General features: G+C 44.4%; 5 protein-coding genes and 1 non-coding gene across 13 annotated transcripts; 1 reads left to right on the top strand and 5 right to left on the bottom strand.

Annotated features, from left to right (window-relative positions):
• Positions 1–71,119: 71,119 nt before the first annotated feature.
• TRIB1 (tribbles pseudokinase 1) lies at positions 71,120–78,884 on the bottom strand. 2 transcript variants are annotated; one of them, XM_027613981.2, is made up of 3 exons: positions 78,458–78,884; positions 76,064–76,356; positions 71,120–73,570 (listed from the first exon to the last, which is right to left on the bottom strand). In XM_027613981.2, exons 1-3 carry the CDS (start codon positions 78,815–78,817, stop codon positions 73,105–73,107), a joined length of 1,119 nt encoding a protein of 372 aa, XP_027469782.1. In that variant the 5' UTR covers positions 78,818–78,884; the 3' UTR covers positions 71,120–73,104. The 2 variants fall into 2 exon arrangements, with proteins under 2 accessions (XP_027469782.1, XP_035583088.1); XM_035727195.1 differs by having other exon boundaries at positions 76,064–76,294; positions 78,458–78,643.
• A 46,416-nt stretch (positions 78,885–125,300) lies between these two features.
• Positions 125,301–335,515, bottom strand: NSMCE2 (NSE2 (MMS21) homolog, SMC5-SMC6 complex SUMO ligase). 2 transcript variants are annotated; one of them, XM_027602684.1, is made up of 8 exons: positions 335,386–335,515; positions 331,686–331,856; positions 297,964–298,070; positions 268,660–268,813; positions 230,610–230,693; positions 133,411–133,511; positions 132,880–132,986; positions 125,304–125,655 (listed from the first exon to the last, which is right to left on the bottom strand). In XM_027602684.1, the coding sequence occupies exons 2-8, from the start codon at positions 331,840–331,842 to the stop codon at positions 125,538–125,540; spliced, it is 828 nt and encodes a 275-aa protein (XP_027458485.1). In that variant the 5' UTR covers positions 331,843–331,856; positions 335,386–335,515; the 3' UTR covers positions 125,304–125,537. The 2 variants fall into 2 exon arrangements, with proteins under 2 accessions (XP_027458495.1, XP_027458485.1); XM_027602694.1 differs by lacking the exon at positions 230,610–230,693 and having other exon boundaries at positions 125,301–125,655.
• On the bottom strand, positions 317,685–317,819 carry LOC113917046. The gene has a single exon (XR_003518113.1). It is a non-coding gene; the product is annotated as a U4 spliceosomal RNA (small nuclear RNA).
• Positions 335,516–335,568: 53 nt separating the features above from the next.
• On the top strand, positions 335,569–395,521 carry WASHC5 (WASH complex subunit 5). 4 transcript variants are annotated; one of them, XM_027597581.2, is made up of 29 exons: positions 335,569–335,732; positions 340,497–340,808; positions 341,278–341,423; positions 342,417–342,501; positions 343,324–343,424; positions 345,471–345,663; positions 346,495–346,647; positions 350,247–350,360; positions 352,259–352,430; positions 356,886–357,013; positions 360,153–360,282; positions 362,542–362,654; positions 364,197–364,363; positions 364,441–364,516; positions 365,610–365,720; positions 366,502–366,642; positions 367,694–367,774; positions 373,016–373,117; positions 373,858–374,037; positions 375,200–375,324; positions 377,647–377,809; positions 378,249–378,351; positions 378,438–378,517; positions 382,023–382,126; positions 382,933–383,062; positions 384,357–384,453; positions 387,673–387,826; positions 390,883–390,970; positions 393,951–395,521. In XM_027597581.2, exons 2-29 carry the CDS (start codon positions 340,623–340,625, stop codon positions 394,005–394,007), a joined length of 3,480 nt encoding a protein of 1,159 aa, XP_027453382.1. In that variant the 5' UTR covers positions 335,569–335,732; positions 340,497–340,622; the 3' UTR covers positions 394,008–395,521. The 4 variants fall into 4 exon arrangements, with proteins under 4 accessions (XP_027453382.1, XP_027453376.1, XP_027453402.1 ...); XM_027597575.2 differs by lacking the exon at positions 390,883–390,970; XM_027597601.2 differs by lacking the exons at positions 390,883–390,970; positions 393,951–395,521 and adding an exon at positions 390,727–390,858.
• Positions 395,522–395,667: 146 nt separating this feature from the next.
• SQLE (squalene epoxidase) lies at positions 395,668–418,155 on the bottom strand. 3 transcript variants are annotated; one of them, XM_027597609.2, is made up of 11 exons: positions 417,842–418,155; positions 414,605–414,854; positions 407,795–407,975; positions 406,676–406,772; positions 405,463–405,576; positions 405,202–405,373; positions 402,915–403,028; positions 399,009–399,151; positions 398,470–398,566; positions 396,986–397,073; positions 395,668–396,188 (listed from the first exon to the last, which is right to left on the bottom strand). In XM_027597609.2, the coding sequence occupies exons 1-11, from the start codon at positions 418,130–418,132 to the stop codon at positions 395,996–395,998; spliced, it is 1,740 nt and encodes a 579-aa protein (XP_027453410.1). In that variant the 5' UTR covers positions 418,133–418,155; the 3' UTR covers positions 395,668–395,995. The 3 variants fall into 3 exon arrangements, with proteins under 3 accessions (XP_027453410.1, XP_027453418.1, XP_027453425.1); XM_027597617.2 differs by having other exon boundaries at positions 395,669–396,188; positions 402,915–403,010; XM_027597624.2 differs by lacking the exon at positions 402,915–403,028 and having other exon boundaries at positions 395,669–396,188.
• An 11,727-nt stretch (positions 418,156–429,882) lies between these two features.
• Positions 429,883–434,871, bottom strand: ZNF572 (zinc finger protein 572). The gene is made up of 3 exons (XM_027616339.2): positions 434,762–434,871; positions 432,687–432,798; positions 429,883–432,029 (listed from the first exon to the last, which is right to left on the bottom strand). The coding sequence occupies exons 2-3, from the start codon at positions 432,763–432,765 to the stop codon at positions 430,525–430,527; spliced, it is 1,584 nt and encodes a 527-aa protein (XP_027472140.1). The 5' UTR covers positions 432,766–432,798; positions 434,762–434,871; the 3' UTR covers positions 429,883–430,524.
• Between the last annotated feature and the right edge of the window lie 141,845 nt (positions 434,872–576,716).

Raw genomic sequence — 576,716 nt, 5'->3', positions numbered from 1 at the left:
CGCTCACCCAGTGGTCATTTCCTCAGGGCCTGAACTACAAGTGGAATGGACTTGACGGTTGGCAGAACTTCCATATTGTTTCCTTGGCCTGTGAGGTAAGAGCTCTCATAGTGGGAAAGGGCAAGTAGAAACTTCTGAAACTGCCTCTACCCACACCCCACTAGCTGAGATAGTAAATTGAAATCAATATTGCATCATGACAGAGATGACTGCCACCCTTAAAGATCTGAAAGATACAGGAATGTGGTTCCTACCATGTCTTCATTTAAGATGCCAGTCTGGCCATGAGAAATTATTAGAAGGACCTAGAGGCTGACACAGATGTCCACACAACCACGCAGTAGCTCTCATTTGCAACTGCTGGACTATATGTAATGTCTACTGAGCAGGTTAATGCAGCCCAGGATGGAGAGTGGCCACTGAGGTGACCAGTGGCTTTCTCTACCTCTCTCTCGGGAGGGAGGACCAGAAGCAGCCCACATTCAGGTGGAATGGACAACATTATACATTTACAGTCTTCCCCCCAGGGCTACACTGACTCTTCTCTCCCCTGTCATAATACAGTCTGAAGAGACCCGGACACTCATCTGGACACTCCACAGAACATTACATTGGTCGACTAGATTAATGACTTCCTGCGAATCAATAGGTAAGGAGGAGTAAGAAGTGGCAAGTACCTCGGAGGTCTTGATAAGACCCAAGGGCTCCAGGGGGTGGGGACAGAGTCCATGAAGATTCAGGGTCCCGCCACATCAGTTTTAATGGGTTCTAGGAAAGGCCAGGACATCCCCTCCATAGTAAAGGGCAGATTATTGTGTCTTTCGCCTCACACCACCAAGAGGAGGACACAACACCTGGAAAGCCTCTTCAAGCACTGGATCAAACATATCCCACATATGAAACTATTGCTCCAAGCCAATTCCTAAGTAACACAAAGACTGCTGGTTTTGAACGGAGCCCAGAGGAGAAAAGTGTCGTGCGGCAGGTCCTGGCTCAAGCACTTGAGCCGTAAGCCCTGGCAGATTCTATGGGATTAGAGGCGAATATGCGGGGGGAAAGATGCTGTGTGGAGTTTATAGCAAGCCTTAGTAGGAGACTCACAATGTATATTCCTGCTGTGGATCTGCATGGGTGGAAGGGCGATGGGAACCCCTCTAAGGTGCCAGGGAACACATTTTGGGAACCACTGAGTAAGGGGCTCTCAAGACCCCCTCCAACTCAGACTTTCTACGGGTCCTTCTTACCCTGGGTTTGCTCAAGCCCAGGTCTCTGTAGGTCTTACTTGTTTGGGGGCCAATTCTGCCTGCATGCCCGGCCAACAGCTGCTCGGGAAAAAGGCTCCCTACTGCTCTCACCCAAGAAGTTCTGGCTCAGAATGGGCTATCTGAGAGCGCCAGCCAGGGATGCTGCCAAAGTGTTTCTAGTCAGAATAAGAGCTGGGGATCTTGCCCGTGAGTCTGCCTCTGCGGTTAAGTGCAGAAGCCTAACTTCCGTTGGTTTGCAAAGCCTAGTATTTTTCCTTCTTGCACGGGGCTGTGGTATGTGTAAATCCCAGACTGCAGTTTAGTTGCCTTGCCCTGAACCTTGCCTCCTCTGGAAGTGCAGGGATGGGGAGGAGATAGAGGGAGAGACTGTGTCCCAGGCGATCCTGGAGGGAGAGCCTGTCCAAAGGCACCTTCAGTTGACAACGACCAGTGCCCCTTCACCCACCAGCAGAACCCGACGGAAGGAGAATGACTGGTCTAAGTCCATCACACCTTTGCTGCCTGGGAAAACTCTTCCCCTCTCTGGGCCTCAGTTTCCCCATTATAAAATGAAGGGGCTGGACGCTCTGCCTGTCCTGATGTTCTCTGACCCACAGCCTGAAAATGCAGGGAAAGAGCTGTTTCTCCTCTTCTCCTTGTCTGTGGCCCCTGTTACAATCACCTGCCTGCCGTCAATCTTGGATGTGTGTCAGTGTGTTTGTACTTCAAGAATGGAAATAAATGAAAAAATGCACCCTGAAATAACGAGAGGCCTGGCAGATGGAGCATCCTCCCAGCTGGGGCAGGAGTGGGGATGGAGGCCAGACCCCGAGCAGCCTGGTGACACATAGCCTTCATGCCTCACCCTGCGGTGTTGCACACAGAGGCTTGGCTGTCTGTACAGGACACATTCTGGTGAGAGAGCCCTTCAGACTCAGCCCAGTACCTTCTGTGGTGGCCTCGCTGGGAGACCGTTGGGGCAGCTCCCTTGTCACAGCCTCGGGGGTGGCGGGGCGGCCTCACGGGGTTGCGGAAAGAGGACAGGAAGGGTTGTCAAAGTGACTTCACTGCCACTCCTGAGAAGGAACTATTCACAGTTTCAAGAGTAATTCCTGGCACACAGTAGGTGCTCAATAAAATGTTATTTGTTACTGGTGTGTTCGAGGCAACACAGTTCAAGCGTGTTTGACCAAGAAATGCATTTTGCATTATGACCCAGAGTGCACGTGTGAGCGCGTGCGCGCGCGCGCACACACACACACACACACACACACACACACACGTATCCAATGTGTATGTGTGTGTCTGAAACACAGTATTTTCAGAAATTAATCCTTAAGGCATGCTACAAACAATATACCCATGTTTTCTCTTCTATTTCCTTTTTAAATGCTAATCACGATCCACTAAATTGATTTCGTGACCCGCTAATAATTAACAATGTCCAGTTTGAAAAATACGAGCATAGAAATCAACCTGTGTGTTTGAATTCATTAGCTGCTACTTCCAAGCTGAGTACCATGGAGCATATTTCTCAGCCTCTGATTCCCAGCCTGTAACCTGGAGATTTCAATACCCGCTCCTAGAGAGGATGACTGTGAGGCTTATAGATAAAGCCAAAGCAGCATACCGTGCCATCGTGAGTGCCCAGTAAATGTCAGGTGGCATTATGATGTCACATGAGGAACTGACACTCTCAGTTGGGGGAGTGAGGATCCCCTGCCTAATCCTCTGACACCTCAGTCTTCCCACCCCCAATCTGAAAGCCGCAGGGAGCTCACGACCTCACAAAGGCCGCTGGGTCAGGTGCTGAGCCACATGCTTTAGAAGAGACAGCCACAAATCGGACACTAATCCTGTCCTGGAGGAGCTTAGATGCCAGAGATGAGTCATAAACCCCATTATTACACAAAGGGGTGGCATCTTACACAGAATAAAGGCAACAGGCCTGGAGTTCAAGGTAAGAGTTGTTTCTTCCAAATGAGGCGATCGGAGTGGCAGGGTCTGTGTTTACCTCACTCAACAAGGGAGCCTCAGATCCCAGTGCAGCTCTTGACATATAAGAAGTGCCTTATAAATATTTATGTATGAAATCAGTGAATGCATCAAAAGAAAAGATGTTCAGGGGAGGATGCAGAGGCACACAGAAGGACAGAGGGAGGACATTCAAGGCAAAGAATTCCATGAGGAGTCGTTTCCAGGGAGGTCTAGGATGGTGTTGAATGAATGAAATCCAAACCCACCCAGGAAACCAGAACCAACCTCCCTACCACCCCTCTCCCCATAGCCCTGTATTGGCTGAGAAAAACTGAAGAAGGGAAATAGGAGTCTAGGTGTGGGAACTTGTTTCCCAGCCCTGGGTCGCTGGCATATGATCCTGGGAAAAGTCAGTTCCCCTAGCCTCTCAAAGGAAGGGTATTGGACAAGATACTCTCTAAAATCATTTCCAAGTATATAAGCTCTTTGCTCTAGAAGCTGTTTTTCTCCCCCTCTCTCCCAACTACCCCAGGGCAGCCCACTGTGTACTGCTGTTGTCATCTTCCTGGATGTTTGGCCCATAAACACAGGCCATAAAGAACTGGCTGGGTACAAGGTGCTCTGGTTACTACTGCTATGAAAGAAATTACCCAACACTTAGTAGTATAAAACAATCACCATTTTACGTTGCTCCTGATTCTGTGGGTTGAGAATTCAGAAAGGGCTCGACTGGGCAGTCCTTGCTAAGACCTCTCATGAGATTGGAGTCTATGCCGATTTGGGCTGCACTTATCAGAAGGCTCGGGTGGGCTGGACCCCTGAGGTTACTCAGTCACGTCCAGTCCCAGATGGCTGGCAGTGGAAGCTGGTTTTTGGCAAGGTGCTCAAATGTGCCTCTCCAGCATGGTGGTGTCAGGGTAAATGGACTTGTTACATGCCAGCTGGCTTCCTCTAGAACAAGCGACCCCAGAGGACCAGGCAGAAGCTCCCTAAGCTTTTATGACCTAGTTTATGGAAGTCAGGCAGCAAAACCTCTATCACATTTTATGGCTTACAAGAGAGTCACTAAGGCCAGCTCAGAATTTATGGGGAGGGGACATAGACCTCACCTCTCAATGGCAGATGTGTCAATGAATTTGCAGAAAGGTCTTAAAATTGCCACACAAGTTGCCAGTCTGGCATAGAACACTGATGTAGTCATGTGTGGCCTTGGCCTTCCTTGTTCACTCCACCTCTATGGCCTCAGTGCCCTTTTTACTATCCTGGGACATGCACACGTATCCTGATGCTCCCTACTTTACCAGATCTTTTCCTATTAGTTCCCCTCTTCTCAATCAAACCTTGCCTCTTGTTATAGACTGAATGTTCCTCTCTTCCCCAAATTCTTATGTTGAAGTCCTAATCCCCAGTGTGATGGTATCAGTATGTGGGCCCTTTGGAGAGGTGATTAGGTTTAGATGAGTTCATGAAGGTGGGGCCCACGTGATAGGATTAGGGTCCTTATAAGAAGAGTTAGAGACACCAGAGCTCTTTTTCTCTCCACCATGTGAAAACACAGCAAGAAGACAGCTGTCTAGATTCCAAGAGATCCTGATAAAAAAACTAACTGGACACCTGATCCCTGTTGAACATGCTCATCTCTAGATGGCCTCTAACTGAGTGACCCAAAGAAGGCAATTTCAGACACCGTGGCAGATAATAAAAAGAGATAAGAGACTATACTGTGAATCCTGATGGGTTTCTGATGTCTACTGAGGCCCTATATTTGGAGTATATCATCAAACAGAAAATCCATGAGATCAGCATGTGGGGAAATATATGTGAGGCAACCAACTTCTATTTTCTCTCTAAAACTGCACATGGTTTTAACAGGTGGTTGTCAGGCAGAACGGCTCTCCAGATTTGAGCTGAGCCCGATGAGACAGCCCTGTCTTTATCAGCAGACCTCCGGATTAGCATTTATTGTATCTCACCTGTTACCTCATATTAGACTAGTGACCTAGTTGGTTAAGCCCAAATCCACAAAAACTAGTTAGGATTGAACATAATAAAATAGCAGAGCACTTAAGGGATTGGGATGAGGGGGTTGATCAATAAAAGGATGAGACCTAATGTGTGGAGTGGAATGAACTGGAAGAAGATGTGCTCAGCATGCTCCCTGCTCAGGCCTTCATAATTTATTTTCCTTTTCTGGAATGTTCTACCCCCACATAACCCTATAGCAGCTCCTTCGCTTCATTCAGGTCTCTGCTCAAATGGGTCAGCTTCTCTGACCACCCATCACTCTCACACCCTTTTCCCTGATTTATTTTTCTAATCTCCATTTGTAAACATTCTCTCTGTATTGGCTTATTTCTATCTTCCTCTTCTAATTCCATGAGAGTAAGAACTTTGTCTTTACCTGCTCCCTGCTGTTGCCTGCCCTTCCTAGATTAATATCTGGTATACAGCAGGCGTTCAATAAATACTATTTGAATGATTGAATCATTCAACAAATCAATCTTGTTGGAACATATACAAATGGAATGGATCACAGGAGAACACAGTGGAGGGGAGTAAAACATAAAAGGGGAAAAATGGAATGGAGCGAGCCAGGGTAGAATGGCATAGGGAGGGGCAGGTAGCTCAGGATGAAAGAGAGTAGAACAAAACTAAATTCAGAACAGCGGGATGGAGTAGAGCCATGGCTTTTCAGTCCTCGATGCACACTGGCACCATCTGGGGAGCTTTTAAATCATACAATGCCTGGATCTACCCATTCAGATTCAATTAGTCTGGGGTGGGGCCCAAGCGCCATTATTTCTTACAGCTCTCCATGTGATCCAAATTTGCAGCCAAGGGTGAGAACCACTCTATTAGGACATTCTGGTTACAGAAATTAGGTTAACCTCAAGCCCAGCTGTAAGGCTCATGCACAAAAGAGCTACCAGCTAGAATCTCGAACCCCACCAACGGCCCATCGGTAAGGGAACGTGTTCGCCAGCAGCAACAGCCGCAGAAAATCTCTCGAATTTTCAGCTATTGCCCAATAGAGCATGTTGTTCTGACAAATGTGTCAGTGGAAACTCTCATCTCAACCAGAGCAGCCTGGTTCTTCTGTGGGGTCGGGCGGTCTGCCGGCGTATCTCCGGGGGTCCTCTCTGCACGATATGGATTGGGCAATCTGCAAAGGCATTCCATCTTTGCAGGAAGATAAACAGGGTCACCCTGGAACTCCAGTCTCCTCCAAGGCAGACTCTCCCCCTTATCTTCCTCCCACTGCCCAGCTAATTGCAAAGTCTCCTTCTGCTTTGGACCCAACCAAGCAGAATTATAAGGAGGCCCAAAGTCTGACTTCCACTGTCTTCCTGACATCAGATTTTTTTAAAAACTTTATTCAATTTATTTAAACTAAAAAAGAAACACAAAAGTTTTACCCATTTCTCCCACCTCCCACCCCCTGCCTCTTGGCAACCACGAATCCATTTTATGTATCTATAAACTTGGGGTTTGGGGGGTTTTTTGTTTTTTGTTTTTTGTTTTTTAAAGATTCCACATTTAAGAGAGAGCACACAGTATTTGTGTCTCTCTCTCTGTCTGACTCATTTCACTTAGCTTAATGCCCTCAAGCTTCATCTATGCTGTAGTAAATGGCAAGACTTTCTTCTTTCCTTGGCTGAATAATATCGCATTATACAATTTTCTTTTCTACTCATCCATTGATGGACACTTTGTTCCCATTTCCTGCCTCGTGTAAATAATGAGGCAATAAACATGGGGGTGCATATGTCTTTTCGAATAAGTGTGTTCGTTTCCTTGAGATAAATGCCCAGTGGTGGAATTGCTGGATCATATGGTAGTTCTATTTTTAATTCTTTGAGGAACCTCCATACTGTTTTCCATAGTGGCTGCATCAATTTACATTCCCACCAACAGTGCACAAGGGTTCCCTTTTTTGCACCCTTGCCAACGCTTTTTATTTTTGATACGAGCCATCCTAACAGGTGCGAGGTGGTATCTCATTGTGGTTTTGATTTGCATTTCCCTGATGATGGGTGATATTGAGCATCTTTTCATGTGTCTGTTGGCCATCTGTGTGTCTTTGGAAAAATGTCTATTTGGATCCTCTGCCCATTTTTTAATCATATTGTTTGGAGTGGTGGTTTTTGGTCTTAGGCTTTTTTAATTTTTTGGTGTGTTTTGGGGGTTTTTTGTGGGGTTTTTTTTTGTCTTTTTTGCTATTGAGTTGTATGAATTCTTTACATGTTTTAGATATTAGCCCCTTACCAGATACACGATTTGCAAATATTTTTTCCCATTGTGTAAGTTACCTTTACATTCTATTGATGGTCTCCTTTGCTGTGCAGGAGCTTTTTAGGTTGATGTAATCCCACTTGTTTATTTTTGCTTTAATTGCTTTTGGTGTCAGATTCAAAAAATCAAATCATCCCCAAGACTGATGTCAATGACCACATATGTTTTCTTCTAGGAATTTTATGGTTTCAGATCTCATATTCAAGTTTTTGATCCATTTTTTAAAAGGATTTTATTTATTTATTTGAGAGAGAGAGGGGGAGAGAGCATGAGTTGGGGCAGGGAGGGTGCAGGGGAAGAGGGAGAAGCAGACTCCCTGCTGAACAGGGAGCCTGATGCAGGGCTGGATCCCAGGACCTCGGGATCATGACCTGAACGGAAAGCAGATGCTTAATTGACTAAGTCAGCCAGGAACCCCTGATCCATGTTGAGTTAATTTTTTCTGTATGGTGTAAGATAGTGGTCCAGTTTCATTCTTTTGCATGTGACTGTCCAGTTTTCCCAGCACCATATATTAAAGAGCCTCTCATTTCCTTTTTGTGTACTCTGGGCTCCTTTGTTGTAAATTAATTGACCATATATGTGTGGGTTTATCCTGGGATCTCTATTCGGTGTCACTGATCTATGTGTCCGTTTTTATGCCATTACCATGCTGTTTTAATTACTGTGGCTTCGTAGTATGGTTTGAAATCAGGGAGCATGATGCCTCCAGCTTTGTTCTTCTTTCTCAAAACTGCGTTGGCTCTTTGGGGTCTTTTGCAGTTTCATACACATTTTAGGATTGTTTATTTCTGACTTCAGATCTTCCTCTCTCCAATGCCAATTCTGGCCCCAGCTTTTATCCAAAACCACTCCAGCTCTCCAGGAAAAAAACAGTAATGACGATAATGACAACTATTCCTTCTAGAGTTTTGGCTGTCATTAATCTATGCATGATAAGTTGCAATGATACTCAGATTAGATAACAATAACCTATATAACAATAACTCACGGAGGGCTCATTATGTACCAGGCATCCTTCGTTCAATTTTATATATATTAGCTTATTTATCCACTCTATAAGGTAGGTGCTATTATATCATCCCCATTTATTTTTTTTTAGGATTTTATTTATTTATTCATGAGAGACAGAGAGAGAGAGAGAGAGAGAGAGAGGCAGAGGCAGAGGGAGAAGCAGGCGCCCCACGGAGCAGGGAGCCCAATGTGGGGCTCAATCCCAGGAGCCTGGGATCATGACCTGAGCTGAAGGCAGATGCTTAACCGACTAAGCCGCCCAGGCGCCCATCATCCCCATTTAAAAATGAGGAAACTGGAGCACAGAACAGTTAAGTAACAGGCCTAAAGACACACAGCTACAGAGTAGCAGAGTGAGGATTTAAACCTCTGGCTATAGAATCTGAGTTCTTAGCATGTATATCCTGCTGCCTCATGCAATCCCTGTGTGTTCTTAATAACAGTCTCACCGGGCAGGTATTATTTCCTGAGTTGACAACCGAGAACGCTGAGGTTCCGCTATGTCCCACCATTTGCTCCACGGGGCCATATTGGATTTCCACCTCAAACCCAGAATTGTCTAATTCCAAAGTCGGGGGGCTCCCAACCACCACTCCGCTCTGCCCTACAGCTCACACACCTGTGAGCTTGGGGAGCGGGAGAGGCCTCCCCGTCTCTCCAAGAGCAGTGGTTCGGGCCTTCTCCTGGTCAGGGATTTCTCACCCGGGCCGCGCAGTCAAGGGCAGGTCTCTGGGGACTTCTGGATTCAGAGCCCGTTTGTGGCCATCAAGCCACTACACCAGGCCGCCCATCCTCAGACCTTCTCAGTCTTCCAGGCCCCGGCCAGGGCACGAGACTCTGTTCCATGATGGAGTGTCACTAGGCTCCAGGTGGTGGGCTCGAGTGGGTGAGGGAGGCCCTTTGAGTCGCTGAGGAAGCCAAAGACCAGAGTCCCTGCAGCCCCCGTGCCCAGGCTCCAGAGGCCGCACCCCAATACTTTGGAAATGTGTAATTCGCACCCTCATCCTCCTCCCACGGACCCAGGGTTCGGCCGCTGCTGATTCATTTTCAGAAGCTCCTCTTTCCACAGCAGCGTGAGGAAGGACTGTCCCCCGCCAGAGCATGTGTGTTTGCTATGATTCATCACATCGTCTGCAACCGCCTCAGAAAGAGGCCTTACACAACCCTGGAGCCGCTGGGAGCCTCGCGGCGCAGGGGCTTCCCCTCTTAGTCACCCTCTGGGCCTCGGTCCACTACCACGCAGCCACGGGAACGCAGAGGGACAGGCACATGCCCAAAAGAGGAACTTGGGAAATTAGCAGGCGGGGTGAAGGCCGCCCCCCATTGTTGGCAACTGCTCTGAGGCAAGATCGCAGCTGTGCAGCTCCTGTAGACATGTAATGTGCACCGTAAACAAAGTCTCCCTGGGCCCACGGGGGCCATGGCCCTGTGCCCTCTGGCCCCGGGGTCCGGGCATAGGAAGAAGGGGCTGTGCGGCACCCGCCTGCTCTCTCTGAGGGTTTGGAGGTTTGGTGGTGAAGGCAGGCTGCTGGCCCGGCCCGAAGCTGGTCTGAGCTTGGGAAAAACCGCAGCATAGACGGAGGGACAGAGATGTGCCCATCGGGAGCTCCTGCCGCTGGCCTCCAGGACCCAGCCCAGTGTTTTTTGATTCTGGCTGCCCACAGTCACCTGGCTGGCCAGCGGGAAGGGAGGATGCGATAAACATGGGTGCTCGGGCCCCATCTCCAGAGATTCTGACTCAACTGGCTGGGGGGGTGGGGGGCGCTGGGCATTGGTGGGTTTTAAAAGCAGCTATTTCAGAGTTGGGAACTACTTGCCAAGCCCTCCCTTGGCATTTGAGAAGACTAGGCCCAGAGAGCAAAACGGACAGAGCCAACGTCACACAGCAGCTAAGGGCAAAGACTGGACTTGAACGTTACCTTGGCCGACAAAGTCCTGCATGAGGGGGCCTCCCCGCTGCCTCATTACCTCTCTGCATTCTATGACTCTGCCTCTTCTCTGTTCTCTCTCCCACGTCAGGGCCTTTGCACTGCCCATCGCCCCTGCCTTTACCCCCAAATCCTTCATGATTCTAAGTCAGCAGCCCCCTGTGTCCCTCCATCTCCTCCCCTCACTGGATCCTGTTCAGCTCTTGCCAGAAATCTCCCCGCTCTGGGAAGATGAAAGGTTTGCCATGCTCAGGGAGAGACAACAGATCAGGCGTCAGCCTCTGAAGGTCGGTCCAGAAGAGGGAAGACCAAGGCTGTAAGAGACTCAGCTATTTGTGTCCTCCAAAAAACAGAGCCTAAGACAGGATCAGGGTTCACACGGATTATTTAGGAGATGACCCCAAGAAGCAGGAACGAGAAGGGGTGGGGGGGCTTAAGTCAGAGAAGGAGGAAAAGTCAATGTAACTGTGTGCTCTTAAAGTTGCCCTTGTAGGGTAGGCCTGGAAGCGAGATTCTTCCGGGACCTCTGACTTCCAGGCTACCCTTGAACAAGGCTGAATGGGCTCTCACAACCGGGCCTGAGGCAGAAAAGTGGAGTCGTGTGTCTGGTGCCTGAGGTGGGAAGCTGTGAGCGAGTGTCAGAACTCACCCAGAACCCTCCACGTCCCACAAGTGCAGCTCAGGGCACCAAAGCATCCCCTACAGTGACATCTTCGGCCACAGCCCCTTTTGGTGACGGCTTTGAAAGTAGTCCAAGTGTGTTTATTTGAAAGAAAAAGGTGGTCACACCTCCCTTGAAGTTCTGACCACCAAAGAGTCAGAATCATATAGGTCAACAATTTCTCAGCAACTTCCTAAACTAAGAGCTGGATTAGGGCTCTCCACCAGCCTGTCGCAGCCCAGAGGGCTCCTGGGTCCCCTTTCTTTGCTCTCCAGCACCTGTCAGTCACTCTAAAGCTCGACCAGGTACCAGGTCTTCCCAGGCTGAACCCCAGGAGCTGTCTCCATCAGGGCCCTTCTTCCCACAAGAGGTCTTCACCAGACCCTTGTGGCTCAGGCCCCGTGACTATGATGCTAGCCTGAGCTGGCCCTTTCCTCCAGACTCCTTGCGGGGCAGATGGGGACACTGGGCTGAGGTGACTTGGCAAGTTAGAAGCATCTGGTCCTACAGCCTTTGGTGCATAGACCCAGGACTAGCCACATAATTTGCAGGGCCCAGGGCAAAATGAAAATGCAAGGCCCCTTGTTCAAAAATTAGTAAGAATTTCCAGATAGTAACAGCAGAGCCAATTAAACCAAGGGCAGAGTCCCTCTGAACACAGGCCCTGTATGATCACACAGGTGACACACTCATGCACACTGTGCAGGCCACACCCCTCCCAGAGAAATTCCAAAGGGGCAGGGTGGGCTGCTTCCAAAACAACAGCTTTCCAGCCAGAGGACCTGGGTTGGAATCTCAACTTTGCCTCTCACCTGTTGTGCAATTGATATGAATTGCTTACGCCCCTGGGCCTCAGTTGCCTCATCGGTAGAATGAGAACGAGATGGCGAACTGCACGTAAAGAACAGGGAACATGAAAGGCATTGAACAAATGTGAGTCCTTTGCCCTCCTCACCACCTCCCTCCTCCCTAGCAGGCTAGAAGAACCGGGACACACACACACACACACACACACACACACACACAGCACCACCTCGTCCATGGTCTGAGTCTCAAAATAACAGCTGGAGAAGGCTGGGGGATGGTGTTCCAGCACTGTTGGGGGGCTGCTGTCCAGGGAGGGAGGGGGATCTGGACTCCCCCTCCGTATTAGTCTCCACTCCAGCCTAGGCCAGGCTCTGCCAGGCTGGGGCCACCGAGTCTGGCTGTACACCTTCCCTCTCTAAGGAAAGGCCGGAGGTTCCCATGGATGCCCCAACTCTTCTTTCTCACCCTCTTTTTCTCGGGAGGGAAGGAGAACAAACGGAGAGAAAGACTGCATTAGGCCTCCACTGACTCATCGTGACACTGCGGGCAGGTCACAAATGATGATCCTGGCCTCAGCTTTCCCATCTCTAAAATGGAGCTAACGATGCCTGGCTCTGGCCTCAGTGACAGGATGTTTAGAGAGCATTCATTAAGGCCGGTGTGAGGCTGTCATTGTGCCTTAGCTAATAATACACTGGCCGTGTGAGGCTCCAGGAGGCCTCGGGAGCTTTGGGAAAACACACTCCCACCCGTCTTCAAAGCATCCCTGAGAAGTAGGTGGGAGGCAAGTCTCAGGTTATGGGGAGGAAGCAAAGAGCGGCGGTCCCAAGCGGCCAGCACCCATGGGGGGAGGGGGGAACAGAATGAACTCCTGCACACCCCAGATGGGGAAGGTGACAGTCTCCCCTCAGCTGAGAATAAGGTGAGCACCCCCCTCTGAGCCTCCCTCCTGAAGGAGGAGTAATAAGGCCCACTTCTCAGAGTCGTGGTAAGGATGACATGGAGCCACGTGAGAGCCACTGCTGGACTCTAGTAGGTGCTCAAGGAACGTGCGTTCTGGAATAAGGGGTCTGAGGAGTGGAACCCGTCCAATTTCCTGTCCACCTTTGCCACTCTCAGGGACAGCGGTCTGTTGAACCGTCCCCTCTTGGGAAAATTGCATTTTACGTCTTCAGGAGGCCACAGGCCACATGTCTGTGGACTCAGATACGGAGTGGTGATGGGTGACTAGGTTCCCAGCAGCCTCCCGAGGACCCTGGTCCTGCCCTCCTTGCAGGGGGAGGTGTCAGGCGGAGAGGGATGGAGGAGAGCAGCATTCCTGTCACCAGCTAGAGCCTGGCAGGCGGGACAGAGGTTTATTAAGTGCCTATCGTTCACTTGAGAAAATGGTGGCCCGAGAGGTTAAGTGACTTGCCCGAGAGGTGAGAGTCAGGATCCAGACCCAGGTCTTGGTGACTGTAAGCTCATTAGAACGTGTGGCGCCCAAAGCTAGAAATACAGCTCGGTTCGAAATCTGCGTGAGAGACCAGCTTGCCCGATTTCTCAGCCTGAGGCTGAAGAAACCAGTGTGCGGAGAAGTCGGGGAGACAGTCCGGAGGAACTGGAATCAAGCTGAGGCCCGTGCCTCGGGCCTTCTCCTCTGCCCTGCCTGGCTTGGGGCGGCTCAGGTGCGCCCATCGCAGGGACATGCTGGCCCTGACTCAGGGACCAGGAATCCCCGAGAGGGTGCAGCAGGGCCAGGAGCGGCCTCTCCGGGTACAGCTAAAGCTGTTTCACTCAGGCATCCACCCAGCCCCGCACCTGCTGTGTGCCAGGCATCAGGGGGCACAGACCAGAACAACGCGGGGCCGTGCCCTGCAGGCGGGTGGGTGGCATTTCCCCCCCCCAGCGGGGGGAGACAGAAGCTCAGGGAGGCAACTTGTCCAAGGCCACATTGTGCCTGGTGGCAGAGCCGGGGCCAGAACTCAGAGCAGACCCAATGGTTTTCCTCTCCACCGGCTGCCGTTGGCCAAAGGAAGAGAGACTCCAGCAATGACGACGGGGAACAGGACAGTGACTGGGTCCTTTAGTGTCCAAACCAGGACAGTTTCGAGAGTGAAAGGGGATGCTCTTAATAATTACCCTGGGAAAGCAGGCCTACCCCAGGTCGGCCCCAGTAAATGAGGACGTGTGGTCACCGGACCCACGAGCCTGCAATGGGCCAGAGCCTTCGGCGTCGCTGAATCCCCACACCAACCCTGAAAAGTGGGTGCTGGTTTTACATCCCCACCGGACAGGTTCAGAAACTAAGGCTCGGGGGTGACGAAAGATCGCAGAGCTGGCAGGCAGCGGCAAAAGAGGGACGATTGGTAAGGTTTGGGGCCTGAGGGGAGAAACGAAAAGCAGGCCATAGTCACTTGGTCTGACCACCTGGGGGAGGACTTATGGTCGCTGTGTGTCCACTATGAATGGGCAGTACCCATGGCAAGCTGGTTATTAAATATGCCTAATATTCCTCCCCTTCCCCACCGAGAAAGGAGTCCATGGGTGGCCCAGGAGAGCAGAGTGCTCTGTGGGATGGGGGCTGGGGCAGGGGAGCGCTCTTGAGTAGGCAGGAAGGCCCCTCATTCCTGGAGCTACGGGGGAGCTAGAAGGAGCCACCTTCCGTGGCTTGCCCTCCCTGGGGTGGTGGCCTCTGTGAGAGGGAAGTCCTCTGCTTCCTTCCTTTTTCCCCTAAGCAGATTTGAAAGCAACCACTCCGGGGTCTTAAGGGCAAAAGGGAGAGCTGAGAGAAACAGCTGCCTCCGTCACGTTGGACAGAAGGCAGTACCCCAACCCGGATAGGGCCAGGCGAGGGACAGGAGCGAGGTGTGCAAGCCAGCGGGCGCAGACCAGGCCAGACCTGGCCACGGGAGGTCAAGCCGGCCCCTGTCTACAGGACTGTGAGGGTCCTGGCGGCCTGCGGAGGCCCCCCCATAGTCCCTTTGGCTCTGGGCCTGGGCGCGCCAGCCCCACCCCTCAGGCCTCCGCTTTCTAACAGGAAGTGCCTTTCTCTTTCTATGCTTCCCCCCCCCTTGGCCTACACCCAGCTATCGCTGGCCCTGAGTCGGGGTGACTTTCAGGAAACTCATTGTGAAAAACCCAACGACTGGCTGCCTCCAGCCACCTGGGGTGAGGTGCCAAGACCTGGGCAAGCAGGGCCACCGAGTTGTGAGCATGGCCCCGACTCCCCGAGGCTGAGACTGAGGAGCTAGGGTCCTGGGAAGCCCCTCCCCACAGGTCTCCCCCTCCCCCAGGCACTACTGTAGAAGCCCCAGGCAGAGAGGGAAGACACATCTCCTGAAGTAAGAGACCTGGAGGAATCACAGAAGGCTTCCTGGAAGATCCCTGGATCCAAGGTCTGAGGGATGCTTGGGAGTAGCCAGCCAAAGAGATGGGAGAGGCTTTAGGCAGAGGAAACCAGCCCATGGGGAAGCCTAGAGGAGCGAAGACCGGTGTGACTGGGGCGGGCTTGGAGAGAGGGACAAAGAGTAGCTGGCTGTAAAAGTCAAAGGCTTTGCAGACGTTTAAGACGGGAGGCCGAGGAGGGACCCCATCAGATTTGCCATTGTGAAGATCTGCCAGGCAGCTCTGGAGGAAGGGATTCTCAGCTCTCGCCCGGGGTGATTCTGCCGCCAGGGTACATGTGGTCACGTCCACAGACGTTTCTGGTTGTCGAAACTGGGGGAGGGTGCCCCACAGGCATCCATCACCCACCCCGGCTGGAGGCCAGGTCGCTGCTAAACGCCCTACAGTGCACAGAAAGCGATTACCTGACCCAAAATGTGGATAGGGCCCAGCTGGAGACGCCAGTAGATCACGGGAAAGCAAAAATGGCAGCAGGAAGGGTGGTGTCGACGACAGCACAGTGAGCCTCGCGGGAACGTGCTGTTCCCTAGGGGGGCACGAACAAGGGTGTCAGCCGTGACAACAGAGAGAGCAGACAGACCTGTGCCAGCAGGACTCGGTGATGGGTTCCATGTGGGGAGAAAAGGAACCGGCGCCCGGTCCCATCCGCTCTCCCCTCATGAGGCTTCTCACTTCTGTTCTGTCCTTGGTCCTTTTCTATTCCCACCGGCCTCTCAGGTGGACACGTGCAGTAAGCCTCCAGCTGGCCTCTCTGGCCTCCAGGGACTCCCTTCCACTCCATAATGATGCCAGAGTGATCCCTCAAAGTCTCACCTCTGCTCAGGTCACACCCTTGCTCTAGAACCTTCTATGGCTCCCCAGGCCAGAGAAAATTAACTGACAAGACCCACTGGGCATTCAAGTCCCACTCAGCCTCCCTCTCCCCTCCCCAATCCCACATCTCTCGTGGCACACGTTTTTGGTTGCTTATCCAAAATCCATCTCCTCATCTTCCTAGCTAACAGAGCCCCGGTGTTGTTTGGTCATCTAGCCCCCCCTGTCCACACACATGCTTCCCTGGGCCAGTGCAATTCCGACCTTGGAAACATGCGGAGAAGAAGAGTGAGAACTTCCAGGGAAGGCTTCTTGACTGATACATAGACACTCCTGTGAAGACATAGCTCCCCGTCCTCTGCTAGACACTTTTATCTACATCTGAATCAGCAGCAGCCCTCCTGGGGCCATGGCGGGGGACAGGCCATGGCAAAATCTGGGAGTTGAGGAGGGCAGGACAGGGGAGGGAAAAGAACTCGGCTCCCTGGCGAGATAGTTGAGCCATCGTATCGGCCAACCTGGCAGTGCCCTGCCTCAGGACTTCTTTCCGGCTGCAGTGAGCTAGGGTTTTCTATTGCTTGTAGGCGGATCCTGATACAAATCCCTGGCTCCAAACCCAACTCTCTTCCCGCTTCTAGATTCATACTGTGCTTTTCCACTTCGGCGCCATCCCTCATACTGTTCCCTCTGCCCGTTTGTGGGACCTTACCCCTCCCCTAAGGACCAACTCAAATGCCCCTTCTGATCTTCCCTTGAGCCCAGTGACCAGAAGCAGCATCTCCATCGTCTGCACGCGATCTGCAGCTTTGCCCTGGTGCGTACCGCTCTGCACCTGTCATTGGAGTCATTCACCTTATGTCTGATTGCCACAGCTCGACTGTGACAAGAGTCACAGAGAGGAGAGAGGAGAGAGCCCATGCATTATTTATACTGGGAGACCTCACAGCACCCTGAGAGGTATCTACCAGCCACTGTACCAGCTTCTGCTGACCCCTATTCCTAACTGTGTTCATTTCCTTTTCCTACTATAACAAATTATCACAGATTTAGCAGCTTAAAAAAACACAAATTTATTATATCACAGTTCTGGAAGTCAGAGGCCCGAAATGGGCATCCTTGGGCAGGACTGGGCTCCTTCCTGGAGATTCCAGGACAGAAACTGTTTCCTTGCCTTTTCCAGCTCAAGACCACGTGCATTCCTTGGCTCCGGATTCCTTCCTCCATCTTCAGTCCCATCAGTGACATCAACCCAACTTCTGCTTTCAGCATCACACCTTCTCTGACTCAGACCCTCCTGCCTGCCTCATATTAGGACCTTTGTGATTACATCAAGCCCACACGATCATCCGGGATAATCTCCCCCATCTCAAGAGCCTTAACTTAATCACAGCTGCACACTCCCTTCTACCATGTGAGGTCACATATTCACAGGTTCCGGGGATTAGGATGTGGACATTGGGGGTGGATGATTCTGCCTACCCCACCAACTAGAGCCCCAAGTTAAACACCCAGAAATTCATTAGACGGACAGTAGTTCCAACAGCACCATCAGGATTAGAATAGAGACCGCAGGGTCAGTCCAGGTTCCTAAATATTAGAATGCAAATTTCTACTTTGGCATGTCCCAGGATCTAACTAAGTTAGCTCGAGTCATAAAAGACTTGAACCCAGAACTGGGACAAATAAGACAAAAGAGAGCTGAGGGACAGGGAAAACAGATGCAAGAGACTTAAAATCTGAGACCCATCTCCTCCGGGTCAGGAGTGGTCCTAACACCAGGGATGGGTCCAAGGGGCCCCAGAAGAAGGAACAGCAAAGACACAGAGGCTGGAAACTCAGTAGAGCCTGTGACATTCGAAACTTAGCTGTCCTCCATCCCACGGCCCCAAAGTCCTGCTGTCTGTTATCAAATAAATAAGGCCACCATAAGGTGTTAGTGGGTGGTGACAAGTTGTTCTGTTATTCAGACTCTGGTAGGCGTTTTCTGGTAAACGAGAACCTTTAGCCCAAGGAAGAAATCTCACATGGTGGAAATTCAGTACCGTAACAGGCTGACGGAGGAAGCATCTGGCCGCCCCGGGGTGGCATACATGGTGGCGAGGCCCCACCTCAGGTGCCCTGGGCAGGGCTAATTTGTGGTCCCTCCAGCGGACTTCTCCTAAAACAATCCCAGGACAGCAAGCCCAGCGGCCATAGCTGCTAGTTCCCCTGGGTGACCCCAGCAAGGCCCAGCTCCTCTGCACCCAGAGAAGGCCTCTCTGTCCAGGAAAAAGAGAGGGAGACAGAGACAGTCAGCAGAGTTTTACAGAACTTAAAAGTGGTTAGCATCAAAATAATCAAGGGCAAAGCAGGTCGTCTCCAATTCCCCTTTGAAGCGATTTCACAAACTGAATTCCTTCCCTTTGACCAACTTTCCCAATCCTCACATATTTACCTTGCGGGGGAGGCCGCTAAACCCCCCCCCCCCAGCCCCGTGGCAGTGCTCAGCTCAACACGTCCCCCTGACAGCCACCCCAGCTCTCCTCGAGAACCAGCAACCCCCCCCAACAGAATGCGGGTTCCAACGAGTGCGCGGAAAGTCTCACCATCGCCCTCTGAGGGGGATCGGGTTCCCATTTTACAGACGAGAAAACTGAGGCTCCAAAAAGTTAAAGAACTCGCCCAAGGTTCACAACCAGCCAGTGAAGGGCCGGGCTGGTATCGGAGTCCAGGCCACCCGGCCTCCAGGCCCAGGGCTCTGCCCACCGCAGGAGCGGTTCTTGGACCTTCGGCCTCAGGCACGCTTTGCGCTCTTAAAAACAACTGAGGCCTCCGGCAAGCTTTCATTTCTGTGGGTTATATCCATTCATATTTGCTCTCTTAGCAATTAAAAATAAGGAAACGTTTATCTTTATTAACTCGCTTAAAATAACAATAACAAACCCATTTTATATTAGCATAAACAGTATCCTTTCATGAAAAATAACCCTATTTTCCAAAACAAAACAAAAATTAGCGAGAAGGGTGGCGCTGTTTGACATCTGGCAAACCTTCTTAATGTTGACCTTCAGAGAAGACAGCTGGATTTCCGAATCTGCTTCTGCATTCAGTATGTACAACATGCTATATGAGGTAGAGTATAGGAAGAAAGTCCTAGAACTCACAAAAGTCCCGAAGTGTCCCTAAACAAGACTTTGAGAATCGTTGCACTACGTAACCTGCCTCGTTTCTGAGGCTCCAACCCCAAGTTCCTAAAATGGGGCTTGCACGTGGTAGATGCTTATTATGTCTGTTGAATCAGTAAATTGAGTAAGTCCAGGGCAAAGCTGAGTGAGGAAAAAGTGGAGTCTTAGGTCCAAAAGCAGGTTTAGGCTTTATCTGACCCAGGCCCTGCTTTGCCAAGGGGTGAAGAAGGAGAAAGAAGAGTTAGCAAAACTTTTTAAATCAGAGTTGCTGTGAATGGTTGTGCAGGTTGTGGACTCTGCACGAACATCGGCGATGGTAAGTGGAAGCGGAGCCCAGCCCGTGTTCTGCTCACCAATCCTTATGCCCTGAAACAGGGCTGAGGAAGCGTTGCATTTTTCTAATTGGCGCAATGCCACTGAGTGGGCCAACAGCAGCCAAGGCCTTGCCCCATAGGTGTGAGTCCCCCCAAACACATCTGGATGTAGCAAGGGGCAGGTAAGTCCCCATTTCTTAGCGAGGGGGCCAGGTGATTCTGTAGCCAGGCAGGTAGGACTGCAGAGACCGGACATGAATGCTTATTTTAGCACCTCTTACATAGTCTGGAACTCCCTCGGGACCCACCACAAACCCACACAGCCAGGGGCTCTGGCAGGGACCCACACAGATCCTCACCCACTGTCCATGCAGCCCTGAACAGGAGAAAAGGACGTCAAAGAAATAGCAGGTACTAGCCTTTCTTGTACAGCAGGGGTTCTCAACCCTGGGGTAGCAATTGCCAATGTCTGGAGATGTGTTTTGTTGTCACAGCTTCGTGGGGGGCTGGCGGGGGCGCAGCGGGGTGGGGGCGGGGCTCCTGGCAAGTAGTGGGCGGGGACTGAGGATGCCGCTCAACATCCTGCAACGCACAGGACAGCCGCACACAGCCAAGAAGCTCCACCCGCAGTGTGAATAGTCCTGAGGCTGAGAAAACGTACTGCAATGAAAATACGGGCTCTGAGCTCGGAGGTCGTGGGTTCAAGTCCCAGCTCGGCCACTTTATCATTCTGTAAGTAGGGACAGGTCCTTTAACCGGCTGTCCTCTTGTGGCAAATGGAGGAGGAATACCTGTCCTGCAAGACGTTTGTGAGGCTCAAACCGGGGGAGTGCCCACCCTCGCCAGAGGAAGGTTGCGGTCCCTCTACTCAACCAAGCTAAGCTGGTAACAGTGACGGTAACAACCCGGTCCCCGGTGTCTCTCACTGGCTGGCACTCTGCTGGCTGCCTGGTGGACGACATCAGTCTCTGCTTCCTCTCAGGAAGCTCACGGCGGGGCAGCCAAAGAAAGTTCCACGATTGCAGCTATTTAAATCGGTATGCATGTGAACAGAGACTGGAATGTCCAAAAATAAGAATGTTTATGGGCGGAAAGGTTTTTTTTCTCTTTTTTTTTTCCAAAAAAAGAAATCTTTAATGTTATTTTTATGTTGTTTTCCCATCAAAAGGAGAAAGGGGGGACGGGGAAAGAATTCAACTTGTTTTTTAAAAAATAAAACATGTAGATGATTGAATAGGAACACAAGTGCCCTTCATCTAAGGCCTTCACGGTGGTCTGGGCATAGAGCTAATGTCCGTACATCAAATCATCTTCTACCCACGGTTGACCCTTAACAAAGGCAGGTGCTGGACCTTTTCTAAAGTGAAGAACAGTCCCCTTTATTCGTCTGCCCTGAGCAGCTGCGTTTTCATTTTCTGTAAAGCTGGACCCTCCTGCAGAAGCCAGGTGCCCTCTAAGTGCTGATGATGGGTAGCAGGTGTGTGTGACTGGTGGGGACAGTCAGAGAAGACTTCCTGGAGGAGGCAAGATTTGTGCCACATTTGTGAAAGCAGGCCTCGATGGGGAAGAGGGAAGGCCACCTGAGGGATGGAATGTCATGTGCAAAGGCTCAGGGACAACAACCCCAAGGAGACCGGCCCTGGGGAGGCCTTGGAAGAACACTCTGAGCAAGGCCCTCCCGGAGCTGCCTGCACTCCTGAACTCTCAGGTGGAGAAGCCAGTGGGCCGGGTGGAAATGAGTCCATGAGGTTTCCTCACCACCATGCCCTCAGTCTCTTCACGGCCTACCACTGGGAAGCTGGGTGTCCTGCTCACACTCACAGCGCCCCATGCCCACCTACTCCAGGAGGCTCCAGCCCTGGGGATTCTCCACCTCCAACCCCACAGGCCCCGGGCCCTCCTTTGCCCTCCAGGATCCACACACACCGCAAGCCACGCCACCCTGGAGACCTAGCCTCCCCTCTCCGAGCCTCAGCTTCCTAGTGTTTAGAGTGGGGGTGATGACATTCACCTTCAAGGGCTGTTGGAAGGAACCAAAAGGAAAGTGTTAAACACCCTGCCTAAACCCACTCCTTCTTAAGGAAGGGTGCGTTCAGCCACCCTCCCACACCCCTACCCCTTCCAGTGGCCTCCTCTGTGCTCTCAGGGGCTTCTGCCCTGCGGGGACCAAACGCCAACCCCCACCCTACATGCTTTTTTGAGAGATCCTGCCTGAAATACAAAAAGAAGCGACCCAAGACTTAAAGGATTACACAAGATCAAATTTCTGGTCAAGGCGATGGGGGAAGCAGACTTTGAATATTTCTCCCCTCCTTGTTGAACCTAGCACACCCCAGACACATTGACACGAATAATAACAAAAGCCCCGTTGCTGGGCACCTCCTGAGTGCTGGGCCCACGCTGAGTATTTACACACAGCAGTGCATGTGGCCCACAGGGAGGGTGCAGAGACACATGGGGAACCAGAGTCTAGACAAGGTAAGTAGCTCGTCAAGAGCTTCCTGGCTTGCCGAGCTGAACTGCATTGATGCCTTTAATAAAAAGGCCGTGTTCCTTCTGCTAGACGCCTCCCCAGCCACCGTCTTACCTACCCTGAAACCCTCCACCCCCATGCATTTGCATCTCCCATTTGGGGAACACTAGAGTTTGGCCGACCCACACTGACCCCCACCTCCTGCACCCATGTCCTCCTTTCACAGAAAGGCGGGAAAGCCAAATAATCAACTTCCCCATCTCCTTTGCAGCTCAGGGTTACCATATGGCATGGTTGTGACCAGTGAAATATAAGCAGAAGTCGGCCGGGAAGGGGGGAGGCATCTGGGAAAGTTTATGACTTTCCCAATAAAAAGTCTACAGCCCCAGCTGGTGTGATCTCTCCCGCCTTCCTCCTGCATGGCCCATGAGCATGATGCCTCAAGGCCCAACAGCTGTCTCTCAACCAGAAGGCCAGCAAGTCAACACACCAAGATGGCAGAGCACAAAGATCCAAAAAAGCCCGGATCTGGATCACATTGTTGAGTTTCTGCACCAGCTCGTGGCGGCCCACCTCTGGACGGACCTCTTGCTTTGTGAGAAATAAATAATCCCCTCATTATTTAAACTGCAGTAAATTGAGTTTTCTATTACTTGTCCTGAACACACTCTTCAAATTCTAATCTACACTCCAACCAAAACACACAGACAGCCCCAAGTCCCACCCCAGCACTGTCCCTTAATACCATTAACCTCTATAATCCCTCCCCCACTTCCGGCACCACCCCAAACGGCCCCCCCTAATTCCAGCATCCATTACCTGCCCCTAAACCCCCTAAACCAAATGCTCTTCTCCACAGGGAGCTGAAGGGCTCACTCCATCATCCGTCTCCAACTCCACCTCCCCACCTTCTGGCCTGGAGCTATCCCTGTCCTCCCTCACACTCCCTGCTCCCTGAGCCTCATTAACTGCCTCCACCATCCTGCAGTCACTTTGGGAAGAGAACTGATTGCTCCCGAAGGCCCGAAGGTCAGATTTCTATTTTCTGAGTCAGGACAGATTTTGTCATTGACCCGAGATCACGCACCCCTCCCACAGTGCAGAAGAGTTCTGCTCTTTGTGAAAAACAAAAACAAAACAAAACAAAACAAAATTAAAAAAAAAAAAAAAAGCTTTTTGCCTTCTCTTTAAGAACTTTATTTCAAAACACTGGACCTCGTCGATCATTTGACAAACATGGCGTTGGGCAATACCTCTGGGGGCCAAGAGACACACTCGGGGAACATCCTTCCACGTAGGGGTGAGCAGTCGGAGTTACAAAGGGCTTGGAAGTGGCCAAGCCAGGGTCACTCACGTAGGTAGGTGGGGGCCAGAGGAGCTGGTGAAAGAGGGGGAAGAGTCCACACACTCAGACACAATACCTTGCGTTCTACGGCCACCATCCCGAGGACAGCAGGAGGTGCTGCTGCCCTCAGGCTGTGATGGCGGGAGGCAGGCACCAGCCTCAGCTGGCCTCGGAGGCTCACCTAGACACCCCATCGCTTCAGATCCGGATCCTGGACCTCTAGCCATCTATGGTGTGATTTACCCACCCACAGCTCTGCCTGCTAATGCAGAACTGGGCTTGTGGGCACAGACCCGGGCCAGGGAGCCCTGGAGAGGGCGATGGAGACCAGGACAGAGCCGGGACAGAATCCCAGTGACATCCCTTCCAAGTTGCACGATCTTGGGCAAGTTACCAACCTCCCTGTCCCGGCTGTATCTTTTCTAGAATCGGGATAATGCACATAGTAGGTGCTTCCTAAGACTATTTTGAAAATGCAATGAGATTAGATGAGACACTGCAAAGAGCACCTCATGCCTGTGGGTACCTAGATGCTGGAACAGGGGACAGGACCCGGCAGCAAGCAGAAAGGTCTCACTTCCCCAGGAGACACCTGCCTTCAGCCTCCTGAGAGCTGAGATGGGCAGCCGGCTGGGGAGCTGCACATTTAACCAGGTTAAAATGTCTCGCCCACTTATGATCTCAATCCACGGATTAACGATAGAAAAAGTGTAGGAATTAAGAGCTCACCCCAGGATTCCTCTGAAAGAAACAACTGCCTTTGTTTAGGGTGTGGGGGGAGGAGAATTATAAATACTTGCTGGTCCGTGGGAGGCAGGGTGAGGCTGGGAGGGGCCATGGGAACCTCTTGATGGTGGCTGTCAAACTCAGCTGCACCACAGCCTGTGGTCAGAAATACTTCTAACACAGCAACCCTGTAGCAGAGAGGGCAGAGTGACGTGCGTGTGCGCGCACACACACACACGCGCGCGCACACAGGCACACACACGCACACGTGTATGCACAGAAAAAAAATGGAGGAGATGGACTGGAGTTTGGGTTTGGGGTGTCCCTGGGAGTTTTATCTGGATCTCGAGGGGCAGGATGGCCCATGGTGACAAGTGGGTTTCGTGTGCAAGAACAGAAAGAAGACACTCAGGGTCGCCACCCCCGCTCTCCCTCACCACCCTCCGGGGGCTGTGTCTCTGTGTTTGTAACCGTGGGCTGGGCGTCTGTACCTGGGCGTCTGGGGGAAGGCGTGTGCGTGTGCCTGTGTGTCTGTGTGTCCCTCCGTCTGCGTGCCTGACACTGTCCACCCCTGCGGGCCACGGAGGAAGAAACACAGCTGCCTGTGGCAAGTTTCAGGGTCCTCGGTGTTTCCGGGGTCCGGTGTCACGGGACTAAGAGAATCCTGGGCAGAAAGCCTGGGCAGAATCCTGGTTCTGCCTTGGAATCCGAGAACCTCAGAGCCGGAAAGACCTTGGAAATACGTTGGTCCAAGAACCTCCTTTTAGAATTGGAAGAAACAGGATGCATATTACAGGAGGGCAGAAAAGCTGTGGGGAGGAAGAAAGAGCACAGAGTCAGAAGTTCTCGAGCTTGGCTGTCCAATACAGCGACCACGTGTCATAGAGACCGGTTAGGACTAGAAACGTGACAAGTCTAAATTGAGAAGTCCTATAGCATAAAATACACCCCAGATTTCAAAGATGTAATGTGAATGAAGAATGTAAAATTGCTCAATAATTTTTATATTGATTGCATGTTAAAATGATTATATTGGGAGTACACTGGGTTATAAATATATTATTAAAATTAACCTTACCTGTTTATTTTTACTTTCTTTAAATGAGACTACCAGAATCAAATTATGTATGCGGGTCCCATTTCTGATTCACTTTCTATTTCTATGGGACACACAGACTTAGAGTCTTGTACCAGACATTTAACTTCTCTGAGCCTCAATTTTCCCAACGGCAAAATGGGTGTGATAATGCCTATCTCTTGGAGGTGTAGTGAGTATTAACTGAGAAACATATGAAAGCACTGTTAAATATCATAAAGAACTCTTCAGACGAGGGGGTGAGTGGTGGTGGTAATTCAGACTGTGGCCCAGAGAAAGGGTTAGAAAGGATAGAGGATTAGAGAGTTTGGCCTTCAGGCAAACACCCACGAGACCAGCCCTAAGAGTAGGCAGGGCATATGGCTATCTACTCACCACGGTTTTGGTGCTAGAGAATGACCTTCGAGCCCCGATCACAACTCCATAGACCCATTACCCAGACCAACCCTTTCAAAAGCCCTTTCAGCAACTAGCCTATGAGCCCAGACCACATCATTCTCACCCTCCACAAGTCCCAACTACCCCTCCAGCCTCCTCTGATCTGCGGGCTGTCTCTTTCCAAGGGCAGCATGAAGCTTTCCTCCCGGGGGCATTCATCCTTAAAAGGACCATTTGTCATCGGAGTGGGATTTCCCAACTATGCTTGTTCTCTGTTCTTTCACAGGGACCCAGGGTCCCAAGGGTTCTGACAAGAGGGAGATGGCCCCAAACGTGGCCTGGGGGGGACCAGCCCCTTCCTGGGACCATCATCCAGGGCCATCCCTGTTGCAATGGTGGTCTCGTAACAATCGCTTACAAACCGGGTTAGGCAAGCTGCTTTTGCGTGATGGGGCTATCTTGAGTAAACAGCATCCTATGTCCCCTGCCGGTCACTTGCTCAAGACATTGCTGGACATTGCATTAGAGTCACTGACACACAGAGTTTTGAAAATGAAAACAGGCCCTCTGGCTTATGATCAGATAGCATTTAACTCATTCATGATTGCGCCAGGTTTTCCAAGGCCCTGGGGCCACAGAATGGATCCTGCCGCAATGCAGACAGAGGATGGTGGAGACAGTTGGAGACTCAGGCGACCTACAGGATGAACAGACCAGTTGGGGTCTAGGTCACCTTGACCCCCATAGCCCCCACGTGTGCCTCTGGGCCGGTTTAGCCCATTGGGCTAAACCTGAGGACCCAGGTTCAACCCCTACGGGGTTGGGGGGATAAGTATTGTTCATTCCAGTCCATCAATGTTGCCCCTTATTCTGAAGCCTTTTCCTACTGACGGAGATCCTGAGTTGAAAGGAGAGGATAAGACATACTTCAGGCATTTATTACTACATAACAAACCAGCCCAAAACATAGTGATGTGAAACAATAATGACTAAGGATTCTCCTCACAGTTCTGCTAGTTGGCTAGACAGTTTCTCTGCTGGTTTTGTCTGGGCTCACTCACTCAGGCCACTGTGTTCAGTGGGCAGTCAGTTGGAGTGGAAGGCCCAAGACGGCCACACCTGTGAGTCTGGAAGGTGGCGCCAGCCCCTGCCTGGGACACCCCGGTTCCCTTCCACGTGGCCTCTCATCTTCCAGTTGGCTAAATGGCTTCCTCACACAGTGGTCTCAGAAGAGCGTCCCATGGGGCAAAAGTGAAAGCCACAAGGCATGTGGAGACCTGGGCTCCAGAATTCACACAACCTCACTTCCACCACATTCTGCTAGTCAGAGACCCTCACAGGCCAACTCAGGTTCAAGGGGTAGCGGAATAGACTCTGCCTCCTCATTGGAGTTGCAGCAAAATATATTTTTCAATCCAGCACAAGGTGAGAAAATATGAATGTCTTCACGGAGAACTTTCCCCACCACTAGAAAATAATTTGGCAAAGTTTTATTGTCTGAATCAAATACCAACACTCCCAGACCGACAAAGAACTTTTGTCTGATTCACGAATGTGTGTGCAACAACAAGTCCATGGGCTCACATCGAGTTATATGTTGCGTTATGCTTGAGCTATAACTTATCTCATTGAGTTATTCAGCCCTGGCTGAACGTTAGAGTCACTTGAGAGGCATCTCCAAACCCCAACTCCCTGGGTCCCACCCAAGACCTCCTGGATGGGAACTGTGATTAGGGATAGGGCAGTAAGGGGGTGCTGGGCCTGGGGATCTGCATTTTCAAGAGCTCTCCCAGTGATTCTGATCCACAACCAGGATTAGCTGGATTAGGAAACAAGCTTCATGGGAAAGAAGACCAAGGCAGGATATCTAGACAAAAGGGACATAGGCCTGTCTTTTATACACAGTCTTCTCTTTAATCCAACCTAAGAGGTCGTTCTCGGAGCTAGCAGAGTCTGGAATGAACAAGATGCAGTCCCTGCTCTCAAATTATAGCTGACACTCACTGCCTGCCAAGCCCTGTTCTGTAGACTGTCCATGCATCACATCATTTGATCCCCACAGCTCCTTGAGTTGGGTACTATCACGAACTCCATTTTACAAATAGGGAAACTGAGGTTCAGAGAGGTTATGTGGTTTGCCCCAAGTCACACAACCCGTAAAGAGGGAGAAGTAGAATTCAAACCCAGGCCACCTGGCTTCAAAGTCCATGCCCTTAACCTCTAGACCACCTGCCTCATTCAGAGCACATCATCCAGGACAAGGAGACTGATAATCTACTAGTTCAGGCCATGAGCACTCTGGGCAGGGGGGGAAAAAAAAAAGGCACCACAAGTTTTGGGTCTCTGCTTTCTCTGGTTCACTCACTTTTTTTTAAATTCAATTAATTAACATGTAGTGTATTATTAGTTTCAGAGGCAGGGTTCAGTGATTCATCAGCTGTATAGAACACCCAGTGCTCATTCCATCACATAACGCCCATCACCCTGTTACCCCATCCCTCCACCCCTCGCCCCTCCAGCAATCCTCAGTTTGTTTCCTGTGGTTAAGAGTCTCTTATGGTGGGGCGCCTGGGTGGGGCTCAGTCGGTTAAGCATCTGCCTTCAGCTCAGGTCGTGATCCCAGGGTCCTGGGATCGAGCCCCGCATCGGGCTCCCTGCTCGGCGGAGAGTCTGCTTCTCCCTCTCCCTCTGCTGCTCCGCCTGATCACGCTCACCCTCTCTCTCTCTCTCCCAAAGAAATAAATAAAATCTTTAAAAAAGAAGTCTCCCATGGTTTGTCCCCCTCTCTGATTCCTCCTCGTTTTATTTTTCCCTCCCTTCCTCTATACTCCTCTGTTTTGTTTCTTAAATTCCACATGTCACTCACTGTTCTTAAACCAGTGGCTCTCGACTCTACACAGTAGAATCCCCTGGGGAGCTCTGATTAAAACAGGGATGCCCTACCCCCGAAAGATCTTACCTATCTGCTCCAGGTGGGGCCCAGTCATGGGTTTTTGGTTTTTTGTGTTTTTCTTTTTTTTAATATCTCCCCAAGGGAACCTCAGTGCACAGAGTTGAGAACAAAGGGTCTGAGAATGGCTCATTCTCCGTAGGCAGAGTGGTGGCCTCCATGTCAGCAACACCTGTGATCACCATAGCTCATGAACTTCCTAAAAATCAAACAAGCTCAAGCGAAAAGGGGGGCTCTGGATCAAGTGGACAGATGTTCCCACATGATGTTGTGCAGTGGCGAGAAATGGGCAGCTTGGAAATGATCCGCATGCCCCACCCCCAATACTCTGATTGAGTTGGTCTGGGACAGGGTGGGGCGTCTTTGTCTCTCATGCTCATCCCCCCACATTGATCCTAATGTGTACCCCGTTTGGGAATTACTGATCCAGCCCTAGACACTCCTTTTACAGATGAAGAAAACAAGGCTCGGAGAGAAGTGACTTGCCCAAGGTCCCACAGCACGTCCGCTCCAGAGGCAGATCTAGAGTCCAAAGCTCGCGGCCAGCATTCTCTTCATGCTGTCGCCCCTTCTGGTTTGCAAAAGTATTTCACACATGTTACCTATGTGGTCTCTACCTTGCCACACTGTGTTGCTTCCTGTCACCATCCTTTCATTTCCCAGAAGATGAAACTGGGGCCCAAAGAAGGAACGTTACCTGCCCCAAGCCACCCAGCAAGAGACCAGATAAGAACTCAGGTTTCCTGACTGCAGATCAGGGACACGGCCACACTTCTAGATGCCCAAGACCAGCCTTTTCTACCTGTCAATTTCCACCAGCAGGTGAGCTTCTTCTGAGCCTCCACACCATGAACTGAAGGTTTGTACATCCCCAAGGGACAAGCTGTGCAGAGATCTGGTGGGCAGTTGCCAGGTGTACGGGAAGCTCGACTCTGTGGTCTTCCCTTACCCCCTGTTCTAAACACACTGAACTTCCCTGTTTATAATGTGTTTGCATCTATCGTTTCCAAGGTGTGTTAATGACAAGCCCCATTTTACCAAAGGGCAGACTGGAGCTCAGAGAACTTTCAGAACTTTGCCCCAGAACCAAAGCCAGACCCAGACCCGGAACCTGACCCATGGGCTCTGAGTCCAGTGCCCAGGCCACCTGAGGCCAGACCCTGGGGCCTGGGCCTGTGCCCACCTGCTTTGTGCTTTGTGGACAGAGGGGCAGGGGTGCGTATAACCAGTGGTCGGGGGCGGGGGTCGGGAGGGTGGAGAGGAGGGGCTCCCGCCTGACCACTCCTGGTTTCTGGTTACTCTCTGCCAAAAGACAAATACTCCCCAAAGTGGTAGGTGCAGCAAACAGACCTCACTTTTCACTTTAGGGGAAGATGATTTCTCCCTTCTCCTAGCCTGACCAATGGAGGATGAGGGAGATTAAAGGCCTGCTTCCTTCTTGTCCACACCTTCTGACAGGAAGCTGTATCTTCAGGAAGGGCCCAGATGGGTGCTCATTTGTTTTACTGTAAGCACTGATGTAGTGTTCCTCTGGGCGCTCTGAAACATTCACTCATTTCAGTTGTCACAACAGCTCTATGAGGAGGGCACTGCTGTTATCCTCACTTTAGAGATTAGGAAATAAGGCACAGAGAGGTTAACTGACTTGCTCAAAGGCACACAGCTAAGAAGAAGTAGAGATGGGATTTGAACCCAGGCAGCCTGACTCCAGAATCCGTCTTAGAATTACCACGACTTACTGAACAACATTTGCGTGGGTTTCTGGTATCGGTTCTGAGCACAAGGCAAAGCAAGACCTCACAGCCCACAGGCCCTTAAATCTAGAGGGAGACCGTGCAGAGACTACCCGTTTCTCGAGGGCTGTTGTAATGCGTGGGGGTCCACTTGGATGCCCATTTCAGGACGTGCTATGGCTTCCCAGCTTCCTTCTCATATGCACTGCTGGGCTTGGAGTCTGCCCACCGCCCGCGCCAGCCCCAGCTGATGGCACGGTAATACCCCATTTTCCAGGAGGGAACACTGAGGCGCAGAGAGGGCATATGCAACTTGCTCAAAGCCACACAGCTAATAAATGGCAGAGCTTGAAGTGAAACCCTCAGCTTCTGCCCCTCGCTTCATTTGATTCCTTCCAGGACTCTCAAAGGGATTCACCGGGAACTGTGGCCACCTTCGTGGGAAAACTAAGGTCAAGGTCCTGGGATAAGTATGACAGGGCGGCCTCTTAACTTCTGAGAGGGCCCTCTTCCTCCTGCTCCCACCACTGCTCTGTGTCTGTCGTCAGCCATTTCTTCTCTCCGTTTCTGGAATGGGGAAGCACACGTTAGCCCGCTGAAACCTGCTCCACGTCGAGTCCAGCGCCTGCCGATGGCCCAGTGGATGCTCGGTCCCAGAGGGAGGAAGCCAGGTCTTAGCTGCCTGCTATTTCAGGGCATGAGATGTCCAGAGAGCCAGTTCCTCCGCCTGCAACGTCCGGAGAGTCAGTTTTGCCCTCCTGGGTGGATGGCGGGCCTCGTCATCAAGGGAGGAGACAGGGTGTGTTTGAAGGGCGCCATGTTCCAGGGGAGCCAGCGCCCAGAAGGCCAGGTGCAGCGATCTCAGGAATAACGATAGCTAACACAGGCCAGGCATTGCCCTAAGTACTCTAAGCCCGGCACCCACCTGGGCCGTGGGCTCTCCAGAGCACTCAGATGTTCGCTGCCCTCAGAGGCAGGGGGGCCCAAGGATCACTTGTCACTGAGGCTGGCAGGGCACTTGGCTGTGGTCAGAGGGGCTGCTGGGGTCCAACCACAGTCCTAAATCCCAGGCCCTGCCCCCACGCACCCTTTCCCAATCTCCGTTTTGCAATCAGTTAGCCTGACCCAGTAAACATCCGCGGCCGGAGCAGAACCCATTTTCCTGACCCTTTTCTATGTGTTTCAGAGAAGAGCCGGGGGTGTGGGAGGAGGAGGTGCCCCAGCCATCAGACAGGAAGCCAGGAGAAGGCCTCAGGAGAAGGGTGTTGGTCGGGCAGTGCAACCACCAGCCACCTTGCCAAAATTTCCAGACTGACCCCAAACTCAGGGAAGAAAGGGCATCACTGGAGAGGAAAGCGGACAGCACTCTGTTGCCATGGTTTAATGTGGAGGAGCGGGGGGGGGGGGGGGGGGGGATTGTATGTCAAAGTTCAGAAAAATATTTCTTACTGCCTCCTGCTTGCTGTGTGACCTTAGGCAAGTCTCTAAACATCTCTGAACCATTTTCCCTTCAGGAAGGTAGTAAATAATCCTGGCCCTCCTTCTGCTTCATAGGATTAATGACTCCTTACAAGGAGTCACATGAGCTGTTTGCCTCACCAAGAGGCCATACTTCTCTCATTTCATTCCCATGAGAGATCTGTGGGGTATACAAGGGGTCCTGGATCTTCCTCACAGCGCAGTTGAGGAAACTGAGGCACAGACACGTTTATTACCTCCACCAAACGCTTGATAAGTACCTACAGGTCTGTGCTCAAGAGATGGGAGACTTTGGGGGAGCCTAGAAAAGAGCAAAAGATTTGCTTGAGGTGCCAGGTAGGGAGCCGCCGGGACCAGCCCCGACTCTGCCTTCTAGCAACTGTGAGCTCCAAAGAGAAGAGAAAGATGCCTAAGCCCAGCTGGAATCCATCCGTGCTTCCTGTGGGCCCCACACACCTTCCTCATATCTACCCAAGCGCTTGGACTGTTCTAACACATTGATGCCTGGCCCTCGATAAAGGCTTAACAAACGTTGCATGCATGCATGCGTGCAGGAACGGATTGCAGCAAGGGGGTGTGTGGGAAGGGCGTTCTAGGTGAAGGAAATTAAGTCAACAAAGGTATGGAGGTGGGAAAGCCAGAGCCCGTGCAGCATTCCCACTACCTCTCTCCGTAAGGCCCTCGGGCCCCGTCCCCTGAACCGCTGTGTGCTATTGCCTTAAAAAGTCAGGGACGCAGCTAAGGAAAAGCAGAGACGTCAGATCCGTCAGGGCTTCTGCAGAGTAAAGGAACTATACGGTGTGGCTGATTACTGCCTCCCTTGCCCTGTGCCAGTCTTTCTTCTTTGGCCATGAGAAGGAGGGATAGATCTAGAATTTCTGGATATTGACCCGGAAGTTTCTATGAGCCTGATATCAGGGAATTTACATATATATTACATTACCTTTTTTCCTAAAACGTCACTGAGGTTGGCAGGACTTTTTAAAAATGATTATTGTTATTAATATAAAAGTAATCCATGGTGGTTGTTTTAAGAATTCTAATCAGGAAATGTTGAATGAAATGCCAAGTTAAAGGAAGAAAGTGCCACGCTCACTCCATCACCCCCCTCAGCCTGACGATGAAAGCAGCAGGTGTGCACGCGTGCGTGTCCGTGTGTGCGTGTACGTGTGCGTGGGTGTGTATGTGTTCTCCTGGCTCCTGACTTGGAGCACCTCCCGGCTCTGCTCCCCAGCACCACCTCCCGCTCACCCCCACCTGGGGAGGACCGTGATGGTCCCCACTTCCTCCATCTGCAGAGCAAGTGGCCCGCTCCCAGCAACCAGCAGAGCCTTGCAGCTCTGACACCACGGGATACTGTTTTTCCCACAGGGTGTCTCAACCCATTAGTGAGTCAGGAAACCATTTCAGGGGTTGATGATTAGCAATGCTCTATATAAAACAGAGGACAAGAGAAAACATCAAGACGGCATCCTCAGAACTCAGCTCTAGCTTTGGCCCAGGGGGGAAACTGAGGCCCAGAGAACAAAAAGGACACCCCAAAGTCATAGAGCAAATTCTATCTGGGTATCTGGGTCAGGATTGCACATCCATTCCTTCGGTATTTATCACACACCTACTATGTTGTTCCAGGCATCAGGCAGTCTTTGCTTACTGTATGATCTCACGTCTGCGTGGAACCTAAAACAAATGAACTCAGGGGCGCCTGGGTGGCTCAGTCAGTTAAGCGTCTGCCTTTGGCTCAGGTCATGATCCCAGGGTCCTGGGATCAAGCCCTGCATCGGGCTCCCTGCTCCGTGGGGAGCCTGCCTCCCCCTCTCCCTCCCTCTGCCTGCCACTCGCCCTGCTTGGGCTCTCTCTCTCTCTCAAATAAATAATCTTTTTAATTAATTAATTAATTTAAAAAATGAACTCACAGAAACAGACCAGATTAATGGTCGCCAGCGTGGTGAGGTGGGGGAGAGGGGTGAAGGCGACCAAAAGGTACAAACTTCCAGTTATGAGAGGAATGTGTTGTGGGGAACTATGATTATGGCCAACAGCACTGCTGAGAGAGTAAATAGTAAAAGTTCTTACCAAAAGAAAAGGTAATTATGTGAGGTGACAAATGTATGTAACTAACCTCTTTGTGGAAATCGTTTTGCATTATATACACGCATCGGATCGTCACGTGATACATCATAAGCTTGTACAATGTTAGATGGCAATTGTCTCTCAAGAAAGCTCGGGGGGAATATTTTTGAAGAGAGAGAGAGAAGTGTGTCCTGCTGGAAACCAAGAGAAGTGAGCATCTCCAGATGACAGATGCGGTCAGCCTCACCAAATGTTGACCAAGTGTTCTTCTTTTCCTGAGGAATGTGGCCCCTATTCGAACAAGCTATTAAATCCCCTCAACTCTTAAGATTCACTTTTCTTTTTCAAATTCTAACATTGCAGAAATCAGGGTACCCCTCGCTATCAGCATTTGTCCCCACCACACACGCCAACCTTGCCAACAGATAAATAAAGGCTCTTACTAAATCAATACAGCATCTTACAATCAATCGGGCGGGGGGGGGGGGGGAATAGGTTGTCATGACAACAAGGGGAGGAAGGCACCGGAAGAGTGGCCGTCCTCAGGCATGTACTGTGGACCAAAATTTGTGCTACAAAGTGTCAGACTTTATCTCATCAAACATCAGGAGCAGGGAAAGAATTTATAAGGGAAAGAGAAACATTTTTCTAGTTTAGCATGATAAAGGACCAGAGCCTTATTCCTGAAAAGCAACGGGCTCTCCAGCTGGAAAAGAGGAAAAGCCAAGTTTATTTCTGTTTACTTTGCACATCGCGAGAGCCCTTCCCCCCCAAACATCATCAAAGAAATGACGGTCTGACCAAATTCAGTGTTTTCTCAGAATTTGTAAAAAACCCTTTAACATATGTAAACACAGCAAATGTTTCCCAGTTATGAGTGTTTGCAAAAACTAGGAGACAGACTTTCTAAATAGGTAGGAGATACAGCACTTGGTTTTCTGAGACGATTCTCTCCAAAGTTTTGGCTCATCTCTGCTTGACTGACCAAGCTACACGGACTTGCTGCTGAGCTGGGTTTGCTCAAATCTCAAATCTGCTATCTTTGAAGGTCCTCTGGGCTTTGAGCACCTGCAAATAGGGCAGAGATTCGGGGGAAATGGACTGGGTTTGTTTTGCTAATTTGTACTTGCTTGCTCACTATAAAATAGAGCTTCGAGAATGACACACTGATCTTGGGTTTTCCCTTCCTTCCTTCCATTCTTCCTTCCTTCCTTCCTTCCTTCCTTCCTTCCTTCCTTCCTTCCTTCCTTCCTTCCTTCCTTCCTCCTTCCTTCCTTCCTTCCTTCCTCCTTCCCTCCCTCCCTCTCTCCATTCCTTCCTTCCTCCCTCCCTTCCTTGCTTTCTCCCTTTCTTTTAATAGGTGTGGCCAATTCCAGCCATAGGGAACAGGAAATAGAGCTTAAACCTTTACCCCGTTCAGAGCAGAAATAGGGTGAAACTAAGATCAAGGGTGCAACCAGACTTGCCTTGCCCTTCGCAGGGATCAAAAGCCCCTCAAGGACATGTCCTTGGCAGTTTTCCTTTCTTTTCTCTACTTCCAGGGGGCCGCATTTCCCTCCTTACCTGGGAGGTGCACCTTTTGATCATTATCAAGCCATCTGTCAGCAGCCATTCTGTCCGGCCGGGAGCTACCCCTCCCCGGAGGGCCCATCTCTCCCTCGGCAGCCACGCCAAGATCCTGCTGGAGACACAGCCTGTCACGGGGAGCTGCTGTGAGGGACCAACCACCTCAGAAACTGGCTGGGGCAGCTCGGTTTTCCCAGACAGAACAGCGATGAGCACACCGAGGGCTGGGTCCCACAGCACCTTCCCACAAGGGCTCCCGGAGCCCGATCCTATCTGCCATCTCCCAGTGAAGCAATCCACATAATTAGCCGCATTAATACCAGGGCTGTCTGAGGCCGCCCGTCTCAACCCCGGGCCTGGGCGCCTGCTGCAATGAACCCTTTAATGATTATTCAGCTCCCTTCCCACCAGCTGAGTGTAGAAAAATGGGGTCTCACTCTAGGATGCTGCCTAGCACCCTACCGTCCAGGACAGGTTTTTCTAGAAAGCTGATCCCTATGAGCCAGAAGAGTAGTCTTTGGACATGGCAGACAAAATGCCAAAAGAACCTCAGGGATTCTGCACCTTGCTTTGGCTCCGGACATTTTTTTGTTAACCAACATCTTTCGAGACTTTTTTTTTAATGGGCAGAGCCCTCTAGGGCTTATTAAACTACTCTAAGGAAGGTCCTCTGACTGGTCCAATCTCCTACCATTTCATAAACTAAGACCCACATATCGGAAAAGACAAATGGGGTGGGTGGGGAACAGGGCTGATGTCTACACTGACTTAGCAAGGAGGGAAACGCTGCCCCGGAAACATACCACTATCGCCGTTTTAAAGGCTCAGATTTGTTACGCAGAACCAGGACTCTCTAAGGAATGCTCTAAGAATATTCTGTGTGGCCTGAAGTGATTTGCTTGACCTCTCTGAACCTTCAATCCTGATAAATCCAGGACTAGCTCAGTCACTCCCTTGATTATTCTGCCAGCTTCAGGGCAGGTGGGTCTGCCTCCAGAGACCAGAGGGCACCCAGGCCCACAGGGCCCTTCCAGAATGATGCTGATAATGGTGCGCACAGCCACTGGCCACTGGGGAGGGAGGATGGCTGGCTGGCTCTGCCCTGGGGACGGAGTGGGGGTCGCAGGCAATGAGGGACCTTGAAGGGCAGAAAGGGAGGAGGCAGAATTAGGTTTTTTAAGGTCTAAGAAATAGAAAAGGCTCAGACATGGAGAAACAGGCAGGGGAAGTTTAGGGAAGAGTAAGAAAATTAAAGGGACCCTCATACCTTTGGCTCTGCCCCTCCAAACTCCCAGAACCTTCCTTTTCAGAATTGTCCACTTCCTCGGAGATGAAGCTACCTAGCTCAGCTATTGTGCTCAGTCTCTCACGGGGGTCCCAGGCCCATCCCGATATCGGGCGTGGGTGGTGGATGAGCTCGGGGATTGAGTTCGAGCCAGGAAAGATTTGCTGGACACCCTGTCATGGGTGTCTCTCCCAGCTGTCCCCGTCTCCCCTCGACCTTTCGTCTTTCGAAGCCCGCTCCAGATGCTAGCGCTGGCACTCCCTCCACCCCGCGTAGCAGCAAGGGGTAGTGGTGCTGCGTTCAAATCCGGGCTCTGCCGTTTAGGCGCTATGCCCCTCAGTTCCCCAGACTGTAAAATGGGGAGTATCACAAAGGCTCATTGTGAGAACTAAGGAAGTCTAAGACACGTACTGTCTCTAGAATAGCACCCAACACCTCGTGAGCACTGCATCAATGTTAGTAATGCTTAATGATTGCATGTGGTTTTCCTTTATTCCCTCCTCTGGGAATCACTGTGTTTCTGCATTGGCATAAGGCCTTTTCCAGGAGGTGCCAGAAAAGATGGGCTAAGTCATTGATGAGACTTGAATCGGAAAGCCAGAGACAGCATGGCCTAGAGGTTCGTGGGTGGGTCCCAGAGTCCCACAGCCGGTGCGTGAATTCCAGACCCAGCCTCAGTTCCTTCATCTATAAAATGGAGATTAAAATCACTCCCACCACCTGAAAGGGTCCCTGTGCAGATCAGCAAGGTAAGGCCACAAAGACTTCACCAGAACACAATGAGGGCTGCTACTGTTTGGGCTCGCACACCCATGTGCTCTCTGAGGGGCCAGAGGCTGGGGCTGGAGCTCCGGAGCACAAGATGAAGAAAGCGGCGGGTCTTGGTGTCCTCCTTGCCCGCTCTCCCTCCCACAGCAACACAGAAATCACCTTGCCTTAGTCAGTCAGGTAGCTGTGGGAGGGGTAGCCTTAGTGCACAGAGGACAAAAGTCCTTGCTCTGCCAAGTACTATGTGTGTGGCCTTGGGCAGGTCACCGCATATCCCCAAACCACAGTTGCTGGTAAAACACCACACCAATTAAGTCATTCACATAATTAGACTACCTGGGCCTTCCCCAAAGGAAATAGCCAGAGAAGCTCCTTAAGCATCGGTCCCTACACAAACATTTATCGATCACTGGGCTGGAGGCTGGAGTTGCGGTGCTGCGTGGGGAGGGTGGGGGGTGCTTCTCGAAGTTTCCAAACTCCTACGGGAGGCAGAGGCTCAGACAGAAAGCTCCACTAAAGGTGCCGAGAGTGAGTGCATCGAACACTCACTGCAGAAGGCACCAGGCGAAGAGCTGTTCAGACATGATCCCTTTCCACCTTGCTACAGCTCTGTATTGTAAGTACGATTGCTATCATAGCCATTTTACAGCTGTGTACACTGAGGCTCAGAGAGGTTACATACGGCACACAGAGTCACACAGCTGATCAACTGCTCCAAGGAAAGGGAGCACAGAGGAGGACCCTAGCAGGAGCAGAGGGTTTGTCAGGAGAGAAGGCTTCCTGGAGGAGGTGGTGTCTGCATCTTGGAACATAAGGAGTCAGCGAAGGGGCAGATGTATAAAAAGAAGGGACAGCAAGGGCAAGGGCCAAGGGAACAAAGAGACCACAAACAGTACAAAAGGGATATGACAATGTAAAGCAGGAAGATAGAGGTCAGGTGCCTAAAGGCTTTGCTGCTGAGCTAAGAACAGGGCTTTTTATATAGAAGACAATGAGGACCCATCGAAGGGCTGGTTGTAAACAAACAAACAAACAAACAAAAAAACAGGACCAGATTTACACTTCTGGGAGCTCTGCTCACCCACCCCCATAAACATCCAGGCTCCCTCAGGCTCCCTTCTCCTGCAAGAGGCTAGCGGCACCTCTCAGACAGCAAAAGGCCCCTTTCCTTTAGGCCACCATGGCCAGCCCATTCCTTTGACTCCACACTACCTACTGGTGCAGCTACTTTATCTCTCTGAACCACAATTTCTTCATCTGCGTTGTAAAATACCAGCAGCCCTGGGGTTGCACTCTTACGAGCAGGAACCTGGGATTGCGTCTGTAAATGCCTACTCAGCACATCAGACACGCTCAATCAAGGAGCTGCCTTCCCTTCTCCTTTTCCAGAGAGGCATCCTTCTTGTTCCTAAGCTGAAAATAAACAATTTACACACATGTTCTTTGACTGACCCAACGATCGATGGATTGATTGGACCTTTATTATTTTCCATATGGACTGGTTTGGACTATTCATGAGCATCCCTAAAGGCCATGTAGTGGTTTGTAATTTAGCTGAGGCCTCGCTGAGAATGGCAGAAGCAATAAAGCTGGTGAGAGGAGCAAATCTTTTAGCCAGTGAGAAAGTCTCCCCGTATGACTCAGGCGGACACTGAGCTGCCATAACCAAGGGGTCCCAGAATGCAATGGCTTAAACAATACTGAGGTTCTCTTTCATGAGACAGACCCGAGATGAGCCGTCCAGGTCATCGATGAGGCTCTGCTCCACGTGGTCATTCCCACATCTGGTTTCTCCACCATTCCCTAGACTAGAATATTGCTGCTATCTGCATGGCTGAGGTTGGGCCACCATCATGGTTGGGTTCCAGTTGTCAGAACAAGGAAGAAGTTTGCCCAATGACTGAAGTCTCAGACCCACTAGGGGTACACATAACTCCCACTGGCAGGAACTTGGGCACGTAGGCCAGCCAACTGCTGAGAACGATGGGAATGCAGTCTAAGTGTCCATCCACAAGCCCAGCTACAACTCTCATAGTAGAAAAAATAGAAGAATGGCTTTTGGTAACCAACTGACAGACAGCAACTGCCTCACAGGCTGTCATCAACCCTCCACATGATCCGAGACTTTGTTGTGAGTCCCCATTGGTGGTTCTCAGACACATTTTATTTACCCAACACAAGGTGCACAATTTGGGGGAACTGATGGGCCATTAGGCAGAGAATGTTCTCTCCAGTTCAGCCACAAAGCTCACCACTCCCTTACTTTTAGAATGTTGGCCAAATTTGCATAGTTGTCTCATATTCTTGGCCACTGTAGGCATTTGAGCCTAGGGCCCTTGTTCTGTAATATCACTTATAATAGTAACTATTGAGGCCGGGAAATAGTATTGAGATGTTATGCCTGAGATGCATACCCACCATCTCACCACTTACTATGCTCTATCATGTGTCATATCTTTTTATTCCCATCTGCTTTTTATTCCCATTTCCTGTTCACCAAACCCACGCTCTTCTCTTCATCCTCAGCACACAGCTAGACTAAAGCATATTTCCCAGCTAGACTATAATTCTCAGCCTCCCCTGCAGTGAGGTGCGGCCACATGACTGAGTTCTCCCTAATGCAATATGAGTGGAGGGGATACTGAGGCCAGATGCATAAAACCTCCATGCACTCTTTAACTATGGGTTGAATTGGTGGCTGAAATGAGCCCCAGGATGACCTTGAAAGCTACATATTTAAGATGGCAAAGCCACTGGAAGCCAACGTCCCCAAATGACTGCAGGGAACACAGCCACCACCAACTTGGGACAATCTTAGACTGTTAGGTAACAGAAAACACCCTTCTTGACCCCCGATACACGTGGGGTCTATTTGTTACAGCAGTTAGCCTACCCTAACCAACACACTCCATTTTATAAATAGAGCAACAGACACGCTGAGAGGTCAAGACATCTACTCAGGGTTACCAAGATAATACATAGGACTCAGGGATTCAAACCCACCAATTCCAAAGCCTGGGCTCAAAATGATTCTTATGACTTGTTTTTTAGGCAGGTTTATTGAGGTATTATTTACAGCAATAAAATTGATCCTTTTAAGAGTAAAGTTTCATGACTTTTGACGAATGCAGTCACATACCCCTCTGCACAATCAAGATATAGAACATTTCTGTCATCCCCCCAGAAGAGCCCCTGTGCTTTTTGGCAGTGAACCCCTGTGTTTCCCCCTCTCCCAGCCCCTGGCAACCACTGACCTGACTTCTGTCTCTATATTTTGGGGATCACAGAGTATGTGTATATGGCCTTCTTTCACTAAGCATAATGATTTTTTTTTTTTTTTTAAGAGAGAGAAAGGGAGCATGAGCAGGGAGAGAGGTTGAGGGAGAGGGAGAGAGAAAAATCCTTAAGCAGACTCCCGGCTGAGCATGGAGCCTGATGCAGGGCTCCATCCCAGGACCCTGAGATCATGACCTGAGCGGAAATCAAGAGTCAGCCACTTAACCGACTAAGCCACCCAGGCACCCCACTAAGCATAATGATTTTAAGATTCACCCATGTTATTGCATATATCAGCACTTTATTCTTTTCTGAGTAGTATTCCAATGCATGGAGGTACCACTATTTATTTGTCCATTCACTAGCTGATGAACATCTGGGTTGTTTCCAGGTTGGGGCTATTACAAGTAAAGTTGCTATAAACATTCACATACAGGTATATGTATGGACTCATGTTTTTATTTCTCCAGGGATTGATGGGTCATACAGAAAGTATAGGTTGAACTTCACAAAAAACTGCAACCATTCTCCAAAGTGGTTTCCCAGATTTTTACGAAGATGGGAGCAAAAGTGAAAACAGAAACCCTTGTCTCTCGCAAAAACCTAATCCAAAGCAAAGGCTTCGAAGACGAGGAAGACAGTGTTGAAAGGTGTCCACGGCCACCAAAACAGTGAAGATCCACATGTCACCTACTTTCAGCCCAAGACGCTATGGCTCCAAAGGCAATACAGGTCATCTTACAACAGCATCCTTAGGAGAAACAAGCCTGACCATTATGCCACCATCAAGTACTCCCAACCATGAAGTTGGCCGTGACAATCAAGTCACTCTGGTGTTCATCATGAACATCAAGGCCAACAAGCACCAGATCAAACAGGCTGCGAAGGAGCTCTGTGACCTTGACTGCCCAAAGCCAGTACTCTAACCAGGCCTCATGGCAAGAAGGCACATATTTGATCCCTGACTACTAAATACTTTCGGTGTTGCCAAAAAAATTGGGATTATCTAAACTGAGCCCAGTTGGCAAATTCTAAATATAATAACCTTTTTTTTTAACCATCTTAAAAAAAAAGCAGTTATCCCATTTTATCTTTCCCCGAGCCATGTGCCTGAGTTCCAGTTGCTCTGAATCCTCACCAGTAGCTGGCATTATCAGTCTTTTTAATTTTAGCTATTCCAGTGGCTATGTACTGGTATTCCACTGTGGTTTTATTTATTTATTTTTTTTAAGATTTTGTTTATTTATTTGACAGAGAGAGTGAGAGAGCACAAGCAGGGAGAGTGGCAGGCAGAGGGAGGGGGAGAAGCAGGCTTCCCGCTGAGCAGAGAGCCGGGTGCGGGACTCGATTCCAGGACCCCGGGATCATGACCTGAGCCAAAGGCAGACTGAGCTTAAGCGACTGAGCCACCCAGGCGCCCCCACTGTGGTTTTAATTTACATTTTTCCAGTGACTAATAATACCAAGGATCTTTTCATGGACTTATTGGCCATTTATATATATTCTTTGGTAAAGTGTTTATAAAAAAAATCTTTTGACCATTTCTTGCTTGAACTGTTTCTCTTGCAAACTGCTCGTGCCTTGTCGTCTCACTTCCTTAACAGTGTCTCCCAAAAAGCATAAGTTTTCATTTCGATAAAGTAAAATTGATCAATTTTTTTGTGGTTTGAAGTTTTTTTATGCTGTCATTTTGTCTTTTAATGATTTCAAATTGTGTCTGTACCTCACCTAGAGAGAGCTTTCTTTGCAGGATGACACTGGGAAGTGGATTTGCAGCAATCACTGGGTGACTTTAGGTTACATTTACACATCAAAATTACTTTGTTGGAGGGGGTATTCATTTGGCGTGTTGTGGCTTTTTGAAATCTTTGTTTATGACAAGGGCCACCAAATGAGAAAGAAAAAAATTAAGGCAATTTGAAAAGGCAGCTCAGAAGTTTTGTGAGCCCAAGACTCTCTTGGCAGAAGCCCCATGCAAAAAATAACAGAGGAAGGAGTCTTGCCAAATGAATAGGAGAATATGACAGGCAAGACCCATGGGCCTGGCACCAGCCATCTTAAACATGTGGACAAGCCAACCCCCAAACCTGGGCTTGTCCAAGAGAAAACTATTCTACTGTTTAGCTAGACTCCCTCGAGGTCCCATTTATTGCCTCCCATGTTGGGCAGACTTGAATAACCAAAGCACAAGTCTTCTTGCAAATGGCCCTCCCTTCCCCTGCAGTTATAACCCAGCCAGGTAATTCCGGAACAATCTGACTCCCAGCTTACCAGGAGGGGAGGAGAGCAGATAGCATATTTTCCATGGCTTTCTCCGTGTCCCACTGGCCCTGGAGCTCACTGGTGCCAGCCCGAGGTATTTCAGGGCTGACAGTTCATGATATTACATGGCTGCTAATGCCCAAGCCTGCAACTGCTGACCCAGTCTAATTCGAGACCGCGTCCGTGCCTGCTGCTGGCTTATGGGCCCATTCCGCAGCTTCGAGATGGCATAAAATGTCACACGGTCTGGACTAATTGGATTTCCAAGGCCATCTGTCCAAATCTGGACTTTGCAAGAGAGAGATGCCCAGGATCATGAGAAGAGTGCCTTCACTTTGGTGTCAGAAAGCTTGAGCTTAAAGCCCCTGGAGCACCACATCCCAGTTGTGTGACGGAGGGCAATTCACTCCACCTCTCTGGTCCTCTGTTTCCCCATCTATAATGCAGGGATTCATAAAATAACAAAGAGGGACATGGGATGACACACAAGTGCCCAGCACAGGTAGTCCCTGGCACGTTGTGAGCTCTCAAGCAAGCACCTTTCCTCTTCTTCCCCCTACAGACAGTCTGACAACAAGTCCGTGAAATCAACCGCTGGGGTTAATGTGGACACAGACCTATTTCTCCACGTCTGTACGTCTCAGCTTCCATATTGGTAAATAATGCTCTGAAGCAAGAGACCTGGAGCTGGAAATACCAATCTGGGCAACATCAGTCACCAAGTGGAAGTAGAAGCAACCGTTCAGGTGGCATCAGAAAAATGGTCGGCCCGGTGGACACACCAGCATTCAAGGTCAGCTGAAGGACGGGAGACAACTTTTGAAGGCCAGTGAGAGTGGCTAAAGCGACAGGGAGAGTGTGGACACCACAAAGAGCACCAGGAAGAGAAGATCTAGCACATGCTCAGGGCCCTTGGCTTGGCTTTTGGGAGGTCATGTACTTCAGGGCAAGTGATGGGGGGTTGAAGGTGGTCGAAACGAGGTAGGCAGATGAATGAGTTCAGAAAATGGGGAGAGGAAAAAGGACAACAGTTCAAAAGCCAAAGCCAAAGGGGTCGAGTGATAATGTCAAGACGGGGAAGATCGTGGCACATTAAAATGTTGCAGGAAGAGAAGGAGACCAGACAGTGACAGAAAGCTGTCAGGAACCAGGAGTTTCATTGGATCCACGTGTGGAAGCCAATGTCCAGGCTGCAGTGATGTTCGGTGCAATCCTTCACAGGGGCTGTTGGATGAGCTTGCACAACTTTGACTCATGAGTGATTGAGAGCAAGGTCAGGGCCGTAAACAGCTCTAGCAACCTTGTGACACAGTGCTGGTCCCGGGACGATCAGGCAATGCATGGATTCCTCCCGGAGTCCCAGTCTCTAGCAGTGTGCCCACAGCAGGGAAACGGAAAGTTGGAGAATCTCTATATTGGCCACATGATCCTCAGAGGACAGTGAGGATGAAGTCCAGTCAGGAGGGTGGATACTATCTCAATTCTCCCCTGGGATCTGTGAAATACCACAGGGGCCGTGAGGGACGGAAGTATTAGGTGGAGGAGCAGAGAACCTGAGACTGGAGGCAAAAGCTCGACCCTCTGGGGTTCCGTGGCCATAGTGGCTTTGACTAATATCTGTCTTGTCCTTTGCAAAGTGCTTTCATGGAGTGTATCCGAATCTGAGGAAGAATTAGTCCCATTTTACCAAATTGAGAAACAAGTTTTGAAAAGTTCAGTGGCTTGTTCAAGGTCATGCAGCTGGGGCTGGCAGGGCTGGGACCCAGCCCCCTATTTCTGGGATTCATGGTCCAACTCCGACTCCCCACCCAGGGAACTTCTGAAATCAGCCCAAGCAAACACACATTTCTTAAGCACCCTTGTGTCCTAGGCACCATGCTAAGGCATGAACGATGCATTTTGTGAGTGGTAGAGGTGTTAGCTACTTGTCCAACACCCACCCCATGCTACTTTATTGCTACAGAACTCCGATTTCACTTGGGGGAGCAATGTACCTTTGGACTAAACCAGACGTGACAACCCTGCTCCCCTGGGTCCTCATAACTTAGGGATTGTAACATGACCCAATTTTGGGCAATGAGCTATAAGGAGAAATCTGCCAGGTGGGGTTTCTGGGAGGATTCTGCTTTCTTGATAAAAAGGGACAGACTCAGCTATCTCTCCCAGTCCTGTTTCTCTATGCTCCTTCCCTTGCCTCTCTTGTGACCTGAGACCTCAGGGATTCACTCTTGACCCAAGGCCTGGGGATGGTGACCTTGCATTCTGCAATCATGAGCCCGTAACACCAGGATGATATGGAAGATGAAAAAGACGAAAAGCTCACATCTCTGGTAGCACCATGGAGCAATAGAACGAAGGCGAGCATCCACCCACCTCTAGACCTCTAGCCTTGTAAGGAAAACAAAAAACAAAAAACATCTATTTGCCCCAGCCATTGATATTAGACTTTTTATTGCCTGCAGATAAATACATTCCTAATTGACAAACAGGCCCACTCCAGGAAGGAGGCAAGCCCCAAAGCCAAAATCAATAATCCAATTCATTTATATATTTATTTGTGTGTTTACTGATTCCTAGCTATGATGGTTAATTTTAAGTGTCAGTTTGATCGGCCCACAGATATTCAGTCAAATATTATTCTGGTTGTTTCTGTGAGGATGTTTTCAGATGAAATTAACTTGTGAAAAAGTAAAACAGATTGCTCTCCCTAATGTGGTGGGCTTCATCCAATCAGTTGAAGGCCTGAACAGAAAAAAACACTGATCATCTCCCTAATGAAAGGAAATTCCTCCTACTTGACTGCCTTTGATCTGGGACATCAACTTTTTTCCTGCTTTCAAACTCAAACTGAAACATCAGCTCTTTTTGGGTCTCGAGCCTGCCACTCTTTGGAGAGGCACCACACCATCAACTCTCCTGGTTCTCAAGCCTTCAGACTCAGACTGAAACTACATCATCAGCTTCCCCGGGTCTTCCTGCAGATCTGGGAAGTTGTCAGCCTCCATAATCATGTGAGCCAACTCTAACAAATAAAAGATATGTAGATAGATGATAGATAGATAGATAGATAGATAGATCCTATTGGTTTTGTTTCTCTGAAGAACCATGGTTAATACAGCTGCCTTTTTTCCAACACACAAACTGTATATAAATGGTGAGAGAAGCTATACTCATATTAGCCCAGAAATGGAAATAACTTTTATGTCCATCAACAGGGGATAGAGAAACAAATTATGATCTATCCATACAGTGAAATTCTACTAAGCAATAAAAGGGAGCCACTGCTGGTAGACACAAGAACATGGATAAATCTCAAAAGTGTTATGCCCAGTGAACAAAGCCAGACACAAAAGACCACTTACTATATGGTTCTATGTATGTGGAACTCTAGAAAAGGGTGAATCTGATATATAGTGGCTGAGAGCAGATCTGTGGTAGCTGGGACCAGGTACAAGAACACTGAGGTGATAGAAATGTGTTCCACATCATCATTATGTTGGTAGTTACATGGGTGTATACATTTATGAAACTCATCAAACTATATACTTAAAATGGATGCATTTTATTTAGGTAAATTTCACCTCATTAAAGTTGAAAATGCAGGGGCGCCTGGGTGGCTTAGTCAGTTAAACATCTGCCTTTGGCTCAGGTCATGACCCCAGGGTCCTGGGATTGAGCCCTGCATCGGGCTCCCTGCTCAGCAGGAAGCCTGTTTCTCCCTCTGCTCTGCACTTGTGCTCTCTCTCGCTCTCGCTCTCAAAATAAATAAATAAAATCTTTTTAAAAATTGAAAATGCAAAAAAATGTGGTTTTTTTATTTTGAAGTGGGTCACATAGGTGGATATAATCCAAGTATATATAAATAAAGAAATGGAGGAAAGAGAGAATGAATGTAGGATGAAGCCAGGAGAAAGTCAACTCACAAAGCGCACATTGGATCACTTGATTGCAGGGAGCTGCAAACTGGGGCTGAGCTTCCCAGAAGCCAAAGCAAAAAAAGAAAAAGAAATGTTTACAAGCTTTCGTATGTCCACAAGAGAACATCAGAGTGCTCATAAAATAAAGTTGCATCTCAGAGATCCGGTGGCTTGGAAATATTATGGGAACACAGAGAAGGAAATGACTAATTCTGTTTGGGAAAACCAGGAAATGCTACAGAGATTAGAGCTGGGAAAAGAAAAATCTAAGGCTGGCTGTTTGGGGAGTATGGATGTGCGGGGAGGGGGACTGGGCTCCTGGAGGGGAAACAATCCATTTAACTCATTTCCTAGATGCCCTTCAACTCCAAAGAGGTCGTGGTCTCAGGAAGCAGGAAGAAGGCTGGGGGCCGAGCCCGCGTCTCTGCGGGGTCCAGGGAAGGAACAGTTGCCCCAGAGCCAGGAAAGGCCGGTCTTTTCTTTACCCATCCGTTCGCCACAATCCATCCAAGCGAGGGTCAGACCCCAGCTGGACTTCGTCTGGAAGGCCTTTGCCGGGTCGGCACGAACCCCTTTCGCGGCGGGATTCAGGGGCGACGGGGTGGGGCGGAGCCCAGAGAGTGCGGCGCTAGTGCGGAGGCGGAGCAGATTACTAGCCCACACAGAGCACTTGGGTCTTTTAGCCACCGCTCTGGCTGGACTGCGCTCAATTAACAGCTGTGGGTCGTCCCTGCCCACACGGATGACCTCTCCTCCCAGCTGCGTTCCGCAGTCTCAGTCATGCCTGATTATCACCAGCTAATGAGAATTCCTGGCCTTGGTCAACTGCCCACACTCAGGAATTTGCTATTCATGAGAAATGTCAACTTTACGAAAACGAGTCCTGTGTGTCAGCTCTTTTTCCCACATTCAGGGTTTCCAGCTGACAGGACTTTGTTTCACATGATTTGCTGATGGGGAAGAGGCCGTAATCCAGGAAACTGCTCTGACAAATCATCCCTGGGCCAGCAAAGCATTCTGGAACATTCTTTTTATTTGTCCCCTTAGAAACCGTCTGGAAAGGGAAACCTTGGGATTTAAACAAGGCTAGAGTGGAAGACGGGATGCCTAAAGGGAGAGGAGAGCAGTACTGTGAGGACCCCCACCCCATGCCCCTTTCTGTACACACAGAATGGCCCCCACACCGAGAGGAAAGCCAAGACCTCCATGCCAATCCCAGCATCTGGCAGAGACGAGAGCCGCTACTCAGGACGAGGCGATTCCACGCCATGAGCTTGTTTCTCCTTCATTCAGAGGTTTGAAACTATAAAGTCATTGCTACAGAAGACGACAATCTGCTTTCTGGCCCTGGGTAGACAAATGGGGACAATATCAACAAAGCGCCAGCCCCTCTCCAGAGAGCACACCTGTTCCACCTCTAGCCACGTGACTGTCTCTTTTTCTCCGAATCTGACTTCTGGACTAACAGAGGACGAATTTCATAACTGATAACGAGCACCGTCCTGTAGACGTCCAGCAGGGCCTGTCCAGAGGACGCATATTCTAGGCCAAGAGGCTGGGAAGGGATACTTCCTCAGGAGGGACCTTCCTTAAATGTAGAGACCCTGCATTGTAGGAGGTTGGACATGGTAATTCTGGATGGAGCAAAGCACAGGAAATACTAAAGCTGTACAAACAGCAAGAACAGGAGGGCTGGGCTCCCACGGGCCCCTACCCCACCCCCGCCCCCAAGCAGTCCCAGCTCCCCCAGGGCCCATCCGGCCCCTGCCACGTTCCCAAAGAACATTGATATCATAGTCAACTACATCCTGATGGCTGTGTTTGTACGGCCCCTCGCAGCGTAGGAGGGCTCTCCACCAAGCTTCCCACAGCCCAGCGGAGGAAAGCCCAGTGGCTGTGCTGAGATTGGGAAACTGAGGCCCAGAAAAAGGCCTCACATCACACAGGTAGTCAAGGGGAAAAGAGCCTAGCAGACAACAGCAGGGACTTTGCAGTCAGAGGAAACTCTCTGAAATCACAGCCAGCTGCCTTCAGCTTGTTCGCTGGCTCGCTGGAGCTTGCCTCCTCCTCTGCGGTACGGTGTACCCTCCAGGAACAGGGTCCCAGGGCCACCCTGCCAGGCTTCACAGCTCAACCGCTTGCCAGCTGAACGACTGTGGGCAGGTTACCTACCCCCTCTGCGCCTTCCTTTCCTCCTCTGTAAACCAGGAAGGATATTGGTACCTGGTGCACACACGACCCAGGGAACTCTCACACACATATGCGGAGAGAAAGAAGCCAGGCATAAAGGGCCACACTGCGTGATTCATCAATTTGATGTTCGAAAACAGGCCAGCGGCTTCACGAGTATGGGGTTCTCTTGTGGGGTGCTGAAAACGCTTTGGAACTAGACTGAGGTGACGGTTGTATAACATTGAGGATGTACTAAATACCAATGCATTGTTTATCTTAGAAACGGTTAATTGGGGGGGTGAGCCTGGCTGGCTCAGTCGGTAGAGCTTGCGACTCATGTTCTCGGGGTTGTGAGTTCGAGCCCGACGTTGGGTGCAGAGATTACTGAAAAATAAAATCTTTAAAAATAAATAAATAAACAAACAAAATGGTTAATTTTGTTATGTGAATCTCACCCTAGTAAAATTTTATTTATTTACTTACTTACTTCTTTATTCAATGGGCCAAACTCACCTAACAGGCTAGAAGCCAAAAGAATGGTTACTCGAGGTTGGGGAAAAATGGTGATAACTGGGAGGGGGCACAAGGGAGCCTTCTGGGAGATGGTCTGTATCTTGATCTAGGTGGTGGGTGGTCACGTGGGTAAGAACTAATCAATTTCTATGCTTGAGATTTAGGCACTTAGAGGGTTGTTGCGATAATGAAATGTAATCCATGGCAAGCTCTTTAAATTAACCCTGACACATAATTAAGTGCTCAATATTCTTTTTTTTAAAGATTTATTTATTTATTTTGAGAGAGAAAGAGAATGTGTGTGTGTGCATGCGTGCGTGAGCAGGGGGAGGGGCAGAGGGAGAGAGAATCCTCAAGCCGACTTGCTGCGGAGTGTGGAGCCCGACTCGGGGCTCGATCCCAGGACCCCGGGATCATGACCTGAGCCAAAATCAAGAGTTGGACACTTAACTAACTGCCACCCAGGTGCCCCAGGGCTTCATATTCTATCTGAATAAGAAGATGGACATTAGCTGAGCCTACTGTGGTCATCATTTCACAGTATATGTGAGTTAAACTATCGTGCTATATGCCTTAAACCTATGCAGTGATTTAAGTAAAGTATTTCTCAATAAAACTGGAAAAAAATAAAAATAAGTGAAATAAAATAAGAAAATGATAATTATCTCTAAAAATAAATGCTCAATAATTAGTAACAATCATCAGTACGATTATTATCTCATACTGTTGGAGGACTGAATGAGACAATGCACATAAGACATTTAGTATAGGAGCTGGCTTTTCATACGCATCCCCTAAATAGAAGCAGTTTTCATGCATATTAAACTGGACCCAAACCTTCTGGCTCAAGACTCAGAGCACTTCGCAAAGCACCATCCTGCCTACTCAAGAGGTTGGTTTGACATAAACCTTGGGGAAAAGAGCCAAGGGTTTAAGAATTAGAGGTTGGTACAACATAGCACAGCCTCCGGATAAGCTGGGTTACCTCCCGCAGACCAGCCTGCGTACAGAGGAAACCATTTACCCTCATACAGGCAGAACTTGAAAGGGAAAAGTCACCTCTGGGGAAAGACTGTCCTTGCTAAATCCTGCTGACAGGTGGCACCCACCTGGCTCATTAATATGCTCCCTTTTTAAAAAATATTTTATTTATTTATTTGAGAGAGAGAGAGAGCAGGGGGAGGGGCAGAGGGAGAGGGAGAAGCAGACTCTCTGCTGAGCAGGGAGTCCAACATGGGGCTCGATCCAGGACCCTGAGATCATGACCTGAGCCAAAGGCAGATGCCCAACTGACTGAGCCACCCAGGCACCCCTAATACGCTCTTTTGATGGGCATCCTACATTGCCCAATTACATTTGATTGGCAAGCTTCCTACAAACCCAAAAGAATGGCCTCCTCTCCGTTGGGCCCCCCTGTCCCAGGTTCATATTCACTTCCCTGGGATTTATGAGGTGTGACAGTTTTCACTCAGCTGCGTGTGTCTCCTTCCAAACCCCAGCTCCTTGCAGGAAGCAGTCCTGTGCCACCACCTTTTCAGCCCAAGCTTAGCTCCCAGAACATCACAGAGAATTAATATATATGTGAGGATTGGAGGGAGAGAGTCAGGGGCTCCCTGATGGGGCAGACCCTTAAGAACAGAATCATTTCCCTACCACTGATGATGAGAAGATTTGTTCAGGAAGGAAACACTGAAGCAGAAAGAGGCCAGTCCCGGGGCGGGGGGGAAGTGCACAAGCTTCCTGGCTCTTTCTGAGTCAGTTTAATTCCATTTAGAAAGGATTATCAAGATCCAGAAATTGCAGTAATTGTTGGCTTGGGGTCAGAGGGGAGAATGAAGTTAGGTGCAGAAAACATGGTTCTATGATGTTTTTTGTTTCCATCATGGCTTCAGGTCTTACTCCTTATCAGCATGGCGATTTTGCAAGCATATAATGCCAACCACAACACACTTTCATCTAGACCATATGAATTTAGATCTTAAAAATAAATGCAACTCTTTTTACCTACAAGGTCTTCCTCCCCAGAGCCCATAACTCCAGACTAGTCATGAAAGAAGCATCAGACAAATCCCACCTGGGGAATATTCTACAAAATACCCGCCCAGTACTCCTCAAGACTGTCAAGGTCATCCAAAACAAAGTCCAAGAAACTATCACAGCCAAGAAGAGCCTAAGGAGCCACAACACAAAATGTAATGTACTATTCTAGATGGAATCCTGGAATAATAAAAGGGCATTAGACAAAAACCAAGGAAATCTAAATAAAATGTGAATTTTATTTTTTTTAAAGATTTCATTTATTTATTTGAGAGAGAGAGAATGAGAGAGAGAGCGAGCACATGAGAGGGGGGAGGGTCAGAGGGAGAAGCAGACTCCCCGCCGAGCAGGGAGCCTGATGCAGGACTCGATCCAGGGACTCCAGGATCATGACCTGAGCCGAAGGCAGTCGCTTAACCAACTGAGCCACCCAGGTGCCCTAAAATGTGAATTTTAGTTATTAATAATATATCAATATTGGTTCATTAATTATAAAAAAAAGAAAAGGAAAAAAGTACCATTCTAATATAAGACAATACTGGGGAAAACCGGTTGCATGGCATATGGGAACTCTGTACTATCTTTGCCATTTTTCTGCAACTCTATTCTAAAAAATAAAGTTTATTTTTTTGACAAAAATCACTGCAGAGCATTCTTCAAAATGCCAACAACCTTGTCCCACTCACCACCCCCTCCAAAATGTACCTGCTCATCAACACTAACACATCAGAGATTTTACCTGCCTTGTGTTTCTTCCCCCCAAAGTGCTGGACCACATGCCCGGGCCACCTCCCATTTCATTATTTCAAAAATCAAAATAACTCTAGTATTTTTAGCCACAACTAAAAATTTGCCTATTTCAGGTATCCAAACTTGAAAATTTAGTCATGTAAAAAAAGCTATTGCTATTTTATTGCATGCCAAGCATCGAGAAATATCCACGAGAGAGACAAACAGGGTCCCTTCCCCCCTGGGGCTTTTAGTTACATCCTAGGATGCAGGGTAGACAAGTGAGCCAATAAGGGGATGAGGGTGTGACAGTGAACGAGAACTTCTGCTCAGGGTGTGCTCCGGGGGCAGTGGTAGGTGGCCAGAAGCCATCCTTACCCTTTGGCTCCACCTCTCTTTGGACCAGAAAGATGGTTAACTGAGGTTTGCTACAGCCTGTGGCATTCAGGTTAGAGGTTTTTCCAGCCCTAGTGATTTGGGGCCTGAATCTTATCCTGAAGACAAAAGATTTCTTATGGAGGCTCCATTACTTCAACAAGTCATTAATAACTCTTCATCAGAAAAATTTCTCTTGAGTATCTGGGGAGTATCCAGTGCTCCGCTAGAAGATGTTTATACTATGAGAAAAGACCCAGGGAGCTCAAAGTCTAGCATCAGACATAAACCAGAAAACAGACCATAAAAATACAGGGTGGGAAGTGCTAAGGTAGAGAGCGGAGGCCCGCAAGGCATCCCAGAGCCAGATCCCCTGAGGGGGGCTTATTTAAAAATAACCTTTATTGAGAAATCATTTACATCCATCAAATGCATGTGTTTTAAGTGTACACTTCTATGAATTCGACAAACGTGTATATCTGTGTAACCACCACCACTATCATGATGTAGAATATTTCCATCACCTTAAAAATTTCCTTTGCACATCTTTATACTCAATCCCTGCCCTCCCCACTCCCAAACCCTGGAAACCACTGATTGGTTTTCTGTTTTTATACCTTTGCCTTTCCTAGAACTTTCTGGAATCCTGCAGTATGTGGTCTTTCTCATTTCTGGTTTCTTTCATTTAGCCTAATGCTTTTGAGACTCATGCATGTTGTTGGGTATATTAGTGCATTCCTTTTTGCTGTGGAGCCGTATTCTATCGTGTGGATATACCACAGTTCGTTTATACATTCACCAGTTGATGGGCACTTGGATTGTTTCCAATATGGGGCCATTGTGAATAAAGCTGCTATTCAGATCAGTCTTAAAGGACAGTGGAGGTTATTCAGTCAGAGAAAACTGTTCTAGAAAGGGACATCAGCAAAGGGAGATGAGGAAGGTGAGGCTGGAGAGACAGAAGGAACAGCAAGGGCACCAGTGCTAAGGGAAGGCAATGGTAAGACATGGAAAGATTTTCAGCAGGAGGATCACTTGATCCAGCTGGCAGACTGGAGTCTGACGATGAGCTCCTGAGGGTTGGAACTGGTTGTTGGTGATGGCTGCCAGACATCCAGGTAGGGAGATTTAATGAGAAGTGGGAAAAGAGCTGCGCTAAATTAACAGGTGTTATATAATGGTTGAAGCCATGGGCGTTGGTGAGTTCAACCAGGCAAAGCACATACAGTGAGGAGTTAGTGGGTGCTCATCCGTCTCTCCCATGAGCATGGAAGAACCAAGCTGAGCATAGTGCAGCGGTTAAGAACATGAATTCTGGATCCAGACTTCTGGGCTTCAAATGCCAACTGTGTGACATGGGGCAAGTCACTTGGTCTGTTTCTTTATCCATAAAATGGATTATAATATACCTATCAGAGGGCTGATATAAGGGTTAACTGAGTTCATTCATTCCTAGCTCTTAGAACATCATCAGACACTTGCACATAAAAAGTGCTACATAAGTTTCAGCTGCTATCAATACAAAAAATCCAGAAAGTAAGTATCAGAGAGACCTAAATTTGAATGCCATCTCCATTCATGGCAAGCTAAAAGACACTGAGAAATTTAACATCTTGGGGCACCTGGGTGGCTCAGTCAGCTAAGTGTCTGCCTTCAGCTCAGGTCATGATCCCGGGGTCCTGGGATTGAGCCCCACATCAGGCTCTCTGCTCAGCGGGGAGTCTGCCTCTCCCTCTGTACCCCCCAGCTCGTGCTCGCTCTCTCGTGTTCTCTTTCCCTATCTCAAATAAATAATAAAAGAAAGAAAGAAAAGAAAAGAAATTTAACATCTCTGAGCTGAAAGTCCCTTACCTGAAAAATGAGGATAATAATTGTTACCTCATAAAGTTACTGGAAGGAGTAAATGAGTACAAGATTAAAAGTAGAAACCACCAGAGACCTCTCCCTCCAGGGTTAATCTTTGTTTCCTCCTCTCCTCCTCTGTGTTCCCATGAAACACTATTCATGTTCTTTCCAGCACTTTCCTCACCACTAGGATAAACCGTTTGCTGATGTATTAGTCAGGATGGACTAGGTTATGCTGCAGTAACAGATAGCCCCAATTCTCAGTCACTTACAACAGCACAGGTTTGTTTCTCATTCTACCCTATGTGTCCAGTGCAGATTGGTTGCTCCTCTGTTCAGCTTCACTCTGGAACCCAAATGGACAGTGGCAGCCAGTTTGGGGGATATTGCCAGTTGTGATGAGAGAGGGAAACAAAAAATATGTTTAAAAAGGTGTTGACTTTTAAGGCTTCTGCCCAGAAGTGGTACACATCCATTCTTTTCCCATTTCATTGTTCAAAGCAAGTTAAATGACCACATGCTGGTTGACCATGACAACGATGTGCCATCTTCCTAAAAGAGGGACAGTAATACTCGATCACAAATGAGCTGCATCTGCCACTCCACTGAAAGCCGCTGGAATGAAGCACTGAGCACAAGTCACAGCCACACTCCCTTGCTTGGCATCATGCCTCTGAAGTTTGATGAATTAAGCAAGACTGAGAGTTCTTTAATCTGGCCTGGAGCACATAGGTTTACTTGGCCCCGAGGTGGAAAGTTGTCCTATAGTCACTGCTCCTGCAGAAAAGTGAATGAGAGGTCAAGTCATCAGAGGACAAGTCCCCTTTCCAAGTCACCAGAAGGTGGTGTGTCTGCTGCTGGATAAGGAAGCTCCTACAGGTGCGACCTGTTTCCCAGGGGACCGAGCACCTTTTGTATGTGGGCACAGGAACGGTTATTCAGCAAGTGCTCTACAAGCATTGCTGTGTTTCATCTTCAAAACATGCCTGTGAACCATATGATGCAGGCAGGTAGCAGCATCCCCAGGGGGCAGGTGAGGCCATGGAGACAGTGGAAATCCTTGTACATTGCTGGTCAAAATACAGAACAGGGTAGCCACTGTGGAGAAGAGCATGGTGCTTCCTCCAAAAGCTAAACATAAAATTACTGTATGATTCAGCAATTCCAGGGGGTATACATCCGAAAGAGATGGAAGCAGGGACTCAAACCAGTATTTACACACCAATGTTCATAGCTGCATTATTCACAATAGCCAAAAGGTAGAAGCAACCCAGGTGTTCATTGACAGACGAATGGATAAACAAAATGTGGTTTATCCGTACAATGGGGTATTTATTCAGTCTTAAGATGGAAGGAAACCCTGTCCCCTGCTACCACGCGGCAGAACCTTGAAGACGTCATGCTGCGTGAGATAAACCAGCCACAAAAAGACAAATACTGCGCAACCCCTCTGTGAGGTACCCGGAGGAGTCCAATGCACAGAGACCGAAGGTAGAATGGTGGCTCCCAGCAGCTGGGGGAGGGGGATGGGAAGTTAGTGCTTAAATGGGTACAGAGTTTCAGTCTGGGAATATGAAAAATATTCAGGAGATGGATGGTGGTGATGGTTGAGCAACAGCGTGAATGTAGTTAAAGGCCACAGACACGTACACTTAAAAAATGGTTACGATGGGAACCATGAGAGACGATGGACTCTGAAAAACAAACTGAGGGTTCTAGAGGGGAGGAGGGTAGGGGGATGGGTTAGCCCGGTGATGGGTATTAAAGAGGGCACGTTCTGCGTGGAGCCCTGGGTGTTGTGCACACACAATGAATCATGGAACACTACATCACAAACTAATGATGCAATGTATGGTGATTAACATAACAATAAAAAATTTTAAAAAATGGTTACGATGGTAAATTTTATGTCATGTATATTTTACCACGATGATAGTAATAGCAAAAGGACAGAGTCGAGTAATTGGCCCAAGGACACACAGGCAGGAAGAGGGAGACTTGGGGCTTAGGAATTGGAGGCCAGGGTTTATCCTCCGGTATTACATGGCTTCTCATTGTCCCTGGCTCCGTCTCTGTGCCAACGTGCGCACCCTGCTTCCCTCGGTTCCCTCAGCAGCCGACTATGGGATAGCTCCCTTACCCAGACCTAATCCCAGGAGCTACAACATAGCGTCCTGTGTCACTGATTCACTCATTCATCCCTTCCTTCCTTCCTTCCTTCAGGAAACAGTATCGAAACGTTTGCTCTGCATCAGGCCTTCCCTATGCTCTAGCTGTCAGGGATGAACAGAGCCCAGTCCTAGCTCCCCAGGCCAGACACTCTGTGCACAAAGTCCTGGAAAATAGGGGTGAGCAGGGAGATACAGAAATGCAGGGAGGAGGCTCTCAACTCTGCCTGGAGACATCAAGGAAGGCTTTCAAGGGGAGAAGACATTTAATCTGAGCCTTGGAACATAAGCAGGAGTTTTCCAGGAGGAGAAGGAGAAACATATTCCATAGGGAGGGAGCACAGGGTACAAAGTTGCAGCAACAAGACCAAACAGAGGCCGAGGCAGAACCCAAGTCGCTGAGGCCAGGCCAGACACTTGGGAAGCCGAGAAGTTTGCAGGGACCACATCACATCATGGAGGACCTGCTATGTCAGAATAGACTCTCATTATCTTCTTATGGGCAGTGGGGAGTCATTGCAGGATTAAACAGGGGAATGGCATGATCAGAGTTGCATTTTAGAAAAACTATATAGAACAGCTCATAGGGGGTCAAGGCCAGAGGCAGGAAGTACAACAACAACAACAACGTGGTCAAAGCGCATGCAAGACATAAGAAAGGCCTGAACCAGGAGATGGCAATGGCTATGAAGAGATGAAGAGATGAAGCCAACTGGGAAGTCAGCTCCACAGGACAGAGATTTTTCTGTGGCTCATTGCTCTGTGCTCATTCCCTGGCACCCAGTGGGTGCTCATATTTATTGAGTGACCAGTAAATATTTGTTGAATGGTTAACCCCAGAGACAGCTCAGAAGCAGAGGAAACAGGGCCCTGAACGAGTGGATGGACATTGAATGAATGAGGAATTAACGGAAAAGCAGAATCTAAAATGACTCCCAGGGTTTTGTGCTAGCAACCAAGTAGGCTGAAATCTGTGTCTCGTCAAGACAGGGAACTTGGAAGTGAAAGAAGTGGTAGGCTGGACGATGATGCTTGCAGCTTTGGGCTCTCCAAGCCTCGGGTGAGATGTTTGATCATCCAGGTGGAGAGGACAGACACCCAGGTGCCCTGGATTTACAGATCCAGAGTTGGAAGGTGAGATCTGGGCTGGAGAGAGGCATTTCCTCCAGGAACAGTAGGCTTTACGGTTTGGGCCAAATTTCCTTTTCAAGCTACGGAAGCAGTCAGGCCTCTGCTAACCTCTTCCCCTTGGAAAAATCCCAGAGAAGGTGGTACACACCGGCCCATGCAGATTCAGCCTCTCAGCCTCTGGCCACACTCTTCCCTCCTTCAAAGCTGGCGCCATGCTTGGCTTCCTCCTTCCATCTGCTCAGCCTCCAGGAGGATCCCACCTCCCTCCTCTGTCCTGGAGCGGCCCCCAGCCAGCCCAGCCCACAGACGTCTGACCTCCAGGGCCTACATTCCTATGGCATTTGCATGGACACCCACACTGCGCCCTTTCATGCTACAGTGGTGTCCCTTTGGGTCTGGGCATGCATCACAGCTCGTCTGTCTCCCACTGAGTGCCTACTGCATGCGAGGTGCGAGCCTGTGACGTGGCCACCTACCTGTCCCACTGCCCTCAGGGGTAAGGACATCAGCCCCCTAACCCGTCTCCCTCCTACAATCTCGCCTCCTCTCCAGATCAGTCCAGGGCATCTCCAGCCCATCTGCCAGAGCCAGGCGCTTGAACCCAGGTCGAACATCCCTCCCCTACCCGAAAACTTCCTAGAGGTCAGCAAGGCCACAGGGCAAAAGCCAGACTCCTCCGCCCAGCATATGAACTTTCTCTGGGCTAGCCCCAACCTGTGCTTTCAGTCTGACTCTCCGCTCTGCGGCCCCTGCAAACCTAACAGTCTGGCTGATTTCACTTCCCCGCCAGAGCCTGCCTCTGTCATCTACCAGCCCTGTCACCATGGGCAAGTTCTTGAAGCTTTCCGGGCCTCCGTGGAATAAAGATAGTAACAGTATCTACACCTAGGACTGCCGCAAGGGTGAAGCGAGTTAACGTTTGCAAAGTGTTAACGGGGCTAGGCTCATAGGGCCGGGTCTGTGGTCGTTATTGGCACCACTGTTCCCTCTCGCTAAGCATCTCCTTCGGCAGCACCAAAAATTCGCAGAGTACGGGCCTCTGGCCTTGAAGGCCCCTCTGACATGCCGCCTCCTCTGCAGATGCCACCCAGCCCCCCACTGCCCGGAGACCCATGGCACTGTCTGCATTATCACAGGACCCCAGTGATTTCTGTTCACCCATCAGCACACAGTAAGGTCCTGCGGTTAGACACCGCGGCCTGTCCCCTTCTGGAACCCCCTATGGCCCTCAGCAGAGCTCTGGTACAGGCAGGGCAGGCATGATTAGCGAAAGTGGGGTCTGACAGTCTCAAGTGCACACCTCGGCTCCGACACCAACTAGCTGTGCAAACTCGGATAAGTTACTGAACCTTTCTGAGCCCTGATGTCTACTGACTCACTCTCACCGAGTTGCTGTGGAAACAAGTCCACTAATGGCCCAGAGGAGGCCCTCGACCAAGGTCAGTTTCCTTTCCACCCTTAATACATGTTGAGTTCAGGTCTTCCACAGCTTGAATGGAAGCATCCAGAGGGCAGGGACCATGTCTCGGTCCTATAAATGAGGGGATACGTGCGTGCTCGTCGTAGTAGATGCTCAATAAACATGTGAGCGACAGCAGTACGAAGCTAGAAAGAAGCAGCCTCCTGTGAAGTCGCTCCTCGGCCCCTGGGTCAGGGTGGCAAGGGTCAATGTCTAAGTGACCCTGGGGCGGGCAGGCAAGTTGGGGGCTGGAGGGGGCAGGAGGACTAGATTGAATTTGGTTGGTGGCACAAGCTCTGCCACCTGCCTCCTTTTAAAGAAGGGAATAAAGGCTCCTGCTCTCAGGGGGCTCCCAGAGTCCCCTTCCACCGCCACCTCCAGAGGATGTGAGACACGGCGGAGGCTCCAGACACCAGCCAGACCCGGCAGTATCTCCCTTCCGGCTACAGGAGGGAGAGAGGAAGCCGTCCCTGTCCTGGCTCCAGCTCTATTTGCTTTGCGAGGCAAGGCCATCCCTGCGGGCTGTGTTCCGTGGCCCCACGCCAGGCTGGTGTGTAATATGCTCTGCCACTCTCTCGTTACCTAATGCTTTCCTAATCTGCAATTTACGCAAGATGGGTACAAATCTCTGAGAACACCAAGAGAAACACCCCACCAGGCACCTCCCGGGCCAGCCTGCACCCCACTTCCGCACTCGTGGCTTCATCACGGACGTGCTCACTGTCCATTCCCAAACGGCCACTCGGTGGGTCACTCAGAGCTCCATCTCTCCCGTGAGGCTTCGCCCCTTCTCTGCAGTCTCTCATGATGGATCGGAAATTCTATTCTATACGGAATGATGGGCAAAGTCTTACATCTTTCTGTCTTGCTACAATAAAGTAGATCTTTCAACAAATGTTCCTGGAACAATTGGACAATTGAGATATATATATATATATATATATATATATATATATATATATATATATACTTAGTTCATATCACATATAAAAGTCAACTCAAGGTCTCAAAATGGATCATTGACCTAAATATAAAACCTCAAACTCTAAAGCTTTTAGAAAAAAGTGAATGCAGGATAGATACAAGCTTTGTAGCATTGGATTAAGTAGAACTTTTCTTATAACAGAAAATATGTAAACCATAAAGGAAACAAGTGGGAAATGGGGCTTAATAAAAATGTAACTCTTTTGTCTGTCTTGTTTCTTAAATTCCACATATGAGTGAAATCATATGGTAATTGTCTTTCTCTGACTGACCTATTTCATTTAGCATTATACCCTCTAGATCCATCCATGTTGTTGCAAATGGCAAGATTTCACTCTTTTTCACAGTCGAGTAATATTCCATTATATAGAATAGAATAGAATAGAATAGAATAGAATATACATATCACATCTTCTTTATGCAGACAAACGAAAAAACAGACTCTTAGCTAAGGAGAACAAACTGATGGTTATCGGTGTGGGGGATGGGGAAATAGGTGATGGGGATGAAGAGCACGCTTGTCATTATGAGCACTGAGTGATGTATGGAATTGTTGAATCACCATATTGTACACTCAAAACTAATATAACACTGTATACTGATTATACTGGGATTTTAAAAAATAAATCCTTTTTTTAAATGTAAAACTTCACCTCCTCCAAAGGTACTCTTCAAGAACATGAAAAGACAGGTTATAGATAAGGAAGAACTACTTGCAAAATGCATCTCAGATTAAAAAAAAACCTTGCATCTGGAAAATTTAAAAAAATTTCCCATAACTCAATAAGAAAACAAACATCCCAGTTGAAAAGTAGGCAAAATACTTGAGCAGAGACTTCACCAAAGAAGAGATGGAGATGGCAGACAAGCACAGAAGAAGACATTGGGCTTCATTCATCACTAGAGAAATGGAATCTAGAACCATCATAAGATACCATGACACATCCACCCGAAACGGCTACAATATCAGTTGATTTCTCATCAAGTTAAACATACGATCCTGCAATCCCACTTTTAGGTATTTACCCAGGGGAAATGAAAACATGTATCCACACAAAGATATGTACATGAATGTTTTTTTTTTAAAGATTTATTTATTTATTTGACAGAGAGAATGAGAGAGAGAGAGCATGAGAGGGGGGAGGGTCAGAGGGAGAAGCAGACTCCCCGCCGAGCAGGGAGCCTGATGCGGGACTCGATCCCGGGACTCCAGGATCATGACCTGAGCCAAAGGCAGTCGCTTAACCAACTGAGCCACCCAGGCGCCCCTGTACATGAATGTTTGTGGCAGCTTTATTCATAACCCCAAATTGGAAATAACCCAGATGTCTTTCAACTGATGAAAGGATAAACAATATGCGGTGTATCCATACAATGGAATATTACTCAGCAGTAAAAAAAAGCACACACTGGCATACATTCAACAGCACAGAGGAATCTCCAAAGCATTCTGCTAAGTGAAAGGACGCAGACACGAAAGATTTTACCCATCTGATTCCCAAACTCTAGAGACAGAAATCAGATCAGGGATTGCTAGGGGCTGTGGGTAAATGAGATTTGCTACAAAGGGCACAAGGGAACTTTTATATGGAAATGTTTGATATCTGATATTTGATATCCATTTGCTTCACAAATGGAAGCATTTGGCAAATCTCATCCACCTATTCCCTAGACAAAGGCGACTTTTAGTGTAGAGACATCTTAATGAATATGACTTTTAGATAACAGAAAATAGAATAAAGTAAAATAAAAGGTAAATCTGATGGTACTAGTCCTTCACATCATGAGGATAAAATGACATCAATAATAGTAACAACCAGCGTGCAGCAGACATTGTCCTAAGAAATCTTCCCACATTGTCTTATGTCAACCTCAAATGATCCTTGCGGGTCCTCAAGCACACCAAGCACTTTCTTGTCTCGGGGCCTTTGTACTTGCTGTCCCCTTTACCTTCCATCAACAACTCCATCTCCCACATTCCTCTGGTCTCTATTCAAATGTCACCTCCTCAGACGAGGCTTTTTTTTTCCAAAATAGTATCTAAATATTCTACCTAAAATAGTCCCTCAACGTATCACTCTCTATCCCTTACCTAGTTTTATTTTCTTCTCACAGCTTAGTACTACCTGCCATTATATCATATACTGTTTGTTTATATCTCTCCATTATACTGTTTGTTTATATCTCTCCATAAGAATGTCATTCGTTCACTCATTCCTTCTATTAGACCAACACCCTTTGAGTGCCCACCCGGGGGCATGTGTGGGCAAAGCCCAAGCTCCAAGAGGCAGACAGTTACCCCAAGGCCAAGAGAGTGTTGATCAACTTCTTGCCTGTCTCCCTCCCACAACCCCTCGCATCACCTGGGCCCACAAGGGGCTTATCTGTTTTAGGGTCATAGAAGCTGCAGCCTGGAAAGAGCACTTGGTCTAGGAGTTAAGACACCTTTACACCAGCCCTTCCAACATCGCCCTGGAGACCTTGAGCCAGGCACCTCACCTAACAAGGTCTCAATGTCCCCGCTTGTAACATGATTTAGACACGTGTTTTTTAAATGTTAGCATGAATGGGAATGCCTTAAGGCACTGATTAAAAATGCATACTCTTTCCCCAGAAAATATGATTCAGTAGATCATGCATGGGGTCAGGGAATCAGCATTCTTAACCCTCACCCAGGACAATGTAAGGCAGGTGGTCTAGGAAATAAATTTTGGAAATTAATGATGTTCCAACTACTTTTCAGCTGCAAAAACCTTCCTCTAAATAAAATTTTACCCAGAAAAACTACATTTATAACATATAAATCAGAGAGGATCTGGGCAGGGGAAGGGAGCACAACGATGCTGGTTCCTTTCCAAGTTTTTCCTCTCACACTCCCTCCATCCCATCATTCAGTGGCCCCAGACGCCGTAGGGTTCCTTGGACCACAGTTTGAAAACCACCACTCTAGAGGCTCCCTAATTCAATCATTGCATAAATATTTGTGAACATTTATCATGTGCTAGGCATATGTTGCAGATACTGGGTATACAACAATAAACAGAACAGAGAAGTCCCTACTCTAACAGATTTCACATTTATGAGGATGGCTTGCATGGCATGGTTTGCATGTATTAGCTCATTTACCTTTTTTTTTTAAGATTATTTATTTAGAGAGAGAGCGTGCACATGCAAGTAGGGAGGGGCAGAGGGAGAAAGAGAGAGAGAATCTCAAGCAGACTTTGCACTGAGTGCAGAGCCCAATGCAGGGCTTGATCTCACAACCCTGAGATCATGATCTGAGCCGAAACCAAGAGTCCAATGCTTAACCGACGGAGCCACCCAGGCACCCCTGTATTAGCTCATTTAATTCTCACCAGAACCCCACAAGAAAACTACCACTTTTGCTTTATTTTACAGAAGAGGAAACTGAGGCCCAAGGAGAATATATAACTTGCCCAATGTCATACCCCAAGGTTGAAACCCAGAGATATTAGCTCTGGCCAACATGCTCTTCCAAAATCCTGCCCAGTTCTCTATGAGCACAGGAGGTATGCGGGAGTCCACCCAGGGGAATGTGGGCCTGTCTGCCTGCCTCGTCCTGTGTGGGCTCAAACCTATCTCTCTAGCACTCAGGCCCTATGGGGTTAAGACTCCGAGCCTGGACTCCAGGTGAAACTAGATCCCACATGACTTCAAGTTGACGCAAGTGGCCTTCTCCACCTGCAGGGACACTGGGAGGCTCATCTCTGGGGTACAGAAGAATGTTCTGTCTGGACCAGGTGCTGAGTTTATTCTGGTGTCCATTGCATCGCTTGGCCTGCTGTGGTGAACAGGCCCGTGTCCAGCAGGTCTGCCAATGTTCCTAAGTGGACGGGTGATATCGCTATGTCTGCAGTTAGAACATCAGCACTGAGTTAGGAAGCAGAGTGGGGACGCAGCCAACAGAATGCTGAGTAAGAAGTGGCGCACCCAGGGACAGATAAACTCTTCCAACAGGAGGTGGGGGGGGGGGAACTAGAGGTCATTTACACCCAGGCCACTCACTTCCAGCAGGGAAACCGAGGAGGTGGCTTGTGTAGTATGGTCTCGGCTATGTTCTCAGGCTCCTGCCATTGCCTCCGAGATCCAGAGCGACAGGTGATCCTGGTGATCCACTGGTGATGGATTGGAAGCAAGGTGACGCAAGGCCATATCTCAGTCCCATCTTTTGCTAAGTTTTGGGACCTTGAGCGTTGAACAACTGAGTCCCAGTTCCCCCACCTGTACGGTGGACCTAAGAACATTCTTCAGCGACGCTGTGAGGATCCCAAGAGATAATTCAACACACCCGATGCCAAGCAGCCACGGTAAATAGTACTTTCTCTCCACTCCCCTCCTCCCAGATTTACCCAAAATCGACCCATTTTCAGGAATTAGCTCATCTTAACTGAGACCCAACAGGTTTCTGTTTGTAAATGGGTTTCAGCCCCACGCTGCTCTGACTGTGGTTGGCAGGCTGGCAGTATTGACTACACCTGGAAACTGCTGGGAAAAGCAGAGTCTCAGGCCCGACTCCCGCCCTGATAAAGAGAATCTGCATTTTAACAAGGTCCTCCACGCCCGTTCATGAAAAGCATTGTTTAGGATTTTTTTTTAATTTTATTTTGATGGATTGACTTGCTGCTTTTGACCATCCTTGACGCCGCTTATTGGTAGCCAACATTTGCTGAGCATTTTGTATATGTCAGGGAAATGCTTTACAAGCAGGATCTCATTTCAACGGCACATTCTCGGGAGGTAAGAATTCTTACCAACCCCATTTCACAAATAAGGCAACTGAGGCTGAGGTGGGTGAGTACTTGGGCCCCACTTTAAACCCTGGGCCTCTATGACTCCAGGCTCCTCTCTTTGCCACCCTACTGGCCAGAACTAAGCTATCCCTGCCTCAGCAGAAACTGGCCACGTGTTAATTTTTTTAATCTCTTCTGTCCTTGTGGGATCCCAGTGAGACCTCTGTTTTGGGAATCAAGGTGGTATCTGCAAAAGGGTTTCAAGTCACACACCCCCTCCCCCTTGCCCAGGGTGAGTTTCTGACGCCCTAGAGGAGCAGGCCTGCTAGACAAGGTCAGAGAAGCCCAAATGCTTGCTCCTGGATTGCCTAAGGTCAAGGTGGGCAGGTCCCCAGGCAGCAGGTGGTGGGAAGGCTGACCCCTGGGGCACTGCCCTGCTCCCTGCCACTGACCCCCCCTCCAAGCTGTCCCCCAGGACAGTCAACACTCTGACTTTGGCAAGCCTGTGGACCAGAAGGGAAAGAGTAGGGAAGGCCGGGGGAGGGGGGGGGGGTGGGGCCGGGTTGCTGAAGAATGACAAGGGGAATGCTAATCTCTGACTACAGTCCCAGGCCCCGTCCCTGGTGTGATTTATCCCCAATCCTGCCCGCAGAGCTGTTGCTCTGCAAAAATGCTTATTGTCAGGTACCATTTTATGGATGAGGAAATTCTGGGTCCCGAGAGGCTTTGCAATTTGCTGAAGGTCACAGAGCAAATAAGTAGCTAGGCTTGGGATCCAAATCCAGGTCTGTCTGACCTCCCCGCCTGGGTTCTTTCCACTTCAAAGTGACGTGCCCGGCTTTCAAGGCAGCTGTGTGGCACCTTGGGGCTGGCCCTGGACATACATTACTTCATGTAACCCTCACTGCCGCAGCCTTCCGAGGCGTTGTTGCTTCAAGTGAGGAAGAGGTCAGGTGACTTGTCTCATTCCTAAAGCTAATTAGCTACAGAGCTAGGATTTGCTACCAGGTCCCTCTAACCCTGAAGTTCAAACCTTTTCCTCTTTACCCCTAGCTTTGCAAAGTGTCAAACGCAAAGTGTTTTCCCTCAAGGGAGGTCAGGGGATACTGACATGAGAGGACTTTAATTGTGAGAATAAAATATAAAAGGTGAACCCCTGCCGAAAAGGGGGTAGCAGGTCACCCACGTGGTAAAGGCATATTCTTTAGAGTGAGACACCCTATGGTCAGATCCCATTCACTCTCTGTGTGACCTTGAGCAAGTTACTTCACCTCTCTGGGCTTTCACGTACTCACCTGTAAGGTGGGACAAAATGACTGCCTGTCTCACAGAGTTGTCCTAAGAATGAAACAAGACCGTGTTTATAAAGTCCTACGGCAGGGTTGGGCAAATACGACGAACTCGGTACACGCAGGTTCCTTTCCTCGCTGTTACTCGAATTATTCCTTTTCTGTGCTCATAGTGGACACCGGCTGTGGAGCAATGTGTCTGAGAAATACTGAGTGTTCGGGGGCTGCCGGGGGAAATGTCATCCACAGATTGACTTCCCCAGCAAAGAAGTAAGAAAGATGCTTATCAGCAGGAAACCAACTCTAACTCTGGCTATTGGAGAAAGAAATTTCCAGAAACAAGACAAGCATCGACTGCGAATTGGCTGTTCTTTGCCCTCTCGGGCGTGGCTTCCCCAGCTGGAACACGGGGGTGACGCTGGGCTAACCTGCTTCCTGGCGGCTGAGGGGGCTGCGGCACCTGCCCGGGCAACCAGGGCACAGACTGAGCAACCGTCCCTGGGAAGGCAGGGAGCAGGTGGGCTGGCTCTTCACCTCCCAGAGACCAGACACCCTCTTGACTCGGAGCCCGGATGAGAAATGCGTCTGGAGTGTCCCGGAGCCCCAATCCCCACAGGTCTTCTTCTTCAGACAGAGGACAAGCCTTCCTTGCACGGATATTTCCCCAACTCACCCCCGCGGTCTTCGAGCTAATGAGGCGTGTAATTAAAGTTCGTGAGGGAGCCGCACAGCCCCCGGCCTGGCTCAGCCATGAGCAGATGAGGAAACTGACAGAGACACTCGTGGAGTCACTGGTCTAAAGGTCAGACCATTTTTCAAAATGTCGTGTCCTGTGGCAAGAAAAATCTCTGACACATTCCACGGAAATGCCTCACATTCACCTCCTTCTGCTCTAGACACGTTCTGGAAGGTCACACCAGCCGGCACCCCAGGGAGCGGCACAGCAGGGCAGGGCCTGGGGAGGCTGGGTCCGCAGCGACCTTGCCTCCAGGTCTCAGCCTCGATTTCCTCTCGCTGAAAATGGGGGCAGTGTGGACTTAATAATGTGTTTTATTAATAAGCTTTTCATCTTGGAATAATTTTAGGATGTACAGAAAAGTTGCAAAGATAGTACAGAGTCCCTCACTGGGTTTGCTCCAATGTTACCACTTTACATTTCCATGGTACAGTTGGTACTTCTAAGAAACCAATACCAGCGTGTTATTATCGATTCCACTCCAGACTTTGCTTGGATCTCACTCATTTTCCCATTAATAGCTTCTTTCTGTTCCAGGACACCACACCACATTTTAAGACTAAATAAATAGTTTCTAAAGTTTAGAAAGTCCCCTCCCAGTTCCAAAAACAAAGGGACAATAGGCCTTAAGGGCTCTGGGCGTGTTAATTAGCAAATGAATGCTGTGCCGTGTGACTTTGGGCAAATCCCTTACCTTCTCTGAACCTCAGGCTCTTCATCGGTCAAAAGGGGATAATAGCGGTACTGCTTGCTTTGTAGGGGTACCGGGAGGTAATCCTTTGCTAATCCTCTTAGTACAACATGAGCACCCTGTTGATAAATCTCAGCTGGTAGAAATCATAGCCCGAAAACAGGACTAATCCAGGATACTTACACTTCCTGGCAAAAAATGTCCCAGCAAAATAGCTGCTCCAAAAAGAAGACTTTGTGTCGCTGGTCTAGCACCTGCCAGACCCAATCTACAAATCACAGGACAGGAACGGGCAAAGACCTGCTGTTACCAGGCCGGGGCTGGAGTCCACCCCTCTCCCCCCTCCCCAACCCTCTGGCTGCGGGCTCTTGGGCAGACAGTCCAGCCTCTGCGTCTCAGCATCCACATGTGTTAAATGGGAACAGATAACCCACCTTGAAGGGTTGCTGAGTAGAATGAGGTACGTGCCGTCAAACATCTAGGAAGATTGAGGTGTGATGTTTGGCTACATCTTGCCCTTCTACCACTTCTAGGAACCACAAGTCATTGACTACAGTTGGGATCATTACAGAATCCACCAAAACCTGGTAAGGAAGGTTCCGCGGGGTTGGTAATGAGATCCCGCTCTTTTTTTTTTTGAGGGGAGGGAGGGGGCGGTTGACTAAATACTTGCCCTCCCTTTCCCTGCCAAAGCCCTGTTGAAAAGCCAATTCCATAATCTTCATTGCTGCAATGGCTTTCCTTGCCCAGAGTGAAATTAGACAAGGAACCCAGTCACTCAGCTGTGCTGTTTTAAAAGGAAGCACAAAACTATTCCCATGGTCAGTCTGACGAAGATCATTATAGGACCTATTTTCACAGAATCACAGAATCATTCTGTTTTCCCAGAATGGCAGCTGAAAGGACGGAAGAAAGAATTGAAGGAGTATCACTCATGTTTAAAGATGAACAAGTAAGAACCACAGTGGCAGATCTGTTTGTTCAAGGTCATACAGCTGAAGGGTTCAGAGCTAGGCTGAGACCCCCAGTCACAAGATTTCTGTTTCCTTGCTTGTGGTTCTCTGAGCTGCTGGGAAGACGTGCATCCATCCATCCATCCATCCATGCATCCATCCATGTTGGCACCGGACACCCTCCTTGTGGGAAGCACTGCGCTGGGTGCTGGGGAGCCAGGGCTGAATACGACTGTCACAGTCCTCCCTGACCCCGTGGAGCTTCCCATTCAGTGAGCTAGGACTGAGGCTGGGTCATGTGTTCCCCAAAGATCTACGGGTGCCTGGCACGGGGCGGGTGCACAGTGTTTATTCAATCATGTATCTCTCATCTTGCGTAACGCTCCCATCTTTATGACAGAACTGGGTCTTTTCGAGGAGGTTAACTGGGCTAAAGATTCAGCATTTGTATTTATCTCAAACCACCTCCTTCAATCATCATCCTACCGGAAGACTTTTATGCTGCAGTGTGCAGACACCACAACAGCATTGAGCAAGGAGTCCAAAGACCCGAGTTCAGGTCCCAGCTCTGAGCTGCTTACCCTGGAGTAGCTACCGAAAGACACTTGGGACTCAGTTTTCTCATCTACAAAATGGAGCAAGTCACATTTGGCTTGCCTAGTTCACGTCTGTGAATATAAAAGGGGGGAGGGGGCGGGCAAGAGTAAACCGTCTATAAAGTATGCTGCGAACAAAAGGTTATCAAGATGTTACTTGCATGATTTACTCCAACAACAGGTAGGTTGAGGACACAAGGGGAAATAAAAGTGATCGGTTTTCCAGCCTGCGCTCCCACACTCTCATTCCAAGCGTCTATAGTGTAGCCGGGTGAAATTGCCCCAGATTTGTTCCTACCTTGGAAGAGATTACATTTATGTATCTGCGGCATCACATGCCATCCCAGCCAATCCTGACCCATATTTCTCTCCACTTGGTACGTGTAACAACAGTACTAAGATATGTTGTAACCTTAATTGCTTGCAAAGTGTTTTGAAATCCTTAGATGAAAAAGCTCAGTGAAGTCCGAAGTATTAGCCTTCTGTATGCCCAAGGAGTTACACGGACCCTCATCTAGATTTGTTGGAACAAGGAGACACCACATTGCATATTCTGAGGCCCCAGGAACTTTGGGCTTTAAGGGTCCTATTCATGGGATGACCCTGGACCAACCCCCGGCTTCCTAGTTTCTAAGCTACTCAGGCATTTGGCCATTTCGCTGCGCCGCTTCTGATGAGCTTTTTCCATTTCTTCTAAGTTCCTGGGTCACGAGGCCGAGTTGCAATTTACTTTGGTGTCACAGGTCTGCTTTCCTGGGTGATCTCAGCCTGAGTCCTAGAAAAACGCAGTTGTGTCATCTGTGACTTCTGTTTGCCTCTTCGTTTAAACCCAGAGTTGATTTATTCCATTCTAATTTTCACTGTGAGAACGAGTTAAAATTCTACCCCGTGGGAGGGACACTGAGAGGGGGTGTCAGACACAGACTGACCCGGGATGGGGGTCCCAGGATCCCGGCCGAGCGTTCCTGATCCTGCTGCTGGTTATGCCAGTGTCTTCCAGCGTTGGGCTTGTGAAAATTCAGAGCTAAACACTTTTATGTGCATTTGTCTGTATGTTTGTTACGTTTTACAGTGTAAAGTCTTTTTTTAAATCATTCTCGATGCTAATTTACTTCCTTTAAAATAGATTCTGATGTAACCCAGAAGCTATAAACCTAATTATATAAGAATCCTTTCTTTCTCTTTACCTTTGTGATTCAAAATGATGTCGCTTTGGTTTTTCCTTCCTTTTTTTCCATTTTTACACTTACAGGGAAAAAAGGAAATGCCTCAATTAGCCTTTTTAATGAAATCTAATGGGGGGGGCTCTTTCTCAGCAGGAAGCCTGGGATGCCCTCAGGGACACATGCAGACCTCTCACAGTTTTAACAAAATTCTGGTGGATTTGCCTGTGTCCACCTTTCTAAGTGGCCATAGCTTTCATCAAATTCTCAAGGGTCCCTGACCTAAAAAAGACCAGAGGCCGGAGGGATTGTTCCATTGCTCCTCTTCAAATGTTTCTCGGCTCTGTACCAGCCCACAGCCCTCACCCACCTGATTTCACCAAACTGGCTTCACCCATCAAAATGAATTTGCCCACTTCAATGGAAAAAGTGAATGGGTTCAATGCTGCCAAAGGTCATACATAATAATCATCAGCTGTTTACTTCTGCATTTCCCCTGTGATATTCCAAACCCGGATGCCAGGGACCTTTGCATCCCCAGCATGAAGTTGCACAAGGCAGAAGGCAGACTGGACTCAAAAGGAATGCACTGCACCTATTTACGAAACAAGATTTATTAAAATTTCTCTACAAGTCAGAAACGGTCGCCTCACTGTTCACATATATACACATGTACAGGAAGGATCTAGTGTTTCGAGCTTTCCCGGCAGAAGCCCCAGCCAGCCCAGAGTCCTCAGCCGGATAACGTATCACAGATACGAGTCAGCAACCACAAGCGCGTTAGCACTACAGAGGCCTCTGTCTCTCTTCTCCGAGTCCCATGATTCTGTCAAGGTAATATTGCCGATAATCATTCACATTTCACGTGGTTTTAGACACGCAGGTTATTCAGACAGACACAGACAAAACAAGCCTCAGAGCCAAAACAACAAAACATATCGGACAATAGGTATAAAAGGTAAAATACATACATATATATATATATATATACACAAAGTACACAGTACGTGAGGTATACACAGCATTCTCACAATGCACGTTAGGTGTTTGCCTAGGCGTAGCCCTTAAAAATGACTGCCTGATTTTGTGCCATTTTGTTTTCAAAATACAGTATGTTTGGTTTACCCGTTTAACCACCTGATTTCAGTACTGAGACATTTATTGATATTTTGTGTGTTCTGGGTTTTTTTAATGCGAGTTGCAGTTTTCTCCGTTAAGCTCTAGCTTTTGTAGGTAGTGAGCTCCCATCTCTGGAAGCGTTCAAACAGAGGCTGGATTCCCACCTGAAGGAAGATGAAGGGAGGGCGGTCAGGGGTGGGGGGTGGATTTCTGCTCTGGGAGGTGGCAGAAAGAGGAAAGAAGTTGGATGAGATAGTTTTAAAAAGGCTCTTCCGACTTGAAAGATTTGGGGCCATTTCACTCTAGATGCTGATTATAGAGACGTATTTGTAAACCACACCAAATTTAAAATACGAACAACCCGTCATGCAAAACTGCAAACACACGCACAATGCCGGAGGCAGACCATATCCGTGAAGGGTTAAAGTACAATCCTGGAAGTGGGTCTGAGAATCGTCTACGACTCTCCAAAAATTCACTTTCTCTAAAGCACGAAGATGTTTAACGTTTGCTCTGGGGAGAGGCGAAGAGAGCTTCCCCTTATCTTTCTCCTCCTAGACAAAATGCTCCACCCTGAGATGGTCTTGGGAACAAAGGCTAAATGCCAACACGTTTGAGGGGAACCAACAAAAGCTCACGGTTTCAAGGGCTCAAGTTGACTTTACCAATCTGCAGTCTCTCTGTCTGAGCTCAGAGTTCTGAAATAGCCAGGAGTTCAAATCTGTTGTGATGCTTCTCCACGGTTAGGTGGTAAGTGCTTTTCTAGCGAAGAAGGGGACGTTTCAAGGTCAGAAAGAAGGCATTAGTGCAAATGAGGTCTTGGCGGGAAACGGAGGCGAGAGTCTGGGTTTCGTCGTGTGGGCAGGCTCCCATGCTCCTCAAACAGTCTGCTCCCGTAACGGAGCAGGGTCATTGGTAAATGTGAGGGTGAAGAAAGGGTGTGTGTTAAACCAAACCCCAAAAAGAACTTCCCAACAGAGAAGTTGGGGGAGTGACAGTCTAGCTCCCAAAGACAAGTTCAACGATGGCAGGTTTATTGGCCCAAAATGATTTGTCACCCTGTTAAGATATGGTTATTGCCCCAAAATGCCACTGTACCACTCACTTCCTCTCTCTTTAAAATGTTCACCTTCCTTTCACTCGACCACGTGCTGTAGGACATCCATACTCTTTGCCACCTCTGTAGACTCGGAACGGACCCGCATCTGACAGCAGGACAGTTGGCAGCGGGATGGATCGTGGAGAAGGGAAACAGCTTTGCAGGGCAGCCGATCAGAGCATGCGCGGCTCAGATCCATACAGCCGCTCGTCGCAACAAATAGAGAGGGCTGACGCCAGGTTGCGTTCAGCAGCTACAATCTTTACGCCATCACATATCTGGTTGGCAGCACGCCGCAAGGCTGGTCCATCTTTAGAAATGGAAATGCCATGTGTGAGAATTATGAGGTTTCTGAGGTTTGGGGATTAGCAGAAGAAGGAACTAATGTCACTGTCCTCTTGGTACTCTGGAACAATCTGGTCTGAAGTTCCTATTTCTGAGTCGACGTAGCCAGGTTGCAAGACAGACTCGAACCAGGGATGGAGTAAGATCTCAGGAGCAGTGAGTCTCTCGGAGGGCTCCCGTCGCAGGAGGCTGCGAATGAGGCACCTAGCTTTGGGGGAAATGTGGTCAGGAATGCAGAACTGTCCACGGCGGATTTTGGAGAAGAGAGCACTGGGGTCTGAGTCATGGAAGGGGTAGCGGCCCACCAAAAGGGTGTAGAGCATCACCCCTAGGCTCCAAACGTCGGCCGCCTTTCCGGAGTAGGTCCCCGTGGTGTTCAGAATCTCGGGGCTCACGTAGGCTGGGCAGCCATGTTTGTCTGACAGAGCATCGTCTTCCCCCTTGATTATGTGTGTGTCTTCTAGACTTTCCAGTCTGAGCTGGCTTCTGCAGGAGAGGAAACAAGCTATTACTTCCAGATCAGCTGCTATGAAAAACAAAGCCTTGTCTATAACAGCACCCACAGGCACTAAAGGCAAAGGCCCAAGGAATGCCATTTACCCCTTCATCCAGTAAGCAGTGCCCTGCAACCACCCAGGACTCAGGATTTCACAAACCAATACAAACTGCAATAAACATTTGCAAAGTTATCAAGAGAGAGAGCCTGGGGCGGACGGTATGATGCAAAGCCCCAAATACTCTTCATTATGCTAGAGCTTAGAAGAGATATCCTAATAGGGTTACACAATTTACAAAGTTCACATTGCAGAAGTGGGGGCTTGTCTTAGGGGAATGCTGACATTTTCTACAAAGCTATCAGGGAAGAACAGTATATCCTTCTTCTGGGGGTGGGGAGGACGGGGCCTGAGCATCCTACAGGCTCGTCTTGTTCTTATCATGCCACTGACTGCCAGGGCAACTTGGGCCCGCAGTCTGCACTACAGAACACAGGGCCCCAAGTCACCGCTATTCTGCTTACGCCGTCAGCACTCCTGCTCACGCTGACACGCACACACACAGAGCGAACCCTGTCCACCTGGGCCCAGGCCGGATAACTGTGACGGGAAAGGCTCCAGGAACGTTCATTACACTTTATTATTGGGGCGTTTAATTGCAAAGAACACTTAAGTCTGGACCAAGAGGTTATAGGAGCAAACAGAAGCGGCTGGTGGATTTCAGGGATGCAAGGCCTACAAACCTCCGTACACACGGACGGCCCACCAACACCTGAGCCTATTTCTTCTACGTGGGGGTTTATCTGTTCAGGTCACCGCTAAAGTCTGAAAAAGATCTTTAGGCAAAGGCTCCCTTCTGAAGCTGCAGGTGCCTCCTCATTCGGACCCAGCCACCCACGGTTCATGGATCCCCCAAAGCCCAGAGCCACGTGGGGAACCTCTATCATCCGGTGGCAGATTGTGCACCTCCCTGCTTCTCCGAAATAGCCCTGTTTCAGTAAGTCCCTGGTGGTGAAGTCAAATGCAAACATTTGGTACTGGCTAATGGGTCAATTTCTTTTCCTCTCAAAGGTCTGGTTGGTTTTTTTTTTTTTTCTTCCTGCCTTCCTGTTCCCTGGAGTGTAGTATACATGTGCTAACTTCAGTATGTCCTCAGCCTGACCTCCCCGTCGTTATGTAAAATACCCATTGGTTCTGTAAACGGAAAATATGACTCAACCGGCACTGTCTGCCCCTGATTGGCTGCTGTAGTACTAAAACCCTGCACCTGTGCTGGTTACACGAATAGCGTCAGCCTGCCATTGCTTAACCCTCGGGTTGCCAAACTCCATGCACATGACAGTCGCCTGTGCAATGCGGATTTCAAAAGCTAGTAAGGAGGTGTGTAAGGCATGTTTCAGAAAATACATCAACATATCAAAGGAGCATGTTCCAGGAATTGGAAACTTCTCCATTGCAAACACTTTGCTTTTCTTTGCTAATCGGTATGTTCCAATAAGTATTGCAAGGTCAGATATAAAGCTATGCTTTATGGCAGTTCAACCCTGTACTCTTTCCTACGATCTGGAGGTAAGGGTAAAAACACACAGGTCGGGGGCAGCCCGGCGGTAAACAACTGCAACAAAATAACGCACACCCCGCCACAATTCTGAACAACTGCAACAAAATAACGCACACCCCTCCACAATTCTGCAAGGGTTTATTGCTCTTAAACGTCCTGTAAGGAATATGGCCCACCTCTTAAAATCAGGTAAGGTTTATTTCCTGTGAGTTCTTGAATTCCCTTGCCTGAAACCTCAACTCTGAATCTTAATGTCTCACTATTCTCTTATCAAGCTCATTCTGTCCTCTATGAGGGAAGTCATGATCTATATTTAGCAACCAATTCCAGCCAACATCCATGTATTATTCAATGTGGCTATTTTCTGAAGATGTATCCAAACAAGAGGTCTAAAGAGCCACCAGAGAATGTGAAGAAAGTACTGGGGGCCAGCCCAAAGTGGAACAGGAATATGGTACAAAGGAGGAGGGCAGAAGAGTGCAAAGACAACAGTTGAGCGCCGTGATACTTTCTAGGTACAAACGAAAAAGAAAAAAAAAAAAAAAAGCCCCCCACCTGGTTTAAGCACGGATTTGAAACCTTCCTTTGGGCGCCAGTGTTGTGAAGGACGGGTTGACCATTTGTACCCCAGAAGAACTGACCTTTCTGACCACAATGGGAAATAAACTTGATCCTGGAGTGGAAGTGGGGAGGGCATCCTGTCCTCACGGGACATCCCACAGAAAGAAGCACCAACGTGTTCCCGGGCCACATCCACGAGAGTGCAGAATAAACCATCCTTGGCCGTGGCTCCTCGGGAGAGGGCTTCTAAATACTAATTCTGGGACAACTGAGCCCTTGGCTTTGGTGTGAACCAACACTCTGCACCTAACCGCGGCACCTGCCCTGAAAGGCCACATGGGAGGAGCTGCGGAGGCTGCTCACCTCTCCTCCGTGGAGAAGACGAACTTCCTAAGCTTCAGGTCCCCGAGCACGATGGCAGACTGGTGGCAGTGGGCAACGGCGGAAACAATCTGCTTGAAGAGCCGGGCGGCCTCCTCTTCCCGCAGCCTCTTGCGGCTGCGCACGTAGGAGTGCATGTCCCCAAAGTCCTTCTCAAAGAAGACGTAGGCCTTGGTTTCCCCAAGGATCACTTCCACGATGCCGGTGATGTTCCTATGTGAGGGCAGCTGGATGTAAGGCCGGATTTTATCCTGGTAGTGTTTAATGGGGAACACCTGCAGAGAGAAGGTGACCACCCCCCCCATTTAGGAGGCTAGGGAAGCAGAGGCTGCCTCCTGAATCCCAGACTGCAGCTCTCAATCGTTGGCCTTCGGTTGACTGTAAGGCTCCCTTCATTGACAGCCCCTTATCTCTGCCGCCCCACCTTATGCAGCCCCAGGTGCCTCTAACCCACCCCCCCCCCCCCACCCAGACCAGCTACATCGAAGGCTCTGGGCTAGCAAATATCCACTGGGTTACTATAGGGATGGTTTAAAATAACTGTCTTCTATCTATGTTACCTCTTTTCAGGAGGCCATCATCCCTCCCCCACCCCCCGGGGAGAGCTAAGCCCTAAAGCCCCCACCCTCCGTGGCCCTTCCTTGTTTGCAGGCGAGGCTGCTGCAAGTAGCTGATGGAAGGTGTCCCAACCTTCCACCAGCAACTCCCCCAACCCCGGGATCTCCAGGAGCTGAAAATGCCTGACCTCCTGCAGACCCAAAGCTCTCAGCACAGAGCGCACAGAATGTGGTGACTGCAGCCTCCGAGTGGAAGCAGGGGGCTGGGGAACATGCAGATCTGTCATTAGTCAGAAGGAACAGATGACTCGCAGAAAGACTGTGACAACACAGCCTTGAACAACCTGCCTACAGTCTGACTCAGGTATAAGCAGCCTGGAGTTAAAATTGTCACAGGAGGGATATGGGATGTTCTCCATGGTTTTTACATTTGTTTGTTTATCCCCCCCCCCCAGAGGGGGGGCAGCTCCCACCCCCACCTTCACCAGGGCAATGGGTAGTATCTCCTCTCAGAAACTAGCTGGTCTCTTTAAGCGCCTTTTGTTTGGTCCGGTTACTCATATCCTAGACTCAACTGGAAACGGTGACACATGGGCTGTCACCATCTGGATTCAGCTATTATCTGCTCAGAGGAACTGGAAGGGGTTGCACAATGGCCAGACCCACCCCACCTCTGAGGCCTGGCTGCCCTGGCCCCGGCTAGAAAAATCTCTCTGCCCACCCCTCCACCCCCACCCCCGGCCCCACACCACGTATCTTCCCCAAACCTCTCTTAGCCCCAGCGACGGAGAAGAAAAGATTTCCCCCCCTTTAAAAACTGGGCTGGAGCATGCATTTGAATTTCATTCAGGTCGGACGGTAGGTGGCAGCAGCAAGCCCGGGGGAATGGGCGCGGGGGCGGAGGGGGGCTCGGGTGGAGTTCAGGTGAGTTGCGGAAAACCCAAGAGCGACTTCAACTGAGGGGTGACCCTGTCTTTCTGTTGAAAAGGAGCAGCCCGGAGGCTCCTCGGAGATGTCTGAGACGGGTGTCAGGCTCGCAAAGACTGGGCTGCGGGAATGTTCTGCGTCTACGGGCGCTGGAGGGGCACGCGGAGGATCCCGATTCCAGGAGTTGTATCTCCTCCGGAATGGAATCTCTCATGGTCAAAAGAAAATCGCTGGCCGGAAAACACAGACATGAATGGAAGCGAGGGTTCCTAGCCGGCACGGGCTTTCCCACATTTCTGCGCCGGGCAAATCCCCCGCCCTGCCTGGAAGACCGCCTCAGCCTGCTCTCTGGGGAGGACGAGGCTCTCACCCGGCGCGGGTTCAAGCCGGAATCCCCAAGCCCCGAGCCTGACACGGTCTTCCCACCCCCTCAGCGCCCACAGCTGAGCCCAGGTGCCTTGGAGCCCCGGCAAGAAAGCCGCAAGCTGCTCCAGGCTCCAAGGAGGCACCCACGGCAGGGCGCCCTTCCAGGACAAGGGGCGGGGGAAGCCACGAGAATGAGAGAAGGGGAAGGGCATGGCCCAGGAATCCATTTCAATTCCACAACTTATTTGGAACGCCGTGCGCTACACTGGGCGCTAAGCAAAGAACAGAGATAAAGCCCCCGAACACCGCACTTCCTCTTGCCTGCCGAGCCCTCATTACACCACTCCATCCGAAATCCCTCAGTCCCCCAAAGGGTGTGAACCTGGCCAAATGCCGCCCACAACGCTCAAGTCACCGCAGGCGGCATCTGAGGCCCCCGGCGCCGGCGAGGGCCAGACCCCAAAAACCTTTGCCGGCCACCGCGTCCCCGCAACCCCACGGCGGGTCCCGAGCCCCGGGCGCCTACCTTGCAGCGCAGCTCCCGGCCGGTGTGGATGCACAGCGCCCGGGACACATGCTCGCGCTCCGCCAGGGGCAGCAGCAGGTAGTCTGCGATGCGGCTGGGCCCCGGCGCGCTCGCGGAGGCGCCGCCAGTCCCCGGCGCGGCGGGCGGCGGCTGCGGACTGCAGGGTGAACCGGGGGGGCTGAGGTAGTCCGGGGGGCTCGAGCACTCGGAGAGGCGCGGGCACTTGGCCGCCACGGCCGCCGCGTCGTCCGCGTCCAGCAGGCGTTTGGCCGGGGCGCCCCGGGCGGCCGGGAGCAGCAAGGCCGGGCCGCGGGGCTGCGAGGCGCCGCTCATTGCAGAGCGCACAGGACCGACCCGCATCCCGTCCCGCGCCGGGACGGCCCCGGCTTTGTAGGTCCCGGGATCGGCGCGGGAAGGCGCTGCGGGCTTGGCGCCGGCGCCGCGACCTACTCCAGCGGGCGGGATGGACTTTGCAGACCGAGCTCAGCTCAGCCCCCACGGGGGGCAAGGCAGGAGGCGCTCCCGGGCGCTCGCGTTGCACGCGGGAAGCCGCGCGTCCGGCGGGGGCAGAGGCCGGCTTGGGTCCCGGGACCTCGGCGGGCACCGGCTCGGGGCGCCTGGCCGGAGGCGGCAGCCGCTATTGTTGTCGAGGCCGCCGACAGTCCCGGGGGCAACGGCGGCGGCGGCTGGTGCTCCCGACGTCCGGAGCCGCGAGGGCAGGATTCCGCAGGCTCCGCGCAGCGGCGGAGCCGCGGAGCCAATGCCCTTCCCAGAGCCCGAAGTCCCGAAGAGAAAGCCGGAGCAACTTTTCCGCGGCGCTCGGGATCCTGCGCGCTCCTCGGCCCCCCGGCGTGTGTGTGAGCGAGCGAGACGCGCTCGGAGAGAGTGACTGAGTGTGAGTGAGTGTGTGCGCCGCACCGATCCCGGCCAGTGCTCTCCTCCTTCTCCTTTTCCTCCACCTCCTCCGCCTCTCGGTGACTCACGCTGTATACACACACACACTCACAGGCCGGGCTGTGTAAACAGTTGGGAAGCCGGGTTGAGCAATGAGGTGGCTGCGACGACTCGGGCCCTGCCGCCCGGCGAGCCGTCACCGAAGCGGAGGGAGGAGGCCGGGGCAAGGCGGGAGTGGGGGGGGGGGGGAGAGGAGGTGGAGCTGGGTCGGCGGGGGCAACGGGGGTGGCCCAAAGGCTGGGGATGCTCCGGGCTGCGCGCGCTCGGGCGCAGGTGGTGTGTCCCGAGCCAGCTGGGACGCGCGCACACGCCCCCCAGGCTGGGATGGGCAGGAGGCGGCGCGCGCCCTCCCGCAGGCCCGGGGCTCAGCGCTAGCAGCCGGGGGAGGGGGCGGAGGAAAAGTTCCCGTGACGTAAGGGTCCCAGGGAAGTGGGCGGGGGGGCGGGGCCGCGGGGGGGCGAAGCGACCGCTGATTGGTGCGCGCTCCTCATTCACTCCGAGCACAATGGGCTGCGGGCGCGCGCCTCACGGTTCTCGGCACCAGCCGGTAGCGGCCGCGGGACGGTTACGCCGTTCGCCCCAGGGATCCCTCCACCGCCGCGCGCCTCGCGACCTCCGATTGGAGCCGTGGGCGCCGCCCAGGCCCGGCTGCAGCCGGAGGAAGGGAGGATAGGAAAGGTGATGAATTCCAGAATCAGTCATTCACCCCCACGCTGTAGTTCCGGGGAAGACCTGTGCGTGGTAGTGGATGTGGCTTTTTTTTTTTTTCCCTTTTCCTTCCCCCTCCCAGCTCTAATCCCCAGCGTCTGTTCGCTTCCACAAATAGAACCTTCTGTTGGATGAAATAAAAGCAAACACTGGGCCTTCTGCGCTGCCTCCACCTCCACGCCCCTCCCGCGCCTGCCGCCCTCCCGGATTGCACGGAAATAGCTTCTCCAGGCTCCCCGGCCGCCCCTTCGCGGTGACTCGCAGAAAGAGCTTCCTGAGCCGGGGCCGGTAGGAAACAAAGGATGTGGGGAGCTGGCGGAAGGGGCCCACGTGGCTGCCGCCGGATTCCTGCCCCCTCCTCGGCCTCCGCACGCGCAGCAGGGCCTGGGGCCCCGGAGTCAGCCCCTGTTCCGCGGAGGGCGGGTAGAGGAGTAGAAGTCATTCTGGCCACCGATTGTGATACCCGGACATCCCTGCAGGTTGTGTGCGTACATTCGTGCAATGCGATTTGGGTGAGCATGAAATGTGTGCCAGACCCCGCACCAAAAAAACCTCCGAGAAAATAACTTAATATCTGCCGTTTTTCTTTCTTGAGAGAACCAGGTCAATTTGGAGTCTCTGGACACCCCACCATTCATAACTATTTCGGAGAGGCTCTGCACTCCCGCTCAACACTTGATTTTCTAGAAGGAGGTGGGGCCCCAAGGATAAATCCTTTTACATATTAAATCTCCATTCATTCAACAGACACTAATTAAGCATCTACTAAGGGCCAGATGCTGGGGATTAGAAGATGGAAATGCAAATAATAATTGCTCACATTAACTGAGGTCTATAATGTGTCAGGCACTGTTCTTAGCACTTTACACATAATACCTCGCTTTGGTTTTACAACCAGCCTGTGGGGTTATTTTTTGCGCCGTTTCATAGAAGCCTTCAAAGATTTACGTTCCTTGCTGGAGTCGAATAGCTAGTGAGTGGTGGAGCTTTCAGGCTCTTCAGCCCTCTCCCTTAAACTCAACGGAGAGATTACAATGTGTTTGGGAGAAAAGAGGACTAGGGAGGAGTGCCAGCTAGAAGGAGGCATTTGACCTGGGGGATGTGTGGGATTGTGAGATCCTTGCTAGGGGGGCGGGGGGGGGGGCGGGGTGTGAATGGTGGCTATCAGGGGAAGCAGGGTTGGCTCAGAGGCTTGCAAGGGTGGTGGGTGCTGAGCCTGCAGAAGTCGTGAAGGACTCCAGGGCCACGCTGAGGAGGCTACACTTGGTCCTGTGGCCAGGACAGAGCCTACCTGAGGTTTTCTTTCTTTCAGTTTATTCTGTGCCAGTATTTAAGATCCACTGAGCTACCAGCTGGGCATCTGCACTTGGATGGCAGTCAACATGAGCCATCAGCACCTTCCTCCAAGGGGTATACTTCCTTCTCTGTCTTAGGAGAGAAAGGCATCACCAGCACCCACCCCACCCACCCTCCGGGGCACTCATTTCCCCTTGAATCTGCCCTTTTCCCATTCCCCACAGCCAGGCCCTGGGGGCATCCTAGACCTCTCTGAGCCATCCCCTGCCTTCCCCTGCGCAGCCCTCTGGGGCTGCCCCTGGCAAACTGCTTCCCATGCTCTCTTGCCCCCTAGCTTCCAGCCCCATTTCCCAGTGGGAGGTCCTAGAGGGAGATGGGAAGGTGGGAAGCTGCTCCTTCTTTCTTCCCTTTGTCTCTGCTTGGGGTACTGACCGCACCTCTTCTGTGGCTCTAGCTCTGCCTAGGCAGGCCCTCTGTATGGCTCTTGGGATGTGCTGCCAGATCCATCTTCCGGATGGAAGGATTTATTCCTCCAGTTGCTGGGATTGCCTTTTAGGAGGCCTTTTTTGAAAATTGCCTTAACTGAGAAGAGCTACCTTGCCCAAGGTCACACTCCCTTCCCAAGAGGGCTATATCTAGTGGTTGGAGTAAAAGGGTCCAGCCTCCTTGCCCCAACTGGGTTGGACTCTGAAGGGCATCCCAGCTTCAGACCTCCCAACTGATGGTCACCTGAGGCCCTCCTTGAGACTGCTGCACTCAGCCCAGCTTTTCCCTCTGCCCAATCCTGTTCCTTCCCTTACCTTCCAAGAGCATTCCCTGAGAAGCCTCCCGCATGCTAGTCTCCATTTCTGACTCTGCTTCTTCTGGAACCCAACCTTGGCGCCTCTCCCTCTTCACAGTCCTGCTTTACTATAGGGACTCTGGCTCCTGGGGTCAAATGACACCTCTTTTGTCCCTCCAGGCCCTCTGGTGGCAGCAGCTTCCTGATGTCGCTAATCTCTGGGTTGTCCCCCCCCCCCCCCAACACACACAAACCGTGTTGTTCTGTTCTTCCAAAACTTTTGTTAACAAAGTCTCCACTGTTCATTTTTTCCGTGGAACTTCCTGGCCTGTTGCGTTTCCCAACTAGACCCCGAAGGAGACCGACCCTATACTTGCTCCATGTCCATCCCCTCCTCTCCGCTCTCACGATCTTTGTTCAGGACCTCCCCCTGGGTTTCTGCAGTAAGCTGCCTCCTGGGTCATGCATTCATCCCTTCAACAAACAGTGAGCACCCACTCGAGGTGCTGACACAATGGTGTACAAAACAAAATGTGCCCTTTACCTCCTCATCCATTCCCTGCACACCTACCAGAGTACTTTTTCTAAAATTTGAATCTGATCATATCAGGCCCTGGCCTAAAACTTTGCAGGGACCCTCAGATAAAATCCGAGTACCAGAGTGTGGAAATGGGGGCCCTCTTCTCTGGCCCCTGCTTCCCTTCTCAGCCACACCTTTCTTGTCTCCTTACCTCCACTCTCCCCTTTGTCAGCTCCGGCCAGGGTCCTTAAACATGCCATGCCAATTCACACCTCTGCACCTTTGCCTGCACTGATTCCTCTCACTGGAATTCTCCACTCCCCCTGCCAATCTGATAAAACTCCGATTCATCCATCAAAACACCACTCAGATTTCCCCCAGGACCACAGTCAGATTTAAATGTTCTCCTGGGTGCTGTTGGGTCCTCCATCCAGCTTTCTTTCATGGCACCTTCCACTCAGCTGTGTTCCCAGAGGGCATGGGGCCACATTTTATTCGGCCCTATATCTCCAGTCCCCAGCCCAGTGTCCGTTGTAAAGGAGGGGCTTCATAAGTGTCAAGCAAATAAATGGACTCAGGGCAGAGGGTCGCGCGCAGGGAGGGTGGGGAGGGAGAAGAGGCATTTGGGCAGAGATGGGGGCTGAGGAGTAGGGCCCAGCTTTCAGAGTTGAACATCCAGCCCTGGAAAGCAATGGGACGCGGTGGTTGGGGAAGGGAAAAAGGGCTTAAGCTTTAGTGGCCTCCAGCCCAGATGCCTGGGAGGATGGACGTGGACCCTTGGTGGAGCTGAGATCAGGCCAGCCAAGGGGACAAGTGAACTAAAATTGTCTTGATTTCATTGCTGGGGCTTTCTCTGCTGGCAAGTCTGGACGGACCTTCCATCAGACCTTTTTCAGATACTGATACGAGGAAGCTCATTATGGGGCCTTAGTTATCTCACCTTTGAAATGGCATAATAAAGGCCTGCTTTTCCTCCCCGATGAGGTTCTTATGGACACAAATAGGGACCAAGATGTGAAAAGTACTTTTTGAGGTACCTACCTGTCCAAAAACGTGATTATCAGGTATGGGTATTCCTTGACTTTGAACTGTGTTCCTCTAGTCAACGAATGTTCAACGAATATTCAACGAATATTCATTAAAGGTTTGCCATATGCCAGAACTGAAAAAGCCTCTGCTATGAAAATCCAAATTGACAAATACAAATATCTGTAGATAAGTAAACAAGATGTTCATTAGGAAGCAATTCTTCCCATTTTATAGAAGGGTTTACCACATGATGCCATTAGCAAGCTCCTTTGGTGTATTTTTTATGCGGCTTGGTAACGACATAGGCACCTTGGAGCAAGAATCACGGCTGTGTGTGTGTACACGCGTGTGCACCCACTTCGCCTCAGCACAATGCAGGGCGGACACCGGATGCTCGGTACATGGTGAACTGGGGAAGAAATTGATTTACCTCCAACTTTTCAGGAACTCACATATTACGTAATACGGGGAAATCCGTATTGATTTTTCTGGACAGGGTTGGGCTCATCATGAGCTCAGGCTTGATTCGTTTTCATTCATGCCCAGGTAAGCGCCTGGCAGCAATATGAGGAAGGTGCATTCTGCCCTTCTAAAATGCTGGGAGATCCTTGGAGCTGAGACTCCCTGCTTCATGCCACACGAGGCTTCATGGCCACACACAGGATGCATGATGCTCCCTGACCCAACAAATGAACAGCAACAAAATATCAGGACACGTCTAAGGAAGACAATATGAGTGCTTAAGACAAGGTTCCTGGGGCGCCTGGGTGGCTAAGTCGGTTAAGCCTCCGACTAGTGATCTCAGCTCAGGTATTGATCTCAGGGTCATAAGTTCAAGCCCTACATTGGACTCCGTGCTGGGCGTGGAGCCTACTGAATAAAATTAAAAAAAAAAAAAAAAAAAAAAGAAAAGGTCCCAAAAGCCAGGCAAAAAATAAACATCTACTAAGTTCCTTCCATATGCTAGACCTGGGTCTAGTCTCTTGACATTCAAAATAATCTCTGCCATTAACTCCCAGGATGAATTTGGGCAGGTCACTCGCCCTCTTTGGACCTCACTTTTCTCCTTTTTTGCACGGAGAGGTAAACTGGTGGTTTTCAAACTGGGTTCCTGGGGACCCCAGGGCTTCAGGTTGGCCCCTTAGGAAGAGAACAGGAGCCACTGTGGGATTCCGGGCTACCCATTCCAGGTTTTATCAGATGTTCTACATCATGCTTCTTCTGTAAGATCTTGTTTGAGAAAAGTTTTCCACTGCTTTAGAGAAAACAAGTTTGAAAATCACCGGTCTGATGATCTCTGAGGCCTCCCCCCTCTCTAACACTGATTCTTTTCTTTACTGTTAAGAGTCACAAGCTAGGAGCTCACAGGCCAGATCCGATCTGCAGCCGTGTTTTGTGAGAGGCCCCTGCAGCCATGATGCCTCCTCCAGTTGTGAGGCCTGCCCTGTCTCGCTCACCACAGCCCCCCCCCTTTTTGCAGAACCCCTACCACCTCGCACTTACATTAGCAGCCTGGCCCCGGAGGTCTTTGAGTTTGCTTCTTCAGAAATGCTCCGCAGGGATCCTCTCCTCCCAGGAAACCGCCCCCCCCCCCCCACTGATGGCAGAAAAGAGAGGGGTGCAGAGCCTGGAAGCAGATGTCCCCAACCTAGAGGGAGTGGCGTGGTCTAGCTCTCATGGCTGCCCCCCTTTCTTCCTATCCTTCCAGCCCAGAAGACCACTGTGGCAGTTTGAAAAAAATATCACTGCAACTTCTCTGCCACTCTTCCCCTCGAGAGGCAGAGTGTCTCGAATCTGGGCAGGTTGATGACCAATCCAATGCCTCTGTGGAGACTTCTAAAGAAAGGCCATACAGCACCTGCTTTGTGCACTGGGGCCCTGACCATGGGAGTCTCGGGTGGCCAGGTAAGAATTCTGTCTCCCCTGAGAACACTGTGCTGGAGAGGCCACAAGTAGGCCTTTCAGATGACAGACCCAGCCGAGCCTGTCCTGCAGCTGTCCCAGCCCAGCTGCCAGACAGGTGAGGGAGGAAGCCAGCTTGAGAATGACCCTCCAGCCTCAGCCGCCCTGCATTCCCAGCTGAGGCCCCCAGAACAAGCAAGGGCTATCCCCACCATGCCCCTTCTGAATTCTTGATCTACACAATGGTTAACCCCCTAATTTTAGGGTGGTTTGTTACATGGCAATGGATGACGGGAACAGCATTCTGGAACCATTCTGGATAAATCAGGAGGTCTATGAGCCAGGGCCCCACCAGCCCACAGGACACCTTTAGATGCTCACTAGACAAGGGTGCCCTGTCCTCTGGATGGGTACCGCCCCACACTGGGGCAGAGGGCTTGGCCAGCGGAGTGCTGGCTGGATGTCACAACCATGTGACCCCTTCTTGGTCTCAGGGTCATGAGACCCCTTCTTCTGTTCTGCCGGGATCAGTGTGAGCTATGCTGACGGGAACGGAGGCATTTTCTAAACACTCATATAATTGCCCCATAGTCCTTCGAACATCTCCCAGGATTTGGGGAGGCCCCTGTGCTCAGACTACCTCTGCCTCACCAGTGAATCATCTCAATACATAAAGTACTCATTGAAAAAATATACGGGGCGCCTGGGTGGCTCAGTCGCTTAAACATCTGCCTTCGGTTCAGGGTCATGATACCAGGGTCCTGGGATCCACCCCCACATCGGGCTCTATGCTCAGTGGGGAGTCTGCTTCCCCTTGTCCCTCTGCCCCTCCCCCTGCTCCTTTTCTCTCTCTCTCTGTCTCTCGCTCACTCTCAAATAAATTAAACCTTTAAAAAATAAATAAATAAAAATGAAAATATATATATTAAAATATATACAAATATGTATATTAAAACGGATATCCAAAGATACATTTATATATACACACACGCACTCACATACAGACCCTACAGCTTGCTTTTTTTCTTTTCTCATTAAAAAAAGTTCCTACCCTACCGTGATCTAATCTGAGGTCTGCAGGCTATTTTGAGGTAATTCATCTTGCCTCTTGAAACATACCATCTTCCCTCACTCGGCGTGAACCAGCCAAGCCCTTCTCCCTTCATTCTCAAAGGAAGCTGGCCCTGTGCACAGGACCGTTTGGAGTCTGGGTTTTCCATTTAAAAAAACAAAAACAAAAAAACCCTCTAAATTGGCAGTTCCTCTACGACATTCCTGAGGATGGTTGCAGAGCGTGAACTGAAGGGTGAAGAGGTCTGGGGGCGCATCACATCGGGTCGCCAAGGGCTGCGGCACATCTCCGTGAGGCCAGTCCGTGGGAATTGCGGAGAGGGCGGGAAGGCCGTGTCAGCAGGGAGGCAGGGCGGCCACAGGAGGCCAAAGCAGGGACGTCTCTTCTCTGGACCTGCAGGCTCAGCAGGGGCAGCCAACAAGGGGTTGGCATAGACACTGTAACTCGCTCTACACAAACGAGTGGACAAAAGTCTGGCGCCCTGTGAAGGACTGCTGAGGGGTCGTCGTCCACGGAGCCTGTGGGTTCAGGCAACCTCCTTCCTCGGGAGAATGCCTGGTCAGAGACGATGTTGGGGAAGGGAAGCCCCATGTGCTGATGACACCCACTCTGTGTCACTCACCATGCTCTGCCTACAGTATCTCACTGATCCTCACACCAGCCCTACAAATACATATTATCACCTCCATTTGCCAGCTGAGGGAAGAAAGCATCAGAGAAGCTGAGTAACTTACCCAAGATCACACAGCTAGAAAGGTGGGAGCCAGGATTCAAACCCGAGGGTGGCCCATGGCAGGGCACTTAGGTTCCTTTGCTTCCTGCTCTCCACCTCCTTCCTCGGGCGCTTTTGTGCTCACTCGCTCTCTCTCACTCTCTCTCTTTCTCTCTCTCTCTCTTCCCATTCCTTCTCTTTAAAGAAGCTACAGAGTCAGTGCCTCTGCTTAAACTCTGGGGTGAGATTACACAGGGCCTCACCTGTAGGTTTGAGGGGGCACCTTGCCTAGCTCAGATGAAACACCATTCAGTTTATCAAACTTGCTCTAAGACCTTTGAAGAATACTCTTGTGTCCATTGGGACAAACCTGGACTGGGGCCCTCGACGGGGTGATTATCCTTGGCCAGAGTCATTCATCAGGGGGCCCACATTTCTCGAGCTCCTGCTATGGGCCCAGCATCAGGTGAGACACCGGAAGTGGGGAGCAGCAAACCCCCAGCGGAATGGGGAGGAAGGCCATGTTACAGAGCACTGAACACGAGCAGAATGAAGTAAATACTAGAAGAGGGACATGCAGGAGGGAGAGAGGTCGGTTCTGCCAGAAGGCCCTGCATGGACCAGACTCTGGAACCCGGAGTTGTCCTTGGAGAGGGTAAGTGCCCAGCAGAGGCAGACTCACTCAAGTTCCAGGAGCAGGGTTCCCGGAACTTGAAATATGTGAGAATGACGTTGATAAAGGCAGGCATCCAGAGACCAGGATGTATGCATCAGCAGATCAATGAAAACATGCGCTTTGCCTAGATGAGCCACCCACAGGAAGCCACATTATCGGAAAGCTGCGTGCACTAGCAGAATCCACAAAGGGGACTTGGCAAATATCAAGAAGTCTATTTCAGGCCAGGAGCTTGAAGCCATCTCTGACCCTACAGGGAAAGTCTTCTTCAGGAAACATTTGTCATCCAGTTGACTCTGGCAAAACTCCACCATTACGGAGCAAGGCTGGTAGTTAGGGTGCCATGACAAAGGCAGCCCACAGCGGTCTGAAGAATCCAGAGTCTGTTTCTCTCCCCTGTACCTTCCTGAGGTGAGTATTCCCGACCGACAGAATTTAGGGACACTGGCTCTCTCCGCACTGGGGTTCCTACACGTCATCCACATGCGGTTTCTGGTCTCAGCCACGTCAGGTTCCAGCTGGCTGGAAGAAGACGAGAGCGTGAAAGAGGCACACCCACCTCAGCCTGGAAATGGCGCGTGTGCCCTCCACTCATATTCCCATGCCACTGGTGAGAATTTGGTCACACGGCCACACCCAACATCCGGGGATGCTGGGAAATGTGTCCGGCCGGACACACAGGTCACTGGAAAGAGGAGCTATAGGTGGACCCCTACCCATCTCCACTTCAAATGGCAATCGGGAAGTTTGCAGGTGTAACCAAAACCTTGACTCACATCATCATAAGTCCAACGGACAACTCTGGGCAGACTCCAGGGTTGGCTGATTCACCAGCTCAACCATGGAGAGCTCCATGTCCCCATCCCCTTGTTGGCTCCACCCTCAGGCTGGCCTCAGCATGGCTGCAGCAGGCCCAGATGCCGCATCCCAGTATGACAAATTTCAAAGGAAGAAGAAAGCATCTCTCCCTGGGCTATCGTTTAGGGGAAGAGAGTCTCCTCAGAGGCCCCTTCTCCATCCCCAGCAGACATCCCCTCTCTCCATTGGGCCAGACTTGGGTCACATGCTCACATCTTACCAGTGACTGATGTCAGGGGCTGAATTGCGTCACCTCCAAATTCATGTTGAAATCATAGCTCCCAGTACCTATGACTGGGACTGTATTTGGAGATAGGGCCTTTAAAGAGGTATTTAAGTTAAAATGAGGTCACACGGGTGGGGCCTAATCCAACATGGCTGGTGTCCTTTGGGAAGAGGAGAGTGGGACACAGAAAACAATCATTCCAAGGGACAACTCTGTGGGGACATGGTGACCATCTGGAGGCCAGGGAGAAGTCTCAAAAGAAACCAACCCTGCCAGCACTTTGATCTTAGACTTCTGGTCTCCAGAACCCTAAGAAAATAAATTTCCGTCGTCTGAGGCACCCAGTCTGTGGTGTTTCGCTATGGCAGCGCTAGCTAACAGGTATGACTGATAATGGGAACGGATGGAACCAGGCCACTCCCGGGGAGCAGTCAGTGCTCAGGAGAGGGGAAATCCGAGCCCCAGAGAAGGAAGTCAATGCGATGGATGCCGAGCGCTCATGAGGTGATGCCCGTGATAGACGGTACGGCTGCCCTTCACCCCATGCATGCCGCCTGACGCTTCTTCTCTGACCAGCTCCCTGTCTGCTCACACCAGCCCATTCCTAGCTTTCTCCAAATAGACATCAGGCCAACTGTTCGACTAGATTCCTGCCCACCGAAGTACCTTCACTCTCCACTCCACCTTGCTAAGAGTTGGGGGGCTGCACAGTCTGTCCTCTGGTCTCCACCATGGAAGACCAGTCCTGCTTTAATTCTGACAACCTCATTTCCAAGTTCTCGGGGGGACCGCGGGGTGCTGGTAAATCTCTCACCATCAGTTCTGAGTTGTAATATTTGTTGATCTCCGTGATGTAAGTACCGTTCTCACGAACCCACAGGAGGTCACTGAGCGTAGAAGGGGGAAGCACACTGCTGCTCAGGGACACCTCCCCCTTGCCTTCAGCGATGACAATCACCTGAGACTCCACATCCCCAAATGATGTTGGTGGGAAAATGCTTCATGGGGTAGGAAAGGGTTAAAAATGTTTTGCGAGCCCTGGGATAGGAACAAACAGAGGGCATGGGAAAATCCCAAGGGTGCTGCATCCTGGAAGGGTCCCTCTCCTTCGCTGTTCCCAGGCTGTGAGAATAAATGCCACCCTAAAGAACAGGGAGCAAGTAGGGCTCAGCCGGCCCAGGAGGGCGAGGACGCTCACCGCCCCAGGCCCCCTCCCCCATTCACCTCTGCACAATCCTTCCTCTGTTCCTGAGCTCCGCTTCCCTCGGGGTCCCTTCCAAGCCCGAGTCATAATAAAGGCCACCATTGATGGGCACTTCCTCTGCACCAGGCACTGGGCTGGGTCCTACAGACCCATTTTCTCATTGAATTCACACCACTGCCCCCACAGACTTGGTGGGCGTAGTTCCGTCCCAAAAAGGAGGTTCACGGAGGTCAGAGGAACTGTCTCAAGGTCATGGTGGCAGGACCCAAGTGACTGAAACTGTGGATTTTCCACAGGGCTTCCGGGGTCAAACAGGCCAGACGGAGTCACAGAGGAGTAAAAACGACAGGACAGCCGTGGCTGACCCTTGACGGAGGACTTCAGTGAAAAAGTTCGGGTCCGTAAGCACATTGACCTCCCCGTGGGACTGGGCTGAATTACGGCTCCCGTTGGGCTCAGAGAGGTGGGCTCAGAGAGGGTGTGCGACTTGCCCTGCGTTACAGCTGATTGGTGGCAGGACAGGACTGTGGGCTCCTTGGGGGGTGGGGGAGGAATCTGCCCAATTCGTTCCTACCCAACCCCCCCCCCCCCCCCCCCCCCCCGCCCCACTCCCCAGTCTGGCTTTGGCTTCCTGATTCTCTTCATATCCGGCCCCCCCCCCCAGGACTAGTACTTTGCAGGGGGTGTTCGGGATAGACCCAAGGTCATCCCCCACCCCACCCCCTGCCCCTGCCACAGGCATTTCTGGGTGGTGGGAAAGGAAATACCTACCCTTCCCCCTGGGTGCCCTACCTCCTGTTGGCCATGGAGCCAGCACCTGGGCGGGGAGGAGGAGAGAATGGGGCCATTCAGACAGTTTTCCTGACGCAATAACCATTGCTAAACCCTTGCATCCCTGAGCGTTTTATGGAGGGTGGTGATTTTGAGCAGCAGCACCCCTCAAACTCACCCAGCTGCCACAGCAAGGGTCAAATGCTAGTCCAGAAGAACAGTTACCACGAGGCTGGGCGTTAGAAAAGCAGCAGGAACGCCAGCAACCCCACTGAGCCCGCTCGTCCACACCCCTAGGTACAGTCCATCAACAAAATCCTCTCGGCTGGGAGGGGCAAACCCAAGTCTCCATTTACAGATGACAAACCTGATTTGCCCAAGGTCACGGAATGAGCAAAGGGCAGAAATGAGGTGCCAATCTGACTTTCACACTTGTGGGCTAGTGCTTACTTTGCCACAGCTGGGGGCCCGTGCTGGGGACCACGGGTGATGCTGTCAAGAGGGCTTGGAGGCCCGCAGAGCCATCAGAGGGAGAACAAGACCAGAACCCTTAGCCAGAGGGACCCAAGTGCAGCCTCGGGCAAGTCCCTTAACTTCTCTGAGCCGTGCTTTCCTCCTCTGCAGGCGAGCGGGGGGGGGGGGGGGGGGGGGGGCGGGGAGGTTTGTGGTTAAGAATTTGAGCTCTGGGGGTGCCTGGGTGGCTCAGTTGGTTAAGCATCTGCCTTCAGCTCAGGTCATGATCCCAGCGTCCTGGGATCAAGCCCCGCATTGGTTTCCTGCTCAGCGGGAGGACTGTTTCTCCCTCTCCCATTCCCCCCCTGCTTGTGGTCCCTCTCTCGCTGTCTCTCTCTCTCTATCAAATAAATAAATAAAATCTTTAAAAAAAAAAAAAAAGAACTTGAGCTCTGGAGTCAGAACACCTGATTTTTCATCCCGGCTGCACTGCGTACAGCCCATGTGACCTTGGACAAGTCTCTGTGTTCACACCTCTCTGAATTCAGTTTCCTTGTCTGTCAAATGAGCATTTAAAAACCCACCTACGGCTTCCTGTGAGAATTTTCTTTGCTAATAATGCAAGTAAGGCTCTTAGCACAGGCCTGGGTGATGGTTAAGCAGTCAGTAAAGATTAGCCATTAGTACCACCTGCAAAATGGAGAACAAAAGAGCTTTTGGCGATTAAAGGAGAGAGCGCGTTCCTGGGTGTTTGTGTGTGTGTGTGTGTGTGTGTCTGTGTGTCTATGTATGAGTCTGTGTGTGTTTCTGTGTTAAGGAAGTGTGGGGGATTTCTCCACAGATTGAATTGGAACCTTCTAGAAAGCAGGAGAAGGGGACCCAGGATGGCCCTGTGCCTGCTTTGGGATGCTTCCCTCTGAAACAACCACCTGGCCTTCACCTGTGTGCTCTATCAACTCTTCCCTGTGAGTCAAGTGCTATGTCCTTCCAACCACTCCTCGTTCCAGCACAATCCCCTTGGGAGAACTCCCTCAAGCTGGAAAACTTCCTGGCCAGAGTAGTGAAGGGCAAAATGGAAATACACATGGGCCTCAGTGTTTCATAACTGCTGTGAGTCACTCTTCTTCACAGAAGACATGGCGAAGGGACAGAGCTCCCCATCTTATCAGTAAGGCTGGGCCCATGTGCCTCTCAGGCATCCCTCATCTGGGCCCTTTGCATGCTTTCTCTGCACTGGAACATGTCCCCTCGATGTTCTGCTGATGCCATGTCAGGCTCAGGAGGGGAAACCGAACATGACCAGGTCGAATACCTCTTCTGTCTTCTTCATTCTTGGTTTTTCCCGATCCTTTCCCAGCTGCCTCAGAGGCCTGGCAACTTGCTGTGTATTCATTAGAAGTTCTTTTTTTTTTAAGTTCTTATTTAAATTCCAGTTAGTTAACACACAGCATAATATTAGTTTCAGGTGTACAGTATGATGATTTTTTTTTAGTTTTTTTTTTATTTACAATTCCATATATCACCCTGGTTAGAAAATCTTCAGTTTGAAAATAACTAGGATTATAGTATTATAATAAATAGGGGTTGATTTTCTCACATAAAAAGAAATTCAAAACCGAATAAAAACTGTTGTGATTTTGGCAGCACCGTGATGTCAAAGCCAATCATATGATTCTGTTTGTTCTCCCTCATGGTTGCAAAACGGCTGCTACAGCTCTGGATAATTGTTATCTGTTCTCAAGGCAGAAAAGGAAACAAGGGCATAAAACAGTGGCGTTACTAGCATCTGTTCCTGTATCAGTCAGTCATTTGCTGTTGCATAAAATATCACTGCAAAACTTAGTGACTCAAAAGAACAATTATTTATGAGTTCACGACTCCGGGTCGGAGTTCGGGCTGGGCTGAGGTGGCAGTTCTTCTTCTGGTCTAGTGGGCTCCCTCATGTGATGACAGTCAGGTGACGGCTCAGGAGGGGCTCTATTGTCCAAGATAGCTGCACTCACATGTCTGCTACGTGATGCTGGCTCCTGGAGATACGATGACAGAAGCCGAGATCAGAGTAATGTCACTGCTGGAAGGGGACCACGAGCCAAGGCGTGTGGTTGGCCTCTACAAGCTGGAATTGTCAAGGAATGGACTCTTCCCTAAAACTTCCAGAAAGAACGAATCCTGCCCACCTTGATTTTACCCCGGTAAGACCTATTTTGGATCTCTGGCCTCCGGGACCGTAAGATAATAACTTTGTGTGAAGTCGATGCCCTTGTGGTATTTTGTTACGGCAGCAAGAGCAAACTCTCTCCCTCTGATGCTCTCTCCTTCTCGAAGGTCCCACTGCCTGATTTGTAAAGCTATATTGGAACATGGCCACCCATTCCTTCCTGTATGATCTATGTCTGCTTTCGTGTGGCAGTAGCAGAGTAGTTGTGAGGGACACTCTATGACCCACGAAGCCTAGAATATTTACTCTCTGGCCCTTTACAAGGAACGTTTGCCAGTCCCTGCTTGAGGAGGTGAGCCAGGGCTTCCTTGCATGGTGGGTCTTAGCAAGAGAACAAGAGTTTGCTTCAAAGTTCTTGGAAGTTCAAAGGCTTGGAAGTCCCGCAATGTCACCTCCTCTCCATTTTGATCAAACAAAGCAAGTCCCAAGGCCAGTCACGGAAGTCAGTAGCAAGTCCCACCTCTTAAGAAGAAGCAGGGTCACATTGCAAAGGAGTGTGTGTATGGGAGATCTTATTGGGGCTGTCTTTGTGGACCGTCTGAGAGCTCCCTTTTGTCAGGGGATCAAAGCCTCCCCAGGGACTCCCCACCAGACACCCCTTCAACCTCACTGGCCACAACAGGGCAGCATGGGGAGCTGGGGAAGCAGCTGCAGGATTATCATGACTGGTTTAGGCCAAGAGCGATCCATCGCTTGGCAGTCATGCTCCGTTAGCCAGGAAAGGGGAGTAGGTGCTGAGGAGGCTGTTAGCAAAGGTGGTCCTACCTGTGCGGTCCAGGTGGTCCTGAAGGTATCAAGTTCACTCACTCCACAAATACACATCCAAATATCACGAACATGCTCTGTGCCCATTTCTGGACAGGGTTGCTGTAAGGGAAGGTGGTGTAATCCCTGTCCTCAAGGAGGTCACAAGCCCCCAGAGGAACTCTCCTCCGTGGCCAAGGAGGGTCTGCGCAAGGATTTTCACTGCCATCCTGTTTTTAGAAGGGAGTAAGGGAAAGCAACACTCCGACGGAAGAGGACACAGAAACTCGTTCTATGATGGGCACGTTCATAATAATTAAAATAAATGAACCAAATCCTCACACATCAACCTGAATAATTCATGAGCGTATCTGAAGTGAAAAAAGCAAGGTGCAAAATACTGTGTGGTGTATAATATCACTGATGTAAATTGTGAAACATAAAACAATGGTATAAATTGCTTTTGGAAAAAGAGCAGGTAGTCAAAAGACGTGAACATGGGAGGGAAGGGAGAGGAGATGGGAATGTAGCTGAAGCACTAATATTTTATCCCTTAAAAAAACTAGAGAGAGGGCACCTGGGTGGCTCAGTCGGTTAAGCAGCTGCCTTCAGCTCTGGTTGTGGTCCTGGGGTCCTGAGACCGAGTCCCGAGTAGTGCTCCCTGCTCAGTGGGGCATCTGCTTCTCCCTCTCCCTCTGCCCCTCCCCCCTGCTCATGCGCTCTCTCTCTCTCTCTCTCTCTCTCTTTCTCTCTCTCTCTCAAATAGATAGGTAAGATCTTAAAAAAAAAAAAGTAGAGCAATTAGAAGGATACATTACAATGGTTATAAATGGGTTATATTATTCCCTGTGTGTGAATATAAGTATGTGTGTGTCCGTGTATATGTGTGTATATATATGAAATATTTCGTAATAAAACATTTTTTAAACCCACCAAATAGTTGAGGAGCTGTAACCATCCAACATGAAGGAATCAGGGAAGGAGTCAAGGGCGATCTGCAGGGCAAGGCTGCTCTCTGTCATTCTTAGTGCTTCCCACCCTGGGCCGGAGGCTAGTAATTCAGTGGATGCCCTTGTGTCAAGTTTTCGGGGAGGCCCCGGAGCATGGAAACTTAAGTGAAGGGCAAAAACTCAGTTGTCCCAGGAGTTCAGAAAAAGGGGGTCACTGGAGGCCCAGGCTGGAGAAGGGGCTGTGGCCTGAGGCTGGCAGGACCAGCGGTGTCGTTCTGATGCAACTCCTTCTCCTTCCTGAGCAGACTACTTGCTCTGTGTCATGGCAGCCGAGGATGCTGGCAGGTACAGAAGGTTGGAATCAACAGGCCTGGGGTGGGGCCCCAAATTCTGCCCGTCCTAAGCCGTGCAACCGTGCAAGTCTTGCATTACCTCCCCAGGGCCTCAGTTTTCTCATCAGTAAAATGGGTATCAAAACCCTTGGCCTGCCCCCCTCACAGGCTTGCTGAGGGGAGTGGAAAAGATGGAGGGTGTACAAGTCCCACAAGCCAGGGAAGGATGTGTGCTCCCCAGTCTGTGTAAACTGAGGGTTTCCACTGATTTGTCTGCAGGGGTTTCTCTCAGCTTCAATGGGGGCCTTTGATAATCCAGTTTTCACAAAGCAGCATGAACTTGCTTTATTTACATCATATTGGTACTATGATCTGTGCGTAGAGCAAAGTCAGCAGCGGGGTAGGTACCCAGGGAGCAGAGCTGAGGAGATGGTTCTCATCCAGCGCCCCCACCCATGGACTCACTCATTCCACGAACATTTCAGGATGTAGGCTTGGAGGTGGTGATGCCAACGGAGTCGGCCTCTAATGAGCCCTCGGCGTCAGGGGCGTGACAGGGGTGGCTACAGCGCAAGGAGTTCTGAGATTGTCCACCACCTTTTCAACCATATGTTGGGAAAGAGAGAGTTTCCAAATTCAGATGATGCAGTTTGCCACTTCTTCCAGAGGCTTCTTTGGGGGGGGGGGGGCGCGGTGGGGGGAAGACCCCTAAGGACAATCTCGGAGGCTAGGTAGGATTATCCTGGTTTGGGAGGGAATTCCAGGTAGAGCTGACAGCTTGGATAAAGCCCCAGAAGCAGGATGGCTTATAACTTATCAGGATTTTGAAGGGACAACTCCAGTGAATGTGAGCTTTTTTGTCTTTGCTTTGTTTGTTTGTTTTGTCATTTCACTGAAATTGAAGCTAGAGCTGAATTTTGCCGTTAGGATTAGAGCAGGGAGGGCCAGAGGTCAGCCCAGGTTCTCCACTGCAAATTCTTCATTCTAAGCCTCAGTTTCCTCGTCTATAAAATGGGCTTGTTGCAGAGTTGTCCAAGTAAGAAATGAGAAATGGACATTAGTTTTCAACAAACACTTATTTTTTTCAGGTAGGCTTCATGCCCAGCATGGAGCCCAATGCGGGACTTGAATTCACAACCCCGAGATCCCAAAACCTGGTCAAGAGTCAGCCGCTTAACTGACTGAGCCACCCAGGTGTCCCTCAATGGGTACTTTTATTTGAACTGCTCAAAAATGTGCTTTGCCTACCTTATTGCCAACTTCTCTTTCCTTCTCAGCGCCCTGAGCCTACCGTAAGGAGCCAACTAAATCTTCCCCCCAAAATACACCCTCTGAGGTGAGGTTTCGCTGTCGTTGCCCCAGGGAGAGGGTTCCCCGAACAACAGGTGACCCTGGGGGGCCAGGGCGGGTGGTGCTTCAGAGGGAACTGGGGGAGACTGTGAACAGCCTGGGGAGTTGGTGGAGGGGATTCCTCTGCAGTGTGTCTTTGGGAGCTGGGCAGGAATCTCCCTCGAGAAGGCCTCTTTCCCCTTTGCCTCTGACCAGTCCACGGAGTCCATTTATTTGGTGACTTCACGTGCCCCAGGCAGGTGCCATCCCTGACAAGGGCAGTGCCCCGGACGCCTGAGTCACTTGTCCCATAGCTTCCAATGTATCCCCTGAACTGGGGGGGGGGGGATTCAGAACCTTCCCAGAGGCTCCCAGGGCCATCGGGAGACCTCCCCCAGCTGCAGAGCAGGTCTCTCCATGTCCTCCCACCACCATCATGTTGGCCCCCGTCCGCGGGGCCTGCCTGGTGGGAGCCCCCTGGATGTGGCCGGCAGCTGGCAGGCACGAGGGCCCCCAGACCTCACAACGCCCTGCAAGGTGGGCTCACTGCTCCCGCCCTCGTGAGCCAGCCCAGCGTGATTAAACTGTGTGGCCAAGGTCACACAGCAGCTAAGTGACAGAGTTAGGGCTCGCCCTGTGGTGGCAGGATCCATCTGACTGGCCCTCTTGCCTCTCTTCCCCTAGACAGGCAGGATGTGGGATCGGAACGCACTTCCCGGAAGGGGCGGCCGGGGAGGCCGAGGGTGAGTCAGAGCCGGCCCTTTGCCATGTCCTCTCAGGAAACACTAGGTTGATTGTGGTCCATTGTTGCCCTCCCTGCACATGAATGAGTATGAGTAACTGCAGAACAGAAAGAAGGCAGTTCCTGGGTAGGGGGCACAGATGGAGGAGGGGGCATTCTTGGGAACAGGAGGTGCCCCTTTCCGGAGCCAGGGGGGCTGGGCCCCACCTCATCTGGGGCAGAGAGGAGAAGAGGAGAGCCAGGAGGGTCTCCGCGCAGCACTCAGGGATGCCGGGTATATACGTGCAAACACGGAGCCGGGGCACGACGGGGGCACTGTGGAGCTGATTCTGGAGCCCAAGGACCCTGGGAGAAGTTTGGAACAGCCTCTGTGGGCAGAGCAGAGGGGACCTGGGGAACAGAGGAGGTTGCAGGCAGGGTTGTGAAACAGGTGCGCTGGCGACCAGACATCCGTGTGGGACAAGGGAGTGTCGGAGGCGATGGACGATGGGGCTGCGTTTGGAGCCTGGATGAATGGTTCCAGATTTGCAGTCGCTCTGCCAGCCTACTCCCACAGGCAGGACACACCTGTGTGGTCTCGGGGCCGAAACGAGGGAGGCTGGGCTCCAACACAGGTGCCGCCAGGTGCTGGCGGTGGGAGTCGGGGGGACCTTGAGCCAGTCAGCGCACCCTCTGTGGGTACAGAAAACAGACCTCAAGGGCAGCATGCTTGGCCTTGGCTCAATGGCCAATGGCTCAGAGTAAAGCCTGAGGGGAGTAGGGGATGGCTCCATGGGGTGACCAAATGCACTTCTAGAACTTTTATCAAAACATGTAAAATCTTTATCAAGGGTAATAAAATTCAAACCCCTCCAAGGCTGCTCAGCCCTGCCCCTGCCTACCAGAAGTTCATCTCCTCAGCATGTTCCAGACACACCTTTTTCTCTATATAAAAGTGGCAGACACTTTCTGCCCCAGGGCCTTTGCACATACTAAATCCTCTTCTAGAAGCCTCTTCCTCGCCACTCATCCTATTTCTTCTCCCCACCAACTCCCACCCATTGTTCAGGTTTTAGCTGAAATGTCCCTTCCTCAGAGACACCTTCACTGAACCCCTGAACTAAATTAGCTGGGTCACTCTGTTACTTCTGCTCCCAGCATTCAATGGTGCTCCCTTTTATCACTGACCCTCACAGGGAAATTATTCATGCAATTATTTGTTTAGTGCTTGCCCCCACCCCCACCCCACTAGATCACAGGTGCTGGCAGGCCCGCAACCATATCAGTGTATCACAGCCATCCTTTGTTGATAGGAAAAGGGGAAGGAAGGAAGGAAGGAAGGAAGGAAGGAAGGAAGGAAGGAAGGAAGGAAGGAAGGAAGGAAGGAAAGGAGAAAAGTAGGCTAAATGAAAGAGTGGGTAGACAGAAGGAAAGAAAGAAGGAAAAAAGAGGGAGAAAGAGAGGAAGGAAAGAAAGGAGGGAGGAAAGCAGGCAGGCCAAATGGAATGGCGGGTGGTTGGAAGGAAGCAGGAAGGGAGGGGGGAGGAGGGAGAGCTCCCCGGCCGGCAGGAGCAGAATGAGGCCAGCCCTCTTAGGGGAATGGCGTAGGGCCCCCACAAAGCACGCACCCTGTGTGCTGTCCTCCGATCCCGCAGCAGGCAGTTCCCCGGGTGGGAAGGATGAGCAAAGGCTGGTCCGCTCCCCCCAGAGACCCATGTAGAGCCCCTGGCCTACAGCTTATGAGCTCTACTCCCTGGCCGCCCCGTGTGCCGGTCCGCCTGGTGTGCCGGTCCCCCTGGCCGCCCCGTGTGCCGGTCTGCCTGGCTGCCCGGTGTGCCGGGGCCCCTAGCTGCCCTGTGTGCCGGGCCAGATCCTTCACATCTCAGAGCCTCCCTGGGCTCTTGTCTCGCTGAGATGAAACATCAACCGTCCAATGACACTGGGCACCAGGAGATGGACCGAGAGGGCGGCCCTGAGGTCCCCAGCCTCTTACCGGGCCCAGCAGAGGTGTTCAGCAACAGCAGGCTTCTCCCAGGTCCTGTGTCTTCACCCTCTTCTCAATCTTGCCCGTGGTCACCAGCACCCGCAGACCAGTGCGTGCCCTTAGGCAGAGCCCAGGGCGGAGGTGCGGGGGGGGGGACAAGAAGGGAAGGAAAGAACGTGGGTAGGGGGCATCCAAGAGTCCTGCCTATGTTGGAATCATGACTCAGCCATTCTCTGGCTGTGTGACCGTAGCAAGTGATTTAACCACTCTGTGTCTCGGTTTTCCCATCTATGAAATGAGGATGACAGAAGGGCTCGCCTCATGGGCTTGTAATGAGGACTGAATGAGTTGATATTTATAAAGATCTTAAAACAGTACTTGGCACATAATGAGCCATGTTTATAAAATAATTAACATCATAATAGCCATCATTTATCGAACTTACCTCCTGCCTAGCTCTGGATAGCATTTTCTGGCATCATTTCTGTCTCCTAGGAACTCCTGGACTCGGGAACCCATCCACAGAGGTTTAGTGACTGGCTCAAGGTCATTCCTGGCTAGAGCCTGGGTTCGTGATGCAAACGGAGTCAGCTGAATTCTTTTTTATTTCAAGCTACAGCCAAGGGTACCCTAACACAGTGTTGTTGCATCCCTGCCTCTCAGTCACCACTGTGCATGAGCCAGAAGAGATGCCAGGAACAAAGTCACTTAGGCGCTCAAGGTGGAGGTAGTCGTTACATGCTGTGTCGGGATTTTATATTTCCACGGAAGATCTGACCCTTTAACTTGAGGAGTGCTGCCTTCTTTCCTCTTTGCTCACCCCACTGACCCTGATCCCGGCAGCTAGCTCCCTTAGAGTTACTGCTCTGTGAACCCAGGCGGCCCCTAGCCCCCATTCCTTGTTCCCTTGTTGGGTGGGGTAAGGGTTTGGAGAGGAGGGCTTTAGCTGGAGAGCCTGGAAGTCCTGGGCCCCCTCCCCGCACTGGCCCTAACCCTCTTCCCTTCTCTTAAATCTAGTTCCCCCATCTCTGAAAGAAAGGGGTTTAATTTCAAACTAAAGGAGCAGTCTCCCATCCAAACTACATATTAGAATTACTTGGGGGGAGATTTATTTTTTAAGATTTTATTTTTAAGCCATCTCTACACCCAATGTGGGGCTCAAACCCAGGAGGGGAGATTGTTTAAACACCTATGCCTGCTCCCATCTCCCCACCCGAGGTTCAGATGAAGTGATCTAACGTCAGCCATCGATACCTTTAGAGCTTCTTCCGGGTGATTCTAAGAGCCAAAGGACAAGACTTGGTTTCAGGAGCAGAGTGAAATGTTCTATTATCTGTGGCAAAATGAGAAAAATGACCAGAGTGCATTAAGTTTTCCTTGGAGATAAGTGTGTTCAATTTAAACATACCTTTTATCTAACATTATACCCTTTCTATGCTTTGGAGCCGCTTAAGCCCTTTCTCTTGGGATGATACAATGACAACAGATGGCGCTGGCTTTTTTTTTTTAAACATCCTTTTTAACCAAATAAAAATTTTGGCAAAATTGGCCTCCAAAATTGTGAGGGAAATATTTCCTGGCTAGAGAAATCCAAACATTCAGAAACTCTAGCCTGGGTCCGTGCTGTCCAATACAGTAGCAACTAGGCGTAAGACACGGTAGAACCCGTGAACTGTGGCTGGTCCAAATGGAGTGGTGCTCGCAGTATAAAATACACACGGCATGTCAAAGACTTTGTATGAATGAAAGAATGCACAGTAGCTCATTAATAAGTTTTACATCACTCAGGTGTTGAAATGTTAATATCTTGGATACACTGGGTTGAATAAAATATATGATTAAAATTAATCTCCCCTGTTCCTTTGCACTTTTTAGAGATATAGGCCCTCGACAATTTGAAATTACACGTACGGGGCACCTGGGTGGCTCATTCGGTGAAGTGCCTGCCTTCGACTCAGGTCATGATCCCGGGGTCCTGGGATGGAACCCCGTGTTGGGCTCCCTGCTCGGTGGGGAGTCTGCTTCTCCCTCTGCCTTCCACTCCCCCTGCTTGTGCTCACTCTCTCTCTCCTACAAATAAATAAATAAAATCTTTCTAAAACATATAATAAATAAAAGCAAGAGAATGGAAGCTGTCAGACCCCTGGAGGCCGAGGCTCAGAACTCACCCAGCGTCCCCTTTGCCACAAGCATTGGCCAAAGCAAGTGAAGGGCCAGCCTAGATTCCAGGGCTGAGCAAACAGACCCTGTCTCTCCAGTAAGAAGGGCTGCAGGGGATTGTGGCCACTGGACAATCTCCTGACTCCAGCTCAGCGGCCCCAAACGAGGAAAGGGTATGCCTGCTCCCTGCACCCTGGTCTTTGTCAGGCCCTCACTGGGATGTTCCTGGATCCTCAGCGCTTTTACCCCCATGGGCTCCTGCCTCCCGGAAGATTGATAGATGATAGCGAGCTAGAGAGCTAGAGATTATATTTTATGATGAATGTAATGGAGGCTGGATTCGTTATTACATATTCATTATTATTATGTTCTCTTTTTTTCTGATTTCAGAAGAAAGGAAAATGGAACCCTTTTTGTGGGGCACGTGGAGAAGTCGGTCCTGCGTTTTGTGGCTGATCGAGCACGGGGCATCCCAGCCCAAGGGGTTCTGAGTCCCAGCCATCACTCAGCAACCTGGGAACTGTTCAGGGTGACAGAGGGTGCGGCAGGCGTCCTCGGAATGAGTTACATATCTCCCTGTGAGCTGTGTTCCAAATCCCCTACAAGGACATGGGTACTTTGCCCTTCCTTAAGTGATGGGCCATAACTCCATTTCTAGGGAAACTCGTGGAAGCCAGGTGAGACCAGGAAGGGCATTCAGGGCTCCGATGGTGATAATAACATCAGAGAGCCCCCGCTTTGGTGGATGGCTTTATGGCCGGCCAAGGGCTTTCCCGCACCCCCCTGCCTTGAGCCTTGCATCTGCACTCCGAGGTGCGTGCGGCACGTGGTACTGCCCACCTTTTCACAGAAACGGACGTTGAGGCTCAGCGATGTAAAATGACTTGCCCATTTAGTCGTGGGTTCTCTGGAAGAGCACCCTCGGCTAGCTCCCTGTCACCACGTGAGTCCCACATGATCCCTGGAGGCGACTATTGTGACCGACAGCCCGGGCAACAGAAGCTTCCTGTGCCCCTGAAGGAGGTCCGGCCTCAAAGGAGCGGCCCAGCCTGGTTAGTGCTAGAATGTTCCCTGACAGCCACATAAGCCACGTGTATTTGGGGTCGGGGAGGGCTGGGTGATTCTTTCAGATTCTGGGGGACTATGCAGCTCTTCAAAATCAGAGCCTACTTTTGGCTTCTTCCCACATGTGGATGCTGGTCTGTTGTTTTTGACAAGGTTCTGTTGTTACTGGAGCCTGGGTGGCTCAGTCGGTTAAGTGTCTGATTCTTGATTTCAGCTCAGGTCATGAACTTGGGGTCATGGGATTGAGCCCTGCGTGGGGCTTGGTGCACACTGTGGAGTCTGCTTGAGATTCTCTCCCTCTCCCCCACCCCTTTCTCGTGCTCTCTCTCTCTCTCCCCAAATAAATGAAGTCTTTTATTTTTCAGTTTTTTTTTTATTAGCATATAATGTATCATTTGTTTCAGGGGTACAGGTCTGTGATTCATCAGTCTTACACAATTCACAGCACTCACCATAGCACATACCCTCCCCAATGTCCATCACCCAGCCACCCCATCCCTCCCACCCCCAATAAAATCTTAAAAAAACAAACCAAGATGATGTCACTACCACTATTTATTTGGAAAGCATATCAGAAAGAACACAGTCCAAAGCCAAACGGCCCTGTGTCTTGTGCCACCTTCTCTCAGAGAAGCTGATTCAGCCACTCAGACCCAGTTTCATGAATCTGAACTGAGCTGAGCGTCACCTACTTCCTGGGGCCCCTTTGTGAGGACGAACTGAGGAAAGAGGTGACAAGTGTTTAGCCCATTGCTCAGAGGCATGCTCCGGGCTCAGAGGTGCTCACGGTCCGGACTCCTCTTGTCGATATTTATCTGCCCAAGACCCACATGGAGCATCATGGAGGCCAAGCTGACCACAAAACCCTTTCCCCTGCCCTGTTCCTGGCCATCTTCCCATGGCCTCCGTGGTGAAACATGTGGTCCATCACCTCAGACCAACGTAGAACAGATATTCTAAGCCCTAAGGACATTCTTCCGTGAAAACATGAGGGATTGGGGTTCTTGCCCCTCCGAGCACCTGTCTGGAAATGGGCGGTCCAGCCCTGGACCCTGCAGCTGAGCCTGTAGGAGCTGAGATGCAAGGGTGCTGGGGCAGGCCGCGGGGAGCAGCATGGAGCCTGCCTATTAGTCACATTTCCTACATGCACCCAAAGCCATTTCCACCCACTGCTAAGGATGTGAGAAGGTTCCCCCGCCCTGGAAACCACTCTCCTCCCAGCTAGCCCCAGGGTACCTCAGTCATGGTGACAACCTGTTTCCTGCCACAGTCTTGGGGCCTTACGAAAAGTCAGCTCAATTCAAAGAGTTGCTGAGTGCTGCCAACATACCAGACTCCGGGGTACAGAGACTGACTGGACGAAGTCAGGACTCTGGAGTCATTTGCAGATGAGCTCAGCAGAGCGTGGAGAGGAGCAGGGGGTCGTGGAGGCACAGGGCAGGACCACCTAATAAAACCCAGCTGAGATAGGTGTAGGGGGGCGGTGAGATCAGGGAAGGCTTCCCGGCGAAGGTGATAGCTGAGCTGCGTTCTGGATGCCACCAGTAAGGGCGGCGTTCCAGGCAAAGGGCTCAGCCTGAGCAGAGGCTCAGAGGAACTGTGGGATCTGGAATGCTGGGTAGTTTGCTGAGGGGGAGGGGAAGAGGAGGAAATGGGGAGGGGGGCAGGGCTACACTGGAGGAGGCTGCGTGTCAGAGGGACCCTGGGTGACAGGCAGGGAGGGGTAGAATGGCCAGCTCTGTGACTCCAGGACCAACTCTGGTCACCCCGGGGGTACCTGGCCCCCAGCAAACACACACTGCAGCCTGTGGGTAGATGTTCAGGGAGACCCTGAGGATGGAACAGAGAAGGGACAGTCTGGGGGAGGGGCAGTTCCCCAGCCGGGTCACTTGGGTCTACCAAAGCAGCATCCCCAATCTGAGGTGGTGCTTCAAATGAATTGAATTCATTTTAAGAGTTATGTGTTTGTATTCGTGAGCATTAGAAGAATACGGAAAGGGGCGCCTGGCTGGCTCAGTTGGAACAGCATGTGACTCTGGATCTCCAGGTCGTGAGTTCGAGCCCCACACTGGGTGCAGAGATTATTTAAATAAAGATTTTAAAAAATACAGAAAGAACATCATGCCTTTTAAAAGATATCCCTTGGAATTGGAATTCTTTAAGTCGAGGAAAGGGTGTATTGATGCCACCAAGTGCCAGTGAGGACTGGGGGCCACGTCTACTGATCTCAAGGCCTCACGCAACAGGCTGTAAGGGCTCAGCGAAGAGCTGGTGAATGAATGAAGAGAACAGGGAACAGGGGCAACGGGAGGGCTTGGTTTGGGCTGGACGCGGTGTGTTCTCAGCGGCGGGAACCCCTCACGGCCCCCGCTTACTGGCCCTGGGGACCAGTGCTGGCTTGGGTTAGCCGGTGGGAAGGGAACCAGCTCAGCCCCTCGGGCCTGGAAAGGGCAACCCGGGAGCCTACACCGAGGGTGTGGATGGCAACAGTGAGCGATGAACTCACTACCTCCCCAGTGTCCTCGGATGCCCTGGCAGCCATCCTTGGGTACGCCTACCTGAATTAAAGAGTCAAGGGGAAGAAACGGACAGCGGCCTCGGCCGCCTTCCCCCTGGGTGGTCGGCATCACTGTTTAGGGGCCGTGGAGAGGGGGCTGGGAAGCTGGTTAGAACCCACTCCTCTGCTTCCCGAGAAGGTGCAGACCGCTGCCCAGAGCCGTGGAGGAGCTCCCACCACTGAGAACACACAGCAGCCCACGCAGACCAAGCTAATAATAGCCCACATCAAGCGTCCCCTTTCTGTGCCAAGGATTTTATGAGCCTCATCAAATTTATCCCCCAAACAGCCCCGGAAAGTAGGTAGGCAGATTGTCTCCATTTTATAGGTGAAAACACTGAAGTTCGGAAAAGTTAACTAATATTCCTCAAGCTCCCGTGTCAGCTTAGGGGTGGGGCCAGGATTTAAACTCAGATCTGTTTGACAGACGCCAGAACCTCTGTGCTTGACCCTTGTGCCGCATTGCCACTGTTTGTTATTTCTGGAACAGTCTTGTTGAGATTTAATTCACATATCATGGAGTTCACCCTTCAAAGTGCATAATGCAATGGTTCATAGAGTCACACAGCGTCACCATAGTCAGTCTGAGCGCATTTTCAGCATCCCCAAAGAAACCCCATACCCGTTAGATGCCCCCCGCCCCTGCAACACGCTGCCACCACCCCCTGCCATCCCCTCCCAGCCCCATGCAACCACTACTCTACTTTCTGTCCCCTTAGAGTTGCCTATTCTGGGTGTTTCACATAAACAGAATCATACAATAGGCCATCTTTTGTGGCTGGTTTCTTTTCCTTCGCATCATGTTTTCAGAGGTCATCCAGGTGGGGGCGTGTGTCTCTCCTTCATTCCGCTCCACTGCTCAGTAATTGTCTGTTGTACGGATACGCCACATTTGTGTATCTATTCATCCACTGATGGGCCTTTGGGCTGTTTCCACCGTTTGCCCACGACGAACAAGGCTGCTTATGAGTATTCACGCACAAGTGTTTTGGTGGATGCATTTCTCTTGGGCAGACACCTAGGAGCAGAATTTCTGGGCCAAATCATTACTGCATGTACATGGCCACTGTTTGGAGAGAAACAGAATCCGTCTGTTTGCAGATGAGAAAACAGAGCCTCCAAAAATCCCAGTGACCTGCCCAAGTTGTACAAAGTCTAAGTGGCCAAGGAAGGCTTTGCTTTGAGTTACATCCAATTTCAAAAGCCGAGCTTTTTCAACGTACTCCACTGTGCATGGTAGGAGCTCATTTCCTACAACTTTAAGGTAGGTGCGGTGGGCGGGGGGGCGGGCCGGGGCGGGGCGAGATGCTGTCAGAATTAAGCCGATGAGAATTAAGCAGGATCTCTGCTTCTGAGTGACTTACCATGACTCGGCTATTCACACCGTGAACCTTGTCCAGCACGTGCTACGTGCTGAGCTTTGCGATGGGCATGATGCCGACCACAAAGATAAAGGCTGTGCCATCCTGACCCTCAAGGAGCTCCACCTCTACTGAAGAAGGCCCTGGGCTTGTCAGTGAACAACACTGGTGAGTGACAAGTGCTGGGGCCCAGGAAGGAGCTCAGGAAACATGGCAGGGCTGAAGATGACCTCCCAGGGCTTCTGGCTGGTGGGCTGGGAAATGGACAGTGAGCATAAGCAAAAGGCATTTCAAAGTGAGGGGATGGTCTGTTTCGAGGCCTTACAGTGTTGGTGGGTCTGGTGGAGGGTAGAGGCAGAGACCGGGATGAGAAGCTGGGCAGCTGGGCAGGGCCTCAAACACCACACCCGGAAGATTGGACTTGCTCTTTTGAAGTGTCTGAGGCAGGAGGGATACAAGGAAATTTGGTGGTTAGCAAAATCCCTCTGGAGCAGTAAAAAGAATGAAAGATGAAAGTGGAGCAGGTTAGAAGCCTACTGCACCAGTCCCAGCAATAGAAGAAAGGGCCTGAATAGGACAGTGGCTCTTGGGATGGAGAGGAAAGGACAAATGGCAGAAGCCTCTAGCAAGGAGGGGAGTGTCTGTGCCACTATTTGGCACTGGCAGAGGCAACCTCTGAGAGGTAGGGGCTGAATGGTGGGCCCCCGGAAAATATTTGCCCACTGGGAACCTGTGAGTGCGACCTAAGGGTCTTTGCAGATGTTATTGAGCGTCTTGAGATGATCTTATCCTGGATCATCCCAAGAGGCCCTTGATTTTGGACTTCTGGTCTCCCGGACGGTGAGAAAATAAATTTCTGTTGTTTTAAGCCACCAATTTTATGGTAATTTGTTACAGCAGCCCCAGGAGACTGATAATCCACAGGGTGCTGCAGGTTCCCGGGGTTGGGAGACCCAGCACCTCATTTCCACATCTCTGGGCTCCCGGGAAGGAGGTGCCCGTCTCCCACCTGCAGACCCAGACAAGGCAAGGCTGGAGAGAGAAAAGCTCTCACTCGGCCTCGTGCTAGAAAAACAGTCTCCAGTGTGTTGCCACATGAGGATTAGTCAAATAATTATGAGCTCTGACTTCCCCTGAGTGATGCGGTGGGACTGAAGGCTGAGGCCTTGGGAAGAGTGAGTGGGGTCGTCGCGTGGTCAGGGAGGAAAGGCAGCATCAGTCGCCTCCCAGGAGAGGCCGATCTCCGTGGGAACCTACTAGAAACCTGACCAAGTTCACAGGTGACACACCCCGAACATGAGCCAGTCAGGTGAACCAGAGGCCACTCGCCAGCCACCAGCCTGACACATTCCACTCTGCATGGTGAGCTCACCCTTTAATCGTCCACAAAAGCCCTCTCAGAAGCAACTCTGCTGGGAGCAAGGTCAGGCAAAGTCACCCTCTCGGTAGAGGCTGGGGAGCCCAGTGTGGCAGCAAACTCAGTGGCTTCGGAGTCTAATGAGCCGGGTTCAAAGTCCAGCACCGCCTCTTCATAGTCCTGTGTGTCGGGATCCCGTAAGTCATTTCACTCCGCCTCAGTTTTCTCATCTCTAAAATGGGGATGACTAGACCCACACTGCAGGATTGTTTAGAAAATTAAATGAGCTGTCATATGCCAAGTGCTGAGCACATAGTAGATGTTTTTGAGCAATTGGCAACCTGTATTGAACACCTATTGTGTGCCACCTGCAGACGCAGCCCCAAGTGGGGAGGCTTTGATGGGAGGGTCAGGGGTCAAGGGAAATTGCACAGGAAGTTAAGTTGAAGTTAGAATCATACTCCTGTGGGATTCAGGGATCAGCTTGAGGTCATAAGACAAGTAGTGGCCAGGTGAGTACTCAGACCCATGCTTCAGACCCCCACTGGCTGCCACCTCTGCTCTAGGGCCTGGGCAGTCTCTGAGGATCCAGTTGTGCAGGGTTGGGCCAGCTCTAGGTCAGAGAGTCAGCCCCCTCGGAACCTGCAAGCCTCCACCTTGGGTGCTGGGCCTTCAACCCATTGCCCAGGGGGCCCCCCACGGCCTTGGTCTGGGCCTGGTACTCCATGTGATCGAGGTACCACAGTTTGTTTGTCCATTCACATGTTAATGGATAGTTGGCTTGTTTCCAGTTTGTGGTTATTACAGATAAAGTTGCTATGAGTATTTGTTTACAAGTCTTTGTGTGAGCGTATGTTTTCATTTCTCTTGGGCAGATTCCTAGGAAGAGAATGGGTGGATCATGGTAGATATAATTTAACTTTGTGAGAAACTGCTAAAGTGTTTTCCAAAGAGGTTGTACTATTTACATTCTCACAGGATATGAATGTTCCAGTTACTCCACTTCCCTGACAACACTTAGTATCAGCAGTCTTTAATTTTAGCCACTGTCATAGTCTGCTCGGGCTGCCATAAAAAATGCCAGAGACCGGGTGGCATAAACAACAGAAATTTATTTTCTTATACTTCCGGAGGCTGGAAGTCTGAGGTCAGGGTGCCAGCATGGTCCAGTTCTGGTAAGGACTCTCTTTCCAGTGTGCAGACTGACACCTTCTGTGTCCTCACCTCGTTGGGGGGTGGGGGAGGGGAGAGGGAAACAGAGTTGGGGGGGCAACCAGTGGTCTCTTCACCCCCTTAATAAGAGCACCAGTCCCACAATGGGGCTCCACTCTCATGACGTCATCTAACTTTAATCACCTCCCAAAGACCCCACTTCCAAATACAACCACACTGGGAATTAGGTCTTCAACATATGAATTTGCGGGGAACACGAACATTTCGTTTACTAGAGCCATTCTAAAATACGTATCATGGTATTTCGTTGTGGTTTTAATTTGCATTTCCCTAATGATTGATGACACTGAGCATCTTTTAATGTGCTCACTCGGCACCTGCTTATCTTTTGTTGGTGAAGTGTCTGTTCAAATCTTTTGCCCATTTTTTACACATGTGTTGCATGTTTTCTTGCTATTGAGTTTTGAGAGTTCTTTATATATAATGGATATAAGTGCTTTAGCAGATATATGATTTGCAAATATTTTCTCCAAGTCTGTAGCTTATCTCATCCGTCACTTAATAGTAACTTTTAAAAAGCAGAAGTTGTAAAATTTTGGTGAAGTTCAATTAACCCACTTATTTGATGGGTGACACTTTTGAAGTCACACCTGAGAATCTTTGCCTAACCCAAGGTCACTAAGTTTTCCTCTTATGTTTTTTATTCTAGAAATTTCATAGTTTTAGGTTTTGCACTTATTATCTATTTTGAGTTAAATTTTTTATCCGCCACATGGTATGGTCCAAGCTCATTTTTTGAGCCTAGGGGGTATCCAAATGTCCCAGCATTATTTGTTAATAGCCCATCCTTTCTCCACAGAACTGCCTTTGCACCTTTGTTAAAAACAAAAAAACAAAAAAACAAAAAACAAAAAACCAGTTATCCGTATATGGGTAGATCTGTTTCTGGACTCTCTTTTTGTCTATCATTATGCCAATACCACACCGAGCTTTACCACAGGACTTGAAACCAGGTAGCATTAGCTCTCCAACTTGGTGCTTCTTCAAAGTTGTTTGGCGGATCTAGGTCCTTTGCATTTCCATATGAATTTTAGTATTGGTGTGTCAATTTCTCAAAAAGAAAAAAAAAACATGGTGGGACTCTGGACCTGGTAGTTGCCCAGGAAACTGTCGTGGACAGTGCTGAATATTCACCCTACGACTGTGCTTAATGGTTTACTGGACTTTTTCATGTCTTCCCATTAACTCTCAATAACCCTGAGACAGAAGCAGGTGTGGCGTTTCCCACCATATGACAAGGAAAGCTGAGCCTCAAAGGCCTCGTGCATTCCCCGTAGTCACACTGCTGTTGTCATCCTGCTAGCGAGTGGTAGAAACAGGTTTTGAATGCATGAGGTCAGGACTCCAACTCCGGGGCTCTCCATACTACCCTACGCCTAAGGAGGGGTCTCCAGGATCTCCCTAATATTCTAAAAGTTTAATAAGCTGGACAAAAAAAGGCACTCATTGTTTGGGTTACCTTAAAAAAAAAAAAAAAAAACACAATTCCAAATGTTGGTGCCATGCAAATGTATTTCCGTTGCCCTAATTTGAGCTCTTTCCTCTGTTCTCCTAAAATGTGGGCGTCAGTCTTAATAGGAAATCCATATGTCTCTGTTCCCTTTTAACTTTCTTTCTTGGCAGGAATACAGCTCCACGGAGGAAAGGGGAGAGGAAATGGGGATACATCACAGAAGGAAGGATTCCAGTTTGAAGTGAGAAAGAACTTCCAGATGGTGGAGGCTGCCAAGCCCTGTGTGAAACTGCCAAAAAGAATGAGAACATTTCCAGCCTGGAAATCCTGAGGTCCACAGCACCGCAAAGAATAGCGATGGCCTTGACTCTCTCTTTCCTCTGAATGATGCATCCTCCCAGGGGCACGATGACAGTCACAGGCGTCCCCAAGTGAGCCCACACTGCCAGTGGGACCCACAACGGAGTCGATGTACAGTGTACGTAGCAGTTCTGAAATAGAGGGTTTCTTTTGTGTCGGGTTCCCTGAAAAGGGTTTCCGAGATGGAGATTTGCATGGAGGCGTGTTGAGAGTGCTCTTGGGGCCAGCATCTGGGTGGGGGTGCAGGGAGAGGAAGCAGATCAGGACATTGATGTGCCATGCAGCTACAATGGAGGCCTCAGCCCATCCCATCTCCGGGGCTGGCGTGGCCCTCAAGAGTTGACCCCATGGTAACCCCCTATCAAGCAGTCTTTATTTGGGAGGTGCCCCTCGGGAAGGCAGAGGGACTCAGCTGTGAGCTCTCAGCGGCCAGCACTCCTGGCAGCTGGGGAAAGGAACGCCTTGGTCCTGGACATCGTGTGCGCAGCAGGTGCACCAGACAACCACTGCTGGGTCTAAGATTGCTCTGCACCCTCCCTGTGTTCTTCACTGTTCCATGGAATGTTCCAACCTCGAACACCAGGAACACATCTCCAGATGTCCCTTGTGAGGCTGCAAGTCCATTCACTGTTGGCTTCTCCAGGTAGGGCAGAGTTAAATCTTGTCAGTGCAACAATATCACCATCTAGAAGTTTTTCTGGGCCCTTTACAAGACTCATCTGCACCCACTTGGATCCACACTTCAAGCACCCACCCTCCCCGTAGGACAGGGACCTTTCCATCTCTCCACGCCCAGGGCCTTGGCAGGGTCTGGCAAGAGGCAGGTCCCCAGCACATGCGTTGATGAAAAGGTGAAGAAATGCTCTAGCTCTGAGCTCACAGGGATCTCTCAAGGGCTTACTCTCTTTTCTCACTTTTTCTCACTTGTTGTGCTCTGAGCTTACACTTCCATTTTCACCAATCTCAGGGTTCCTGTTGATATTAATGAAAGACCAGCTAATTCTAGAACTCTGAGATTTCCTTCGTGTCATCCTCAGTGATTGAGAGAACCCCTTGGCGGACCCGTGGACCAGATAACTGATCAACCCCAGGAGAGACCCCTCTCCTGTCCCCTTCCCTTGGGAGGAAGGTTGCGCTTCTTCCTTCACCCGTGCTAGCAGGAAGCTTCCCAAGAAAGAGGAAACACCCCACAGTGTGGTATCAGTGTGGCCCGGCCGGGGTGGTCAGGAGAGAGATCCCAAGAGAGGCTGGAGGGAGAAATGCCCTCGGGGAGGAGAGCTTTTCTCCTTTAATACAAACCCGTGGTACACCTGCTATGCGCCGAAGGGCGCGCCGTGTTCTGTGCTGTGGTGGGGGCCACGTAGGCTGCGGTGGGAGCCCAAGAGACCAAGCGCTTAAGGCCGACTGCAGGGTGGGGGCTGGAGGGTCAGCAAGGCCTGGGGGAGGAAAAGAGGGCTACGCTGAGACCCTGAATGAGGAGTGGGACCCAGCCCTGTAAAAGGAGGAGGTGAGGGCACAAGGAAGAGTTCAGGCCAAGGGAATAGCACCTGCGAAAGCTACAGGCAGGCTAGGGACCTGGAGCTTTGGGGAGGCCCGCGGGCAGAGTCATAGCGAACATGGAGACCGATGGGATGGCGTTGACAGACGGCCAGGGCCTGGGTAGGGAGTCAAGGGCGCTGGGCCAAGACCAGCGGCATCTTCAGGCACAGCTGGGGGGTCCTGGGAATGTGTGGAATGAAATATCGGCTAAGACAGAGCCCCTTTGGGAAGAGTCCAGAGCAGCCCCCAGCCTCCCCCAGTCCCAGTGGGAATGGAGGCCCAGAGTCAACAGCAACAGCATTTTGGGGGTGGGTGGGGGGTTCTCTCCATGGAACCTGCTAACCTCGCGTGCGCATGGCCAGGGCTTCCTCGCCCCCTTCAGATCCTTGCCTAAACAGCTTCTTTGCGCGCATCGCCCCCACCCCCCATTACTCTATTTGCAATGTCTACTCTCTTTCTCCTGCCTGCTCTATTTCTCTCCTTGGGCCTTGGCACCACCCACGCCCCTGCATTTGCTCATCTGACTGTTCGTTAGCCATTTCCCCTCACCTCTTGTCTGTTTTGTTCACTGCTGTATCCCCTAGAGCCTAGATGCTGGGCACCCCGTAGCTCCCCAGTGCCCAGTAACGGAATGAAACTGCTAATAACTCCTCCCGCTTTCATACGTCCCATCCGTTCTTTCCTTTATCCTCAAAACGACCCCCATTGTACAGCTGAGCAAACTGAGGCCAAGGGACGTAAAAAACACAAGTAGACATCTAGCCAGTGGCAAAGCTGGGGCTTACACCCTTGGATTGGGAGTTGCTGCTGCCAGGTCTCTTTGGGAAACTGCTTTAGCATCTGCCAGAGTAGACGATATCTAAGAAGGGTAGGTATTTTCACCCCCCTCCCCGCCATGTGCACACGCACACATTCGAAAAACATAAACAAAAAAAACCAAACTCCAAAAACCACATGCTCAAATTCAGAGAACAGATTTGCAAATCCAAAGTGACGGCGTTGGCTAAGTTATTGGCATAAATCTCTGTCTCACACAAGTGGGTCACGAGTGTGTTGGTAAATCTGTCGGGGGGGGGGGAACTCCGGGAAATGGGTATCCTTTCCCCCAGCCCATGTGGGGTGACCAGCTTGGGAAGCATGTTAACTCCTGCATCCCAGGCCTTGAGCCTGGAGGCTCAAGGCTGAGAGGGGTCAAAGGACTCGCCTCATGGTGAGTCTCGGGGCTCCTGGGCCTCTGAGGGGCAGAGGGAGGCTGTGGCCCAGAGCACCAGCCGTCAATCTTGTCTGTCCCCTGGCAGTTCGGGCGGGAGGGGCATCCGGAGAAGGTGGGAAGCTGTTGGTCTTGAGCTCCAAGTGCGTCTCCTGCAAAGCTCCTTGGTCTGGGTGGGAAGAGGTCAGAGTTCATCCCCCACGCAGGTGCGGCTCCCCCCCACCCCTTGCTTCCTCCCATCAGCCAAAGCCCACAGTTTGAGTGGCTCTTGGTTGACTTCCTTGGGGAAGAAAATGATGATACAAATGACTCCATCTTTCACTTCCCAGACCCCACCCAGGGCACTTTTTAAGAGGTGGAAATTTTATTAAATCCCTGAGCACAGCTTCTTTCTACATTTTCTGTGGTTTAACTCTCCCTGGGTCTTTTTGCTTATGGTTTTGGCTTTTTCCCCCCCCTCTTTAAATCTGAGAGTTTTCTTTCTCCATTGTCTCTTAAATGAAACAAGTGCTAACATTTCTAGTATTTTCTACAGGCCTTGCATACTCCGACAGTAAGTACGTACTGACCTGGCAACCAGTACGTCTCTGTGCATGTGAATCCCCAGTATGAATCTGGGTTCTCCTTTACCTGACTGCCCCTGTCCTTCACTCCTTCCTTTGCAGACTGGCCTCAGGACCTTGGCTCACACTGGTCCCCTGGGAGAATGGCTTTCTTCCCCCCCATTTACCCAAATTGGTCTCTTCCTTGCCCTAAGCAAGGTTCCCCTAGGCAATAAAAATCTTTTCTGAGCACTGTAGCCCCTCTTACCCTCCTCCCTCCTGAAGGACTGGGCCTGCCTCCCCGATCTGGTAGTGCAGGTAGAGGTGAATTCACCTCTGGGCGATCGTCTTTGAAAAATATGAAATTAACTGTAAAGATATGAATATGCATTTTGGGAAAATGAACTGCCCCACCCTCAAACCTGGTTCCTCCTACCACTGCCCACGCCCCAGGTAGCCCACTGTGAGTTTGGTTGATACTTCCAGGTTATTTAATTCACATGCTTTCACACATATTCAAATAAACACACTTGCCTCAAAAGCAGGAACCTGGGCTGAGACGTCCAGCCAGGCTTCTGCGATTAGTGCTCAATTTCTTCTACGTGTTTCGTCTCCCTGGATCTGGGCAGCCCCAGGAAGCGTGCAAAGTAGAGGGTGATCCCTCCTTTTCACAGGTGAAGTTGCAGAGGTGCAGAGAAGTTAATGGGGTTGCCTCAGGTCACAGAGCTAGTAAGAAAGAGAGTGAAATTGGAACGCTTGTCTTCTGACATGCCCAGCTGTTCTGGGAAAAGCACCGAAGGACGCTTGACTTCCCTAAACCTTACTCCCTGAGTGCCCAGCTCTGCAGAGCTGAGGTTAGCTAAAAACATGTTGCAATCCCTTGTTACTCTCTGAGTAGCCAAACCCGGGTTCTCAGCTGTGACTTGATATGTGCCCTGGGTGGCAGCCCCTTTCACGCCTGTGGTTCAGTGTCCTCTTGGGTGAATCACGAACCATCAGCCAGCTGTCGCCTCACCTTTAGCTCCGTGAGGTGTGAAGCTTGTTTTCCTTTGCTGGCATAAAATAGTCATCTTGGACACGTGGTCAGATGCAGGACACTGCCTCAAAGGCAAACACGGACCCACAGGAAAAATCGATTTGTAGAATGCAAGTGCTTCCAGTGCCAGGAGCTGGCTTCTCCCTAGGAAGCTCCCATGGCTGACAAGGATGTCACCTGCCTCAAGGAAACAGATGGGACATGCTGGTGAGCTCATGGCTACTGACCCCGGGAAGGGGAAGGGGGGAAGAGGAATGCCTGGTTGAGCTCTGTGGGCGTGAACCAGGACGGGCAGCCCCGGAGGCTCACAAATATTCCCCGGCTCACACTTCCCAAGTGAAACTCGGATCATTGGTCAGCACAAACCCCCTCCTGGGCCTGTTCTTTCTGCCAATCCATGCTGAAATCCCAACCACAGTGGGCGGGTGGGTGTGCCTTGATGATTAATAGCCAAAGCTTCATGCTGGTGTCAGTGCACTCTCAAGGGACTTCTTTATTTCAATGCTGGCAGTGTGTGGAGGGAGGTTCTTAAGAGAACCTGGTAAGTGTGGGAAGGCTTTGGGTGCTGGCCTGGACCCCTAGCAGGACTCTATGCAGGAGTTTCCCAAAAGGCCACCCAAGAGGCTGGTAGGTGTCTCAAGAACATGTATTTCTTTTATTTTAGTAATTACATATTTACTTTAATATGCTTAAAATACACTTAGCACATCTAACCTGTAATTTCATGTAATTATGTAATTTCATGTATATTATTATTTAGGAGAAGGCTAAACATTTTTTTTAAAGTGACTTGATTAAAGTAAAAAACTAGGCAAATAATAACACAGGCCACAAGTCGATACGGCAAAAAACTCCGACGAGGGAGTTTGAACCATTGGAGTTTGAGAAACACTACTTTCTTGGAGAATCCAATATTCATGCCAAAAATATCAACTGAACCTAGATCCAGCAGAGGGAGATTGTTAGAGATCTCTCTCGGGAATCACACTAGTTCATTTCCATGCTTTCAATGTGTATGAACTTTTGGAAAGGGAAAGGTGCATGAGAGGTTTTTTTATTCTGGTTTGTTTTAATTGAGACTTTAGCATATCCACCCAAGGCCCTGGGGGATTGGAGATGAAGAGCTGCCGCCAAATGGGGTAATTAAAAACAATCCACGAAGTGAAATCTGAAAAGGCAGGAAGGGAATAATAAATGGAATTGGGATGAAGTGGGTCACCAGGTTTTTGACTCATCAGAATATTGTTTAAAAAGAAAAGAAAGAAAAGGATGTGCAACTCTTTGTATTTATCTATGATCTTCTGGAGCTTTTGACCTAAGAATATGGTATTTAGATAGCTGTAATTCTAGTGTATCTATATGTTGTTCCGCTTGGCTTTATGAACTCATCATTAATTCGTTTGGGCTTTTCTTTGCATGCCAGGTGCATACAGTCTTCACATGGAGTATGAATCAGAATCAGCTGGAAAACTGGTTAAAATGCAGACTGTTGGATTTGCCTCCCAGGATTCTGACTCAGTGGGTCTGGAGTGGAGCCTGGGCATCTGCATCTTTAAAAATATTTATTTATTTAACAGAGAGAGTGAGAGAGCACATAAGCAGGGGGAGAGGCAGAGGGAGAAGCAGGCTCCCTGCCGAGCAGGGAGCCCGACATGGGGCTTGATCCCAGGACCCCGAGATCGGGACCTGAGCCGAAGGCAGACGCTTAACCGACCAAGCCACCCAGGTGCCCCTGGGCATCTGCATTTTTAACAAGCTCCTCAAAGTGTCTGATAAAAGTGGTCCTGACCTCACTCAGGGAAACCTTGATGCATAGGAAATATACAAGATTCAGATGTGGATTCCGTCCTCAAGAGAACACTGCCAAGGGGCGCCTGCTCAGCGGGGAGTCTGCTCCTCCCTCCCCGCCACCTCCTACTCTCTCACTCTGGATCACTCTCTCTCTCAAATAAATAAATAAAATCTTTTTTAAAAAATGAGAACACGGCCAGGGGAGGGAGATGACACACACACAAGAGGTCACAAGGTAGAAAGTACGCTGTGTGGTAGGAGAACAGAAAGTGCACGGGAGCGCCCACCACCATCACTCAGCCCATGGGTGCTGAAGTCCCTCTGTTCTTAAAGGTTCCATCCTTGTGCTGTATTGTATTCCAACCAACCTTGAATTATTTACTCATAGTATTACTCCTACATCTAGCAGAAGAATCATTTCAATGATGTAGGATTTTTTTTAAAAAGATTTTATTTAATTATTTGAGAGAGAGAGGGCATGTGCTTGTGCTTTTGTGTGTGTGTGGCGGGGGGGGAAGCAGTGGAAGGGCAAAGGAGGAGGGAGAGGGCCAAGCAGACTCCGCACTGAGCACAGAGCCCGATGCAGGACTCGAACCCACGACCCTGAGATCATGACCTGAGCTGAAACCAAGAATGGGATGTTTAACCAACTGCGCCACCCCAGTGCCCCTCAATGATGTAGGGTCTTATCTTTCATTCTGGTGAAGGGTATTGGGGAAAAAAAGAATAGTATTTTGTGGCATGTGAAAATTATATTAAATTAAAATTTCAGTGTCTGTAAATACAGCTCTATTGGAACACAGCCACCATCATTCATTCATTCACATATCGTCTGAGCTGCTCTCATACTATCGAGGCAGAGTTACGAACTTGCAACAAAGAAGGTCTGTCCTGCAAAGCTGAGCATATTCAGTGGCTGCCCCTTCCCGTGAAAATTTGCCTACCCTCGCTTTTGGAACTTGCTTTTAAGTATTGTTACACAGAATGAGCGCATCCTTTAGTCCAGGGCTAACTTTGCCCCGCTCTGGCTGGGGGGATAAGGAACATTCTAGGGCCTGTGTGAGTTTAGATTTTTGTTCCCTCTGATCTGGGAGGTTCTTTCCTGGCCTGAGGTAGTTTTCTCACTGGCTGGAGCTGGTGATGACTCAGCTGAGGACTCCAGGGGGACCCTCTGCACATCTCCAGAGCTCCCTCTCTGGGCCGCTGTCTCCCCCCAGCTCTCTGCTCTGCAATTTCTGCCTCCCTGAACCTTCAGCTCTGTCACCTACCAGGCTCCCTCTAGGACCCCCCCCCCCCACGAGGGCGCCTGGGAACTCTCCAGGTGCTAAACAAGGGCAAGGTCCAATATCCTGTTGTCTAATGTCTGAAAACCACCTTTCATATATGCTGTCCGGATTTTTAGCTGTTAAAGGTGAGAGGGCAAATCCCATTTCTGTTAGCCCATCATTGCCAGAAGGGAACAAAGTACTAGATTTTTAAAAGAGGTGAGTATAAATTTATCTTTACAGCAACAGGACTGCAACATGAAAATATTTATCATTTTTATGGATGACAAAGTCGCAGGTACTGCTAATTCGACTGTAGTCTGTTGCTTACCTTTTTTTTTAAATTTTTTAAAAGATTTTTATTTATTTATTTGACAGACAGAGACACGGCAAGAGAGGGAACACAAGCAGGGGGAGTGGGAGAGGGAGAAGCAGGCTTCCTGCGGAGCAGGGAGCCCGATGCGGGGCTCGATCCCAGGACCCCGGGATCATGACCTGAGCCGAAGGCAGAAGCTTAACGGCTGAGCCACCCAGGCGCCCCTGTTGCCTACATTTATAATTGTAGGAAATGCTAAGTTCCAATTAGAGATTAGTAAAAGTAAAGATGTAATTTTTATTTCCCCCATACGAATTCATAAACCTTCTGAATTTTATCCATAGTCCCCTGGGGGCCCATGGTTTCCCAGAGGAGAGCCTGGCACTAAGACACTAATAGTAATTTTTCTTTGGAGTACCGAAGATCCTCTAATCGGCCCTCCTGCGGCACTTACTGCCAATTGCCTTGTAGCACCTTCCTCACAGTTACCATGTTTTGTACAAAACAGAAGGTTCAGTTTTTTTTCTCTGTGCCAAAAACATTCCAGTTCCTTTCAGCATAGCGTCCATGTTTCATCATCCTTAGCCTTGTTGTTGCTGTTCTCTGGGCTAATCAGAGTCTCCACATTCTTTGTGAACCGTGGTGACCCTAAGTAGCCTAGAAGCTCAGCTCCGGACCCCCATGTGGAGCCTGATGGCCCGGGTTCCCTGGACTGGAATGACAACTTTCCTGAACATTCCGGCAGCATGCTGACTCCCTTCTTAACAGCACTCCATTTCTGGTTTGTATTCCGTTTATGATGAAAGGTGGTCCTGGGGTTGCTTCCTTTCATAATTGTATCTTGCTTTTTCTTTTTGTTTTTGTTTTAAGGCCAATTCTGTGTTTGTTCATTTAAAAAAAGTCCCCACTAAATGTTCCTTTCTGTGGTCGTAAATGTTTATGACATTGTTATATTGGGTTGTTCTGCCATCCGCTGAATGAATCACAAGGTCGTCTTTAGGGAGTGAATGTCTTCCTTCCCAATAGCAGGATGAACAGAGAAAAGAAATGGCCAGAATTTTCACCGCATTATACTTAACAACAACAACAAAAAGTAGTTAATTAGAACTATTGGTTACTATTAGGGATCACTGCCTATAAAATGCATATACAATTGGGACATAAAAAATAGAAATAAGTAAAATTAAGTTCGTTAGAGCTATTGGTCATTATTTAATCTTATCCTCTCATTTACCCGGAATGATTCTTTATTTTTAAAATTATTTCATGTAGGCTCCACACCCAGTGTGGGGCTTGAACTCACCACCCTGATATCGAGGGTTGCTCTACTAACCGAGCCCACCAGGCGCCCCTTAACACTTCTTTAGTAATTGCTACTTCTAATCCTGTGATTAGGGATTGAGTCTTGAACAGAATTCTTAAATATATATATATATATTTTTTAAGATTTTATTTATTTATTTGAGAGAGAGAGAGAGAGAATGAGAGACAGAGAGCATGAGAGGGAGGAGCAGACTCCCCGCTGAGCAGGGAGCCCGATGCGGGACTCAATCCCGGGACTCCAGGATCATGACCTGAGCCGAAGGCAGTCGCTCAACCAACTGAGCCACCCAGGTGCCCCTTGAACAGAATTCTTATTTCACTCTAATCTTTAAGATTAAGCTTCAGAAACACTTCCGAGAGTATTGATAGAGGTTTGATCACCGGTTGAATTTAGGGCTTTATCTGACTGTGACCATGACCATGAAGAAAGGCTCTCTCTCCTCCCTGTCCTGTAAAGCAATCCTCACTCAGCTCGTTTGTATCATTTATACACCGTAAGATTCGCCTGTTTGAAGTGTTGAATTCAGGGACTTCTAGTAAATCCAGAGTTGTGCCATCTGGTTTTAGAACGCGTCCTTCACTCCAAAGTGATTCCCTTGTGCAAGTTACTCCCTGTTTCCACCCCCACTGGCCCTAGGCCACCACTAATCGACGTTTTGTCCCTATGGGTTTGTCCCTTCTGGACATCTCATGTGATGAAATTAATTCAGACACGCTATGCTCTTTGTGACAGGCTTCTTTCACCCGGCATGGTGTTGGGCCATGCCACGGTGCGAGTTCGTTAAGACCTCATTCCTTCTGACCCCCAGGTAACAGACCACCGTACGGAGTCCCAGTTTTGTTCATCCACTCCCCAGCTGGACATCTGGATGGCTTCCACATTTTTGCTCTTAAAAGTCATGCTACTTATGAATGTTCATACACAAGTCTTTGTGGAAACGTGTTTTGACTTCTCTTGGGTAGACACCTAGGAGTAGATTTGCTGGGTTGTGCGGTAACTTCTATGTTTAACCCCTTTCTCAAAAGCCAAACTTTTCAAAGTGGCCGCACCGGTTAGCATTTCCCTAAGCATGGTGTGAGGGGGTCCTGTTCCGCTGGTTTAGCTGACTTCTCGTCAGAGGTTAGTCCCTTCCCCCTGAGTCCGACACAAGCTGGTAGGCAGATCTCCCAAACGTCAGGAGTTTCCAATAAAACCCTTGTGATTCACTCCCTATTCTCCCAGTCAGGTTCCGCAGACTTCTTGTTTTGAATCTTGTTACCTGATTTCCTAAAACACAGTTGGGGGTTACTCAAGAATTTTCCTGTATTTCCTTCCTCTGTGCCACTGTCCCCTACACGCGGCCCTCACATAACCTTTTGTGGAATTTGTTTTTCAAGTATCTGTCGGCCCCAACTAGACAGTGAGTCTTCCAGAGGGGCGATTTTTATATCCAAAGAGACTAACACAAACCATAGCATAAAGTGGGCCTTAAAAAGTATTTCTTGGATGACTAGCTGACAAGGCGACGTATACATTTGGTTCAAATTTATACTGATTTCGCTGTCAGCCTGTTTTCCTTCAAAAGGGCTGACACTTCCCTCAGGACCGATTCATTGAACACAAGACACAGAATCGTAGAGTTCGCGGAAACCTTGGGGCGAAGTCCAAATCTTTTAGTTCACCCGAAAACTCTAAGGCCCGGCGGGACGGAGTGACTCCCAGCCAAGGTGGCCGGGAGGAGCCAGCCAGGAAACCTCCCCTGCCATTGAAAGAGGGGGAGGACCAGAGCGCTGGGGAGCCCAGGGGCTGTGCCGTCAACCTCTTTCCTTAGAACAGGAACGTTTTTGAGTAGGATGTAAGATAACTCCATGGGTTTTCTAGTAGGTTAGTAATAGGGCAAAGGGGGAGGATGAGAGGTCAGAGAACAGTCTATGTGTGAAGCAAGGAGGGAGGGCTTGGACTGGGCGGGGTGTTTGCAGAGGGAACTGGGAAGGGAGCACGGGAGTCTGCAAGCCAGGGAAATGGTGGCCTCAGTGATGGCAATAAAGCCGGGATAGAAATGCAGCTTTGATGGTTTATGTGCCCTCTGCGGCCCCGGGGCCAAGAGCCTAGTGGGTCAGAGAGCTGCCCCTGCACTCACCATTCTGTTCCAATATGGGCCCTCCCCCACACAGGCGAGTGACCTTGGACAAAGGACTCCATGACTCTGAGCCTTGGTTTTCCCATCTGTAAAATGGATGTGGTTAACAACGGCCTCCTAGGCTTGTAGGGAGGATTAACTTAGGTGATACATTTGAGGCACTTAGGCTGGAGCCTACTGTGTAGCCAGAGATCAGTTCACAGTGGCCTTGGAGCCGGCCCGTCCTGTGATTTATTTCTGTCCTCACACAAAACTTCAGTCCGGGAGTGTTTGGGGGGAAAGCAGCACTCCCTGCAGGAGCCGCTCAAAGCTGGACGCTCCATGTTTGAGGCTCCACATAAGGCGACAGATAAATTATCTTATTTTTTGGAGTCTGTGGGAGTGTTTTACACTTAATTGGAAGTTCTTGAAAGGAACTGGCATCTTTTAAAAAAATGCCACGTGGGTACAATTGTCCAAGTCTTAAATCAGTCATATCTGGGAAAAAAAAAAAATTGAGTTAGCTACAGTGTCTAGTAGGGTTTTCAAATGTCACTCCTGGGGCCTTGTGTAATCTCAGGACTCCGGGGCTGCCCTGGGCACAAGGGCATGGAAACTCCTCTTTGACTAGAGCTGCCCCCCTTTCAACAAGCAATACAACTTCATTTGAAGAAAAGGCTTCACTTTTTGGGAAAACTCCTGTAACAGAAATTTAACAAATATGCCAGACTGATAATGACAACCAAATGGCAAATTTTCAATGAAAATAAATTCTATATAAAACGTCCAAGTCTTTAATTGGCTAGACAAATTCATGAAACATAGCTTCTGAAGACTAAACGAAGGAAAAAACTTCACAGGGTACAAAGACTGTACCTTTGCCACAGTGGAATGGTGTCATTTTGCGTTTTTCTGATTGATACTGGTGTCCACACCAAGAGTGGGGGAAAGCAAATAAAATCTTGGGTAAGTATTTCATGCTTGTCCCTATCTGTTTAGGAAACAAAGTATTTCACAAAAGAACCACATTACATTAAAAGTATGTTTGTTCTGGCTTAAACATAATCATTTCCTCAGGAAGTCTGATTCAGATGAAGCATCTTAAGAAATTCAAATTGACTTCACTTGTAGACAACTGCATGTCACTCTCATTTCTGAATTCCATGAAATGTTTTCAGAATTAACTCTGCCATTTTAGACTATGCTTTTTTTTTTTTTTTTTAAGATTTATTTATTTATTTGAGAGAGAGAGGTGGGGAGAGGGCAGTGGGAGAGGGAGGAGCAGACTCCCTGCTTAGCAGGGAGCCTGACACAGGGCTCTATCCCACAGCCCTGAGAGATCATGACCTGAGCTGAGATCTGAGATCAAGAGTCGGGTGCTTAACTCACTGAGCCACCCAGGCGCCCCTAGACTATGCTTTTAAATATCAAATATGTATTATTTCATGGCCTTCACTCCCTAGTAAATGTCAACTCCAGTTGTTTCCTCCATTTTAATGAACTCTTTTGTTTATTTACAGAAGCTTCACTTCTTAAATGTGAACTTTTGAGTATATTTCTAGATCTAAATAAACCAATAGGGAGGAGGAGAGTATAGGATTAAGAATTCAGACTCTGGGATCAGGCTACCTGAGGTCCTGCCCCAGCTCAGCCATTTATGAGCTCTGTGACTTTCCACGGGTTACTTCACCTCTCTGTGCCTCATTTTACTTATCTGCAAAGTGAGAATGAATAATAATTGTACCTTTCGGGCACCTGGGTGGCTCAGTTGGTTAAACATCTGCCTTTGGCTCAGGTCATGATCCCAGGGTCCTGGGATTGAGTCCCGCGTCAGGCTCCCTGCTCAGTGGAGAGCCTGCTTGTGCTCTCTCTCAAATAAATAAATAAAATCTAAAAAAAAAAAAAAAAAAAACTTGTACCTTTCTCAGCAGACAGTGAAGATCACAGGAGTGAACATATATATGTGAAGCCCGGGGACTAGCACCTGGTACACAGTAAGTGCTCAATAAATATTAGCCCCTGTTAGCTCTTCTTGGTTTCCTAGTGTAGGCAGGGTACGCTTTGTCTGGTTTAATTAAATATTCTAGTTGATAAAAGGTTGCTATGGAGATTATTTAATAGATTAGCACTCTTGACACAGAATATAATCAAAGATGTTCAACGTGAAGACCTGGCTGGTCCTAAGTCCACAGACGTTTGGGGCTGAAGGGACATGAGAGAACATCTTGCTCAACATCTTTATGTCACGGTTGAAGACCCCAAGGCCCAGGAGCCTGAAGCCACTTGCAGAGAGCCACCGAGCAAGGCGGAGACAGTCAGGATGTGGTTGTTTCTAATGATACTTCAGGCTCTCGGAGGGCCATAGCGAAATTTCCATTAGGGGCACCAAGTATCATTGCACCGATAAGCCTGCTCACCGGAGCATTCTGTGCTGGTCAGTCAGGATGACAAACAGACGCATTTACCTATTGGGAACTGTCGATACACAAAGTAAATATAGGTCAGTAAGCTGGCTCTGCTTTACAACCTCATGCTCTTGTTTATGATGCTGCTAGACAATGCTAGCCGTGGGGGGTCTTTCTCCATGTTTCCCTGTTAAATATCCTTCGAAAGACATTGTTTGGTTACAACCATACTAAAAAACAGCCTGAAATATTAGAAGTAGGAAGGCCTGGCCAGCACCACGCCCACACCACTGGAACAATTTATACCTCGGGAGGTGCAGACAGGACACGCTGCAGATAATCAAAGTTTTATTTAAAATTATAGAACACTCAAAAATAAACAATATCATATGCTTGGATTTTTGCTGTGACATAGAAAAAGGCTTCCAATTACACTTAAAACTTTCAAGTTTTACCCCAACAAAGTACGCTATGCAGCCAGTCAAGGTGCTCTGAGAAACACTGCTGTCTCCAGGCGGCTGGGGTAGGAGGTAGGCTGCGGACATCCCTGCAGGGAGGTGTGCTTTTCCTACTCGGATGGACGATTTTTCTTCTTGTTGTGGCTCTCAATGGCCCTTCTGAGTGCTTCATCCTGGATGAGATCAGACATTCTCACATCCGTGTGGCTACAGCCAATTTTGGGGCAACTGTCAAGGAGAAGAAAATCACTTAAGTTGGATGCCTTCGGCCTAAACTCTTCTCACATACAAGTATTTACATGAAGACGTTTTAGCCAAAAGGAGAATGTTCTAGAAATCGGGACTGATGTGCCCTGACTCATTTATTCACTGACGGCCTACCTGAGCCTGTCCCTGCCCAAGGCTGAGAGCACAGGCAGGAGTCAAACAGAGCCCACTTCGCCTTCCAGTGAGGGACAGAGATCATCACTAAGTCACCAGGGAGCATGTGCTGTGAGTTCACTCGCATTAAGTGCTCTGAAGACAAAGAAGCAGGGTCAAGGGACAGAGTGTGGGGTGAGGCTTCTCTAGCTGGAGTCAGGGCAAGCCTTACTGAGATCTTATCTAGAACAGGTGCTGCGTGTGGCCCTGGCAGAGGCAGGAGCCAAGAAGGCAGAAGCTTGGTGGCCTGGAGTAAAAGAGCAAGGTCAGTGTGGCTGAGATGCCCAGGGAGAGACGGAGGGCATTTGGAGAGGGTCAGGTGGGCTTTGGATTTTATTATTAAAAAAATTTTTTTTAAGTTTATTTATTTAAGCAGTCTCTACACCCGACATGGGGCTCGAACTCACGACCCTGAGACCAGGAGTTACACACTCCTCCGATGGAACTAGCCAGGCGCCCCTGGATTATCTTTTAAATATGAAGAGAACACCCTGGAGGGTTTGAGATAGGGGAGGGACGCGATTTGGTTTATGTTTAGGAACCCCGGCTCTGGCTGATGAATGCAGAAGAGTAGGAGAGCCCCGCCGCAGTGCGGGGCAGGGGGCTGCAAGGCCGGGGCTGCAGGTGGTGCTCGGCTTCAGGGCGGAAACAGAACCTCTAGGACTTGCTGTGGGGTCAGAGGCACAGTGTAAGGGAAGAGAAGGGCTGAGCTTCATCAGAGTTGGCCCCCAGCCAACGGGCTCATTGGGGGTACCCTTTATCTCTACGGGGAGCAAGGGGGATGGAGTCAGGAGTCCCAGGTGGTCTCTGTTCCCTCCGAAATGCCCACCCGTCCTCCCGGTGGAGAGACTGTGTGGGCTGGCAGAGACTCGGGAAAATTGTGGCTGAAGAAATCAGTGTGTGTGAGTCACCCATGGAAGTGGGGGAGGTACTTAAAGCCGCGGCTCTGTTTAGATGTGGTCCCCTCTGAAGGCAGCGGGCCGGAGGAAGTCACCTGATTTCCTCTCAGCATGAAGCGGACTTGGGTAGGGTAGAGTGCCCAGGGTGTGGAGTTAAGGTGACCTGGTTCTGAATATGGCCAACACCTACTTGCTCCTTACGAGACCACAGGCAACAAATGTTCCCTTCCTGAGCCTCTATGCCTTCAGATTTGAAGTGGCGGCAGAATTCCTATTTCCCAGGGCTACAGGCAACACGGTGCTCAGTCTTACCCCGTGCCCCCTTCACTATCTCCTAAGACTAGCATCCCTGACCATCATTCTTCTGATACATTTTCGAGTGGCTGATCTGTCTGTATCGTGCACATACCCAACGCATACATGCACGCATTTGTGCAAGCACTAGACCAGCCCTGTGCTGGGTTCTGAGCACCCGACTGTGCAATACAAATTTAGACTCCTGCCCACACAGAGCTCCGGCCCAGTGATCTGAGACAACTCTCCGAAAAGCACAGGTATATTAAGACAAAAAATAACAGCTATAAGACAAGATCAAAAGTAATAAATACAAGACAAAAGACAGAAACCAGAAGGGGAAGGAAGCTGATCATGGGAACTCTGATTTGTCCAGCGGTGGGAAGCCCGGCTGTTCAACATGGAGAACAGTCTTCTTGGCTGCTCTTTCTGGACCAAGGCATCTTTATATAAGAAAGGCATTAATCAATGTAGTAGATAATATGCGTGCTAACAATATTTATTTTTAAAATCATGAAATGTGCCCGCTGTGGGCAGGGATGTGTATTAAAATGTGATGGTAAAGAGGCCCGCATGGGAAAGAGGATCAGGCGGTCTGCCCAGCTATGCGTCCTTCTACCCGTCGGGCTCTGTGTTGGGGTAAGGCCTGGAGGCGCTTGAGACATGTCCTACACTGGTTTCTCAAAGTGAATCGTTTCTTTAACTGTGGAAGTAAATAGCTGTGATTATGAGAGGGATACAGACACTTTCACGACTTTAGAAAGGGCACTTTTTTCATTACTTCAACGTCTGTGATGCGGAAATGCACCTCAAAGTGGGCCCCGGGGTGACATGCGCTGGGGGTCACCCTCACTTCGTACTTGTCACTTGGTGACCATGCACTGCGATGGCCGGCCTGGAGTCCTCCCCACTCCCGAGTACCAAGTCTTTAGCCCCGATGGCCAGGTGGTGAATAAGCGTAGAGGGGGACGTGGAGACTGAGGTGCGGAGGACTTCCTGGTGACATCAGTCGCCCCGTCGGTACGTGAGAGGACTCTGAACATGTCTGATGCGATCAACCACACGCCGCAGGCTCATTCCTCACAACGGGACAATGGGATGGAGCCGAGGGCGACCTGTGTCCCGAACAAAGAAGTCTGACCTCACCTAAGGGATCAACCCTGGGGGACAGAGGCATTCACCCAAAAGCCCTCCCAGGGGGAGCTGATGGCCTCTTGACACAAACACAGGCTCAAGAGTGAGCGAGACGTGGGCTCAAGCCTCTTGGCTGTGACCCTCTGGGCAAGTGGCTTTAATTCTCGTGCCCCAGTTTCTTCTGCCATGAAGATGACATAGAACGGGGTCGCCGGGAGAAATAAGGAGGGCGATGTGCAACAAGGGTTGAGGACTTGACTCTAGTCCACAGCTTCTGCTCCCAAGAAGCCCGTGGAGAGGAGGCAGCCCCACTGAGGGGTGCCGGTGGGACATGGGCGAGGTACGATGCAAGGCTGCTAGGGCAGCCTGATGAGGCGCGCTCTGCCCAGCCTGAGTGACGGGTCAGGGAAGACTTCCTGGAGAAGAGGTCGATTCGGGAGCGGAGGGAGAACCTTGTTTCTCACCCTATCTAATAAACAAACACAAGTTTTTCAGCTACAAAGGACAAGACAAGCCCGTAATGACATGATACTGAATCAGGGCACTCCTCCTCCGGAGAAATAACACTCTATATAAGCATTTGTGCATTAATCCCCAGGACGTCCTGGTGAGCAAGTTAGGTGTGGCAATACCCAATCCTAAGCTCTCGCATCATCACTGTGCAGCAGTCAGACCTACAGGCCTCGAAGGAGAGGCTGGGTCTTCAAGTCGGGTCACTGACAGGGCAGAACATTCCATCAGAGCATCGAGCAAGCATGAAAGTGTCTACTGAACAAAGAGAGCCCAGGTCTCAGGGGTCCCAGAAGGCTGCGGGGAACCTTGGCCTCAGCCTCAGCTCTAACGTACAAGATTTGGAGTCCTGTGAGCTCCTGGATCTGGGTCCCAAGAATTCCAAGGTCCAATCCAGCTCTGGGAGGAGGTCTACGGATACCTCCGGAAGTCTGAGTGGGACGGGCTCCGGTCAAACCTAAATACACCGAGTAACTCTGTCCTCCCTCCTCTGAGTCTAAAATAACGTGTCACTAAGCGGTGAGGTAAATAATAACAACACGGACAGTCTCGACCTTTCTAACCGCACTGCCGATTTGTTTAGCGTTCTGCAGTTCCAAAGGAGCTTTCGCTTGAGTGGTTTGCTCCTCCACTGCCAAGAAATGTGCTGGTCCAGGCCTAGATTGGAATTTCCCCACCGTTTCTGTAATCCTAAGATCCCGGGAGATGCTGTTATTCTTTCTGCTCTGCCAAGAAGACATGGGGGCTCTGAGAGGCGAAATGGCCCGTTGGCCAAGAGTGAACTAGGGACGGTGAGCACAACGCCAGTGCTCCGCTCTTCACCGACACCTCCCTCCTCAACTTCATTGTACTCCACATGCTGTTCAATGGGACTGTTGGTAAAACACAGTTCCTGTTCCTCAGCAAAAAAGGAACGACGTGACTGTGGAACACTGGAAATATCTTATTACTGGGGCAATCATCAGGCAGCTCTGTTAGGGAGATAACGCACGGCCCAGTTATTCAGGAAACTGTTTTAACTACCGTATTTAGTGAGGGCCAAAGTCTCCACAGTTCTATCCTGACTCAAGCCAGGGGAGAGAGATCTTCGCAGACACCAAAGCATGGCCAGGACGATTCCAGTCAGCGCCCAGTCATACAGTGTACCTGGATCTCCAGTCTGACAAAACGTAACGTTAGAGCCATCTAGGAGGAAGGACCGCGATTTCTCAAACTGGATGTGTCACAGACATTTTTAAACAAAGGGGACCCAGAACTGCTCCTCGGGCTCACATGCATCATGGGAAATGACACTGCTTCATGCTCAGTCAGGAAGCTCTGGAGTAGCTGATGAAGAGGCCCTGAGGTGTAATCCGCTGCCAAGTGCAGCCTGTCTCCAGGACTCTGCCCACAGCCCCGCTGCTCCTGGGACACGCGCCTCCCCTCCTTCTTCCTGTCTCGTCGGGCTACGCCTCAGACGGCTTCCCTGGGGTCTTCTTCCTCCGACTGCCTTCTCTTTAATGCGTGCAATGCCTTTCTGAGGGTCCACGGGCGCTGAGGGCGAGGCGGTGAGCAGAGCGGGGCTGGCCGCGGGCCCCGGGCTGCCCGGAGCCAGGCCACGGTCCTGTCCTTGGTGGTTCTCGGCCGGCTTTCACCTGCCGCCCAGAGCTGCCCCTGGGCGGCAGGGGAGTGGGTTTGCCTCCTCTAGCCATTACCTCTCAATGACGTCTTGAGCTCAGAGCTCTCTCCCGGGTTCAACACCTCACATTTTCTGGGCTTCAGGGGCACTTCCAAATGGCTGTGTCGCTAGGACCCCAAGCTTCCCAGGACCCCAGCTGCGCCTCTCATAATCCTTCCTAAATGTGTTTGTCACTCCTGCCCTCTCTGTTGGCTAACGAGCCCGCTACCCTTCTGGAAATAGCCTCCATTCCTTCCTCCTCCCTTCAACTCTCAGTTGCCAAATCCTGCTAGCTGTGCCCCCAGTATGGGCCCCATTCTCATTCCCTTCTGCCTCGGACTCTTGCCTCAGTCAGGCCCCCATCATCGGTAACTTAATCCCCTGCAAACACATTCTCACTGATGCTGTCACCTCATGCCTTTTTTATCCATCTCTTGAATTGTCTTGGAGTAACTTCCTAACCTCCAACTTGACTCACCTGACTCCCTCAAAACCCTGCAGTGTTGTCTCATGCCTACGGAATAATGGCGGCAAGAATAAGGGTGGCGGTGGGGGGGGGGGGTAAGGGTACCGTTTACCGAGTCTTACCATGGGCCAGGGACTTGAAAGTACTTCACATAGATCATATTCAAATTTCAAACATACCAGGGGGCAATTACAATCATTACCATCAATTTATAGATGAGGAAACCAAAGAACTCATGACATTTAACATCTCTATAATGAATCTTGACACCACTCTCCTTACTGTTCTACTGTTCTTGTCCAGAGCATCCTTCCATTCTCCCGCTCACAAAGAGTAACCACGACTGTACCTTCCGACCACCAAGTAGAACAGGCTCTGAATGGGGCGAGCCTGTTGGCCAGAAGGACTCTTCTTCATCATTCTCTGAAATCCTTCTCATTTTTTTCAAGGCCCAGTAAAAATACTACCTTCTCTCTGAATCTCCCACACTTCTTCCACTTGGACTTAATTGTTATTATCAAGCTACGAGACCCTGCGGTTTGCAGAATCTGCGCTCATGTTATAGAAGCATGACAGGAAAAAGACACTTTTCTAACTGACAAATGTTACTCGCGTGCTTCCGACTAGCGTGTACAATTCAAAAAAGCCAAAGGACATTAGAAAGTCGAACGTGTAATTAGGAAGATCCATTTACACGTGAGACTGTTCTTCAAGTCACCATCCCCATCCTGGGACTTGTGAGAAATGTACTTTGTTATCAGTGCCTGCTCTTTCCAAATCTGACTCTGGGAGAATATCATAAACTTTAAGAAAGTAAGCGTTGTGAAAAAGAACTATCTGGGAATATCTATTCTCAGCAATTACCATTTCCGCCAATTAAAAGGTTGTTTTTCAGAGAATGAACACAGAAAAAAGTCAGTAGAAAGGGAAGGCTCAGAAGTCCAGAAACAAAGGAAATTATATTCACAGGGAAAATGGAAGGTTCACTAGGGAAATACAACATCTCAACTCTAAGCTGGGACTCAAAATGGATACAAATGTACTCAACACTCTTAATTTTGCAGTCATGAGGGCATTCTTCGGGGACAAAGAGGGTAAATGACTTGCCTGAATGACCATCAAGATATCTAGAGTCTCAAATACCCTATCTCTAAGTCCACGCCCACAGGAGGAATGCTGGGGAATTCCAATTCTGGGTCTGGACCAGCAAATTTCTGGGTGATGGAGAAGCGAGCCACACATCAAAGTGACTGTTATCAGAAGTCCATTGAGAACTGGTCACACCTGCAATTCCATTCCTACAACAAATTTGTGATAAGAGCACGAGAAATGCCAAACTGAATTATAGTGAGTCTAGCCAACCCAGGATTCCATGTTATCACAGGAATGGAGCCACGGTCCTCCAAGGCTGTGCACCAGGGGGGTAGGAATGCACAGGTGGCGGGGGTGGGCAGGGGGTGGAAATACATATAACATACAGGTAAAAGGAAGATTCTCCAAACATTCCAATTAAAAAATTTTTTTTTCTCACTGAAGTGATTCATAAATTTACTTGAACCTTTCAGAAAGTTATTTAAATAATTAAAGATAGGAAAGGTTTTCCCTGACAATTCAATCTCGATCAAGACCTCTGGATATAAATCTCATCTCGGAACGTTTTAACCAAGTTAACCTGTATCGCAGGATGCAAAAAAATTTGCCATTTCTTCTTGTGTAAGTTCATACAGAAGGGGAAAAAGAAATCTCTTAGTATCACAGTTCCCCTTAATCTTTTCTCAGGCTATAGCACAATTTCATGAACATTCCTATTAATTAATGATGAAACTTGCACCCAATTCCTTTTTCTCCTGTTTCGAAGGTGTGGCTGAAGTTGCTTCAGCTTCTTCCTGAGCAGACTACTCATTTTTCCGTCGTGTATTGTTTTTCCAGAAAGCCGGCTTCCGTGCTTACACCATGAGGGAGGTGGGTGGGCTTTATGGGGGACATGGAAGTGTCTTTTCCTCTAGCGCGAGCACACCACCTCTGACTGACCACCACTGGGAAGGCTCACTTCCCTTCCGGCGCCGACTCACCAGGCCTTTTTCTTCCGCCTGTGCTTGGACTCAATCATGCGCACAATGGCTTCCTCCTCATAGGTGTGGCCACACACTTTATTTTTCACCGGCTTCTTCATTTCCACCTGCAATCAAGGAGACATTCAGCTTTCAGGAATGATAATGATCCACTTCCAGAAACTTCTCCAAGTCACCAATTACTTAGAACTGTTTTTTCCTCATCTGGGGGCTTCCCGTGCTCAACCTCGCAGTGTCGTGGCTCTAGATCACTGCTGGGGCAGATGGCCACAGAGGAAAAGGCAGGGAGACCGTGGCACCAATGTCAGCTGGCTCGTGGGCCAAGAATGTCCTCCTCGATCCCTCAGGGCACGGTTGACTGAAAAGTCTTGCCAGCCCGGGGAACCTCCCCCACAGCCTCCGGGACTTCATCCCTTTCCTCTCCTCTCTCCTTACCCGAGAAGTGAAATCAAGCTAGAAAGCAAACACGAGTCTTCTGCCTTTATGAAGTGAATTGCTTTGTCTTTCTGGGAAGGAGGAAGGAGACAATACCTGTGTAATGGGGCAGATGAAGTTGGTCTGACTTTGGGTTACAATCATATCTTCATCAACTCCTTCTGTTCCATCAGCCTCTCTGTCGGCTTGAAGACCATCTAGAGGGGAAAAGGGAAGTCGCTGAGCCACGGTGGTCTAACGTTGTGCTAAGGACAGGAGGGAGTGGAAGGAAGGAATGGAAGGAAGGAAGGAGGTTAATGGTTTCTCAGGGTCTGTTGGGTGGTAGGCAACCTTGCTAGGCACTTGGATGCACGTTAACTCTTCTGCTCTTAAGAGAATCCTGCAGGGTAGGTAGGATTCTGCCCATTTTTGATAAGGAAACAGACTCAGAGCAGTGAGATACCTTTTTCAAAGAATCAATTTGGGAGGGAGTACTGTCCAGTAAGCCAGAGTGTGGCTTTGGAGTCAGAAGGGCCTGGTTATCTCTTTCACTTCCAGCTGGGAGACCTTAGGCTAGTAAGATCTTTTTCGTAAAGCCTCTACTTTATAGCTTTGTTGCAAAGATTAAAAGAGATGACAAATGTAGCATGCTTTGCAAAGCCCCTGGCACAAGGAAACATTCAATAAAGGGTAACTACTATTAGCTAGCTCAGGGATTCTCAAACTTTTTGGTCTTAGAATACTTTTATACTTTTTGATATTATTGAGGACCCCAAAAAACTTATTTGGGGTTATAGTGACCAATATTTGCCACAGCAGACATTAAGACTAGGGATTTTAAAAATATGCATTTATCAATCATTTAAAAAAAACCACAACTCCTGGGGCATCTGGCTGGCTCAGTCGGTAGAGTATGTGACCCTTGATCTCAGGGTTGTGAGTTCAAGCCCCACGTTGGGTGTAGAGATTACTTAAATTAATAAAACTTTAAAAAACCCAACAACTCCACTGCATGTTAACATAAATGTTATTTTCAAAACTAAAAGTAATTATATTTTCCAGAACAACAACAAAAGAGTTTGAGATAAGAGTGGCATCGTTTTTACATTTTTGAAAATATCTTTGCTGTTTGGCTTAATAGAAGATAGTTGGATTTTGAGGGGCACCTGGGTGGCTCAGTGGGTTGAGCGTCTGACTCTTGATTTCGGCTCGGGTCTTGATCTCAGGGTTGTGAGATGGAGCCCTGCACTGGGCTCTGCGCTCAGCAGGGAGTCTGCTTGAGATTCTCTCTCTCCCTCTGCCCCTCCCCCCACTCTCTCTCTCTAAATACATAAATAAATAAAATATTTTTTTTTTAAAGATTTTATCCATTTATTTTGACAGAGAGAGACAGGGAGACAGTGAGAGAGGGAACACAAGCAGGGGGAGCGGGAGAGGGAGAAGCAGGCTCCCCGCCGAGCAGGGAGCCCCATGCGGGACTCGATCCCAGGACCCCGGGATCATGACCCGAGCCGAAGGCAGACGCTTAACGACTGAGCCACCCAGGCACCCCTAAATAAAATCTTTAAATAAATAAGAAGACAGTGGGATTCTGATATCTGTCTATGCATTCAGTCTGTTGTGACGTCATGTCATGTAGCCTCTGGAAAAATACACTTATGGAAAGAGAGAGAATGAAAAAGACAAGTGACATCTTAGTATTATTATGAAGATAGTTTGGACCTCGTGGGTACCTGCAAAGGGCCCTGGGAGAACCCTAGGGGTCCCTGGACCACATTTTGAGAACTGCTGAGCACACTCATGGTAAGGCTGCCTTTGGAGAGCCTATGTGATTCTGAAATTTATGTTCTTTTCATTTCATCACACTTGCTCCTTACTGAGAGCAAACAGATGATGGATGGCTTCTGAATGGGATAATGAGAATGAGTATCTCATGTGAAAGCCTTTCTTTCTGGAGCAGGGAGACATCATTTTGCACAGACATCAAAGATCAATAGCTTTTTAAATGTAAGTGTTGACAGTGTCTTCCTTCCTCTTTCTCCCCCGCGCGCAACCCCCCCCCCCCCCAGCCTTTCCTGTCCTTACTGCCTTTTCTTTCCCCTTCCTTCTTTCATTCTGGCAAAATAACATCAATGTTAACAATTGCTTTGTTTTTAATGTGGGAGGGAGACCCTTGTCTCAGGTTCAGATGGTCCTGCACACCGTTCTGTTCCTAAAACTGACGGCCCGGGCCTCCCACCTTGGCCAGATGGAATGCCTGTCCAGAAAAGGACCACTGCGGGCAGGAAAAGGGCCACAGAGCACTCGTTCAAGGTCACCCAGTGAACTAATGGCTGGCACCAGGGATTCTGCCCCTAGCTACTCTGGTTTTGTAGGGGTTTCACCTTGTTTTATAGACTACTGCTACTTGTATGTCAGCTTCTTGTGTTTTCCTAGAGAAATGTCCCTCAAAGCAGCTCTCATTCCTTGAAGAAGGCAGGAGTGGAGACCTCAGAGCATAGGACTTCCCAGGCAGGGCATTTTTAACCATTGGCCACTCGGGTACTGTGCCTTCTAGCTTTTCAAGGACCTGTAAAAATGTCTGAGCCCTTGAAAATCATTTGTTGGCTTCAGAACAGGAGAACCACAAAACTGGATTAGTAAGTGAAAAAGGTTGACAAAATGTAATGTTAGATTAACTTCATTAATTGCTGACTTGGGGGGCACCTGGGTGGCTCAGTTGGTTAAGGGTCTGCCTTCAGCTCAGGTCATGATCCCGGGCTCTCCGCTCAGCGGGGAGTCTGCTTCTCCCTCTCCCTCCGCCCCCCCACCCCCACACCAGCCAACGTGTGCTCTCTCTCTCAAATAAATAAAATAAAATCTTTAAAAAAATTGCTGACTTGGTAATCAAAAATATTTCAATTTGGAAGCAATATGTAGGCTGGATTTAGGTTTGAGCTTAATAATTCCCAGGTATGCTAAGATAATTGCTGATAAATAAATAGCCAATCATAAGGTACTTGTAACCAACCTATTTCCAAAGCAAAACTATAAAGATATTTTCAAAAAATTCTGTCAGCAATAAAAGTATATTTAATGTGGAGGTATGTTTGCTGTGATGTGGGATGGGACCTACGAAGGGTTTTTATGTGTCCCAGGACCCGTCTTTGGCATTCACAGAGCAAAGAATTAGACTCCTAGAGGAGTCCTTCCTCAACCCAGTGGTTGCTCACAAGGGCTCAGGAAAGGTGGACAAGGAGCAAAGTCAAGGAGCAGAGCTAAGAGCATTCTGTCTCTTTAATTCACTTTCCAAAGCCTCCGCCTGTGGGCGGCTACTGCCCACTTCTGATTGTGTGTTTGATAGTCAAAATTCAGGTCCCTCTTTGTCCATTTCTTACAGAGCTTCTTCTGAGCTGATGGCAGATTATTTTTTTCCCTAATGGCATTTTTCTGACTGTAGATGTGATACTGTGGAAGTCACCAGAAACTCTGTTAGATGAATAACAGAGTTCTGCCAATGGGAAAAGCTGTGGGTTTGTTTTTTATTTTCTATTTTTAAAGTAGAAGGTAGAGGAAGAAGCAAAGCACAACTCGAATGCAATGACAATCACTAAGGAAGGCTGAGTGGAGAACTCAGAAAACTGTAGGCGGCTATCAACATCCGTGATCATGAAAGAAGGTAACAAAAGTAAGACAGAGGAAGAACGCCGACAGTAATAGTTCACGGGCTGGGAGTCTAAGAAGAGAAAGAGCCTCAATAGCTAAACCTCTCTTGAGATAGAACATTTCCTCACCCGAAATCGGTATTTATAGAAAGTGATATTAATGTTGGGATCTCTGATGTGCTAATGGAAGGTCACACCTGGCAGTAAATATCAGTCACACTCATTTAGTTGATCCAAAGATAAGACTTTTTGATAAGCTTGGTAAAGGAAGACTGGAGAGAAAAATATAGATCATCTACTAGACCCACATAAGTTTTATTTATTTTTGTAAGATTTTATTTATTTATTTGACAGAGAGAGACACAGTGAGAGAGGGAACACAAGCAGGGGGAGCGGGAGAGGGAGAAGCAGGCTTCCCGCTGAGCAGGGAGCCCGATGCGGGGCTCGATCCCAGGATCCCAGGAACATGACCTGAGCCGAAGGCAGACGCTTAATGACTGAGCCACCCAGATGCACCACATAAGTTTTAAAGCTGAAGTTATCTATCCTAATTCTCTCAAACACCTGAGAAATCCGAAATCTAAAGACATTATAGATTTTGTTCAAAGGTAGGCAGGGATTTAGTAAATCAGCGCATGGCTCTGTTTTCTTGGCCTGCTTAATTTGAAGACTAAAACCAGTGTGTAGGTTCTGGGAGCCACCCTTTCCTCCCCCAGATTATTATTTTATTAATAACAGCACCTCAAGTTTACCGCCTTCTACACTGCAGCCACTGTACTGAGCACTTTAAATATATTATCACATTTAATCCTCACAAAATACCCTCTGGTATAGGCCAGAAAACTTAAGCCTCACAATATTTTTAAGGCAAAAGTAGGAAATAGTGATATTATAATAAATAAGTGGATTAAATCAATTTAATCATTATTAAAGAGGTCACAAAAAGTTTTCCTTATTATAAAGTGAAAAGCAAGAAAATTAGTCATACTGCGTTCCACGTACACACACAGGGTATGTTGTTAGAAGTACGTGTCGGCTGTCAACTTGTGATCTGGTGGGCAAATCTCAAATCCCCCCCTTCCGTCCCTGCCTGGGAGGGAGGGTACCCAAGCCACATGCGGACGGTGGAAGTGCAGACAGGAGTTAATGTTAGAGAGGTACCCATAAGGGATGTGTCAGGGTGTGAGTTAGTAACTTGGACGTGATTGCTTCGGATGTCATAAAATGAACGTGAAGCGGAAAGAGAAACCACGGAAATGCCTGAAGTAGTAACCAAGTGCACAAAGAATTCCAGAAGTCTATGAATATTCCCCTGGGACGTAAGTTAGGGGGTAGTGAGGACATCTGTTGAACCCCAAGATGTGGGTTCATCATCAGTCAGTTATGACGGGGAATGAGCTAAACAGCTCTGCCTTCAGTCGTCCCCAGTCAGCCATCATCCTTCTAGCTGCTCAAGCCAAGACTTTTGGAATTATTCTTAATTACTCGTTTTCCTTTGTTCGTCACATCGAGCCTTATTGGCAAGTTCTGTTGACTGGTTCTAAACTATATTCCCTAAGTCTAAATCGAGGAAATCTAGCCCTTTCTCTCGATTTCTACTATATCCCAGTCCAAACAATGGCTTCCTGCCCAGACCGCTGCAGTAGCCTCCTACCTAGAATCTCTGCTCTGAAAAGGGTCGTAATGCTCCCACACTGCTTCCTGCCGCGGCGCTCACAGCCAACCTCCCCGACCAGTCTCCCTCTCACCCACCGTGCTGGACTTAAAGTGGTCTTTTCTCTGTTTCTGGAACATGCCACTCTTTCCTGTCTTTGGGCCTTTACACTAACCTGACTGGAATGTTCTTCTTGCAGATCTTTGCTTTTCCTACTTCTTCTTGTCCTTTTAAAACGTTCATTTAAGTGTTCTCTCTCTGGAGAGGCCTTCTCTGATGTCCCAAGCTAAAAGAGGCCACCCAGGCATGCTCTCTCCCATTACTGGGTTGTGACTCCACAAGGCACAAATCCGTAAGTGCTGTTTTCACCTCCCTCTCTCCCTCCCTTCCTCCTTTCCCCTCCCCCCTGTTCTCTTCCCGGAAAGCAGGGACTTTGTTGTCTTGCTCACTGGTGTTTCCGAGAGTCTAAATGTCCTTGGCATGTAGGAGTAGTTCAATAAATATCTGATTAGTAAAGCGCTTCATCTGACAAGGCAAGGGTGGGCATATTTTTCACAAGGATGTACTTAACAGATTTAATAGCGGTGGCAACACACACACACACACACACACACACACACACATCCTCGCACAATGATGATTTTTATAGCTTTTAAGCAAATAACAGAGACTACTTCACTCCAGCTTGGGGTACAGCCTTGGACCCTGAATTACATGTCAAAGGCAGGAAGTAAATATAAGTTTTACAATTATAGTAGGCTGTGTGGTAATTATAAAGGAGAGTCCAGACATGGTCTTGTGGTCAGAAAATACATTTGGTCCTGGCCACACACAGCCCTAGTATTAGTCATTTGTCTGTCTTCAGGCATCCCAAATTTGGCTACCAGTAAGACAGCTTTATGCCAACTGGGAATAAAAGTTGATTACTGTGTGCTTTTTCAATTAAGCCTGAACATTTTTCTAAAAGTACTTTTCTCTTGAACGTTAGTAGCATATGAAGAAAATACTTTACAAATATTTCCTGCCTGCTCGAAATGCTTATTGCCCTGTCCAGATTATTTTCCTTGCATGATTCTAGTACAGCATATTTGGAGAGGCTGAGCCAACACAGGGAAGATTTGGGGGGCCTCCCTAATTGGGCAAAAGAACATAGATTCCAAGTTTGAAACCCTGTAGCTATCTAGCTACAGCGTTTCAAACTGTTTCTGCACGTGTGTCTAGGCCAATTCCTGACTGTTTCTCATGCCCGATAACCTGTAACCTACAGCTGGGTCTAGGAGTGGCCCCACCTGTGAACTAGGGCTGAGACTCTAAGTAGAAAAAGAAGTATGTCAGCACGCCCAGTCCTTTCGGCTTGGAATTAAGAGCAGAGAGAGAGAGAGACAGAGAGAGAGAGAGAGAGAGAGAGAGTGTGTGTGTGTGTGTGTGTGTGTGGTTTTGTGGTCCACTCCACTGTACTATTGATTGTCCAGCATTGTCTCTCAGTTTCTTCCTGAGACAGGTGGCCTGTCCTGAGCACTAGCGGTTTGGTTGGGCCAACCTGCCACTGAACAAACGGATTCCTAGTTTCTAACAGTCTCTGGCTCTGGTTCAGACTGTGTGTGTGTGTGTGTGTGTGAGTGCAGCTTTTGCAGAATTAAGATGCAGATTATGTCCAGAGAGGGTCTACATAATTAAAGATTTCCAAGATGTCATAACCTTCACAGGACGGCAAAATTCAACAAAGACTGAATTGATACAATTCAATCAGAACACTGGCTAGAACATAATAAGGATCTAGTAAATGTCCTGTATCATAAATATATATATATATTATAATCAATGTTACTTATATAATTGTAAATTGTTACTGCCATTGTTATTTTGACCACTACCACGTGCCAGGTACTGTCCCTGGCGTTGGCAAAAAAACAGTCCTTGCCCTCAGGGAGCTCAGTCACACAGGATCTTCTATATATAATATAAAGTAGTCTTGGGAGGATTATGCATATACAAGATACCAGCAAAGAAGCTCCCAGGAGAGAATAGGGTTTGCCTCTCTGAGGTGCTCATATCTGATCTGTATCCCTGAGAAGGTACTTTCAACCTATATTTCTGATGCAATTCCGCTGCCCCCCTTCAAAGTGAGCATTTCACTCACAGCCACCTCAGGTCAACATTCTGACCAATGTTCTTCCTTTCCTTAGCTGTAATCTGTATTCCTCTCAGATTCTGTGTACTTGGAGAAGCTATCCAATCCAACCCAATCCAAACTGGTCCCTGCAGCGAATCTCCTTCTTTGAAATCTGGTAACACCTGCTGCCTGTACTGTATTCTTAGCTTGAACTTCTTCATTCTTCGGTTGTTTCATGGAGACAGAAACTGTTTTCCAAGTAGGCCGAAAGCTCCTTGGGGAGAAGCACTGTGTGTTCAAGTCAAGTCAACTCAACACAAGCTGCATTTATTGAACATCTGCTCTGTGCCAAACACCACAAAAATGCCAGGCGCAGATGCAAGGAGGATAAGATCAGGTCTGGCAGGAGAGACAGTTACAAATACTAGCATTTTGCGCAATGAATGTACTCATAATAATGTGTTTTGAATAAAGTAGGCGCGTAACCGAGAGGATCTCTGAAGGTGGGGTGAGGAACGAAGCTGAACCTCCAGCAGAAAGTGATGACCAAACCAGATCCTTCAGGGAGGTAAGAAGTGGGAACTACTGTAATTGGGAACACGGGCTCTGGAGACAGCCCACCTAGGTTCAAATCCTGGTTGCATCGCTTTATTAGCGGGGTGCTCTTGGGCAAGTTATCTTTTCTTTGCTTCAGTCTTCTCAGCTGTCAAATGGAGCTAATAATCATAACTACTTCACGGAGTTGTCTGAGGATTCAATGAGTTGATCTCTGAAAAGTTCTTGGACCTTGGAATGGGTATCTGGCAAATAGCAGGTGATCAGCAAATACTGTTATGATTATTAATATTATTATTATTCAGAATGCCCACAGAGCTAGCATAGGGCGGGTGTGTGCAACATATATGCTCAATTAAGTAAAAATCACGTGCTATGGAATCACCCCAAGAGAAACGACATGACCGTCCAATCCAGGACTCGAAATGGGATGAGCGCTTCCACGCCCCAGGGCAGAGTGAGGCCTGCACAAGCCCACTTGTAGTTGGCTGACACAGCACTATCTACATCTTCAATCTGCTGTCCGCTTTCACTTCCATGGCTCTTTCAACACACTCTCCCAAGATCGTGAAAGCAAACCGAACGAACAGTTTCAGATTATTTCTTCCAAGTGAGCTGACATTTTAATAAGACGGACCCTTTCACATTATCATGTACTTGTTGATTTACCTACTCTTGTTTTGGACATATCCTTTGTCCTCAGCTGACATCAATGTGTTAATTTGCCTCCATTTATTTAAATACAGTCAAAATATGGCATATGTCAAACTATGAAGGTTTTATTTTTTTTAAAAGATTTTATTTTATTTGAGAGAGAGAGAGAGAGAGAGCGAGAGAGTGCCCATGAGCGGGGTTGGGGGGCAAAGGGAGAGAATCTCAAGGAGACTCCCTGCTGAGTGCAGAGCCCGATGTGGGGCTTGATCCCAGGACCTTGAGATCATGACCTGAGCCGAAGTCAGATGCTTAACCAACTAAGCCACCCAGGCGCCCCACAAAATATGAAGGTTTTAAAATAACAGAACCCAGTGCATTCTACCGGTGGGGCAAAAACCAATCAGTCAAGATCTGGTCATACAGTATCCATTTTAAGCCAATAAATACTGAAAACCGCCCCAAACTCTGTACTTGCATTTAGTGCTTCTTCTTATAGGATAAGGTTTATAAATGATTTTCTCTAGGTTACCAAGCAAAATCAGGGGGCCTAATGTACACATTCTATTTCTTTGTTTTGGGCAATTAACTAGAAAAACTTAGGATAGGAAAAGCCTGACTAGCTAGCACTGGGAGGGTCTACAACTCTTAGTTATTCAGATCCATGGTAGAGTACGAAGCAAGCACAGATCAGAAGGTGAGAAATCCCTTTCAGGCTCATCTGATGTACTCTTTATTTTAGAGGGTTGGAAACACAACCCATCCAGGCATCCAAGATGGTACATGCGATTTGTTCTTATACCCTTTCCCATCTCGGTCTTAAAACTTTAAACAAACTTCACTCTGTCTCCTCCCCTCTGTTCTCACTGCTTCTGTCCTAATTCAAGCCCCTGGCATTTTCTACTTAGAATATTACAAAAAGTTCTTCATTCATCTCTCTGCCTCAGCCTCTCTGCAATCTAGTCCCCCTACTCTCAGTAGTTACCGTTCTAAATCCATGGCCTCCTAAACGTGACAAGACTTCATTAGCTGGCCCAGAGCATCTTCGCCTCCTTCTGCTATCCACCTCGGTTCCATCCCGCATATCTACCCCAAACTGACGACTGTTGGCCCACACTTGCCATGCTGTTCTGCACCTCTGCTAGCCCTTCACCGAGCAACCCCTGACTACTCTTCAAAGTCAGCATTTCCTCGGTCAAGTCCCAAAGCAGATGTGATTCCTCCTTCAGCCTCCCGAGTGTCTTTGTACACGTGGTGATCATCTGTTTGCTTCTCTACCCTCCTCTCACACTGAATTCCTTAAGGGAAGGAACTCTGCCTTATTGATCTTCATATTTTCAGGGAGTCCAGGCAAGGTGCAAGGCCTTAATAAATGTTCAGTGAATGGGCGGTTGCTGAAACAATTGCTTTGACTATTATGATATAGAAATTGATAAGATGAAAACAGCGAAGAAGACTGCTTTGAAGGCAAATAGTGTGGAAAAAGACAACCTGGTCCTTGATCTCATTACTAATTTTCCAGAAGGGAGCCACAGGACACTGCCTAGGTCATGCCACTCTACATTTTGGGTTCCACGTCTGTGCAAAAGCAAATTACCAAAATGCAAGAGGATAGAGGTCATAGTCCAAGAAAGAAATCATTCCACATGATTGGTTCTGATTCTGTCTGTCCTGAGCCATCTACGTTCATAGGAAAGTATAACAATCAGTCATCAAACATGTGAAAATTATCTTGCGTTTGCTGAATTTCCCCAGGTAGGGCAGAGTGTGCATGCAATCGTGTTCAAGTCCAGCAGTTCTTCGAGCAACACTGGGGAAATCTCCTTACCTGATGGACTAAATTTAACTGAACTATGGCCATCATCACCACTCACAAGATCTGGTAGTTATTGAAAACTATCTTTACCGTCAGAAAATGCTTATTTTATAACATGCAGTGGAAAAATGAGATTCAAACTATATATGTAGTATGATTAATTAATTTTGAAAAATGGGATATAGAAAAAAGACTGAAAGGGAATGACACGACAGTGTCCCTCATGTCCCTGTGAGCGGATGGTACAGGAATCAGGGAAGACATCTAAGATTTCTGAGGAATAAGTATCTAGCTCTCACTTTCCATATCTAGCACTCTTCACGAGACCAAGTAATATGTATGAGATACGTGGAACCGACAGCAATGGGGATGGGACGGATTTGCTTATTTGATTTGTCAAACTGAAACAAATTATGAAATCAAGTCCAGAGATCATAACATTAAAAAAAGGAACTTTAGAGTTTATACTTGCTCAACTTTAAAACTGCAGAGTTTCAATTTTGGGTAACACAGGGACTATGACACCATTGCAAGCCCTGGTATTTTCTAGCTGTATGATCCTAGCATTTGTACTATTTCAAACTTGTCTGCTCCCCTACAAGGCAATACATGGCGATTTCACGTCTATCATATCTTTTCCCCCCCCGGCCTCTCATTTCAGAGCTCCAGACAAGACAATAACCAAATACCTGAATAGAACAGGAGGCTTTAATAATAGAATAAAGCTAGGGCTACTATCGTACTTTGTTTTATAAAGTTTCTCCGAATTCAATGATACATTTGTATCCCCCAAGGATTAGAGGTGAAGAGCCACTAAAGGCATCCATTTAGGGAGAAAGCTCAGAAAGGGAAGCTCTTGTGTCACCAAGTGACGCCCAGGCCTGGAGTTGGATCACGTACCTGATGAGCTCATTACAAAATGCCACAGCATCTTGGTGAGAATTAAATATGCTTACTTTTCCTTTTTACTTGCATTTGATGAGGAGTACCAACATTTATTTTTGATACATTTAAAAATTCGTTTTTTATGATGGCACAATGTAGTCATGTTAAAAAAAAAAAAGAAGAAAAGATAAAAAGAATGAATGAACAATCCCCAAAGTGCACTCAATATGGAAGAAATTTAAAAAAGGTCAGAGCCCGAGGGTCCAAATCTAGTGAGGCTTAACGATGCTGTCAGCCACAAAGTCAGCGGAGCCACCCAAATGTAGCTCAGCTCCCCAGCTTGCAGAGTGCTCAGAGCCAATCAGGCCTTTAGGAAGGCCTAAACTTCCAACAGTAATGAATCCATAGACGCTCTGGTCGGCCTGGACATCTGTTTTCAGTTTGCAGGGTCTTGTCTCAAGTTAGTCTAACAGAAAACATACCAAAAAAAAAAAAAAAAAAAAAAAAAAAGCCTGCCAAGTGGAAAGAAGAGAGAGGGAGAGAAAGGGAGAAAGATGAGGAGGAAGAAGAAGAAGGAGAAGGAGGGGGTAGGGAATGGAGGGAGGCGGGAGGAAAGGGAGAGAAGACAGGAAGGAAGGAGCTAAGGGATGTGGGAAATCTTCAATACCACAGAGCCCAAGGAAAGGCACCTCCGCTTACATACCCTAGTACCAAGTCCCGGTCTGTAAGCCTTCCTTCCTCTCCCCACGCCCACCCCCCCTTCACTTTCCACCCTCTTGCAAACCTTCCCCGAATGCAAAGGAAGACATGACTTCAAAATCGGGATCAGCTTAGGACATAGCTCTTGTGAATGTGTACAATAGATCTGAGTCATTTGTTCGTTTTGTAAACATGAAGAAATCACACTTTTAAAACTTCCTCCTTCATGACATTCATAGCACTTGACGATATGCTTAGCATGGAACATTTACTCTTTTCCTTATCCACACCCATAGTGTCAAGAGGGACAGACTTTCTTTCTCACTGAGAACTCACATACTGCAGGGCAGGTGGCGAGAGGGAGCCGGAGCGGGAGGAAGAAGCAGCCTTCAGAGCACCCGTGGTGTCCATGAGTCTAGGCCGAGCCACACAGGAACACAGAGAACTGAGGAGCGGCTCAGGAGAGCGAATGCCTTCCTTTGGGGAACCTTCCCACTCAGGGACCCCCCCCCAGCCCCACCCTGGACACTTAACACATCATAGGTAATTATCCGTTTATGTCACCGTCTCCCGCAACTCAAAACCAGGGACCGCTTCTGTTCATCTCTGTATCCCTAGTGCTTGGTGCGTGGTAGGGGCTCAGTGTCAGGACATGGAGTTCAATCTTAAGGGGTCCCCGGTACCTTAAAAATTGTTCTGTTCCTTGCCTAGCTCTTTTGCAGAGAAGGGTTTCAATGCACAACCCAGAGAAGAGTTCTGTAAGGCGTGGACTTCAGGAGGGTGGGTCAAGCCCAGATGTAGGTACCACTTGGCTCTGCCATAAATTGAGGGATAGGTCTTAAATTTCCTGGAGGCTGCCACTCTTCGTGTCTATTTCGTTAGGACAGGGGAAGAGGAGATAAAATGCCTTGCCCTCATGAGAGGAAAAAACCTAAATGCATCAATGCAGTAACAGATACATCTTGGGTAAGGAGATGGTTTCTGAAAGCGCAAAGCAGGGTGACTGGATGATCTTGGTTTTCATTTTCAAAGCCCAAGGGGAGTCAAGTCTCTGCACTCTAGTGTATAGTCCACATCCATTCACAAGCTCCAGAAGATCGCATTAATGTGAGTAAAAGCAGAGAGTGGTCAGCAGGGACGAGACAAAGGAAGTAAGGAAAGAGAACAAGAGGAAAAATGAAGGCTCTTGGGACCTGCTGTACAAACTCGACAGAAAAATATAAAGATCTCAAACAACTCCCTTTCTGAGCTGAGGACGATGCTGTGGGCTTAAAGCCACACTCTCCGGCTGGGAGCGGGGGTCTAATCTAGATTGGGGGTGAGTGGCGAGATAGCACCAAAGAGTGGCCCATATCCCCCAACATCGCAGGACAAGGTTATCTTACAGCTCTTTCGTTGCCCTGACTACAGTTCTCTTCCTTTGCTAAAAAAAGTCTCTTAAGACAAAAGAAAAACATGGTGGGGCTACTGGTTGGGTGACTGGAGAAGCCTCTCTCTCTCACTCTGACACCCCTGACCATGAGGCCCTCCAGGGAAAAGGGAGCAGGGGATTCAAGAGCAAGTAAAGGAGGCAGCCTCAGAACACATGAAGGGAGAACATCAAGGAGGCAGAGAAATTATGTAGGGGAGGTAATGAGCACATTAATTATAGGGGTCATAATGAGGAGCAATGGAATGAAATTAAGGAAAGGAAAATGTTAATTGTCAGGAAAAACTTTCTTGGGCCCACTGAGGGAGAGGTGAGTTTCCCGTACTCTTCACACAGACCGGAGGCCATTCAGCTTAACAAAGTTGGTTCAAAATGAGCTAGAAATAATTTAGAGGAAATTTTATTTTTGTTACCAAAAGCAGACTAGGTTACTTGATGACACACAGAGGCCTCTTGTATCTAATTTTATCACTCTGTTCTCTAGTCTAAATTAAATAGTAAAGTAGCAAAAGATAAAAAAGCCTATGACTATTTCATTCCAGAAATATGATTCAACATCTAAGGAGATCAAAACTGGCAAAGTGAGAACAAGTAAGAAGAATGGAACACAGTCAAACATGCTTCAATTTACAACAGATTTACAGAGACCTAACTACAAAGGAATACTAAAAATAGGGCCTGTTTCTCCTACTTTCCAGAACAAATTCAGTTACTGTATTTTTCAGAATCGATACCAAGACGGCAATTAAACCTAATCACTGTCAGGAGCCGGTAAAGAGCATTAGCTTCAAAGTTGAACCCAGTTTCACAATGACATCGAGTAGCATTCTCAGTGCAGTTGGGATAGCTGAAACCTGGAGACTACAGTACTGGAGGCTTAGGGTCAGGAGTAAAATGTAAAGAAAATGTCTTTTCTCTTCCTCATTTAGGAGCTCAAGGTGTGACTCATGCAACTTTCGTCTGGTAAATGTATGCCAACCTCCAGATTTCCTAGGCCCAGAGGATATGAAGTCGGGGGGGGGGGGGGGGGGGGCTGAAACAGACAAGTAAACACACGCCAGTAGCCTAGTGTGCGGCCCCACAGCGGGGCTGTGAGGGGGGGGGGGGGGGGGATGGGAGCCCAGGGGGTCTTCCACACGGGACTGCAGGGGGCGACAGTGGCCCTGAGAGGAATCCTGAAGGAAAAGGAGGCAAGATGAGCAAAGGCCAAAGTGTGAGAGAAGGCGTGCTTGCCTCTCTGTTCTTCTCAGTGACTCCGATCACAGGGACAGATATACCTGGGCATGCACGTTAGAACAAATTAAGCAAGAAAAGCATTTTAAAGTCAGGTGTTCTGATATTACTTGGTATGTTCCCAGTATTCTGTGTGACTGAGGAGCGCTGGAGGGAGGAAGCTGGGAGTGGATGGGACACACGCAGACCTGAATGACACAGGTACTGCGAAGCAAGATGTCAGGGCACTTTTGGAAATTCAACCTCTCCGTATGTGAATTACAAACATGTAACATTTTTAATAAGAGCTTAGGGTAAGTCCTATCTGGCGATGCTCTGTGCCCTCCCCAGTTTGTCTGCTCTTCTGCAGCAGCAAGATGTCAGGGCACTTTTGGAAATTCATCCTCTCCGTATGTGAATTACAAACATGTAACATTTTTAATAAGAGCTTAGGGTAAGTCCTATCTGGCGATGCTCTGTGCCCTCCCCAGTTTGTCTGCTCATCCTTGCCCTTCATGTCAGCTATAAATTCAGGGCTAGAGCTATAAATACGTTTTCAGAGAATCCTTTAAAAACCTTTGGTCTGATTTCAAATCCTAAGACGTCTTAAGCACTGGGATGGCCTGATCAAATCCTTATCAAAAAAACTTTTCCATAAACATTCAATTTCACCATACATACTCTATTACTCCTGTAATACATTTCACTTATTAAAATTCTAGTACTGACAACAGATACTGTATTTTGAAAGGACAGATAGCCCGCAGGCAGATTTAAAAGTAGAGTTTACAACACTCAGGGTTTTATAATGCAGGCTTTCATCTTGTACCATATTAACTATATAACTGCTAACTTGATTTTTCTTTCTTTTCTGTATTGCTTCTGAGACTCTGATGGGATGTTCGCTGCCGTTGCTAATGAAATTCAGGAAAGGACCATCGGTATTTTTACTCTGCTTGGGAATTTTGATGCAATAGATGTTTGCATATTGCTGTCAGAACAAGTAAGACTCCTTATTCCTGCGTGTAAAGGGAACACGGCTTTTCAGAGGAAAAGTGAGAAGAAAAGTCAAGCAGGAAGAAACTTTTGTGTTCTGTTGATCTGATTGTATAAGAAGTATTTTCAAGAGCTTTTATATAATAGGCAAATTTTTATTTTTTTTTCCAACAAACATCTAGTGTAGAAAAACACTGCTTCTAAGTCAACTGTTTGCCAGTTACAAGAAAACAGTAGTTTGGTGGAAAGTGCACGGGAATGACTGGCAGTTCCCAGCTCTGCCACCAGTCAGCTATATGACCTGGGAGGTTGTGCCACTTATGTATTGTTTTTGACCTTGTTCTCTCTACTACCTGAAAAATAAAGGGATGAGAATAGGAGGGAGAGGGTAGAATCTGCAGTCTCAAAAACTTATCCGTTTTCAATCCTTTATTCAGAATTTTACCCAGAGAGGAATCAGGCTATGTTTAAAAAAACAAAAAAGGGTTTCATGGAACATTTAGGTGGCCAACTCAAGTGACTCCTCACACTGATCTCAAGGTTAACTTGTTGCTTTCAAGAGTCAATCTATTTGCAAACCAAACTTGCACAACCTCCTGATTTATGTTACAGAAATAAGTGGCCATTAATAACCTAGCAAATACAATTTGGATTTTAAGTGATGAAAACATGCTTCACTATGACCAATATTAAGTATAAATTGAGCAACAGAGATGGTCACACAAGTACAGCAGGTAGGTGCAATGTGGTTATTACTAACATTTTGAAAATTGTATTCAGGAAACCTTATAATCACAGCATTATTTTACAAGAGTCAATGGACTACAAAGAAGAATTATGTTCAGACCTGTCATATACTTAGAGGAGGAGGAGGGTTGTAAGTCAGCAACAGTAACAGAAATTAAATTGGTGGCTGGAATATGTTTTCCCAGTGAGATGAAGCAGACTTCTTACTGAGCCATGGACTCTTACCTTTAAAGCAAAAACATCTGCCCATTCTTCTTTTCGTTCCTCATTATTGCAAAACCCTCATATAGACTAACCCCATTTTTCCAAATTAGAACTGTTTTTTCAAAGGCTCCTAGGAATTACTTGCAATTCATGCAAACTCATCATCTCACAAATATTAAGTAGACCATCAGTCATTGAAAAGGGTAAGAAGATCAGAGCTGGGGACATTACTCTTTGTAGATGGCCAGACCATGGTATTAGCTGGGGCAGAGGATTCCCTTAGCTTCCAGGTGACTTGCTGGTGTAAATGTCTATGTTGCCAACAGGACCAACAGCTGAAAAATACGAAAAACCACACACTTGGAACCAGTGTTTTTCTGGGAACTATTATTTAAAGATGCACCAACCTGGAAGCCCAACCTAGTTTTACAAAGAATTTTCAAACAAGGAACTCACATTCCCCAGAAGAGCGACCTGCATGCAGCTAATATTTAATCCTCCGTGTTGCAGACAGCAAAATGCCACCCATGGCAAATGAAACTGTGTTACTGACCATGTGAATTTCCTTGCGGTCTGCTTTTCCCATTTCCTGTTTCACTCCGCAAGACCACCAGTGGCCTCCTCACGGCTCTGGGTCCCTTCTGATCCTCACCAGGCTTCCACTGCTTCTGACTCTGCACATGACCAGTGGTCCCCTCTGCCCCATGCCCTGTTTCTGACTGAGGCAATGTGCAGTGCAGAGCGGCGGGGGGCTCAGAGTCACAGTGAGGGGAATCCTGCCTCTCCTCCCCTCCACTGTCTGACCTTAGGCAAGTCACCACCAAGATCCCTGAGCTTTCGTTTCCCCATCTGTAAAATGGGACTATTGTAAGGACTGAGTATTCAACTGAGTGCCTAGTTTAATTTAATTGAGTCATGGATTATTTAATGTACTCAGCACATAATGGTCCCTTTCCCTCCCCACCCCTTCCCTTGTATTCTAAGATACTGGATGTGTCTGCTTTTACCTTCTGCTTCAACTCTGTCATTCATATCTTCTTCAGAACCATTTCAATGACCCATTCCTGCTGGCACTGGGGTCCTGCCGGACTTAACTTTGGTCTCCCTGCATTACCAGGTGCTGTGTGATAATATATGACCTCGCCCAGTGGGTCATTTTCCTAGTCCTGGCTATTTACTTCCTTGCTAGAGTCTTAGCACACACAGAGCCATAAATGATGTTCTCTGAGGACCTATCTCCCCCAGTGCCACCACAGTATCTGTTTAGATGACACATCAATCTACCTACCTACTATGAACTTTCCCCTTTGGTGGAGCAATACCTGGTTCTCAATCTTAAACACCCTCAATCATCAGTAACTCTTTTTATATATGGCACATGTTTATCTTTCTTCTGTGAGCCTTCCTCTTTTCATTCTCACTGGGTCACGTCACCATGTCAATGATCTGCCAAATAAGCAATCACTAGTCATTTTCCACTTGTCCTTTTTTGAGCATAATTTGGATGACTGCCAGAGCTTGCATTCCCCCCCCCCCCCCGCTCCCCGCCCAAAACTTCCTCCCCAGCCCCTGGCCTGTGAAATATTCCTCATTTTGCTCCTTTCTTTGTTTAGAGACAAAAAGGGAAAATGTTGGTTGCCTCCTGGCTGGCTATCTAGAACTTTCCTCCCAATTGTCTCAGAGAGGCCTCACGGAGGGAGACAATACGGGTTTAAATCTTGCCTCCCTCAGTGCCTCTCTGTTACCTAATTTTCCCAAGTGTGTTTCCTCATCCACAAATGGGAAAACAACACCTGCCTGGTAGGCCTGCTCAGAGGATAAAAATGTTTTAGGCAGAAAGCTAACAACAGGGCTTAGCACATGGTAGCTGTCGAGAAATGGGGGCGAAGCGTTTTCTTAACCCTCGGCAGCTCCCTCCTACCAGCCAGTCCCTCCATCGAGCCCCTTCCCAGGCCTTTCGTGGGCGGGCATTTCTAAGGGTTGGGCTCCCTTTTGGAATCCCATCCTGACTTCCCTCTGCAGGACAAACCCTGCCGGACAAACTCTGCCCAAGAACCTCAGCCACTGCTTCAAGACTTCCTTCCAGGTTGCTTTAAGATACTTCATAGCCCCTTTGGGCCAAATCCTGACCTCCAACAGCCTCATCTCAAGATGTCTTTGAAATGCGAACTCCCCAGTAAAGCCTTTTCTGATTCAATATAATGATGCTTTTAGATTCCGACCTTTGAGAGAAACAATTCCACCCCAGCCTGGGGAGAGGGAGGAAGAACTCTGGTCAGATCAGGCAACTGGCTCCCAACGTGCTCTGTGAGCAGAGCCAAAGCCCTTCAACTTCTCCCAGCCAGGGAGGCCGACTGGGTATCACCAAGCTCCTTCTAGGCTGGAAGGCGAGATTCTCTGAATGCGGGATGCTCGGAAGCCTGAATGCCCGGTCTCCTCCACACCCCCCCAGGTTGTTCTGTTGCTGCGTGAATAACTTTTAGGGCCCTTACCCTCATCTGGCTGTTCTCAAGGGCAGAGACCATTCTTTGGGTAACTCAGCACACCCGGAGCTCTGTGCTGGAGGCAGTACTTAAGGCATGCACTTGGATGACAAAGATCAGAGCACGTCCACTGAGGCACAGACAGCCATTGGATGACTCAGAGCTCTCGGCAAAATGGCTTAATTTCGCACCGTTTCAGTTGTCTCAAGAATAGACTCTCAAGAACGAAGTGAACGGAACACCCTTTAACTAATGTAACCTCACAATGGCCCTTTAAGGTCAGGAGTTTTTATCTCTAGAATGCAGATGAGAAAGTACAGACAGACAGCTTCATCCTGAGTCAACAGTGGACCCTGGGGCCCGAGGGCATAGTGGAGAAAACCAAGGAGTGACAGCCAGTAGCAGCGAGGGGGATCTGAGTCCCAGGCCAGGCTCTGCCATTAACCACGTTTATGATCTTGGAGGAGGGCCTTCTCGGACCTCATTTCCCTCATCTGGAAAATGGCCTTGGGCAGTGGTTCCCAAGCCTCGCAGGGGATCAGCATCACCAGGAAAACTATATTAGAAACAAATCTGCATTCTCGGGTCCGCTCCTGAAGATTCTTTTTTTTTGAGACTCTTCTGTAAGTCTGGAGTGGGGCCAGGACTCTATTTTCTGTATATGCACCCCACCCCCAACCCCCAATATGGGAACAAAGGCAGCAATAAGTGCCCAACCCTGGAGTCCCAGGTCAGGGTTCCACTCAGACAACTTTGTCTCTCCCCAGTTCCAAAATCCATTAGGTCATCTTATCCTTCACTCCCTCGAGGAGAACCCAAACTGGACTACTCCCAAGCATATTGCACGGTAGCTTACCACATTCATGAGAACTCAAAGAATTTTGAAATCAAAGACTGGTTCTTAAGACTCACAGGGCAAGAAAGAGGTAATCTTGTTTTGACAGAAATCTAAGCTCAAGGGCAGGAACTTCCCCCAAGCTTCTTGTAACTGAACATGGAACAGCAAAGAGGGAGGGACGAAGGCACTAAGTGCCTTTGCTATAGCAATAGACAAAGCTTCTTTTAAAAAGAAAACCTGTAATATACCTGGTTTTGCTTGACCCAAGCTTAAAGAGTCAGTTAAAGTCCTATGAACAAGAGAAGAACCAACCTAAGGACCTGTTTGCTGTGTAACGCGAGAGCTCTTACCCACTGAAAGCTCTCACTGACACAACTCTGTTGCAAGTACTAATTTTCACATCTTATTGAAAACCGAAGTTCACAGAGCTAGACAAACCCATGTATATTTGACTCCAGAAACCATGTGGTACTACAAACATGACCTTCATAGCAAATGCACCTATGGTCAAAATCTCTAGAAAATCTAACAATGAATAGCAAAGCTCAGCAAGTCTGCCAGTTTTGGAGGAATCTGTGAATTGGAGACATAAGCATGTCCTTTACGGAATTCTCAGATTTGCTCTACTTAGGGGAATTTGGGCAAATATAACCCAGAAACTGGAATCCAACTCCCGTTCTTGATGTTGGTTTGCTGTGTATGTGCCCTTGAAAAGTCAGTTCTCCTATCTGGCTGTGGGTTCCATATCAGCAGAGTGAGGATGATAGGAGCTACTTACAAGGCGGGGATGCTGTGAGATTAAACAGATTATGTCCACAAAGCAGCTTTGATCTCCTTAGAGAAAGGTACCAAACCAATGAATATGGAACTCTTGCTTGTCCTTTAGCAAAGGCTGTACTGACTGAAGCTTACAAGAAGCACCTTGGAGACCACACTTCATCCACTGTTCTCTGAACTTTCCAAAAATTTTAAGAAAGATTTATTTATTCATTTATTTATTTTAGAGACAGAGTGTGAGGAGGGGGAGGGGCAGAGGGAGAGGGAGAGTCTACAAGCAGACTCCCCCGCTGAGCATAGAGCCTGATGTGGGGCTTGATCCCAGGACCCCGAGATCATGACCTGAGCTGAAACCAAGAGTCAGATGCTTAACCGACTGAGCCACCGAGGTGCCCCTGAACTTTCTGAATTTTACCCCTGCAAATACATTTATGATTGCAAATAGTGGGCCATCCTATCTACTGCAACTGTGCTGTTGATTGGAATTTGAAATACTGTAAGCTTGTCTTAGATTCCTTGCAAGGCAATTTGAGTTCCCAAACAGTGAAGTGCCTTCTTATATTGTGATCTGATTTTCGAAGGGAGTCCTCAGACTGTGCTATTATAAAGCATTAATTAAGGGGCTCTTGGGTGGCTCAGTCGGTTAAGCGTCTGCCTTTGGCTCGGGTCATGATCCCGGGGTCCTGGGATTGAGTCCCGCGTTGGGCTCCCCACTGAGCGGGGAGCCTGCTTCTCCCTCTGCCTCTGCCTGCAACTCGCTCTGCTTGTGCTCTCTTTCTCTGTGTCAAATAAATAAAATCTTTTTTAAAAAAGCATTAATTAAAAAGTATATAGGGGCACCTGGGTGGCTCAGTCAGTTGAGCAACTGACTTTGGCTCAGGCTGTGATCTCAGGGTCCTGAGATCAAGCCCTGTGTTGGGCTCCCCACTGAGCGGGGAGTCCGCTAGTCCCTCTCCCTCTGTGCCTCCCCCTGCTTGTACTCTCTCCCCCTCTCTCTCTCTAATAAATAAATAAAATCTTTTTTTTAAAAAGTATATAATAGGAGCTCAGTTGTTTTCTGTTAAAAAGTAAAAAAAAATATGTATTTTTTTAAACTTTAGGAAGTAGAGAATTTACAGTTCTCATTGGTCACATGTTGAGTTTTCCTACCTCACCTGAGGTTACTCTTTGCTATTACACAGCACCTGGCATTTACACAGTGTTTTACAATCTGTTTACTATCTGATGTTCATGGGCACCCCCCAGAGGGAGGGCCCTGGGGACTGATAACTGCTTTATAGGTGAGGAAACAGAGAAATCTAATAACTTGTTCAGAATTGTGAGAAACCTACCTTCCTTCCTTCCTTCCTTCCCTCCTCCCTTTAGCCCTTCCTTCCTCCCTCCCTTCCTCTTTTTCTTTTTCTTTCTCTCTTTCTTTCTTTCTTTCTTTCTTCTTTCTTTCTTTCTTTCTTTCTTTCTTTCTTTCTTTCTTTCTTTCTTTCTTTCTTTCTTTCTTTCTTTCTCTTTCTTTCTTTCTTTTTCTTCATATTTTATTATTTTTTTTAAAGTACTCTTACATCCAACATGGGGCTGGAACTCACGACCCTGCGATCAAGAGTCATAGACTCCACTGGCTGAGCCAGCCAGGCGCCCTGAAACCTTTCTCCTTCATAGATGACATTTACCACCTCTTTCAGAGTGTGTGTACAAACACAAAAACCTGATGCATGAAGGGAACAAGGCTTGGCTTTCTCTTTGAGTGGACTCAGTATCACATGAAACCTGAAAAGAGCCTGGGGTCACCCAGCACAGACCGTGCATTTGGCAGATGGGCCCTGGGAAGGGGTGAGGCCGCAGCTCGCTGGACCCAGTGTCCGCATGCCCACCACACATCCAAATCTGAGACTCATATGTTCCATGCCAACTGTCCCTTCTTGGTGGGATGGGCAACTCTAAAGCGTTAAATCTACATTCTGTTTTCTTTAGCACCTGCTATGCACTCAAGGCTTCAGGAATGAAATCACTAGACATGGCATTGAACCTAGAGCCTTTTGGGTGCAAGTTCACCATTCCACCCACGAATTCCTCAAACCTTTAGAGTAGATCTGTGTTTCTCTGAGGCTCGCCTTCCTCTTTGAGGTTGGATGATGATCGAGTTCCACACTTTTGCACAGTGGGTCAGAACCTAGTTCTGTTTCCCCTCTCACTGGGGAAGCTTTATTTCCATCGCTCTGAAAGCCACACGCCCCGAACACTTAAAGCTGCCCTTTTCCTGCCCTTCCTAGGTCATCATCCCTCCCCCACTTTAGGCTCTAACCCCCAACCTCACAGGCCCAGAGGTCAACGGTTCTCGGTAGCGGTGGTTCTTTGGGACAGGCCTGGACCAAAGCAGCAGTAACAAAACCAGTAACCACTCTTATTACTAATATCCCTGCCATGGGGACCACGGTTACCCATCATTTTAGTGAGTGCTCACTATGTTTCCAGACCCTGTGCTAAGTGGATTAATGCGATTAACAATGTGTCTCACTACAGCTCTATGAAGCAGGTTATCAATATCATACCCATTTTTACAGGCAAAGAAACTGAGGCACAGAGAGGTAAGTTTACCCAATGTCACACAGCTCATAAGTATGGTCCCAGAGGCCATCCTCGTTACCACTCTGTACTGTGAGGGGACCAGAAGATAAAGAAGGGCCTCCAGACTCCCAAAGTTTGTGCAGGGGTATCAGGACAAGCCAGAGGCATGTTGCTGGGCAATAAGATCATCTGGCAGTGAGTTGTCTGTAATCAAGGGCAGATGTGGATCCATGTAAAGATCAACATTAACACCTAACCCCAAAATGTAAACAAAGCACAGTATTTGTTCAAAAGGAAATGTCCTTATTAACTAAAAAGAAAGGAAACAGGATATCAAAAAAAAACAATGGCAAATCAAAGGTTTTGTGGCGGCTTTGAAGGAAGAGCGAGCTGATATGGCCAGCCCTACTCCTGCAGGGGACACGGGCTCCTGCAGCAAAACTATTGTCATCCCCACACTGAATGAACCAGGGGATGCGACAGCAGGGCTGCATCAGGTTTTCAGATATGTCCAAGAACACCTTAATTTCTGTCCTATTATGAGAGGGGGCCCCGTTGTGGACTGGCGTCAGGCCGGCCTTGCGCTCCTCGGTGGGGGTTGTCACTAAGGTATGAGGCCCGCCCGTGTCACTGCAACAGGATTCAAGAGTGGTTTTCTCTGGATCTAAACTCACAGCTCAGTCTTGGGTGCATTTGGACAATGCTCCTCGTGCGTCTTTGGTCTGCAGACTGTTTGAGGGGACAAGAGCGGCATGGGCATTCGAGAAGGTGCTGAGCGTGGGTCAGGAGATCTGACTCTGGGTGCTACTGAGGCAGCCACCAGACGGTTTCCTCATCTATGAGAGGTTGGGGCAAGGTGACCTGAGATATTATTTCTAGCCCTAATATTTTACGATGATAACACCCAGCCACTAAAAAGGAAAAAAGGAAAACACCAGAAAACGGAAAGCCAGCCGGCTGGAATTGATGGACTGGCTGACACGGTTTCTGATGAAGCACCGGGGATGGATATCCTATCATTGATTCATGCTAGAAACCAAACAGTGAGGTTGGGATTTTGAATCATATGGAGGAGGAACCTCAAGACCACATTTTGAAAATCTCTGAGTTGGGCTCTCACAAGAGAACTACTCATCATCCACTTCTGGCTTGGCAGGGAATCAGGTTCCCAAACCAGCAAGGGCTCAGCATATACATTTTCTCCATTGAAAATGTCTATTGAGATACTCCTGGTGCCTGGCACCAAACCCAGCCCCGCCCGGGCCTCAAGATGCTCAGTCATTTACACGCCCAGAGCTCTGCACATGCCTTTATACACACTTGTTTTCACGGAAGCGGATGTGACAGGCATGGAAATTGATCCTTAAATGGGGAATATACTGATTATAGTTAGCTCTACTTGACCTTGCACTAATGCATGATCTTGTAAATGACTTAGGCATCTCTTCTAAAGACATCCTGAGGGTTCCTACAGCCAGGTTTAGTGTATGCTGCTTGCAGACATGATTCTGACAGTCAGTTTCAATGTGATAACTAAAAATATGAGTGACTTCTGACTCTTAAAAGTCACTGTCCAACTTGGAAAAATGACCAGTGCTGTTTCCTTCAAAGTTAGTCCTCCTAAAACAAAGTTTTTTTTAAAGATTTTATTTATTTATTCATAAGAGACACAGAGAGAGAGAGAGATTGGCAGAGAGAGAAGCAGGCTCCCTCCTGAGCAGGGAGCATGACGAGGGACTCGATCCCAGGACCCTGGGATCATGACCTGAGCCGAAGGCAGACGCTTAACCATCTGAGTCACCCAGGCACCCATAAAGCAAACAGTTTTAAGAAATGTTTTTCCTTGTGCTGGAAAACCTCACCCACAACTATGCTACTTCTTGAACATGGAGATCTTTTATTAAGGAGGAGCTCTTTAATACATACTAATCTCAGAAGACTCAAGAGCCCCAGATTATCTATGCATCAATCCACTCAGACCCACTTAGAGATATTGAGAATCTTTGCAAATCCATTCATGATAATCCCTGTGATAATTAGTTACCTCCTATGGTTTTGCCTTTAAATCCTCCAACAATTACAGACAGATATTTTGTGGTCACACATACCATATTGGAGAACTGGGGTCCTACAGGTCACATGTTCAAGTCTATAATACTCCCAAAGAAATCTTACTTTCAACACCTTTTATTTCTTTACAGTCTGTGCCCAATACTTGTATGAAAAATACTTCTCACCTCCTTAGTTCTGTGCCTGCTGTCTTGTAATACGGTGGTAGCTCTCATATACTAGGAAAACTTTAATTTTTAGCTCAATTTGTAAGGCCTTTTGAAAAATAATGCTCTCGGGCGCCTGGGTGGCTCAGATGGTTAAGCGTCTGCCTTCGGCTCAGGTCGTGATCCCAGGGTCCTGGGATCGAGTCCCGCATCGGGCTCCCTGCTCCTTGGGAGCCTGCTTCTCCCTCTGCTTCTCTCTCTCTCTCTCCCTCTCTCTCTCTGTCTCTCATGAATAAATAAATAAAATCTTTAAAAAAAAAAAAAGAAAAAGAATGCTCTCTTACTTCAATCTGATCAAGAAGTGAGGCATAAAATATTTTCGTTATTTGGGACAAATGCATAAATTCAATTTTTTAACCTAGAACAATCTTTAAAATCTCCCCACAAGATGACATTCCATAATGATTGAAAAGAATGAAAAACAAACCAGATTATTTCAATTCTATTCTATCTTTCACTTGGCAATTATGTTTCAGTGGACAATTCCCAACTTTTCTTTTTGTGTTTCCTTCTCTTTCGTTCTCTCTCTGTATCTTTTTAAAACCAGAGTTTTCTTTTTTTTTTAAAGATTTTATTTATTTATTTGACACAGAAAGAGAGAGAGAGGGAGAGAGCAAGCATGAGCAGGGGGAGCAGCAGGCAGAGGGAGAAGCAGGCTCCCCGCTGAGCAAGGAGCCCCATGTGGGGCTCGATCCCAGGACCCTGAGATCATGACCTGAGCGGAAGGCAGACGCTCAACCTACTGAGCCACCCAGGCGCCCCAGAGTTTTTTTTTAAACTTAAAAAAAGAACTGTGCACACATATGGTTAAAAAAATTCAAAAGAAGTGAATAAAATGAGAAGTAAAAGCCTTGCTCCCTTGTCCACAAACCCACAATCCCAATCCTCAGAAATTACTGTTAGGTTCTTTTGTATGTTTCAAGAAATCCTCTACACACACACACACACGCACACACACACACACAGTATATACACACATATAAGTGCATGTATTTGTATACACATACTATATATATATTAAACATCACATATGTACACGCACATACATACACACATATATAATGCCTATTTTTTACTCAAAAAGGGATCACATGTTAATATATATTGTTTTGCACCTTGCTTTTCACATCTAATAATATATCTGGGGGATCATTTCATGTTGGCATATACAGGTTGGCTTCATTTTTTTTAAAATAACTGCTTAATCTGTTTTATAGGCATCTAGAATTCATTTAATTAATCCCCTAATAATGAACCTTTAAGTAGCTTTCTGACCCCTATTTTATGGAGGTATAACTGACCTACAATAAACTAACATTTCAAGTGTATAATCTGATTAATTTGATGTGTGTATGCATCCATGAGACCATCAGCACAATTAAGATAGTGAGCGTATCAATCATCCCAGAAGCTTCCGTGTGTCCTGGGTAATCCTTCCCTTCTATACCTTCCTGCTGTCCTGCCCCTCCCCCAGGGCAACAACTGATCTGTTTTCTGCCACTTTAGGTCAATGTGCATGTAAAGAATTTCATATAAAGATTTATATCTTTTTTTTAAAGATTTTATTTATTTATTTAAGAGAGAGAGAATGAGAGAGAGCACATGAGAAGGGGGAGGGTCAGAGGGAGAAGCAGACTCCCTGCTGAGCAGGGAGCCCGATGCGGGACTCGATCCCGGGACTCCAGGATCATGACCTGAGCCGAAGGCAGTCGCTTAACCGACAGAGCCACCCAGGCGCCCTATAAAGATTTATATCTTACGTGTCCTTTTTTTTTTTTTTTTTTTTGGTCTGTCTCCTTGCTGCAGGTATCAATAGTTTTGTTCCTGCTTTTTCTACATAGTATGATATTCTATGGATAGAGTGTCTATCTATTCATCAGTTGATGGACATTTGGATTGTTTCCAGCTTTGAACGATTATAAATAAAGCTGCTAGGAACATCTGTGCAGTAGAAGTTCATTTTTGGACATTATGCTTCCAATGCTTTTGTGTAACGCCTAGGAATGGGAGGCATGGGGTCATGTGGTAAGTAGACGTTTAATTTTTAAAGAAACCGTTCAACTAGCTTTCTGAAGTTGTATCCTTTGACATTCCTAACAGCTGGGATGGAGAATGAGCTATTCCATATCCTTGCTACCACCTGGTATGGTCAGTTGGGCTTGTTTTGTTTTAAATTTTAGCCATTCTAACAGGTGTGTACAGTGGTATCTCATTATGGTTTTAATCTGCATTTCCTAAATAACGAAAGAGGTTGAGAATCTTTACTTGTGCTTATTTGTCACTTGCTTCTGTTCTTTTAAGTATCTATTCACTTCAATATTTTTGGCCCATTTCAGTATCTTTTTTTTTTCTTCCTATTTTTACTGGATTATTCTCTTACTATGGAGCTTTAAGAGTTCTTTTTGCATTCTGGATACAAGTTCTTTATTAGATTTGTGATTTGCAAATAACATATTCCAGTCTGTCACTGGCCTTCTCATTCTGCCAAGAGTATCTTTTAAAAAGCAGAAGTTCTTTTTTTTAATTTTTTTTAAAGATTTATTTATTTATTTGAGAGAGCGAGAATGCGAGAGAGAGAACATGAGAGGGGTGAGGGCCAGAGGGAGAAGCAGGCTCCTCGCCCGACAGGGAGCCCAATGCAGGACTGGATCCCGGGACTCTGGGATCATGACCTGAGCCGAAGGCAGTTGCCTAACCAACTGAGCCACCCAGGCGCCCTAAAAAGCAGAAGTTCTTAATTTTTGATAAAGTCTAACCATTTTTTTTTCATGGATTGCTTCTTTATGCTATATCTAAGAAATCCTTGCCTAAACCAATGTCACAGTTTCTCCTGTTTTCTTCCAGAACTTCTCCAAGGTTTTAGGTTTTACATTTAGATCTCTGACCACTTTTGAGTTAGTTTTTACAGATGGAGTGAAATGTGGATCAAGTTTGTTTTTTAAATATACGGATAGCCAATTGCTACAGGACCATTTGTTGAAAACAGTTCGCCACTCAATTGTTTTTGCATGTTTGTGGAGAAGCACAGAACTGTCTTTGCACTTTTGTGGAAAATTAATTGGCTGCTTATGTAAGGATCTATTTCTGGACTCTTTCCTGTTCCATTAACCTGTTTGACCCTGTCTATCCCACTATGCTGACTTGCCTACTACAGCTTTACAAGTCCGGAAGTCAGGTAGAGTACATCCTCTAACTTTGTCCTTCTTCAAAATTATTTTGGCTGTTCTAGGTCCTTTGCATTTCCATATGAATTACAAAATAAGCTTGTTAGTATCCACATTAAAACAAAAACAAAAACAACTTGTTGGGAGGTTGATTGGCGTCACTGGAATCAACAGATCAATTCTGTGAGAAATGACATCTTAAGTACATCAAGTAGTCCATGGTATCTCTCTCCATTCTTTGATTTCTCTCAGCAATATTTTGTAGTGTTTAAACTTCTTGCACATCCTGCACTTCATACACTTCTTGTACATCTTTTGTCAGATATATTCGTAGGTATCTCATATTTTTTGATACTATGAATAGCATTGAAATTTTTCAATTTCTCATGGTTTGTTGCTGGTATGAAAATAGAATTAATTTTTATTGATTTTGTATCCTGCAAATTTGCTAAACTCATTTATTAGTTCTGGTAGCATTTTTTGTAAGTTCCATTGGATTCTTTTGCACAGATGATCAGGTAATCTGCCGATAAAGACAGTTTTACTACTTTCTTTCTAATCTAGATCCTTTTAATGATTTTTCTTGCCTTATTGCACTTGTTAGAATCCTCAGTGCAATGCTGAATAGAAGTGGTGAGAGTAGATGCCCTTGTTTGTTTTCTCAGAGAATAAGCTTTCAGTTTTTCACCATTAAGTATGATGTTAGCTATAGATTTTCATAAACGTCCATTATTAGTTTTAAGAAATTCTCTTCTATTCTTAGTTTGCTGAGAGTTTTTATCAAGAATCAATACTGGAGACCTAAACATGAGACCTGAAACCATAAAAATCCTAGAAGAGAGCACAGGCAGTAAGGTCTCTGACATCAGCCGGAACAACATTTTTCTAGATATGCTTCCTGAGGCAAGGGAAAGTAAAAGCAAAAATAAACTATTGGGACTACATCAAAATAAAAAGCTTCTGCAAAGCGAAGGAGACAATCAACAAAATTAAAAAGCAACCTACAGAATGGGAGAAGATATCTGCAAATGACATATCTGATAAAGGATTAATATCCAAAATATATAAAGAACTTATACAACTCAACACCAAAAAAGAAATAATCCAATTAAAATATGGCCAGAAGACATGAACAGACATTTCTCCAGAGAAGTCACACAGATGGTTACAAGACACATGAAAAGATACTTAACATCATTCATCATCAGGGAAATGCAAATCAAAACTACAATGAGTATCACCTCATACCTGTCAGAATGGCTAAAATAAAAAAACACAAGGAACAACAAGTGTTGGTGAGGATGTGGAGAAAAAGGAACCCTTAGGTGCTGTTGGTGGGAATGCAAACCGGTGCAGCCACTGTGGAAAACAGTATGGAGTAAAAAATTAAAAAAAGAACTATCCCATGATCTAGTAATCACACTACTGGTTATTTACCCAGAAAACACAAAAACACTAATTTGAAAGGATATATGCATCCCTATATTTATTGTAGCATTATTTACAATAGCCAAATTAGGGAAGCAGCCCAAGTGTCCATCGACAGATGAATAAAGAAGATGTGGTGTATATATAAAATGGAATATTACTCAGCAACAAAAAAGAATGAAATCTTGCCATTTGCAACAACATGGATGGATCTAGAGGGTATGCTAAGTGAAATAACTCAGTCAGAGAAAGACAATTACCATACGATTTCACTCATAGGTGGAATTTAAGAAACAAAACAAATGAAAAAAAAGAGAGACAAACCAAGAAACAGACTCTTAACTATAGAGAACAAACTGATGGTACCTAGAGGGGAGGTGAGTGGGGGGATGGGGAAATAGGTGATGGGGATTAAGGAGTGTATTTGTCATGATGAGCACTGGGTGATGTATGGAATTCTTGAATCATATATTATACACCTGAAACTAATATAACACTGTATGTTAATATATTGGAATTAAAATTTAAAAAACTTAATATGTTTTTTTAAAAAAGAATCAATATTGCATTTTGTCAAATATTTTTTATGCATCTAAGAGATGATCATATGATTTTTCTTTTGGTTTGTCCATATGATGAATTACGCTGATCAATTTTCAAATGCTAAATCAATCTTACATGCCTGAAATAAACCCCACTTGTTCATGATGTATTATCTTTTTCATAAATATTTGGATTCTATTTGCTAAAAATTTGTTTGCAATTTTTGCATCTATGCTTGTGAGGGATATTGGCCTGAAATTTTCTTGTATTAACTTTGGTTTTGATTTCAGGGTAATACTGGCTTCAGAGGACACATTGGGTAATATTTTCTCCCCTTTAATTTTCTGTAAAAGTTTTTGTTGAATTGGTATTATTTCTTCCTTAATATTTGGTTGAATTCATTTTGAAGCCATCTGAACCTGGAGTTTTTTTTTTTTTTTTTGTGGAAGTGTTTTTAACTACAGTTCAGTTTCTTTAATAGATAAAGCACGATTTTGGTTACTGATTTCTTCTTAAGTGATCTTTGGTAGTTTGAGCCTTTCAAGGAATTTGCCCACCTCATCTATGTTGTTGGCTTTATTGGCATAAAGTTGTTCCTAATATTAATTGGTGATCCTTTTAACCTATACTGAGGTAACTTCATTCATACTGGTAATTAGCGTAATCTTTCTTTTTGTTTGATTTGTTGATCCTCTCAAGCAGCCCTTTGAAAAGCTTTTGGCTTTTTCTGACTTTTTATACTGATTTCTATTTGACTAATTTCTGACCTAATCTTTAATTCATTTAATTAATTTAATTAATCCTAATTCTCCTAATTCTCTGGATTTCATTTACTCTCCTTTTCTAGTTCTTAGGCTGGAAGCTGAGGTGACTGTTTCAAGACTTCCTCCTTTTCTAATGTCGGCTGGTATTTAATGCTATGAATTTCTCTTTAAGCATCGCTTTAGCTGCACTTCATACATTTTGATATGTTGTATTTTCATTTTCATTTAGTTTTCAAAATACTTGTAAATTTCTCCTTTGATTTCTCTTTGACCACAGGTTATTTAGAAGTGTTTAGTTTTCAAATATTTAGAAAATTTTCAGGTATCTTTCTGTTATTAACTTCTAATTGAAATCAGAAGTCTGTGGTCATGGGGCACCTGGGTGGCTCAGCTGGTTAAGTGTCTGCTTTTGGCTCAGGTCATGATCCCAGGGTCTTGGGATCGAGTCCCGAGTTGGGCCCCCTGATCAGCGGGGAGTCTGCTTCTCCCTCTGCCCCTCCCCCCTGCTCATTCTCTCTTGCTATCTCTCTCTTTCTGTGAAATAAATGGATAAAATCTTAAAAAAAAAAAAAGAACTCTGTGGTCAGAATATACTATTATTTGAATCCTTTAAATTTACTGAGAAATGCTTTATTGCCCAGAAAGTCATCTCTTTAAGTAAATCCTGCAAATGCATTTGAAAAGAATGAGCATTCTGCTGTCGTTAGGTAGGATGTTCTATAAATGTCAATTAGGTGAAGAGTGGAGATGGTTTTATTCAAGTTTTCTATATCCTGATTTTCTGAATACTTGCCTATCAATTGTTGAAATATCTGTCTACAATTAGGGATCTGTTTTTTCCTTGCAGTTATATTAGTTTTTGTTTCATGGTTTTTGAAACTTTATTATTAGGTACATCAATGTACAGCCTCTGGATGAGTTGATCCCTTTATTATTGTAAAATTACCCTCTTTATTGCTGGTAATATTATTTGCTCTGAAATTGATTAATATTGTCATTTCAGCTTTTTTTTTTTTTATTAGTGTCAGCATGTGCTTCCATTCTTTTACTTTTAGTCTCTTTGTGTCTTTACATTTAAAGTGGGTTTCTTATAGGTAGCAAATAGTTAGACCTTGTTTTTATATCCAGTCTGATAATCTCTATCTTTTAACTGCTATGTTTAGACCACTTATATTTAATGCATATCAGATGGTTGGGTTCAAACCTACCATCTTGTTATGTTTTTTATTTGTCCCATCTGTTCTTTATTCCTTGTCTTTCCTTTCCTTTTGGCCTGGTAACTTCTGGATTAACTGAGTATTTGTTATGATTTCATTTTATCTTCTTTGTGGACTTATTAACTATAATCCTTTGTTGTGGTATTTGGTGATTGCTTTAGATTACAGTACACATCTAACTTCTCACAGTTTACATTCAAGTGATAATATACTACTTCATGTATAAGAGATTTAAAATAGTATACTTCCATTTCTCCCCTCCTGGTCTCTGCTATGTCATATATTTTTCTTCTACATGTGATATAAAATTTGTTATTATTTCTGCTTTAAAAAGTCAATGATCATCTAAACAGGTAAAATAATCAGAAAAAAATCCTCTTACATACCTATATTAGTTATCATTTATAGTGCTCTTTCTTTGTGTAGATCCACCTATACATTTTCTTTCTCCTTTCTTTAATGTTTCTTGGAATGCAGGTTTATAAGTGATGAGTTCTTTCACATTTTGTAGGTCTGAAAAACTCTTTATCTCATCTTAAAAAAACAAAACAAAACAACCCATATAATATATTTTCTGGGTATACAATCCTAGATTGATAGTTCCCCCCCCCCCTTTCAGTACTTTAAAGATTTTACTCTGCTGTTTTCCAGTTTGCATTATTATTTTTGTTTTAGTTTGCATTATTTTTTATGAAAAATATCTGTCATCCTTATATATATATATATTTTTTTTTTTACTTTGTCTGTAACATGTCTTTTGTCCTTCTGGTTGCTTTTAAGATTTTTCTCTTTATCACTTGTTTTAAGCAATTTGATTATAATATGCTTTCATATTGTTTTCTTCCTGTTTCTTGTGCTTGGGTTTGTTGAATTTGGTTCAATGGGTTCACAGGTTTCATCAAATTTGGGATATTTCCTGCCATTACTTCTTTAAATATTATTTCAGTCTTCCCCTCTCTCTCCTCTTCTTTGGGAACTTCAGTGACACATATATTTGACCCCTTAAAGTTGTCCCATGTCATTAGTGCCCTGTTCACTTTTTTAAATCTTTTTTTTTTTCTTTGTATTTCATTGTGGATCATTTTTTATTGCAATGTCATCCAGTTCATTAGTCTTTTCTTCTGCAATGTCTATGCTGTTGCTAATCCCATCCAATGTGTTTTTCTTTTCTTTTCAATCTCAGTCACTGCAGGCTTCATCTTTTTAATTTAGGTCTTTAAATATATATATATATATCTTCCATGTCTCTACTTAACAGGGACAGTCTTTCCTCTAGCTTTCTAAACATATAGAATATAGTCATAACAACTGTTTTAATGACCTTGCTTACTTATTTTTAGATCTGTTCAGTTCAATTTCAGTGGATTGATTTTTTTTTCCCCTCATTATGGGTTCAGTGTCAATGGATTGATTTCCCCCCCTCATTACGGGTTGTATTTTCCTGCTACTATGCTTGCCTGGTAGTTTTTGATTGGATGCCAAGCATTGTGGGGTGATGTTTATTTTTGTCTTCTTGTAAACATTCTTGAGTTTTGCTCTGGGATGCAGTTAAATTAATTGGAAACAGTTTGATCCTTTTGGGTCTTGCTTTTAAGATTTGTTCAGGGTGACCAGAGCTGTGTTTAATCTGTGATTAATTTTTCTCCACTACTGAGGCAAGACTTAGTAACTAATACCCCTTAATTATGAAATTTTTTCTTTTCTGGCTGTTCAGGACACCATTTCCATCCCTCTGTGAGTTTCAGGCACTGTTCTCTCAATCCTTTAGAATGTTCTTTCCCTGGCCTTGGGTCATTTCCTTACATGAATGCCCTCATCTGTACTCAACTCAATACCCCAGGGAGATTTCCTCAGCTCTCCAGATTTCTGTCTTTGTGCAGCTCTCCATTTTAATCTAGCCATCTTGGCTTCCTGGACTCCTAGCTACATCTCTTCCAATCAGGGAGACCATACATTGTGGCCTGGGGCAGTAAGCTAGAGTAATCACGGGGCTCATTTTGTTTCCTGTCTTCAAAGATCATTGCCTTCTGATGCATGATGTCCAGTGTCTCGAGTACTACTGTTTCATACATTTCGTCCTTTTTTTTTTTTTTACGGTTTCATGTGGAAGTTAAATGTGGTCCCTTTTACTTCATCTTGATCAGAAGCTGAAGTCTTGCTTCTAGTTTTGGCTGATAAAAAAAAAATGCTGCAGTAAACATCACTGCATATATACTTCTGGTCAATATGTGGATCTATCTTTTGAATAAATTATTTAAGGTGTTGTTGTCAGACTAAAGGATAGGTGCATTTTAAGCACAAACGATTCTGCCAAATTACCCGCCCAAAATATTTTACCATTCAGTACTCCTACTAACAGTTTTTGAGAATGCCTACTTCTCCCTATATTCTGTAACACTAAGTACCATCAAATGTGTACATCTTCACCACTTTGATAGTTTAAAAAGCTATTTTATTTTCATTTCTTTTGTAAGATGTTTTGATTAAACATCTTGCTACATGCTTATTGGTGATGGGCACTGCTTTTTCTGGAACTGCCTATTTATGATCTTTGAATTTTTAGAAAACTGCTTTTTCATTTTCCTATTGATTTGTAAGAATTTGTGTGGGAGATTAACTCTCTATCATATGAATTACAATTCCCCCCACCTTGTTCAGCTGATAGTTTTGTTTTTTGACTTTCCTCAGGGTGTTTTTGTTTGTTTTTTGCCATGAATAATTTTTAAATTTTGTATGTAGTCTAAGTTATCAATCTTTACTTCTGTGACTTTTGGATTTTGTGTATTTTCTGGAGTACATAGGTACATGTTAGTAATAGGAGTTTCCTAAATTTAGTATCCTAAATTCATAATTAGTAAGTGAGACAATGTATTTTCTTTCTTTTCCGTATAAACTAAAGTTAGGTAACAGTGTTGCTACACTGAATTCATGTAACTTATGCTGATTAAGATCTCTGATGGGCAACTTTCTTTGATTAATAAAACATGGAAGATATAAATTATTACTTGTGAAAGCAGTTTGGTATGGAAGAATCTCAAAGCATGAAGGAAAGCAGAGATATAAAAGAGGAATCTTTTGGGGGAACCACTGGCTTTAAATCAAGATCTTATTTTTCCCAGAATGGACTCATCTTTAGGGTTTGCTGGGAAGGTGGAGGGATGATATGAAACCAAAAGCAAGGGTTATTCTAAGACATGTTCGTTGGTTATAAGCTGGTTCCTAAAGCCTAGAGCTTCCCTTGAAAACTCCAGCAAATTCTCCCTCCCCTGGGTGACCAATGTACCTACTGCTAGTACCATAAACATACTTAGAACAGACTTTGTACCTTGTCATATACTTTCTTCATATTGTTGCCTAAGTTTTATTTTCCCAACAAGGGAGTTAGTCACTTGAAAGCAGAGCCTTAGTCTGTTTGCTCCCCACAATATCGAGCTTAGACATATATACAGTTGAACTGAGTTGTACAGAGCCTAAGCATGTGCTCTCGAAGGTAGGAAAATTGTGTACAAACTACCTCAAATTAGGAGATAGAATTCAAGAGGAGAGTATGCTACTCATGTGCTTGCCTGGGAATGGCATCTGTCATCACCTGGCATTTGACAAGATGAAGCTACTCCCCAGCAAAGGAAAATGGTTGCAGTGAGGCCTGAATGGAAGATCCCTCCTTGGAAAACATGACTGTTAAAAAAGGTCAAGTTTTCTCTCGGACTCTCTTCACAGTTAGTGAAGAAATTACTGAGGGACTTAAAATCACGAAGTGTCATTTTTCTTTAGGGGGAGGAACTAACCTTCAGTGATGATGAAGGAAGAGGAGAAGAGCTAGCTAACGTTTATTGCTTAGCATGTACGCAGCACTGTCCTAATAAGCACTTTTCATGAATGAGCTAACTGAATGCTCACAAGCCCGTGAGCAAGACAGTATCATTCCCATTTTATAAGTGAGAAAACAGACATTCAGGGACATGCAAAATTACGTAGGTATCACAAGAAGGCAGCGCAATTTGAACACAGGTCTAGCTGTGTTCCGAGGCCAGCCCCTGACTGCTACAGTGCACCTCATTTCATCCTCAGAGCAACCCAGACAGAAGCTTTCCCATGGTGTCCATGTGGACATGAGCGCTGAGGGAACAGAACTGCCTGAGAGCTGTCCAGGTATTTCTGACTATAAAACTCATATATTACTGCTGCAATACATGGAGCTTCACACTCCCTACTTTATTCCACTTGTCCCTGCCCATCTCTGTAATTCTCCTCCCACCTCTTCCCAGCACACGCATGCACGTGCCCATGCACGTGTGCACACACACACCACACAAAAAGGAGAAAGAAGAAAGGTCTGGTCACATGACAAAAGTCACATTAGAGAAGCTATGCATGGCCATTCTTCTGTGTCTGTCGTGGCTCATGTGATTCTCTGTGCCTAATTATATCTTCTTCCTTTAAACCGTTCAATGAGAGCTTGGTTACTCCTTTGAGCCCCTCCTCGATTCCTCTCTTGAGTCAGTTGCTCTCTCTCTGCCCTCACACAGTTTGTTTATACTTCTGCAATTACAGTACATCTCACGCTCTGCCCATTTCCGCACGAGACCCCACCTAGCATCTTATTTAATTGAGGTATCGCTAGCAGTGGGCACACTGTTCAGGCATGGTGCACAATGAATGAACTCGACAGCCTGAATGGAAGTCTGTAGTTCTCTACACACCACTTACTATTAAGGAAGAAAGCTACGGCCAGACACTTCTGGAGATGTGAGAAAGATAACCGGCAGACAACCAACACCTGGGTCTGGTTATCGTCAGGGAGGGGCTGAGTGTTGAAAAATGCAAGGCTTCTTGAAAAGAAACTACAAACCTAAAAAAGCACATTACTGACTTAGGGGATCTGTATAAGATTTTTAGTGGCAGGGAGGAATTAGGCCTGCTGTTTCAATATCCATTTAGACATTAAAAACTTTGCTTCTAGTTCCTAAATTATGTTGCTAAATTATGATGAACACATCATCTACACACATGCAATTCAAACCTCGGCGTGTTTGCTCCCCTATTTGATTATCAGTCCTTGAATACCTCATGCCTTTGAATACCCTAATAGGGCCTGTCTTTTTCACTTCCCGTGATTCTAAATGACTATCCTGGAAATGCTGTATAGCTTGAGGTTGGTCACACAGGGCCGCCCAGGAGGCCTTCGTGGTTGCAAGATGACAGTAAGAAAGCATGAGCAGCTTTCTGCTACTATTTCAGCGTAATAGCTGGTAGACCAGATCTCAGGTCTATCATTTGGGCTTCCTTAGATTTTTCATTTTGTCCTGCAAAACCAATTTCTCTTACCTGTTGAGAGAAGGAAAGGAAAATTGTGGGTTTTTTTCCCTCCTTTGTCACCAGACTTGCTACCAGGGTAACACTGTCCACGAAGGAATACGGGGCATTAGGAGACTACTATGCTGGGGCTGAAGATGGAGGAAGGCCAACAGTCACAAGATGACCAATTTTGAGGATTTGTCTCAGTCTCCTTAGTTTATGTGCAAGCTGACAACAAGAAAAGTGTTAGCTGGCAAATTGTGAGGTCCTGCTCTTTAATGTTGAGCACAGCCTATCTGTCACTGAATACAGATCCGGAGCTTGCAGTTGGCTCAGCCTTGACACACAGGCCCCAGCTATTTCTTCAAAGTGCTTTTCACCTGCCATTTTTAGAGTTGGGAGAATTCTGAAACACAGTAGTAAGCTTTCATAAAATGAACCCAAATGCCAATTTTTGTCTCCCTGTAATGGGCTTTTATCAGAGCTGACCCTTCCTACCTTTCAGGTCCTATCCCACCACTCTTGCTTTATGCTCCAGCTACATCTGCCTGCTCAAGTTTCCTGAACAGCAATTCATTCCAGCCCCAGGGTCTTTGCACATGTGATCTCCTTTACTGTGTATTTGAGCCCTTCCCTGCTGGTTCCTTCTGGTTCAGCTCAAAGGGTCATTTCTTCAGAGAGGCCTCCCTTGACCACTCTTCTCAAACAGTACCCCCCACTCTATCACACCAACCAGCCATCTCCTACTTGCCTTACCCTGTCCTGTCGCTGGGCAGAAAGCTCATTACATAACCCTTACACCTACAATGGATCTCTCTTGCCTTTTGCCCTGTCCAGTATACTTTCTACTACCCTGGTCCACCATCCTTGTTCTGGTGGCACAATGAATGCAACATGGATTGGTACTTCAGAAGTTTTCCTAACAATGCTTTAAAACAAAACAAAACAGAACAAAACAAAACGAAAAAAGGTTTCTGTTCACTGAGTAAATCAAGAAATCAAATTAAAAAAAAAAACTTTCCAAGCATGTGAAATTTTATTTTACTGTTTCTGTTTCAGTTTAGCTCCAAAAATATAACAGATACATCTTTTGTAAAGCACAGAACAGAGACACTGACGTTTATTAAATGTTTTAGACTTTATTTCTAACGTTTTTACTATTCCCTGTGACTCTATCATCTTTTTTTTTCCAAGGAAAACAATCATCTCTTGATTCTATTTCACCATTTAAATTCACATGAACTATTCCAAATTTCTTAATTTCCAAGCAACACATTAAATTCTTCAGATTTCTTTCAAAATAGCTCTGGGGAAATCCCTGATGATTTCAGCTGACAATTCCTTAATCAGGAAAAGACTTTAAATGCTAATCATCAGAAAAGTTACAATTTACAGGAAAGAAAGGGGAAATGCTGACATATTGCACAACATACCACGAATAAAGCATGGTTTATTAATTGAATGGCATACTCATGCTGACAATTTTATCAAGAATTTCTAGTGACATCATAAACTATGTTAGAGCAAATGAACTCTTTCTATTGTCCATGTTTCTGACAAGTCCAAGGTGCAGTAAGATTCCCTTCTTTGGAGATTTTATGGGAAAAAGGAAACAACAAACAATCTGTGAACTCCCCCCGCCCCCCAGCCCCCCCCCGCCCCCCCGGCCACCCCTGACTTCTACAAAGATTCTAGGTTTTAAATGAAGCAAAGAACTTAAATAAAGGGAATTCTTATTTGGTGTCTAATTCCATCCATAACTGAAGAGAGTGCTTTTCTTTGTGGTTCCTATTATTTGGTAGAGGAAAGAAATGATTTGCTTCTGCTTCTAGCTGTGGGTACAAGGATCAAAGTTCTCTGCAGGTGGGCAAAGACAAAAGCTGCAGTAGGACCCCCAGATCCCCCTCCCCCCAGCTACAAAAAGAAGAGTTTGAAGGTAGTAACTACCAGCATGTAACTCTGAACCCCAATTTATCTGGTAAAGTCAATTAGGTTTCAATTGTAGTAATTATGTAACATATTAAAAATGAAATCACCATCCACAAGCACTGGGATTTCCCCCTTGTAGTTTATATAAATTCATCAATAAACTGCAGTCTTTATTAATGCTTTATTGTAAGTGATTACAAACACAAGGCATTTCATAAACATATCTCGTTAATTGTTACATTGTAATTCGGCAGTAGGTATGATGCAAAATTCATTATCTTCAGTAAATGAGTAGAAAACAACAAAAGCTCCAGAAGGCTGAAACAGAGCTCAGTGACTCATCCCAGAATCAGCCTCAACCTTCATTCCGATGGGTACTTAAGCATTTATTCATTAGACTAGGGACTGGCTGAGAGTAAAAATCCCTGGAGAGGGAATGAGATATACTGGTAGGTATACAGAAGACTGAGGAAAGGGGATTTAAATGCCTGGGGATTTAAGTGGAATTATGGAAACCTTAGAAATAACACTACCTGTGATATTGGTTGTTATTTTGAAAACCATACTGAATATCCAAACAAGTGATTCCGCATTTCCATTTAACCTGATAGCACTTGCTAACATATGCTAGGTACTGCTCCAGGAATTCTCCACCCATTATCTGCCTTCATCCCCTGACAATTCTATCATGTTCGAATTCCCATTTTTAGGGATAAAAACATCAAGGGGCAAGAAGGTTAAATAATGTGCCCCAAATCTCATAGCTAGCAGGCCAGGAAGGAAACTCGCTCCCGTCCAGCTCATCTGAGTTATTAACCGATGATATATCTTCTCTCCTTTGCCATTTTGGAGCTAGTTTCCCCCGAGGATCCTTTGGGACCCTGGCCAAAAGTTTCAAGTATTTTCTGATTAGAGTTTCCCAAAAGAAAGATAGCATCTAATGTTTCTGCTCAACCACACCTCATTCTGCTTTAGCGCCTTGGTTAAATATGCCAATGTCCCCCCTATCACAGGAAGAAGACAAAAGAAACGAGCTTCCAACCTAACGTGTTTTATTATCTTTCTGAGGTCCTCTCCACAGAGCTTTAACACTTCCTTCTTCAGAATCTGGTCACCACAGCCGGCTGCTTCTTGTTCTGACAGTCCAGTCTTATTAGATCATGCTGTAGCTCAGCACAGGCCTTGCTCAATACTCTGAAATTTCAGACCCACCAAAGCTACTAAAAACTCTTCGATCGAGGAGTCCACGACCTTACGTGAAACCGGAGTCATGGGTATTTGAACAAATGAACCAAACATTTCCAAGGTAAACTGAGACAACCCTGACCACGGAATGAATGAGTAATATCCATAGATGACTTTCTATCCAAAGCCCCCAAAGTGTTTACCAAATTTCCGTAAACACAGTACTAACTACCCTTTGTATTTTCATGACACAATTCTTTCCTGGACTGCCGTGCGCTGACCTCAAGTTATCACACTCAGATTGCCCTCAGGTGGCTGGCAGCTGGTAAGAGGAATGACCTCCTATTTCCATCTTCAGAATAAAGACATGGCACAAAGGAGGGAGACTTAGAGCCCTGCAGATGTCACCAAGTGAAGTGTGCTGGCCTGGGTTGGGGGCCTACAGAAGCTGGGGGAAGAAGCTGGCCGTGCACATCCGAAGGTGGGAGGCCAGTGGCTTCCCAGTACAAGTAATTTACAACTACTTCTGCACTCGGTACTTTTGGATCGTTTGGCCCCGTGACTCAGTGTTCAGCTCTATGCAATCTATTTCCCCTCTAGATCTTCACACTCCCTTCCCCAGATATAGCCCATAACCTCAAATCTCTCAGCAGCCAAAAGTAGATGATGAAGGACAAGGCCAGAGGGTTAGTCTTTGGGTTGTTTAGCCTCTATTACTGGCAGCAACCAGAACAGCATAAAAGGCCACCATGAAAAAGGTCAAAGGAAAAAGACTGTTCTTTGACTCAGGAAAAACATCAGGTGAGGATAATTTTCAACCATGTGACTTCTTAAATAAATGACACACAGAACGCTTTATTTGGGATTTTTCCTCTTACCTCAGAGAGCAAAGGCCTGGGACTCAGTATTGAGCATCTTGTTCAATTTAGGTCATGGAGTCTAAGGAGAAGAATTTTCACTTTTCCTTTGGGATTCTCTTATAAAGAAAATAGCACCAGGCTTGAAGAGATTTAAAAACTCCAATGCCTCTGGGGCTAGGAAATGAGCACAAGGAGAGGAAGTGGGCCAGGTGGGGCTTCAGTAAAGTGGAGGGGCGAAGGGGCACTACCCCCCCCCCGCCACCGCCGCTTAGGCAGACTATTCCACAAGAGGGGGAGGGAGGAACCAGCATTGTCAGATCTCGTGTTTTTATAACCAGAAGTTGGAAACGCAGATCGTTATGTGAAATCTCCCAATTTTTGTATGTTGCAACTAACTGATATATGTATATACAACTACATGGGCCAAACCAAACACATCTGTGGGCTGGCTCTAGTTCACAGACTCTGGTGTCTGACCTCTGTGATCAGTGTAATAGTTTTTAACCCTTAAGCAGTTAAAAAGCAACAAGATCTGACACATCCTCCAGGGAGTAAAGAATTCTGTTGCTTGGTCAAAAGGCCCGTTATAATTCTACCGTGTGGGGTTCTAGAAAGAAGTCGAAGGTGCTGATGAGTTTATCCCACTAACAATTTGCAGTCTACAGCTTTGCAGCTTCCTGCTGGAAGGAGGATGGTATCGGGAAATCGCCAGGGCAAGTTAGGGAAGGTGCTTCGTGAGGGAGATGTACAGTGGCATAAGGACATGAGGTCTGACCAACTGATTCTGGGCTGGAGCTCACGTCACCTATTTAAAAACCCAGCGTTTGTTCTTCACTGCTGCTAGAGACAAGTGAGCCAGAGAGATGTGTCGACCAAGGTCTTCCAACCGGCAGCTCAACGGGACTGATGGAGAAGTTGAGCTACAGAGAAAACAATCATATCCCCTTCCAATCTGACAACAGATCACTGAACAGAGACAACAGGCTGGCTGGCTGGCTGCCTATTTTTCTTATCATACACAAGGCATCATGCCACAAAGCACACTTTCAGCTCTCTTCCCATACTGCTCCAGGAAGATTTCTACACATGGCTGTGGCACATGTGTTGGGAAGGAGGGGGTTTCTATTTTAAAGAATAGAAATTTCCTTGTCTCTGGCTAGGGGGCTTGAGTACTGAGGACTCACTCAGTTCTACCACCGACCGGTGATCCTCAGTGTTGAAAGAGGAAGAGGAGACAGATGCTGGACTCTTCCCTCCACACCAAATGAAAGGCGAGCCGACCTGAGACTGATTTACAGTGGGTTGGGGAACTCTATCCTCACTGGCCTGGCTACTGTCTTACCATCATGTTATTTCATCTACTGGCATAATCAAGTACTAGCACTAATACCTAACCTTTACAGATTGCTTACTATATATATGTGAGGTTCAATTCTAAGTGTTTACATGTATTAACTTGTTTATTCCTCACAAACCCTAAGGAGGCAGGTACTATTATTACCTCCATGTTACCTCTGCGGAAACTGAAGCACAGAGAGGTCTAGTATTTTGCACAAAGTCACACCAGGATTGGTGGAATACCAAATGTCGACAGTCTGGCTCAAAGGCCTATGCTCTTAACCACGAAGCTAGACCTCTCAGAAGACTGGATATCAAGGTAAAGGCCATAAATTGAGATTGGGCTACTTGGTGTACAATATGAAGGCTCGGAAATTTTCTGTGCTGATGGTTAGTGGAAAAGAAATTCGCTAACTTTGACATTTTACGCAGGTCTTGGAGCAATTATGCATTCAGGGGGAAAAAGAAATTGAAGAAACTTCAGCATGGGGCACCTGGGTGGCTCAGTCGGTTAGCCATCTGCCTTCAGTTCAGGTCATGATTCTAGGGGCCTGGGACTGAGTCCCACATCAGGCTCCGTGCACAGTGGGGAGTCTGCTTCTCCCTCTCCCTCTGCCTGCTGCTTCCCCTGCTTGCTTCCTCTTTCTCTCTCTCAAATAAGTAAATAAAATCTGTAAAAAAAAAAAATTTTTTTTTCAGCATGTACTTTTGGTTCAAGTATTTGGTATAGTGGAGCTGCATCCTATCATTATCCATATAGATTCAAGCATACTCATTGTGGGGAACAGAGAGAGAGAGAGAAAGAAAGAGACACGGAGACAGAATTTAAACATGCAGTGGGGTCCCAGAAGGGGAGTGGGGGGAAGGAAGAGCTGTTTCCCAGCTCCCTCTAAGCCCTCTTGCTGTGCAGGGCGCACTCTTACTGGGTGGAGCACAAGTCTGTGATTAAAAGATAAGGGTTTTTCTTTTCCTATAATCTGGTTCCTCAAGGCAAGCCAACTACTTCATCTGGTGCTCAACTGAAAAATAGTTGCAACACTTGAGAAAAAATTGTGTGGGACTGACTTGGAGATGGTGCCTCAGCCTCCACAGGGGCGCGCAGAAGTAATCTGCAATGTATTTCATTTTTGCCTTCCACGCTTAGAAACCCCAGCCTCCTGCATAAACTGTAGCCAAATTAATTTCGGTATGTATGATCTCCATTTGTCTCGCAATCATTCTCAAGTATTTCTCTACAGATACCATCTACGGTGATTTGGGAGCCCAGCAATTGTTATTTTAAAATAGAAACTTACTCCATATTATGACCTGTGATCCTAATTTCTCTGGCTCTTGACTCTCCTGTCTGGCTTTGGAGCCAGTCTTATATAGGACCCTAAAAAGAGCACCCTATCACAACACTAAAGCCTATGCTGTCACTGATAATGGCTTGTTACTATGGTTTGATCACTTTTCAAAATTAGGGCTCCCCAGGAGACTACAAGCTCTGTGAAGACTAACAGTGACTGACACATCCTGGGCACTCAATACCCAGCTGATGAAAAATAAATGCCGTGCAAATTTACATACCAAGCACAATGTGATGCTTGGGTCACGAGAACTGACATTGCATATAGCTATCTGAGTGCTGCCAAACTCCTAAACCAGGCATTTAGAGCTTTTACTCTTGAACCTTCCTTTACTCAGGGTCTGGTTCTCTTTAGCTCTACAGGCCTTGCGGGGTGATCTCATTTGCTCCCCAAGATCAACCATAGGACACCACGTTCTCCTATCTCCCCCCAACCCCTCCCCTGAGCTACATGTCTGATTTTCCAGCTGCCTTCAAGACATCTCCAACTGCCTAACATAAGCAACACAAGGTGAACATTTCCAGGACTCAGCTTTATCTTCAGCCTCCCGACCCTACTCCATTACCCCTTTCCCAGACTGAGGGCTTGTTTCCTGCTGTAGTTTAAAGTGAGGCTTCAGGGCGCCTGGGTGGCTCAGTCGGTTAAGTGTCTGCCTTTGTGCTCTCTCTCACTATCTCTGTCTCTGTCTCTCTCTCAAGTAAGTAAAATCTAAAAAAAAAATAAAAAAAAAATAAAGTGAGGCTTCAGAGGTGTCAGAGAAATCCATGTTCAGATCCTAGGGAGACAATCACTGGCCCATCCTATGACACTGGGCTTCTCTGCGTTTAGGTTTCCACAACAGTAAAATGGCCCCGTTATTACCCCATAGAGTTGTGCTGTTGACTACATCCAATTATGTATTAAATTCCTGAGCTCTGGGCCAGGTATGCAGTGTCAGCCTGTAGTAAAAAAGGGCCTCTTCTGATTTATTCTACCAGTGAATTCATTACCTCCATCTACCCAACCTCCTCTGCTGGACGACTCCGAAGCCTTCCCTTACTTCTGATGATAGTTCTATTGCTTCTTAATTCAAAGAGTCTCTAACTTCTGCCCATTCTACTGGCCACACTCCTCCCGTGCGCTCCTCCTCTCCACAGCCACGGTGTCCTTCATTGCCGTCTTTGTCTTCATCTACAGCACTGTCACCACTGGCTAGTTCCTTTCTGGGTTTCCGGCCTCCCTACACTTCAGCCCATACATCACAGTGACACCAAAGTCTCCGTTAAACCCTCCATCAATCTTGTCACCCCTTGGCCTAAACACCTTCCATGGCTCCCACAGGTAAAGTCCATGGCTGCCCTGGTAAGAAGAGGGTGGGGCCTATCACTTATTATGATAAAGAACTCCCCGGGATCTTGACTTTTTTTCCCCCACTTAATCACCGCAGCAATGCCAATGAAATAAATATAATTATCCTTGTCTTAGAGATTTAAAAAATGAGGCTAGTCAGTAGTCCAAAAATCCACCTGCGTCTAAATCAGTCAGAGACTGAAATCCGCAAGCTGGTGTGACTCTAGCCTGCCCATCTGTCAGTACAATGGGTTCACATCTTATTTCAAGAATACACTCTAAAGTCAAAGCATAAAATGAAAATCCCATATAAATCAAAGACAAACTCTCAGAGGGGCTCAACACAGCCAGTATTTCTTTCAGTGTTGGAAAGAAGGCTGTTTCTTTAGCTGACACGGGATGAAGAACTAGCTGGCGTGCAACACCCACACTGTTCAACTGTAGTCTTTTTCTTGCGTTCCATTTTTGTGGAGTATGTACAGTTGGAACCATGTCTAGTAACTAGGATATCTGGCTAACAGAGCACTTAGAGTACACCATAAATATTTGTGAAACTACTGGTACCCCCAAGCAACTGGGGGAGGGGGCAGAGACCACTCGACTTCACATTCTTAGCGTGTGGCTTTATACACTGCATGCAATAGGCAGCTAATTTATACACGTGTTGAAAACAACGAATACCCTCTCTTCCTCATCTTACAGTTCAGCTCCCTCAATAGTCAGGACACCTTTCAAATGAGTTGAGTAGGAATTAAGATTACCAGGTGGGTCCTTATTTGATTCTGCAAAACAAATAAGCAACCTGACTTTGGGGTTTGAGAATAACATCTTGCAGAGTAAGGAGTATGACAGTTCCCACAGGCCCCTGAGTCAAAGCCGAACTGCAGGTTCATGGGCGGAGACAGCTGTGCTGAAAGCTGCCTCATTTTCTGGTTTAGTGTGGTCAGGAACAGGAAATTGAACCTTCGGTATTTTGGGCTTTGATTCTGTGCCCTTAACAAGCACACAGCAACCCTGGGGTCTTTGAATATGGAAGTGTGCACATGTAATGTGTCAGTTGGAAAAACAGAAGATGTTGGAAGCCTGAGCTTTGACACTGTGTCCACCTGCCCGGGAAGAAACATTTGGGTGCTGAGCCCCATCTACCCAGAGTCTTTATCCCTGATTTCCAGAGGCCTTCGGAAGCACAGGCATCGAGATCATTATACCCAGTTCCTCAGAGTGGTCTTGTGGTGTGGACAAGTGGAGTCTAAAATTAGTCTTGCTACAACCAAACTGGTGGCAAACACATTTCCTATATTCACTAAATTACAGATACGCAGGCAAGCTCCCCAGGACCTCTTGCTTCCTGCCTGGGGACAGTGGCATTTGCTTTATATCATTGTTCTAATCTGCTTTTTTATCTGATTAAGTCAGATAACACAGGTCAAGCACTCAACAGTGCCTGCTATATCCTGTAAGCTCAATAGTCAGCAGTTGTTAGAATTCCTCTCTCGAATCTCATCCCCTAGTGACCTCAAAGTAAAAGCCAAAGTCCCCACAATGGCCTATGGCCTAGAAGGTGCTGCAAGATCTGCCCCTTGTTACCTCTCTGATCTCACCTCTTCCTTTCCTTCCCCTCGTTCATTCCATAGGGACCTCTTTGCCATTGCTGGAACATGCCAGGCCCACTCCTACATTAGGACCTTTGTATGGACCAACTGTTCTAATTCTTCCTCAGTGCTTGGCATATAGAAGACGTGCACGAAGTGTATGTTGAACGAGTGCTGAATGGATAAATTGGCTTGTGGGGTATATCTCCCGGCGAACTGGAGTTCGGCGCTAAGTACTTCACTAATGGCAGAGGTCTTGACATGTTTGGGTCTCCTAAGGGAACTGGGACTCTGCCCCCTAGCAGCTAACAGAAACTTCCGAGTGTTTTTCATGAATTAGTTACTTTAACCCTCACCCCACCCCTACCCTGCTGCAGTGAGGTATAGTGAGGTACTATTATTAGTCCTTATTTTAGAGAAAACAAAGCTAGTAAGTTATGCGGGCTGGCTATCACAAGCCATTGCCTACTATTATTTTTCACCAGGGTACAACCTTCAGGGCTGATGACTACTTTGGATGTTGCTTCCTATCCAACTCTCACTGATTTTATGATCCCCTCTGAATGCCAGCTAGACGGGCTGGGGATTTTCCTCAGGGACCTGCCTTCCCACCAGCCCGTGCTGCTGGGGCTTCTAGCACGCTCCCTAGCCAATCCTGCTCAAGTTATGATGGAGGAGGTCAGGCCAAATGGGTAAGGCATTGCAGGGGCAGAAACACCCCAATTTTGTTTTTGTTTTTTTTTTCCCCTTAGAACTTATATTTCACAGAACCAGCTACTCATTAAGACACAGAAATGAATCTTTTCTTTAACAGTCAAATAATAACAGGATTTGAAGTCAGTGGGTCAGACAGGACATTATTTGGATCTGGCGCTGCTGGTTAGGTAGGATGACTAAGAACTGCTCAAGAGGATTCGGACACCGGCTGGAATGCCCGCCCTTCCATCCCTCCTTCACCTTGCTCACATCAGTCCAGCCTGTAAGACTCATCTCAGCACCCTGCTCCCCAGGAAGCCTTCCTAGACTAGCCCTTCCATCACTCTCCTGCCTCCCTCCGTCAGGCTAGATTAGGCGACCTCCTCTTTCCCCTCAAAGCACCCTGTATCCTCCTCCAGCATAACGCTTGCTGAAGTGTACTAAAGCCACCTGTCTTCCCGGCACCCCACAGACTATAGATTGGAATGCAGGAACAATGTCCACCGCGTGTTTGTATCCCCAGTGCCTAGTGAAGGAGAGGTGCTCAACAAATGACTGTTGAATGGAAGCAGTACCACCCTCCTGAGATAACACAACCTCTTAGATCTCCAAATCTGCCCTGTCATCTTTGGTCTGACTCAGACTGAGAGGTAAATGGCACAGCCCTTAAAGTGACCACATTCCAGCTCAAGAAAGCCAAAATGATGTGCCTTCAAACTGCATGGCATTCTCTTGCCTTACACTCAAAAGCTCACCAACTATTCTCAATGAAATTAGTCAGCCCTATTTCTCGTAAAATAAATGTATTAAAGGAGTCATTACATTTTCCATAAGCCTCTTCCTTTCTCTTCAAAAGAGAAAGGAAGCACGGCACGATGATAAATTATCTCCTTTTGATTCAGCCAACACGTTTAATGTTTAGAAAGCCGGTATCAACCAGAATATTTATAACCTCTTGAGTACCACTGGGTACAGATTTAAAAATGCACGATGTCTGTAGGTGATGCTATTAATATTTTTGAGCATCTACTTTCAGAATAGTCCACTGGGTTTCAGTAAAGAAATAGCACATACAGGGAGAATAACAACACATTCCTTTTTACTAGCATCAGCTATTCATGAAATGTGCTGCCTTGAGTATGCACACAGATAAATATTTCAGCAATCAAAGAGGCAACAAAGTGCATTTGAAGTATCTGAAGAACAGCCCCTAAGGGATTTATGAAGTCAGACTCTTTAATATCACCCCAAACTTAATCCTATCAATGCTGACTAATGCGGTACTGAATTTTGTAGCTATCAAAATTAAAAAACAAAAAAACAAAAAAACACCCTGCTTCTTCTAAAGCAACATCGACCTAAGTCTCAAATCGGTGACAACAAACCACATGCCACAAAGTATTTAAATGAATCAGAAGTTCAGGTGGAGCCTAAACTTAAAAAAAAAAAAAAAAGACAAAAGAAAAAAGCACACAAGTTGAAAACCACTGGTCATGGTCAGTGGTATTGCATTTTAATTCTTATAATGACCTTGCCCATTTTTACAGATGAGGAAACTGCAATGAAGGCCGTTGAAGGAAATGCCCTGCACTGCCTGGCTCATCAGGTGCAGCTGCAGGATTGGAAGCACGGGCTGAAGGTCAGCGTAGACAAGGGGGAGACACTAGGTTCTCTGCGGCCAGCCTGCCCGGGGTCAGGGGCTGGCTCTGACCCTTACTGACCAGGCAATTTTGAGCAAGTTTCTCAACTCTGTGACTCAATCTTTTCCTCTGTAAAATGGAGATATTAGTAGTATATACTTCAGAAGGCTGTGGTCAGGACTAATGAGTTAACTTATATAAAGTGCCTGGCACCCAGTCAGCATTATTTTGCTCTTATCTGACTTCAAAGCTTAAGCTTTTTCTTCCACATCAAGGGTTGATGTGATGAAGCACACACAGTAGTATCTCCGAGCATAATTGCTTTGCATCTTGTCTGCAAATGATAAATGTTTGTGAATTAAGATCTTACCCTAGTTTTCACTGTGTCTCAGTCCAGAAGGAAGTGTTCGTGGTAGAAGCAGGCATTAAAGGACACAAAATCTGGCTGAACAACAGAAATCATTTCCCCCACTTAGAACTACCTGCCTGTCCCAGAAGGTGCCTCAATTGAAGGTGACTATTCAGTGGAGACAAAGAGCAGATGAAAGAACCACTACTTTTGCAAGGGAGGGGAAGAAACTCCAGGGATCTGCATGTTCTTTGGAGCAGATTACTGGTTTCAAGTGCTGCCTCTGATATAGGAAGGTAACTTTCATTACATTACATGCAGACACTTACCCTGAAAAAAGGCATGAAAGGTATTATATAAAGGCAGTTAAAGATGGGCATGTAGGCAGTGTGTGTGTGTGTGTGAGAGAGAGAGAGAGAGAGAGAGAGAGAGCTGAATTCATTGACTGATTTTGGGATATCTCTTATAAAACGGCCAGGGAAGTGATGATAGCAATTTAGTTGAATAAGTGACTACGAATAACTTTTATGCTTGCAACGGGAAAACAAATACTTCCTGAGCTTCTAAATATATTCCATCTTCTATGCAAAATAAGTAATCAGAGGTGTTCGGTTTTCTGAAGGAAAACTGGTATAAGCAAAGTTTGTCTTTATTCTAACTTCTTAACAGAAAGAACAAGCAATATCTCTGATTCATTGTTGGTCCATGGAAGATACACCTTGGCCATTTTCCTACAGGAATAATCAGCAGTTTTTACCTCAGGTTTCTGTGCAAGAGTAAGAAGGAGGAAAAGGAAATCTTAAGTTTTAACAAAAACCACCAGGACAAAAATAAAAACACAAACTCTACCGCAGCAAAACTTAACTTGCTTTCCTGGTGGAAGTGTGCTCTCTCTCCTACATTCATCCCCTCATCCATATTTTCTCTGTCCCCCATACCACTTCCCCATTTCTCATATGTGAGATGGCATTGGAAAGGTGGGCTCTGTGCATTAAATATGTATACAGGGGAGGCTGCTTGTTGTGGGGCTAAGGGGGCAAGCTCTGGACGAGGCAAGCACTAAATGTCATTAAGACTCAGGTTGTAGAATAGGAATAATAACAGTACCTACTCCAAAGGGCTACAGAAAGAAGTATTAAACAAGATAACCAATGCAAAAGCTATTAGTAAGATGCCCTGAACATAATCAATGCTCAGTAAGTGCTAATTATTATTTTTTCTAATTATTACTTGAGGGATAATCATTTTGCAAAAATAAAAGAATCTGAACTAGAATTCCTACTAATACTTTAGTAAATACTATTGAGTTTTCTTTGATGATTCTAAAGGCACATGCATCAGGGTTGTACAGTGGTTTAGGATCTTCGTTAGAGGAAAAAATTATCACTGGGCCATGATATGCTCAAGTTTTTGCCAAAATAATATTTTAGTTAATAAAATGCTCAAAACAATTTACTGAAGCTTAAAAAAAAAAAAAACCCAATCAAACCCAGCTCTGTAAATGTATAGTTATGACTTCCCCGTACTTTGGAGAGACAAAAGTCAAGCTCTTCCCACAAACCTAATTGATCCTTCCAACAATACCACCCCCCACCCCCATCCCTACCAAATTCAGCTACATAAATGCACATTAAAAGTTTAAGGAATAAATAAGGCAGAACATCTGATGACATATTACGAAGGGATTGATTATCCACTCTTAGTTCTTTCCCCTTTACTTTGGCCCTCCTGGACCTTCTCAGAGCTGTGCTAACTGGAGACAGATGAGTAGAGCCCAAGAGGGAGAATCAAGATCTGGGCGGGCATTCTTTCTTTGGGGCAGGGAGGATGATCAGTCTACCCTTAGGGTCTCCTTTTGGGGGATGCTCTCTAGATCTTGAGACCTTCTCTGAAGAAAACATCCTCTGAATTTTGATCAACTTTTTACATTTTTCTTTTCTCACCAAATGGCTTTTGTGCAGGCCCTTTTTACACATTTGCTAGCTGGTGTAATCAAGATGGTGGAACTCTGAGCCCTCTTCCAAGCCCCATATCGTTCTCTTCCCTTGATAGAAACACAAAGACAACCACACTGGAAGCTTCCACAAGGGAAAGAGATGGAAGGTACAACTGGTACAGAAAAAATTCTAGGTATGAGCAAAGGAGCTAAAAATCACATTGCTTGTCCTGGACACAAGGGACATGGAGGCAAATAGAAAGTCATGAAAAGGTGCTTTCCCTTCTTCTGCAACAGCAACACAGCATTCAAGAAAGTCCAATCTATTTTAAGTAGTTTCAGGTGACAGATTATTGGCCCACGACGAGACACAGACTGATGGATCACAGAGGAGAAAAAGCTCCCTGTGCTGTGAACCACTGCTAATCTCAACTGATAGAACTAGAAGAGACACACATCTCCACTTTCAAGTGTTTACTGGGTGACATCACACTGTCGATTTAACCCAAGTGCTGTCTGGATTATCCAGTAAATGTCACATAATAGTACTTGAGTAGCTTAGATAAAGGCCTCACAACACTGTGAATGAATACATGCCGCAAAACAAATTTCCCAGATGAGTACATAATCTTAACTCCATGTCAGTCTACTTGGTGTTCTTTCAGGTATAACCCTAACCTCATTAAGGGACATTTGTCTTGTATAGAGCTATGGTTCTGTTTTAGAGAGTCAATCCAGTAACGTCAGACAGTTTCCATTATGTGTTTAAGAAAGTATAAGATTGAAGCTGTTGACTTAGGTTGGCAAAAAAACGATTACAATAATCCATCAGGGAAAGGCATATCAAAACAATGAGATAACACTTCACACCCACTAGGATGGCTACAATCAAAGAGACAGATAATAACAAGTGTCGGCGAGGACGTGGAGAAATTGGAACCCTCACACACTGCTGGTAGGAATGTAAAATGGCGCAGTCGCTTTGGAAAACAGTCTGGCAGTTCCTAAAAAGGATAAACATAGAGTTACCAAATGACCCAGCAACTGCACTCTCAAATACCACAAGAAATGAAAATGAAAACATATGCCCACTTGTACATGAATGTTTATAGCAGCATTATTCATAACAGCCAAAACACAGACACAACCCAAATAAAAGGTGGTATATCTATACAATGACATGTTATACAGCACTAAAAAGAGTGAAGTTCTGGTACATGCTGCAACATGGATGAACCTGAAAACATGCTAAGTGAAAGAAGCCAGTTACAAAAGACCACATATGCATGTTTACACAAAATGTCCAGAACAGACAAATCCACAGAGACAGAAGGTAGATTAGTGGTTGCTGGAGGAAAATAGGAAGGGAATGCAAAGGGATACATACAGGGTTTCTTTTTGGAAATATCCTAAAATTGATTGTGGTGGTGGTTATAGAATTCTGTGAATTTATTAAAAACCAATCTTTGTGTACTTTAAATGGGTGAACTCCATTGTATGTGAATTATAGCTCAATAAAGCGATTATGAAAAGGAATATTAACAGATGAGATAGAAGGAAATATGATTGTCTACTAGGACAAGGATTGCTTCTTTGGGGACCCTAATGCCATCCTCCTTCACAACATTCAATGTGTAACCTATCAGCTAAAGGCTCAAGAACTAAACAATGGTCTTCCAGAGTCTCAGTGACTTCACTAATGTTCAATGTAATCCTGCTCCTTCCACTAATCAGTACATTGACGATTAAGCTTTCCTCCTATTTATATTTCCTACTATGGTAAGAAGCATGGAGCTTTCCACATAGTAGATGCTCACTTATTTATTGCATCCAATTTAAATACATGTCCAAAAATAACCAACTGGAGTCAATAATTAAAATCAAACCAATAATACTTTGCCCTGTTTAGGGACAGCTGATCAGCACCACTATCAGCTACATGGCCAACTCAATCTGGGGCATCTGAAATGCAATTATGTCCCTCTAATCTTAGTCAGTCCTGGTTACAACAATAAGATTCATGCTCTTCAACTGCCTGGTGTGTATCTCCTTTGATAAAATCTGAAACTTCCTGGGCAGGAGGTACTTCTCATGTGGATTAATTGACAAGATCCTGGAGGGTACAAGGAAGGCAGCATTCTGTTTCTCTGATATGTAATGCCAGGAAATCCCCAGATGGTCCTTTGGTTTGTTATACTACCTACAGTTTGATATTGAGGGGGATGACTTGTAGAGCTAGTCTGCCTGGGTTTAAATTCAACCTCTGCCATGTATTACTAGCTGCTCAACCTTGGCGCAAGTTATTTGACATCTCTGTACCTTAGTTTTACCATCTGTACAATAAGGATAATCCTAACACACACCACTGAGATTTCCGTGAGGGTGTAGACCACTTAGAAGGATGCCCAAAATATAGTACGTGCTCAGTAGCTTAAGCCGTCAGTGTAGTAAAACTTACATTTGCAGAATCCCTGACACAGACCTCAGGCATCGAGAGCCATGGTTATAAGAGAGGACCACAGGTTATCAGATATACACCAGGGCCACTGGGACAGACTGAAGTAAAAACTATAAAAATACACTCTTTCCTCAGTTCCTGGTTGGGAAATGCTACTCCAGACTAAAGGAAGTGTTCAACAAATACAGCCTACCAATATTGAAATTTTGTTTTTCGTGTTGCAGAACCCTCCTGGAGGAGAGGAGGATCTTCTTTGATAGGTATGAGAGGAAAAGAACTACCACCACTGTGATCAGACACCAGTAATTTTCAGAATCTGTATGCTTTTAGTCTTCTTGTGGACTTTCCATCACTGACAGGGAATCACAGGTGGTTTGTAGTGGTCAGCAACGTTACCAGTGGTAAGAGGCTTCTGAGAGACATCTCCTAAATTCCTTATCTTTTTTTATTTTTTGAAAGATAACTTGTTTGAAATCATTTCAAATTTTATCAACAACATTCTTTTGAAAACACAAAAGTCTTTTTCACCATATTTCCCTTCCCACATGCTTCCTACAGCTTCTCGAATCTACGTATTGCTAGCGTGGCAGACACAGAATACTCACCAGTATGCACATTCTCTTCTTCCTCCTAACTATACCTTTTTTTCCCAGCCTTACCTGTAGGTAGGTGTGGTACATGTTGTGGCCAATGAAATGGGCGTGGAAGTAATAGGCTCTTCCTTATGTAGACCTGGCCGAACCGCACTGTTTCCCCATGGACCAGCTTGAAAGGAGGGAACTCAGGAGAGAGCCACAAGGTGGAAGGAACCTGGGTCCTTGCATAACTTTATATTATAGGCCTCACCCCCTCCTTGCCCATCTGCACTGAACTTCAGATTAGAGATTTTATGGTCTGAGAAAGACCTGAAAGCCCATTTCATATGTACTATCACCAAAGTATGCTGTACTTTTCACTTCATGTGTCCTTGGTTTTAGGTGGTAGTGGCTCTGTCTGTCCAGCTCATGATGGCCCAACCTACCTGAGAACTGTTTCTTTTGCATAGGGAAAAATACACAGTAGTAATAAGCCACTGGGGTTTTTGAGTTGTTTATACAAAAACTCCTGTTACTTACTCTAATTAATATAGCTAGGTCAAAGCTTTGTTAATTATTGTTTAGGCGATCTGGTTTGCTCCTAGAATAGTTCTATTTCTGCTAGATATTGGCAACAAGTACACTCATAAAACACATTTCTTTTTTTGTTTTTTTAAGATTTATTTATTTGTGAGCGTGCATGCATGAGTGGGGGGAGGGGCAGAGGGAGAGAGAATCCCTAGGCAGACTCCCCACTGAGCACAGAACCCAACATGGGCACGATGTGGGGCCCAATCTCACGACCCTGAGATCATGACCTGAGCCGAAACCAAGAGTAGGATGCTTAACCGGCTGAGTCACCCAGGAGCCCCAAATGAAGCACATTTCTTAAATCCCTTTGCCTTTAGTTGGTTTTTTTTTTTTTTTACTATCACCAACATCACGGGATACATCCTTTCCATTGTATTGATGAAACACATCCTGGTGAACCATCTGATCTTGACACATTCCTTTTCAGAGAACATGTCTTTTGCATTGTGCTATTTGTAATCTTAGTTCAGATCTCTTTGCAGAGCTGGGCAAAGTATATCTGCTACTGGGCACTTAATTAATCATTCACTATCTCAGAGAATTATTTTATAATTACACCAAACTCTGGGCTAGGAGTTGGCCAATCTAAAACTGTCAGATAAAAATTAAAAGATATCAGCAAAAATGAATTATATTTATTTATAATTTTCAGGTAGCTCTTTATAGCAATCTTTTAGTAGCCCATACATTTAATATAAATCACATTTTTTTGTATTAAATTTATGAAAGGAATGAAGGAATCCTTTCTGATTATTATCTCCAGCCTCTTGGGATGAGGAGGCAAAGTCAATACAGCAACCTTGAGTTTTAACACCAGTAAGTACCTTCTGAAAGTTTCTATTCTTGCTTAGTAACTCCTTTCTCATCTTTTAAAAATGTTCTTAGTATTCACTACAATTACAGCTATAAAATACATGCTTGTATGTTTACTGACGGCTTTCATTATGAGACTGTAATTCCTAGGAAGACAGAACTTACATCTGTTTCTGTTCATCCAATAAATATTTACTGAATGTCCATTGTGAGGCATTGTTCCAGGTACTGGGGAATTAAACATAAATAAGGTATAGTACTTGGCTTCAAGATGTCTGTAGTTTGGTGGAGGAAACAGACTAAGCCTATAAATAATATAAGTCCTACGCTGTACTTTTCACTTCATGTGTCCTTGGTTTTAGGTGGTAGTGGCGCTGTCTGTCCAGCTCGTGATGGCCCAACCTACCTCAGAACTGTTTCTTTTGCATTCATATGGGTGTGAATGTAACCATATTTGTATCACATGACTCTGTGCCCTTGACCACAATTGCTTGGACCACAGTGGACTACTGACCTATGCTGCATCAACCAACTTCTCTCTTCTGAGAGGTTGGAATTGGAACTAAGAGATTCTAATTCAGTCTGAGCTCTTTAGTTGAACTGAAAGAGGATCTATAACCTAGAGTGCTATGCAGTGGTCATCTTCTGCCAGATGGCCAGGGAAACTGACAACACTAGTCTAAAGAGAGAGACAAAAGTAGCAAGTCATGGGGCGCCTGGGTGGCTCAGTTGGTTAAGCGACTGCCTTCGGCTCAGGTCATGATCCTGGAGTCCCGGGATCGAGTCCCGCATCAGGCTCCCTGCTCAGCAGGGAGTCTGCCTCTCCCTCTGACCCTCTTCCCTCTCGTGCTCTTTCTCATTCTCTCTCTCAAATAAATAAATAAAGTCTTTAAAAAAAAAAAGGAGCAAGTCACGGAAAGAAGTAAAGATGAGAGATTTTATAGTCTGAGAAAGACCTGAAAGCCCATTTCATATGCTGGTTCTAGTCCCTTTTCCCATGAGACACCTGTACTTTATAGCTTTTCTCTCTTTTTTTGCTAAAGCTATTTTGCTAGTGCCTTATGTTTTCAATCATGTCTTAACTGAGACATTTCCATTTGATATGAAATATTTATAATTCTACTTAGTCTCACTTGTTTTCATAGTGTAAGACGTATCTACTATCACCAAAAAATGTAGCTTTTTCCCCCTATGTTATAAACATCACATCTGTTGGATTTTAATCCTTGGGAATTCTAGCAACACTTCCCAGGTGCTTGCCTAGAAGTTTCCGTGTTTCCTCACTGGTGATTTTATAATGCAGACTCATTTCTATTTAAGGGCAGAACATCAAAGGCCAACATTCTTTAAGCTCCGTGAAAAACACTATCACATGTACACCCCATCTTTTGTGGCTAGTTAACATTCAGGGGAGAAACTAATTCTTCTTACAAACATCAATGGTGTGTTTGTACTCATAAACAAAAAGGCTTTGATAATGAATGCTTTGATTTCAGCTCAGTAAGTTGATCAGCTAGTCTGATTAACAACTGTTAACTGGAGCCACCAGAATTTGAACACACCTAAAATACGTGGCTTTAAGGTCCTACCCAAGAAAAGGAACTTAAGATTTTACATAACTTAAGCTTCACATTAATATTTATGTTACATTTACACTTAAGCTTTATATTAGACTCCAGAGATTTCTGTAATAGCACACCCATAAACATCTGCTACTTTTAAAATGTATTTCTTCTTTATTCCTCACAGATAGGTCAGGCACTGTGAATGTAAGGGGAGTAAGACCTGGTGTCTGTCCTAAGAGAGCTCAGTTTACTGGAAAAGACAGACAGGAAACAGGAAACCGTCATGCCATGCTCTGATAAGTGCCACGCTAGAGATACCAGTACGGATGAGAGGCATCTAATCTATCCTGAGGTAAGCCTTTGGGCTAAGTCCTAGAGAAGCAGCAGGAATTAGGCAGAGGAGGAGTAGAGGCTGAGACAGATTTGCTGAGAAAGGAGCGTATAATGCTCATGTACATGGCAACAATGTGAGGCAGAAGAGGGTCTACATGTTAATACCCAGTGTGATAATTGCCTACATTTTCCTCCAAAGCTCCTGTTTCCAATGCTTTTCATGTGTTCTGATTACTCTAGAAATTCTGATTCAACTCAACAAATATTTAGTGAGAACTTAGTAAGTTTTAGGTACTTTTTTAGTCCTGGGAGTACACAGATTGAGTAAGACTAAGGGAATAGTACTTTCCTAAAGAAGCTCGGTCTAGTGGGGAAGGCAGATACACAGCATCTGGAGAGGGTTAAAAAGGACAGATGCATATAAATAAACAGATGATAAAGCCTGAAATGAGTCTTTAAGAATGAATAAGAACACGCTAGCCACGTGAACAGTAACAAAAGTGAGAGAAGCCTTTTGGAACACGGGAAAACATAAGTAACAACTGGCAGGGAAAAGGATCAGGGCACAGGGAGAGAACAGATTTGTGAAATAGCTAGGAAGCAACAGAACTGAAATGGGATGACTAAGAGCGAAGGAGGGGGTTAGTCTATTATGACTACGGGTTTTTTTGTTTGAGTGGATGATCCATTAACAGAGGCAGGGACTGCAGAAGGAAGAGCTGATTTTGGAAGGAAAAAAGGTCACGTTGAAGGTGCAGTGCAGCCACCTGCAAGTGGAGAGAGAAGTAATAAGAACAGGATTATGGCCTGGGGCAGCCACTCTGGAAAACAGTATGGAGGTTTCTCAAAAAGTTAAAAATAGAACTACCATGTGACCAAGCAACTGCATTACAAGGTATTTACACAAAGGATACAAAAATACTGATTCGAGGGCGCCTGGGTGGCTCAGTTGGTTAAGCGACTGCCTTCGGCTCAGGTCATGATCCTGGAGTCCCGGGATCGAGTCCCACATCAGGCTCCCTGCTCAGCAGGGAGTCTGCTTCTCCCTCTGACCCTCTTCCCTCTCGTGCTCTCTATCTCTCATTCTCTCTCTCTCAAATAAATAAAATCTTAAAAAAAAAAAACCCACAAAAATACTGATTTGAAGGGGCACATGCACCCTGATGTTTATAGCAGTATTATCAACAACAGTCAAATTATGGAAAGAGCCCAAGTGTCTATCCACTGAGGAATGGATGAAAATACACACACACACAATGGAATATTACTCAGCTATCAAAAAGAATGAGATCTTGCCATTTGTAACGACATGGATGGAGCGAGGGTGCATTACGCTAAGTGAAATAATTCAGTCAGAGGAAGATAAATACCACATGATTTCACTCATATGTAGAATTTAAGAAACAAAACAAATGAACATGGTGAGGAGAGGCAAACCAAGAAACAGACTCTTAATGAAAGAGAACAAACTGAGGGTTTCTGGAGGGGAGATGGGTGGGGGATGGGCTAGATGGGGGATGGGTATTAGAAGGACACTTATGATGAGCACTGGATGTTACATGTAAGTGACAAACTACTAAATTCTACTCTGAAACCAGTATTACACTATATGTTAACTAACTAGAATTTAAATAAAAACTTGAAACAAAACAAAAAAGAGAATTGAAGAGCTGTGTAAAAAAAAACAAACAAAAAACCCCCACAAAAAAACCAGGATTATAGCTAGGGATCTCGCTCAGCAGCACAAATAGAGGGTGGGAACTGAAGTCATGATGAATGAGATGAAGCAAAGAGAAAGTCAATGTAAAGTAGGGCAACTGGCTAGAAGCAGAATCCTCGAAAAATAGTAGAAGAAGCTCACAAAGGAGATGAAGTGAGGAGCAATGAGCTTCTAGGAGCATTCAGTAGTCAAACATTTTAAACGAAGCAGAGACTTGGTAAGATACAGACTGAAAAATTTTGTGATCTGGAGATCTTCTGGAGAGGATTCATTGGAGTGATGGAAGGATCAGGCTGCCATGATGGAGGAGTGAACAGAAGAAGGGAAGTGGTCCCTGGGTATTCAAACTACCCCTGTAAGAAGGCTGCAGGAGAGGAAGTGAGAGAAAGGGCATGAGTTGATGCAGGACAGTCTCAATCTCTCTCTCTCTCTCTTCATTTTCTATCAATACTTTTAAAGGAAAAGATGAAAAGACTTGAGTGGGTTTCCAGGCCTAGAGGAAAGCCAGCAGAGATGGAGAGAATAATGATATTGGTGAGAGGATATATTTAAGGAAATGGTGCTGGAGGAGAAAGTTGTCCTAATGAAGCAATCTATTTTATTTTTTGTAAACACTTTTTAAAAAAGATTTTATTTACTTATTTTAGAGAGAGAGAGAATGTGACTGGGGGGAGCAAAGGAGGAAGAGAATCTCGAGCAGACTCCCCACTGAGTGTGGAGCCCAACTCGGGGCTCAATCCCAGGACCCTGAGATCATGACCTGAGCCAAAATCAAGAGTTGGACGCTCAACTGACTGAGCCACCCAGGCGCCCCTGAGGTAATCTACTTTAACAAATTTTAGCTTCTAATCATCTCTAGCCAGGAGAGCTGTCAAGCAATATACATCCCAAGGCCAAGTATCTGTGGAAAGCATTTGCAGGAGACAGCAAACAGTGGTGTCGGGCCTGGAGCAACACCAGGGAACAGGAGACAAATTCACTATCTTATTCATCCTAAAGGCTTCTGGCTTGCTTAGTAAAACTCCATAGAGGAGGTACCTGTAGTGAGATTAGAGAAAGTTCACCCCCTCATCTACGTCTCCCGAAATGCTGTAATCAACAAGGGACCAGACCCCTCACTCCCGGGGATTACAATCACTGCACAAACATGACTTTCTGAGGCTGCAAAGGAGTCAGATTTGAATCTGAGTCTCAGCTTTGCTACAAATTAGCTACTGGCTTTGGGCCACTTCGTTGCTGTAGGCCTCAGTTTCTTCACTTACAAAATGGAGCGAAGCGATTGATGCTACACAGACCAGATTGTGAGGCTTGAACAAGTTCACAGACATGAAAGTGCTTGGTAAAATATAACGCTCAATGCAAATACATGGTGTTCACATCAAGATGTTATCTGAAGTCTCAGAAAGTTGGGCAAAGCGGGAAGAGGCTGCCCATAAATAGTTTTTGTTGCGATCGTTGTAAAAAGACATATTAATACAAAGGAAAGCGTTGAAGCAGACCTTCAGCTTTCACTGATGACTAACTCCTCTCTATTCTCTGGTAGTCTTGCAATCCTGAGGAGCCAGAGGGTCAGGTGTTGGGAGGGGAATACAAATGAGTCATCCCAGGCACTGGAGGGGGAGAATCCAGTGCTACTAGTGGCACTGGCCCTGGGGGTAGCGTGCAGCATCGCTCGATGGAAACCGTACACATAAGACTCCAAGGTGCATCTTCACAGTTAAGGGCTCAGGTTTGAGTCAAGACAAACCTGAGTTCGAATCCTGGCTCAGCTGCTTATTAGCCATGTAACCTCAGACAACCCAATTTCACTCAGCTGCAGTTTCCTCATCTGTAAATTGGGATAACAACATCTACCCTTAGAATGTCGTAATGATTAAATACAACAGTGTGATTGTATCTATGTAAGTATGCACACGCATGCATGTGTGTAATCCCTGCCATACTGTAAGGGCTCAAGAAATGGTAGCTGTCATAGTGGGTCTGTTGTCAGACGATTCACAGAAGCTTGTTTTCACATACAGCTGCTATTTATTGATACTTATCGAGAGCTTTATAGGCACAGTGTTATCTAAACATACATGTTTAATCTATTATGCCTCTTGATGGGACACCTGGGTGGCATAGCCAGCTGAGCGTCCAACTCTTGATTTCAGCTCAGGTCGTGATCTTGGGGTCCTGAGATCAAGCCCTGTGTAGGGCTCTGTGCTCAGTGCAGAGTCAGCTTGGGTTTCTCTCTCCCTCTCCCCCCACCCCACTCCTGTGTGCGTGCACATGCTCTCTCTCTCTCTCAGATAAATAAATCTTAGAAAAAAGTCTTTAATTAAATGGATTAAATGAAAAATTTACAAAAAGATGTTAGTTGAAAGACACAAAAAATAAAACAAATTAAAAAATTTTTAAAAATCTATTATGCTACTTGAACTTTACAACTCTGAGAGTAAAAACTATGTCGATCCTATTTTTCTCTGGATCCCAGGGCATAACAAAGTACCCAGCACAGAGTGGGTATTTAAGAAATATTTGTTGAAGGAAGGAAGAAAGAGAGGGAGGGGAAAAGGGCAGGAAAGATGGAGGCCAAAGAGAGGGAAGGAGGGGTGGATGTTGAGAACAACTGACTGAAACTGCCATGAAACCCAAGGACTGACAAAAATAGAAACAAAGCATTTCTGAGCTACCGAATGGATGGAAGCCTCTTATAAAAAAGTCACTTTCTGTGCTGATGTGATTTATTTTTACTCCTCTAAGTTCTGGTATAATCTTTCCCTCCATCTGGCAAGTGGGAACGGACCAGCTATATTTCAAGTTTGCTAACAAAGATTGCTTAAGGTAAATATTTGTTGCTTGCCAGAGCAAACCATACCATTTTAGTTTTAGGTTATTTTAATGATAAGCTCCTTCAGATCTAGTTCCACTGATACTTTGTAGTACAGCATGGAAGTACATTTCACTCAAATCCCAACTATATTTAGAATCCCTTTCACACTGCATCATTCAAGCAGATGTGGGGCCAGCTGCGGCTAATTCTTTCCTAGAATCTTACTGAGACGCAGATTTTAGTAAGGTTTTTAAAAATAAGTCACACAGGTGTCATCTCTGAGTCAATTAGCACGTTAGCTATAAAAAGAATATGTACAAATTAGGCTCTCTTTCCACAAGCTCCAAGACAGGAACAGGGTTTTCACTGTTTTGATCAATCTGTTTTTAAGTGGCTGTATTAAGGTATTTTTTCCACAAAACAAAAATAAAGTTCTCCCTGGACTGTGGCACTACACTTTTTTTCTTGTTGTTGCTAGTACTTATTTTAATATTATCACAGAATAAAGTGATCCAATAAAGTCCTTTCTTTGGGTTCAGATTCAAGGAATATTGATCAAGCACGGCACAGAAACTCTGCAAAGTACTTTGATACCCACTGTTCTTTTTCCCCTATTTAAAGATACGAACACAAATGTGAATGTCCTGTCTTCAGATATGTGGGAAGTCAGAGAAACAGTTGGAAATCCTGAAAACATCCGCATCTAGGTATCTTGGGGGCAGTCACTGGTTCAGTGGTCCTAGGCAAGGCTGGAATGCCTCTGGTCCAGTTTCCTCATTTCTAAAACAAGGATTCATGGACCGGATGGTCGCAAGACCCCAGGCCGCTCGCTAGAACCTCTTGCGCCCTGCAGTGGACCACAGTCATGGCTCTGCATCTGCATGCCACTCCGAGTCTCAGCCACAGCAGGGACCTTTTCGAAAGCAAGGCAAATAAAGTTGTTGAAAGTCGAGAAAAGTCTTCTCTCTTTAGGGGGTATTATTATTATTTTTTTAATAAAGTAGGAGCACCCCAAAGTCAGATTTTCATTCTGCGAATTTTTGTTTTAGTCTTTCTAAAGTCAATAATGTTCTAATGCTGTGTTGTGGCCCAGTGTGCCTGAGTGGAAACCAAGAGATGGGCAAAAGTGGCCTCGGGTTCCTCTGCGGTGGTCCACAGGTTGTGCCGTGTCCTGCGCCTTCCCCACGCGGTTACGTTGACAGCCCGCGCCCACTGTTGAACCGCAATTTTCATCTGTGCATCTCTTTCTGTGTTATAATACTTATTTACATTTAATCTTCATATTATCCTAATCTTACTGACATTTGTTCATAGAGGTTAGGTGGTTTCCAGCTGGTCACAGCTACCCAGAGAGACAGAACAGGGGCCTGAGCCCGCCTTCCTTGATTCCCAGCTCGGTGCTTTCTGAATCAAATACAACAGTAGCAGCACACGCATGCCCCGTGTGTCAGGCATCCAGCAAAGAGCTCCGCCTATAACGCTAGCTTATTCCATCATCGTAATAACTCTATGAGGTATCTGTTATTATGATCCCCACTCACAGATGTGGACAGTGAGACTACAGAGAGGTTACCAAACACGCCCAAGGTCACGCAACAGTCAAGAAGCACAATCGAGATTCCAATTCAGGCAGTTTGCTTTCTCACTTCTTTTTCAACAGTGATGCCAGATTGCCTTCTTACAATAGGCCGCTGCTGCCATCACGGTTTCCAGCCATAATTCAGGGGAAAATATTTGCAAGAAGAGTCCAGGGCTGCCTAACATGGTTCTTCCCTGGAACTGCAAGTCATGCATGAACGCAGTCACTGGTGTCAGGCCATCCCGCTCTCATCTAGCCCAGATACTGTGAGGGCGTGGACTGCATAGCTTTATTCCTAGTGCCCAAGCACAACTGTCCTATATAGAGAGGATTCATAGTAACTGCGTGTGAGCGGAACCCAATGGAAACTACCAAGTCTTCATCAACATGGACCTAGTACCTTCATTGGCTGCAGGTCAAAATCATCCATGTTGGTGTTTTGTTGTGCCCCGCACAGTTGGGGCAAAACACCGAATCTTTTTTTTTTTTTTTTAAGCCATCTTAATCTGCTTATAATTATCACAAGGATGTAGGCAAAAAGTTGACATTTGCATTAGCTGACTGGTTAGGTGCGCAGGGTTTTCTTCCTGAAAAATTCTGTGGTCTCTTGCTACTATTCAGCAAGACCACAGGTCTGCAGAGCAGCAACCAGGGAGGGTAATTTGCATTTGAGAAAAGTCTTAAATTACTAACTTAAACAGGTTTATACAATCCAACTATAGTCACAGATGAACAACGATGGTCTAAAATGAGATTTGCCCTTACCAAAATTTTGGATTTTATAATGTAAGAAAAATATTTCCTCAATTAGTCAGTGGATTGCTATTGAATCCTAGGCCTTAAATAATCTACAGACATTTAAGGGCTTTCTCCTGTCTGGGTGGGTCCCAAACGAAAAACTAAAAACCTCTAAGGGGTCAAAAGTATTGCTAAACTTACACACCCAGTATCATTTTATATTACAATCGGCTAGACTTCAAATAGACTTTTAAAAATGAAGTTAATGGGATCATTTCTGAATAGGATTTTTTTAAATGCTATGTATGATAGGAAATATGCAGTTTCTTTCACTGTTAAAAAATAATTCCTGCTTGTTAGAAAGTCTGCAATCAACTCAGCTTTATTGCTTCAAATAAGCAGTTTGCACACAGAACAATAAAACTGTTTAATAAAAGAACATAATAGGCTTAGCAGATGTTGCAATCACAGAACATTTTAGGTAAATGGTTTTAAAAGGACATTTCCTCAGTTTAGAAACACACTTTGGAAAATCAAATTCAGTTGTTGAATTTATGCAGGCTCTCTCTGAGGGAATATTTGGGCCTATTTTTCTCTAGCAGAAACACAAGACTGAGTTTACAATGAACCAGCTTCCAGCAAAAGCAGGCCGGAGGGAGTGTAACTCCTTTAACTAGCTCACATACCCACGTTCCTGCTTGTGTTGCTAATAAAGACATCTTGGTGGTTTCTTTAAAAAAAATCTTTACCATTTGTTTGCTGACAGCTTTGTGGAGTATTAAAGAAAACTGTCATTTTCTTAGCAATGAATCCTTCAACATTAAACACTCTCTAGATGAGGACAAGAGGATGGTACCTGCCTTCAAGGAACTTACGCTCCACTGGAAAAACAAACAATGACAAATAAAATTCAAACTCATTATTATATAGTTCCAGCCATTTCTTGCTAATTGATGGAGAGTATCAAAGACCGCTGGGTTTACTATGTCATTCCTCTCCTAATAATGCCACCTACATAAGGACAAAGTTTTTAAGGCTGATGAAAGACAGGACTTCAGCTCAAGGGAGGAAAAAGTGTTACAATTTTTATTTTTTTATTTTTTAAATTTTTATTGTTATGTTAATCACCATAGATTACAGCATTAGTTTTTGATGTAGTGTTCCATGATTCATTGTTTGTGCATAACACCCAGTGCTCCACGTAGAACGTGCCCTCTTTAATACCCATCACCAGGCTAACCCATCTCCCCACGCCCTCCCCTCTAGAAAAAGTGTTACAATTTTTAAATGTCACTTAATGTAACCTATCTACTGAGAAGATAGGCAAGCATGGTAAGTGGCCAACATTTTAAAAGGGCATGCTTGGGGCGCCTGGTGGCTCAGTCATTAAGCGTCTGCTTTGGGCTCAGGTCATGATCCCAGGGTCCTGGGATCGAGCCCCACATCGGGCTCCCTGCTCGGCGGGAGGCCTGCTTCTCCCTCTCCCACTCCCCCTGCTTGTGTTCCTGCTCTCGCTGTCTCTCTCTCTCTGTCAAATGGGTGAATAAAATCTTTAAAAATAAATAAATAAATAAATAAATAAAAGCACATGCTTATTTCCTAACAAAGTTGGATGATATAATTTATTAAAATAATCAAGTACAAGTTATGATTTAAGTCTGTAATGTCTCAACTCTTAGCTTCAAAAAAAGAAAAATCAAAGTAGTGATCTTCCCATCTTAATGCATCCAACCAATAAATGCCCCAACCCTAAACACTCACCTTGTATCTGCTACAAGTCTAAGCAGACTTTACTTAACACCAATTTAGTGACTTGATTCTAGTTAGTACTCTTAACAAAATGCTTGTATCATAACATACACCATTACAAATTTATTTGGGAGAAGTCAGCATGGTCATTATCATTCTTAAATAAGACCATTTTTCACAAGGAAGCTATGCTTCTGGCAGTGGCATAGAAACTGTTAATGTTCATGCTGCCACAATCAACCATTTGCGCTATTTGGGGGGGGGCGGGGGACAACCCTTGATATATTTCAGGGCTCCATCTGTGCTAACTGCCTCGGGCCCAACCATGTCTCAGCTCCCAGGTGCACTGAACCACATCTATCAAAATATTTACCCCTAAAATAGCTTTGTAATAAGAGTGGAATGTCCTTTTTGATGATTTCCTTTGAAAAATCCATATGTATTTAATTGGCAATTCTAAATTCTTGGAGATGATAGATCACATGAATCTACATATTTAAAGAAAACAACAACCCCCCCATGGTGATTAGAGTTAATGTATTATAAATAACTATACAAACACATAATATATTTAATATGCTTTACACTTTCACCTTTGACTATGGCTCTAATCTCCAGCTAAGTGTGCCTCCTTGCTAATCCCATCCTGGTTCTCACTCTGCACTGAAGCCTTGCTAGATGGGTAGTAGGGAGACAATGTTAGGTATGAGCCTTCAGCAGCACTAGCCTACCAACATGATACATAGCTCAAGAAAGCTATGAAGGTCTATAGCTGTTTCTGAACAGGTTAAAGCAAATCAGCTCCTGGGACTGCAATTTATGTGGCAGAACGAAAAACAAAAGAACATACACACACACACACACACACACACACACACACACACACACACACAGAGGGGAGGGGAATTCTTCCTCATGAAGCAAAAACATACCAAAAATCCACCTAACTTTTAAATATTCAATGCTCGTTGCTGAGGAAATACCTCTACCATATTGTCCACATGGTCACTGCATAATCAGTACTTAAAACAATGGTTCAGCACTTTGAGTCACCCCCAATGTGAAGGGCAAGTGGAAAGGTCAGTTCCAGCATGCCTCGCAAAAGCGAACAATGGAAATGCCGCATTCCTGTGCTCCTGCACAGTTCCCAGGTCCTGGCCATGGCATCCCTTTGCTTCATCTGCTTTAGCACTTTGCCCTGCCTTCTGTGCCACCCCCAACTTCCTAGCCTTGAAAGGAACCAGACGGGGGGCAAGTAAATCTGAGAGGAGGGCCAACACTGAACACTCAGGAGGCTCTTTATTGGTACCACCTGGGGGCCCCAAAGATTGCTCAACATCTCCATAGGAATGTGGCACTCATGCTGCCTAAGTGGGGAGAAATTCCCTTCACTCATTTTCCTCTCTGTCAATAAAATAAACAACAGAACAATAACAAAATATCCATGCTTCCTTCCCTCCATAAGAACAACAAAGATCATCATAATTTAACTACAATCAATATCCAGCAAACTTTTTTTTGGGGGGGGGGCTACGTGCACAGTATTGAGAACCCAGACAATCTTTAAGATATCAAGTATATTTAATTTTCAGGGCCCCAGCCCCAACATCATATCAAACATACTAAAAGTTGTATTCATAACCCACATTTAAAACTAACTTTAAAGGGCGCCTGGGTGGCTCAGTTGGTTGGGCAACTGCCTTCGGCTCAGGTCATGATCCTGGAGTCCCGGGATTGAGTCCCGCATCGGGCTCCCTGCTCAGCGGGGAGTCTGCTTCTCCCTCTGACCCTCCCCCCTCTCATGCTCTCTCTCTCTCTCATTCTCTCTCTCAAATAAATAAAATAAATAAAATCTAAAAAACAAAAACAAAAAAAAACTAACTTTATGGCCTGGGCACCTGGCTGGCTCATTCGGAAGAGCATGTGACTTTTGATCTCAGGGTTGTGAGTTCGAGCCCATGGTGGGTGGAGAGATTACTAAAAAAAAAAATAAATAAACGTAAAAAAAGAAATTATGGCCGAAACATTTTCGAAAGAATTTTTGTATTTGTTTTTGACATTACTTGGCTACTCCTCATTTACTCTATAGTTTGCTTTGATTTCTCAGTAATCACTGCTAAATTTAACATCTAATGAAGAAGACAAAATATCTGAGTTTGTATTTCTTTGCTTAAACATTTATTTCTGATCCTGTACTTTTTTGTGTGTTTCAGAGCCACTAGTTTTTCTTTCGAGATCTCCAACACTTTGGGGGTTTTTGAAAAGGACAACGTTGTTTAGTCATTGTGCCCCTAGTGCCTTATGAATACCTTATGAATGGCCTTGACGATAATAGTTAGAGAGGCAATTTGAGGAGGAGACGCCTTGTCAGGAACTGGCAGGAAAGACACAGGGTGAGCACAGAGGGAGGGAAATGTAGGTAGAAAAGAGGATGGCTGAGAGAACGCATGTTGCAGAGGCTCCAACTCTGTAAACACAGCAGACAGGATATATGACCATTCCACAGTCACCCTGCATGGGTCTAACACACGACACTGACGAAGAAAGCACTTTCCTCTCCAGGAATTCACAACGTAGTGGGGGAAATAGGACTTTCATATAGCATGGGAGGCAGGGTGTGAAAACTGTTGTAAGAAAGACCTCAGGTACCATGAAAACATGGAGGAGGGAGCTATCACCAGAGCCACCAAACTGCACAAGTCCACGGCCGGGGGTCACCATGCACATGGTCATCTACGTGAACGGTGTACCCCCCACAGCTGTGCAGTGCTGCGGTCATGGCCGAAGGGATAATAAAAGGCCTGCCAGAAGCGATGGCATTTGGGCAGGTCCATTTACTAGCAGCGCAACCATGGGCTTCATTTGCTCACCTGTAACCGGGAGACCACTACTGACGTCACTGGGCCAGGAATCAAAAAAAAAATATGTACAGTATGCTACCTGTGTCAAACGCATCCCCCGTCCGTTTCCCTCTCCTTCCTTCTTTATAGGAAAAGGGGAGCTTTTACCATGTGTCAGACACTCTACCAGGCACTGTATATGCAAGGAACGACAATACACACCAGTTTGCCTTCATGAAACTTTTTTTTTTAACTTATTTGAGAGAGAGAGAGAGAGAGAGCACAAGCAGGAGGGAGGGGCAGAGGGAGAGGGAGAAGCAGACTCCCTGCTGAGCAGGGAGCCCGATGCGGGACTCACTCCCAGGACGCCGGGATCATGACCTGAGCCCAAGGCAGACGCTTGGCCGACTGAGCCACCCAGGCACCCTGCCTTCATGAAACTTCTATCATAGAGACTATTCTGTTACTAATTATTCTACAGTGATAGGAAGAAGGTGGGTCACGTAGAAGAATCAATGCAAGCAAAAGCAATGGTGTGTCAGGAGAGCGGTCAGTCATCCAGTTTTTCAGGAATAAGGAAGAGTAAAGGTTTTAGGGGGTTTGTTACTCAGTTAGTGGTAAGACTAACAAAGAGTAGGAAAACCACCCAGCAACAGCAGTTAGGGGGTAGAGCAGAGTGGCAAACAGGTTGTATCTGCTCTATCAGTTCTCATCAATTGGCAATGGCTTCCTGCAAGTCCGGATTAAAAATAAACCCATGACTGTCATTGTCCATCATGGGCATTGTAGGGGCTAGGGGTGATATGCGAGCGGCAGATTGGGCATTCCTTGTCTACATGAACTTGAGCACTGTCTCTGTAAAGAGTCACATCTGGAAGAATCTGTGTCATTTCCTTAGCACACAACTAGAGCACTAGAGCAGGACAGAAGACCCAGTGGGAGAGGTAGACCTCTGACTAATCGCCCAGCAGAAGGCCAAGAGATCAAAGGAATATAGGGTGGTGGTGACTGCTTTAATGAATTGGCTTAGTGTGGAATTCATGCTAGGTTGAGTCACGAAAATGGATAAAATGAATTGGTAAAATGAAAATGGTTCCATTTTGGAGGCAGAATCCCATGTTCAAATTACAGCTCCTCCAATTATTAGCTTCTTGTGATCCTTACTTCCTCATGATAAAACATGTGGATATTAATACCTACCTCAAAGGGTTGTGGGAATGACTAAAACATACTGTAAAGTACCTAAAACACACTGGGTGCTCAATAAACAGTACTTCTCTTCCTCTTTTCCTGAAGTGACTGGAGATCCATATATAGAAAATTGTGTAGGTCTACAGAAAGGGAAGGAGTTAGAAGGTAAATATCCACCGTGGCTGGGCTGGGCAGCAAACGAAAATTACAAATGCCTAGAATTAAGAAGTCAGGGAGTGGTGAGACCAGAAACCACTGGTTTGGCTGGCTGTCTACAGTCATGGTCTTGTATGTTACCCGGAAAGATACAAGGAGGAATATGGAGTGGAACGCTGCTGGTGGAGTTCACAGCTCACTGGGGAAGATCATTTTTAACCACAAGTTATAATAAGTGTGCCCAAGAATTAGGCACGAAAGACATGAGAGTTAGGGGACAGGGGACAAGGTGAGAGAGAAATTGGGGAAAGTTTCACAGAAGCTGCAATGAGAGTTGCATTAAAGCACATCAAATTTTTTTCCAAACGCAGTGAAAGAAAAACATTCTTCTGTGAAGAAGGAAGAATATTTGGGAGAGAAGAAAATGTGAAGAGTTTTAGGGGCCCTTTTCAGTGAAGATGTCAAAATCACACAGAATCAAGGCAGGAATGAGGAAGATGGGGGAAAACAATGAGTCAGGTGATGAGGTCACCTAGGATAACTTATTATTCCGCTGTTATTATTTTTATTAACTTCAGATTGCCCAAGAAAAATTTTAAGACCAATCAAGAACAACAAGAACAAATAGATTCTTACATTAGATTCTTTTTGTTTATTTCCCGTTTTTATTTAAATTCTAGTTAGTTAACATATAGTGTAATACTGGTTTCAGGAGTAGAATTCAGTGATTCATCACTTCCATACAACACCCAGGGCTCATCACAACAAGTGCCTTCCTTGATACCCATCACCCATTTAGCCCATCAACCACCCACCTCCCTCCCATCAACCCTGAGTTTGTTCTCTATTGTTAAGTCTCTTATGGTTTGCCTCCCTCTCTTTTAACCCTAGTCAGTGAAACTAAACATGTGTTTATCCTACACAGAAAACAATCTAATTAGCCTAATAAATATGCAGGCAACTGGAAATGTTATGGCTCATATGCAAAAACACTTGCCCAACTGAAAACTGGTGGGTGTTGTCCAGTTAACTGAGAAAAGAGCCTGACTCACAACTCAGAAAGCAACTAGTTTATAAAAGCTAGTATTGTCTTTAAAAAATTAAACGAACTTAAAATCACTAAATTGATAGGAACTAAAATGAATGCAAGAAACCTGCACTGGATTTTTAAAAATCCTGTTTTGCTAACTTACTTTAGAACCTCATTTTTAGTAAATAAGTTGAGACATTTTTTTGTTTCATTTTCAGTATTTTTCTGTTTTGCAATCTTGAATGCTTGAAGCCTTCCCTTGTGGTTAGGACCTCCAGTCTGCCAAACAGCGTGTATGGATTCAGCTTCACCTGTATTTTGGGGGTGGGGAGGAGGGGGTGTACACCGATAGGTCTTTTTTTTTAAAGATTTATTTATTTGACAGAGAGAGAGCACACAAGCAGGGGCAACAGCAGAGGGAGAGGGAGAAGCAGGCTCTCTGCTGAGCAGAGAGCCCAATGTGGGGCTCAATCCCAGGACCCTGGGATCATGACCTGAGCCGAAGGCAGATGCTTAACTGACTGAGTCACCCAGGCGCCCCCCCCCCCCCCGCCCCAATCAATATACCTTTCTTAAACTGTTTGAGACGCCCTTGTCTTAAGAGCTCTGGAAGTCCTCTGAGAATGACATCATCACTGAGGTGAATCATCTAGAACACATTCCACCTCTCAAAAGGAGAGGTACCTGAACACAGCCTGAGTTATGCTGAATGGGGCAGAAGAGGCAGCTGGTACAGGGTGTTTAGAAAACCCAGGTTCCTACCAGTTCCAGGTTGCCCTTTCAGGAGACTTCTCATCAAGATTCTCATCAAGATTCTCATCAAGAAATGACCCCAGTGATGAAATCTCAGGATAATAAGATTTATAATTCAGCAACCCAATTTCACAGGTATAGAAACTAAGTCACAGGAAGGCTATCAGCCGTCCCCAGTCTGCAATCGGGGCCAGGAAGGGAGCCAGAAGTAAGGGACTGGTCTCCAACTTTACCGTTCATTTCTAAGCCCACTCGATGAAGCTGAGACACACTTTGGAGGACCATCTGAGAAATCACACGATTGTACTGTGGTCTGAAGAAGGAATGGAATAAAAACCAGTTGCAACCTCAAATAGGTCCATAAGCTGAAAACCGGAAAGGTAGTTTTAAAATACACTTTCCAATTCTTCTGAACTAAAATCAAATTTGGGACGCTGCAGGAAGGCAGTTGAAACAAAAGCTAATTTTGTTTAATGAACTAACCAGGAAGGCATTGTGAAAGTATTGTGCAATGAAATGCTTAGCTAATTACTGAGAGATCAAATAACTGTTACCATAGTTACTGCACACTGTTTTCCATAATAACTTTTATCGCTTCAATAAATCTTTGTGACGCAATAAATATAAAAAGTTTACTGTAACATGACTATAATGTTTTGGAAGGCACACGCTGATGACTGGCCTACTGAAGTTACCTTCCCATATTTGTCAGCCAACCAGGGGTGATACCCCATCTCCTTGACTCAATATCACAATGTTTCAATGGCTCCTTTCATCAGAGTCTGTAATTCCTCAAAAGTTGAATTTACCTGCTCCTGTCATTCAGCAGAAAAGTCAGAGGGCTCTTTCAGCACTACATCTTGTTGTTGAATGGGAACAAAATTATTGACAGCAACGGCAAGCAGGAACTGTCAGGCTGCATGCTGGGCAGGTGCATATGTCACCATCTGATCTTTCCCACACGGCTGTGGGAGAAGGAGCCGGCCAATGTCACCCAGCTTCCTCTTGGAAGACATTTCAACCCAGGTCTGTCTAGCTCCAAAGTCAGTTCTCTGTCCAACACACCACACAGCCGTGTGTGTGTGTGTGTGTGTCTGTGTGTGTGTGTGTGTGTGTGTGTGTGTGTATACACAGTCTTTATATAATAGTTTCTATAATAATCATCTTCTTGCTGCTGGGTATAGTGTTCAATTTGCACCAAAGTACCATAGAAGACTGGCTGGTCTGTTAACCAAGATGATGTCACTGCTCCACTGGAAAATGGGCATTCTTTCCCCGGATACACTGGAGTTAAGACTTGCTTATATTCCTATTCCTGGCCCCTCCCTACCTCCACATAGGCAGGGCTGAGTCATTTGGCCACTTTCACTCCTTCCTGTACCTTGCCTGCCCTTTTCTATATCTGAGCACTGAGATTTCTGAGTTAAGTGAAATGGTAAACGTGATCTAATAGGTTAAGACTGACAATGAGCACAGAGTATGGGCGTGTTAAGATAAAGGTGACTGCAGATGTAGAATTCTGCTGATGTGAGACCAAGGAGCCTCGGCAGGTCGCTCACCGAGTGTCTCCCTGGGTTTTCCCATCTGGAAAATGGGGCAATAACCACCTACTAACTCCCAGGGATATGATGCAGAGTAATTATTTAATGTTGTTGTTTTTTGAAGCCACAGAGTACTAAGTATAATAATCATTATCAGGGTGAAATGTAAAACAGACAGAGGATCACGGAGTTATTAAAAAGCACGACTGAAAACCACCATCGGACGGGTATCCTACTGCAATAAAAGCAAGTATGCATCCTCCTGATGTAGAAACTCGGGAGGCTCCTGCCTATGAAACCTGATTCATACCTATTCAGCACTGTTCCAAAGGTCTCAATTTCAGAGAGGCCAAAAGCCATTTATTTCATGGTTGGTTTCAAAGATGAACAGGTAGGACTCATGTCCGGGACTGAATCAGCCTTGGATGACTCAGCTGCTGTAATCTCTCTCACGGTAGAGATAGCCAAAGGCTGACCCTTCTGTCTTTTGCACCCCGTCTTCCCCCATTGCCTGGGCATTTCAGCTGCAAATGTGTCCTTGACTCTACCCTGCCTCTCACGCCCTCCTATCTTTTCCATTCAACCGGTTACTGCTACCTCCCAAAGATCTCTCGAATTCAATTCCTTCTCTCCATGCCCACCTTAATAGTATCTTCAAAAAGACAACTGTCTTCCTGCCTCTAGTTTTCCCTCCTCCTTAAATCTTATCTGTCATTCTACCCCAAATGTAACATAATGCTGATCATGACTTGCTTCTGTTTAAAACAATTCGTGCACCAGTGCTTTCAAGATAAAATTCAGATTCTTTAGCAAGTGACGTAAGGATCTGCATAAACTGTATCCCATCTACCATTTCCAACTTTTTAACTTCTCTCTCTACCATGCTCTCCTCACACTTTCTCTTCTTGCAGCACCCTCTGCTTACTACTACTTAACATCTACTACTGAGTCATATTGGAAACTGTGTTCTCTGTAAAGACACTAGTCCTGAAGAGCCCTAAGGGCAGTGACTGGCCTTTCCTTCAGCCTGGCATGAAGTGTCTGTGTACTAATGAATGACAGAATGAATTAACAAAGGCTTCCGTGCACAGGTTAACCAGTTATGCTCCTTATATTTTGTTGTGCTCGCAGCTTGGTAAAGGGCTCTTGATCGATTAATTTGATTGTTTTTAACTATAGATGACGATGACAGTAACTGATTCAGGATGTCTTACTATGAAGACTCAAGTGAATTAAGTTATCCTTTGTAATACAGACCTAAATGATTCAAGTTTGCCTTGAAGCTCTTAGATTCAGTCAGATTCTATGAACTCCTGCCAAGAAGCAAACACTCAAAGCATAAAACAAGAGTGTTAATGATTTTGTAGAAAGCTGTGATCATGGAATGTTCACATCTATCAAAACTCCTGCTGTAAAAAATCTCCTCTTCCAAAGTTATGTCAGGGACAGGAAAAAAATTAATCAAGCAGTGAGCAGAATACAAAGGAATGCCATTTTAGGATGGTATGCTTTTGTTTGCTCCACAGATAATAAGAGAAAAAAAATGAAAGAAAACAGCATTTTACTTTCTTGCTCTGGAATGCTATTGGACACATAAAAGCAAGTCAGCCATAGGTAGACCAGCTTCTCTTACTCAAAGTAAAAGAGCCAAATTAATCTTAATCTATTTTGGGGAATGAGCAAAGATAAGCTTTTGTCTAAGAAGCTCCTATTTTGTGGGAATACAAAAGATCTCTTCCCAAATATCTGGCAATTAAAAAAAAAAAGTCTTCGAAACTGATAAAACATCAGAGATTTAAACGTCATCCATCAAGTTCACTTTATTTAAAGCTCACACAATGGACTTCCAATAGAATCGCCTCTTATTTTAGCTTCTAACTTCTTGGCCCTCTTCCTTTTCTTGGATTTCAATTTTTATTCTCTAAGCTCTAGACTACTCCTGTGATTACTCATTAGTTTTCATCTGCAGGCCCGGGCACTGCTGGCCACACCATTCCTCCTGAAATCATTTCCGCCCTCGGCTCCCACGCTACTTGGGATCTCGCACCTCCTCCACCACACACCACCTCCTACACGGCTTCTTCCTCTTTCTAGCCAGTGGCTGTGTGTCCATCTCAGCCCTCTGTGTTGTGCCTGCTAAAACTTCAACATTATATCGAAATTATATCAACATAGTATCGAAAATAATTATTTTTAGCCTTCCTCTTTCTCCCAGTCCGGGGTCTGCATCTCCAGCAACCTTTAATTGCTCATCACACGAGTGCTTCAAAGAGAACGCGTGTGGAACTGAATACACTATCGATTCCTTCATGCCCGATCGGTTCCTTTTGCATTTGTTGGTAAGGAGTGACTATTCTCTAGGGCATTCATGAGAAAACCTTGGGGTCCCCTCTCCTTCCTTCTAACAACCAATGTAAGTCCTGGTGACAAATGCCAATTTCCTCTGTCACTTATCTCATGGTCCCTTACATTTCTCACTTTTAACCAACCAAAAACAGTGCTCAAAATACTTACTGTTTTCATAGACAAATTAGTATTGTCCCAGTCTCTGGTTTCTTCTCTTTATTTCATAATGCCACCAGATTAAACTGTTTGTGTATCTAAACTTTTTTTTGGCATACATTGTTGTTTATACCGAAAGTCTCCTATATAGTTTCAGTATCACCTATAAGATATCCATTTCCTAGCTTAGCCTTCAACTTCCTAAGCAGTTTGGCCCTGACCTTGTAGTCTCACTTCCCACAATCTCTCATAAAAATACCACATGGATGGAAGCCCTTATACATGTCTGAGCTCACTAGAGTAAGGCAATAAAGAAAACATATGCTCTGTCTGGTCCTCAAACCAAATGTTCACTGCCTTTGTTTATAAATCAGAGTTTTTACACCCTATGAAATTCCCAGGGACACGATAACTCCTAACATCACTCCTCCTACTCGACAGACACTGAAACATAAGTAATTCCAAAGTCTGTTTCCTTGCCCTCAACTCCCTTTACCTCTGTTAAGACTTACTTGCAAAAACAAACAAAAAACAAAAAACAAACCCCCCCCCACACACAAAAACAAAAGCAAACCCAAAGTCTACTACTGCTGTCTTTTCTTTTCCCTTCTATTTTTAATCTCAAATTGCCAGTACTTTCTGTTTGTTTGCCACCCACCTGCCGACCCCGCCACCAACAGGTATGCTAGACCTGAAATTCTCAAGGATGCCTGTAAATTATTCAGAAGTAAGGCCAAGCACAAGGAAGTTGATCTGTTCTTCCCAACTAGATAGCAGGACCAACTGATATATATTTTAGAAAAACAAAATCTTCACAGAAAAAGATAATTTATAGCTCTGTATAGTCCTATGCACCCTCCTGCCATAGAAGGTGAACAGGGACAGTGCTTTTTGTTCTTGTTGCCATGGACTGTTTTCATTATCCGAGAAACTTCACTAAAGAGCAAAGTCTGTAGGCATTTTGAGTTTATGGGACATGCTGCTGAATTCCTAGTTGCTATCCTAATCACTATGTCGTTCTATAACTTGAGGGCGTTTAAAAAAAATAAAGCATCTCTCCCAGCTCATGCAGAATTAACTATACTTGGGGCGCCTGGGTGGCTCAGTTGGTTAAGTGTCTGACTCTTGGTTTCAGCTCAGGTCATGATCTCAGAGTTGTGAGATTGAGCCCTGCATTGGGCTCTATGCTGGGCATGGAGCCTACTTAAGATTCTCCCTCTCCCTCTGTCCCTCTGCATCCCCTGCTTTTTCTCTTTCTAAAAAAAAAAAAAAAAAAAAAGAATTAGCTATACTCATAGGTTCTTAATCTGTGTCACAGAATTTAGCTCTAAGCAAGGCAGCAATTTCCTACTGTGCCCTTGAGATAAGATTCATCCAGAAATGTTTGGAAGTCAAAGAACTTAAAACAACAGAGGTTACCTAAGAGGCATTTACAGAAAAAAATACATGGAAAGATCACGGGGGGGGGGGGGGGGGATAATTAAAGAGACTCTCCAATAATGGGGTTTATTTTAAGTGTAAGAAAATCTAAAGAACAACAACAGCAAAAGACCAATGGATGTTCAGAGACAAATAAAATTAGGCATTCAAGTGGCTGCGTGGTGGGACAGAAAGAGGCAGAAAAGCCTTGTTTCAAAAGCAGGCTCTGCTACTTACAGGTGTATGTATGACCCAGGGCATCTTTCTTATCTATCTGTGAGGCAGGCTGGATGGGGGAGGTGGGGGAGGCAGTGGCCTCAGGGGCAAAATTGAAGAGCCCACACAGAAACTCACCAATCAGAAGAAATCATATTTTAATGCAATATTCCAAATGTCAAAATTAATGCGCCGCCCCCCACCCCCGGGTCAATGATGAACAAAACAGAATTTTAAATGATGACAGAACCCAACCCTGCACTTACTACCTGTCTCACACCTCCTCTCTCACCTTCGTCCTGGCCCTGTCAGATCCTGCAAATTTTAATTTTGTAAATACTGCATTAAAAGTTATTTATCTCGATTACTGAGTTGTTGGCAGCCCCCTTACCCTCGTTCCAGCCCTGCTCCTGGTCTGCTCATTTGTGTGATAGTAACACTGCAAACAAAACAAAACAAAAAACCCATCACTTTCACAGGGTTCCTGAGAAGATCAAACAAGATACTTGCAAATGTCAAGGTACTGGAGGAGGTAAGGACATTCTTTGGTATTATTATTGCTTTAGGAAGAGTTTAAAGAATCAATGAGGTGGGGAGATGGTGTAGTAAGACTCCCAGAAAGTAACTGTGGCTGGCTGTCCCACTTCTCTTTCCTCTCCTGGGCCTTTTGGTCTCTTAGATCGTTCTGAAGTGGCTTCAAAGAACAGCCCAGCCTCTTCTGGGCCATTCCTCGTGGACGAGCGCCACTACGTGCAACAGACACAGATGCGACTTGGCAGAGGATATACCCAGGGTATCTTCTTGGAATATCAATGTTATCCATTCTGCTGAGGATTATTTTTTTTAAAGGAAAATGAGTGGAGTAGAAAATTTCAAACAAAACAGCAAAGATTAGAAAAGACACTCCAGACCAAAAGACACGAAAAGATGCTCAACATCACTCATCATGAGGGAAATGCAAATCAAAACCGCCTTACACCTTACACCTTTGGAAAGGCAAGGAAAAACAAGTGTCGGCAAGTGGAGAAAAAGGAGCCCTCGTGCACCACTGGTGGGAATGCAAACTCGTGCAGCCATGGTGGAAAACCGGATGGAGGCTCCTCAAAAAATTAAAAATAGAAATACCACAGGATCCAGTAATTCCAGTACTGGATATTTGCCCAAAGAAAACAAAACACTAATTTGAAAAGATATCTGCAACCTCTTTGTTTACTGCAGCATTATGTACAATAACCAAGATATGGAAGCAACCCAAATGTCCATTGATAGATGGACAGATAAAGGTGTAGTCTATACATACAATGGAATGTTACTCAACAATACAAAGGAATGAGATCTTAATGTTTGTGACAACAAGGATGGACCCAAAGGATATTATGTTAAGTCAAATAAGTCAGAGAAAGACAAATACTACTAGATTTTATTTACATATGAAATCTAAAGAACAAAACGAAACAAACAAAAAAGCAGAAACAGACCCCTAAATATAGACTGATGGTTGCCAGAGGGGAAAGGAGTGGGAGGATGGACAAAATGGGTGAAGGGGAGAGGGAGGTATAGGCCTCCACTTATGGAATGATGGAAGTCCCAGGAATCAAAGGTGCAGCGTAGGGAACATAGTCCGTGGTACTGTACCAGTGCTGCATGGGGACAGGTGGTGGCCACACCTGAGGTGAGCACAGCAGAGTGCAAAGCTGCGGAATCACTATGTTGTATACCTGAGACTAACAGGACACTGTGTGTCAACTATACTTTGAGAAAATAAAACAAAACAAAAAGCTTATGAAAAAACAAAACAAAGAAACTTCACATTTATAGCAGAGGCTGCTTTGGGTTATGCCTCAGACTTCGTGGGAGTAGGTCACTCTCTCTCTTTTGAGGGCTTACTCTAGGGAGAGATCAGGAATTCCTCATGTTGGGGCATCCATCATAGTCTGGGGTATGCTTGTCCATGTGTTCATTTGACAAAAACGCAGAACACCAACTATGTGCCAGACACTGGACATCTTGAGATGAATAAATATAGCCCCTGCCTTCAAGAAGCCATCTGGGATTATCAGGGTATCAGAAGGACTCTAAATGGTAGACTGAAGCTCTTATTTATTCAAAACATTTTTAGTGAGCCAGTCATTTGGCACTGGGAGATAGCAGTGAGTAGAACACAGTAATCTCTCTGTACTCTAGAGCTGATATCTGACAGCAATTCTTAAAGTGAGTCCAAAACTGGGTTTGCTCTAGGGAAGATTGGACCTCTTGTCTCGTCCTAGGGCACCAGCATGGGAGACCTAAAACCTGGCAGTACATCAAACATGAAGCTAGAAGTAAGTTTTTAATTTCCTCATAAGATGATCTGTTCCATGATCCAAAAGGGATACATGGGCATTCCAATGTCTAAGAGAGAGGGCCCCTGGAAACATTATAGGGCCAACTGGACATCTCTGTACAGATCCTTAGGAACCTGCAATTAAGGTAATGATTTCTATTAGGCCACTTGGAAGACAGATGCCATCTCATCCCTTATGCCTCTCTCTGCCCACTTAGTCTGGGCATCTAACCAATATTTGTTGATTTAATGCAATATGTGGATTGAATAATATTTTTGAAGTAACTTTCACCAGCTATAGATATCATTTCCCCCAGCTACATCACTGGCAAGTCTCTGCCCCATGGAGGAGAGGCAGCATGGTTGTACATGTGGAAATGGTGAAGGCTGTCTGTCATAACACACAGATCTAGTTCAAGAGAACAATAAAAATTTACTCATCCTTAATCCTGTCCAAAGAGGCAACAAAGTCATCAAAACCACTACCACAATCATAAGATTACCACTTGTTTTTATGTAATGCCTGATCCTTTTCAAGTCTCTTTCAAAATTACTAATTCATTTGATTCTTATATCAAAGCTATGATGTAAATAGGGTGAGCAAAATTATTTCAGAGATGAGGAAACACTCTCAGAATGGGTCTCGCCTCAAGTCACACAGCTTACCAGTGAGTTTAAGAAGACAACTGAACTCCCAGTGTCACGCTTACTCTATTACACCAGATAAGCATAGTTCCCAAGTTTCAAAGTGCCTGGCACACAGTCAACGCTGTCTTTCTTATTTATCTCCATTACCCCAGTGTCTAGAGCAGTATCTGGGGAATTAATAAGTGAACAATGAATAGATGAATAATGAATGGATGAATAAGAGACTGGCAAAGCTAAAGGAAGGTTTGATTCACACTTTAGGTATACAGATGGCAGCTTTCATAAAATTACAAAAAACTGATTTCACAAATGCTTTTCAAAAGCTTCTAAGTTGCTTTTCTAACTGCCTCACCTGACTAGATTTAAACCAAAGTAGATGTGTCTGCCTGACCTATTTTCAAAGCTCATCTTTTTTTTTTTTTTTTAGGATTTTTTAATTTATTTGACAGAGAGAGACACAGCGAGAGAGGGAACACAAGCATGGGGAGTGGGAGAGGGAGAAACAGGCTTCCCGCCGAGCAGGGAGCCCGATGTGGGGCTCGATCCCAGGACCCTGGGACCATGACCTGTGCCGAAGGCAGATGCTTAACAACTGAGCCACCCAGGTGCCCCTAAAGCTCTTCTTTAAATCCCTTGGTTACAAAATCATAAGGACTAAATATTTGTTCTGAAAAAATACATAATGGTTCAGGCAAGAAAAAATTTCAAAGAGTCAGTATTGATTAAATTCTCAGAATTGAAGATACTAATAAGAGTTATATTAAAATGCCTTCTGTGTGATGAATCTCCAATGAGAGTTTAACTGCTGGTATTTCAAAAGCCACTCAAGTCATAAACCCAATTGCATAAGAATAGTAATAGAGCAAAGAAGCCAAATGAAAAAAAGTAAAAACCAGATGCTTCCACAAACAATAAAAGCCTTATGATGTTGGAGCTAGACTGCATTTGAATATCTAAGTATAGTTTTCTGGTAGAAAAGAAAAAGTTCAGCATTTCCAACCTTCTGAACTGGACCACCTTCCCATTCTCTCCCTGGATGAATAGAGCTGGGGTTCAGCCCACATAAACTGGCTCGGGTACACGATCCAGCACCAAAGTGGCTATCCATAAATGTTCCACAATGAATTTGGATAATTCCACAGAAAACTACAGGTAAGAACATGATTCTGTGATAACTACAGAGCGTTTTGGTTGATTCACAAGATAGTGCTTTTCTCCTCTTCCTCACTGTAATGTCAATATCAGGGGTTTCTTGGCCAGAGCTACTGAATACTTTTCTCCGTGGGCTCTGTTCCACACCTGTGTTCCTCTGAACACACAGAATAAGATCCTTTATCTGGGGGATGATGTGGCCACGTTTTGTCTTCAAATTTAGCTGTGCATTGTAGTGCCGGAAATTAAAGAGTTAAACCATGCTAGAACAGGAAGGGGCTCTCCGAGATCCAAATCCTCATTTTAGAAAGGAAACTCAAGCCCAGAAAGAGAATCATCCCTGGTTCGACATCTAATAAATGAAGGAGACAGCAGGACTAGAATCCAGATCTGCTGAGGAAAACAACCAGAACTGGTAGGAATGCACAAAAGTGCAGTCATGTATTATATACATGCACAATCATATATATAATAGATACTTAGTGCCAAGGAATCAAAGCAACCTGTCCCAAACTGTAATCATCATTTTGCTACAGTGCTGTTTTGATGGAATCCTGCTACTTAGATGACTTCATCTTTAATTTTATCCTCTTGGTTCCATTCTGAAAAACGCATTTTCATATTGGGCTAACACTAGTGGTGCAGCCCAAGGCATCAGACTCCCCCGGGTGAAGTCGTGTTCAGGGGCCCACTCCCTTCCACCACACTACTCTGACTTCCACAGAGGTATCTCTTCCCATATTCCTTGATTTGAAACCCAAACCAGACAGTAGTATGGTAGGATGCATTCCAGCTCTGGCTTTGACACAGACGTTGGGCTCCAGAAAATCACTGACGCTTTCCGGAACATTTTTATTATTTATTGAGCAACTTTCATGGCAAATATTACGTATCTGGCACTGAACTAGATACTTTACATATGGTAAAATAATAACTAATTTTCTAAAAATGATGGGTACTCTGGGAACTCTTATGATCTCACTGGGTCCTCTTAACCTTCCCCAAAGGTTGGTACAACTATTCTTCCTATTTCCCAAATAAGGAAACCCAAGGCTTAGTTCTCACGTGATTCTGCCTATTTTACAGTAGAGGATCCTGAAGCTTACAGAATCCTTACCCAGAACGTGCCTGACATAACTAGCTTAGTGAGTGGCTAGGAGGTGGCAGAGGCACGATTTAAACCCATGTCCAGATAACCTGAGTCCACCATGGCGGACACTGGGAAGCGCCTTCCAGAGGCTCCTCAGGAATGAAACAGTCAGGAGTCCTGCTGGTAGCAAGTGCCCTGCTCTCAGCCCTCGCTGGAGACCACTTTAGTTAAGGAGTCACCTTGCTCCAGACCATGCCCCTTTTGGGAATGACTGGCATCTGATGGCTGGTCAAAGAGATATAAAGGCCTGGCCTTATTTTCCCAACTCAGGAACAGCTCTGAAGGGTCATCCATCTTCAGAACTCTCTGCAGGGTCTGCTGACGCTTCTGGTGGAGACTGGATCATCAGCTTGACTTCCCCCTGCCCAATCCTGCTTCCTTCCCTTCCCTTCCCTTCCCTTCCACAAGTGTTGGTCCCAAGAGCACTCCCTAGCGGACTTCTGCACCTCAATCTCCACCTCAGAATCGGCTTCACAGAACACCCAACCTGTGTGGTATCTGTGCGAGGTTTTTTTTTTTCCCCCACTTTACCACCAGGCTGCTGACTCAGTTGCTTCATCTATAAGAGGGGAGGTTGGTTTAGATGAGCCTAGTCTAGCTTTAGCTCCAAAACTGCAATAGCTGAAAAAAGTGAAAAGTTACAAGATCTACTTTCTATTTTTATTTCAGCCACTTATTAGCAGTATGAACTTAACCCCAGAGATTCACTTTCTAGTCTGTAAACTGGAATAACATTATCTACCCCGTCTTTCAGAGTTGTTGAAAGCATCCGTTTACAAACTACAAAGCCTGTATTAATATAAGCTATATTTTCAAGAGGATTATTACTGTTCAGTTTGTGGGAGGAGTAGAGCAGCAAGGAAGGAAATGCTGTTCTACAATCCTGGGGAGACCCAACCAAGGCCCCTGGCACCCCACTGCAACGCCTGTGGCAGCCCTTGCCCAGAGGGAGCCCCCATCTCAACCAGGGTCCACGCTGTTGCTCTGAACTTCATGAGTCTGTCCCTGATGGGTACAGGACTCTCACTTCCTCTTTCCAAAGTTCTGTGAGAAAGCCAGAAGTTGGTCGGGACCATCAGTCAGTTGTATCACCACAATGCCTCATACAAAAGATACGTCAGGTATTCTCTTCCAACCAAGTCTCTTTGTGTCACCCTCTGGCCACCGACTAAAAGGAAGTCACATCACCAGCCCACATCCCCCCACCTCTCTCCTTCACCCCAACCTCTTACTCCTTGGCATTTTCTCATCTGTGGCTTTTCTCATTCTTGATTCCTTTCCAGATCTTTTCCATTTTGCTGTTGGGAACTCTGATGTCATTATTAAAAAAAAAAAAAAAAAAAAAAAGCAATCATTCCCCAGCTTTACCCAGAGTACTCGATCTCACTGTTGTAATCAAAACTTCATTCTTCCTGGAGGCCTTGCTTTCTTCTTTGTGGAAACTGAAGATCATAGTTGAGACCACACCATTTTTCCCCATTTCTTCTGCCAATGGGGCCAGTTAATGGGGGGGGGGGGTGTCCTGTGTTGAGTGGCTTAAGGGTGAGGGCATTCCCCTGGATAAAAATCAAATAACCATGCAGACGGTTACTAGTACAAAACTATGGTTTTCAACATCAACTGGGCCTTCAGGGTCTCCTATCAATCCCTCTTGCTTATTGTAAGCCAGTCCTTGTTTCCATTTCTCTAAAACCTTATTCTAAAACAAATCACTTTCTTCAATACAACTATTATTCCTGCTTTGCTCCCTTCTCTCAGTGGACAAACTTGACTCCTATTTCACAGAGAAAAATTAAGTCCCTCAACTCTGATCTTCAGTTTCCTGCCCTGCTCCTATAAAATAATGTACCTCTATACCACCCTTACTGCATTCCTCCGATCTCAAAGGACTGCCCTTGACTCTCTGTCCTTCTGTCTCCAAGTGGATGTTACCGCATGAGTCCCGCCTCCCCTTCTCTCTTTCACGTCTTCCTTCTACCGCCATGGATTCCTTGGGTCATAAAAGCATTTACATATTTTCCATCCCCCCAAAACCACCAGCACCAGCACCACGGACCTCCTCGTGCTCTGTGTTCTTCTCCGGCTTGTCTCCATTCCCGCAGCTACATCACGTGGGCCTACTTTCTAACCTCCCACTCACTCGCCCGTTGGAACCTGGCTTTGTCCAGCTCGGCTGAAGTCAGAAGCGACTTCTCATCCCTGCCTATTCTTCCTGACCTGGTTGTTTACGTTTGACACAAAGGATTTCCCGCCTACCTGAAACTACTTATTTGGTTACTGAGACAACTCCTTCTTGGTTCTCCTGGAACTTGTTGGATCTTTCTTTTCCATCTCTTTGATGGGCTCCTTCTCCTTTGACCACATTTTAAATGTCAGGGTACCACTCCCAGTTATAGCCTCTTCTCGTCCTTCTCCTGGGGGAGCTCATCCAGCAAGCATTCCAGTTGTCACCTTTGTGACAATACTTGTCCCAAATCTTTATGTCGCTTAAATCTCCTCTCATTTTGCTCCCTTCTGGGGGTACTAGCATCCAGCCAGTCACCCAACTTAGAAATCCAAGAGTCTTCCTTTACTTCGCCCTTTCTCCCCACAGTTACTACATATTTTCTTTTTACCTCCTAAATACTTTCTTTTTTAACCCCCTAATGTTTCTTGAATGTATTTTCTTTTGCTGCTCCCCATCACTGCAGTTAATTCAGGCCCTCGTAGTCCTTGCCTGAACTACTGCAATGGTCACCTAACTAACTGGTCTTCCTGCTTCCTGTTTTAATACCCTCAGAGTCCACTCTCCCCACAGTGAAACTGAGGGATCTAAAACACCAGTGTGATCAGACTGCTCCATCCACTACCTGTGACCATAACAAAAACCCAACTGTCTGAATGCCTTCACTTGGCATACAAGGACCTCCATCCAGGACTCAAAGTCGGCCGATCTCTCTGGTTAGATCAATCAGTACTTCCTCCTATCGCCAGCTTTATGCTCCAGCCACCCCTAAGTGCTCCTAATTCCTCATGCACATCACGCTGCTTCCTGCCTCTGCTTCTGACTACACTGTTGTCCCTTCTGCCCAGAACACCTCACCCTTGTTCCCTCCACCTGGCTAACTCTTACTCAAGACTCAGTTCACTTGTCTCACTGAGGAAGTCTTCCTTGATTCAGGATTAGCTGTCTCTCCTCAGGGTTCTTGTGAGACCTGGTACATACTGCTGCCCATCATAATTCTACATTGCTTCAAAATGGCTTATGTGACTATGTCCTTGCTCCGGCAACAAAACTTAGTGGCCTAACCCAACAGGCTCAGGAATCTGCAGTTTGGGCAGGGCTCCACGAGCATGGCTTGTCTCTGCTCCACGCAGTGTCAGCTGGTGCAGCTCTCCCAGAGCTGGAAAATCTACTTCCAAGATGACTCACTCCCTGTGTTGACAAGCAGGTGCTGGCTGTTAGTTCCTCTCTGCCTGTGTCTTTCCACAGAGCAGTTTAGGTTCTTCACGGCATGGTAGCTCAGGTCCAGGTGCAAGTGTCCCAAGACACAGGAAGTGGACGCTGCTAGTTTCTTAAGGCCTGGGCCCAGAAACTGGTAGTTTCTAAGTAGGAACTGAATAGACTTCTGCCATAGTCTCCGGTTAGGCAGGCACAGAGCCCAGATTCAAGGGGAGAGGGCGTAGCCCCATCAATTGATGGGAGGAGTGTCAAGGAATTTTGGGAGCCATGTTTTAAAACCATCACCTTCCTCTACTGGACTATGTGAGCTCTTCTAGGACAGACATGGCATGTATGTGCTGAGTGAATGGGTTCATTCCTAGACCAAACTGTCCACACAGAACTTCACAATCTCCATCAGTCACTTGCACCACAGAGGTTCTATTCTGGACAAGTGAGCCACATCGATTAGCAGAAGGATTAGGGCCCGGAGGAAATTAGGGTTAAAGTCACACAGCCTTAGAAATGGGAGGGTGGTTTGGGGGTGCTTGGGTGGCTCAGTCAGTTAAGCATCTGACTCTTGATAGATTTCGGTTCAGGTCATGATCTCAGGGTCCTGAGACTGAGCCTCTCGGTGGGCTCTGCGCTCGGCATGCAGTCTGCTTGTCCCTCTCCCTCCACCCCATCCCCGCCCTCAAATAAATAAATAAATAAAATCTTTTTAAAAAGGAGGATTTTATGAGCTAATCATATTATAATCCTTCATTGTGCCAAACAAAACACACAAAAAGACACACACGCAAACCAAGGCACATAGATAAAAAATATAGCAAAAAAAATCTATGTGGGTCGTCAGTTATAGAAAAAATAGCAATGACTGAGAATTTGTTATATATGGGAAATACACGCTCGGCTTTTTTTTTTTTTTTTTAAAGCAAGTCAGAGCTACTTAAACCTAAGAATCTGAATGATGAGTACTGTTAATTCTCTTTCTCTTAAAGGGGACACTATTTGCTTTTGCAAATTGGGTCCCATTTACAGCTATAGTTGTAATTTAATTATTTGATGATGCACATGTCTTGATAAAGTGTTTTGTGGCACACTGATGACTCAAACACTATGCACTGACATGCATCTAGCCATTAAATAGAATATGAAAGAATGCATAAGACCTTAGTTATTAGACATCTTTAAACATGACTGAGTCACGAATGTGAACAGAGGTACTGGGAGTTTGAATTATTAAATGTAATTATTAAAGTCAAAGGAAATAAAATAATTGGACATCAGTAAGGACCAGATTGTAAGCCTAGTTCCAAAAGGTAAATCTTGACTAAATAAAAAACTAAAAATAAATTAGCTGGCTGAATTCAGAGAGATACCTAATTATAGCTTTAGAAGCACACACTTAAACAGACCTGAAAATATTTGATCTCTTCTAGGCTTTCTGAGGAGCTTCCAAAACACTAATCTAAAAATAAAAAAAATAATAATAATTGGTGGGATTTGTCAATTAACTGAATACATCGTAGCATTTTACCAAGAGAGTAAAATCAGTTTTCCCCAAGAGAATGAACTTTTTTCTCAGGATTCTTCTTGTGTGGAGGAACATTTAGGAAATCTAATTTCCTATATGCAATAATTACCTTGTAAATCAGACTGCCTATATGACTTCATTTTAAGCAATGTGGAGGAAGGGCACAATATTAATTTAGCAATTCCATAATGAAGAGAAGTTAGATGGGATGCGGCTTCTACAAGACAAGCTATGAGGCTTAATTATAACATGATCTGTACTGTCTACCCAACGTTTATGCAGCTACTACTTCTCACCCAGTAGAACATCTGAGAAATCGAAAAATCTCCTGAAACAGATCACAGATAAGGTAGAAAGTAAAACCAGTGAACAAAAATCTCTTAAACTCAGTATGTTAAAAAGCCAGACTCAGTATCATAACCCAAGCCTGCTTCTCTTTCTGGGGTCTTTGTCTTGTAGTAAAGGTATAGTGTACTATTCTGTAGGGGAAAAAAATTCAGACTATAGGTCCAAGTTCAAATCTCAGCTCTGACGCTTTGCCCCTGTCAGATCTTGGGCAGCTGATTTACTGTTGCTTAAAAAGGCAGTTTCTTTATCTAAAAAAATGGGGTTAATAACTTTCAGATAGCGGTCAAGATGAAATCAGCTAATTAACAAAAAGAACTATCCCACTGACTACTATATAACAGGCACTCAATAAAAGGTTCTAATAATGCTTGAATTTGTTAATGAGCTCCTCTTCTGTCCAGCTTAAGTTGGAAATTTGGAAATATCACTGTCCCCAGCACTTCTCTGAGCTCCATAACTACTCAGGCACTACATGTTACTGATTCTACTCAACGAACTATCATTCCTTCCATTGTGTGAAAGACTGAATTTTCTTCTCTTTGCACTGGCAAAAAAAAAAAAAAAAAAAAAAAAAAATCATGTCTTCCTACTGAGCCCATAATATAATTTCCCACTGTGTCAAGCACCTCAGAAAAATTGGTCTGCTTTTGCTTTTTGAAAAGATGTACGTATTTCTTAAGTTTCATTTCTGGGCATTTTATGTATTATGTTACTATTGAGAATAAGATTGTTTGTTTATTTGGTCTTCCCCCCCCCCACCATTATACTTTCTAAACGGTACGGCTGGTAGGTGAGACAGCTACTGACATTTGTCTATTTTGTCCTAGAGCTGACTTTCTTACTCCACTGTTAATTTAAACTTTTAAATTATGGAAATAAAACATTTCTCCTATTAAAACTTTGGATATACATATAAATAAAAACTTAAATCACGGTAGTCTCACCATCAAAGGTAACCACTTTAATAGCCGTGTATATATCCTTCTAGATTTTTTTCCATATGGAAGTATCTTAGATGTATTCTACTTTATAAAAAAGAGATACTGTACATGCTGTTTTATTGTAATATACATCTAACTAGTATATGCAGGCTAATATTAATGTTATAATCAACACTGTTATCAGGTATCAACATACATCTCATTTAAAGATCAGGATTCAGATTGATTTAAAATACAGAACCTACTAAGTGTCTGGAAGAGACATGACAAAATAAATAAAAGTCAGAAGAAATTATAGCTATAATAATTGCAGACAAACCTGAATTCATGAGAATAAAAGTAAAACACAGTAGTAAAAGTGGGTTATTTTTCAGTAAGTATTCACTTACGATGAGGAAATAGGTGTTTTATGCTATAAACATTTCCACATTTCAAATTAACAGAGTTACACTAAACTTATTCTTAAACAATAGAAGGGTAACTAGAAATTCAATGGTATCATGAGACTCTAATAACATTTCAGTCCTTTTCAGATTAATTAAAATAAGAAGGCTAGGAAAATCTGGGAGGATACAGAAAGGCATGCTGTTTTTGAAATACACCTTGTGAACATCTTAACATTCCCATACTAATATAAGTACAAGTGTAAAACAGTGTTTCTCAGTGTTTTTAAAGTCCATGCCATCTTAAAATAAACTTAAAAAAAAAATCCCACACTTCAAATATTAAAACAATGGCAGATTTTGGGGGGGAAATTTGCTTAAAAGTGTTGCTCAGCATAAGCACTGAGTCTTCTCGCTTGCCAGAATCTTCTGGCCTCCAAACCTCTGTGGTGTGGGAAAGAGAACGGAATGCGGGCCTTGCTGATGAGCACAAACAGAGAAAAACCAGCCTTGCAAACACTTTTTGATGAAAACGGAGTGACATTCGAAGCCCACTCATTTGTTGTGGGGTAAACAGGGAAATCTTTTACTCAAAAATTCTTCAGGGTGATGTTTCTGGAAGTTATTTTGGCAACTGAATGAAACCCGAATTCCAAACCCTCCCCACAAATATCTTCTGGCAAAGACTGGATGCAGGTGAGAAAAGCACCCCTCACAGGCTCCCAGGGGATCTGCAGCTGCGAGGTGGGAAGCTATCACCCAAATTCATTCTTCAGACAGATTAAGTTAAATTTCTTCCTTCCCTGAATTCATCTTCAGAAACCTGTTTTTTGAGAACTACAGTAAGTCAGAAAATTAAGACATGTTTGGTACAGCATTAAGGATTGAGAAAACAGACTTTGGCACCAGATAGGGTTTGAATCCCAGCTCTGCCAATTATTAGCCTGGGTGCCCTAGAGACCTAGAGCTAGAGACCTTTCTGTGCCTGTGAGCCTTCCCTGTAAAGTATGCAAAGTACTACCCGTCACTACCTCCGGTGACTGTTTTGAGTACTACGTGTAAAGCCTCAGAATGCTATCTAGCGTGCAGGAAGCATTCCAGAAACCTTAGTCTTGCTGGTACAGCTGGACTTACGTATCAGTGCTGTTGCGTTTGCCCCTGGATATTTCAGTTCTTCCTAGATGAAACCCTCCAATAAATCTTGCCAACATGTTATGCTTTGTTGAATGTTTGCAAGTCTGAAGTAGGTGTTTTTGTCCTGTCTCGGGAGCAATGCAACATTATCCTTCAGGTCATAAATCTTTCCAAGCACTTTGACTTCTGACAGGACTGAAAAAGATCTGACAGAACATAATGTAGTACAAGTAGTCACTGTTGATTTCTTCCCATAGTTTGGTTTCAATTTTTAACATTTAAACTCCTCAGTTCATCTGGAATGTATTTTAATGTAAAGTCTAAACTTGGGATTTATGTTATAAAACATTAGCCAATGGTTCCAAAAATTTTTCTTGACTAAGCCAACTTTTCCCCCACTGATTTGAAATCTGTTATACATCAAAATCTTATATGTGCTTATTATAACAGTTATCTATTTATTTTTGTTCTCCCACCGGAACTAAGTTTTACAAAGAAAGGGAGTGGGTTACTTGGGTTCACTGCTGGATCACCAGAGTACTGCTTGGCTCACAGGAAGGAAAAGGCTTTCCTCTGTAGATCCCTCAATGTGATTACCATATTACTGATTTTCTAACGATAAGCAAATGCTACATTACTGAAACAAGTCTGAACTGATCATATTTTCCATTTCTTTCAATAGGCTCCTAGATTTTATTTGCTAATATTTGATTGAAGATTTCATACATTTAGTTTTAAGTGATAGTGTTCTTACCTTTGAAGAAAAAGAAAAAACAGAATTTGGTCACAGCCATTCTAGTTTCATAAAATAAACAGGACCATTTTCCATATTTTTCCATGCTTTGAAGTAGATTAGAAAGCAGAGGAAATACCTGCTCCTTTAAGATTTGACAGAATTTACTGATAAATATGTCTAGAATTTGTACTTTGGGGGGGGAGGAGTCTTTCTTTTAATCCTATTTTTGTCAATTTTAGCCATCTAAATTTTTTATAAATTTATTTTTGGTCATTCATTTTGTAGGTTGAACTTACTGTCATAGGGTTAAAAATATTACTCTTTTCAAATATATTTTTAAAAAATTCCCTCTGCATCTATGGCTATATGCCCTTTTTTTTTTTTTTAAGGCATGATTCTGGATCAAATTAATATGGTTGGATTAAAAAAAAAACACAACAATTTGAATACTTGTCTCCTAACAGAATAGGGTTGTTACTGTGTGGTAATGAATACGTTCAGTCTTAATTTAAACTATATTCTGCTTTTTATGCTTCCAAATTGTTTTCTCCTTACTACCCTCTCCTTAGCCATATTAAGATGTTCTATCCCGACTCGTGGCCAAGAAATTTTTCATCTCATTTCCACACTAGCACTGCTTAACTCAGAATTTTCTTCATCCTCGACTTCTTTACAGAAGCCAACCCTAAAACAGCACCGAGTCTCCTGGCACTCCTTCGTCTTCCTTCTGCCTGTCAAACTGTTGAAGCACTGTATAATTGTGGGTCCCCATTACTACTGGTCTGTTATATTAGTTTTTTGAGGAATCATTTATTGTTAACATTATGGCTTACTACTACATTAACAACTGTTATTCATAAGTAATTCCATACCACTTAAACAAATACTCTATTTTGATTTCCTCCCCTATTGGGTTCGTAATTCTAATTACTTGTTTGGCTCTAGATCTCTTTGCATTTTTGTTGTTCAGGACAAGGACATGAATGGGATGTTTTGCGAGTCATTCAATGTCAAAGATGATCTTTTTGTTGCCCTTTCAAGGAATGATGCCTCCGCTGGCTGTAAAATGTGACCAGCACACTCCCTCTAATATCTAAGGTGCTGTTCCACTGCTTTCGGCGTGCGATGTCAGTAGGTAACTGGGTACAAATTTATTCTCCCTTTGTGGACAACATCTCCCTCACTGCCCCCATCCCCCCCCCAACACAGATGGATGCTTATAGTTTATTCATTTTTTAAGTATAACAATGATGTTAGAATACATTTAAAAGAGAATTTTTCATCATTCTTTTTGTTAATAACCGCTTTATTGAGACAGAATTCACATAGCATAAAATTTCTTCATTGTTCTTTGCTGGCCCCCTCTGAGCCCTTTGACGTGGAGATTCCTGATTCCCTTTAGCCAAAGTGGTGGTGAGCGTGTGAGGTCTGGCGTGCAAGCTCAGGCTCCCATCTTGAGCCAGAAGCCTACCCAGCACACCCTGCGGCGGACTGTGGCTGCGGCACGGCTACCCCTCCCTCCTGTCCCTCAGGCTCCATCTTGGAACATCTTTTACTTTCTCTGTGCTCTTTGGCTTTCTCATCAGATTCCTCTTCTTTCTCTGTGGTTTTGCCAGGTCCAAACCTCAGCGCCCCCCTCTCATTCAACATATTCTTCCTGGCTCCAACTACCCTCTCTATCAGTGATTCTTCGGCCCCCCTCCCCGAATACTGTTCCTGTAGAAACTTTCTCCCATCAGCAACACATCTGTCATTAAGCATGGTGATTCTCACCTACAGGGACATCCTGAAACTTCAGGAGGGGCATTTACAGCCTGAAGGAGCACTGCTGCCCAGGGCCTTTCGTCTGAGACACATCGGTTCCATCTCTGGCAAATGGCACCATCATGCCAGAGGCCTGGAAGTCGCTGCCACTGGACTTGAGGACAGAGATGGCGTCTTGTCTACTTCACTACCATTCATCAGGAGGTACCGGATAGGCTTCTGGTTCAAGATGGTACCTTGAGCTTCCATATTAAATTTCACACATTCCCCACCACCTTAGCTAAAGGGAATCAGGAATCTTCACCTCAAAGGACTCAGGGGTGGCCAGCAAAAGAATGAAGAGGGCCCAACACACAGCAGCACGACAAATATTTGTTGAAGGAGTGAATGCAGTCAGTCACTAAATTCTGCGGTTTCCAATTCATTTTCTTTCCACTCAGCCTCTTTCCCTTCTTCGATAGTCAGTAGTTTAGTTAAAATCACTACTATTGTCTGCTTGGCTTCCTGCCAAAGTCTGCCAGCTTCCAGTCCTGCTTCTCCCAACCTGTTCTCTGTAGGCTACAGTCACTTAGCTTCCTCCCAGATCGGTTCTCATCCCCTCAACTTAGGGCCTTTTAAAATCAAATCCAAATTTCTCAACGTAACGTACAAGTCGATAATGCCCTTGACGTTGTACACAGCATTCCTTCTACTTGGGAGAATAACTCAGGTGTCACTGTAAGGAGAATTTCTTGATGTCCCAAAGCTGAATTAAACACCCATCTGATGTGTTGCCCCAAAGTATCCCGTATTTCCCCTACTATTACATCTATTCTGTACTGTAATCGTCCGTTTCCTCGTCTGCCTCCTCAACTACAGTGGAAATTTTGACGCGTGGGCCACTGTCCTTTTCACCTTACCCCAGTGCCCTGCATGGGTCCTGACACGGAGTAGGCATTTAATGGGTATCAGGTGAACGAACGTATTTTCAAACCCCACAGGGGTCCATGCAGCTAGACAACTTGGGAATTCCATCATGGGAGAGGGATTCTGAATCTAGCTGAGATCCATAAACAGACATTAGGAATGCATGAATACCACAGAATTGCACCCAAAATCTGATGCGCCTACACATTTGTCAAGGGTAATTTTTAGACTGCCTCAACAGTCAATCCTAAAATTTTCAGAAATGCTTGGTTAGAAAGGACTATTCTAAAGTGTATTACAAACGAACAAAACCAAAACGTAGATACACACACACACAACACACAGACACACACAGGGACTGACCCAATGACATCGAGCCCTAGGGTAAACTCTTCCTGAGGCAGAGACTCAGGCTGCAGAAGAGCTGAAGAAAAACACACGCCAGGAAAGAACTGAGGGAGAAAGAGGAACTTCTGTTTCCTCGGCCATTTTACGCAGGGTCCTCATGCACTCAAGAGTGTGGAAGGGTGGCTTCCATACAAAGGGTCTATCAGGATCTGAGGAGATCTGTACAATTCTGAAAACTGGAAACTTCAGCTTGCCATAATGCTACCCAACTTCAGGCAAGTTCTATTCTACAACCCCGCTGTCTTCTCCGTTCTGGCTAGTGAATCCCTATCTAGACTCTCACCTTCAACAGAAGGAAAGAGAAAAAGGAAAAGGAAGGCAGTCGTCGGCTGGGCTTATGACAATGGAGGGGCAGGAAGAGGGGGTCAAACCCTCACCACTTCTCAGGTGACCCTCCTCCCCTGGCTCACTCTACTCCTTTATTCACAGTACAGTGTATGTAGTGCCCTATTTGGAGGAGTCATGAAACTGTATCAGGCACTTTGGCAAAATGATAAGATGTATGTAAGTTCTGAAAAATACAGGTAATTTTCAAAGTGCTGGGTGTTTCTTTTTTAATAAATGCTGACCACGTGCATCCTCTCCCTAGGTAATTAAACATTTAATAAAGGAAGGGAATATGATCTTTTGGTAAGCTCTCCTATCAGCATATAGCATACCAAACCGCCAGGTTTGCTTTAGAAAATGTTCACTTTTGTCTAAGCTGCTGTACTAATCCACAAATGTAGGACAGGTACACAGAGTGGTGACAGGCTTGACTAGTTCGTGTTCCAACGCCACCTGGCCTAACTTCCATTACTGTGGGGTCCGCAGGGTGGCTACCGATCTCATGCCCACGATGTCTCTGGCTGTGAAACAAACCTTGCTCACAAGGGGCTGGAAACTGGACCCTGTCCGCAACAGTATCATCTTTCATCCAAAGAAAGTGAAAGCCCATTTGGCAAACTGGGTCAAAAGGCTTGGTAAATTCATTGGTTACTTAATTAGCATCTAGGTAATCAGGAATGGTCCACAACTACCTGTCTAGCAATTCAGCCCCATATCACTGAACAGCACACAAGAACAGCTCTGCCCTGATGTACATGGATAGAAGCCTCATGAATTTATTATATATACTTACAATCCAACAGTGTCTAATTCTGCTACAGAACTCCAATTGTATAAATGGAAAAATTGTGACTGTTAAAAAAAATAGGTTTTAAAAACCAAGTCTGTAAAAACATCTTTTTAAGATTCTATATTAATCTATGCTATCTGGAATTTTGGTGAGGTTTTAATCTACGCATAAAAATATGTTATTTTAAATAGTAGTGACAACTGAGGATTGCTCTGGGTAAATTCCTGACAAATTTATGGTGAAATTTAGTGGTCAGTCATGCTGGCTGGAAGCTGGGGTGAAAAGGAAGAACAGGAGAAAGGGGGAAAACCGCAGTTTAGTAAAGTCCCTCCCACCTGACAGTGTCTTATTTGAGGTAATAGTCACTTAGAAAAAAACTCCAGGATTCACTCAAGAGCTGTGATGGGTTTTGCCCTGTTATCTACTCTTGATATCCTTCTTGGCAAGAAATTGCTGTGAATGATTTATTGAAATCTGGCCTAAGTTCCGTTACATTCATAGATGAGCTGAACATGTCACATGTGTGGTATGTGAAACCCTTTCAAATGCTATGGGGGCTGTTTTGAGGAGAGAGAGAAAGATGAGAATGGAAGAAAAAAACTCTATAACCTCGTTCATTGCCTGCTCTACTTGCATCCTTATCCTTAATCTTGTCGACCTCATTGTGTCCTCCATCTTCTTTAGGTTTCGCTGCTGCAAGAGAGACCCAGATTAGGAAGTGACTTGAGAATGACGCCAGGATTGATGTGGACAATGAGATGAGAGCCAGAGTGAAGCCAGAAGAGGCTGAGAAGCCAGAATTGGAAATGAGTTGTCAGAGATCCTCATGATGTGGCACTGACAATATATATACTCCACCCTCCATACAGGTGTGAAATTTGCCAAACCAAACAAGTAATACTCACCCAGAAGAACAGGGTCTACTCTCACTGACGTAATATTATTTGGTACTCTCTAACTGAAATGTGCACGTTATGAAGATGTTCTTAAGAGATTACTTCTCGGCAGAATTATTCTGGTGACGTGTGGAATGGAAAGGCAACATGAAGCATGACGACATGGATGGGCATCACCTGGGAAATCCAGCAGTCCGCTCCAACAGATGCTCTCAAGGTAGCATTTACCTTGATGAGCCTCACAGACTCTGATACCCGATCTCTTTGACTGGACCCAGGAATGCAGACTCATGCTAACAAAACTCACAAGACACTGATGTATTAAAAAAAAAAAAAAGAAGAAGGCGACTTTATTATTTACAGTGAACAGCAGAAGATTCAGGCTACTGAATGTCCATCAGCCTGATAGTGCATTATCTCCTTGGGAAGGCAAATTATTAGAGGGAAGCTTGGTGGGCGTGGAAGCAGAGCAAGTGGAGTTAATTACACAGGATTCCAGCACAAAATGGCATGAGGCCCTGCAGCTTTCCACAACAGGGTTATCCACCTGCCAGGCAGGCTGCCTCAACCTGGCAGGTGCTACTGGTCAGACAGTGCTTGGCTGGGTATCACAACGCTTTAATTGATTGCTTTTCCTTTTCTCTGTTTTGGAGACAGAGAAAATGCTCTTCTGATGGAGATTTTATATGTTTGGGAGTTTTTAAGATGCCAGTGCCCTCAATTATAGTCAAATCTTACTGTCCAAGGAGTCTTTATGTTTCTTAGGTTCACGTTGGCTCTCTTGGATTTAATCTAGTAGATGTGCATTTCTTAGTTTAATTTTCAGAGAGTATTTTCATTTTCCAGCTTCTGAGATCAAACGGGGCACCGCACGGTGGACTCCACACTTGCCTACAGGTTCCACAAAGTGTCAGTTAAAGTCAAATCAACCTGTATTCGCTGTGCCAACTGTATGCCCACTGCTGTGCCAGCTACAGAATAACATTCAAAAGAGCCTCTAAGGAAATGTATCTCCTGGATGCCTACAGACTTTTGCTCTCTTTAAGGTACAAGAAATAGAAAGATAAGCACAACATTGTCTTGTTCCCCTTAAAAGCTCCAACCTAACAAAGGAACAAGATATGTGTTTTAAAAAAAAAAAAAAAGGTACTGTGCCAAGTGGCATGAAGCACGGCAGCGGGAGTACCTTTTATACTCATAGGCAGAGACAGAAGCCACATCTTTCAGTAAATCTGATTTAAAAAAAAAAAAAAGACCTAAATAATAATGATGATTACTTTAAAAACATTTAACAACAGTGAAGCACGAAGTATAGGTTCCTTCCTTTCTACTTCCCCACCCCTGTTCTACCTTTCAAGGTTGCCCTCAGTAGTTTGGTGAACACTCTTCCAGATCTTTTTCTATGTACATGAAACACACACACACACACACACACACACACACACACACACACACACACACTCTTGCAGCCCCAAACACATATTTATATATGTATACATAAATTTATATATTCTATCAACATGTAAAATTTACGTATTACACATCCCATTTATGATATACACACACATGCATGCATCCATTGATATAATATATACACATGTGTGGGATCGTACTATATACATTGTTTTACAACTTATTCTTCTACATTTAATTCTTTGTTGTCAATTATGACATGTATATAGCAAATTACACAAAATAAATAGGCTGTTTAGAAACTAAATTTCCCTGGATAGCTGCCACCAGGTCAATAAATAAAAAATTCTGAGTACCCTAGAAACTCCCTGCATCCACCGCCCCCCCAACCAAATCATCATCCTGAATTTTATGTCAATCATTTCCTTAGCTTTCTGTACAGTTTTACTACCCATAAGGCAGGCAGAGCTCAAATTTACCTGCATTGGCAAATGCCCGTAGCGCTACAGCAGCTTGGTTCTTTAAGCCTCCATGCACTCTCATGTTCCTTAGATTTCCTTTGATTTTCTGCCCTTTGATGCTCTGAAGATGTTTTCTTCTACATATTCAACAGTTTAGATGGTTTTCAGCAAGAGGACTGTTCAAATAACCCGATGGGCCATATTTCCAATGACAGAAATCTGTGTCACTTCTCCATTCAAACCTACTATATCCTAACACCTGAGGGGTTATGAGAAGCAAACATCCTTAATTTTCCACAGCACAAACACTGAAATATCCAGTAAGTGCACAAGGAGTAAAGAGCAAAGGAATGGACATGAGAATGAATATATGGTTACTTCTGCTCTTGTGGGGTTGCTGGTTTCTTTCTTTGAAGGAAGATAAGAATGTAGATGCATAAAATGATCTGACTTCAAACAATATGAGGCAATAAAGCAATGTGTTTAAATGAAATCACTTCCACTCACCAAACACGGAAAGATTTCCAAGATACATTGTCAGGTGAAAAAAAGAAAGTTGTGGATGGTGTCTGTGCAGAAAATAGATCAATCTGTATCTATCTCCCACATGTGTAAATAGGTGTGTGTTTATGTGCCCACACACATTCTTGTTTATGCACAGAAATATGACTGTAAAGACAGGTAACAGTGGTTCCTTCTATGAACCGGGATTGGGAAACCAGGAGTTATCTTTTCACTTTTAAATATCCTATACAATATTTTTACATGAAGCAATGTATTACTTTTATAGTTAAGGGAGAAAAATTTTAAATTACATTCAAGGGCAAACATATGTTTGGACAAAGGAAATCATGAAGAAAAAACAGAGAGGAAGACATAAATTATTGGAGAAGGCTTCTTCAAAAAGATGGGACTTGAAATGGGCCCAGTAGGGCTGGTAGAGTTCACACTGAGAGGACAGGGATAGGGGGAAAGCAGGTGACATGGACAAGAGCTGTGTCTGAACAGATGTGAGGAAGAGATGAGAATGGTAACTGAGGGGGACCATAGGGAAGCTCACCTGGCTAAAACTAACTCCAGTTTACACTGAGAGATATGATTACATGGATACAGCAGAGCCATAGCACAAAATGTGGAATGTCATCAATATTAAGAGTTTACCATTGGTTTGATGGGAAATAGAAGCCATTACAGGTTACTTACAAAGTAGTAATAAAATACTAACCTCATGGAGTAGTTTGTGCAAAATGAAATCAAACGTGAAAAATCCCTAGTAATTTGTAAAGTGCTGAGCAATTATAGGTTTTATTAGGCAAGAGTTACATTTTAGGGAGATTATCATGGTTATTTTGATACGGAATGAACTACAGGGGCAGAAAGACTCAGGGCAAGGAGATTCCTTAGCAATATAATGATCCTGTAAGAGCTTGCCCAGTTTTCACAACCTGAAACATGCGGATAATCAGGTTTGTTAAGGATTAAATGTACATAAAATGTCATGGCCACCAAGTATTAGTTCATTTCTTCTCAACTGTTATTATAGTCCAGACGTATGTTGATAAAGATCAGAACTGATGCCCTGGTCACAGGAATGAAAAAGATAAAGCCAGAGGTACCAGAGATGCCTGGGTAGCTCGGTTATTCCGACTGGATTTTGGCTCAGGTTATGATCCCAGGCTCCTGGGATCAAGCCCCATGTTGGGCTCTGTGCTCAGTGGGGAGTCTGCTTGAGGATTCGAGATCTCTCCCTCTCCCTCTGCCCTCTCTGGAATAAATAAATAAATCTTTAAAAAAAAGAAAAACGCAAAAGATAAAGCCAGAGATTTTTCTAAATAAATAACATATAAGAATCTATTTCTTACATGAAGGGAATGAAAGAGGAAAAGATGATTTCTAGCTTTCCAGCAGGGGAGACCGGTGGAATGATAAAGTCCCTGACAGAAATCTATTCAGATCTGTGATCCACAACATCTTTAGAGTCAGGACACTCATACCATGCACGTGACTTTCACCTCCTCCAGCTGGCACTCCCGACCCACAATCCTCCCCACCTGGGTTTGGGGTAACCGCCTTACATTAGTACAATATGTCTTGAAATATTTTATTTTTTTTAAAGATTTTATTTATTTATTTGACAGAGAGAGAGACAGCTAGAGAGGGAACACAAGCAGGGGGAGTGGGAGAAGGAGAAGCAGACTCCCTGCTGAGCAGGGAGCCCGACGTGGGGCTCGATCCCAGGACCCTGGGATCATGACCTGAGCCGAAGGCAGACGCTTAATGACTGAGCCACCCAGGCACCCCATATATATGTGCACTTATGTTTACTTTATTTTGGAAAAAAATTTCAAGGACACATTAAAAACTTCAAGACAATGGAGATATGCAAACTCACTACTCATTTATTGCAATGGGCAAAACTTAGCAGTACCTTATTAAAAATGAAAATGAGCTCCACGTTTGACTTTAAGGATGAAAAATTCCACATAATTCATACATAAAATATTTGGGAGAATTAAACATCTTTAAAGTTTAGGGTGCCTGGGTGGCTCAGTTGGTAAAGCGACTGCCTTCGGCTCAGGTCATGATCTCGGAGTCCCGGGATCGAGTCCCACATTGGGCTCCCTGCTGAGCAGGGAGTCTGCTTCTCCCTCTGACCCTACCCCCTCTTGGGCTCTCTCTCTCTCTCTCTCTCACTCTCTCTCTCTCTCAAATAAATAAATAAAAAATCTTTAAAAAAATAAACATCTTTAAAGTTTAAAATTATTTGTATTTAGATCATATTAAGACCTGAATCACAAAATTATGAAATCAAAAAAGATCAATAAAAATTAATAACATATTAAAATTCTTTTCTTCTAAGTGGACTATGACTTCTGAGGTCCATGTTACAACCCTGGGCTGTAGTCTTAAAGCAGAGTTTACTATACCTTTACAGTATTCCAAAAGTCTCCGCTGGATACACTTTGTTGCCTAGCTAAAGGTCAAAGGCTTGAGGACTATTACATGATACAAAACAAAAATTCAAAAAGCTTAAAAGTAATCTATCATGCTTTAAACTCTCTACTGTTCTGTAAGGTCACATCTCTGCAGAAGATAGCAGAGTTGGCAATTGTGTAGCTAAGCCTCCAGAACTAGTTAGAACTCTGGAATGTGATCATGTTTTGTAATGTACTTGGGTTACCATCATATGAAAATCTTGGTAAGTAATATACCTTGTTTACCTGCTAGTTCCGGTCAGAGAATAACTCATTTAAAAGAATGTTAAAGGTTCTACATACTTTAGGGGCACGTGGGTGGCTCAGTCGGTTAAGCGTCCAACTCTTGGTTTTGGCTCAGGTCATGATCTCAGGGTCGTGAGATTGAGCCCCTGCATCGGGCTCCACGCTCAGCAGAGAGTCTGCTTGGGTATCTCTCTCCCTCTCCCTCTGCCTCTCCCCACTGCACTTACTCTCTTTCTCTCCCCAAAATAAATAAAAGAAATTAAAAAAAAAAAAAAACAAGAAAGAAAAAGTTCTACATACTTGAAAAGGTAAAAAGAAAGAGGGGGAAGAGGGAGGAGGGGGAGAAGAAAAGAAATACATTATTCTTTCAGTAAGATGGAAAGGGAATATAGGAGAGGATGCAGATGAAACAAAATTGGCCATAAACAGTCAACCAACTGTTGAAGGTAGGATGAGTACACAGGAGTCCATCTTCTACTGTGCCTTCAGACTGAGCCTCCTGGAAATGTGCCACTATGGCATGTAGATTATTTTGAGCTGAAGACAGTCAAGGCCCAGAAGAGTCAGGAAGAGCTTTTTACCTCCTGCTTACTGCCTCTAACAATTTAAATAGAGGGCCCGGTCCCAGAAGAGAACTATCACCAGAGATAACTACACAGTGTGAGCTAGGTGTGGTAAAGCTGGGAGGAGCTGACAGAGCCTACTTGCTGTAAGTCCTGTCTGTGTCCCATGGTCTCTGCAAGGTATGACACACATTTGTTTACCAAACGTCTGCTCTTCCCATCTCCCTGTGAACTGTCTGCCCCCCCTTTGAAGCCCCAGACTCCTGCCCCCTTCTCTTTGGCTCAGGATGGCATATAAGCCTCAACTGCCTGTGTTTGAGCCTCTCATGACTCTGTGGGGCTCCTGTACCTATGCAATTAAATTTGTTCTTCTTCTGTTTAATAAACCTTCTAATCTCCCGTTAATATTATGTCAGTTTAATTAACAGACCAACCAAAAGAACCTAGAAGGGTAAAGAAAAAATTTTTCCTCCCCAGACCTACTTTGTATATTGAATGTTTCATAATAAAAAGTTTAAAAAAGGCACACACCCAATTTTTCAAGACTGTTTTCTAACTCTAAATCTAAAAAAAGCTTATAATATTAAGAACAACAAAAAATATGCCATCTTGAGAACACTTAGTTAAGATTTCTGGAGTTCCTGAGGCTTATTTGCCCAACAACAAAAATTATGCTGGACAAGAATCCTGACTGTGCTCCTAACACTTGTATAGAGCATTTTCACATGCATTATCTCAATCGGTCCTCACAATAACACTGTGAGATCTGGTTGGTAACATTCTAATTTATGAAAAAGAAATATGAGGCTCAGAGGAATTAAGTGACTTTCATTCATGCACTCATTCATTCATTCCACAAACATTTACTGAACACCTCGTACATGTCAGGAAGATCTGTCCTAGGTATTAGGAATTAAGACAAAGAAAATGTGAAAATGTGATTCCTTCTTTCAAGAGGTGCATAGTCTAGTAGAGGGGACAGATTTATAAACAGAATTATGTGAAGATGTGATGCATGCTACAATGAAATGTTTTCCAAAAACTTTTTTACCATGATCTGCAGTAAGAAATACATTTTACCTTATAACCCAGTGTACAGAACATATGTTAAAATGAACAAAAGTTTGCATGGTGCATGTGGTATTTTCTAATCTACCCTGTTCGGTATCTTTCCTTTACAATAAAATGCTGGTCACAACCTTTTACAATGAAGTCATTATTCGCTTGTGGGTTGTGACCTACAGTGTGCAGAAGTGCTATGATCAGAGTTCTGAGGTTAACACAAAAGGAAACACAAACTCTGTTCCAGGCAACGAGAAAAAGCTTTCAAGAGGTTGCTCTGTAAGCACTTAACAATATTAAAGCGGCAGAACTAGAACAAAGGTCTTGAGATGCTTTAGTCACTTTGTTTTTACAATCACTGCTGTTTTAGGCTAGCCAAATACAAAGCAGCAGTAGACTGTGAATCCAGATCAGCTGTGGAAAAAAGCTGTCTTCTTGAAGAGATATCAGCAATCATTCATTCACATTTACTAAATCTTCACTGTGGCGCAGCACTTCCTGTAGATTGGCTCATCCTGCTTCTACCTGTAAAACAACTATAAACATCCTGCGACTATACAGCTTATTCTATGACTAACAGCCTTAAATATCTGCTCTCTCAAAAATGCTCTAGAATGAAGACTTAAAAAACAAGAGACCAGGATTATACGTTAGAATGTAAAATCAGATGCTGTCATTTTTATGAACTACCCATCTATACTGTGATTTTGTTTAGTGCTTTAATCCTCTACCTCAGAGTCTCAAATATTTACTGTCCAAGCAGGGCAGCTGTACCTGGTGTGTACTGAGCTCAGGGAAGGAAAGAGCTAGTAAAAGCTGATGGCTCCAGGAGAACTAGTAGCTCATGCTGCTGCCCTCTGCTGTCTAAGAAAGACAGGGGCAAGATCAGGGAGACCCATCCACTTGATTGGGCCATGCCATTTCTTCCAGTAGAAATGTTTCCATTTTTATGTACGTGTTTTGAGAATCTATTTGCCCAAGTGCACCAAAGACTCTTTTTTTCTTTGTGCCTTGTTTTATCCATTAAGCAATAAAAAAGAAAAGGTGCTTTCCCACATCATTATATGATCAACTTACAATGGTACCACTATTCTTTGGGTATTCAATAAATATTCATCAAGGATACTGATATACTGGTGCTGATAGGAAGCAGATAAAAGGAAGAAAGTTAACTGAACTTCATGAGATTTGGAGGAACAACAGCTGTTTTCCATCCCTACTTCCCCAAAGGGAAACATGCCTTGAATATTAAGAATAAAAGATTTTGTTGGCTGAAGGTTGAGAAAATAGTATTCTTAATTAAAATCAAACCGAACTGAACCACCCCCAAAACACCAACCAGCATTTGTGCCTTTAATCATATAATTGTAGGGTCTTAATAAATGGAAGGTATTTGGGCCTAGGCTTTATAGGTATTAACTCAGTAACGGAGGACTAGCCAGAAGGAAATGAGAATTATACTTCTGAGAAAGTTACTGAAAAGCATTAGCCATTTATAAAGACATTCTGATCTTTGGATGAATCTCCTTGTTTGGAAGACATGTTTAGGCTTGATATCTTTGACTATTTTAAGGAAGTCTGACTAGGCCAATGAATTACAATCTACAGGGTCTTAAAAAAAAGATTTTCCCATTTTAGACTACACAAAAGAATTATTCTAAGAATACTCACTCTTTAATTTAGACCAAGGATAGCATTTTCAAAAATCTGTAAATATTTAGTTGAGAATCAAATGATAAAACGCTAAGACAATCAACTAAAGATATGCAGCTAAAAATAATATAAAACAGACTCCTGACTTTAATCTGTAATTATTCTTACATAGAAAATAGAACTAGGAGGGGCGCCTGGGTGGCTCAGTCGTTAAGCGTCTGCCTTCAGCCCAGGTCACGGTCCCAGGGTCCTGGGATGGAGCCCGATGCGGGCTCCCTGTTCCACAGCGGGAAGCCTGCTTCTCCCTCCCCCACTTCCCCTGCTTGTGCTCCTGCTCTTGCTATTTCCCTCTCTGTCAAATAAACAAATAAAAATCTTAAAAAAAAAAAAAAAAAAGAAAATAGAACTAGGAAAAAAATATACTGGGCTCTATTTTGAGGATAAAGCTGAATTTCACCTAGAACATAAGCCTGGTATGATTTTACTTCACTACTCACTTCCAACTTTGTAAGAAGCATCTCCAAATGACTGCACTCCTTTAGGCACCTCAAACTCAAGTGTGTCCAAAATGAAACTCTTATTTGCTAACTTTTCCTCCTTGCCAACCTTCCCGAACACCCATTCTTCTTAATTAATTCCAGTGACCTCTAAAATGGATATGCACAAGAAAATCCACTGGAAAGGAGAGCAAAAAAAATAGTAAAATTTCTGTACTGGATACATGCTGGAAAGTATTTAACTACTAAGGGGTGTATGATTAAAAAACAAAAAAAAGTTGAGACCACAAATCTAATCTAGTTCTCCTCATTGCCTTTAGACCATCAGTCTTCCCGTGCTTAAATTCCCCCTCCAAATCTCTTCTCTCCATGTTTGCATCTCCGTTCCCACTGCCACTGTGGTAGTTAGACCCACCACGTCTTGCTTGGATTTCTGTCATAGTTGTCAATCTTGTCTCATTTCTTGCAATATCTTTTTCCAACTCCCCCTTCACTCTGCCTCCGCTAGTCAGATAATATCTTAGCTATTCAGATAATATCACTCATCAAAAAAACAGCAATGCCCATGAACACCTAACATAGTTTTCAGAGCTTTCCAAACTCTTATCTCAACTTAGGTAAGTAGAACCAATAAAAAAAAAAAAAAGGAAAAAAGCATGAACTTCAGGCCTACATTTGAGTTTTGGTCCTGCCTCTTACAAGCTTTGTGACTTTGAGGGAAATCACTGAGGCTTTCTGAGCTTTTGTTTCCATCTTTGAGTGGTGGTAGAAATGGCTCACAAACTGTCATGTAAAGCAAATGAGATTATAGATGAGAAGGAACTTAGCACAGAGCCAGGCACACACTAATTGAGTACAATCGTCTGACCCCCTACCAGCTCTAGGCTCCCTGTTACTACACCTGCCCCGTGCCAACCCCCACCCCCCAACCCAATGTCTAGGACATGGCAGGTCCTCTCCTGTCTCATGTCCCATGGATCTGAAGACTGTCTACCCAACTGGAAGATGAATGAGGATGAGTACGGGGGCTCACTCTGACCTCAAGGGAAACTAGAAAGTCTGGCGAAGCTTGCTGGGTGGTAAAGGTGGATTCTGAAACAGACCCTGAGTGTGCACGGGTATTTCAGACTGCACCAGCTATGCTGTGAACGTGGCACCGACTGCTGGACACCTCTGAGAAGTAGGATGGGGCCACTAAAGGAAGTTGATGGGGTTGGGGACACAGAAAGAAGAGAAAGAGGGAAGAGAGAGCAAGCTGTGAAGCACTGTGCCATTGAAGGGGCAGAGAGAAGAGGAAGCCAAGGGAGAAAGCAGAAATAACCAGACTGTCAAACAGGGAGGAGTAAGGGGGAGAGAGAAAGTTGTCTTTTCCTCTCCTTTATCTTCCCCACAAATTTTCTCTCCCCACCCCAACCTCATCTCCAAAACTCCATTTTTATTCTCAAGAGTAACTCCCATTCCCTCTTTGACAAGTGACATTCCTTCCTCCAGAGTCAGGAAGTGAAAACCTGGGAAAACACTAATCTAGAGCGGCCTGCAATGCCCAAACTGGTTTTCCAGGTCCCCAAGGCCTCCAAGCATCAAGGATGAGATCTCGGGGCGCTTGGGTGGCTCAGTCGGTTAAGTGGCTGCCTTCAGCTCGGGTCACGATCTCAGGGTCCTGGGATCGAGTCCCGCATCGGGCTCCCTGCTCAGGGGGGAGTCTGCTTCTCCCTCTCCCTCTGCCGCTCCCCCTGCTTGTGCTCTCACACATGTGCTCGCACTCTCTCTCTCAAATAAATAAAACACACACACAAAAAAGATGAGATCTAGAATCGATCCTAGCTACAGATATGAGGGGGCGCAGTGCCGAGAAAGCAGCCATTCACCCCTCTCTCCTTTCTGTTCCTGGCCATCTCCACGTCCTCACTTGCACTGTCTTCAATGACAAAGGATGCACTGTCTTCAATTACAGACAACCCACGCGAACGTCCCATGATTAGAATTCACCATCTGATAGTTGTATGGTTACCTTCCCTTTCCGGTGGATTTATAAAATGTTATTTTAAAATGTCAGGATTAGACATGTTTAAAAGAAAGTTCACACAAAGACTGGGGCACAAGAATATTTAGTCAAAAGTCACACTGCCCTCAGGGTAGAATTACATTTCTTTCCGCAGTGCATCATCTTGATTACCAACATGTTAGTTTCATGTGTGGGGAAAAAGCTCAAGACAAAATGTTTGATTCTGGTTTTCTGGAAGAAAAACGTATGCACTCTTTTTTCTTACAAATAGAATTTGTGTTGAATCAAAAGTGTAAAGAATTACTAAGTGTTACATATGTGGGTGCTGAGGGCAACTTCAGACTCAATGATACATTTCGATTAAGCTGTAACAAGTCTATTAAAAATTCATCTTTTGGAAATCATTACTTGAAAATTTAAAAAAAACCCACAAAACTCAATATTGTACCTGGAAATGCACTCATTCTCTCTGCTTCAGGCTCACCAAGCAGAATGATTATTTGCTTACACGGGCCCCAAGCTGGGCCTGCAGGGGGTGAAAACGGCAAGGTCCTTGCAGACAACTTTGTCCAGCGAGGAAGTACAATTTGCTCCCATGTTAAGACAAAACACTTTCTTATAAAATAGGCCAAGAAATTAAAAAAATACCCTACCAAATAAAAACAAATGTCCCCGAAAGCACACAATGAAACAGAGAAAAATGCCAGGGGAACTCCCAGGAGAAGCGCCTTTGCTCATGTCCCTTTAGGACCTGCTTCTCAGGGGGGTGCTCCACCTACAGGATATGGGCACAGGGCAAGCTGACGATTCTCACTTCTACTTCTGCTGCAGCTATTGGGAACTTGGACAGAGCCAAGGAAGAAACAAGAGCAGCAGGCTCTGATAACTGTTTAGTAGTGGGGACTATTAAAAAAACAAAAAATTGGGGGGTTGGAGGTGAACGGAGTTGAAAGGACAAGATGAGAGAAGGAACACTGCCTTCAACTGAAGGAAAGCCAAGCTTCACTTTTAGCTGAGCTGTTTCCAAGCACTGCTCTCTGAATGGCAGAACGCAGCATTGGTTTAAGAGCTGATTTTAGTCTCTGAGGTCATGTGAAAGAACATGAAGTCCTCAGACTCAGCTCATTTTAGGGATTAGCACATATAGCCTAGGAAAGATATGCTGGGTATGTGGTAAATCACTCTTAGAATTAGCCTACTTATGAAGGCACTTTGTTTTAGGAACACGGATTTTAGCAAACGTACTCCAAAGTAATCACTCCTCTTAAAAAAAAAAAAAATAATAATAATAAATCTAATGCTCCACAAAAGAGATGCCATTATCACTGGGTGGACTGACCTCCCATTTTCTCTTACTCTAAGAGTTCTTTCTTTTTCCTCCGTAAAGTCAATCAAGAGGAGGCAGTTTATGTGATGGTTAAGGGCATGGACTCTGCAACTAGATTTCCTGGGTCTGAATCACGAATATGAAGTTGGGCAAATTGCTCACGCTTTATGAGCCTCAATATCTTCCTCTGTAAAATGGGAATGATACCACCATCTACACTTCAGAGTATCCTGAACAGACCTGGTATATACAGTAAATGCTCAAAGAAATCAAAAGTTGCTATTGGTTTTGTTTTTTTTTTTTTCCTAATGTTACTACTGAAGGTCATGACATCCTTGTACCTAGACTTAAAAAAAAAAGCATATGATGAACATAGTTAATAATTTGCCTATCTGCCTCTCCAAGTGAAGACTGTACTTCTTGAAGGCTTATTAATTTTTTATCTCAAATATCTTGCAAGTTTCTGGCATATAATAAGAGCTCAATAAATGTTTGAGTACAGAAATGAATAAAAGGAAAGGAACAAAGCTTGGCGGGCCAAATAAGGTGAGCAGTTATAATAGTGGTCATATAAGCAAATTCAGATTTAATGAGCTTTTACTGAATACCTACTTTATGCTGGGCCCTGCACGAAGACTTGAGGTTATCTTCATACATTCCTATGGACAAGACACATCTACATGACTGCCATAATAACAGACTGGCTACTCAGCCATGCTGAGATTCATTTAGACTAGATTTCTCAGTTTACAACCTAAATAGTGTTGGTTAACTAAATCTTGAGTTAATTTTCAAGCCACACAAATAACTCATTTATAGGTCTCCAAAATGCAGGAGAGAGTCAGTGAGACCAGGACACAGGGGAATACTACAGCAGGACCTGGCATTCTCTCCTCTGGATCTAAGGCAGGATGATGGGACCCCTTTGGGATACAAAAAGCACCTTGGGGATATTTTTAGCACCCACAGCGCCCAGTCAGAAAGCCCTGCTTTAAAGGACCTCTTTAACCACAGAATAAGGAACTATGTTTTACATTCAAGACTTGGCAGCAACTCAATTTTCAAATGTTAGGTTTTCATGAAATCACCATATATCTCGGGGAAAATTCAGATCGATCTCCGCTCTTTTACTTTTTATTTTATTGGGAAGAAAATTTTAAGCCAGCATAAATGAATAAGTGGATTTCAGTCTTCTCAAAGGGCTCTCTGGGTGTGGCTGAGATCACTAACTTTGAAAACTTAGCAACACAGGATACATTATGAGTAAGTTCTTCGCTTTTTTTTTTTTTAAATAATGATGCTAACTCACCAGATCCTTCTGAAAGAGTCCTTTTATTAATTTCAATGAAGTCAAGTAGAGAACAAGTTGTAATATGAAACACAATTTATGCAACTATGTTGAAATTCTCTGCCAGAGTTACATCTTCCAATGCAAGACTCTTATGGTAAAACAATTTCAAAATAATATCAAGCATTAGGTTAGGCTCATTTTGGTTTTAGGCTGTCACTGGAAAACTTTCTTTATAAATTACTGAAATCCTAAGGCAAAATGATTGTGCCTTTAAATAGAAAAAAAAATCATGTTCCCACAGTTTATAATAAAAGAGTTGAAACTAAGCCTCAATTGAAATTATACTGTTAGGCAACTCCAAAAACTAAACACAAAAACATGTTAAAATAAAAGATTGCAACACCATGGGAAAACCATCCTCATATATATACTTTTAGATTCTCAGCCATTCCTGACCCCAGCCCAGATGAGACCAACAGATCATTTATGGGTTTTCCTACAGTCAGCCAACAAGCTGCTTTACTCCCTCCTCAGCCGCAAGGGTTACTCAGGGAAAGGCATGCAATACATTTATTTAAAGGGCCAATAGAAATCCCGTGGGTGGGTTTGGTCTGCCTTTCAAAACCAATGAACTTCCCATTATATAACCTTTAATAACAAGAGAGGACTTTACAAGTCATACACCCAACTTAACTACAAGGCAGGCTATGTTACATGCCTCACCGTATTTAAAAAAAAGAAGAAGAAGAAAGAGAAAAAGCTTTCAGGATGGCATGTTTCCATCTTCTCAGGTAATGTCAGAAATTTAATGAATCCTACTTGGTAGTACTACTAAGCTCATTTTTATAATGATCTTCAGGAAGTATGATGTTTTTGATCAGAAAAGGCCAAGCATCTAAAACAAAACCTCCATGACATTTTATTAATTCTTTATAAGATAAAGTAAGTCTTTTAACCACAGGAGAATTCTGAGAATCTAGCTTTTCCAGAAAGCCCAAGAAAAATACTTCAGTTTCACCATTCTCAAATTCATTTGACTTTGAAACAAAATAAACATATTACTCTATTTAATATCGTTGCACAAGCGAATTCACAAGAATGAAATCTGTTCAGAGTTCCTAGAAAAAATGTAGCAATACAGGCTGCCAACTTGTTCAATGTCAAGCTCTAGGCAGTATAGCAGCACTAGCAGTAAATGACTCAGAGTGAGTCACGCTTAAGCTATTTTTGCTTTTAAAGTACTGCCAGGCACTGTGTTAATATTCAACCCAGAGTAAATTTAGCCCAACAAGAAAACAAGTGTTTCCATGGCTGCTTCTTCCCGGTGTTTATGGTATATGTGCAGCCATTAGGCACAGGAATCTAGCCAGATAAATTAAGTAGAGATGATCATCTTTCATTTATATCCAGGCTTTGGAACAGTGGAAACACTAAATGCAATTTAGGCTATCCTTCCATCTCCTTCTGTCTACCTGCCTCTCCCAAGACCAAATAGCAAATATGTAGAGAGTATATACCATTAATGATGCATTTAAAAGTCTGTGCCATTAAAGTAACTTCAGTGGGTTGTTCACGGATTTCACTTGGCTCTGTACTAAGAGTCATTTCTCTGACAGTATAGCCACAGGAGACTAAAATGCTTAAAAAGTATCTAGCAAAAACAGCAGAAAATGTGGACTACAGATGTCAAATGGAATCATTGTACAGTGAATGGTCAGTGTCTGGTAACATGTAATGTGAACACTCAGAAGGCGTTCAAAAAATAATTGGTTGTGGGAAATGAATGGCTAGCATCTGACCTAAAACTATCTCAATTTTTCAGAATATGCTACCTCTATTACAAATGCACATGGAGTTAAACTTGAGTAGCACAGTGAATTAGAAATAGACATTAGGACTTTTCCCTAATGAAATGCACCTGTCTGTTGATAGCTCTTAGATTCCTTGGCACTATCTACAGACTCTATGCTACAGTCTTATACAGTGGTGAGGTATGCTGCTCAGCAAAAAATATTAAAGCTAGCTCTCTCAGCACAGGTTTTCAAAGTAGGATGCATGCTCTGGGGTATGCAACATCTTAGAATTTCTATTTAAAAATAACTTTTATCTAAAAAATTAGAAAAAAATTAGGTTTCACATGATGTACACACTGTATGCAGAACATGTATAAAAATACAAAATATCAGGAAGCGTGTGCTACCTCTGATGGGGGAGAACAGTGAAAAATGCATGAAGACCCCTGCTTTCAGGAACATAGCCTCCCGAAGGAGTGAGCCTTCTCTTCTCTTCATGTTCTATCCCAGTATGTTTTCTTACATGTAAATGGTTACTGGCACAAAGGAAGTATAGGGGGAAAGGCTAGGTCAGCAAGAAATTGGAAAAGCCAGAGAAATGGTAATCTGAGCAAGCCCAGTCTGGAAAACAGCCACATAAAGTACCTTGGCACAGCTGTAATGACAGGACAGGGCATACTGACAGTCACGCAGCCTAACCACACTGTGCATAAAAGCTGACCAGTGCTCTTATCAAGACACCTAGAACCACTTGGACTCCCTGAAAATTATCATGGAGGTTCAAAAGCTATTTTCAGTGAACTGGGAAAGCCTAGCACAAGTATAGTTACATAATGGGCATCTTTCAAAACAAAACACATGTTTCTTGGAGAACAAGTGCAAAAGGGGTTCCTTGGTGCATAAGGTAGAAGCTCTTAAAATAGTCTCTAACTTGCCTGAATGGCATCTAGCACAGGGCGTGGCATATAGCAGTAGCTTAATAAAGCTTTGTGGAACAAACAGATGGAATACAAAACTGTATACCCACAAACATTGAATTTAAAACCCACGCGTTCCCATAAAGCTCTGTATCTGTGACCTTTATGTTTATCGCCTAGGTAACTTTCAGAATCTGAAAGCCCGAGGGACTATAATTTATCAGAATTTTCTGCTTTCTGAGTCCCTTGATCACTGATTTCATCACGTCTACTAATAGCTCTGGGATCCTACCCATTTTTACCTGAAAGCTTACCTTAGTGGGGTATAAACAGTAGTTACATCTCCACAGAAGGAACATTATTAAAATCTAAGCAGAGGCAAAGATGGGGAGGGATGAATAGTTGAAGCATGAGATTTTCAGGCCAGTGAAACCATTCTATATATTATAATAGTGCACACATGACATTCTGCATTTGTCAAAAACCCACAGGCCATTTGATCCAGTAATTCCATTTTTGGGTATAAAAAACTGAAAGTAGGGACTCAAAGAGATATGTGTAGACTGATCTTCACTAGGAGCATTCTAGCCGAGGTAGAAGCAACCCAAGAGTCTATCGACGGATGAATGGATAAACAAAACGTGGTGTATACATACCATGGAGCGTGTATTCAGTCTTAAAAAGGAAGAAAATTCTGACACATGCTACAACACGGCTGAACTTGAAGACACTGTGCTAAGGGAAATAAGCCAGACACAAAAGGACAAATATTGTTTAATTTCACTTACATGAATGAGGTACCTACCACAAAAGTCAAACAGAGACAGAGGGTAGGACGGTGGTTATCAGGGTCTGTACAGTTACTTTTTCGTGGGCCCAGAGTTTCAGTGCAGGATCATGAAAAAGTGCTAGAGATGGATGGTGGTGAGGACGGCATTAACAACCCAAGTGTACTACATGCCATTGACCTGAATGCTGGAAAACAGTTGAGATGGTAAATGTTACATTTAGCCACAAAAAACCCACCACAGAACAGTATCATAAAAAGAGTGAACTCTTGGGGCACCTGGGTGGCTCAGTTGTTAAGCGTCTGCCTTCGGCTCAGGTCATGATCTCAGGCTCCTGGGATCGAGCCCCGCATCGGGCTCCTGGCTCAGCAGGGAGCCTGCTTCTCCCTCTCCCTCTGCCTCTCACCCTGCTGCTCATGCTCTCTATCTCTCCTTCTCAGATGAGTAAATAAAATCTTAAAAAAAAAAAGTGAACTCTAATGTAAATGATGGACTTTAGTTAACAGTACTCTATTAATATTGGTTTATCAATTATAACAAACACACAACACTAATATGTAAGACGCTAAATATAGGGAAAGGGCAGGAGGGAAGCCTATCAGAAATCTCTCCACTATCTGCTCAATTTTTCTGTAAAGCTAAAACTGCTCTAAGAAATAAAGTCTGTTAACTAAAAAGAAAGATCTAAGCAAAGGAGGTTGCTGCGTAGCAAACTCCTTCTTCTTATGTAGGGCTCTGTACTGTCTCCCAAGAGACTTTTTTCAACCGGTCAGGCTCCTTGACTGCCCATTCTGATCTCATCTCATTCTGGTTCACATATGTACTAGTCCTGGAGGCCAGGATTCTGCATTCTCTTGCCCCGTGGGCCCAGGATGCTATTACTATCCCCCAGTCTGTCTACCTTGCGATGACCTGTGACTTGTCTTGACCTTGCTGTTTGTGTATACTCTGGCTAGAAGTGACTGGCGTACTAGTGACCCTTGGTACTCTAAACCTTGATACAGTTCCCTAATTCTCTCTACCAACCTTCTATTTAGCTTGCTCTACAGACTGGTCCAGCCTAATAGTAATTAAATCTGAGAAGTGCTGGGGGGGATGATACTGTTATGAAATGATAATATTCAAAACCACTTCTTAAAATAGAAATAACAGGTTTTCATTTTCTTTTTTAAAGAGCTCTTTACTCAATGTGAAATGCTTCTCTATAAAGCTCTTAGGGGCAGAATTTCTACCTCCCAACCTTCTGTGTTAATTCTATGTTCACAGGGTGTCCTAAATGTAAAGCGAGAACTACAAACTTGGACGCCTAACAGGGAAAGACAGGGCAAGTGTACCAGATAAAGAGCACAAAAGCGAATGGTCAGAATAGTGACTAAATGAGAAGCACAACTCCTACCTAACTGCATTGGCAAACAACAAATCTCAGCACTGTGTGAGCCAAAGAAAACTCACATTTCAGGCTAGTGTGGCCTGCAGACTTCCAGACTTCTGTGGATTTGGAATACTGAGAGAGAGAAACAAGAAAAGAAAGGGCAAGTATGAGTGCCTTACGTACTCTCTCCTATTTATGACAATACATTTGAGCTGAATCACTCTATAAAAAATGTTTATTTATTAAAATACCAGAGACAAGCTTAGGCCTATGAAAGATATGGGCATTCAAATCCCATTTCAGAACAGCTAACCCTTTGGCCAAGTGAGAATGTAATTAGTAACATGACTGGTTTCATGTACACTGTTGAGATGTAGATAATCCTCTGAACGCTGAGAGGACATTCTTCTACGGGCTGAATCATTTTACTTCCAGTCTCCTCGAAGGGAAAATCATGTGGCAGAGAAGAAAAGCTTAAAAAGAAAAAAAAAAAAAAAGCACCAATATCCAAGATTCCTTCCTCGTAAAGGGGCCTGCTCTTACAAAGCCAAGGTGTTCTTTTCTTTCCTATTCTCATTTTCTACAAGAGAATTATGACCAGTTGTTGTTATATACTGCTAAATGCAATTTTTGGATCAGAATTATTATTACACATTGATCTTAAGTTTTTTTGTTTTGTTTTGTTTTGTTTTTTTACTAGATTAGAGAATGTTAGACATTAAGTCTCTAGGACATGAGGTCAATGGAACAAAGCCTCTGCCTGACTACCCTGAGCATTTGACTTAGCAGATGAATCAGAAAAAGGCACACTGGGTACAGACCTTGGCGATCAGAACACGGGCTAGCATTTAATCAAGCCTTGCCTCTCAGCCAGGGGTCTGTGTGGTACATACTAAAGTATGCAACTGAAACCCTGCAGTTAGGAATGTTACTTTAATAAAGGAATTATTTAGATTCTGTGAATCAGTACTTTCTAGCCCACTGTGCCTCTTCACCTGATCAACCATCCCAAATTTACAAACTATATATGGCTGGCACGTCAAAATAATTCATCCTTTCGCAATGATCTTCAATGGTTTAATATGGAACCACTGACCTGAATACTCCCTCCCCTCAAATACTTCAGCCTGGCTAACAACTTTGCTGCCCATTCTGCTCTTCTCACCTTGCTATCTGAAGGGGTGACACAGTAGCCTGGTTATGAATGAGGCCTCCCTGCACAGCTACCTGACCCTCACCACCTCAGCTCTGCAGGCTCACCCTGTTAGCCTGGCCAAGTCCCTGGGCTTCTTCATGACCCAAAAAGAGTATCTTTTAAGAGATTCTTCCCACCTTTTCAGCCAGCTCTGCAGAGTAGACCCAGAAAGGTTTTATCTAGGTCTACTAGAAAACAAGCCATAAAATCTTACTGGTATCTTTAAGTGAATTTGTGTTAGCATCTCTAATGAGGTAAAAGTCAATAGTGAATAAACTGGGTCTGAGCACTGAGAATGATTCACATATACAGTAACAGATGCTAATAATGTTATTTAAAATATTTAACACAAAGGCAGGAACTAGTGCAAAATATTCAGAAAGCCATAACGCTCTCTTCTTCAAAATGACATACACAGAGGGAGTCTGCCCACTTGGGATAATCAATCCATAAACAGTCATAGAGCACTTTGACATGTAAGTAACTGTGGGGAAAATAATGCAAAGATGCCTAAGAGAATGGCCATAGTTTTCACACCAAAATTTGGGAGTGACAGGTACATGCCCATGGGACAGAACATCAGAACCAGGAACTCTCTTGAAAGTTAAGGAATACAGAGTCAATGAAAGTATCAGATTATCTGAAATTACAAAGAACCAATAGCACAAGGAACATCTGCGGAAATATTCTAAAGGATGACAAACAATAGGAAACAGAGTAAGAACAGTTTCTCTAGAACATGTAAGTGGCAAAGACCCAAAAGGTTTTAATTAAACTTGAGTTGGCCAGTATGTAGTAAACCGGCTCTCCCACACATTGTTGATGGGAACTCAAATTAATATAATCTTTATGAAGGGCAATTTGTCCTCCACAGTACAATTAAAAGAAATCACATAGGCTTTGACTCAGCAATTTCACCAGCATTTTTCTTACAGATATAGACCGACTTGTGTGGAATTTTGTCTGTACAGTGTAAGACTATTTATTGCAGGATTGAGGGTAATAGTCAATTATCCCCATCATCAGGGAACTGGTTAAAAATCATGAGCTACTATGTAGCCATTAAAAATAAAGAAGCACTATTTATACTGATGTGAAAGGATATCCAAAATATTTACGTGAAAAAAAGCAAAGTAGGACAGTATGGCTAATGTGCTATCACACACACATACACACAGAGCGGTTTCTACAGGGATACGAAAGAAACGGGTAACACTAACTGGCTCCAGGGAGGCAAGGACCATACTTTTCACTACGTAGCCTTGTGTACTTTGTGAATTATATACTACATGCATATGATAAAAACTTTAAAGAGGGGCAGGGAGTGTGTGTGTGTGTGTGTGTGTGTGTGTGTGTGTGTGTGTGTGTGTGTGTGTGTGTGTGTGTGTGTGTAAGAAGTGCTGCAGAAAGGAACAGGCTATCTTGAGCAGAAGTGGGTAACAAAGGTTTCCCACAGAAGGCCCTCTGAGTGAGATCAGCCTAGAGCAGACAGAGAGGGAGGTGGCCATGGAAGGCTGGGAGGTGCCCCGGCGGCCAGACTGGAAAGAAGAAAGCAACAAGAAGCAGCCAGTTTTTGTCTGCAAAGTAAAGTGGCTCACAAAGAGAGACTTTCCGTTCCGTTCTGCAGACACTGAAAGCTACTTCCTTTTCCACACCTCTCTTGTTGTTCCTCCCTATTAACCGGGCATGTATATGAATGTACAACGTAACCCAGCCACTTACTGAATGTCTATTATGAGCCAGGAATTCTGCAAGATACTGAGGTCATAAAACTCAGTGAGGCTCAGCCCTTGTCCTCAATGAGCTCTCTATCTGTGGAAAATGCAAAACTAAGAGAGGAGAGGAGGAATTCCAGAGAGAAAGACCTGACTTTCATAGGAAAAGCAGTGACAGACTAGTTAATGGGCTTCATATACTGTAAATGCCATTTAAACTGTGAAATACTGCCTTTGATTTACTAAAATAAAAATTATGCTTCTTATATTTTATTATTAATTATACAGTTGTTTAGCACTTTGGCAAATGGTATATGTCTTAAGTATTGTACTATTCACCGAGCATTAAATAAATGCACTTTAATTAATCCTTCTCAAAACAGTTTCCATTGTTTAAATAGGACAAACAAGAACAGAAAGATTGAAAAGCAAATTTACCTGTCAAAGTTAGGAAAGGAATCTCCCCAATCTCTTTCTACCAGCTTAGCTCTTACACAGATCGGGCACACTTGCAGAAAGTACCAGTCGACATTACTCAGTGGGGGTTTCCTTATTTTTGTTAATTTTGGATTTCCTTGTCAACAGAAGCACACAATTTGTTTCTATTTTTTAAACCAATATAGCACTAAGGAGAGCGCTATTCAACAAAAATGAACACGTTCATTGCCCTTATAAAGTAAAATAAATACTCCCTACTCAATTTTCCAACCAAAAGACACAAATATCTGATTAAAAAAAAAAAATGAAGCCTTGGCACCATCAGAGGGGAAAAAAATCTGCCAGCCATCTTCCCAGCATAATGTTTTCTACAGAGTCTTTCTACAGTATTATCTCATGCTCTTTAATATTTGCCACTTTAAAAGGTTCTCTCTTTAATTAAATAATTACCTTCTTGGGAAAACACAACTCAGTCCTAAATTGAGTAGGATTTTCGCCTCTCCACTTATTCAAATTCTACCTCTTCTTCAAAGTCTCGTTCAAAACTCATTTTCTCTATGAAGCCATCACCTGTGGTTTCAAAGATCTCTCCTTCTCAGGTGTTAATTATATGAATCACACATCCTGGCAGTTGATTATGTGCCTCCTATTCTTTTCCTAATTCAATAGCGCTCAGTTTATATTTCTCTCCTGGAACTTATTATTTCCCTTTGAATTACAGTGGTTTTAAATATCTGTTTCTCTGCTCCACTAAAAAGACGAAGTCAGATCCATCTGCATACTATCTTTGATTAAAGCCCAGTCCTTGACACAGTAATAATAAATACTTGTTGGACTGAATGGATATAAACTTTGCTCATCCTGTAAGAATACAAACTTCTTGAAAGAAGATTATGCCACATTTCTTTTTTCTCTGCTCATAAATACTTACCTCAGGGCCAGGCACCAACGAGCCACTCAAAGACATTCAACAAATACTGTATAAGTAAACTAGTCATAGTCTAGTTTTACTTATGTTAAATTATCTCTTCAGTTGCTTTGGTATCTGAATAAACATGTCCCTGATCAAACGGATGACTCACAAAAGTGAGGTTACTTCAAATACCCCTTGTTTCTGAGGGTTGCATATTGAGAAGTGACGGTTAGTAACGCACACATACAGCCAGGGATGTTTCAGTAGCTAAAATCTGATATCCGAGTATTCAAAATGAACAAACATGAACTAGTGCGGTAGGCTGAAAATCTGGCCATAGGACTTCCGCCTCCTCCCATCCAAAGGCGAGTCTCTTCTCCCACCCCTTCAATTTGGACTGCCTTGTGATTGCTTTGACCAACAGTCTGGCAAAAGTCACGCTGTACAATTTCCAAGTCGAGGCCTCAAGAGACCGTCTGCTTCTGTGCTGAGGCTCTTATCTCCCTTCTGCCACTATGTGAACAAACCTAAACTAGCATGCTGGAGAATGACACCACATGGAGCACGGAAAGTTGTCACGACTGAGGATGCCCTAGACCAAGAACCTCCAAGACAATCAGGCAGCTGACTGCAGATGTGGGAGTGAGCCAAGCTGGAGCAGAAGAATCGCCAGCGAAATCCAGTCCAAATGGCCAATCCACAGAATCACAAGCCAAACAAATGGTTATTTTAAGTTATTTTTAGTTTTGGGGTAGTGTGTTCCACAACAAAAGCTAACTCACCACCATTTAATTTAAAACTGAATGCTTACGTGGTATCACAATATTAATTTCTATTCCACAGCAGTTTGAAGTATAGAGCCAATCATCCCTATAAGTGGAATATTTATTTTTAAATAGTCTTAACATTCTAATTATGATTAAATAATCAGGTTGTAATCTCGGGGTCATGGGATTGAGCCCCATGTCGGGCTCCACACTCAGCACGGAGTCTGCTTGAGACTCTCTCTCCCTCTCCCGTCTGCCCCTCCGCCCCCTCTCTAGGATAAATAAATCTTTTTAAAACATAAAATTTAACATTATATGATAAAGCATTTTCTAAACATTTCACTTTTTTGATTAATGATTTCACAAATCTCAATTGCTTCCAAATTCTCCCATTGCCTACCACTGAGAAATATCTTTGTACATAAAGCATTTGCATTTTGGATTATTTCAGTAGAACTGATTCCCGAAAGAACAATTACTAGCAAAACATTTTAAAGAGTCTTGACACACATTCTGTACTTTCGATATGCAATTGACTACAGTTATTTTAAATTATCATTGTATTATCAAAGCTCAGCCTGAACCTCAGATATATGTGGTGTGTTTTATTAACTACAATGTTGGTATGTATAACCTATAATGCTAAAATGCTTCTCCCAACCCTCTGCTCCTTCAGGACCTCCTCTTCAACTTTGACCTCCAGCCTCCAGCCCATGCAATTACCAGAATTCAGCTGCAGGCCAATGGCCACCAGAGCAAAAATGAATAGCTCACTGCTTCTCAAAGCTTGGAATTTTGAGGACATAATAATACACTTTCTACTTTTAGGGGTGGGGTTTTGGGGGAACTTGCTATTCAAGTCAAATGAGTCAGTCAAGAAAGTCAATGCATTTCAGTCAAGTATGTCTGTGCTGCCACGTACCATCCCCAAAAGCAGTGCATATAGAATATTTTATTTTAAAGGTTAGTATTAATACCTCTTCAAATACCGAATTATAAATTGGGTCTTTTAGTATTGGCTTCCACTCTGCACACTACTTAAATAAATCATGAGTTTTCAAAGCCACCATAAACTTTCCTTTAAATTCCTCTTAACTGCACATTCTAATCTTCCAAATACTTAGTATTAGATATCCTTCTCCAGATTAAAACTTCTTTAAAAGTCTCACGTTACAGATGTGCACTTATCTTACCTTGGGGAAGACACCCCCCCCCTCTCCAGAAGTCAGTGGGGTATCTGCATTAAGGCAGAAAGATGGACTTGTCCTAACCAAGTGACGAGAGAGAGAGAGAGAGAGAGAGACAGACAGACAGGCCGGCCGGCTGACAGAGAGAAAGCAGAGAAAGCAGAATATTCCACAAAGAGATCAACAAGTGTGAAAGCCCACAGGTGAAAGAGAACACAATACCCTCTGGAAACTGCAAGTGTCCATCCCGATCAAAGGCTAGAGAGCAGAGTGGTGAGAAAGTGAACAGAAACCTGGTGCCAGAAGGGTCTTTTTATTCTGGAAGGCTAGGGGAGTCTCTGAAAGAGCACGTGGCAAACAACCATGACCCCTATCTTAGAATGATCCATCACTCTGGCAGAAACTGGAGGGAGGCGAGTCTGGAGCAGGGAGAACGTGGGAGGTTGAGTGAAATTGGAAATAGAGTAGCAGTAGCAGTGAGGGCAGAAAGAAGTGGAGAGAAGGTTGGTAGAGGTTTTTAGGAATGGGACTAGACAGCATATCTTGTTAACTGGCTGATAATTCCTATTGCTCTCTCTGTAGAAGGAATTTTTTGCTTTTGGTAATCGTAAAACAAAACCACTGTGCTCTGAAGCAGAAAGAAAATATACCTAAAGAAACTACTCCTCTATTTTCTTTGCTCTACATTATCCAATGTAAGAAGCACTGTCAACTTACGAATGTGTGAGGAGGAAAGTAGATGCTAGCACGTAGCAAGAGAAGGAGGCTGCTGAGGCTGATGGTCGGGGAAGGAAGGAAAACCTCTTGAGTCTAACTTGGAAGTTTCTTGCTTTATGCAACTGAAGCGAAGTCAAAGAATAGGACTCCCCTCCCCCCAAGGAAAGAGAAAGAAAGTACTTTCCACCAGTAAGCACCCAACGGCCAAAGTGGGCGAGGAAAGTTGCCAGAAAGTCTGGAACACCTCCTGCCAATTGGCAGCCACACTTTGGACCTAGAGCATGGCTGTCACCCAGGTGTGCTAGAGCAATCTTGGTGAAAAGGGACACTACACCTCATCCCATCCTCTCATTCCAAGGACTAGTGTGTGTCAGAGTATTTGCTACAGAACATTTCTCCCCTGGAGAAAAAAAAAAAAGGTTCCATGAACTAGGTTTTAACTCCCTTTTGTAGTCCTCCATTCATTCCCCAAATCCACAGGAAGCACTGGAGCCAGCCAGCTGCTATTCACGGCACTGCAGACAGTATCGATCAAGGCAGACAAGGGCCTTCTCTCACCGAACCGACATCCTAACCAAACTGCATAATAAAGACCAAGGAATCCCACAGTAAAGAAAACTGATGAATTCACCCAACCCTGGGATCTTTATTATTTTATTAAAAAAAATAAACTGACTGCATTTATTTTGGGAAAACTCTACTCAACACTTTTCATCACGCGTCAACCTCACTGTCTCGTTTCTTTTCCAAAGTTCTCATGTCAAAGCTCTAGGACCCTGCAATCGCTGGTGACCAGTACCCTTTACCTCACTCCCAGGACATAATTATTTGCCTTTGTTCCTTGAACCTACCAAAGTGCTCTGCATGTAGGAGGTAACTGTTTACTAAAAAAATGCAATTTGAAATAAGTCATCGGGTGATTTATTAAAAAAGTAGAAAAGCTAGGTTGGCTCAAAAAGCGGAGCTAATTTTCTCCAGTGAAATCTAGTATATATAAGAGAATCCCTAATATTTTAAAGGCCCATGCAGCACATAGGGATAGCTGCAGGTCCATAACATATGCTCCATTATATTTGCTCACGATGAATATATTTCATCAGACACAGGATGGTTCGTTATGTAGGGAATGGTGCTGTTCCTGACACTTCCTTCTCGCTTCCCTATCAAGAAAAGGTTGCCAAAACCAATATTGTACCGAAAAGTGATTTGTTTCCTTATCAACATGTTTTTTGTTCACACCCTTGTCAATGAATACTACTTAACTACTTGATAGTCTAGCAATTTTATCCTTCACTTAATCTCTTAACACTTTAACGAAATGACTAAAACACTCTGAGCTTGTGCCCTTGCACTTGAGATTTTATGCCAATTCCTAATAACATAAAATGTATATATCCTTTTAAAATTAAAAATTATTGAAGTAAATGCCTTTAAGCAAGCTAAAAAAGATCAGGTAACTAATGTATGGGGAGTATTTGCAGTTTAAAAATCACTTTCACTTTTCATTTTAAAATACGATTTCATCCTTACACAACTCTGTGGGCTAGGAAGCATTATTACTATTACATTACCCATACTTTACAGAAAAGTACAACTCCACTGATTTGATCAAAAACACAAACTATTACTTGGTTGTGCAAGAATCTGAATTAATATTTTGATTCTAAATTCTAGGATCTTTCCATGGGTTGAACAGTTTTTACCCTTAACACTGTTATTAACATACCTAGGTGATGAGATAAATGAGTTCAAAAGTTATTAAGAACATAGGATATCATGACTAAATATAAATTTTAACAAATACAAGGACAGTACTTAAATATAACAAATACACAAATAGGATCATTATTAAGGCTATCAATTATGCACATGAATTTCAGAGCTATTAAGAATATGAGTATTGGGGCGCCTGGGTGGCTCAGATGGTTAAGCGTCTGCCTTCGGCTCAGGTCATGATCCCAGGGTCATGGGATCGAGCCCCACATCAGGCTCCTGGCTCAGCACGGAGCCTGCTTCCCCCTCTGCCTCTCTCCCTGCTCATGCTTTCTCTCTCTGTATCTCTGTGTCTCAAATGAATAAATAAAATCTTAAAAAAAAAAAAAAGAATATGAGTATTAAGAATATAAGCAGATGATAGCTAGGTGCCAAAGATTAGATTGTAAACTCCATGAGCACAGGGACTTCTATACTTTGTTCACTGAGGTATGCCCAGCATACTCAATAAACACTTGCTGAACGAATGAAAATGAAGTATAACACGGAATATAAAACTGAGGCTCTCAGAGAAGAATAAAGTTAATTTATATTCAAACCCAGGAGACCAAGTGCAATCTAATTCGTTAGGTAATTACTGAGTAACCTATAGGTAGATGCCTCTAACTATGCTGTACACATATGGCTCTTCCCTTGTAGGTAATAAGCTGCATGAGATCTGGAATTATAAGCCAACTTTGTATCCACTAGAGTGCCTGGCTAAACAACTTTTAACAGATGAGTTATTTTCAACCCTGACTGTACTTTAGCATTACCTGGAGAACTTAAAAAGAAATGCCTAGAGAGCCCCACCAGACACCAACTAAATCTAAATCTTTGAGGGTGGGGACAGAACTCTGATTTTATTTTTAAACTTCACATTTGATATGAAACCCAGTGATAGGTGAGTGCCACTCCTGTAAGCCAATGGTTCTCAAACTCTGGTATACAGGAGACGTAGAGGGTCCCACCTCCAGAGATTCAGACTCCCTAGGACTGGAGTGGTGCTTGAAAATATGCATTTTTAATAAATTTCCAAGGGACCTTGATGCAGGGGTGGGGAGCACACCAGGAGAATGACCGCTGAGCACCAACTACAATGTTTCTTAAATTAAAGAACAAATGTAAGAGATACATGAACAGACAAATATGAAAAAATATGAAAAATTTACATATAAAAGGAACTTCATGCTCAAATCACTCATCATTAGAAAAACATAAATTAAATCCACAATGAGATACCACCACATACTTAGTAGAATGGCTAAAATTAAAAACAAAACCAAAATAACCCAAGTGCTGGTGAGGATGCTCAGCAACTACAACTATCAACACATGGCTGATGGGAATACAGGACCATACACCATATTAGAAAAGAGTCTGTCAATTTCTCGTAAGTTAAACATTTACTTACCATACTAGCTGGCAATCCCATTCATCCAAGAGAAATGAAAACCTGTATTCACATTAAAATGTGTCCACGAATGTCTATAACAGCTTGATTTATAATGGCCCCAGCTGGAAACAACTGAAATGTCCTTCAGCTGGTGAATGGATAAACTATGATTCCATACAGTGGAATACTACTCACTTCCATACAGTATTCCATACAGTGGAATACTACTCACAATACACAATGCAACAAACCACGGATATTAACAACACTATGGATGAATCTCAAATGTATTCTGCTCAGTGAAAGAAGCCACTTGAATAGCTACACACTGTATGATTCCATGTATGCAACATTCTGGAAAAGTTAAAACTATACAGAGAAAAAAATAAAAACACAAAACAGTCACTGCCAGGGTCTAAAAATGGTGGGGGCGGGTGTTGACTACAAGGGGCAGCCCATTATATACATCTTACTATTATAAAACTGAAATCATTGCAACCTCAGGAATAACTTGACAAGACAGTTATTTTCTTAAGTATGATGTACGTCGTCCCCAGGACACGTGATTTGATTTTCCTACCCTAGGTTCAGATTGCTTTCTGAGCATGGATGGCATCACACTCTCTCAAAATAAGCCACCAGGAGAGAAACACCCATGGCTCACAGTTTGTGTTTAAACTTGCTGCTGACTCATTTCACCCTTGATAACTGAACCTTTCCCTCCTAATAACTTTAATTATAGCCATCTCTCATCCTAAAGCTTCCCTTTTCCTCGGGAATATATCTGTTAGCCTTGTGACCTCCTGACTGTGAGACACTGGGTAAATATGTCACCTCCAGGATTCAGCCTGGTAAAAACAGAGCCTGCGTTTTTCATGCATTCTGTTCTCACACGTGGATGTCGTGAAGATTAGGAGAGATATTGTACGGGCATGGGATTACCGTTGTTATGCTTGAATTAATTTCATGGAATTTGTTCTAAACTTGTAAGTACAATAAATACCCTACTCTTCTTTGCCATAACATAGCAACTATTCACACAGGAAATGGCATTCTTAGTCACTGTTTCCTGACTGTATTGCCAAAACCATGGATCTGGCAAAGTGGGACCCAGTTTTGAGTCTCAATCTGTAACATACTTTGTGAGCTCAAGTAAACCACTTACCTTCTGTGAGTCTCGTTTCAAGTACATGTTTCTCTAGGGGATACTTTGAAGGCAATATGAAGCACACATAAATAAACTACTATATAATGTCTGGTATGATTCCTCCTCTCTGCCCTCTACACAGAAGTGACCAAGCAAGAGATTCACTCTCAGCTGGATGAAGCAGATTCCCTCCGTGTCATCAGAGTACATCAATGCAGATCTATGACCTGGGAGATTCAAACACTGTTCACTACTCAAGAGTCTTATTGAGAAATCAAGTCTTCAGGAGATGAATGAAATGCTTGAGTTGAGAGAAAAGAAGACAAATAGGTGTGTTTTAAAGAGCTGGTGTGGTATGCAAGGAAAAGAACATGAGCTCTGATGCCGCCCAAACCTGGGTCTGGATTTCAGCATTTATGAGCTTAGGGAAGTTATATCACCTCTATTTGCATATTTTCTAATCTACAAAAAATGGGTATAGTTATCTTATAGGGTTGTGAGAAATAAACAGTAATGTACATAAAGTATGTAGGCACCATACCCTATGCACAGGTAGGCACTCAAACAATGCTTGTAGTCATGCATTAATTCAACAAGCATTCATTAAGTATCATATATTCTAGGCACTATATGAAGCCGGGCTATCACTTTTACTATTTCCCTAAAGGACTAGGGCAAATCTAAGGTGAAGGCAGAGCAGATGGCGTATTTATTGCTCCATATAAAGGGCATTTCTCACTGCCAAACAGCTCCCTGATAGCTTAATGCCCTGATTAAAACACCACAACAGAATCGATCTAATTTGAATTAACCTTTTTTCTTTTTTTTTCTTCTTCACTTACTCAGTTATTTATTTGGTACCGCAAATCTGCCTTAAAATGTAAAAATTCCTGGGAATTTTTGAACTTTATGAACTCGAAGAGATGGGATAGCTGCACCTGTCTCTAATGCTCTCTTCTTATCCCTGGCATCTCCTGCCCTCCAGTTCCACAGTTTTCTGGCTTTGTAACCTCGGGCATGTCACTTACCCTCTCTGAAGCTGCTTCATCATGAAGATGGGAATGGTACCATTTAGCTTCACTGAGGCGAGTTAAGGATGTACAGGAAAGAGAGGCCAAATGGGTGGGAAACACAAAGAAAGCAGAAGGAGAGACACACAGAAAAGAGTCAGATATACTGACTCAAAGAAGAGGAAGAAGGAGGGAGGCAGACACACAGAAATAAAAAATCTGCATAGGACAGAAATCTCACTCAATGAGCATACACCCTCAGGCCAGGGACGTAATCCAGCCTGAAAGAGTCAATCTCTGTTGTGAAACTTATGATTTTTAGCATTTCCCAATAATGCTCATCCAGCAAATGAATGCTGATGGCTTGATCATCATCAAGGAAAACATGAAAATTCAACTGAGGGCCACAGAGATGATAAAACTGTCTGCAGAAGAGCCACCAAACTTAAGTTTTTATTAAATGCTTTAATGTTCTAAGCAGTCACACTTAAAGTGAGCCCTACTTACTTCCTAAGCATGATGCTACTGTACCACTGAAAACTGTATATTACTATATATACCAATCATTTGCACCAACATGTAAAGCGTTACACACGCAAAATCCCTTATATTGAATTTCTGAGCAACTGAAAGATTTTCAAAGAATATAAATTGCTAACCTTTGCTGATTTTCGATCTTAACCCTATGAATGCTAATTTTCTTCTTCTTCTCTCCTTTACTGATAATGTTTGAGTTTTATCATGAGAACGCCCTAACTAGGTTCTGACCCTCTTTTTCTAGTTGAATAATTCTCTTCTATAAATATTAACCAAACTCTGATTATGTGAGGAACAAAAGGGAATAAGGGATGATTATGAAACCATTACTGCCTTGAAGGGTCCTGGGTTTTTGGTTAATTGCAGGCCAGCAACACACATTGTTTGGATAGACAGTTATATCATATGACAAAGAGATTTATGTGTTGAAGAGTATCAGGATTAAGTCAGGTTGGTCAACACTTTGCCTAGCTGAAATGCACTCAACGTATTTCTAGGCACAGCCAAAGAGTTTCCCTCTTGGCACCACCTTTGCTTCTTCCTCATCTCTTTCCTTTCAGGTTTCAACACTCACACATGCCCTCCACCAACCTTCGAAGGTGTTAGTCTTCTCTATAACCCTGTTGCTCTCCTGCATCTGGGTGAGGCGCTCCCACACTCAGCCCCTCACCACAAAATCCCTATTGGCTTTGCAATAGAACACACTCCCAAATGATGTGAAATGCACAACCTGGCCTTAGTCTGGAGTTATCCTGAAAACAAGACCACCCCCTTCTCTGAAGAAATCACAGTCTACTGTTAATTGGCCAAATTAATGCTGATGTTCCTCATCAAGTGCCTAAAAAGGCACTGAGAAAAATTGTATTATGAGAAAGTAAAACCAAAGGTCACAAACTGACAGTTTTGTTTGCACAGTGTTTTAAAAATCCAGTAATGGAAAAATAATCAACTAGATTAAGGGTTTCCCCAAAGGACCTGAAGATCTGTCTGGCCACAGTGGGTCCACACCTATTCACAGCAACAACAGACAGGCATGGGTGGCAGGTGTCTCCTCTAGACAGGCGATAAGCTCTCAAGTACATGACAGCTCTCCTGAAGATTCTTGTGATCATCAAGGACCTGCGCTGTAGATACTCTGTGCCTAGACATCAGGCTGGAGTTCAAGGACTAGAGCAGTGAACAGAACATCAAAGTCCCTACCCTCGTGGAACCGCACTGTGGTTTTGAATGGATGTTGAAGGAAAGGGAAAGCAACCCACCAGAAATAGTTAAGTGAAGGCATTCTACTGTTCCCAAGGAGCTCCCTATTTAATGGCCTGAGGAAATCCTTCTGGGAAGTGAATGGCCACTCCCTAGTCTATCAGTTTTGATATTGAAATGAAGTGTGCTTAAAGTGAAGGTACAGAGTTGATTTGTGAGTCCAGATAATTACAAAACCGCGGTACAAAATGTCACCATGACTGGAAACGATTTCTGAGTTCCCTTGTGGATTCAATTACCTCCACGTCTTATATCCTACCTATCTCCATCGTGACCCAAATACACTGTCTAAACTTTCGGTGAATGTCTTCAGATGAGCAAGTTTGCAGTAAAAAAATGCTCACCTTTACTCTAAGCATTTAAATGTACCAAAAGAATTACATTTCATACTAGGTTATTTTAATACTAAAGCTCAGAGATTCAATCAATTCTATTTTTTATCACAAAGTGAAGCCCTTATATTTCAAAGGTTTCTAAATGTCCAATTAACATCTAATGTCCTCAATTTCTGCCTTGCTGACCTGCACTAAAACTTCTCATGCCTGCTAATTGTGTAATAGGTGAATGAATAAAGGATGGCAGAAAGGCTGCCTGATGACTCGAGAAAGTGTCCATACAGAGCTATCTGCACATTTTAATTAAGTTGTCCTGATGCTAAAGTGCAGGAAACCTAAGTTGGAATAGCGAAGACAGTTAAATAGTCAAGGAAGAGAGAAATTACCTGAACATATTGTTTAGATAAATTAAAATCACTTTATCCAAGAAAGTATGGTTATTATGTCTGCCTTAAACCAAATCATATTGTTGGTTTCACAACTTGGGTTAGTTAAGAGCATGATTCCCATTTAGGGAAATGGAATCCTTTTCTTTGGAATTGTTCCCTAACTCAGTTATCATCACCACCACCAAGTGTAAAAATTATCTTCAATCAATCTTGATTTGTATGCCTCCGAGAATTACAACTAAGAAAAATGGGCATCGGCAGGCAAACTAGGCTACACACTCAGTGACTCAAACCATGTCTTCTGGCTGCTAAGCTCATACTCTTTCCACTACGCTCTACAGGCCCTTTCTCAGTAACAACGGAAATCTAAAACAAGCTTTCAGAGTTTTCGAGGACCCACTGTTTCATTTGATCTTGGTAATAATTTTGGAAAGCTGGGACAGACATATCTCTAACATACAGCACAGTGGGTCCCCAAGGGTGGTATTTATAGAAAAATCTAAAGTTAAAAAACAAAAGCAAAAACGAAAAACAACCCAAACCAAAAACCTGCCCTCGTTTCTGATTGTGGTTTAGACCAGGGGTCAGTAAACTGCCCAAAGAAGTTGTTATCTAATGCCTGGTAATATCCAAAGACATAAACAACAACTAAAAAAATTATTGTGTGCAACTTAAGTATGTTACCTTTTGAGTAATCATATCTTTAAAAAATGAGGACAGCAGGGCGCCTGGGTGGCTCGGTCATTAAGCGTCTGCCTTCGGCTCGGGGCATGCTCCCAGGGTCCCGGGATCGAGCCCCGCATCGGGTTCCCTGCTCAGCGGGGAGCCTGCTTCTCCCTCTCCCACTCCCCCTGCTTGTGTTCCTGCTCTCACTGTCTCTCTCTGTCAAATAAATAAACAAAATCTTAAAAAACAATGAGTACAGCACACCTGTTATGTTCGTATTCTAGGGACAGCAAATACCAGATATTGGTAGTATTGCTCCTCCTTCCCACTGTAACCCTTCAGCACACTCTCCTGCTGGGCCTGAACCCAGCCTCTGAATCTTTCTGAACATATAGCTCCAAACAGACCCTACCCTATCCATTGACTGGCAATATTGGCCACGAAAAAAATCTGCATTTTCCCATTCTGACTCTCTCTTATGTTGTATAACAGCTGTTTCTTGCATTTTTCTTTGCTTTTGATTTGTTGTTATTAATGGTTCTCACATTATTTCATGTATGTGTCTACTGTCTTTACCAAGCAGAGGGACGCTGCCTTTTATTTATCTCGGAGCACCAAATGCAATGATTCATAAATAGCAGTCACTCCAAGTGTTCCGAATGTACCTAAGACAAATGTATACTATTTACGGAAAAATCTAAAGTTAAAAAAAAACAAACACAAAACCCCCCCAAACTGTCCTTGTTTCTGATTATGGTTTAGGCCAAAGGTCAGTACACTTTTTTCTGTAAAGAGCCAGATAACAAACATTAAAAGCTTTCTTTGCCAGATGGGCTCTGATATAACTACTCAACTCTGCCATTGCAGTGTAAAGCGCACACACAAACGTGGGAACGAGTGAGTGTGTCTACATTCCAGTCAAACTTTATTCTGAAATCTGAATTTTACAGAGTTTTCACACATCACAAAATATTATCCTTCTCTTAACTTTTCTCCAGACAACTTAAAAATGTAAAAACACCATTCCTGGCTTTCGGGCCATAGAGAAACAGGAGACAGTCTGCGCTCAGCCCACAGGCTATCGTTTACTGATCTCTGGCCTAAATCTGTGGTTCTCAAAATGAGAACTTCGGGTGGTCTGAAACTGCAAGATTCTTTCAGCAAGTCCAACTACCTATGTGTGAGGCCAGCATTTCTTTGTCGACTTCAAGCAAAACAATGCACCAGGATAGACTGAATGCAGAAGGAAATATGAGGATCCAGCTGCCTCCTATTAAGCCAGAAACTGAAGAGATTTGCAAAACTGGAAAACAATGTCACACTTGTCACTCATTTTTATGTCTGGAAAATACATAGTTGTATTTCATGACCCTCTTTACGGTAACACGTATGGGGTTTACTACTGATTTCTAAAATGGATTAATATTTTTGAAGTTTCTTAGTTTTGACTTCTAACGTGATAAATGTCAAGAGCTACAACCCATGTAAACAAAAGCTCTCTGGAGGCCCTCAGTAAACCTTAAAAATGTAAAGGGATCTTGAGACCAGAGAGCTGGAGAGCCAGCTGCCGAGCCACAGCTGGGTTAACATACTCCCGCGGCTGGGTGGGCAGAGACGGCTTGCAGGCCACTTCCTCAGACCACCTGATTTCAGTCTCCATCTTGGCCTCTCCCCACCAAAGAGCTTCCTAGCACTTCTGTGATTAGATCCTGATTCGGCAAAATTTAATCCCATGCAATTTATGTCAGTGTCAATGAAGTTGGGGAGAGCGTAGTAGTGCTTTTCATGAGAGAACCCTTCAGATATGTGGAGACCAGAACACTGTTTCAGCCTTTACTTTGCCAAAATAGGCAGCTAGAGGCAAGAATCTCTCCCTGGCTTGTAGTTTCCAATCTTAAAAAAAAAAAAAAAAATTATTATTGTAATTCCTCGCCTTCAGAGCATATCTCAAAACAAACATTCACTGGCTCCTGTATAAATCCTAGTCCCTCCGACTTGGCTCCGCAAAAACTGTGGGCTCCTGATGCTAATCAACATTCTCACAGCAGCAACCCATCTAAAGCATTACATCTAAAGAAATAAAATCCATTAGACATGGTGATGGTTTGACAGTACTAATAATGCACTAAAAATTGCATTTTGCAAGTAAAGTATATACGCCTTATAGAGCATTTAAGAGTATTAATATTTTACTTGTTCTGTCATTTGAGATTTAAAAACTTTTTAAAAGAATGTTTTAGCGGAAACAAAAAGGGAAAGTGATCTTTATTCCAGTGTTACCATATATAGGGAAACCCTATATAAGGAAGCATTTCTTTCAATGTAAATTTACTTTGTCATAAAGTTTAACTGTCTATCCAAATGATGCGTAGTACTGCTGGCCTGGGGAAACCACCTTCACCCCCTTCCCCCTGACCATTTTAGAGAAAATTAAGGAAATAATAACCATGATTCCTACATTTGTCATTTTGTTGAATTACATATCCTTCGTAAGAAAGTGTTCCCTTGTGAGTATATAATTCTAAAAGTCTATAGCTTTCTCTTATGGAATTATAACTTTGTAAACAATAACAAAGGCAGAAGAAATTCATATTTTTGGATATTTATCCTTCAATCTGTATTATCAAATATCTAAAAAAAAAAAATCAAGAATTATGGTTGGATGCTAAGTCTGCCATAATTTGTCATTACTGGCTCCAAGCAGAAAAATGAAATACATTTAGCTGTTCTGACCCACACCAAAGCTGAAATTCACTAGCACCTTTAAGATCAGGAAGACACTAACAAATCATTACATTACCTGTTTGGAGGATTATTACCCATGTGGGGGGGATCATGCAATTTATATTAGAAGGGTTTTGGTAGCTGTGATGTTCAAAGAAGAACAAAAAATAGACGAAAACATGGAGAAAATGCTTACTGTTTAAATCCACATAAAAGCAAAAGTCTCATCATGATTGCAAAACATTCTAAATTGTGAAACTTAAGTTACTTGTAAAATAGACAAAAGTAGAGCTGCTTCCCCAGTCGTTTTTTGAGACCTCAGCATCAATTTAAAGAAAATGCTTATATTTTAAAGAAAGCTTATTTCAAAATGTGAATCCTTACACTAAGTACAAATAAGGACAAGAAGGAAATTTACATCTCATATGACAGTGCTCCATGGGTATGCACATGAAGATGATGGGAAACTGAAGTTTACAAAAAAGTTACTTGCTTCACTCTACAATTCTTTAAGGAATAATAAGAGATGGGAGCCTAGAAGAATGACAACTGGTGCTAATATAAAAATGATCAAAATTACATAAAATTGTTATGTGGATTACATGGAAAAAAGAGAAAAGGACGGACGTACTTCACCGTGTAGAAAAGATCTACTTCTGTCAAATACTGTCTACAAAAATTTTTTTTGTATACGGAATCATTTTTCCCAATCTCATTCTTAAATCAAAATTATGTTGGAATCACAATCACAGTCACATGGAATTTATGCCACCAAAAGACAGAAGGGATCAAGAGGATCCTGGTCCAAATTTGAGAAGGAAAAAAACTAGTTTGAGAAAAACACTGCTACCGCTACTCCAAAGCAGCAAAACTAGAATTCAAACTGGTTATTTTAAAAGCATGGCACAGCAGTTTAAAATTTGAAAAACACCATTGCTATTTTAATAAAATAGTTCCGTTTTAATTTCCCAATTCCCCTCCCCAGCAGTGGGCCAATACAGTGTCACTTTGTCGAGCTGCTGGGGAATTTTCTTAGCACTTTGTGGAAACTGTTGGCTTTCAGAAATGGACAGGCTGATTTGAACTAGAAGTCAGACAAAATACAGAATTGCAACAACAATAAAAAGCAATTTAGAAAGAGGATCAAGCCAAGCAGATAGGCAAACTTTATAAAATCAGTTTTCTGGGATTGTTTATCAGGTCAGTTCCCTAATTTCAAAAAGCCAAACCAAAGCAAAGCATGTGGACTTACATTGCTTCTTTAGTTCTTTCAGCTGTTGTTTAAACTGTACAAATTTTGCATTATTTTGAAAGTCTGCATCACAATTCTTATTCTGTAAAGCCAAAAATTTCTTCTCCACTAATAATTTTAGATCTGGTATTTTTTCTGGACGTTCTTCTTTTACCTGAGGAAGACAATACAATTATCTCAGTTAAATGTTAACAATGACACTGTTTTGTAACATTATTTTTATCTCATTTCATTCAAATAAAAATACAGTGAGGTAGAAAACAGAATCCCAACAGAACCAGCGAAGCTGAGACTTGTTCCAGAACAGACTGCTGGTAAACACTGGGGGGGAGCCATTCGCCCCGTCCACTCATCACTTTAATCTTAAACCCTCGCCCCCGTGCCCTACTAACTTTCATCCCCTGAGGGCTTACTAGGGAAAAATCTCACACCAGCGCAACTCTGTGCCCTCCAACTTCACCAGAACTTGAGTCTCATGGCTTCCTCCTTTTTGTCAGGTCTGCTCAGTCCCCTCTCCTACTCCCCAAGTCCTGATTCCAGCCTTCATTCTCCTCAGGGCTCCTCTGCTCTGGCTCTCTGCCCCAACGGGGAATAGTGGCTGGGACTTCATGAAGAAGTTGAGGCTTTAACCTTGAATTTCACCATCTGCTGCCACAACTAAGAGTAAGTGTCCCCTGTTCTGTTCAAAGCTAAACTCTCAATCTATATTCCTTTTGTTCCTCCAGTATTTTATTTATAAAACTTTCAAACACGTGGCAAAGTTGAAGGAATTGTATTTTGCCATTCACCTACCTCCTAGATGCTACAATTAAGACTTTGCTATGTTTGCTTTATCACCATTATCTGTTCCATCTATGTTTTTCTTTCTATCCTCAATCTTGCTTTCAAGCTCATTCTTAATTCCGTCTTCTTCACCTGTCAGAACAAACCTTCCCCTCTAGAAGCTTTCCCCCACAAAACCTCTAAATTAGCTCTTTACTCCCAAATTTAACAACAAACAACTTCCTCAAATCCCTGCCCACTCCCCTCAGTTCTTTTCTCTTTATAGTCCAGCTCCTTGGAAAAAATCATCTGTACCCACTGTTCTGACTTCCTCAATCTCAAACCTGAGCCACTGCCATCAGGCTCCTGCTCCCCCCGCAACCCCCCCCCCCCCCACCCATTTCACTGTGATTGCTCTTCTTCAGGCCTTCATATTTGGCTCCTTCAATCACTGGCCTTTTCCTGATGCTCCTGCCACCAACCAAAATTCACCCAACTCTCCCTCATGTCCCAGCACGCCTTAGACTTCTACCACAGCCCCTGTAACAGTGAGTTGCATTTATTTTTACATGTTTCTTTCCCCTAATAAAATGCACTCTTTGAAAAATGTGTGATTTATCACTGTGTTTGCCAGCACCTGGCATGTAGTAGATTGTATTCAATATATGTACTTGATAATTTCAAGTGAATTTATCTACATGCTCCAAATATACTTACCCACTAAAACCCCACTGACTGACTTACTGCCGTTAGTAGAGTATACAATTTAATTTCTGAAGTGGAAGACAACTTAGAGGTCATCCAACCTTGATCTCCACCTTCCTCAGTTTTATAAATAAATAAAATTATATAGAAAGAATTAAATGGCTTGTTTACTATAATCCAGTTGGTTGGAGGCAATGTCAAGATTGTAAAATAGATACAGAAAATTCTTGCTTTTGGTTCCAGTCAATGGAATATAATTTTTATCTCTCCGAATCTGAGTACCAATGCATATGAAGTCAAAAGATTACCTGCAGTTTATGTTTCAATTACCCTTTGTCATGGAAAAAAGAATTATATAATCTTCTTTTGTTTAACTGCTATGGATTTTAATTAGCTAAGTCAAAAATGAAAATTAAGCATGAAACCAAAATGCCTAAATGTATATTTATAGTACTGAGTGTAGAAACTGACTGTCTTCTCACTGTACAGATGATATTCAACTAGTGCTGGATCCATCATCAAAGAGAGTTGTGAAAAATACGGAAAGGCCCTAATGACACATCTTATATGTAATTAAAAATTTAAAATAAGGCCTGTAAGGCTAAAGAACCAATAAAGCTCAGGTTGGAAAAGAGAAGGTAGAGAGGCAATTTAATAATGCCTCATGTCTCAAGAAAAAGAGCTGTTATACATGGTAACTAGCTGTCCTCCACCTCTACCATGGGTACAAGATGAAACAAGTTTAAGATTGTAGCATGAAGTTCAGAGTAGATATAGAAAATAAATTACAAGTTCTCAGAAAAGAATTATAGCCTCTCATTTTGGATTTATAAAATGAAATTGACTCAGATCCACCTGAGATGTTAATGGTGATATTACAGGCAGGTATAAAGGTGAAACTTCTCAAGGTTTTTAATGGGATTGAAATTATTATTTAATCTGAGGCATTCAGAGCAGACCTGAGCAGATGATCAGTAAATGCAAAAGTTCTTTTCCAATAAAGTCTCTAACCCACTCAACATATTTAATTTCCCTAGCTTCATTACCACCACTGCTGAGGAGCTGGCTGGAACGTGAGGGAGGAGGGGATGGAGAAAGGACAGGCATTTTGAGGCTGACAGTACGGCAACCTGAAATAGGACTTGGAAAACCTGAATAAACCAAATTTAGTGATTCAGAGTACTCTTTTCCCCCAAGGCCAGAACCTCAAAAGAACTGCTGGAAAGCACATAAATTCACCGCAGCAAGTATCTTCTCTGGAAATGTGATGCTGCGGTTGGCAAAACTATGCACTGCAGAGAGAACTTACTGCACTCTAGCTATTAAAACGAGAGCCTGGAAAATATTAAACTCCTTATCTGTTTAAAATCAATGCAATAAATGGGAATTAATGATATTTTTAATGGAATCTTGCTTTGTTTGTATCTTCAAGAGAAATAAGATATATCATTCCAAAATGGGAAGGAAAAAACCCAGTCTTTGGGTAGCTGATCATAAGTGCTATCTAGTCTGAAAAAGGTAAGGATGGCCCACTTTCCCAAGGACAAATTTAAAATACTTCCAAGAAATCTGATATTGGAGGACAGATTTTACTGGATCCTCAGTCCACCCCTTTCCTAAGGATAAAGTCCCTAGACACAGGACTTAAAACCTAAGTGAATTAAAAGACACAGGGTATATCAGTTTGCTAAGGCTGTCACAACAACTTAAGCCATCACAGACTAGGAGGCTTAAACAACAGAATATATTTTCTTCCAGATCTGGAGACTGGAAGTCTTTGGCTTGTAGACGGCCATCTTCTCCTTTTAAGTCATCACATGGTCTTCCTTCTACGTGTCTGTGTCCGAATTCCCTTTTCTTATAAGGACAGCAGTCTAATGGATCAAGGCCCATCCCAATGACTTCATTTTAACTTAATTACGTCTTTAAAAACCAATCTCCAAAATGGTCATATTCTAAGGTACTGGGGATCAGGACTTCAACATATGAACAATTCAGCACATACACTGGGTTAATAAATTTATGAAACAGGATTTAAAAAAAAAGATTTATTTATTTTTTTAAGCATTTGCTTGTTCTTTTTTTTTTTTTAATTTTGACAGAGAGAGAGAGAGAGAGAGTGTACAAGTAGGGGAAGCAGCAGGCAGAGGGAGAGGGAGAAGCAGGCTCTGCTCAGCAGGGAGCCCAATGCGGGGCTCGATCCCAGGACCCTGGGGATCATGACCCGAGCTGAAGGCAGATGCTTAACGACTGAGCCACCCAGGTGCCCGTTTATTTATTTGACAGAGAGAGTAAGAGAGAGTGCGCATGCACCTGGGGGCAGGGAGCCTGACCCAGGGCTCAATCTCACAACCCTGAGATCATGACCTGAGTCGATATCAAGAGTTGGATGCTTAACCAACTGAGACACCCAGGTGCCCCTGAAACAGGATTTAAAAAAAAACAGCTCATAGATTATTCATCTTTACACCACTGTAATTTAAAAATGACAGGAAACTATCAAGAAGTAAACTTAGCAGATACCGTACTTACATAATGGGAATTTGATACAGTCCTTGGGAGAGAAAAGGTCAGGTTTTTATGCACCACCCACTTACCCATCCAGTATTCAGTGAGTATCTTCCATGTGCTAGTAAGCACTGTAGCTAAACAGGAGAGGAAACCAGAAAAGTCGATCAGGAGCAGATGGTGAATAGCTTTGAAAGTGAGACCTGATCTGACAGGCAGCAGGAAAGACACTAAAAGACTTTAGGAGTAAAGTAAGAATACCATGAGAAGTTTTAAAAAAATAATTGCTAAAGTTAAAGCATATAAGATGCACTTCAGGCAAGAAAGAAGAAGGAAGATACTGCTGTACGTTAACTAATGGCAGAGGTGCTACCAACTTGTAATGCCATTTTTTTTTTTTTAAGATTTTATTTGACAGAGAGAGAGCGTGTGAGAGCACAAGCAGGGGGAATGGCAGAGGAAGAGGGAGAAGCAGGCTCCCTGCTGAGCAGGGAGCCCAATGCAGGGCTCGATCCCAGGACCCCAGGACCATGACCTGAGCCGAAGGCAGATGCCTAACCAACTGAGGCACCCAGGTGCCCTGTAATGCCTTTATTTATTTATTTATTTATTTGACAGAGAGACACAGCGAGAGAGGGAACACAAGCAGGGGGAGTGGGAGAGGGAGAAGCAGGCTTCCCGCTGAGCAGGGAGCCCGATGCGGGGCTCGATCCCAGGACCCCGGGATCATGACATGAGCCGACGGCTGACGCTTAACGACTGAGCCACCCAGGCGCCCCTGTAATGCCATTTTTAAAGCAGAATGGCCAAGTCTTTTCGTGGAGGACAAGGGATTGTGGACGACTCCAGGATATTTAATAGTTAGTATGGGCAACTAAGTAAATTACACTTCTTGAGGAAAGAAGCGTGCAATCCTGAATGTCTGTCAAAGTGGAGTGGATCTAGTACGCAGCAGAAAAGACATTTAAAATGAGAAGATGGGAACAGAAAAAGAGATGCAAAAGGAAGTGTGAAAGAAGCAAAGAAGAAAACCAGGTGTGAGGAATGCCACAGGAGAAAGAAAAAGAGAAAATTTCCTTAAAAGAGGTGCTTGTCCTTTGGGAAAATGATGCAAGAGAGCTCAAGTAAGATAAGGTCTAAAAAGAGACTGGACTTCGTTACTAGGTACTCTGTATACTGCAGTGCAACTAGATACCTGTCTCAACCTACCAGCCTGTGGAGCTTCTCTCGGGCAAGGACTATTTGTCTGGGGTCTAGTGCACTTCCTGTTGTACAGCAGGTGCTCAAAAGGACAAGTGAACTTTGGGGCAGCCAAATAATCCTGTACTGTGATGTGAGAAGAGATTAAGGGATTTCTGTGTTAACAGATGAATAAAGTTTGGCAGTAAAGGAAGACAGACATGGGAGTAGATCATGGGAAAGAGAGCTAAAGAGCCTCGTTTATTTGCACAGAGGATAAGAGTAGCCTGAAATCAAGGTGACATAATGGAGGAAAAAGAACATGGACCCAGGGATCAGACAGATCTGGAACCACCCTATATATGGATCTTGAGACAATCCTTTCAAGTCTTGGATTTCTCTTACCTCTTAATTAGGAATCAGGAACACCCACTTCAGTGTTGTGAAGACTTAATTAAATTATGTTTGTGTTTCACTTTGGCAGGTAGTGGATGTTCACAATTTTTTATTCTTTTCCTTTTATCTTTAGCATACAGCCTTGAACATGCTTGTGGACTAAGAAGAAGGAGCCAGTGGGGAAACACAAATCACAAACACTAAGAGAAAGCGAGTAACAGATTTCATTTGAGAAAATCATTCTCTAGGGCAAAAACTAGAGAGGAAGGAAGACCAGCTGGGAAAGCACAACAGTCTTTACCAAGTGTCAAAAATGCCTGCAGGGCTGGACAAAGATCTGAGGAAACCCCCAAAAAGAGGACAACAGGAAGTGGTGAGGACCATGGTGAAGTAGACAGTACAAGCCCCAGGTGAGAGGAAGCTGCTACACAGCGCCAGATGACTGTGGCCACGTGAGAGAGCAAGTCCAAGTGTTTAAAGAAAAATTAGAAATCTAGATTTTTTTGGTGACATGTTTTCTAGTTTTAAAACAATGCATAGACCAAATAATACATCAGCCTAAAGCGATGACTTTGAACTTCTATTTAATGCAAAGGAGGTATTTTAAGACATAAAAATAAAAGTACTTCTGTGATTCACAATATTTGGGGGTCCAGTGCAACTCCCAGATTTCTACTTGAGGGATGAAATATGGCCCTTTCAAGCAGGACAGAGGATGGAAAAAATAACAAAAGAGAGAGGAGAAAGTAAAGGATTCCATTTTGATGTGCTAACCCAAAGCATTTACGATCCCAAAACCCTGGGCTCTACACCTGAGATTAAAAATGAGGCTCTGCTACTAACTGAATGGCTTTGGGAAAGTTAGTAAATGTATCTAACCTTAGTTTCCTCACTTACAAGTAGAAAATGCTAACGGTATTTGCCTCACAAGTGTTGCTGAGAAAAATAGATGGAATGAAGCAACAAAGCACCAAGCGGTCCACCACAGAGAATGAGTAGCCGTCCTTGTTGCTGTCACTGCACACTTATCACTGGGGTGCCTGGATATATAGGTCTGCAGCTCAGCAGCCTGACAGGGAAACATCCACACGGAGGAATCACTGTGTAGATTTTAGTAGAAACCATGGAAATGAAAGGGATTATCAAGAAGACTAAATAGAAACCAAAAAGGACCAAGGATAGAACTGTGGAGAATACCATATTTATGGGGCAGCTAGAGGAGTCTAGAAAGAAGAAGGACAAGCATTAAGAAGACAAACAAAAGAAAATACCCCAAAAGTCCAGGTAGGAATTTCAAGATCTGTCAGATGCTACAGAGAGGTCAAGCTACGTAAGGATTGAGAAGTGTACACTGGATGCAGGGACTGGGTCACTGGGGACTTTAGCGAAAGCAGAGACATGCACAAAATACTGACTCTAAAATATCCAGACCTTTGTTTAATTAATTGTTTCAACAAGATGGAGCAATAATAGGAAAAAAACCAGACACATACCCCAAAGTTCCATAGGCTCTCCAACTAACTGCTCAATTTCAGCTCAAAATCACTCATGAATGTTTAGCCCCATTGAATTGGGACCCAATGCTCCTGTGACTGCTATATTTCTCTGTGTCAGCAAGGAGAAGGCAATCAATGAGCTGTCAACAACTAACTTAGGCGTCTAGTGGCTCTTTCTCTATGAAGAAGTTGATTGTTTTGAAAAAGCAATTATGGTTGATACAAAAGGCAGAATTTGGTCCCTACCCGTATCATTTTCAACATGCTTTAACATAAAATTTTAAATATTATAACATACCTCATTTCTTTCAAACAGTATTATATACATATGCAATTACTCCAAGTATTTCATTTTATTGCTCGAGGGCAAAGTCAAGGTCTTCTCCTCCTCCAATTATCATTATTGCCTTATAGCTATCATTTCACTGGGAGGGGAGATCACAGGAGCTAAGGATATTAATGGGCTGAGTCATTCACACACTTTGAATCATGTGAGAATCTAATATAAAATTAGTCATTCTTGTTAACTAAACCAAGACTCAGATGGATTTACTCTCTGAAACAGCCACTGTTACATGTTTGGCTCCCAAAATAACACATACCTGATGATTTACATTTTGGAAATCACACAGCCTTTGGAAGTTTATTATGGGCACACAGTAGCGATAAGCAATTTGCTATGTGTTCTGCTCAGTACACTAAGTACTCCAAGCTCTAATTCACACTCAGCTTGATCTAAGGCTACAGGACCTGCTTTCATGCTGAGAATCCAGAGGGAATTACCTCGATTGGTCCTAGAACATTCCTTCAACAAATATTTGCTAAGTCCCACTGGGTACCAGGCATTATGCTAAGCACTGAGACATTTATGGAAGTTGGCCCACACTTATGACACACCACCAACCTAACTGGTCATGCACAAGGTAAATTTATATAGGCCAACACTGTCTCCACCTTTATATAGAAAAAAGCTTGGTAAAGTTTTTATTGAAAGGCATGTCCAGGCCAAGAATCATTACGCTTTCACTGGGTATAACCTAATTGCATGTACATATGGAGACACGCTAGATTTCCTACAGAGTTTACTACACTGTCTTTGCCCTGTTTAAAACACACACACACACACACACACACACACACACACACACACACACACACACACACACTAATGATGACCAGCATGGATTATAGCCTTCAGCTCATGCCAGTTTCTGTTGTCAATTGCACAATCTGTAATGAACTCTGTTGGACCCAATTATTTGTAGTTGAGTGAGTTTCCTAGTGCCATTATTTAGTTTGACTTCTGACAAAACACTTAAGAGAGAATACTTCCTTGTTGAGCATTATGACACATCGAATGGACTTCATAGTTTGCCAAGGTGTTGCAATACACCATTATTGAGCAGCTGCCTACCAGACATGGAAACACCTCTCTTCCTTCAAGGCTTTCAGAAAAATTTTGAAAATAAACTTAAACATGTGTGAGAGTGCTGTTGGTCTAGTTCTAATGGACTAGTCCTGCTAGAATAGACAGTTGTCTAACAGATGGCAACTGAATGAGGCAACTTGCCATGTATGTGCATCTGTTACTAAACATTTATGCTGTTGAAAATTACTCCAATAAATTTCTCATGGCACCGTTCCTACTACAGGATTATGATCAACAGGAATGACTTATTTATTTATACAGAATATAGCATTAGATTCCCATATGGGGGATGCTGGGGGACCAACCTACTGATTTTGCCTCTTGAGTTTACTTTTTTAAAATTTGTTGGCGGAAGTCACGGAAACATGCATTATTTATTCATTCGTCCATTCAATAAATATTTACTGAATGCCTACCACACACAGGCACTAAGCTGGGCACTGGAGATGTGATAGTGAGCAGACTAACCTGCACCCTGCTGTTCTCATGGGGTTTAGGGTCTAGTGGAGGGAACCAGCATTATCCTAACAGTCAAATACACTATCACCAACTGTGCTAAGCGCTGTGAAGGAAATGTATCAGATACAACATGAATATTGAGGACATCATTTCATAGGCAATCTTTTGAAGCACTGCTCAATTTAAACACAAGTCACACTCCTGGGAGGGTAAGAGGACACTGATTATTGTTATTCACAAACACTGGACTCGTAGAGCACCTTTCATGGGGGTGGTTCAAAGCTTTATACACACAAGTATCATTATCCCAATTTTAAAGATGTGAGGAATGGGCAGCTAACAGTAGTTAAGCATCTGGTCCAAGGTCACACTGAGTCAATGACCAATGGTTTGAACTCATTTGAATCCCCTTTCAACTTAATTTTGCTTTGCTTGTGCCTCCAAGTAACAACTCAGAATGAACTTTTATACTCCATCTTCACTTTATGAAGACATACTTGATTGCATGCATGTATCCTCAAATCTTTAGTGGTCATTTGTTAGTTCTTGTATGAAAACACACTTATTCTGAATTTGAAATTGCCCTTCTCGTCTGCCATGCCTTTGTCATCCACAGAATTACTAAACGCCTTTTTTTATCTTTATGGTATTTCACTCAAGATTTTGCAGTGAAAAAAGTACAGCAATGGGTTGATGCTAACGGGATTTTCTGATCTTACCAAGTACCCCATTATCCAGAAAGATGATCTTCCAGAATGCTAAATCATTTACCGGAAATTCAGTTCCAGTGCTAAATGGGAGACAACACCTCATGAGGTAAGAGTAATGTCCCATAGGATGCCTGTAACTAATGAATAACATAGGACATTTTTTCTCCAGTAGCCAGAACACGTGGGCCGGGAAGCAAGGGACAAGTACACATGTTCTCCCTGTCATCACACCTAATGACCAACTTGCATTCCCCCCTGCCCCCGCCACCATGGCTGCAACTCTAGTTCTGCTGATTTAACAGTCTCCAGTACCCAAGAGAAGAGTGATTTCACCAAGGGACTCAACAAAGCCTAGACTGATCTGGAAGCTTAAACTGCAACCTAACAATTTTGAGCTCCTCGTGACACTGAAAAGACAGACAAAAAATGAGGTTACAGAACTGGTTGGAACAATGAATCTTGATTATCAAGGGTAAAGAGTAAAGAGGATGGCTGCTCTCGAGTGAGAAAAGGGAGGTGTGCGTCAGGGGCATGAAACACCTCCTGGGTTTGCCATTTCTAATGGTAAAAGATAATGGAAGTCAGAAATAACTCCATACAGGCAGGACCGTCAAGAACACAGATACCCCAGGAATGAATATCGAGGTGTTCCAGTCAGATAAAAACCTACAATCAGCTGAGAGTTGGCTGAGGGCAAAGAAAACATGGAGCAGGTCATGGAGAAAAGGAGTTAAAAATACCAACTATGGGTTCAGGACCAATGGTGAAAGCTAAGACGGAAGTATCCATGCATGTGTCTTCCTTAGTTTGATACATACATATTTATGTTTTTAACTGATTTCTCTCTTTTCTCCTAATATTTTATAAAAAGTTGGAGTACCATAATGGAACAGTAACAACAACAACAAAAAAATGAACATGGCCCAAATATGCTGGACTTGGCAACAGTAACTAATAAGATGTTTGATCGTTCTACCTTTTGGGGAAAGAGAGAGCATGTGATGAGATGAGCGAGAGTTGCAGTATGTTAGTAGGATGCATTTTGTTATTGTTCCCACTGTTTGCGAATTTAAGTCTGGAAGAAAAGTGTACTCAGAGGTTGAGCAGCCAAGCTCACTGGTCTAGAACCTTTTGAACACTGTTCCTATGTTTGGGGACTCTCCCACCTTATGAGAAACACCTCACCAGGGCAGAACCAGAAATTTGCTTTCTTGGCCTCCCTTGCAGCAAGAACACAAGACGTCATGTTGGTCCTTGGCCTGGAACTTCAATTCTTCAGAAAGACATAAGGAGGTACAGTGTAGAAAGTGCCAGCATAGCCCCTGGAACCAGATTACCTAGAGATTTGACCTTCAAATCTCAGCTCTGTCTCCCACTAGCTGTGTGATCTTGGGCAAGTTACTTAACCATTCAGTAACTCCATTTCCTCATCTAAACTCTACCCAGGCCAGAGGGTGTTGTGAATATTGAACGAATTAATACATTTAAAGAATTTAGAGCTTTGAAATTCAAATACAGTAGCCACTAGCCATATGTAGGTTTGTTTGTTTCGTTTGGTTTTTTAAGATTTACTTATTTTGGAGGGAGGTGGAGAGGAAGGGGGGAGAGGGAGAGAGAGAGAGAATCCTCAGGCAGGCGCCAATACGGGGCTCGATCCCAGGAACCTGAGATCACGACCTGACCCGAAATCAAGAATTAACAGACCGAGCCACCCAGGTGCCCCCACATGTGGTTATTTAAATCTAAATTAAAATTAAATAAAATTTAAAATTTAGTTCCTCAGTCACACTGTCACATTTCAAATGCCAGTAGTGAGAGGCTACTTTTCTCGACGGTGCAGATGTAGAACAGTTCTACTTTCTGCAGGAAGCTCTACCAGAACGTGTTAACTTACGGAATCCTTCCTGGCACTCAGGATGCACTCAGGTGATACTGCTACTGTCACAATTACCAGTATTGTTATCACCACACTGTTGTTGCTGTTGTTACTTTATATTACATCCCCAGAACTTATTTATCTGATATCTTGAAGGTTATACCTTTGACCACCTGCAACTAATCCCCCCTACCCGCCACCCCTCTCCCTCACATTATCATTATTATTACAAAAGCAAATTTAATATTCAGCTGAATTTAAGGTCTGGAGGAGGAGACAGACAAGTGAAAAGCAACTAAATGTCGTTGGATAAGAATCAGCAGCAGCAACTGCTCTTAATTCACAATTTATTATGGGCAAGGTACTGAGCTCAGCACTTCACATGACTTATTTTAGTTAATCCCCCCCTCCAAACAAACACACAACCTGAGAGGTAAGAACTAACATATCCCTACATTGCAGATTAGGAAACTGCGGCTAAGGAGTGGTGTAACTCCCTCCCAGAGCTCGCCAGTGTTGGGGCTGGGGCTCACTGTACTGGCGGGTCTGTTAAACTTCTAAGTCCATGACTTAACTACTACCCTGGACTTCACCAAATACTTACTGAGTGCCCACTAGGGGCTGTGCACTGCTCCAGATGCCGGCAAAACAGTAGTAAACGAGAGAGACCAAGTCCCTGACCTCACAGAGTTTACATTCTAATTGGGAAGATCAGTAACAAAATAATAAAATAATTAACCAGATGATAATGAGTGCCATGGAGAACAATTAAACAGGGTGGCGGAGGTGAGCTCATCTATGGTGGATGGTCAGGGAAGGTTTCACTGAGAAAATGACGTCTGAACAGAAGTAAAAGCAGATGAGGTGAGAAGTAATGATGGACGGAGGGTGCGACAGGTCAGGGAGGCCAGTGTGTGACCTTTAAGCTTTATTCAGAGAGAGATGGGAAGGTTTGGGCAGGAGTGAGAAGATCTGATTTTCTGTTTAAAGGAGCACTCTGGCTGTTATGAGGAGATCAGATTTTAGGGAGGAATGGCAGAAGCAGGAGACCAAGTAGATGCAGGTCCCTGCAGTCATCTACACAAGGGTGACGGTGACACGGATCAGGGTGACGGCAGCAGACGAGTCGGAGGCGGTCACATTCTAAATACATTCTGGAGGTAGAAACAACAGTGTTTACTGGCGGGCTGAACACGGGCTGTGACACAAGGAAGGAACTCAGCACAACTCTGGTTTTGCCTTGACTGAAGGAAATAGTATAGATGCCGTCTTCTGAGGTGGACAAGTCTGGAGAAACAGCTGGTTTGGGAAAAGAAAAAAATTAAGAGTTTAGTTTTGGAAGACTGCATGTGAAATGCCAGTGGGAAGGAAATAAAGTGGAAATGGGAAGACAGCTGTATCTGTGAGACATGGCTCTAGAAAGAAGGCAAGGGTGTAGCTACACATGCTATGAAAAATGATTAAGAGCTTTGTGTTAGAGGAGCGCATGAGAGTAATACACCTCCAACACATCAGGCCACGTCAGGGAGGGCTGTTAAAAAGGAGCCACGCTAAGTCCATCAGGGGGTAGGAGGGCGCTAGCTAAATTTCAAAGTGAGAGAAGAGCACCCCCAGTAGAAAGAATAACATGTACTGAGGCCAGAGATGTGAGAACATTCCAAGAACTAGCATAAAAGAATGGTAAAAAGTGAGACTACAGAGTTAATAAGCAGGGGTATATACCAGGTAAAGACGTTTGAATTTAATCCTAAGAGTAATAAGGAATAACTGAAGAAGGTAAAGCTGTGTAAAGAGCGAGCAAAATAACAAAAATTTAGAATGCAGAAAGATCGCTTGGGCTACCAGACAGAAAACCCTGGGAGGGAGCAAAACACTACAGCAAACTCAACATCGGAGACTTAAGGCCCAAGATGGGGATGAGACCGGTGAACTCACCTGAGAGTTGGTCAAGTCTGGAGATGGAGTGCATGCTGGGAGGAGCTCAGAGGAGGAAGGAGGACCACCAGCGTTCCGGTATGGGAAGCTGAGTGGATGTTATTGCCATTTACCAAGTTCTCGCACCCCAGAAGGAAAACATGGGGGAAAGTTCTCCCTGACGCCTGCTGAATTTAAGAAGCACTCGCAAGCGGGGATGTCAGTGTGATCCCTGGACAAGCGTCCGGGCACAGAAATAAGGATTTGGGCCTCAGCAGCACAAAGACGGTGATTCAAGTCATAAGCATAGAAGCTATCTCTCAAGAAGAAGAGTGTAGTGTGAGAAGAGAAAAAGGTCAAAGAACAAGTAGGAATACAAAGATTTAGTGGATGGAGAGACGTAAGTAGGGCTCACCAAGGAGACTATGGAGAAGCAGCCAGGAGCAAGAACAAACAGACATGTGTGGTCATAAATGGAACTTAACACTTCAGGAGGAAGGGGGTTATCAATGGCAGGAAAGTCAAATAAGAAAATGACCGAACAACAGGCCCTGAGCTTTTCACAAGGTGTGTAACCTTGAGCAAGTCACGTAACTGTCAGCCTTAGCTTCCTCACCTCCCCAAGAACGTTACGTTATCCTCCGCAAAGACTGTCATGAGGACACGCGGTGCTGTGTATACAGCGCCAGGATGGCATCAGACACACTCGGCACTAAAAAAATGCTCTATTTTCATTGCCATGCATGTCAACAGGTCACGGTAAGAGAGAGAGCGGAGGTGGGAAACATGAACCAGTGGAGCCGGTAACCACGAAGAAAAATGTCCAGATTGAAAAAGAGCAAGTGGCAGAAAAGAACGAGTCCTTTCCCTTTTCTTCCGCCCCTCTCCCGTTGTTGTTTTTCTCCCTCCTTCTGAAGGCAGCTGAGAATGCAGTCATTCCCATGAGCCTGTCAAAGGGACCTGTTCACATTATTTTAGAGTCAACCCAAAGAACTGTGTTTTTGCAGCCTTTCACCACAATCATGAGTTTGTGATCTGGAGGCAATGCTCTTAAGAAGGGCAGCTTAAATCCATGAGCAGTCCACACAGAGATAAATAAATGTCCCACAGAAATTAAATCTATCAATTAGTGATTTCAAAAATCCTTCTAACAGTTTTTGAAATGATAAGCGAGGTAATGCTTATCAAAGAAACATTCTAACTACATGATTAAGGAGAACTTTGAACAACCAAACTGACTTTCAGGTTGGTTTCGACAGTCACAGAGACGTTTCCCAGTCGGCATATGCTTTCCTATCAAGGATTAAGGTACTACCCTTCCTTGCTCTCACCTCCTCAGAGACATGGGGGCAGGTGGAACTGAGAAACTGTCTCCACCAAAGAAGACATCCAAATGGCCAACAGACACATGAAAAAGTGCTCAACATCGCTCGGCATCAGGGAAATCCAAATCAAAACCTCAATGAGATACCACCTCACACCAGTCAGAATGGCTAAAAATAACAAGTCAGTAAAGGACAGATGTTGGCGAGGATGAACCCTCCTACACTGTTGGTGGGAATGCAAGCTGGTGCAGCCGCTCTGGAAAACAGTATGGAGGTTCCTCAAACCGTTGAAAATAGAGCTACCATACGATCCAGCAATTGCACTACTGGGTATTTACCCCAAAGATACAAATGGAGGGAAGACATGAACAGACATTTTTCCAAAGAAGACATCCAAATGGCCAACAGACACATGAAAAAGTGCTCAACATCGCTCAGCAACAGGGAGAAACTGTCTCCAACACTTGCATTTCTAACATAAGAAACACTGCGTTCTACATACAAGAGTTCATGGATTTTTTTTTTTTCCACGTTATGGTAAGAACTAACATATCCCTACATTATAGATTAGAAAATTTTACTTCGCTTCAGGTTTCTGTTCAAACGTCAATGAAGAAGGAAATTAATGAAAATTCACAATGCTAGACCAAATTAGTCTCTTTGACTTTCTAATTCTCTCAATGCAATTCTCAATACACAAAGCCCATATTATATGCCCTTCCCTGCCTGCTTATTCTGTGGTACATCCATCAAATTCAAGGTTCCCGGAATAGCCCTAATTACTGAGGACCTCAATTTTCCGATACACATTTAGATAAGCTTCCCTTTCCTATACAAGTCAGCGGTGGTTGGTGATACCCGGGCTATCTGGTGGTAAAGAGGCACCCCGCTTTAGAATCTGAACAGTGACAGAAGCATTCCTTGCCCTAGGGTTTGTGTGAGTGTGTGGAGGGGAAACGGCAGGAGGAGGGGCATATGTACTTGGTGTTAGCTCTCCTGAAGAAAGCACACTTGAGAGGAGAATGGGGAATGCCAAGTTTCATGGTAGCACATTCTCTCTGGGCATTTGGAACCAGGAAGACCAGCCTTTAAGAGATGGCACCAATGGGAGCAAGAGCATCCCTGTCACGTAACACATCTCCTCTGGGTCTTCCGGTCACACCCTCTGTGAACTAGAGGACCTGAATGACCGAAAGAACGAATTCACCATTTCTGTTGTCATCTAAAAGAAAGGGAAATGCCAGTTGTTTTCTTCCTTCTGTTCTTGCTGAGTAGCCATCAGAAAACCTATTTAGTAGGACTGAGGGAACTAAAAAGAAGGCAAAATATCTATTTTGGAAATAATATGCTTTTCCCTCTAAATCCATAACCTCTAACATTCTTAACTACCACAAAGATTCTGATAAATAGAAGGTCTGACTGCAAATCCCTTGTCTTTATACCATATTACATAACTACAGCATGGAATGAGGGCAATCCATGGGTATGTAGCTGGATCTTTCCCCCAGTTACCACATCTCACCCAACACAATAAAGACTGGAATTATTAATACTCCAGTAGTGCATTAATGCTCCTTATCCTTACGGGTTCCATTCACTCTGGTCTAGCAGCCTATCAAATTCTCTGATGCTGCCTTCTCTATAATTAATATGGCCTCCTAATATGTGAAATTACTTCCCACTACTAAAGCTATCAAATTGCCTTTCACCTTCCAATTCACCTCCTATGAGAAAGGTTTCCTGACTAAATGAAAATCAATTTCATCCATCACAAAGCTAATCAAAAAGCCACTATATGCAGGAAAATTAAAACAATAACCAAGACAAAACCAGTCAGATGCTTCATAGTCTATAAAATACTTTTTGGAACAATTTACATAATTTGATTCTCACTGCCCAGAGAGATTAAATAACTTCCCTGAAATAAACACCTAACGGGGCAGAACTGAGGCTACAGGGTAGCCACCAAGTCTGGAAACACAGATAATGCTATTTATAGCATTAATATAATATTACAATGCAGTGTAATATTATATAATTAAGCCACGTATTGTGTGTGCACTTACATTCCCAGACTTGGTGGCCACCCTGTAAAACCCAGCTCTTCTAGCCATAACTTATTTCCGTTCATTCTCCCATACATTTTGCTCTGGAAGTGCTCTTAAAGAAGGGAGCAGTCAATGGAAAATACCACCTGACACTGAGATGATATTTAAACATTTATAAACCAGCTTTCATACTCTGTTTCCCAACTTAATTTCACAACAACCTTGTGCACGGAGATTAAAAGAGGCGATTACTCTGAATACGTACTATGTGAAACCTCACTTCCTGTGAAGGCATGAAGCATTTTACTTATATTATCTCATTTAATCCTTGTAACAGCCCTACGATGTGTTACCCTCATTTTACAGGTAGGGAAATCGAGGATTTCAAGAAGACAAGTCACTAGCCCAGTGTCATCCATTACACAGCGGAGAAGCAAGGGTGAGGCTGGGTCTCCTGATTCCAACTGCAGTGTTCTTTCCACTATCCCAGTGAACATTCTTTACATGTTCCATAAAATGCCACACACTGACCATGGAGAGACTTCTCCCTCAGTGCTTCTAAAAAAAAAAATTAATCATGAACAAATCTATAGGCTAATCTGGCAAGAAGAAAAAAAGTTACTCTACCTGAGTTAAAGACAACTGAACAAGCGCTGGTGATATGTCGGCTAGGTATACTTTTGTTATGGAAAGGACTGGATATTTTAATAATATAAACATAAAACATCTGTAACAACTGGAAAAAAAGATTTACCTCATTATTATTTCAAATTCCTAAAATTCCTTCATATTCATACCGCTGCCACTTTTAAATTATAACACAGACAAAATTAAGAGTCAATAATACTGGGCCCTCTAAAGTTTCCTTTTTTTCTGATAAAACAGTTACATACAACAATATGCTTTTCCTCAAGCAGTTCTTTATTACTAACAGAATTCCTCCCTTTTGCAAGTCAGATCAATGTGAAGAGTCACTTTTTGTTTAGACTAAATGTCCCAAACCTTTACCTCTGGGCAGCTGGTAGTAAGACAGGTGTTAAAACCAGAAGCGTACTTTATAAGGGACACTAGACAAAAGCATTCTTAATCCCAAGAAATCTACAACTCAAAGTAAACTCCGTGAACTCCATCTGTCTTGAGGCACGGTAACAGCCTTCAATTACAGGTCAAAATGCCAAGCTTCAGAGCTACTTGGAGGGCTTAGTCAAAGAAGCATGTGGCTCTTGATCCCCAGATCCTGAGTTCAAGCCCCACATGGGGTAGAGAGATTACTTAAATACATAAAACTTCTAAAACAAAAACAAAAACAAAAACAAAAACACCAGAATAACCTCTTGAGAATAACCCCGTGACCTGGGCACGTACCCTAACCTCCCTGAGGCTCAGAGTCCATCACATCTACCCTTCCTAATTGGAGGGTTGCTGTGATCATTAAAGAGGTCAAGGAGCCCAGAGGGCTTCTCACCCCTCACTTGGGGTGAAGGAAATTGGTTTCAGACTTTTAGTCAAAGGGCCAGGGGACTGACAGGGGACTGACCAGGGCACTGACCAGGGGATGTTTCCAAATCTGGTTTAAGCAAAGCATCAATAGCCCTGGGCAAATGTCAAATAACCGGGGAAGCCAGAAGAGAAATAAATTCATTATTGTCCAGACTGAGGCTCAATCTTCCAGAACATTTTAAACACAAAATGATACCCATACTACAGATGGGCTTTGTTATAACTTTATACAATTTGGATCACAATTAACTATTTATGATTAAATCATTTTTTAAAAATTTTGCCTACACTGGAACCCTAGCCCCTGAATGTTACTTATAGAGGAGATGGTGTTCCATGATTCAATTCAGAAATCCAAACACGTGGAATGTATCTTCCTCTTCCAGCTCTAAGAGCTAACAGAGACTCCCTTCCCATCTTTTTTTGCAGAATCAGGAAATGACCTTCACTCTTTAGTCCTGTGGCCATTTGGACATGAAATGTCAGATAGGAACTGTCAGGATATAATAACTTACAGAACTACTTTTCACCTTTTTTGGGGGGAGAGGTCCACAACACATTCCTGTTTATAATCTCATTTTATTTACCACTACCCAGTGAGGTATGCGGGACAAATACTATTATCACTCTGATTTTAGAAATAAGGAAGCTGGAGTACAGAATTAGCCTGACTTTTCCAAGGTCACCGCATGGCAGAATGAAGATTAGAAGCCAGATCTTTATTTCCCAGACCAACATTCTTATCAATCAAACACCAACTGCTCAGGAAAGGGGGAGAAAGAAGTAAAGGTGATTGTGATTTATTCAGACTTTATTTTTAGACTAATTTGGTCTAGCGTTGTGAATTTTCATTAATTTCCTTCTTCATTGTTGATGAGTTAGTCACTAACACGATCAGATCAGAAATTATAAGTTGTTTTAAATTATTTCCTCATTGTTAAATATAGATATTCAACTCTAAGTGTTTCATAATGAAGTGACTCAGGGACTGAGCGAGCCCCATCTACATGAGTCACTTGTTGAACTGTTACAAGAGATTTATGCAAAACTCTTGGGAGGTGGGCGGGGAGGGGAGACAGAAATAAACATTTACCAAAAAGATGACTAAATTAAGGACAAAAAGTGAATGTAAAACTTTACACATTTTTCCTTTCCAGTTTAGGCTGTGGGATGAGAAAATAAATGTGAGGGAACAAGACACAAGCGACCCCTTACCATTAATACTGGGTTCGGGTGGTTTAGAAGGGCTCACTAATTCAAATCACCGTATAGTGGGCATTTCTGTGGTAAGAGAAAGAGATTAAAAGTTAACAGGAGGGAATGCCAAGACCATGCCTTTATATGGCACTTTTCCCTCCCCAGTGCTTTCACATGCAGTATCTCAGGGTATAATCAAGAAATTACTCCGAGATAGGAAGGGGCAGATACTACTGAGTTCATGTTGCAAACCTGCTGAAGGTCACAGGGCTACTGAGGAGATAAGTGCTAAGAAACCTCATTCAATCCAATTAAATTAACAGGAAGGAATTTACCATTGTAATGGGATCACACACGTTTTACACCACAAAGGTGAAACACCTGAATTCCCTATTCCGGCAGAGCAATCCCATTAGCATTACGGAAAATGTGGGAGGACATATCCTAATTTCATCTATATTATTTACTGGCGCTTTAAGTAATATCTTAAGAATTTCTTCTAAGAAAACACTGCATATGTTGTTTCTGCTGGGGCTTTTTAAAACACGGTGTAACCACACTTTACTCATCAAATTTAATCTCTGATTTTACAAGAGGGATGCTCCAAGCACACCCAAGATTTAGTCCATTTAAAGTTCTTACTTTATATTTCATGTGACATTTTTGGCTTGTTACATGTTGCGGACTAAAATAAACCTCGGGGCAACAGAGAGTAATGTGATGGGTAGAGAGGGTTTGTTCCTCGGTAGGAGTAACATTCCAAGAACCACAAACAGCTGAGGTAATGAGAAGGCGGCCGCTGAAGCCCGGGAGACCCTGGGTGTCAGCCGAAGGGAAGGTAGAAAGCACACGAGTCAGGGACGTATGGAGATCAATTGTGTGGGATGCCATCATATTAAACTATTTCTGGTTATTGTGTCCAAGTTTAAGTAACAGTGATTCAGTCTTTCTAAATATCACTTTCTATTAGAAGATAATTAAATGATTACTTTAAGATGAAACAAAGGATAGAGGCGCCTGGGTGGCTCAGTCGGTTAAGGGCCCTCTGACTCTTGGTTTCAGCTCAGGTCATGATCTCAGGGTCCTGGGATCAAGCCCCATGTTGGGCCCCCACACTCAGCGGGGAGTCTGCTTGAGAGTCTCTCCCTCTGCCCCTCCCCCCTCCCTCCCTCTAAAATAAATAAATAAATCTTTTTTTTTTTTAGATGAAATACAGGATAGAGACTGTTCACAACTGACCGCATTACTCTAGCCCATGAGAAATGAACACAAGGATTTTCACTGTTTTAAAGAATGCTGTATTATGTGACATAAAAAATTTTCCTAAAAAAAAAAAGCCCAGAAAGAAATGAAATTCAAAAGCTCCAGTGGTTAAAAATTTGAGTTGGTCAGGACACAAAAGAATGAAAGATACAGGGCCACTATCACCAGAAGCTTGATGCTTTAAGAAACAGAATAAAAAGTTTACTCTCAGTGATAATTCACTGTGCATTGGCGCCACGTCAGAACAAAAGAGCTCTTCCTTACCAATACAATCGCAAATTCGCATAGGGCTTGAAAACATAAAACCCGTTATTTATATTCTCTCCCCTATCCTCTTTCTATTCTCTCACTTGTCAACAATTTATGGGGAATCACACATTTGAAATATAGCTGACAACTTGCATATGACACATCAGAGCAATAAATCCAATGCATTTTCCTCTCCTGGTATTTTTTCAAATGGGTGCTACTAATAAACACAAATTCCTTGAAGATGGAAATGCAGCTCATGGACTATTTCTCTGCGCACAGGTATATAATTATGTTATTTATTGAACTGTCTTGCTGACATCTTTAAGTGATTTTTTGGTTATCTAAAAAAACATCAAAAGTTATTCCTGAATTACCAAAGTTTTTACTCAGCTGTCTGGTTCTTAGCTCTAGTACGAATCCCCCTCATCACCACTAACTAGCATAGGTGAAATATAATCTCTTTCCTGTTGCTACAGACATTGTATAGACTTAGTGATGAGGGAACTTCAAACCCAACCGGCCAACGCCATGCTGCTCGCTGGCCTCTGCATGGACTCCGTCCCTGCAATTCCACCCAACGCTTCCTGGTCACACCACTATGAGGACTAAGCTCCGCTCAACACCCACTCTGTGCCCACCACCACAAGACCCCTTTTAAGGAGAGAGGCCCTGCCTTCAACCTCTGAAGAAACAATCTCTGGCCTTTCCCAGTGGTGGTTTTCTACTGTCTCATCTCCTCTCTGAATTTTAACTCAAACTTCCTTTTCAGATGCTATTTAAATTTGATCAAAGGAAAGGACTTCTCCTTTACAGAAATGCCCTGCGCCAAGTTATAAATTAGTACAACTATTCCAGGTGCTCTCATGCTATCATTTTCCTTCATTACCAGAACTCTACAACCTGTACTATCATTTCCACTTTACGAAGAAACTGAGGCTCAGGGCTAGAACGCAGAAAAGCCAGAATTTAAGCAAAGGCTCTTTTCCCCTCACTTTGAATTTCTTAAATATGTTGCTAATGTCTCTGTCAGAGGATTTCACTGTTAATGCTATTTTGTAGCTAATTTTGTAGACACATATCCAGAGGTTTTTGTACCTTCATTAGACCAAGCATACTGCAGGCAGGAACTGAACAACTTAATAGTGAGATTAATAAACAACTGCTTTCAATGCCACACTTTGAAAATGCATTCATTTTACAGTGAACCTTATTAACATTTGGTGATCCAGGCCCCCATTCAATCTAGTTCCCTGCCTCTCTTCCACTGCCCACCAGCACCACTGCTAGGTAATCGGGAATAGCCTCAATCTCAGCTCTTATTTTTAATACTTATTACAGTGAAACAGGTATGCTCACTTTAACAAAAATAATTACCCTCCCCAGGTGGGAAATGTTATAACACTGACTTAAGAAAACAAAAAGAAATACATGGCAGCAATCCAATTTAAATGCTTTAAAAATCTTTTTTTTTTAAGATTTTATTTATTTATTTGAGAGAGAGAAAATGAGAAATAGAGAGCACGAGAGGGAAGAGGGTCAGTGGGAGAAGCAGACTCCCTGCTGAGCAGGGAGCCCGATGTGGGACTCGATCCCGGGACCCCGGGATCATGACCTGAGCCGAAGGCAGTCGCTCAACCAACTGAGCCACCCAGGCGCCCAAATGCTTTAAAAATCTTACATAATCTATAAGATGCACATAGCACAGAAGAAAGTAGTAGCAGAGGAAAGTAAGGAAAATACACATACTCTGATTTTCCAATAAATTAACACATGGAAGCAGTACCTACTAAAAGAACAGTATACAGGTAAAATATGGCAAGATTTAAAGTTTGTTAAAGTGAAATTACACAATTAAGCACCATAACAAAAAAATATGGAAGGAGCTAAAGTGACTATCTAAAATAAGGGCTTGATGCTATACATGGACCACACTCAATGGCAGCAATTAATAGGAGGTGGCTATATTAAAGAACACTCACGTCATTTAAATAACACAAGTAATTAGCTGCCGGGACTGCCTGGGGCCACTGAGGCCCAGATGTTCAGTGTCTGTCTGGAGTGCGGTCATGAACCAGGTCTTTCAAAGGTCTGGATGCTTTTCTTGCCCACATTGCTGCTTCGTTCCTCCTGCCTATTCTGTACCCTCCTCTCTTCCTTTCCTGGAAAATATTTCCTTCCCTCGGCTCTCCTGAATCAAGGCTCCACGCAGGGGTCTTGTTTACTTCACAGACTCTGAGAGCCAGGCAATCACTGAATATTTTTAAAAAAACTTTTCCTTCCTCTTTTTCACTGTTGGCATAACGCATAGTTTTTTCAGAGGCCTGGCCCTTTCCCGATCTACACAGAAACATCTCCTAGGCCCATTTCGGAATTTCAGATAGGGAGTTTGATGCACTCCCCAGTTTCCTGGATGCCACAGAAACTACTGGAGACTGCAGGCCCACCCTCTGTAGCATAAACAGGTAGAGACTATAGAAGTAGTTCCCAAAGTGGGTTCTGTGGAGCATCGGTCCTTCCCCCAAAGAGATTTTCTAGTTAAAGAAGTTTAAGAAATTAGTAAATGTACTTCCTTTGGAAAATCACAATGCATAAAAGCATATTAAAGGCTTTGGAGTCTTTAAGGAAATTCTTTTAATCAAGCATTCCCCAAACTTATCTGACCACAAAATCCTTTTTTCCTATTATACTTATTCACATCCTGATTAATCAGTATTACAGAGGAAACTTTTGAAAATGCTGCACTAGAGCCACATTAAGTCCCACTAAAGTGTAAACATTTTATAATTCCGAATAAAATCCAACACTTAATACCTACAAAACACTAAGATGGATTTCTATAAACCACCCAAGAAAATCAGTCTCATTAGAGCATAGAGCAGAATGTTCACCTATAAGCAGCTACATTACTTGGTGACCTAGAAGATTCAGATCTAGGTTCTTTCCTACAGAAGTAACTCAGTTAGTGAAATACTATATCCAGACCTAACTACTCTCTCTGTGTATTAGACAAAATGCTACCAAACACAATCTTAATTTGGGAATAACTGCAGAAGAAGTTCTAAAGCACCAGAATAGAAATTAATTATCAGTAATCATAGAAATAGACATATTCCAGGCCAAGTGGCTAAAGAGTGAATACCCAAAGTCAACTTTTTTTTTTCCTGCTTAATTCCCACACCTGGGCAACATTCCTAAAAACAAAAAGGTTCACATATGAAGCATTAGGAAACTTTTTTCTTTTAAGATTTTATTTATTTATTTGACAGAGACAGTGAGAGAGGGAATACAAGCAGCGGGAGTGAGAGAGGGAGAAGCAGGCTTCCCGCTGAGCAGGGAGCCCGTTGCGGGGCTCGATCCCAGGACCCCGGGATCATGACCTGAGCCAAAGGCAGACGCTTAACGACTGAGCCACCCAGGCGCCCCACATTAGGAAACTTTTGACAAGAAGGGTGGTAAAAGACCGCACCATCTTGTTGTGTCAAGTGTCGGGGACAGGGAGCAGAAAAGAGGGTCTTCTCCACTACCTTCCCAAATGGCTCCAGGAAATTTTCACTATTTTCCACCACCATCTTTCACCTTCTTGCTATTCTGCTGACAACAGTATTTTCTCTCATGCTCAGGAATCTTCTGTCCCCAAATTTTTTAACCCCCAAACTACTTTCCCCTTCTCCTTTTGTCAATGACTCACAAGGTGGAGTACATTTTTACATTTAGTTGACAGATGATCGTATCTAATAAATTATATTCTCTGGCCTGAAACTTCCTTCAGATACTACAAAACATTCACTTTCTAAGGGAGAAATGCTCCCCAAATCTGGTTAAACTAAAATGGTAACTCCCAACTTGCAAGATACCTCATATGATTTCATGTTCAAGTGGTGGATGCTAAGGTAACTTTAAGAGTTACTTAGAAGGCAAAGCTCACCAATTGATGAAGGGCAAAGGGTGAGGAAGCATAGGGACATGATATGTCAAAAACCGTTCTAAACCATGTAGTTGCGTAATGACAAGGCTGAGGTAAGCTATACCTTTGACCCACCTTGTTCTTTTATTATACCTAAGATTGTGTTGGTTTCAACAGCTTACCTGAGGTATATTTCTAGTCTTCTAACTCTCACCATATTAGTTTGAAAGGACAGATTAAATGTTCAGGTTAGCTTATCAAGTAAAAACCACAGTACACAAGGCATATCCATGAACAGATTTATAAGAAACAACACAAGTAGACCAATCAAGCACCTAGTTGCTCCTGTTCAGTTAACAAAAATAATTACCCTCCCCAGGTAGGAATTGTTATAAAATAACACTGACTTAAGAAAACAAAAAGAAATACATGGCAGCAATCCAATTTAAATGCTTTAAAAATCTTACATAATCTATAAGATGCACATAGCACAGAAGAAAGTAGTAGCAGAGGAAAGTAAGGAAAATACACATACTCTGATTTTCCAATAAATTAACACATGGAAGCAGTAACTACTAAAAGAACAGTATACAGGTAAAATCTGGCAAAGATTTAAAGTTTGTTAAAGTGAAATTACACAATTAAGCACCATGACAAAAAAATAAACACAAAAGTATAATATGAATCTCATACTGTAGGTTACTTCTGCTAAGCTCTAGGCCTGAACTGCTCATCAAAAAGCACACAGGATGTATATTTTATCCCCAACTGCTAATAATGTCAGGAACTAATCTGAGCCTCTTAGGACATTTATCATTCAGCTTCATGGTGCTTATCCTTTTTCGCCAGAATTAAGGTGATAACAAATCAAGGACCATTCCCATGACAGTGGTTGGACTCTTGATCATCTCTTATTTGGAGAAACATACACCTGAAAACGGATTTGAAGATTTCTTGAACCAAACTGGTATCCATCCTGTGGAGTGTGAAGCACCAAGATGGGACTACAGGTTTAATTTTAAACAATCACATAAACATTAAAATACACAGTACAGAAACGCACAGCATTACCACTGTTCATTCAATACCAATTCAAAGTTTCACTCTGAGAGGCATAACCCCTGCTCCACTAGTGAAATGGCTTGAGAAGCAGAATATCAGTAATAAAATGATTCTTAAATCAACTACTGCCATGACTTGCATTACTACTCAGTTTCTGGCACATAGTAGGCACGCCTATTGTGAATGAATGAATCACTGACCAGCCTTAAGCATGTTACTCAACTATTCTGCATATTTTAAACTTTCTATATATAAAAATTGGCTTTCTCTGGCCTAAGTTTCTCAACTTGTCTGAAACTCTAACATTGACACAACCAGTAAAAAGATGCTTCCATTTCACGTAAAAGTCACAAAGACAGAGAAGTTATATATCATGATCCCCACGTTGAGGCTCATTTGACTTTCGTCTTAAGATTACATACCACTTCCTCAGGAAGGAGTTCCCCAACCCCCCAGCAGTATTATGCCCCCTGAGTTAAGTCTCCTTGAACACTTTATTTTCCCTTTGTTGCACACACCACAAGTCATTAAATAAGATCTGTATTGCTCTTTGTTAAATGTTTGTCTCTCTCTCTAGACTCCAGACATCCTGAAGGTGGAAGTCATGTGGGTTTTGGTGACTGACCTATATCTTGCACCTAGAAGTACCGAGCACATAGGTATTTAGTAAATATTTATTCAATGAATGTTTGAAAACAAGAAGCCCCCTTTTGAGAACAACGAGAACAATGGTGCCCCTTCAATATACTCAAATAATAAAAGCTTAGAAATCAGGGGAAAAAACATTAGGTCATCAGGCGTAATGTTCAGAACATCACTATTCTCAACGTGAAACTGAGACAAGTTTTTCCCTGGCAGTCCCAGTGAGAAAAGAAGTCACTGTACCACTGGGTGTCTGGGTGCCATTTTACAGGTTTCAAAGCACCATCGTCACGTGTGTGCTCCATGACTGAGTCTCCAAAGAGTTCAGACACAGCTCTCTGTGGTTTGACAAGAATGTTCTAAAGAGTTGTAACAGGTATACACCCATGTATGTTGGAAGTTTTAATAAATGACTTACAGACTGTGATTTTTTTTTTTTTTTTTTTAGGGATCACTGCATTATATTCCCCTCTATCAACTAGCTGGGACAAAATCTTAATTTTTTTTTTTTATTTTTAAGTTGAAGAGCACTGAAAGAAATACCGATTCTAAATAAAATCTTTCAGGCATTGTAGAATATAGTAGCTCTGTTTTCGCAGAGGACAAAGAAAGGCAATTTGAGAGCTTCCGCTGCATGCCAAAGGGACTTCCCAGGGATTGCTGGTAAATGGATCCACACCTCTAAGGTTCCCAAATAAACTTCTAAACCTTTTCAGAGGTGTGTGACCTTCAGAATCCTGTGAAGGTGAGAGTAGGAGAGAGACTTCTATTTAAACAATACACTCTAATGCTCCGTGATGATTAAAAAACATTTTAAAAAAAAAATTTCTATGAGTACATGAAAATTCAACAGAGAAACCACAGGGTAGGGTCAGAATTTTGGAAATGTTAAAGAAATGGAAGTACTACTTGCCTTTAAGAAAGATCATGTTCTACCTTTTTAAGGAATATGTTTGGAAGTCTGAGTTTGCAAAAACCCAGTATCTTAGGTCTCCATCAAATTTTATTATTTGTTATTATTTATTATTAATGTCAAAGGTTTGATACATAGTATCTAATCTGCTTCACATAATCTTATGAAATAGGCAGGCCAAGAATTTTATAAATGAAGAGCATGGGGTTCCTAAAGGTTAAGTTTCTTGATCCACGATCATAACTTAGAAAATGGAAGAACCAAGGGTAGAAGAGTTGGAAGAGTTTCCGATCCCTAAACCACTGCTATTTCGTTTGCACAACATCAAAGGTAAAGACAGAAAGGCCTATCAAATAACCTCCAGAGAATGTAAGGGTCAAAGAAGGACTGATCTATATAAGAGGCCTAACTCTGATCTTGGTGGCAAACATACTTTATTCTATAAAGTCAGCCTTGTTCTTTTAAGTCCGTGGTCTCCAACCATGGATACATATTAGAATGAGTTTTTAAAAAACACTGGTGCCCCAATCCTGCTCCAGAAGTGAAATCAGAATCTAATTAGGATAGGGACAGGCTGGCTCTGAGGGTCAGCCGGAGTTGAAAACTTCTGGTCTAAGTGCTTTTTGTTACCCACTTTCAAATGCCCCAACAAGAGATCACTTTCATATTTTCCTATGGAAGGAATATTCACAGTCCGAGGACTAACAGCCACCGTGGTAAAAAAGAAAAAAAAAAAAAAAATCAGACTTTTACAAGCTGAATGAGTTTACTACTTCTTGGATATAAGCAGATATTCTTAAGTCACAAAGCCTACACTTAATAAATACTAACCATTAAAAAAAAAACTAAAAAAAAATTTTTTTTAAAAACAGAGAAAGAACTCCATGTAACTATGAACATATAATTAAGTAATGCTCATTTAAGTATAGCTTAAGTAATAAACCATTTTTAAAATTTCTTCTTCCACTGAATAGTAGCCAATCTTCTAAAATATTTGATTTTTGGCATTTTCCCATAGATAGAAGTAAGAAAAGGCAAATAAAGAAACCAGAAGTACAAGACATCCTATTACACAGGTATCTGAAATCAGTTCAAAGGGGAGTTTCCATTGCTCAAAGGACAAAGGACTTCTCAGAAATATTACTGCAATCATATTGCTCATTTCTTACTCAACCCAGTACTGCTGAAAAGGATGTCGCTATGTTCCCACCTTAACTGCCTTATGTGTTGTTCCTGTGACAGCTGGAGTCAACAAAAATAAGTTTGGCTTCTGGAAAAACTAAAATGTCAGCCTTCTTTATTTTTAAACTTGCTCTAAAACTCTCCCATATTATCTGATCCTATGAATTTTGCTATAGCTGCATATTAGTTAAAACTGGAGAATGAGTAACTAAGCCTGGTCTAAATTGTATGCTGCAGCAAACATAACAATAAAAACACGTTCTATGCAATTTTTAGCATTTTATAAAAATCTACTCACATTCGAAGGGGGCTTACACTAAAGATTACAAGACCAAAAAAAAAAAAAAAAACCCAGCAAGAAAATCTAAAATGGATGTAATATTCTAAATAAACCTAGGTGACCTAGCTGGGAAACTACTTAAGATTCCTTTTCTATAAACTTCTAAATTAAGAAGAAATTAATGGTTGCTACAGTAATGATAAGGAAATATTAAAGGCTAGAGAAGAATTTTGATGATGTGTTTCTGTTTTCAGGTCAGTGAGCTGTAACCAAATATTACCAGGTGAGTGGTATAAACTTACATGACTTATTGCAGATTGAACAGCCTTTACATAATGGCTTAGTTCCCGATCCATCATGGCCAATTCAACCATTGCCTTGTCCATACTGTATTCACTACTCACTTCAGCTGCAAGAAAAAGAAAGCAATTACTGTTTTCCATTTAAAATGCCATCTCTGGAAAAAGTTGCTCCAATATAATCCTTACTAGTCAATGATCTAAACAATTTTGTAAAAGGTATTGCATATTTTTTAAAGACCTTAACTCAGGCCTGCTTCTCATTCAAAATTCTGAGAATATACACCCAGTAGAAGAAAGCTCAAAGGCCGGAGTGGAAAAAAAAAAGTAGACTCAGACTTAGGAGTTTGAAGCTGTGCCACTTAGTTGTGTGATCATAAATCAACCACTACACTTCTCTCAGCCTCCATTTCTTTTTTAGTTTTTCCTTTTCAGTTAAAGCAGCCCGGCCATGTATCTCCACATGCACCTCACGGGATTATTAAAGATCAAATAAGAAAGATTTCCATTTCTAGTACAGTAGCTTATGCGGACCAGTTCTACTGAAAACCAGAAAAACACTCAGTTAAAATAAAGGAAGGACTGGAGGGAGGGAGGGGAGAGGGAGAGAAGAAAGGAAGGGGCAGAGGGAGGGAGGGAGGAAAGAAGGAAGGAAGGAAACTCCTTAAAAACAAGAGAGTTACAAGACAGAAACAACCAGGGCAAAATCTAGAGAAAACAGAAAAAGCAAGGCAGAGCACAGAACACCACAGTCACATCCCTCCCCCACGCCAGCTGGGTCTCTACTCCTCAGAATACAGAGGAACCCAAGTAATGCCACCCAGCTCCTCCAGGCTGCAGCAGGGTTGGCCCTGGCCACTGAGCAGAAAAGACGTAAGAGAGAAAGAAAACAAACCTGTTTCTGAAAACCTATGGCCAAAAGCCAGCTGTCCTGGGTTTGCAGCCTGGGTTCCCCTCACCTGAATGGTCCGGGGAACCCAAGCCCTGATCTTGGTGTGAGGTGGTCTCACACTGAAATAGTACCTCCAGGTACTCCCCTCTGAAGAAGACATTTTTATCCCAGGCCTCAATTAATTCATACAAATAATTGTGAAGGAGAATGATCAGATTACAGGGGGAAAAAAATAAAACAAAATCAACAGAAAAACCTTACAAACCTTAAAAAACACAAGAAAACAAGACACCAAGAGTAAGAATCAGCAGAAACACATCTACAAATGTTTCAGATATTGGAATTATCTATCAGTTAGAGTATGAAACAATTATGCTTACTACGTTTAAAAAATTAAAATACCCTTGCGTAACAGTAGACTACAGAGTGACTAGCAGATTGGAAAAGCAGAGAAATGTTCTTAAGTGCTTTTAAACTTTTTTTCAAGTTCTAAGTATAGGGGAAGATCAAGAACACAAAACAATACAAATTTTAATATTAAAAAAGCTGAATGAAAAGAATTTAGTAAAGCTGACTTAGTCACATTTGGGAATGCACACACTCAAAGATTCTCCATTCAAATACCTTAGCTCAGACAAATGTCAGGATTTCTCTTGTCTACTCTACAGAACAATAGGACAGATAATCCCAAAGTCAAGAAATAATATATACACTTACATTTGGCTTTTGAAAGTGATTGTCCTAGACTTTAAAATTATGTTTCAATTTTACAATAGTCAATTATAAACACATTTCAGAAAATATCTCCTGGATTAACTTGCTTCTGGTAGAATGTCTCTTGGCTTATATCACCCAGACTTCACAGACTGTATATATATATCCCAATATAAGGTCTTTTGTTTTTGAGGAGGGGGAAGGGGGTAGTACTTACATAAGAAAAATCTGTTATTTACATTCCCAAAATTAAATACATTTTTAACAAAATAGTGTGTGAGAAAGGACCCAAGTCATATTACAAATAAAACTGTCAGACCATCAATTACAGGTCAATGTTGTGAAAATGTCCAAATGTTAAAAGGGGAGACAAACTGTTTAGGTGTTGCTGATACCAACGTGTATCTGCTATGCGTACAGCAACTGTTCGTTAAAAATCATATTAATTACTTGATGATCAGAAAGAGAATTTTAAGCAATTTTATATCCTAACATGATGGTTTGTGACTTACATAAAGGCAGGCATTTTACTGTATTTGATTACTCTGTGGAAATCGATATAATGTTGGCAATCTCCCTCTGGAATTAAATGAGTTTATTTTTGAAAGCACATAAAAATGTGCTTTTGACATTAAAAATGCTATGAAAAGAGTTTGCAAAATAAAACAAATGGGATCATGGTTCTCATTATCAAGGTCCCAAGGATGCTAGCAAGACATGAACCAGACGGCAATTTCAAATTACAAGGCCAAGGAGACCTTGCCTGCAAAGGAGAAAATGAGTGATGGCTGGGTCAGGTTTGATGGCATGAAGCCTAAGGCAAGAATCTTTGGAAGTCATCTGGGGCTTCCTGCAGCCTCAGGAAAGGCTCCAGGGCCCAAGAATGTTGGGACAGGCTGAAGGACCTAAGTGATGAATAGTGCAGCCAGAGGCAAGGGGGAAAACACCAGAAAAGATCAGGAAGCTAGTCCTGAGAGGAACTGACACTCACGCCCCACCTGGATGTGAGCTAGGTCAGATCACTTCTGGCTAAAGTCAGTGTCTCCGTCCACCAGAGAGGAGGGCTGGAGACCAGAGACCTATGAACTAGAAGGAGTCCCACAGCAAAAGGAATCTGGAAGAAAGACCATGAGAACATACCTATCAAGTAGCAACCTTACATTTTAAGATTCTTTTGGTGATTCTTGCTGTTCTTCTTGTTAACCTTTATTTCCCTATTGCAATAATAATCTCTCTTAAAACCACGATTTGTATTCATGTTTCAGAAACACCTGGCTACAGAAGGCATAGGGAATCTGTGTCCTGCCCTACTAAACAATCAAGGTGAGGGAAGAGCATGGTGTTGCATGAAAAAGGCAAACAGGCCAAATAAATCCCCGAAGGATTCAAGAGGAACTGGGAATGAACACAGACACAGGGAGTTGGCTTTTGACTAAAAAGTGAACCGGGGATGGGGTGGGTGTGGAGGGACTGACCAGCCAAAGTTTCCTTGCCCCTTTACTGCCCAATATATAATCCCACTACCAAAATTCCCCCACTCTTATGGGAAAGACTTTCTAAAAATCTACACCAAACTAAATCCTACACATCCTTCAAGGGCTGAGCTCAGGCCCTACCTGCTTTTAAACCATGCCAGCCCGGAAAGATCTCTCCTCCTTTCCTTAATTTATCTTAACAACTATACTTGATACTTTGGCACTTTCAACCATAAACATTCTTATCTTCTTCTGTGCATTTGTCTCATTTCTCCAAAGAGATTTTAACCCATTTGAGGGCAAGAATGATGCTTTAGTGTTCTTGGGAACTAATAAAGAATTAACAGCATCTCTTCCTTCAATGTTCTCACATGGCATTATTTAATAAATTTGAAAATTAAAAACCTTCACCAAACTATAAATTGTCCTGCCTCAGAGATCTATTGAATTAAAGTGTAATGAAGACATCTGATATAAACTCATTCGCCCATTATATTTTCATGGAGATTCTTCCATCGGAAAAAGCTTGGCTACCAGCACGTGGGGGGCAAGGGAGGTGGAGGAAGAGAAGTACACAAATAATGTTAATATTCACAAAATGACAATCCCAGAGAAGAAATTACTACTGTACCACAAAAGCCTGGCATTACAGGAGATCGGTGCAGCTGATAAAGCATGAAGAGCAGTAACGATGATGAAAAATACGTAACAATAATAGCTGTAGCTAATAATTAGTAAGTGCTTTATTATGTGCCAAGACTATACTGAGCACACCATTTACTGTAAACCTCACAGCAACTCTTTTATCTGCACTTTACCAACGAGAAAAGTGAAAAACTGAGCAGCTGAAGGAACCTGCTCAGCACCACAGACGTAGTGAGGGGCACAGGGAGGCTGCCAACTCAGGCTTTCCAGCAGCAGAGTTTGCACACTTGCCTGCCTCTGCTGACAGGTGCATAACCATGAGGAGAAGGACAAGCACCTCCAACTCCTCCATGAGTATCCAGGGAACAAACCCTCACTGGGGAGAAAGTCTTGGCCCCCAGCCTCATCATTTCAGCCCCTTGGTGGTCCATTCCAAGTAAGACACCAGGCAATGTCACGCAACTGCTACAGACCTGGTCCCATAAAAACTCTTCCAAATTCCTTACATCGAGGAAACTCGTAACAAAAAGAAAACGATTCTCCCCCTTTAGAAGACTACTAAATTTTAATGGTGGTGAAGAGAGCGACTTGTTTTGTTTTTTTTAAGATTTTATTTATTTGACAGAGACAGAAACAGCGAGAGAGGGAACACAAGCAGGGGGAGTGGGAGAGGGAGAAGCAGGCTTCCCACTGAGCAGGGAGCCCGATGCGGGGCTCGATCCCAGGACCCTGGGATCATGACCTGAGCCGAAGGCAGACGCTTAGCGACTGAGCCACCCAGGCGTCCCAAGAGAGTGACTTTTCACATCAGCAAGGCCAGCTGGAGGGCCTGTAAAAGCAACCAAGTCGCCCACCGCATGCCAAGAGGTAAGGAAAGGGACTCTGGCTGCTAGGAAATCAAACCCGCAGCAGAGACACATTCAAGGGGAAGTCTTCTAGTAGCAGAGATCCTTCTGAGTGCAGCCAGTATTGAAACCATTCCTATCATCTATGCCTCTGACTGCCTCCCCCTGGCCAAATGGGGCCTGGGGAATCTAGGAATATTCACATTTCTTCGATGTGCCATTCAATGAGCATTTATTAAAATCAACCTTCGCTTGTATTAATCAAATGAACCTAAGTGATATACTTGAACATTCCTCTATAAGCCAATAACTACATAGGGAAGTCTCATTGAGAGCTTGGGGAGTCTGCAAGGCCTGTGTAACAACACATCTGGTGCATTAATTAGGAAACTGTTCCAAGAAGTTAGCACAAGAACTCACTTCAATATAACCCCCCGCCCTGCTCCAGCAAATCAAGTCCAGAGGGCACAGATAATCTCCGATTTACAGTATAAAATTATAACTGTTTCTGTAAGTATGTCGGTAGCAGGGCTGTCCTCCTTCAAATCTGAGTGTCTGTGCCGAGGGATCCTGGTCAGCACCGTCCTGAATACTACAGACTGTTAATAGTACCCGAAGAACTTTAAAAATGTTATTTAGACCAGAGAGGGCCAAAGAATGAAACCCATTTTTATTTTTTTTTAAGATTTTATTTATTTATTTGACAGAGAGAGACAAAGCGAGAGAGGGAACACAAGTAGGGGGCTGTGGGAGAGGCAGAAGCAGGCTCCTTGCTGAGCAGGGAGCCCGATGCGGGGGCTCGATCCCAGGACCCTGCGATCATGACCCGAGCTGGAGGCAGATGCTTAACGACTGAGTCACCCAGGCTCCCCGAAACCCATTTTTAAAAGATGGTTTCTCTTTCATTTTTCTTTTTCCTGTTCAGTGGCAAACCTTAGAAGAATAATGTCACTGAACGACAACTTCTTTTTAGACTCAAGTGCTCTGACATTTATAGAATATAAAGAGTGTCTGAATGGATGCAGTTGGCCTGAGTATGATTTTCCTAAAGTCAAACAAACCTATAATTATGCAATCTAAGCAGCCACGCTATTCATTAGACACGTCATCTGTTACCCAATGTCAAAACGCACCAACAGCAATATTCTATTACTATTCCCTGTTTGAAGTGTTGAATAAGGCATTAAAGTTACATGATCTGTACAACACTAAGCAGAAATGGGTGATTTCGTGTTGCAATCCCTTCAACTTAAAACAAAATTCATGAGGCTTCAATGAGAGAAAGGTGATAGCAGGAACAAGTTATAAAAGCAAAAGAGTAACAATCAATGCTAGTTGTCTCAAGTATGAAAGTCCAGGGCAAAATGAGGCCAAGAGATAGGTCTGAGAAAGAAATGGAAGGGAGATGACAAACTAGCTACTTTTACAGATGCAGACTAGTGTGAGGCAATTGCCAAGTCCTCTATTTATAACCAAAAGATATGGCTAATAAGGCTACAGCAATATGGTAATTCTCGCGTAGCACAGCATGGACTCATGAGAGTTTATCATTCAGAGTGAGTTCCAAGATTGGCTAGGGTCTCTTCACATATTATTTGCTCAATATAATGCCATTTTAGGCCATTGGTTAAAAGTGAAGGAGCAGCAGATTCTTTATCTTGGCTTCTCCAAGTCCAGGTGGGCATGGCAGGTAGAGCAATCAAACTCTTGTTCCAGACCAACGACCAGTTCGGCAGAAAGGAAGGGAAGGGAAGACATGCAGCTAAGAGATGCAGCCTGTAGACCAACTATTCTAAATAAGGCCCCTCCCTAGCCACAGCTGCCTAGAGCTGCAGCTCAAGGCATATGCACTAGAGAGAAATAAAGTCTCTTCCCTAAGGCCCAGTTCTGAGGTTTGGGAAACACAGTTGAAACAGGGCCAAGCACATGTAGTACCTAGTAGAGCCAAGCAAGTTCTCTTAGCAACCCCTCAGGTCCTCAGTAGAATTGCCTTCAGTGAAACAGACATGAAAAAGAGGACATTTTCCCTCCTCTTTCCTCTAACACGTCCATACACATCTGGGTACCACCTCTCTACACTACCAGATGTCTTTTTGCTTCGCTCTGCTGTTCTCTATGGTCTCAGCCACAGATCCCTTTCCTGAATCCTCCCTAATCTCCAGAGTAGGACCAAATGCTTCATGTCTTATAGGTCCATAAAACTTCCCTACCTTTACAACTAGGACATGTGTGAATGTGTGTGTGTTAGGGGGGCACACCCTCAAGACAAATTTCATCTGCTTATCCCTTCCAACTTTTTGTTCCTGATTCAATTATATAGTTCTGTCCCTGGCCAAGTTGTTTCCTGAAATCTGTCCTAAACAAATAAAAACTGCAGAATCTGGTGTTCTTTATTCTACAAAGTCATACGGGCATGTCTGAACAGGAACAATACGAATTACATATAGTTGATTAAATTAACTCCATGCATTTGATCAATAAAATGCCAGACTAAGACAAAGCAGCCATTTAGTGTTCTTCTGGGGTTGCTGACTCCAATTCAACATGAATCACACACCTAGAAGGATCTGATAAATATCCACACCATAAAGTACATATGTCCATTCTGGCAAGGAGCAGGGAAGAAAACGAGGCAGGGAATTGCCTGGCTGGATTTTAAATTTCCTAGAACAGATGGAACATGGAATAGAGAGATTTTACTTTTTGAAACAAATCTCTTCCTAATCTCTTCAGAGATTCTTCTATATTTTGTAAACAAGAAATTTCGTCTTTCAGGATGAACTCAAACAAATGACAGTATAAATCATACCTTTCCCTCCCTCCACAAAAAAACAAAAAACAAAACAAAACAACCCCTTCCTCTCTTAAAATACAGCTCCAACTATCTCTAGCAACATATACCTACATACACACCTACCTCTGTGAGTGGGTGTGTGTGTATGTTTTTCCTGGCAGCCTAGTATTAAGCAATCATTATATATTCATCAGGAGTCAAATTTAATGACTTACTCACTGCTTGAGCAATATTTAATAGAAACTTGTTACTTCTCACTACACTGTACTTTAGCCATAATTATTCCTCCCCACAGATATTAGTGTGGAGGAAAAGTAAAAACCAAATCCACATTCTATAACTGCCTCCCACCAGAAATAATAGTGAAGAGTAGAACAGAGTTATGGTACAAACTGGTACGCAACTATAAACGCAGCGAATGTGGGGGAAATCTTCAAGAAATATTGATCTTTACAATCCTCTTTACTCATCCATACAATTTTCTTGTCAATAATACAGAAGAAGGAAGTTGTATAATACAGGAACTCAAAAAGCCAGCTCTGGAGTCAGGTTATACTCAAATCTAGGCTCTATTAACTTTCTAGCTATGCAGTCTTTGGTCAGTCACCATATTAGAGTTTCCTCTTCTGTGGAATGGGTACAATAACGTATTTAACTCATAAAGCCAAGGTAAGGACTAAATGAGAAAACACAGACAAGGGCGCCTGGGTGGCTCAGTTGGTTAAGCGACTGCCTTCGGCTCAGGTCATGATCCTGGAGTCCCGGGATCGAGTCCCGCGTCGGGCTCCCTGCTCGGCAGGGAGTCTGCTTCTCCCTCTGACCCTCTTCCCTCTCGTGCTCTCTATCTCTCATTCTCTCTCTCAAATAAATAAATAAAATCTTTAAAAAAAAAAAAAGAAAACACAGACAAAATGATCAGCACAGGGCCTGGCCCATGGTAAGCACAAACAAAAAATCTTGTCATTATAATTACCGCCGAATGGAAAACTACTCTGCAAATGTAATTAGCCTAAATGCTGAAAGCATTTTACTCTTAGAACCAAAAGGTATCAAGTGAAGGTCACCTCCATAACTCTCTCAGCTGTTTTTTCTAACTTGAGACCAAAGCACTAAGTTGAACTCACAAAACTGCAATCCTCAATGAGAAGCTCTGTCAACTTACCCCTACCAACTCATATCCAGAAGCCCATTTACCTAGTATATGCTTAAGTACTTACTATATGCCAGGCAGAGGGGAAAAAATGCGTTCAAGCAAGGAGCAGCTAGCTACTCCTGCCCACAGAAGGTAGGAAAGGTTTAACAGGTGAGGGGATAAATGTGTACTGTATCTTGAAAGATGAGTAGGTGTGCACCAGATGTTCACCAGACTGAAGCAGAGGCTAAACAAATGCTCTCACCCCTATCCACAGAGGCTGAATTCGGGTTTAAATTCTCAAACAAAAACACTGGGGATGAGAAAAGAGGAGAAAGATATAGATTAAAAAAAAGAAGAAGAACAAATCTTCACTGAATACTGACAACGTGCACTTTGAACATACTACTCATTCTATCCTTTGTTACAACAATGTGAATTAGGTGTTATTAAAAGTAATTCAAGAAGGAAACGGATACTCATAGAGGTTAAATCATTTGCCCCAGGTCACACAGTTAATACACGGTGACGTTAGAAACTGACCTCAGGTCTAACTTTAAAGTTAGCATGGAAGGCACATGCTATAAGGGTCTGAACTACTACACACAAGAAAATAACCCGCTCATGCAAAAGTCACGGGCTAACAAATGATCAGTTCTCTAGATAAAGGAATTCTCCTAAACCTTACCTTTTTGTAAGAGAGAAAGAGCAAGTAAAATTGACTTACATAGTTCTACCCCAGAGTAATGGAGACCATCTTTCATTATATAGACAGGTATCTCCTTAGAACATATAGTTAATATTCCATAAACCACCATGGTAAAGGTGTAACTCAAAATATTGCTTGAAATAAATTCTACGAAGGATTAGGTTCACAAAATCGTAGAAACGGTCTCTGGATACAGTCTAGTCTCTACTAGTCATCAGAAGCCCTATGAATCCCAGGCTATGGGTAGCTACCATTTTAAAACATACCCACAGGGCCGCCTGGGTGGCTCAGTGGGTTAAGTGTGGGCCTTCAGCTCATGTCACGATCCCAGGGTCCCAGGATCCTACATCAGGCTCCCTGCTCAGCGGGGAGTCTGCTTCTCCCCCTGCTCCGCCCCCTCTCAAAAATAAATAAATGAATATATAAAATAAGTAAAGCATGTGGTTGAGAATTAAGCACACAGCTGAAAAACTCAAACAGCATAATCATGTGGTGTCTCCAATCCCCAAACTCCCTCCCCAGAAGCAACCATTCTAATGAGGTTATCATTCCATGGAAATATTCTATGTATAAGGAACCCTCTTTTAAAAAGGACAACAGAAATTAAAGCAAACAAATATATCAGAGAATACAACATGAACATATTAAAAACAAGAAAGGAGAGATGCTAAACAAAGAATACAATATGGGTGGTTAGAGGGGAACTTACATTCACTCATTGAATAAATATTTACCAAGCACAGACCATGTGCCTGGCACTCTGTTCGGTGGCCTGGACAGAGCAGCAAAGAAGGTAAACCCTGCACCTTTTCTCAAACAGCTTATACAAATTTCCACTTCACGCAAAAATTTCGAAAAAGCCCTGATAGGACTACCCTGCCTGTGTTTGGCTCTTGGTGTGGTGGGAAAGCCTGTTCTCTGCCAAACAGCTCTAATTATTAGAGCCCTTCCAAAGAGAGAGCTGATTCATCACCACCCTAGAACAATTCTAGGCAATGACAACAATCAATGTGAATTGTTCTCACACACATTAACTTATTTACACCTCAAAAACTCCATATAGTGATTTTACTCTGTTTTATATGGCTGAGGAAACTGAGGCTCAGAGAAGTTAAGTGATTCACTGAAGTCATGCCCCAATATCAGAAGTAGGACTTGAACCCTAGTCCTCAACAGCAGAGCTGCAGAAGAGCTATTAGTGAGCCACACAGAAACAGTCGACTCTCCCAGAGCAGTTTTTCAAAGATCTGAAGGTGGCTCTTAAGTATTTCCTACCTTTAAGTCTTTGCTTCTCCAGGATAAATAATGATCAAGTTCATTCAACCCAGCTGACCTGCCTTCATTTAAATGTGCTTCATTTGCTAGTGTCCCTTTTACAGATGGACTCCCAAAATTAAAAACAATTACAGCCATGGGTTAACCAGTGAAGGCTAGGATAACACCATTATTACATGTGTACCGCTGCGATCATGTGTTGATTACTAGTTTTCTTTCAAGAAATTAAATAATAACATTTACTGAGCACTCACTATGTGCCAGACACTATGCTAAGCAACTTATACACATCATTTCATTCAATCCTTATAATAACTCTGTGAAGGAGACACCATCATTATCCCTATCCAATGGAACAAAAAAATGGGCTCAGAGAGGTTAAGTACCCTGAACCAAGGTTATACAGCCAATGAGCTGTAGAGGGAACATTCAAATGGGGGGGTCTATTAAATAACAGAATCCATTTTCCTAACTATCTCAATAACCATCACCCTCTGGGCATAACACATTTCTCCATGTCCTAAGACTTTGCCAAATGGCTTCCTAAGATGTATCCATATTAGACTAAAACTCATCCCTACTGTACCAGGGCAACCACAATTTAAAAAAGGGGGGGGGTGAAGAGGAACTAGGGTAATCAAGCTCATAAATGAGACTGCTACTCAAAAAAAGGTTAATGATCTTTTGCTTGCACATGGACAGCAACTGCCTTAGACCAGCCTATCTCCGTATTCATTTTAAATAAATGTATACCAGGAAAAAATTTCAAATGGGGTCAGCCTACTTTAAAATAGAAAGTTAATGAAACAGAAATTAAGTCCTCAAAAAATATAAAAATAAGTGAGGGGCACCTGGGTGATTCAGTCAGTTAAGTGTCCAACTCTTGAGTTCAGCTCAGGTCTTGATCTCAGGGTCATGAGTTCAAGCCCTACATTGGGCTCCATGCTGGGCACGGAGCCTACTCTAAAAAATATATATATATTATAGGGGCGCCTGGGTGGCTCAGTCGTTAGGCGTCTGCCTTTAGCTCAATCATGATCCCAGGGTCCTGGGATCGAGCCCCGCATCGGGCTCCCTGCTCCGCGGGGAGCCTGCTTCTCCCTCTCCCACTCCCCCTGCTTGTGTTCCCTCTGTCGCTCTCTCTGTCAAATAAATAAATAAAATCTTTTATATATATATTATAAAAATACGCTTGAGAAGATCTGATTAGAAGTTCGTTAGATTATAAAATCTACGATGACAGGAACTGTAATCTCTGTTATTCTCAAGTGTTGGTCTAAATGAGTAGTTTGTTCTGAGAAACATTTCAAGGAAAGAGAGGCACAGTCACAAGAGGAGGGAACAACTGTATGTTCCATTCCTGCCAGAGGAGAATTTCTATGCTTGTTATTTTCGGAAAAGTAAAATAAATTTGATTTGTAGTGAACATGGCATAATGTAAAACGTGTCAAGTTATACCTGAGACTAATTAACAGTGTCAACTATACTCAAAAATAAATCTGATTTCACGAGAACAATGGCAAATCAATCTGTCAAAACTTAAATCACTGACAGCTCCAGAAAATAAATCGATCATAATTTGCCACAAACATTGTAATACCTATCCCACCTGATACAGCATATTCCCTTATAGTTGTACCTACGCATAGTGCACGTTCTTGAGAAGAACTTACAATTCTTTGTTTTCATTACATATCTCACCATTTCTAAGATGTTTTATTTTCATAACTTTGACTTAAATCAGTAGTGACTCCCAAAATTGCTTGTCTTGCCTCCTTTAAAAAAACCTCTTTCCTCTTTAACAAAGAAATAATGATCCATAAACACTTCAATCTACTAGAAACAGCTCAGAGAACTCTGTTGGGGAAAGTAAACTACTTCTGGAACGGGAATTATCAGCCACTAATATCTGTTTCTGGATGACACTTATAAGGGACTGCAAAGTTAAGAGATAAAGAACTATGAATATTCAATGAGTAAGTAACTGCTTCTGTAACACTACGTACTATTTGTAAACTGGGAGCTTCCAATCAATCACATGCCACGTACAGGCACCCAGTCTCGGCAGCCAAAGTGAACGGACATGCAAAACCCAAACCCTGAAGTCATCTTAGACTCCTCCCTCTAGCATTCTCCACATCTAACTGCTCACCGGTTCTAGCAATTCGGCCCACTCGAGTCGACTATTCTCTTTTCCTCCCTTTTCAACCACAGCTGCCTTACTTTCAATCCTTATTATTTCTTCCTCAGATTACTGCTTTGCTTCTTTAGTGATTTCCTTTTTCACCCTCTCTCCCCTCCAGTCCTTCTTCCGTGTCGTTACCAATATGCTCAAGAACAAATCTGAGGTTACTCTCTTGTTTATCAAAACCCTACCACAGTATTTCCACTTCTGGCCAAGACTGAGTAACCGGGACCAAATTTATTCTCCTGCCTGAAACAAAAAATTCAAACTGAAAATATATAAATAAATAATGGTTTGCAAGATGCTAGAAGTCATGCCAGGAAGAGGAATCAGGGTAATAGGAAACATGACGTGAAACCTGTAACTACCCCCCCTTACTATATTGAGGGAGTTTTCAGGTTGCAGGGCACACAATATCAATCAAAATCTCAGCTGACCTTTTTCATAGAATTGACACAGATTCTAAAGTTCATACGGAAAATGCAAAGGACCCAGAATAGCCAAAACAACCTTGAAAAAGACAGCTGGAGGCCCAACACTACCCAGTTTCAAGACTTATTATAATATAAAGCTTCAGTAATCCAAGTAGGGTGGTATTGGAATACAGACAAACAGATCAACAGAACAAAACAGAGTCCAGATATACAAACAGAGGTATATGGATGAATGATTTGACAAAGGAGCTGAGGCAATTCAGTGAAGAAAGAACAGTCATTTCAACAAGTTGATGGCACAACTGGCTATCATATGCAGGACAAAACAAAACAGAACAAAACACCTTTGATCCATACTTCGAGCCAAAAACAGTCAGAATGGATCACAAATCTAAATGTAAAATCAAAACCATAAAACTTCTAGAAAAAATTATGAAGAAAATCTTTGAGATCTTGGGTTAAGAAAAGAGTTCTTAAATACAACACTAAAACACAAGCCATAAGAGAATAAATTGATAAATTGGAGATCATCAAAATTAAAAACTTCTGTTCCTCCAAATCTGTTAAGAGCACAGAGTGGGAGAAAATACAAATCATATATCTCATAAAAAAACTGTATTCAGAATATATATATTCTCAAAATTGAATAATAATAAAAAGCCATAACAAATGGAACAAGATTTGGATAGATACTTCACCAAAGAGGTAAATGCCAAATAAGCCCACGAAAAGGTGTTCAACATTACTGGTCAGTAGGGAAATGCAAATTTAAACACTGTAAGATACCACTTTGTGTTTATTAGAATAGCTGAAATTAAGAAGACTGCCCATATCAAGTGTTGATGAGGATGTGGAGTAACTGGAGAGCTACCCTAATGTATTTCACACACACAGTCCTAATCTCCAGACAACAACTATTACCAAAAAAACACACTCTAACATAGGCCACATTTAATATAATTTCATCTTATCATAATGACTCAGAAGGGACTTCAAATATCATAGTCTCTCAGTGTCATCATTATGGTTTTACTATTACTATAAAGTATGAAAACATGAGTCAACAGAAATTTTTTATGTAGCAGATATCAAAGAAACCAGCTTTCAGTCTATAATTACCTCACAAAATTATGATTGCTTTTTATTATAATTTGTTTTCTCCAACCCAGTAGTTCTAAAAGTGTGGTCACCGGACCAGGTGCATTAGCACCACCTGGGAACTTGTTAGAAATGTAAGCTTTTGGGTCCTTCACACCAAACAACTGGATTTGAAACTCTGGGGCGGTAAACAGCAATCTGTAGTTTAACAAGTCCTCCAGGTGATTCTGAAGTGTGGCAAAATTTGAGATCCACTATTTTAATGTATGTTTTAAAGTTAAAATCATAAATTGTCTTTTCTCTGAGATTCTTTCTGAATTCACAAAATTCTAAGACAAAGAGGCACTGTTACTTCAAATCCACATTTTCAACGAATCTAGAACTCAACCAGCTGTTTTCCTATTTTTATACTCTTGAATTACTTTAGACCTTTTAAAAAGCTAGAAAACCAAAACTGAATGTAAGCTCCCATAAATAATGCATTCTACAAAAGCCTTTGTTTTAAAACAAACTTTTCTACTTAAATATCCTAAGTCATTTACTCACATCTATTTTTTGCAACTGCACCCAACATTCCTTCCAACTTTACCAGAATAGATTTGCTTCTAATTTCAGCTACAAATTGTCATCCTCCAGTGAATATCTGTACACCTTTTAATTAGGTTCATCTAAATGGAATGGATTTTTAAAATAATTCCAGTTATAAATTTTAATTGTTTCATAAAGAGACTTAAGAAAGAAGCAGAATGAAAGCGGAAATGGTGTGGACCGAATCAGGACATCTGGGGCTGACGATATTGCCCAAAGATTCTGAGTTTTCGGGGGCTCAGTTCCCTTCTTTTGTAAAAGGGAGCTGAACAAGCCATTTCAAGTTTAAAGGTCTATTAATATGTGCTCTTACCCTTATGCTCTATGGTACTGTAGCTTTACAGTAATGTGACATGGCAAATTTTCTCGAAATGTTTTATCTTTTTTAATCATTCTAAATTGTCTTAAGAAACATGCCTCTCCGTAGGACTCAAGAACATCACTCACTATTACACTACTCCCTAGAGAGCTGAATAAGTAAAATATGAACACACACAAACTTTTAGTTGCAGAAGCACTTCAATGGTAGTATGATTTTAAGTCTCTTATTCTAAGATTGGTTTATTTATCTCCGAAACTATGGGGATGCATAGCATTAACCCCCAAAGGCAAAGATTCCACAATGTCAGAAATAACATGGACTTTGGAGGCAGAATGCCTGGCTTTGAATTCTGCACCTACCACTGAAGAATCTTTTGTGATCTTGGGCAAGTTATCTAAACGTTCTAAACCTGACTTTCCTATCAATCTTCTGTTAAGAGAGAATAATAATAGTATCTTCTTCATACAAATTAAATGAGCTAATTGACAAACAGCACTTAGCACAGACTGCAGCACAGAATACACACTCAGTAAGCATTAGGGATTTTTATTAATATCACTTGCTAAGTCAGCCCTCTACTCAGAAGTTATCAGAACAAATGTGCAATTCAATTTAGTAAATACACAAGGGTACACCTACTTGGTGCAAGGGACTTCACCACTCACTATAGAGGCAAGGGTTCTCGAACTTCTGAATGGACCAGAATTACTTGGGATGTTTGGTTAAAATGCTGATTCTTGGGCTCTGCTTCCAGAAACTCTGATTCTCTAATTTTTAAATAAGCTTCCCAGATGTTTCTAAGGCAGGCTGTTGAGGAATGCAGTTTAAGAAACATTTCTGCAGGAGGTTCAAAGAAAGAATCTCTTCCTTCAAGTTCCTACAATCTCTAACCATTTTTTCTGTTCCAGAACTCACTGCCACTACCTGTTGCACCTGTTGGCTGTGTAACATGTGAGCCTAATATGGTCCTTCCATGCAGATTCCATTTGCCATCACTTAAGTTCCACTATCTCTGTGATGCAATGATACAACTCTTTACCTGGTATGTGAGATCTACTAATCCTCTAAACCCCGATCTGTGACTAATGAAAGTCCCTCATTATAAAGGCTATTCCTGATCTCTAAAAACAGAAGATTCATGAACCCTGACTGCTGAGCTATAAACCTGACCATGGCCTCATTTGTAGTCCTCGTGCTGGTCTCAGCCTTATGCTTCCAAAGCTGCTGCCAGTGTCAGCCCGTCCTCAGTACAGCGCCGTCACGGCCCGTCCTCAGGACAGTGCCAGTGTCAGCCCATCCTCAGGACAGCGCCATCACGGCCTGTCGTCAGGACAATGCCAGTGTCAGCCCATCCTCAGGACAGCGCCGTCACGGCCCGTCCTCAGGACAGTGCCAGTGTCAGCCCGTCGTCAGGACAATGCCAGTGTCAGCCCGTCCTCAGTACAGCGCCGTCACGGCCCGTCCTCAGTACAGCGCCGTCACGGCCCGTGCCAGTGTCAGCCCGTCCTCAGGACAGTGCCAGTTGTCAGCCTGTCCTCAGTACAGCGCCGTCACGGCCCGTCCTCAGTACAGTGCCAGTGTCAGCCCGTCCTCAGGACAGCGCCGCCACGGCCCGTCCTCAGGACAGTGCCAGTGTCAGCCCGTCCTCAGGACAGTGCCAGTGTCAGCCCGTCCTCAGGACAGCGCCGCCACGGCCCGTCCTCAGGACAGTGCCAGTGTCAGCCCGTCCTCAGGACAGCGCCACCACGGCCCGTCCTCAGGACAGTGCCAGTGTCAGCCCGTCCTCAGGACAGTGCCAGTTGTCAGCCTGTCCTCAGTACAGCGCCGCCACGGCCCGTCCTCAGGACAGCGCCACCACGGCCCGTCCTCAGGACAGTGCCAGTGTCAGCCCGTCCTCAGTACAGGACACATTTTCAAAAAGAGATTGCAAAGTGTCAAAACCCATATAAATTTACCTCACAAAGAACTTTAATGTATACCAAACATGGGGCGCCTGCGTGGCTCAGTTGGTTAAGCGACTGCCTTCGGCTCAGGTCATGATCCTGGAGTCCTGGGATCGAGTCCCGCATCGGGCTCCCGGCTCAGCAGGGAGTTTGTTTCTCCCTCTGACCCTCCTCCCTCTCATGCTCTCTATCATACTCTCTCTCTCAATAAATAAATAAAAACCTTTAAAAAAAAAAAGAACTTTGATGTATACCAAACAATATGAACAACAAAGCAACAATCAGGGATCAGGGGATGGAGGACAGAATGCAGACTATGACAAAGGAATTTAACTGTATTACAAATGTTTGAGTTAACCTCACTGAAAAGTTAACTCACTGACCTAAGTAACCTTACACAGGGTTTTGAGTGAAAACTGTAAGACTAAAGGTACAAAGACGTGTACCTAAGCACTGCATACTAGCCGATGAAGTTGTTTGTCACGGAGGTACAGGTTAATAATTCTGAAACTGTCTTATATATAACTGGGGTGAAAAGGGTAAGTAAATCGATGGTGGATAGTGGGAGCCTCTATTAACATGGATGTTTAAAGACAGAAATTTTTTTTTTTTTTTTTTTTTAAGATTTTATTTATTTATTTGAGAGAGAGAATGAGAGACAGAGAGCATGAGAGGGAGGAGGGTGAGAAGGAGAAGCAGACTCTCTGCTGAGCAGGGAGCCCGATGTGGGACTCGATCCCGGGACTCCAGGATCATGACCTGAGCCGAAGGCAGTCGCTTAACCAACTGAGCCACCCAGGCGCCCTAAAGACAGAAATTTGAATACCATCACTGATTTCTTCCTTTCCCTCAATTTTCATATTCAATAAATCGAATTGCATTAATTATTTCTCCTTTGTCTCTTAAGAATCTGACTACTTGGGGTGCCCGGGTGGCTCAGTTGGTTAAGCGTCTGCCTTCAGCTCAGTTCATGATCCCAGAGTCCCGGGATTAAGACCTCCATTAGGCTCCCTGCTCAGCGGGGAGCCTGCTTCTCCCTCACCCGTGTGCTCCTCCCCTGCTGGTGCTCTCTCTCTCTCTCTCTAATAAATCTTAAAAAAATTTTTGAAAAAAAAAAAAAACAAAAGAATCTGACTACTTTTCAGGATGCCTGGATGACTCAGTCAGTTAAGCATCCGACTCTTGATTTCAGCTCAGGTCATGATCTCAGGGTCATGAGATCGAGCCTCGTGTCAGGCTCCGTGCTCTGTGGAGTCTGCTCGAGATCTCTCTCTCCTCCCTCTGCCCCTCCCCCTGCCTGAGTGAATGCACTCGCATACTCTAATAAATAATACAATCTTAAAACAAAAAGGGAATCTACTTCTCATCACCCATGTCACCTTCCTGGTCTAAGCCCAAGTCACTATCATCTAATGCCAGAGGACTGACTGCAACAGCCTCCCAACTGGGTGGCCTAACTCTACACTCATTCCTAGGAAGCCATTCTCCGTATCATAGCCACAGAATTAATACAAAATATAAACTATCTTATTCCTATTTTTAAAACTTTTTAATAGCTTCTCACTGCCCTAAAGTCTAAACTCCTTAATTTGACTTACGAGAGCCTACCACCCCATTCTGATCCTTTCCTAATTCTCTCCAGGCTCTGTTCAGTACCCAGTCACCATGTCTATTTTAGTCACCACTGTATTTCCAATACTTAGTACAGGTAGTATTAATTCTTTGATCTCTATATGAATGCTACCTCCTCAGTGATAGGCTCTATTTACTTTATGCATGAATTGAGGCTAGCCCTGTGATGGATTTGAGTAATTGAATACATTGGAAGTGATGTTCTAGAACTTCTGAGCCCGGGTTTTAACAGGTCTGGCAGTTTCTGCTCCATCTTAAAACAGCTGCTATGCTGGGAGGAACCCAAACCACATGAAGCAGAATCCTCAGACTCTGATCAACAATTCCAGTTGAGTATCCAGTCAACAGTCAGTACCAACTGCCAACCATGTAACCGCCTTGCAAGTTTCAACCCAGGCGAGCCCCCCAAATGGCCACCATCTTAACTGATATCACTTGGAGTGGAAGAGCCTCCCAGCCCAGTTCAGTCAACCCACTGAATCATTAGATATTAAAAAAAAAGTTTGTGGTTTTAAAACATTAAGTGTTAAGGTAGTTTCTTTCACAGCAATATGAGCATATGTCAACATGGGTTGAAATCCCATTCTTGGTACCAATTTCATCTATTGGTACTTAACAAATTACCCCAATAAGCTCCATATCTTGATGTGAGCAACACCATGCAAGTACAGTGATGGGAGGACTTGCGAGGAGCCATCACTGTAGAACAGTTACTATAGCACATGAGAAATATATAATACCTGTAAAAAACGTATACACATCTGTCCTATATTTTACACTTCATTTCTTTTCTTTTCCAGATGTAGATTTAAAATTGTTCTTAATGAAAAAGAGATGTTAAATCAGTCACCTGTTAAACTCTAACAGATGGAATCAAATATATTTTCCCAAGGTTCTTTTGAGAAATCTCTTCCTATGGTACACAACTGGGGACCAACCAAAACCATGAAATACAGAACAAAAGTATATTAAAATCTCTGTTCACATAAGCAGTCACTTGCTCTCCCTGTGCTGTAACTATATTAAAATGTGAGGGGCAGATTATGTAAAGAATTATGCTTATATTTTGACAGGTTCCCCCACTGATGATATGGCCAAGAGTGGTAAGTTTTCAATTAGCAATAATCGCGCCTCGGATAAACCTCATTGGCTACGATACTGCCACTGCGCAAGGCTGCCAAGAGTGGTAAGGATGAGAAGCAAAACCAGTATCCTGGGAGTGAATATGTAAATATTTGTTAAACATCTGAGTGAAAAGTAAACTACTGGAACATAGGACCAGTTAGCCAAAAAATGAAAGAGGAAAAGGAAAGAAACTGCTTCACAGCTGAGCATTTGCGATACCTCTTAGACCTTGCATGGTCATCTATCACATGATTTGGGTCTAAGAGGTTCCTAGGCATTACAGGAATTTGATGTGTGAAACCTGCAGGGTTTCTTATAGGAACAACTATTTGTATTCTGCTTTGCAATTATTAAGCATCTAAACACAGGTGCCTAGTGCACTCTAGAAATTATAAAATTAGAAACAAGTTACAGATAACAACACTACCAATTTCATTATTTTTAAGTTCCAGTCAAGATCCAGATACTATCCTAAGTTTGGCATTGAGAAAACAAAGAAAAGGCAGATACAGGGTAATTCTTTCAAACTTAAAAAATTCCAAAACTACAAAGAAATTCTGGAAGACTCTATTTCAAGAGAACAGAGAACACTGACAAAAACTGCATCTTCTATGTAACACATTACATAATCTCTCTTTGTTAACTGGTTTAAATGTCTATTTTAGACCGTCCCACATGAACTCTGATCCTCTTTGCTTGAAATTAAATCCTATACTAATTTTCTAAAACTAGGACACATTTCTGCTTCTTAAACCTATCATAAATGGCACTTTTTTTTTTCCTATTAGGGAGATAATGCCTACCCTTCCCTATACACACTCGTGGTGCCACTCCCCATCCTGACCGTGAAGTTTTACACTTTAAGTTGGTTTTTGTCAATGTCTCCTGTATGAAATTTCTCCTGAAAGTCTTCAGCTAGAATGGACTACTAACCCCCTGGTCCCCCCCACCCTTGTTTCCTGACACAGGTTTCTTTCATAGCACCTTTAAAGCTTTATTCCACTTGCTTATTTGTGTGCTGTGCCAGGGAATCAAGTTATTGCCTTTCAGCTCAAAATTCATCTTTTGATAAATACTCTGTGATAATGAATGAAACTGCTTTAAGCATTTCTCCTTACAGTGAGCCTAATGTTAAGCCTTCTCAATAGAGGGTGCTGGACGGACACTGCAGGAGGAAGGGATTTCTCTGGCAAACGTTATGCTTGATGAAAAGACAGGATGCTTTTGCCCTAAGATCAGGAACAAGATGAGGATGTCCATTCTTGCTACTTCTAGTTAACATCATACTGCAGGTTCTAGCCAGGGTAATTAGGCAAGAAAAATAAACAAAAGGTAAAAGGATTGGAAAGAAAAAAATAAAACTATATCCACCCTCAGATGACACAATGTTGTATATAGGAAATCCTAAGGAATCCACTAAAAAAAATTTTGGAACTATTAAATGAATTCAGCAAGGTTGCAAGATAAAAAAATCAACATATAAAATCAAGTGCATTTAATTATAATAAACAATCTGAAAAAATTAAGAAAACAATTACATTTACAATAGCATCAAAAAAGTAAAATGTTTTGAAATTAACAAAAGAAGTGTAATATTGATACTCTGAACACACTGTTGAAAGAAATTAAAGATATAAATAAATGTAAAAAAACTCCTACGGTCATGGATCAAAAGGCCTAATATTGTTAAGGCAGTAATTGATCTACAATTCCATGCAACCCTATCAGAATCCCAGCCGGTTTCTTTGTAGAAATTGACATGCTGATCCTAAAATTCATACAGAAGTACAAGATACACCAAATACCCAAAACAATCTTTAAAAAGAACAATATTTGAGGACTACACTTTCTGATTTCAAAACTTACTACAAAGCAATGGCCAAGACAAGCGTGATACTGGCATAAAGATAGGTATACAGAATTCCATCAAAGTACCAAGATCATGCGATGGGGGAAAGAAAGCACCGTCCCAGTTGGTGCTGGGACGACTGGACAGCCACATGCAAAAGAACGAAACTGGACCCTTAACTCACACCATACATTAACTCAAAATGATCTAAATGTAAGAGCTAAAACTACAAGATTCTTAGAAAAGAAAATAGGGATAAATTTGCATGACCTTTGATTTGGAAATGGGTCCTTAGAGGTTTCATACCTAAACCACAAGCAACAAAAGAAAAAGTAGATAATTGGACTTCATCAAAATTAAAAACTTCTATGCTTCAAAACTACCAAGAAAATAAAAAGACAATCCAAAGAATGGGAAAAAATTTTGCAAATCATGTATTTGATAATAAACTTGTATCTAGAACATATAAAGAACACTTACAACTCAAAACTACAAACAGAAATAACTCAATTTGAAAATGGGCGCTGAATCTGAATAGGCATTTCTCCAAAGAAGATATACAAGTGGCCAATAAGTACAGAAGATGCTCCACATCATTAGTCACCAGGGAAATGCAAATCAAACTCACAATGAGATACCAACTTATACACAAATGTTCACAGCAGCATTTCTTAATAATATCCAGATAATTATTACTAATAATCCAATATTCATCAATGGATGGGTGCATATATAAAATGTGCTATATCCATACAGTAGAATACTATTTGGTAGTAAAAAGGGATGAAGTACCAATACATGCTTCAACATGGATGAACCTTGAAAACATCATGTTAAGTGACTGAAGCCAGTCACAAAGGTCACATATGATTACATTTACAGTAAATGTCCAGAATGGGCAAATCTGTGGAGGAAGAAAGTAGCAGTGGCTCCTTTAGGGCTGAGGAAAATGGGGAGGAACAGATAGGTGACAGCTAGAGGTGATGAAGATGTTCTAAAATTGAATAAATCAAGTATCTGTATATATATTAAAAACCACTAAGTTATACACTTTAAATGCTTGAATTATATGGTATATGAATTATATCTCAGTAAAGCTGTTATTTTCAAAAAGTCACCAAACAAAAGGATAAAACAGCTAATGGAGATCAGAGGAGTGATTAACTGGGAGGGATTAAAAAGAAACTAGGTTAGCATGAGTAAAATCCCATTAAGGTGAATTTAAGGTGGTAAACCCTAAGTTGCTGAAATAAATTTCATTACAGCATAACTGCATCCCATAATGAGGGATTCTTTATTCATGGCACCAAACCTAAAACCGATAAAGGCAACGAGGACTGACAGAGGACATGAGGGCATACACAAGAATGAGTGAGTGTGTGTGTCTGTGCATGCGTGTATGCACAGCTGCACATAGCAGAAGCTGTCTTGATTTGAGTCAAACCAAACTTTGTGACTTCAGGCACACCCCTTAAGCCCCCTGAGCTTCAGCTCTCTCATCTGTCAAACATCTACTTCACTTTCATGGGATTATTAAGAAAGAAAATATCTGTAACAAGATCTAGAAATTTGTTGAGGGTATCTTCCTATCTTTGTATTCCTGACAGAGTGTTTGTCCGATAATAGGTACTTAGTAAATACTTGTGGGACTAACTTCAAAAAACATAAATGGCTCTTGGAAAGGAGAAAATTAAAATATAATTATGCACTTTGATATGGACATGCAGGCCTCAAAAACCTTTACAAGTAAGAATTTTCACATGATATAGATATAGAAGCTTGATATAGAAGCTGTCAAGGCTCGCATTATGCTCTTTTATGTGAAACCAGAAATTATTTTCTACCAGTAATTTAACAAATTACTGGTAGAAAAAAAGTATTTGCAAGAACATTTCTGCGGTCCTCTCCACAATCCCTTTTAAGGTATCACTTCTATGTTTTGATTGTGTAAAATTTAACCCACTCTTAACCTCATATAGATGAAAAGAGACTATTACAGTATGACTGTTGTCTCCACCAAGGGTCAGTAAAGTGTAGCCTGCAACTGGTCAACACACATTCTTTTAGTACCGTTTACGGCAGAACGGGGTAGCTGAAACACAGACAGAAAGCCAAAACTTGATTGGGAAACAGGATGTTCTTAACTGACTTTTTCAAACTCCCATATCTAGTGGTAGGAATATAGACTTTATAAATAATTAAATGCAAAGAAGTGCTCTATTGTTTTGAAGGATGAATGCTTGGCCAACACAGAGAAACCAAAAAAGAGATCAGTTTGGTCCGGGTGGGAGAAGAGTATCTGCAGACAGAAGAGAATACGTAGGCTTGCCCCTGGAAGACTGAATAGGTGCCTTCTCAGCAGTCAACAAGGAGAGGAAGTCCTGTGAACACAGGCAAGGAGGCCTGACAGAGCACACCCTTGTGGAACTAAATCCAGTCTCTCTCTGACTGGTGTATGCCAAGTGTACAGAGGGGTGTAGCCGGTGACATCGTGAACATTCTTGTAAACTATGCTCTATGGTTTAAAATGGGCACAGAAATTAATAGCTACTATCTGCAGACAGTAAATGCCAGATGCTTTGGTCATAGCCCAAGACATGATCAAACAAGAATGATCTAGAGACAATTCATGGTCATTAAGATTTATAAATACAATCCTAGGAAAAACTTTTCTTTTTTTTTTTTTTGGTAAGCTCAGCAAGGAAACCTTGTAAGTCAATAACGAGAATAGCACAGAATGGACTCTCCAAATTGTTTTAATGAGAAACTCTCATCTTCAGGTACAATGGTGACAGTGCTCAGCAAAAGGGCTGTCTCTACAATGATCACAGGCATAGGCAATACTTGAGCAGGTAAGAGGACTTCTCTCAAAGCTTACTGCCAATTGAGAAGGGGAAAGTCAGACAAGAACAATGGATTGAGAATATACAAGGAGGAAATAATTAAAATGTGTATTTCCAAACTGAAATAGGTTATTGTGATAAAATAACCCTTTCAGAGAATGGTACATGGTCCTTGGTCAACCTCAAGGCTCAGTGTACTCATATGTTGAACAGTAATGAATTATGTTACCTACCTACACTATAGCATTGTTGTGAAGATTAAATGAATGAATACCCATAAGGCATTTAGAGCATGGCCGGCACACAGAAAGCACTGTGTCCACTATTATTAAGTTGCCTAATAAGTATAGCCTACAAAAGACTTATGCCTACTGGATATAAAATCAGGCTGCTAGGTCATAATGTAAAAAGTCATGAATGGGACAGACAGGCTCATAATCTCATTTAGAACAAATCATTTACTACTATGAAGTTCTCCTTATCTTTACATATGTTTGTCTAATCTGCTAACTCAATTACTAGCTTCTTGAGGGCATGGGCCAATAAATAATTGGTGACTGATCAACATAAAGTGACCTAAGAAAAGTGAAAACCAACCAAACTCAAATAACTGTTTTGAATCAGCATTGTACAATAAAGGGAGAAAAATCACTTTGCCTGAGCACTGCGCCAAAGAAAAGGAAACCTAAATCTTTGTCTTAAAGCAAAGCCACCGCTGCTACCACCACCAGTTTAGAAACAGTAACTCTGGATTTTATAAATATTCTATCTACTGAATACTGCCTATAACTTCTCCCTGGGTGTAACTTTTCCAACCAACATTTATTTCTCCTTACCTTACCTTCTTCTGGATCTGACACTACAACAGCAGTAATAAATACAAAAGCAAAGGGGTTGATAAAAGTTGCCTTCCATATTAAGAAATATAATGAAACTGTGATGAAATCATTCTTAATCAACCATCATTACAACAAATGGTGCCATAGAATGATGGGGAAGGGTAGAGCCAAAGGTCAATGAAGCTCCCTCTCAATGTCAGTCTAGACATAATTCTACAAGGCCTTCAAAGAAATTCTTGCAAGGAACACTCCTCTTGTAACTTGGTAACAGGCAAAAACGAAGCAAAAAGCAGGTGTGGGTGGAGCTAGCCCCAGTGTTCTAGCTAGTACTTCTCCAAACTTGAGTTTTTAACTCCCATCCCGGGAGAGAAAGCCCGCCTCTGGAAGCAGCACCCAGGGACAAGCAAATTAGCATTTCCAAGGTCAATTGCTGACAGGCTTAATTGTTTACAGCAACTAGAGTATTCTGGCTGCTGAAGTTAAGAGGCTTGACCTTTCTGGCTTGCCCAATACCATAAGAAACTAATTTACCACTTCAGTTACAAAATATCAAAGTACTGTAGGAATGGAGTCAAATCAGCATATGACATTTCAAACAGCATCAAATATTAATAAGATCCCCAGAAGTAAGTAATTTTAAGCTGGTTAAACAACTTGGGGGAAAACTTAAAATACCAATCATACCAGAGGTTAGGGGAGTGACAAGTACAAAAAAAAAAAAAAATCAATAAATGGTATTATCTCGTTTTACCAACTGGTTTGATGTGAATAGTCACCAAAACTACTAAAAAGCTGCAAAACTAGTTGATGTGACTACCCTTACAGATTCTTGCTCTCCTCTGATACCTGCTGCTGTCTATTCTGGCAGCCATCTGCCACATGAGGTTATTAAGCATATGAAATGTGGCTGGTCAGACTGACATGGACTGCAAGATTCTGAACTTGAGTACAGAAAAAAAAATAAAAATAACTCAATTTTTATACTGATTACATGTTGAAATCATATTTTAGACATGTGGGATTAAATAATACTAAAATTAAATTCTCTTTCTTACCTTTTGTAACGAGGATAACAGAAAAATTTAAATTGCACATGTGGCTCACACTGTATTTTTATTGGACAGTGCTGCAGTATATAAATAACACTTTACATTTATGTAAAACACAAATATATAATTTCAGTTGTAAAGTACAGAGAGCAGATATAGGCCTGAATGAAAAAAATAATCCTCTCTAAAATAATCAAACTGATTTTGGGGCTCAGTCGGCTAAGCATCTGCCTTTGGCTCAGGTCATGATCCCGCAGTTCCCAGATGGAGTCCCGCGTAGGGGTCCCGGCTCAGAGGGGAGTCTGCTTCCCCCTCTGACCCTCCCCCATCTCGTGCTCTCTCTCTCATTCTCTCTCTCAAATAAATAAATAAAATCTTTAAAATAAACTGATTTCAGTGGTTAATCACCAACCTAATAAAAGCTCCTTTCGGCTTACCACCAGACAAAATTTTATTTTCTAAAAAGGAAACTGATGTTTCAAAATGGATCCTAAAGTCTGTTCTACTTGTGCTTTGAGTTGTCATCTTTGCCTGACATTAAACTAGCCTTCTTTCCAATGATCAAAAGATACACGATAAAATGCTAGTCTAATTTTTAAATCTGATCAAGTGATTCCTACTCAGTTTCTTCTGTATTAGTCATTTTCATAGCCTATTAGGTCACTAAAACCTAACTCATGCCTTTGCTCCAAAGATAAAAAAAACAGAATCAGCAGAAAGATTATTCTCAAGAGCCTAGAAACCCAGACGGTATTCAGATACTATACATATTCTACTTCAAAAACTAAACTATGACTCACAGACTGTATCAGAAAGTGACATCCCATTGTGAACAGGAGAGGTTAGCAAGCAGGAGAGCAGAGCAAGCAATGATTGCCACACATTCCATCATGTGGAGAAACCATGCCAACTTTCAGGTTGTTACAGTCAGTGGAAGAAAGAAAATCTGGATGGTTGGAAATTTATGGGGTGAGAATGACAGCCACAAGAGGTGAGGCAAGGCAAACAACTGCCCAGAATTTCCTCGCCCCAGCTCTTAAAAAGGAAACTACTCAACTTTCTACCCAAGGAAGCCGGTAGGAAAGGGAAAGCGCATGTCCCCCCTTTTAACCTCCTAAAACTGTCCCAAACACATTTAGCCCTCTAGTCGAAGGACAAAATGACCTATTTATGTGAAAAGAATGTGTAAGCCTTTTTAGAGTAGTTTTTAAATGTAATCAACAACAAAAATCAAGATCCAGTAACTTAGAATAATAAATAATAAAGCTGCGGTGATTATTTCTACCTTGTGACAGGGTCTACATCTATCACTAATAAATGAAAATGAGTAACCTGCATTTTTGAAAACGAAGGTAGTGGAGATATGCGGTTGGTTATTCCTCATTCCTGGAAAAGTTCATCTTAAAATGTCACCTTAATAGCCCCACAGTTTCTCTGGTCTGATGCAGTCAACATATGCTTGTGTTCTGAGATATATGGACTAACTCGGGCTCTAGGCTACAAAATTTCAACAATTTAGTGATTGTTCCTTTTGCACAATCTAAGTCTGCATTCAACAGCGTCCCTAAGCCCGACGGCTACCTCATAAGAAGTATTCTGGTGCCACCTAGTGGTGTATGTTTCCTGCCAAAAAGGAAATGATGATTAGACCAGGGTTCTCAAAGTCTGGCTGTGGTGGATCAGCAGCACGAACATCAGCATCAGCTGGTAACTTGTTAGAATTGCAAATTCTTGGGCTCATCAGACCTACTGAAACTCTGGTGGTGGGGTCCCGCAATCTCTGTTTTAACAAGCCCTCTAAGTGGTTCTGATGCACCCTCAGGTTTGAGAACCACTGGATTAATTAGCTCTTACACAAAAATTAAATGCAGTCTTAAAAAAATTAGGTTTACAAATTAACAGAAGTGCTCAATTTCTAATTTTCTATATAGTGGATCCAAATATCTCTATTTGGAGAAGAGTCTTCAAAGATACTTACTAATTTATATACATTCAACACCTGATGAACATTAAGCCTCTGAAAATGTGAGATGAGCTCTCTGAGGTCTCTGCCCCAGGAGACCAGGTTCAAAGGGAAGATCAGACACATTAACAAAGCAAAATACAATATAAATGCAAAAACACTCCATGAAACAAAGAAAAAAGATTAACTGGTTTCAGGACAGCAGGATATGGCATGTTACTGTATCTTAAGTGGGGGTGGGGCTCATCTAACACATGAAAAGCCAAGGAGGTAGAATATTGATTTTTAAGATTTCTTTTAATTTTTTTAAGATTTTATTTCTTTATTTGAGAGACAGAGTAAGTAAGAGACAGAGAGCACAACGAGCAGAGGGAGAGGGAAGAGCAGGCTCCCCTGTAGCCCAATGTGGGACTCGATCCCAGGACCCTGGAATCATGACCTGAGCCAAAGGCAGACACTCAACCAACTGAGCCACCTAGGAACCCCAAGATATTTCTTTTTTTAAACATTTATTATTTGAGACAGAGATAGAGAGAGGGAGAGCACACACACAAGCTGGAAGAGGGGGAGAGGGAGAGAGACAATCCTCAAGCAGACTCCCCACTGAGTGCAGAGCCTGGCGTGGGGCTGGATCCCAAGACCCGAGATCATGACCTGAGACGAGATCAAGAGTTGGATGCTTAACTAGCTGAGCCACCCAGGCGCCCTGAATATTGGTGATTTTTTAAATTAAGAATCATCTACCCTAATGAAAATAGATGCCACAGAAAAGTCCACTGTATATATCTGCTCTGTGCAATTATGTTACAAAATAATCAGGAGAAAAGCAGATCTGATGAAGCCTTGCTAAATTGTTTATTTTCTATTTAGGTCTTAAAAGGAGAACTTGTTTATCTAATAGGAACTCAAAACACCTAGGGTTCAGTAAGAGCAGTCCCATAATCTATCTACAAGTTTGCATTTCTTTAAATTCAGCCTTATACGGGGCACCTGGGTGGCTCAGTCCATTAAGCGTCTGCCTTCAGCTCAGGTCATGATCTCAGGGTCCTGGGATTGAGCCCCGCATCCATCTCCCAGCTCAGTGAGGAGCCTGCTTCTTCTTTCCCTCCACCCCTTCCCCCTCAAACAAATAATTAAATCTTTAAATTCAGCTTTAGAGTATGCCCTTCTTTGAAAAAAAAAAACTGAATTTTAATAAGTATCTATTTACTCAAAATTAAAGAGTCACATATTTGAAGTAAAAAAAAAAAATTAGATCAAGAGATCAGTATGGCCACTTCCACATCATCACAATTAAGTGCCATCCCTTACTCTGTGGCTCAAGCTGCAAACCTATCACTTAGGAGGGGAAAAAATCAACTGTGAAAAGCTAGCCTTGCAAACCCAAGCCTCTAGTGTGACAGGTAACATCACAGACATGAATACAGGTGGCTTAAGTATATAAAGGAAGTTCAAAGACTTGACTCTATTGATTAGTTTTGATTTTGTACTTTAAAAATATTACTTTAAATATACAGAGACCAACTATTTAATTCTAACCTTTTAAGAGCAACTGCCCTTAATAGGATGAGTTTCTGAAAAACTGCTCTTTTCTGGGGCGCCTGGGTGACTCAGACGGTTAAGCGTCTGCCTTCGGCTCGGGTCATAATCCCAGGATCCTGGGATTGAGCCCCATGTTGGGCTCCCTGCTGAGCGGGGAGCCTGCTTCTCCCTCTCCCTCTGCCTGCCATTCCCCCTGCTTGTACTCATTCTGATTAAAAAAATGCATTTTAAAAAGAGGTAGGGGGGCGCCTGGGTGGCTCAGTTGTTGGGCGTCTGCCTTCGGCTCAGGTCGTGATCCCAGGGGTTCTCTGCTCTGCGGGAAGCCTGCTTCTCCCTCTCCCACTCCCCCTGCTTGTGTTCCCTCTCTCCTGTCTCTCTCTGTCAAAAAAAAAAAAAAAAGAGGTAGGGATGGGGCGCCTGGGTGGCTCAGTCGTTAAGTGTCTACTTCAGCTCAGGTCATGATCCCAGGGTCCTGGGATCGAGCCCCACATCGCGCTCCCTGCTCAGCGGGTAGCCTGTTTCTCCCTCTCCCTCTGCCTGCCGCTCCCCCTGCTTGTGCTCTCTCTCTCTAATAAAAAATTTAAAAATTTTAAAAAAATCTTAAAAACAACAACTGTTCTTTTCAAACCTTCCTTTACTGGCATGGAGGCATAAGAAGAGGCCACAACAGGAGGTATATTAACATTTTAGAACAGGGCCATTCCTCAATTTTATTTAAACTTAAAGGGCTTCTGAAAATTTAACTGCTTAAAGATGATAATTACAACAACAATTTTGGTAAATTAAGTCAGTACTTCTGCCTCAGAAAGCAGAAGAGTATATGATAAATTTAAAAATCTGAAAAATAAGCCCCAGCTACTTGAAAAATCTCCTAATGCAACAAATATCATTTTGCAATTAGGTAAATAAGAAAGTAAGTATTCCCAGAATACCAACACATTTAGAGAAAAAAATAGGCATGGTGGCAGTAAGAGTCTATTGCTTGGACACCACACACTATAACATAACACAGGGAAAGGTGATCATTTCAAATGAGCTAGAAGTTAATAGTACCAGCAATCTGGTACAGGAATATACCAAAACAATACACATCACCCCCTTCCAAGTACTTGGGAACAAGAATCCCCTTTACCAACAATTTAATAATATAGCAACAAGAGATATACAGTACAAAGTGAGAAAATGATACCTAAGTGATCACTACCACCTCTTCCAACAAACCTCATTTTAACTTGCGATGAAATTGGGGAACCCAAAAGGTAAACAGAAAGGGTGCTACTCTTACAAGTCTAAGAGGAAAAGGGAATAGTTCTGCTATGAGGATGATTCATGGACTTTCCCACATGCTCTTCTGCACTTTAATTTCTCCCAATCCATTCACTGCTGTCTAACAACACAGTCAACTGGTTTATACTCCAGCTCTTCTCTCTTATAGTTGAAGATTTTATTATGACTTTTATCCAGGTCACCTACCAAAGCCAAAGCCAAAGATCCAAAAATAGACTACAGATCAGGCTGGGGAGGGTTAAGACCCTGCGAGGTTACCCACTAAAAATTATGGGTGACTTCTGCTGCTGGCCACGAATGAACAACTGGTATGGAATTCGCCATCCTGCAGTGAGGACTAGAAAGCTGGACAAAATATGAGACAGCTGCTTTCAGACAGCGGGACCACAGGCAGAGCAGAACCGTGAGCCTCGCAGAAAGGGACAAACAAGTCAGGTAAGTCCTGCAGTCGCCTGCCTCCCTGCACAAGAGAGGAAGAAGCCAAGCAGAGAACGAAAGTCTTGAAGGACCAAGGAGAGGCTGGAGTTCCGGGAAACTAAGGCATCAGAGGTTTTCAAGACAGAGCACCAGGAGGGGGCTATGCAGAAACAGTACTCTAGGGATCTGGAGAGATCTCCTCAATCCTAAACCGCTGAGAAACAATTGCTGGGAGCTGTAAAGTGAACAATTCCCAGAATTCACACAGCACCGGGAGACCTTCGAATTCCCTCCAGCACTAGAGCCATCTCACAGAACCCTCTGGGGCAATCGACAGAGATGCAGAAAGGCCAAGCTTTCTAACCAGGCTAAATTGGCCCTAAAATAAATTGACACTAACTTGACCTGCACTAACAAAGTTTAACAAGCCTGGAAAGGATTAGCCTAATCCACAAATTACTTTGATGCCTGCCAAAACAAACGCCATAATTCTTGATTGGAAGACAACAAAATCCAAACACTCAACAACACAGTATCAATGTGAAGAAGCAGCGACAGGAATGACAGAATTAGCAGACAAGGATATTAAAACAGCTATGCTCCGTATACTCAAGAATACAGAGGAAAACCTGAACATAATGAAGAGAAATAGAAGACAGAAGATTCCGTTTAATTCTTTTTTATGTCTAGAGTTGAAAAATCCAGTATTTGAAATTTAAAATTCATTGCACAAAATTAACAGAGACTGCAGAAGACAAGACCAATGAACCTGAAGAAAGAGCAACAGACACTATTAAAACTAAAGCCAGGGCGCCTGGGTGCCTCAGTCGTTGGGCATCGGCCTTCGGCTCAGGTCATGCTCCCAGGGTCATGGGATCGAGCCCCGGGTCGGGCTCCCTGCTCGGCAGGAAGCCTGCTTCTCCCTCTCCCACTCCCCCTGCTTGCATTCCCTCTCTTGCTGTGTCTCTGTCAAATAAATAAATAAAATCTTAAAAAAAAACAAAAAACAAAAAACTAAAGCCAGGCAGAAAAAAAGACCTTAAAAAAAAAATCAATCAAGCCTCAGTGACTTATAGGACATTATCAAGCTGTCTAATATACATATAATTAGAGTCCCAGAAGAAGAGGGATGAAAAAATTATCTGAAGAAATATGGGCAGGGGCGCCTGCGTGCCTCAGTCAGTTAAGTATCCGACTCTTGATTTTGGCTCAGGTCATGATCCCAGGTTCGTGGGATCAAGCCCTGTGTAGGGCTCTGCGCTCAGCATGGAATCGGCTTGAGATTCTCGCTCTCCCTCTACTCCTCCCCCTGCTTGCACACGCACTGTCTCTCTCTCTCTCTCTCTCTCTCTCTCTCAAAATAAATTTAAAAAAAAGAAATAGTGGCAGAAATTTTTCTAAATTTGATCAAAACTACAGGCCCACAAATCCATAAAGCTTAAAGAACACTAGACAGAATAAACAAAATCACACAAGGACACATCACAATCAAATCGCTGAAAAGCAGTGATATTAAAAATGACACAAAAATACTGTTGCTCCCCTGCCTCCATATATAATATAAAATAAAAACAAGCCTAATCCAAAGAAAGCAAATTAACAGTTTTCCAAATCTTCTGATTGAAAAATGTTGATAAAGTTCATCAAAGTTGAATCCTTCTGTTTTAGAAGAGGCCTTCCTTTGCCCGTATCCCTAGCATAAGCTTAGTTTGTCTACCAAGTAATCAAGAATGAACAGAGTTAGACTATTGCAAAATGACTTTATTATAACTTTCTACTAATGCATTTGCATACCTTACAGTTCACAGTTCACAAATGTCACATACTTTAGATTGTATGCTCCTTGAGATCAGGAACCTTCATGTTTCAGCCTGTAAATTTCTAGTGCAGTTTCTACTGGCACATAACTATCTGAAGACACACGAATGAGTCAAGCTCATTTCACCCTCAGTACATTGTTATGTGGTATATGTAGAACAAAGATGAGAAAACCGATGCCCAGAGGGATGAAATGACTGTCCCAAGAACACCTGAAAGGTGAGCAGTATCTCACATCCCTAGAGTAATGCGTCCATACAGGGTCATCCCAAAGTGGACAGAAAAGAATTAAGTTTTAATTGTTACTTACTCTGAGTTTCCACGAGATCAAAGGCAACACTAGAAGCTGTTTCCATTCCAGAGCTGATACAGGACTGGAAGTTTTTCAAAGAGGAGAGAGCAGATTCTATACCACTGAAGGATATAAAACCAGTTGAACCTGAACTGGAACTGGAACGTCCGGGCATCTTGAAATTATTACCTAAGTTTTCAAACACAATGAAATAATATTTAGGAGTCAGAATAATAACTGCATAGGAAAATAACACTGCCATAAACATCCATATGAGTATCTAATAGCCCACAAGTGCCACACTATTATATACACTCTATATCCCTGAAAGGGACACCAAAGCATCGTGCTGTTATCTGGGCCACCAAACACAGATGCACTCAATACACAGGGAAGCTAAGTGTCTGCATTTTTCAAAGGAGAGAGAATACCCTCTTTCAAAACATTCCTTAGTTCTCTGAGGAATTCAACAACAGCACAGTTCTTAAAAACCTAAAACATAAAGGGGTTAGAAAAAGTAGACTACTTGTATGATGCATTTTTCGAAAAACTGAAAATAGTAATGATAAAATAGTTTAATAGGGAGAACTTCGAAACCTGTAGTTTTTTAACTTTCCTGACATATATGCATACTGAATTCTGAAAACTGTAAATATATAAATATAAATAAAAAATACATATTATATATACATATTGTATAGATTCCTGACAGTCCTCTGGATTCTAACAGATTTACAGACTTGGTTAGATCCCAGACTCTGTCAGTAAAAGCAGAATTTCTCTACATTATAGAGTAAAATATGGGGGCAATATGGAGTAAGGGTCAAGCATACAGCTTCTAGAACCAGACTATCTGAGTTCAAAGCCTGATTTTGTCACTTAAGTAACTGAATGACTTCAGGCAAATTATTTAACCTCTTAGTGTTTCATTTTTTCCTTCCTAAAATTGGAATCATCCAGTGCCAACCTCAAGGATTACTGTAAGAACTGAATGAGATAAAGTATATAATAAAACACTCAGAATAATGCCCAGCACATAAATCTTTAAAAGTGGAAGCAAATTTTAAGTCATCGTTGGGATGCATGGGTGGCTCAGTCGGTTAAGCGGCTGCCTTCGGCCCGGGTCATGATCCTAGGGTCCTGGGATAGAGTCCCACATCGGGCTCCTTGCTCAGCAGGGAGCCTGCTTCTCCCTCTCTCTCCCTCTGCTTGTGCTCTGTCTGTCAAATAGAATAAAATCTTTAAAAAAAAATAAAAACAAATAAAAACAAATTTTAAGTCATCATTATAACACTATCAGCAACAATACAGAGTAGTGCTTGAGAGAATGGACACTGGACAAAGATGCCTGGAAATTCTGTCCCATCCATGCCATTTAAAATTGCACAACCCTGGTTAAGTTGCTTACCTTCTCTATCTTCAGTCTGCCCTCATGTAAAAGGAAATAATTGTATCTATCTCACAGCATTAAATGTTATAGTTTTCTAAAACTTGTCTGATTTTAAGAATCAGCTGAAATGCTTATTAAAAATATAGATTTATATATAGGTACTATCTCAGATCTACTGAACCAGAGCCCCTGGTGGACACTACGAGGAAACCCATATTTTTATGTATTGCCCCAGGTGATTCTTAGAATCAAACAAGTATGGAGAACACTGAGATAACTGCATCTCCCCCCAAATTTTATGTTGAGAGCCTAACCCCCATTGTGATGGTATTTGGAGATGAGGCCTTTGGGAGATAATTAGGTGTAGATGCCCTGAGGGAAGAGCCCTCAGGAAGGGATTAGTGTCCTTATTAGAAGAGTAAGAGACAACTCAGTTCTCTCTCTCCACCACGTGAGGACATAGCAAGAAGAGGGGCTGACTGAGAGCCAGAAAGAGCCCTTATCAGTATCCAACAATGCTAGCACCCCAATCTCTGACTTCTAGTCTCCAAAACTGTGAAAATAAATTTCTGTTGCTTAAGCCTCCAGTCTACGCTATTTTTTAATAGCAGCTGGAGCTGACAAAACACTCAATGTATATAAAGACTAATATAATCCCAGCTAAGTGGAGAGTGTCTACCACATAATAGCTATCCTTATTATGTGCATGCAAAATTCACATTACTCTAATGAAATTCTACATTTGCAGAGACCTTGGGAAAAACCTTCCTTCTGTAATTCTGGAGTATTTCCAGGGAGAAGATTCAGATTGAGAAGCAAAGGGAATACATGGAGTAGACGCACTTTTCCCTCTTTCTCCTACTAAGTACAGCTAAGTTCATAATTCACAGGACACCCCCTTCCCCAAAGCATCATCTGGCCCAAATTGTCAATCGTGCAGTTGTTGAGAAACTTTGGTTTAAATCTACCTCCTCTTGGAGCCTTCCCCAGTAATAATAATCTCTTTGTTCCATGTACCTATCTATGGTTTCCAAGAAAGTTTAAAAGAAGGTTTCCTGAGTTTTTCCCAGGCGTGTTATTTTGTCTCCCCGAACAGGCCTTGTCTTAGGCCATTCTGGCCGCTGTAACAGAATACCAGATTGGGTAGCTTATAAACAAGAGAAACTTATCTCTCAACAGTTCTGGAGGCTGGGAAGTCCAAGACCAAGGTGCCAGCAGGGTCAAGTTCTGGTGAAGGCCCTCTTCCTGGTTCACAGGCCCCTTGCCTTCTCACTCTGTCTTCACCCAGTAGAAGGTGCAAGGGAGCTCTCAGGAGCCTCTTCCATAAAGGCACTAATTCCATTCAAGAGGGCTCCACCCTCATGACCTAAGCACCTCTCAAACACCCCACTTCCTAATATCATCACACTGGTACTAGCATTTCAACATATGAATGGGGGAAGCGGAAAGACACACATATTCAGACTCCAGCAGGGCTAAGACTGGCTTCAGGCAGGACCAGTTATTACTGTTTCCCTCTCTCATCTTTCTGCAGAGGACGGTGAGAGGCAAAGAGCAAACAATTTATAGACATTATGCTGAATCTCCTTCAAATCAGGGGGGCCTGTACAAGTCCACGCAGAGCTGTATCTCCTTCTTCAACATGCAAGGATACATCTTTCTTTATGAAACCTTCTCTGATCCGGACAAGCAATTGCTTGTCCCCTCCCTCATGCTACTACGATCCCTGTCTCTCCCTCACACACACATACGCATACACTTCTTTATAAAACTAATCACAACTATTTGTTCACATGGCTGGCTGTCACTCCTTTACCCTGCGAGCAGCTTAAACTACCCTCTGACATGTTCCACAGCACAGAAAACAGCTCCTCATGCAAAACAGGCGATCAATAAAGAACTGAGGAGAGTCACAACAAAAACAGCAACCACCTTTCCGAGGTCCCCTACAGTGCGCCATAAACTGCTGCCCTGGAGCTTCATTCTCATTATCGCTAAGGTTCACAACCATTTATAGAAGAGAAAAGGAAAACTGAGGCCCAGAGAGCTTATTTGAACGACCTGTCCGAGGCCCTGCTTTTAAAGACAGCTCAAACCAGATTAATCTGCATCAAGAATTCGTGAACTTTTCCCCACTCGGGTCGAAGGATGGAGAGATGGCGTCTCAGGGAGGGAGGCAGCCTGCCCGAGCCTCACTGCTCGACGTGCAAAGAGCCAGGACCACAGCCCAGGCGGACAGACCCCAGCTCAGGGCACCCGCGGAGCGTCCGAGAGGGAGGCGACACCTCCCGCCACGCTCGCCGTCGCCACCCCCCGCTTCCGCCTTACCTGGATGCCCGACCCAGCTCGGTCTGGCTGCACCCGGACTGCCCACACTCGGACCCCAACTCCTTCCTCAACTCCCTTCCCCAGTCGCTGAAACTGCGAGCGCGGGCTCGGGCGTCATCAGCAGTCGCCCGCCAGCGGTCACATGACGCCCCGCCCCGCTCCCCGCCCCTCTGGTCATGTGACCGCCAGGAGAGCCAGAGGCGGAAGCTGGGGTCCCGCCGGCTGGCGATCGGGGGCTGCGGATAGAGGGGGCACCCGTGCGGAGAGGAAGGGGTGGGGACCCGGGTGCCGACCTCGCCCGCAATCGCCGGCCCCACACGTGCGCCGTGGCGCGGCCCGGGTGACAGGTGAGTTTGGGGCGGGATGCGCTCTCCGCCCATCCCTCTGCCCCTCCCCAGCCCCGGGCCGGGCCGCGCGGGCCGAAGGGGTGTCTGTGGCGTGGGGTGCGGTCTGGAGGGGGAGCCCGGCTTGGCGAACTGAGGGCCCTCCAGTGGCGGGGCTGCAGTCCAGGCTCTCCATCTCCAGTTAGGTGGAAATGATTTTCCACGCTATCCGGGCGCTTTGGGAAGTGATAACTCAGCTGCTTGGCCCTCATCTGATCATTCCACGTTTCCAGGAGCCGTGCTGGGTAGACAGTGTTATTCCTCCATTTACTCTCGAGAAAACGGAGCGTTTGGCGAGGGCTTTTAGAGTCTGATGGACCCGGGTTTGAATTCTAGTTCTGCCGTCGGCTGTGAGTTTGAGCAAGTCATTGTTCCCCTGTGCACCTTAATTCCCTCACCTGTGTCATGCTGGTGCCGAAGTTCTTTGCATTTCGGAAAACAGTTCCGAGGGTCCTGACTGGTTTATGGGCATGGCTGAAAACATAAACCGAGTCACAGAGCCCGTAATGGAGCCGGATCTTCTGATCCCAACATAGTTGGAACGGGTTTCCTCCAACATAGGTGATGGGGTCATGAGAAGGGAGGGAGAGGTCTTACTGCCCCTGCCCACAACCAGAAACACCTTCCGTTTTTCCCTCTCCTGTCTTTTCCAGGATTTATGAATGGGACTAGAGTGATCAGGCTTGTTTCAGAACTTTTCTGGAAGAGAGTTGTCAGTCACTTATATCTTGATCAACAACCATTGCATTTTGTTCCTGATAATGGATAAGTGGAGACCAGTGCTTCCTTTATGGAACTTGAGGTTTTATGAAAGGATAAAAATAGACCTGTCTTCTTTTGTCCTCTGAGTAGGGCACACAGTGATTTGTCCCAAGACAATTTAATTTCCTTCAGATTCTGTACTTTTGGGTAATTGGTATGATGCCATGCTGCATTCTTGAAACATGTTGTCTTTAGTCTAGGGTTATTTTCCAAACTGAAAACCTATGTTCCATAACAAATTCTTTAAAATAAGTTACAGCTACTTTTTGGGGTGCCTGTAAAGAAAAGTGGGAAATTGAGTGGGATCTCTGGTTTCATTTCATGCCTGGTAGTAATAGTGTCTATACTGAGAAAAACTGGTCTTCGTGAATTTTCTTCATCTCTAGCACCAAAAGAACCACTAAATGGAAGATTTAATTTAGGTTCTTCTACAGTGTTTATCTGCACCTCGTTCTAGAGTGATTGTTATTTTTAAATTTCAACTAAGTCTTAGCACCTTCTATAAAGCCACCGAATTCTGAGATCACTGCAACATGATTAGACATTTTTAATGTTGGTTCTTAGGTTCTGTTCTTCAGGGCAAGTTTTTCAACCAACAATGGGGTATCTACCAAATACTCTAACCAAATAATATTTTGAATGTTGCCTACAGTGTAAGGATTTAAGGATTAAAATAAGAGGTTTAAATATTTAAATTAAATAACACACAAAAAAGTCTTGACTTATGTCATTATCCCAGGCCTAAGCTAACCTGACTGTCTGCATGCAGGTGCTGAGTGAATCTGTTCATCCTTTTTTGGGGGGAGGGGAGGGGAAGAAGGCAGGTAATGTTGTTTTGCTTTAAGATATTTTCTCCCTGGTCGCACTGTCTATCCTATATTGGGATCCAAAATACGGTAGCAGTTTACACCCGTTAAACATAGCTTGCTTGCCTTACAGTTGTGTCTGGAGTTTCATCCTGCTTAGACCTGTGTCTTCAGAGGACTTCAGTGACTTTTTTTTTTTCCCCATTTACCATTATTTTCCCCCTTCCCTTGTCTCATTTTCCCAGCCAGACTATTTCAGTGCAAAAAAAATGGAATGAAATTGGGGTGCCTGGCTGGTTCAGATAATAGAGCATGTGGCTGTTGATCTCGGGGTGAGTTTGAGCCCCACGTTGGGGGTAGAGCTTACTTAAAAAAAATGAAATGAAATTATCTGCTTCAGCCACATCAGCCACTTGCCTATTCCTTAAGCACATTTAGCACACTGCTGCCCTAGGGCTTTTGCATTTACTTGTAAACCCTGCCTGAATGCCCTTCTCCCAGATCATTATCGATTGTAAAATAACAAACTACCCCAAGACCTAGTGGCTTAAGAAAAAAAAACAAAAACAAAAAACATCTATTGGCTTATAGTTTCTGTGGTCGGAATCCATAATGTGGCTTAGCTAAGTGCCTTTGGCTCAGGGGCTCTTTGGGAGGTTGTAGTCTGGCTGTGAATAGAAGCTGTCGTCTTATCTGAAGGCTCAGCTGGGGTTGGCGGGGATCCATATTCAAGCTCATTCAAGTGGTTGTTGGCAGGCCTCTGCCTCCCTCATCACAGGGCTCTCTCACAACATGACAGCTTCCTTCTTTCAGAACAAACAAGCTAGGGAGGGTGCCCCAGTCAAAAGTCACCATTTTTTTTGTGATCTAATCTCAGAAGTCGTATCTTTCACATCTACCTTATTCTGTTCCTTAGGAGTCAGTAAGTCACACTCAAGGAAAGGGGCCCACACAGGGCATGGACAAGGAGATGGAGGTCATCAGGGACTGTCCTAGAGGCTGCTAACCACACTCAAATACCCTTATTGCTTGCTTCCTCACTTCCTTCTGGTCCCTGCTCAAATATCTTATCAGAGAGGCTTTCACAAACTATGTAAAACAGCACACACACACACTCCATCTCTTTATCGTGCTTTTTCTTCACAGCAATGATCACAGCCTGATACATAATGCATTTATTTATTATCTGTTCCCCACTCCTAATAGTATGCAGGCTTTATGAGAGCAAGAACTTAGTTTTGTTCTGGAGTACCCTCAGGTCCTAAAACAGTACTTGACATACAGTAGGACTGGGTACATATTTGTTGAATGAATGAATCTATATCAATAGGAATGCTTCCACCTGTAAAGAATCCAAAAGCCAACTAGCAGCAGATAAAACAGTTCATCTTACAAGGATTACAGAGGTAAGTAGTGCCACAGTTGAATTAGTGAGTCAATAACATCAACCAGAATTTAGATTCTTTCTCTCCTTCCAAACCACAATCTGCAGATTTTTGGCTTTTTTTCTTTTAGGTTTGTCACCTTGTATGTCAGGCAAGACCTGTTCATTGGACCACGTTCAAAGGCAAGAAGGAGAGGGATAGCGAGGGGAAAGAGAGAAAAATTTCTCTTCATAGGCTTCTCTCCTTGTAGCAAGAGGAATACATTTCCCATAAGGTCTACCGTAGACTTCCTCTTACATCTAATTGGTCAAAATTGAGTCACATGTCTAACCTACTTCAGGGGTGGTGGGAAAATAAGGATTTGCTTGTTTCCTCCTCTATAGGAAGAAAGGAAAAGGAGGGAGGAAATTCTTGTTGGAGAGTCAACAGCATCCCGGGAAATTAAGACATTTTAAAGTATCGAATCAATAATAAGAGACTTACAGAAGGAAAAAAAAGAAAACTGTTAAGGGTTATACAAAGCTTCCAGGTCCTAGATAACTGTACTAGGTAGCTTAACATGAGCGAACTTTGAACAGATGAGACAAGGGTTGGGTAATGTTTTGCTAGGGCTGCAAAGGAAGCCCCCTCCTGTCAAATGCCTTTCCACATTCTGGTTTTGTGTGTGGCAAAGTCCTCATTATTTCATCATTCACTATTTGAGTCTCTGCAGCTAGAAGATTACATATGAACATAAAAGTTGGCATTGACATAAAAATTTTAATGAGTTGACCATGTGTAAGATTAGTTCTTATTCAGATATTCGTGTCCTAAAGGGTCTGTTAGGTTGAATTCTTATTTTTGTTGGTCTTCTCAAAGTTAATGTCATGTTGATAGAATACAGTACCAGTGCAAAATGCAAGTGCAAATCTTGGGAAGTACACAGGCCTTGATGAAGTTGAAAAATAATTCAGGCTTCCATGAAGTTGACCACGATGACCTAGCTAAATTAACAATTAGAGGAGAGAAATAAAAGAAAGATGATGACAAAATTAACACTTCCAAAGATGATTTGCAAAAGAGTTGGAAGAAGCTGTTGGGGAAATGAATGCTGCCTTGAACATTTTTTATAAAAATTACCTTTTTCTAAGATCATGCTATGAAAGTCAACTGTGAAGTACAAGATACTGTATTATCAAAGTCACAATTTGGTGAAATCAACTTTTGACTCATTCTTGGTTTGTTCCTTGAATGAGGACATAGTTGTTGCAGTTTTACTCTAAATTTTGCTAGGTGTGAAACTTACTTTCATAAGTTTTAATGATACCATTCGGGGACACCTTTCTAATCAAAACTTTTCCACAGCTTAGCATGAAATATTTGTCCTTACTTTAGAGTCACTCAGTAGATTTCTCAGGCATGTATTAGCCTTGATAACAACAGCCTCCTATCCCTGACATATGAGAAACACGTTTTTATTTTTATTTATTTTTTTTTAAAGATTTTATTTATTTATTTGACAGAGAGAGACAGTGAGAGAGGGAACACAAGCAGGGGGAGTGGGAGGGGGAGAAGCAGGCTTCCCGCAGAGCAGGGAGCCCGATGCGGGGCTCGATCCCAGGACCCTGGAATCATGACCTGAGCCGAAGGCAGACGTTTAACTGACTGAGCCACCCAGGCATCCCTCGTTATTTGTTTTAATTTTTTTTAGTGAGTTTGGGAGAAAAATCTTATATATATGTTACATGCACTCCCTTTAAAAATAGAGATCTTTATGCTTTTCTTTTGGGATACAGGTTCTTTAATGGAGCAGCCGATCTGTCAGCAGACCTGGTTTCATCTAATGATTTACAGACCCCAGCTCTGAAGCCAGTGAAACATTCCTGCTGCCCAGGCTCTGAGTATCGTACATCATCCTCACCATGTTGGACTTTCTAGCTGAGAACAACCTCTGTGGCCAGGCGATCCTAAGGATTGTTTCCTGTGGCAACGCCATCATTGCTGAACTTTTGAGGCTTTCTGAGTTTATTCCTGCAGTGTTCAGGTACAGAGACCGAGCCGATCAACAGAAATATGGAGATATCATATTTGATTTCAGCTATTTTAAGGTAATCCTCCTCCATAGCATTTTTACCACTGTATTGTCTATAAAAGCATGCTTTCTCTGGGAACCATGAGACGCCGCAGGGTGAAGTAATTATGGAGAAAGTTAAAGAGGAAAGGTTTTTAACCAAATTTAATATCAACAGACTAACTTGAAAATAATATAAATGTATTGTGTGGAAGCCCTAACATAATATAATCAAACTCTTAAAAAGATAACTTTGGTGTAATGTATTTCACAACAAAGTACCCCACATTAAAAGCATGCTAATCATGGTTAGAGTTCAAATTCATTTCTTCCAAAGGGATTTTGCATCTAGGCTTCTGTTATCTTCATTCCCTTCTGTTGCTCTGCTTTCAATTTTCAATATCCCTTTTAAGGCATAAGAGCAAATTTTTAAAAGACTATTTAGAAATTGTTACCCACAAGTATGCTTTTATTGCCATTTCACATAAATGTGTTTTTCTTCTCAGGGTCCAGAATTATGGGAAAGCAAGCTGGAAGCTAAGCCAGAGCTACAGGATTTAGATGAAGAATTTCGTGAAAACAACATAGAAATTGTGACCAGATTTTATTTAGCATTTCAAAGTGTGCATAAATATATTGTAGACTTAAACAGGTATTGATTAATTTAGCAATAACTTATTCTGACGGTAAATAGTGGGAAAGGGACATGCCAGAAAATGTGCATCTTCCTGAGTTACTGCACAATCTTCCTGCCTCTCCCGTGCATAATTCCTGTGGCACCAGTCATCTTTAAGTATTTCAGAGTTTTATTATGCTTTCCTTCTCTTGTGAAGTAGTATGATAATCTTGGTTTGTACTAAGTCATGGCTTGCTTTCTTTTTTGTTTTCATCGACATATTGTTGACACACACAGTTTCATTAGCATCAGTTGTACAGCCTAGTGATTTGATAACTCTATGCTGTGCTCACTGCAAGTGTGGCCACCATCTGTCCGCATGCAACGCTGTCACACTACCATTGCTACATTCCCTGTGCTGGACCTTTCACCCCCACCACTTACTCAGTCGGTAACTAGAAGCCTGTACCTCCCACTCCCCTTCACCCACTTTGCCCATGTCCCCCCCCGCCCCCGCCCCCGCCCATTCCTCTCCCTTCTGGCAACCATCACTTTGTTTTCTGTATTAAGTCATACAGCTTTCAATCCTGTAGTTTATGACCATATTTTAGTATCTTATATATGAGAAGTGGAGAGAAAGGAACTTATTTTTATAGCCTTGGTAACGGTAGCTTCCTTCTTATCCCTAACTGCACAGTATTCTCTTCCTTTCAGCCCTTGAGAGTTCATTATTCATCAGCTTTTAAATTATCTGTTCCATGTTTTTATAGCATTACTCCTAAGATATTTATAATTCATAAATCAAGACTAGGGATTACTTGGAGTAGCCGGTGTTAGAAACCTGTGGCCCTAAATGACTGTGATTTCCAGCTCACAAGTCCATTCTTAAGAGCACGAAGGGCCACAGACTATTTGAAGGCCAGAATGCCTGGTATCTTGCCTTATCTTTTAAAAATCTTTACATTCCTTCTTCAAAGGTGTTCAAGTTTTCATTAGAATGAATAACTTGCTCTGGGGTTTCATTTCTAGATATCTAGATGATCTCAATGAAGGTGTTTATATTCAGCAAACTTTAGAAACTGTGCTTCTCAATGAAGATGGAAAACAACTTCTAGTAAGTAATAGTAACCATTTAAAATAGAAAGTCAAGAATGTCAAGCTTAGCATCACTTTTTTCCTATAAGTCCCAAAGACATGCAAAGTACCCTTCTTTAAAGAGAAGCAAAATAAACTAACAGTTATCTTCGTCCAATGGACAGTATCTGAATTTAGAACATAGTAGACTCTGAACAGAATTACAAGTGAAGTAGAAATCGTGTGGAGGTTATGAGCTTCTTCCGCAGTGTAACAATCCTATCTTCTTTGTCTTTTGCATCCCAGACATCTAGCCTTAGAAATCAGTACGTAATAATTGTTTAAGAAATGTTAAATAAGTGGGGCACCTGGGTGGCTCAGTCGTTGAGTGTCTGCCTTCGGCCCAGGTCATGATCCCAGGGTCCTGGGATCGAGCCCCGCATCGGGCTCCCTGCTCAGTGGGGAGCCTGTTTCTCCCTCTCCCGCTCCCCTGCTTGTGTTCCCTCTCTTGCTGTGTCTCTCCCTGTAAAATAAATAAATAAAATCTTTAAAAAAAGAAAAGAAAGAAATGTTAAATAAGTAAAGGATTTAGAGGGACTCCATTTGGGGTCCCAAGCCAAATATCAAAAATAGGCCACCTGAAAGGTAACCACTGCAATTTAAATTTATTTCACATACACTTTACAAAGCCCATTCTATACAGAAGGTGAGAACCCTTTGGGGAAACCTGCATTCTCTTTGTAACATAAAGCTTTTAGGAAGAAAGGGAACAAAGTGATTCTTTTTAATTAACCCTCATCAACTTCATTCCAAAAGAACGTATACTCCTGTGAGTTTGACCACCTTCTTCCTCTCTTCATAGTGTGAAGCGCTGTACTTATATGGAGTTATGCTGCTGGTCATTGACCAGAAGATTGAAGGAGAAGTCAGAGAGAGAATGCTGGTCTCTTACTATCGATACAGGTATCCTGGGGCTGGGACTGCACCCTCCGAAAGCACTGCTATTGGTAAAATGCAGTGTAGGTTTCCATACTACTTGTACTGGGAACAGCAGTGATATGACCTAGAATGAAAAGTATGGGATTGTTATGTCTTCTGAACACAGTATAGAAATGTAACGATTACTCTATGTTTTATATCATCACCATAATAATAGACTATATGTAATATAATCTGTATATTATATGCAAAAGATCCTATATATTATAGATTATTAGAGATAGATTATCATGTCCACAGTGGTACCTCAGTTTTTTTAAAAAAAGGAATCTGAATTTTCTTTACCTTAAAGATAGATAAATTTGGGAATTTTGGAAGCCTAATGAATATTCTTTTTTTATGTTTTTAAGTATTACTCCTGGGCAGATGTGGGGAAACGAATACACTTTCTGTTGTCATTTTTAGGTTGATGACTTTGAAAAGGTAATTGCTCCGGGTTAGGTGGGAAGTGAATTCTCACTCATATGTATATGTGGAAACCAAAACAAACAACAGCGCATATCACGACCATGTGTTTTGTATGTCTGTATAGAGCTGCGACTTCAAGAAGTAGGGTCTTTAAATCAGAAGCCACCTTAAAGCTCTGTAATTCCAATATCTACCACACAAGTTTGAATTTATTGAATTAATGAGTCAAAATCGGGATACAAGGTCAATGTTAGACATAGTCGCGATTCAGGGAAAAAACATGATAAGCAGGAATCAGGAACATGGGTTAAAAGATGCACAGACTTGAATTAACATTCTTAAACTTAGAAATTAGGGTAAAATAAATAGGGCAAAGGGGCAAATCCTCAACAGAGAGGGATCGCTGGAGATATCATCTCTTCAGCAACAGCTGGGACTGCTGCCTCATCAGCCGTAAATTCACCTCAGGCTACTCAACTAGCCTGTCTCCTTCAGCTTCATGAGTATGTGAGGAGAGTGTTCGCCAGTGTGTGTGATTTATTCACAGCAGTTTGGCCACGAGCTGTTTTAATATCCATGTTTTTTACAATGAACTTTGAATGGCCATGGAAAAACAAAAACAGTAAATAACATAAGGAAGAAGTAAAAAAAAAAAAAAAAGTTTGTTTATCAAGCCCAGCTTTGACAATCTGGCTTTGTCCCTTTGGGTACAACAGCTAATTCATTAGAATGTGAGGATCCATTACTGCAATGACACTGAACAATTGTAAGGCAGAGTTGTGGGAAAGGAGATTCTTACATCCAATAGGAGGTCATCTTCAAATCTAAGATCCTTTGAGTCTCCCTGAGGGATTACTACTCCACACCACCCTGAAAACCACAGATGTTTTGATGAAATCTCTGTAGAAGGTGCACCTTGCCAAGAAAGAACCAGTTATTACATATCCCACTTTAAGTTGACATCATCTTTTAAAATTATTTTCTAACTTAAAAAATGCCGGTGCTGGTTCATGTTCTTTATCTGCCACTCTGAAATCCAAAGAGCTCTGAAAAAAAAATACATGCATATGTACACACACATATACATGCACATAGTAACTCCTTTGGCAGCAAAGCTGATCTAACCTGAAATCATCTGGAGTCAAAACCTGATCAGAGCAGATGCAAGGCTATAGGTAGTCCTTATTTATCTCACTTGCGTGACTATTCATAAATTTTAGTGCAGAAATGTTAATGTGTTGATCATGTAATGCCAATTGAGACCCTACTAGAGTATCATATCGTATATACCATATTAACTTCTTATATTTGGAAAATGCTGTAATCTGAAACAGATCCAGCCCTAAGGATTTTAGAAAAGGGATTGTGGACTTTAACATAGAACTAACTATATATATGTATAAGAACGCATCTTGTAAGTGTACCATAACAGGCTTTTTGAAAATGTAATTGTGACTCTTAGGGATATAAATTGACCAAAAGTCTTATCTGAAACTACATAAAGTCAGGTTATAGTGAAATTCTGCTTTTCTTTTTGGCTTTTGAGTTTCTGATATGTGCGGTTTGTCTGGCCCTTTCTTTCCCATTGTGAACATGGCTCAGTGCTGCTCGATCTTCTGCTGATTCAAATATGGATGATATTTGTAAGCTGCTCCGAAGTACAGGTTATTCCAGCCAACCAGGAGCCAAAAGACCACCCAACTATCCTGAGAGTTATTTCCAGAGAGTGCCTATCAATGAAGCCTTCATCAGTATGGTCATTGGTCGACTGAGATCTGATGATATTTACAACCAGGTGGGGATTAAACTTGTCAAGATCTTAGTAGTTTAAAAGATTGATTTCACTTTCCTCCTCAATTACTCCTTCCCTTCCTTCTTCCTCAAAAGAATAAAAGCAGTTAAAAATTTTCAAATTTGGGGGGCTGTACTATGGGATGGTAGAGGAAAGAGGGACAGTAATTTGGGCAGAATTAGAGATTTCAGGGAGAAGATGGCATTTGATCTATATTTGGAAAAAAGATGCATTCTTGGAGTCATTCATTCAAGAAATAGTTATTGAGTGTGTGTTACGAGCTTGCTGCTGGGGTCCATCGCTGATGAAGGCAGGCTGTGGTCCCTGCCCATAACGACCTTGTAGCTTAAGGAAGAAGATGGGTAACTAAAGGAATTACAGCAAAGCAAGGTGAGTGTTAGCTTAGGGGAAGCAGAGGGGGCCATACAGCATACAACAGGGGCAGCAAGATTGCCGGGGGGTGGCGGCAGGGTGTGGAGTCTGTCAGCTCTGAGAGGTCATCTGTGATAGACACAGATGTGGACAGGTAGCAGGACACAGGGAGTTAAAACAGTTTCTTTTTCTCTCTCTCTTTTTTTCTTTTTTTGAGGAAAAGACTTCAAATTGCAGCAGAGTCAAGGGCGAGAAGGGAGAGTACTGGGTGGTTAGCAGTAAGAAGGCAGGCCCTGGTTACATTGTATTCCTTACAGTGCCGCCTCTGAGAATTGCTCCCAGGGCCCAGGGCCCCCTGTTGGGAGACGGCTACATCCTAGAACCTGATCACTTATCCGGCACACGTATGAATTCAGATGTCACCAACAGCTGCCTCTTTGGGGGGTTGTGTGTACTTTGTAGGTCTCCGCATACCCTTTGCCCGAGCACCGTAGCACGGCCTTGGCTACTCAAGCTGCCATGCTGTACGTGATCCTCTACTTCGAACCTTCCATTCTTCACACCCACCAAGCAAAAATGAGAGAGATTGTGGACAAATACTTTCCAGATAATTGGGCAAGTATTATTATCAGTCTTTTTTTTTCTCTGTAATAACCTTGTTAGGGAACCGATTTTCTGTTCTTTTGGCCTTTAGCCCAGAGGTCATTATTTTGTAAATAATGAGACATAAAGTCACTTAGATAAAATTACTCTCTGTTGAGAATCTTATAAATTATAACATGAAAGAATAAGTCAGTAGAACTTCCCGAAGAACCCCAAGGGTTTTTTTTTCTTAAATAGATACTGTCAAGGTAAAACCATGTATTAAAATGTATCTTGTTTTAGTTGCTGAGATTGTAACTGTTTCGTAAGTATTTCTTTATTTTCTGTTTCATGACTCTAAGCTTACAGAATTAATCTGTTATTTTATGAATAGGAATTTTACTTCAATAATGTTTCATCTACCTTACAGGGCTGTTAAGGTTTATATTACTGCAGGGATGTGTTTATCTCACCCAAAAGTATTAATTCTTACAAGAATAAAGCTGACAATATACTCAATGTAGATGAGATGTTCTCTTTGTACACAGAGGTTTTAATAAAGTACAATGAATTGGATCCTGTTCTCAGGTAGCAGATTCTATTTCACTTCTTACTGGTCATTGAATCGCAGACTGGGATTAGGGAGCTGTAAGAAGAATAACTCGCAGTGAGGAGATGATGCTTCCTATCCATGAACACATCATGCTCATGAGCTAGGAGCTGAGCAACCAGGATGAAAACTCTGATAATCTGGTTTCATTTGCCTAAGCTTAATAAAGAGTTTTGACCATAGTGCTATAATCAGGAACAGAAACACTTTCAGTGTTAAGGAAGGTCAAAATCCAGTTATATGATGCGTATAAGATACACTCCTAAAAAAAACACCCCCGGCACACTAAAAATAAAGGAATTGGGGCACCTGGGTGGCTCAGTCACTTAAGCGTCTGACTTGGTTTCAGCTCAGGTGATGCTCTCAGGGTTGTGAGATCGAGCCCCACATGGGGCTCCACACTCAGCATGGTGTCTTCCCTCTCTCTCTCTCCCTCTGCCCCTCTCCCTGCTCTCGCTCTCAAATAAATAAATAAAATAGTTTTTTTAAAAAAAGGAACTAGAAAGAGAGCGAGAGATTCCAGGCAAATGCCAGCCAATGAAAAGCCAGTAAGAAAATATTAATATCACACCATAGAGAATTTTAAAGAAAAACACTAATAGGGATAAAGAGGGATCATATATGATTTTAAAAAGAATAATCTAAGGTTAATTCATAAGTTCACACCCAGGGAAATACTCTAAATATATAGAGCAAAAACAAAATAACGTAAAAATTGATGAAACCATAATCATGATGGGAAATTTTAAGATACCTCTTTCTCTATATAATCCTGCTCTTTCAAAAATCCGTAAAAATGTTCCATGTGTATTTGAAAGGATATGTATGAAAGTTGGGAGACATCAGTTCACAAAGTCAACAAAGTTTAAAAAAACAATGTTAGTCTACAGACTGTATTCTCTTACTATAGCATGATTACATTAGAAGCCAACGCTTAAAAGATATTTTTAAATGTTTGGAAAAAACATACACTCCCAAATAACTTTTGTGTTCAAAAGGAAATCACAATAGGACACCTGGGTGGCTCAGTCGGTGAGGAATCTACCTTCGGCTCGGGTCATGATCCCGAGGTCCTGGGATCGAGCCCCAGATCGGGGTCCTTGCTCAGCGGGGAGCCTGCTTCTCCCTCTCCTACTCCCCCGCTTGTGCATGCATGTGCGCGCGCTCTCTCTCTCTCCCTTTGACGAATAAATAAATAAAATCTTTTTTAAAAAAAGAGGAAATCACAATGTAAATGAAGAAATATGGAGAATCACACAACATCAAAATACTACAAAGCAAAGTGCATGGGAATGACTAAAACTGTTCCTCAAGGTAAATTAAGTAAATGAAACCCTAAATATGTTTATTTAAAAAAGAAGAACAGGGGCGCCTGGGTGGCTCAGTCGTTAAGTGTCTGCCTTCGCCTCAGGTCATGATCCCAGGGTCCTGGGATCGAGCCCCGCATTGGGCTTTCTGCTCCGCGGGAAGCCTGCTTCTCCCTCTCCCACTCCCCCTGCTTGTGTTCCCTCTCTCGCTGTCTCTCTCTGTCAAATAAATAAATAAAATCTTTTTTTAAAAAAAAGAACAATTAAAAATAAAGGAATTAAAGGGCTGCCTGGCTGATTTAGTTGGTGCAGCATGCGACTCTTGGTCTTAGGGTTGTGGGTTCAAGCCCTATGTTGGGTGTAGAGATGACTTAAAATCTTAAAAATAAATAAATAAATGAGTTATATATTGAGCTTAAGAAGCTAGAAAAGGTCGAGTGAAAGGAAGTCAATAAGTATATGAGTGGCAATGTATTGAACTGGACAAAAAGGGAACAAGAGAGAAGAACAATACAAAAAGGCTGGTTTTTTGAAGAGTAATAAAATAGATATTTAGTGAGACTGACCAGACAGAGAGAGAAGACAAGTTTAAATATGTTAAGATTGAAAAAGCCAACCTAAGATACAATAAAGAACTTTTAAAGTTATAAGAAAACTTCTGGACGACTTTATGCCAGTATATTTGAAAACTGAAGAAATGGAAAATTTTCTCAAAAACATATAAATACCAAATCTGACTCAAGAAGAAAAAGAAAGCATGATGAGCCCAGTGACTGTTAAAGAAATGGAACTGGGGATCCAACCTCCCTGCTTATCCACCTCCCATCAAAAAGAGAGGGTCCCTAGGACTGCAGGATCTCTCAGGCAACTTTTAGCAAAATTTCAAGTGACAAATAATCGCAATTTTATACAGACTGAAGTAGGTGGGTAAAGAACTGCAAAAATAATGCTTTGTTTCCTTTAGTCGAGAGATTCTCATGTGAACTGGGGAACTCGAGGAGTCCCCCAGGCTAGTTGCAGGGGTCACTGAGGTAAAACTGTGTTTGTGATAACACCAAGGTGCTCTGTGCCTTGTCCTCTCATCCTTTCCCAAGGGCACTTTGCATTTCCAGAGGCCCCGAGACAAACAGTATGCAGTACCTCAGGAGTCTGACTGAGGGAGCCAAGTGTGAGTCTGGCTGTCTTCAGTTAGGCCAGACGTTACAGTGACTCGAAAAAATGGAAAAGCGATGCCATCCTTCTCAACAAAACTTTGTGGGAAACCTTTAGTCTGTTTTTTGTTTTGTTTAAAAAAAAAAGTTTTATGTTAGCATATAGCGGGTTTATCGTTATTTGAAGTGAATTAAATAGTTTTTGAAATGCCTCAGTTGTAATCTGTAATATGATAAATATCAATAGATATAACCCCATTTAAAAAAAAGTCCTTTGGAGTTTTCAGTAAGTTTTAGTTGCATAAAAGCTGAGGTGGAAACATTTGAGAAGACCACTGCTCTAGTTTGCTTTTCTGTCAACCCTGATTTAGTCATTTTCCCATGAATAGCTCTTATCGCCCTTGTTCCAAAATGCCCCTAAGATAGAACACTTACCAATTGTGGCAAATTGTTGGCTTTTCATTGCAGTGGAGTTTGAACTGGAAGGAGTGGGCAGTGTCTTCTGTAACTTTGCCTCCAAGTGAGTAGGTATTTAACATACTGGATGAATGTGTCCTCTTGCAGGTAATTAGTATTTACATGGGGATCACGGTTAATCTAGCAGATGCTTGGGAACCATATAAAGCTGCAAAAACTGCTTTAAACAATACCCTGGACCTTGCAAACGTCAGAGAACAGGTAGGTGCTGGCCAATGCAGAAGGATTCTCATAACAGCTGCAAGCCTGCTTAGGGGGGGTAGGAAATGAGGAGAGTTCCCAAGGAATTTGGAAAATGACCACATAGACATTTTAAGTGCGGTGATTAATGAAAGGTGAACTTGCGCATCCTAATAAGGTAGGTAATTATAGATTTTTAACTTGCACGGTATATGTAAGTGGGAGACTTAGGTCCTAAGATTCGACATCCTAAGATGAATCAGTATGTCACATGACCCTAACTGACTTCACTTATTCTTGCTGAAGTCTGTGTCCTTGTGGACAGAATGGCTTTGACTGGTAGCTGGAATTTTAACTTTTCATTAGTAGGATGAATATTGAGGATGGTATGTCCTGTCACTGTAATTTAAATTCGTCTTCTCTGATGTGTGAAAGAAGCAACAAAACTGGAGACATTTCATCTCCTTAAAGTTTAAATGGTTACATTCTGTCTCTTCGATAAGAACACAAGCAGTTATCCTCAGTTTGTTTTCTATGATTAAGTCTCTTATGATTTGTCTCCCTCTCAGATTTCATCTCGTTTTATTTTTCCTTCCCTTCCCCTATGATCCCGTTTTGTTCCTTCATTTCCACATGAGTGAAATCATAATTGTCTTTCTCGGACTGACTTATTGCACTTAGTATAATACCCTCTAGTTCCATCCACCTCATTGCAGATGGCAAGATTTCATGTTTTTGATGGTTGAGGAGTAGTCCACTGTATATACATACCACATCTTCTTTATCCATTCACCTGTAACTGGGTGATGGACATTAAGGAGGGAATGTGATGTATTGAGCACTGGATGTTATATAAGACTGATGAATCATTGACCTCTACCTCTGAAACTAATGATACATTATATGTTAATTTTAAATAAAAAATAAATTAAAAATTAAATAAAAAACAAGGCAGAAGGAAATTCCTAACTAAATAGAGCAATAAAAATCTTTGTTGGGCAGTATCCTTGACATTTCTAAACAGTTATCTTCCTCAGCTTGGTTGTCTGAGTTTTTGAGTTTTCAGCGCAGATAGAACAATATTGACTCAAAGAACTTCAGCATGTTTTATTCAAGTAAATTGAATTCCATCAATAATGCACAAAATAATTTCAATGTTGGCATGTCTCCAAGACACATATTAGAGAAAGCGGTGCTTCCAATACTTACTGGTATCAGAGCATTAATGTTTCATTACTAAAATTACTTTTCCAAAATTACATTTTCTCCTTGGTGCCATTTTAGGAAGATCTTCAGAGTCCTCTGATGAAGCACCTGGTGATAGTTTTAAACTAACCTGACTAGGCTAATGATGTTTAACATATAACTCTTGCTTTGGGGAAAGCAGAATGACCAAATTTCCAAAAGGCTGGTTTGAAAATTCACTTTTGATCTACTGAGGCGTATTTTTGTTGTGCTTTCATCTGCCTGTAGAAGTCTCTTCTCCTGGGTATTTCTGCTCTGCCTGCTTTGCCAATAATTATGGGAAGAATAGGCAGTTGAACTTCTGCTTTTATGTTTCTTTTCCATCCAAGTTAAGAACAGAAGGGGCCCTCAGAACCACTTGTTCCCGATTCTCCAGGTGACATTTGCAGAAACCAGGAGGGAGAGGTTAAATCCAAAGTCACGCTATCTAATCTAATCATAGCTGGAGGTAGGATTTAGGATTCTCTTGGTTCTGAGTCCAACGTCCTTTTCAAAAATGTCCAATAAGCCACTAGCCTTTGAGCCTTACCAACTGTGGTCCATATGTTACTCATCTCCTATAGAAATGTTATCATTTGTCCAGGGGTTCATCTGTTTGGGGATTTGTTTTCAAGGACCATCACTGTCTCTTTTTGAAAATGTAAATTCAGTTGTTTTGTTTTTCCTTTTAAAAGTCAAGCAGATACGCTACTGTCAGTGAAAAAGTGCACACTCAAGTGCAACAGTTTCTGAAGGAAGGTTATTTAAGGGAGGAGATGGTTCTGGACAATATCCCAAGGCTTCTGAACTGTCTGAGAGACTGCAACGTTGCCATCCGATGGCTGATGCTTCACACAGCCGACTCAGGTAATGTGCAAAAGGCGTGCCATCTTCATGGCTCCATATAAAGGCTTGCAGGATTAAGATATGCTCCATGATGCAAAAATGGTTTAGTCTTTGGAAGAGAATCAAGTTGCTGCCCTTTTTTTTTTTTAGATCGGTTTATTTATTTTAGAGAGAGAGAGACGGAGAGAGAGCATGTGTGTGCATGAGCGGGGGAAGGGGAGAAGGAGAAGAGGGAGAGAATCTCTAGCAGACTCCCCACTGAGCACAGAGCCTGACACGGGCTTGATCTCGCGACCCATGAGAGCATGACCTGAACTGAAACCAGGAGTTGGACACTCAACCGACTGAGCCACCCAGGCACCCCGAGAATCAAATTGCTTTTTAAGTTAGTCATTTTTGTGTCTACTTAGACAAGTCAGCAGCCCACCTGAATAGTCCCTTTGTCAGGTTAGATTATCTGGGATTATCCCAGTGGGTCCAGGGTAATCACAAGGGTCCCTGAGTCGGCAAGAGGGAGGCAGAAGAGTCAGAACCAGAGAGGTGGCATCATGAAAAAGGGTCAGCAGGCCATTGCTGGTTTTAAAGATGGAATGGGGCCACAAGCCAAGGAATACAGGTCGCCTCTAGATGCTGAAAAAGATAAGAAAACAGGATTTCCCCCAGAGCCTCCAGAAGGAGCACAGATCTACCGACTCCTTGATTTTACCCCAGTGAGACCCATTTCAGATTTCTCATCTCTGGAACTATAAGAGAATACATTTGTGTCTTCTTCAGCCATTAAGTTTGTGGTGATTGGTTACAGCAGGAAACTAATATGAGAGCCAGTCCAGTAAATAAGAGCCAGATGTGCAAAATGCATCTGGCAGGATGTGAGATTTGAGTCCAGAGCAGGAGAGAAATTTTGCTGGTTGGTGTAGAGGGGTGAAGGTGGTTGGGGAAGGCTCCACACAGGACGCAGGAGGGGACTGGCCCCCCTAGGATTTTGAAGTAAAAAGTTCTAGACTGGAGAAATGATAGAGAAGAAGGTATGATTTGGGAAGTACAGAAAAACATGGACCCACAGAGTTGATGAACAGGCTAAACCAGAGTGCCTAATTAAGGTAGATTGGGGGAAAAAAATAAAGGTAGGTTGGGTCTAACCTTTTCTGGTCCACAGTCCTCTTGGAGACGCTATGGGCCATCAAGCCGCTTTACAGATGTAGGAAATGACTCCACAGGGTCCGTGAGCCTATGACTTAAAACAAAACAAAAAACACCTGGTTTAATAGAAAAATAAGTAGGTTGGACTAACCTGAGCCAGTTCAGAGCTGACACAATTCCTTGTACTTAGTAAAGGCTGGATTGATGTTAATGAACTAACGATTTCACGCATCCGGAGTGCATGCGCTTCCCGCTCACAGGTGTGTCATTCAGCAGCCTGGCCAGCCTCCTGCTTTTTGTTTTTCGCTAACAAACTTTGCTTGAGAGCCACCCTGAGACCGGCACTGCTTTCAGCAGTTGTTCTTTCGGATGAGGCTGTGTCTCTAAAAATACTGCCCACTCCAGATTATTCTGCAGCCTCCCATGGTAACACAGTAGCCCGTAGCCCGACTCTTCCAGGCAAGATGCTCTTTCCTCCAGCTCCCGTCTGGTTCCACTTCCTGTGAGTGGGTCAGCAGTGAAGACAGCAGATGGACTTCTTCATCCTCTGTTTCTCTGAAAATATGTGGACTTTCTTCTCAGCCTTCTCTTTTCCCACTAGAAATCTAGCTATGAAATCTTTCTCAAAAGTGCTGCTTTCCAGTTTTTGGGGTTTTTTTCATTTTGCTTTTTTGCCTACATCCCTCTCTAATTTACAGTTTGCTCATAGCACGAATACCATGGCTGAAGTGTAATCATCTACTGGATCTGGTTTTAGGTAGTCATGTTTCTTTTTTTACATAAACTCCAGTTCTAATTTGAGGATTTTGCTATACTCACTCAGTATTGAATCTTCTTTACCAAAGTCTTAACATGCTCAAGCATGTAAACAACTCAGACCCTCGCTTTATCCTACCATAAAACCAGCGGTGGGTTTCCCATGACTCAGCCTCATCATTCTTTTCCCTGCGACCGTGCCTGACCCTGTGCCCACACTCTGGGAGCCAGGAGTCGTGTCCTGGATTTGCACCCTTGCAGGGACAACAGACAGTGTTCTGTGCATTCATCTTCAGCCACATCTGTTTTCCATTTTTGTGCCTGGCAATTGTCTGACCTGACTGCACAAGGTCATCATTTACCAGAAACAAATGATTTACCTATCTGATTATGAGTCATGTGTGGGAAAAGTAACTGCTTATTTAGCTTTTATGGTGTCTCGGTCATGATCGGCAGGAAGGAATGCGTATTCTTTACATTCCGTCCTGTTGATCTGCTGGAGGCATCTCACCCAGGCTTTGGATGCGTCCCCGGTGTCTTGCAGCCTCTGAAGAAACATGCTCAGAGCCAGCCTTCCCCAGGCAGGGCTGCCCGGCTTCTGAAGTCTGACCTGAGGTTACCATGCTTCTAAGATCTGTTGCCTCAGTTCTCTGAGTCTGCATTCTTGCAGGTCAGATGTCACAGACGGCATCAGGCCCTGAGGATGCTGGAACCATGCCTGCTTTCTACCAAGGAATTAATTATTAATGCAGGGCGATGTTCCCTATCCAAAAATGAAAGCAAATTTGTCTCAGAAGCTTTCTTGTTAAGTCAGAATTAATACAAAACAAGTGGAACTCTTCGTAAGTTTGGTCTGTTTGATTTTGTTTGTTAGGCAGATACGAAGCTGAAAAAATTGTCTCTGTGTCATCAGTGTTACCAGTTCCAATATAGCTCTTCCTAGATAGTTGTGATGAATGCATAATAAATCCGCCCTGAAGTTTCCCATGAAAACCGAGCCCTTCTCCAGGTTGTCATGAGCCTCCTCCTGATGGAATAGCTTAGAAATCAATGTATAAAATGGCCATCTGCAGGCTTCACCAGAACTGAAACACTAAAAAACACCCCCGACATATATAACACGGTCCTTCTATATACGCTGGACATCCTGGGATACCACTGAGGGGCTAAGAAAGTAAGAAAGCCGTGTGACACCAGAGCAACAATCAGGGATCTTGAACCTTACCAGATGTGAACTTTTTGGCAGTGTTTGTTGCCTTAAATTTTTTGTCTTGACTATTTATAGTCCAGGTAGCCTTGGCCTATTTTCTTACTTTTTCTTAAATAAATAATTGGCCCCAAAACTAATTTCAGCAAATATCAGTAATTTTTTAAGTTCTATATACCTTTCTTTAACATACTGTTTATTTGAAATAGTTTCTCTTAGGAGCAGCAGGCTGAGCTATTGAATCAGGATATTAGGTATTTTGCCCCTGGGTCCATCCCTGCCTACTTTTGTCACCTTGGCCTAGTTCCTGGAATCTCTCTGGGCCTTGGTAGTAGAGAGTTCAGGAAGCTTTGAGTGCCTGCCATGCCCTCGAGCTTTTACAAGGAACAGAACGCTCCCAGGTCTGGTTCTTCCTGTTTGGAGGTGCCACATCTTTGTGTGGGTAACCCTGCTTGCCTGTGGTGTCAGGGACCCCCAAGACCACCCTAGTTGTGATCACTTCCTAGGAAGACACAGTGTGTATTAGTACTTGTGGCTATGATTTATTGCAGCAAAAGGATAGAAAGCAAAATCAGCAAAGGGAAAAGGTGCATGGGGTGAAGTTTGGAGGGAACCAGGCACAAGCTTCTAGGGGTCCTCTCCTGATGGAGTCACACAGGATGTGTTTAATCCCCCCGGCAATGCATTGCAACAGCATGTGTGAAGTGATGCCAATCAGGGAAGCTCCTTGGAGACTCCTTGGGGCTGATCACAGGCAGCCTCTGCCTGGCATGTATCAAAATTCCAGACTCCTAGAAGGAAAGCAGGTGTTCATCATAAACCACATGGTATGAACAGTTAAGGCACAGTGGTCCTCTCTTATTAATTCTTGAAATGGTAGCATCTCCCGAAATCTGAGTCCGCAGATGTGCCAACCTTGCAAACAGGCCTCTCTGAGGCGAGCAGTCTCAGAAACTGAAGAGTGTCCACCCTGAATGGCAGAGAGCAATGCCTAAACCAAAAGCAACTCCAAACAGACAGGAAGTAAGGAGGCAGAATGGTGTCAGAAGGCTCCACCCATCCATATCGGACAGTCGGTAATGAACCAGTCCCAGAATGCCTACAGTATTTGGAACACTGTTATGCCGCTTGCTTTTGCTCATTCTACAGTATATCATGAATGACGTTCCTTGCCAGATCCAACTGTCGTATTTAGAAGTTCAGTTGTACTTATTTCATGGTATACATATACTTATTTTTCCATGTGTTGTTGGTATACATTTTGCTTATTTTTAAATGTTTAAAATGAAGGAAAGTTTTTTTAAGAATTCCTCTTCTGTTTCATGTTTTCTACACCTTTAATAAATTGGGAACTCTTTTCTTCCCGTTTCTAGCCTGTGATCCAAACAACAAACGTCTTCGTCAGATCAAGGACCAGATTCTAACAGACTCTAGGTACAATCCCAAGATCCTCTTTCAATTGCTGTTGGATACCGCCCAGTTTGAGTTTATACTCAAAGAGGTAAAACCCTTGAATAAATAATCATCAACATCTTAGTGTTTTTATGCTTAAAAATACTTTTAAAGAATTAGGGTTCCGTAACTGTGTCTCTGACTCAGGCTGCAGAGTCTAGCTGTCTGACAGACATAGTTCTTACACGAAAAACGACAGGATTAGACATTTAACAGGCATTTAGTGCCAAGTGCCGGGGAGGAGACAGTGACGGGGGAAATTGTACAAGACTGTGGAGGTGGCAGTCTAGTGAGGAATACGAACAGTAATCAGAGAACCACACTAATGAAAATGTGAATACAGGGGCGTCTGGGTGGCTCAGCCGTTAAGCGTCTGCCTTCGGCTCAGGTCAGGGTCCCAGGGTCCTGGGATTGAGCCCCGCATCGGGCTCCCTGCTCCGCGGGAAGCCTGCTTCTCCCTCTCCCTCTCCCCCTGCTTGTGTTCCCTCTCTCGCTGTGTCTGTCTCACTGTCAAATAAATAAAATCTTTAAAAAAAAGAAAGAGACGTGCTCTAAAGGAAAGGAACATAGTTCTCTGAGGACCTATAATCAAAGACGCTATCCCCAACTTCCCTGAGAAGAGAAGCAAGAGCTTCTGAAGGGACCTGAAGAAGGAACCTGTCAGAGTTAGCTAAGACAAAGGTTGGGAGCATTCTGGAGACCATGCCAGAGAGAGGGCAGAACATGCCCAAGTCCTCTCGGGTAGGGAACAGCATGACCAGTTCAAGGACCAGAAGGACCAGTTGGCTAGAGGGGAGAGAACGAGAGAAAGTGGTATGATATGAGGTTGAAAGGTGGGCAGGAGCCAACCCAGGCCTGGCCTTGTAGGATTTCAGTTTTCATCTGAAAAGCCATGAGAACCTGTTAGAAAGGGCTTTTTTTTTTTTTTTTAAGGTTCTGTTAATCACCATACATTACATCATTAGTTTTTGACGTAGTGTTCCATGATTCGTTGTTTGCATATAACACCCAGTGCTAGAAAGGGCTTTTAAGTAGGGTGAAGGATTTGCAATTAAACAAGGTTTTGACTTAAGGATTTTAAGGATTTTGAGTTCCCTGAAGGAAATTTTGAGGTTGGTCAGTCTTAGGGCTAAAAAAGCCTCTGTGGGCATAATAAAAATGGCAGCTACCCAGGAACGCCTACGTTCTGGAACCAGTAACTTTGGGGGTTTGGAGCAGGTGGGCCCAGGAACTAGCCGTGGATGTTAATGCCCATTCAGAATTGATCTTCACCTTGCCTCAGTCCAGTTAGTGGTATGCTAGATGTTTCTTTTCTTCTAGGTATGCGAGGACACTGTGTTCCCCCATTAAGTAGCTCAGGAAAAGTACATGCTACTTATTAACATGCTAATGCATGTGCTGAGTGTCTTCAGTGCCTTGTCTGTGTATCACTTTGTAAGATCAGAGAAACGCTACCCCTTTTTGATCTCTTTAATATGTTAATGTTTTCCCTCTGAATAGCAAATCATCATCGAATACCTGCTCTGTTCCCAGCTAGGTGCTAGGAATTCAAAAATGAACAAGGCATGTCCCTACCATCAAGGAGCTCTCAGTACAGTGGGGAAGAGAGACAGATTAAGCCAACATGAGAAACCAAGAAAGATCCAAGAGCAGGAAACCAGGCATCTTATTTTTTGGTCAAAGCAAACTTCAGAGGCAAGTGAGAGTCGCCCCCGAAGAATCAATGCACTCAGTCCGGTTAGGATCCTGAACCGAGCGCCAGTTCCCCAAGAGTTCTGTAGCTCAGTGTTGTTGCATGGAAATCAGGACAGGTCTGGGTCATCTGCCTAGCCAAGCCTTCATTTCTAATCATTAATCTTTTTCTGGAATCTGTTGGAATAGAAAGGGCAGCTTCCTTTAGTCTGTTCCAGTAGAGGGAAAAGAAGACCAACTCGTTAAAGATCTTCAAAAGAGAAAGATCTGGTAGAAAGAAAAAAAAAAACAACTACCCAATTCAAATCAAGCAAAACAATGATAATACATTTCAGCTCGGTTTCTTAACTGACCTCCCACCCCAACCCTTTTTCTAGAATCACCTTCTGATTCTCCTATAAACACAGCAACTGGACCTGTGTTTCTTGTAATCTTTATATGAAGTTGCATCTCCTAATTGAAGGACCATCCCCTATTCCAAATTTCCATCGTAACAAGATATGAAACCTGTGAGTTCAACCTGTGAATGAGTGTTTGAAGGGCTTCAAGCCATTCGATCTGTGATGAAGGCCTCCCAGTGTTATTTTTGTCACTGCTGCTTTGTCACCTGGCACTGACTGATCTCAAGCATTCAAAAAGATAGGGCGGACTCTATAAATAATTCTGACTGTTCCTCATGCTATTACTTTTCAATGCTTAATCATCCTGCCTGATCACTAAGATACCTTTTCCTCTGGCCCCACAAAATTCCACCACTCTTGATCCTTTCGTCTGCAATGAAGTCTTCATCTTTTAAAATTCATTTTGATGCTGAGGAATGAAGAATTTCTTAAGAGAAAAATCCGTATACTCTCATATTTACCCCTTAGGAGCCCAATAAAATAAATCCCTATACACTTGTGACATACCTGAACTATGTTTCTAAAGTTTGTTTCAAGGAAAAACAAAACCTTGAGATACACCATTTCGTCCTCTGCCCAACCCTTTATAGGATTTTAATTTTATGAAAAGTGAGTTCATAAACAGACCTACTGTGTGATCAAAAAGAAAGAACTTTTGTGGGTAATTTAGTTCATTCTCCACTCGTCAGACTAGATATCCTCAACCTTCCCTAACCTTAGAATAGGTATGACCCCAGAATTGTTACTTAGAGCAGTGGCCACCAAATTTCATGTCATATTAAAAATGCTGGATTCTTGGGTCGACCCAAGACCTTCTGAACCAGAACCTTCAAGGGTGGGGCTTGGGACTCTGAGAAGTAGAAAGCCATCCAGGTGATGCTTATGTGCATCATAAGATGCCTGAGAAACACTGCCTTAGTGATCTAGCTTTGCCCCTCGATTTGTACAAAGTAGGACGACTTAAGAGATGACGTCAGGGTAATGTTACTTTTAGGCATATATTTTTATAATAAATTGGGTTTTGCTCAGGCTTTCTTGGTAAACTGCCTAATCTGGACTTCCTCTTAAGTAATTCTTTTCTGTCTCTTTCAACAGATGTTCAAGCAAATGCTTTCAGAAAAGCAAGCCAAATGGGAGCATTACAAAAAGGAGGGTTCAGAGCGGATGACAGAGCTTGCTGATGTCTTTTCAGGAGTGAAACCCCTAACCCGAGTGGAGAAAAATGGTAATTGCTGAAGAGGAAATATTGGTGTGTTTGAAATATACACATAAATGACTGGAAAGCAGCAGAGTAAAAAGTCCTGACGTTGTCATCATTGTATGCTAGGAGGTTGCTAATGAAGATCTGAAGCTTAGTTTTAGCTGCCTCTAGCTTTGTGCTCCCTGGGGCACTCTTCATAGCCTATCTGGACTTGAGGTTTCTTACTTTGGAAGTATGAGATTGGGCTAGAGGGGTTGTTGTACTCTGGTTCATAGTCCATAGGGTCATAATTCATCCCCCACCTTCACCATAGTATGCACCACTGGTGTGTCAGCTTATGTGCATTTGGGGGGAGGGAGAAAAGGACCTAACTGTCCTGATCTCAGGACACTTGCCTCAAGAATATTACCAACTACTAACATAGATGGTATGCAAGATTCTCGGCTTCTAATCATGTTTGCTCCTTCCCCCCGCCCCCCCGTGCGCCTGCCATCTAGTGGCAGAAGCAGGGACCTGCAGATTTTTTTGAAACAACATTGCTCAAGTCTTACTTTAATGATATTAATTCCGCTTCTTCTAGGAAATTTTATCTGTAGGAAAATTATGGTATCACTTAACATTTTTATATAGATAGAAGCCTTTCAAAATTCCCCCGAATTACCATTCTGAATTTTAAGATGACAAACTATCTTTTTAATGCTTAATGTTTAACTATGAGATTCATTTCTGATAGTTAATTATACAGTAGAATAGTATAGCTTCTTGTTTAAAAAAAAGCTTAATAGTATAGCTTTTAAAAAAACAGTATTTTTAATCAATATGATCTTGTGATTACTGTATTTGGCTTTTGTTCATTTATTTGATGCTCAATGGTTAGCCTAAAATGTATTTCCAAGTTACTTTATTACTCCTAGTGGGAAAAGTTGGCTGTGTTTTTAATCATGTGATATAAATTGGCAACATGTTTTGCAGATCACTACATTGTGTCTAGAAAACAAGGAACCACTAACCGATCAGTTTTTGAGAATCAGGCACATTCATCTTTGTTCTAATCACCTTTAGGTTCTTAAAAATCCCAACATCCTTTCAAAGGCCATTCAGAACAAGATCTTCTACTTTATCTGGCTATATAGCATATTTCAGCTTAGGAAGAACTTCCACATATGTTTCTCATCTGAGATGCTGTGAATCAACATCTGTATTCTTGTTTTACATGTAAAGAAATCAAGCTGCAAAAGGTAGTCACTTGCTGAAGGTAACAAAGGTTCAGAGCCTGGATCGAGCTTTGCACCTCAGACCCTGAACCCTGTGTTCTTTCTGCTACTCCAGAGCTGTCCCTCAGTCTTACCAAAAAAAAAAAAAAAAAAAAATCTTTAAAATTACAACTAGTGTCCCTCATACCAGTTCTTGAAATAACTTAGGATTATAAGCCCTTAAGTGCTTTTATTAAAGTGAAATCATCCCATTGATAAAACAACAACAACAACAAAAACTTTACGGAACCAGCTTGGTGAGTTAAAAAGAGCAAAGTCTTTGAATCTGGCCAGACCAGTGAGAAAATCCTGGCTCTGCCATTTAGTAACCGTGTGACCCTGCGTAGGATCCGTAACGTCCCTGGGCATCAGCTGCCTGATCTGAGAATGCCTTCTAATTCCTGCCTCCATAAACTGTGAAGATTCAATGAGACAAGCTTCGAGCTTTGCCTGCCATACCGAGGGTCCCCAGAGCATATTGGTGCCCTTCCCTTTCTCTGCGGTGTGAAATTGGTTTGTGAATGCGAACGGCACCCCCCCAAGCTGTTCAGATCATCCCTTACACTCCTGACATGTTGCCCCTCATCGCCCTCCAAGATGTGCCATTGTCATTTTTGTCCCAAAGCTGCTGCCCATGTCTGTCCTCTCACCTAGGGACAAACCATCCCTGTGCCTCTCTCTCTACGCATCCTCACTTTTGCAGAAAACTCTCCCCAGGAACTCTGTGTCCCATCTTTCATTTCCTTCCCAATTCCTCCCTGCTTCTCTGCCCACCGGTGCACACTTGTGTTCACCTGCCAGGTGTTAGACTGAGCCACTGATGTAGAAAGTTCCCTCTCTTGTTCCAGGTCATATGCCCCGAGGCATTTTGGTGGTTATTGTATGGAGAATCCGCGAGGGTGATGTCAGGTACACAGCGAGAGCTCTGTGAACAAGACCTAGATTTGTAAAGCGTTCCTGAATAGATTCAAAGCCCCAGCTGCAGGAATCCTGGGGTCTCAGCAGTCTCTCCTTGTTTCTCTGTTCATAGAAAACCTGCAGGCTTGGTTCAGAGAGATCTCAAAACAAATCCTGTCTTTAAATCACGATGATTCCACTGCTGCAGGCAGGAAAACGGTGCAGCTCATACAAGCTTTGGAGGAGGTAAGAAAGCCCTTCTTAAATGGCGGCGCTTGGATCATGAATCATAGTTTCCGACCCACCCAGCAATCTGGTCCCGGAAATATATCTGAGAGAATATTTTCATGAGAAGCAACAAAAAGCATACTCTGCTCCCTGTAAATTATATCCAGTGTCCTAAAATTGGGAAAATAATGAAGTGATCAGCATGAAGAGAATGCCAACAAAAACAATGACATTTCCACTTGCAGAAACATGTAGTCTTGGAAAAATAATGATGAAGACAATATAGAAACATCAGGGAAATTGTGGTTAAAGCAGCAAAAGCTAAAACAACACCGCGCTGTAGGCACCATTTCTAGATCAGGGAAGAGTTTGGGGGCGGGAAACTACAAAGGGATACATAACCATAACCATAGTTATGTAATGATCATATGCTTATAAGTGATGTTTTCTTTTCCGGAAAAAAAGAATTAGTTTGTTTTTTATCTACTCAAACTATCTACTCAAATTCAAAAAAGGATTATTATATTTTCCCACTCTTGAAATTTTAATTGTATGCTTATAACTGGGTTTAAAATAAAAAATAAAAGCATGAGAACAATAACCGTCAGCTATTTAAAACATCATCCATACTTACTTGGAACCCTGTTCAACTGGTATAAGTATATATCTTTAGAGAGAGAAGTAATACTTTATTTGGCATTTATAGCCTTTTTTTTTTTTGAGAGATTTGTTGGTTACTGTTAATGGCAACACAGAACAGTTCTCCATTGTTAGTGCGTCAGTTTCCTTAGCCGAAAATTCCCAACTTGTACTGTCCCTATTTTGCTCGTTTCCTGGATCTTTTAGTCTGTAGTACAAATATAAACAACTTTGTAAATGTCAGAGGCTTTTTATCATTTGTGTTATTTATTTTGGCAATGGCCCAGGCACCTTGAATTATATACATTACAACTTTCGGACACTGGGGAATCATTATTTTGTTTTATGGAGTCCAAAAAAAGAACTTAATAATGTCCAAATGCCAACACCCTGGTTGTGATGTGACTTCTACTCTGTTTTTTAGCAAACCTGCAGATCTTCAGAATTAAGAGGATTTTTTTTTTGATTCATTAAAATATTTATTGAGCAGCTGGGGAGATACAAAAGTGATTAAAACATCGTCACAGAGGTGAGGCAGATGCCCACATCACAGAAAGCCAAGCGTAAGGGGTCACTGAATCTCAGCAGTCGAAAGAAAAGTGCTTTAGGAGATCAAGAACGAGATTGCTTCCAGGAGGATTTTCTAATATGTGTTTATTGATGCTAAAATAGAAGATGGAAGTATCCACTCATTCTGTCATATACGTACACAGTAAGAAGAGTAGAACATTTTCTAATCCTAGGAACCTGGGCATTACATTATGACTTGGCTTATACGTTTCTAAAATTATTATTTGAAATAGAAATTTTGCCAAGAAATTCTTAGTAAGTAGCGTGCCTTTCTTAAAGTGTTTTCAGGGAAAAATGAACACCACAGAAGCCATTTGGAATTTTCTAATTAAATGTATTTATGTGACACAGGTTCAAGAATTTCATCAGTTGGAATCAAATCTGCAAGTCTGTCAGTTTCTTGCTGATACTCGCAAGTTTCTTCACCAAATGATCCGAACCATTAACATTAAAGAGGAGGTCCTGATCACAATGCAGATCGTTGGGGACCTTTCTTTTGCTTGGCAATTAATTGACAGGTAATGTGGTCAGCCTAACATTTCCCCTATATGAAGGCCACCAGGGATGTCTCCTTACCACTGATCTCTCTTTACAGATTCACATCCATCATGCAAGAGAGCATAAGGGTAAACCCATCCATGGTTACAAAACTCAGAGCTACATTCCTGAAGGTAAGCAGAGAACAGTTAGATCACATTCTCAGTCACTAGGGAGGAATTGGTCTTCGTTACTACCTCATGCATGAAATCAGTCCAAGATTTCATTCTTTTAGAAAGTTAGGTAATTTAAGTCTTTTTATAGACTGAAATTTGTTAGCAGTTTTCCCACGAGAGCACAGTTTCAAAAGATGCCATGCATATTTGAAGTTTCAATTAACATAAGTTGGATGTCTTATAGAAAATAGTTTTTAAGTTAAAAAATACATTTTTTAAGTTCTACCAATATACTAAAAATGTGGGTCCTTTTTTCTGTATATGCAAATTAATTCCTTTTCCTTACTCATTTAAAAAATTCTTATTGAGCCTCTGGTACAAACTAGGATCCCCTCTAAAGATAAAGGAATAGCAGTTAACAATACAAATAGGGCCCTTGCTCTCAAGGTAACTTCAGATCAAGATAAATGAGCAAATAATTGACTCACTGTCTTCTGACAGAGTCACCTTATATATCAATTCTTAGGTGCACTTTCTTTCCTATTTAAACATCTCTGTAATTGGGGATGGGTTTTATCATTGGCAGCATATCAAAGTTCACATGTCAGCATTTTCTTTCTTTCTGAGTGGTACATAAAATAATGGCACTTCGTACATGCTGTGACGTCTTCGATTGGATTGAGTACAGTGATCCATCCGTCACGGTATCTGATTTCCATCCAAGAGCAGCTGTCTCCTATAGCATAGTAGCTCTCAGACTTGAGGGGCCTCAGAATCACCTAGAAGGCCTGTCACAACACAGATGGCTGGACCTCGCCCCCAGAATTTCTGATTAAGTAAATCTGGGGTGGGGCTCAAGAGCCGGCATCTCTAACTAGTTCCCCCCTGATGCTGATGCTACTGGTCCGGGGCCTGCAGTTTGAGAACCACTGCCATAGCAGATGACTGTTGTTCTTAAAAAACTGTATCATTGTCCGAAACTGTTAATGAACTTTGATGAAGTTCAGTGGTTGTTGCTTTCTCCTGGGTAGGACCCAAGACTCTTCCTAGAAAGAGAGATTTCTAGGACTTTTTGAGATGGAGAAACAAATAATACCTACTTTTCTTTCAGCTTGCCTCTGCCCTTGATCTTCCCCTTCTTCGAATTAATCAAGCAAATAGTCCTGATCTTCTCAGTGTGTCTCAATATTATTCTGGTGAATTGGTGTCCTATGTGAGAAAGGTAAGAAATGCATCAAGGTGATATTTATTTTATTGGCAAACTAACTTCTATTTGAAGACAAAAAGGGTGCTTGGGGCCCTATAAAAAATATACCTGTGTTCCCTTCCCTTATTCTTAACTTGATTCCAGAAATTTGCAATATCTGAATATAAACTTACTCTTACCGGTACTGTGGATAATGCAGATTTGTTTTACTTCCAAAGAACTTTCACATCTGTTTTTTTTTTTTTCAGTGCTGGTGGTATTAACCCCCACTTTGTAGGTACAGAAACTGAAATAGAGATTATATTGGCTTCCACAAAGTCTCAGAGCTAGCTGGTAAAAGAGCCAGATCTAGATCCAGCATATATATCCTAGTTAGAACTTAGGTTTTCAGAGAAATTTTGATCCTGTTTCAATAACTTACAGTACAGCGTGGAGCCCAGCAGACCTGGGTTTAAAATTTACCCGTGTCACATACTGAGTGCTCTGTAGCCATGTCACTAACACCTCCGATCCTCAGTCTTTGAAGAGTTTGTAATGTGGAAAAGATACATCTTTTTGCTCCCTGTGTATGAGGATTAGCTTTATATCTTGCAAGCAGTTCATGTTTGAAGGAACGTAGCTGTGTGCCTGAGAGCAGATGTTCAAACAGCTCTTGTTAAGTCCTTTATCATCCCTTCCTGTAGCCAAGTGGCTCATTATATGCACTGATACTGTCTCCCTGCCATCCTAGCATTTATCAGCTAAGAAAAACAAAAGAGATGGTCAACTTCTTTTCCTCTTTTCTCTTTCACTGAAGGTTTTGCAGATCATTCCAGAAAGCATGTTTACTTCTCTCCTAAAGATCATAAAGCTTCAGACCCACGATATCATTGAGGTGCCGACCCGCCTGGACAAAGACAAGCTGAGGGACTATGCTCAGCTTGGCCCACGTTACGAGGTGGCGTGTCCCTTTGACTTCTGCCTTTTGATATTTAAAACCCAAACCATGAAGTATCCCAGGTCTGTGTCGCCTGCCATATCCCTAGGACCTCCAGACCTATTCTCATTTGTTTTTTCCTACTCTCAGTGATAACTGTTAGTGCCAAGTTAGTGCAGCCATACCTGTATTTGTGAGCTGGTCCCGGCGTTACTTAAGGCCTCGCCAGCTTGAGTGTCCTCAGAGGAAGTGGAGTTCAGCTGGTCACTTTTCAGCTGAACGGTCCTGGCGAATCAGCCCTGCTTTTCTTCGGGCTAGATTGCCCAGACTCTTCACAGTCGAGTTCCCGCTTTGTACATCAGATCCGTGGCTCAAAATCATCTGGGCTCCATTAGCCATTTCCTCCAGCCAGACTTTAAAGCCCACTCCGTAGTCGAGCAACCTCAGGGGTTGTTCTCTCCAAATACCTCTGCTTTTCTTTCCCCCTGAACTTAAAAGATGTGAAAGAGTGAAATCAAGTGGAAATTGACAATAGGAAGCCCACTGTCACTACATTTCATCCCAGGGTCAGTTTTACATACTCTCTGACACAACTCCAAAAATCACATCAGGAATTTGGATTTTTCAAGCTTTGAATTTATGTGTTTATGCACATTCAAAAAGAGAGCATTGGTCTACCTTATCTATGTCTCCTTGTGTTGCTTGGGGAAAAAAAAGTAGAACGCCGGAAAGGGGAGATTACCTTGTTAGGGTCTTGATGAGCCTTTTCTACGTGGAAAGGACCATCCATCTCATGGAATCCTGCCTTTCTTTTATGCATGAGAAACTGAGGCCCAAAGAAGGGGAAATGATTGGTCAGCATTTAAAGAATGATTTCATGTCTGCTGACCCTGTTCCCAGCGTGGCTAACAGTGGTCTCTCAGTTCCATCATGGCGCCTCATTTCTGACCAGGACATGTCATTCCTGCTGTCTTGGTTCATCCAGGACTATCAGCCAATTATTTTCACTTCCTGTAGAAACGATGGGTCTTTTATCTGAAATACTTAATTAACTTCTTTTTCTTTGTTAAAGGTTGCCAAGCTCACTCATGCTATTTCCATTTTTACTGAAGGCATCTTAATGATGAAGACAACTTTGGTTGGCATCATCAAGGTAACGGCTTTCATGCTGGTTCATGTGACCTCACAGACTCTTTGTTTGGATTACTGTGGTGGCTCTCCCATGGGGAACAGGGAATGACATTGTCATCTTGTGTCCCCTGCTGTTTCACATTCAGCTCTTGATCTTCACTTTACTCATTTATTGATGGAGGAAGAGAGAGCATTATAATCCTGATTTTTCATCCACACCCAGGAGTTAGTTAAATCTACAAAAAATTTTTCATCCATACCCAGGAGTTAGTTAAATCTACGAAAAATCCATTTAATTGAATTTTTGTAATAACAAAACAAAATGGTCCGATTCCCTTGGCCAGACAGCTGGCTTGCTCTCTCCTGCCCTTTCCTTTTAGTATTTTTATATTGCATCTCAGGAGCAGAGAGCTGAGGTAATCCTACCCCATTGTCATTGTCTGGCCATTGTCATCACGGATGCATGCAAGCTCCTCTCTTCATTTTCCCTTTCTCATCTGGATGCCCACAGCCATTCCCATCCCCAGTAGCATCCACGCTGTATATTCCATTTCTATCCCCAGAGAGGCTAGTATCTGCATTTTAAGCATGAGGTGTTACTTTATGTGTGCATATGTTTGATTTATTTATTTATGTTACTATGAGTTGGGCAGTTGGTTACTTCTTACTGCTGCATAGAATTTTACATTCCTCTTAACCATTCCCCGAGGCACAGACACCCATATTATCTGTTTTCACTCCAACACTCCCCATTATTACAAGGCTCTCTGAACATGTCTCTGCTATACACCGTGAAAGAATTTCTCCTAAATCTGCCTCCCCAGGGGTTGGGTCACTGGGCCTTAAGGTGTGTTTATACCTAATTTCTCTCAACACCACGAGATTGCCTTCTGAAACGACCGTTCCATGAAATGTCTGCCCCCATTTTTCCCAATACTTGTTAGTTACACAATCTAATTTTTGCTCTCCCAAAGAGTATAAAGTGTTACCTCAATGCTGTTTTCATTTGTAATCCTATGATAACTAGTGATATGCCCATGTACAGGGTTCACAGTGCTTTTATTTATTTTTCATTTATCTGATATCAGTTAGAATCTACATGTTTCCGATTTTTTTTAAATGTGTATCTGTTGAATTGCCAGATTAACATTTGTGTTACTAAAACCCAAGAATATAATAGGAAATGAACCTAAATAGGAATGGAACTTTAGTGTGTGGTTTCTGCAAGTATGCTGAAATACTATTGTGCCCCTAGAATTTTTTTTAAAGATAGTGATATTTTATTTTTTGTACAGATTTTATTTATTTGAGAGACAGAGACAGTGAGAGAGAGCATGAGTGGGGGGTGGGGAGAGGGAGAAGCAGGCTCCCCACTGAGCAGGGAACCCGACTCTGGGCTCAATCTCAGGACCCCAAGATCATGACCTGAGCCAAAGGCAGATGCTTAACTGAACGAGCCACCCAGGCGCCCCCCATTGTGCCCCTAGAAAATTAATAGAATCCACTGAACATACTTTAGGCCTGGTGCCAGTTTAATTCAGTTGATATGCAGAGAGTAGACTTGCAGGTTATCACGTCTTACTAATCTGTAAAGTGGTAATAAATCCTAGGACCAGATTAAGTGTCTTACATGCAAAATGACCAGTATAGGAAGGATGTAATAAAACCTAATAATTAGCAATAATTATCAAAGGACAACTGCTTAAGAAAAATGCAGATCTTTTGCCACAGTCCTTCAGATGAGAACGGGGGAATATCATCTTGACCACACTTAACCCAGTAGGCTATCTCTGCCAATCTAACCACTCAGGGCTTTCTGTAAGGGATCCTGTGGCCCTCACTAGTCTTTAACCCTCAAATGTTAAGCATCTATCTCAGACACTTGTAAAGAGTATAAGTTGGGGCACCTGGCTGGCACAGTCCATAGAGCATGCAACTCTTGAATTCAGGGTTGTGAGTTCAAGCCCCACGTTGGACGTGGAGCTTACTTAAAAAAAAAAAAAAAGTATAAGTTGACTTTAATCCATCTGACTTAAAACAAGTAAGATATACACAGAGATGTATGTGTAAATGTGCACTGTTACAGATGGCCAAAAAAATTATTTTAAAAAGAATAGAGGGGCGCCTGGGTGGCCCAGTCAGTTAAGCATCCGACTCTTGATCTCAGGGTGGTGAGTTCAAGCCCGGATTTGGGCTCCATGCTGGGCATGGAGCATACTTAAAAAAGAATAAAAAAAGGGGGGTGTCTGCCTTCGGCTCAGGTCATGATCTGAGGATCCTGGGATCAAGCCCTGCTTCAGGCTTTCTGCTCAGCAGGGAGTCTCCCTCTCCCTCTGCCCATCCCCTCTCATGTTCTCTATCTCTCAAATAAATAAAATCTTAAAATAAATAACAAAAATAATAAGCAAAAATTTAAAAAATAGAAATCATCTAGACATTTATCACTAAGAGAATGGCTGAATATATCATGGTGCATTTCCAGTGTAGATTGCTGCCATTGAAAAAGCTTTGGCCGCTGGAAGATTTCTAAAACTCTAAAGCTTAAAGTGGAAAAAGCAAGTTACGGAACAATGTGTGTGTGTGTGTAGTGTGAGTGTGTGTGCGCGCGCGCGCACGTGTATTATGGTCCCATTTAGATTTTTTAAAATTAAATGTGTATTAAGGACAATACGTAGAGAAATTAGTAGAGAAAGGTCTGGAAGATGCATATGAAAACTGTTAATTAACTGTTGTTAACTTCAGAGGAAGGGATAGAGGCGTGAAGGAAGGGGCTGTGGGAAGGGGGCTTTCTGTAAGCTACAGGCATGCCATACATTGGTGAAAGTCTTGGAAGAATTGGAAGGGCCATTTAAAACCTTTCAATTCATGAAAACATTTAACTCTTTCTCACCAAATCTGTTCTTACACGGAGTATTTCTTTGGAAACTTCATTTTACTTCTTTGATTTTTTTTCCTCATTGATGATATCTAGTTATAATTTGTTACTGTAAAATAGGGCACAGGTACTGAAAGCTGTAGAAACACTTCTGTAGTTTAATAGATTATTATAACCACCACCCAAGTCAAGAAATATCATTTCCCAGCTCCTACCTCAGGATCCTCCTCACGTGCCCTGACCTAATCTCAGTCTCTCCATTTAGAGTTTTATTATCCAAAAGTAAATCTCTCTGGACACTACATTTAAAAAAAATGTTAGGGGCGCCTGGGTGGCTCAGTCTGTTAAGCTTCAACTCTTGATTTCAGCTCAGGTCCTGATCACATGGGCTTTGGGATCGAGCCCCAGCCCCCGTGTCAGGCTCCACACTCAGCAGGGAGTCTGCTTGAGGATTCTCTCCCTCTGCCTCTCCCCTACTGGTGCGCGCATGTGCGCGAGCTCTCGCGCTCTCTCTCTCTCTCTCTCTCTCTCTCTCTCACTCTCTTAAATAAATAAATAAATCTTCTAAAAAAAAATAGAAATAAATAAAAAATGTATGTTGTATCTTTTAAGTCTTTTTTAATCTTCAGGTTTCTCCTCCATTCCTTTCCATTATCTGGTGAGGAACCCATAGCCTTTTTTTATTTTTTAATTTTATTTTATTATGTTATGTTAATCACCATACATTACATCATTAGTTTTTGATGTAGTGTTCCATGATTCATTGTTTGCATATAACACCCAGTGCTCTATTCAATATATGCCCTCTTTAATACCCATCACCAGGCTAGCCCATCCCCCCACCCCCTCCCCTCTAGAACCCTCAGTTTGTTTCTCAGATTCCATAGTCTCATGGTTTGTCTCCCCCTCCAATTCCCCCCCTTCATTTTTCCCTTCCTACTATCTTCTTTTTTTATTTTAAACATATAATGTATTATTTGTTTCAGAGGTACAGGTCTGTGATTCATCACTCTTAACACAATTCACAGCGCTCACCATAGCACATACCCTCCCCAATGTCTGTCACCCAGCCACCCCATCCCTCCCACCCCCCACCACTCCAGCAACCCTCAGTTTGTTTCCTGAGATTAAGAATGCTTCATATCAGTGAGGTCATATGATACATGTCTTTCTCTGACTTATTTCGCCTAGCATAATACCCTCTAGTTCCATCCACGTTGTTGCAAATGGCAAGATTTCGGTTTTTGATGGCTGCATAATATTCCATTGTATATATATATATACACCACCATCTTCTTTATTCATTCATCTGTTGATGGACGTCTTGGCTTTTTCTATAGTTTGGCTATTGTGGACATTGCTGCTATAAACATTGGGGTGCATGTGCCCCTTCGGATCCCTACATTTGTATCTTTGGGGTAAATACCCACTAGTGCAATTGCTGGGTCGTAGGGTACCTCTGTTTTCAACTTTTTGAGGACCCTCCATACTGTTTTCCAGAGTGGAACCCACAGCCTTTGACCTGTTGTTTTTCCAGTCTGAATTTTGCTGATTACTTGGTCACGATGTAGCTCGACAAGTTTCTCTGGCTTTTGCATTTTGTGCAACTTTCATTGCAATTGTTGTTCTTAAAGTTTAAATATAATCAAACCCAGATGGAACCCACCCGTTTGTCTTTATGACTTTTTAAAATAATGGTTCATTTTACAAATTAAAAGTACAAGAGACAAGTCTCAGGGAATTCAAAGGATTATGTTCAAACTATTTGATGTTTTATGGATTCGATAGGAGACAGTCTTTTAGGGAATAACAAATGCTTTCTCATTACAGAAAAAAGAACCAGTAAAATAAGTTTATAGAGTTCCATGGCAGATTTGCTTTCCCATTTTATCTCCCTAATTACAAACAGCATTCCAAGAATGCTGAAAGAAAAGAGAATTGTTAAAAATGTTTGCAAGCTTCCCTTTGCTCACAGGATTGGAGATGCCCTGAGGTAACATGGGGAAGAAAGGCGTGCATTGAATTCAAGGGCAGGCCCTTCATTCCACCCTTCCTCCTGGTGCAGAGAAAAGACACTTTTTACTTTTAATGAAATGATTAAAAAAATGAGAGGCAATTTAAAACTTTTCAGACCCACCACCATGGGAAGTCATTTTGTAAAATCATGAATTTTACTGCGGTCAACCTAGCTTAAAGAGTTACAGGTTTAATCATTCTGTCCAAGCTGCACAAGATCAGAGGGACAGGAAAGGAGAAAAGTCCCAATCATTGCAAAATGGGGTAGGAAAGGGCTCCCTCACAGATTCTGGAAACCTTGTTTTTCCTTTGGATTTCTTCACGACTGAACTTTTCCTCACTGCCATTCATTGCTTTTTAATTTGCACACAGGTAGATCCAAAACAGTTACTGGAAGATGGAATAAGGAAGGAGCTAGTTAAACGCGTTGCTTTTGCTCTTCATAAGGGACTGATCTTCAACCCTCGAGCCAAGGTACCGGGTGACCAGATGGGTCTGTCCTTTCTCTCTGCCCAGCTTGCAGAATGGACGAGCACACTATTTCTAACGATCAGGAACAAGACCTTTCCTCCTAACACATATCTAAAATATGATGTTCAGTGCAAGTGACCAATGTGCTTTTCAATCCCGTATTGTAATCTCTTTGTACGATAAGAAAATCCTTTCCAAAACCAGTCCTTTCCTGTCACCTGTTGATCCCCAATTTTAAGAATTGAACTGATGTCTCCGATTCAGAGTTACTTCTTAAAGTTAGAAGAATTTGCTAACCCTAAGGCACATAGGAACTATAAAGCCTGTAATTTTTTTATGTTCCTTGATCTGTTAAAGAATATGCTCATTTTTCTCAGGAGGAAAAAAAAATTGGGCCTAAAATTTATATCTAGGGTCCTTTTCACCCCAGTAAATTCAAATTAAACTATTTTAAGTATTTTAAGGTTATATATATATTCATCAAATGACGTGAGCGAAATCATCAACTTTCGTTTTTTATATTCTTTTGTATGAGGCTTCCTTCCTAAATGAATGAAACCTCTTTGCTGAAATGTCTGACATAAGTTGCCACTCATCCGTGTTGAGGCAGGAAATGAGTATTTCCAAAGCTGTCTTCAGCTATCGTTGTCTCCCAGTAGGCGTCTCATTTAAAGTCTAACGTAGATATTAGTGGTTGGCCATCTACTCCAGTGTAATAGATTTGTGTTTCCCCTTTTGCACAGTCAAGTGAATTGATGCCTAAGCTGAAAGAATTGGGGGCTACCATGGACGGATTCCATCGCTCTTTTGAGTACATACAGGACTATGTTAACATTTATGGTCTGAAGATTTGGCAGGAAGAAGTTTCTCGTATTATAAATTATAATGTGGAACAAGAGTGTAATAACTTCTTAAGAACAAAGGTATCTAATTAAATTTTGAAAATTCTTGACTACATTTGTTGTTCTGACATTTAAAACACATGCCCCAAGGGGGCGCCTGGGTGGTGCAGTCAGTTAAGCCTCTGACTCTTGGTTTCGGCTCAGGTTGTGAACTCAGGGTTGGGAGATCAAGCCCCGCCATGGAGTCTCCTTCAGATTCTCGCTCCCTCTGTCCCTCTGCTCTTGCTCTCTCTCACTGTCTCTCTAGAATAAATAAATACATCTTAAAAAAGAAAATTAAATACATGCTCCAAACCTCAGAAATGCCAACAAGAAAGTTTACATTTTAGTTACTAAGAATCAGTAAGCATTAGATAGTCACGAATACCTTCAGAGTACCTTCAGGGAAGTTTGATTTTAGTCAATAGTTGACAAGGAGTAAGTTTTTAATTAGGGAACTCACAAGATTTCATTTGGAATCTTAATAGATTAAGTATCTTCCAGCCTTAGGATATTTTGGAATTTTATTATTACATCGATACATGTTAACTTAAAGCCAGAAAGCCAGAAATGCCTGTGTCTCTTCTCACTTCTCAGGCACTTCGCTTGTCACAAATACTTCTTTTTTTAGAAATGTTACATGTGGCATTTCTGGGAGCTATTAATACAGTTTTAAGTTTCCTCTTCAAAACCAAAGAGCATTTATTGTCACTGTTTATGCAATATTATATTTGTAAAACTATGTGGAAAAAGAATAACTAGGTTATCTTATCAAAGATGTACAGTTGACCCTTGAACAGCATGGGTTTGAACACGCGGGTCCATTTATACACAGATTTTTTCTGATAGACGCACTGTGGTACTGTAGAATATATTTCCTCTTCCTTGTGATTTTCTTAACATTTTTCTCTACCTTATGTTGTTGTATGAATCAGTATATAATACATATACAAAGTATGTGTTAACTATGTTATTGATAAGGCTTTTCTGGTAAACAGTAGGCTATGAGTTAGTAGTTAAGGTTTTTGTTGTTGTTATTGTTTTTTGTTTTGGGGGTTTTTTGGGGGGTTTTTTTAGTAGTTAAGTTTTAAGGGAATCAAAAGTTGCATGTGGATTTTCAGCTGTGGTGGGGGTCAGTTCCCTGGCCCTCATGTTATTCAAAGGCTAATTGTACTAAATACATATGGTTTGGTTTGGTTTCTAGATTCAGGATTGGCAGAGTATGTACCAGTCTACTCATATTCCAATACCAAAGTTTACCCCTGTGGACGAGTCCGTAACATTTATCGGTCGACTCTGCAGAGAAATCTTGAGGATCACAGACCCCAAGTAGGTGTATCTGAATTCCACTGGGCCTTGAACACGGTGGACAATAGAAGTCTCTGAACATTTTCCTCAGATCACACCCTTGTTCTTACCACACTTGGATCAATTCTAGTGGGTTTATTAGAGTCACTTTTTCTGAGACAGGGTATTTTCCGCAGTGTGCCTTAGGAGACCCCGGTCCAAGGAAATAAGAGGTTAAGATAAATCTAAGGTCTGTTCAGCCACCTTTTGGTTTTGTGCTCCTCTTGCTTTCCAACTAATGTCCTACCCACTTGGCCCATGGACCCCCTGGCATATGAAAACATTTTCATTACAGATTGCTCATCTGTGCCTGCGCCCCGTTCCCGTCACTGAGTCTTGCACTTGTCACAGCCTGGCCTTTGAAGATTACCCACACACCCATGCAGTTTTCTAGCACTTCCCTTGTACACACTTCTCAGCCCTTCACACACATCCCTTCCTTTACTCATCACAGCAATCTCTGAGGTATTGTTATTCTTCCCATGTTAAAGAGAAGTAACTGAGGTGCAGAAAAGATAAGTCACTTATCCAAGGTCTGGGTCTAAATGGTAGCCTCTGACCCCGGGGCCCAACTCTTAAACACTATGCCGTTAGAGGGCAGGCTGCACAGCTCTGCATGCAGTGGATCACAGTTCATATATGGTCACACGGGTGAACATCTCATTATAATCAAACCACCCTTAAGAATATTTTAGGTGGGCACCATCGGAGAGACTTGCACACTGCTTCTCTCTTGACATCTAGTTTTCCACCTTCTTCTGTCGAGCTTCTGACGAGGCAGTTGGGACTAAGCCCAGCTGAGGGAAGGGCAGGCTCCTGTTTTCTGTCTCATGTTTAGCCCTGTGCGCATGCTCACTGAGTGGAGTGGTTGGTGTGATTACCCAGGGAAAGTTGACTTCTCTTCTCTCTCTGTCCAGCAGTGCATGTGTTGTTGGATTTGTGTAAGTTGAATATCTGTATGACATGGCTCTTCTGTACTGCCTTCAAATTCCAGCTTATTTGGTATCTCAAAAGTTACGCAACTTAACACCCTATATGTAAACTTCTTCCAAAAATTCAAGCACAAATGAGTTTTGTCTATGACTCATGGAAAAAGAGTAAATGACCCCAAATGTTTTATAACTCCTGCTTTCTTGGTACCCAAGGGTGGGTCACTAAAGCCCTTCTAGAAGACTCTCCATGTAGTGCCATGTTAAGACTTGCAGAGAGGACTAAGCATTGGGAGCGGGATTTCCATGTCGTATTACCGACTGATGCATCAACACGGGGAGCCTCTCAAGTGACATTCAGAGTGCCAGCACTGGGTGCCAGGAGCAGGACACTTCGAAGCTTGAAAGTAGAATGCAGTTCTGGACATCTTGTTCTTCCCATTTCCTTCCAAATGTAAGCCTCTCCTCCTGAGCCTCATTTCAATAAAGAGATGTCCTGGGTCTTAGAATTGGGAGCATATCATCTGTGGAGCTTACTAGAATTTCAGAGGCTGGGTTTCCACCACACACCTACCCAGTGAAACCCCAGGAATGGGACCTGGGCATATCTTTTGAACCCACCCAACAGTGATTTAAGGCCCCTGTGCCAGCATTTGAGAGCCAGGAAAATGGTGGTTAAGGATGTGGTGTTGGAATCAGGCCTCACTAAGTTGTCTTATCTGTAAAATGAGGGTCACACAGCTTGAATATCACAGGGCCATGATGAGGAGGAAAAGGAAAAGGTCTTAGCACAGAACCTAACACCTAAGAGGTGCTCAGTAAATATTGTCGGTTGTTATCATTGCTGTCAGCACACTCTTAAGTCTGAAAGGAATCATTGGTTGGTGACCAGAACCAGGAGGAAAGAGGGAATGGCTGTGTTGTCACAGTCACAAATGTTCGATAGGGCGGCAAGATTCGAAGTTCCTTCCTTATCAAAATGGAAATGACACAAGACTCTCATGGCCCCGTCTCTGGGAATCTAAAGACCTTGTGGAGAGAAGACTGGGCTCTTAACGTCGTCCAGCCTGACAACCAAATCCAAGCTCGTCCTCTCTGCTCAGCTCCAGACGACAGCCCGACTCACTGGAAATGCATTAGACAAACCAGTGACCTGCCATAGGGCAGGAAAAGGTGATTTCACCGAATTTTGCCTTCCTGGCAACTGGGCATTCACCGTGAGATACACTGGGTGCCTAGATGCAGAGGTTATTAAACAGATCACATAACCATCGTTCCTCATATCTGATGCCCAAATCCTGTTGCGTCCCACATCTCCTCAGGATGAACTCATTCTGAGCTGCTTTTGGGTTTTGAGTGTTTGTTTTTCTTTTAGAATGACGTGTCACGTGGACCAGCTGAACACTTGGTACGATATGAAAACTCACCAAGAAGTAACCAGCAGCCGCCTCTTCTCAGAAATCCAGACCACCTTGGGGACTTTTGGTCTGAACGGGTTAGACAGGCTTCTGTGCTTTATGATTGTCAAAGAGCTACAGGTGAGCCTTTCAACTTCTGTGCATGCTTCCTGCTGCCCTGGGAGAGATGAGAGTAGCTCATTTAGCTCTTCTTTCATGTTTTCCTATACCAATGCCGGACACACATATATGCTTCTTGTTAGGTAGATAAGAACTGAGCATAAACTAGAATTTCTTTGGCCAGCACAGCATTTTTATGTGTAGACTGGTTTGGGGAGTTTCATGGGAGGAAGTGGAGACTCTCTCTCAAACCAGCAACTCCTCCAAGCAGGGGGTGTTTCTAACGGGAACTGGAAGTTGCTGCTTCCCTGGTACCCTTTATAGCATTTTGTGACTTAGGCCAGGCTGTGTTCTGTATAGCACTTCAGTTAACTGAAGTATTATTTACTGTATTCATTATATTTATTTATATTTATATTCATTATTATTATTTAGTTCCTTACGTGTCTTCTTGTTTTAGAATTTCCTCAGTATGTTTCAGAAGATTATCCTGAGAGACAGAACTGTACAGGATACTTTGAAAACTCTCATGAATGCTGTCAGCCCCCTAAAAAGCATAGTAGGTGAGTGTTCTGAAAGTAGCCTGAGATGGAGGTAACACTAGCTTTTCAATTTTTACTAAACAGAAAATTGTATTTTAACCTTTCAGCAAATTCGAATAAAATTTATTTTTCCGCCATTGCCAAAACACAGAAGATTTGGACATCTTATCTCGAGGCTATCATGAAGGTATGTTGAGAGAGGGTGATAATCAATACTATATTTTTTTAAATTATTATTTTCTTATAACTTTGTTACCCAGAGAAAGCCATGCTTCTTTCGTCATCAAAGCAAACATACAACACTTCAGTTTATCGTTACTTCTAAATTAGTTGTCCTTTATCATCCATTCTGGAACTGTTTCTTGACTGTGTTTTTCGTTGATTGGCCTGTCATTCTCCTTTCACCAAAGAGAACCGTTTCTTGGCTTTTTTTTTTTTAAATGACTTCAGATGAGAAGTGCTTTCACACAAAGAAATGGAAATCTTCCTCCCTCGGTGGTGCTCCATCCTGACGTAACAGGTTTATTTAATGAGCTCCTCTGTCAGTGCACAGCTCTGGTCTGCTCCAAGGAGGTGTGAGAACAGGACATTGTCTCTCTCCCCTCTTGGGTCTGCACAGATGTTAGAAAGCCAAGTTCTCTGGGATGTAAGTTATCCTTACACCATGAATAGAACACGGTTGTCTAAATCTAGAAATGAGTAAGAAAGTGAAATGAAATTAACTTGTTGGATGGAAATCTAAGTTACTTTCGAATTCACTTACGTGCTTTCCTGCCTTCACGCCGTAGTGTCAGCTCCGGGGACCCTCTGTGTCTTCTGTGTGTCTTCCTCTCATCATGTGATGATCCAAGACATTCAACACCGCTTTGTTGAACACTCATGTGCAAAGCATCATCACTTGCTGTGAGACACAGCGTTAAAGGAAATACTCGCTGCCTCCTCAGAAAGCCCACTTACAGAGCAGTAGGAAAGAGTAGGTGTCCTGGTGGAAAACCATTTCACGGTTAAAAGTCTCACCTACCGGGGCGCCTGGGTGGCTCAGTCGTTAAGCATCTGGCCTTCGGCTCAGGTCATGATCCTGGGGTCCTGGGATCGAGTCCCACATTGGGCTCCCTATTCCGCAGGAAGCCTGCTTCTCCCTCTCCCACTCCCCCTGCTTGTGTTCCCTCTCTCACTGTCTCTTTCTCTGTCAAATAAATAAATAAAATCTTAAAAAAAAAGTCTCACCAACCACAAGAAAAGTCTGGGCTGCTGTGGGAATTTGGGGGAGTTCCATTCTCTTGCTCCCAATTATATTAGTTGTTCATTGAGAGAGTACTGATGGTGCCTTAGCCAAATTCACAATATATTTCCCATAATTGCAGTGAGTTTTTTTTTTTAATTTGGAAACTTAGACTAGGTAACACACAGAGCCTTTGACTCTGCTGGGTGTCCTCTTGTTACAGATGTCCAACACTCCCTTAGCCACATGATTTCCAGATCCTGAGAGCTTCTCAGGCTAAGTTTCTAATTGCTGGGAAGCCCTTTAGGAGGAGTAGAGAATTGCCTGAGGTTGGACAGGCCTGAGTCTCAGCTCTGTGGGAGGCTGAGGGAGATTACAGAGATGCTTCAAAGAGGTTCCCCAGGGGCTAGTACAGACCTCCGTGAGTTGTAATTGGTGGTAGTTCAGGAATAACCAAGTATTTGTCTAAGTCCGTGATCTTTACATAAAGCCCTCAAGGACAGATTTGTCCGTTTGTCTTTGGCTCATCTGGAAGAGCGATGGAAATATTCTGCGCTGTCTGATGGTAGCCACTAGTCTCATGTAGTTAGTGAGCATTTAAGATGTGGCTTGTGGGAATGAGGAACTGGATTTTAACTTTTATTCATTCGCATCAGTTTAAGTTTAAAGAGCCACGTGCAGCTGTGACTGTTGTATGGGGCAGCGCTTCCCAGAAAGCTGGAGAAAGACAGACAGTCCGAAGATCTCTCCAGCTAGACAGCAAATAGGTAGATCGAGTGCATCAGCTCCCAGACTGCTCAGCCTCTAGAACCTTCGTAACAGCTTGTAGTAAGTGAGCACCAAAGAGAAAACGTTGGTCACGGAGACTGCATATGCTTTAGAGAAGAGCAAGTTAGGTTAAACTGCCCGTATCTCTGCTTCCTTTCCTAGACTGGGATTTTCGAGGGAATCCTGGACATAGAGTATCGAGAATTAAGCAAGGAGTCCATGGGCCAGAAAAAAGGTTGGAAGGACATTATTGAGTGGCCTGAGGGAACCCACTATTTTCTTGGCCTTGCCCTATTCCAGTTTTTCAATAATATTTTTCTATTAATAAAAGGTTTCCTATGAGAACATTTTTTAAATTTTATTTTCTTCACGTAAGTACAATAATAATCTAGTAAGAATAGTGGTCAAAAGTAACACATCCGAGGTCATTTAAAACACTTTTAACTGTTACAGGTTCCATTTATCTAAAGATCTTTTCTTTGCTCTTAGAGAAGGCCACTCTTTTTTTCTTAACTTTTCTCTGCTCCCAACCACTGTGTCCATTTCTCCCTCACTGTTACTAGCATCATAAAACAGTCTTCCCTCCGGTTCCTCCTCTTCCTCTTGCTAATCTTTTGGGGACAGCTTTCCTAGAATAGGAATGAAGAAATTCACGGGCACAAAAAGAATTTACTTTTGACTTTATGATGCCAACAAATTGAACTTGTTGGAACAATCTGAACTCTGTCCCAGACCTGACCCAGAGGTAGTTTCCTATCACTGGACAGGGGTTATAGACACCTCCAGATACCATTTATGCTCATCACTACTCAGAAATGCTTAATCTGCCATGCTGACATGACTTTAATCTGCCATGCTGACATAACTCTGTATCACAGATCTCGTCTTTTAATGGTCTGGGAATTACACTTTGTCACAACTGGCTTCCATTGTTATCCTATATGTGTTATTGTGCACATTTATTTTATTTTAAAGACTTTATTTTTAAGTAATCTCTACACCCAATGTGGAGCTCGAATTTACAACCCCAAGGTCAAGAGTCACATGCTCTACTGAGCCAGCCAGGCGCCCCTATTTTGCACACTGAAAAGAATTATTCTAAGACAGTGTCAGTAGGCTTCACCAGATTCCCAAAGAGGTCCAAGGTACCAGAACAAGGTTAGGAACCCTTGGATGAGAGGTTATCATTGTTAGAAGGGCCTTTTTGGGAGTTTATAACCCAGGTTGTTATATAATCTGTAATTCTGGGCGATGTGGCTAGGCTCATAGTCACCAAATTTTAGAAAAACAGAGTGAAATGGCATCGTTGGGACTCAAGAAAGTTCAGCTTAGGACAAATGAAGGAAGTAGGGCTTCTCATTAGCAGCCACTAAGCTTGGAGAACTTATTTCAAAAGATCATAAATAAGAGCTTCAAAACAGACACCTTTATTATGTGAACAAGTGACCATTAATGTCACTTCGTATAATTTTAGACTTCAGGGATATTTGAGGTTGGCATACAGGAGCCTATCCAGACGTTCCCTGTGCTCCATCGGGGAAGACACTGGTCTTAGCCACGGAACCAGTCCAGGAAATCCTTAGATTTTCCTGTAGAACATAGTGATCCTTCCAGTAAAAAACGGTCATCTTCATGTTTGCCTCCTCGCTGTCACCTGGAAGCACTGTGTGTTCTACCTCTTCTTCCTCTTGCTTGTTCCCAGGTGGGGCAGATGCAGATTCTGAGACAACAGATTGCCAATGAACTCAATTATTCTTGTCGGTTTGACTCCAAACATCTGGCAGCCGCTCTGGAGAATCTCAATAAGTAAGTGCTGGTATTCGAAACAGCCACCCAGGGGCCTGGATTATTCATTATCCATTAGCACCCCAATTTCTTCAGTATTTACCCTTTTACAACCTTTTCAGGTAAGAAGGCTCTCTGAATTTAGAGCCTTCCTTCCAAGGGATAACCAAATCTGTCTGTATAAGCCCCCTTCCTCAGTCTTGTCCCTTGGTCTTCTTTCTCTCTCTCTCTCTCTCTCACTCACTCATTACTGATGGGTTCCTTTATTCAGTCAACATCTACAGATCACTTAGGACCCATCAGACATTGTGCTAAGGACTTGCACAGATTGAGAAAGCAACTGTTACCAAAATCCACACCTGGATTTCTGGAGGGCTGAGTCACTGATCATCCGAAGAGCTGTTCGAAGTGTGCTAATTACCAGGAGTCGCTGTGGGCGCACGTCCACGAAGTACAGTCACAGCCTCCATCTCCCCAGCGACTTGCTCTCATTCCCAGCCTCTACTTAAAAATAAGTAATCTTTTCTTGCCAGTCAGTAGTTCAGCGCTTTTGACAAAGCAGTTATTGAAAACAGTTCAGTCAGTTCATAAAAATTGGAACGGCAAAAGCATTCGATTTAACTCCAAAAGATAAAATATTCTACGTCACATTTTCCACTTAACAACCAATCACAGGTATGGAAACTGAGAATTAGGAGGATCAAGCCCTCATTTTACAGATGAAACCGAGGCCCAGAAAGATCACATCGTGGCCTGTGTTAACTGTTGTATGAACGGTGTTCATCTCTAACGTTTATCCCTGTTCTGTTTTGTCTTTCCTCGCGGAGGGCTCTCCTGGCAGATATTGAAGCCCACTACCAGGACCCTTCGCTTCCTTACCCCAAAGAAGACAACACGCTCTTGTATGAGATCACAGCCTACCTGGAGGCGGCTGGCATCCACAACCCGCTGAATAAGGTCAATGATTCAAGTATGGAGTGGAATGGCAGGAGATGGATGGTCCCCGCGGAGATCTGGCCCAGATAGCAGATCACCTGCTAAAATATTGGGAGAGCCTGGGTTCTAATCCCAGAATCTCCATTCTCTTAAGCTCCCTCCCTTCCTGAGTTCCAGTTTCCCACGAGTGATAGGGTGATCACACCTTCCCTGCCTGATTCAGGCCACGGGAATCAGGTGATACCGTGTTTGCCACAGTTCCTTAAAAAGTGAGATACTCTTATCTGTAGGAGATCAGTTTTAGGTTTATCTGGGGTTTTGTATTTGAACTGCTGCTAAGTGATGGCATTGATCCTTGGGACCCAAAGATGCTTCCCTCGTGGCTGACAGTAATCACAACCATAATCTGGGGCCACAGACTGTCTTCTGCAATTCTGACTTCCAAAAACCTCTGCGAGCTGAAAGGTTTTTCTCCAAGTTGGTGCCAAATCTCATTTGGTGGCAAAACTCGTCCCAAACTGACATAAGGCTGTTTGTACTTCAGTGAATATTCATGTTTTGATGCAGAAATACTGATGACTTTGATGATAGGCTGTAAGCCTAGACCCTCTATGACCTTTCTAAAATCTGTAAAATAGGAAAGCTATACGCTCCCCTGGGTTTTGGACAAAAGCTAAGAAACTAAGTGGCAGCTAACATTTTATGAGCACTCCCCTCGTGCCAAGCCCTGTCAGCCCCGGCTATGGGTGACGTCCCATCATCCTAGCAGCACCATGAACCATGCCATCGTCGGGTGAGGAACTCGAGGCCTCTGGAGGCCCAGAGGCTGATGACTTTCCCGGGGCTCCACGCGGGCGAGCGCGGGAGACAGGCAGTCTGACCAGAGCCAGGGCTCCCAGCCAGAGCGCTGCCTTGCTCCCCGGGGAGTTGAGGGAGGGAGGGTGGTGGCCGGGTATCCCCGACTGTACTGTGTGCGCTACAGCTAACAAGGAGACCGCTCTGCGACATGTCCCATCCTTTCCCCTCTCCCTTTGTGAATGACATGAAGAGGATTTGAGGGGAAAGTAACTGCTCATCTCCAAGCAAAATTGTTCCCTTCCCAAAAGGGCTCGTTTTTATATAGGTTTTTATGTTTGCAGGGGTCGGTGGTATTACATTTAACTCTGCAGGCAGCAAATTAATGCTGAACCCTCCCTGTTTTCGGTAGCCTGAAGAGCAAACTGAAAGAAAATGGAAGCTTTCCATTTGAACATGTGTTCCACAGTCTTGTGCCTTGGGAAGAAGCCATCGATTTTTCTTACCTTTCTCTTTCCAGATATACATCACAACAAAGCGCTTACCCTACTTCCCAGTTGTCAACTTCCTATTTTTGATCGCGCAGTTGCCAAAACTTCAGTACAACAAAAACCTAGGTACTGTATGACATTCCTTGCAAGAAGTCACAGTAACACGGTAACAGTGGATTAATACCTCACCAAAAGCTCTTTTGTAGGGAGAGTGCTGTGTCACCGACGAGATCTTTCCTTAGTCAGAAGTGTGTGGAGAAAATGCACGTCTTTGGGCCTGTGAAGTACAGTGTCCCTTCATGAGGTGTAGACAGTGGATTTACCATTAACCAAATATAGTCCACCCTTGATTTCCAAAGATTAGCCAACTTGTAAAATGTGTGGGATCTTCGCTTCTCTCCTTTCTTTAATGTTTAGGCAGCTGACATGGTGTGAGAGAAACTTCCTTTGGTTACCGTTCCAATCTCATAGGTGGCATGTGCCTCCCGAGTATCAGGAGCCGCTGTGTGAAAAGTAACAGCCATAACCAGTTACTTTACAATGTCTATACATGTGATGATGTGTGAAAATATTCGGTACAAACGAGCTATCAAAGCCTTTCAGTATGTTTGTCCTGGCCAGGCACATCGCCCTATTTTTTTTCTTGCCATTGATCACTTTATCTTACTATTTTTATGAACACTTTTCTAATAGCTTCCCAGGTCCTTCCTCTGCCTCTAAACTTTATATCAAAGTTGAGCTTTGTCAAATCCGCTATAGAGGTTTATTTACTTTAAAAATATTATAGGAGCTTTCCTGTAAATGTGCTGTTTCTTAGCCAGCAATTCCAAAATGATTTCTTCCTTGAGCTATTTCCCCTTCTTATTTCATAAGCTCTTTAAGGATAAAGATGTGGAATCTCTGTAAGGTTTTTATCCTCTCATTCAGAAATACTCCTCGATTCCAGACACAGCTCCCATAACAGTACGTGTCCCTGCCACAGAATGCAGAGCGTGGTGGCTCCCGTCAGTACCACTGCAGGACTGATGGACGGACGTCAGTCCGGATTCTGGCTCGACCAGCATTCACCTGTGTGACTGTGGCCAAGTTACGTAACCTCTCAGGCCAACCCGATTTTCTGAACAACCTAATACAGTTCCTGGCACGGAGCAAGCATTGCCCTGACGCTAAGTCCTTTTCTGTATATTGGTCAAAATCAACGTAAAGAACCGTCCCAGGGTCGACTTAGGAGTTCATTTCAAGACTCAGAGTCACATTGTTCCTCTGTTGTCTCTGTGTTAGAACTAAACAAGAATACGTGGCCCTCTGTAATGATGGATTGTCAGTGCATGAAGATGATCCTGTTTTCATAAAGACTATTTGTTCACTGGTCTCATTCTTAGGTAGTATTTCTTTCATTATATAGCTGCTCATAGGAAGCATTTCACTATTCCGTCGAATTCCAGATCTTTAAACAAAACAAACTTTTTAGTGTCCTAGAGATGCATCTATACCTGACTACAGTTCTTTTCATGAATTAGTGATGTGTTAATCTGGGAAGCAAAATTATGATAAGTAGGACTAGGAAGGGACATCAGGGTGTTTGGAGACCCAGAAAACACGTATTTAACCCTGCTGAGGATTGCTCTCAGGACTGACCTAAGAAACACCTGCCTGCCTTGGTCTGTCTTTAAGGCAGAATCTCCGTGGGGCCACATTCAGAGAGGAAGCTTTTGCTGTAAGTGTCACTGCTGTTCTCCACCTGGAAAAGGTCATCTCTCCGTGTTCTGATGATCATCGTTGTCTCGTCCAGTGGGCATTGAGTAAATTCAGAGTTGCCGAGGCCCAGGTTAGGGAAATGAGGATAACTTGTTTGGGCATCTTCTGGTTTAAGTAAGGGATGGCCCAGCCTTCACAGGAACCCAGATGCGGGATCTGAAGGCCTGTCTAATGCCTTTCTCCAAAGTGGTGTCCATTTTACATCCCACCAGCTTTTGGCAATGTTAATCTTTTTTAATTTTAACTGTTCTAATGGGGGTGTGTGTGGTATCTCGTAGTTTTCATTTGCCTTCCCCTAATGATTCATGATGTTGAGCGCTTTTTGGCCATTCTTTCTATCTTTCTTTGTTAAGTGTTCAAGTCCTTTGCCTGTTTTTAAATTAGGTTGATAGCCTTTTTTTTTTTTAATCACTGAGTGGTAGGAGTTATTTATATATCATGGATACAAGTTCTTTGTCAGATAGTGTGAGTTTTTTCTCACAGACTCTGGTTTCCCTATTCATTTTCTTACTGGTGACTTTAATGAGCAGAAATGTTCAATATTGATAAGGTCCAATTATCTATTCTTCTTTTATAATTGTCCTTTCTATATCTTGAGAAATCTTTGACTAACCCTAAGGTCATAAAGATATTCTTCTATGGTTTTTTTTCTAGAAGCTTTGTGGTTTTAGCTCTTACACTGAGGTCTGTGGTCCATTTAAAATTACTTTCTATGTACAGCATAAGGATATCCAGTTTCAGCACCATTTATTGAAAAGGTCTCTCATTCTCCATTAAATCATTTGGATATTCGTGGAAATTCAATTGTTCCTATAAGGGTGGGACTATTTCTGGTTTTTCTCTTCTCTTCCATTGATCTCTTTATCCTCATGCCAATACTGCCTTGATTACTATAACTTATTATAATAAGTCTTGAAATCAGGTGATGTAAGTCCTCCAACCTGGTTCTTTTTCAGCATTGTGTTTCCCCTCAAAGACCCTAAGCTCTAGCTCCTGTTCCCCCTGCAGCCATCTGGGCAGAAGGCCGCGGTGTCCAGATAGGGGCAGAAATCGTTAGTGCAAAAGCCAGCTTTGGCGCTCACTCACTCCCCACATTTCCTTCTTCCACTGTCTAGGCTTCTGCAGATTCTTTTACTGTATAACGTTCAACATTGTGTTTAAAGATACTTCTTAAATATGTTATCTGGGGTTTAAACCGCTTTCATTTAAGAGAGTGGTTCAGCACACCTAATGCTACTATGCGGCCACTAACAGAAGTTGCTTATAGGTAATGTTCACCTTCTCATTTACCTTCATTTGTATCTTTCAGCTTTCCTATAATGGCACGTGTTACTGTATTAACCAAAAGAGACAGTGGTGGTGATTATAAAAATCAGCCACCATTTTATGATGTTGAGTCAGACCACTCTGACCCCAGGCCTAATTCAAAGTGGAGTCCAGAGTTGTCATTCCCTCCAGATAGTCATCTGCTGGCGGTGGCGCGGTCCCCAGACATTTTGACATTCACAAACATGCCCACTGGATGAACACCACCAAAGGAAAGCACTTCGCTGGGTGGCCTAATTCCTCCTTTGTCGCTCCTTGCAGGAATGGTCTGCCGGAAGCCTGCTGACCCCGTGGACTGGCCGCCACTCGTCCTGGGACTGCTCACCCTGCTGAAGCAGTTTCACTCGCGGTACACCGAACAGTTCCTGGCACTGATCGGCCAGTTTATCCGCTCCACAGTGGAGCAGTGCACAAGGTACTGAAGGAATTGATGTTACAGAGGGGGCTAGGAACCTTGCATTCCAAATTCCTCTTATTATCTCCCTAGTGCAGATGGGAATTGGCTGCTTTACCCTGCTGTGCAAAGCAGCTTTGCAGCAACTAAAGGTGCACCCGTCCTTCGTCACCCTGCTGGGGGAGCCCCCTCGGTGCACTCCACAGTGATTTGGCAAGAATGAGCGAGTCGTGACCAGGATTAGTGACCCCCACGGGGAAGAGAGTGCAGGTCTGTTCCTCTGCTGTTCTGGGCGCTGTGCTCAGAGCTCAGGGAGCCTGGGCCATCCGGTTGGGCCACTGGCCTGGGATGGCCCCATAACCCTTCAGCGGGAGTCAGGGAGTATGTCCGAGTCAGAGCCTGGGCACAGCCTGGAGTCGCGGCGTAGGACGAAACAGAAATCACACAGAAGTTCCTATTGGATACAAGGCTCATAGGCCTTTTTTCTACCCGCCTCCCCCCCCCCCCACCCCACCGCCACCATGTGGCTTTTCTGGGATAGAAAAAAATTATTTGCATGAGATGCTGGGTCCCGAGCCTCCTCTGTTACTCTAAAGGGTCCGGCCCCTAAATAAATTTCTCTGGCATGTTGTACATCCAAAGTCTGGAAGATTACCACTTGGTCACTTTGGTCAACGTAACTTAAAGACTAATGGGAATGACCTTCCAGAGCAGTCCTCACCAGACATGATTTCAGAGGCCATTTAACCTTCCACCCAGGGCGTGAATCAGTGCTGAGGCATCCCTGGCAGGAGCCCTCCTGGGATCCGGCCATCAGTGAGGCACCATCATCTCCCACGGCAAGGCCAGATGCTGGTGGCGATGTGCCCAGCCCTGGAAAGTCGCTCATTGTGACGCATGAAGAATTTCATCCTGTCTCTGAAATTTCACTCGTTGTGCCTTCCCCTACGCTCTGTAATTTTGGAATGAATGCAGTCTCCTACCTTTCCCTCACCCCACATTGTGAACGTCAGGCTGCTGCCTTAGGTCTTCTTTTTCTTTAGATAAGCTGCTTCTACCCCTTCCTGTTCACTGCGCTGTGGCTACTCACCATGTCCGACCTCTTCTGGGGGTTCCACTTGGCTGTTGACCCTCTTCTCTACATTTTCTCTGTGGTTTCCCAAGCTTGTACTGAGATTCCAAAAACAGCCGACCCCTTTGAGAGGACCGCCGGGCCCCCACTGGAGTGTACCGGTGGAGTGCAGGGCAGCTAAAATTGCAGCTTCTTGACACCCGTTGGCTCACAGTGACCTTGCGTTCTTAACTCCTGACATCTTTTCCCCAAGAGCCTCAGTCAGTAGAGTTCTTCCCCACCTTAGTTATGGACTGAACAACAAACACACACTGGGTGTTTTTCTAGGACATCCGGTGAGACTCGCTTCAAACAGCACACTTCTTAACAACTGAAAATCAGAAGGTAGCCCAGAAGGGTAGGGAAGTCTCAGAGATGAAACTGTAGCGATCACAAAATGAGGTTGGTTGCAAAGGAATGCAGTGGGCACCTAGAAACCTAGTGCATCTGGGCTCCGGACTGTGGAGAGGGAGCCAAGGACCACAGTTCAGGCCGGTGTACAGGGAGATTGGGAAGAAACCTCCACACCCACCACCCCAGCTGTAGCTCCCCATCTGTCAGGAATTGGCAAGTCCTTCGTCCTGGTTCTTCTTCACTGACGACTACCAAGTGTGGCTGTGGCGCAGCATGTTTCTGGGGACCCTGAGAGAGTCCATCAGGAGGCTGGTGTCACTGCAGCTCTGGGTTTCTGATCCGGCTAAGGGAAGTGACATAAGGAACCTGGGATGCATGGAGGCTCTTTCCCTGCCCTCGCTGGGAGCAGAGCAAATAGAAACACAGCCCTGGCCACACACTGAAAGATCCAGAGCAATGGCAACTTTTCCAGTTGTAATCACTCTTCAACCTTCTTTTCAAGAGCAAGATATCATCAGGGAAATAAATCAGTAATCCAGTTGCATGACATCCTTTGTTAATCAGAAAATGCCAGTCTGTACCTAAATTGGAAATAATTTTAAGAGTGAAAAGTTCCTTTTTGATGTGAAGAATGTGAGCTCCATAAGAAGACTGTCACCTACTTTGCTGCATTCCCAGCCCTAGAACAGTGCTCGGCAACACAGCAGTTGTCTGAATGAAGGAGGGGGATCCCATACAGAAGGTTATTACGCGCTGTGTGTATTTGACACCTGTGTGCAGGTACAATCACAGATGCTGGAAACAGATAAAGGCATGACCCAGGCCCTCAAAGAAACCAGCATACAAACAACTGAAAATTTAAGAGTCCTGGGGGCAGATACTAAGTATGATGAAAGCACAAGAAAAGGCCACCTGCCCAGAGGAGTCAGGTTAGACTCCCAAAGGAGGCCGAACCCACGCTGGAACTGGAAGGATGCCTCGAAGTTTACTTTCAAGTCCACGGGCGGAGTAACATGTAGCCGCGAAGACCCGTGGGATGGGGAGGTGTGGCCTGTTCGGGGACTTGCCGGCCGATGAGATGATCGCGAAGCGCTGAGCGGGTGAGGGAGGGTGGGGGGGCCGGCGGGCGGCCGCCGCGTGCAGGAGGCCCACGGGAAGCGTTCGGCGCACACTTGATCCTCTATCTAGGTCGCGTTCTGAAGATCTGCGGGCAGGACGATGATAGGAATCAAGAGGATGTTCCAGAGATTTGCTTCTCCTTTGGCTTCGCTTAGTACTCTGTCGTGGGAATTCAGAGGATACAGCTGTAACCGAGGGTTAAGGCTTTGCCGATTTGGGAGTCGGGATCTGTGCTCACAGTATTTTCTGTTAAAAGTCAGAACAGAGACTTCAGGGGAAAACCCCAGGCTGACAGGACGGGCTCTTGTCTTAATTATTAACTTCTATTTGCCCCTAGCCCTTAGGCCCTATAATTGAGGAAGTTGTACACAGGAGAACCCTCATCTCATTAACAAGGGCTTCAGTGTTGAGAAAGCAAGTGAAGAAGTGAGTGGACTTACCCTGTCTGCCGTGCGCAAAGCAGGGGCTTGATCCAGACTGTTCTCCGTTGCAGCCAGAAGATACCCGAAATGCCTGCGGATGTTGTGGGCGCCCTTCTGTTTCTGGAGGATTATGTTCGGTACACAAAGCTCCCTAGGAGGGTAAGCACCAGATACTACGACTAAAGCCCTTTCTGTAGAAAGATGGCATTCCGGGTGGCCCTGCGCTCGTTGGGAGCGCGCCCCACTAGCTCATGGGGCGGCTGCGCGAGCGCCTGCTCCGACCCGCAGCTGGGAGGGCGCCGCCCTCCTCCGTGCGGCGGGCGCCTCGCCACCTCCCCGCCGCCCTCACTACGGCGCCCTCGTCCTGCGAGCGGCGCACCCGCTCCCGGGCCGCTCCCGGGCCGCTCCCGGGCCGCTCCCGGCGCGGGGGCCGTTCAGGAGGGTGCAGCCGGACGGGAGTCCGTCGGGGGCCGGGGCAGGGGACTAATTGTGTGGTTGGTGTTTTTTTAAAGAATGGTTCCCACAGCAGGTTGGTTGCACAGCAGGTTTGGTTAAGTTCGCAACTAAAGTACTTGGCCAGGGTTCCCAAAAATGGCTTCGTTTTACCCTCTAAGATATTCTTTCCTTTTCCTGTCTCACTAGTAGTTCCACTTTGGTAAGTTTTCGCTCAAAATGCAGAGCTTGGTACTAAAATATTAAAGACTATGTCGATAGGTTCTGAAAAGCCATTCTGATTTTTAAAAATTAGTAGGTTAGGGATCAAAGATACTTTTTTAAATAACAAAAGCCAAAGACGATGTTTTAGGAACTAACTAGCAACATCATACTTGGTGAAACCAGCAGCATTGCCATTGAAGTTCGCGCCGTAACCGTAATATGGCCCTGCTGACTCCCGCTGCTGCTTGTGTTGCTCAGATTCAAGGCAGTAAAACAAGAAGTGACAATTTAAAAATGCATAAAAAGAAAACAAATTTTATTATTTATTGAGGATGTAGTTGTCTTCCTTGAATCCCCATTAGAATCATGTGGAGAACTATTAAAATAATAAGCGTCCAAAAAACCTGATTAGACAACATACAATGTAAATACACTAATAACCAATTCAAAAATAGGAAAAAGATCCCATTTGTAGAATTAACAAATAAATAGTCAGGAATTATAACCTCTATAAGAAAGACAGTTTAAAAAAAATAACAATTTAGAAAAACCATAAACATTTTTTAATTTTTCCATCTCTCTGAATGAGGAAACTCAAATAGTATTTACTAGTTTAGAGGTTTAGTGCAGCTATGATCAAAATCCAGATAATTTTTTTACCTGGGAGGGGTGAGAAATTTTTTAAAAATTTTACAGAACTCAGGCCAAAAGAATTGTTTTAAAAAGAAGATATTAAAACTACCAAATATTTAAAAATATTGTAAAACTACAAAAATCAATAGTGCGGTACCGGTATGAAACCCAATAGATGGATCAATAGACCAGAATATGTAGTCTGTAAACAAATCCAAGCGCATACAGTAGCACCTGAGGAAAAGTAGCCTCTCAAATGAGGGGAGAAAGGAAATATTTTAGTCAACATTGCTGGCACAGTTCATTATGTGGTTAAAAATTAGCCAGTTAGTCTCTTCATACCTTCCATGTATCAAAATAAATTACAGATCATGTGGAAAATGGAACCAACAAATTCAGACATTTTACACAAGTATGTATCAGCTCTCAGAAATTTCTAGATAAACACCAAAGGAGGAAACCATAAAGAAAATTTAGAGATCTGATCTCTTAGGAATGCTGAATGTAATGAAACCATTCTGTCAAATGTCTCAATTAAAAAAAAAAAAATTGGGGAAAATATTAACAAAGGACCAGTTTTCTTGATTTGTAGCGCGTTCTTCTAGATGAACAAGAAAAAGATAACCAATCCAGTAGAAAACAAAAACAAAACAGGCAAGAGATAGTAACAGGCAGTTTTCAGGACAAGAAATACAAATAGCAAATAAACATTTGTAAGAATGTTTGACCTTAATTCAAGAGTCACAAATTACTGTTTCCACCAACCCAGTTTTTTACTCCAATTGGTAAGAAGTTAAATGTTGGACTCCCACTGCATGGAAGGGTTTGGAGAAATAGGACTTCTCAGTACTGTCGATGGCAGTGTAAACTGTTTATCCTATGGGAGGGCAATTTGGCTTTATTAAAAACAAACAAACTTGTCATATACTCAGCTGGTCCCAGCAATTCAACTGCCTGGAATTTATCTGCTGGATATATGTGCAGAAGTTCACAAAGACAGGTGTGCAAGGATGTTCGTAAGATTTAGCAAAGGTAAAGGACACAAGATTATGTGATCCTAGTTTTGAGTGTGTGCGCCCGCACGTGTGTCTGTGTAAATTAGAGGGATTCATTATAGAATAATTATCAGGTTTAGTTTTCTCTAGGGGATTAGGATGAGTGATTACTTCTTTTTACATTCCTCTGCATTTGCTAAATTTCCTCTAAGTAGCAGCTGATACATCTTTATAATCAGAAAAAACAAACACTGCTTCTTTCAGTAAAAATAGTATTGCCGGTACCTTAGTGCCAGTACATTATTTAAAAATACCCATTTCTAGCAGTTGGTTTAAAAATACCCATTTCTAGCAGTTGGAGGTCACCTGGCTCTACATTCCACTCTTTCACCCTCCCCCAGCCCCCTCAGGGCTTCCTCTAAGAACAGTTCAGGAATGCATGCTTTCCAGGCCCTTCTTTCCTCCTCTTTCCCCACTCTGGCCTGTCACCTGCGACATGCTGTTCTTCCCCAGTGGGTCATCAGTCCCTTGTGAGGTGACCTCAGATGACCTCTTACTACTTCCCGGAGGCCTGCGCATTCCTAGCAGATCCAAGTGCCTGTGAGAGCCGAGGATGAGGCAGGGAGCGCTGGACAGCATTCCCTCAGATGTCAGCAGGGCCGAGACGTTAGACCCCAGGGTGAGGAACAGCAGAAACAGAAGCTAGCAGTTTCAAGAGCCGCCCACCTCTGTGAATCCAGCGCTCCCGTGATTCACCTTGCTTCAAAGCATATTTTCATTTAACTTTCGTGTGGAAAATTCTGAACTTGTTCTACCACTATGAATAACTTAACTCTCCTGTTTCATTGTTTCAGGTTGCTGAAGCTCACGTGCCTAATTTCATTTTTGATGAATTCAGAACAGTCCTGTAAATTTTTTTTGACATCTCCTTCTTTGATGAAAGTATTGTCCTTAAATCTTCCCGTTACTAAAATGAATTTAGAAGCGAAGAAACTCAGCTGCTCATAGAATTGCATTTTTTTTTCCCTTAATTGTGGGAAACATCAGATATTCTGAGTAAGATGTATCTCACGGCACTACTTGATATAATTAATATTGTTTAAATCATGGTATTATATGCAATTTGTATCATGTAGAAGCAGAACACATTTTTGTACTGCCTCTTATAAATGCTGAATGTAATTGTTACGTATAAATCCATTTAGTTTTATGTTCTAAAGAACTATTTGTGCAATTCCAGATTTTCAGTAAAATAGTATTGCAAGTACCCAAAGTTCTCCTTCTGCCTGTAACTACAAAGTTGGGTATTCATCCTGTAAAAAAAAAAAAACACCTTTTCTGGAAGGTAAGACACGTGTCAGGCCGGTCCCGTGGATACACCCACGCCAGGCTGGCAGGCGCGTGGTGATAGCAAACACTGAGACCACACAATCTGTGGACCATGTACCATGGGAATTTCTTGGTGTCTGAGGCTCACTGTCCTCCTCCAATCACAGAGACCCTGGGGGGTTCTCAGCATTCCTTCTGTAGGTCTCCCCAACTTCAGCTGCTCCTTCCATCCTTCCCTCCTTTCCTCAGTAACCTAAGCCCCACCCCGGCAGTCCGGCCTAGTTGAGGCTGAGCACAGGATCTTATAAAAGTGAATTGTTGCCCAGCACGTAAGGAGTTTGGAAGTGTCGCCCACCAGGAGGCTGTTGCGGTGCATGAGAACTTGCCAGCCATGGCTGTCCTACAGCCACATCTCAAAAATAGCTTGCTGTTTTCCATTCGTAATCCCTTAACTGCATGAAGTGAGATCTTTGGTTCTCTGTGAAAATGGCTCTCAAAGAAAGCCAGCTGCTGTTAAATAGTCCAGATCTAAGAAAGTGAGATTTTTAACCAGAAGAGTGTGGGAAAAACTAGAGGGGACTTTCACAGAACCAAGCCCACCACATGCTGCTAAAACGAGGCAAACAGGTACGTGACTGACGCCACGAGGGATTGGCTAGTGACCAGTCTTCAACGGAGATAACTGACAAGGTGAAAAAGAGAAATTTTTGTTATAAAAGCTTTTTAAGTTCTTTCAGCCCTTATCATCATAATCTGAAGTAGTTACGTAACATTCCAGGGTATCTGTTACTGCTCTTTCGGGGGGAGCAACTTTAGTGATATGCAGGGATTTACTGAAATTTCATAATACCTCTCTGATGTCCACAATCTCTTCACATATACTAAAACTCAGTGAATTCTGATTTCTAAGCATTATGCCAGATACTACGAGTGCTTATTTGTTCATTCACTGTCCCTTTAAGTAATCCTAGCCTGGCTAAGTCATGTTATGTAATGGAACTTATGAAGCCCTAACTATGTTCCTGAACGAAGGTATTATTTCCAAAGAACCCAGAGGAGAACCTTAAAGTTGCCTCGCAGGATACATGACGAAAATAAAGTCCAGAGATTTTAAGGCAACTTCCCCGACATCAGTTATTTCACAGAACAGGCTTCCCTCTGCGTTTTCCATCCCGCTTTGGTTTTCCTTCCCATGAACACGAAGCCACCTCAAGGCCACGACAGAGACAAAAAGACGATACAGTTCATTCTTCACTTTATTTGCATGTCCCACAATGACTCCTCCCAGCTACTGAATTCAAAAAAAAAACTGCAGTTCCTCAGTGTTAGCACTAATTTAAGATAACAATCATTTCTTTTAAATGTCTGTTTTACCCTTCATTTTAAATTGCAAAGTATGTATTTACATGTTTATATACAAATAACTTCAAAAACGAATTAACCCCAATCTTGGTCCAAGAGTTTCCACTTTAGAAGTGGGATAGTTCTATGCTATGTACGGCCTCTTCCAAAAGTCTCTTAGGACTCGGTGAGTTCCAAATAATCGTTCACAAATGGCTCCCCTGTAAGTTTAATGGACCAGGTACTTAATTTCCGAGTAAATCAGAGGAAATATTACAGAACATGCTTTGTACAATACAGCACCACTACTGAAAATGGCTCGGGGTTTTGTAATCCAAGGTTCCGATTTAAAGCAGAAATATGTGGCATAGATGGCCACAGCAAAGAAGTGTCCAATTAAAATGAAAGGGTTAGGAGACAGGCTGTAATAGAAAAAAAATATATGTATTAGTAAGACCCAGCAGTTAAAATTTACTCATAGAAAAAGGTTCTAATTACATATCATCTATAAAGCTAAACACACATTCTACATTCTAGAGGACTCTAGAAGCTTCTGTTGCCTACGCTCTGATAGCAGGGACAAATAAATGTTCTTACAAGAAACTCCTCAGAATATACCCCTGTCTGTCAGAGAAGCCAGGAACTCTTCGTAGTCTGCTTGACATAAACTGTATGTATGGAGCTGTTTTCGTTCACTAATCTTGAGATCTCCGCCTGAAGTGACTGGATGGCCTGACCTGTGGGAGTCTTAGGCTTTCCAAAAGGTAAGAGTATTGACATTCAGATTATAAATGAATGAGAACAGACTTAAAGAATTTTACTGTGCAGACTTTTCAAGAATAATTCTACGTATGTCTGTACTGTCAAAACCATTAGTGAGTTTTGCAAGTCCCCGCACCTTAATCGAAGTAAATTTTAAATACAAATTCCTCTATTATCCATGGCTCCCACCGATCAGATCATGTGGTCAAACCCACCAGCAAAAAAGCTATTTTAATCAGGGCTTTAGCCTCATCTACCACCAGCTTCTGTTCAAAACTGTTTTCCCAGAAGTAAAACACAGGGCTAAATTTCTTTTTTCATTTCTCTGAGCTACCTTCTGACTGGGATTCTAATGGACAAAATATAGAAAGAAGAAAGACTTGCAGTAATTCACAAACTGAGCAGTCCAAAGAAAATCTGAACGATCTGGTTCCTCTGTGTCATCAAAACAACTTACACAGAAAGCAGCCGAACAGGACCAGCAACACATTCTCCACCAAGTTTGAAATAAAGAAAACAGGCTTTTCTTAGTTGATGTAGGGAATCTAAAATAAAATTTGGAAGTTAAAGTTGTTTAAAAAGTTGTTTAAAAGTTATTTCCTTGACTGTGTTGTAAATTCATTAAGTGATGCAAATATTCTGTAAATTCTTTTTTTATCAAAAAACACAATTCTAGAAACCAAATTCCCTGGCTTTAAGATAGCCGACCTATATTTCTGAGCAGTAAACTTTCAAGTAAAAGGATAGCTGTGAATAGTAAACATTAACAATGCCTTAGATGTGTATAGTTTTTCATAATTTCCAAAGTGACTCATTAAACCCTAACAATATAGTATTAACCAACAATTTTTTTATTTGGAATAGACGTAATAGGTAAACTTACTCCAATAAAACTCTTTCTTCCTCTAATCTCTCAGAAAGAAAGTCAAGAGCTTAGGAAAGCTTAAAAGAAGCACTTAGAAAAACTCAAGACTTACTTCTTTTCTTTTTAGTTGCCCACCCAGCCATTTTAGCTTCCATGCCGATTAGAAAGAGAGGTTTGACCGGCAAATCACAATCAATGAGTTGTTTTGTTTTTTCTTTCTTTTAGCAAGAATAATGCATAATAGATAGGCTACAGAAGGTACTTGTACTATATTATCTTTTGCACTCAAGTCACCAAAGCATAGATTGCTGGGACCCTGGCCAGTTCACAGAAGAAGCTTTGTTGTAAATATCTGAAGTAATAGGACTGGAGTTATACTTATTCCTGAACAAACCTAAACGTCCAATTTCGTTAACCTACCATTAACTAATCTGTACACTGCTAGGCTTGGGAGGTGGCACGGCTGCCTCTTCCTCCATTTCTCATACAGCTTCTGTTAAGTCAGGTTTTCCTTAATATACAGACTGACCATCACCACTTTACAAAACAGAAACAAAAACAAAAGCATGGGAATATTTCAAGTGAGTAAAAGGTAGATGCATTCTTCTACTTGTGCATTGTAATAGGAGACAAAAATCTAAACTTGTTATGAAGCTCGTATTCATTTTATAAAATACTACTTTGAACAGAAATTGAAACAAGTGTTCAGGAAGAAAAAGATTAACAACTATATTACATTTAAATGCACCGGCAGAAAGATCCTGTGCATCACAACTTTATGCATTTATGGATATGTATAACCTGATCTGGACCAGAGGAATGAATAAAGATATATTACTGAAGTGGTGCTGGGAAGGTTGTCTTAAGCCTTCCACACAAAGTGGTGGATACATGATGATTAGAGGCGCAAAATCTTGTGCAAGGATGGAGTTACAAAGGGCCGCCACTTGGGAGTCAGCAGACTTGGGAAATATGGCTATTTCTGGCCTAATCACTAACTTGTTTATAATTAAGTTCCCTTCCTGTGCTAAAAATCTGCAGTTCAGTAATTTTCATTAAAAAGTATCTATACTTACCATCTGTGGCAGAAAATAACTCATAAAGAGTCTGAGCGAGGATATTCACAACAAAGGAGTGAGATGTTTTTCTCGCCCAATAGAATGATTTTTTGGCCTAAAAAAGAAAAAGATCACTCACTATATGGTAAAGGTGAGGGGGAAGCACAAATTAATGTTTATAATCCCCTCAAACTGATGTTTATCCTGAGGATCATCTATCAGTAATTACGCCTTATATTTATCATTTACATATACACACAAAACATCTCTGGAGGAATGAGTTCCAGAACTCTGAAGCGAAATATCTGATCACTATGAGCAAAGTGGTCCGTGCAAACCAATGTGACATAATATTCAAACACAGAAATTCAGAAATTCTGTGAGATTTGTGGGTTGCACAGGCTCACAGGTTCTCTATGCCTGAACAAGACTGCCTAAGAACCAGGACTTAGGATCAGGTTCCTAGGTACAGATCTCCCCAGTAAGGTCCCATTCGTCTTAGACCCAGAAAGAAATCTATTGAGACATTTTTGTCAAAGAATAATTTAATATCCTACCTGGAAAACAGCTGCATCATCATAAAGGTCAGGGATACCCTTTAGCAACTTTCTCCATAGTTTTAGATCTTTAAAAACAACAGTCATTCCTCCTCCAGTAAGAGGATGCCTCATATTATATGCATCTCCCAAAAGAAGAACACCTGTAATGAGAGAATTTAGATTATGATATCATCCTGGATGCATCCCTTAAGAAAAAAAAAAAACACTGTTAATTAATAAACATTGTGAATGTGAACCAGAAAATGAGAATGTGAAAATACAAGGAAACAAATCATGACTAAAATCTGTTGAGACAAAAATTCAATTAGTCTTTACTGGGTACTTAATAGGTACCAGATACTAGGGACCCAGGGGGAACAAGAACATGGTCCCCACCCTCATGAAAGTCACATGGGAATCCAAGGTGAAGTCAAACAATGCCAAAATATTTATAAGGCCTCTTTCATGAAAAAACAAAAAACTGGCATAAAAAGCAAGTCTCCTCACAAGGGAAACAATGGAGAGGTCTGACATTTCACAGCCATATTTGCTGCCAGCGCACTAGAGAGAAATGTCTATACAGTTCTAAGGGAAAGAAAGTAGGCCCCAGGAAGATGATACCCAGCCACACTGTCGTTGGAATTAAAAAGCAATTATAAGCAGATATTCCAAACCTATCCGAAGTTAATTTAGAGGAATAAGCCTTGACTGCATCTCATCTGAAAATTAGCCCCTTGATGCAGAACTGCAGAAGCAGAAATGCAGCCCTCTAGGTGCACCTCCTGAGCTGCCTAAGATTCCGGGGCCACTGTCAGCCTGGTTAATGACCTAACACTCACAGTGACATTTCAACAAAGCAGTTATTTAATGTAATCCAAGAGAGAAATAAACAACCATAATAATGTTAAAGGGACAAAATTATGGATAATTCTTTTCTGCTACGTCACAATATGCTACATTTATAACTTATAAAATACATATAATAAACATTAACTTATAAAAAGGAAAACTTCTAAATATTAATTCAAATTTATGTAGGACTCTAATATCTTCACTAAAAAAACACAAGCCACAAATAGCTTTTATTCATTCCTCTCCATGGAACATTTCTAATTCCACCAATTACTGCTGGCATGTTGTTTATATCAATTTGGCATTAGTGTCTTCATTCTGCTTTGCATTAGTTTATTTATAGGATTAGTAGTTTATTATGCCTGTTCTTCCACAGCAAATTCAATCTGTTTATGTTCAGGAACCATAGTATATCGACAGCTCCCATTCGGACCTCTCTTTGAAGCTCCACATTCACATTTTCAATGATGTTCCACACGTCTCCACTCAAATGCCTCACCGGCACCTCACACCCAATATGTCCAAAAGTGAACTCAGCACCTCTTCCCACACTTCCCTAAACTTACATTCCTTTTCCCATATCTCCAATATCAGCAAATAGCTGGCAAAGTTATCTAAACCTGAAACCTGGAATCCATCAAGAGGCCTCACTCTCCCATACTACAACAGCCAACGAGTCACCAAGTTGCATGCATTCTACATCCTAGAGAGTACACAATTCCATTCCCTACTTTCCACTTCTACGGCCACAACCCTAGTTCGAATCTTTCATCACCACTGACATGGAACAATTATATAGCCTCACTATAAGCTTTAGCCTGACCTGTCCTCCAAACCATGCTCCACAATGTATCAGAGTAGTATCCCTAAAATAAAAATCTAATCATGCCACTATCTTACTTAAAACTTTTCAATGAACTATTAGAAACTAATACATGAGTTCAGCAAGGTTTCAAGACACAACATAAATATGCAAAAATCAACTGTATTTATATACACTAGCAATGAAGAATCTTAAAATGAAATTAAGAAAACAAGTCTATTTACAATAGCATGAAAAGGAATAAAATACTTGGAAATAAGTTTAACAAAAGAAATGTAAAACACTCTGAAACTATAAAATATTGTGGAAAGAAAAAAACTCTTACTACATTTACAGTAAAATTAATTTTGACAACAGTGCCAAGACACTTCAATGGGGAAAGAATGGTCTTTTCAACAAATGGTACTGGGACAACTGGATATCCACATACAAATGAAGTTGAACCCCTTCCTCACACCATACACAAAATTTAACTCAAAATGGATCAAATACCTAAATATAGTAGCTAAAACTACAAAACTCTTAGAAGGAAATACAGGAGTAAATCTTTATGACCTTGGCTTGGGCAAAGACTTTTTAGATATGACATCAAAAGCACAATTGACAAAAAACAAAAACAGATAAACTGGACTTCATGAAAATTAAAAACTTCAACCATCACCATGGAATGAGAGAAGTTCTTGCAGATCATTTATCTGATAAGGGATTTATATCTAGAATATCTAAAGAACTCTTACAGCTCAACAATAAGTTTTTTTCATTTGACCAATTAAGAAATGTGCAATCTGAATGGACATTTCTCCAAAGAAGAAATACAAATAAATATCCAATATGCACAGGAAAATATTTTCAGCATCATTATCCATCAGAGAAATGCAAATCAAAACCACAATGAGGTTATCACTTCACACCTACGGGAATGAGTATGGCCAAAAAGACAGAGAATAACAAATGTTGGTGAGGATGTGGAGAAATTGGAACCCTCATACATTGTTAATGAGAATGCAAAATGGGGCAGCCCCTCTGGAAAACAGTTTGTCAGTTCCTCAAAGAGTTAAACAGAGTTACCATACCCAAGAAAAGTGAAAATTAACTCCACGCAAAAACTCATATACAGATGTGCACAGCAGCATTGTTCATAACAACCAAAAGTGGAAACAACCCAAATGTCTATCAACTGATGAATGGATAGTTAAAAGGTAGTATATCCACACACGGAATACTATTTGGCCACAAAAACAAATGAAGGACATGCTGCAACATGGATGCACCTCAAAGAAGCCAGTTACAAAGAATCCACTGATTGTATTTATAGGAAATGTCCAGAATAGGCAAATCTATAGAGTCAAAAAGCAGATCAGTGGATGCCTGGTGCTGGGAGTTGGGAGAAAATGAGCAGTGACTGCTGACTAGTATAGGGTTTCTTTTTGGGGTGATTAAAAAGGTTCTCAAATTGACTGTCATGATGGTTGCACGTATCTATGAATATGCTAAAAACTAATAAACTATAAACTTTAATGGGTGAACTATATGATTTGTGAATTACATCTCAATAAAGCTATTAAAAACAAACTTCTCAATGACTTTCCATTGTCTACGGGATTAAAACTAAACTTTAAATAAATACCTTACCTTTCTACCACTCTGACACCTATCGTGCACTCGCTCCAGCCGTAGGAAACTGCTGGACTTCACTGAAAGTGCCATCATTTCTCAGCCCTCCTGGCCTTTGCAGATATTGTTCCGACTACTTAGAAGTCCCTCTTTCACTGTCCACCTAATGAACTCCCACTAATCCTTCATGCCCCAACTTGTTTTATTTCCTGAGACACGTCTTCCCCAATCACCCTTCATGGTTCACAAGCTCCCCCCTGCCCTGCGCACCCCTTCACTATGAACCTTGTGGTACCACGAGTGGGCTTTTACTACAGCATTTATCAACAGTGTCCTGAAATTACCAGTTCATACCCCTCACTAGAAAACTGCCTTCTCTAGATTTAGGACTATACTTAACTGTGGTAGCCTCAATAACTAGGATAATGACATATACACTCATTATGAAATAACCAAGACATCATAAAACTAATTTTGGTGTAATGCGTTCAGGCACAGTAACCAATTCTCTGTCCCACATAGGATTCCCGTATTACATAGCAGAAATCCCATCCCATATTATGTTTGGAATATTTGGAATATTAAATTTGAATATTTAGAATACCCTTTATAGAATCACTCCAATAAAATAATACCTCGCTTGTTTACTGGTGAGGAGGGAAGAAAGCTTGCCGGCATAGATCTCAAACGGGAATTCTGAGTGGCTTCCAGGAACGGGTCTTTGAGGTGGTCTGCAATAAATCCCACCCCCACCAAATAAATGGTTTATAAAATTTCAATTTCTAATTAGCACATGTTCTTCTCAAGTTTAAACAAATACCTTCTAGTATATGTTACATATTAATAATATATGCACTATATATGTTACATATATCTTGTGATAAGTCAAGAACTAATTATTTTATTAATACCATTGTTCATTAAGAACCTAGTTTCTATCAAAAACTAATGATGCAATGTATGGTGATTAACATAACATAATAAAAAAAAGGGAAGAAAAAGGCACAAGACAGTAATAGAAAAAAAAAAAGAACCTAGTTACTCATGCTAAGGAATGACTAAGGGATCTAAGAGAAATTTAATGTAAATAGATACACATACAGCTGAATGAACAAAAAAGCTAAGAAAAGTGAAGCAAATTCAGAGATGAGACAGGGCCCCACCTTTCTCCCAAATGTTAACTGCCAGGTATCATATTTAACACTTAATTTACTGTCACCGCAATATTCACATACTAGCAATCCACAGACAGAAGGAGGGTATGTACGGCAGAAAAACAGTAAGTTGTGGAGAGCTCTACTTTTCTGAGCTCCAGTTTCTTCATCTATAACATGAAATGCTTGGAAGAGCTCATCTCTGAGACACTCCCCAAAGTTTTGTGCTCCTATTTGTATAGAAAATGAACTGTCTTTTCATACCGTTCCCATTGTAATCGGGGAATACGGGAGCAGAATGCCTAAGCTGAAATTGTTCCGTTCCGACAAGGAGAATATCAATAACCTAACAAATATTAATATAAACCTATAAATGGTTTCCCACCATGATCTCAGGGCAGTCTGTTCTAAACCTCTGGATTGAAGAGGCAACCTACGATAAAAGAAAAAAATGCTAAAACTATCACATTATTGACTATCTTTTTCATAAATGTGAGTAATTCATTTTTCCTCTGAAAGCTTCAAAAATGGCTTATAGTCTAAGTGCAAATGTATGGAAATGTTGAAAATCTCATTATTAAAAACTCTAAGTTTGGGGCGCCTCGGTGGCACAGTCGGTTGAGCATCCAACCCTTGGTTTTGGCGCAGGTTGTGATCTTAGGGTGGTGAGATGGAGCCCTGTGTTGCCCAGCACAGAGTCTGCTTAAGACTCTCTCTCCCTCCCCCTTTGCCCCTCCCCACCTTGTTCACAGGATCTCTCTCAATCTGTCTCTACATAAATAAAATCTTTAAAAAAAAATCTAAGTTACTCCATTATACATTCATATCTGTTAATATTCTGTTATTAAACACAGTGTTTTCACTTAAGATTAAAAAATAACTTGAAAAAGAAACAGAATTTTTAAACAAAATATACACCTACCAAAGATAGTTTCCTATTATTATAATCATATCATAATTGGCAAGCAGGGTTTCCCTTCAATTTTATCAATATTCTGAATATTTTAATTAATATCTTAAATGTTTATTTACTTTTACTTACATCTTTCCATTCTCAAAAAAAATGCCAGAAAGTAATTTTTTAGGAGTGTTTTACAAATATGTCCGAAATCTCATGAAGCCTTTCTGTATTCAACTCCAAACTAAAAAATGACCTTGAAGATCGCTTACAGCTCTCATGTTCTGAGGATGGGATGTATGAGCCAGACACACCTAGCCTCAACTTTGACTCCACCACTTACTAACAGTTTATCCTTGGAGGAGCTTACTGACTCCTAGTTCCCTCACCAATAAAAGGGGGATAATGGTAATGCCCTACCTCAGAAGGTGACTGCGGAGATAAATGAAATCAAGTTTGTAAAGCACCTTATAGTAGATATTCAATAAATGGTAGCCACCATTTCTACAAAAACCAAGGGCTAAAGTAAGGAAGTAGGAGAGATATTTCAGAATTCAGAGATCTTACATCGCTATCCAGACTACCTAAAAACGTACCGTTTTCCCCAATACTAGTAATTATTCTAAAACAATGATTTAATTATTAATATGAAAAAATATATTTAAACTATTTTCTTTTAATTTGGAGATTTTCGTATGTGCTTGTTAAACAGCTCAGCTCCAGTGTATCTGACTGGGTGCATTTTTACCTGCCATCCTTATCTCTGGCCTAGTTAAGACCCAGCTTTAGTGAGAACTGGAGATGGACAGCCTTTTGCGATATTTACGTTCAGACCACAGATTACAATGTGAACTAAATCCTATTTCTTACCAGGTAATTGTGGGTAAATTTTTTCAGCCATGTATTCTCTTAGGTTTCTGGGCATTTCTCCTCGGATGTCAACAAGTACTCGAGTTTCATCAGATGAAATCTGGTAGATAAGAACTGGACTTGGATTAGCCAAAATAAGTTCAGCATGATTTGCTTTAAACTGTGGTGCATTCTAGAATAAAACAAAACAAAACAAAATATTCTAATAATTTTCAAATTCCAAGTTGCTTTTATTTTTCTACAATTACATTCCTACAGTACCTTCATAAGAAAGCCAACAAAATGAGATGAAACAGAAACTTTATTAGAGATCAGGTTTTTCCTGAACTTGGAAAAAAGTCCATCTGCAACAACAGTCAATGGAGCATGGAGTTCCTACAACAAAGATAAACAGTGCTCAGCTAAATGATTAGAAATACACAGTAAAATGACCATTCTCTTAAAATGTGCATTCTTGTAAAATATTTACATGTTTTATTGGACAACGTTATAGAGGGTAATAAGGATTGCCTGCCTTCAAAGCACTACCATCCACACCATCTGGGATTAAAGCTACACTTTGATCAACAACAGGGGAAACAACTACAAAGCAAGTGTGGACCACAGAATACTGAATCTCAACACAAAGCCAAGGATGACTCCACTGTTTATTCTAGAATTTTCTAACTTCATATACTGCTTTCAATCAGTGGCTAGGGCTTAGAAGAATTTTTGTATGCATAGATGTAGGTCTCCATATTATCTTGCAATTACCACCATCAGAGTATAGTTTCTAGGTGGTGACCCCAGAGGTCGGCCCAGAAACGCCAACAGATTAGCCTTTCACTCTTTCTCTTCTCTTACTAAATCAGCATGAGCAGGTACTGGAAACTATTTTACTCTGCTATTTCCACAGAGATTCTCTTATTTTCCCTTTCGGATTAAAACAATTGTTTCATTTATCCTAATCATTTCTTTTTGTTGTTGTTGTTCCAATTTGTCTATTATAACATGAGCTAAATTTAAGAAATTAGTCTTTGGACTTTATTTCCCAGAGTTGTTAGAAGATCTAAATGACAATATAACTCATTATGAAAAATACACTGAAAAGTATAAGAGCTGAGGTAAAAGGGTAAATCAAGATTCCAGGTATCAGGGGATTAGAGTAAGTGAAGAATGAAACCAGTCATTTCTTTTATGTTGAATCCTTCCTTTTTTCACCTTCCAGGTCCCCTCTGCTTCTCTGCACATGTGTATTTCTCGTTTCGGTTTAATACTGCTGATCTAGTGGTGCGTGTCTACAAAGCTGTCTGTGTAGAGTTCTAAGATGCTCTAAAGAGTAATGTGTTGCAGTCTGAAATTCACCCTGCAGCAGAGGGCTTAGAGAGAACTCAGTCTATTAGATGAGTAAATTGGTGGACTTACTTTTCAAAGGAGTAGGGGAAAAAGGAGGAGAAACATGTCTTAGGAAGAGCTAAGATTTGCTATCTCTCACCTTGATGTCCCCAGTTTCTTTATCCCTGTACTGAACTCCTATTACACCATCATCTTCTTCTAGTAACTGTAGCACGATGCCTTCAATAAACTTTGTACTAAAGGACAAACAGAAATAAATTATACAGTAGCACACTTGGACAATTTAAATAAGGAATGACGAATTCCTTATTCCTTATCTCCAGTTACAAACGGGACTCACACGTGTGCACACGTACATAGGAAAGGTGTGGAATGACAAAACGCAAAAACATTAATGGACTTTAGAAGTAAGCGTGGCTTTTATTTTCTAATTTCTTGAAACTGAATACATATATACTAATGTAATGATTTTTAAAAGTATTTTTAAAAGCAACATGAGATTTTTACTTCAATTCATAAAAAAAAATACATGCAGAGAAACTTTACACACCACACAAATTCATACAGAGATGGGAAAATATTGAATTGGGAGTTTATCCACAAAATTATCCAAAGTAGTTACTTCTAGTCAGAAGAATCATGGATAAGGTTTACAATCTTTATATTTTTGTGCATTTTCCCATGTTTCCACAATGAACATATTCTACTTCCATGGACAGCAACTCTCAGTCCTAAGGATAAGTCCACTCACTTCTTCACTTGCTTTCGCAATACTTAAGCCCTTGTTAATGAGATGAGGGTTCTCATGTGTAAAACTTCCTCAATTATAGGGCCTAAGGGCTAGGGGCAAATAGAAGTTAATAATTAAGAGAAGAGCCCATCCTGTCAGCCTGGGGTTTTCCCCTGCAATCTCTGTTCTGACTTTTAACAGAAAATACCATGAGCACAAACTCCAACTCCCAAATAGGCAAAGCCTTAACCCTCGGTTACAACAGTATCCTCTAAATTCCAACAACATAAAAAAAAACACACACATAATGTATTTAGTCAAAGGAAAAATCTCAATAGTTCTGTCATTCAAACGGAAATGCTCTACATGACATTGTCAACAAAGGCACTGAAGATCCAACATTCTTCTAACTTACAGTTTACTTTAGAATAGCTATATGCTCCAACCCATACCCAACACTTAAGACAAAAGTGATGAAATAGTATTTGTGCAAAGGCCAAGTTTAAATGTGTTTCTGAGTAGTCTTACTTCGGCTCTGCCATAGCTGCTTTCCGCAGACCCATGATGAATCGTCCATGATGGAAAGCTCTTCCACTCCGCACTTGACTGTTTTCAGACAGAGGGTAAGGAATTTGAACCTCTGATTTGCTTTCCTGATCATGAATTATGTAGCCATCTACCACCTGAGCATCAATACCTTCCACTGCATCTACAAAACAATTCAGTTCAAAAAAATCAATTTTGTTAACACGCCCAGAGTTATATGATGCACCAAAGGATAAGGAGGCATCAAAAATGAGTCTCTATCTTCATGATGCGATGAAACCATTTCGACAACTGGACATTACTATAACTATTTCAGAAATCTTAATGTGTCTGGAAGACAACCGTTTAGCAAATCTGTAAAACCACAAAAGATTAATATTTATGTATAAAATTTATTCATTAAATTTCATAGGAAAAATATTAAGGCCCTAGTAATAATGGGTGAAAAGTTCATGGGTATTCACATTAAGCAATACGGAAATATTGAACATAGCAGGGAAGGGAAATGTTCAAAACATTGATTTTTTAAAAAAAATCAATGAAATAAATTAAAACAGTGAAATACCAAATCTATCAAAATTGCTGGTGAGATTATAATAAAACTGATAAATTTACTGGTTCTAATATAAACTAAAAACATTTTAGAAAGTAACTGTAGCACTAATTATCAAGAACCAAGAAGTTAGCATCCTTTGATGTAATAATCTTAAGTCTTATAAATTCATCTATCATTCATCCTAAAGATATAATTTTTTAATTTTTAATAGTTTTTAAGGTTATATGCAAGAGTAAGTTCACTACTACAGTGTTATCTCTAATCAAGAATAACTGAAAACAACCTAAATATTCATCTAAGTTAGTTAGAAAGAGCACATTATGAAATGTTAATTAAGAATATACCATACATAGGCCTAAAATCATAATGGTTAGTATATTAAGGTGAAGTACATTAGAATAATGAAATGGATGAAAGAAAATCTTCATAAACAATTCTATCACACATCTGGGCTAAGATCGAAATAAATTAGTTTTCTGATATTCTTTTTAATGCCACTTAGAGTGCAGGCAGGCTCAAGCTGGATGAATATTGTCACACATCTGACCCAGAATCAAAACTAATTAGTTTTTCAGTATGGTTCTTAAATTATTACAGTTAAAATTCAGTCAGAGATTCAGTACACAGATATCCGAAAAGCTGCCAATTTGCAGTGTATTCAATTTGGATCTCAGCAAACTGCCAATCATTTCCGACCTAAATACTTGAAACCCATCTGGTATCTCTATAATGCATTGTCCAGCTACTGAGACAGTTTGTTTTTCTTAACCCATAACTGTATTACAGAAGTACTTGAAATGTTTAAACTGGCCAATTTTAGAACACACCAGAAAATGTAAAAAGTATAGTAGCACAGCAAAATTTTTCCTTGGGTAAACTATCTTAAGGTAAATTAAGGTCTAATTTAAGATTTCTTAACATCTATCTGTCTCTATCTCACCTTTATTGATGAAATCATATATGGCAGACTTTGAACACTTTTACTTTCTTAAGCAGGCAAGAAGAAGACAGTACCCTACACTTCAATGAAATTCATGCTTCATGAATACTAGATGTTAATAACTCTGAAGCCAGTGACATAACTTAGAGCTATCACTATCTATTAATCATAAAGCTCCATACTTAAAATATTAAGACTACTGGTCAACATATCAGATAAAATGACATGGAAAACATTCCTCTGCAGAACTGCTTGCTATAAAAAGGCAAGTTAAAAAATAAAACTAACAAGGAAAAAACAAAAAACAAAAAACCGCCTATGCTAAACACGTCAAAGTCAAACCAGTGAGCAAGTTTTTAAAGGCAACAGTATAAAGGAATCAGAACCACAGCCTAAACAACTGGAGTTTTAAGGGCCACTTCAGAATAGGAGGTAGGGGCCCCCATGGCCAGGGACAAGGAAACTTAGCACCATTCATAAATTTCTTGTCAATAAAATAGAAGCCATAAAAACTCAATTCAACACCCTGAGATAAGGTATGGAAGTAAGCCATTCACCATAGGCTATGGGTGAAGTCATCCATAAAAAATCCAAACATACGTTGTGCCATGACCTGGTATAAAGTCTGAACCTCAAACTAAATATACAGTGCATAATAAAATAGGTATCATTTATGAAAGCCCAAATATAAACCAGAGTCAAGGAATAAATATAGCAAAAGACATACGAGATTTATAAAATATTATTTAAATGCATTAAAGACCTAACTGAATGGAAAGCATACCACATTCATGGATAGGAAGTCCAAGTCAATTATTCAAAAATTGAGCTATAGATTCAGTGCTATTTCAGTCATAATCTTAACAGTTTTGTTTTTTTTTTACATCTAATTCTAAATTATATACAGAAAACAAAAACACCAAGAAAAGCCAAAAATAATCCCAAAGAAAACAACATGGGAAGGAGGTTCCCCACTAGATACTGACTTAATATAAAAATATAACATTTAAATTATAATGTATTAATTTTAAGAATTCTAGATATTTAGCTTAAGCCATAGGGCAATCAATTATTAAAAACCCATACTCAGGGGGCACCTAGGTAGCTCAGTTGGTTAAGCATCCAACTCTTGATTTCAGCTCACGTATGATCTCAGGGTCCTGAGATCGAACCCCGCATCAGATTCCACGCTCAGTGTGGAGTCTGCTTGGAATTCTCTCTTCCTTTTCCCTCTGCCCCTCCCCCTGCTCATGCTATAAATAAATAAATAAATAAAATCTTTTTGAAAATTTAAAAATAAATAAAAACTCATATTCAGGAAGAATGAGTCCATATTATATTAAAAAATCATACTCCAGGGGTGCCTGGGTGGCTCAGTCATTAAGTGTCTGCCTTCAGCTCAGGTCATGATCTCAGAGTCCTGGGATCAAGCCCCACATCGGGCTCCCTGCTCGGCGGGAAGCCTGCTTCTCCCTCTCCCACTCCCCCTGCTTGTGTTCCCTCTCTCGCTGTGTCTCTATCAAATAAATAAATAAAATCTTAAAAAAAAAAATCATACTCCAAAAAGTAACTATTCCAAGTGTTTCTATTATCCACATCTCATCATACCTCAGGAGAAATTAATAGCATAATAAATGTTAAGAAGGACTCTCATTTTTTATATTAAAGGTATTCATGGTATGTGGACTGGCCAAAACACTTTAGAGGCTCTCCTTACTCCTGCATAAACTACATATAAAAATCCACTAAGGCTTGTTACCACAACCTTGGTGATGTCCCCTGAAGTTAGATTTCTAAATGATTCTACGTACAGTCATCAGTTGGAGAGTATTTCTGGTTGCCTGATGTTCAACGATAAAAGTAACAAAGTCCTGTCTCAGGATATCGCCACATCCGCCTCAAGTGAATCTCTCACGTAAGGTGGTAATTAAGAAACCTAAAAGGTCACAGATGGAACTTCCTTTCTTCACAAACACTCTCTCCACTTGGGTCCTAGACCCCGCGGGCTTTGGCTTTTCCTCCACACTTCCTCAATCCCATCTTTTTGACCCCCACTCACCTCACTGATCTCTATACATCAGAGTACCCCAGGGTTCAGTCCTGGACCTCTCCTGGTAATGTCTTCTAGTCTTGTTTAAATACCATGACTCCTCTTTTTCTCTCATACCTAACACCTGATTCATCAGCAAGTCCTACTGACTCTTCCTTCAAAAGGCGTTTCCAGAATGTGACCACTTCCCACCTCTCTACTACTATGACCCTGTTCCAAGCCATCAACTCTCACTGATTCTGCAATAGCCTCCGATCAGGTTCCCCTGCCTCTGTCTTGGCCACTTTATGATCTACTCTTTTTTCCTACAGAATAACATGAATACTTCCAAATAATATTTTTAATCACACTTCTAAAAAGTGAGATTGAATAACTCTTCTTAAAATTCTCCAATGGCTTCCCTTTGAACATAAGCCAAATCCACGTAGCAGGCTACAAAATGCTACGGATTCAGCCCCCATAATCTGACCATTATTTACCTCTTCTCCCCTTCACTCACACTACTCCAGTCAACACTATTCTCCCTCCTTACTCTTCAAAGAATTTGTGTCTGCCCGACCCTGAGATCATGACCTGAGCCAAAATCAAGAGTCAAACCAATCAATTAACCAACTGAGCCACCCAGACACCCTCAAAATACACCTTCTTTATCCTTACATCTACATCTCATTACTGCCCTATTTCTGTTTTCTGTTACAGAAAAACTCAAGGGTCCTTTTCTAGTCTCAAATTTTTTTTAACTCCACTCACTTCAGTCTAGGTTCTATCCCCACAACTCTGCTGAAACATCTTGTCAATGTCACAAGCAACCTCCAAATTGCCAAATCCCATGGTCATTTTTCTATACTCATCTGACCTGAGCCTTCATTAACAAAGCATGACATAGCTGTCCTTCCCTTTCTTGACATATACCCATCCCTTCCTACTAGAAACATTCTCTCATGGATTAAGTGGCACCCAACCCTCCAGCTTTCTTCTGCCATTTTGCCAGCTCCCTCTTGAACTCTTTTTCAGGCTTCTCTTCTTCTGCCTGATCTTTATTTATTTTTTAAAGATTTTACTTATTTGAGAGAGAGAGAATGAGAGAGAGCACGAGAGGGAAGAGGGTCAGAGAGAGAGAAGCAGACTCCCTGCCAAGCAGGGAGCCCGACGTGGGACTCGATCCCGGGACTCCAGGATCATGACCTGAGCCGAAGGCAGTCGCCCAACCAACTGAGCCACCCAGGCGCCCTCTGCCTGATCTTTAAATATCAGTTTCCCATGACTTGGTTTATTCTGTCTTCTCTTTTCTCCCTACATGCTCTCAGTCACTGCTGTGGCTTTTAAATACTATAAATATGCTGACACCTCTGAAATTTCTAACTCCAGCCAGCCCAAACCACTCCTCTGCACTCGAGATTCATATATTCAACTTAACTGCTCCACGTGGATATCTCAACATGTCCCGCAAATTACCCCCAATGCCTGTTCCTCTCTAGGTCTCCTTATCAGCAAATGATACCAACATCTTAACAGAATATATGTTAAGAAGGACTCTTATTTTTTATATTAAAGGTACTCATGGTATGTGGACTAGCTAAAATACTTTTCTTTTTTTTTTATTTTACTTATGTGACAGAGACATAGCAAGAGAGAGAGTACAAGCAGGGGGAGGGGGAGAGGGAGAGGGAGAAGCAGGCTTCCCGTGGAGCAGGGAGCCCGACGAGGGGCTCGATCCCAGGACCCTGGGATCATGACCTGAGCAGAAGGCAGGTGCTTAATGACTGAGCCACCCAAGCGCCCCCTAAAATACTTTAGAGGCTCTCCTTACTCTTGCATAAACTGTCCAAACCAAAACCTAGGACTCATTTTTAATACCTCCTTCTCCCTCGTATCTCACACTAATCCTATAGTAAATCATGCCATTTCTGTCTCTTAATTTTAACATCAATCTGTCCACTTCTCTTTATATCGTCTGCTACCATGCTAGCCCAAACCACCATCATCTGTCATTTGCACTTGGCAATGAGTTCCCACTAGACTCTTTGCACTGACTCTTGCTACCCCACTACCACAATCTTACAGTTTATTCACCACATTTTATCCACATTTTCTTTTAAAACAGCATTCTACAAATGGCAGGGCGTGACTCAATGGTAAATTATGAAATGAATTTCAACTTGTGAATTGTGTACTGGGGTAGAATCATGACAAATATTTAAAAAGTAAAATGAAACAAATTTCAGTCAAATATATGTATGTATGTGCTGGATCAGGATGTATAATGTGTTTGTTATTGTGAGCAGATGTCAAAGGTTTGAAGCCACTTTATGCAGGCATAAAGCAGATCACACCACACTCCTGCACCACCGACCGCTGAGCCCCTCATGATGTAGCTGCCGCCTCTCTCTCCAGCCTTAATCGCAAACCATTCTCCCTTCCGCATCACCCGGTACTTCCTAGCTACACTGCTCTCCTTTTCGGCTCCTTGAATAAAACAGCGAATACTTACATAGTGCCGACTAGATACCAGACACTGTTCTGAATGCTTTGTGTATATGAATTCGTTTCATCCTCATAATAACCTCTGAGGCAAGGACTCATGTAAAATGGCCATTTTACAGATGAAGAAACTGGCACATAATAGGTTGAATAACTCGGCCAAGGTCATACAGCTTTTTAAGTGCCTGAGCTGTTGAATACAATTATTCAACCCCAGGCAATCTAGTTCCGGGATCAACGCTCATAATTCCTACACCATCCTGCCTACCACATGAGCCAAGCAAGCTCTTCCTCAACCCAGAACCCAGGCATATTTTGTACTCTGAGAGGAGCCAGTGAATCTGTCTTGTTCGCCAGTACATCCTTGGTACCAAGTCCAACACCTTACCCAGAGTAGACAGTGAAGAAGTATTGCCGAAATGAGTAGTCTGTGTTTAAAAATCACTGGTTTAAGAGATGATACTTAAATAAAAGATTCTATAAGAGGCACATAATATGTACTTCACCAGTGAAAGTTCCCTTCACTTTTCACTAAATTTCATGCCCTCATTCAAGTTTTCCAATCTTTAATTTTGACCGTTTCTGGTTTTTAGTCACTTTACTATATCTCCTCATACACTAAATGCTCATTTTCTTCTTTGCTCTCATTTTCATGCAGATTTGTTGGTAAATAGTAACTAATATCTTTTCACCAGTTATAGGATAGTCTAAAGCAAGGAGTGCTTGCTTCCACCACATAACTCCTAAAAATTAATACGAACCTACCTTCAAGACCAAGGTCTTTAAGGACATGATAACCACCCGGCTGCAGAAATTCTCCAACTATCCTGTCGGGCTCTTTTAAATCTCTCTCAATTACTGTCACCTTTCTTCCATCTCTGGAAAGCATGGCTGCCAAAGCAGAGCCAACTACACCAGATCCCACAATGATAACTTCTGGATCATTTTGAAAAGATACTGAAGAGGCAGCTGCTCCTATTAAGGTTGTTTCTGAATCATTGGTTCCTTTTCTGTGCTGTTAAAAAAAAAAAAAAGAGTTAATTATATGTCCACATTTGCTATCCTACTACTATATACTCTGGACTTTCCCATCTTGGGCAAAACCTACATCACAAACATTATCAAACCAAATGCACTGCTATGTTTTTAAATCCAGATCATATATAAAAACCAAGGATATCAAAATATTCAGTTAACTAGAAATGTATAATAATATCCTAATAAAATTAAACATATATTCCATTTTCCAAATATATTTAGAAAATGCTATTATACAGACATATTTAGAAATACACGAGGCTAAATATAATGTTTACAAGGGGCTCCAAAGACTTATTATAGGGAAAATTCTATCATTAATTACTCAATTCCTCAAATACATTCTAAGCATCTACCAGATGTAGATCCCATGCAGCTTCTATTTCGACTTCATGTTGCCAACTATTCAGCACCTTTTACATGTTTCCACTATTTATTTTTATTTTCTCCTTCTGGATTTTCATCTGAAAAATCTATCTTACCCTAAAAATCCCTTTTATATAACAAAAAGACTGTCAAATTCTGGCTATTAATCTACTAATTGAGAATTATTTAACTCAAGAAAATTCTGAAAGGACAAAATAACTCATCCTGTCCCTTGGGATTCGACCCGTTCACATTTAAGTCCTTAACATGTAAGAACATACTTAATTTGCCCCATCTTGACACTCTAAGAGAGCCTAGCCATACAGTTGGTCCATTATAGGAATAAACATCAAATATATCACTAGTCGGGCTGACGATAAAAACTTTATTCATAAGATGATGAAAAAGACCTGTTTTGAGAGATTTATGCCCACTGAGAATAAAAGTGCCTGTTGGGCTTTTTTAACATGAATAATTCAGGGTTAAAATAAGTATTTTTTCCCTTGGTATGTGGACTGACAAATATAAATACATTTCAGATACAGAATAGCAAGGAACAATCTTCTTTGAGTTCTCTGGCCGTAATGATTAAGACAAGCCCAAATGCCATTTTGAAGGGATTTTAATAAAAGACTTAGGCAAAAAGGAAGGAAATAAAACCTAAAATCTTTTAGAACTTTCTCTGTGATTTTAATATGCACCCAGTCTTCCTTCAACTCTATAGGGACTGGGGCCTTGTCCATTCCGTTTTTTATAATTTCTCTTAGAGAAATTACTTTTTTGTCCTTTACCAAGAGAAGACAAGAGTCTCCTCTTCCCATAAGTATCTCTTGATGGCCAGAATAACTAACTATATTTAAATTACTCTTCTGAAAGCAAGATAAAAGGCCTCTTTGCCATCTTAGCCACTTACTAGTTTTTCTTCCTAAGTTTCTCCTGTTAAACACACACACACACACACACACACACACACACACACACACACACACACACACAATCCTGAAAGGGGGACTTGAGTTAGTTAAGTCATCCAGAGAATGGTCAGTAAAAGCACTGATGGGAACTTAGGACTCAAGGAAGAGTCTACCAACTCCCTGATGTTTAGGAATAAGCAGAAAGCCTGAAGCATTCACAAAATGGAACCAATCATTGACTGCTGGCAATCCAATTTTCTCTTCCCCAAAATGTCTCAACATCACATGATGTAATCGCACTCCATGCACCTACACTAGTGCTCAATTTCCTTGGCAAAAGTTACCTCAGATAACACCAAAGATTTCAAACTGAGATGAAGATTCCCTCTCCCTCCTTTCCTACTGCTCCAAGCCAGACCCACCATTACTGCTGCTCCAAGCACTAGTCAAAAGGTTCCTAACATGTGTACTAGATGTTAGTAGATGTACACTACCTTTAGACTAATAATAGATACTATTTACTAGTCGGTTACTGACCACATTAAATCACTTAATTCCTTAACTAACAGCAAGACTGGTGCCATCCCCATCTAATAGAAGAGGTAACTGATTCTTACAGAAACGAAGGTCTTGCCAAAGGTCTCACAGCCAGAGTGGTGGAGCAAAAATTCTAACTCAAGTCCTCCCTTCTATAAACCTTGCTAATCTGTACTGTGGCTACAGTAAAATAATGTAGATCTAGAACCCTCAAGGAGTAAACTTCTTGGCTTCCTACTGTAGCCTCTCACCTGAGAGCCCTGCTCCCATTCTCATGCCCCTGCAATCCACTCTCCTCCCACCAACTGGAAATGCTTTCTAAAAAGTTAAAATCAAGTATTGTTACCCCCTTGCTGACAATCCTCCAGGGCTCTTGGGAAAAAGTCCAAACACCCATGGCCAACAGGCCCTAAATGTTCTGGCTTTGAAGGCAGACCTCTTCTCCCTCACCTACCATTGTCCTACGCTTGCTGTCTTTGCAGACAGAACTTCACAGGTGACTGAAGACTAGCCTCAGAATTAGGAACATGACTGAACTGTGGACCTTACTCAATTATCCACGTGATTCAGGACATCACCGCACTGATTTACTCAAGGCCCCACAGACATGAGGAGAGAAGGGGATTTTGCCCAAGACTTTAAAATGCTGAACTAATTTTTACTCCACCAGCCTTTTGAATTGTTCTGTTACTTTCCCCAGCCAGCTGTCATTTATAAGCACTCGACTTAACCTGCAGCCCGTCTCTTTCTCCTCAGGTACAAATGCCATACTTACCCAAAGATTTCAGTAAAACATTTTTTTTTCCCCAATCCCAGAAAGTGATTCTGTCCGCCTTCAAAATGAAATTCTAACATTTCATTTCCCCTTTCATAATCAAATCGATTTCATATAGCATTGGCTCAACCAACACTAAAGGAAACAAATCTTTTCAATCGCTCCTCACAGTGGCAAGGATGTAGCCAAGGAACAGTCAAGAGCTTAAAAAAACAAACAACATAACACAATTAAATGAGAATTTATCATACCAGAGTATCTAAATTGCTGCCTTTTAGCCTGTAGAGAAGACGAAAATTTACATTTGAGTGATACCAATTCTAATTTTAAAAGAACATGCTCACTCGTTTGCTCACTTAAAATTCCACCTACCCTCCTAGACCCAAGCTGCTCTTTATTTTCTGATCCCGGGGGCGACTTGGCCCAGAAGAAGCCAATGAAAGGCAAGGCCGACAGAATATCCGAGAAGAGCGCGAACTGGGAGCCGCTCTGCTGGCGCCCCAGGAGGGCCCCGCTCCGGTAGCGACAGCGGTAGGAGAGCACCAGGCCCAGGGACAGGAACACCAGCACGCACAGCAACAGCTCCTTGTTGGCAAAAGAGACGAAGTCTCCGCATTTCTTGTAAAAATACGTGAAAGTGGCAATGCCCAAGAAAGTCCACATGGTTCAAAGGCTCCTCCGGTGTCCCCGGGTCAAAGCTGAGGTCCTCTTTTTCTCTGCAGGGTTTTGGTGACTCGAGGTTCTCCCCAAAATGTGTCCCCAAAAGGAGCACGAGGAACCGGCCAAACTCCAGCAAACACCGTCACAGGATTACAATTCAAATCAGAGGAATCTACAAAATCCTACCAAGTTGGTACAAAAGTATGGAAAGAGGGGAAAGGTGTCCAGACTTAGAAAGCAGTATGAAAAAATCGCCGGCTCCAACAGCTCCCGACTAGACTCTCCTCTTTCCAGCACTCCATTTATTTCTTCTGGACGGGATTCTCCTGGGTTGCTGCTGGTGGCGTCTCTAAGAGTGATGTGGGCTCGCCGTGCAGTAAAACTGTCCTCGCTCACCTGCACCAGGTGCCCTTTCAGAAGCGGATGGGGAGATGAAAGAAACGTCTGGGCGCGGGCTGGCCAGGAGCGGAGCGCGGAGAGATGCCGCCCCGCACCGGGACTGCCTCTTCCCACCGAGGATGGCCTCGGACTCGAGACTGCGGCCCCCGTGCACACAAGCGCGGCCGCTCCGCCGAAGCGCCGAGTCACCAGCCCCCGAACTTCCAGCCCGTGCCTCCGTTTCCCAGCGGGTGAACGACGGTCTCCAGGGAGCTTCCTCGGAGGGCGGCGGCCCCTGACGGCCTCCTCGCTGGAAGCCGCTGCCCTCCCCGATCCGGCACTTCCGCAGTAACCAGAGTAACCACCACGCTCCCTTTGCTCGCCTCGCGCCCAGCGCGCTCCGACGGCCGAGGGGCTCCGCCCCGGCGAGGACCAGGAGGCGGGGCGCAAGGGCGCGATCCCGCTCCGCCCTGCGCGCCCAGGGCGCCCGCCCCGCCCACCGCCGCCGCCGGCCAATCAGGACGCGCACCGCGCGGTAGGCCGAGATGGCGCTATGCCGCGTTTGGCCAATCGCGGGCGGCACGGCCCGCGCGGCGTCGCCGGGTGAGGCGCTAGGGCGATGTTGCGTGGTGTGGGGTGGGGGTGTGGGGTGGGGGCGTGGGGTGGGGGCTTGTCGCCGGGTGGGCGGATGGGAAGGCGCTAGCTGGCTGCGAGGGGCGGAGGGGGTCGTGCCCGGGGTCCCGTGGTCAGATTACCGCTGAAGCCCTGGCCGCGGGGGTCCTACCCGGGAAGAGGTGGAGCTCGTTCCGAGGAAACCGCTGCCGGGAGTCACGCCGCCTAATGTCGGAACGGGGCCAATCATCCCGTGAACATTTACCGAGCGCCTACTACGAGGCCCGGGGGTCCTAGAGATGAATCAGACACAGCCGTTCGGCCCCGAGGCTAGTGTGTGTAGACAGCAGTGGAGACCGGTGCGTGGGGAACGTGACACGTTCAAGCCGAACGTCTGGAAGAACGGGTTAGGCCGACTTGTGCCCGAAGAAGGCGGGAGAGGGTATGCGGGGTGTCCCCTTCATCCAGAATTGTCTGGCGCCACGCACTTGTCACAGTGCTCAGCCTAAAGATACACTCGTGTTCGTAGCCCTATTCGCTCAGGATCAAGCAGAAGGGGGCGGTCCGCGGGCGAAGAAGTAAAGTAGAGAGGTGTGTCGAAAGTTCCCTGAGTGGGCGAACAGGAAACCCTCCCTCCCTCCCCGCCTCGCCCTGAGGGAGTCAGGCAAGAGCTCCGGGGAGGTTACCTGAATTGTATCCAGGACAGGCATTCTAGGGGAAACAAAAACGTGTGCAAGAGTTGCAAGGTGAGAGGTGGCCCTTGTTACAAAATGATGAGACCTCCCTCGAATTCATTGAGGACCGAGACCAGTGTCTTAGGTCACCCTGTTGCTTAACCCTGGACTGCCTAAACTAAACCCTGCAGTGTAAGCAACAATCCTTTCTGCCGCTTGGAGCACAGCTGCGTTGTCACCTGTTCCATAAATTGGTTCGTACTTTATTGACCCAATCTCTGACTCTACACGTATGGCTGAGTCTTATCCCGCTAGTTCCTGTTCCTTGAGGGAAGGAGCTCTGTCTGATAAATCAGAGTCACCTGCAGCCCCCAGCACACTCTCCCTAAAAATGTATTTAGTGAAGGAACGAATGATGAGCGATAATGGGGTAGTAGGAAGACCAACTGACTAGAAAGTGGATACCTAGGTTCTGGCTGTCACTAACCAGCTTTGTGACCTTGGGCAAGTCAAAAGTCGGTGGACCTCTAGGGAGAGAGAGCAGTATCTTCACGAAATCGAATCCTTACAATCCTGTAACACTTTGCTGAGTTTAGTTTAAGAAAGGATGGCATCAGGGCTGGCTTTAGTAATATATTAAGCATCTGCCTAGTGGCTTATACTTAGTGGATTAAGCATCTGCCTTGAGCTCAGGTCATGATCTCAGGGTCCTGGGATGGAGCCCCGTGTTGGCCTCCCAGCTCAGCTCCCTCTCCCTTTTCCCCTTCCCCCTGATCTGATCGTGCTCTCTCTCAAAAAACTAAGTAAAATCTTAAAAAAAAAAGGATGGCATCTGTCATCATTTTTCACCCCAAATATATGTCTTATCTGCTAATAAAAATAATTATGTGTCAAAATACTTTCACAGGCTCGTTTAACCCTCAAATAACAAAAATGAAACTTAAAGAGGTGAAGTGGGTTGGCCAGATCAGAGCTGATACCTGATGAAACTGAGTTAAGCTCCTGGTCTCCAAATCTTGTCCTCAATACTCCTTCCTAATTATCAATTACTGCTTTAACATTCCTCCATTATAAAATCAAACCTTTCTTTCCCTGACAACAATCCTCACTGGTATCAACAAATTTGGCTGCTTGAAATATACATCAAATTTAAAAGGACTCAAGAAATTCAATTTAATGTGTGGGAAATAGTTTTCCTAAATATAAATTCCTCAATAAACTGCTTGTTGGTTCCTACATTGCTTAAAATGATGGAAGTCTTGAGCAGCTGACTCTTACAGATGAGAATACAGTATCACCAGGATGTTACTTGATTACCCCATACCTGAAATTAGCATAAGACGATTTTTTTCTGAAGTAGGTAACCATCACTTAAGTATGTTTAAATCTTGGCATGGCTCCACTATTCAAAAACAAAAATCCTGTCACTCAGACCTGAAGCAAAGGCAATGAAATATGACACAAAATCAGCCACTTACTGGCAGAAGGTAACAAACGATAGAGTAAGTCCATGAAAAATACTTTGTAATCAGGCCCAGGCGGTGTTGAGACCTTGGAGACCAGGGTAACTCCAAAGAAAGAGGAAGCATGGTGGACCTGTCTGGGGGGAGCAGGAAGCATGCTGGAGAGCTGCCACCAGAGAAGCTGTAGGAGGCCAAGAGGAAGTGGGAGAAGTACTGTGTCTTCTCTTCCCTGGGGGGCCCAATCTCCGACTAGTGTTCTCTCAACTGTTGGCTGGACACCAGTTGAAAAGGAAGTTTGGGAACCACAGCCTGCAGGGATTGGCCCACCTGTGTTTCAGAGCAAAGCATGAGGTATTTCAGGAGTCCACAGGTCGGCCTAGGATTGGCTCACTTTCTAAAATTTATGCCTCTTGATTCTTTTTCTCATTTTGTTGTGTTGATGAGGACCTGAAGCACAATACTGAAGAGTGCTGGGGATATCAGGTTTCCATGCTTATTCTTGATTTTAGTAGGATTATTTCTAATGTTTCAATCCTGAATAGGATGCTTATAGTTGCTTATAATGTATTAAATTTTTTAAAATCAAATCTTTTTAAGCATATATGGATATATATAAATTTAATGTATTTAAATATATTTACTATAACACAATTTAATGTATTATATATTTGATATATTAATATATGTTAATATATTATAATTAATATATAAATTTATATATATAAATTCTATTCATGTAGTGAATTTAGTGTAATGAAATCTTACACTAACAGATTTGATAATAGTGAATCAGCCTTCCATTGTTTGACAAAACTTTACTTCATCATGGTGTATCATTTTTAATAAAGTGCCATGTCAGATTTGTTTCTTTAAAAAGATTATTTATTTGCGGGCGCCTGGGTGGCTCAGTTGGTTAAGCGACTGCCTTTGGCTCAGGTCATGATCCTGGAGTCCCAGGATCAAGTCCCGCATTGGGCTCCCTGCTCCAGCGGGGAGTCTGCTTCTCCCTCTGACCCTCCCCCTTCTCATGTGCTCTCTCTCTCTCATTCTCACTCTCTCAAATAAATAAATAAAATCTTTAAAAAAAAATTATTTATTTGAGAGCGAGAGTAGAGTGAGCAAGAGAGAATACAAGTGGGGGGAGGGGCAGAGGGAGAGGGAGAAGCAGGGTCCCCGCTGAGCGGGGAACCCAATGGGATGCAGGGGCTTGATCCCAGGACCCCAGGATCATGACCTGAGCTGAAGACAGACGGTTAACCCACTGAGCCACCAAGGCATCCCTTAGATTTGTTTTGAAAAAAATACTTTGTAATCCTGACAAGAGCTAATACTTACAGTATAGTCAGCATTCCAAATGTTTTTCATACATTAGTTCATCTTGTCCTCACAATCACACTATGAGGAAGGTAGTGTTTTTAACCCCATTCTACAGATAAGGAAACTGACGTACAGAAAAATGATCACACAGCTGGTAAGTAGCAGAGCCTGAATCCAAGCCCAGAAAATCTGGGTCAGGGGGTGCTCAGGTGGCGCTGTTTTAAGCCTCTGACCCTTGGTTTCTGCTCTGATCCTGATCTCATGGTTGTGAGATGGAGCCCTGCATTGGGCTCTGCGCTTGACATGGAGTCGGCTTGGGATTCTCTCTCCCTCTGCCCCTCCTGCTAGTGCTCACGCGCACTCTCTCTCTCTCTGAAATAAATAAATCTTTTTAAAAAAGAAAGAAAATCTGGTTCAGGAATCTGGGATTGTTTGACTAGAATGCATTTTTTTCCTCCCCATACAAAGATCTAATTACCTTAAAACAAACAAAGAGCACATTTGATCTTCCAGTGACGTCTCTACTCTCCCTGTTGGCCTAATTTGGCATGTCAGGACTGGACTTTTGCCTTTTCAAGTACCATTCTCGATTCAGGGGAAAGCCTTGCCCTCCTTTCTTCAATTATCCATTCTTTCAGATCCAGATTAATCATCTCTTTTTGTAACTCCACTGCTTGGCCATAGCTGTCACCGATTTATAATTGCCAACTTTCCTTTGTTCATTTTATACCTGTTTTTTTTTTTTTTTGGCCCAAACTGAGCACTTCCTCTTTCATTAATGTTTTTGTTTGTAACACTTTAGATCAAAATCCTCAAGAGTTACTTGCTCACCATTCCACCAGTCCATAGACTTTTAATGCCAGTCATTTAACTGTTCTGCACCCCCTCAGTGCTTATGTAATCTTTTGCGAATTCTAGTTGGAATTTGGAACTGGGTTTTCATTTTCTTTTTCTTCTTGGATACTGCTTTTAAGCCCTAGAGTACAGACACCAATGCAATTCAATGTAATAAATGTGTACCAAGTGTCTACTTTGTGTCAGGCGCTGTGCTTGGTGTTGGGAGTAAAGCACTGAACAGAGCAGACACAGTGCCTGTCACTTGGGGGTTCAGAGTTTAATGGAGAAGACAGCAGCATACAGGTAATTAAGGACATGTTGCACTGGAGGCTAAGAAGATCTAAATGAACCTAGGGGTCAAGGAAGGCCTCTCAGAGAAAGTTACATTTAAGCTGAGGTTGGAAAAATTAATAACCTCTGGTAATGGCAATGACCACACCTTACATCTCTTTTCCCCCCTCCCACAGTGTGGTTGTTTTCCCCTTAGTATAACATCGATCCCTGCAGCTGACAATGCAAGTTTCCCACTGAATTGTTGATGGCAGTCGGATGGGAAAGATGAAGATTCTAGTCTTCTGAGAACTGTCACTTGGTATCTTCATAAGCCGCCAGTGTGCTTTTTCCACAACATCAATTTTACAAACAAAAATTTTACATACTCATCCACTTGCCAAACCTGAATTTACCTTCGTCTTCTAGATTTGGGGTGCACTTCGTTCTCTGAATCAGGTGACAGGAGGTATTGAACTAAGTAGCCAGCGCTTTCCCAACCATTTTTCCTTAGTACTTACTTCCAGGCTTGGGCATCATGATCACTTCCCTAGATCTTAGAGCAGCTTCTAGCGCCATCTACTGGAATTGTGCCTGGAGCGCCTTAAGATGACGTAACCCTGATCCTAACCCAAGAGAGGGAAAGAGGGGTTAAAAGGGGGGGGGGGGGGGATGAGCAAGCTGCCTTAAAAGAAGTTTCCATCATTTAGATGTACTGACTCCAAATTACAAGTTTACCTCCCCCAACCCCTCCAAAAGATGTTTTCTCTGGGGTAATTGATAAACAGTTCTGGAAAGAGATTAAGTAACAAGCCTTTAAAAAGTTTTATGTCCTCAGACTCAATAATCTCACTGCTAGGAATTCATTCTAAGGAAAAGAGATGTACACTAAAATATGTGTACCAACAAAAAACAATTGATCGATCACAACCACAATATCAAAACAGAACACAAACCACCAAAAAGCCTTGTTGACAATAGCATTCTTTTTAATAGCAAACAACTAGAAACAATATCAACATCTACCATCAGAACAACTGAGTTGCTATGGTACATCATTCGGTATATTATTATGAAGCCATTAAAAACCTCATAATCATTTAAAACAAGTAAACTGGCAATGACATAAGATTAGAGAAAAAAAATCAAGACAATACTCCATACAGACATATACAAACACTCTGTATAACCCAATTTTTAAAAATATTTATTCAGATATATGCTTAGAAAAAGGGCTATTGGGAAAGATCCCAGAACTTTCATGGTGAGTTATCTCTGGAAAAAATGATCACAGTCCATTTTTATTTTGGTCTTCATACTTTTACATATTTCCTACTTTATACTTCTCTGTATATTTTACAATTAGCAATAAGTATTACTTTAATGTTTAGAAAGTAAGCTATTATTTTAAGGGGGAAAATCTTTCACCTGTGTTCATCCAGTCTAATCAACTAGTATTTAATCTATTTATCCATATGATGTAAGATGGCTCAAAATTAATCATGATCCTTTTTCAACCAAAGCATCCACTTCATCCCTCACTGTGTCAAGTCCTAGAACATCTACTGATTTTACCAGTCATGCAATGTTCGATCACAAACCTCACTGTCTTAGCACTACCTTATAAGCTACCTCTGCTTATAAGTGGCAACATGCCGTTGATGTCATGACTCCCAAGCACCATGTTTCCATCTGGACCTTTATAACCAAGTGTTTGGACCATCCTAAGCCTTGACTTCATTCCTACTTCACTGGGAGGGGAAGGAGGGAGAGGGAAGAAAAGGGGGCAAAATAAAGGGTAGAAAAAGCCTAAGTTTGGGTTAGAATATGGATGGACAAGGCAGAAAAGGTTAGGGCCAAAGAGAGGTAAAAGACAAAAATGAAATACAAGAGATGGGGAATTAAAGGAAAGGTCCTTTTTAAACAGAAAAGGCAGCAGTTGCCTAAACATCTGCCATAAAATAATAATGATGTGCTACATTATTAGCCTACACACTCAGCTTGCTACCTCCTCCAAGTCATACCCCTTCATGTTCATGGGGAAAACAGTAACAACAGGATTGCACCATTTTGGTGGACCCAGGGGACACCCAAGTCTCTGGGGCTACCTTCAAAGATGATCCAAAGACCCATGGTTGTCGAGAGGCATTTTATAATGGTTTATCAGCTAACACTGAGTGATTACTAGGTACTAGCAATGCTAAGCACATTACATGTATTCTCTCACTGATCCTCACAACAAACCTATGAGCTAAAGGTTATTAATGTCTTTATTTTAGGAACTTAGAAATAATCAATCTAAGAAATGATTAAACATTTCTATGCATAGAGTCTATCCTTGGCAAAATTATGAGCAGATGAGGGCGGAGAGGGAAGGAAAATACTGTTTTCTTAACACCTATAATATGCCAGACACCTCACCTCATTCACTGCTAACTAAATCTTACAAGGTAACTACAGAGTACAAAGTGATTGAAACATGAATTTGAAATATATTTTGAACCTATCCTGGACAGTCTGAACCAAAAGCCCAGGGTCTTACCTCCAGAGGATTCTGAACAATTGGGACATTTAAGGGTCCTCTAGGGGTCAGTGTGAGGATAGACCCAGCCTCCTAGAGGAAGTCACTTTCACTTCCAAGCTAGCCCAGCCTCTATGGACTGGATGATATTGGTGTTAAAGGGACCGGGGCGGGGGGGGGGGGGGGGGGTGCGCTGAGACTGGACAGCTTATTCCAGTAAACTTCACCATTGGCAAATGCCCTTCATCCAAAAGCAATAAACACTTCACATGCCAGGCTTTGTGTCAGACAGTAGAATTACAAAAATGAAATCCATTGTCTACACACAAGGAGTTGTCTAACAGGAAGGCATATCCTGGAAAAGCATACTCTTGGGCATTAGCATAAAACATATAAGCATATGACACCCACTCAGTCACTACTGAGCACCACTATGTGCGAAGCACTGTGTAAACTTCACCAAGCTTGTGTTTTCACGGAGCAAACCTAACCCATTTGAATATATAGTTATTTCTAGCTCCTTGGATTATCAAATTATTAGATTTGAAGATGAAGATGCAGCATAAGTTATATAGCTCAAGAGTGGGCAAGGAGAAGGTAGTCATCCGAAAAGCTGAACATGTTCCTACTAGTTATCCTTACATTCGCCCCTCCCAAGGTCATTTGAACTTCTGCTAACCACGTATTAGGCATCCGGTAAATTTCTGTTGAATGAATGACCATACTGCTTGAAAGGAATTACATAAACTCAAATACAGAATCAAGAAACAATGACGGTTTTGTCACTACCATGATTTCAGAAAGTGAGACTGGCCAAGATGAACACACTGGATTAATGTATGAGAGGCAGAAGTCACAAACCATATTCCACTACCTCTCACCATCAATGAGGAAGTTTGTACAGCGCTAGGGAGAAGGCTCATTTGGAGATCCAACTTGGATGACTCAGAATGATGGGAGCAAACCTTCACCTCGGGTACTATGATAAGAGACTTACTGTTTGCACGCTTTCTGGCAGATCATACAGCAGCTAGGGAGTGAATTCCCCACCACATTTGTGAGTATAAGCATTAACATGGATTTCCTCATTCCACTGTAGGGAAAAAAATATAAGCCCCTCCTTTGAGTAGGAAAAAATGAGTAAGAGTCTTCCCTTTAGTTAAAATGAAACTACGAAACAAATCACTTAAATAAGAATGTTTTACTGGGGTGCCTCGGTGGCTCAGTTGGTTAAGCAGCTGCCTTCGGCTCAGGTCATGATCCCAGGGGTCTGTGATGGAGCCTCACAGCAGCCTCCCTGCTCAGCGGGAGTCTGCTTCTCCCTCTGCCCCTCCCCCAGCTCATGCTCCCTCTCCCTTTCTCTCTCTCTCTCTCTCAAATAAATAAATAAAGGCCGAGAAATTCAGTTGCAAGGCAGGAGCTGTCGGGGTGGTGCACCATCATCAATCACATTATGTGTGGCAAGTAAAAAAAAAAAAAAATGCTTTATATACTCTTTGTGCTGGCAAGAAAAATAAAGAATACAGAATATTTACTTCTTGGGGAGCTAAATAAAAAATACCTATACTTGCCGATTAATGAAATTGAGGCAAAAGCATCAAATATGATTAGATTTACCATTACGTTCTCCTAAGTGACACATCTCTCTTCTGTTTTCCTAGTTTTCAGTCTAAAGAGACGATTCTTGCTAAATTGTTTTACTCGTGGAGTCCATCTTAGCCCATCTAAAATGTGATCATCTATGATTCTATAGACATCGAGGTTTGTGAAACAGGTTTTATGTAATCGTGGGTAGTCATAAAACAGAGTAGGTGATGCTGATAGGACATAAACTGTACCTGCTGTTAATCTCTTCAGATGGGAATTAGTTGAAATTGAACTTGCGGTTTTGTTCTTTCCGGACTTAAACTGAATCCCTTTGTTTCAAGAACAAAAAAATTCAGGGCACCTGGGTGGCTCAGTTGGTTAAGCGACTGCCTTCGGCTCAGGTCATGATCCTGGAGTCCCAGGATCGAGTCCCGCATCGGGCTCCCTGCTCGGCAGGGAGTCTGCTTCTCCCTCGGACCCTCCCCCCTCTCATGCTCTCTCTCTCTATCTCATTCTCTCTCTCAAATAAATAAATAAAATCTTAAAAAAAAAGAACAAAAAAAATTCAATAAGCCGAATCAAAAGGATTTTCACTTGAAACATGATATATAGTCTTGTGCTTTTACAAAACCTTATTCCTCAGGGTTCCCGAGGTTGGTCATAAAGAATTCACATGTAGGAGAAGTTGGGGTTGCACTGCTTCTTCTGCAAATGTGGGGAGGACAGTTTTCAATTTATTTCAATCAATAATAACCCATTACCATGTATTTAGACCTTGTTATATTTTAAGCACTAGCTGCTAGCTGCTTTGCAAACATTTATTTAATCCTTACAGAAACCCTGTGAGGCAGGAAGTCTCTCGGCTTCACAGATGAGGAAGCAGGTTCAGCGTGGTTACCTGCGACATATAATGTGATTGATGATGGTGCACCACCCCAACATCTCCTGCCTTGCAACTGAATTTCGGCCTCGATAGCAAATGCCCAAATTTAATTATCAAACATTAATCAAACTCTTAGTTGTCTGTGGTAAAAAATACCGCCAACACTTGTCCCCAGATATTACAGTTGAAAACAATTTGGACGATCCTACCTAACATACAAAGGTGAAAAAATGCTTAGGTGAGGGTCATGTAAAAGCCAATGATACCCAATTATGTTCTCCCCTTTTTTTAAAAAAGCAGTAAATCACCCCAAATGCTTCGTGTTTTGTAAACTTTTTGTTAAATTTTGAATCCTGCAACAATACGAAACAGCTTAATTGCCTAACCAGTATCAGGCATAGTACGATCATGAAAGAAGAAATAGTCACCATGCAATTCAGTGACCTACCAGCTACGGCCCTTTGCAGCAGCTCTAATTGGCCCTTTCTGGCTCCACATTCCTAATTTGTATCTCTACATGGTCTTCATAAAACATATTTTGAATCCAAAAATGAGACAAGAAATTCTGAGCAATTCAGGAGTCTTGACCTTCCTACACATCTACTCCTTGCACTGGCAGGAAAAAATAGGGGGTAGGAGCACAGGAAATAACTTAATACTTTACAAAGCATCATTCCCATTGGACAGACAAACAAGGAGGATCCACACACCCCGTAAGTCAGGAGGCAAAAGAAAACTGTCAAGACTGGAACTAGGGAGTCTTGGTCTCCAATGGCAAACCATCCCTACACATTGGCTCAGACTCAAGGGTTTAATCATTAGAAAAAGAACCCCGCATCTGATCTGACCAGGAGTTGTGTAATGAGAAAACCGAGGGGAAAAACCTATTGGTCAAAAATTTTTAAACAATTTAAGAATTTTACCTCTTAATCTGGCTTTGGCCAAGACAATAGGATCATATCACTAAATTACCAAGATGGCTGAACAGAAGACATACAAGCATTAGAATGGCCAATCTCTAGATTGAAAGCCTCTATCCCATTTCTACTCTATGGTACAATTCTTCTTGGAGAGCAGACACCTCATAGCCCATTTCCTACAGTCTTATAGGAAATCTTTATGAGTCTGTCAAGAATAACCATCTTGAAAGAAAGAACTTTATATGCTATCCCATACAGCAGTCACCAGTCACGTGTGGCTATTGAGTGCTTGGCAAGTGGTTAAAGCAACTAAGGAACCAGATTTTAAATTTCATTTCATCTCAATATAAATTTACTTAAATAGCTACATGTGGCTAGTGTCTATTGTATTAGACAATATAGTTCTAAACACTACAAAAGTTAATTTTCAGCAAATAAAAATGCATTTCAAAAAGTGAGTCTTTTCTTTCTTAGGAGCCACCAAAACAGCCAGGAAATCACATTATTTATTCAAAAAGAATCTTTCTCTGGATAAATCCCTGAGGCCAGTAATGAATTATTGCCACCCAATCAGGCAAGAGGAAATAGGGAAATCCAATGGCTAGCTCAGCTTCAAGCCCTCAGATGTCCTTATTCCCAGGATTTCTCCTTATGTTTGCCTTTGAAGCTATTCCAATCTTACCTTAATCAAAAAAACATTTCTTCTCCATCATTGGCAGCCTCTCTCACTGGGCAGATGTAATGAGCTGGGGATCGGGGCCTTCCCATTCTCTAACCTGGGAGGTTGACTTTTTCCAGACATTATGGCAAACACATCAAAAAAACTTTGTAGCAACACCTTCATTGTGATGGCCCAGTAAGAAAAGGAAAATAAATAAATTAAATAAATAAATAAATAAATAAATAAATAAACAAATAAACAGGCTTTGGGATTCAAGAAGAAGATGGATTTGGGACCGAAAAAGAAGAGATGAGGGCCATTTCCCCCGGACAGTTTTTCCAAGTCCACCCATGAGGAAAATCTTCAACTTCGGGAGACTCAAAAGACTTTTCTGTGTGAATTTTCCGATGCTGATTGAGATAGGCACTTCTGCTGAAGCATTTCTCACAGTCCGTGCATTTGAAAGGTTTTTCTCCCATATGAGTCCGCCGGTGCCTGATAAGATTAAAGCTCTGACTAAAGCACTCGCCGCAGTCAGGACACTTATAAGGTCTCTCTCCTGTGTGCGTCCTTTGGTGAATCACCAGGGTGGAACTCTGGCTGAAAGTTTTCCAACACTCCGAACACCGGTAAGGTTTTTCTCCTGTGTGTGTTCTCTGATGTCTAATGAGATGGGAGCTGAGACCAAAACGCTTTCCGCATTCACATTTGTATGGTTTCTCCCCTGGCTGGAGTCTGCATTCTTCTATCACACTGCAGTTCTGACTCAAGCTTTCCTCATATTCGGAACTTTCATAGGGCTTTTCTCCTGTGTGGGTTTTCCGGTGCGTAATTAGGTTTGAACTTCGACTGAAACTCTTCCCGCATTCTGTACACTGATAGGGTTTCTCTCCCGTATGAATTCTCTGATGCTTTATTAGGGTCGAATTACAACCAAAGCTTTTTCCACACTCAAGACATTTGTAGGGCTTCTCACCTGTGTGGGTCCGCTGGTGGCGAATCAGGCTAGAACTTTGACTAAAACTCTTTCCACAGTCAGGGCACTTATAAGGTTTTTCTCCAGTGTGAATCCTCTGATGTTCTATTAGGACGTAACTGTGGCTGAAGCATTTCCCACAAATAGGACATTCATATGGTTTTTCACCGGTATGTGATCTGTGGTGCTGAATCAGGTGGGAGCTGCTACTAAAGCTCTTCCCACACTCAGGACATTTATAGGGTTTCTCTCCCGTGTGAGTCCTCTCATGGATAATGAGATGGGAGGTATTGCTGAAGCTTTTCCCACATTCACCACACTGGTAGGGCTTCTCTCCTGTGTGTGTTCTCAGATGTTGAATCAGGTGAGAGCTGTTACTGAAGCATTTCCCACACTCAGAACATTTATAAGGTTTTTCTCCTGAGTGGGTCCTCTGGTGAATACGCAAATGAGAACTGTTATTGAAGCTTTTCCAACATTCAGAACATTTGTAGGGTTTGTCTCTGAAGATCGAATTCTGCTGGACAGAGGCACTGCAGTGCTCCCCTGGGTCCCAACTCCGGTGACTGGGTTTTTCATCTTTTCCTGTAGAATTTCCCTGATTCTCTGACTTGCCATCATTCTCACAGGAATCATTACACCAGATCTCATCTCCTTGGGACCATGTCAATGGAATTTCTTTTGTACCCTCATGCTTACATTTTGGGGGGCCATCTCTTTTAGACCATTTTGAGGCTCTCTCTTTCTCTGCCTTGGAATTATTGTGTTGAACAGTTTCCAAATTATTCTTACTTTCATCTCCTGTAAGAATAAACAAATATTCTAAACATATTCCCTAATCTCTACCAGGGGAAGGAAAGTCTGAATTGCAGGGGAAGGGAGAGAATAACAAAGTAAAACCTCATAAATTCTTTTAAAGTGTTTAAAGCAGGTTTTAGTTTTTCTACTCTAAGTGTTCATGAGAAGCAGGTGAATTTTTTTGTTCGTAGTAACAACACTAATGAGGTATTTGAACAGCCGTCAGCAATTACCAAGGGGGCGCTTACTGATCTAAAAACTTCATTAAACTTTATTCTAGAAGACTTAAAAGAAAAAAGGCGATCTGAGTAGGGGAGAAACTGAGTAAGACACATTCTAAGGTGAAAACTTGATGATACTTTGGTTAAAATCTGAGAAAATACAGAAATAATGATACCTACTACTTATAAAGAACAATAGCTTGGCATATAGTATCTCGTTAATCCTAAAAAATATGAGACAGATACTCATTTTTCCTAAAGATGAGAAAACTGAGCTTGTAAAAGTTAACATAGCTTGTAAGCAACAAAGCAACAGAGCAGGAATCAAATTGGTTTGTCCCATTCAAACGCCCTGTTCTTTCTACACAGTCTATAGCACTCCATGGCACATCTTACATTGAATTTCCAATCGATCCAGATCATCTTCTTGATCCCTCACCTGTAAAAGGGCTTTTCAAACTCTCCCTCTCCTTGAAGCCACTAGAATCTGAGACCAACAGTTTTTGCTCTTGCTCCATCAGTGGTCACAGCCAGGGTAGGGATCAGAAATCCTGTGGAAGGAAACAGGTTATGCTTGCAGGCATCAGCTAAAATGTATTATTTTTCCTTCCTTCCTAACCATTGCAACAAAACAACTCTAGGCACAGAATGTTCTGCACACCAGACTGAAAAAAAGAAATATGGTCTTTAGAAGTCTTTTTGGAAAAAAAAAAAAAATCTTATCTTAGATGCAAGTGTTTTGAATTAAGGGTAACCCAATTTACTTTTTCTAAGGAAATGCCAATAAAAAAATTAAGTCTTCACATTAAAATCTGAGGATCAAGCTTCAAAAACAGAATGAATACTAGTACTCATTGTCCACTCAGAGTTTAAAAACACTTTTAATTGAAAACATGAAGATTTTTTTGGAAAAGGCAACAATAACAAGACTTCAAAAAATGGATATGCAGGTATAAGAAGCAGCTAAAGAGAAAGCACTCTGTTCAGAAAGAATATGCTGGCCCTTGACAGAAGGATGAAACTTTCGAAGTTCAAGTTCAAAATAAAGTTAGAATTTATATAATCAGGAAAAAAAAAAAGAAAAAAATAGGACAAAGCAGGGCTAGAATAATTATAGCCAATAATCCCTAAAGATAAAAAGGAAGCTAATGAGGGGACACTTCCTTGCCTCTTACTTTCTCAATCTATCATAATCACAATATTCCTTTTAGCCTAAACTGTATCTTCTGGAGTCAACTATGATTCTTGACCTACTTTAAGGGACTGATCACTGGAAGGCAGGTATATATGGATTTGCAATCCATTTCAGGATATAAAGAACATTATTCGGGAAAAACAAGAGCCTAAAATAAGGATGCACTAAGGCACACATGGAAAACTGTTTTTGGAGGAGTATAAAAAAGGTTTAGTGATTTTCACCTTATCACTGCCTATCATGTGCCAGGAAGTGAGCTAAATACTTTACACATAATATTTCTCATTTAATTTTCACGATAGCCCTTGGAGATCTAGAAATAATTACCAGCATGTTATTATAGATGAACAAAAAAAGACAGTAAGAAACTTTCCCCGGGTCACAAAACCAGAAAGCTGTAGAGCAGAATTCATTCCCAAGCCTGTTTGGATACTGACTTTCACACTCTTATCTATTACAGTAACCCAGAGCAGGAGGCAGAGCTGGGCATAACACCAAACTGCAAATGAATCTCAAAGAGGACCTTTATTTTGTAAAATATTAGCTGGATTTAAAAAAAAAATTTGTATCTATAGATGGGATACCAAACGAAGCTGGCATTCCCGAAGCACCCTCAGCAACTAGGGATTTGTTACAGGAAAAGGTGAAACTAGTCTAAATTACAAACAGCCCTAACGTTTGAGTTGGGGGGGGGAACCCACACACCTAAAAGGGTCAAAAGGGAAAACTGTTCATATGGAGTAATATGTTTTGCTGAGTTATCTATTTCCATCAAGGTCTTTACAAACGAAGTAAAAGTCCGGGTAACAGAGACCCGTGCAGCACTTTCCCTGCTAAGAAACTATTAATTTTGATAGTAGGGGGTCTCAGGAACACTGGCTCAGCAAAACGGTAGCAACCTCAGGCCATAAATGGGATTACAAGGCTGTCCCTTAGATGTCACTCCAGAGATGGGCTGTTTTCGCTGTCCTAGAGCAGAGGTGCTTAGGATGGGGCCGTGCTTTGGATTAGAAAGTCTTCCAAAGAAAAGGCACTGCCTGAAGCTTAGCTTTAAGAACCGTTGGCAGGGGCAGAGGCCGGGTGCGCTGCGGGGTGAAGTTCCAGGAGGCCAGATCGTCTCCAGCCGACAAGTGCTTTAAGAGACCCACCAGGCGAGGGAGGGGAGGGCAGCGCGATGGTCGGGGCGGCGGGAGACCCTGGGCCTCGGCCCCTAGCAGCCGCGGGATCCCTCTCCGGGCACACACGGCAGCCTGGGTGGTGCAGTGGCCACTCCTCCAGCCCGTAGCCCTTGGCTCCCTTCCCCCCGAGAAGGAACTCACTGTTCCGGGGGCCACACACGAGGCGCCCAGCACCCCCGCAGACCCAGCTGTCCCGGAGCAAGGAGACCCCAGCTCCTTCCGACCCCACCAACCCAAGGTCCTAAACTCTCCAGCCCGGAAGGCAGAAACAGGAAGTCACCCTAGCCCCCCGGCAGGCTTTGCCGGAGCCTCTCTAGGAAACAAGGATGGCCAGGTCTCGTTGGTCTTAACCCTTAGGGTCCCGGACCAGAAGGGGCGTGCTGGTGGATTTCCTTCCCTCGCGCTGTCTGTGGTCTGTCCACTTGATTCTCACTCCTCACACTTGTCAGGCGCCTTACAATAGGGGCCCGACTGGAGCGAATACTTTCCCTTGCCATCAAGGCATCCTCGGCTTTATCATCATCAGTACAAGAAAAAGGAACCGAGCATTTACTAAGCTCCTGTTGTTTCCGTTGCCACCGCTGTGAACAGGGATGTATATTTAGCTATCTGTGAAACAGTTGAACAGCTGAGGCATCCACCCACGCACAAAACAATTCGTTAACAAGGCGCCGTTATTAATAAGACCCGGAGAAGCACTGAAACTCTGGTCTTTCGTTACAGAGAAAATGGAAGGCAATCCCTTCGTCTCCCCCATATCAAGCCTACAAATCTACTTATGTCTCTCTCTTCCCTCCTGTTACAACGGAGGATTGGTCCACATTTAAAAGGAGCCCATTACTGGTACTCACTTTCCTTCCCACCTTCTTGGAATCCTTACACTAACAACTAACCTCTCAATTCTACCACTTCCGTCCCAAAATAGTTCTTTGGCTTTATTTATTATTTTTTTTCCCCTCTCACAATGTTTCCATTTTATGGCTTCCCGCTGACGTTTTAACTCGTTTCTTCTTCAGCAAAAGCGGTAAATCGCTAAGATCGCGGTTGACCTCTGTGTTGGTGTATTTCAGTCCTAAGGCCTCTTTCAGGAGTTTTGGGACTGCTGAGAATTCCTCTTCTAGACACACGTTCATTTTAACAGAGCCTTGTTGATCTTTAGTTATCTTTTGCCCTAGATTATATTCTTATCATTAAAATAAATGAGGACTTTCAGAAAACAACATGAACATAAGACATCGATTATTTTATTTATTTGAGAAAGAGTGCACATGAACAAGGGGTAGAGGGGCAGAGGAAGAGGGAGAGAAGCAGACTCCCCGCTGAGTAGGGAGCCCAACTTGGGGCTCATTCCCAGGAGCCTGAGATCATGACCTCAGCCAAAATCAAGAGTTCACAGGTCAACCAACTGAGCCACCCAAGCGCCCCAAGATATTGGTGTATCGTGTATAAGCTGATGATAGAAACACTCTTGTAGACACCACATTTTCCCCATTGTCCTCCGACATCTTTAGCAGTCCTGATAGTCTCTTTTGCAAGCCCAGTCTTCTCTAAATGTTGATATTCCTTAACGCCATCCCAGGACCTCTGTCTTATCCTGAAATGTCCTCTGTCTGGGCAACCTCATTCACTTCCACATTTTAAAATACCACCTGTGCAGACAACTCACAGATTTTATATCTCCAGCCCAGGCTACATTTCTGAGCTCTTCACTCTTATCACCAATGGTCTACTTGACATCTCATCTTAGAGGTCTCAGTAACACCTCAAAACCAAAATGTCAAAAGTGAAAATCTGTTTCTCACTTTCTTCTCCCATATAGACATACAAACACAAACTAAATCTGTTCCTCTTCCAATATTCTCTCCCAACCATCCAGTCAGTTCTGCAGAGGCCCGGAAGTCCTTTTTGTCGCCTCCCTTTCCCGTCACCTCCTATATACAATCCATAAGCCTCATCTGCTGTGTACTTCACACAGAATTCTCAAATCCAGATGCTTCTCCCAACCACCTGGGCCACCCTAAGTTCAGACAACTATCACCCTCACCTGAAGGATTTCAGGAGCACACTAACAATCCTACAGATGACCATCATTGCCCCTTCTCATCCAATCTCCTCAGTGAGTCCAGAGTGATCTCTTCCATAGATAAATTTGAATCTGTCACCTTTCTTCACCTAGTCAAAGCCTATTCATCTGTTAGATTTCAGCTCATACATCACTTCCTCACAAAAGCTTTCCACACCCTTCCTGACAGGGTCAAATCCCTGTTATGTGCCCTTCTAGCACCACGTTTCTCTCCACAGAAGTAGCCTAACTTATGACTGCAACTTTATTTTTATTTGCATGATTGTTATTTTATTTTGCCTCCCCAAACAAATGTCAAGCTCCATGAAGGCAGAGTTCATCCCCGTTTTTGCTCACCACTCTATTTTAGAACCTAGCACAGTGTCTGACTCTAACAAATATTTGTTGAGAACCTCTTATGTGGCCGTTACTGTATATTCTTAGGAACTGAGGATGTAACAGTACACAAAATAGTGTGGGGGAGACCATCAGTGAGCAACACAACCACATCTACTTATCTATATATCTGTATTTCTGTCTCTCTCTCTCTCTCATGCTGAGGAAGGTCTACTCTTTTGGTTAAGATGGTGATAAATGTTCTCTCAGATAAGGAGATATTTCAGTGGAAATCTGAAGGAAGAGAAAGTAAGAACCATCCAGTTATCTAAGGGAGGAAAAACTAAGACAGAGGAACAATAAGGGAAAAGACCTTGAGATTCTTTTTTTTTTTAAACTTTCTTTTTTTTTTAAGATTTTATTTATTTATTTGAGAGAGAGAGAATGAGAGATAGAGAGCACGAGAGGGAAGAGGGTCAGAGGGAGAAGCAGGCTTCCCGCTGAGCAGGGAGCCCGATGTGGGACTCGATCCTGGGACTCCAGGATCATGAACTGAGCCGAAAGCAGTCGCTTAACCAACTGAGCCACCCAGGCACCCAGGGAGACGAAGAGTCCCAAGGTCCCAAGACCTTGAGATTCTTGACATGCTCAAGAAACAGTAAGTGGTAAAATGAATGAGATGAACAATGGTAGGAAATAGGGCAGAGAAGTCAGGCCCCATAGTCCATGACTGATGGACACAGAACTGTGTCATTCAGATTCCCTTTTAAGAAAAAACTTGTTGGGGTGCCTAGGTGGCTCAGTCAGTTAAGCGTCAGACTCTTGATTTCAGCTCAGGTCATGATCTCAAGGTCATGAGATTGAGCCCAGCGTGGAGCTTGCTTAAGATTCTCTCTTTCCCTCTCCCTCTGCCTTATCTCTCTCTCCGCCCCCCCCAAAATAAATAGAGAAGGCTGGTTGCCCCAACTTCTGGGAGTGCTATGAACAGAGAGCTCTCAGCTGTCAGCCCCCCTCAGGGATTGCCTCAGTTGCAGAAAACAGCCTCTCCCAAAGTCACACTCTTCCCGGGCAGCCCACAATAATGACTGATCAAGGCAGAAGCATAAATGCCTGGATCTTTGCACCCAAAGCAGATAACTCTTATGAACAATTTCAGCTCCTAAGTTCTCGGTGCGATGGGTAGGAGAAGCTGTGGTCAGCGCCCCCCAGTCCTAGGCAAACCTCTCCTTCTGCTCAGGCTTGAGTTCTTGCCCTCCCTTCCACATCTGAGTCTGGATTCAAGAATGAATAAATGAATGAATTTGCCCATCAGATCGTCTTATATTGTAGTAGGCTGTGTAGATATCTGACCCCCAGGGTAGCAGGTGAGCTGAGCACAGAATTCTGTCTCATTCTTACATCCCAAGCACATAGGACGTAGTAGGAGTTGATGGATATTGAATGCTTAATAAACTCCTAGCTGCAAGTTCTGGAAGGCAATGGGGGTATATCCTATTGTGAAGCTGGAAAAATTCATCAAGTCCTTTCATTCCTCCTTCCATTTCCCTTGTTTCTTTTGTTCTTTCATGCATTTATTCAACTCATATTTATGTCACCTGCTGTTGACTTCCTGAGGGGCCCCCCCTGCATAGGAGTTGGGATAGCTTTGCCCTCGCCCCTGGCTGGCTGTTTCCAGACATCGGTGTCACTGAGAATAACAGTTGCAGCTGTCTTTGTATGGGTTCTATGGGAGTGTTTTCAGCCTCACATTACAGATTACCTTACTTACAGTTGTTTAAACCATAAGGACTTTATTATTCACTTAAGAAATATCTAAAGTGGGCAGTACTGGGATAGATTGAGCCACCCAAAACTTCTCCCGTGTCTCAGAGAGGGAGGGGCTTGGTATTTGCTGTAAACTGAATTACATCCCTTCAAAATTCATATGTCGAAGCCCTAACCTTCATTGTGATGGTATTTGGCCTTTAGGAGGCAATTAGGTTTAGAGGTGGTCATGAGAGTGGGACACTCATCATGGGGTTATTAGTACCCTTATAAGGGTAGACAACAAAGATCTTGCTCTGTCTCTCCACCTGTGAGGACACAGTCGGAAGGTGGCCGTCCACAAGCCAGGGAGAGAGCTCTCGCTGGAAGCGCACCATGCCGGAGCCCTGATTTGACTTCCAGGCTCCAGACCTATTAGAAAATGCCTGTCGTTTAAGCCACCCCAGCCTGTGGCGTTTTGTGATGGCATTCTGTTACTTGAGTGGATCGATACAGTACTGAGCTGACGATGTGACCATAACAGCTTGCACAAAATTGTCAGTTGTCTGGTTTTATTCTTTGCAGGGATATTTGCATTTGAAAAGAGAAGGGGGTTAGAATGGTGGCATCCCTAATTGGTGGGTGGGGCAGAGCCATGTGGTGAGCAGCCCTGTGATGTCCTAATCAGCACATTCTTTGCCTCAAGTACAAGATTTATGACCCTTTACAAAGAAATTTGGATTTCTCCAAGCTTCAGGTGATACCCACCTTCCCCAGAGTTCTGAGGGCTATTTTGATGACTTTCAGTGGTGGGCTTTGTGGTGCTTTCAGCAGATCTCTGGCTCCTTCTCTTCGTCATCCCCCCCCCCCCATTTCCAATTCTCCCTCTATTACTTGGGCGGGGGGGACATACAGAGAATTGCTACTGCAACAATCACTAATTCACGGAACTTTGTGACTGATTCAACACCTCCAGGGTGCAGTCCAACAGAGCAGAGACTTGGCTGAGTGAGGAAAGTATGGACTGGCACAGAGCCCCAAAGGTATCAGGAGTCCAGGAGCCATCCATCCCCAACGCAGAGGATTGCCTGGGTTGAAACTGATACCGAGGAGATCCTAACATCTTTTTTGAAGGTGGGTGAGTGGCTGGGTGTGGAGGTTGGGAAGGGAAAGAAATGTCCAGGATGATTGGATTCTGGTGCTACAGCAAGGCAAGGAGATCAACAGAGCGGAGCCTAGATGGTGCCTCTCTCGTAATAGCATGGGAGTGCTCTTTCCTTAGTCCTAGAGAATGCTCATGATTCTAAACTGTGTCAGCAGGTGGCCCCAGAAGCAGCTGTTTGGAGGAATTGTCACAAAATGTAAGTGACTGCCGAGTGATTGAATCCTGTATAATCTTGGAGTCTTGACGCAAACACAAAGTAATATTTCTACCAATTAGGTTTAACCAGAATAAACCTGGGTGTAATGGAGGATTATGAGGATGATGGATTCTCTCTAATGTGAACCATTTGGAATTAATTAGTACAAAGGAAGAGAGACTATTGTCCCAAGTGCCAAATACCACTCTCCAGGATTTTAGGGGTCACTTCTCCTCCTTGGCCACAGATTTTCTCTAAGGTTAGTTGTCTTCAAATGTCCTCGTCTTGGCTTCCACTCTGCTGTAAGCCAATCTTCCTCCAGAAAGGAAAAATCAAGGCTAGGCAGAACTCATTCCTGGCTAGAGAGAATTCTAGTTCTTGGGGCCAGGTCTAGTTCTTGGAGTCACAGCGCCTGCAAAACCTACAAAACTGGCCTCAAATTATACAGGAACTTTGGAAATTTGAGGTTTGGTAGGGGTGTTGAGGAAGAATGAAGAGCTGCGGAAATATCTATAAATTTAAATTGCCTTTCAACAATATTAAGTCAAATGATAGCATGTATGGAAGGTTCATATTACTATGCTTGGCCCTGTAACTGCTCAGTACTTGGGGCTAGTGTTAGTATGGAAATCACATGCAAAAAGACTTCCTGGTTAATGTGTTTCATATCATAACTGCAGCTTGGCAGGGGGGTCATGCTCTATTTTCGTCTTTTCTTTCAAATATTTTATTTATTTGAGGGGGTGAGGGGCAGTGGGAGAGGGAGAGAGAGAATCCCAAGCAAACTCTGCACTGAGCATGGAGCCTGATGCAGGGCTCGATCTCATGAACCTGAGATCATGACCTGAACTGAGATCAAGAGTCAGATGCTTAACCGACGGAGCCACCCAGGGGCTCCTGTATTTTCTTTTATCTAAAATTCATCTTTCAGTTCCCTTGAGTCTCTCCTTCCCTCTAAATTTCCCATTAAATCCTTCTTACATTAGATCTCAGAATAGAATGTGACTGATTTTTATGATATTCATTTGTGAAAAATGTATTCCATCTAGGCAGGCAATATATAAATAACAACTTTCAGTCGATCTGCCAGTCCCTGGTCGCATATTGCTTTGGGCTAGCATGCTCTGAAAGAGAGATGGTATTATCAGCTTTACTTAATGATACAACAAATGCACTGGAGTCAGTTCAGAAATCACTTTTCTCAGAGAACCATCTTAGCTGTCATCAAAAAATGATAGCCAAAATTGACAGACAAACGGGCTTTTGTAAGTATTTAAAGTAAATGTGGAAATTCTCAAGGTTGTAGAACATTAGAACAGGAAGTCATCCTGGAGTTCTAGGATACATTTGAGAATATGTGGGGACTTTTTGATTATCTTTGGGTCCCTTTGGTTAATGCTACCAGTAGTTAGTGGGCAAGTACTATGTACTGAATGTATCCCCCTCAGATTTCATGTATGAAGTCCTAACCCCACAATTTGACTGTATTTGGAGACAATACAATAGGAAGGAACTTTAAGGGCCTTTAAGGAAGTAATTCAGGTTACATGAGGTCATGTGAATGAGGCCCTAAATCCAATAGGACCGATCTCCTTGTAAGAAGAGGAAGAGATACTAGGGATGCACAGGCACTGAGAAAAGGCAGAAAGACAACCATCTACAAGCCAAAGAGGGAGGCCTCAGGAGAAACCAAACCTGTTGACACCTTGGTCTTGGACCTCCAGTCTCCAGAACTGTGAGAAATAAGTGTGTGATGTTTAACCCCCCAGCCTGTGATATTTCATTACAGAAGCTCTGGCAAACTAAGAGAGCAAGAACAGGAATGCTGAGTGGCCTACAAAGTGTAGGATGGCAGATTCTGCACACTAAAAAATTGTCCTGTCCCAAATGCACATAGCATCCTCTAGAGAAACACCAGTGTGGTCCCAACTCTTCCTATTCTAGATGACCCTATTAGACTTTTCACTGAGGGAAGGCACCATATCTTATTTACCTTTGTTCTGCAAAGACCTAGCATAGCGTCTGGTACCCATTAGGAGCTTAGCAATTGTGAGGGTGTGATATCTTTAGAGTTTTTTTTTTTAAAGATTTTATGTATTTATTTGTTAGAGAGAGAGCACAAGCAGGGGGAGCAGGAGACAGAGGGAGAAGCAGGCTCGATCCCAGAACCCCGGGATCATGACCTGAGCCGAAGGCAGACGCTTAACCAACTGAGCCACCCAGGTGCCCCTCTTTTAAATTTTTCATGTGCTTATGTGCAGTTTACCTTTTGTCTCAGTTCACCTGAGCCATTTATCTGCCTGGGAGGATATCATTTGTTACTGAGGCGCTGCCAAGAGACAGACTGGGGTAATATTTTGCTGTTGACATTCAAAAATAAGATTTTGCTGCAAGACAATCTGGCATTCTTTGCCAAGCTCTTGTCTTGAGAGAGGATTATTTAAAGTCCCTTCACATATGAAGGATCTGCTTTGGGGCTCAAAGAGCTTTTCCTGTGGGGGTTCCCGGAAGAAGACAAAGCCCTTTGGCAGAAGGTGGGGAACTTTAGATTTAGAAAAGTAACACTGGGAGCAGGAAGCTAGTGCCCCCTCCTCCCTTCCCCAGCCACCCTGTCTAGAAATTGTACCGTAGTCACTTATTGTTACCTGACATTCCATTTTATACTTGTTTGTTTCTTTGTTTATTGTCTTTCTCTTTGACTAGTGTGTCGATTCTAGGAGGCAGTGTTTTGTCTATATAATCACTGCTATATTCCAGGCATCTACTACAGTACCTGGTAGTTCAATAAATATGTACTGAATGAATGAATGAGTTTTCTTTTTTCTTCATCTCCTTTCCACAGAAGAAGAAATAATTTAATTTGAGAGGATATCTTTAAAACTTTTGAACTCACTTACTGGATTTCCTCTACTTGCAGAGGAAACCCTAAGAACTGGCTTCATAAATTCACATCCTGGAAGATCTAAGGACGGACCCATCTCCGACTCACTGCTCATTGTTCCTCACTCCAAGTTTGCTTCCTTTGAATTCCTTCGCAGAGTTTATGGGGTGACAAATGATATCTCTAGTGGCCTTGGGCCACTGATTGTTCAGAAAGTCCATAGATAAAATAGAACTGATTCCCTGGGTGCCTGCCTGTTTCTGGCGAGCAAACCTGGGAAGGTGTCGCATGGATAGTAGTGACCCCTTCTCAGTCGTGGGTTTCATGGGCGCTAGGGCTCAGAGGAGCTGCCCCAAGAAGCATGTCATGTCACTGAAGGAAGTCATACCTCCTTGCCCATCATCTCTGTGGGAAGTGGATATGGGTGAAAAGGTGAAGACAGGATTCTGCATTAGAAAACAAGTCTAGTGGGAAATCCAGTGCATTCAGGTCACTGAGCCTTAGCAATCGGCATTGGGACGTTTCTTTGCCCTGAAAGAATAATTGTCCAAGGAAACACCAGTGTTGAGTGACCAAGAATGCACATCTTCACAAAGGATGGGGACCATTAGGTTCTTTGTTTATCAGGATCCAGAAAGATCAACCACATTCCTTTGGGATAAATTACATGGTGACTCTTTATTTGGGTGGGAAAGGGAAGGAGGGAGAAAGAATCCATGAAGAGCATGGTACTTTATAGTATGACATCTGCATACTGTCAAGTTCAAGTTCAACAAGTCATTTGTTACCTGTGACAGTCTCTATTCTAAAATGGAGTCTCATCTAGTATTTTGCTGTTTCCTTATAGAATTAACAGAATTCTAAAGCCAGTTGGGAAAGAGAGGTGTCATCCAACCTTCTTTTGTGGATGAAAAACTGAGAAGCAGAAACATTAAGTAACTCAGACGGGTTAACTTGCAGCCCAAGTGTGACTTATGTCTTTACTTCATTTTAGTAGAAAACAAATATGTATTTTATGAAAGAAAAAATTTCGCTGTCTGCTTTCAGGGGACTAATTAATGTAGTTATATAACATTTTAATTAACTTGGAAAGATAATAAGGTCGCTGTAGCACCAGTGTGACATTTTTCAACACTTACAAATGTCACTGGCTTTTGATAAAAACTTAACCATTGTTGAAATTTCTTTGCTATGAAAGCATTTTGCTAATAAATACATATATTGGGTAAATACAGAGACTAAAATTAAACAATGAGGCTGTTCTCACTATAAGCTAGGGAAACTAACAAATATATATCAGGGAGTATTTGTGCCCCATGGTGTTCTCCTGTCATGAAATTGTCCAGAATATTTTCAGGTTTATGTATTTTTACTCCTTTTCATGAATATTATTTATAAAATGTGTGACTACATGTAATTTAATTTTTATATTTTGTATGACTTTTCCATAAATAAATTTTAAAATTAGAAAAAAAAGGAATAAAATGGAGTCTCTTCATCTGCATAAAGGAAAAACCTCCTAGGAAGCTATTAGATAATAGTATGAAATAATGGGCTCCTAATCTATATTGTCATCATAAAAAGAGTTTTCATCTGCTGAGTGGTACAAAGCTGACCAAGCACTTCCCTGCCAATATGCCACTTATTCCTCATCATGTGTCTGTGAAAAGAACAGAGCAGGAACCATGCCCGTTTTGCAGACAGGAAAACTGAGGATCCGAGAGGGGTAGTGAGTTGCCTAAGCCCATAGGACCAGTGGTGGAGTAGGGTTTTTTATTTTTACTTTTTTAAAGATTTATTTAGAGAAAGAGAGAGCACGCGAGTGAGCGGAGTGAGGGTGGGGGGAGTAGAGGGAGAGGAAGACAAGCAGACTCCCCGCTGAGTGGGGACCCGATGCAGGGCTAGATCACAGGATGCTGAGACGATGACTGAGCCAAAATCAAGAGTCAGACGCCCAACCGACTGAGCCACCCAGGCACCCCTGGAGTCGGTTTTTTAAAGCCCTGGTCTTCCAGCCCCCACTCTCAATATGTCTTGCACTATGTTTGGATGCAGCACTCCACGGTGGGTCACCAATAGAGTGACCATGTGATTTATCACCCAACCCAGGACACTGGAGAGTGAAAGAGGCTCTGTGAATAATTATTCTGAGACAATAACTGGAAGCCAGGACTGTCTCAGGAATACTTGGATAAACGGTCACCTTAATCATTGGGCAGAAGCAGAGGTGACAGGACACTGCCCTGCTCCTCTTTCTTTGGCAGAAGACATCAATCTTCATCTCTTTTTTTGGAAAGTGAGTGACTTTTCAGTCCTGAGCAGCACAGTTCAATAAACAGACCTGGTTGGGTCAAGTAATGAGGAGCCAGTTCTCTCCTTTGGGCCACCATGTTTGATCAGTTTGGACACCAAAGCTCAGGAAATATGGCCAGTACTTAGAAGATGCAATCAAGAATAAAGGAAGGAGGGGTGCCTGGTTGGCTCCGTTGGGGGAGCATGCGACTCTTGATCTCGGGGGTGTGAGTTTGAGCCCCACATTGGGTGTAGAGATTACTTAAAAATAAAATCTTAAAAACAAAAAACAAAAAACGAGGAGCGCCTGGGTGACTCATTTGATTAAGCGTCTGCCTTTGGCTCAGTTCATGATCCCAGGGTCCTGGGATCAAGCCCTGCGTTGGGCTCCCTGCTCAGTGGAGAGCCTGCTTCTCTCTCTCTCTCTGCCCCTCCCCCCTGCTTGTGTGCGCTCTCTCTCTCTCTCTCTCGCTCACTCACTCTTGCTTACTTGCTCTCACTCACTCACTCTCATTCTATTTCAAATAAAATCTTTAAAAAAAACCAGTAAAGTAATGAAAGATGAAGTAGCTTTTGTAGGACGAAGAGTAGGAGGCTAATGAGAACAGTCAGGAAGGACAGCCAGGGAACTCATGATCTGACAGCCGAGCAGCTTGGGTGTCATTATCAGCGTCCATGTGTTTCTGCTGGGGAAGGCGGATTCTTTCATGGGGATAAGGCCATGAGGCTTCCTAGAAGGGTAGAGTCTGCCCCATCTGGCTGGCTAGATTATTTGTTTCCTGGTCCCTGCTAATATCTCAGTGGTCCCTATGATATCTGTTACTGCAAGAGCTTACTTCTGGATAGAGCTACTCATGCAAACGTGCATGATAACAATGAAGAGTAATTACATTTCTAATAATAGCACATTTCCTTTGCAGAACGCACTTACCATTTTTAATGTTCTTACCACTGTCTTGAGTTCATACATGTAAAGTTCTTAAATCAGTATCTGCCATGTAATAAGTGCTATGTGTTTTCTATTATTATTTCTTTTGATTCTCACAAACACCCTACAAACTAGATTAAACAGATATGGCAGAAAAGAAAATAAAGCACGCTTTGCCTCCGTTTATTCTCCATTGTTAACCAGCCTATCTATTTCAGAAGCATGACCCTGGTCAGAATTCTTTGAGTTCCCCTGAGGATATCTTCAAAACCTATGATCTTAAATTCAGCCTGTAAGTCTGGACTCCCTCCTGGTCCATGCCACTTGGATATTTGGTTAACACTTGGATATTTGGAATCTTGAAGCAAGTACGCCCGTCCCCCAGAAACTCATCAGCATCCTAAGGCAACCGAGTGGCCCGGGTGATTGGCTGTGTCCTTGTGTGCTGTATCCTGTCTAGCTCACTCATCACAGTAAAGCAATGTCCCATCACAGGAGACACTTCTCTGAGTCCACTCTATATAGCTGTGTTTGCAAGGGCACCAAGGGAGGCAAAGGCATCTGTCAGAGTACATTTTTGCTGCATTTCCAAAAAACGCTCAATGAACGAGGAAAGAATTGGCCTCTTTCAGTCACATGGCGGGACATGGCAGCAAGGATGGAGAAGTGAAACCCACACAAAAACAAATTGAAGTTGTGTCTAGGGTACATGTAGACAGTTTGCCAAAATCACGTCTTTAGAACAAAAGAAGAATAAAAGGGAAAGGTTACTGTGGGTTCGCCCATTGAGAAAAATCAGATCTGAGTAGGGACAAGCCACATGGTGCCAGCCCAAGGTCCAGCCATTTGAGAATTAGATGTGGAAACCAAAACAGCGGGTGCTTTTGTTTGATTCTGATGCAGTTACAAGGTTGGTGACATCTTGTTGGGGACTTCTCTGGAAAGACCCAGTCCTGGAGACTGGAGGTGAACGCCAGCAAAGGCTGGCGTATTAGGGTTCTCCAGAGAAACAGAACCAATAGGATGCAACACGGGGAGGGGAGGGAGGTAAAGAGATTTATTATAAGGAATTTGGTCATGCAATTATAAAGGCTGACAAGTCCCAAGGTCTGCAGAAGAAACAACGCTTACTTTTAGCCTGAGTCTAAAAGCCTAAAACCTAAGAGCCAAACTTTCAGTTTGAGTCCAAGACAGGAAAAAACACCAGGGTCCTAGTTGAAGGCTATCAGGTGGGAAAATTCTCTCTACTCAGGGGAGGATCAGCCTTTTTGTTCCAGTCAGGCCTTCAATTGATTGGATGAAGCTCACCCCCATTAAGGAAGGCAATCTGCTTACTCAAGTCTATGGATTTAAATGTTAATCTCATCCAGAAACAGCCTCACAGAAACACCCATAATCATGTTTGACCAAATATCTAGGCACCATGTGGCCCAGAAATGACAAAGAGTCATCCAGCAACTGCTGGAAGCAGATGCCCATGATCTTGGTGCACATATAAGGAGATGTTCAGCTAGCCAAGGGCTCTGGTGGAGTGCTAGAATTCAGGGGAGACAGAAAGGAAATTAAGACCACACATCACCCCACCAGGGGAATCGACACAGCCAGAGAGTATTGCTGGTATTTCTGGACTGAGAGCTCTACCTACATCTGGCTGTTTAGAAAGCACATCTTAGGCATAGGTTGTGTTTACCGCTAAAACAATTCAAAAATCTAAGAAAAGAAACTACGACCAGAATTCCATCAGGATCCTAGCAAGTGTTATTTCTTCATTGTCTCTCCCAATTTTTATTCATTTATGTACAGGTTTTCATAGAGTGGTGTTATATGTTGAATATGTGTTATACTTGACGGAAGGCAAATTTGCCCCCCCCCCCCCCCCGCCAGGGGACATTTGGCAACGTGTGGAGACATTTTTGGTTGCCAAAACCAAGCAGGGAGGCGTACTACTGGCCTGCTGGTGGAAGCCAGGGGTGTTGCTAAGTATCCTACAATGCACAGGACAAACCCCGCCACCGACAGAATTATCTGATCCAAACCGCAACACTAAAGGTTGAGAAACCAAGTACTAACCAACAAGTTAGAGAAACCAACAGCTGAGAAACCAACTAATTTTACTTCCTATACAGTGTTCAATATTATTGCACGTCTTTGAATTAAGTTCATGTGTTAGGTTGTTGGCACTGAATTGTGGACACTGAATGAAACTTATGAATGCATAATATTCCATTGAGTTGATGTGAAATTTCCAAAACTATCCCCGTATTGTCGAACATTAAGGTTGAGAGGTTTTGCTACTAAATATAGCCCTACAATGAACATTTTGAAAATACCTGGATTTGAAATATTTCTTTTAGATTAATTCTCACTTGTGAGATAGAAGGTCCACTGCAGAAAAGGAGACTGGTAATGTTTTGTGTACATGCTTCAGGTTCTTGGGAGCAGGGACTTGCCTCATTTAATGACATAATCCTGAAAACTTAATCCAGTGCCTTGCCTATGATGAATCTCAGCAAGTGTTCATTTAATAAAAATTTTTATTATGTTAAGGGAGTATTCCTCAAGATCCAGTTTACTAAGAATTATTTTTAAAAAACTAGGATGATCATATTTTTTCTCCTGTGATCTGTGAAACATACTTTATTAAGATTAACAAATTTTCTAATGTTTTATTATCCTTGTATTCTTGGAATTAATCCTACTTGATCATGAGTAACAGTATATTGATTAATTTGAGCTATTAGTATTTCATCTAAGTGTTATTCCCCAAAGAGATTAATTTATAATTCTATTTTTTATGCTGCCTTTGCCTAGGCATGGCCTAAGGGAGGAGGGTGGTGGCAAAATGCCCACAGAGAGAGTGGGGAAGTCACAGAGGAAGCAGAGGGAAAATCACATGGAGAGATAAATGTATAGGAAAAAAAACAACAACAATAAATCAGAGCTTCAACACATGGTTTCCCTTTCTGGTATCTTTAAAGAAAGCACAGAACTAGTTGGAAAAAAGTATGATGCCAGACTAATATAAATCTCTTTTAAGTACATAAATGAACGAATGAATAAATAGCCTTCAATCCGTGGAGAACTTATTCAATGCTTTTACATACATCAATTATTCGATAAATATTTACTAAGTACCTACCACAACCAGCCATTGTGTTGGATGCTATAGATATTATGGTGAATAATTTATTCTGTCTAGTGGAAACCGCCAGGTCTTGGAAGGTATGCTTTGAGCAATGCTACTCTTAACTCAAAGTGCTGGGGGAAAAGAAGTGATTTCTTTAATTATGAATTTAACATATGCTTAGTACAAGAAAAGAAAGAGAAAAACACCAAGAAGTTTATATATATCCATAGTTCCATTACCATTCAAATATAGCGATTGTCTTGTTGTGTATAAATGTGTAACAAACAACCCCCAAACATAGTGGTTCACGCAATTTATTCATGTCTTTCAGAGTTCTGGGCCTCATGTGCTCAGTGGCAATTCTCACTAGAAGCGTCTCAGATGGTGACATTCAGAGAGCATCTTTCTACACAACCACCCTGCATGCCTAGCATGGGCTTCCTCGGGCATGGTAGTTTCTGGGCGCTCAGACTTCTTAGGTAATAGTTGGCTTCTCTCAGAGCAAGCGTTCTAAGAGACCCAGGCAGAAGCTAAAAGGTCTCTTAGGACCTAGCTTCTGAAGCCACATAGCATGACTTCAGTAGCATTTTGTTGCTCACAGCCAAGTTGTAAGTCAGGCCACATTCGAGGGAGCACAGGAACAGGCTGCACTTCTGGCTTGTGTACATAGGGCGGAAGGAATTCATGGTGGTCAGCTGTGTTGGAGACCAGCTACCACAATTGCTCTTCGTCATCCTACAGCTTGTCAATAACTAATCCACGTAACCAAAATATTAGCATGAAAGTCAGGATATTGACATTGATAGTTATGACTATCTAGTTCGCAGAATTCACTCAAGTTTTGTCAGTGATTCCAACAGAAGAATCACACACTGTGTTGAGCTATCAAGGCACTCTTTAGTCTCCTTTAGCTTGGAACAGTTCTTTCCTTGAAGTTCATGACCTTGACACCCTTGAAGATTACAGGCAAGATAGTATGCAGGACGTACAGAAGCCTCTGTGTTATGAGTGGGGCTAGGTGGAAACAGGAAGCCCCAGGCCTCTGTTGCGTTCATTTGGAATTTAGCGTGTGCAACCCATCTTTGGGAGGGTCAAAAAATGCTGGTGGCCTGATCCTTCAGAGAAAATACAAAAGTCCTTGACTAGGAGCACCATCAAGATCCTACTGACTCGCCATAGTGTCTCCTTCTTACCTCCATTCGTGTCCTGACCCCACCTTTTACTTGACCATGACAAGAGTCTCCTACCTTTGTTCCTGCTGATTCCTCACCAACAACTCAGTTAACTCACTTTCTTAAAAACTCACTCAAGGGTCTTCCAGAAGGTGTGCAGTCTCAGTCTTCATTGATCCCTCTTCAACTTTGTTCTTAATGTTTCACCTCTATTGTTAGGCATTCCAATGTCCAGCAGCACAGAGGATGCAATTATTATTGGGGGCATACCACGGGTCAGGCCCTGGGCTAAGTGCCTCCCATGTTCTAGCTGATTTGCTCCTCACCACCCTATAAATTTGGTACTTTCCTCATTTTACAGATAATGAAATGGGCGCTTAGAAAAGTAAAAGAAGGAGGCCACTGTTTTACAGCTAGAAAGTGGGAGGCTGGATTAAACTGAATGAGAACACAGGGTCTTTGGCCCTGATGTTGTTGGCATGTACATGGGACAACAATTAGCAAAAGACGTAAGATGTGTTCAACTGCTTTGTTTTCCTAATTTTATTATGGCTTATTTTTTTTCCCCTCTCTCTCCAAATTATAACTGCCTCCAGACCAAAGACTGCATTTTTCCATTAATTTTATGTTTTAGAACACTTAATGCTCTGCTGGGCATAAAATGAGCCCCCAGTAAATTGGTGTGAGGGGACAGTGAGCAGAGAGACTCAATACTTACAGACTAAATAGAAGGTCTGAAATGTCAAGACCTGTTCAGGTTTCACTAAATGCCGGGCAAGAGAGAGAATCTGAAACTCAGAAGGGAGGTAACTCACTCAAGATCACACAGCTCGTTAGGAACACACTAGGCAGAAACCAGTCCCCCAGACTCCCTGCCCATCACACCTTCCCCAGAGCCCACTGCCTGCTTAGGTCAGCACAGCACACATGGTGTCCACACCATAGTCTTCTAGCCCATGGGACTCCCTCACCCCAAAATATACTGCTCTTCTCTTTCTAGCTCTTACACTTAGCTCAGAAGTCATTTCTTAGAAGCCTGGCCAGAACCCTCTAGTCTGGTTGAGATGCTCCTCTTGTCTATCTTTCTTTCTTCTACCAGAGCATCCTGCAGGGATCACCCTTACTTGCCTGTCTTCCCATTAGATTAGAAACTCTTTGAAGGCAGGAACCATGGCTCCTTTGACTTGGTGAAATTACTTCCCAACACAGCATCTGGCACATGGCCTTCTAATACAGATGCTTAATAAATGAATGCTGCAGTCCGGGTAAACCGGTGTGTGATAGAAAGGTCAGGGTCAACAATGGCTTCTTGAAACAAAAGGCAGTTGACGTGAAATGGTGAGTCCAGTTCACCAGCTGGTGGCAGGTGAAATAACACAATGTGTTCCTTTGTTTTACAAATATTTGAGGACCCCCAAGTGCACTCTTTGCTTCTGGGGAGACAAGAGTGAGTGGGACACACACAGTCTTTGCCCTCATATGGAGTCTCCCACTTAGTGGTGGAGGTAGAGTGTCAAGATGAGACAAACGCATGAGTAAGCAAGATAGTTTCTGAGAGTGGTTAAGGGCTTTGAAGAAAACAAAAGAGGGGAATATGATAAAGAATGGAATGGCTGGGGTAAGGGAGGCCCCCTTTAGAGAAAGTGATCCAGGAAGGCCTCTCTGAAGAGGTGACATTTCAGCTGAGACCCACAAGACGAGAAAGAGCCAGCTTTGTAGATGGGGGTGTTCTAAGGAGAAGGACTAGCCAGTACAATGCTCCTGAGGTGGAGAGACTTGGAGCTGTTCAAAGCATAGCAAGAGGACCAGACTGGGCTGGAGTGCAAGATGTACAGGAAGGTGATAGAGATGAGGCTGGAGAAGCAGAGCCCAGATCATGGAGGACCCAGAGATGGAAAGCCGGAGGTACTCGAATCACAATGGGATGGCAAGGGAGGGTTTTGCAGGGAGGGGGTGGTGGGGTCGCGGGTAGGGGTCTTTAGCTCCCGGCTCCCTCTCAAATGTTGACTGGAAGTCCCACTGGCAACTATAGGACTCACCCTTGAAGGGGCAGGCCCACCCACCGTTCACTCTTCTGACCTCCCACCTGAGAAAATCTTTTCAACATACAAATCAGAATGTATCACCCTTACCCCTGACCCCACCACCCCCTCCCTGCACGCTTTTACGTGTAATTCTATCCATTTAGTCCTATAGGCAGCCCCTTTATCACAGCATTCTGTGGCTCAGCCCTTTCAAAAGTAGTGAATTGCATTGCCTAAATAACACTTCTACATCTCTTACCAACATTTAAGTCACTCTTTCCTTGATTTCAGCCCTGGGACCCTGCGTGGACAGTGGATTTTATTGGCACTAGGGAACCAGCTTGAGGTACTGAAGATGCAATGCTCAGAGCAGGCTCAAGAAAGACCTAATCCTAATAGGTTGTAGAACTTTCCATGTGCAGAGGGCCCCGCTGAAAAGCTGGTCCAGCAATCCAGGGCCCCATTGCCTGCGATTTAGGGCAGATGTTGTAAAAAGGAAACCAACCTGAATACAAGGGACTGGGCAGGTTCGAGACGTCTTAATCTCCCTTCCCATCTTTCTACTGGATGGCAAATATTGCTCCACACATTTGAAGGAACGTTGGTTTTTGTTTTTGTGTTTTTCATCTCCAAGCTCGCGGATGCTGTGCTCAGCATGTCACAGTTACTTGCCAAAAGTTATGAAATAATTCTTAAGAAAGAAATAGGCCATAGAGCTACCAGGTAAGCAAAACTAAATCATGGCACGAAGACAGAAGTGTTGCTGGCCAGAAGGAGGCCAGGTTCGTTTCCATTTCCTGCCCGGAGCCTGGGCTAGGACTGTTGTGCTGAAAACAACCACAGCTTCTCATCTCTCATCTCTTCCTGTTGCTTAGCCGCCTTACAAGGTGGAATTCCATCTCAGCATTCAAATCCTGGCTTGCTAGCTCTGTGATGCTGGTAAGTCACTTAGTTTTGTTTTTGTCTTTTTTTTCTGAGTTGCAGTTTTCTCATCTGTAAAATAGAAGGTGGTGATACTTACCTAGGGTTTCTGCGAGTTCATTTAGAGACTTAGAGAATTGAGCACCCAGGTACTGGAAGTTTCTTCCCGTGTAGCAAAATGGTGGTATCACGTGAAACCCTGCTTTGCCACTTTGCAACCACCTGACAAACTTGCTGCTTGGCAAGCTATCAGACACCTGTGTGCCTCAGTTTCCTCATCAGCATTGTGGGGATGATTATAATAAAGCCTACCTCATAGGGTCACGAGGAGGATTAATGTTGTAAATGTGTGGAAGGCACTGAGAACAGGGTCTGATCCATAGGGAATGCACCCGTTTTCTTCTTCCTGTCCCCAGAGCGCCAGACACAGAGCATACACATTGGGACTTCTCCATGTTTCTAAGACCTAAATGTCTTGAAAAGTTCAATAGAATTCCCTTTTTTAGACTTGCCCTTTGCATTTGTTTGTTTCCTCAAAAGAACACTGCCATGATTCAAAATCTCCAGCAAAATCTCTGGAAATTTAAGTTGAACAAGCTTTATAAGAACAGATTTGTGTTGGGCCACTGGCCCTGCCTTTGGTGTTCTCTCACATTTCCCCGTCCTGTGCCTCCTGGCCACTCCCCAACCTGCGCAGGGCTCCTCAGTTTCTGTGCAGGGCAACTTTTCCTGGCAAGGCCTGAGCTCCTTACCCTATTGCTAGTCAGAGGAGAACGTCTGCGGTGGATGTGGCCTGTGAAGGGGAAGCAGGACGGTGCAAGAGAGGGGGCTGGCGCCAGGAGGGGGCAGCCTCTGGGGGTTCTTGCAGGAAGAGCTTCCTCACACATGGGCAAGTGGGTGGAACTACCTTAGAAAAGCACAGTCTGAGGACCTTAATGCAAACTTTACATCGTGGTGTCCAACCATGGAGAAGACCTGGCACTGTGCTGTCTGGGTACATTGCTTTGTATCTAGTCTGTCAACAGCACTCCTCAGAGGGAAGGAGCGGTCAAGTCCACAGATGATGGCTCTGACTTGGAAGACATCCAGAGGAGAAAGGAGTGCTGGAAATTGGTCATTAGCAGCAGGAAAGAAAAGAATGGGATGTATGGCTACCTCTACTGCCCTGGGAACAGCAGAGTTGTTTGGGTTGTGGTTTAGGAAGCAGGTGCCAGGAATGAAAGGTTGCTGATGACTACGAGAACTTTAGGATACGGCAGGCGACAACTGACCTGTCCTGAAAGCTTCGGGTCAGGTTTCTCATGGCAAATTCTGGTGAAAGGCATCAGTCTATTGTCAAAACTAGAGAAGAAGCAAAAAGAAAAGTTTTTATATTCCTTCCGACTTGCATTTCCTGCTCCCAAGCCCTGGTCCAACCAGTTTCCTGAGCTCGGAGTCAGAGAGGCCTCTGCAGAGAGGCCTCAGGTGTAACAGGGGCTTGGAGAGGGAGAAGCAGTTTCAAGACATGGATCTCTCTGCTCCAGCCTGTATCCAACGATAGCTCAGCTCGTTGTAGGAAGATGAAGGCTGGTTCGTCTCCGCTGAACTTGGGACAATCCTGCAGGGCCATTCTAGTTCCAGACTTCCACACGGCATTAGTGCCTTGTGAATAGTGTAATCAAGATTTGGTCAAGGGCTTTCTGACCCTGTAGAGGCTGTACTCAAATCACTACGCTATTTTGTTGCTGTGGAACCATGCAGGAAACAGCAGGGAGGGAAAGAAAACAGAAACATCACAGTGTCTTCCTGGTGAACACTTGGGCTGAGAGTTGTTGCCGGAGATTGCTTTTCTCTAGCACACAGGGTCCTGGTGGGTTGGGGGGGCAGCCATATTTAAGGGGTCAGAGACAAGGTAGACAGCTATTATGTCACGTTTCCTATTGGGTTTTAGTGGTAAGTCAACAGAACTTGCTGACTCACCGAGACACAAATAGCAAGATCCAGAGATGATGTTTTAGGGAGTGCAGACCTGGATGATAGAAGGTGGAATATTAAGGCCTGAGGTGATCAGCAACATCCTACATGATTATTTGGAGAGCAGCGGGATTGATGAAATCAGAGCACAGAGTGGTATGCACATGAGGTTTAAGAAAGCAGGGTTCTATCCTGAGGACTCTGTGCTCCATTTTGAACTCATAGCACGATTGTCATATCCTCCTGGTCATCCATCCCTCCTTTCATCCAGCCAGCCAGTCATCAAAAATTCACTTGCGACCTGTATGCTGGGCCCTCTACTAGGATCTGGGATGGAAAGATATTTAAACAATAGTACCGACTCGAGGAGCCTCCTGTCCCTTGGAGTTGACAGATCTTTCCAATACAATGGCATCATTGCTCGAATCTGTCAGCTTAGGGGAAATCAGGTTGAGGTATCAAATGATCCCCCAAACTGCAGTGGTTTGCAACAATCAAACTTTATTTCTCCCTCACATTACTTGATCTTTATAGGTTGGCTGAAATTCTGCTCCACATCCTTTTCACTATGGGACCAAGCTCGTGGGAGCACCTCTATCTAGAATGTGCTGACCTCATGACAGAAGGAAAAGAGAGAGTGTGGAAATATACAAGAGCTCTCCAAAGCTTCTGTTGGCACATGGCACATGGCACATGGCACTTGTGCTCATGTTTCATTGGCCAGAGCAAGTCACATGGCCTGGCGTGACATCAGCAAGGCAACCTTGGGCAGTTAACAGTTAGCACTTGGCAGTTAACAGTTGGGAGGGAAAAACTTACACTCCTTCATAGTGCCCTCGAGGAGTAAGGCACCAGGCACAGACAGCAGGACACCTTGGAGCTCCTGTCTCAGTTCTCCTTATTGATTGATACATTTTAATTAAGCCCACAGTTTTTCTTTTTTCTTTTTCTGTCCAGCCTTTAGAGACAACCTTTGCCAGAACTAACAGTGACGAGAAAGCGTTAGAATTAGTGTTACTGTTTCTATAAAACTGGAGGCCTGCATAAAACGTTCAAGCAAAGTGGAAATCCGCTTTCATGACAACCCAACGTGGTACAGAGATGTTGCTATAAATTGGGGGTATGTTTCCGGACAAGCCATTGGGCTTGAATCCGGGTTTGAGTCCTGCCCTGCCTCATTCTAGCTGTGTGATTTTGAGGAGCCAATTTGGGCTCTCCCGAGTCTGAGTTCATCTGTGAGGCAAGGGCAATTGTGAGAAAAAGACGTTGTCAACAGTGAAACACTATTCAAATGTTCAGCCTTTGCAAAAATGTGATGGAAACGTCCTAAGAAGTGGGCAGTTGTGTTTTTTGTTTTTGTGTTGTTGTTATTTTTTTTTTTTCCATTGCTGTGGGAAGCTGGGGCACAGAATCAGAAAGTTTACTACAGCAGCTGAGATGTGCGGAAGCTGGTAATTATCTGCAAGACGGGCTGAGTTTTGATTATAAGTGTGCCTGGAAAACCTATCAATGAGGCATGGGCCTTGACAAAATGCTGACAGCCTATTTACACAGAGGCAGCTGCAATATTACAAAAGAAGGAAAGGCAGACTAGAGGTCGAAGTCATTATGAAGGAGATGACTTCCATTTCTCTGTGCGGTTGATCGTTTGTTCCAGTTTGGTAAAAATATGGTATAAACATGAACAAAACAGTTCTTGAATCTTATATAAAAATCCAGTAACTTAGAGATGAAGGCTTAGCAATGACCGAATCCAACCCCTTGTCTGTAGGAATGAGGAAACTGAGACCCACAAGAGTTAATAAGCTAGGCTTTTATCGCACCTGTTCTTGGCTAGGCGTAGTGCTAATTTCAGAATGGCTGTTAATCGAGAGAGAACTTACCTGTCTCTTATGTAAGGAATGTGCTAACTCATTAATCTCTAAAACAACACTCCCTTTCATATTTAGCATTCTCATTTCTAAATATTTATTCACTATGTACACATAATCAACTAAAGCATAAAAACTTAACATTAAATGTCCCTGGACATTTAAACATCAGTTACAAATTTGTAATCAAGATCTTACATAAACAAATAATTAAAACTATGAATCTAATAAATGAGATTCTTTCACATGCACTGAAGACTTTGAGAAGCAGACAACACATGCACAAAATGTCACGTTGATTACAGAAGTGATTGTGCTGTGAGGAAATGGTTTTCTGAGACACTGGAAAGTCAGAGGGAAGACACCATGTTTTCTTCTTCTCTTGTATAAGGAGGAGTTTTGCTCATGCTGTGTGGCTCAGAACCCAGGAGGTGGTCTATGGGCATATTTTCAATTACGTGCTTGGATTGTTGGCATAAATTCTTCCTGAATGACAATATTTAATGCTGTAGCAAAACACTCGCACACTGGGGCTGTGGTGGGCTGGAAATGAGCTCAGGTCTGTCAGTCCCCCACCCGGAGGATAATACTTCCCAAGGGGCTGGCTTCTCTCGGGAGTTCTGGGGGCCATGGGCTGCACTGTGGATGTGTTTAGCTACTCCTGCCCTTTATAGCCCCAGACTTCTGATGACATTCTGCGTCCTTAGCTAATTCTATCAGGAACTTTACAGAGAGAAGGAGAGCAAGAGTCAGAATGGGAAAGGTCTCCCCTCACTAATGCGTAGCCCACCTGAAAAGTTGCATACCGTTGTCCTATTAAAACCAGCAATACAAGCACGAATACTGTGAATTTACATTTGTTTCTTTATTCTCTTCTAATCTTTACTCTTAATTCATAGCTTCCCAAGGTTACTGCTTTTATAGCTTGCCAGTCCTACAGTCATTTTTATAGGATGCGATTTCTGTACTTTCTTAAGGTCGCTGAATTCATAAAAGCCTCAAGAGCAAAAGTTTGTAGGTTTGGGAGTTCTGACACAGAATCAGCCATTCCTTGGATCACCCTTGACTGCATAGTCCAAAGTGGTTCTCCAGCCCATCTGAATTCCAGCAGCAGGGTGGGGAGAAGGGGAAGGAGAAGGGAGCTAGGTCCCTTCCTTTTAAGGGCTTGACCCAGAGCCGTTTATATTACTTCTGCTCATTTTCACTCAGGTACTTGGCCACACTAGCAGCAAGGGAGGCTGGAAATAGCCTGGCCAGGTGTCCAGACAAACATCGAGTGTCTTATTAGTCTAAAAGAAGGGCAGAACTAGCACTGGGGCGATGTCTAACAGTGTCTGACCCTATCCATGCTCCTAGCCACCAAGTGTTTATGGGTCCTTGCCTTCTCACACCTAGACACATATACCCCTTCTCCAAGGGAGATGAGCCCCAAACCTTAAATGCTTTGATGAGCGCAAAACCAGGAGCTCCGGAGCGCTAAGCAATCAGGGTGAGTGTAGTTCCTGTTGGTACCACAACTTGAAGAAACAAGGGATCTTCCCCAACTTTTCTACACCAATAGACAATGCAAGGAAAACTGCAATAAAAAGTCCCATTCAAAGGGGCATACAAAGAAACCCCACGTATGTGACTGCACCATGGCAAAAATCAAATCCCACTGGGTGGGAACAGAAAAGACTTTCTTCTCTGCCAGCCAGTGAGTCACTTGAGGTGTCCCCCTGGCAATGCTGGTTCTGCCCCCCAAGGGAACACCCCCCTGGCTGACATGCTCTGTGGCTATTGACTTGTCCCCTTCTGGAGGGCCTGCCTTGTCCACCTGAGATGGCATTCCAGGTTTATGCCCCTTGGGGGGCTACAGTGCTATCACAGTCTGTCCCTTCCAGCAGGTGTGGGGGAAGAGCCTAGACCTGCCTCTGGGTCAAGGGCTTTGGCAGGTCAGCCTTGTAGTTTCGGGGGCAATAAAATTCCCCGAGGAGCCCCAAGTAGGCCTTAAGTCTATTTGCTCAAATAAGGACAGCCAAGATCTGGTTTGGCCTAGGTTCATCTAAAAACTGTATTTACTGACCTCCATGCTCTGCTCAGCCCCAGTGTCTCTAAGTTGTCCGGTGTCTACCTGAATAAACAGGCTTGGGCAGGAAGGCAACATCCTTAGTTCTGTCTTTGTGGCTGCCATGTGGCAGAGGACTCTGGATAGTGGTGCTTGAGAAAAGCTTGGGGACAGAGTCTTATTTTTTGCTAAAGCTCCTCAGACCACTCACCCTACCCTGCAAGGGACTCACGTCATGTTATCACATCTCTCTCACTCTCCGCCTGTCCGCTGTGTCGTGCTCCAGATTCATTCTCACTCAGGACAGCTCCGCCAGCACTCCTAAGCCTACAGAGTCCTGATTTTAGAGGAGGACACACATGATTGCTTCCAGCATCCGTGCATAAAATCCTAGGGAAGTTCCTGATTGGCCCAGTTTCTGTCACCTGCCTAGCCTGAATTAGTCATTATGCCCAGGAGCCATATGGAGTTCTTTGGTTAGCCTGAGTCGTTTGGCCACCATAGTGTGGCGCATCGTGACTGGGGACCTGGTTAGGGCCACATAAAGGGCAGAAGAGTCAGCTTCCCCCCTGCCCCACTCTCCACTTAAAATGAGGGCGGTGCTATGAGACCAAAGAGGAAAGCGTGTTTGGCAAGAAAAAATGAAAGAGATCCGGACACTCAGCCCCCAGCAAGAGCAGTAGCGCTCTTCAGGACTTGGAAGTCTTGGTAAAGATGGTGGAAATGCAAAGGCACGCTTACATTTAGGTTCATTTAGTAAGACTTGTGAAAACCCAGGCCATATCTCTCTAACTGCCCCTTACTAAGTTCACTGTTACTTTGGACAGGGTGGGCCAGGATGGAAACCACATCGAGACGAGGAAGCATGATTTCCTCCTCAACACGCATGGTAGTCCACCTGAGTGCGGAGTGTTCCTGCCTCAGCCCTGTCGCTGGTCCTGCCCACAGCAGGAGGGAGCTGAGAACAAAGCTCCTCTCTCCTCTCCTCCTCTGAGACCGTGGGTCTCCTCCTGGTGCCCTTGCCTTGATGGGGCAGCTGAGAGCCTCTGGGGGTGGAGTTAGGCCCGCAGCTCAAAGAGAGGAACTGAGCTTGGCAGAAAAACAGCAGGCTTGCAGTAAAATCCTTTATCCCTGGAGGGGAGGTGTGGGAGAGGGCAGAGGCCACCACCTTCCACACCAGCCCAGCTAGGCAGTGTTGTGGCCCGCACCCCACGTGTGTCCACAGTCCGCCCCCCCACGCCCCCACCTGATCCTGCTTTCTCCAACCGGCTTTTCCCATCACCCACATATTCATCCCTAGAGCTTTCCGAGCATGAATGAGCACCGGGCCCACAAAGCTGCCGGTCTGCACACGTTGGAGAAGCGGTCATAACGATGAAGTCCTTGGACAACGTTCATTCCTTTGACATGGGGCCCCTCCTTCCTCCTGTGGCTCCTGCGCCCATCTGCCCCGAGTTCCTGGAGTACCCCCTCGGCTCCAGCCTTCCTGTGTTTTGGCCCATCTCCCAGGGCCGGCAGGATGGTGAGAGGCAGATGTGGGCCAGAAAGTGCAGGTGCTGGGTGGTTTTGAGAGATGTGTTCCTGGTCTCCCTCTGTAGCAGCCTCCCTGTCAGGATCATGACCAGGAGGAGAAGCAGACAGCCCTCTGGAAGGGGGCTCTCTAAGCCCAGGCCCCTTCAATGCAGAGGCAGCTGTGGACGTCCTCTCTCGGATCCCCGATACTGGGTCTCAACCCACTGCCCTCGGGGGGGAAATGCAGTTGTGTCTGGAAATCAGGAGTAACCCAGAGAGTTCTGGAAGACTCTTGATGAATCTCAAAGGGTTAGCAAGCTCACGTCAGGGGGAAAGTAGGGTGGGAATTGGCCATTCCCTGAGGTTCCTAGAGTCAGAGCCCTGTTTGTAGCCACTGGTGGGGAAGCTGGACCCTGCTCCGTCCTCCGCCACCACCTGCCTGGGGCTGATTGTGCTTTCGGAAGCTGGCCACCCAGTACCTCTCAACCTGAATACTCCTCGGCACCGTGACTTTGCCACTCCTCCTTTAAGTAGAGTTTGTTTTTCGACCTCCTGGAAGCCAGGCAGGCCTGGGGACTGCTTGTGACGCTGTGCCCCCTCAACCGTAGACCCTCACTGGCCTGGGGTTTTGCTTTCTGCCTCTTGGAAGCCAGCCACACTCTGTGAGAAGCTGGTCTATCCTCCGAGACCCCTACGCTGTGAGCAGCCCAAGAAGCCCCCGTGGAGATTCCCTGCCGATGAAATGCCCCGTGGAGGCCCGAGGCACCAGACATGGGAACATTTAAGATTGCAGAATTTTCACTTAATGTCTCTGATTTTATTCTTGTATCTCTTTCTCCTATGCCCCAAATCTTGAATCCTCATGACATTAACATATAATCTCTTGTTGATTTTATCTTACAATAAACCTATAAACATTTCATGTGGTAAGAGTGATGCCAGTATTGTTCGTAGAATATTTGAGATTGTGATCTTAAAAAGATAACTTTTTATTTTTTTTGCCCTTACAATATATACTCCTTTAGGGGAGGATTTCCCAACCTCAACACTGCATTTGGGGCTGGATCTGTCTTTGTTGTGGGAACACACTGCGAGTTGTAGCCTCTGTCCCCATTTAGAGGCCAGTAGTCACCCTCCAGTTATGACAGCCAAAAATGTCCCCAGACACTGACAAATGTCCCCTGGGGCCCGGGGGGCAAAGCTGCCCCAGGTTAAAGACTCCTGCTCTAGGGACATACACAAGACGCTGAGTTTAAAGTCTTTTGAAGTTTTTTTTTTTTTTTTGTATGACTATGCCGCCCACCTGACTATAGTTAGGTTTGTTTGTTTCAGTGGTTTTCAGGGTTTAGAGATTGCTTTTTCCTTGTTTAATATTTATTAAACCTATGTAAAACATTTATACTGTTTCAAAGTCAAAATACATAGCCAGGTAGTTTTTTTTTCCCCTAGTTTAATTTTTTTAAATAACGTAAAACGCAGTATTTAATACCAATACTGTCAAGGAAGTTTTAATTCTGTTTCTCCAGCCTGTTCCCACCCTTCCTCTATGACAACAATTTTCATTACTTTGGGGTTACCCTTCCATTGTTTCTTTTGGGAAATATAAATGAATATGTATTTATATGGGTTTATGTGCATATTGACTTATATTTATTACCCCCTTTCTTGTACAAAAGTTACCACACTCATCACTTTTGGGTACACCCACAAGCAAGGATTTCTACTTATCCCTTTCGAGAATGTTGCCTGACTTGCCTGGGATGTGTTCATAAACACGCCTCAGGAAAGGCTGACACAAGTATAGAAAGAATGTGAGAGGGAGCTCGCCCAGACCCCCCCTTTCCACGTGCACCAGCTATGGGATTCTGTTACAGGAGGCGTCAGGAAATCTCAGAGTCAAAGTTAGCCAACTCACCTCAACTCCTTACTTGTCAAAATACCTATGGATAAAAATTACATATGGGTAAGTTTGTTACTTTTTGTGATAAAAACTTTCAGACAGAAACAAAACTAGCGAATACAATAAACAATGTGGTCCTCACCTGGTTTCACCACACCTGCTTTACCAAGGACAACCTATTTTTGCTGAAGTTGTAACACAAACCCCACATAATATGCCATTTCACCCTTACATCCAACTTTTTAAAAAGTAAGGGGTGGGGTGGGGACCTGGGTAGAGCATTTTCTCGAATGATTATGATGTCACTATCACACCTCTCAAAGGTAACATGAATTTGTTAATATCACGCACTCACTATCGAGTCCAAATGTAGATTTCTCTTGTCATCTAAAACAAAAACAAACCCCCAACAACTGCCTTTACCATTTGTTCAAATCAGGGTCTAAACAAAGTCTACTCACTGTCTTTGGGGAGCCTGCTCTAGGACATAAACTGAGAAAACATGAGCCCAGAGCACGCTGGGTGGCTGGAGACAAACCGCAAAGCCTTGCAAGATCCTGACTCCTGGTCAATTTGATCCCAGATCCTTGGGGTTATTGAAAACATCCGTGTTCCCCTTCAGACTTCTCCAAGTTGAACACTGTCAATTCCTTCCATTGTTTCTCTGTGATAGGTTTCTCCTTCCTGCACACTCCAGTCGGTTAGTGTTCGGAGCAGACCCATTACAAGGCGATGATCTCCTCAGTCATCAATCTTCAGATCAACACTGGTGTCCCTACTTTAGAGATAAGGAAAGCCAGTAACTTCTTGGGTGGGTGACCTGGTCTTCAGCTCAGTGTTCGTTGTAAATTCCAGAGGTAGGCCAACAGTTCACAGTTTTGCCTGATTCTTCTTTCTGGAACACGAACAAGCCATTTTGGTTCTAACCATCCTTTGGTTCCTACTAAAATCCCATTTTACTACTCAGTCACTTGTGAATATCTAGATGCCCATCCAGCAGAGTATGGTTAAGAGCTTGGGTCCTGGAGTCTCAGAAGCATGGCTTAGTGGTTAGATGCACAAACTTTGCAGCCAGGCTTTCCAAGTTCAAATTCCAAGTCAGCCAACTATGAGCTGAAAGACTTGGACAATTCACTGAGTCTGTTTCTCCATTTGTTTCTCTACAAATGGGCATGGGGACAAAACCAACCTCATTAGGCTGTTGGTGAGGATTAAATCAATTAATGCTTGTAAGGGTCAAGGTATGGCACCTGACACAGCATTATATGTTTGCTCCTATTCTTATTCTGCACCCACCACTTAGGTGCAGAGTCAGTCATCAAGCTGGAATATGTCTCTGAGTCCTTATCTCTTAACTTGGTGGTTACAATGGAACCTACTAAGAGGAATATTGGGGAGAATTTAGGAGACAATTCTTCACGACAAGGTGAAAAAAGAGTGTCTGGTACGTAATAAGCACTCAATAAATATTAGCTATGATTAATTTGGCGTCTTGTACTTACCATGGTACAGATCCCAGGCCAGAAAGTCAGGTGCTCCAGAAATAACAGCATCTTTTTATTTTCAATAAATCAACTTGATTTTGTCTCCAGCGTCATACTACCTCAGTCCTTCTTGGTTTCTCTTCCCCGAGTCCTCCAGAGTTTGTGCCAGGCATCTTAACATGATCTCCTGGTTTCTGGAGGGTCCTGCTGGTCATCAACCGCCATCCACTAAGATGTCCGTGGTCTCTGACCAGGTCTCTGCCACTTTTGTGCCACACTTGGGACTCAAGGTCTTAGCCGAGCCTGTGGGTCCCTGCCCAGGGCCAAGTCTCCTGGCGTGTCATTTCCAGGCCACAGGCTCGGAAGGCTCCTGGGACTCGCCGACCTCTCTCTCACCTCTTGCCCAAGTCCCTGGAAATCTCTTCGTAATCCAGAGGAAAATCTTTTGTTCTCCTATCCTGTTCACCTCAATGGGTTTTGGAAACAAAAGTCTGGGCACATGTCTCTCCAGAAAGAAACAGAAGCGCAGGGCCTGCCCCATGCCTGAGTGGGAGCAGGGAAGGGTGACAATTGGGGGAAACATCCTACATCACCATCCCCCAAAGCCCTCTCCCCGCCACATCTGTCCACATGAGCCACCACACGGAGAGGGATTCCCGTCAGGGTCACCGAGAGAACACCTCCCAAGGGCCAGGCACAAGGACAAGCTCTGAAAGAAAAGAAAGAACCGACCTACCTATGAACCCCGCCCTCAACGAGCTCTTCCCCCAGAGGACTTGTTCTCGAGCAGGGCTGATGTGGGCCCCCAGGGGACATTTGGCCGTGTCTGGAGACATTTTTCGGTTGCCATGACTGGAGGGGGTAGTGTAGTGATCCAGGCAGCTAGTGGGTAGAGGCTGGAGGTACTGTAAACGCCCTACAATGCACAGGACAGCGTCCTGCAGCCAAGAATGATGCGGCCCCCAATGTCAATAGTGGCGAGGATGGGACAGGACAACTGTCACGCGAGGCAGAGGAGGATAACGAGATGATTGCCCCAGAGGCTCGTCCAACAGAGATCACCAAAGGGCACCTCTCCAACCAGAAAGAATATTCCTGGGAAGTTCTTTTAAATCACAGAGGGATGACCTGGGGTAAGAAGGAGCCAACGCTCTAGCTCATAGTTCTTTCCGCACAACTTGAGACATCAGTGGTCTAGAAAAGACATGGAGTGCTAACCCTAGCCAGCTCCCGCAGGCCTGGCAAACCGAGCTAGAGCAGGCTACTGTCGTGAGGTCCAAGGTCAGAGAAGCATCTACACAGGGCCCAGGGACAGCAAGGGTGCAGCGGGGGGCTGCCCTTCTCCAGCTCAGCTCTGTGACGCTGTCATCCCCACAGTGACCAGTGACCAGGCTGCTCAGATGAGGAAACTGTTCCTGAGGTTCTTGATCTGGCCCTCACGGCAAGTTTGCCCAGGGGTTCCGAGAGCTTCAGGGAACGGCCCCGGTGGGGCTTTTTTTTTTTTTAAACTCTGCGGGTAATTCTCATATGCAGGCGGGTTGAGAGATCTGTTTTACCAAAAAATCATGTCTCATTGCTTCTGCTGTGGAACATAATTCAGAACTAGTTCCATGGCGGCTGCCCTGGGTGGGAGAGGTGATGGCATTTGTGTCTGGTTTGGAAAGACCGTGGGCTCTGGCTCAGCTGAGTGGGAAAGTGCTTCTCTGACAGCCTTGACCGCAGAGGGCATGGGGTGAAAACCATGGGACGGGGAAATGTCCTGTTTCAAATTTCAAACATTAAAGGGGTCCCGTTAGGGCGCCTGGGTGGCTCAGTCGTTAAGCGTCTGCCTTTGGCTCAGGTCATGATCCCAGGGTTCTGGGATCGAGTCCCACATCGGGTTCTCTGCTCCGCGGGAAGCCTGCTTCTCCCTCTCTCACTCCCCCTGCTTGTGTTCCTGCTCTCGCTGTGTCTCTCTCTCTCTGTCAAATAAATAAATAAAATCTTTTTAAAAAATTAAATAAAAATTTAAAGGGGTCGCGTTAACCCAAGATGTGAAGATCTGTATTTAGAAAATAGATCATGTCAAGGGTTTACTATTCGCTTTTATTTTTAGCCTCTTCTAGGACATGGAAAATAAAGTTCAATTCACAGAAAACCAGCATTCTTAATGACAGACCAGCCAAGAACTTCAAGGGTCTTTTTATTTCCTGCTCTAGTTGGGGGTGAGGGGAGGACTCAGCCCACCCCCTCAAATATTCTGGCAGGGTTCTCTCCAGGGCTACACCCAGAACCTGAGCCACCTTGTCCTCTCTGATGGCTTCAGCTGTCAGCTCTGTGCTGCTGACCCTCAGTTCTATTCCCCAGATGACCTTCCTCCAGCTGAGCTAGCCTGCTTCCCCCGGGGTGGACAACATTCCCAGACTCAACATGTCAACAACCACGGAATCATTCCTGTGTCCGGTCTCCCAAGCTGGATTTTCTATCTCAGTAACTAGCAGGCAAATCCACATTCCTCCTCCTCCCTCACCACCCCCACTTGCCAAGAGCCACTCATTCCAGAAGGTTCTCTGCTCTCAACATCTCCCGTTTCAGTCCTGTTCTGTCCTTCCCCAGGGCCCCCATGCTAGCTCAGGCCGTGATCACTTCGCACCTAGACCATGGCAGTGGTCTCCTCTGTGGCCCTCCCAGTCCACTTCGGTTCCCTTCTACCTTATTCTCTACCTAGAAACTAGAGTGATTTTCTAAAATGTACCAATGGTGAGCTTATGACTTGTGGAACATTTACTATATGTGCATCACTGTGCTGAGCTCTTTACATGCATAATCTCTTTAAAAACCTCCCCAAAAAACTGGATGGAAAATGATCTTCATTATCCCCATTTCAGATATGAAAACTGGGACACAAAGAGGTTAAGTATCTTGTTTGGGGTCACACAGCCATCAAAAGGAAAAGTCTCTGCTCCAGTGTTACTCTCTGGTTTAGAATCTTTCAGTGACTCCCCAGATATTGACCTTCAGGGCAAAACGCACACTTTCAGCTTGGTCACACGGTCCCTTGTGACCTAGGCTTGGCCTCTCTGTCTGGATCTATCTCCCACCACACTTCACCCTGAGCCCTGAGTCTCCGGCCTCGTGGAGCTGCCCACCACTGCTCGGAGTGCCCATGCCTCATCCTGCGCCCCCCAGATGCCTTCCCCATCCGTTCTGTGCGGCAGACCCAGCTCCCAAAGTTCAGCTTAAAGGATGCCTCCTCCATGGAACCTTTCTTGAGCGTGTCCCACCCTCACCCCTTGGAGAACGGACCTCTCACTCCCTGGGCTTGGCTGTCACCAGGCTACGCGTTATGACTTTGTCACCAGCCGTGAGAGGAGGGGCCAAATCTCCATGCACTTGTGCTTTATGGGTATTTACTCTGAGGGCTTGCGGCCTCATTAATTCATTCTGTCTGGAGAGGGCAATTCTCACTGTCTCAGTGGTGTGGGCGGTAATGACTGGGTGTGAAGTTAGTGTCCCTCAGTGTACAGAAGAGTGCATCGGTGGCCAGCCAGATGCCCTGGGGTTGGGTGGCATGGTTCAGAGAGCAGGGGGGCCCTCAGAGCCTGGAGAATGGCTCCCCCTGGGACAACAGAGAGCTCAGGAAAGGTGGGAAGAGCTGGCCAGTGTCCTTTGGGTTCTAAATTCCTCAAATTCCCAGAGGGGTCTTGTGAAGCTAGAGATTGTCCATGATGCAGGGGAAAGTACCAGGTGGGGATTCCTGGCCCAGGCTCCGGTATGGTTCTCCTTTGGTGTCCAGTGGCTTTGAGCAGTCCCCTTCCTGTGGGATGGGCGCCCTCCGCCCAGTCTTCTCCTGCCCCGCTCCTGTGGCAGTCTTCCCAGGCCACCTCTGAAGACCTTTCCTCACCCCATGTTTGGTCCTCAGAAGCCCTGCCTCACTCCTTAGCCCGCTGCTCGGGCAAGTCTGCTCCTGTCCCTGGCTTCAGCATCCTTCATTTTAAAAGGGAGCAATTCCTTGCTCCTCCGTGCAGTACCCTTGGCAATGGGCGCCAGGGGAGAACCTGGAAGAAGTGTTTTCATTTCCTCAGGCCTGAGGATGTGGAGGAAGCTCCATGGAGAACGGATATTGAATCATAATTTACGCCCAAGCTGTTGGGAGCTGGGGTTTGGGGAGTGGGGCTGCCCACTGTCCCTGGTTTCCTTCCTGTGTTTCTCCAGCCCCCGGGCTGAGGCCTGACAAGGCGGAGGGAGCCCAGCAGCCTGGAGAGGTGTCCAGAACCTGTCCCCTCCATCACTCCCCCTGCCGCAAACCACCCTCCAGGGGAGGCCATCTCTCCCTTGCAGGAAAGCGGGGCGGGACTGTGCCTCTCGCTGGCTCACGGAGGCATGCAGGAAGGGTGTTTAAAAAAACCCTGAGTCAGTCTCTATAAAGAGCTGTATCTTTGTTGACGACAGATCAAGTTGGTCTCTTAGATATTCTTAGGCTTCAGTTCTTCCTCCAAAGGGCCGCAACAATGCCTTCCTATGGCCCTCTGCGCCCTTGCAACGTGCCTCCAGGAACCTGTATTACTCTGGTTCTCATCACGATAATTTGTGTACGTGCCTTTGCCCTACTTCCTCTAATCCTTAGCTCCCTGTGTTCCTCACCTTCATATTCTCAGCGCCTAGCTTGGAACCGGGCCTTGGTGGGGACTGCATACATGTTGAATAGACATCGCTGGGAGGCAATGGATCTCGGCAACGCAACATCTCAACGTGTTCTCAGTTCTTCCCTCATTATTTTATTGTCACCCTCTTTATTATCATTATATTACTACTATTATATATTCCTTACTCTCCGTAATAGTATATATTATTACCAATATATTATTTACAGTATATTACTAATATTATGTACTCTTGCCATAAGCAAAGGCACTAATAGAAATCTGATGTATAAAAAGGAAATAAACACGACTCTGATGACACCTCTCTCTCTCTCCCTTTCACCCTCTCTCTGCTCCCATCTCCCTTGCTTTCATTGGACCTTTGCATATGCTGTTCCCTCTTCCTTTCACTCCTTCTTCTACTCACCCTTCAGAACCCAGCCTACCTGTCACCCACTTGCCTGATCTCCAGGAGACAGAACCAGTCTCTCTGGAATTTTTAGACCATCTTCTGCTACGAGACATGGAATTATTATGTCTCTTTGTGTGTCTGCCTCTTCCGCTAGAATGCCATCTCCTTGAAGGCAGGGCCCGAGTTCCTTTCTATGCCTAGCCCTGGAACGTGTGGAATATGCGCATTCACTCACACATTCAACGAATGCTCTCTGAATGCCAACCACAGGCCAGGCACCGGGGTTCCATTCACAAAGAAACTCTCCTTGTGGTGGCCAATCTCCAAGATGGCCCCCAGCGATGCTCATCTCCAGTATTCACGCCATTGTACGGTTTCCTCCCACCTGAATGGAGGTTAGACTACGTGGCCCACAAGATACGGCAGGAGTGAGGCTCTGTGACTCTCAAGCCCCGTAGCCTAAGATTCAATCATAAAAGCATTTTCAGCTCCCTCCCTGGTCTCTCGGATTGCTTGCTCTAGGGGGAGCCTGTCAGATCAGGAAGACTGTCAGTGCGGCCCCAACAAATGTCCAAGAGAGGAACCAACTAGGCAGCAACTGTCAGGCACGTGAGTGAGCCACCTTGGAAACAGATCCCCCGGGCTCTGTCAAGCCTTCAGATGATGACAGCCCCACTGGTATGTGGGAGAACCCTGAGCCAAAACTGTTCTACTGAGCCACTCTCAAACTCCTGATCCACAGATGCCAGGATCCTGGCCGTTTGAAAGCACTAAGTTTGGCGATGATTTGTTATGCAGCACTAGATAACTGATACACTCTAACTGTCATGGAGCTTACATTCTAGGGGGAGAATTAAAGGAATAGAACCTATTCCCTCATTGACTCAGCACCACTAAATACTGCCAGGTGTTGAGATTACAGTAGCAAGCAAGACGCTTGACAAAGTTTCTTTTCTTGTGAGCTCTATGCTCTAGTGTGGGAGACAGAAAATAAGCAAGTACATTCTATAGAATATGAGGTCATAAGTGCTAAGAATAAAAGAAAACCCCACCAGTTGGATAAAAGGGAGGAATTGCGAGTTAGATTGTCTATTTTGTACTCAGCATTTTTCATCTTGATGTCGTTTAATCTCTCCAGAGACTGCAAACTAGGTAGTTTATCCCCATTTTACAGATGAGAAAATTGAAGGCCAGAAAAGTTCAATGACCCAGCTAATGTCACACAGCTCTGGTCTTTGGCTCACCCAGAGTGGAACCCAGGCTGCGCAGACTCCAAAGCTGGTGTTCTTTTCTGTACCTCAGGCTGACCATTTTGGATTTCCCTGTTGGTCCTCACGTGGGGGCCCTGTCTTCAGTGCAGCCAGGACTCAGCATTGACTTGGAACACACTGGTAGAAGGAGGGCCAGGAAACGATCTGTAGACAGGATTACCACAGGCTGGTGGGGGCCCTAGGCCACCTCTTTCTCTGACTCTGGAAAATACCTCAGTGGCTGCAGATCCACCCACTGGCTGGGAAGATGCTCCCAGTCCCCTAAACCTTAGCTGCTCTAGTTGTCTATGAACAGTGATGTCCGCTCCCACAGGCTCCTTCCTCCCCACTTCCCTTTCTGCCTCTCTACGGCCACTTCATTCGCTCTGCACCAAAGGAGCGGCGGTTCTTCCTGCCAGCCTCATACCCCCTGCTCCTCCTCATCCATCCTAACTTCCCAGTGCCTCTTGCCCCTCATAGTTTTTTTTCTTCCTTTTCTTGTGCCAAGACCACTAGATGGAGGTATACTAAAACTTACTGGCCATGAAAGTGCCAAGCACCTTTCTATGGGCTTTTCCTGCGTGGTTTTGTCGAATCCTCATGACAACCCTTTATAGACATCCCATTATTTTCTTCATGGAGGTTAAGGCTCATTCAGCTACCTAGCCGGCAGAGCTGGGATTCAAACCCACATCTCTTTGAATCCAGATTTCATTGTTTGGCCAAGATCACACACGGAACTGGAAGAAGTCTGAGGAGGGGTGATTTCAGAGGTCATAGACTTGTCCATTCCTTTGCCCCGGGCAGGGCCAAATCCAGATGATCTCCAGAAGGTTACAAATAACTATCTTAAATTAGTGCTAGAGAAAAGAAAAAAAAAAATTCCTGAACAGCTCATTACAGCTTACACAAGGATTTGCAGGTTTAACATTCTTATTAATGTCTCACACAAGTCCTTCATTTGCTAAACCTTTATTAGGTGCCTCCTGTGTGTTAAGCCCAGTGCTGTGATAGGGTTAGGCGTGCAGATGCGTTATTATCATGCAAGGACAGGGCAGGGGCACTGAACAGACGGGCAAGTCAGGGATGCCCCCAGCTGATGCTAAGTGAACCCTGACAATCTTGTAGGGTTCAGGCAGCACAGAAGGGCATGCAGACAGATGGAACAACGCATTAAAGTCAGTCAGAGGTGACAGAGGATGACTTGTTTCAGCATACAGCTGGAGCTGACAGGAAGTGCTGGGGAGAGATGAGCAATGGGATTAAGAGATAAGTAGGGGCCAGATGAGTGCCAAGGTAAGGAATTTGCTCTTTATCTGGAAAGCATTGGGGAGCGATTTAAGGTTTGGGGTAAGGTACTGATATAATCCGATTTGCATAGTAGAAAAATCATTCCATCGGTGGTATGGATGAGGAATGGGAAAGACCAATTAGGGCGGATATTGCAATGGCTTGGCCAAGAGATGATGGGTAGCCCAGAGAGAGGGAAAGGTGGAAGAGACATGGGGGGAGAGATTTATGAGTAGACAAGTTAAGACTTGGCAACTGCTGGTTTGTGGGGGCGGGGGGGCGAGGAAAAAGGAAAGTGCAGGGACTGATTCACCAGGCTTCCTGGCTCAGGCACATGGCTGGGTGGTGGTGCCCTGTGCTGAGATGGTGATCAGGAGGAGGAACCGGTTTGGGGCAGAGTTACTGAAATCTTATTATGCCTAGACTCCTTAGGGCAATCCTAATTTCAGATGAAGAAATAGAGACTCCAAAAGCTGGTGTGATTTATTCAAATTCACCTAGGCAGAATAGTGTCGGGGTGGGACTCAAACCTAAGTCTTCTTTCTTCTGGAATTATTTTCCCATGCCTCAGCAGATTTACTCTGCAAGAAACGTAAGGAGGTCTTAGGACAGAGTAATGTGTGGCAAAGCAAACATTTCTGTACATTGACTTGCCATTTTTATATTCGTTCGTTCATTCATTCATTCAACAAAACTTATTGAGCACCTACCATGTGCCACACATGTGGGGGTGCCGTGGTGAACATAATAGGCAAGGAAATCACCCACATTGAACCTCTAGTCTCCCCTTTTCTATGGAGCTAGGCAATATGCATTTAAGCAAATACTGACAAAATATACCATTGGAGTGCAGAGAGAATGGCAGGAATGACAGTGTGGATACTCTTTTGGATAGAATGTTCCAGAAAGGCCTAGGACATGATCATTTGATCAAGACCAAAGTAAAGAGGGAAAGTCATACAAAGATCTGAGGAAAGGTCGGGGCGTGGGGGGGACTTCCATGGAGAAGGTCCTGATAGGAACCGGCTCGAATATTCAAGGAATCGCAAGGAAGCCAGAGTTCCAAGAAAAGAGTGAGTAAGGATGAGAGTGGTAGTTGATGGAACTGGAGGCAGGGGCCAGCGCCCGTGGGATTTGTGAGACATGATCAGGAGTTTAGACTTGTTCTAGGTGTAATAGGAGACTCTTAGGGGTTTGGAGCAGGGCTGCGACACCATCTATTAAAATTTAAATTTTACTTTCTCTTTTCGAGGTGCTTGTAGATTCACATGCAGTTGTAGGAAACAATGCAGAGGGGTCTTGTGTACCCTTGCCCCATTTCCCTCCCATTGTGCTAAAGTAAATGCAATGTCACACCCACAAGCGCTCACTGTGGTTTTAATTTGCATTTTCCTAATGGTTACGTTGTTGAATGGTTTTCATGTTCTTATTTACCGTCCATATATCCTCTTCAGTGAAATTTTTGTCTTTTGCTCACTGTCTATTTTTTTTTTAATTTTTAATATTTTTTGTTGCCCACTTATGGGAGTTCTTTATATACTCTAGACACAAGCCCTTTGTCAGATGAGTGACTTGCAAACATTTCTCCTGGTGTGCAGCTTGTTTTTTCATCCTAACAGAGCCTTTTGCAGAGCAAAAGTTTTTAATTTTGTTGAGATCCAATTCATTACTTTTTCCTTTTACGGATTGTGGTCTGGGTGTAAGTCTAAGAACCCATGCTCAGCTCTAGCGCCCATAGTTCGGCTGCTGTGGTCGTCTCGGGGAGTGGAAGCATAAATTGACTACAGAAATGTAGGGCAGAACTGAGGGCCCACTTGAGATTCAGGAGCAGGTGGCAAAGCGATGTGGGAGAGAAGAGGCTTCAGGGCCCTTTCTACTCCCTGGAGGGAGGCTCTGTGGGCTACAAACTCCTTCCCTTCTAGCTTGAGTTACATGGACACAGAAAATGGACATCTTGGCATTAGAACCACAGGCGTAGGCTTCTCCCTTCCTCAAGAATACTCATAGACCCTGAAAAAATCATCTTTTTATTCCCCCAGAGCTTTATCCCCAGCAATGTGCTTTCACAGCATCCTCATGACTGACTTCTCACAACCATTCTGTAGGGAAGATATTATTCCCTTTTACAGAAGATACAACTGAGGCCCAGAAAAGGGCTGGGCCTAAACACATGTCTCCTGATATATCCAGAGTGATGATGATTCTTCTCTACCAGCTGACGCTGAATTTCCACTACCGATTATCGCTTGGGGTCAGTGGTTCTCAAAGGATGGCCTAAGACCCCCAGTGGTCCCCAGACCTTTTCAGAGGGTCTTGGAGGTCAAAGCGATTTCCCTAATAATACTAAGACCTTATTCGCCTTTTCTCTGTGTTGACCTTTTCACTAATGGTGTAATGTGGATAAAACTGCCCATCGCCTGAGTGTGAACGAAGGCTGTGACACCAACCTGTCCTGGTGGTCGTTGTTCCCATCCACTTGCAGGGGAGAAAGAGCCACTTTCCCACTGCGATTGCAATGATATGGGAACTGTACAGAAAGCATTTCTGTTGCAGCCCGAAGCAAGACTGCTATCTTCAGGAACGGGGCTTCCCCAGTGATTTGAGTGGCAGGCTGAACTATCCTCATTTTTCCCCTTCAGAATACAATTTGCACTCGAGGGAATGACTGATGAACTCTAGGTATTCAGCCTTGGATGCATGGCTTCCCAACAAATGAACAAAGCAAGGCTGTCGCATAAAGGAAAGCGACCAAAAATATTTTTTGCTATGGATAAAATTCGAGCGTTTGAGTGAAAATCAACATTTTGGAAAAAAGCACATTGGCTCCTTTGAGCTTGACAGCTTTCCAATACTTAGACTTTTCTGATCATATCAGTGGTAATATTAATAAATGCAATTTATTGAAATTGCATAAAGAAATGTGCTTATACTTAGAGGAGCTGCATAACTCTGCAAACTCAGAGTGTCCGAGTGACCAGTATGTGGCGGAGCAAATGGGCGTGGGTCAAAGGTCCATTTGAAGCGTAAGGTCCAACAGAGTAGGAACGTTTCATTGGTATGGTTTCAGATTCCACATTGCAACTAATCTTTGGGAAACTTCCACTTGCATCAAGGAAGAATATCCACAAATATCTGAAGCGGCTCTGAGAGCACTCCTTGTTTTCCCCACTGCCACGCTGCAAGAGGCTGGACTTTCTACATGTACTTCAACTGAAACACGCTGGAGCAGAGTGGAGCCTCCAGCTGTGTTCCGCGAAGCCGGACAGCTTGAAGCACGGCCGAGCCCCCACCAGCCCCGGCGCCCTGTCACTTACAGCTCTTCCCTGCAGAACTCAGAACAGTTCGTCTACCTCTTAACCACTGCCTCCCCCAAACTAGGGTCCCTGTTCCCCTGGCCCCAGGAAATTTCCAGCATCATCTGCGAGTGAGGGTCAACCTCCCCTAATCTCCAGCTGTTCCCAGGGGGTCAGGGGTGGTGTTCCCAGACCTCTAACTGTCCCAGGACAAGGGTCCCAGCGCCCCTACACTCTCTCCACTGCCCCCAGGAGCCTATGGCCAAGTAGACATGGTCTAACCTACCCTCGGTGGGGGTGTGGGCCCTCCAAATATAACTGAACCCAGGGCAGGGGGTGGGGGGGCCTGAGCCTGAAGACCTCCCAAGTCCCTGCCTCCAACTCCCAAAGAGAGCACTGAGCCCTTTTGCCTGGGACCCACTTCCCACATGGATGGGGGGATGATGTTGGTCACTGGAGACAAATTCGACAACCACCACCAAGCGTCTTTGACGTTAAAGATGGACAACTGTAAAATGATCTTTACCCTAAATCTTTACTTTTAAATTAATACACACACATTTAAAAAATCCCTCAGTTTTAATTTCAGTTCATTGCAAGTATCGCTAGGCACAGCCCATATAAACAAAGGCTCTTTTAGGTCCTCAATAATTTTTAAGGCTATATCGGGGACAGAAAGTTGGAGAACTGCTTTATGCTAAAATGCTGAGGGCTCCTATTGGCGGCCGTGAGCAAGTGATGAACTCCCCAGGGGTCCTAGCACCCCCACGCTCCCCACTGTGCGCAGGAGCCTCTGGCCAAGTAGACAAAATCTAACCTACCCTGGGTGGGGGTGGGGGCCCTCCAAATATAACTGACATTAGCACCCTTTTCTAGATTATTCCCCAACTCCAGGCTTCAATATGACCCTAAGACAAGGGCCTTGACTTCAAAGGACAGCTGAGAATGCTAACAGGGGACCCAGGGCTCTGATTAGGACACACACCCTTTCCCACTCCCTTTCCTGCTCTCCCTCCTGATGGACAGAACATGGGCCTTGAAGCAGGCCGACTTTGGTCTCAGTCTCAGCCCTGCTTTTCGCCAGCAAGGGGACCCTAGGCAAGTCTCTCAGTTCTCCAGTTTCCATTAAGCAATAACACTACCTGCCTTTCTTTACTGAGATTGTGTTGAGGATTAAACCAAGCAACGGAGACAGATCTGCAGAGGCCTTACAAATGGAAGTGATGAACATTTGCCAACAAAGAAGTCTCATACACATTTATGGCCATTCATTTCATAAACATTTCATTACCAAAAGTGTGGCCCAATGCAGGCCCTGAAGGCAAAAACAGTAACACACAGCTCCAGCCTGCAAGAAGCTCTCTAACAAGGCAGAGGAGCACGAATGACTACCAGACAGTGTGACGTGGTAGATCTTTGAAATCTTAACCACCGTTTCCCCCCAAGCACCTGCTCATGCTCCTTGCTGCCTTATGATCCCCCTTTCCTGCAGACAACCAGACGGTGCTACATCTGTGCTTTGGCAAAGGGATGAGCCCAAAGAATTCGAGAAAAAGGTTTGGGATGTTTTGTCAAAAGCCTGGCCTTGAGGAGTCTGGAGGTTTAGAAATGACAAAGTGAAGCCAGATAAAGCCTCTCCTTCTTGTCCAAGACTAGAAACTGGGCTTTGTGGGCACCCCGGAGGGGAGACGTCGGCGGCGCGGGGGGGGGGAGGGGGGCGGAGGGGGGGCTGGGGTTCCAGATGAAAGGTCCCAGCCGAGGGGAACCACGTGGAGCGGGCCAGTGCAGAGTTCATTCCAACAAACACCATCCGACATCAGAACCAGGGGGCTTCCTGGAAACTTAGACCTCTGAGCAGCACAGATCACTGGGGCTGGGGGCCATGCTCTCTGTCCTCCTTGGCATCCGACCTTCTCATCAGCAACCAGCGTGTTGTCTGTTCATCAGCAGAAGTGGCCCCCCAGTGTGCACTCAAGACTTGGCTCAACCACGTTCTGACTATTCTTGCATAGGTACCCTTTCTTTTTGGATGGCCTGAGGCTCTGAGTTGTGAAGGGGTAGAAGGGAAAAAGCCTCATAGGAGCTTGTGCTGGGGTGATAACCAAAGGGAGCCAGCCCAAGACCTCCCCCTGTCACCAGAGAGATAAAAGCTTGAACAGAAATGGGCAGGGAGCAGCAAGAGTACAGAGGAAGTGACTCATTCTTCCAGGCCTTTCTGGGCAGGAAGCGGATGGGAGGAAAAGGGCCAGGGAAGGCTTCACAGAAGAGGTGACATTTGAACTGGGTGTGGGTGTCGGGCCACCAGTCATCTCCACAGAACTCAGCCTGCCCAGCTGAGGACAAAGAGTCCGTTTCCTGGGAAAGAGGAACACATTGAGAAGGCACCACTGGGAACCAGAAGTCAGGTAGAGAGCCAGCAGACTCCAGCTCTTCTCTAGAAGTCGGTGCGTGTGTTTTGTTTTTTTTTTTCCCAGAGCACAGACATTACCCTATTTACGTTCCTATCCACTGACAAATAGTGATGGATACTCCCTGTGCTAGCTTTAGGATGGGTAGGTAAGTGGTTACACAGCGGAAGAGCCACAAGTGATTTATTGAGGATCCATGTCCATCCGGTGCGGTGCTATGCATTTACATTCATTAGTCCGATTCGTCCCATGGCGGAGTGTTTTAATCCTGAATTTATAGATAAGAAAACAGGCTAAAGTTCCTGCAGCTGGCTAAATGACAGAAATAAGATTTGAACCCATAGTTTACATTCTACCTGGACTTCAGCTTGGACAGCTTAGAATTTAGTTGGATGGTTAAGGAATAAATGCTTAAAAGGGTAAATAAGAACACAAGCGGGAAGCTCACATTTGGGAGAAGTGCCCTTCCGCAGACCCCTGTGCTTACCCCTATTGGAAAGACCCGTTGGTCCTCCCTCTAACTTGTACCCCCACACCTGTCCACGTCTCTAGGTCTCCACTCTGCCTGTCTATTCCATCTCTCACCTGGACCAGGCACTAGACTGGAGGCGTAGTACAAGGTCTTCACAGAAAGAAAGTTGGTCTCTGCAGTCGGGCTTCCCATAGTCAGAAAGGGTAGCAGGTAGAATCTGCTCATTGTCCGCCCACATCCACTCGTCCTTCTGCTGGCGCAACAGAAGCCCTGGTTTTTAGCTGGGTAAACAGATGCTCAGAATAAAGACTGCTGTCCCTAGCCTACTCTGTGGCGGCCTGTGGTCATGTGACCAGGCTCTGACCAATGGGATTTGATTGGATGGGACACCTGCAACTTTGGGCTCTGGCCCTTAAAGGGAAAAGGGGTGACTCCCTTCCCCCTTCCATCCCTTCCACTGGCAGGAATGAGGATATTGTGTTGAGCTATTTTGGGCCACGTAAGTGAGGCGACACCTAAGGGACGGCAGAACCCGTGAGTCTGTGAAGCCTAGCTGCCCTTCCAACTCCAAGTTTTACATGAGAGAGAAAGAAGCTTCTGTTAAGTCATTTGGAGATTATATATACATCCAAATAAATACAGGGGAAGAAAAGCTGGAAAAAAAATCACTCAAGTATATAATCTGTATAAGGACAAGCTATAATAAATGCAGTGAAAACCACATAGCGTTTTCCCTGAGAGAATAGAATTTGGGAGGGGGGCGAACTTATAATTGTCAGTCAAGGAAGGTTTCTGGCTTAGTTCAGGCTACTATAACCAATGCCACAGACTGGGTGGTTTCAACAACAGACATTTATTTCTCATAGTTCTGGAGACTGGGACGTCCAAATGAAGGTGCTAGCAGATGCCGTGTCTGGTGACAGACTCTTCCTGCCTGTGGACGGCTGCCTTCTAGTCGTGTCTTTACATGGCTGAGGGAGAGAGGGTTCTGGTCTCCTCCTGTTTTTCTAAGGGTGCTAATCCCATCGTGAGGGTCCTGCTCTCATGACCTCATCTAAACCGAATTACCTCCCAAAGGCGCCACCGGCAAATACCGTCACTTTGGGAATTAGCACTTGGAGACACGAATTTGACGGCTCACGAAACTTGACTAGGGGTACTTATGCCAAGACGGATCGCTTGGGTAGGATTTGGTCAGGGAAAAACTGAGGAGCAAGGAAGGAGAATCTGTGACGATTCTGAGGCCATAGAGAATTGAGCCACTGCCGGGACCCTGAGAAGGGCCATGGAAACAGAGCCCCTCTGTACTGGATCATCAGTCACTTCTCAGGCACGCCATCCTCCCCCCCCCCACCACAGCTGGTACAGCCAGGGCCCCTCAGAAACTAGACATGAGGCCGCGCAATGACTTCTGTCCAGGTACCTCTTGAGGGGATGGCCTGGTGCCTCTAGAAAGATCCGGAAGGCAGATGCAAACCTTCTCCCAGGAAGGAGCCCCCAGAGTCAAGCCAGAGAAGCCGAATCTGCAGCTGGGGCCCAGAAGGAGCATGGGCCTGGGAGGCAGGGGAAGCCGGAGGTCAGAGCGGATGAGGAGGAGAGGAACCAGACAAGTGTGTACTCTGACGTGTTGGGTGTTAGCCACATGCTCTGTTTTGAGGGCTTGATGTGTGAGCGTGTGTGGTTGTGGGCTCACTGCTACTTCTAAACTGTGTGGGGCACAATGGCAAATTCTCTCAATACAGAATCTCTCTGAATCCTCACACACTGAGTGACGTCACGAGGAAGGCATTATCTCCATTTTACAAATGAAGAGGCTGAGGCTCGGAGAGGGGAAGGTCAGCCACCTGGTCCAAAGTCACTAAGTGGGTAGCGCTAGCCTGGGGGGCGGTGTAGATCCGGGGCTCATCTGACCTAGCCCCCAAGTTCATGTGGGGTAACATAACACATTACCCTGTCCAGGAGACCACTTGGGAAGGGTGTGAAAGACTCTTGGCCTAGTAACCAAAGATGGTCCCCAGCTGTGTTCAGTTTGGTTGGTCCATGATTTAAACAAACACACAACTGAATTTGAATGTCTGTAGGCAGAGAACGGACTTCGTAGATTATCATAATCTCCCCCCACTTATTCTCATCTACTCCCTGCTGCGGCCCCAGAGACATTCCAGTGTTCATGTGGCCTTCATTCTAGAAAAACCTTTCTTTAGCACTAGAAGCCAGTTGAGGAAGCTTCCCTGAGCCCCTTTTCCAGTCACTCTGGGGATACATCAGAGACTTGGAGCCTGAGTCGTTATTTAGTACATTACCTATCGAATATCTAGCATCTACAACACAATTCTTTGTCCTATCAAGGAGGGTAACACACGTAGGCAAGGATCCTGCTTTACGAACTAGCCATTATGAGCACACTGCAAGCAAGTGAACAAAGACTGAACTGGCTGGGTCCTCGCCTGGTGTTCTTTAGGAACAGGGGGCGGTTGTGTTCCCCGGAGCTCCAGAGCTGGAACCCGGTGGGAAGGCAGCTGGGACACGCTGAGGTAGAAGGTTCGAGGGAGCATGCTGTCTGAGAACGTGTCTTTTTCCTGCATTTTGCCCAGCTTGCTAGCTTTGTGGCAACGAGGCACTTGAGTCTTAACCCCTGGGTTTCCCATTGTATACCTATCTGTCCAGTCTGGAGTTGAACCAGACACCACCATCAGGCCCAGAATTTTCTTTGCAAAGTGCTGGACTCTAGATCCCTGGAGTGTTTGGAAGCACAATTTGCAGACCCTTCTTGCCATTTAGAGCGGCAACCATTTAGTTCAACGGGTAGTTAAAGGACGTTGGGTTCCTTTAGTTGCAAGTTGCCTTGGGCAAGGGAAGTCGTTTTCCTGAACTCAAAATAGCCATCTGTGTGTTAACTACTCTTTTTTTTTTTTTTTAGATGAAAGCAATGACATTTTTTTTAAACCAAGATAAATTTAAGTTGTCCATAGTATGTCTAGTGAAAAGCTATAATCGAGGGGCTTATGTTTCCTGAATGCCTTGAAAATTAAAGTTTAGCATAAAAGATGGGATTGAGGGCAGGCAGGATCCCTGGGAAGAAAAACAGCACCCCTCTCTGTTAACTTGGGCTTCCAATGAAGGGGAAAGCACTCATCTTTCACCCAAACCTCACCCCTTGAAAAATGAGTTATGCTCCAATGAAATAGGCAGGAAGGGGTGGGGCTCGCCCGCTTATGAAATTTCATCTCATTCAAACAGCAAAGTGAAACACGCTTTGCCTAGGGTCACAGTCTAATTGCTTCTGAGTAAGCAGGTTCTGAACATGCTATTCTTCAAAATCTCCAACCTGCTTCCCTGTGGCCTGTTTTGAATTTCCTCTTCTCTAACGTATATTTATATCCTGCCTGTTACGAGCTGACAAGAACAATCACTAGCATTATCTGTTTCCTTTCAGATCCTGGTGTAATTCGCTTACCTTCTTCCCACGGGTTGTTTTTTGTTGTTGTTGTTTTTTGTTTTTCCCTTGAGATAAAGCAAACTGTCTTATAAAGATGAAGGGAGAAGAGAGGTTGTACTTTGGGACTTTATTAAAAACCAAACAACAACAACAACAAAACCAAGGTTATTTGGTGCTGGGTACATGAAAGAGTGTAGTAAATTCACATGTTAATTTATTTCTTCCCTCAAGAGTTTACCATGTATCGGCCCTATGCCAGGCAGTGGAAACAAAATGGAGAACATGACATGGTCCCTTTTCCTCAAGAACCTCACAGTCTAATGGAGCATGGAGACAAAACCCACACACGCCAGGCTTTTACAAGAGACGGCGACGTGAATGAGCCAGACGGTTGTTGTTGTTGCGTTTTCAGGTTGTAGGCTAAACGAGGAGGAGGGAGGGTTTCTGTTGATTTGACTTGATTGAAGTTGTCAGGCCATTCTCATGACTAACAATAGTGTATTAGGGACTCCCTAAAGGCAAAGCAAGGCTTTCTGTGGACAATTGCCATCTGTCCAACCAAGATCACCAGTGCCTCCCGCTTTAGCTCAAGGGTGATCTTTGGCTCATTTTCCTAATCCCAGGACACAAGCAGAGGAGTACAAAGCACAGGGGAGCTGGAAAGTGAGAGCAGGGTGAGAAGCTCGTCAGCTCCTCAGCCTTTTAAGAAGGTCCTCTCTCTCTCTCTCTCCTGTGCTCTGTGCACACCCTGCCGCAGACGACTTGGAATGGCCTATGTGGGAGCTATTCCAGGAGGGGGACCGGCTTGCCATGAGGATGAAGGGCATCAGGGTGGGCAAAGTCCCGTAACCCACGCCATCACTCCCCTGCCTGGCACCCGTGGCAGATATCGCCAGCTGATACCAGACCGCCTGATTTCAACCAGCGTTCCTCATCAGGATCAGAGACGGCAAGGACGACTTTCTCAATTGCCCTAAGAATTTACATGACTCATCCCACTGTAGGTGCACAAGAGAGAAGTTAATCCATTATCATCAGTGCCCTGGGGTGCTGCGGCTTCCTTGTCTGAGGAACCCCATATGCAATCTGACAATCCTTCTCCATAGGTAACACGAGGCAGCAATATCTATCCTGGCAGGTTGGTGGGGGAGCTGAAGTTTATTTGCCACCCTGGGCCACTTGGCAACCTGAGGGAAATGAAGGAAAGGCTACAGAAGGGGTAGCAATGAACTCTTCCACAAGGGGCTTCTGAGAGCTACTTTGGGTACAGCCCTGAAGTGGAGCAGGAAGACACAAAAGGAACATGGGCATCATAGTAAGCTTTCCTCATGACGCTGCCATGTTTGCTGTATTGGTAGATACCGTGGCAGGCAGAATTCCAAGATGGCCCCCAGATTCCTGCCCCGGGTGTACACACACCGTGTAATCCCCTCCCCGAGAGGGTGAGTGGAGTGGGTGGGACGTGAGAGTGTGGTGGCATCTCGGTCCTGCGCTCAGGTTACATTGTGTGGCAAAGGCAAAAGGACTTCTCAGATGTCCCTCATTAGTTGACTGGGGGTTCATCAAGAGGGAGACTATCCTGGTGGGCCTGACCCAATCAGGCAAACACTTTAAATGAGGGTTTAGGGGTCAGGAACAGAAGAGTCAGAGAGGTTCAAGGCAGCAGACATCCTCCCCTATTGACCTTAAAGAAACAAATTGCCGTGTTTGGAGAGGGTCTCATGGCCAGGAACTGCGGGTGGCCTCCAGAGGCAAGGAACTGAATTCTGCCAACAACTGCTGAGCTCAGAAGAGGACCCCGACCCTCAGCAGTGATAGCAGCCCTGGCCACCAGCACTTGGATTTCAGCGTTGGGAGACTGCGCTGAGAAAGCAGGTGAGCCCACGAGAATGACGAGATAATCAACGGGCATTGCTTTCACTGCCAGACTGTGGTACGCAGTGATAGAACACTAATGCAGATCTCATTTACTGTAACACCTGCCACTGAGTGCAAGATACACCACTGACTTCATAACATCTGGGGAAACAACAAAAGCCTCAACATTAAATGTTCACATCAGTTATAAGGCAGAGAGAAATTGTGAGATACCTGATTTTAAAAAACAATAAAATGAGAAATGTGTATCTTGGTATTAAAAAAACATGTCAGTATTATTACGTTTGTAAAGCCCTAGAAATTTCCCAAGCCTTTCACACAAGATTTGTTTTTTAACTCCCGTTAATGAACATACGGTGTAATATGAGTTTCAGGCATTCAATGTAGTGATCCAACACTTCCATACATCCCCGGTGCTCCCCACGACAGGTGCCCTCCTTAATCCCCAGCACCTGTTTCACCCATCCCCCCACTCCCCTCCCCTCGGGTCACCCTCAGTTTGTTCCCAATAGTTGAAGGTCTGTTTTTTGGTTTGTCTCTTTTTTATTTTGCTCGTTTGTTTTGTTTCTTAAATTCCACATATGAGTGAAATCATATGACATTTGTCTCTCTCTGGCTTTTTTCACTCAGCATTATACTCTCTAAATCCATCCATGTTGTTGTGAATGGCAAGATTTCATTTTTTTATGCCTGAGTAATATTCCATTGTAGTTATAGACCATATCTTTATCCATTCTCCATCGATGGACACTTGGGCTGCTTCCATAAATGGGTTCTAGTTGATAATGCTGCAATAAACATAGGGGTGCCTCTATCTTTTTGAATTAGCTTTTCACATAAGATTTTATTTAGTCTCCTTTGCCACTCTGTCATAGTCGAGAGGGGAGGGGTCATAATGAGAAAGCTGAGGTGCAGAGAAGTTAAATGACTTAACCAAGGTCACCACACCAGACAGAGCCAGGACCAGAATCTAGGCTTGCACTTTCCACTATACCAGGACCAGACCATGGCATCTCATTTTGCCAACATCTAACACCCCTACGAAGTGAAACCATGCCACCACCAACCCTGTTTAAGGGAGAGCCACAGAGGCCATATTTTCTTCCAGCTGAGCCTATCCCTTCTGAGGTAATCTGAGGGGATTAGAAGTGTGTCCCAGACCCAAGGCAGCCAATCCATGGTCTGAGAAACTACGTCAGATGTGGGCCAACTTAAAAAGATGAGTTGGGCTAAGCAGATTCCCCTTTTCAGGAATTATGAAGCACTAATTCAATAGTAGAGCATGAAGGTCCTGTGAGCCATGGGTAATCAGAAGCTAGGTGGGAGTAGACACCATGTATAATGAGAGATGGCCCATCCAATGGTGTGAGGGAACAGAGCAATGGAGAAAGCAGACGTGCCATCTGATAGAGCCCACGGGGCCCAGGAGAAGATGGTCCCTGGACCTGTTTCTGGTTCAGACATGCCCCAATTCCAATTCAAACTCTTCTGTATCCTTAAAATCCCCTCCTCGAGTTTTCTGAGAAACTTGGGTGCGTCTCTTCATTGCAGCCGTATCATTTATAAGGTCATGATCTATGTGGTTCAGTTTTGAAGCAGAGTTGTGGTTAAAGAAACATAGTTCATGCAAAAAAGTAATGTCCGGAAACCTGGTACTTACCAAACACCATGAACACTTTTCTCCCCGAGTACCCCCTGTCCTCCCCTACTGCAGCTGCATGGGTCCTTAATAAGTCCCCTAGGAAGACGCTCTAGCCCTCCCTCCCATGTGCATCTCGTCTTCCTCCCGTCTTCACTGTCTTATAATTACCCGTCAGAGAAGCCCAAGAACTGGTCTAGCAAGACAAAGTCTTCCTTGGAGGGTGGAGGAGGCTAAGAACCTAAGTAGTACAAGTCAGAATCCTCCTTAATGAGCCGATGACAACACTCACATTTCAATCACTATTTACCCTGTCGTCACACAGCCAAGAAAAAAGCCTGTAAGTAAAACAGAATCTAATTTTGAAATCCTGGTCACTGTAGGTATATGCCATGAATATTAGGCACTGTGTTTCTGTGGTGCACCCACACTTATTCTGAATTTTCTGGGGGCCACACCCATCAAATGATGTGGTAAAATGAACTAGATGGACTAAATGATCGTTCTCCGAATGAAAAGATCTAGTGAAGATGCAGCAGGATTGGGGTGGGTGGGAGGAGATGTGGCTGAGGGTGAGTTCCTGCTTTGTCTTAGGAGGCTCTGCCAGAAGTGGTCTGTAGACAGTGCAGAGGGAGTTCAGAGACCCGACTGAGGAGGCAGGAGGTGAGCCTTCGGGAAGCAGGATGCGGCAGGCAGATTGGAGCATCATCTGCCTAGGCTCCCCTCTCCAGCTGGCCTTGCTTGCAGGGCTAGCTGTGGGCTTCTTCGGGGCAGTTTAGAGCAGGGAAGGGAGGCTCAAAGGGCACTTTGACTTTACCCAGCTCCAAAGGAGGCTGCAAAAGATGACAGGCTTAGAGTTGAGGTCATGCCACGCCAGAAACTCCCTCCCAGAATGGATGGCACGTCCTCAAGGGAGGACATCTTGGGAACTGTGCCTGAGAACCTTCGAAATCCTTCACAGAGCCCCAACTAACAAAATGGTCCCAGCTCACTAAGCCGAGGTTGCTTATAGCCCAGCATCTCATCTTTACTGAGCATAGCTAAGAATCAGGAAACATTCCAAATCACTGCAGAGTTGCCAAAACAGACTTCCTAGTGTCTACTCACTGATGCTCACAGGAATTGGTATTCTAGGTCCAGCTACCATTTATGGAATGGTAGCTGGTCAATGCCAGGCACCTTGCCCGCATTTCCTTTTATTTCTTCCTCCATCCCCACTGTGAAGTAGGTAAATTGTGTGCATCTCATGGATGAGGAAACTAAGCCATGGGAAAATTAAATAACTTGCCCAAACTCCCTTGGCTATGAAGTCATAGAGCAAGGATTTGAACACAGGTCTCTCTGACTCTCAACCTGAGCCTCTTTGCAAGTGTTGGTGGTTGGGTTCAGGGTTCTCTGCGTTCAAGATGTGACCAGTGGACAAAGTCCCTACTGCAGTAAATTGATCCTTGTTAAAGTCCTATGGCCCTACCACCTTGACCCTATATCTAAAGAAAGCTGGACACCCACCTTCCACTTCCTCTTGTCAAATGATCAACATGGGCAAGCTCCATCAACTACAATGCTGCCAAGTCTTTAATTCTCTACCAACCATCGCCCCCATCCCAATCCAGGCCAGATCTCCTATTCTGATTTTTAACCCCATTGTCAGCCATATCCATTTTTTGGAATATGTTAGCAGATCTCAGTTTCCCCAGCTCACCCTGGGGTAAACACTCATTAGATCTGAACACACCCCACTGGCTACCTTGGGAAGAAGCCCTATGGTCCAGCTTTGACCTCTGTGCTATAAGCCGCAGTGTTGCTCACTGCCTTGTGGCCCTTACACCCCACTGTACCTCCTCAATAGAGAGTGCAGTCAAAACATGCTACACAATCTGTTGGTGGCCTAACCTTTCCTTCCCGCCAACCTCTGTTCTTGGTCTATCCCTACAACTCTGGTTTGAATGGGCATTTCCTGCTGGTGACTGGGTTCCTGCTTCCGGCCTACCCACTCCTCCTGCCAATACCCATTCCTGCACAGTTTCAATTGTAGCCACCACACCCTCCTGTTGGGTACCTGACCTTCCAAGTTCTCAGTTTCAAAAGTAAAAATGAGGTGCTACAAAAGGAAAATTTCTCAGGCACTCATTCAGAGTCTATTTTTTATGTTAATATTTTTATTTTTTAATTGAGGTATAGTATGCATACAGAAAGTGCATAAATCCTAAGTGCTCTGTGAATTATCCCAAAGTGAATACATCTCTGGGTATACCTCTCTCTGGTTAAGAAAGAAAACATTAGTGGCTAGTATCAAAAAGACAAGGAGGGGCACCTGGGTGGCTCAGTTGGTTGGGTGTCTGACTTCCGTTCAGGTCATGGTCTTGGAGTCCTGGGATCAAGCGGCAGGTCGGGCTCCCTGCTGAGTGTGGAGTCGGCTTCTCCCTCCCCCTCTGCTCCTTCCCACTGCCAATGTTCTATCTCCCTCTCAGATAAATTATATCTTAAAAAAAAAAAAAAAAAGGACAAGGAATGGGCACCTGGGTGGCTCAGTTGGGTGTCTGACTCTTGATTTCCACTCAGGTCATGATCTCAGGATCATGAGATGGAGCCCCGTGTTGGGTTCCATGCTCAGCAAGGAGTCTGCTTCTCTCCCCTTCTCCCTCTGCCCTCCCACCACCCCCACCACCCCCACACACTTTCTCTCTCTCTCTCTTAAAAAAAACAGAAGATAAGGAATAAAAAGTGTTGGCGAGGATGTGGAGAAAAGGGAACCCTTGTGCACTGTTGGTGGGAATGTAAACTGGTATAGCCACTGTGAAAAACAGTAGGGCAATTCCCCAAAAAATTAAAAATGGAAGTACCATATGATCTAGGAATTCTGCTTCTGGGTATTTACACAAAGAAAATGAAAACACTAACTTGAAAAGATACATGCACCCCTATGTTTATTGCAGCAGTATTTATAATAGCCAAGATATGGAAGTAACCTTAGTGTCCATCGATAGATGGATGGATAAAGAAGATGTGTGTGTGTATACACAAAACAGATTATTACTCAGCCATAAAAAAGAATGAGATCTTGTCATTTGCAACAACATGAATGGACCTAAAGGGAATTATGCTAAGTGAAATAAGTCAAAGATGAACACCATGACTTCATTTATATGTGGAATCTAAAAAACAAAACAAGTGAACAAACAAAAGCAGACCCATAAATACAGAGAACAAACCGATGGTTGCCAGGAGGATGGGCGAAATGAGTGAAGGGGATTGAGAGGCATAAACTTCCGGTCATAAAATAAATGTCACGAGACTAAAACAACAGGATAGGGAATATAGTCCATACTACTGTCATAATACTGTATAGTGATAGAAAGTGGCTACACTTGTCATGGTATACAATTGTTGAATCACTGTTGTACATCTGACACTAATTTAGAATCTAATTTAACACTGTATGCCAACTATACTTCAATAATAAAAATAAAAGAATAGGAAAAAACAGAGTATTAGTGATACCTCATAAGACCCCTCTTACTCCTTCCCAATCATATCTTTGTCCTCCTTCCCAAAGGTAGCCCCTATCCTAATTTATAACACCTTAGTTTCGTTTTTATTTATTTATTTTGTTACTTATTTATTTACTGAGGAAGAGAGCATGAGTGTGTGAGTGAGGGGAGAGGGAGAGAGAGAATCTCCAGCAGGCTCCACGCCCAGTGCGGAGCCCCACCTGGGGCTCAATCTCACAACCCTGAGATCATGACCTGCGCAGCAATCGAGTCAGACGCTTAACTGACTGAGCCACCCAGACGCCCCTACCTTAAGTTAGTTTTTGAATGTTTCTGATTTATATATGAATGGAAACACACAATGTATATTCAGTTGCATCTAGTTTCTTTTATTCAAATGAGATTCTTTAGTATGTCTTCGTGCAGCTATAGTTTATTATCATTGCTGTGTAGTATTCCATTGTATGAATATGCCTTAATTAACTTATTTATTCTATTGTTGATGATATTTGGGTTATTTCCACTTTGGGATTATTAAAAATAATGTTGATATGTATACACATACATATATATATGTGTGTATGCATATACATTTGATTGTGAACGTTTATAATTATATATGAAAATGGAATAATATAATGAATGTAGTATACCGACCAATCAGCTTCAAAAATTATCAATGTGATCAATATTATTTTATCTTTACTCTCCCACCAGTGTTCACTCACTTGATTTTGAGATGAATATTAACATCATTAATTTTATTTCTAAATACTTGAGTGTACATCTTCTAAAGATGTATACTCTTTAAAAAAACACAAAACCATTATCCCAGCATAAAAAAATGTAATTTCTTAATATCATCAAATATGTAGTCTGCACTTACATTTCCCGATTGTCATATATCTTTTTTTGTATTAAGAAATGGATCTAAAAAAGTTCCAAAAGCTGCACTTAATTGATAAATCTCTTGTGTCTCTTTTAATTTGTAGTTTTCCCTCTATTTCTCTCTTTTTGTTCTTTGTACATTTTTGTGGAAGAGCCATGTGGAGCTTCCCATATTCTGAATTTCTTCTGACTACAACACGTGTGTCCCCTGCCCCTGTATTTCATGTAGATTGGAAGTTAGATCTGGAGGTTTGATCAGATTCAGGTTTGGTTTTCAAGACCACTTTACAGGTTGTAGTGTATATTTCTATCAGGAGGCATCTGATTGGTTATCTTTCTTTTGTGAGGTTATAATGCACTGCTGATCTATTTTTTTTAAATATAGATATGCTCTGACTTTTCTTTCAACTCAGATTTCGGATTACAGGTTTTTTTCTCCTTTTGTCAAAGTACAATTGACATACAGTATTATAGTAGTTTCAGGTGTACAACATAGTGATTTGACAATTACATACATTATGAAATGCTCACCATGTTAAGTGCAGTTACCCTCTGTCACCACACAACGTTATTACAATATTATTGACTATGTTCCCTATGCTGCACTTTAGGATTACAAAGTTTTTTACTTAACTTCATTGATCTTAAAAACTCTCCTTCCAACCATGCCCAAGTCTCAGTTCTCAATGATACCACATTCTTCATTCTATTTGTCCTATAGTGGACGGAGAGCAGTCTCCGAGTATCAAGTCAAATGCTATTACCAACAATAGGGTCCCTGAAAGCAGTGAAAACAATTTTTGTAGTTCCTTTTGGCCTTAGAGTATATCTCACTAGCGATGTCCGGTCAGATCATGGAGGTTTAAAGAAAGCTCCTTCCTGTGTGATTGTGATGTGATTACCCCGTTAACTGGATACACAGTTAGGTTCATTTATTTCCTTTCACTTTTGATGTGAATAAATATTTTTCTAATTTAGTTTTAATGAGTTTAAAAACTTAGTTTAAAAACTTAATAAGATAACATAGTTACATGGTCTGAAAGTCAAATGTGTCAGATGTATTTTTTATTTCCTTTGGACTTAGTTTTCTTTAACTACCTTGGAACTTTTTTTTTTTTTTAAGTAGGCTCCACGTCCAGCATGGAGCCCAACGTGAGGCTTGAACTCATGACCCTGAAATCAAGACCTGAGCTGAGATCAAGTGTTGAATGCTCAACCAACTAAGGCACCCAGGTGCCCCTGGAACTTTTTTTTTTTTTTGAGAGAGAGAGAGAGAGTGTGTGTGTGGGTGCCCGAGGAGGGGAGAGGATGGAGAGAATCTTAACCAGGCTCCGCGCCAAGCACAGGAGCCTGACCCAGGGCTCAATCTCACGACCCTGAGATCATGACCTGAGTAGAAGTCAAGAGTCCAACACTTAACCAACTGAGCCACCCAAGCGCCCCATTTCCTAAGTTAAAAAACTTGCCCAAGGAAATAGAGGTGTTAAGCGACAGTATCACAGTGAAGCCCAGCTCTTCAAGGATTTCCTTTTTTTTTTTTTTTTAAGATTTTATTTATTTATTTGACAGAGAGAGACACAGTGAGAGAGGGAACACAAGCAGGGGGAGTGGGAGAGGGAGAAGCAGACTCCCAGCAGAAAAGGGAACCCGATGCGGGGCTCGATCCCAGGACCTGGAGATCATGACCCGAGCCGAAGGTAGACACTCAACGACTGAGCCACCCAGGTGCCCCAAGGATTTCCATTTTTTAGAAAAGATCTTATTTGTTATTGCTCCAATTACAAAAGCAGCATATTTAAGTTTACGTTGTAACCAGTAGAACAATACTGAGATGTATCAAGAAAAAACTACCTTTCTCCTGCCCCATCTCTCACTCAGTTCCCTGAGAGAATTCGTGTTAATGGCCCGGTACCAGTCTTCCCAATTTTTTCTCCTTGTTCATCAGTTTAAACACAGAGACATTTATAAACAGGGTTTTTAGGTTGTTTATTTGCTGTGAATGAAACAGAATGATATCACAGGATTTTTCTGGACAATTCTATATCTGTTATCACACCTCTGTATCAGTAAATGTGAATATAAACTTTCCCTCTGATTTTTCCATCTTCCACACAAACGCATACAGATTATCGAACAATTGAGATCAAATTAAGTATAGAGTCTTCTTTTCAGCCAGATTTTTTTCTTTTCATATCTACATTCCTCTTACAACCTGCATCACCACTCCCTCCATACATACGCACAGAAAATCCACGTTAACCATCAGTGTGATTCCTTCCACACTTTTCTCCATGTTCAAACATCCTATAGAAATATGTCAAAAATATACATAGCGCATGTGGGGTCTTGTCATTGTCTATTTTTTGGAAATGAGGTGAATTAATCATATTTCTGAACATACAGTTTTCTCAGGAATACCTCCCGGCAATCCCTCCAAGTCAACTGATATAGCGCCTATTTATTCCCTTATGTGGCTGCATAATATGGTGCAGCTGTGCCAAAATTTATTCACCCATTCCCCTAGCGATGGGCCCATTTATTTCTATTTTTGTCATTATAAACCACTAACAGCAATCAACTGCTGCACTTAATATCCTTGTATATATGAGCTTATATATTTGTGCTTGTCCAGGTTGAAAGTAATTTCTACATAAAAAGAACTAAAAAATCCAGTGATCCAAGAAAGGTTCTGCAATCTGGCATTACTGTCAATAAAACCAATGATGTGAAAAACTAAAGTATAACAAAAAACCCGTTGCTCTTGCTGAAATAAAGGCAAGAAAAATAAATGGTAGAGTCTAGATGTATGTAATTTATGGGTTATATTTGTCTTTATTTTGTTATTTACCCCCAAATCATCAGCCCCTCAACAGAATACCTCAACATTTGCAATACTAACTAGACTTGAGCATCTTTGATATTTTGCCCACTTTATGTCATACTTAATTCACAACTTATGTATCTTTCCCCTTTTGGTTATAAAGATGTATTTGTTGAGATAGGAAGCAAGAACATTTTATTCAACAAGTTTGTCAGTTAGCTTGTTTTGTAACTTTTATTATTTAGATATATAGTAAGTGAGCCTCAGCGTGCTCTCTCGCCCAGGCCCTGCACATATTCATTAGGTACTGATCCACTCTGGGCCCTGGACTATACTCATCTATTAATTTGTTCCTTCTTCATTCACTCAACACAGATCTGCTTCATGTTTTCTATGAGCCAGGCATTGAAATAATTTCATTTTTTCCATAAACGTTGAGTGTCACTGGAGTGCCGAGGACTGGTACTAAGGATGCTTGGATTAATGTGATCTGATTGTAATCAGAAAGAGTGCAAGCCCATGAAAAAAGATAGAAAAAAAATTTAAAACCAAACATTGTGGTAAGTGTTGAATGAGGGTGCAGTCCAGGGGGCAAGGGGCACACAGAGAAGAGAGAACCTCAGTCCGGGGAAGTTGGGGGCATCTTTATAGAGGAGGAAGTGATATTTGGGGTGGCACTTAATGGGTCAGTTCGGCTGAGTGCTGGCACTGGGTGTCAAATAAATATAGAATGTATATTATATAAATTAAATACATATTTATATTAATATATAATTTATGTATAATATATACTTATACTATAGTAAGCTAAAATATAGTGTATGTATTTATAATTATGATCTAATATGACATAATAAAGAAGTATATTTAAATATATAATTCATTCTACAAATATATAATAAATATATATATAATACATATTATATAGAGAAATTTTGGACCATGGGAAAAATACAAGTGGAAAATGAAGGCTAACCTGGGGAAGCTTTGGTTCCCTTTAGGGTCTTACCACTATTAAAATGTTGATGACTTGTGGAGGGAGACAGGAATTTGGGGATGAAGGAAGGACAGGGCTGAAGAAATCACCATCTTGAAGGAAGGGACAGTCGCTTGTGGGAATTCAGGCCTGTAGATTGATTATGGTAGAAAACTCAGATCTCCTGGGCCAGAAGCCAAGGTTCTGTCCACACTGGTGAAATGAAGATAAGGACCCAGCAATTAGCTGGTGAACTTGGCTTAAGCTGCTTGTTCTAGCCATTGAGATGATTCACCCCAAAGCAAACCTCAGCAGCAGGTTGGTGAGACCAACGTCATATTATTGCATTGGGCTCCTGCTTTGCTGGCTGAGGCTTTCCAAGACTCCCTCCGACCACCCGGACTCTTCCCAGGTACTGCCTGCACATGCATGAAAGAGCTTTTGCCTGCAGGTGTTTTTCTGACCCACTACCTCAATCTAGAATATTCTCTGAAGCTGTTATTGCCCACAGCACCTGACTCTCTCACACCCCCACTGCTCAATGATCTCACCTCTCCAAGATGGCAGCCAAGATTACTGGGAAAATTCCCGCTCTGGTGACGTGCACACAATGGAGGAAGCAAAGGAGCCTCTGGCCCATCCTTCTAATCAGAGGAGGGATTCCAGCTCCCCTCCTGGCAAGAATTATACTCCCCCACCTGAGTAACCAGAATGGAACAAATTTTGAAAATCGTAACAGACTGAACCCCTTTCATGCACCAAACCAGGAGAGTTTTCCAGCTTCAACTTCAACAACTTCAAATGGGTCTATTAAGAAATCCAAATTAGGTCAACGGTGAGAACCCAAATAGAAAATCTAAGCCAGGTATTGGGTTTTCCTCAATTGCAGTGAGGAATCCTCCACATCCTGGCTTCAATTCTTTTCCTCTGTTTGCATGGACAACCAAGGAGGATATTGCTTAATCTATACACAAAAGAAATCACGGATGAGTGATCAGGAGGCTGAGGGCTGCTACTCCAATAAGGATTTGTAATCCCTTGCTCAGGTTTTGGACCATAGGAAAAATACAAGTAGATACACCTGAGCCCATTTTCAAACTCTAAACACATGGCCTGAGGGAGAGGTGAGTTCCCAGAAGGTAGATCCTGCAACACTAGGACAAACATACAGCAGTGAGTTCCTCCACCCTTTCCTATGGCCAGTCACTACCCTGGGTCATCCTACCCTGGAGAAAGGGCAGACCTCCAAATGTTTCAAATATCCCAAGGACTGTTGGACACAGAGTTCAAGTTATCATTAGTATCTGGGACCTGAAGTGTCAACATGGTCCCTCGGGAGATTAGAGGCTTATGGGGATCAGTTAATAAATTGAATCTGGCTTCAGTGTGAGTCCACCAGGTCCACGGACAAACCTAGTACTTATTTCTTCAGTTTCCAAATGTGTAATTTTAATGGATCTACTTGGCAGTTCACTGAACAGCCACATTGGTTCCTTGGTTTGCGGGGGAAGAGCTATTGTAGTGGGAAAGATTAAGTGGAAGCTTTTGAAATGGCCTCCTCCCCACAGCCAACATGGTCAATCCAAAATAATATTGTACCCTTGCAGAGACAGCAGAGATTATGCCTCCCTTAAAGACCTAACATCTGAGAGGCAAGTAATCCCTACCATGCGTCCTTCAAAAGCAAATGCATCCTGGAGGATGACAGTGGACTCCCACAGTCGAGTAGCTGCATTGTAACTGCTGTGTCAGAAGGAGGGTCTTAGTTAGATGAAACTAACACAGTCTCAGGCACACGGCACGCCGCCATTGATCTGGTGAATTGGGTTTTTTGTTTTTGTTTTTTTTCTTTTTTATCCCTATTAGAAAGGAGAATGAGAAGTGGTTTGAATTCACTTGAAATGCACACCAGCATACACTTATAGTCTTGTCCCATTGAGAAGAATAAAACTATATGCCAGATGAGCATCAAGACCTAGCTGATATATGCCAAAGTGACCTGGACCAGCTACACAGTTCAAAGGACATGACAACGGTTCACAGTATTGATGGCCTCCTGTTGATCAGATCAGATGAGCAAGAACTGGCAAATATGTGGGAGGTCTTGGTAAGTCACATATGTTCAAGGGGGTGGGAAATGAGTCCTGTGAAGATTTAGGAGCCCACTGTATCAGTGAATTTTGCCTAGTTTTGAAGGCCAGTGGACAAAGGCACAGATACAGCCTGAGAAGAGCAGGGTGCCTAGGAGCTTGGGCACTTGGAGGGTCTGGTCGCACCACAAGGTCAACCATCTAGATCAGCAGGGATGCTAGCTGAGGATGAGGGCACTCTAGGACGGAGAGTGGAGGAAGGAGACCATGAGTATTCGCTGCTACCTTGGGACGAGCTACAGCACCAGCGGCTAGTGCTTGCCCCATTTGCTTTTCCTTTATACAAAGTGGCCGAGGGGTGGAGAGTAGGGAAACCTGAGGTGTACCACCCAGATCCTCTCCTTTGGGACAGAAGCATCCTTCTGGCAGCTGCTGGAAGTGTTGATGACTGACAGTTCAGCTGGGCTCCCCACTCTGCCCCTCCCCCGCCACAACTGTCCCTAGCTGAAGAGAGTTCTTCGCCTGGGATCATACCTCTTTACCTGAGCAGCCTGCACGCAATGACTAGTTAACACAGGGCTATAAATGCCTGGCCCCTTTGCCCTAAGTAAGAACCACACTCCTCAGTGCCACCCCAGCTCCAGAGTCTCCCCTAATGGGCTGAGACTTTCGCTGTGACTGTATCACAGCCCTGTTCTGGTCCCTTCACTCTCCCACAACTATTGATCCTCAAAGCACCCAACATGCTAATCTCCATTACAGAGTCGGCTTCCATGGAACCCGAACTTCAACACACAATAACCTTGCCTAGCTAAGTTTTTTTAAGAAAACATTTTAAGGGGCATCTGGGTGGCTCAGTCGTTAAGTGTCTGCCTTCAGCTCAGCTCGTGATCCCGGGGTCCTGGGCTCCCTGCTCCGAGGGAGGCCTGCTTCTCCCTCTCCCACTCCCCCTGCTTGTGTTCCCTCGCTGTCTCTCTCTTTCAAATAAATAAATAAAAATCTTAAAAAAGAAAAAAAAACATTTTAAGATATCTGAAATTTCAACTTTTTCAAAACTCCAAACATCATTCATGAGAGAGAAGCCTTTAATGCCATCATGTGGTAATACAACATACCATTATCAACACCTAAAGAACAAAGAAAAAAGGAGAGGGGGGATTATAGGGGTTATATAATGCCAAGATGTTGCCAGGCATGGGAGGAATTTCTGCTCTGCATGAGAAAAGGGAAGGGAATGTGTGACTGATATGATCCTGGAATCATAAAAGTGCTTCAGAAGAAATTTACAGCGGTATCAGCTTTATGTGGATAATAGCCAATTATTAAGGGCTAGGTCTTCAACAAGGTTCTTTCCCATATTATCCCACTTACTCTTTGCAGTCATCCTTGAGGTGGGTAATAAGATGATCACTGTCACTTGGTCACTTTGTCACTTTGAGACTTCCAGAGGTTAATCTTGTCCATGATCATACAACCAATCAATGCTGGAGCTGGATTTGAACCCAAGACATCTGATTTCTGAGCCTGAGGGCTTCTAGAGTCTCTCCTGCCTCCTTGCAGGGATGCCTAGACACCTAGACACTAAGCATTGCACTGTGTAATTCCTTTCCAAGCAATACCTTTCTACCGGAATTACTTATACCCTGGGAACACATACCTTATTTTTACTAGATGCTATTAATGGGAAAAGAAGATTTGTTTTACAGGGATTGACTTATGTTTACTGGAACATACCAATTCTGTATAATAAAGGACATCTCTATGAATCTGTCTCAACTGCTGGCAAACTCTGGCTCCGTAAAGAGGTGACAACCATGTGGGGCTTTAATATTACCCCATTTAATAACTCTCTATATGTTGAAGATCTGGTGCTCAGGAGTTATTGGCTTACAACTGACACTTTAAAGAAATTGTTTTATTGCATCTTTTAAAAAGCCTATAGCAATTTACACTCATCAGAAGCATGTGTTTAGGGGAATTGTAATTAGTGAAGGAAAAACATACAGTGCAGAATAGCAACGCCCAGGGCCTCATGAGATTTATCATTGTCTAATTGCTTCCTAAGCCAAAGTTTCTTACTGAATTATTTACCCCCTAAAATACACCACTTCATTTTTATAATGGAAGCTAATTAAAAACAAAACAAAACAAAACAGGATTTGGGGCGCCTGGGTGGCTCAGTTGGTTAAGCGACTGCCTTCGGCTCAGGTCATGATCCTGGAGTCCCGGGATCGAGTCCCGCATCGGGCTTCCTGCTCAGCAGGGAGTCTGCTTCTCCCTCTGACCCTCTTCCCTCTCATGCTCTCTATCTCTCATTCTCTCTCTCTCAAATAAATAAATAAAATCTTTTTAAAAAAAAGCATCAAGTTTAAAATAAAAACAGGATTTGCTTTATAGGGATGTACTTTGTACAAACAAATGCAGAACATATAAATTTTGCATGATAAATATTTCTATAAATACGGCTTTATAGAATTTATATGTGATTTACATATAAATATAAACATTATATAATATATGCGTATAGTTTGCTTACCATTTATTGAGTTAACCGTGTGCAAAGCAGTGTTCTAAATGCATTAACTCATTTAATCCTCCCAATAGCCCTATTCAATGAAAATCTATTACATTTTCCAGATGAAGAGAATATAGTGCTTTGTCCAGATGAGGAAGCTGAGACGCAGCAAAGTTAATGAACTTGACCAAGAGCCTATAGACCATGACCGGCAGAGCTGGGTTCAAACTCAGGCACTCTGGCTCCAGAAGTCTCTATTCTTTGGGTGTAGAGTTAATCAACCAAAGGAGGGCAAGGGCATCATTCCCCCAGGCCTCCTTATGTCCTTCATACAATGCAGATGGAATGAACCCCTAGGGTTTTGAACTTGTCTCTTCAAGGAATTATTTTATCAATAATAGTGGAATAAACATGACAGGGGTTCAGTCCTACCTAAGTGTCTGGAGGAATTTGAGATATTTCCAGTGAATCAGATGCGTACAGGTGTCAGGCAGGGGACTTCAGTGAATGGAACAGCTGGTTGGAGACAGTGGCAAACTGGGGCACTCACCCTCATCCAGAGGGGGCAACTGCTCCTCCACTCCAGCCTGGAGTTGCCAATATGTAAACGGGTCCAGTGTGGACAGACCTTCCCATTTTTTCAAGAGAATCCATGAATATAGATAAGATCGCCTAACTGCTAAACATGAGTAAAAATTTTTAATGGCAATATTTTGCAAGCCACACAGAATCCATCTGTAGCCCAGCTACGGTTCATGGGCCGCCATTTTGTAACTTCTGATCGGCATGAAAATGAAGAGAGTGGCCTCCCAGGTGCTATGAATTGAAGAGCATTGGGGAAGTGGCCTCATTCCTCTAAATATCTCCCCTCGTATGGCCTGAATTTCATTATTAATTTATCCTCCAAATTAAAATTGAGTTCTCAACATTCATTAAAAAAAAATGTGGCAGAGAGAGGGAACCTGCTAAAACCCATCACCATACTATGAAAAAAGTGATCAGACAGTGCAAGCCCTCCTGCTAGAAGGAGACACAGTCCATCTTTAAAAAACTATCTAAATGGGTTGGACCGAGTGGCCCAATGGAATCAGATTCTGCTTTTGGCTACGGTGATTCAGACTTCCCTTGGCAAAGACGTTTCCGGGGCCCACCTAGTCCTCAGGCCTCTCTCCTTCACTGAACCTGACTTCAACCCTTTTTTTGAGAGATGATTTTACGAATTAAGATTTTTTTAGTTGCAAGTGAAAAAAACAATTCAGAGTGGTTTAAATGAAAGAGAGAGAGAGAGAGAGGAGAGGTGAAGGTGCTAGAGAGAAGGTATTGGTTCCAACTGGAAATTAATCTCTGAGGAATCAAGGTCAGACATGTCCAGTGATACCTTTCCCCATCTCCCAGCATCACGTTCCTCGGTGTTGGCTTCATTATTCGGCAGAGTCTCCCAATAAAGTGGGCAAGGTGGCAAGTAGCAGCTCTGCTGTGACTTGTACCCACGAGGCAACTCTACAGAAAGAGCCCCCCTCCCCGCCCCCGCCATGGCCCCTGCAAAATTGCCGCAGTGGGCATTCTGGACCTGGGTCATGTGTCCATTCCTAAGCCAATCACCGTGGTGGGGGTGGGGAGCGTAGAATCCTCTGACTGGCTAAACCTGGTTTACAGGTCACCTCCTCTCCCCCAGAAGCCAGAATAAAAGGCCAGCCGCTTCTGAAAAGTCATGGGCTTGGAGTCGAATGCATGAGACAGGCTTCCGAATAAGAACTTGAGGGCCTTTTACCACAGGAAATGGAAAGCGATATGGGGCAGGTAAAATTCTATCTCAGATTTCCAGGGAGATATGCACAGCTACCAAGTTGCCTTGCATTTGAGTAACAAGGAAAAGCAAATCCAGTGGCAAATGAAGCAACTTAAAAGCTTTTCTTCCCCGTGAAGCCGATCTCATTAGTTCAGTTCCTGCTCTGGGTTCTGGCCTCTGCCTTTGGTCTCCTCCTGGTGGGGCCACCGGCCTCCAGTTATGCCGCTAAGCTGATCTCCCGGAGATGGAGCCCCGCCTTCCACCCGCTGCCCTGCTTCACTGTCTCCGCTCCACGTGCTCCTGCAGCGTTCCCTGCTAATGTTGCAGTGCAGCCAGTCATCTTGCGAGCTTGTGGAGAAATCGGGTCAGCAGCACAGCCTCAACCTACTCTTCTCTCCCAGGCTTGACTACCGTACTTCCTTTCTCAAAAGACGAGTGTAGCTGAGCTTGGCTAGACCTTATTGCAGCATTAATAAGACCTATGATTCAGGCTCAACCTATCTACTTCTGTCTTTCAATCTAACTCTTTATCATTACACTCAGCTGCTTTCCATTCCCCCCACAACCCGGAACTTTGCTCCCTTACCTTTGCAGATTCTGTTCCATTCCAGGTGTGCCGTTCCTTCATCGCTGCCTGCTGTTGTAATCCTACCTACTGTAGAGGACCTTTGCCTTTTTCTGCTGGGCAGTACTCTACATCACACCCTTCCTGTTAGGTCCAGGGTGTCGTTCAGACACACTGTTTCCTTACTGATTTTCTGCCTGGATCCTCTATCCATTGATGAAAGTGGGGTGTTATCATCCCCTACTATTACCATATTACTGTCCATCTCTCCCTTTATGTCTGCTAATATTTGCTTTATATGGATGCTCCAATGTTGGGTGCATAGGTATCTACAATTGTTATAGCTGTGTCCTTCTGATTAGAATACTGATCCATAAGAGAAATTCTCCACGTCTATGATTTTGATGGAAAGGAGTGGCCAACTCCCACTAAAGAAGCCAGTGGTACTGGATTCTTCTACTCCCTTCCTCCTCCCACCCTGGGCCTCGCCAGCCGCAGATTGTGTGACTTTGGTCAGCTTGTCATACACTCGGTCCTGGACTTTGATTTTGAGAGAATGATAAAAGGACATTCTCAGCAGTAACGAGGCTGAACCAGCCTATTCCTTCTGCATGACTTCTGCTGGGGTTCATATTCCTCATCTTCCATTTTCCAAATCTGATCATTTCAGCCTCCTGATGATCCTGTGAGCCCCCAATCTTCTTCCCCTACTTTCCCCTTTTTTTGTTTCAGCTAGCTGAGGAAGCTTTCTGAGAACTAGCTTTCGTCTGAGAAGTCTGACATAACCCCCTTTAAGGCCCAGCTCACATCTACCTTCCTGCTGTCCTGCAAACCATCTTCTCTTCTACATTTCCCTAAATTCTCCAATAGAAAAGCAAATCCTTGGAATTGGCTTTGATTTTGACTTCTTCACCGACATATCCATCCCCTATGTCAGAGCGGGAGCTCCTTGAGGACAGGGGCTGTGTCTTAGGTGGCTTTGGACCTCTAAAGCTAACACAGCGCTTGGCACACAGTAGGTACTTCATAATTGTGCATCGAATGAGTAAATATGGGTTTAGTTGCATTTAGGCAATTGTTTCTTTCAGGACATTGCCCTGCTGCAGGGATTTTCCTCCCATTTCTATTTATTTAAAAAGAAACTTCTTATTTCAGCCCTCGTCTCGACCATTCATGTTCACTTGATGCATTTTCACCCTTTTTTCAGAGTATTAAGAAACACATCAAAGATTTCAGGTTACTTTCCTTTCTCCTGGCCCTGCCATGGGGATAATGGCGACAACAATCATATTTACACAGCCTTCACCATCAACCAAGCCCCGGGGCCAGCTGCTGTTCATGCAGTAACAGGTCACTAAGTGTGATTATGATCCCATTTATGGCTGAGGAAACTGAGGTCTGGCAAGCTCACGTGACCATCCCAAAGTCACAGAACTGGTAAGGCACGGGAGCTGCTGTGACCCAATGTGCTTTTTGTTGCTCTCCACCTCCTCATGGTGATTCTCCAAAGCCATGAAATGTTTAAAAGATTGGAAGAAATATAAGGAGAAGCAGGGGGTTGAATAATGATCACAAGAAAATAATCAGCTCCTGGACGGCTAAGAATTATCTGCGTTTTTTTTGTTTGTTTATTTGTTTTTGTTTTTGTTTTCTTGGCTTAAGTTAAACCTTTTATGGGAACATCTTAACCGGGACTGTCTTCGGGTGTTTATTTGTTATGGGGCCTCCTTTTTTTTTTTTTTTAAGATTTGTTTATTTATTTATTTATTTGAGAGAGAGAGAGCGCACGCACACGAGTTGGGGGAGAGGCAGAGGGAGAGAGAGAATCTCAAGCAGATTCTCTGCTGAGCGCAGAGCCCAACAGGGGGCTCAGTCCCACAGCCCTGAGATCAAGACCTGAGCCAAAATCAAGAGTCAGACGCTCAACCAACTGAGCCACCCAGGTGCCCACTATGGGGCCTTCTAGTAGATTTCAGTTCATCTGAGCCCACATGTGTTTCACAGCTCCACTGTTTAAAACACCTGGAAAGTATCTGCAGGGAAGAATGCCATGGATCCTGAGATGAACATACCAAATCCCAGTCCTTACACAGCTCCCCGCTGGTAGGGGCCCAACGTTAATAAAAACCATGCCCAAGAACAAAAGAATCCTAGAGGGACCAGCAATTCCCCCAAATACATATCAGGGTGACTTCGCAGGGCAGGAGATGGGAAGGATGCATGGGGGGCGGGGAGCAAAGCATGGTGGTTAAAGGGGTGGACTCCAGAGCCAGCTGCCTAGATTCAAATCTTGCCTGGAGCACCTGCCAGCTCTGGGATCTTGAGCAAGTTTCTGTGCCTCTATATCTTCATCTGTACAATGAGATCATAGTAAAGATACCCGCATCATTAGGTTCCTGTGAAGAGTTAACTTTTGCGAAGTCTTAAACAACAATCTGACACCCGGTGAGCACCCTGTAAAGTGACCGATAAGCTAACGTGTCAGATGAACAGGTACAGAAGAGTGCAGGAAGGTATTCCAGCCATGGAACCACAGCTCAAAGTGAGGAAGGGTGCCTGGCAAATGGGGACAGTGCCTGATCCAGGGGGCTGGAGCACCATTTGCCCAGAGAAGGGGATGGAGGAGGATGCTTAGGATGGAGATGAGCTAAACCACCTGGGGAGGGTTCAACACCACTCCCTAAAATGTGAACCACCCTGTAGATGCAATACAGCAACTTTCGCAAGCAGTAACCCCTATTGGAACCAAAGATGTTTGCAGCACGCCATGAATTTGGCTCCCCACGTTAGGGCAGAGAAAGGAATAAACTATAGGAGAGACTCTTGAGTGTTTCTAAAAGGAAAAAACCCGGAGAAAATGACCTTGACATGAATTTTTAAAATAAGCTCATAGAAGGGGAGGGAGGGAGGTCTGTCCCGTTTGAGGCAGGCTACAGATGTCTGAAGCAGCCCTAATAGAAAAACATTGGCACCTGGAATAGGGCACAGAGTCGAGAATCTTAAATCACAACTCCGTTCTTGCCGTGTACCCTTCGATGAGTCACTGAAGATTTCTGGATTTCCAGCTTCTCCACCCTCAAAATGTGGGCACAACACCCTTTCTCTGCTAGGAAACTTCTGATGTGAAACTCTTTGCAGTGAAGAGCGTGCCGTGTGCGTGCTGGCTAATAATCCCCCATGTAAATATTCACAGAGCTCCTCCCATTACGATGCACAATCACCAAAGCCATGATTGATCCCTTTTGAAAGCTCTGTACACATCTCACTCTGCTTACCTCACTCCCAAGAGGACACGGTTGATTTAATTCTGAATGTCTCAACTGCTCTAAGACAGTTTAAACTTGTAAATGGTGATTTGGTGAATCTAACTGGTTCAAGGTTGTAAGGCCTGGCACACCCAGGAGCCACAAACCCACAAAACAGGTTCACCCAGTCCCAGACACCCTGATGGATGGAGAGAAGGGCCCCCAGGACAGGCTTAAATTTAATGCTCTGATCACATGTGTGGCAAGGGAGGGATGCTTTGTCTCATTTGGGAAACCTTTAAAAGAATGGAACTAATAATCTACATACATTGTCAAAATGCTAGATAATGTAGCCCCCCCGAAAGAAAAGAAAATACAAATTATCTACAGTCCTACCACCCTTAGAAATCTAGAGTTAACTCTGTAGCATATGTAATCTTTCGCTAACCTGCTAAGGTTATATTGTCCTATAGCCTTCCAGACTTCTTTCTATATATTTTTTTACAAAATGGAATTTTTTTTTTAATTTTTTATTGTTATGTTAATCACCATATATTACATCATTAGTTTTTGGTGCAGTGTTCCATGATTCATTGTTTGTTCATAACACCCAGTGCTCCATGCAGAAACAAAATGGAATCTTACTCAGTCTCATCCTTGTTGATGTCTTATTATTCTATAAGATTTTTTCAATCAAAAATATACAATGAACATCTCTCTGTGTCCTAATGTTGCTTTATAGCATCATCTTTAATGGCAAACTGGCATTTCACTATATAATAACAGTCAGAACTCTGTGGGAGAGAGAAGCCCAACTCAAACTAGTTTAAGTCCCATGGAGGGAATTTATTCCTGTGTAACTGAAAATCCAAGACAGACTTTAAGCATAGCTGGACACAAGGACACAGATCTCAGCCTCCCCCATCCATCCCTTCCACATTCCTCTGTGTTGGCTACTCTCGGGTGGGCTCCCCTTGCTGCCTGCATAGGTCCTACCAGCTCCACATCCAGGGGAGGACCCCTCTGTCCTGATTATTCCCACAAAAAGTCTTTGAGCAGACTCCCATTGGTGCAACCTATTTACATGCCCATTCCTGAATGACACTATTCACCATTGTCAGGGATTAGAATGCTCCTACTTGTCAGGCCTGGGTTCCTGTGCCCTTCATGGAGTTGAGTTAGGGAGAAGTCCCTTCCAGCACCAGGGAAAGAGCTCTATTTCTCACTTAAAGTTGGGGTGTTATTACTGTTAAAAAAAAAAAAAGAAGAAGAAGAACAGTTGCTAGGCTGACCAAAACATACCATGTTAACTACATAGAATAATCATTCTCTTTTACCGAGAATTCCATATAGGTCTGGCACTATGCTCGTCACTCTACAGTATCTTATATAACCCTCAAATGATCTGGGAGACTGGGGTCATCACTGAATCTGAAGCTTAGCAAGGTTAAACAGTTTGCTCAAGGTCACAGAGCTAGTAGGGGGCAGGAGTAGGGCATGAGCCCAGGTTGTCCAACTCTGGAGTCAATCTCTGAAAGTGCTGTACTTTTCTGGGCAGACCTTGGTTATTGGACCAGTCCCCATCCTGATGGAGCTAAGAATCATTGACATTGGATGCCCGAGAGAATGAGTTGGAAAGATAGGAGGTGATGATCAGGGAGAGAATGGATAAAATTAAGATTATCTGCAGGGGTGCAGATACTGAGTAGGGCAAGGTCGAGGGTATGACCATGGCAGTGGGTAGCTGAGATATAAGATCTTCGGAGAAGAGATCAAAGAACTGGGAGAGGCCAGGACACTGGGAGGATTAACTACGTGAAATCACCAAAGTTAGGTTAGACCTATTGATGGAGAGCATGACAAGAGGCCAGGAACTAGAATCCTCAGGAAATGATGGGAAGTCACCCGGGTCTGGTGACCACTGCACCTTGGAGAAGTTGTGGGTGGTATCATCTCTTCACATGACCTTCAGAGCTGGTTGGTTGTCAGGGGAGCACCAGGTCACAGTTAGAGCAAGAGGGTGAAGGGAACAGAGAGAAAAGTTTTTGACAATACAGAAGACATTGCTGATGATGGTCAATGGATTCCCAAAGTTACACTGGGGAGTAGGAAGGTGGGAGACGGGGCAAAATCAAGGTATATATGGAATCTGGGTGATGCCCTCGGAATTTGGACTTTGTGTAGGGCTTATCAGAGATAGCAATAGAGAGCCTTATGGGTGAACCCTGGTGATCCCAAGACAGTGGGGCTGAGGCAGTGAGTGTTGCCGGTGAGGATAGGATGAGAGTTCTGGGTCCCCTTTTCATTCCTTCCAATGAAGGTGTTTGATTTTTCTTATCAGGGCTATTTATAAATCGCTCCCCATTCCAGTTCTCTCCTCCAAATTTCTCTAGGCCTAACACATCTTCATTTTGGCAAGGGAAGTCTTGATTAAAAAAAAAAAAAAAATCAAAGCCCTAGAATCAAGGTCAAAAGAGAAAATGATATGAGAATCTCTATAGGAAATAAAGGATATAGTCAGGCTTCACTCCCTTTATGGCCAAATGATATTCCATTATATGGATATACCACATTTTGTTTCTCCACTCATCAGTTGATGTATATTTGGGTTGTTTCCACTTTTCGGCTATTATGAATAAAGACGCTACAAACGTTTGTGTACAAGTTTTTGCATAACCATATGTTTTAAATTCTCTTGGATATATATACCTACCCTTAAGAACTCTCTATCTAGAGAGGAAGGAATCTGAGGAACTAAACTCAGGTCTCTTAAATAATGTGAGATCTCTCCCTCGAAAATTGTATCTTCAAAATAATGTCTGCCCAGGAGGGAGGAAAGACTGTAGCTTCTCTTTTTTTGGAGTGGAAAGAAGACTTTAAATAAAGGAGACCATTTAGAGGTAAGATACTAAGTTTCATCTGGAACATATTGCATTTGAGGCAACTATAGGATATCCCAGTGGAGATACCCAGTGGGCAATGATAAATTATCATTTGTATTTCTTTTTTTTTAAAGATGTGTATTTATTTATTTGACAGAGAGAGACACAGCGAGAAAGGGAACACAAGCAGGGGGAGTGGGAGAGGGAGAAGCGGGCTTCCCGCTGAGCAGGGAGCCCAGTGCGGGGCTCAGATCCCAGGGTCCTGGGGCTGCAGGCAGACGCTTAACGACTGAGCCACCCAAGTGCCCCATCATTTGTATTTCTAATGAGAGATGAGGGCTGAAAGATTGAACAGATATGTGCATATGAATGCGTTTGTTTATACCTCGACTCATTCAAAAAAATTATTTGGCATACAAAGATTTGCACCAATTTAAATAGACAAACTAAAGAAAGGAAAACACAAGGATATGAAATAAAATTGAATTTAAGCCATAAGGTTAACCCATCATCTTCATGCCATAGGTTCTGCTAAGATGGACCCCGCATTTGGCTTTGAACTTCCTAGCAGCCAAAGCAAAGAGGGGAGCACGATTAGTTGTTAAGTTTTCTAATGGGCATAAACATGTTTGCAAATCTCTTGGACAGAGGGAGAGTTGAGGATTCTGATGGGTATAAGACAACTCCAGAAGAGACACTTGATTCAAGAGCATGTCGAACTTGAAGTTAGATATGGCCCTGTATTTGCTCTGTCCAAGAAATGTGAGCACAATCAGTGTGTCATATTTCCAATTGGAAGATTAAAGGGCCAGTATGAAATTCTCTATGCACTCTTTCCCATGCTACAGGCACCCACACTACCAAGGAGAAGGGGGTTCAGGGGGAAAAAGGAAAGAAAAGAAAATGGAGAATGAACTGTCTGGTAACATCTAATGTATAAGACAAGAAGAGAAGCCAACACAAACAAGAGAAGGAATAGCTGAAATACCCAGGAAGGGGGGACCATGGGAATCAAAGCGTTCTAAAAACCAGGATGGAGACTTTCCAAAGGGAGAGACGGAGATGAAATGCTTGCCCACAGGCACACAACCAAAAAGTGGTAGAACTAGAATTTGAGTCCACTTCTGAATGACATGAAGAGTTGTGTCCTTAATTGCTGTATTATGTTTCCTTCAGAGGGGAAGGGAACTACAGGCTCTACCACTTTCCAGCTGTATATCTAGGGCATGGTTACCCACAGTTTACTCATCTATAAAATGGGGATAATAACAGTACGCCCTCTTGCAACGCCGTAAGGATAAGATTATATACTGCCCACAACGTACAAGGATTTATGGTTCTGAGCTTTGAAGGCCTGGGGTTTGCAACTATGATATGAATATTCATTTTTACCTTTTAAAGCCTAGAAAAGGGAACTGGAGTTTCAAGCATCCATTCCTGGAAACCTCACATCTCCAGACTCCACGACCCACTGAGGGCCTGTGACCTGGGCAACTTAACCTGCTTGAGGAAGACGGAATGAAATCACAGTGTTGGCCAAGATCCACCCCTGCAAGCACCAAAAGGCAATCTTTTGGCAGGAAAGGAATATAGTCTTTTATTTCTCAACCCTTGGATACCCAGTTTGAGCAAAAGCCCTATTTTATGAAACAAAAGCCCTGATCTGGCAAACAAACAAACTGAGTATCTAATAACAAGAAACACTACCACCTCTTGAATGTTATATCCAGACACTATTCTAGGGGCTCGCACGCATCTGCTTTGTCTAAGGCTATCGTTTGAATGTCAGCTAATATCCAGGTGGTAGCTCCATCTTCCCCAATGTTTGTCACACTGTCTGACCTCCTTCAGTGGCTGCCCGCTCACTCCACCCACCCTCATTCCACTTAGGTCCCCACTTAGGCAGGAGGTTTGGGAACTGGTAAATTTTTGGCGCTTGTTTACAAGAACACTTTGTATTAGATCAGTCCCAGAATGGAAGATAATGTGAAAGATAATTCAGACCTACTACATTTTCAGGACCAAAGTATTCATCCTGTCTGCACTTGAATACTTCTAATGACCGAACAACTCCATACCTATCAAAGAAGAATATTCTTTCAAGGCCATGTGTGTTCCCACCCACCAGCTTTGCCATCGAAATGCCTTCTTCCTGAAACCCTTCCCTCCCTGCCCTCCATCTAGTCATCCTTCCCCCCTACACATGGGAGCCTTTCTTCCCCCCGGTACAATTTTACTCAGTTTAGTGTTTATACAACAGCGTTTACGGACATCTACTGCATACGAGGTACTGTTCTAGACTTGAGATACAAAGATGAATAAGACGGTTCTGCTGACGGGGTTAAGAGCCCAGGGACTAGAGTTAGAGACTGAACTGAAATCCTGCTTATAAGCCGTATCACCTTGCATCAGTTACTGGACCGCTCTGAGCCCTACTTCTCTCATCTGTAAAATGGGCCAAACAATAACTTCTATTTCGAAGGGATGATGTGATGTCTGCATGAAATAATGATCATAACGTTATTATCAGAGTGTCTGATGCAAGATTGGCACTTTGTAAATGACAGTTAATGGATGTCAGGACATTTGAGCCCACTGGTACTTTGGCTTAGAGCTTTCCTAACTTCCTAAGTTAAAACACAGGCAATTAAATCCTGGCTTAAGCATCACTTACTCAGGGAAGCTCCACCCCAGACCAGGATGTTGCCTGACTTCACAATCACAGCGCTGTCTCCCTTTCTTGATGGCGTGGCCACAGCTGGGATTCCATCTGCATCCACGTGATTAGTATTATCAGGTCTGTCGCCCCACCACCCTCTCCCACTGCCCCATCCCAACCAGACTGTAGCTTTGTGAGCCCAAAGATCTGGCTTGGTTTTACTAACTGTTCGAACTCTTGAACTTCAGTTTCTAAGAATCAAGGAGGCACCCAGTAAGTATTTGAATGAATGAAGACACAAATGAATGGACAAATAAAGAACATGTAATATTGGGGCACCTGGGTGGCTCAGTCATTAAGTGTCTGCCTTCGGCTCAGGCCATGATCCCAGGGTCCTGGGATCGAGCCCCACATCGGGCTCCCTGCTCAGCAGGGAGTCCGCTTCTCCCTCTCCCACTCCCCCGGCTTGTGTTCCCTCTCTCGCTGTGTCTCTCTCTCTCTCTGTCAAATGAATAAATAAAATCTTAAACAAAAAAGAACATGTAATATTAAACATTTCCAATGACACTGAGGTACTATACTGGGAAAAAAAAAAAATCACAATTTTTAGCCACCAAAAAACCAGTTAGTGACTACTAAGGAGCTGGAATGGGATCGGGATAGGATAAATAACTTCGTCCTGACCTGCTTGGGGAGAGGGTACGTGGCAATGTGTAGAGCAGAGAGAGGTGTACAGCTTACCAGGGCAGGTCCTTTAAGAAACGATAACCATAGCTAACATCTATGTAGCACTTACGTTGCTCCAGGCACTGCACTAAGGGCTTTATACATATTAATTCATTTAGCCTTTGCAATCCAATGAGATGGGAACCATGCAGAGGGGTTAGCTAATCTGCCCTAGGCTAGTGTGATGGAATCATGCTCCCTTTTGGGGTCTTGTTACTAGTACTTGGGTTTTCTTCTTCATGACCTTCTGGATTCTGGCCCTTTGCCTCCTTTAGCGCATGCCCTGGCCCCCAGACTTTTCATGTTTCTGACCATTAGTAACCACAGACTTCACCTCTTACTTTCCAGCCCTTTGATATGACTTGATTTCCAGTGCCCATGAGGGCATTAGGGCTCAGATGACCCTGGAATGTTTCTATTGTATTGCTCACATCCTAACAGAGAAGACCAGAAATATTGCCTCCCACTCAAAGTTCCTTTTCTGACTTGAATAGAGTTGTCTCAGTCATTCCCCTGTCATTCCACGTAGAGACTCATGAGGTCAGCTGGTGTCTTCAAGGTCATTTAAAGGAATCCTCCACTGAATTCAGTAGTCAACGGAACAGTATCCCAGAGGAGTGGTTTTCTAGCCTCTATTTGTACACTGCCAGTGATGGATAATCCATCAGCCGCAAGATAGTGTATTCCATTATTGCCTGTTGGAAAGGTCTTTCTCTACCAAACTTGAAACTTCACTCCCTATAGTTTCTCCTCATCAGCACTTGCATATCAAGCAGTAGAGGGACAGTGGGAGCTTTCTGCCCCAGGAGGAGAGAATATGTTATTACCGAAGGTGTTTAGAATTTCTACCGTTCAATGCTAATAAAAGCATATCAACTTTTTGTGAGTTTTATCATTGTTTATAAACTCTGCAGATTATATACTGCTTCATTGCCTGTGCTGGGAGGACTTCTCACGCCACGGCCCACTGGACCCAGTCCCGTCTCTTGGGGGTCACACAAGAAGTCTGCTTCCCCTTCCGCATGATCATTCTTTACACGTTAGAGGTGGCCTGTGTGGCCCCCTCAATCTTTCTCTTACCTGGTTCTTCCCGATAGCCCCATTATCTTGATTACCCTCCCTTAAACAGATATACTCCAAATGACAACATCTGTATCACTTAAGGAGCTGGAATGGGATCGGGATGGGATAAATAACTTCGTCTTTCAACTTCAATACTTTCAGTTTCCTACAACAGAAAATCAACTCAAAATAGCTCAAACAGTAAAGGGGATTTACTTGGGCCACTGACTTTAGGTAAGGCTTTGATCCAGAGGTTCACAGTGGCATTAGAGATGTGTTTCCATTTCCCTGCAATTTTCTCAGCCTTTTTCTGGGCTTCATTCTCAGAATGCTCTCTTTTGTGTAGCAAGATGGCTGCCGATGCTCATAGGTCTCCTTGCTTCTCATTCTCCTCTCAGGGGAAGAGGATATTTCTTCTTCAGCCAAGGAAAAAAATATCCTGGGCTTCTCCCTGATTGGTGTCCAAACTCTCCATCCTCCTCTATGCATGATGGCTACTAATGGGAAGGGTCATAGAATGGATGTTGGGTGGTGTATCAGTTTGCTAGGGCCATTGTGACAAAGTACCGCAGGCTCAGTGACTTAAACAATAGAAATTTATTGTCTCACAGTTCTGGAGGGTGGGAGTCTGAGATGCAGGTGTGAGCAGGGTTGGTTCCTCCCAAGGGCTGGGAGGAAAGAAGCTGTTTCTGGCGTCTCTTGTTGGCTGGTAGGCGGCCATCTTCTCCCTGTGCCCCATCACATTGTCTTCCCTCTGTGTTTGTCTCTTTCTCTCAACATGGCGTTCTCTTTATAAGAACACTGGTTGTATTAGGTTGAGGGCCACCCCTATTCCAATATGACTTCATCCTAACTAGTTGCAGCAGCAACAACCCTATTTCCAAATAACGTCAAATTCTGAGGTCCTAGGGAGTTAAGATTCCAACATATCTTTTTGTGGGGGGACACAACTCAATCCATATCAAGAAGTAACCGTAATGTCCACCACAAAATACATCTTAAAATTGGCCTGGAACTGAGTACAGCCTACAGGTGTGGTTTGCCTTGTGTAGAGAATTGTAGAGTAGATTCAGCTTCTGACTTTGGAGAAATAGTATCCTTGACATGTTACCTAGTTTATGACTCATCTCCAGAGAAGATTATGTGAAAGCCATTTCAAAGCACTGAGTGAGTACTGTAACATTTTCGGCAACAGCTTAATGTGATGGTAGAAATCTATATGGTGATTGCATGGATGACACACCAGACTGAATTCCATGAGACAGTCAGCAGAGTGGCAGACCCAGGCAGTAACATCATGAACTTCCTGTTCATGAGACCTACATGTAACTAGACCTGGATCTTTTGGGGTAGGATGAGAGCTTGCAAATTTTTCCTGGCTGTAGAGGCTAACTTATTCATTTGTAGATTCACCTAAAAGATATTTTTTGAATACTTTTAGTGTTCTATGCTAAGTGATGGGAAGCCACATGTTTACCTTTAACATCTCCCACACTCTGTGCCTTTCCAGACTCCAGCACTGACCCCTTGATGTACTCCTCTTCATCCTTCAAAACCCAGATCAGATGTCATCCCTATTATTAAGACTTCTGAGACTCTTAGCTCATTGAATTTGTCTCTTCCTTCTTGCATAGGGCCTTGTACTAATGTCACAGCTCAGTTTTAGGACCTACATCCTAATACAATCATGTACTTGCAAAAATGACTCTCTTTCTCAACCCCTCTTGACTGAGAGTTTTTTTTGTTCATGGATTTCATTTTTTTTTTTTTTTTTTTAATCATGGTAGCCTCAGGCCTACCACAGAGCCTGGGCCTAGTAGGCATTGGTAAACATTTGTTGAGGGAATAGATGTCCTGCCTTCCAGAAATTCAGTCTCACAAAGAGAAATGAAAATTGGACAATTACAATAGATTATAAATTTTTATTTTATTTTCTTTTTAAAAAATATTTATTTATTTATTTTAGAGAGAGAGAGAGAATGCATGCTTGTGGGGGGAAGGGCAGAAGGAGAAGGAGAGAGAGAATCTCAAGCAGACTTTGTGCTCAGACTTCATGACCCTGAGATCATGACCTGAGACGAAATCAAGAGTCAGATGCTTAACTGACTGAATCATGCAGCCACCCCTAGATTATAAGTTTTTGTTTTTGTTTTTGTTTTAAGATTTTGTTTATTTATTTGATAGAGAGAGACACAGCGAGAGAGGGAATACAAGCAGGGGGAGTGGGAGAGGGAGAAGCAGGCTTCCCATGGAGCAAGGGAGCCCTGTGTGGGGCTCGATCCCAGGACCCTGGGATCATGACCTGAGCCGAAGGCAGCCACTTCACCGACTGAGCCACCGAGCACCACCTAGATTATAAGTTTTTATGATGAGACAGCTATAAGATGCTGGGAGTCGGATAGGTAATCCAGTCATAGGTGGTCAGAGAGGGCTTCTCAGAGAAGGTGACACGTCACTGGAGTCCCAAAGGATGAGGAAAATTATACCAAGCAAAGCAAAGCAGTTGGGATGGGGAATAGAGGAAAGAGCTCTCCCAAGCAGAAAAAGCAGCAGTTGCAAAGGAAAAAATAGAGACTCGTAAACACAGTTGTTTAGTGGAAAACACGTTGTAGTGAAGAATGCAGGCTCTGGAATCAGACCCTGGGGGTTTAAAATTCAGCCCTACTACTTACCAGCTGCGTGCCTTTGAGAGTGAACTTAAACTCCCAAGCCTTAATTTCCTCACCTATAAAATGGGGGAAGGGGTCATTGAAAGGGTTAAAAGTGATAATGTCTCTTAAATGTTCAGCAAATGTCTAACATGTGGTGTGTACTCAACAAGATGGCAGAGAGTTTTTTCACCGCTGGAACCTTGGCTGCGAGGGGCAGGGGGTACTATCAAGAGTTGAGGCTGAAGACAGAGGGAGGGGCCAGGTCACAGACAGAGGACAGCCCCTAACGATGGTCATGTGGTTAGACTACTTCTTTTTTTTTTTTTTAAGTTTTATTTATTTAAGTAATCTTTACACCCAGTGTGGTGCTCGAATAAGACTCTGAGATCAAGAGCTGCACACTCTGGGGTGCCTGGGTGGCTCAGTCGTTAGGCGTCTGCCTTTGGCTCAGGTCAAGGTCCCAGGGTCCTGGGATTGAGCCCCACATCGGGCTCCTTGCTTGGCGGGGGGCCTGCTTCTCCCTCTCACTCCCCCTGCTTGTGTTCCCTCTCTCACTGTGTCTCTCTCTGTCAAATAAATAAATAAAATCTTAAAAAAAAACAAAAAAAAAAGAGTTGCACACTCTTCCAATGGAGCCAGCCAGGCACCCCTAGACATGGGATAGACAACTTCTTACATTGCTTGGGAAATGTGTGGCAGAAACTGCGGTGGCCCATGTGACCACTAATGGGGGCTGGAAGGGTGTGGGTCAAATGTAGATCCCTACTTTCCTGTTTTTACTGCCTGACAATGCCAAGTGCAGAGAGAATGAGGTCCAACAGCATCCCTGACATGGCGGTGGTGGGAATGTAAACTGGTACAACCACTTTGAAAAAGAATCCGCATTTGCTTGTAAAATTGAATATTCCCATACTCTGCAACTCAGCAATCTCACTTCTGGATATATGCCCAGAACAGATTGTCCATTCATTCAACAAACACAAATCTAGCATCTACGCTATGCCAAGCCCTATGATGGGGCTGGGGATAGAGAGATGAATAAGACCCAGAGGCTCATGGTCTAGCAGGGGAGACAAACAAGTAAACCGCGCAGGTGGGACACTTCCACAGAGGTCTACAGGTGCTGCTGAAGGTGCAGAGTAGATGGAGGTAAAAGTGGTACATTCTGCCACCATTGTCAGAGGCTGGTGTTCCCAGACTGGGTGTCTGGGGGTGCAGGAGCGGTGAACTTGGAATTAATGGTAGTTGCTTGGGAGCTGGGTGAACTTGGCACTATGCTTAATCTTTCTGAGCCTCAGTCCCCTCATTTTAAAAAAGCAGCTCAGATCACTGTTAGTGGGAATGCAAACGGGTGCAGCCACTGTAGAAAACATTATGGAGGTTCCTAAAAATATTAAAAATAGAACTACCCTAGAATCCAGCAATCACACTACTGGGTATTTACCCAAAGAATACAACAACACTAATTCAAAGGGATACATGAACCCTGCTGTCTATAGCAGCATTATTTACAATAGCCAAATTACGGAAGCAGCCTAAGTGTCATTGGGATAAATGAATGGGTAAAGAAGAGGTGGCATATATACACAATGGAATAGTACTCAGCCATAAAAAAAAGAGGGAAATCCTGCCATTTGCAACAACATGGGTGGAGCTAGACAGTATCATACTAAATGAAATAAGTCAGTCAGAGAAAGACAAATACCATATGATATCACTCATATGTGGAATCTAAGAGACAAAACAAATGAGCAACGGAAAAAAAAGAGAGAGACAAACCAAGAAACAGACTCTCAACTATAGAGAACAAACTGATGGTTACCAGAGGGGTGTGGGGTGGAGGAACGGGGGCAATAGGGGATGGGGATTAAGGAGAGCACTTGTCATGATGAGCACTGGGTGATGTACGGAAGTGTTGTCACAATATGGTACATCTGAAACTAATATAACACTGTATGTTATCATATGGGAATTAAAATTAAAAACTTAATTTTTAAAAAAGAGGCACAGATCAGGTCAGACATGTGCTTTGTAGAAAACCAGGAGGTGCTATGCATGTGCTCATGATTCTCCCTGTGCTGACCATCTGAGGCTCCAACAGGAAGTGACCTTGGAGCTCCAGAGACCAAAAGGAAGACAAGGGTGGGAGCCCTGCCCACGACCAGAGGGTGGAAATAGCAGGGGCTGATGAGGAAATTATAAACCCAAGAATCGGAACAGTAAATAAAGCAGGAATCTGACCCCTAAGGACTTTTTATACTGAGGATTGTACTAACCAACACACGGAGCACTACTCTCTAAGCATTTTACAATGCATCAGTTCAGGAATGTCTCACAACAGCTTTAAGAGATAGAGTGGTTGTTACCCCATTAGGCAGATGAGGAAATTGAGGCACAGGAAGACTGAGTATTTTGCCACGTTTGCACGTTCCGTAAGTGTTGGGGGAAGGATGCCAACGCAGACCACCTGACTCTGGAATCTGGGCTCTTAATCACTCTGCTCTATGATGCTTCCGGGTAGGAAGGCCAACAAAGTAAGGAAAAGACCGGGGCAGTAGGTGGATTCAGGTGTGAGGTCCTAAGACTTGACTGGACAGGGCTTTGGGGGAGCTGAGGAGGCAGTAGGGCTGGGTTTCTGAGACAAAAAAGAGGAAATTCCCAGCAGGGGGAGAGAGAGACACACAAGGAGCCGAAGCAGAGGCCCTGGAGCTCAGATTAACCTGCGTCAGCATTCCCATGGTAAAATCCCCCAGACGGGCACTCGCCAGGTTCAGACATAAGTAATTCCTAACACGTGCCAGGCCCCCATGCTACACACTTTGTTCATATTATCTCCTTTACCCTAAACAACAACCCTACAAAGGAGATGTTAAGTGTCCCTTAAGAGTTGAAAAATCTGTCAAGGCGCCTGGGTGGCTCCGTTGGTTAAGCGTCTGCCTTTTGCTCAGGTCATGATCCCGGGGTCCTGGGGTCGAGCTCAGCGGGGAGCCTGCTTCTCCTTCTTCCTCTGCCACTCTCTCTCTCTCAAATAAATAAATAAAATCTTAAAAAAAAAAAAAAGAAGAGAAAAGAAAAGAAAAAACTGTCAATAAGGTTAGTTTGCCCTTGCTCGCACAGGTAGAAACTGGGCTTTGGGCTACTGGGGCAGCTCTGCCCACAGGAAGTGCCTGGGAGTGTGTGTCCAGAGGCAGCCCTTTGCTGGGGGAGTGTGAGGGTCCTGCTTCTCCTGGTGAGACAAACTCTGAAGCCATAACTTACACCCCAGAGCTACTCCCAGCCCCCCCACCCCCCACCCCGTGAGATCAGGGATCAGGCTGAGGCTGGGACTCAGTGGGAAATCCCTCCATCCCCCTGAAGCAGAAAGGTCCTTTGGGCTCAAGGTCAGCCTCTCCCTTGTTCCGGTTTCTTCCTCTTCCTTGTCCCACTTCTACTCCCATCCGGGTCTCTGCTGGGAACGCTCCCTTAATGAGTCACCTGCACTTGAACCCTCTTCTCAAGATCTGCTTTGGGAACCCCCACATAGGACACGCCCTAGACTTTTTTTTAAAAGATTTATTTATTTATTTTAGAGCGAGAGCATGAGTGGGGGGCAGAGGGAGAGGGAGAGAGAAACCCAAGCAGACTCTGTGCTGAGCTGCTGAATGCGGAGTCCATGCAGGGCTCTATCTAGCGACCCTGAGATCACATGAGCGGAAACCAAGAGTCGGACGCTTAACCGACCGTGCCCAGGCACCCCAGGACACCCCCTAGCCTCTTAACCACCATCCTAGGCACCATCTTTTTGCTCACCACCCTCACTTTCTAGGAGCTGCTCACACTCCCCCAGGGAGCAGGGATCCACAGGGCTTCCGCTCTGCAAATTCCTGGGACCACCTCCCAGCCAGAGCCCAAAGTCTGAGGCTTGTGCCGACCTCCGCCGAGCAGAGTTTGGGCTGCGCAGGCTCCGGCCAGATTTTGCCGTTCCCAGACTTGAGCAAGCCCAGACACAGCCCACCTCCCAGGGCGTGGGACAATGTGCTGTAAAGTCAGAGGTGGTTTTCAGGGCCCTGTCCAGACTTGTGGGTGGTGCAGAGCCAGATGTGCGAGGGATCAGCCCCGGTGTGTCTGGGGCAAGAGAACCAGACAGTCCACTCCGCAGGGAAAAAAGCCAAACCAACAAATAAAGGTCCTGCACCGAAGCATAGGTCTTGGACTGACAAGTTTCCCAAGGCATGTGTAGCATGGAGTTAGGCATGGCCACCTGGGATGGAGTGGAGTTTCCACAATGGATCGTTGGGCTCCAGCTCCCAGGAGAAAGACTCTGGGAGAGCCAGTGGTCTGACTCAGTGTAGCCTTAAGTCAGGCTCAGCTCAGACCACATCTTGCCTGGAAATCTTCTCTGATCTTTTCCCCACCGCTTGGTTGGGTTGGGTACCTCTCCTCACCGCTCCCACATCATCTGTCTACGGCTATAATTGCATATCTGTCTGTGTGTTGGTCTCTGGGACTAGACCAGACTCAGTTACACCACAGTCCTGTCGTTTTACCTCTGAAACACCAGGACATAGCGCAGCATCTTGGAAACAATGAGTGCTCAGTAAATGTTTGTTGAATAAATACCCACCTTCCAGGGGTGTGTGAAGATCAAATGAGATAATGGATGTGAAAACAAACCACAAATTGCCATTACATTTATTCTTATTTTTCCATGAATATGTTTATGGATTTTATACAAACCAACGTATCGTATGTATTAATAATATTAATAAGAGGAACATGTGCCAAAGCCTAGGCAAAAAAGACTCGTCTAGTGTCCAATGTTGAGAGAAACAGAAATATACATGTATATTTACAACTGTGTATTCATCGCTAAATTCATACCATCGATGACAAGAAATCATTATAACCCCTCAAGGCGGCAGTCAGGTCTCTAGATTATTTGTCTGAGAAGACAGAGGAGTGCTCGCCTGGGGAATGACTATCACCACCTCTGCCTCTCACGTGTTTAAGACTTTTTGGTTTCCAGAAGATTTTGCGCCATCGGCTCTTGCAGTTGCCACGTAAATTAAGAAATCAGACATTGGAAGGAGGGAAAATGCACTAAGACCTTCTTTTTATGTCCGTGTTCTCTTCTCAGGAGACAGGGAGTCCCCACAGGGAACCCTGTGTCGCCCTTTCTGGGAGTGAAGAGGAGCCTGAGGAGGGGGCGGTGCGCGTATGGGAGCAGCTGCTGAATACGAGGGCAGGGCCAGAGCCTGACGCTCACTGTCACACCCCCTGTGGAAAGACTCCTGCCAGGAAGTCCGCCAGACTTCGGTGTCAGGTTCTCTCCTGTAAGTCAGCGTCCCACCTTCCTTATCTTAATGGACGCTCGTGCCGAGGCAGATCCCGTGATGCTCAGCACGTCCCTCCCCTCCTCAGCCGGGACAGACCTGCTCTCCTTCAGTCCCATCTGATGGCCCGGGACTGAGAGGAACAGATTCCCCTCCCTCCCTCCGCATCCCTCCCACTACTTCTCTCCTTTCCCCTCCCTCCCTTCCTTCCTGCTCTCCGACCTTCCTTTCTTCTTTCCTTAATACAATTTTACTCGATTTAATTTTTTGAATAGGCAATACATTCTTAAAGTTATAAGCAGATAATTATAAAAAGATACAGGGAAATCTCTCAGGAACTCAAGGCCTGCTGTGTATCCCTCCGGAGATTTTTTTTTAATGTATATACAAGCATTGCATGGGAATATGATTATATACCACCCCATTCCTTCTTATGCAAGTGCCAAACATCGTATAGTGATACATAGTGTTCTGCTCCTTAATTTTCTCAATTAATAGATCTTAGAATGTGAAGAGCTTTTTCTACCATTTTTTTTTTCATAGCTGCATAGTTTGCCAATGCACAACTTATTTTAATCAGACAGACATTTACAACCAGTGCTGCCATGGAGAGCCTTGGATAGACATCATTTCCCAACTGTTATCTGTAATTAGCTGTGGAGCTGCCGGGTCAAGGGGCAGGTGGATTTGGGGTGTTGACAGCTATTGCCAAATTGCCCGTCATCGGAACTGCACAAACTTATACTCTCGATCACTGTATGAGAAGAAACAGATTTCCAGAACTTTACAATGGGCATAATCCTACCACCAATACACATTGGTTAAGCCCTTACTTTGTGCCTGGCATTTGTTATCTCATACAACCCCCACGATGACCTTTTGAGTTGATGATGATGGGGTTCCTGCCGTCAAAGGAGAAACCTCGGATTCACAGGTGAGTAATATTGCTACGCTAGGTCTCTCATCCGGAAGTTGGGAAGTCAGCAAGTATTCATTCTGATAATTTTAAGATTCCAACAGCCTGCCTTTATTGAGTGCTTAAATCCCTCACTTGACCCAAACAGCCCTGTGACTCAAGCTCTGTAGTATGCTCCATTTTTAGTAATGAGAAAACCAAAGGCTAAAGGGCCCCTGGTTGAAAGTTACGCAGCAAGTGGGCGGCAGTCCCAGGTTTGAACCCAGACAATCTGACTGCACCACCCAAACCCTTCACACCACTGCACTGAGGTCACAGCTTAGAAGGTCCAGAACATGCAGGCCTTGGCAGTTGTCCCCTGTGAGAGCCTCGATCTACAGGTGGGAAAGCCGAGGCCCAGGGGGAAGGGGAGGGGGCCCGGTTAGTGGCTGCTCTGGGTTAGAGCCCCCTTCTCTTGACTCCAGGCAGTGCTCTCTTTCTACACCTTGCAGCCACACAAGTGCTGTGACCCCCTCAGCCCTGGGCTGGTGTTCGGTGCGGATGACAAAGGTGGCCTCAGTGTAGCCCACAACCCAGCCGGCAAAAACCAGCCCCACGGCCCACCTGGGAAGTTGCAGCCAAGGAATCCGAGGGTGCACATCCCTGGGTTACTTCTCCTACACGCTTGCTACCAGTTGTTATAGTGATGACAAAAGACACTATTTATCTAGCACCTACTCTGAGCCTGGCACTATAAGCACATTGATTTACTTCATCCTTAAAACAAGCCCACAACTCAGAGAGGTTACGTGATTTGCTCAAATCCCAGCTCGTGGCAGAGCTGGGATTTGAACGCAGATATTTTTGATGTTAAAACCTATGTTTTTTAGAGGTAGGATGGTTCAATGGCTAGGAACCCGTGTCTGGAGTCACAGACTGGTTCTCCCACTTACTATCTGTTGAACCAGGAGAAATTATTTAATATCTCCGAGCCTCAGTTTCCCTCTCCAGTAAACGAAGATTCATAATAGAGTTGGGACCCTTGAACAACATGGGTTTGAACTGCACAGGTCAACGTATACGCAGATTTTTTACAGTACAACATTGTCAGTGTATGTTGTGTTCCTTAAGATTTTCTTCATAACATTTTCTTTTCTCCACCTTACTTTAAGAATAGAGTATATAAGACACATAACATATAAAATACGTGTTAATCGACTGTTTATGTTAACAGTAAGGCTTCCAGTCAATGGTAGGCTAGTAGTAATTAAGTTGGGGGGGGTCAAAAGTTATACGTGGGTATTTTACTATGCCCAAGGCTGACAACCCAACGTTGCTCAAACAACTGTATCTGTTTACTCAAAGAGATACTTGCATACCCACATTCATGTCAGTGTTATTCACAATAGCCAAAATGTAGATGCAACCCAAATGTCCATCCATGAGTCAATGTGTTTACAAAATGTCACGCACGCACGCACACACACACACACACGCACACATGAATACTATTCAGCCTTAAAAAAAAGAAGGGAATTCTGATACCTGCTAAACATGGACCTTGAGTACATTATGCTGAGTGAAATAAGTGAGATAAGCCAGTCACAGAAAGACAAGTCCTGTCTGGTTCCACTCCTCTGAGGTGCCTAAAATACTCAAATATGGAGAGATGGAAGGCAGCATGGTGGTTGCCAGGGGGCAGAGGCAAGGAGGGAGAACTGAAGAGTTGTTTAGTGGGTATAGAATTTCGGTTTTGCAGGATGAAGGGAGTTCTGTGGGTGGAAGGTGGTGATGTGCCCAGTGGTGTGCATGTCCTCAAAGAAAATACAAATGTTATGCTCTAGGTTTTTACTGCAATTCTTTAAAAAAGAAAAAGTAATAATAATGCCTGTTTTGGAGAGATGTGAGGATTAGGTCACGACTGTGAAGGGCTCAGCGCGGGCCTGGCTTGGAGGAAGCACCCAGTCGATGGAGTTACGTGTACTGTTAGCAACCGTTGTGTGTCCAGCGCGGGAGCCACCCCGGGGGGTGACTTCAGTGTCCCCATCTCGTCTGCTTCGCTGAGGGCGTGTGAGGGACAAATAAGCTCTTGGGTGTGAAAATGCTTCATAAACTGTTAAAAAAAAGGGGGGGGGGAGAAACAATTGATCAAGGTGTTAGGGGCATATTTTGTCTGTCATTTCTCAGCACCTGGTGTCTATCCCCACCACCACACTTGTCACCTTCCCCGGGGGTGACTCCTCCAGGACCCTCTCTCCCCCTCTCCTGACTGGAATCTTCGGGCAAGAGTCCTGTCTTCCTTCATTCCACATCCCAGCGCCCAGCCCCGTGCCTGTGTCCCCTTGGTTAATTTTTGGCGACCTCCGCCGAGTTTGGGGGGTGCGAGGCAGGGAGACGTCCTTCTGAGGATGGAGGCAGGAGGTTCGGTGCGGCCTCCTGAGGTGGGGCCCTCTCCCGGGTGCAGTTTCTCATGATAAGAGTCTGATCGTCTGTCCTGGAGCAAATGTGGGCTCCATGTGGGGAGGCAAGGGAAGCAGAATGTGGGGGAAGTGGCGGGAACACTCCTGGACCGCTCAGGAAGAGGTGACTTCGGGACACGGGCTGCCTCATTGTTTTCCACGGTTTTTCATTACTTGGTTCGAGCTCCTGCGCAGTAAGTGTTTCTCAGGCATGGCTGGAGAATCTAATTCTGGAGTCCCTTCGGCACAAAAGAATGCAATGCAACACCCGCTCTGTGGAAGTGGGGCCGGCCGTTTAGCAGGCGACCTTGGCTGTTGGGGACACACCCTCCACAGACAGGGTGGCCCCAGGAGGGTAAGCAACTTGCCTGAGGTCTCTTGGGAAAGTGTCGGGACGGGGACAACAGCTCACAGTTCTGGGCTGGCAGGGATCCTACAGCCCTCTGCTGACTGAAAAGTTGTGTTGAGGTAAACTGAGGAACAAAGGCAGTTTTTCTGGGGCAGGCAGGCTCGGAGCGGGGCAGGCACCATTGCAAGACCTTCATGTTCACATACCAAGTATGTTCACCCAAGAGCCTCTACACCTCTTACAAAGGTTGGAATAGCTACGTTTTGAACTGACTTTGCCCTCCAAATACCAGACCAGAAAAATCACTTATTCGTCATTCTTCCTTTTGACTCATAATCCCTCGGCATGTCCTACAGAAGGGAGTGTTGGTAAGCCCTGGAGAAGAGGAAGAAAATATGATGAGGTAGCATGAGGGGCTTCCTTAGTCATCGGATGCCTAAGAACAAGCTTACTCAGCCTGTCTCAATGATTAACAAGGGACTTCCTCCTCAAGGAAGGAAAGAAAATGGCCGCCATGGTATTTGCCAGCTAAGAGAGCACACTTTGCCAACACATGCCAAGCGTCTCTGTAACTCCACACTGTTTCTGCCGATAGGGTTTGGTGGTGGTCGAGGGGGATGGTAATTAACGTTAGATGGACGTAGTGAAGTAAGATATGGAGAGGACAGACACGGCAACCTCACGAAGTCAGACTCAAGGAGCCTCACTCAGAACTCAAGTTCTTTCCTGCTTCTGGAAGATTTCACAAGGCCGGGAAGCCAGCTGTCCTGGGTCAAGTGAAGGGGAGGCAGCTCCGGGACACACCCAAGAGCAGTTTCTGGTCAGGCATTCCTGGCAACATGGGGTACCTCAGCCCACCCACGCCTTGTCCACGATGAAAGCTGATAGGCAGGGCCTGCGGAATGCTGGGGCAGGGAAGTGCCTCCCTCGTGGTTTAGGGGCACTGAGAGGTCTCCTTCTAAAAATATCTCCCTCCCCTTTCCTGCCGTGGAAGCTGAAATGTTCACATGGAAGTCTTACTCCCTTGGTTTGAGGCATTATATTCCTAGTAGATCTGATTTAAAAATTAAATACCATCATGTGCAGAACAAACTGAGATATGATCACGCCATGACACTTCACTTGGCATTTATTTATACCCCTGTGCAAATCCAAAGAAGGATTTGAAATTATCACACATTGATTTCTCAGATTAGCCAGCTGAGGGAACCAGATCTTATTTCAGCAAATCTGTGGAGCAGCTGAGAGAGAACTTTAGTTCCGCCTGGGACACCTCATTTTTCTGCTCAAACCGCTCCAAGACCTTCCCATCGCTCCTTACACAGACGCCTCACCTGAATCAGTCACCATCTTCCCCGTCGCACCCCCACCTCATGCAAATGCACCAAGCTCTTGCTTGCCCCCAGACTCCCGACAAGCTGCCCCTTCTGCTGGCAGATCTCTCCCCCCACTCCTGGCTCCTCTGTTCTTTAGGCCTTGGCTTGAAATGCCACCACTCAGGTGGCCCCTTGACTTTGCCAGTTAAGATAAGTGTTTGTTCCTATCTTTCAAAACGCTGTTCTTTGGTTCACAACCTTTCTTACCATTTGATATATGTGTCTACGGTCGACCCATGTTATTTGTAGATTCTGTATTTATGAATTTGTCTACTCCCCCAAATTGAGTTGCATCACCCAAATCAGTACTTGCAGTGCTTTGGAGGTCATCTGTGGACATGGGCAGAGCGGCAAAAAAATTGAGTCATCCAATGCACGTGTTCCCACCTGAGATCCAACCAAATTGACACTCTGCTTCTTATCTCGGCTCTCAGACTCTAAACAAGTGATCTTTTCCCAATTTTGTGTCACATTTTTTTACATTTTGGAGCTCGCGGTTGGTGGTTTCACTGTTTAAAATGGTCCCCAAGCACAGTGCTGAAGGGCTGTCTAGTGCTCCTGAGCCCAAGAAGGCTGCCATGTGCCTTGCGGAGAAAAGGTAGGTGTTGGCTAAGATTCGTCCAGGCATGAGTTATACTGCTCTTGGCCATAAATTAACATTAATGAATCAACAATAGATACTAAATAAGATGTCTTTCAACAGAAGCACACATAAATCAAGATTATGCAATAACTGGTGGATGAATGTTGTGACCAGAGGCTCCCAGGAACCTAACCCTGTGTTTCTCCTGGGAGCAATGGTTCAGTGTTCACTAATTCAGTTCTTGTGATGGCTTTATAAAACATAACCACTGTGAATAACAAGAACCGCATTTGTATTAGTTTTATTCGTTTCTTAGGGCCGCTGTAACAAATACCGCAACCTGGGTGGCTTAAAACAGCAGAATGGTGTTCTCTCATGGTTCTAGAGGCTAGGAGTCCAAATCAAGTTGTCAGCAGGGCCTCGCTTCTGCTAAAGGCTCTAGACAAGGATCCTTCCCTGCCTTTTCCCAGTCTCCGGTGGTTTGCTGACAATACTTGGGTGTTTTGTGGCTTGCAGTGGCCTTTCTCCTCCAGTCATCACATGGCATTTTCTCGGGTGGCTCCGTCTCTGTGTCACTTCTCTTCTTGTAAGGACACCAGTCATATTGGATTTAAGGCCCAACCTACTTCAGTATAACCTCGTCTTAGAAATATATTTATTATATGAAATATACAAAAACACGTGTATTGCATTTTATATATTATTCATATATTTCTATAATCTATATATTTGATCGATATCTATCTACCCAACTGCCCTGCAAACTCCTTGAGGCAGGGACAATGGCTTTCTTATTCACCTTTTCATCCCCAACACCAAGTCCAGCCTGACACAAGTCAGTCAATATTTGTGGGGGATGAATGGGGCAATGAATGAATGGATTTCAAAGTTCAGAATGTTCGACGCCATTGAGCCAGCAGCGACCAAACTCTCTTGGAGCCCTAGGCTCCTGGACATCCTTCGTCCATCCGGTCAGGCTGAGAAAGAAGCCGGGTGGGTGGGCTTCCGGTCTTAATCCCCTCCCCAGTCCATGTCAACCAGTTACCCGTCTGTACCTGTTTTATATACTCCACTTCTATGCGATATTGCTTTTATAAAGGAGCTTTAACGAGTTTTAAAAGTGTGAAAAACACCGAGCTCTCCCCGCTTTATAGATAAGGAAACAGAAGTCCAGAGACATAAAGGGGTTTGCTCTAGGTCACCAGGCAGTCCTGGGAGAAACAGCCAGGTTTTTTGAGCCCTATTCCAGAACTTTCACCCCAATGCTCCCCTTCCTGCCAAGACATACAATGGGAGAATTTTGGAATTTGCCCTTCCTGGGACCCTGTTTTTCTATCTGGAGTAACTTCTGGGAGAAGGAAACAGAGCCCGTGGCATGTGCCCCTTCCCCACAGCTCTCAAAGGCCCTTTGTGCCAAGTTACATGGACATTCCACAGGCCTGCTCTAGGCAAATCCATCTTTCTGCCAGTGGGTCACAAGCCATGCCTTCATCTCTGAGCCACAGTGGTTTGGCCTTTCTGTCTTGAAATGCACCCGTTGCTTTCTAGAAAGCTGAAACCAAGCGAGGGAGGTCGGACTCGGGAAGCCAGGTGCAGATGGGCTGCGGCGGGCTACCAGAGGAGAGAGGTCTGTTTTGCAGACCTGGCTTGAGAAGAAAACTGTGCTAATTATCTCCAAGGCCCAGCTGCAGAAATGCCTTAGCTCGGCAGCAGATTATAAATAGCCCAGAATGCACTCCCAGCCGCTTGAAAACAAGGATATTTTTTTCTCTGGGTTAGAAGAACAGCTCTTCACAGCTATCCCGGGCCCCCTCCTCAACCCCACCCCCAAAGAGCTGTGATTTATGTCTCAGCACCATTACTGGGACCAAGTATCACACAGCCCCGATAAACAATGATTAATTCATTGCCAAGTTTTGCGAAAAAAATGAGGCATTCCTTTGGATGTCCTCTCTTTCATTTTGGCAGAGACATGCTGACCCGTGAGACCAGAGGGGCAGTTTTGCTGCGAGTTCATTACCCTGGCTTTCATCTGGCTGTCTCTGCCCTTGAATGCGGTGGGGGCTGGGGAAGGCAGCAGGTCACTGATGCGGAGGACAGGAGGCAAAGAAGCCTTGCTCTGAACTTGACTGTTGGCTGAGATGCTACAGAAAGAAAAAGCTAAGGATGCTGGGCCAGTCCGTTTACATTCGAGTCCTTCTTTCTAGAGGGAAATCAGCCTCTCTGTGAGGAAATCAGGCCTTAATGCAAATACCCTAAAAATCCTTGCACCAGCTGGCTCACTCCTTAGGACCTTAAGCTTGAACAGTAGCTCCCAATGTACAAAGCACTTTTCATGTCCTGCTCTCATCTGACCCTTACAACAACTGTTTTATTTGTTTGTTTTTCTGGAATCAAAGACAATCCCTGCTTGTTGTAGATAAGTTCAAAAATTTCACAGAGGCATAAAGTAGAAAAAAAAAAAAATCCACCCAAATCCCTTCACACCGAAACAATAATGTTTTCATGGTCATCCTTCCAGACCTCCTAGGATCATAGATGGATATCATTTTACCTGCCTGGGAATATATCATCGTGTTAGCTGGGCTCTCGGTAGAAATAGATGGCACGTTCAAGTGAGTAATTGTGGAGAGTTTAAACAGAGTGTCTTCATTGGCCTGGACAGAAGTTAGGAAAACCAACAAGGAATGGTGCAGTACACCAGGGCTAGCAACAGGGGAGAGCCATTATGACTCACAGGTCTAAAGGCCAAGGGCAGAGGGAGCAGTTACTACAAACCAGAGCTGTACGAAGAGGGTTGCTTGTCAGGAACTATAGCCTTCAGTGGAGACACAACCAGCCCCAGCCAACCAGCAGACATGGAGCCCTGATTTCACTCTCCCCTGCCCTCCAACTGCTGGTGCCTCCCGTTGGCCAACTCAGCCACAGTCAGAAGGTATCGAAGCCCATTGATGGTAGTTCCTCGAGGCCAATGCCCCAGGGCACAGAACAGGATGGAGAGGGTGGAGACTAGACAGGTGAGACAAACAGAAAACATCCTTTACATCCACTGTAATACCACTTTTATCATTCCGTGGTAAGCCAAGAAGTTTCTAATTCGATGAATATAGATCAACATCATACATTTTAGTGAACCTCGTATGGACGTAGCAAATTTATTTAACCAAGTCCCCTGTTGATGTACACACAGTTCATTTCTAATTTCTCAAGAGCATAGACAACGCTGCGATGGGCAGATCTGTACACACAAACTCCTTGTGCCCTTAGGATACGTGATTTTGAGTCCCCGTTGACATTTTTTAGAAACTGAGGCTCATTGCCTGTGAGGCTTGCCCCCAGTCACACGGTGGTCATGTGGCTTTTCTAAATCTTCCAACTTTTCCATATTGAAAGAAAAAGGAGGAAAAAAGTGACTTTTTAGTTTTGAAACAAACAAACAAAAAATGCCCATTCCCTTGAAAGTCCTATCACCTGCATGACTCCGAAAGGGAGGAGACTCTTAGGTCCTGGGAGCACAGGGCCTCAGTCAGTCTGGGGGCACAAGGGGAGGACAGAAGAAGGGCAAAGGGGAAACACAAAGTGATGTCCCAGCACACCCCTTCACTGACTCCACAGGTGTCACCTCAAGAGGTGGACGCAGCTCCAGAGGCCTTACTGTGGTAAAGTGGGGAGGATATGGGCTCAGGAAGCGAGCGGAAGCCACAAAGCCGCGCTTCCTGTTTGCGCCTCAGTCTCCTCATCTGTAAAGTGGAGACAATGCTCACCATGCAGACCCATCCTGAAAGCCACTTGACCCACACCCAGGAAAGGGCCTGGGGCTTTGTCGGTCCTCAAAAAATGCACATTTCTTCCCTCCTTGCCCCAAAGCTGGGAGCCAAGCCAGACGAAATCTGATTTTTTTTTAATTCACAAATATTTATTGAGGAGTAGATAAATATGAAGGTGAACAAGACTCGAGGAGCGTAGAAACCAACGTGTGTACGAACCCACTCAGTACTTGAAGGTGTCCGCTTTTGTCTGGACTTTTGCTCCTATCTGGAATGTCCTTTCTTTTCTACCTGGTGAAGTTACTTGCCTTCTTCATTGTCCACTTGCATGGGAACCCAGCCAAATGTGTCACACCCTCATCGGCAGCCCCACAGCACCGTGCCCCTTCCTCTCCCTCAGACCTCATTTCTTGGTGTATGTAGACCAGTAGATTAAGTTTTGGAGTCAGATGGGTTGGTCGCTGTCCCAGCTCTGTCACTCACCAAGCTGGGGTTTCTCAGTGTCCTCAACTCAGAAATAGGAAGGACATCTCCTACGCCAGAGGGTAGTTGTGGGAACAGGATGGGGGTCTAGACACGCACAGCTCAGAGAACAGAGCCTGGCACAGAGGAAGCCCCCCTCTGTCAGCACTGGAGTTATGACTATTCCTCGCTGCCCACCTGGCACTGAGCAGGGGCTCCGTGGACGTTCGTCGAAACAATCCATGGTGTGTATTCCTTGGCAAAATAGCAGGATAAAAGAGGATTCCAAAACAGCCCAGAATCAAGAACTCACAGAGGGACAAGTTGCGCGGTGGCCCACACTGCGTGGGGAAGAAGGGTTTCTAGGGTGAGCAGCCGAGGAGAAGATGCAGGTGGGGCCGGTGCCAGGTTACTCTGCAGGAATTCGTGGGGGGGGGGGGGACACAAAAGAAGAACAGAAGGAGAGGGGGCCACTGAGTTCTGGTTCCAGCCCTTCTGGGCCTTGTGACTTTGGACAAGGCCCCTTCACCAGAGAGGTTGGCCTTCTTTGTAAATGAGGATAAACAGCCCCCTTCACACAGAGCACCATGAGGATGAGCCAAGTCATGTTTCTGGTGCACAGCGGCCGCAGGCTGGCCACTCTGCTTTTACTATTCTTGTTGTTCCTCTAGGCCACATGACGACTGCTCTCGACTTGCTGGGGTTCCTTTGAGCTCTCTGATCCAGGAGTCCGTGGCGCTGGGCACCTCTGTCCACTGGAGAGCTGAAGGCTGGGGGGCTGTCCTGCAGGAGCCGGGCCTGGGCCTGCTGAGAGCCAGCCTCCTGCCACGAGCCCATCTGCCGGGTCGGCCGTGGCCAGAGCAGTGAGGCGGGAGCGGGGAAGGAGCCTCGGTGTCTGAGCTCCGTGCCAGCCTGGGTACTGACTTTCTGCTTCTCCTGGTGTCGTCCCGGGCTCCATCAGCTTGCCGGCCTCCTCGGGCCTCCCCGCAAGAGCAGCCCCTGGGACTCCCGCCTCGGTTACCAGGGACACAGTCTCCCTCAGAGGCCTTGCCTCTGGTGTCTGCCTCCTGGGTGGGCTCTGGAGACAAGAAGCCGAGGACGTGCGCACAGTGAAGGGCCTGAATGAGATTCCTAGAGAGCAAGACAGGGGTCGGAGGAAGAAGGCTGAAACCAACTTCAATAAGAGGAAAATAAAGAGAGGAGTTCTAGAAGCTGAGTGAAGAAAAGTTTCTCAATCAGTGTAGTAGGGAGAATAGTGGCCCGAGAGATACCTGCTTGCTAATCCCCGGGCCCTGTAGCTATGTTACTGAAGCTGGCCGAGGGACGGTGCAGATGTGACAGGATTATGGACCTCGAGGTGAGGAGATTATGATATTCTGCAGGTGGGCCTTAAAAGCAGAGACCCTTTCCTCCCTAAGGCCAGAGGGAGATATGACCACAGAAGAATGGCCAGAGAAGTTCAGTGTTCCACAAACCAAGGCATGTGAGCAGCCTCCTAGAAGCTTCTAGAACCTGAAAAAGGCAAGGAAATGGGTTCTTCCCCAGAGCTTCTAGACAGAAACATAGCCCAGTCTGTATTTCAGCCTACTGAGACCCCTCTCCGACTCCTAAAGTGCAGATCTGGAAAATAATAGATTTGTGTTATTCAAAGCCAGGAGATTTGTGGTGATTTGCTGTGGTTGCCCCAAAAACTAACGAAAGGAGGAAATGATCAGCTGGTCAAGTCACAGTCTAAGCTTCAGGAAAACGAGAATGAACATTTCCAATGGTTCGGGCAACGAGGATGTCCAGGGGACCTTGACCGAGCTGGTCTGGAGGGGGCGACGGGCAGTGGGACAGACCCGAGGGGAGCATGGGAGGGGACAGCCCACGTGTGGAGGAAGGAATCTAGGAAAGGAAGCCAAGAGATGGGGTAGAGATGTGTGTGGCCTCAAGGGAGGATTCCAGTTCTTGCTCTTGGGTGAAGATGGGATGCCTGCTTTTGGGCCGGTGAGGATGATATCGGAAAGAAGCAAAACTGTGATGAAGCAAGAAAGAGTCGAGGTTCCGGCTGCAAGTCCCATCCCCCAGGCACACCTGGACGCTCCGCAGCCACGAGCAGAGGCGAGGGACCCCCAGGAGAGCCACACCTCAACCCAACCTTCCGCGCAAGACAGGGATCTCCCCCAACAGTGTGGACACAGGACTCATCTCAGGCCACTCTCCGCTCCACGTGTGGTTCCGTGGTACCCCTCCCACCCCGTCCACCTGCGTTCCAGGCGTTGTGAGGTGTCGGTTTGTGGGTGCACGGTTCCCGAAGCAGCGAGATGGTACCTATCTCATTCTCTGTGTTTCCCCAGCCGAGCCTAGACACTGACACTCATAGGATGTATTCAATAAATGTCTTGCTGAGTGATAGCAATAGCCACATCTACCGAGTGCTCTCTCTGTGCCAGAGGCTTTACTGGCCACACGTGTGATCGCACATGATCCTGACAGCAACTCAACCGCACCCATTTTACAGGCAAGTACACTGAGGCCCAAAGAGGCTCTTTTGGTTAATCCAATCAAGGAGGTTAAATGACTTGCCCCACATCACGTGGCTGGTAAATGGCAGGACTGGGACTTGAATCCGGGCAGTCTGACCCAAGAGGCCCCTCGTGCCAGCGGCCCACCACCTCACCTGCGGCGCGTAACTACTGGAGTGAGCCGACTCCAGGCGCTAAAGGAGCAGAGCGCAGGGGGACCCAGGCCTTCTTGGAAGGGACACCTGAGCTTGGTTCTGAGGCTGAGGAAGACGCAGCCAGTGAGCACAGGTGGGAAAGGGGGCCGGCGGGAAGAGGAGGGCGGGAGAGAAGGCGCAGAGGTGGGGAACACGGGCTGGCTCTCAGGAAGCTCCCCAAAGCTGGTTCTGTTTTGCTGTACTGGGGGAGCGTGGAGCCGGAGGAGGGATGCTGGCGAGGGAGGCAGGACCTGGTGCATGAAGAAGGCCTGGCAGGCAAGGGAAATGCCCAGAGGAACCCAGTGAAAACTGTGCGGAATGCCAGCCCCCCACTCCCCCCCTCAACAAGCTGGCGGGAGATGTGGGCACGGCCAGGGCTAGAGCGGGGGACCAAAGCCGCACCCAGCCAGCCGTCACCCTCACAGCTGACGCTGGCCTCCCCAAGTCCACGGAAATTCAAGTCCAATCTGGAAAAGCAGTGGCCAGGGACCAAGGCCCGAAGGGGGCAGGGCAGCAGAGAAGGAAGCAAGGGCCAAGTCTCTGTGTGCCCGCAGACAAAGGGAGAAAGCGGGCTAAGAGTGGGGACAGCATGTGACACCTGAGCCACAGGCCCGGGCAGCAGCCGCTGCAGCCCTGGGGATAATGGCTCCTTTTGTCCTCCTAAACTCTCCAGAAAAGAAAGGATTCCAGGGCCTGCTTCTCCTGCTTGCACAATGCCGGCTGCCCGGGGCCCCCGCTGTGCGGGCCTGCCTTAGCATTTGGGGAGCATTCGGGCCTCTTCACTGTCTGCTCCTTCCCTGGAAGCCGAGCGCCATGCCAGACATTCTGCCGGGGGCTGGGAGTCGGGGCTGAAGCACAGCCTTGAGCCAGGAACTTTCTTTCATGGCCCCGAGGAAACCAAAGGATCGCAGAGCTCTGAATGCGTCTTCCTATCTGTGCCGGGCCTCCTAATGCCTGTCCTCCCGGGCCGTACCCCCCACCCCCCGTTCCTCCACTCTCCGCGGACCATAGTGATTCCAAGCCCAGGCTCTGGACTCGGACAAAGCTGGGTTCACATTCTGACACGGCCACTCAGAATGGCAAGCTATTTCACCTCGACAAGCCTCACTTCCCCTCTCTGTAAAATGGACACGATAGCCCCCACTTCCTAAGACTGGCAATGAGAATAAGGGAGAAAATGCATATAACACACTGAGCTTGGAACATAGCCTTCCAGAAGGGCTCAGTGAGGGTAGACAGCCCAGGGGGTCGTTCAGTCTGTCCCCAGTCTTCTCCAAAGACCAGGCACGCACACCCTGTATTCTATATTCAGACCAAGTGCAAAGCTACTCTTATATTCTCATTGGTGCTGAGGGTAAAGAGGAAGGGGGCCCGCGCTTATGAAGCATTTCCTGCATGCCAGATGTTACCATAAACGACTCAGAGAAACTAGGGGCCTTGTCCACACCGTGCAGAGGAAGTCACCAGGGTTTGAACCGGAGTCTTTCCAACCCTCTGCACCATGATACAAGAGAATTTCATACCTGTGAAAACAGCTTCTGTGCCCTCCTTGGTACCTTCTCTTCTCCAAGGAAAACATTCCCGAGGCCTCAAGGGTGATGGTTTTGTGTTCTTCCACCATCTTGGCCTCTCTTCCTCCAAGTGTGCTCTAGTTTGTCACTGTCTCCCTGCAAAAAACAGCCTCCAGACACAATATTCCCATTGTCTTCTGACCAGTGCCAAATGGAAACACATTCTCACCTCCTTTATCATAACTGCTGTGCTTCTGCTAATAAAACCTAAGATGATGAGGCACTCTGGCCATCACTTTATGCTGATGGCTCTCTCTTACTCACTATATTCAGCCTATGAGAATAATATGCCCCCTGTGCTCTGAACATTCGTAACAGTCATTGTGGATTTTTGTGGCGATAACAGAACCCTTCCCAACTAGTTTAAGCCATCAGGCATATTTTATTTGGTAGCTCGCAGAATCTCCAGCAGTGCTAAAGATTCCGGCTCAGAAGCAACACAGTCAGGAACAATTCATGAACTACCCCTGACCGGGCTTCTCCACCAGTCATTACTGCCATTGGCCAAGGAAACTCCACCCTCACACTGCACATGTTGGCATGGGGCGCTGTCTCCACGACTTCTGAGATCTGGCTCTCCCACATGGCGGCAACTCCTTCTTCACTTCAGTCTCTTCTAACTAAGCCTCCCTGGGCGCATGGCAGGGGCTGAGTGAGTTAATACATGTGTAGCCAGCCTCCAAGACAGCTCCGGTGATCTTACCTCCCCGTGTTTGTGTCCTTGTGTGGGCCCCTCACACACTGGAGAGGGCTGACTGGTGTAACCAATAGGATTGTGCAAAAAATGACAGTGTGACCTCTGAAACTAGGTCATAGAAGACATTGCAACTTCCAGTCTGTTCCCTTGGAGCACTCACTCTAGGAGAAGCCTGCTGCTAGGTCATGAGGACACTTAAGCAACACTCCGAATTGGCAAGGAGGTTGCCATGCAAGGAACGAGAGCCTCGTGCTGACAACCAGCCCAAATGAGCCAGGCCTGTAAGGGAGTCATCTTAGAAATGGACCCTCTGGGGACACCTGGGCGGCTCAGTCAGTTAAGCATCTGCCTTCAGGTCAGGTCATGATCTCAGAGTCCTGGGATCCGAGCCCTGCATCTGGCTCCCTCATCAGTGGGAAGTCTGCTTCTCCTTCTTCTTATGCTCCTCCCCCATGCTCATGTTCTCTCTCTCTCTCAAATAAATAAATAAAATCTTTAAAAAAAAAAAAAAAGAAGAAGGAGAAGAAATGGACCCTCTGGCCCCAGGCAAGCCTTCGGATGATGCAACCCTGGCCACCACCTTGACCGCAACTTCACAGGGGACCTTGAGCTGTAACCACCCAGCTAAGCTGCTCTCAGACACTTTATCCACAAAACCCCCGAGAGATGTAAAATAGTGTTTGTTTGATATTTGTTGTTTACATTTTGGGGTAATTTGTTGTTACGAAGCAATGGAAAATTAAGGCAATACATGTCAACACTTAGAACACCATCTAGCATGTGGTCAGCATTCCTTCAGTGCTGTCCATGCTTTTGTCCCACCTCTGGGCCAAATGTCAGAAGCCGTCACCTGAGCAACCTGGGGAGTCTGGAAAAGGGAAAAGAACGCCAACTTAACTTAATCTTCATGGCAACCCTATGATAAGGTATATTGGTCTCTTCATTTCATAGATGATGAGAAGCTGAATCACTTGCCCGGGGATCTGAAGACCGAGAGCCAGGATATGGGCCCTGGCTGTCTGACTCCAGCTCACCATGGCAGCAGACACCGAGGGACAAGGAACCTCACTGTGGGAGCTCCCAACTTTGTGAATTGTCACTTCATGTCTTTGTAAGAATGACACGTGGAAGCTGGGAGGATGAGCAGAAGCAAAAACGGGGAGAAGCTGGGAATTACAACTCAATCCCATGAGACCCGGGAAAAATGTTTTGACCCCGATTTCTGCACCACCCCCCCTTTGGGCAGAGATGTCGCAAGGACCCCCAGGAATTCAGCTGGTAGGAAGAATTCAGAGCTGACAACCCTGTATCAAAGATTTTTCTGATTAAGGTGCAGGCTGTCTGGGAAATTCCCAGTTCTCCCAGGAAGCCCCCTGAGCTTCCTGTTAGGCTCCGCTGCTTCCTCACAACACATTTGATCTGCCATCCCCGGCTGGCTCTTGGTGGCGGTGGGGGGGAGGGGTTGCCCTGTGCCCCACCCAGAGCCAGCCCTGAAGTGAAACTCTAACCCCTTGCCCCCATTTCTTTGCTGTCTCCCAAACAAGACCTAAGGCCCTATCATTGCAAGTTTTCTCTTACTAGTTGCTGCGGAGTGAAGAAGCAAAACAGAAACATCGGAGAGTTATGGGGAAAGAGTTCCAGGAATTTATAGCATAGAACAATGGAAAGAATAAGAGATTTGAAGACAGAACCAATGTGACTCAAAGCCTGAAAAATCATGTCATTGCTATGCCCTGGGAAAGCAACCTAACTTTCTTGTGCCCCAGTCATCCCAAAAATTGGGAGGCCCCTTTGGGGAGGGCAATTCAGCAAAAGCTACCAAAACCTACGGTACATATACTCCTGCCACCAAGAAACCCACAGGAGTATGCTCACCTACACTCAAGAGTCAGTGCACAAAATTCCATAGTGACATAGTCTGTGACAAAAACTTGCAATTTCTCATTCCTCAGGAAATAGGTAAACAAATTACGGAGCACCCAGAAGATGGAATTGCTTGGCAGCCATCACAAAGAATGAAGCAGAAACAAAGAGACTACCTCAGCAGCTCATTTCTTCTCCGGCAGTTTCCTGTGCCGTCCGCCCTTCCCGGCCTCCTTCCTGTCGCCCTGAGATCATTCCGTCTCACTCCCTCTGCCCCCACACCTAGCAGAGCACCTGAAAACCAGGGGATGTTCCACAAAGAGCTGGCAATTCGTGGAATGACACAGAGCTGGGGCCACACTTTCTGAGAGACAGCCTTCCGACTTTTCTGAAAGCAACTCCCTTTAGGGACAAGCCAGCGGCAGAGTGGGGAAGGGGACCCCAGGCCTCTCAGCTCCTAGCCCCGTGCTCCCCTGAGAACTCGGGCTCTCCTCATGCTCCTTCTTTATTGCAAATCATACTCATCCTCTGACACCACCTCTGGGAAGACTGCCCAGATCACAGCCTCTCCCGCCATTGCCACCAACCCCCTGGCTAGGAATTCCTGGGACATCATGTACACGGCTGAGATCTCCACTAGGCAAGGAGAGTAATCCCCACCGAGTCTCTCTGGCACTTCCCACCCCCACCCCCGGGGACCTGGCATTTCCAAGGCAGCAGGTGCTCAATAACTATGTGAAAAAATGATTAATGAGTAAACCAGAGCAACGGATTACTCCAGGAATAATTTCCAAGCATAAAAGAGTAGATGAATGAATGGCCCCGAATTCATGCAGGAATGATAATAACCGACCCGAGTTTCACGGCCACTGGTCCCTTTTCTCCAGACTATTAAAGTCAACAATGCAAAGATCGTCTTTGGTAAAGTGACGGGCTGAGGATATAATTTCCTCAGGATCACATGGGTTCACCCCTGGTAGAGAAGCATTAACAACAGCATTTACAGAAAAGGAAACACAGGTAGCCAAAAAATATGAAACTATGGGTGACCTTACTCATGAGTTTTAAAAAATGTCATTTAAAACAAGACATAGATTTTTTTTTTTTCCTGTTAAATGTCTAATGCTTAGTGGGCAGAGGAAGGAAAACAGGTAGTCTCAAATACCACTGGTGGGACTGTTATTATATCTAACACTTAGAGAGGTCAACCCAGAAATAACAACTCAATAATCTTTAAATGTGTTTATCTGGGCACCTGGGTGGCTCAGTCAGTTAAACAACTACCTTCAGCTCAGGTCATGATCCCGAGGTCCTGGGATCGAGTCCCGCGTTAGGCTCCCTGCTCAGCTACCTCTCCCTCTGCTGCTCCCCCTGCTTGTGCTCTCTCTCTCTGTCACATAAATAAATAAAGTCTTTAAAAATAAATAAATAAATGTTTTTACCCTTTGACCCTGCAACCCCACTTTTAAAAGAATTAATCCCAAAGAAATAATTGGGCAAGAAGATGCTTATGTACAAGAATTTTTACTTCAATACTGCTTGTAAGAATGACAAATGGGAAACAATATAAAAGTCTATCTACATGGTCTAGTTAAATAAATTGTGTTTCATCCACACAGTGAAACCATCAAACCCTATACAGCCGTTAGCAGAGTATCAGTCAGTCCGTAGAGACAGAACACAATGCTCCTATATGGCTAAGTGGCAAAAGCAGATGAAGAGCGATCCTTTTTATTGTCTGTCCATGTGTATGTTCGTTTGTGAATAGGGGAGAATTATGGAAGCCTATACACCAATGGCTGGGGTTGTGAAAATGGTTGCTTTTTTATTTTATACACTTTCATAGTTTTTGAAAATAATCACTGATAACTTTTATAGAAAGAAAACCATTCAGAGAGCCCAAGAGGCAGGCAGAGGCCCTGGCTTGGGTCCTCCAACTCTGGCCCTGCTTCTTCCTGCCCTTGGCCTCTCTGCTCTGTCTCCGTCCAAGGACTCAGTCCCTGGGAAAGGCCGCCCTAGCCCACTTTCTAAAACAATGGAAACAATGGGGCTTCCTACAGAACGGTGTATTCTACAGAATAAACCTTGGGCCCCCTTCGCAGCCCACAAGAGGGAGTGGAAGGCATGAAGGTCCTACAGCTCGGGGGAGAAACTGCACAGGGTGGACCCTTGGGACGGACTTCCTCTCCCGTGGCCTTGCCCAGCTTTGTTCCAAGGTCAAATTGCCTGCGGCTACTGCCCTTGCAACTCACCAGTTTCATCCACAGCCCCAGGGTATGAACTAATAGGGCCTGGGCAGGGCTCCCAATCAACCAGAACAGAGGGGAGGGAAAGGGGGTGTTATTTTAACCCAAAAGCTCCATGGGAAGGAGGCAAAATAGTTAAAATAATATTTGCTAATACTTCATAATTGTTGTGCCTGATACTGTGTTGATTAAGCCTTGGGGTCAGTGGCTTTAGACAAGAATCTAATCTCTATGAACCTTAGGTTTTTCCATCTAGGAAACGATGGGGTAACGCCTATCTTTTTGGGTTGCTATGCAGAATAAATAGATTGTGCGGGTAAAATACTTAACTCGGTGCCTGGAATATAATAAATGATCAATAAGTAGTCAATGTTATATCATTCTTGCTGCAGTTACCCTTTGGTATGTAGAAGGTGACCTGCCTTCTTTGCCTTCCCCCCTCCGCGCCCCCGCCAGCTGATCCATTTCAGTGGGGCGAATAACTGGCACCACGGGGACCTTCCTCCACACACAGAGGCCCCATGACAAACACAGGGGGGCACCAGCTAATTAGAATGTCGAGGAGGAGATCAAACTCCATGCTAACTGAGGTTGTCTCTGAAAGGAAGTGGAAGATCAGCCAGTTGAGGGATGCCATAGTCTTGAAGGTGTTAGGAGTTGAACCGTGTCCCCCCAAAAGATGTTGAAGTCCTAACCCCCAGTACCCGTGAATGTGACCGTGTTTGGGAATAAGGTCTTGGTAGAGGATCAAGTTAAGATGAAATCATTAGAGGAGGCTCTACTCCAATATGACTTATATCCTTGTAAAAAGGGGGAATTTGGACACAGAGACAGACACACACAGGGGGAACGTCATGTGAAGATGAAGGCAGAGATCGGGGTGATGCATCTAGAAGCCAGGCAACACCAAAGATGGCTGGAAACCCCAGAAGCCAGGAGAGAGGGACAGAACAGAGTCTCCCTCACCACCCTGAGAAGGAATCAATCCTACTGACACCTTGATCTCGGACTCCCAGCCTCCAGAACGGTGAGACAATCCATTTGTGTTGTTTAAGTTACCCCCCCTCCGTGGTCCTCTGTTACAGCAGCCCTAGCAGACTGAACAAGGGGGTCTGGTGAGAGAGGACAGACCTCTGCCTCTGGCCAGCTATGGGACCCTAGACAAGTTACTTCCTCTCACTGAGACTAGTGCCTTTATCTGTGAAATGGGGTGAACACTAGGGACCACTTCCTGAGGTTGAGTGAGATACTGCATGGAACACTCCAGACTCAGTTCCTGACACATAAATGCTCAGCATCTGTCACAAATGTGCAAATTAGTCACCACTGGGGATCGTGGGGGGAGGTGGGGGCCTCCTCTCCATTGAAATTCTAAACTCCTTGTGGGCCGGACATGAGCCTTCACAGGGACTCCCCAGTGACACCAGGATGGTTCTCTGGATTCCACAAATGCTCAGCAAATACTTACTCAATAAAGTGTGTTCTATGTTAGGATTGTATCAGAGTAAATTCTAGAGTAAGATCTGATGTCTTTGCATCCTCAGTCAGAAGACCTCACCTAAGACAGTCAATGAATATTGATGGGTTAGTATTGAATGAACGGATGAACTTTATGGGGTATATGATTTGGCTTGTAGTAGAATTGAATCTATGGTGAGGTACCGTGTTTTATCAAGAAACAAGTGAGCCCCGGCCTGCTATTGATCTCAGCACCATGATAGACTGGAGAAATGCAAAATAATAAGCTAAGGAGTATTAAACATTTACCGCATCAGATGCTGAGCTTGATGCAGATTATCTGCTGCATTCCTCAAAACAACCTTATGAAGTAACTACAGTTCTTACCTTCATTTTGCCAATGTGGGAGACCTTTAAAAGTCACAGCAAGGAGGGGCACCGGGATGGTTCAGTCGGTTAAGGGTCCAACTCTTGATCTCAGCTCAGGTCTTGATCTCAGGGTCGTGAGTTCAAGCCCCACGTTGGTGGGGTCCACACTGGGCATGGGGCCTACTTAAAAAAAAAAAAAAAAAAAAAGTCACAGTGAGGAAAGGAGAGTCAGGATTTAAACTCAGGAATTCTGATCCCAGGGTCTACCCACTTAACCATTATCACTCGCTCCCTTCCTCTTACTAAGTATGTGGAACCCTGTGAAGGCTCTATAGTCTGGTGCTAGAGCCACTTCGAGGCTGCCAGGGGCCTTGGCAGGCATCTAATCCAAGACCCTTTAAGAAAATGAAACTGAGAACCAGGGAAGGTGTGTGACTAGCTTCACTTTAGAAGCTAGAGAACGAGACCCACCTGGGACCTGAAGCCAGGTCTCCTGACCCGCAGCCCATGCTGGTGTGCCTTGGTGGGAGTGGGGATGTGGGCTGTAACTAGTCATTCACCCAAGGCCCTAGCTCTGCATCCTACAAATGGGCAGGGGAAGTCAGGGAGGTGTGGGAACGCTGGCTGCCAACCTTCTGCTTCTGTCCACAGGGAAGACTTGAGCCAGGAAGGGCCAGCCTACTGAATGGGCTGCACATCTGTCTCTCCCTCCTCAGGGACGGCACCCCTGCTGTTCCCACCTCCTCTTTGAGTCTTGTCAATCTGGGCCAGGGGCAAATGGGATCCAACAAGCCTAGGGCCCAGTCTTTGCTCTGGGTGATGTGCTGCTCATTATTACTCAGGACACAGGCATGACAGTCTGTGGGCTCTGATGATGCAGAACATCACGGGGCACCTAGCCCTGCTCCTAAAGGAGACAAAAGGATCCTTATCATGACACTTGTCACCTGAGGAGGCTGGAGCCAATGCCACAGAAGTCCAGATGGCACCCCTCAGAACAGGGAAAGGGCGCTGATGAACATTCCCCATATTTCACAACGTGATGTGTGTTGCACTTGACCTCTCCCCTTGCCTCCCTCCTTTCCCCAGGTGGCCTTGTCTTCCTGCAATAGCCCCAACGTTGTAGCTCTGGGTCAGGGGCTAGCAGTGGGGTTGGAAGGTTCTGAGCATAATAACCTGGGACCTGATTCCTCTGAAAACCACTCGTGGAGAGTTCTTCCAAAGACCTATTCATTTACAGAATGCTCTAGAAATAGCAAAGGTCTCTTTGGAGCCCAAACAGTTCCTGAGCCCTCAGGCAGCTGCCAGCATCTGGGCTTAATACGCAGGGAAACACGGCAAGAGCAACTGGTAGATGTGAGCTTCTATGGGTCACTTAAAATCACCCTGTGATTCTCCACTCAATGGCGAGGCAGCAAAGCTCTGACTGGTAGATTTGGTCCGCTGCATTCAACTACAGTCAGGAAACATTAGTGCTGAAAGGGGTCTGGGGCACAAATGGTCGGGTTGTTGACGTACTTTCTTCTGTTTCATATATTGGGCTTCCACCCACAAAAAACGCACTTGCAAAGAGAGGTCAGATGCTTGGAAGTTAATCATAAAAAGGCTTACCAGTTGGTACTCGAGTTCAATCTTTTCTTTACAGGAGGAAACAGGCCCAGAGACAGAAAGCGACTTGTCCAAAATCACACAGCTAGTGTCAGAGGTATCACCAAGAGAACCAATAGAACCGGGGCGTCCTGGGTCTCAGTGAAAGGAACACAACCTCTGTCCTGGTGCTGGAAATTTCACCATTAGGAATTGTTCCTCTTGTTTTCATAGTACTTGATGGTCTGATTTAGGGATATAAGTAGTAAATGAGTACATTAATATAATTCTTTTAAAAAATTTAAAGACCAATTGTATTTATAAAGCCTTTAAAATTTCTCTTTTGTGATTCGTTGTCTTCTCCCGAAACCCATTCCCTCCCCAGCAGTGTTCGATGATAACAAATCCTTGTCAAATCTTTCCAGACTTTTTCCACGCATTTAGGAACACATTTACAACATGTTATCAGATTTTTAAATGTTCACTTATATATTACAATATGTATTGTAAATATAGGTATGTTATTTAAAATCCCAATTTAGGGGCGCCTGGGTTGCTCAGTCGGTTAAGCATCTGACTCTTGGTTTCAGCTCAGGTCATGATCTTAGGGTTGTGAGATCCAGCCCTGAGTCTGGCTCCACACTCAGTGGGGAGTCTGCTTGAGATTCCCTCTCTCTCCCTCTGCCCCTTCCTCCAGCTCTCTCTCTCTCTAAAATAAATAAATAAAATCTTTTTTAGAAAGTAACAAAATCCTGGGGTGCCTGGGTGGCTCAGTTCAGCTCAGGTCACGATCCTGGAGTCCTGGGATGGAGCTCTGTGTTGGGGTCCCTGCTCAGTGGAGAGTCTGCTTCTCGATTTCGCTCTTCCTCTACTCCAGCCCCTCCCCCGGCTCATGCTCTCTCTCTTTTTCTCTCTCTCAAATAAATAAAATCTTTGAAATAATAATAATAATAAAATCCCACTTTATATATCAACCCCATTTACAAATATAAGATCAAATCATACTGTTTTGTTCACTTCACCTTGTATCTTGGAGCTCTTTCCACGGTCCTCCTAGAACCTTGGCATGTTGTCAGTGGCTCCCTAGGACTCCACTGCATCGATGTACCAAACAGACGTTTAGCCATTTGTCTATCCTCAGACATTCAAGTTTGTTTCCCATCTTTCTCTATTGTAGTCACAGCCACAACGAACTTCCTTATATACAAATCTCTGGGAGATAAGCCAATGTTTCTGCAGAAGAGGTAACTAGAAGTGAAATATGTGAGATCCTTTGTTTAGAGAAGTTCTCCCTTTAAAATGTGACAAGTCACCTTAGTGTCTTCCAAAGGTTTCTCTTCTGACCCTTTGAGGGTCTTCAACAGCTACACATTTTCACCTCGAGTCTTGACAGCAACCCTTGAAAACAAAGCATGGTCCCTACTTTACAAAATAAGACTGCAGCTGAGATTTATTAACTAAACTAGTTCAGCTGGGGAGGTGTCCTCTCAGCCTGGCTTCCTCCTCTCATGCAGGCGCCCCAACCCCAAGGGCGAGCCCTGCCTGGCTGAGGGAAGGAGCACAGCTCACCTGGTCAGGTCGCCAGAATTCTGAGACTGAAGGAACGGGAGAGCCACAGCCCACCGTCTGAAGTGGGGGTGTGGGGAGACAGCCCCCGCCCAGAACAATGGGGGCATGAAGGACACAAGCCCTGAGCTAGAGAGACTTGGGTTCAAGTTGCAGCTCCACGAAGCTCCACGACTTTTCCGAAGGTGTTTTCTTGGCAACCTTGCTTTCTCAAATATAAGATGGAGGTGATACTCGTATGTACCTTACAGTGCGGCGGGGGCATTGATTCAAAGCATAATTCCAAGGGGAGAGCCCTCTGGCCGCTGATGCTTGGCAACCTGGTATTTCCGAGCTTCTCACTAGCAGGACTGGGAAAAATATGCCTCTCGCACTCACCTTCAACTTAATTCATTTTAAGGAAATAGAGTTGTTGCCTTTTCGTTGTTCCTTGTTTATTATCTTTCCACCCCCACAACTCAATTCCGCACCAAAGTTTACTTAAAATTTCATTTCGGTATTTGAGGAGGGGGCTCGGAGACCTTGGTCCCTGAAGTTTGATACTGTGGTTCCAGGATAGGATAGGTGTCAGAGAAATGAGCACACTTGGTGCTGTGTAGCAGAGAAAGTACGGGCTCCAGGGTCCAACAAACCTGGATAGAAAGCGAGGGCCTCTGTTCATTAGCTGTGTGACTTTGGCAAGTTTCTTAACTTCTCTGAATCTCCATTCTCTTCATCCGTAAAATGAGGATTAAAAAATAATAATAATAATAATAGGGCTCCTGGGTGGCTCAGTTGGTTAAGCGACTGCCTTCAGCTCAGGTCATGATCCTGGAGTCCCAGGATCAAGTCCCACATCGGGCTCCCTGCTCGGCAGGGAGTTTGCTTCTACCTCTGACCCTCTTCCCTCTCGTGCTCTCTATCTCTCATTCTCTCTCTCTCTCAAATAAATAAATTAAAATCTTAAAAAAATAATAACTGCTTTGCTGGCTAATTGAGAAGTGTATAGGTAATGAAATAAGGCTCCTAGCATAGTGTCTAGCTCTCAAGATGGGTAGCTGATCTTGCTGTCATTATATATTACTTTCAGTTGATGGTCTTGCTTTCTACTTTGCTAAGAACATGGAAGCAATCAGAAAACATCCACATATCCAGCCATCAACCATTAGCCCTTCCTACACCTGCACCCACAAACTCTGCCTTTCCCCAATGAGCCAGTCTTTCCACTGGCACGTGAGATCCAATCCCCCCCACCTACCCTAGATCATGGCTCCAGCAATTTTTCATTTTCACTTGTTCTCCCTCTATGGGATCAGTCCCATCAAATGAAAACATGCTGCTATTTCTCCCATACTTTAAAACAAAAACCAAAAACCTTCTCATGATCTCGCTTCTGCTGCCAACTACTCCCCCACATTTTTAAGGCTTCCCTTTGCAGCAGAACTTTTCTCTGCCTCATTCAGCTCTTCTACTTCTGCATATATACCCAAAGGTTTTGAAAGCAGGGTCTCAAAGAGACATTTACAGCTCATGTTCATGGTAGCATTACTCACAATGGCCAAAAGGTGGAAGCAACCCAAGTGTCCATCAGTGAATGAATGGATAAACAACATGCGGTATATACATACAATGGAATATTTAAAAGGAAGGAAATTCTGATTCATGCTACATCATGGATGAAATTTGAGGGCCTTATGCTCAGTGAAAGAGGCCAACCGTGAAAAAAGCAAATATTGCATGAATTATTTAGAGTGGCCAAAATCATAGAGAAAGTGGAATGATGGGTGCCAGGAGCTTGGGCAGTGGGGAGCAGGAAGGTGCTGTTTAACGGGTGTACAATTTCAGTTTTGCAAGGTGAAGACAGTTTTGGAGATTGGTTGCACATCAGTGTGAATATGTTCAACGTATACTGAGTTGTAAACTCAGGTAAACATAGTTAGGTTGGTAAATTTTATGTTCTGCGTATTTTACCATAGTCAAGAGTCAAAAGTCAAAAGTCAAAAAAAACAAAAACAAAAACGAGGGCGCCTGGGTGGCTCAGTCAGTTAGGTGTCTGCCTTCCGCTCAGGTCGTGATCCCAGGATTCAGGGATCGAGCCCCAAGTTGGGCTCCCCACTCAATGGGGAGCCTGCTTCTCCCTCTGCCCCTCCCCCCACTCATTTTCTCTCTCTCTCAAATAAATAAATAAAATCTTAAAAAAAAACAACTCTTCTTTGCCTCTGGCTTCTCTACCTGCCTGCCTCTCCCTTCAGCACAACCCGTCAGTGCTCGTGCTCACTGCCTCCTCACCGATCCACTTTCCTAGCTTGGATTGTGGAACACATACCTTCTGGCCTTTCCTTCCACCCCATCATATCCCATTGTTTCTTTTCTTCACAATGCATGCAGAAGGGGACACTTCTGACCCCATTTCTGGATTACTGAGATAGCCTGCCACCTAGTCTCATATTCCCGCTCTACCATTACCACCTACATCCACTCTCAACACAGCAGCCTCGGGATCCCTCTAAAACATGCCAGGCACAACGTCACTCTTCCGAGTCACACCCCCCAGCGGCCCCATTTCTTTCAGAGTGGAAGTCCACGTCAGTACACACCACACCAACCAGCCCCCAACCCCCCACCCCCAGCCCCCCCCCCCCCCCCCCCCCCCCCCCCCCCCCCCCCCCCCCCCCCCCCCCCCCCCCCCCCCCCCCCCCCCCCCCCCCCCGCCCCGGCAGTCCCTAACCTCCCCTCTCCCCACCTTGCTCTTGGGCACCAGCCCCACTGGCCTGGGACCCAGCAGGTACACATCTGCCTCATTACCTGTCACACTCTTCACCTGCAAGTCTGCAGAGCGAACTCCTTCACCGTAAAATGTCCACACAATGGCACCTTTCAGTGAGGTCACCTATACCCTCCACTTCTCCTTTTTCCCATAGCCCTTCTCCCCTCAGTGTATAGACCATTGTAACACACTTTAGAAAATTCCCATCTCTCCCGGATAGAATATAAGCAGGGACTTTGTCTACTTGGTTCACGGATGTATCCCCAGCACCCACAGCAATGCCGGGTGCACCGGAAGTGCTGAATGATTTTCCGGAAGATTAAACCACTGCCAGGAGTTATCCGCCTTGATCTTCATGGCCATTTCGTGAAGGCCGTCAAAAGATACTATTGTATCCCTTTAACAGATGAAGGCACGGAGTCTCAGAGAGGCTAGGTAGGGGTCTTCATTCACTTAAAATGCACTCATTCATTTACTCATATTGAGTGGCGTCAGGGCAGAGCTATGCTTAGAAGAGATTTGTTCATCTGTATTCTTGGGTCTTTTTCCTGCTTATAAACACCGCATACTCCCTTTTGAGAATTGATAAAATCTCGTGCGCCCCTCCCAGTTAAAAAGCAATATAGAGCCACGGCTAAGAGCAGGGGCTTTGGAGCCTTTGCCGTAACTCTCCCTCCCCCATTCCCAGGCTCCGTGAAGTCGGACAGGGTCCCTCAACAATCCTCCTCCTCAGTGTTCACACCTGTAAGGTGGGAATGGCGCTAACCGCTACCTCTAGCGTTGTCATAGGTACTCCGTGAAACAAGTGCGACAAGAGCATTGCTATTGGTGCGTGTGTTTTCTACTTATCCCTACCCGCCCAGTGATGTTGTTCCGTTTGCTTCCAATAGTTTGCATGACAAAACCAATAGGCTTATTTTGTCCATTTCCAAATATAAAGAGATATCATAATATTGAATAGGCTTTTTCAAACCCCCAAGTTTGATACGCCTACTCTCCATTACCCCCGGTGCCTCTCTGCATCCACAGATTGTCGAATGTGACCCCAAGTTAAGAGAGGGCCCTGGCCCCTTCCTTCCTCCTTTTGCATCTGTTCCCGACAGAGGAAGAGCTACAGATTTCCAGCTGCAGGGTTGAAATGGAAACCGGCGAAAAGTGCAAGCAAAGGGCTCAATTTCTCAATCGCTGCAGCTGAAGAGCGCCCTGAGCTATTTTTAAACCCCTTTTCAGAAACTCCAGCGCTGGCAATGGATCTATTTTCTTAACTGCCAAGAGATAATGCTTAAAAGGGATAGCTTGAAAATATTCCGCAGCACTCATAAAAATGACTGAAATAGACGGTGCATAAGACAGCCTTTGTCTGGATCAGCAGCGGGGAGCGAGATGAAGTCTTTCAGACCCCAGGGCAGCAGTGCTGCTGGATCTGCTGCTGACAACCGTGGCTTTGTGGGTTGACTGTGCGTGAGGACCAGAAACGGCAACAAAACCAAACAGAGCTTGTGGAGAACATCAGAGACCCAGCATTTAAATCGGTCATCAATTCCAGGAAACAAGGGACCCCAGAATAACTCTCAAAGAATCCCCCTCCTCTTAGGTGCTGCCTTATCTGTAAACCTGTCCAAACCGTGTTAAATGAAACGAGTCTTCTGCCCCTTCCCTGAGCTCCTCAAGTTTCTCTGCCTCCCTTAGTAAAACCACCAGCCATGTGGTCATCTGTGCTAGGGATTTACGAATCATGCTCAACTCCGCTTTTCCTCACCTCCCACACCCAATAAAGCCTTACCAATATCGTCTCCTAAGTAGTTCTGAAGTCCTGTTCTCTGTATATTACAGAGACTGCCCCACGACCATTGTCCTGATTCAGTTCTTCATTCAGCTCTCAGCTGGCTTTTTGCAAGAGCGTCTTAACTAGTCTCCATGCCTCTATTTGGGTCCCTCTTCAGCAATGGACACTAGGAATATTTTTAATATTTCATAATTACATATTTCAGCAATGTACACTAAGAATATTTTTAATATTTTGTAATTACATATTTTTAAATTTCAAATATTAGTGTGGCACTTCTTCCTTAGAATCTTGTAGTGTTTAATTGACCTCAGAAGACAGTCTGCACTCTTTAGCGGAGTAGATAAGAGCTTCCATGATGACCTGCCCACTACAACCTTTTCCCTCAGCCCTGCTATAACCTACCTCATGCTTTAAGCTGTAGCAACATCAAGCTACCTGTGATTTTCTGCACACCATATTATTTCTTCCTCCATGCCTTTGCTTATGACATCTCTCTTGCCCAAAATGTCATTCATCTCTATTTCTTAACAGGAAAATTTTTATTGACATAAGACATGAATATAGCAAGTGGTACAGCTTGATGTATTTTTATAGAACTGACATACTCAGGTACCTGCTATAGAAATCAAGGATTTGAATATCACCAGTACCCTAAAGCCTCTCCTGTTTCTCCTGACACCACGCCCTAAAAGGTAGCCAATATTCTCCCTTCATTCCATTTTGATTGGTTTTGCCTGATTTTGAACTTTATGTAAATGAAATCATACAGTAGATGACTTTTTGTCTGATTTCTTTCATTTAATATTATTTTGAGACTCACCGACACTGTTGCATATGACAGTAGGTTGTGCTTTCTTATTGTCTAATGTAATAATTCCACTGTATAAACACACCAAATTTATTTATCCAGTCTAGTGTTGAGTGGTTTCCAGGTTTTGGTTATTACAAAAGTGCTGCTATGAGCATTCTTTTACATTTTTTTGGTGAACCTATGTATGCATTTCTGCTGAGTGAATTACCGAATTATATTATATACATATATTTAGCTTTAATAGATATTGCCAAACAGTTTTCCAAAGTGGTTGTACCGTTTGTACTCCCACTAGCAATATATGAGAGTTCTAGTTGCTCCATATTTTTGGCTATACTTGAGATTGTCAGGTTTTTAAAATTTAGACACTTTGATGAATTTTTAAAACTATATCTGAGAGCATCTCCCTTTTAATTCGCGTGTTTAGGTCAACTACTCTTAATGTAATTATTGACCTAGCTGGATTTAAGTCAACCATCTTATTATTCACATTCCATTGATTCCATCTGTTCTTTGTTCTTTTTTTTCTCTTTCCTTGACTTCTTTTGGATTATTGAGTATATTTTAGTGGGCTGCTCTTGGTTTTATATTATGCATCTTTGACTTAACACATTCTATCTTTAAGTATTGTTATAAAACTTCATGTATAATCTAAGGAGCTTATAAGAGTATACTTTCATTTCACTCTCTTTTCTTGTGTCAGACTGGCACTTCCACATATATTATAAAATCCACAGTTTTTTGGTGTTAATTACCTTTTTTTTAAAAAAATTAAAAATAAGAAGAATTCATTTATATTTACTCATATGGTTGTCATTTCTAAAGCTCTTTATTGCTTTGTGTAACAAGAACAAGTCTGCAAATGATTCCACTCAATAAAAGTTTACTGAGTAAATGAATAGCTGCATTTAAATAAATGAATGAAGACCCCTAGCATCTTTGAGACTCCATTTCTTCATCTGTAAAATGGATATAATAATATCTTTTGGCAGCTTTCACAAAATGGGATAATGGACTACTAGAAGTAGTTTAATGCCCTGAAAAATCATTCAGCCTGCTTATCTTCAAATATTTCTTCACCCTGTTTTCTTCCTTGTTTTGGCACTTAAATTGCTGGCATTTTCAGCCCTTTCACCATGTCAATATATTTTTTTTCCTGTAGCTTACATAATTTTCCTCTGTGCTTAAGTCTGGATATTTCCTACCATCCTTTCTTCGGGTTTACAAATGCTCTCTTCTGTCATATGAAATCTACTGTTAAACCTATCTATTAAGTTCTAATTTTCAATTGTTGGATTTTTCAGTTCTACATTTTCTATTTGATTTTTTCCTATAGATCTACTTCCTCACCTTGTCATAAATCACTTAATCATAGTTATTTTAAAGATTATGTTTGTTAACCTCAAGGTCCGGATCATCTGTGGGTCTATTTTTATTGCCTGTTTTTTTTTTTCCTTTGGGTTTTTATCTTTTGGTTCTCTTTAACTGGAATATCTGGTAATTTTTTAAAAGCATTTTTTTTTAATTCCAGTCAATTAACATACAGTGTTACATTAGTTTCAGGTGTACAATATAGTGCTTCAACACTTCCATACATCACCAGGTACTTATCACAACAGGTGCACTCCTTAATCCCCCCTCATCGGCTGTTTCACCCATCCCCCCACCCACCTCCCCTTTGGCAACTATCAAGTTTGTTCTCTAGAGTTAAGAGTTTCTTAAATTCCACATATGAGCAAACCATATAGTATTTGTCTTTCTCTGGCTGACTTATTTCGCTTAGCATTATACTCTCTAGCTTGGAATATCTGGTGATTATTTATTAAAGGCTTGGCATTGTCTTGAAAAATTATAGAGAATCTTGATGATGTTATATTTCTCTAGAGAGGTTTTACTTTTCTTCTTGGATGCAGTTAGTATAGGGGCAATTTGGCTTAATCCAATCAGAAATTGAGATAATTTGAGGGTGAGTTTGTTTTTGTAAGGCCTGCTCTATTTCCAGTTGCCCTTACTCCTAGGACAAGGATCTTCAGTGGTGTCATTCTAAGTCTGGTCTGTTAACCAGGGCCTTTTCTTTTTAGTAGAATTTGAATTCCTCTAGTATCTTGAGATTGCCAAAAATTGTGCTCAGATTTTTAGACTTCTAGCGGTCACCTTCTAATTGACTTAGCCTCTTCCCTGATAAATTGTAAATGCCTTAAGGGGAAAACCGGTGTAGAGTATCACTCACTTCTTTACAGCTCCCTCTGTCTACCATCTTGGTCTCACAAGTCATGCCCTACCTTGGTTGCGCTCCAATCCTTTCAAGCCACTGTTTTTGATTTTTGTTTGATTTATATCCAGCCTTCACAGTTATTCTTGGCAAGGAGAATTGGTACATCACAAACAATTATCTAATGGACAGAAGCAAATGCCTGCCTACCCCCTTTTTGATTGGAAAACTTCTATCCCTTTAAGCCTTAGATGCCACTTTGCTAGAAAATCTCCCCTTACTATTGTTCACCCAACTCTACCCTTATTTCATGACTCCTCACACTCTCTCACATATAATCCCACAAAACACTTTATAGTTCCCACACAACATATAAACATGGTTTATCATTACCTGACTTTGTCTCTCTTCCTCCATGAAACCATGAGCATCTCGAAGCCAAAACTATGACAGATTCATCTCAGTATCCTCCATGCCTAGCAAGATACCTAGTTTAAAAAACATATGCATTAGTGTGAACTTAACTGGTTCTCAATAGATGTTCAGAAATGCATACAAACGCCAGCCAAATCAACAAGAAATGGGATTTTCTTGACCTTGGAAGCTACCACCAGGATTTCCAGATCCACCCGCAGGCCCCCTTCAGTCTCCCAGACATTTTACCGCTGACCTTAATAACATGGCCACTGGGGCACCTGGCTGCCTCAGTCGGTTAAGCGTCTGTCTTCAGGTCAGGTCATGATCCCAGGGTCCTGGGATCGAGCCCCGCGTTGGGCTCCCTGCTCCATGGAGATCCTGCTTCTCCCTCTCCCTCTGCTGCTCTCCCTGCTTGTGCTCTCTCTCTCTCTGTCAAATAAATAAATAAAATATTAAAAAAAAAAAGAACATGGCCACTAAAACTCAGGTGATATGCTCTGAACATCCTGAACCACCACCTTAAGAAGGTGACAATGATTCATCCCGACAAGTCACTTTGTTCCATATTCATGTCCCTCATATGTAAAATAGAAAAGATTAAAATCTACCTTTCCTGGGCTGATATGATACAGTTATAGCTTTATGATTAAACATCCTGACTTTGAAGCTAGATTGCCTGGATGCCAATCCTAGCTAAACTACTCACAAGCTGTGTGACTTTGGGCCGATTAATGAACCTCCCTGTGTTGGTAGGGAATTAACTTCCATAAAAGTCATAGAGCAGTGCCTGGCACAGAGTAACTACTGGCCATTAGTATTCTATGAGGATCAAATGAGATATAGGTATCTCATTGGATATATTTATAGGTTACATAAGTAACCTATAAAACAGTATGTTAGTTATTACCATGATGACTGAGTATTATAATAACTAAATCATTTCCCTTAGAGAAGAGCAACTCAACCCTGAGGCTTCAGTGGGTGCTACCAAATAACATATTTAACGTTAAAATATGAACATGCAACCTTTTACTGTTGGCTTTAACTTGCTAAAAAAAAAAAAAATTAAGACATTTTCAGCCCTAACATTTACTCTGAATGACTCACGTATGAGAATTGAGGTTTTTCCCTATACTTCCTAAAATCTATAAACCAGAAACCCAGAGCATTACACAGGTTTCCCCAACCACAGGCTGTAGGCAGGCCTGAGCCAAAGATAGCAAAGGAACCATACCGAGAAGGGGACAGAAGCCTCTAGACAGTGTGGCATGCTCTGCCATGTCTCCCATGCCCTGGGCTTGGGAGACACTCAGGACCAAGGTGGACTCTGACGGTGTCCCAGAGATGGGGACTGTGAGCTGAGTCGCTCTGTGACCAAGACATTGGGGAGGGCAGCAGGAACTTGGACGTGAAGTTCCAGAGGCGTTAGCAGGATCCAAAGGGTTTAGGAGGCAAGAGCAAGGGTTCAGAGCAGCTAGCTAAGGCCTCGGTGTGCCAGAGTCTGCATCTCACCAAAGGGAGGTGCTCCAAGAGCAGAGCAGTCAGCAGGATGCCCTGAAGAGAACTGCTGCCCTGCAGTACTTGTTAAAATGCAGATTACCAAGCCCTACCCTTCAAGAATCTGAGTATGGCAATCCAGACAAAGTCCAAAAATCTGCATTTTTAACAAACTCAGATTTTTCTGACATAGGCGGTTCTTGGGCCACATTTTGAGAAAGCAGTGGGGTCTACTTAGCTTTAAGGGCTAAGGGTATGGCCTCTTGGTAGGAGTGTCCTGCTGGGTATGGGTGGCCCTGAGCACCCAAGGATAGACAATAGGCAGCCAGAAGTCAAGCAGGCGGAAAAAACAATCAACAACCCCTTTATACCCCGAACAGATGCTTGTCTGTTCAGTGCCTTTCTGTGAATTTGGAAAAGATGCCCCTTGTGGGCAAATGAACTTGATAAAAGCCCCCATACTTTTGGGTAGAGAGGCCAGACCAAGGCTTGGGAAGCAGAGACAGGGGGTTTCAGTCCCTACTTTATCCCTTAGCTGGGTGGTCTCACAGGACCTGAGACAGAGGGGCCGGGGGTCCCTTAATCCTCTTAGCCCCTGACAAGGATCTCACACCCGAGTTCTGGAGGCCAGCAGGGAGCATCACCAGGACTGGAGGAACAGAGGCTAGAGTTCATGTTCTGGGACCAGTCGGGATTGAGTCCAAGTGTTTGCTCTGCTGTTTGCTGGTCACATGACCAGGAATAAATTCCCTACCCTCTTCCCACACCTCAGGAACTTAATAAAATACAACGGCACAATCGCCTACCAGTGAGCCATAATCTGCACCAAGGTAGCCACTCAATGACCATCAGGAACTCTTGATAAACATCAGTAGCCCCAGTGACCACAGGAGGGCAGATGCCCTGGTTCTAGCCCCCACAAACTCACCACCAGGAGGAAAGTTATAATGAAAGCTAATACAAGATGACATCCTACCATATACAAACACAATTAGCAGACAGGCGCAAACACAGCTGTTCCTGTAAGCTCGGTATAGTCCCTTAGGCATTCCATCAAGCACCACGCAAGAAAGTTCTCTCCAAGGCACACAAGGTCAGGTCCAGAGATGCCAAAGGCAATAAAAGAAGAACTAGAAGCCCAGTAGATCCTAATTGAGTCTCCTAATTACACACAAATATGTGAAAGAGAATCCAAACTATTACTATTGCTCTTTTTATTTTTACTTAATAATTTTGGGATTAGGTAGTTCAGTGATATGTTGGATGTATCAGTGATCTGGTCTGAAGTTTCCCCCAAAAAAAGATTTGGTTGTACCCTGCTGTGGGAAGACTTCCTGTCTCCAGAATAAAGGGGAAGCCTCACAACTCCACCAGGAAGGTTTTGCTCACAAAGAAAGAGCAGTGATGAGCAGTAGCTATTTGTTGTAGACAGAGCCAGCTGCATAATTTTTGGGATCCAGTGCAAAATGACAAAAAAGAGTGTGAGGGGGGGAAAAAGGAGGAGTAACAGCTTTTTTCTTTCTTCTACTCTCTCTCTCTCAACCTGTCATGCTGTCTTAGCTTGGGCCGCCATAACAAAATACCCTAGACTGGGGGGCTTAGACAGCAGAAATTTATTTTCTCACAGTTCTGGAAGCTGAGGAATTCAAGATCAAGGTGCTGGCAGATGGGGCTCCTGGTAAGAGCCCTCTTCCTGGTTTGCAGACAGCGGCCTTCTTGCTGTGTCCTCACAAGGTGAAGAGAGAGAAAGAGCTCTAATTTCTCTTCCTTTTACGGGGTCACTAATCACAACACGGGCCCTACCCTTGAGACCTCATCTAAACCTGGTTCTCTCTCAAAGGCCCCACCTCCAAATACCATCACCTTGGGAGTTAGGGCTTCAACATATAAATTTTGTGGAGACACAAACATTCAGTCCATAACCCATGGTGTTTTTTTTAATTTGCTATTTAATGTTGCATTCCCTCAAGCATGGGGATACTTCTGAGGCACTGCAGACCCTCGTGGGTGCCCCAGAACCCTGTCCCCTGACTTGATGCATGGAGGGCACATGCTACATTCAACCCTCCCCATGCCCACTCCAGCCCCTGCCAGGCAAAGGGCAGCAACAGCCGCCGGGTGTGGGTAGAGGAGCTGGCAGCGGAGAACCCCTCCCAGGCAGGTGGCAGGAGGAAGACCCTATATGAGCTCAGGCTCCAAGCCCCAGTGTGTGTATCATTGTCTCATCAGACTGCTATCAAAACACAAAGTCACTACACTGGTCACACGCCCTGACGCCAGAACTCAGAAAACTCCGATGGAGGGAACGCAACGTTGCTGAGTGCCTCCGTTGTTTTCCTCATTCAGTAACAGCAAAAAGTTAATTCCAGAGCACCTAGAGCAGCAGTCTACCCTTAATTGGTGCTCAAAAGCATTTAAACACTGGGAGTTTGAAAATTCAAAGCTATTGAAAATAGGCCTAGATACAGAGTCAGTGCAAAATTCACAGAAAATAAAACTAACCTAGATGAGGGCGTCTCAACCTCAGCACTGTTCACGTTTGTGGCTGGGTCATTCTTTGTTGTGGGGTCTGTCCTGTGCACGGTGGGATGCTCGGTGGCATTTCTGGCTTCGACTCTTTAGATGCCTGTAGCATAACCATCGGCTCCTCCCCCTGACCCAGGACAACCAAAAATGGTCCCTGTGGTGCCAAACGTCCCCTAAGGGGCAAAATGGCACCTGGTTGAAAGCCACTGGTATAAAATTTGGCACTTTGGGGTGTTACTTTACTCATGTTTGATGAGCCAATTACAGATTGTACTCCCACATTTAAAAGTTAAATTCTGGTGGGCTACCTATATGGCATTTTTTTGTTTCTTAACGTAAAAATTGTTCATGCCTAAACTGCTATGCCTTCTTTATTACTCAAACATGCTAATCCTACATCAGCTGTTGGCAGTACGTGGAGAGAGGCCGTCCTTTTGGGGAAGAAGTGAGAGGTACCTTTCAGAATATTCAACAAAGATTCAGTGATGGGACTGTTATATAATCAACACTCGATTGCCCAGATTTCGAGGGAAGCGGTTGTGTTGATATCCAGAAAACCCCCAGATTATGCAAAAATCATTTCTATTTGGCTTAAGTTTTTGTGGTTTGTTTCTGCTGCAAATCAATTTAACTGGGTCTTGTTTAGGCCGGTATTGAAATGAAAGAGGAAGCCATCTGGGCCAGTCAGAATCTGGGATTTAGAAGGAAGACTGGAGGTCGACAATTTGGATTTGACCAAAGGAACATCGGTGAACTAAATTCTTCCCTCTCCTACCTTTTGAAGACTTCTTGGTGGTCAATTCTTGGAACAGAGAGAAGATGAACAGAATTGAGACTGTGACGGATCTATTGGCCCGCATCTAGAAACCCCCAAGTCCCTTGGACCAGCTAGCGGTCTGTGTCTGTCCCCACTTCTGCAGGCTAAACAATGACACCTGCGATTTCCTCACAGCATTGCCCTCCCGTAAAGGGCAGGTGTGGTGGCACAAGGGCACAGTTCCTTGGATCCGAGCTGGACAAACTCTGAGGTACAGCTTATGCTCCAGAGTTCCCTGTGGGGTCAGAGCGAAGCTGGGACGCTGGCTGAAATCACACCCTGGCCTGCCTTCTTCCTCGTTCCTGTCCTTCCTCCACTCCCTTACTTGTTTCTCCTGGGAGCATTTCCCCGATGAATCAGTTGCACTCACATCATTGGCTCAGGGTCTACTTCTGGGAAAAACTGGGCTGAGACATTTTCCTTTCACTCACAAGACCATGAGGGAAATGTGACCTGTACACGGCTCCCCCCAGAAGTGCCCCCGCCCCAGATGGGTCATACAACCAAACCAAGAAGACATGGTTTAAGTTCAGGACACCAATAAGACCTCAGGGTTTTAAAATAGTGTCCCATTTTCCAGGAACACTCTAGGTAGGGCCAGAGCCAGAGAAGGGGCCTGAACCAGATCCGGAAGGGCTGCTCAGAGAAGGATGAGCACGTTGGGCTCAAACTGAAGCATCTTATTCCTTGGAGTTCAGCCTGAAACTCATGCCAAGGAAAGAAAATGAGCCTTGAACCAGGGGCTCGAAGCACAGAGGTTGGACAGCCATGGAAACCACCAGACTCGAACCCAAACTGAGAAGGCTGGTCAGGGGCTGAGGTGGACCGCAGCCCCAAACTTCTAACTCCAGGCCCAATGCTCTTGCTCTTCTGCCCTGTCCTAAACATTGTGGGGTGAACCCATTAGATGCCAATAGCATACCCCTCCACCCCCTCTTTATGACAACCACAAATGTCTCCAGGTGTCACCAACTGTCCCTGTGGGGGGCAAAATTACCCGCTGTCCCATGCTGCTCTGTGTTGTTACATTTCCTTTGCTTTGTTTCCCCTAATAAGTGAACTTCAACACTCATGGAGAGCAGAGATAAGAGGTGCGCATAGCATCGAGGGCAGGCTTTCAAAACCCATTTTGGTGGTTGGATGGCTGACTGCATAATGTTTTTCCCGACTTTCCTCAACACTTTTTCTGTAAAGCAGATATACGACTGCCATTCACAGCTGCATGGATGCTGCTCACACAGGCTACAGAGTGGATGGTCCAAGCCAGAGCTGTGCAGTAGACAACATGCTCAACCTTGCATGGAAGCCTGAGGCAGAGGCTCTTTCTCCCGCCAGAATCTGGAACTTCCTCCTCTAAACATTTTAACCTCCCACCTTATCCCCAGGGAATTCTGGAACCTAAAACTACACTTCAGAATCGATCCCACCTTGAGGCAGAGGAGATGGACATTTGTACTCCACACAATGCCTGGTATATAGTGGCTGTTTGAAAAAGAACAATTGGTTGGATGACTGCAGCCAGAGGCTGAATGGTACAGCATGGCACAGTGGAGGAGACAGGTTATAAGGAGCCCTGATTATAAGACAGGGCTCCTTATAATCAGCTAGACCTTGGGCCGAGATCTGGCTCTGCCTAGCTGTGTGACTGTGGGCAAGTTATTTACCACATACCTCTCTTCACCTCACCCTTAATCTTCACCACCCCCAAACACACACAAGAATTGTTGGTGGGAAGGAAGATACAAACAGTTGAAAACTATAATCCATAGACAATCTTTTGGTGGATAATAAGAGCGATATGGCATCATGGTGAAAAACACTGGTTTCGGAGAGTCAGGTATGTGGTTTGAATCCAGTCTCTCCTTGTGCAACACCAGTCAAGATAGTTAGGTGATCTCCACCCCTAACCACCCCGATGTGACCATGGAGATAGTAACAACACCTACTTCATGATCATTGGGAGATTGGCACTGGATTGGCACAAAATGAACAAATGCGGAATGAATAAACCAAGGAAGAAACAGAAGGATGACCTAAATGGGTCATGGCCAGGGGGGTAATGGGCTGTGGTCTGGCAGAATATCCAGGTTCAAAATACATGTGACAGCTAATGCCCAGTCCCCAGCCCAGCTGGGGCCTGGCAAAGGCTATTCCCTGCCAAGTCATCATCCGTGTTTCTCTTCATGGGTTGTGTGGGTCCAGAGGAGGTGGAGAAGGGAAGCGGCCCTGGTGAGTAACCACAGGATGACAGATAGTGACACAACGTGAGAATTTGCTTCCTGAGTCCCTGTTCAAGCCAACGCTTGGAAACACGTGCCTTCCAAGCCGGACAACTGTATCGAACTTCCATTTGAGTTGCAATGTTAGGAAACTATGGAGGGGATGACATAATAAAAAAGTATCAATCTTTGACGCCAGTGGGATCGGCATGACAACCCCAGAGAGCCAGTTGGTTCCATCACTGGTGGATCAAACAGAGGACGGAAGCCAAGAGAAAAGTCTGGCTTTGGCCCGATTCTCTGGGGGGCTGTGGTGCATGAACTGCTCCACAGACTTGGTGCCTCCTTGAGGGCCCTTGCGTCAGTTATTGGCCGCAAAGGGACTGGGAATGGGGGGGATGGTAGCCTCCCAGATAAGATGGTTCCTGACGGAGGGTAATTCTCCACGGAGTGGGGCAGCTGTGAGCATCAGCAGCCGACACACAGCAACTGGGGAATGGGTGCACCTGACCCTGTGGAGGGGCCCAGGGCGGGGTACCGATAGCATCCCCGACAAAAGGTAATGTGTGCCCTAAGGGGGGAGTTACAACAGAAGACTTCTAAAATAGGACCTTTCTTCCCACTAGAGAGGTCTGTGATCGCGGGGTCTTTATAAGAAACCAGTCAAAGAAGGAGTGGATTTCTTTCCTCTTGTTGGGATTCTCCTCAAACGTAATAAAAGCCGAAAAATCAAGAGTTCACATCTCTGGGCAGTGTGGGAGTCTGGGGCTTGGCTTCACTTCTCAAGCCCCAGGCACCTGCTGGCATGGTCTCAGCACCCCGGGGGCCCCCAAATAGCAGATTCTGCCCTCCAGGCTCTCTCTTCTCTGGAAGAAAGACGGGCCTCTTGCTCGCTCTCTCTCCCTCCCTGCCCTGCAGGTGCCCCACTCAGTGGTGGCCCTGGCAGCCTCCACCAAAGAATGTCACTCTGGCCTGGGGCCCGGCCTCAGACAAAAGCCCTTTTGGAGCTAGGCCTGCATCCTCTGGCTGACAGGCCCCTGCCCGCCTTCCCGCTGCCAACTAGGGGTGGCAGCTAAATTCATCCCCTCGAATTGATGGTTTCCACAGAGCAAGGCCTCTTCCCTGCTTAGGAAGTAAAATGAGTCTGAACCCTTAATAGGCTGTCCTTGGCTCCGGGACAAATAGCTGACTGTCCTCACACAGAGGAGGGAAGGAAGATGAGACACCCCACCGCCTGAGACCAGAGGCAGCCAGGCCCGCAGACGCGTGCATGGCGGGTGGAAGGAGGGAGCCCAATGCCCAAAACAGACACAAAGCCCTGAACCCCAGACAAACCTTCATACCCAAGCCTGACCCTGACCTGGGCTGGGAGTCAGCGCCCCCACCCCCGCCCCCGGAGTTTGGATTCCTGGCCCTGCTATTTCCCAACGGTGTGACCCCTAAGCAAGTCATTGTCTGGACCCCCGTTTTCACTTCTACATGGGGAGATAAAAAGGGTTACTAAATTGATTTAAAAAAATCATATGAGAGAAGGTCATAGCTTTCTGATTATAAAAAGAAATACATGGAGAAAACTTAGAAAATAAAAAAGGTGTAAAGAAAGAAATCTAATTAGTTGAAATTATGCTAATAATTGTGTAATTTTGGTATATTTCTGTAGGTCATTTTTGCATTCATGCACATAAATGTGACTGTTGGAAGCCACAAACTCAAAGCCACTCCATGTATTTTGTTTGGTCCTAAGAGAATTCACATTTAATATATACATATGTGTGTATTAATACATTAATACACACGTATGCCAACCTTCTAATGCCAACATCACACACTGCAGATCCAAAACCTCTTTTTAGGGATCCAGCATTTAACCTATTTGGGATCTTCAAGATATATCCACATACCCTCCTTAACCAAGATCACTTACACTGCTCATTCTTACCCCTCCTCTCAAGCCAAGTCCCAATCTCTTTGTGATTCTATTCCTTCTGAAGCCCTTTCCTGTGCTGTCTCTGGGAGGCCATCAGCCATGGTCTCATCTGGACCAAGAATAACAGGTCCCACCCAAGGACCCCTCAGAGGTGGCCGCTGAAAGTTCTGGCATGGGGTTGGGAGAGCTGTTTGTTTATCGCAGACTCATCTAGAATGGGACGCCTGTCATTATGGGATTTGTTGCTTCATTGTCTTCCAGACTGCTGTGGCCCTTCATGGCCCCCAGGGAGCCTTGCTTGCTCACCCAGGAAATGAGAAATGTTACCGGTGGATGTGGCCTTAAAAACTAACCCGTCATCTTAGAGATGAAAAGATGGACGCTCAGAGGGGTGAGATGCGTACAGAGCTGGATTGCTGCCCAGGCACAGAAGCAGAGCTGACAGCCTTCCCCTTCCTGCCAACACCCATGTCTCTGCTTCTCACTCTGCTGTCACCTTTTCCTTCTATTCTGGATCCAATAGTGTTCCCCGCCGCCCCCCCCTCCCCCCGCCAAATTCATGTCCACCTGGAACCTCAGAATGTGACCTTATTTGGAAACAGGATCTTTGCAGGTGTGCTCAAGTTAAGAAGTGTTAAGAGTCAACTCTGATCCAGTGACTGGTGTCCTTATAAGAAGAGGGAAATTTGGATACAAACACACAGAGGGAAGACAGCCATGTAAGACAAAGGCAGAGATTAGAATTAGGCTGCCCAAAGCCCAGGGACACCAAGAAGTGACAGCAACCATCAGAAGCTGCAGGAGGCAAGGGAAGATTCTTCCCCGGAGTCTTCATAGAGAGCACCGCCCTGCCCATACCTTGCTTTTGGACTTCTAGCCCCAGAACTGTGAGAGAATAGTTTTCTCGTGTTTTAAGCCACCCAGTTCGTGGTGTTTTGTTACAACAAAGGAAACTGATACACCCTCCTGAGCTGGTGTTCTCCTCCATCCCTTGCTGAAAGAACACAACTCTAAAGAGACAACACTAATTTATTCAAACATGGTATGATCGGGGGCCCACAGCGCCAGTCAGATTTATATTCTAGAAGATGACTTCCACTAAGGGTGATGAAATTGCGGTGAAACTAGGGATCCTCACAAATGGGGTTCTAAATCCAGCTCTGCACTACCCCTACAGATGCTAGATGCCCAGACCAGGGCTCAAAGAGGCACAGGTGAGTGGGGCCGGGTTGTATGGTGGCAGAGAGCGTAGGTTCTGGCCTCATGGCCTCTGCTCAGGTTCTCATTCCTGCACTTCACAATCAGCCATATGCCCTGAGGCAAGTCCCTCACCTCTTTGTGCCTTGGCTCTCTCATTTACAAAGTGAGGATGATAATAACAAAACCGATCTCTCAGAATTGGCAATTTCAGAAGTACATTCATGGAAAACACTTCGAACAGGGTCTGGCACCTAGTAAACAGCCAATTATCTTAGTTTGTCACCCGTGCCCAGGATCATTTGGCTGTCAGTGACAAAGGCAACATTTGAACACAGGCTTGCCGGCTCCAATGAATGTTTTGGTTCTGTGATTCTAGACTGGAGAAAGTCCATGAGGTTTTAAGTGCCAGCTTCACCCACAGACTTCCTCCTAGCAAATGAGCCCAAGAGTGTTGTGCAAATGATTCCATGGCCTGCGATACTCCGTTCAATCAAATACGCCATACTGGATGGCAACAAACCCCCACCTGGGCCTTCTTTTGGGAAATCGGACTGTTGGGCGCTTGTGGCCAGGAAAGAATGTTCAAGTTCAAGCTGTAACCCAGAAGAAGCCAGTTCTTCATCTGGGTCTTAGATGTTAAGGGGTGCGTGTGTATATGTTTGCATGTGTGGAGAGGACTCAGAATTGCCATCTTCCTGGGCAGAGTCAGCTGTGAGCTCAGGTTCACTGCCATCTTTGCAGCCACGAAGAACCCAAACAACCTCCCCTGAGAGGTGGTATAGACATGTGGTTATGAGCTCAAGCTTTGGAGTGCAAAGGTTCGAATTTAAATCCCAACTCCACCACTTCTTATATTGGGAATGTGGTCCAGATTAACTTTCCTGGGCCTCTCCTGTCTTTGTCAAATGGGAATGATCATTGACTTGACGTCATGCAGTGGTGGTGAAGAGCAAACGAGGTAATGCATGTAAAGCATCGAGCACAGAGACAGCACCTAGGTTCCAGAAATTGATGCTGCTTTGATAATGGCAATGATGATCTTGAAGGTGGTGTCCACTCAGAGCGTGAAACGGGGGAGACTGTTGCCTTCCTCAAACCGGCACTGCCTGGGCAGCCCCTGATCTGTGCACCCCATCCCCCCACCCCCAGCTAGACCTGGGAGGGGAAATGAGATGAACACACTTCAGCCCTTAAAATCCATCTGTGAATTCCCAGTTCTAATGGGTAATGGCAAATCCCTTCAATTTTGTTTCCCTGGGAGGTGATATTAAGATTCTGTCTGGTGGGACTTTCCCAGTCGATGCATAAAGACCTCCTTCGAGAAGGTTGATCCTAAAACCAGCGTCTCCGGTAAACACGGCCCTGTTTTGTGAGATGCTAACAATCACTATGGCTCTTTGTTCTGTGTCTTTTGGCTGACTTTCAGTTCATGAGGAAGTGTCTGTATTGGAGCCAATTTGAATTGATTTTGCAAGTAAAATTTCAGGGGACAATGTGCCAGGTGCCTCGGAGAGCTGGAGTCTGGCGGATTCTCTGTCATCTGCTCACAATAACCCAACCCAGGTTTGTATGGTGAGCCGCAGTTTCCAAAGCACTATGGTGTCACATTTACTATTTTATTCCATCTTCACAATAACCCTGGGAGGCTGACATTGTTCACCCTGTTTCTCAATTTTTCCACTTAACAGATGAAACAATAAGAGCTTACGTGATGTGCCCAGGCATCTATGCAGCACCTGGCTGGTCTGGGAGTTGGACCGAGGATTTTCTTTAAAAGCATCTCAACAATTTAGTGAGTATCTACTCTGTGTCGGGGATACTGTACCAAACATTGGGAATGTGGAGATGAATAAGGCATAAAGAGCTGCCTGAGTAGGAGGGGAGCCGAGTGTGGAAACCACAGTGTGACAGACATTATTATATGCATACATATAAGAAGTCACTTGCTCCTTACTCCAAGTCTTTCTTCAACAGCTCTCAACAGGATTTCAGTCCCACCCCAACCCCAGACAAATAAACCTGCCCTTATCAAGGTCCCGAGGACCTCAGCTTGCCAAATGCAAGGGTGAACTCTTCCTTCTCATTGAACTCAAATTCTCAGAAGCAATGGACACAATTGACTATTCTCTCCCTCTAACACTTTCTTCTTGGGCTTTCATAATACCAAACACTCTGAGTTTTTCCATCACAGAAAGCCAAGCTCCTTCTCAGCCTCCTTTGCTAAGCCTTGGCTTTTCCTTTGATTGTTTGTGAATGTTCAAAAACCCGGGGCTGAGTGTCGGGCTCCCTACGTGGGCCCTTCCTCACTCCCTCCCTGGGTTCCCTTCTGGTCCCATGGCTATAGATACCACCCACATGCTGATAACCAACTACTTCTCTCCAGCCCCAATCCCTCCCCCTGAGTTCAGGCCCACATGTCCATTCAGCTTCTAGCTATTCCTCCACATGGGATGTGTAATCATCATCTTAAAGTTCATTGTAAAATTAGCATACGCAAAACAGAACTTTTGATTTTCTCCCCTAAACTTGTTCCTCCATTCTTGCCCATCAAAATTAGTGGTACCATCATTCACCCAGTAACTTGGGCCAGAACAGTCACGCTTGATTTCTCTCTTTCCTCATAAACCACACCCGATCAACAAGTGTTGGTGGTACAGCTGCCATATTATGTCTTGATTCCACTCACTTTTCTCCATCTCCACAGCTACCATCCTGATCCTAGCCATTGGTGTCTCTCTGAGACCAGTGAAATAGCCTCTTAGCTCGTGCCTCTACTCTTACACCCTAACAACTCACAGAGCAGCCAGATGAATCTCTTAAAAGATGTAAATTAGATCATGTCACTTTTCCGCTTAAGCTCTCCACTGGTTTACCATTACTTTTAGAACCAAATCCAAACTCCTTAGCAAAGCCTACCAGGCTTTCCTTCAACTCACTCACACCTTCCTTTCTGACCTCATCATCTACAACCCTCACCGCCCTCCAGCCAAACTGCCCCAGGGCCTTTGCACTTGCTCCACTCTCTGCTTAAAATAATCTCCCCCACATCTTTGCAGACCTGGATGCTTATCATTCTATCAGGTCTCAACTCCCTCTCCTCAGCACGGCCTTCCCCCAGTCATTGATTTTATGTCCTTTGAAGGATTTACTACCATCTGTAATCATATTATTTGTCTCTCTCATCCCCATTAGAATGTGATCCCTATGAATGTCTGGTCCAAACACCTGCTGTAACGAAAGCCCCATAGCCAGGGTCTGGCACCCATGATTCCTGTGTTTATGGAGAAGGTAAATAACACAACATTATGTATACTTAGAAACTTGTTCATTGCTGCGAAGAAAAATACCTGGGTTCTAAGAGGAAGGTCAGATGGCGCTTGTTTTATAATGGGTGATCTGGGAGGGACTTCCTGGGAAGGGGTGATGAAATGAGGCCTGAAGAACGGGAATGAGCATCCTGGAAAGAGTTCGGGGGGGCGGGGTGGGGAGAATTGCAGGCAGAGGAATCAGACACATTAAGGGCATATATAGACAGAAGGCGAGGAAGAGAGAGATTATAGATTTTTTTCCATCTCTCTCCTCCTTCTCTCTCTCTCTCTTTTAAAATGGGTTCGTAGAATTTTATAACTTGATTTTAACTTAATATATCAAAAGCATCTTTTCAAGTAATTCAATTTTTCAATTTTTGTTTTGTTTTGTCTGTTCTTATGAACAATGCTGCATTAAATATCTTATTTTTAAAGATATCCACATCCACTAGAATGGTTAGAATTAAAAAGACAACACCAAGTGTTGGTGACAATACAGAGCAACCGGAACAGTCCTATGCTGCTGGAGAAAGTGTAAAGTGATATGACTTTGAAAGTCTTTGGCAGTATCCACTTCACTGAGCAGACATTTCCTGTGACTCAGTAGTTCTGTTCCTGGCGTGTACTCAACAGAGCCATGTGTGTCTGTCTACCAAAAGACACGTACGAGAGTATCAACACAGCACTGTTGATAGTAGCGAAAACCAAAACAGAAACAACCCAAGTATCCACCCACAGTAGAGTTAATTGTGGAATAATCATACAATGGAATCTACGGAGTGATTAGAATTCAACAGATTATTGCTACACACAACATGGATGAATCTCACAAACACAATGTTGGGTGAAAGAATCCAGACACAAAAGAGTAGACTGCATTATTTCTTGTTTCCTAACTTCAGAAATGGGAAACTGCATCTATGTTGTTGGAGGGGAGGGTCAAGGGAGGGGACAAGAGGGAAATTTCTGCAGGAAAGGTCATGTTCTGCTTCTTGGTCTACGTCATCATATGTGTGTATCTCTCTGTGACAATTTGTGGAGCCAAACATGATTTTGCACTTCCCTGTATGAGATTATACTTCAAAAAGAAGGGTTTTGTTGTTTTATTTTTTTCTTAAAGATTTTATTTATTTGAGAGAGTGTGTGAGCAAGAAAGAGAAGGAATGGTGGAGGGGGGGAGCAGACAGAGGGAGAAGAAGACTCCTTGCCAAGCAGGGAGCCCGAAGCGAGGCTCGATCCCAGGACTCCAGGACCATGACCTGAGCCGAAGGCAGATGCTTAACTGACAGAGCCACCCAGGTGCCCCCAAAAAGAAGTTTTAAATATTTGTGATTGGGGCGCCTGAGTGGCTCAGTCGTTAAGCGTCTGCCTTCGGCTCAGGTCATGATCCCAGGGTCCTGGGATCGAGCCCTGCATCGGGCTCCCTGCTCTGTGGGAAGTCTGCTTCTCCCTCTCCCACTCCCCCTGCCTGTGTTCCCTCTCTCGCTGTGTCCCTGTCTGTCAAATAAATAAATAAAATCTTTAAAGTAAACAAATATTCGTGACTATTTCATCAGGAAAATTCTTGAGCATGAATTTTTTCTAAGGCAAAAAAATTTTGGCAAATGGTACTGTGGTGGGTTGGGTTGAATCATGTCCCCCCTACAAAGATATGTCAGAGTCCTAACCCCCAGTACCCGTGAAGATGACCTTATTGGAAATAGGGTCTTTGCAGCTGTGATCAAGTTAAATGAAGTCATACTGAACTGGGGAGGGTCCCCAAATCCACTGACTGGTGTCCTTATAAGGAGATAGAGGCTTGGTGACACAGAGACACCTTGAGAAGTCTATGTGGAGGCAGAGAGATCGGAGGGATGCAGCTACAAGCCAAGGAATGCCAAGGACTGTCAGCAACCACCGGAAGCTGGGAGAAAACATGGAACAGATTCTCCCTCACAGCCCCCAGAAGGAACCAACCTTGCCAACACCTTGATTTCTGACTTCTTGCATCTCAACCTGTAAAACAATAAATTCTTGTTGTCTTAAGCCTCCTAGTCTATGCTAATTTGTTATGGCTGCCCTAGGAAACTAATATAAACTGCAAATTCTGAGGATTACTTTTTGATCCCCACTTGGCCTCTTGGTAGCAGGTAGAGAATGTTCCCAAGCAGTGGTTACAATTTATTTTTTTAAGATTGTATTTATTTATTTGACAGAGAGAGACACAGTGAGAGAGGGAACACAAACAGGGGGAGTGGGAGAGGGAGAAGCAGGCTTCCCGCGGAACGGGGAGCTGGGTGCGGGGCTCAGGGCTCAATCCCAGGACCCTGGGACCAGTATCTGAGCCGAAGGCAGACACCTCACCGACCGAGCTACCCAGGCGCCCCAGTGGTTACAACTTAATCTCTTGAGAACCCTCCTGTTTCCAGCCGAGCCCAGGGCCTCTCCAGATTTTCTATGTTGCAAATGACACGATCAATTCATTCATGTGTAAGTTGTGTACAGGACCTGGAGGCAGAGGAGGGAGGAGCAGGTGAGCAAAGTGAAGACGTGTGGCACGATTCTCACATATGTCATCAATCCCAATTCTTAGCTGTTAATGTTATTCAAAGACGTTATTACCTTTTTTAACTTAACTCCTTCCTCATTACATAATAATTCATGTTTACTTTATGAAAATTATAAAATACACGAAAGCAAATCAAACAAGTAAAAACTACTCATAATACAACACCCAAAGACACCCACCATTCATATTTTGGTTTATTGCCTGCCAGACATTTTTCTTGGCAAGTATGTACATTCTCTTTTCATAGAAAAATACCATCCCTTCCTAATTGTCCACATAGCTTCTCTTGCACTGTACTGATAAACACAGGTTTTTACAACTACTCCTGAGACCCATTCTACTGCCCACACACACATTTCTGCTTTTGTCTTCCGTCATGCAGTCCTCGCCCGAGGCCCCTTCCTGTGACCAACCCATTCTTTCACACAAGGAGTCAATTTTCTCTCCAGCCCTGACTTCACATGGGAAGGCCTGGATTCCATCTCAAACAGTGCAAGGGGAAAGGCTGTTTTCCAAAGACTTCTTTAGTGTGCTTGCTGCTTTTCCAGCAACTGTCAGACTTGCCTCCTCTTTGAGAGCTCAGGTGCTGAGAGTTAATTATGCTCTTCCATTCAAGAAGACATGATTACCCTCACCATCAGAGCAAAGAACTTGTTTTAGTATGGTCCTCTACCCTCCAAGTCTTTACTTTCTTTCCCTTTCCCCCATTGACGTCCATCCTACTATGTACAATTTGTATCCTGGAATATTGTGATGCACCCCTTCTGTTTGCCCCTCCAGATCTACTCTCCATTTCCCTCGGTCCAGCTCTGGGTTCCTGGAGGCTCATCTGTAGCGTGGACGTCAATGGTTTGCTTGCCCTCTGGTTTCTGATGGGGTTGGGCCCATGGGAATCACTGTCAGGAGATCCAGAAGGTGGCATAGCAAGGTGTTCTGCTGAGGCAGGTGTTGGCTGCATCCCCAGGGCCCCTGTGAGGTGGCCTTCTCTAGGCACTCTCTCAACCAATTCAGCCCCTTTGGGCCTAGAGCACTTTAGGGCCTAGAACATGGTTGTTCCTCCTCTAGCCCACTTCACCATCACTGGTAGTTTTCCTAACCCTGCCCCCTCTTTTGCAAATACAGCTCTTCCTCGACTTAGGATGGGCTTATGTCCCAATAAACCCACTGTAAGTTGAAACGACCACACGTCGAAAATGCATGTAATACACCTAACCTACTCAAAGTCATAGCTTAGCTTAGTCTACATTTTCCCCCCTTTTTAAAATTTAAATTCAATTAGCCAACATATAGTACATCATTAGTTTCAGATGTAGGGTTCAATAATTCATCAGTCTACTTTAAACATGCACAGAACACTTACATTAGCCTACAGTTGGGCAAAACCATCTAACACGAAGCCTATTTATAATAAAGGGTTGAATATCTCATGTAATTTATTGAATACTGTACTGAAAGTGACAAACAGAATGGCTATGTGGGTGCAGAATGGCAGTTGATGTATCTGTTGTTGACCGTGTGATCGCTAGCGGACTGGGAGCTGTGGCAGATGCCTACACCCAGCACCACAAGAGCGGATGGACCACTAGCTGGGGGAAAAGATCCAAATTCACAATTTGAAGTGTACTTTCTACTGGGTGCGTTTCGCTTTCACACCACCATCAAGTCAAAAAATCGTAAGGCAAACTTTCTGGACCTCGTCTGTAGTACTTTTATTAATTCTCCAGTGGTGCCTCTGTGTATGCCCATCTTTTTCCTTTCCAAATATGTACCTTGTAAAATGGAGGCTGTTCCTTGGCGTGCACATTTGTGTATACGTCCGCGTGCAGTGAATAGACTTCATCCTGTTTCTTATTTACTACGTGTATCGCCAGACAGTGCATGCCCCTGGGTACTGCCTCCACCCACAGGGCCGTACAGTTTCCGCAGACTCCCTCCCCCACTTCTCAGTCCCCGGTGAGGAACTGCCTCCAATGTCCCGCTACCACATGCGACACCACAATAAATCCAAAGTTTCATAAACTTTTTAACCCAACATTTTTCAGTTCTTTTTTTGGCCTCGGTTTTGACTTTATGCCAAGCACAGTCATTTTATGAGTAAATCACGTTGCATAAACCTCAAGTCTGTGTTGCTCAGTTAAACAAAGCGACACTAAACTCATAAAAAGCACTTTTAAAAAGTGGTTTATTTTTTCCCGATTTCCCCCCTACGGTCATAAATCGCATAATAAAAATAAATGACAAAAATCCACACAGGTTACCGCTGATTGAGCCCTTCCGTGTGCTGGTTTTGTCCTGCACCTGGTGTGAGCTTTAGCTCATCCACAGCGTGTCGAGCCAACTCGTTCTGGCTCCTGAGAGCCAGTGGTTAAATTTCCAAGAATTGTGTAGGCTGGTTACTAAACACAGCAATTACTAAAAATTAAGTTATGTAAACTCCCAATTAAAGAAATTACATTAAAAACAGCTATGATAAAAACTCAACATTCACCCATGTCTAATTATTTTACTACATTTAACTATTATTTGGATTCGAATTATGTCAATTGTATTTGTACAGGGGAAATATTACATAATGGTGCCCATCTCTGCCAATTCCTCGTTCAAATATGTTACATCGGTACCTTGGACATCAGCTGTTGGGGGTGTATTTGCATCATGGAAATCAGCAAACACTACAAAGCAGTGGTTACAATTTGCTTTTACAAAGCGGTTGGTGGTTAAGCAGTTACAGGCACACCACTCACTGGACCGTCACAACATTGTACTTGGTACTTTTTTCATTTTACAGATGAAGTGAGGTTTGGAGGAGACAAATAGCTACACCCAATCCCACATCTCATGGAAGGGAGAGGCGGGATTGCCGTGATAATGCGTATAACGCAGGCCACTCCGTCCGAAGCGTGTCGTAGAACCATAGACGTGGTAACTAGGTCAGATTTTGTTGTGTCGAATCCTCTTGCAGACAATGAAACTAGGCACAGAGGGGTTAGGTTATTTGTCCAAGAGTATGTAATTAATAAAGAGAAAGGAGGTGGGTTCAAGCCAAAGACTCCTGGCCCTAGAGTCTACCCCCTTACCCACCACCCTCAGATCCTCTGAGGCACCGGGAAGGGCAGGACCCGGGGAGCGATCTTCTGCATCCCGGGCCTCCCTCTCTGCCTCTCCCTCCTTGTCACATGATGTCCTATCTGCGTTCCTCCCTGTGCTTGCTTTATTTTCCTCTCTCTGCTTTTCTGTACCCAGGTCTGCCTTGCGTTTCCCGACTCCTTGATATCAGAACCTGCCAGGACTTATAAAGAATAGCTGTTCCAGAAAATAGCACGTTCCCAGACAGGATCTGATTGGCCCAGCCTGGGTCACATAGCTGCCCCTGGTTCAATCTATGAGTCCAGCAGGGTTGCTGGGCACACAGCCTGCCCCCAGGGGTAAGGGAAGCAATGCTGGGGGGAGGAGGGGGGGGTGAATGAGCAGACACAGAGGGTGTGTCCACAGCCTTCTTACCCGGCACCCAGCCAGCAGGACCGCTGGGACGCTCACACGGGCAAGGAGAATAATAGTGGTAATATTTACCACTTCCCTGGTCCTTAGAATAGACGTCACATATACTGAATACAATAACCCTGTGGTGGGCAGGCTATTATTAACATCATCACTCTCATTTCACAGATGAGATAACTGGGGATCAGAGAGGTTGAGCCACTTGCCGGACATGGACAGCAAGTGAGCCCAGCTCAGCGGTCTGTCTGTGTCGCTGGCACCCTCACCTGGGGCCGGTCCCCCTGGCCCAGCTGCTCAGCGCTGCCAGACCTGCCTCGCAGAGCTGTTGAGAACCCAATTAGATAATAATGCCTTGGAGAGCCCTCTAAGCTCTATAAAAATGAGTCCCTCCTCCGTTTCTGTGTCGTCCTTTATATTGGAATCAAGGCAGTGATACAAAAGCAGATGTGGGGCACATTATGGGTCAGCCTGTCCTACCCAGCTCCTCCCCAGTGTCCCCACCGGGAGAGTCACCCCCTGGCCGTAAACCATGTCTATAGAAAGACGCCGCTAAACCTTAAACAGGTAACTTTGAAGAAGCAATAAAGCTTTTATTAGCCCTCCAGGCGGGGCTATGTTTTCTCCAGTGGGGGCTTTGTGAGTGGCAGAGAGGGTGGGGTAAATCTTGCCCGTCGATGAAGGACAGCTGGGGCCAGCAGGACTCAGGCGGAGAGGAGGAAGGAGGCTGTCGGAGGCTGTCGGAGGCAGGGGGCTACGGGGCAGAGGGAGAGCGCTGAGGGTGGGAGACGGGCAGAGCGGAAAGTGGCGACCAGTGCCGGTGTGACTTTTCAGAATCGCAGCCCTCCAAATCTGCATGAGCTGGAAGGAGCTGCCCATTGTACAGATGAGGACACTGAGGCCCACACCTGCTCTGGATCAGGCTGTTGCCCAGGCCGCTTTTCTGGTTCACCAGGTGATTTCTGTGGACACTTCAACAAGACCCTGGCGGTGTTCTTCCAGGATGGTTTGCTTTGCCGGGAGCAAACCTCAGGGAGTCACCAGCAGGGATGCAGGGGAGCCAAACAGGACCCTGGCAGAGAAGACACGGGATGCCCCATGCGATCTTCCTCACGTGCTTTCCTGTCCATCGCTCCGTAGTGGTGAGTGCTCCAGGGGACGCTGTGCCCGAGTGCATGTCCCTTTGCCAGATAAACTCCAAAGCCCTCTGCCCGGTTGTCAAAACCTCCCTCCTTGTCTACTTCTCACCTTCCGGTCCTCTCCTTGCCAACAAGGGCAATGCCACCTACCCCATCACCCAGAGCGGCATCTGCTGTGGTCAGCGGCCCATGGTTTATATCCTGTCTTCACATCTAGTTTGTCAGCTCAAGGAGGGCTCTCAGCTAAGACTTTTTAGTGCTCAGTAAAGCTTTTATCCATCCACTGGCAAGCTCTTCTACTTTCCTCCCCGAGGGCTCCTGCAAATCTTCTTGCCCACTGCACAATTTTGGCCCAGTCCCTTCCCCTCTGGGCTTCCTTGTCCTCATCTGGGAAACAGAGGCAGGGGACAGATAATGTCATTACTAAGGCCCCTATTGGAACTGTCTTTCCACGAGATTAGTAGTAATACCGAATGGTAATCCCCCATGTTCCTGCAGCCTTTTACAGTTCACAAAGCCTTTTCTCATCCTTCTCATTCAGCAGACTGCCTTAGAAACAAGATTTGCCTACATGGTTAGACCAGCTCCCTGGAGTCCCTGCACTGAAAAGTCTCAGCAGGAAGGGCGGTTCCAGAACAGGCCTGCCTGGGCTTACCCTGAGGTCCTGAGAGGCACTGTCTGTCCCTCCACCTCAGGCTGCCTTCTCCATGGCCTGGCAGGGGGTCCAACTGAGAGTGGCAAGACCAGTGAAGCCACCTCCTTGCACAATCCAGGCTAGGCAGGGCCATGAACGGAGCAGCGTAGGTCTCTAGGAAACACCTAGTTCTGGAAAGAAATCATGGAAACAGTGCTGGGAGCCCTGTGTCAGTGACTCCTTTATTCATTCAACAAACACCTGTTGAACATCCGGGATGGGATCTCATTTGGGTAGGCATTTAGGATAAAAGATATGCCTCCTTCTCTTAAGGAGCCCACCGTATAGGAGAGAGTGGAGAGCCAGGGTGGCTCAGTCAGTGGGGTGTCTGCCTTTGAGTAGGGTCATGATCCTGGGGTCCTGGGATGGAGCCCTGCATCGGGCTCCCTGCTCAGTGGGGAGTCTGCTTCTCCCTCTGCCCCTCCCCCTGCTCATGCTCTCTCTCTTTTTCAAATAAATAAATAAAATCTTTAAAAAATTAAAAATAAAATCTTAAAGGGCGCCTGGGTGGCTCAGTTGGTTAAGCGACTGCCTTCGGCTCAGGTCATGATCCTGGAGTCCCGGGATCGAGTCCCACATCGGGCTCCCTGCTCAGCAGGGAGTCTGCTTCTCCCTCTGACCCTCCCCCCCTCATGCTCTCTCTATCTCATTCCCTCTCTCAAATAAATAAATAAAATCTTTAAAAAAATCTTTAAAAAAATCTAAAAAAAAATTTAAAAAAATAAAATCTTGAAAAATAAAAGAAAAAGATTATAAAATAATTGTGGCAATACAATCCCACTTTTCTATGTGTCTAAACACATAGAACAAGATTGAAAGGATGTACATAAAATTAACAGAGTTTATCTCTGGATAAAGGGATTCTGATTTTTATTTTCTACCATCCCTACCTGCATTTTCAGATATGGTTTATTATAAACATTACTTTCATAAAAAAATTATTTTTAAAAGTAAAGAAAAAATATGGCATTGACACCTAGCAGAGAATGATCCTGAGTACAAAATTGAAATTAAGAAAATTAAGTTTAAAAATCATTGTGCTATCTAGAAGTTCTTATGTTCTTCGATTTGTATGTCCATACCTGAGCCAAATCCATTCAGGTCTCAGTTAAATCACAAAATGCTACATGGTGTGGACCTCCTGGGTCCTTCGGAAATACTTGAGATGGTAGATGCTCCATTACGTATCCCAAGGGTTACCTACTGCGAAGATCGTGAACTCAAATGCCTTCAGGGTCAGTCAAGTTTCATAAATGAGTGAGGTCAGCAGAAGGTAAGCACTGTGGTTAACTGAACAGCACAAGCTCGTCAGCTCCGGCTGATTATGTGTGGGAAGGCAGGCCCTATCTTGCCCGATCTTCCACTTTTTTTTTTCCTTTCTTTTTTTTAAAGAGAGAGAGAGAATACGGTGGGGGGGAGCAGAGGGAGAGGGAAAGAGACATCTTCAGCAGGCCCCATGCTCATCATGGAGCCCAACGTGGGCCTCCATCTCATGACCCTGAGATCACGACCTGAACAGAAATCAAGAGTCGGACACTTAACCGACTGAGCCACCCAGGGGCCCCCATATCTCCCACTTTTTAAAGAAAAGCCAGAAATCTAGATTTTTTTTTTAATGTGAAGTTTTATAATTTGTAGTTGTTGAGAACCAATTCAAATATTTATTTTTTTTTAAAGATTTTATTTATTTATTTGAGAGAGAGAGAATGAGAGCTAGAGAGCACGAGAGGGAAGAGGGTCAGAGGAAGAAGCAGACTCCCCGCTGAGCAGGGAGCCCGATGTGGGACTCGATCCTGGGACTCCAGCATCATGACCTGAGCCAAAGGCAGTCACTTAACCAACTGAGCCACCCAGGCGCCCCGAGAACCAATTCAAATATTTAAAATACGGTGTAGGCCATGCAACGTGTTGTAGGCCTTTTCAGATCATTAGTTGGCCAGTTGGTGACCTTGGGTCCACAGCTGGTGTGAAGCCTGGGGAGGGGCAGTAGGAGGCAAATATGCAGAACGGAGACATGCGGCCAAAGTGGTGAGCCAGGAGTGGGATCGGGGCTGACAACCAGGGAACTATCCCGGGAGGGGGAAAGCCAGCGAGGAGGGAGCTACAAGAGATCCTGAGTTACACAGAATCATTGCACGGAATTGCTCAGAGTTACACTGAATTGTGTTCCAAGTTCCCAAGAGTAGAAAGGGGCCACCACCAACCACCAGGAAGGATTTCAGATTTCCCCCCTTCTTGATGACTCTGACAACATAGCCCATTTGTTGAATTATATATTAAGTTTGTAATCATTAAATATATTTTAAAGCTCCATAAAAGGAATTTTATGGAAAAACGGCTCTAACACAGCAATTACTTTCTTTGTGTAACTTTTCTGTAATCTGTATCAAAGCCGTAGTCTCAGTGTATAAACAATTGTCAATATTCATTTGATGGTAACGGTGGAAAGGCTTGAGTCGCTGTCAGTAGGAGTTCTGTGTGACCTTGAGAAAGTACTTAACCGAGATGGGCCTCTCTTTGTAGCTCTCATTTGTAAAATGAGAGCATCTCAAAGATTCTATCAGGAATGAGCTGAAAGAAAAAAAATCTCTTTAAGGCCAAGGCTTCATTACACTCAGAGCTGCAGATCAGCCTGCACTGTGGCCCAGGGGAGTAGCTCTGGTCACCACCATTTGAAGGTCCATGCAATAATTAACATTCTGGATTGGAAAACGCCTTTAATGTGCTCCGAGAAAGGAGAACACAAAGTGAAGGTGTTTTCCCCTCAAAGCTTGGGGGTTTTCTTAAATGGGACTTAGAGATATGACTTGTCAAACGTTCCTTGGAAACCTGCTCAAATACTGCCTCTTCATCTCCATCAACATGACCTCAGCCTAAGCCTACTTGCTGGCCTCCTGGCCTTTGGTTTTCCATCTCTCATCAATTGTCTTCCTAAAAAAACAGTGAACATCTCATTCCCCTGATGAAAGCCAGGTGGATTGCCTGGTGCCCACAGAATCAAATCAAACTCCTCGGCCTGACATCCGTACAGGGCAGCCTCTTTGCCTGTCTTCTTCCTTGAGCCTCCTGACCCCTACAAACCCTGTCCTCCAGCCAATAGGAACTCCTCCTATGGGTGTAGGTAAACCATACCCTTTCATGACACACCAGGCCTCTTCAAATGCTGTGGGACTCTTCATTCTCATCTTAGTAACCCCCTAATCATCTTTCCAGATACTGAGGATTCAATGGTGAATATAAGAGAGAAGTCATTCCTGCCCACACACAGCCTGCACTGGGCCTGATGTGTGGTAGTAAGAAGGTACTCGATGAATGTTGTCTTGTCGGATGAATGAATAAATGAGTGAACAGATGGATGAGTCCTTGAATAAGTGAATGGACCAATGAGTGAATGAATGAATAGATCAAGAAATAGATGGTTGTAAGGATGGAAGAAGGGATGAATGGGTAAATGAAGACGTGAATAGAATGAATAAATGGGTAGGTATACGAATATAGACAACCAATTCCTACCGTTTTAACGAGGCCAGATTCAGTGGTCAGAAGAGAACAGAGAAATGGCAGAGGAGAGACAAGTTAAAGCCAGAGACCAATAGCTGTCCTTCCCTTTGTTTCCCTGTAGCTACTAAAAGGGGGCTAGTGTTTCCCTCTCTTCTTTTGGGCCCCAACCTGTTGGTACCCTTGTCCCCAACAGTCCCTTCTGCCACGGGAAGCTCCTTGTTTTCTCTCTGAGGTGGATGTTTGTATGTGTGTATGTGTATCTGGCTCCCCTACTAGACTGTAGTTCTCTGAAGGCATGTTTGTGGTCCTGTCATCTTCAGGCCACTCTTCTCCCCACATGCTTGGCACTTTATTGACCTTCAGAGTTATCGGCTGAATTTGCTGAGTGCTAGTAACACATCAGGCATTTTCTCTGGATGAGGGAGACCTGTTCAGGTGGTGTTTGCTGTGCTATGTTAATAGGTTTCCATTACATGCTTCCTGCTTTTGCAAATTTTTATAGCATTGTAAGCCAAAAGCTAACGGTTCTAAGTACTTAACTAGAGTTTAAGTACTCAACCCCTACTTTTAGAATGCTGCCAGGCCTCTATCTCCAGGAGCTTCCGGACTCTTTGTTAACTCACTAAAATCAGAGTTTGGACTGTGTTTTTCACTTAGTAGAAGTGACTCTCTTTCAGTAAAATGAGAAACATCAGGGAACAGATGTGCATGAAGTGATATGATCTGCAGCACTAGACGGGATGTCAGAATACCCTTCCACTGCCTGCTGTTTGGCAAGTGACCAATCTCTTCGAACCTCAGTTTTCTTACCTACAAAATGGATGCAATATGGTAATAATTAAATGAGAACATACGTGTGAGAGTTCTAAAGCTAATATACAGGATGCCTGGGTGGCTCAGTTTGTTAAGCGGCTGCCTTCGGCTCAGGTCATGATCCCAGGGTCCTGGGATCAAGTCCCGCATCAGGCTCCCTGCTCCGCAGGGAGTCTGCTTCTCCCTCTACCCCTCTGCCCACTCTCTCTCTCAAAAATAAAGAAATAAAAAAATATCTTTTTTTTTTTAGAAACAAACTCTTTTTTTTTTTTTAAAGATTTTATTTATTTATTTGAGAGAGAGAGAATGAGAGATAGAGAGCACGAGAGGGAAGAGGGTCAGAGGGAGGAGCAGACTCCCTGCCGAGCAGGGAGCCCGATGTGGGACTCGATCCCGGGACTCCGGGATCATGACCTGAGCCGAAGGCAGTCGCTTAACCAACTGAGCCACCCAGGCGCCCCGAAATAAAAAAATATCTTTAAAAAAATCAAGCTAATAC

This window comes from Zalophus californianus, chromosome 4 (assembly GCF_009762305.2).
Source record: "Zalophus californianus isolate mZalCal1 chromosome 4, mZalCal1.pri.v2, whole genome shotgun sequence".
In the NCBI taxonomy this organism is placed as follows: Eukaryota; Metazoa; Chordata; class Mammalia; order Carnivora; family Otariidae; genus Zalophus; species Zalophus californianus.
Note: the sequence above shows the minus strand (reverse complement) of the source record. Positions and strands in the feature narration are given on the sequence as shown.

Bases quoted from the DNA above. Each gene is read 5' to 3' on its own strand.
- TRIB1 (XM_027613981.2), bottom strand. From the start codon at position 78,817: ATGCGGGTCGGTCCTGTGCGCTCTGCAATGAGCGGCGCCTCGCAGCCC. The intron at 76,357-78,457 runs GTAGGCGCCCGG...TTCTCTCTGCAG, and splicing joins GCCGGGAGCTGCGCTGCAAG to GTGTTCCCCATTAAACACTA. The intron at 73,571-76,063 runs GTGAGCAGCCTC...CCTCTCCTGCAG, and splicing joins GTCTTCTCCACGGAGGAGAG to AAGCCAGCTCAGACTGGAAA.
- NSMCE2 (XM_027602684.1), bottom strand. From the start codon at position 331,842: ATGCCCGGACGTTCCAGTTCCAGTTCAGGTTCAACTGGTTTTATATCC. The intron at 268,814-297,963 runs GTAAGTTTATAC...TGTCTTCCTCAG, and splicing joins TTCAATCTGCAATAAGTCAT to GTAAAAGAAGAACGTCCAGA. The intron at 125,656-132,879 runs GTGAGTCGGCGC...TCTCCTTGACAG, and splicing joins AGGCGGAAGAAAAAGGCCTG to TTGCCCCAAAATTGGCTGTA.
- WASHC5 (XM_027597575.2), top strand. From the start codon at position 340,623: ATGTTGGACTTTCTAGCTGAGAACAACCTCTGTGGCCAGGCGATCCTA. The intron at 362,655-364,196 runs GTAAGAAAGCCC...TATGTGACACAG, and splicing joins TCATACAAGCTTTGGAGGAG to GTTCAAGAATTTCATCAGTT. The intron at 374,038-375,199 runs GTATCTAATTAA...TTTGGTTTCTAG, and splicing joins ATAACTTCTTAAGAACAAAG to ATTCAGGATTGGCAGAGTAT.
- SQLE (XM_027597609.2), bottom strand. From the start codon at position 418,132: ATGTGGACTTTCTTGGGCATTGCCACTTTCACGTATTTTTACAAGAAA. The intron at 414,855-417,841 runs GTAGGTGGAATT...TTTTTTTAACAG, and splicing joins AGCAGCTTGGGTCTAGGAGG to CACAGAAAAGGAACCAATGA. The intron at 405,374-405,462 runs GTACTGTAGGAA...GTTTTATTCTAG, and splicing joins TTGTTGGCTTTCTTATGAAG to AATGCACCACAGTTTAAAGC.
- ZNF572 (XM_027616339.2), bottom strand. From the start codon at position 432,765: ATGGAGCAAGAGCAAAAACTGTTGGTCTCAGATTCTAGTGGCTTCAAG. The intron at 432,030-432,686 runs GTGAGGGATCAA...TTATTCTTACAG, and splicing joins TTTGAAAAGCCCTTTTACAG to GAGATGAAAGTAAGAATAAT.